We start from the raw sequence: 483,630 nt of genomic DNA, 5'->3' as shown, positions 1-483,630 counted from the left end.
GTGCAGAGAGGAGAAACAAATGGAGCCAGCTGAAGCATCAGCTGTTGAAACCTGACAATTTTATCTGATTCTCATCTCAAGCATGACCGACCCGCTTACCACTCCCCAAAACTAGTAAGAAAGGCAAAGCCTTATGTCACCCTTGCCACCACAAACCTACCCAGTGATCACACAGATCAAGAAGGAAGAAGGCCCACCACTTCCTCAGCCTCCCTGGTTTCCGAGGCCCTGACGCAAGGCACAGACACGTTTGCAATTGGCACGGTTATTTTATTAGTACGAGTATACTGAAACAATAAACTTGTACTGGTTTACAGACAATTTATTTAAAACAATTTTGTTCAAATTTTGAATCAAACATTGTTTTATTATAATAATGAAATAATTTCTACCTAGAAAACCTGCAAGCACCATCAAAGAAAGGGACCATAAAATTCAATAAACAGACTCGAGTGTATCCTACAAATAGACACACCACGATTAGAAAATAGAATAGGAATTCTTCCATTTTTTTTTTAATATTTGTTTTAAAAAAGCTAGTGCAAGTACAATATTTTACACTGGAATTACAGAGAGTATGCACGCATATGGAAAAAAGTTCTCCTGTCACAATAAAAGCTCTTAACTATGTATGCACTTAAATTTTTCTTTTCAATAAGGTGCAAATCATCATCCCTTCCCTAGTTCTCCTCTGTACTGGCCATGTCAGTCTGATAGTGCCCTCGAAGTTCGGGTGTCTCTTTTTCCCTGGCCGGTGGGAGGCATACGATTGGAAGGTTGGTAGGTCATAAGCTGATATTAGAAAAACACATCAGTGTGACTCTCAGAGATGGCCCTGGGGCCAGGACCCCACTGGCTAGAAATTAGGACTCTTGTCTTAACCAAAGGCCACCAGAAAATGCTGGCAGGGCTCTGCTGGAGCCTTTCAGCTGACACTAATTTGGGTGTACAGGGAGCAGTGAAGGCTGAGGAGGAAAAAAAAAAAACCTCCCCTAAAAGGCCAAAAGGGCAGTATTCACAGAACTGATGCACACAGGTATCAAGTTTAATGTTCACTGACAATAAAGAAATTCACCCCACTCCTGAACTGGATTAACTGAAGAGTAGGCGGTTCGTGTTAGGAACCAGAGGAAACCTACACACCCAGCTTGGTAACCGTTCAGACTTGCCATTTATTCCAGAGGACAGTTACTGTTACCTCAGCAAGGGTGACTGTAAACAGCACTTCCAAAGGGGGCCTTCAGACTGGCCATGGAAAAGGAGACTGGCTCATCGGCCATCCCAGACAGCAAACGAACAAACTAAAGGGAAAGAAAACTTGGGTGAAGTCTCCAATTATCTGCAGTGGAAGACTGGAGTCCTTTCAGCTAAGAAAAGTGACGGAAATTCTTAAGAGACGGTTACTGGAGAGCTACTACCTATTGGCCAAAAGCACTTAATTTTAATACAGCTGAACCATTTGTATGCAAGTCGTGAGGACACAAGAAACTGAAGCCGCTGTTCCCTCCCGCTGTCGTACAGGTGAATGTCAGCTACCAGAAACATCGCGTGTAATGTAAAGGAGGGGCTCAGATTCTGAATTTTAAGAATTGGAGGGGGGAATCTGCTCAACATCCCGCCCCTCCCCTGCCAGCTGTCCAGTTTCTGCTGGCTGGCTTGATTTCTGGACAGAATGACTTCTGAAAAGTTGCTCCACGTTAATTTTGGCCTCTTAATGGTAAAGAAAAATCAAAATCAAACCAAAGTGAAACAAGGCATCTCAACTGAAATTCTTGTTTAACCTCCTCAACCCCCCACCATTGAAATGAGGTGTCGGGGAGGAGAGAAGGCTGAACATTGTGTGTGTATGTGTCCTCATGATGAGTCCCGTTTTCTTGGTAGCCAGGATCCCTTGTTACAAACACTTCTTGTTCAGAATTATATTCTTTGGGTTTACTGGAACAGGAAGTGCTGAAAATGTCAAACATCATCTCTGGAGAAAAAGGAGTTGCAATGGCTTAAGAGTTTAAACTAAGAAGGGAGCTCGGAGAAGTACTTTCGGCATAGGAATGAACAGTATTCTCTAATTGCAAAATACAGAATTACTTTCCCTCGGAAGAGGGTTCTATGTAACAAAAACCTAGAGGAAGCATAGGTATAGTTGAAGAGCCTTTTAAGTAGTAATTCTTTCAGGCCATAACCATACAAATCTGATCATTTAGACATGACATATTTCTATATACAAAAAAACATGTAACTTTCAACCTTTATGCTTTTTTTTTTTACAAACAAAGTATGAAACTCATTGTTTCAACAGATCCATATCTTTCAAACACTGAATCATTTGACATTCATTTTTCTTTTGTGCAATTTTTAAAAAACATTACCTGTACTCCTCAAAGTGAGTGCTTCAAAGTTTTTTTTTTCTTCAGCTTCTCAAATTAGGTGTACATTAAAAAAAAATTCCCACAAGGTATAGTGCTACAAGAAAAGATCCTATCCGTAAGGTAACTTATTTGAAGCGAGGTCATCTATGTAAAAGAAATCTTAGCTCCGGAGTAGAGGTGTGCAAACAGTTTGGAGTTTCCCTATCAACAGAAACACAACACTGTCCGTGGAGGGAAAAAAGAGGAAACCAACCTAACACAATGGCATAGATAGGCATGTGCTTTATAGAAAAGTATGTTCTCTGTATAGTTATTACTGGATGTGTTCTTAAATTTTCTATTTCAGAAATTCTGGGTTGAAAACAAAGGTGGAAGCAAAGACTTCCGCTTCACTTGAAAACCCACAGTGTAATTCCCTTTGCTTCACATCACCCTGAAGAAGTGGGATTGGGCCACAGAGACTGCTGGCCCTCTTTTCACCTGGGATTATCATGGGTGACTAGGAGATAGGATGTGCAAAAGGTTTTAGGAGGAAACAGACCACAGTTTGTCGAGCTGTTTACAGTTCATCAAACAGTAGCCATGACAACCAACACAGCTCAAAAAGCCTGGCCTTCTGTCCCCAGAGCTCTGCTTCTTCACCCAGATCTGAAATAGCATGGCATTTAGTGTCTTCAAAAGCATTTTAGATTTTTTTTTTCTCTATGAAAGAAACAGGTTTCCTTAGTAGTCACAGATGTTAAAGGGTATTGTCAATTGTTTCCTTAAAAAAAAAAAATTCCAAAGCTATACAACAAAAATAAATTTTGGCAACGTATTTCAGTAAAGATCGAACTATGTGCAAAGAGTGGATTTTATGATTTCTAGGAGCTACTGTTCGTCTTGAACATGCAGCATATTGCGATCTACGCGGTATCTAAGGAGAAATCCACAAGATGCAGGAAATCCAAACATTCCTTGAAGTTGTACAACCCTACTCCCAGAACAGTCAAAGTGCTGCTTCTGGACACGTCAGTGTACCACACACACGCCAGCCCCGTCCCTGAGTTAGAGGTGTGAAAGGTTCTGCAGAGTTCCTTGGGGGGGAGGAGGAGGGGTGCTGCCATTTCCCGGTGGGCGAGAAAACCCAACGCGCTCACCTAACAGGACACACATAGGGCCATGATGCAGGGTGAGAAATGGGATTGAGGACACCAATGGGGGGAAAAAAAAAAAGAAATTCCTCCCAAAACAAACGGGGGTGAGTTGGAAAAGACACAAAATTGACCGACATAGAAAATCATCCTGAACGTCCAAATGAAAACGCGATTTTGGATTTCCACTTGAAAAGATTTGAGGTAAGTGGTATCCATCTCTCTAGCCGCCCCGCCCCGCCCCCAATGTGGCCCAAACTGAAATAATTCCGAAGTTGAAACATCCTAAGGAACAGTCATTTTATATATTTAGAAATCCCTAGAAAGAGAGGTCCTTGTTTGTTGGTGAATTTTTTTTCTTTTCGCCCTGACTAATTTATTGGTGATTGTGTTCCACTGTAAACGCAAAAATCCTGTTACTAGTTTAAAAATGGAAAACGGGTAAGAAGAACAAAAGACGGGTTAGGTAAATATTGCAAAGTGGACACAGTACAGAGGCACGTGGCTGCTCCTCGCAAGCTGCGCGGCACCGGAGGGTTTCTACGCCCAGCACTGTTAGGTGGGCTACGCGGGCGCAGTGACCCGGCTGCTCTGGGGGCCCGGGGCTCGCCCACGTCTGCCAACGAGAGCAGGGCGCCTGTTCTCCGGGTGGCCTTCCTATTTGGAGGCGAGAGCTGCCACAGAGGAGCGGTGGCCATTGTCCGCAGGAGGCCTGGCCCCTCCGCAGCCGCCGGAGGCTCGGAAGGCGCGCACGCGGTGGACCGAGCTTCCTGCCCACGGAGGAGGCGCGGCCCCAAGCCTCCAGGACACAGACCTGAGCAGGGGGCGCCACCTACTCGAGGAAAGGACCGTGGAACAGGGGCTGATCCTGGCTTGATCGCTCCAGAGTGTGCCTTAGAAATGAGCCTGCCTCCTTCCCGTCTGCGCGCCACCATTCCTCGCGGTGAGGAGGGGAAGAGTGAGTGCTTCCCGGCTCTTTTCTGCAACAGGGCGACGGAAACGCGGGGCTCCCCCCAAAAGCTCCCTGCCCCGGGGCCTCGGCTTTCTCGAACAGGGCGATCACCCAGCAGGAGGCTCTCCTGTTCCTGGCTCCTTCCTTCCAGCCCTTCTCTGGCCGGCACAGGAAAAGGATGGAGAGAATAAGGAAAAAGCCAAGAGGGGCCTACCTACACTTTCTCTAGAGCACACTGATCAGACTCTATTGGCACAGAAAGTATTGCACACGCTAAAGAAGCAAGAAGGTGACATAGGACAATGTTTAGAAAGAACCGATTCTTTGATAATTCCTATACCTGAAACAGAAGCACGAAAAACAACGATGATGTTCCTATTGCTCCAAACCACGCATGTTTTCCCGTTTTAGTGTTGGAGGTGTGGATCCGGTTAGTTCAGTACTCAAAAGAAGCCAAAAGGTGGTGGGTGTTTCTCTGAGTCCACCTGAATCGCAGTCCTTAGTGGTATTGATGAGGACAAAGTCTGTATGGCAGCCCCCTATTCCTCTTACCGTCAAAACAAAAAAAGAAAAACAAAACCTAATAATTGCAAGTGCCCTGAGCAGAATATATGAAAGATTAAGCAAGTTCTCTGAACAGAGACGTTTAAAAAAATACAGCACTAAATAAGCAATATGACTGCAAGAATGGACTCACCCAGCTCTCTGCTAGCATGCTGAGAGGGTAATGAAAACCAAAGAAATCTAGCAGTTCAAAATCTACTCCAATGTTTTTGGTACACCCCAGAAATGGTTTCTAAAAATCATCAGTTCTGCTGAGAGCTGACTGTGAAGGAATACTGGAAAGCCAGAATGTGGGCTGACGAGAATTTTTTTTAAATCTGTGAAATGGAAAAAGTACTCTTTTCAATGGTAAAAGAAAAATCAGGTATTTGTTCAGATTCGTTGCAGCCATTCCAAGTAAGAATATTTAAAAATTTCTCTCTCCTTAAAAAACTTTTAAGCACTTAAAACGCACACTCAAAACCCACAAACAATTTTTCAGATCTCTGGGGATAAAAGGTCTCAACTGTGAAAGACCCTTTCTGGGTTTGTACCAAACATTAAATCTTGATTTCAGATGGAAAAAGAAAGTCATTTTGAAAGTAACATTAATAACAACAATAATAATTGTTTTCCTAAAAAAAAAAAAAAAACTTGCTCACATATATAAATGTCTTCATGGAAAACTCTCTCAATGAATCTGAAGAAAATTCTCAGAGTTGTCCTGCTAAGACCTGGTTTTATGTGACAGATATGGTAAGAAGACCAAAAATGAATCTTGAAAGGAACATAACCTTATAAAAGGCCTAGAGTTTAGGCAGGTTAGAAAGTAATTTTGCTACATTTATTTATGCTCGTTCAGTCCCCCAAGCCTTTCCCACAATGTTATTGAATAAAAACTGCAGGAATATCACACAAATTTATAAACTCAAGATGTGCAAATCGCAAGGTTCTTTAAAAGTTCGTCTTAAAAAGAAAAAACACTGGACAAAAGTGAGTATTCTTTTTTTTTTTTCCCCATCCCTTCCCTCTCAGTTCCTCTGCCAGCTCTGCATATGCTTTTTAAATCCTTTCTGAGACATCAAAGTGAAGAGTGCCTCCTGTCAGGCTGCACGTGATGGTCATTCATTGTCACATACAAGTTCATAATTCACATTCATCCCTTGAAACCACTTTGAAACTTTCAGCATCTTGCTCCGTGAGAAACTCTGCAGAGCTGAAATGTAGTTACAGTGTTAAAAAAAAAAAAGAAAGCAACTTAGTTTTTTTTTTTTTTTTTCCTTTTCTGTTTTTCTTCCCAAAGAGTTTAAAGTGAGATACAGTACTTGTTGAATGAGAGACCAAGATGCTTGGTAATAAAGTGTGAACGGCATTTTAAGTACTTAGAGATAGTAATATATATGCTTATCTTCAAAATCTTAATTCCTCACGTCACACTGGAATCTGAAAAAAGTGGCACCCGAGTTGTCCATTGTCATGAACTATAAACAGTACTAGAGTTAAAAGACAAAAGATTTGCAAACCCAAAGCAAAGAGCTTCTGCAGCTCTTTTGAAGGGCAGTTTGTGTCTTATCTCTTGGGAGCGAAGTCAATGCAATTAACCTGATTGGTTTTCCTAACACTGCACAGAGACCGGAGAGGGTGTTCACTCTCCCCCACCCCTGCTGCCCAGCGCCCCCTACCCCCAACCAGTGCAGAGCGATGCCCTCAGGGGCCGCCTGCCCACCATGACGCCCTGGAGACATCACTACTGCACTAGTAAAGCAGAAACGAAATCCCATGGGTGGCAGTTGCTCTTTAAAAAAATATCAGTGCAGTCAGGCCCCATAGGGGGAAATATATATATATTTATCTCTATGATTAAAAGTTGCTTTTATTGTAAAATAAGTTGGGGGGGAGGGAAATGTTCTTTTACATGGTTAGCTTTCCATCTGCTGTCTGGTACCTTTCTCGGAGGCCCCGATGCTGACTCTGCACAGGGGAACCTCCTGAGGACATTCCCCCAGACCTCCAATCTGGTGCCGAGAGCAAGAGAGAGGGAGGCAGAGAGAAAGACACCCTCACAGAAGTGTCACCCAGGCAGGCGCACACCCCCCTGACGCAGCTCCCTTCCCGCAGACCATCCCTCTGAAGCCGGTGGAAGTCAGCACCCCTTTGGGTGCATCCACGATGCCAGAAAAGGTGAGTGCCATGGGGCCACCTTCATCTCAACCAGAATGCCCACCACCTGCTTGGAGCCTGGGCTGGACCTACCCTGGCACCCACCTGCCGAGAGGCACGCCTGGAAAAAGCATATGCACCAATCGCCTGCCCAACACCCGCTGTAACTCTAATGACAAGGTTATAACAGAACCCTAAAGTAAGAGGATAACATGTAAATACTGAGTTATTTAACCTACAGTACATCTGTAATCTGGATACAAATGATAAAGGAGGGCCAGCTTTCCCTTCCCCACGCGGCTTCTACTTGCCTACGTTAGAGCGGCCTTCGATGCAAATCTTAACCTCCTGAGAAATGAGAGAAGGCTTGGGAAGAGTCAAAGGTGGCTCGTCTTCCGACTTCTCCAGTTTGCGGGTCTCGGGCGCGGACCACCTCCTCTTCCTCGTGGCCGCGGGCTTGCTGGGTTCTATTTTGGTGAGCAAGGGCGTGGCCGGCAATCCTATTTTTTCGGGAAACTTCAGTTCGCCGTTCTCAGCGAGCATCTGGGCGCTTCCCTGACTGATCCCGTTTTCCTGCTCGGCATACCTGTGTCTACTGCCTGCGAGGCCGTCGGTCTTTGAGTGCTTCAGCAGGACGCTGGCCGGATCCACGGGCTGGCCCTTTTTAACAGAGCCGTTCTTCAGGTTCTTGAGGGTGAGCGAGATACAGACATCCCCGACGGAGAGTTTGGAACACGGCAAATCAAAGAGCTGGCTGGTCCTCTCTGGGCAACAGGATGACCAGCCCTGTCCAAACACAAAAAAAGGATACTCTACCAAAACTTCCACGCTGACCTGTGGGAACAGTGAGAGACAGGGAGAAGGGAAAGAAGGAAAAGAAGACATTTTAGCCTTGTTTTACTGCATGTACACAAACATACATTCGCACCTAAGCTGACCGGAAGAAAAGACAGACTCAGTTCCCCAATCTGCCTCTACCAATACATGTAAATAAGCCTCTTAATTTTCTGCTGTACCTGTGTTTACCATATAGAGAAGCCAGTCAAAGTCCATCCAGTATTCAAAATATAGTTTTACCGTGTAGTTGGTCTCTGTTAAAACAAGTCAATGAACCCCCCAGAGGATGATGGAACACCTGCTTAGTGTTCAGGCGCTGGGCGCTGCATGTGACTCACGCCCAAAGTATGTTCCTGTGCTTTATTAACTCACTGGACAGATGCTATCCTCACCGATGACAGCGCTGAACAGGCATCAGAGTTAAGACTGTATTTTAGCTTCATGAGGCAGGCACTTATGTGTTCCATCACTGTGTCCCTGGCCCCGAAAAGAGTACCTGGCACATAGTTGAAAATAAATATTTGTTGGACAGATGAATGCATATTCTAGGAATTTAGGAGAAGGAGAACCAATGTGAGCTGAAGAAAACAGGGAGGGCTTCCCCAGGACCTGAAAGCTGGGCAACACTTCTAGGGGTTTGAGGGTGCAATGAATACAAAACAGTTCACGTGCTTGGCCCAGCTACACGGTCAAGCCCCAGGCACTCCAGTCAGTCTCGCTTTTGTCTGAAAGAGAAGTATTGAAAGCAGGGGAAGCCCAGCATCCTTTCAGTAGCTCTTGCTTTTTCTAGGCTGCTTATGTGCCATGCAGGCTCCCCAGGTGGCGCTAAAATGCAGGAACTGCAGGAAACGCAGGCTCAGTCCCTGTGTCAGGAAGATCCCCTGGAGGAGGGCATGCAACCCACTCCAGTACTCTCGCCTGGAAAGTCCCATGGACAGAGGAGCCTAGTAGTCTACAGTCCATAGGATCTCAAAGAGTCAGACACGACTGGAGCACGCACACATGTGCCATGTATTACCATAAATTTCAATAAATTGAAATGACTGAAAGGATATTCAAGTCCATATAAAAGGGCACAGTATTTGCATATAACCTATACACATTGTCTGCATAAATTAACTCATCTGCATTACTTATAATGTAAATGCCATGTAAATTGTTGCCTGGGAACTACTCAAGTTTTGCTTTTTGGAACTTTCTAGAATTTTTTTGCCCATAAATATTTTCAATCTGTGATTGGTTGACTCCACAGGTGTGGAACCCACAGATATGGAAAGATAGCTGTAGCTGTATTGACTAAATACAATAATATTGAAAGTGCTGTTGAATTTCATGCACAGGCACACATCCAGAAACACGTAAATAATTAAAATATCTCACTTTAAAAGTAGTATATTTTCATGTAATTTACATGGATTATGGCTTTTCTACTTAACCTATTTTTTTTATAACTGTGATTGATCTTGTTTTAGATGCACTTATTGAATGATATATTTTATTTGCTCCATAGAAGACCTAAGTGTTTTTAGAAAAAACAACTAGAATGAATTTATATGAAAGCCTATTACTACAGTATGTGTGAGAGCATGGTGGTTGTTTAATCGCTAAGTTGTGACCGGCTCTTGCGACCCCATGGACTGTAGCCTGCCCGGCTCCTCTGTCCATGGGATTCTCCAGGCAAGAATACTGGAGTGGGATGCCATTTCCTTCTCCAGTGTGTGGGCATGAGCCCATATAAATGTTCATATTATCTGGGGAAAATTTCATTGTTATGGACTATCTGAATAAGAAAAGAGAATTTAAAAAATTTTGAGTTCCTACTATTTGTTAAACATTTAGGTACACACTTTACAAAAAGTATTTTGTTTGATACTCACAGTAAACTAGTGAGAAAAATGCTGTTGTTCCAATTGTAAGACTAAGGAAGTCTAAGCGTCAAAGAGACTGAATCAGTGACCTAATGTCATGACTATACCCTGATGGAGTTGGGATTTAATCCCAATCTCTGTGGCCCCCAAACCCGTTTTCTTTTTTCCTATGTTACTGATCTCTGCCCCTGTGAACAAAGATACTGTAGTATCACCAGAAGAGATGAACTTAACATTTCCACTACCCCAAAAGTGGTGACTGTTACTTGGAATAAATAGAATCCAATGACCCGAGGTTATGGATTTGTTCCACGATACAAAAAATTGTGAAACAGCATCAGTCTTACATCTGCTATGCGAATCATATCTCTCTCTATATATGAGGCTGATATTCAGTTACAGAGCTATGTTCATATCATGCAGACGTATACAAACATACCTACAAGTTATAGTATCAGATGGGGATACCCACTGAGTTCCAAGTGGGAGGACCAACCTGGAGCCAGCTCCATGAATCCTGTCCCAAACTGCTTAAAGCCATTACCATCATACACAGAGCAGAGGAAACAAACACTCCTTCAAGTGGGGACTGTTAGCTGCATTTCCTAGGTGACGCCCTGCTCCTGGGTAGGGCTGTGCTGACAGTCAGCCCAACAACTCCTACTCAAGAGGTTCTTGCTGTGTCAGCCATATTACACACGTTCCTCAGAGCAGCCGATATTCAGATTCGGAAAATAACTCCTACTGTGTACAAATGTATCTGAAGACTTTGACATGTTGCCAAGTGCCACAGACTCATTAAGAAGATGGCTTCAAAGGCTTTGTGACAAGTAACGTTACTGATGACTCCATAAGGAATGACACAGATATGCCTGCTCCCCCGTTACATGTACCATATTCGGGGGCATTTTAAAAGCCCTTCATCGTTCTACCATCTCAAAACTCCGAAGGCAGGTCTTAGAATGAAGTTCTGTGAGGTGGTTGATAGCTTGAACAGCCTACCTAAAAATGCATGAAAGAAAAGTGATGAGGAGAGAGGAGAATATTTGAGAGGTATGTTGAAAGGGCGATGATAATGGGGTATTTTAACCTAGAGAGCTTTGGGGAAATCTTCTCTGTCATTTCAAAGGCTTGCCTTTGGTCCCTTCCTCCTAAAAGCTCACTTTGTCTTCTCCCCAGAGAGCTCTGCCATCCCAGGAAAAGGTGCCACCCCTTCAGCTGGATCCATACAAATTAGGAGCAGAAGATTCAGGTCATCTGATCGCGGTAAGCAGTTCAGGCCCCATGTTATTTTTCTCCTAATTATTTATCCTCGCTAATATTTATCCTCATGAATATTCTTCCCTCCCTAATGCTGTAGCCTGAATTATCTAGATAATGCACTTTTTTTGGGGGGGGGGTCTGGATATACGTGAACTAAAGTAAGGTTTTGCCCTTCCTCGGATGAAAGTTAAACTCTTGTTTGCACATATCTCAAATAAGCACATTGAGGTAGTCATAACAAAAGTATTTTCATTTTGTAATTAGGTTTGTCAGAAGGACATAAACATTCTCAAAGGTTAACTGATCATTAACAATTAATGAAGAAATCATATTGACAGATTTTCCAGTGAGAATGTACACGGCTCGGTCTGCCCGCTTGAAATTCCCTTACAGAGGAGCATTATCTGCCTCAAAACATGCTGTCAAGGCCAACGGGTACTACTGTGAATATGAAACGGACATGGTGGGATTTTGGGACATGATGTCACTTTAAACCAGAAATGAGTCTGAATTCCTTGAACTTGAGGCCCATGTGGGGCTCCCTCTGGTGCTGAGAAATATTAAGTGCTTCACACTCCAGGTTTTGCAGTTTGAATCAAGTTCAAAACGTAACACTGAGACTGAAACTTACTATTTAAGACCTAGTTCCTGCCTTCACTGAGGAGCCAGAACATGCACGCAAATCCAGTAATCCCACCAGGGCCTGTTTGGATACTGGCAACCATGTTACCTGGCGATGTCCGCTTGGCTATATACTGGCAACTCTAACTGAACATGTCCCAAACAGACCCCTGATATGCCCCTGCCCACTGGCACCTCCTGGGTTCCTCCCCACCTCCAGGAGCTGCGTCCTCACACTTCCAGCGTTCAAGTCAACAGCCTGGGTATCACACTTTCCTGGGCTCCTCCACCCAGACTGCATGCATCCAAATCACAAGCAAGTCCAAGGGGTTCTCTCTCCCAAATACAGCTAGGATGAGCCTGTTTCTTACTGCCTCCACGGCCACAATCCTGGCCAAGCCAGCTTCTCACTGGGAGAAAAAGCCCTGTGAACGAGCCCGGTGTGGTCTGCATCCCACCCCTTCATCCCTGCACCGCAGTAACACCGGTCTTCTCGTCTTCTCGTTGGTCCTTTCACTCCAAAAACGCTTGTGCCTCTGGGTCTGTGCGTCTGCTATTCCCTCCACTTGAAAGCCTTTTCGCTGTGTCCAGTGGCCTCCTGTTCCCCTTCTCAGAGAGAGTGTCCTCAAACACCCTGTTTAACTCTTCTCAATCCTTTTCCCCACCCTCTTTAGTCTGCTTTATTTTTCCCACAGCACCTGTTATCTTTTGATGTGCCATTTTCTTTACTTCCCTATTTCTCTGTTTCTCCTCGGCCCATGAACTTCCAAGAGACTGTATGTCCTGGGGGTGGGGGGCGGCTGTGCTGCGCCTGGTTTGCTCACTGTTCTGTCCCCAGGGTGCAGGACACTTCCTGGCTTGTCATGGGTGCTCAGGACAAATCTGAAAGACTGGTTCTGTGTTTGCCCTCCACGAGTGAAAACACCTCAACGTCCCACTGGTCAACAGAGGTCAATGTTTAGATGCTGTAGAGGGACTGCCTGGGCCTGCGACCGCCAGCCGGGACTCCACCGGGCTCATGCTCCTCGCCCAGAGAGGAGCTGCACCTTCCCTGGGTCTCGCTCGGCTCTTCACAGCCATCGTTCCGGGCCGAGCCACAGCGGCCTCACTCCACGGTCCCATCAGACGCGGCGCTCACCCTGATCTCACCGAGTCATACTTTAGTTACTCTCTCCCCAAGCGCGAGCTTCCTTTCTGCGCTTTCAGCTGCGCTAATAACCATGAATTTGTTTTATGACCTTGTGGAGGTTCAAATGGGCTCCGATTAAACCCCAATGAAAATATATTCATGAGGGCAGGACCATACACGACCAAAACCTGTTATATAACTCCTGGCAGCTCGACACAGCCAGTTTCTCTTTTTTCATCACATAAATACATCCTTTTCCAAACACTTGAAGCAAACTGGAGGATGAAATGGGAGCATGAATAGCTTTTGTCCTGGTGTCAGCTTGAGGCCCCCTCTGCCTTTCATCCCTGAATGCCTTGTATCCGGCACCTCTCTTTTTTAGGGGTGGTCACCTTCCATCCTCCTGTGCCCTTTCCAGCCCTCTTCCCGTGGCTGCAGACACACCCACTGCTCCCCACGGCTCCAAAGAGGAACCTGCCCCTCCTCCAGCCCTGCTAAACCAGCTCCTCTAAAGCGATCGCCTCCAACTTCTATTCAAGATGAAGATACCAAGACAGGGAGGTAACATCCTCACTTTGGGCTGATAATTATTTAATGTCGCCTCCTGATCTGGTGAACGACCACCTTTTATGATCATTCGTAGCTCTTGTATAAGTTCAGTAAAATACCTTTAGCTACTTAAAGACCACCATAGCTAAACCGTGCATGCACATACGCACATCTATGCTGTTTGGTTGTATTTTTCAACAGTAGATGGGTGCTCTGTCTACACACACATATGTATGTATCACCGAAAGCAAGATATAAAGCAAACAAAACGTCTGTTGTTTAAATTTGTCTCCCTTTTCCTTCATGAGAATCCCTGTTTTCACAAATGTGAAGGGCATCTGTTTTACAAAGCATTTTTTTCTCGAGCCTGTCGCAAATGTACACATTCTGCCTGCATCCAGGAGTGGGGACATGACTCAGAAGTGGGCGTCAGTGAGGACCTCTCACGTTTGGTGACATGCTTACGCTGGGAATCCCTAACTTTGTCTGCAAGTGAAGTTCTGGGTCCTGTTTCACCCACAGAGAAAAAGTCTGTCTGCTCTCCTCGAAGGCTAGTTTGCATGACCACATTCTGCGTGTCAAAAAAAAAAAATTGAAAACACTGGAGCAAAGACGGACAGGCTGACGGAGGCCCCATTTACTTCAATGTTGAAAAATCATTAATAAAAACAGTCACACCTCTTCAGTTGAGTGTAAGAGCGTCTGTGAGTGTTCTATTTAAAACATTTCATCACATTCACGCTAAGCCTGACTCAGTCTTTGGTGGAAGCTGTTTCATTAAACCCACATCCCAGCACAGAGACGCCTCCAAACACAAGCCCCACATGACGGATGAGCTGAGTTCTTCTCGCAATGTCGCTTGGCTTCCAGAGACCCGATTGGCAGGTGACCAGGGCAGCTCTGGGGCACATGGGTCTGTCCCACTTGCCTTCCCTCCCTACCAGGGTCTGAAAATGCATGCCTTAAAGAACAAACGTGTACTATTCAGTGCTATAAGGAAATGAGCTTTCAAAGCCACAGAACAACATGAAGGTACTGTCAATTTATGTTCCCGACTAAAAGAAGTCAGTCTGAAAAGGTGACACACTATAGGAGTCCAGCTGCATGACATTCTAGAAAAAGGAGGATTACAGAGCTGGAAACAGATCAGCAATTGCCAGGGGTGGGGGTGGGGTGGGGGGTACCCACAGGTAAAGCATGAAGGATCTTTAGGGTGGGGAAACTATCTTCTAGAACACTGGAAGGCTGGACATGTGTTATTATTACACATTTATCCAAAGCTACAGCATGTAGAGCACAGAGTAAATCCTAATATAAAGTATGGACTTTAGTTAATAATAATGCATCAACATTAGCTCATCAATTACAAATCACACATGTACCATTAAAATGCAAGATTTTAATAACGGGAAACTCCGTGTCTCGGAACTCTGTACTTTCTGCTAAAACTACTTTCAACAATAAAGTCTACTTTAAAAAAAAAGCTATAAGCTACAATGGTCCCAGATAATCTGCTTCAATAACACATGTAAGATCCCCAAGCTGGGGGCACTTATATCACACACATGCTAAAGCAGAGCATTTTTCTTCTTTTGGGGGGACGGGGAGGGAACACAGACAAACAAAAATGTGTTTGATATTGCTTCTCTGCTGGAGCCTTTCTGGCATTAGAGCTGGGAGGATTATCACCAATCACTGGACCCCAGGGCCAGTAATGAGCTTTGCATCAAGGGCAGTCACTACCCATTTTCTGATTCATCAGGGTTCACATCCACCAAGCCCCATGTGTAAAATGTTTGGCAAGTTGGTCTGCCTTGGCGGCTTAAGGACTATACAGGCGACTGTGCTGCCTGCAGGAGGGCTCTGGTTATTTTTAGGCACCAGCTACTGTGGTGCTGGAGAAGACTCTTGAGAGTCCCTTGGACTGCAAGGAGATCCAACCAGTCCATTCTAGAGGAGATCAATCCTGGGTGTTCATTGGAAGGACTGATGCTAAAGCTGAAACTCCAATACTCTGGCCACCTCATGCGACGAGTTGACTCACTGGAAAAGACTCTGATGCTGGGAGGGGTTGGGGGTAGGAGGAGACGGGGACGACAGAGAATGAGGTGGCTGGATGGCATCACCGACTCGATGGACATGAGTTTGAGTGAACTCCGGGAGTTGGTGATGGACAGGGAGGCCTGGCGTGCTGTGATTCATGGGGTCGCAGAGAGTCGGACACGACTGAGCGACTGAACCGAACTGAACTGAACCCATTAAATGCCTAATGCAGACACTGATGGCTCACAGAATGCAGTGGTTAAATGAAAAAACAGTGGAATGGAAGAAAAGCCAACGGCAGATGTACAGTGAGCGTGTCACTGTAACATGCTATGTGGGTATGTGCATGCACGCACACACACATGAGTTGGGAGAAGAAAACGACATGGAATATTAAGCTGCCACCAAGGAGGTAAAAGGAAGCAGGCAGCTCCTGACTCTGGGAGGTGACAGAGAGCCCTAATGAGAGACAAAACCCAGCACTAAGGAGAAAACAAAGCAGCCTCACCACAGAGAAAATGCACTGCGATCGTACTGACAAAATGCTGTGTGCTCTTCAGAAAAGTCAAGCCTGGGGACCATGAGCTGGAGGGGTGCAGAGGCTGCTCAAAGATGGAAGCCCAGGGCTCCCCCAGTGGGGCCATCCCGGGTCGGGGGTCCCTCAGTGGGAATGGTGCCCAGATCCTTTCTGCAAGAGAGGTGCATGAGCCCCTGTCTCTGCACTGGTCACTGATGTGCAGGGCTCAACCATCAAATGACCCTTCCAGTCCAGCTCACACTCAGGAAAGCCAGACAGTGTTACGTGCGCACAGGCCAGTGGGAGGTCATGGTATTGCCTTCATAGAAACAGTGGTGGTGAGGGATGCTCCTTGACCTCTCCTGGGAATATGCTGCAAGCACACAGGCAGAGTGAAATGGCTTATGAGGCTCACCAGAAAAGTTCAGCCTTCCTTCCAGACTTTTCTAAGCTGTCCCTCCTTCCAAAAGCTCTTGTAAGAGCATGAAGCCTTTTACTCCTTCACTTTTCAGGACCTAACCTTTCTCTTCTCAGGGTCAAAGTCCCACCCAAGTGGAAGCAAGGAAGGGAAACTAACACTGCTGAGGATCTACTACCCACTACCTACTGAACTGGTTCTTTTGAGTGAATTTCCTTTCTTCCCTGGTGGCTCAGATGGTTAAGAATCCGCCGGCAATGCAGGAGATCCAGGTTCAATCCCTGGGTTGAGAAGATCCCCTGGAGAAGGAAATGGCAGCCCACTCTAGTACGCTTGCCTGGAGAATTCCATGGACAGAGGAGCCTGGCAGGCTATAGTCAATGGGCTTGCAAAGAGTAACACCACTGAGCGGCTAACACTCTGGCTTCACTTTCCTTTCATTCTTCCGACCACTTTCATCCTTCACACTACAGCACGAGCCGGATGGAAGGCACGTGTGTCATCAGGACCATGAAGCATGTGTGCACTGGTCTGTTTGTGATTTGCACCAAGCCCCAAAGCTCCGGTGGCGGAGGACAGATTCAGCCTCGGCTCTTTTCAGCTCCAGGTCTTGCATTTTCTGACCAGTTAACCTGCTTCCCACCCAAGCAGACGATGCTCTGCCCTCCAGTTGAATCACATTGGCGCCCATGTGGATGTTGATCATCTCAGGATCCCTTCTGGGCTCACCACAGACTCAGGAGACCATAGGTGGCTACCGAGAGGCTTCGTGTGGCGCGCACAGGCTGACAGACCATGCCTAAGATCCTTTAATTCTCCTGGAGAACCAGCCTGGGGGAACTGGGATGCAAGGATGCTTTGCCTGGGCCAAGAAATACTGCTCTCTGAATGACAAAACCACAGGCATGGGGACAAATATGTGAAAGCATTTTTCTCCTACTGCCTCACAGGGAGCTTCAGATCCACCACCCTGGAGGTCTCTTTTCACAATAATAATTAGGAATTCGCCTCCTGAAAATAATCCCTCAGTGAAAATCCCCTTGTTTCTAGAGTGTGGCTTTCCTTCTCACTGGATCCATATGCTGATTATTAGCATAAAGTCAGGTAACTTTCCGTGTATATCCCCTCCCCCCTCATTTTATTTTATTGCTTAGTGGATGCTAGTAAATTTTACAAGGGCTGTTCTGCACAACAGGAAAGCAAAGGAATACAAAAACAAAGAGGATGCTGAAGATATGATCTTGTAGAAGGAATTACTTGCCCATTTTAGTGATGAGAAAAACCCTAGCTCAGAGAGAAGTGAGACCATTTTGTCCTGCCATCGTCCAGACCCCAGGCTCGGGGCTTCTCCCACCAGCCACACCGCATTCACCAGGGACGCCTGTGGTAGGTTATGAAGTCAAGTGTGCCTGGGTCCTGCCTCCGTGCAGGATTTACGCCTGGGGTCACAAAGCCATCTGTCCTTTAGAAAACCACCCCCTTCCTCCCACAACTTCCCCACCCAAATCTGTGATTTGGCTGTTTAAGTGAAAATGCTCTGCACATCTCTCAGCCTCCCTAATGGGTGCAAGTGTTAAGAGATTTCTAATCGGTTGAGAAGACCGAGGAGGGATCTCCAGGCCTGGGGAGAAAACCCCTCAGAGAGCCCCCTGAGGAGAAAGGGAAGCCCTCAGCCCTTAGAGTGTAAATTAAAACTGGACCTTCCTTCTCCCTTGCCCGCCCCCTCCCCCTCTCACTTTCTCCGATTCTCGGCTGACTCTGCCCCCGTCACTTGTGGCAAACACAGCTGGTGGAGTATTTTAGCTGGGATGATGTCAGCCTGTTTCTGATAGGCTTCTGGGTAAAGTGACACATCACTGGCGTGCCGGGCCCTGCGCTTGTGTTTCTGCAGCTTGGAACCCCAGCCACCCTTTTGAGTCCTTCCCAGCAGGCGGCTGGGCCACACAGGGGCAGCCTCACAGGCTGTGAACAGGCCTTGACAAACCCGCTACCTTCTAATTTGCACCTTGGCCGTCAGCAAAGAGACTGGTGGCCTGGCGACGGGAAGGAAATGAGGCTGGCTTCACACTCGAAAGCCAATTTCTTGATCGTTTAAGCTCTGCGGAGGATCGGGCGGGAGGAGCCTGCAGAGATGCTACCTCCCTCAGCACTGCCGGTCAATCTGGAACCTAGAGGTCTGTGAGGCTCCAGTCTATGGGGGCTCCTGCGGCCTTGGAGATGAGCCTGCAGCTCAGAGCTGTTCTTTACTGAAAGCTGAAAAGAGATGCTGGGCAGGAGATAGTTGCATTTCAAAATAACCCTCTGCCTCTGCTTCTCTGTTCACAGTAGTGCTTTAAGGATTAAAAGGATCACGAAAAAAAAAACCCACATTTACTTTTTCTTCTTGTTTATTTCCCAGGTTTCACTTGGGTTCTGTTAAAAGACAGCTTTGCTAGAAGTCAGCTCATTCTTTTTTCAGTGAGGATCCACACAGTCCTAATCCACGTAGGACGCGAAGAGGGAGCAGAAGCTTAGACGTGGGTAGGGAGTTCTACATAATGATGCCCTTTTCCAAATATACTGATTTTTGCTTTTTTTTCTTTTTTTTGCATCAGAATCCTGAGAAATTTTTCTTGGGCCTCATCAAAGTTTACAGTGACATCTCACCATTTAAAAGAAAAGTCTTCGGGGCTAAAAGCTCCTGGCAACGCAGGCCCTCTGATATTGTGCAAGATCCCACATCCGGACATTCACAAGCAGTCCTGGAAAATGCTTTGGAAAACCAGACTCCCCCACCTCACTTGATCTTTTTAAAAATATTCTAAAAACAATTCAAACCATTAACTAGTTTGTTTATGTTTGACTGTCCCAAATACCAGCTACTCCATGACCATTTTTCAACTCATTTCAAACTGAAGGAGGTGCTGTCACATCCCATTCCCAGAGGCACTGAGGCTCTATAGCCTGGAAGTTCCCCGCCTTGGGGCCAAACCTGACTTCAAGCAAGCTGGGCAGTAAAACTGCTGTTTCCATACACATGGGCGGAATACCTGCATTCAAGTGATTTAAGAAGCTGGAAAAGAGTGGCCTGAAGGAACTCATGGAAATTAAAAGCTGATCACGGTTCTAGTCCTAACATGACTCAGCTTGTCTGCATCTGGCCCTTGGGGTTCCTATTTATCAGAAGTTCAGGAGATCACCTGGGACAGCCTTGACCTTCCAGATTATATGAACCATGCCCTTTATTCTCTGTATCTGATGCTTTGACATCCTGGGGTCTTGCAGACACTGGAGGACTGTCCCTTCCTGCGTTAGCTAATTACTAGACAGAGCTAACAGCTCCCCTGCAGGGGATAATGTTCTTCACATGCAAAGCAAACACCTACACCCCAGCTTCCTCCCCAGTGAATGGAACTTTCACTCTCTGGGCCACTATCAGACACCTAGAGACAGCTCCTATACCCAGAGCCTGCTGGAATGATTCCAACTAGCCAAGCCTACGCTTGCTACCCTGCCTCACCCACTCCTTCCTACTGAAACAACAACAAAGGCTCTCATCCATGTTTTCTCCTGGCTCCCAGTGCCTTGTAACAGACCCTGGGCTTCTTCGGCATGTCAGCCCCTGTGGCCTGGCATATCCCCTCTTCCTGGGATCTGAGTGTAACACACCACCTTTTCAATGGCAGATGCATTCTCCTCTGCTGGCCTCACCATACCTAAACCTACATGTTAAAACATGGATGCTGGGGCTTCCCTGGTGGTCCAGCGCCTAAGACTCCAAGCTCCTGATACAGGGTCCTGGGTTCAACCCCTGGTCAGGGAGCTAGATCCCACACACTGCAACTAAGAGTTCACACGCCACAACTAAAGATCAGATTCTGAGTGCTACAACCAAGACCCGGCAGAGCCAAATTAAAAGAATAAATAAATGAAAACAATAACAAAACACTGATGTTGAAATGGGATATGGCAACTCTGGGCACCCAACATTCTCCCCTGAACCAGCACTGTCTTTTCCTGACCGAAAAAAAAAAAAGGTGAGTGGGGGTGGAAAATGGCTTTTCTTAATCAGGGTTACTCATCTAAACCACAGAACAACATCAGCAAAATAACCCAAGTGGTGATTTTCTTAACTGTCCGAAGCATGGTGCCTGACCAGCCCCCATTGGAGAAGCAGAGAAATTAATTCATTACAAACAGCCGATGCTTCGGGGTGCATTAGGGCTTAATTCTGTTAGAGAACGGTTGGGGAAACGTGAGAAATCTAACCTTTAGGTACACAGTGAAAGTGAAAGAAAACCCTCATCACCCCCACAGCCGCAGACAGGTCTGCCGCTTGGAAGAAAGTCACGGTGCCAGGAGGTAAGGGAGGCAGCACGGCGCGGTGTCCCCCTACCTGCGTGACGCGGACGCAACGTTACCTGCGCTCGGTGATCCCCGACGGCAAACTGGATCACGGCGACGCCGGGGCTGTGGCTGTCCGCGATCCTCTCCACCGTGCTGGAGTCGATCTTCAGGTCGGTGCTGATCTCCGCGCTCTGGATGAAGTCCTCCGTCTTCAGGTCCTCCACTTTCTTCAGCTCCCCGTTGGCCAACTGGATGATGGAGCCTTTCATGAAGTAGGGCGGCAGCGTGGGGGGCGCGGCGGCGGCGGGGGAGGCCACAGGCTGCGCCACGGGCAAGTGGATCTGGGCCTGCACCATGGCCGGGTAGGCGGCCTGGGTGACCAGGGCCTCGGGGCCGAAGTTCTCGCTCTTGGGCAGGGCGGTGGTGACGAACGTGTGAGGCACTGCAGCGAACTGGGGCGACGACGTGACGATGGCCGAGGCGGCGCCCGACCCCTCCAGGTCAGCGCTGCCCACGGGGATGAGCAGGGGCTGCGTGCCCGGGATGACCAGGTGCGGGGGCAGGCCGCCGGCGTAGGTGATCGCTTGCTGCTGGCCGCTCAGGTAGCCGATGACCGGCGGCTGCGTGCCCGCGTAGAAGGCCGTGGCCGGCAGCCCGACCGGGAGGGCCTCCGAGGCGCTGTGTGTGGTCTGGATGACCGTGTGCGGGGACAGCGTGGCGACGGCCTTCACGCCTTCGGGGCCCAGCGCCTGCTGCGGGGACAGCGCGTAGGAGCGGTGCCCGGGCTTCCCCAGGTGCAGGCCGCTCTTGTCGTTGAGGGCGGACGGCGAGCTCTCCCGCTGGGTGACCTGCTGCCCCTCGAGGTCGGCGGCGGGGGCGCTGCTGTTGGGCAGGACCATCACGGAGGCCCGCACGCCCGGCGCGTCGCGGACGCCGTAGTCGGCGGGGCCGGGGTGGACCACCACGTGCCTGGGCTCGTATGCGTGGGGCACGGCCTTGCCGGCCGCCTTCACCAGGCCCAGCTCGGCCGCGGGGGGCGCCGCGTACCGGCGGCCCTTCTCCACCTCCCCGTTCAGCAGCTCCTTGGTCTGCATGGCCTGCTGCAGCCGGCTGCTCTCGGCCTTCTTGGTGGCCTCGCGGGTGACAAAGTGGCTGCCGGAGTCGGTGTACTGCACGACCACCTGCGGGGAGGGCCCCAGGGTGAGCGTGTGCGGGATCATGGTCGGGTGCGTGTGCAGGTGGACGGGGAGGGTCGGCGGCGAGGCCGGGCGCGCGGCGTTCTGCGGCGAGCTGGAGATGCGCACGTACTGGCTCTGCTGAGGGGGCGGCGGCGACCCCGGGGGCAGGAGCCCCGCGGTCCGGCCTAGGTGCTGCGGCGGCGGCGGCGGTGGCGGCGGCGGCGGCTCAGCCTTGTGTCCGGAGGCCCGGCTCAGCCCGCCCATGTCGGCCAGCAGGCTGCTATAGGCCTCCAGCTGCGAGCGCTGGGCGGGCGTGGCGGCGCCCACTGCCGAGGCCACCGCGCTGGTGACCGGGCTGGCCGTGGGCGAGATCAGCTGGGAAGGGATGAAGCCGGCGTAGGGCCCGCTGTACTGGGAAGACCCGATGAACTGTAACGTGTGCGGCAGGTGGGCGTACTGCACCGGGGACACGGGGGCCCCAGACGGCGGGGGCGGCGGGTAGGCCGCGGGCATCGTCGTGGTGGATGCCACCGCCGGGACGGACCGGGGCGCGCTGGGCGGGGAGTAGTCCAGCCCTGGGGCCAGCGCTTTGTGTAAACCTATTCCCTGCTGTAAACCGAGCTCCGCCGGGGGCCCCGTCGGCCCCAGCCGCCCGCCCACGTGGCCCCGGGCGCTGGGGAGCCATGCCGCGTTCTCCGCGCGGTGGTTGTCGCTGGGCACCGCCTTGTCCTCCGAGGACGGCCGGCTGGTGGCGGGGATCTCGCGCTTCTTGGGAGGCAGGCATTCGTTGCTGCGCTCTTGGTTGGATTTCATTTTTCGCCGTCCCCCCTCCACGGTGACCGTTTCACTGTCGGACTGGCTCTGGTTTTAGTCTGATAAACGGAAAGTCACATTTGATTTCTGTAGGGGATCCAGGCTCTTCATGAGGAATCATCTCCCCGTGGGTGCAATCCTCCAGCAGCTGCTCTGGAATCTGGGAAAAGGCAGAGGGTCGGGACCAAGGGGGAGAAGGGGACGGGGGGGTGGGGGGTGGAACAGGGCGTCAGAACATCAACACCAGAAAAGAACACCCTCCCGCGAGATTCCCGTGAATCCCCCCAAATCCTGCCGCCAGCCCCACTATTAGAGCAGGTAAAACGCTGGCCGTGTTGGGTAGGACATCAGAAAGATCGTTAAGGCATGGAGCAAGTCAAACCTTTTTTATGGATTTAGTAAGTCTTCTAAGGTATCTCTCTCAATACCCTCTTCTTCCCCTCCTCCCCCTGCCTTTTCTTTTTGGAGGGCAAACAATGCATTTCTTAGTTTCCCTCCCAGAAATGGCCCTCCCACTCCTCAGCTCTATCTTTACCCAGTCTCTGGAGGATCAAATGAAGCCTACAGGGAGGATGGCACCAGTAACGATCAGCCGTCCTCTGGGCCAGGCACTGGGAGGACCAGGTTAGGAACCCAAGTCCCCAGCGGATTTCATAGGTTATCTGAGTCCTCCTCTGCCATAGTGAAAGTGGAAGTGGCTCAGTCCTGTCCGACTCCATGGACTATACAGTCCATGGAATTCTCCAGACCAGAATACTGGAGTGGGTAGCCTTTCCCTTCACCAGGGGAAGGGGATCTTCCCATCCCAGGAATCAAACCTGGGTCTCCTGTATTGCAGGCGGATTCTTTACCAGCTGAGCTATCAGGGAAGCTCTGCCATAGGCGCTACTCAAAGATTCTAATGACTCTGGGTCCATACTGGATTTACAACGATTCTCTCTTGCCTAACACATACACACAGACATAAACACACACACACTACATACAGGCCAACTGAGCAGAGGCAGCCCCAAATAATTATGTTCTCTACACGTTTCCAAACAGCTCCCAGTACAGCTACTCATCTGGTAACAGCCAAAAGGAATCTGAGACAGTTAAAACAGGAACATGGTTTGGTTTTTAAAAATACAATAATCAGGCATTGAGGGCAACATGCTTGCTTCATCTCTGCCTCTTACTTCCTTTCCAAGCGCTCTTTGAATTCTCTCTCCATACTCTCCACCCTCTTCTCCTTGGAAAGGGCCAGTCCACCATGAACCCGAGAGATGAAGCCTCTGCTAGACCAGTCAGGCCTGTGTGTTTCAACCTGGACATACAAGTAGGGAGCCGAGTTTTCATGGACGCCTATCTCAGTCTTTCAGGAACCACCAAACTCTGTTACCAGGACTGTGTAGGCAGACAGATATCCACCTGGCAAGAGGCAGATCATCAGTGGAGCCAACAGGAACCAGGCTAACAGGAGGCAGATGTGAGGGCTGCCTACAGGCTGTGAGCACTCTTGTGCTGCGATCCTGGAAAGTCGCTGAATCAGGTTCTGGGAATTCCAGGACCTGGGTTTTAGCATTTCTCCTACCCAGACCCGCTTTCTATAGTCTGAGGTTAAAACAGACACAATAAGGCAGCAGTTTTCAGCATTACCCTGCCAACTTCCGGGTTTATTAAGCCCCAGGTATAGCCTTCTCTTAGGAAGCGCATGGCATGTAATTTACACCTAATATATACAGATCTATTGAGATGACAGTGCTGTTTTCAAAACGACAAAATAAAATTAAACTACCAAAATTGAAAACAGTTGACGCTTTTGACTGCTTAAAAAATGCTGATACTGATCTTTTATCTCTAGGTTTCAAGTTACTCTAAGAAAGAGAACTGCATAAACTCTGGCATTCCCAGTGGGACTAGCAAAGGAAAGTAATTTATAGGAGATGGACTCCACGTGAACTGCTCCATGCGCCCCCTGCTGGCCCCACAGTAGCACTGCTCCAATAAAACCCCACAGGATTTCATTAGGGATGTTCATGTAAGAGTAGTGTGTCAGAATCCAGAGTATTTGCATATAGTAGGCCCAGCCAGTGAGGGAATAGGTTAATTAGCCCAAGGCAGCTCTAGGGAAGGAAAAAATAGCAGCATAAAAGTCCTTTCAAAGCCAAGCAAAATGTCAAACACGTTTGCAAAGAGGTCCATTAGCAATGCAAATGTAAAATTGCTGCGCAATGGAATGCACGGTACACAAAACTAGAAAACCCCTCTGAAGGTACTTTTTAAAACAGAACTCAGCTTTAGTGAATTTGAAAAAGCAATGCCGACTTGGTTCTTAGCAGTGCCTTGGTTTATTTACACTGTTTTTTTGTTTGTTTTGAGACACACTGGGTAGCTTTGTTGGCCTTAAAGATCTCATTATAGATTCCATGGCTGGTTTTTCTGCTAATGGACCACTAAAACATATCGGCCTTAACACACAAATTCAAATGCACTCTTCTGAAAAGTGGTCCACTGATAAACATCTTTTCCAGATAATACTGACAATAAGTCAAGGATACAAAGATTAAGTGGAGCAACCCTGGGGCCAGACTGATACAAATTTCAGCTCCTACATTTAGAAGGACCATATTTCCTATTAACTAATGCAGCTACAGAGTTGGGTCTCTGTAATTCTGGGGCACGCGTCCCTGTTCTGCGCTTCATTGGCTCTCTGTGCTGTCTGTATCTCTCAGCAGGGGAAGTCATTGTGAGAGTAAGGACTGTGTCTAGCTATATTTTCAGTGAACCACGAGAGGGCACCACAGGATGCCACCGTGATCCTGGTACATTGGATGATGGTTCACCGGATGAAAAAAAAAAAAAACCAGAGAGATAAAACTATGAAGGTAGAAAGTACAGGAGGGAAAAGGGAGCGAGAAAGAAACTAGGAAGAAGAGAAGAAGAAAGGAGAGTGGATGTCTGCTTTTAGGGTTTCTTTCTAGCTGCAGACAAATGGCCTTCATGTCCCTAACTGCCTTTTCAGTGCTAAAACACCAATGGTTCGTTCACCTGAGTCCCCCAGAGGAGGCGTGTGCCTCCGGATGCACCTTCTGCAACAGAAACATGGGCCTGCGCACGACTGTGTAACTGCACAGTTACCAAAGAGCCGCACATGCAGATCACGTTTAAACATTATCATTGGCAAAGGGGAAGTGAACGGGGGTCAACAGATGCATCAAGACACGTTTATATAGGGTTTACTACATATGATTTGCTGCTAATCACTGTTCCAAATAGAGTCCTCTTAAGCATCTTCACATCTACATTTATCTCTCTCTGCCCATCAGTATCTTAAAATTTAGCTCAGTGGCGTATGGCCTTGCTATTCCAAGTGTGGTCCTCAGACCAGTTCCCCCAGCAGCTTTAGAAATGCAGAGACTCAGGTCCTACCCAAAACTCCTGATTCAGAGTCTGCATTTTAACAAAATCCCCAGATGATTCATATGTACAGCAAGGTGTGAGAAACTCAGCCTGTACACCTAAGCTCCTTAGTAAACATCTCAGCCTCTTTCTAATGGAGTGGGTGCTGGGAAACCAAGCTCGGTGCTGTGAGCGAACAGAACTGACGGCGCCTTGGAGAAAAGCAGCTAATGTTTAGGGTTCCTCCCCTGGTGGCTCAGAGGGTAAAGAATCCGGCTGCAATGCAGGAGACCTGGGTTCGATCCCTGGGTTGGAAAGATCCCCTGGAGAAGGGAATGGCAACCCCCTCCAGTATTCTTGCCTGGGAAACCCCATGGACAGAGGAGCTTGGCGGGCTGTAGTCCAGGGGGTCGCAAAAGAGTCGGAGACGACTCATCAACTAAGCACACACAGGAGTACTCAGGGAGCACTCAGCTGTTTCCTCTGGGGTCACCTAAACCTGATACAGCTCTAAATAACAGATGCTCCTTTTCTCCTGGGTCTTTCTGTCTTTGAAAACTTGAAGGAAACACACTTTAAAAAAACTATGACTGTAAATTATACATATGATCCAGTCATCTCTGGGAGGAAAAGCAAACTTTAATAAAGGAAGACACTTCTATCTTTGCTATCATTCAAAAATTCCTGTAATCCCCTACCCATTACCATGGATTCAGCTTGTTTCAGAAGTGACAGGAAAATGAGATGATCCCTACTGATTCCAAGTCCCGTAAGTAAGAACTAACTGCTCTGAAATGGCAACCCACTCCAGTGTTCTTGCCTGGAGAATCCCAGGGAAGGGGGAGCCTGGTGGGCTTCTGTCTATGGGGTCACACAGAGTCGGACACGACTGAAGTGACTTAGCAGCAGCAGCAGCAGCTCTGAATGGAAGACACGCCTAGAACCTGATACATACAGCCCTAAACGTGCATTCCAAGGTCAGAGAGATACACTGGGCTGCTCTGCCCAGCACCCTCCATCCTGTGAGCTTCTCAGTTGGAGTGAAACCCACGACTGGCCGGTAACTTCCATGCACAACAGATACATAGTTTTAAAGAGGAGGAAATAGAGCCTGGTGAGCTTGTGTCAGTTCTGGGAAAACCATGCGACCATTTAAAAGACAGAACACCTGGACCCAATGGGAGGGGTCACTAGGACTTGGCAAGGATTCTTGAAGTCCCGGCATGCATATCTCTTGTTTTACTGAATTATTGAACAGGTTGATCTGTGTAGTGCAAAGGCAGAATGCACTTTGTTTAGGTTAAATGTTAAAAGCAGGCCCAACTCTGAAATGCTTGAAATTTCCAGAATGGAGAAAGGTATGCTAGGTGATAGCATAATTAGATATCTTCATGGCTAACTGAACAAGCATACCTCAAAGGAAGTGTATCACATAGTCATTCATCAAACACTTAGTTTCCAGTTTGTACCGTGGACCTTAACTGTTTAATGTCAGTGTGGGGCAAATGGTATGCAAGAACTCTATTTTCAGTTCTATTCTGTTCAACATTTTATTAAGTGGTTTGGTTATCATATTTAGAGGCAACAGAAGTCTGGAAGGGGTGCTTACTATATTATACTGAATATTGGAGTGGATAGCCTATCCCTTCTCCAGTGGATCTTCCTGACCCAGGAATCGAACCAGGGTCTCCTGCATTGCAGGCGGATTATTTCCCAACTGAGCTAACAGGGAAGCTGGATTAATATATTACCTGCAATTAATATTCAAATATATCCTAAGAAGCTGGTAGTGGCACAAAGCCAAGAATACTAAAATGAACAAGAATAAATAAATGCCCTACCCTTGGTTTCAATAGCTCAATTAATAGCAGGGTTAGAGAGATCTGGTTGAAGAATAGTTCATTTCAAACAGCCCAGGAATTTTCTGTTTGACTATCCATTCAATATGAACCAGCAGTTGGGTTTGGCGCCTAAAAGTTGGTATAGCTTCATTTAAAAAGCACAGTATTCTCAGTATCAGAATAAATACTGCAGTAGCATACAGCATTGGTAAAATCACAAAGTCCTGAGGCAAGGGGATGCTGGCGGGCATGCCCAGGATGGAGTGATGGGGTTAGAGGGAGGTCTGGACCCAAGACAGGTAAGTAACAGCGGCAGCAGCTTAAGATGTATGGCCTAGGGAAGGACATAAAAAGCCGGAGCAGAGATGTGATGTTCAGATCTATGAAGCGCCAGCTGTGAAAGACAGCAGAACAGAACTGAGCTCCAGATTACACTGATACACCTTCTGAGCTCCAGATTACACTGATACACATTTTGCCCTTGGACAACGTGAGTTTGAGTTGCACAGGTCACTTTATATGGGGATTGTTTTTCAATAAAGACCTGCTGTGTGCTGTGCTCAGTCACTTCAGTCCTGTCCGACTCTTTGCAACCCCATGGACTGTAGCCTGCCAGGCTCCTCTGTCCCTGGGATTCTCCAGGCAAGAATCCTGGAGAGGGTTGCCATGCCTTCCTCCAAAGGATCTTCCTGACCCAGGGATCGAACCAATGTCTCCTGTTTCGCAGTACTGCATAATCTGCGGTTGGCTGAATTCCAGAATGCAGAACTGCTTCTACGGAGGGCTGACCATGGGACTTGAGCGTCGGGGGCTCCTGGAACCAAACCCCCGCAGATACTGATGGACGACTGTATACAGTAGAAATTAGAAATTAATCAGAACTGGTCAAATGGACTGGGCTGCCTCATGTGGTAGGGAATCCCCGTGTCGTCCTAAGCACTGAGGCAGAGTTTAGAGACGCTTGCTGATGGTCCAACGTGCAAAAGAGAATGCAAAGGGGTCAGAGGGGGAGGTGATGTCAAGGGCACGGCGGCATCCCTCCTAGCTCTAATATGGGCTGCAGCGGGTGTGGCATTCCAGGTTACAGGCTGAGTTGAATAAGGAAGAGAGATCCATCTTCAGACTTTCCAGGCAAGGGAGCCAGGGACCCTCAGCCTTACCCAGCACCGAGCTCAACACTCCCACCTAGTGGTGAGCCAGGGCACAGCGGTGCTGAAACTGCCCCCAGAGGGCAAGTCCTGCAGATCAGGCATGGAGAACCAGGGATACCATCACGCCGTTAACAAGCTCTCTCTCTCCCTCTAGGGTCACCAAAAGCAAGTTTGATACCAGAGTCTGTATCAGGGTGCAGGACCCTTCAGTCAGAGCAGTGATGCATGCCACACAGGACCGGGGAGGCCCTGGTCTGCCATCCACACTGGGATTTCAGGGGAATGAGGACCAGCAGGAGAAAACAGTCCCCTTCTATTAGAACCAAGAATAATAGTTTTGGGGTGGCCTGTTTATCTATAGGGGCTTCTCTGGTGGCTCAGATGGTAAAGAATCTGCCTGCAATGCAGGAGACCCAGGTTTGATCTCTGGGTCAGGAAGATCCCCCGGAGGAAAAAATGGCAACCCTCTCCAGGATTCTTGGGTGGAGAATCCCATGGACAGAGGAGTGTCGCGGGCTAGAGTCGTGGGGATTTGGGGGCAATGAATACAATCACTCAATGTCATATGTTAATGCAAAAATTTTAAGTCTACCCACAAGAACACGGCTGCATCTGAGGGCTCCCTGGGCTCAGGGAAGCTCTGAGGGCAACAAACGGACTCAGAGTCTTTGTTCTGATTAAAATCCACCTCCTTGATGGAGATGCGGAGGGGACTGCTCCAGACGCACAGCAGCTCTGCTGTCCTCCTCCCACTGAACTCCTCTGCTTGGCGTGGAGCTAACCCCATCTCCCTCCTCCCTACATCGGGCTCCACCATCTGCTTCTACTGCCTGCATCACAGAGGGACAGGCTTCATCAGACCCGGGAGAAGCTTTCTTCGGCTCCTGGCTTCTGCCATACCCGTATCGCGTCCACGTGATAACAGTGTGACACTGGGAGTGTTTCTAGCAGGTTCTGCCACCTCTGGAAAAACAGGGAGGTCTGTCCCGTGGGTGGGGCCCACGGTATGGGGATATGGTCCAAGTCTCTGTCTGCAGGAGGCCAGGCTGGGCGACGAGGGCCCAGGCCCGCAGCTGGGCTGGCCTGTCCCTGGCTCACGTGGGATGTCGCCGCAGCATCTGGGCGGCCAGTGTCCCGTGGCAGCCTGCCCGTGCTGGAATTCCTGGAAAGGCTGAAGATGGAAAAATAATCACTTGGAGGGATCACCATCTGGATTGAAAGCGGTCCCAAATGAGCTGTCAAAAGATGCTTTTAAGAAAAGCTGGAAATGCCTTTCTGTCAAGACCTTCCCTGGTTCCATACGTGAGCAAAACACCTTTCTGCTCTCAAGTGACCTGGGTGGCAGGTAAGCTACCCGGGGAACGACACCCGAATCTCCATTTACCCACCAAAGGCTGCGAACAGTTTCCTGGGTGCTTTCCACAACCTGCAGCAGTTCTTACCCTGCTCCAGAGTGAATCGCTTTTAGGACAGAGGGACTGTGGCGACAAGGTGCAAAGAACCGGCCAGAGTAACACAGTGAGAACTGGGGTTAGGAGACAAGTTAGTTTTGACTCTCAAGTTAGTTTTGTGCTTATTAGCACGGCCGTGAAAAATCACTATGGAAGTCATTCTGCACTCACTTCCACTGGCATCTTTGGAATATCAGGATAAAATATTATTACTGATAGGAAGGTAACATGCATATTCTTACTAGTACCAATGAGGTGGAGAACACAGAGAGTAGTAGGAAGAATAGCCTACTCCTGGGGTGGAGATAAAGGACAAGTTCAAAGCCTGGCTTCATCCACAAGGAACAAACATTGGCGACGGCGCAGAGAAAAGGAAACCCTTGTGCGCTGTTGGTGGGAACGTAAATTGGCGCAGCCATCATGACAAACCCCTGGAGAAGGAAATAGCAACCCGCTCCAGTATTCTTGCCAGGAAATCCCATGGACAGAGAAGTCTGGCAGGCTAGAGTCCACGGGGTCACAAAGAGTCAGACATGACGGAGTGGCTGAGCACTCACACGCATTATAGCAAACAGTATGCAGCTTCCTCAAAGAATTAAAAATAGAACCACCATATGATCCAGCAATCCCACTCCTGGGCATATATTGGGGGCAAAAAGACAAAAACACTATTTGGAAAGATATTTGCACCCTAATATTCACACCAGTATTATTTACAATTGCTAAGATGTGGAAGCAACCTAAGAATCCATTAACAGATGAATGGATAAAGAAGATGTGGTATGTACATATAATGGAATATTACTCAGCCATGAAAAAGGATGAAATCTTGCCATCTGCAGCAACATGGATGGACTTGGAGGGCATTATGCTATGTGAACTAAGTGAGAGAAAGATAAATTCAGAATGATACTTCTTATCTGTGGAATCTAAAAACTACAACCAACTAAAGCATATAACATAAAAGAAGCAGACTCACAGATGGGGAGAACAAACTGCTAGTTACCAGTGGGAAGGAAGAAAAGGCAATGTAGGGGTGGTGGAAGGGGAGGCACAGCTGGTGGGTGTAAAGACAGGCTCAAGGGTTTATTGTACAACATGGGGAATATAGCCAGTATTTTGTAATAACTAAATGGAAAGTAACCTTGAAAAGTTTTATTAAAAAAAATTTTTTTTAAAGACCCCCAGATTGAAAAAAACAATAGCAAAAACACCCTGGCTTCACTCCTACTGCCCGTTTTCCTTCTTTTAATGTCATCCTTATTTTACTCCAAGTTATGCAGGTGTCCAGTTTAGAGAGTGTCTCAATACTGTGTGATCTTGTAATGAGTATCTCTGCCTATAAAATGGGGAGGAATTAACATGCCTGGTTCCTGGCATAATGTACACACTCAATACATGGTCGCCATCCTAACTGTACTTCAGCACACGCTTCCTGCGGAATCCCTTGTTTTCACCCACACTGATTTGTCACTAATCTCTCCTGGTTCCGTGATCAAATCAACACGATACCTTCAGACTCTCAACCCTTTCCAGCATCTGGGTCTTTTTTTTTTTTTTCTCACACCTGTGACTCACACAAGAAAAAGTCATGGATGCTTGAGCATTTATTCTCTTTCTTCAGCTGACAGAAGAGATTATATTGATAATGGCTCCCAGTGCACAGGCCCCCAGTTCACACCCCAAGGCATGAAAGCCGCTCAGCCTATACAAACCGAGTCCACAGAAGGGTAAGCTGGGAAACTGGAGCCTGGAGTGTCTCTGCGAGGGTTAAGCGTGATGCTTCCTGGTTCCACGTGGCCTGCTTTTCCACAACACATAGATGAGTAATCCCCCAAAGGCCTGGTGGGGAAATAGGGAACCTTGTCTCCCTACCCCACGGGGAAGGCTGCCAGCTGTCTTCTGGCACACGTGCTCAGCAGCTCTGCTTGCACCACACAGCAAAGGGCCAGCGGGAGCTGGAGGAGGCTTGGTCAGATCCTACCAATGACCAGGGCACTGGGGGGCTCCCATGCTGACAATCGGAGAACATCAAAATCCCCATTGGGTCAGAAAAATGCCTTTCTGGAACTGAGGCATCTGCTGCCCTGGGATGTGGCTGAGTCGAAGGACAGTGGGACATTCGAGATAACCATGAACTAACAAGTCATTCCCCCTGGGAGTTCCATGGCAGCATCCCCTCTGTGGTTGTCTTCTAGTCTCTGGGATGCTATACCACTCTGCCATCTTCTTAGTGACAAAGGCCCTGAGACCCAGCATCCCCAAGCAAAGCGGGTTATGACAGAAGCCACTGAGGCTGTTGTATGTGTGTGAGGAAAATAGAGCAACACTTTTCCTGCAAGCTACACCAGTGTGTGATCATCCCATTGTAAAGACCAGGACACTGAGGCTTAGTATGTTAAATGACTCCCCTAAGGTTCCATGAAGGGCTTCCCAGGTGGTGAAGTTAGTAAAGAACCTGCCTGCCAATGCAGGAGACCTGGGTTTGATCCCTGGGTTGGGAAGGTACCCTGTAGGAGGAAATGGCACTCCACTATTCTTGCCTGGAGAACCCCCATGGACAGAGGAGCCTGATGGGCTACGGTCCACGGGGTCACAAACAGTCAGACACGACTGAGCATCCACACACGAGTCTAAGGTTACATGGCTCATAAATGACAGAAATAAGATGAAAATCTTGGTTCATCTCATACAAACATCTGGGTCCCAGTGCTCAGATTATGCAGTGAGCTGCTGGTATGTAGTGCAGAATTAACCTAACCCAAAGAGACTTCTCATCATTGTCTTTGGCTACTGGGAGGTGACCGTTAGGCCTCTGGAATGTCCTGCCTATGGCACTGTGTTTGCCTGGGGGCTCTGACCACTGGACAGTCTAAAATATCACGTATGATGGGGGCTTTGGGCCGCAGGCGCTAACAGTGCCAACCTCTGGAGGAGGTACTAAAGGTACTTGCCCAACCTCCGGGAGGAGCTGGGGGTAAAGACCAGCCATGTGCTTGGTTTGCGACTGAGCCGCAATGAGCCTCCAGACACCAGGGCTCGGGGAAGCCTCTCTGGATGGCTGTACTGCACGTGAGCTGTCACACTGAAGGGGTGGGAGAAGGTGACACCCTCCACGACCCGCCCCGCCCGAGGAGAGGACGCCCTCCAGACCCCTGTCCTATATGCCTCGTCCTTGATTTTTTTTTTTATTGTGGTAAAAGTCCCCTGATATAAAACATACTATTTCAATCACATTTAAAGTTCCTTCACATTGTTGTGTGGCTCCTGACGTCAGACATCTCCCGAATTTTCCCTTTCCTAAACTGAAATGCTGTCCCGATTAAACACTAAGTCCCCATTCTCCCTCTCTCTCCCTAAACCCCATCCCCACTCCTGCCCCTGATCTCTACCATCTACTGTGTGTGTGTTAGTCGCTCAGTCGTGTCCAACTCTTTGCCACCCTGTGGACAGTAGCCCACCAGGCTCCTCTGTCCCTGGAATTCTCCAGGCAAGAATACTGGAGTGGGTTGCCATTCCCTTTTCCAGGGGATCTTCCCGACCCAGGGATCGAACCCGGGCCTCCTGCATTGCAGGTGGATTCTTTACCATCTGAGCCACTAGGGAAGCCCACCATCTACTGGAATCGTCCCCTAAAATCATGACAAAGCCACTTAAGGCACTGCAGCGTTGCACAGCCCTTCTTCTGAGGCTCATCATCACTTATGTAACGTGCTCACTGCATTCTTTACCTACTTCCATGGATCTTTCTCACTAGGCGGTCAGCTCCCTGTGCTGGAGGCAGATTGAATTTCATAACCCTGTGGGACGCTCAGGCTGCTGTCCTTTCTTCATCGTCTGACTGTTCCCATCCTGTGTCTGTCTCTTGCTGTTCTCTCTCCCTTAGAAGCTGGCTTCTAAAAGGCAAAGTGTTTCTGGATCTTCTTCTAAATTTCTGGACGTGATCGTGCGGTGTTGGATCGAAAGTGAAACTCATGACAGAGGGACGTAAAATACTGTGCATCTGAAAAGCATCTGGCCTGAGAGATTCCATTTGTAAGCACAGATTCTCATGTGAGATTATGAACCCCGGATGCTTCCCGGAGCTAGGCTGCAGCCTCTTTAACCTCTAAAAATCCACATCCCATGGTCCAAAACTATGTCCAGATTGTCCCCCATTTATCCCAGGGGAATGCAGAGGATCCTCTTTGGATTGACTGGAAGGAATACGTGTTTACAAGGACAATGATCTTATTGAAACCAGCTTAAATCAAACGTAGAAAGAACAGGGAGAGGAACTAGTAAGGATCAGCCAAGATAAGAGTTCTCCCTGAAATAAACGTTTGTTTTAAAATTAGGGCTCTGACTCACACTCAACTCAATGGGTGGCTGAGTTCTGACCCTCAAAAGATGAATGGTTCATTTTGAAAACAGGAGCAAGTGGGAAGCCAACTCTCTACCTTGTCCCCCCTATCCCCAACTTCCCCCTCCCCGGAGTGAGGCTGCGCAGTGGAGGCCAAGATGCCCCCAGTCATTTCCAATCACCAGCGAAACGGACAATGGGATGACGCGCTACCTGCAGCTGTTTTCAATCAAAACGCTGAGTAATTACCGGCGGCCCCTCCCGGGGGCTCACAGGCGGCCCAGCACGAAGCCGGTGGAACATTAAGGACGTTGAATGAGCTGCCAGGAATTCTGCTGCCAAATCGCTCCTCCTCGCCCTGGCTCAGCACCATTAACTTAATCAGGTATTCATTCAACGAGAACAGTTTACACTCGCCCTGGAAGAATGCCGCCGCTCTCCGAACGGGGCACACGGTCAAGTCGACAGCTTTCAGCAGGAGATGTCAGCGACAGATTTTAGATTCTTTTATTCAATTTAGGGTCTGGGAAGAAGGGAATCCCCCCTCTAGGCAGGACTTCTTGGATATTCCATGAAGGGACGGCTCTGATAAAAAGCCGGTCAAAGACGGAAGAGAGGACAGGCTTTGCTTTCTGTACTTAGAGACATCCCATCCGGCTCTCTTTAGACTACAGCTCTGACTGCTGGGCAGTCAACCAATGATTGACGTTGCTGAGACCTGGGAGAGACTTCTGGCATTTGGTGACCAGTGACTTTAAGGAAGATATTCAACTTTCTAACCTTTGGTTTCCTCTTTAAGAAAATGGAGGTAATAATGAACTCTATTTCATGGGGCCATTAGGGAAATGGCATGGGATCAGGCAGTGCCCAGCAAGCAGGCTGAAGCAGGCCAAAGAAAGCCATCCCCAGCCCTGAACCACTTGGAGGCATCAAATGGCCTCCCCTTATGGATGCTGAGGGCACAGGCTTGGGATCCCAGCTGCTGGAGTGGGAATCCTGGCTCCTTCACCACCAGCTGTGCCTCAATTCCCCCATCTTTACAGTGAGAATACCAGTCCTCAGCCCACATGGGCTTCCCAGGTGACACAGTGGTAAAGAACCTACCTGCCAATGCAAGAGACCCGCATTCCATCCCTGGGTCAGGAAGATCCCCTGGAGAAGGGAATGGCTACCCACTCCCACTCCAGTATTCTTGCCTGGGAAATCCCCTGGACAGGGGAGCCTGGCGGGCTGCAGCCCATGGGGTTGCAAAGAGTTGGACACGACTTAGTGACTAAACAACAACAAATCAGCCCATATAGACTTGTTGGGAGTTCACACATTCAAAGAACTCAGACCAGGGCCTGACCCACTGCGTGACTGATAAATACTGGAGGCTGAAGTGATGATTCTCTCTTGAGAAGGACCCTCCTCCCCACTTCCTTCACTGAGGTGGTATTTTCTTCTGTATTAAAAATGCACACTTTCTTCCCTTGACTTCTTTCCTGGATTACTTCAGGCAACACAGGCGCCAGTCAACTGCAGCAAAGATGATATGTGCAACAATCTCTGATTCCTTGCCTTACCTCCACTAATGAGGAATTTCAAGTCTCAGCTGCTTAGAAAGTTTACTATTAGTAAGTCTCTAAAGCTTCTTCTAGAAAATAATCGATACGAGTGCACTGATATTTTCCCCCCTAACTGGACTAAAGCCTTGCCTGCAGAACAAATGATCAATCACATCTGCATTCAAAAATAAAATTCAAATATGCTCATGTTTAAAATTTGGAGTTGTCTGTATTATCTGCTTTCTCCCCACAGTTATCAACAGAAGCTTTCTGGCTTTTTTGAATGTGGAGCACGGTACCTATTTTACTCACAATTGCTCATTGCAGATGAAATCAATCCCTTTCCTATTTAACCTCTTTAGAATACCCAGGCCCCAACTGAAAATCTCCACGACATTATAAATGCACAAAAATTGGCCAGCTATTTTATTTAAGACCCTCGTAGCAAATGAAAGACAACAAGCTATGCTGCTGGAAGCTGCAGGCATCGAATGACTATGATCTAAAGAGGCAATAAAATGTTTACTGGACAAGCAGAAATGCAAACAAGTCAGTCAGCGCCCTGTTGACAACAAAGCTCATTTTCTTCACTAGCTCTGTGACCTCTCTGAACCTGAACTGAACTGAAATCTCTCTGAACTGAAAGACAGTTCACCTTTCTGAACCTCCATTTCCCTCATCTATAATATGGGAATGATGATGATAACGTTTCCAAAAGATTGCTATGAGATGAAATAAGATGACGGATGGGAGAAAGTGCAACGTCTATCACAAGAAATGCAAGTATGTTCTCTTTTCTGAATGTTGCTTTCAGCTCCAACTGCCTCTTGGGAACCTTCATGTAAATGCTCCAACTTTATGTCCGACTCTTTGTGACCCTATGGACTGTAGCCCACCAGGTTCCTCTGTTCATGGAATTCTCCAGGCCAGAATAACGGCGTGGATAGCCATTCCCTTCTCCAGGTGATCTTCCCAACCCAGGGATCGAACCTGGGTCTCCCGCGTTGCAGGAGGATTCTCTACTGTCTGAGCCAAAGGGAAGCCCCTGATGGGAGAAAGTGCAATCTCTATCATAAAATATCCAAATATGGTCTCTTTGCTCCAACTACCTGTAGGACAGACACCTCCATGTAAATACTCCAACTTCCCTTTATCATCCCTCTCAAGCCAGCATCCCCTCTGTGTCCGCGCTGCTGCCACAGTTCTGCACACTTTCCCTAAGTCTAGAAGCACTGATTTTGAAGCCTCCTTGCCACTTAACCCCTATATCCAGCTACTTCCCTAGAAGGGTCAATCTTTCTTCAAAACGTCTCAACCATCAGGGAAAAAAGCCCCCGATCTATCCCTTTTTTCCATCTCACTGTGGAGAAAGGAATTTAGCCTTGTTCCTCCCTAAATGGGCTAGGCTTTGCCTTAGGCTTCTGGGAGATAATCTATGTTATACCTGATAGCTATAGGGTAGGTGCCTTGAGTCACAGCAAGTTACTTAACCCAGGGCTCTGCTTCCGCATCTTAAAATATCTACTCTGCAGGATTGAGTAAAAGTGTTAAATGCTCAGTCATGGCTGACTCTTTGTGACCCCACGGACTGTAGCCCACCAGGTTCCTCTGTCCATGGGATTCTCCAGGCACGAATACTGGGGTGGGTTGGCATTTCCTCCTCCAGGGGACTTTCCCGACCTAGGAATTGAATCCTGGTCTCCTGCATTGGCAGGTGGATTCTTTACCGTCTGAGCCATCAGGGTTGATCATCAAATGAGATCATGTGTATTAAGCATTCAGTACAGTGGCGTGCTGTGATTCATGGGGTCGCGGAGAGTTGGACACGACTGAGCGACTGAACTGAACTGAACAGTGTCCAAGCACAGGGTATGATGCAGTATGTTAGCTAAGAAACGCTCCTTATATTCAATAGGAACTACAGGCTTGTTGGGGTTTCCTTTGTGGCTCAGGGGTAAAGGACCTGCCTGCCAGTGCAGGAGCTGCAGGTTTGATCCCTGGGTCAGGAAGATACCCTGGAGGAGGGAATGGCAGCCCACTCCAGTGTTCTTGCCTAGGAAGTCCCATGGACAGAGGAGCCTGGCAGGCTACAGTCCATGGGGTTCCAAAGAGCTGGACATGACTGAGCTAGTAAACACCACCACCAATGGTGTCCACATTAACTTATCCTCCTCCATGAGAAGATGATGGAAATGCTCAGAACTCTTCAAAATTCTGTCAGAATATTCAGTAGTTGCCTTATTTGCCACAAAGGATTCTCATTTTCGGTTTTGCTTGTGTTCTTTTCTAGGAAATCTATTATTTTTCCAAATTGATTTTTTTTTTTTAAAGTTCTGCCTTCACTCTGGAGAATGTAGGATCGATGTGCTTTCCTTACACTGTAATTCCAGCAGAGCGAAGGGAAACCATGCCTCATTTCCGTGTTTTCAGCTCCTATCCATCAGCGTCCCCTGACTTCAAGGTGTGGGCTATACACAGTCCCGGATATGTGCAGTGGACCACTATTTTTCCTGATCTCTTCCAGAGTGTACTTTAGACTGGGAAATGGTGGGGGGGAGGAAGGCCTTTATTTCACTAAGAGATAATTTCTTAAAATAAGTTAGGCTTTTCCTAAAATAAAAATACAAATGAAGGAGCCTCCCATTAGAAAAATGTCTCAGTGTTAAGTGGAAAAATGTGCCCTTCCATTCTGAGACACATGATCTCCTTGTCTGACACACTTTTTTTTTTTCCCTCATAAGAGCATATTTCAAAAATTGGGATCTTTCTCCCCTTTGTAGGTTTGAAAAATATACAGTTAGCTTTCATTTTGCTGGGGTTACCTCATGAGGTCATGGGTAGCCTGGTGAAGACCAAGAAGAAAGCAGTGATTGAGTCGATCCATAATGTTTCCAAATTAAATGATAAAAACGAACCCATCCTAAACAGATGTAGTAAAACATACAAAGTGTTAGCTCCTGACAACTTCACAGAGAGCTCTCAACAGGCGATCAGAAAGGGACCGGGCTGGGAGGCTGACACAAGTCCCAAACAGCCAGGTAGGAATAACACTTCAGACGGGTGGATCTTGTTTTCCATTTCACAGCTGTCTTGGAAGTCTCCTCAAGGTCAGTGTGGAAGACAATTAAATGCACGGATTTACAAGCTCCCCCACACTGACTGCCAGGACCACTTTATGGTCAATGAGTCTCAGGATGGTGGGAGATCTTTAGAGGAAACGACCATAGCCAGACACATCGCGACAACCGGCTTTATGGTTCCACAGATGTGAGACGGGAAAGTTACAGATTCAGTAACAGGGGAGGGCTGTAGATGTATCGACAGAAGAGCCTGGTGGGCTACAGTTCGTAGGATCGCAGAGAATCGGACACAACCGAAGCGACTGAGCATGTGTGCACCCAAGAAAACACCGCACTCAAAAGGGATTATTTTCACAAGGCAGAAAACAAGTTCCCTGACAGACACAGGGCAGAGAAAAGAGCTCAGAGAATGGGGAGAGCTGTTGGTGGACTGGTAGCTTTAGGATTGTGAAATTCTCATTAAGAACCGCTACAAACACTTGGCCGTTATCCAAAGGAGTATAAATGGCTTTGTCTGTGAGAATAAAGGAATCACAACTGTTACAAGCATTATGTTTCTAGATCACAACCGTGCCTGAGGACATCACGGCGGCGCGGACCCCCCAAGCTGGTTATCAGAAACACTGGTGACTCTAAAAGTACACATTCCCTGTAGTCTTCCAAGAGTCAGCAGATCTGCGCCGTGACCCAAGAATCTGCATTTTAAAAAACTCTGGTGATTCTGATCAGCAGCTCAGTTTGGGAACTTAGTACACCAGACCCACTGGCGGCAGGTTAGCAATGTGTGGGAGCTTTATAAAAATCCTGCTGGTAAGGCTACATTCCCAGCCCATCGTTTCTGAGGAATCCAGAATTTCAGCTCAGGTTGAGAGCCATCACTCAGCGCCTAAGTTCACGTTCATTTAAGTACCAGCCACTCCAGTACCTAGGACAGTGGCGGACATACAGCAGGTCCTCCACTATAAAGCCAGACAAACAACTATTCTAAAGCCTACGGACATCCCAACTTCAGAAAAACATAAATGACATGCTGAGTTCCCGAACAATCTATGGAGGTACTGAGCTCCAATTTTATTTGTCAGCCCATGTGGAATTTGCTTTTATTGAACCATGCTTTTCCCAGAAAACAAAACCTAGGTTTTTGTTTGCAGGGTTTTTTTTTTTTTTTTCAGATGTTTAGAGATCATTTCCTGTGACCTGGGAGGGGGCTGGGGCAGAACCCCAAAAGAAGCATTGAGTTGCTCAAGGGCCAGCCTCGAGGTCAAGAGGAAAGACTGGCTGGAGCCTGATGTCATTTGGGCTGTGACAGGGACAACAAATACTCCTCATTCACATCAGGCCCCCAGTTCTCTGATAATCGGGAAGCTCTGTGGTGCGGCCACGGCCAGGCTGTTCGGCTCACATCTTACTATCAGGACCTCAGCCAGCCTCTGCTACCAGCCGCACGCTCCTCTGTGCTGTAACATGTCTGACTTTAGCAATTCCCTTGGCCTGATCGAGGCTTGCTCCAGGTGTCTGAGAGCAGAATCCAGTCTGCTTTGCTGCCCACAGGCACCTCTGGCCCCAGGACAGATGTCTGTCACTCGCCTCGGAGGACAGAGAGCAGGTGAGGGGAGCAGAGATTTCAGGAAGCAGAACTATTAACATCCCAGGAGGGAAGTTGAGGCTGAGAGAGATACCCAAGAAGGATGGTTAAAAAAAGAAAAAAAAAGGTAGGGGAGCAAACACCCAATTTTGGCTCAAGAGAGGAAAAGTGGTCAAGGAGGTGGAAGAAGATTAAGACATCAACTATATTAAATGGAGCCAAGAAACTGAGTAAGACATGAATTAAGGAAGGCCACTGATTAGCCCAGTGGCTGAGTCCATGCTGAACACTAGAGGCACTGGGAGCTTCCAAAAGATATTGACTCAGAATCTGGGTTAATGACCATTGGATTAAACTGTGTGACTGCAGGTGACTGCAAAGAGAACACTTTATAGTCCTCCTTAAAAGGAGGGGAATGGATATATGTACTAAGTGACATCTTAAATGTGTTCTCTAGCCCTTAGGTTCAACGGCAACATTGGCATTATTGATTATCTTACTTTAAATTTAGGTACATCAATGGGAAATAATGTCCTTGAATAACATATTCAGCATTTGGAAACCTCATGCTGGGATTATTCTGGCTGAGCCTCCCACATCATCAAGCAAGTGCTTGAATAAACAGATGGGCTTTGTACAAGTGCCCCGAGAGCTAGGGAACGTGATTACGCTTCAATTCAAGGGAAGTAAACCTCTTGGAAAATACTGTTCTTGTGGTTTGCTCCCTCTTCAACTGAGTTTCAGCCTAGGGCTCAATCGTGGGAGACCCTTAGCCAATCTCAACTCCTCTGATGGTAAACTTGGTGAGAGGTAATGCAAAGTATGAGTAACATGATCTCGCAAGTTTACATTTCAAGAAAGACAGTGGAGACCACACACAGACACACACAAAATCCTATCTCCATTATCCCAACACATCACTAGAGTCCTTCCTTAAAGTCGAAAACTGGATTCTAGAGCAGCCCTGTCAATCTGTGATGGACCAACACGCCAAGGTAAGAAGTTTGGATCCAGCAAGTGAGAATGGCTTTACCTATTCAGCACAGGTAATAAATGACTCCCAGGGATCCGGATGCATGTGGACAGCAGCTTCTTCGCTGCTGTTGTACATTTATAAAAGGCATTTGTTTTGGGTAATTAAAATACTCGACAGTTAATATTTCTCTGGAAAGCAAATTGTGTAATACCCGAAACCATGAAGCATTCTCAAAGGCAAGAAAAGTGAGGAAGATGGCTCTATACAAGGACATTAACTTCATAGCCAAGAAGGTACCAGCGATGATTATAAAATCTGGAGTAACATGGGGGAAAAACAAGGAAAGAGAACTTAATGTTTCATTCAAGTTCTGTTTTGAAACAGGATTCAGAAAGGATATTGTACCATTTGGTATTAATTATTTTGGTTTGTGCACATGGCTAATTATTTCTACAGCATCTAAGATCTCTTTAAAACAAACATAGTTTGCACATACACACCCACCTCTTAAAATATGCCTTTTATCCCCTTTTCCAGGGCCTTGAGGAAATTTCTGATGGACTGTCTCAAGGGCAGCACTCTGGGAGTAAGTGTGGATTGTAGACTAAAACACGTGACTGGCTCCTAACACGCGTATAAACAAATTAGCTAAAAGGACATTGCAGCATTTAAGATATAAACAAAATGACTCTCAAAGTTAATTTGCAGTGTTTTTTTAATGTTCCATAATAAATTTTACTCCCTGAACATTCCACTGACCTCTCTCTTCCCAAAGTTTTCCTCCTCCATTCCTTCCGTTGGCTTAATGTCAGACTCACAATTCCACTGTCCAATTTGAATGCATTGCATGAATCCTTATATTAGATTTTCCTGTGAGGCCAATCTCGAGTGAGGATCTTCTGATCCTAAATGATTGATGTTTCTGGAGTCCTAGGAATCATTCATTTAAAGTGTTTCACCTTACTGAGGCTGTGTGCACGCAGGGGTAAGAAAGCAGTCTTAACACTGTATAATGACCTGGTGAATTTGGGCAACTCTAGAAAATCCATGGCTCCCTTTTCCTGAATTGCCTGATCTGACCTGTGGACGCCCTTAGTTCCTTCTAATAAGTTGGCCACGTGTCTGGTCATACCTGCAGACTCATGCCCTACCGAATTGCTAAAGCTTGCTTCAGACCAACGCACAAATTGGAGACAACAGAGGTCATTCTTATCTATTCACCCCTCATCCCCCCAACATTAATCAGCTCATAACTATAGAGAAACAGGGCAATTGAATCTCCTGAGCAGACAGCATTGGAGGCTGGCTCACAAAGCTATTGGGTTGGCCAAAGAGCTCAGGTTTTCTGTACAATGTTATGGAAAAACCCAAATGAAGCTTTTGGCCAACCCAATGTTTGTAATCATCTGGAGCATTATGCTTCTAAAGCAAGAAGCTCGCTCTAGTCTGGGCACTTCGGATAAAGGATGGTGCTGGCATTGGGAGACATTCCAGGAAAGTCGATCAAGCGCCTACCTGTCAGCCCTGTCTGCTGGTTCACACCCTCTCATGCTGCTCCTGGTCCGCACCCTCCTGCTTACCTCCTCGGCCTCCATCACCACCGTCATCACTTCATCCTGCCTGCTTCCTCTCCCATTAGCACCTTTCCTCTCCAGAGTGAAACAGAAGGACACTTTCCCACGCCTCTTCCTGCCAGCAGCACCTTGGAGATGCTGCTGTCATTTTTATTTTTTTTAAATGAAAGCTGATGTTGGACAGAGAAACGTGTTTGAAGCCTGTACAGTTATATGAAGATTTCCGATCATCTTTGTCAGGATAGAACGCGCAAATCTTACTCATACTATACAAGGTTCTCTACTCATGTAGATATCATACTCAGTTTATGTACAGGCTTAAATTCCAGTACTTAATTTAATCTCCTAGTCACTCATTTGACAAGTTTTACTGAGTCTCTACAATGTGTTAACAAGAAGTAGGAATAATAGCTAATATTTATAAAGCACTTAGTACATGCTAGCATTTTATATGGCATGTCTCATTTAAGTAAGCACTTGCCTAGTTGTCATTATAATATCTGATTAAGTGAGATGATTCATGGGTACAAGTACAGACCTATATCAAATAAATGTGTGTAGTTCCTTTGTAGGACTGGGTTTCCCAGGTGGCTCAGTGGTAAAGAATCTGCCTGCCAGTGCAGGAGATGCAGGTTTGATCCCTGGGTTGGCAAGATTCCCTGGAGAAGGAAATAGCAATTCACTCCAGGATTCTTGCCTGGAAAACCCCACAGACAGAGGAATCTGGTGGGCTACAGTCCACGGGGCTGCAAAGAGTCCAACACAACTTAGTGGCCGAACAACAACAGGGCTTCCCTGGTAGCTCAGTGGTAAAGAATTCACCTGCCAATGCAGGAGACACAGGTTCAATCCCTGACCCAGGAAGATCCCACACGTGGTGAAGCAACTAAGCCCATATGCTACAACTATCAAAGCCCACGCACCCTAGAGCCTGTGCTCTGCAACAAGACACGTCACTGCAGTGAGAAGCCCATGCACCACAACTAGAGAAAATCCCACAAAGCAAGGAAGACCCAGCACAGCCAAAGACAGATAAATAAATCTTTAAACAACAACAGTCTCTTTGTAACTGTATCTCTCCATTTCCAGCCCACCCCTGCCTATTTTTTCTCATCTCTCTTACTACATTATTTCATCCCTAACAGGGTTTTTCTGGGAAAATGGATGCTTACTGGACGTCAGTTGGCTGTTCAGCTTCAGAATTAGAAGTGGAAAGACACAGAAAACCTCTAGAATCTAAGATCCTCGAGGGCAAGCAAAATGTTTTTCTTTTTCCCAACCTGAAGGCCCTGGCATAGTGCCTGACACGTACTTGATAGATGTATGCTAAATATTTGTTACACAAATCAGTTCCCTGATGTGCTAAGTGTCATGTCTTGTAAATAATCCTGAGCGTTTCATAGGATTTGCTGACTGGGCTTTTCTGCTGCCCCATGTGCCACTCAAAAGATACAAAAATTTTGGATCAATTCAAGGTTCCACTAAGAGTAAATCAGGTATGAGTTGGGACTTAAGCCAAGGTTTAAAAAAGCAAAACCTGATGCTCTCTGATAGAAACTGATCTATTCAGGATGGTCAGTCTAATCGCAAAAGAAGGCAAAGTTTTTCCTCAATACAGAGAACTGAGTTCCTACTGAGACTTTTTAACATGGAACAAAACCGGAGGCAGGGACATGTTTCCACCTCCACCACCTAAAACTAGCTAGTTTTCACTGTATTCTCAAATTTCCCCCATTTTCCCCTTTCCCTTAACCACTCCTCTTTCCATTCCAGTTTATTTCTTGGATTGATGTGGGGAGTGAAGGCATGATTTGAGTTTGTAAGCTTTTCATTTCACTCCAGGTAAAGGGGACACGATATAATTTGTGGGCCTGCTGAGATAACTACCAGAACAAGAGTTAACAGATAAATATTGCAATCATGACATCTGGTGAAATCTTTCTATTAAGTGATTGTGAAATACAGTTACAACCTGATCCGGCCATGTCAGTGGGAGTTTCTTGGGGTATCTGCCATCAAGTAGGCCCTAGAAATCATTTTGATTATGAGACAATGCATTCTGGCAGCAGGGGCTAGCTTTAATTTCCAAGCTTAGAGCTGAAGAGTGTCCAGTTTACTAAATCCACCGTAGAGTCTATTAAAGGTAGATCTCTAATAATGACCTAAAACCTCCAGGTATTTTAATTCCACTCAACACTGGCACTTGGGCAGCTGATAAAACTGAAGTCAGACTATCAGAAGTACCTTCTTTACAAAAAATAACTCCCCAAGTTGAACTTATTGTATTTGATGGGGTGGGGGTAGGGTAGGGGGGGCTCACCGTTTTTAAATTGATTTCATGACAACGTTCTGGATATTTTTAGGTTATAAGACACAAGCATGGTTTCCCCCCACAATAGCCCAATCAATAGAAAGTGTGGTACTGCACGAACCACACTGTTCACAAATGTAACCTTCTACTTACACCCCACTATGAGTAGGGCTTCCCTGGTGGCTCAGTTGGTAGAGAATCCACCTGCAATACAAGAGACTGCCTGCAGTGCAGGAGATGTGGGTTCAATCCCTGGGTCAGGAAGATCCCTTGGAGAAGAAAATGGCAACCCACTCCAGTATTCTTACCTGGGAAATCCCATGGACAGAGAAGCCTGGCAGGCTACAGTCTACGGGGTTGCAAAGAGTTGGACACAACTTAGCAACTAGACTACCACCTCCGTGCATTAGAAAGTGATCCATTCACTGAGATTATTTAATAACCAGGGAAGGGACCAGGAAGAATAGGGTCATGGGAAATGAGGTGGAAGAGGGCCTGGTGCCTTCTCTCCTTCAAAGAGGTTCCCATCCAGAAGTGGGGACGGAGGGCGTGACTGCCAATTACAGTCTGCATCTTCTCAGGACGATGGTGTGAAGCCAGGGCTGTGCGCGATGTGGATCAAAGACACAGAGGTGTGTCGTAAACCAGCGCTGAGTTTTTTAAAAACAGCGGGAACACGGAGGACTAACTCTACACTGTCGGTTTTCAAGGTGCTGTGTCCTTCTGCTTGGCACTAGAGAAACAACTAAATGACGCTGCAGGGGCTTAACCTCTCTAGATCTGTTAGTGAAAGAAGATCACAACATAATCACACAGAAAATCTCTTGAAAAAGTATTTTCTTTCTCATTTTTTTCAATTCGAATCAATTCGTAGCACACTCTACAAAGAGTACATTCAAACTTGCAAACTGTTTACAAGCAGTGTTTAGGTAAAACAATGGGGATCCTACCATGTCCAAACAACCTGTAATGACCTCATATTGAACTATCCCCTTTTCTTTTCCTTCCCTCCCTCCTGCTGCTTCTCCACACTGCAGTAGAATTCCTTCTGTCGTTGTCTAGCTACGAATCATCTCCACTAATACACCTGCCTCTGGTGGGTCCATTCAGAGTAACCCATAGGTACCATCCCCATCTACACCAAAATGGAAAAAAAAAATTTCTGCTTACTTATTTGTTCCCCTGAAGAAGGCAATGGCAAGCCACTCCAGTACTCTTCCCTAGAAAATCCCATGGATGGAGGAGCCTGGTAGGCTGCAGTCCATGGGATCGTTAAGGGTCGGACACGACCGAGTGACTTCACTTTCACACATTGGAGAAGGAAATGGCAACCCACTCCAGTGTTCTTGCCTGGAGAATCCCAGGGGTGGGGGAGCCTGGTGGCTGCCGTCTATGGGGTCACACAGACTCGGACACGACTGAAGTGACTCAGCAGCAGCAGCAGCATTTGTTCCCCTGACTTTCAACTTATTCTGACCTCGTCTCAGCATCAGGGTTTAAATTTATTTTTGTTGCCAAATCTTGGTCAGACCAATAGTGACATTAAAAAAAACAAACCTCAGCTGTCTCCCTTTTATTACCTATAAAGCCTGGCTGATATATGGAAAGGGGACCTTTGTGGTGAGTTTTCATAACATGTCTGTCTGTTAAAGACAATAATAATAACAGTTCTAATACCACCTCCACTGCCTTGACCACTTGTGCCCCTGGAAGTTAGCCAGATACTGGCAGTTTCCTAGGAAACGACATTATACCACACAGCAACACCACATTAATTCAGAACCTGCCACTTAGCTAAACTCAGGCTCTAGCATCCTATGAGCTGACCTCTTTGCTACCATCAGGAACAGAAACAGACTTAACAAAAACAAAATATAACAAAAGAGACTCCAGGATGTTGTGGGTTGATCAAGAATCTGAGACACTTAAAAATATGAACGCATTCAATAAAACAGACCCAAACCTCCAAGCAACTCACATATGACATATTCACAAACGTCCCGTGGAGATTCTGTCACAGAATAAGAGAGTCCTGGTTTTAATTAGCTATGAAAATGGGGGACTGATTTTACGAAAAGTACAAATGTGTGATTTCCTTTTTTTCTCTTTGACTTGCAAGAATGATCTTACGCATAGAGCCCAAACCAGAGTTGTAACTCTTGTTGACTTTCTCCCTTGGTTATCCCAGGGGAATCTTCTCTTCCTCATCGGCCACCATGCCTGTTTTAACAGACAAGGCATGGAGCATAACACAAGAGTGCTGTAATTACTAGTAACCTAAGCAGATGCATGCAACTCTCATGGAAAGCATCCATTTCCCGGCACTATTAATCATGTGAAGTGTTGACAATGTGGGGTGAACATCATGTGTTCTAACCCTGAAGAGGGAGGTAGGGCAGCTCTAGACTGCTGAGTAATGGTGTATATACACATCACACCTTGCAGGACAGATTTTGTTTCTCCCTCCTACACTGTTGGTGGGAATGTAAACTGGTATAGCCACTATGGAGAACAGTATGGAGTTTCCTTAAAAAAACTAAAATTAGAGCTACCATATGATCCAGCAATCCCATTCCTGGGTATATATCTGGAGAAAACCACAATCTGAAAAGATACATGTACCCCAATGTTCACTGCAGCACTGTCCTACAATAGCCAAGACACGGATGCAGCCTAAATGGCCATCGACAGATGAATAGATAAAGAAGAGGTGGTGTATATATACAATGGAATATTACACAGCCATAAAATGAATGAAATAACGCCATTTGCAACAACATGGATGGACTAGAGATTGTCACATTGAAGGAAGTGAGTCAGACATAGAAAGACAAATATCCTTGATATCACTTATATGTAGAATCTAAAAAAAATGGTACAAATGAACCCATTTACAAAAAAGAATCACAGATGTAGAAAACAAAATTACAGTTACCAAGGGGAAAGAGGGAAGGGATAAATTGGGAGATTGGCATTTACATGTACACACTAACTATTATAAAATAGATATCTAATGGGAACCTACTGTATAGTGCAGGGAACTTGACTCAGCACTCTGCAATGACCTCTGTGGGAAGAGAATCTAAAACAGAATGGATTAAAAAAAGGATTTCATTTCTCTCTCTCATACACACACACACACACACACAACCAAAGAGTCAACCAAAGGATTCTGAACTAGGGCTAAAAATACAATCTCAGGTCTAAAAAAGGGGCAGAGCTAATGAAGGCCTGATTTGTGTACACTTGGTATATATTCACCTTGACTAAACAGGTCAGATTTTCCCAGAAATATGAGATCGCACCATTCTGAGCTTGAAATTTGTGGCTAATGATTTTGTCTCCCAATATCCATTCTGCCCCCTTTTCTCAGAAGTAGAAACCTTGAGGCCTGCTGTGCTGCATGCAGAACTCTGCTCAATGTTACGCGGCAACTTAGATGGGAGGGGAGTTTTAGGGAGAATGGTACGCGGCAACTTAGATGGGAGGGGAGTTTTAGGGAGAATGGTACGCGGCAACTTAGATGGGAGGGGAGTTTTAGGGAGAATGGATACATGGATATGTATGACTGAGTCTCTTTGCTGTTCACCTGAAACTATCACAAAATTGTTAACTGGCTATACTCCCAATACAAAATAAAAAGTTTTAAAAAAGGAAGTAGAAACCTTGATTTTTGAACTGCACACATTTCTGCCCACCTGAAAAGCTTATCTTCATCATCCCTTGCAGCTAAGTGTACTGAGACTAAATTCTGGCTGACATGAAGTAAACAAAAATATGATACCTCTTGCAAGCATCTTTGAAGCCTTTCTTTTCCTTTCCTTCTTCCTGGAATGCAAATGTAATAGCTGGAGCTTAAGCAGCCATTTTGTACATAAGGGACACACTAAGGATGGCAAAACAGAAAGATAGGATTGGGTTCCCACTCCTGGTGAGCTGCCATATCTGCCCTGGAAACCTACCTCCCAATCTCTTTTTTTGTGAGAGAAAAATAAATGTTAATTTTCTTAGCCTGTGTGTGTGTGTGTGTGTGTAGGGGTAATGGTGGCGTGGAACTGCACCTAATCCTGTTACAAACAGACTTAAGCGGTCATAATAGACTTCATTTTACACATAAGGAAACGCATGATTAAAGATCAACATTGATAAATGTCTCAATCAGGGAAGCAGAGTCGGCAAATTAATTACATTTCTGTTTAATCTTCTACTTCTAAAGATAGATGATGGAGGTTCTATTATATATGCCCATCAGTATCTGTTAAATGAATATCATTTTATATTACACGTCTTTGAATTTCTGAACCTCCAAGGTTTTCCAATTGGCACATCTAATCCCAAATCACACATACTCAAAGAATGAGATATTAAACAATAAAAAATGTAACAAGGCATAGGAATGAATAGACTTGAGAAATTTTTCCTTGCTGTTATATTCACTAGCTGGCACATGTCTTAATCTGCATCTTAGTACTTAAATTGATAAAAGTCTATTAATTTCCACTGATATTTTAGAGAGAGCTAAATGAAGATTTTCAAATTTGGGGGATGAGTCAGAATCTGGAATGTTAAAAAGTACATTTCAATATGTATGCAAGATAATCAATATACCATAGCTTTAAAACACACTCCTAGATGCATCAGAATAACCCTCTGAAAGTAATGGGTATGACTAAGCTGATTAAACTCTCTAAAATCAGATAGTGAGAAAAGATAAGCTAAATGCCTACCTGGGGCACCCCCATGCCTCATCCTACAACCTTCACTTCCAGAAATCACTCTATGGTCATGACAAATGGAAAGAAGCTTTTCCCCTTTACATAACAGTAACTTCAGATTGTCTGCCCAGTCTTCTAAAACTCTTTAATATTCAAAATGAAAATGGTAACAGAAGGACAGGCAATATGCAGTTGTTCCCCCTATTCTGCTCCACCTCCAGTAACATCTCTGCCCAGTCCCCAAGGACAAATAAACCCAGTATCCAGCAGAGTTCTTCTGCCCCCTAGTTACTGCCTTACAACGTGCATCCTTGCAAATAAGAAGCATGAGCCGTGGAAGAGCAGAGTCAGAATCCTGTACTGGGTGATCTATTTTACTTACTTGGTGAATGCCTGCAGGTGGGGTTAACCTGTAACACTTGCGTGCATCTACTGTTTTACTCCTGGCTTCTGAGCAATTACAGACATTTAAAGATGTACAAAAGATCATAGTCCACAATCCCCCCCCGCCCCCGCCTTCCACAAGCATGTCTGATAATCTCCAGCATCTGTTTAAATGCTTGCTGCTGCTGCTGCTAAGTCACTTCAGTCGTGTCTGACTCTGTGCGACCCCACAGACGGCAGCCCACCAGGCTCCGCCGTCCCTGGGATTCTCCAGGCAAGAACACTGGAGTGGGTTGCCATTTCCCTCTCCAATGCGTGAAAGTGAAAAGCTTAAATGCTAGCTTACCTTTAAACTGCCTTTCTTTAGTTCATTCCACCAGGACCAACTCCTTCACTGGAGACTATTTGCCTTGGAAAATGAGTTTTCCCTACCTCCATGCAGGATGACTGCCTTATATAATGGTCTCTGAAATGCTAACAGAAACCAAGAAATCACCTGTCATGAACTATGAGGCTATTTAGTTATAAAGAGCAATACTGATATTTACCTTCTGACTCGTCATGCTGGAGGGCAAAGCAGAATAAAAAACCTGGGTTTCCCTAGTTTCTATACCAAGATAAACAAAACCTCTGCATTCCACCTCTTCGACCATTTCAGATGGGGAAATAATGCCAGTGGTGATAATAACGTCATGATTGTCATTCAGAGCAGCTCCACGTGCATTAGTATCTGACTTGCTCCTCACAGGAATCCGGCGCGAGATGGGTATTACGAATACTATAATGTCCAGAAGAGAGAACGGACGCAGAAGGTTAAATGATACGCTTCAGGCAACCCAGATGGAAAACAGCAGGGCTCCTGCTTCCGCTGTCAAGTTCAAGAGGAGCAGTTCTTTCCACATTAACTATTCCCCTCTCCCCCATCTCCCCGCCAGACATACTTTTTAAATGCAACTGTTTCATTTGGGTTTCATTTGGGTCCATTCTTCTCTTCACTAATAACAATCAAAACTCTGAAAGGCACAGCTCTATGAAAGAACAGAAGCTACTCAAACCGCTTTCCCCTTGGTTTTACAAAGTTTCAAGAGCAAACATTAAAAACTGAGTACTGTCTGAAGAGAACACAAAGATGGTCTTAAGAAAAGTTGAGTCAGCCATGAGGAAAGAAATAACAATTTTTTTCAGATACCTAGATTATCACCAAAACTAATATTTGCAATGTAGGACTAACATATTTTTGCTTTTCTAATATAAAAGCAAAATGGGCTCATATTTAGAAATTCAGAAACTTTAAAAATATAAAAATTGTTCATAACCCCAATCTGATATATCCATTATTTACATTCCAATTATTTTTGGCATGTATATATATGTAAAACATCTAATGTACATATGTAATAAATATACATACTCAATGTATATTTAAAGCTCACATTTACCCATGTATATTTAAAAAATTAGAATATCTGAATATACAGTTTTAAATTCTACCTTCACTTAACACTGTATTGTAATTCAAATTATAGGATGGAATCAACTATTTTTTTAATACTAGTTAAAGACAAAATAAAATTGGAAAAACCTTACAGTACAGATTGCAACTAACTGTCAAAAGCACTTGGTAAGTGATTTTGGCATATAATTTAATGGAACTAAATCTTAATCAATCAGCAAATACTGACTGAGTCCTAAAAAGTTGGAATCCTTGTGGGAGGCAGGCTTGGGGATGTGATGAGTAAGACAGAGCTCCTGATGGTGGGAGCTTACATTCTAGAGTCTCAGAAATCAGAGAATTACAGTAAATTTGAGTGACCTGGGCTCAATTTGCCTTCACATTCCCTAGAAAAAATGGTTTTGCAAAGCAAATTAATGATGTAAATCATGCTCTAAGATTAAACACCTAATTTACTTACAAGAAGGAACCATCAGTTCAGTTCAGTTCAGTTCAGTCGCTCAGTCATGTCCGACTCTCCGCGACCCCATGAATTACAGCACGCCAGGCCTCCCTGTCCATCACCAACTCCCGGAGTACACTCAAATCCATGTCCACAGAGTTGGTGATGCCATCCAGCCATCTCATTCTCCGTCGTCCCCTTCTCCTCCCGCCCCCAACCTTTCCCAGCATCAGAGGAACCATAATCACTTTAAAAATATCCAACTGCATACAAATATTTTATTAATTAAAAATGAGTACCACTCAAGCATCTATTGGAGGAGGAAATGGCAACCCACTCCAGTACTCTTGCCTGGAGAATCCCATGGACAGAGGAACTTGGCAGGCTACAGTCCATGGGGTTGTAAGTGTCAGACATGACTTAGCGACAAAACCACCATCACCAGCATCTATATATGCTAAATATGAGCTAATACAGGAACTAAAAATGATGTAGTTATATTCTTTTTATGTTTTGACTTTTTCTAAGCACACGTGAATAAGTGGGGATTTACTGTACCAAGAAAACTTATGATTTTTGAAGATGTTAGTATTTCTAATTAACACTAGTCCCAGTTTTAGCTGGTCAAGTAAAAGAAAACATGATAGCAAAAGATATACAATATGCTGATAACACCAATATTTAAACTGAACTGACAGAAATGTTTTAATTTGGTTTAACCTCAGGTGTCTAAAGATGTCCTAGAAATTTACACATTTCTTTGACTCCCTTCCCTACTGGACCAAGTGATTTTTCAAAATCTCTTTAATAAAATGGACTGTTTGATTAAACCCAGGGCAGGCTAGAGTCAACCGCCAGTTATCTCTACTTTTATGTTGTTGATACATATTTCCTTAACATCAACCAGTCAAGACATTTTGCAAATCTGACCTAGTTCTCTTTTATAAAACCGGAAGGGATATTAGAAACACAGAAAGTTGAGCATCTCAGTGGATGCCAAGAAGAAGATTATGCTTTGGAAGAAAGGTTGGCATGGAGCCTGAATCCTCCCACGTCCCTGGCCTTCTCAGATCCAGGGCCAGACCAGTGAGAACGAAGAGAATGGCAAGTAAAAGCGCAGAGGATATGGAGAGAAAGGAGAGAAGGAAAGAAGCTGAGCAAGAACAGGAGAGAAACTCACAAGAGGGACAGATGGGTGAGCAGGAAGACCCCACAAAGAGGGAAATCCCCCCAGCACAGAAGTGCAGTAACTTCTCTTCGTCCACCATACATTTAGCTCCAAGCCTGTCCATCTGCACGGGGTGGACTCCAATTGGTGATGGAAATGGTTATTTCTGAGGTGTTGGGGGCCCATGTACGCAATTCACTGACTCCTCCATCATAGTCTTATTAACATCCAAGAACCTGAACATGTGGCTGGGGTGGAGTGGAGAAGGTAGGGATGAGGGCTTTCTATGGCAGGAAGGCGGCGTGCGATATGATGCTGGACAAGAGGCCCAAGTCAAAGTCCTGATCTTGCCACCTGAGCCGCCTCTGTTAAAGGCTCACTCAGTGGAGGACAGAGAAGCCTGGTGGGCTACAGTCCGTGGGGCCGCAAAGAGTTGGACATGACTCAGTGACTGAACAGCTAGTCCTGGAAGTCTGCAACCACTGCTTGTAATCAGTATCTCCTCTGGCTTGACAGTATGATTCTACTTACAGATGATCTGGCCAACACTTGAAAAGAACCTAACATTTCTTACTGTGCCTTAGTTTTTCCATTTATACAACTGTTGATTTATTTTCTATCTGCCTCATGGGAGAAGGCAATGGCACCCCACTCCAGTACTCTTGCCTGGAAAATCCCATGGACAGAGGAGCCTGGTAGGCTACAGCCCATGGGGTCGCTAGGAGTCAGACACGACTGAGAGACTTCACTTTCACTTTTCCCTTTCATGCATTAGAGAAGAAAATGGCAACCCACTCCAGTGTTCTTGCCTGGAGAATCCCAGGGACGGGGGAGCCTGGTGGGCTGCCGTCTATGGGGTCGCACAGAGTCAGACACGACTGAAGCGACTTAGCAGCAGCATGGGCATGTTGATGTGTACCAGAGAAAGGCAATTATTAGCTAGAGAAAGGTAAATGACAAATAGACCTTTTGATGGGTTCCACCCTTATTTCTGGTAGAGCAATCCAGCTCATTCTGGGAGCCAGTCTGGAAGCCATTTATTTATCAGGTTAATGACATCACACCCAGGTTAGATCTGTTTATCCGCTCCACGTCCCTATGAACTTTGCAGCACTTTCCCTACTGCGGATAACAACCTAGGTACACATCAACATGCACTTTCAGTGTTTTTCTACAAACACACACAACCCTCACGTGCACCACGATGACATAAACCATGGGATAACACTGTGGTGACATTCCAACGATACAGCGATCACTCAATAAACAAAGTCCCAAGCAGCTGCTCAGCACCTAGAAAGGCACCAGAACCTGTTAGGATGGGAGCAGGAAAAAAAGAAGACAGTGCCCTGCCCTGCTAAAAAACAATTTATGACCCAGTTGGAAAAAAATAATGCTCACCCATAGCAAAATTAGAGGACAAAAATCATATTCGGTTAAGTGCAAAATTGCAGAGTACAATTAGCAAGCTAGAAGGTTTATTAGAAGAAACAGTAGCTTAACAACTCTTCTTAGTATAAAGCCATAGTGCAAGTCGGCTTAAACATCAAATCTGGTTTCCCACAACTGATTAACCTGAAAATGGTTTAGCACAACACTAATCCTTTAATTTAACAATCTATAAATGCCTTCTCTAATAAGTTCCACAGAGCCCTTCCTTGGATTCATAGTGATGAGGCAACTCTAACAGGTTCTCCAAAGCTTGTTTTAATGAGCACCTCTGGACCTTAATGAAATATCACAGGTCCAACTGAGCATCAATTAAAGAGAAATCATCTCAAAAGGTATAAACGGTGACACATCAACAGTGGCACGTTGCTCCAGGTTAGCAGTGTTGAAAGGATGCTGTGAGGTTAGAGGGTAAAAGTGCCCCCGAGATCAGCCACTTCCACCTCTGCGTGACGTGGACATAGCTGGGCCATGGGATAAAAGGAGGAAACCCCAGCACATAAATATTATGGGAATACTATGGAAGGAGAAACTCTGAAAGAAGAGAAATACATCTGTTCAACACAGAACACCTTTGATGCAAACTGCGTGTTTTCTTCTATTTTTCCAAGGCAAAGAGGAGAGCGTGGCATTAGCTGGAGTCCCTAAAAAATGTCGAATTTTTGCAGAAATGCAAAAAGCCCATGTGGCAGCAGTGAGCCCTGCTTAACTCTGCTTCCAGAGAACACTTCTTAGATGGGCAGAGAGAAGGTGCCCACTCCACCACCAACCTAGTGACTTGGCAGAAGTGCCGTGGAGGACAGAGAATGAGAAAGGCTGGATCAGGTCAGGACAGTTCCCTGCTCCCTGTAAACAGAGACCAGATGTGTCCAGACCCCAAGACCACATCAAAAGAACTCCGAGGCGAAAGGCGTACTAAGGAAAGCTCTGGGATTAGCAGGAAGGCATGAGGATTTGGAAATGATACATTATTGCCGAGGCTTGATTCCTCTGATTCCCATGACTAAGCCATCTTCAACAGACTACTCTCCCCACCAACCCCAAGCACTAATAGTTAAACGTGAAGCTCTACAGCCCTGTTGCTTAGGGTCCAAAGCAAATATCTGCAGGAAAAGTGTCTCTGAGGACACAGCTGTCAACGATTCTGCAATTCCTTTATCTACTACAGACGCTACCCCCAGCCCACCAAATGTCCCTCCGTGTCTGGTTACAGAAATAGGAGAATTTAAAAATTCTTTTTCCATCCTCATTCTTTCACTCTGAAGATCACGGCAGTTTCTGGGGGAACCTGGATGGAACCCTTTATTTAATTTTGGATCCTGAGAAAAGGCTTGGCAGTACAAACTCCTTGTGATTTGTAAATAAATGCTGTGAAAATTCCCCTGATAATGTTTGTAGCTTTGTTTCTTTTCCTGTTTCTTGCCCTCCTATGATGGTTAAAAATTTAAGGGCTCCCGCTAACTCCAATTTAGCCATCTGGGCCCTGTTCTGATATGGGTCGGGCAACACCCGTATTAGGTCAACACCGATTCAAGAATCCAAACAGTTCAAGCTACTCGCTTTGGAAAACATACTTCCTTGTGAATATATTCCATGGCCTCTATGTTTCCTTCTGCTATAAGAAAAAAAAAACTGAACAGGAAAAGGAGGAAAAAAAAAAAAAAGCCTGACAAAAATGGACTCTCTGTCCAATTAGCTATAGAGTTTCCAGCAGGGTTTTGCTTCAGACACTGTGCGAGTTAAATATCTGCACAAACCCTGGGCACGGGTGTTCCTAACCCCCACAGCACGGCTGCCTGCAGGATGGTACATGGAACACTAATAGCACACTTATTATTAGATTTTCTGCATGGTTACATAAGCCTACAAAAGGGGAAAATGTAAATGATTCAGGAAGATATTCTTCATGTGGTTCTCATGAAATCTTTAATATCTTAAGACTTAGGAAGAACTCTCCTGGCAAGATACAATCAATTTTCATGCTTCATTGGGGGGGAAAAAAGTCCTTTCAGTAATGTCAAGGAAATGGCTATAAGCAAAAAAAAGGAAAAAATATTACACCCTGGACTGAACAAAACCCCAAGGCACTTTGGACTAAATCCTTCTTTCGTGCCCACAGCATAGTGGAAATGTAAAGGAATATTCACTTGGGGTCTGTGGGGATTGTCTCTGGACTAGTCTGTCTACCCACAGGATTTCACTTCATCTGGCAGAACTCATCATCGATCGGCCAGTTTTTTCATGTATCTAAATAGACTGTAGGTTGAACCGACCACAGTGCCCCCTTCCAAAAACAACACACACACACACACACTCCAATGACAAGAAGGGGGAGGCCAACGTGGGGCCTGAGGAGGTGAGGGAGGACAGGCAGGGAGACCCCCCCACACAGAGTTTCTTCAAAGGTGAACGAGTAAACTGCACCAGTGTATTACTTCCATTTTCATTTAAAAAACAACAGATTTTCAGACAGTTTCCCTTCATTTCTTAAAAACTAAGGATACAAAAACACATTTCTTAAGAATGCCACTTACATTATGTTTTCTACCACTCAAATAATAGATTGCAAACTCCAAATTCCCTCCTTTTTTAAAACCAGATGTTGACACCAAATTCTACTTTTTGATCTCAACCCGTTTTTCAGTTCAGTTCAGTTCAGTCGCTCAGTCGTGTCCGACTCTCCGCGACCCCATGAATCACAGCACGCCAGGCCTCCCTGTCCATCACCAACTCCCGGAGTGCACTCAAACTCATGTCCATCGAGTCGGTGATGCCTTCCAGCCATCTCATTCTCTGTCGAAGCATTGTCATTCTGTAGTTACACTCACTCAAAGAAGTCACTGTGCAAGAGAAATAGTTTTTCCTGAAAGGTGGGAAACATACACAGAAATACGGGACATCTAGGCGAGGGGCCTAGCCAGCTAGTTTCAAAATGGCTTTCTTCATTCATTCACTTACACAAGTGCTTTTGTCAATTTATTTCCAGCATCCTCAAGAATTAGACCATAAAAAAACCCCACATATTTAAATAAAATGGACCATATTTATAAATGCAAATAAAAACAGCAATGTGATCACTATTTCTGCCAAAAGCCCCCAGATATGTCAACTGCTTCCCTGGTGCCTCAGATAGTAAAGAATCTGCCTGCAATGCAGGAGATCCAGGTTTGAGTCCTTGGTCAGGAAGATCCCCTGGAGAAGGGAATGGCTACCCACTCCAGCATTCTTGTCTGGAGAATTCCATGGACAGAGAAGCCTGGTGGGCTGTACAGTCCATGGGGGTCGCAAAGCCACTCCCCTCCCCCTGCCCATCCAAGATGGCCTTAGTTTAGGAAGGTCAGGTCAAATTCCTCTCCCCCTTCATTACACGAAGCTCAGACCATTTACTGCCCATACCTCTCTGCTGGCTGGGGCTAACCCAGATGACGCCTTGTGTTGTAACAACAATATACCTTATATTTACACATCATTTCATCACTCACAAAGCTCACATACATCATTCCCTTTAATACCTACCCAGTAATCCTTTAAGAGTGGCATCAGGCCCATTTTCCAGACCAGTAAACTGAGGGTCAGATAGGTTACATTGCATGGCCATAGAAAACATAACTTGTGGAGCCAAGACCGGGCTCTGAATCTCTGAAGCCCATATGCAGTGCTCTTTCCATTATACCACTGGCCTGCTACCAACCTATTAAAGCATTAGGATGCTGTTTGCTTGCAGTAAGTCCATTTTTTATCTTTCACAGTGTAAACAGTTTGGAAGAATGCCCTCCCGCCAATTACACTTCTTTGAGTCCTCCACGACACAATGCGATGCAAGCACACAGCAGGGACTCATTCGTTCATTTGGTCAGTTTATCAATGTCCATGTGCGGAACACCTAGTTTGTGCTGCTACTGCTAAGTCACTTCAGCCGTGTTCGACTCTGTGAGATCCCATAGATGGCAGCCCACCAGGCTCCCCCGTCCCTGGGATTCTCCAGGCAAGAACACTGGAGTGGGTTGCCATTTCCTTCTCCAATGCATGAAAGGGAAAAGGGAAAGTGAAGTCGCTCAGTCGTGTCCGACTCTTAGCGACCCCATGGACTGCAGCCTACTAGACTCCTCCGTTCATGGGATTTTCCAGGCAAGACTACTGGAGTGGGGTGCCAGTACCTTCTCCGTAGTTTGTGCTAGCCACGCACTATTTTAGGTATTGGGAAAACAAAGACTCTCCCTCCCCCCGCCCCCCCCCAAATGCAGTTGAGACTCTGAGCCCTACTGGGAGACGGGTGTGTGGAGAGGTCACTATAGTGCAGGCTGATAAAAGTCTCCTCAGAGGCCTCCACGAGATGCTGGGAGGACAGGAGCCAGCAGCAACCGACTGCCCCCAAGTATATGGGCAGATAAAGACGGGTCAGGTCTGAAGATCCCCTCAAGATGGGGCTTGAAGGGATATGCGTAAAAACTGGCTGAGGGAGGAAGGGAAAACAAGAAAGAGAGAAGAATGAATGGTTCTGCTTTCCTCAGGCAGGCTTCAGTTGCGCTGCAGGGTTTCTGCCAAGTCGGGCTGTGGATCTCTCTGACTGCACTCAGGATGCAATCCAGGCGCCCATCACTGACTCAGGAGCACCTGGCATGCCCGGATTGTGCGCACGGGGTGATGCGAGCCGGGGAACGGGGCACCAGGCTGCCCCCTCCTTAGAAGGGAGGCCGGAGGAGGGACAAATGCAGGGACCTTCACCATCCGAGCCCAGGGGACAGAGAGCCCGGCTCTCGTCTGTTCACAAATTTCCGGTGGGTTTCTCCTGCATGCCAGGTGGACTAACAGTACGAGAAACTAAGCTTAATGGTCCTTAAATATCAGGAGGCAGCAGACACTGTGCCCTCGCTCTAGGCTTATTCAGAGGCTTGATCACGGTCTGAGAGCCCAGCAGGTCCTGGTGTCTGGATCTCTGTGTTTGGGCTCTTGCAGGGACAGAGTAAGGAGCTGGCATCCACGTGCTGTTTTTTTTAAAAGGCTTCTCTACCTGAAAATGCCAGACACATTTCAGATGTCAAATCTAAAGCGATGCTCGGGGTGGGTGACTGATCCAGGTGAGGGCTCTTACGTGGGAGCAGAAGCCTGTCTGGCTGACTGTCTTTCCCGCACATGCGCGTTCCGGTGTTCACAGACTTGTAGGCCACAAATAGCTCTTAGGGGCGTGTGAGAACGCATCACAGGCGCGAGAGGGCCTCCGCACCTGAAATCAGTGAACGCCTGACACTCGTCTCCCTAAAAGGGGACTCTGTTGAACGAAGGGCCGCTAGACTCAGCCTGAGCCCTCTAAACCGTCACTTGGGAGAATCGTTAGGGGCTGGATTGTGACCCCTTAAATGCATATGTTGAAGTCCTGACCCCCAGCATCTCAGAAGGGGGCTCTATCTAGAATTAAGGTTGGCACAGATGTAATTAGTTAAAACGGGGCCAGACCAGAGTAGGGTGGGCCCCTGATGCAGAGCAGCTGGTGTCCTTACAAACAGGGAAGTCTGGAGTTGCTGCTGCTGCTAAGTCACTTCAGTCATGTCCGACTCTGTGTGACCCCATAGATGGAAGCCCACCAGGCTCCCCTGTCCCTGGGATTCTCCAGACAAGAACACTGGAGTGGGTTGCCATTTCCTTCTCCAATGTGTGAAAGTGAAAAGTGAAAGTGAAGTCGCTCAGTCATGTCTGACCCTTAGCGACCCCACGGACTGCAGCCTACCAGGCTCCTCCATCCATGGGATTTTCTAGGCAATAGTACTGGAGTGGCTTGCCATTGCCTTCTCCGAGTCTGGAGTTAGGCTCCCACAAGTCAAGGGATCACAGAGGCCTGAGACGGATTCTTCCCCAGCACCTTCAGAGGGAGCATGGCCCTGACACCACCTTGATTTTGGATTTCTAGTCTCCAGAGCTGTGAGAGAAAACATTTCTGTTATTGAAGCCACTCAGTTTGTGGGGCTTTGTGAGAGCATCCTTGGCAAACTAATATAGGGACACGATGCTCTGTGTGTGTGAAGGAAGGACTTGAATCATCGAGCGACTGGAAATCAGTTTTCATGTGATAATATTTAATATCATCGAAGTGTTCTCAGCTTACGCTGTGCCCACACACCCAAACCACAGAGTTCCTACCGAACACTACAGACAGGTGCATTGTATAATACAGTAACCTGAACTGTCACCCTTCCAGAATGGACAACTCTATCGGCCAGGTTTATCCACCCTTGATATCACAACGCACCACACTATGTCTCTGGTAGGGACCACACCTCCCGCAGAAGTTCCCGGCGGTCAGACCGATATGCAGTATCATTATTAATGTATTCAATCTAAGAGCTACTGACATTTCTATGTTGATTACACTTCTACACTTACAGCTTTACAACACTGAGTCATACTGAATGGAAGCTTATTCAAAATAGACCACACAGCCTGAATTGAGGCTCCACTATCGGTAATTGACTATTATTAGTAATTTTACCCAATGAGGAACTAAGCATTCGCTCAGAAGTTTGTGCTTTTTATGGAAATAGGATTGACTAAGAAAGTGAATAATGCAAAGAAGCTAGGGATAGGGTAGGCTAAGCGGATAGGAATGTTTAAACTATTATTTATCTATATATTTTTTAAAATGCAAAACTCTTTTAAAGCTGTCTTCCCATTTCCCATTTATCCATGGCCATGAAAGCGCTGACTTTCAATGTCTGTGACTTAGCCCAGGTAGAGATGAAGACTGGCCTTCCACAGTGTGTGGCACATGTAGTTTTTCTTTAGCTGCTCAGTCGTGTCCGACTCTTAGCGAACCCATGGACTGCAGCCCACCAGGCTCCTCTGTCTGTGGGACTCTCCAGGCAAGAATACTGGAGAGGATTGCCACTCCCTTCTCTAGGGGATCCTCCTGACCTAGGGACTGAACTCGGGTTTCTTGCATTACAGGCAGATTCTTTACTGTCAGAGGGTTACATGTAAAGGAAACATAAATCTGACAGCAGGAAGCACTGGTTCCAGGCTGTTAGGTAGGTCTGGGCCCTGTCTTCCGAGGAGGCATAGAGAAAGCAAGAGTGGATGGAAGGGCGGGGAGTAGGGTGGAAGCACTCCAGGGCGCCGCGTACAGAGAGACTTCCCGAAAGCCCTTTTACACCTCTCCCCCAAGTTTCAGTTCACATGGGAGCTGCTCCTCATCTTGCCTCCCGCCGCCCCCGACTGTCTCTCAGTGGCCTCCGCACTAGCTGCTCTCAGGCCCCTCCCTCAGTGGTCACGGGATTTCTCTCGAGGAGCAGTCTGGACTACTCTCAGGTAAGCCATTCAAAATGTTCTGATCTCACAGCAAACAGCATGGTAGACAAGCAGGGAACTAGTCCTCAGATGATGTGGGATGGAGAGGACTGTGAATGTTTATGGTTCGTCATTTTTCTTCTTTTACACGTGGCACACCCCGTATTAATGCAAGCAGAAATGGGAGGCCGTCTACTTGGGAAGACTCTGTCATCCCAAACTTATTCCACTCGAGCTCTTTATGACACTAAATGCACTTTTAAATTATGCGTCCTTTCCTTTCTCTCAACTATAAAATTTAGTCTTTCACCTAATGAGAGAGGCAGTAAAGCTTAGTACGCACAGTAAATGCTCAATATATTTCATCCATTATTGATGATAATTAATACTGGATTTACACCCCAATAATTCACCACTTATTAAAACATAATTCTTGAAATATAAGTTGCCCCCACACACTTTCTTATTTATGGTCGTTAGATCATCCCGCTAACAGCTTTGCCTGAACAATATATTTTTTTAACATCAAAGTGCCAGGCATTCAGCTAGTAACCTGGAGGCAGAGATGGTTAAGATCCCATCATTCCTGCCCCACAAGGATGATGAGGTTGATACACAAGGAAATTAGTTTGACTTGGGTCTACTGTCTTTTGGCCAATGAATTAAAGGCCAGTGCACTAGTATATAAAAAAAAAAAAAGAGTAAGCTGCCTTTAAAAAGTTTACGAATGCAGTAACAACTACAGGATACTTCCATTTACTATCATGAACTTGAGTCTATAAAGGAGTTCTTCATTTAAAGGGAAAACCTGAATAAATTTAAATTAAAAAAAATAAAAGGCAGAGGAACCAAGATCAAATTGCCAACATCCGCTGGATCATCGAAAAAGCAAGAGTGTTCCAGAAAAACATCTATTTCTGCTTTATTGATTATGCCAAAGCCTTTGACTGTGTGGATCACAATAAGCTGTGGAAAATTCTGAAAGAGATGGGAATACCAGACCACCTGACCTGCCTCTTGAGAAACCTGTATGCAGGTCAGGAAGCAACAGTTAGAACTGGACATGGAACAACAGACTGGTTCCAAATAGGAAAAAGAGTACGTCAAGGCTGCATATTGTCACCCTGCTTATTTAACTTATATGCAGAGTACATCATGAGAAATGCTGGGCTGGAGGAAGCACAAGCTGGAATCAAGATTGCCGGGAAAAATATCAATAACCTCAAATATGCAGATGATACCACCCTTATGGCAGAAAGTGAAGAGGAACTCAAAAGCCTCTTGATGAAAGTGAAAGAGGAGAGTGAGAAAGTTGGCTGAAAGCTCAACATTCAGAAAACTAAGATCATGGCATCTGGTCCCATCACTTCATGGCAAATAGATGGGGAAACAGTGGAAGCAGTCTCAGACTTTATTTTTCTGGGCTCCAAAATCACTGCAGATGGTGACTGCATCCATGAAATTAAAAGACGCTTGCTCCTTGGAATCTCTAAACATAGTGTATGACGTTCCTTGGGATGAAGTGACTGTGAGACAGAACAAATGGTCCAGGTGCCCAGGGACACAGACATGTGACCCCTCTTCATAGTCAACGCCACTGGCATTCAGACCCAAGGCCTCACCCACTCAGAGGAGGCAGTCTGTCCCAGGCACACGAAACAGAAGATCGAAAAGACATCGTTCTTGCTCTCAAGTCCATGGTACCTACCATGCAAACACTCTCAAGAGAACAGACAGTAGAAATCCTATGTGGGCAGGAAGCACACACAGCCTGGCTAAGTAAGACCACAAGGGGGCAGTGAGGCTGGACTCCTTGGAGGAGACAGCAACCCTGAGTTTGAAGAACACATAGGATTTATCTGTCTTATATGAAACCAAGGAGAACAGCTCTAGACAGAGGAAGGAGTGTGTGCAAAGGCACAGTGTCACATGAGGGATCATGGCACACGGGGGGAGCTACAAGAACACAGTGTCAGGAGGGGCGGAAGGAAGAGAGCAGGGCCCCTCCTACACAAGGTGTCTCCTGAAGGCCACGAAAAATCTTTGAGGGGCTAAGAAGGGTTATTTTCATATTAAAAAGGTCCCGTATGAACACTGTGTGTATGTGCTTAGTTGCGGCCAACTCTTTGGGACCCTATAGACTGTAGCCCACCAGGCTCCTCAGTCCATGGGGCTTCTCCAGGCAAGAATACTGGAGTAGGTTGCCATGCCGTCCTCCCAGGGGTCTTCCCGAACCCAGGCCTCCCTGATTGCAGGTGGATTCTTCACTGCCTGGGCCACCAAGGGAGCCCACGAATACTGGAGTGGGTAGCCCATCCCTTCTCCAGGAGATCTTCCCAACCCAGGAATTGAACCGGCGTCTCCTGCATTGCAGGCGGATTCCTTACCAGCTGAGCTACCAGGGAAGCCCATACATATACTGCTATGTATAAAATAGATAACTAAGGAGAATCCACTGTTCAGCAGAGGGAAGCCTACTCAAGGCTCTGTGTGACGAAGAGGGGATATATACATACAGATGGCTGATTCACTTTGCTGTACGGCAGAAACTAACATAACGTTATAAAGTGACTGTACTATGATAAACATTAAAACAAACAAACAAAAAGTCAAAACAAACAAAAAAAGGGTCACTCTGGTACAGTGCAGAGGATGGTAGGAAGGGACCATGTTCCGCAGGCAGGGGAACGGTTGGGAGGGTCTTGCTCCAGTGTTCCTGGAATGTCATGAGGTCCAGCCTGCTGCCGGGTGGTGAAGAAGGGCCGGGGGAGAGACATTGTGCCGGTGGAGTGCACACCACAGTCACTGGATAGCCGGCTGTGCACACACACAGGAGCAGGTTTTGGCTTGGCTACTGCCACTCACACAAGGGATACAGGAGAAAGGATGCAACAGCTTCTCTCTAACCCCAGAGCTCTAATTTCCCATTTTGACTCTAGGATAAAGTTAAAAGACGTTAACTTAGCATCGAAGGCTCTCTCCAGTCCTCTACACACAGTGAGGACTCAAGACACACCAGTTGAGCCCTCACTGGAGACTTGAACAGACACACCCAAGGATCATTTTCTCCACCTGACAACACATCTGCCTTTCCTGAATTACTCTGCCTTCGTGAAAGAAGAGAGACAGCTTGCAACTTATTCAAAGAATAAATGCAAATGTTCCTCTGGTAACCCACTCATTTCCAACACATCTCCCCTCCCAATGCAGGATTCCAGTCCACTCATCTGATTATCACCAACAACCCCTCCGATCTTTTTCTTGGGTTGGGTCTCTGTCCTTTCCTTCACCCTGAAGGCTATTCATCTTCCACAAGATAAAGGGTTTCCTTTATCCAAGTGGAAACAAACTCTGGGTCTCAGAGAAAAAGCCATCATCCCCAGACACAATGACACATCCCAGGCTCTTACAGCAGTCTGTATTACTGGATTTTTTTTTTTTTTCTGGCAAAGAAGCCACAATTCAGGAATCTATGCAAAAATCATTAAGTGAAGGCTGCTCCTCAAAGGCCCCATCCATCACTCCTCTGCCCCATCCCGCCCCTCCTGGGATGACAACACATCGGCTCAGTCACTCTCGTGGATGTCTGCAGCAAGGTTTCTGCCTTGCATCTGCAGCTGCTCTGTAGACTGCTGGGGAGGGGCGACAGCGCGCTCGCCACAAAAAATGTGAGTTCGGGACTGGAGGTGGCTGAGAACATTTTAACATATTGGCAGAGGCATCAGAGAGTTAGAATAGTTATGCTGAGAATGTTAACGTTCCCTTTCAGGTCCTATCGAGCCCCCAACTTAAAAACTTTTTCATAAAAGAAGGACACATGGATAATAAAGCAACACATGGGCAGGGATGTTGTGATCGTCTAGAAAGTCCAGAGAGCAAATGGGAGAACTCCCTGACCAGATGCCTCAGGCCAACTTGATATCAGCTCCCTGGTGAAGGAGCACAGTGGGAGATGAAATAAAAGAAATACAAAGAAACGCCCAGCATGACTGAAAGAGGTATGCACAAAGCCATTAGCATAACCCGTTAGGCTGACAGACTGAACGCCTCCAAACAGGAACGAACACCCTTCCCTGTGTTTCCTATTATTTAAGGACAAGGGTCACATCTTAGTCGTTTTAAGTATGAGGTGTTTACAGCACCTGACATATAATAGATGCATCAGAAAGTGCATTTGGAACAAGGGATGAAGCAAATCCCTGAATTACAGATTGATTAGGAAGATCAATGGCTCGATGGTGGTCAAGGACTAGCGCTTAAATGAACCAAGAATTCTGCTGGAAGTGTGTGTACAGATGAAGCAGAAGGAAAGTCACCCCCCCTCCCCAACACTGCACTAAACTGCCTCTGTTCTCTGCAGGGTCATCAGAAAGCTTAGCCCCAGCCCCTCCGGAGGTACAGAACAAAAAGGACAAGTCAGAGAGAGCAGAAGGTCCTCCCTCTGGAAGGAATGGAAGACTTCTGCAATGGCCTTTGGATGGGGGTGGTGGCCATGTTACTTTGGTTCAGAGCCAAGCTCAGACTGTGCTTTGCCAGCGATTCTCAACCAAGGAGGGACATCTGAAGAGGAATGGGGGCATTCTGGATTGCTACAGTTACCTTGGGGACAGGACTAGAATGTCAAGCCTAGAACAGGGGTACTAACAGCATTATAATGAGTGAGAGGGTGTTCTTCGCTGAGGACGGCCTGCCTGCCTCCCTTATGAAACGCTGACAGTATAAACATTCTCTAGAATAGATGGCACTGTCCTAGGGCTCTTGTGTATTTAATTCTCTCTGCATGGAATATTGACTCAGGTTATCCAACATCCTCTGTCCGAGTCTTCTATCTGAGGATGTCTAGGAAGCCTGGCATGCTGCAGTCCATGAGGTTGCAAAGAGTTGGACACGACGGAGCAACTGAACTGCGTAATAGTAATGTTGATAGCCAACACTTATTGAGCATCACTGCATGCTGGTGGTGGCTATCTCACACACAACTGAATCTTCACGACAACAAATTTGGTTGACACTGTTTTTTAATTCCCAGATGAGTAAACTCATTCTGAGAGAAAAACGCAACTTACCAGTAAGCTGAGAAGCCCAAGATGTGAACCCAGGTTCCTCAGGTCCCCAAGTACACATACTTAACTGTCCGACAACCATCCTAGATCTCAGTTCAGGCAAGAACCCAAAGCCTGGTACACACAGTTCAGCTCAGTTGCTCAGTCGTGTCTGACTCTTTGAGACCCCATGGACTGCAGCACGCCAGGCCTCCCTGTCCATTGCCAACTCCCGGAGTTCACTCAAACTCATGTCCATTGAGTCAGTGATGCCATCCAGCCATCTCACCCTCTGTTGTCCCCTTCTCCTCCTGCCCCCAGTCCCTCCCAGCATCAGGGTACACATAAGGGAGCGTGAAGATGCCCAGGAGCTGGGGCTGAGCCAGAATCACTGAAGAAGTCTCCTAAGCAAAGAACCTGCAGACAAGGTGAAAGGGACTGTAGGTCCCCGGACAGTGCTGACCTCTGGAGTCCTGGGGAGAGTCCGGTCAGCAGCACTGGTGCTCTACTCATCATGTGTATTTGACTCACTTCTTGCTGAGGTCTCCGCTACCAAAACATAGAACTTGCCTGAAAGAAATTCCTGGAAACAATGGAGGATCCAGAGAGCTAGATAAGACCCTGATGCTGGGAAAGATTGAAGGCAGAAGGGCAAGAGGACAACAGAGGATGAGATGGTTGGATGGCATCACCGACTCAATGAACATGAGTTTGAGCAAGCTCTGGGAGTTGGTGATGGACAGGGAGGCCTGGCGTGCTGCAGTCCATGGGGTTGCAAGGAGCTGGACATGACTGAGCAACTGCAATGAACTGAGATAATATCTGGGCCTCGCAGGGGGCACAGTGGCAAAGAAAATGCAGGAAGTGTTTTCTTCCTGCAAAGTGCCAATGCAGGAAAAGCAGGAAACATGGGCTTGCTCCCTGGGTTGGGAAAATCTCTTGGAGGTGGAAATGGCAACCCACTTCAGTATTCTTGCCTGGGAAATCCCATGGACAGAGGAAACTGGTGGGCTACAGTCCACTGGGTCACAAAGAATCGGACATGACTGAGCGACTAAACAACAGCAACTACCTTCATTTATGTAATTCCTCTTTATCATCCTTCTCTTTTCCTGAGCCCAGTGTGCCCAGATTAAAAAGACCTTAGCATCCCTCAGTGGCAACTATATGGAAAACCTCCATGAAGACTTTCCCTGAAGCAGAGACTGCAGAAGGAACTCTGAGTGGCAGGCACTCTATAGAGCACTGGCTGTAAAGCTGCTTCCCAGGTTCACTGGACTTCCTTCTGTCTTGACAGCCCTTAATCTTCTTGTCACCTTGAGGCTGTAAAACTAGGGAATGAAGGAAGGGGAGCAGTAGTCATGGTTTCTGGGTTTATTGGAAATCCTTTCCCTAGAACTACACAGCCGATAATATGCAAGTGTGTGATGTACCTTCTGTTCACTCTCCTTCTTGTGAAAAAGAAAACGATGGCAGCAAAGAGGGTCAGCGGGGTCATGACCGTCACAGGCGCTGCATAGCTCTACTCCAGATGAGTGGGACCAGTCCAGGGGCTTACAGGCTGGCAGTGCATTCATTGGGCTGCAACTAACTGTTCAAGCTGTTCCCCACGGATGAAAGGAGGTGCCCCTTGCAGTAAGGCCAGTGTCCCAGGATCAGTGCTGAAAAGCCCTGTACAGGGGTCACCTGTCAACCCCCCTCACCCACTCACTGCCCTCAGCCACATTCTTGCTATTCATTTACCAAAGGTAGATTTCTTCCCTGTGAGGCATGTGTACAGACTATTAATTTGCCAACTCTTTATCGTGCAGCTGGGGAAAGCAAGGCTTGTTCCAGGTGATATAACAAAGTATATGCAATATCTTGGCTAACTTGAGCTTCCTGGATTTCAAAGAGGAGGTGGTACCAACCTGCAGACTCAGGACCACCCTCGTGCTAGTCCTCTAAGTTTGAGATCCTTGACCCGTAACCCCAGAACTCTGGTTTTACTTCCCAAGTGCTGGTAATGGAAATCCTTATCTCCGAACTCTGGTGTTATCAGTATCTGCTGCTCTATCACCTTCCTGACTAAGCTCCATTACCCTCCATGGCCTGGATCTTGGACCTCACTGGACCCCACACATGCATACATTTTTCTTGTACATTTCTCTGTATGGTATGCAGGCAAATAATCTCCTCTCCTGGACTGATCTGCCTTTTTGATGCTTGCTTCTCTCCTATACCCACAATAGCCCGGCTGTGCAGCAGACAAAGTCTGGCCTTGCTCCCTGGTTTAGAACCTGGGCTGTGAGACGCTTGGGCGTCCCTTAGCCTCCAGCTGTGTTCAATTTGGCTTCTCCACTTTGATCATCTCCCTGATGATCCATGTTAATGGTAGTCATCTATTCATGGAAAGCAAGATGACAGATCGAGGTATCAAAAACAAATACCCCCAAGAGTAAGCAACAAAGGGGGAGTCGTGGAAAGCGCACGAGACAGGGAGCAGCAGGGCCCCTGTCTCACTTCGGCTCCTCTCTGTAGAGGCATCTCAGACATACAATGGTGCCAGTAATACGTGTCCTGTCCTCCCCCTCCCAGGAGCACTGGAAGGAACAATAAAACAATCGTTACAAAGGCTTTTCAAAAACAAGAGAACACTATTCAAATCAAAACGATCAGAGTTATGGATTCTGGCCCTTCCTAAAGAAAGAAGCTTTTATCCTTTGAATTTCCCATAAGGCAGAGTCACCATCACTATCAAACCTGAGCACTGCTCAGAGTTCTGAACCCATGACAGCCCTTCAGAACCAGGGCCATGCCTGACAGGGAACACAGATGCTCAGACAGCCCCAAGGACCTGTGGAACTTGAATTTTCTGGCTTGGTGCAAAGGAATTTTTTGAAATTCCCCAAAGGATTCTGATCAACTAGGTTTGGGATCCCCTTTTTAAAAACAAGTTCCTCAGGACTTCTCTGGTGGTCCAGTGGTTAAGAATCCGCCTTCCAATGCAGAGGACGCAGGTTTGATCCTGGGTCAAGGAACTAAGACCCCACAGGTGGCAGGGAAACCAAGCCCACCCAACTCTGGAGCCCACACGACACAGAGAAGTCTGAAACTAAGACCCAACACAGTCAAATAAATTAATTAAAAACAAAAAAATATAAGTTTCTCTGTAACAGAAGAAATTTAAGTATAACTATGATTCATGAATTTGTGCCTTCCTGCAGAGGCTATCTGTTTAAGTATCAGTTTTCTCAGTGGAACTCTGGAGTCGAACAACTTCCCTGGCTAAAGAGTTCCCAGGAAGCATGCTGGCTCTGGAAGGCACTGGAAAAACAGTGTGTCCGGTGAACCAAACTTTGACCCACAGGTATGGTAGGAGGAGTGTGTACATGGCAGCCGATGACCCCAGGGGCTTTGGTGCAGCCTCCAAGCCTGGCATCCCTTTCAGATCTCCTTCCTTCCCTGCAGTCCAGGCCCAGTGGCCCAGACAGAAGTCAGTATCCTTCATCACCTGAAGCATCTCCTGATGCTTCTGCCCGCCCTGGGGTGTCTCCTCCACCTAGCAGTCTAGGGATCGATTTTGCAGTGAACACTCAGCAGCCAGTTACTAGGATTAGTGACATCTGAGAGATGGCTTTAGAAGAAGAAGTCAGGAGGGGGAGAAGCTGAGCTCAGGGGTAGAAAACTCTCCGATCCCCCAAAGGGAACCTGCACCTCTTTCCAGAGGTGATCAAGTACACGCCGGAAAGCTCTGAATTTCTGGCTGGCAGTAGGAATGACGCTCGCTAGCAATCATCAATAACCTTGCTGCCTTCTCCTTTTCAGATGGCTATTCTGTCTGTCCAGTTTGGGAGAAATCCCAATGCCACCAACAGAAGCATGCCATGTGGAGGGGGCAGCTAAGAGCACAGACAGAAACCTGGGCTTCCCAGCTGACACCCAAGGATGAAGAAACGGGCAGTCTTAGAAGTCCCCTAGAACTGAGCTTAGCAGCAGTTGTGAACTGGAAAACTGCCAGGTATAATAAATTAAGTGTTTTTAAAACAGCCTAATACCTTCCCTTCCTCCTTAGAATTCTGAAGGCCTGATGAGCTAGTAATGGTCATTTTACGCTGACTGATTTGCCTGACACTTCTCCAATCCATTCATTACTCTAAAATCACTAATTCGTGGTTCTCCACGTGTGGGCCTCAGGATCAGGAAGACCACCATCACCCGCCAACATCAGAACTCCCAATTCTCAGGCTTCATTCGGACAGAAGGAACGAAGGAGCGCAGGGCTGGGGTCCGGCCCTCCACGTGGTGTGCTGACCCACTAGAAATTTGACAGCCATTACCATTGAAATCCCTTAATGTAAACGCACGAAAATGAAGTAAGAATCATTTTCTTTCAAGAATCTTCAAAATTTTACTTGATCTCAGTGAATTTTTAAACAAAACAATAACAGACGGACATTTTTGCTTGATGAAGGCTATTTTTTTTTAGAATGACTAAAAGAGCGCATATTTCCCCAACACAAAAAGAGCCTATGATTTACAGATTTTCAGATAGGAGAGTCATGATGAGTTGTTTCATTCTAAAATGCATGACTTGACCACTTTATTTGCCTGCAAACAGCTTTACCAAATTCATGATAGGTGATCTATGTGTTTAAAAATCATGGGCCTATGGCATTAATATTTTAAGTCCTGTTCAGGAGAATAAAATGCAGTATTTCAGAGGGGAATGAATTTCAAAATATGGGGTTTTTTTTGCAATTAACCTACAATATATTAAAAAGCAGAGACATTACTTTGCCAACCAAGGTCCGTCTAGTCAAGGCAATGGTTTTTCCCGTGGTCATGTATGGATGTGAGAGTTGGACTGTGAAGAAAGCTGATCGCCGAAGAATCGATGCTTTTGAACTGTGGTGTTGGAGAAGACTCTTGAGAGTCCCTTATACTGCAAGGAGATCCAACCAGTCCATTCTAAAGGAGATCAATCCTGGATGTTCATTGGAGGGACTGATGCTAAAGCTGAAACTGCAATACTTTGGCCACCTCATGCGACGAGTTGACTCACTGGAAAAGACTCTGATGCTGGGAAAGGTTGGGGGTGGGAGGAGAAGGGGACGACGGAGAATGAGATGGCTGGATGGCATCACCGACTCTGTGGACATGAGTTTGAGTGTACTCCGGGAGTTGGTGATGGACAGGGAGGCCTGGCGTGCTGTGATTCATGGGGTCGCAGAGAGTCGGACACGACTGAGCGACTGAACTGAACTGAACTGAACTGAATGGATATACTTTATTGTAGGTTAATTGCAAAAAAACAAAAGTGTATTTTAAAATTCAGTCCCCTCTGAAATACTGCATTTTATTGGGCTTCTCTTGTGACTCAGCCAGTAAAGAATCCGCCTACAATGCAGGAGACCTGGGTTGGATCCCTGGGTTGGGAAGATCTGGAGAAGGGAAAGGCTACCCACTCCAGTATTCTGGCCTGGAGAATCAAACCCATGTCTCTTGCGTCTCCTGCATTAGCAGGCTGATTCTTTACCACTGTGCCACCTGGGAAGCCCGAGGCTTTTAGGTCTTTTGATGTTAACTGTAAGGCTGCCTTTTCTCTGTGTTAGCCAGGCTTCTCAAATCCTCCACAGCCACAACATGGCTGGTCAGACATGAGGCCTCCATCAAATCACCTACTGATTAAAGAAGGAGGTACAAGTCATCTGCAAGTCTCTTTTCATGATGAACACGTACATCACGGATGGGCTAAAATTTTAACCCTTTGTTCCCCAATGGCCATTTCCTCCTGAACCTTTTGAGAGAGCTTAAAAGAAGAAAAAAAAAATTACCCTTTCTCCTTGAGAATAGATTCCAGATTCTTCTTTCAATGACCAACAAAAAGATCCTGCTCTAAGTCTTCACTAATCTTTAAAATAATGAAAAAGTTGAAACTTTCAAATACTAACCCCAATAACTAGACCCATAGATCATTCTCATAAACCAATGCTCACTTTGTCAGCCGAAGGGAAACACAGTATAAAACTGTGAGACCTAGAGTAGACGGCTCATCCAAAGTCCACAGAAATTAAAATCCACTTTCCATGCCAGTTTTCCAAGACGGTCCTGAACTTGCTGACTTATGGTACAAGACTGTGCTTTAACATAACCAAAGAGAAGCGGTGGCATGTCGGAGCCAGCTTGTACCAGCCGGCTGCTAAATTTGCGAGTGTCAAACGGTCAAACATCGCCATGATTAAACATGAAATTACATATAACTTACAGCTTAACAAGTTATATTCAAAACCCATCACTCCCTCGTTATTTTACCCTGTTTGACTATTATCTATATGAGTGAGGTTAATTCCATCAACCTGCATAGTGGAAATACCACATAGCGGTGAGTCACTATGTACCTTTTCCTGAAGACTCTCACTGTCGTGTTGATGACAGGAAACTGGTCACTGTGGGAGTATTAATATTTACATCACAGAAATTACCAAAATGCTACCAATCGGAATCTCCGTCATCTCCAAGCCAGGAGCCAAGCTTAGAATTGCTGTTAAGCAACTAATGGCATTCACTCTAGCCTTTTCTTAATGGGACTAGAGTTAGAATTCTGAAGGTGAGAAGAGACGGGCCGGTGGACTTTCCATCATGACAGGCACAGGCCAGCACACCAGCTACCACCAGATCATTACTGGTCCTGAGCTTCCAATTAAGCTATGGCTGATTTACTGTTTCCATGATCTGCAACAAAAATTAAGTCTGACTCAGCATGGTAGCTGTGTATGTGTCACCAAGAACTCACTCAAGAATAATATCTGCAAGAAAAAAAAGGCCACTTGACATTTGTACAGTCTTTCTCCATGCTCACAGAATTTGATGGATCAGTTCAGTGAGTCCCCATAACCACTCTTAGGTTGGGTTTCACTATCCCTGTTTAAAGATGAGAAATAAACATGAGAAACAAATAAGGAGGTCAGGTGACCCACCCAAGGTCATGACTAGTACATTGCACAGCCAGCACTCAAACCCAGCACTCAAACCCAGAAACCCAAGTCTAGTCAGTGTTACTTAGTCTCTACCACAGATTACTGCTTTCCTGTCAGTCTGTTTTGAAAATAGGAATTTTCCTTTTCAAATGATCAACATCTGGGTTCACTTTCTTCCTGCCTTTGATTAGCAATGCAGTCAGCTGGGACAGTGCACCCATGTCTCCACGGATGGATAATCACCCCCCACAGCCCTGCTCTCTTCTTGACCACACGCAGAAACGATGTCCACCCTGCCATGGCCCACATAAATCAGATCCAGATACGCTTCAACTTGAATTCCTAAAAATGCTGTGGGCAGGTGGGCATGATAAGGAGGGGCTCTATGCTTTGGATCTGACTTATTCAAATCCAGCGGAAAGATCTGCAGTATCTACTTAAAGTAAAATCGTAACAGTGCATTAAAAAGCCAGATTCTCACAGTGGTAAAAATGGATGCATATGTATGTGTGCAAGTATAGTTTTATATAGCTTATTTTATGCACACGCACACTCCATATGCATACATATACACAAGTGTGTGTACAATGTGCATATATATATATATATGCGCTAAGTTGCTTCAGTCACGTCTGACTTTTTGCAACTCTGTGAACTGTAGCCCACCCGGTTCCTCTGTCCATGGGATTCTCCAGGCAAAAATATTGGAGCAGATTGCCATGCCGTCCCCTCCAGGGGATCTTCCCCACCCAGGGATTGAACACACATTTCTTATGTCTCCTGCTTTGGCGGGCAGGTTCTTTACCACTAGTGACACCTGGGAAGCCCCAAATATATACATATACATGCTTTTCCCTATAGTTTGTTTTTTCCCTTCCTTACGGAGCTATACAGTAGAAAAGAAAAAAAAAATCACTCCCTTTATCAGATATGTACACATTTTATCCTTGCAATATGTTTAAAATGATTTTATGACTAAATCCTGGGAAAAATGTGAAGAATGCCTGGCTAGATACATGCTTTTCCAGTAAAAACACAGCATTGCTTATTAACTGTAGCATTTGGAAAAGCCTTTTCGACATGATGTACATTTTTGTTTTAGCTTGAGACTAAATCCTGTTTGGATCTAAGTTTTCTTTGGCTCTAAGAGAAAGTTTAACTGATTGTACAAGATGGGCCCTTGGGCTCTCCAGGGCATGTTCACTACTTCTCCCCCCACCCCCAGCCACTGCCCCCCGAGGCCAGATGAAGTGCTAGCCTGTTAAAGTTCCTCTCTCCCAAGACCGAGCCAGGCTTAAAACCTTGAGATGTTTTTCTCAACACATTAAGCAGAAATAAACTCTAACAACGGGGAAAAAAGCAAATCCATCTGTCCCCTTGTCAGGATTTTTGAGACTGTCAATTGACTGATCTTGGAGTTGGAAAGCATTTTACAGGCGGTGGAAGAAAAGTTCAATGTGGTCAGAGATGGATACAGAGAAATTCTTAGAGGTTACAAGTGAATCATGAATACTGGGATCCTGAGAACAGATGATGGAGTTTCCATTTTATCTCACAATTTTGGTGGGTGTGTGGTGATGACTTAAAATGATGTTAGGTTACTGAGCCAACATATTCTTGGAAAGAAATTTCCCTACTGTTTTACTCAAACTGTAAGTAAATGGGGCCGAGGTGCGGGTCTGAGCTGAGGACACTTTAAAGTAATCAGGCTGTTAAATTAAAAGCAAACACTTTCTCAGCATTTCTGAAGACTGAAATAGTGAAAAGTGTATTGCATTCTAAGTATATCAGAGTTAAGTCATTTCTGCCTCGTGGTTCTGGAAGACAGGAGGTGTGCAAGTACGGGAAGGCCCCTAATTCTCCTTCTAACTCACTGAATCTCAACCAGGGAAAATTCTGTCCCCCAAAGGAGAGAGTCCCTTGAGAGTCCCTTGAACAGCAAGGAGATCAAACTAGTCAATCCTGAAGGAAATCAACCCTGAATATTCATTAGAAGGACTGAAGCTGAAGCTCCAATACTTTGGCCACCTGATGCTAAGAGCCTACTCATTGGAAAAGACCCTGGTGCTGGGAAAGACGGAAGGCAAAAGGAGAAGAGGGCAGCAGAGGATGAGATGGTCAGGTAGCATCACCGACTCAGTGGACATGAGCAAACTCCAAGAGACAGTGGAGCACAAAGGAATCTGGCATGCTGCAGTCCACGGGGTTGCAGAGTTGGACACAACTGAACAACAAGGGACACTTGGCAATGTCTGGAAATGTTTCTGTTGTCACAAACATGAGATGGTGCTACCAAGCATTCAGTGGGCAGAGGCTAGGGATGCTGCAAACATCTTACAAAGCACAGGCCAGCCCCTTGCCTCCAACCTCGCACTCCAACAAACAATTCTCAGGCCTCAAATGTCAAGAGTGCTACTGTTGCGATCCCCTGCTCTTAACAGGAAGCAGAAATGATCAGTTGCAATAGAATCTTCCATTGATATTCCAACTGGTCCCCCGGCTTCCCAGGCCCCCTCAACACCCTTCTCTCCCACGACCTAAAGAGATGCTACTTACAGTGTGGTCCACAGACCACCAGCGAGCTTCCTACAGATGTAGGGCTTCAGGCCCCAGCAGGCCAACAGGACTAGTATGTGCATTTCAGTAAGAACTCCAGGGTACTCTTAGACATTTTTCAGTGTGAGAAGCACTGTGGAAGTGCCCCTTCCCCCTCTCCTTCAGTCTGTCCCCACAGGACTGTCTGTCCTTCTCCTGTTCACTCAGCATTAACTCTGCACTCTGCCTTCCAAGGAAGCAGATCTAGGAAAAAGCAGCTCTCCTCTCCAACACTTTTTTTCCGAAAACTCCCCTCCAGCAGAGAGGCTCCCCCTGGCTCTCTGCAAACACCAGTTCATTCTACAGCCCTTTCAGGAGAAGGCAGCTCATCTCCCACAGCGCCTTTGACTAGTCAAGGAGCACGCCATGTGGAGAAAAACATCAGAAGGCAAAATCATTAAATTTAAAAAGAAATCAGGTAAAAGCCAAAAGAGAATTTTTGAAAAACATCTGAAAAGTCAAGGTGCTCAATATCTATATTCATCTATTTATCTAATGTTGGATACAAGGCTTCCCAGGTGGCTCAGTGGTAAAGAATCCACCTGCCAATGCAGGAGATGTGGGTTCAACTCCTGGGTAGGAAGATCCCCTGGTGAAGGAAATGGCAACCTACTCCAGTATTCTTGTCTGGGAAATCCCACGGACAGAGGAGCCTGGAGGGCTACCGTCCACAGGGTCGCAAAAGACTTGGACACGACTTAGCAACTAAACGATAACCATGTTGGATACATGAATGCATTTTCTTCTCTGGATGCATACCTTATAGAAATTTGATTTTCTAACTAGAATCTAATGTAGAAGCTCATCCTTGAGTTTCATCAGAAGCAAGGTATCAAATAGAGAAAGGAAAAAGGAAAGAAAATTCTTGGCTGAAGCACTGAGAACTATGTGAACTTCTGCGTTCTCTTCCTTGGATACCTTTGCCAGGTCATAAAAGCATAAAAATTGGTCTAAAAAGGACTGGGGAATAACTGCTAAGTTATCAAGACAATAATAAGTCTAGTTAGCTAAACAGGAAGCTTATTTCATTAATACCATACTTTTGTGAACAGGGGGTCAATTTCTCTTTTACAGGCATGTGAAACATGTTGTCATAATTTGGACAGTTATTTCTCCCAAAAGTCAAGCAGCTGGTGAGGATGTGGGACTCACCCTGACAAGAGTTTAACACTTCACATGTTTGTATAAACTACTTATCCACCAGTTGAGACTGTTTTTTTAAGATATGACACCGGTATGGTTGCAAAGCTGTGAAAGTGGAAACAGAGAGAGCTGGGGCTGAGACTTTTATCTTAGTTGGAGCAGATGAGACAGTGTCAAGAAAGGTTACATCACCAACAAAATCAACCTCTAAGGATTTTGCCTCTAGGAGGAGTGCCCAGGCTTCCCTGGTGACTCAGCTGGTAAAGAATCCGCCTGCAATGCAGGAGATCCCGGTTCGATTCCTGAGTTGGGAAGATCCCCTGGAGAAGGGATAGGCTACCCACTCCAGTATTTTTGGGCTCCCCTGGTGGCTCGGACAGTGAAGAATCCACCTGCAAGGCAGGAGACCTGGGTTCGATCCCTGGGTTGGGAAGATCCCCTGAAGGAGGACATGGCAATTCACTCCAGTGTTCTGGCCTGGAGAATCCCCATGGACAGAAGAGCCTGGGGGCTACAGTCCATGGGGTCGCAAAGAGTCAGACACAACTGAGCGACTAAGCACAGGAGAAGTGCCCACTGGTAGAAACCCTTTGAGTCTCTAGTTAAAGAGGACAATAATCAGTATTGACTTTTAACTGTTCAGCTATCAGTGGCTGGAACAGAAGTACAACTGACCCTTGAACAACATGGGTTCAAATGCGTGGTTCCACTTATATGCACATTTTTTTTTCAACAAATATGCAGCCAGCCCTCTGGGTTCTCAGATTTGACTAACCTATATGCTATCTGGATGAACCTGTGGATAATGGGGGGGGCAGAGCACAGGACTTGAGCATTCCTGGAGTTTGCTATTCACGGCCGAACCAATGGAACCGATCCTCCATGGATACGTTTAAATCTGTGTTTAAGTGCTGTGTTTAAATCTCATGAGTGTAACCGAGCACTTTTCCCCCTGTAGGGCCAACAGCTCTGCCCCAGGGCTCACTTGATTCTGAAATCTCAGGCTGCTGCCTTTTCTCAATCACCAGTTGATCCATATGGTTGAAGAAAATAAGCTCTTCCTATATCGCCTGTTATTTGTTTCTAGGTCTATCACTTGCCACTCGCGTATTTCTCTAGAATTTAGAGTATTTTGTGTGCACGCTTCTGACAGCCTCCCTTTCATTTGCCCTTTTAATGTAGTTTCATAAAACAGGGACAGAGTATATTGCTCAGGGAGTTTTTATGGGTTTTCTAACTTTTTTAGAAATTGAAGTGTAGCTGATTTATAGCGTTTCAGTTGCATAGCACAGGGATTCAGTTATATAAACTATATTCTTTCTCAGTTTCTTTTCCATTAATATCGGCTGTTACAAGATATTGACTATAGTTCCCGGTGCTATGCAGTTACTGCTGTTTAGTCACTAACCTGTGTCTGACTCTTTGCAACCCCGTGGGCTGCAGCCCACCAGACTCCTCAGTCCATGGTATTCTCCAGGTAAGGGTACTGGAATAGGTTGCCATTTCCTTCTCCAAACCTGCTGTACAGCACTCAGCAGTCAAGAATCTGCCTGCAACGAGGGAGATGTGGGTTTAATCCCTGGGTCGCAAAGATCCCCTGGAGTAGGAAATGGCAACCAGCTCTAGTATTCTTGCCTGGAAATCCTATGGACAGAGGAGCCTGGTGGGTTACAGTCCGTGGGGTCGCAAAGAGTCGGACATGACTGAGCGACTTCACCTCCCTATACAACAGGTCCTTGCTTATCTATTGCATACACAGAAGTGTATATCTGTTAATCCCCAAATGGTTTTTTAAAAATTAGAGGTAACTGGCTAACAGAAATGTTCTGGGTGACAACAGACACACAGCTTCACGAGCTAAGAACGACAGAAGAGGAGAGACAGAACACACTACTTCTGGGACCCGTGCCGCCCAGGATCAGGACTACAACGCATGCAAGGCTTAGCTGGAATAAACTTGGAGAGCTGGGTCTCCTTTCAAGTGAGAACCATTTCCACGGGCCCAGGCCTCTCCTGTTCTTATTAATCCAACTTCCAAGTCTCACAGATGTGAAGCAGGAACAGACATCATCTCTGATGTCAGAGCCAGCTCCTGTCCACCCGGGGCTAGAGTCTCCGCCTGCAGAAAGTGAAGGGGACACCTGTGCACATGGAGGTCATGGCCTCAAAGTCACTAAGCTTTGAAGGAGAACTACCTTCCCTCCACCCTACATCAAATGGTATCTAGAAAGATTTTACAATACCCAGAACCTTTCCCTGCCAGCCAAATGAAAGAGGTGGTTTGACCCTGGGCTGAATTCAGATTTACTGATAAAGAATTTTTAATAACTGTTAAAACAATGTTTTGGATTTTGAATATCTTGTTGGTTATGCATGGACATGCATACATAGGTGCATGGGGGAGTCTGTATATAAACATACATATACGCACTCACATGCAAGTACAACACTCAGAAAGACTGGGGCTCTAGTGGGAAGCAGAGCTGTGGCACATCCCAAACCTAGAAGACATCCAGCTGCGGACAGGCACTGCTGCCTTCGGAGTAGAGTTGAACACGTGAGACATTTCATGTGGCTTCATATGATGCCAGGCAAGCAGATGGAAGCCCAGGCCCTGGCTTGTCAGCTCAGAGATCGGGCTTCTGCCGTTCCCTAAGGCGGGGAGAGCTGCTGGGCCCTTTAAGCTAAGCCATTTGTACAGCACATGTCTCACATGTTCCTTCTCAACACCATCCTCTGACCACTTCTTCATCCCCCTCTGCTCTGCCCCCTCAAACTTGCCTGATCCTCAGAGAAGTATAGACAGCAAGAATAGCTGGTCTCTGGTGTTGGGGAAACACAGCAGGACCCTGTGATCCTTGCCCCCCATGCCCTCTGCCTGCCTTCTGTCTGCAGAAAAACTTCAGTTTTTCTGCTTAAAAGAATACATTTAGTCAGAGAACTGAGAACATGAAGAAACAAAGGAAAACAGTCAAAAGGAAACCAAATAATAATACTTTAGTCATTAAGCATAGTCGAGGACTTCCAGTTCCTTCTCAAGGGCGGCAGACAATATTCTGAGCCATATCCTGTGAACTGTCTGGCTGATACTGAAACCCCTACCAGGTAGAACAAGTTAACTACATGATGACCAGACTGTAGCCATGATATAAGCTGCCACAATTCTGAGAATTGGCCACAAAGAAATAGAAATAAACCAGTGCTGGAATTGAAGACTAACCGTACTTAAAACAATTAAGATGATGCTGGTCAGACCACCGATGACCAGTTTCAAGATGACTGTATGCTGTTTCTGCATGTAGACCCCTCCCCCTCCACCTATAAAAGCTCTGGCCCATTGATGGTCAGTGTGGGGGGACCTGGCCTCTGGACAGGTGGCCGCCCTCCTCCCTGGATGCAGGCCTCCAAAATAACACAGACTTTCCTTTCCACCAACCTGGCCTCTTTAATGACTTTTGAGCGGCGAGCAGTCGGACCCCGCTTTTGGTTACACTAGGGATGCATGAGACATTTCCAGGCATCATATGCAGCTCTTGCAATGAATATAAAGAAAAGAAAAAATGCTCTCCCTGATATTGTTAAAGAAATATTGATCTTAGGGAAAAAAAAAAAGCTTAAAATTAATATGACAACACAGTGACACTGGAGGGAGCTCTAAACATCTAGTGACAGGAAAATATACTGAAACTATACACTCTTAAAACTCAAAAGAGATGTCTACATTTAGGGGATTGATACTGTGCTGAATTCTGGCTTTTGCTGGTCAGTGTGTCCATCCCTGATATGGATTCAGAGCAGCCGACTGTCAGTAATATGAATAATAAATGTGAGCACGGGGTTGGGGGAGCAACTAAAACTTGCCTTGACTTCAGTCCTTGGCCAAAAAAGGAGGCCAATTATTCTTGGCTTCCACAGGACCTCTAAAAAGCATTCCCTGGAAATCTTTTCTTGGAGAGTTCTTTTAAGCAAGCGTATTTAAGAGACAGAGGAAAATAACAACAAAAAAAGGATCAGAGAAAGTGAAACTTGTTGAAACTGGGTACGTTTTGGCTTCTCCTTTTTCCAAAAGAAGATGCTTTGGGAGGAATGTGCCCTCTGGCCACACCTCTGCCCTCCCAAAGCCTCCAGTGATGAAAGGACAGGTGGCCCACATCTGCCCTAGGGGCCAGAACCTAAACAGATAAAAAAAGTTCTGAACCGGCAGGCCACGTGCAATACTGGGCACGGGGCCCTTTCAACATGCTGGGATTCTCACACTCAGTCACCTACTTGACTTTAACGTCCAAGCTCACAGGAGGAGGGCAGACGCCGCCTAGTGCAGTCTAGTCCCTGGATTGTCATCAAGCTGTCTCCCCAGCCCCCCACCCGGACGCATGCTTGTATACACACATTCCAAGTGGGCTGTTTTCTGATCCACACCCTGTGAAATGCCAGTGCACCCTCTCAAGCAGTTCATCTTTCAGCCCTACGAGTGTGACTACAAGCAAAGGGCTGCCGGTGCGGGTTGGAACGTCTGTCCAGCCAAGGAACACAGGCTGTATCTTATATGCATGATGATCACTTTTCCAGTCACCATCTCTGAGTCTAGGAAATTTTCTTCCTTCATTTAACAATATATATTGAACATCTGAGACATTCATCCACTGTGCTAGGCTTGGAAGATGTCCTGGGATTTGTCTAATTTCTCCAAAGAAAGCCTTTCACATTTGGATCTTGTGGAATACCAACTGCCACCTGGACACAGAAAGCCACACTCCAACCTACTGCCCCACCCTGCCCTGGAATAAGAGTCGGATCCACATGTGAATTGCATTTGCATCAGCATTCCCCTACACACATGTCAGAAGATAAATCTGCTCCATAATAAGTACATCACAGGCACACAAAACTTTCTAGTCAACTTTTGACTCAAGACAGTCTCTAGTCTTAAGGAGTCATCTATTTATATCATACTGATAAAAGCCAAAAGGCCTTGCTTGGGCTATAAATGACTATACAGTAAGAGTTCGGACCCATGTGATATTTTGTATTTTAATCCAGAAACACCTTTATTTGAATTTCCCAGCCTATCTCCTCTCAATTTCAGTTAATACGGGTTTGACAGCATTTCACCAATGTCCACTATGATGTCATGAACCTTGTAGATGGAAATCACCCAAGCTATAATTCAAAGCGCTCTCAGGGAGCTGAGTACAGAAATCCAACAGACTGGTCATGCAGGAAGCAATAAAACAATCTGGTTTAATAAAGCCTGGGCTTCATAAAACCAGATGAGAAGCGATCTCAGAGGTGAACCCCGCCAAGTGCTCCTCTTGGCAGCTGAAGCACCAGGCTCCTGGTCGCCATGGTGGACTGGAGGAGACCCAGTCTTCAACCACAACTCCTGCCCTCCACCCGTCCCGCAGACCACTGACAGCACATCCCATCCCTCTGTCTTGGCTAATAGTCATGCATTCCATGTGCAAAGTCTGCTGATGTCCTTTACAGAACATTCATAAAAGCGGCGCTCGAATGGCAGCGTTTAGTTTACTGGAGGTGAAAGAAGAGACAGCAAATGGGGAAAGGCACTGGTGTCAGGGGACTGAGAAGGCAGTTTGGGCTTGAGAACCTAAACCCTGCTACCCACTACTTCGTGAAACGACAGTGCATCAGCTAGCATAGGAAAGAGCGTTCACCCCATGCCGTCCATTTTGGGAAGGGAAAAGCTAAGAACGTGTTTGGGATGTTTTCTTCTACTTTAAATGCAGATGAAGCTGATGGTCCACAGCCTCATCTTCTCTTTCTTTTCATCCTCCAGAGATTTCCTTCTTTCAGTTAAAATGACAGGACACCAAAGAAGTGGAACCCCTGGAGGAATGGTGAGGTGGCTAGAATTTTGGGTCTGTTTTCTCTCCAAATTAATCATACGCCAAAGAACACAAGTGAGATAGCTTTTCAAGAATCGAAAGGAAACCTCGAGCAAGCCCTTCACTCCTAGTCCATGCCTAATGAAGCCATTTCTATGTTCAGGGTACTGGGAAGATGGAGCTTGAACTTAACACGTGTACTGCGTTCATAACCTTTGAAGGCGTGACCAGGTGTCTTGTTTCCTTCATCATCTGCCACATGGAATCAGGTTGGTGCAAGTTCACAGCATGAGGTTAGAGGTCGTTCACGGGGAGCTGTGGCTCGGAGAGAAGATGAGACGTGGCCAAGGTCACAGAAGTAGCAGTGATGACTGCTAACTTGGCTCAAGTTTAAAAGAAAACATTCCAAAGGTACTATCCTTATCCGAAAGTTTTAATTTCAGGTTAAGGACAAAAACACATTATTAAAACGCTTTTCTTTTCAATTCTAAGGTTATGTTTTAATGATGCAAAATAATATGGATGGAAAGGCTGGAATGTGATATTGCATGCAAACCAATGTCGAGGTCAGTCTGTCCTAAGAATACGTCGATACACACTCTTCAAAAGTGTCTACATCACCCTTTAGATACTGAAGATGGTTTCATTTACAACATCGTATTTACTTATATGTCACTTTCAATTAGATATTGTAAGGTGTTTAATAAAAGCCACGTTTTAGTTAAAGAAGTGGAGAAGGAAGGAGGTGACTAAAATGCCAGAGGGCACTATACTGTTAGCAAGTTGAAGAACTAGCTAGACCTACAGTCTAAATCCCAGTTCAGTAGCTTCTCACCAGTGTAGCGAGAAGCCCAGGTGGAGGGTATGAGCTGCCGCACACCCACCATGAATCTGGGTGAGTCTGGGTGGTCTGTGACGTCAGTAGAAAGACTTTGCATCTGTATAGCAGCCTGTCTGATGAGGCTTATGGCAGAAAACCAACAGTGACTGACACACACTATCTGAAGGTCAGTATTTCCTGGACGTTTTCAGGGCTGAGAGTCTAAGGAAGGAACTGACTCTGAGCAGAGGGTCGGGTCTATCTGTGAGGGATGCTGGGGGAGGGCAGAGTGACGTTGATAAAAAGGGAAGTCACGGTGGGAGCACCACCAGCCCAGCCTCTTGGAAAGGCGGCAGGAAGGGCAGTGGGGTCATAATGCCGTGTTTCAGGGTCTAAAAAGATAAATTATGACACTCAGGAGGGAGGGGACACATTTCCCTGTCTCTTCTTGGCAAGAGAACAGAAGAATGGCCAATCACCAACCCTTTTGACATCAAAGGGCAGAAACAGGAGGTGATGAAATATTCCAGAAGGGTGTCTGGGGACCACACCATAAACATATAGGGCAGGATGGAGGGAGGAGGGGCTCACTGCAAGCCTGCCAGGAGCAGGGCTGGAAGGTGCTTGGGAGAACCTTGGTGACATCCCAGGAACAGGGAGGACAGGTAGACTGGGGTGGGGGGTGGGAGTTTGAGGAAGAAGGTATTGACTTACAGGTACCTTAATGCGTCCTTCTTGAATGTATCCTTAGGATGGTGTAGCCTTGTGAAATATGAGTTACTGTCTGTTCCAGATTTTTAAATAAACTGTAGTTATTTTAAATAATGGCTTTACCAAAGCTGGCTTTCACATTTGCTCCCCCTTCCCACTTCTAAATCCAGTTCGCTGTTAAATGTGTTAATGTTAAGCTGCTGAGTTAAACATTTCTTTCACCAAATTGGTACCCTGAAGATAAAAACGAAGAGTATGATGAGAAAAAAAGAATATGATGATGATGGTAATGAAAGTTAATGATAACTTAGGCCTTGCATTCTGATAGGCAGACATGCATTTTGTCATTTAATTTTCAGAATAACCTCTGTGGTTTTAATGGAAGGAAAACGAGGACAGTATGGTTAAGTGAACTTGTTCAACTTCTCACAGCTAATTGGTAGTGGGAGTAGAATAACATGAACCCGAGGGTATCCAATTCCAAAACCTATTTCTTACCCTGGCCCTTAGCAGAATGTTTGGCACACAGTAGGTGCTTAATAAATATTGCTGACAGAACAAATGAACTGGCTAGAACAAAACACGGCTTCTAACATTTAGCCAATCAAATGGCACAGTGCACTTCATTCTTCATTGAAATTGGTTAAATATACCTCAGTCACTTAACACAATAGAAACAGTTATTAAAATCGAACAATGTCACCAGATCAATATTTCCTGCCAAGGAATAAATGACTCTGACTTGCTTTGACATTTATTTCCCAAAAAAATGAACTCTGCTTTGCCCCGACATTTACAAATCAGCAGGAGATGGGTACCCTGAGAGGCTGCCTGTTCTCCAGGATTGCCTCCGCTTTTGTTTTCTCTATGCAAAGCACAACAATAATAAAAGCAAATTTTAAAAAGAAACAAACACGGTAACTGTTGTTATTCTATACCTACTTGTTAAACCTAGTGAAGAATCTGACTTGCAGTTTGTATAATTTAAAAAGCCGGCTGATGGAGGTCTAGGGTTGTTTAAAGACCATTTTAAAAAGCTCTCAGACAAGCAGAAGCCAGGCCCTTCTTGGCCCCTTCACCTCACATAGCGTGGTTTGTGGTTTGGTTTTTTGTTTTTTAAAGAACAGTTGGTTTTGTAGACGGTCCACACAAGTGGACTCCCCCTGCTGGTCTTCTGTGGAAGTGCTACCTGGACTGACATGCTGAATGACAAAGGTAAAGCAAGGAGCAGGTTGAAACTGGCTCTATAAGGATGCTTTACAAGGAACCCTTCAAGAACTAAGCTTAGGTTCATGCTCTTTGGCTGGAGGGGGGATGTGTGTCAAATTATCAAAAATCTATGACAACCTTGACATGAAAGGGTTCTTACGTTGCTTCCGTCTCTTATCTTCGGTGACCCTGGGCAAGTCACAATCCCAAGCCACCTTCCTCTCTCCTGATCATTACTTTCTGTTTTGAAATACTACGCATCCACTGCGTGCTTAATTGAGGTCTCTTCCCTGGAAGGAATTTATAATCCGGCAGATGATTTAAGACCTACTATCATAAGCCAATTAGAGAACCAAATAAGTGATGAAAGGCCTTTCAGGGAAGAGGAGACCCTGAGATGACCTCTGAAGAATGCATCTGATTTATGAAGGTGAGGAGCAGGAAGACATGCCTTGCTGATCTTGCATTGGGATTTCCAGCTGAGACTCACTTCACAGGCTCTGCCTGGCTTTTTTTGTCACGTAGCAACATTTGGGAGATGACAGTTTAAACAGTGGTTTGTCTCAACCCAAGTAAGGGGATGCCTTCTAACATACGGCCCCTTGTTTTCAGAGAAGCTGACGTGCACAAAATTCAGAGGTTTAAAATGGTGCAATCCTTTGCTTTGCTAACTTTTTCTTTATTTTCTAAAGCCTTCATCATGAACTTCCTTTAAATTGGGAACCTCTGAAGAACGACAAGTATATCGGAATCACATATATTCAGGTCATACACAGCATCTGTGGAACAGAATGGAGTATTCTCTGAAGTGTAACAGTGGTTGTTTTGAATGAGAATGAGACCAGCGCTCAAAGATGTGACGTATTCAGAAAAGGAAGTCTAAAGGATGCGTGCTGATGTGACCCACAGTCTATGCTCCTGAAAATGACTTCTATCAGGCATAATCAATAATAGTTATATATATCACTAGTTTTCATGTCTTATTGACTCTAGGTCTGTCTGTCTCTATTCATCTTACTAGTATCACATGTTACTGATACTGAATTAAAGTCAAGGGTAGATCTGTAATAAATTAATAGGTACACAGGAAAATGGGAGGCTGAGACACCTACTCATGGGTAATGCTCAGTGAAAGCCCTTGACCACGTGGTTACTGCTGAGACCTGGAGCTAGCGCACCCAATCGTAGCAACGTGGACCTGGTATTTTCCTATGAAGACAGGCAGGAATCCAGGAGCCCTCACCCAGATTCTTCTTGAAGGTAAAATACAAAACAGCCCTTGCTGACTGCATCAGCGTTTAAGGAACGAGGGAGCCTGGAGGGATACAGTGCATTGGGTCGCAAAGGGCCGGACACGACTGAGCATCTGAGCACACACCAGGGAAGGGGTGAGGTAAGGCTAGGAGCGGATGAGAGGAGGGATGCAGATCCATGATGAGGTTCAAGGATGAGCAAACTCCTGCCCATTACTGACCTGGGGGAGAAATGAACGTCATCACAGTGTGGAGGTTGCAGGTCCCAGTGTGGAGACAGGGGTCCGGTTTCTAGTGAGTCAGAGTCCCGACTCAGAAATACCTCCTGCCTTTCTCTGATTTCCTCAGAGGGAAGTAATTTCTCCACCCACCAGAATCCAGTCTCTCTTCATTCATAATAGGATTGCACATCGTCCCTGTGTTTAAGCTGTTCATACAAGAGTCTTCCCTCCCTATGGAGGCTGTCAGCCTTCTTGAAGTCAGCTTATATGTTTTAACTCATTTCTCTCAAAGTTTAATATATGAAGATATTAAATATTAGTTGAACACATAACTAAATGCATGAAATACAGGTTTGCTAAATCAAAGCAACGATAGTAGTTTAGTTGCTAAGTCACGTCTGACTTGTCTGTGACCCCATGGACTGTAGCTCACCAGTCTCCTCTGTCCATGGAATTTTCTAAGCAAGTATACTGGAGTGGATGGCCATTTCCTTCTCCAGGGGACCTTCTTGACCTGGGGACTGAACCTGGGTCTCCGGCATTGCAGGTGATTTCCTGCATTGCAGGCGGGTTCTTTATTCTGAGATGTCATCACCTAAGTTAATGTAAATGTTGATTCCTGGAATTGTGAACTACAGAATACAAACTCTGCCAAATAGCAGAGAACTTTCTAAAAGCCTTCCCTGTTGCTGTGCTTGCTCCCCGGCATCCAGTCCAGACCCTGCCTCCAAACACTAAAAGGTAAGAAAAATGTAGCTTGAAATAAGTCAGGTCTTCATCGGGAGAGCCTATTAAGATGAAAACACCGCCATGGGCAGCCTCCCGTGTGTCCTTATCCCTTAAGGGTTTACTAACGCTGTTACCCAGTGTTCCTTATCGCAGGAGACCATCAGATCATTATACTCCATTGCCCACACTCCTCTCTGCCCTAACTTACCCCAGTTTAATTGTCCCTTTCCAGAAAACAAAACAACAAAATCAAACTCTACCAAGTACTTAACTGTATTCAAATATCCATACAATTCTATCTATGGCAACAGTCTCCGTCTTCCAGAAATTTAATAGCCAGCATCCCCCACCTCCACGGACAATAGAAGAAAATGGGCCTCAGTCTCACAAACTTCGGCACCTCTCAAGGAACTAATTAAATCTCCTAGGACGCCCTCACCCACACCCTAAGAAATTTGAAGGGTGTGCAAAATCCCAACCCAATTCAATGCTCTTATAATAAAAGCCCTTTACTTGATATAAAGCTTCAGCTTGAATTTCTTTGTCTTTCTCCCCCTACAGAGTAGTAAATTTCCAAATTCCCGAAAGGTCATGCGTTTGGCAATAGAACAACAGCGTCCTAAGGGGAGGGTGTTAGTGAGTGTACTTTTCTCCAGGCCACTCCGCGGGGCTGCTGTCTCTCTTGGGAGCTACAGGCGTCATCAAAGTGGATGAACGCTGGGCACAGCAGGAAACAGTCTCTGGGGGTGATGGTGGAAAACTCAGTACCTGCACCCAGTGGGGAACGCAGCGAACCAGATCTTCTGGCATTAGGTGCTGTCCCCTGGGGGGTGCCAAAAGTCCTACACAGCTCTCAAGTGTTGGGGTGATAAGTTGTCTATTTACAAGAGGAAAAGGGTTCTCCCAACTCCTACCCTGGGGAGCTTGAAAACAGAGAAGAGGGAAGGGAAACAGCACTTGCTGAAATGGCTTAAAAGCGCCAATGATCTTGCCACGTGTTTCAGCCTCTTCATACCGCCCTACAAAGTCGGAACCATTACTCCCTTTAAAGATGATCTGAAGCTCAAAAGAACACCCTCAAAATGACACAGCTAGTCATTTACAGATGCAGGATTCAGACCCAGGGCTGTCTAGGTCTTCAACCCCTGTTCTTACCACACGGCACGCTGCCCTTCCAAAGGAAAACCTGGCTTTTAGGTGCAAAATAGGATTTGTTCATTTGGTAGAAGGTGATACTCTGAATTCACCCTTTTTTGTTATAGACTTGGGTGATCACATCCACTTACTCTTCGTCTGACCCTCTTGCACTGTGAGCTCTTGGCCATGAAATAGGAACCCGGTCATGGAAGCCAACCTTCCGTCTTATCTTATGGGACAAATGTTTAATACATGGATGAATGAATGAGAGTCAGTGGGGAAAGAACGAATGAACCTGACAGGCCGATCTGGCCTGAATCAGCAATCTCGGTCTTCAGCGCGTCTCAATCACTGTTTCTTTAAATCCACATGACATGACATTTCCGTGTCTAAAGTGAAAGCCTGGAAGTGTGATACTGGTCTGGGCTTTTTCATTGACACAGCAGCCTGCCTGACACAATGCTGATTTCTACAAGACATTGAACTTAGCCTGAAGCCATGATGTCCTTTGGAAGGATAGAGTCTGAGGAAATAGATATTAAAGAGGTGGCTATCTGGGCAAAGGAGTTAATTCAAATTCCTCTCTACATTCTAAGAGTGAAACACATTCTCAAAAAGTCAGCGAGTCGGGAAAATCAAACACTGTTTCATTTGGAGTTTTGAAAATAAAATGCTGTTTATAGTAGAGATGCTTAATTCAGGGGATAAAAACTGAACTGCTTTCTGGGGCCTCGAGGAGCTAATTAAAATGTGACCAGGCAGTGATTATATACTCAGAGGTGTCCCACGGGCCCTTAGATTTCCATAGCTCAGATAATCTCACTCGCGACTATCATTTATTTATACCAGGTGTCAGATACTTGATACAGAAATGGATTTCTACCGTCTCATCTCACTGTTCAGGGAATCCCGGTCAATTCCTTGGTGTATTGTACATGAAATGAGGTGGCGATACACTACATCTAACTAACAGCTATCAGAGAGTAAGGTTATAATGCTTATCCAACCAACTCATTTAGGTACGATCCCCGAAGCTCCTGAAGCCCTGGCCTTCATCCTCTCTCCACTCAGAATTCACGCGAAGCTATTATAAGGAAGCCAAAGATAAAACAGCTTCTGCATAATGAAACGCTAATCCCAGGAGTGAGACGCCCACGACACGAATGAATGCTAGACAGAAGATAACCAAATGTCTAGACTGATTCAAACCTGCTTCTCAGAGTTCAAACTCCTATTCCAGGCTTTATCAGCCTATGAGGCATCAACTGGATTAAAAACACACAACTAAACAACAAGAAGCAGCTAAATCCTGTAGGACCTCTTCAGTGAAGAGGGTTTAGTCAGTGATTTTAGTATTTTAGTGATTTTATTCGGTCTGTGTTTATCTATCCAAACACAGTAACACCTTCTTAAACTGATAGCCACTTATTGAAAGTAATATACAGTTTGAGGATGATGACTTTTGTCCAGACTTTTACTAAACATATTGGTAGATAGGAATATTCCCTGATAAGTCTGTTTTTCTGGCTCCTTAAAGTTAACAAAATTGTACCATTTAAAGGTCTGTGGGTTTGTGTTAGGTACAATGGCCTGAAAGTATGGCTCTCTGGGTTCTAGAATGATAATGTTAATATATCTCAGACATTTTATCAGGAGCCTCATTTCATTCCTATTTTAACTCTCCCAGGGACCCAATTTCCTACCTAGGATACCGGTCGTGTCTTCTGGCAAATTACCTTATGCTTTGATTTCTCCAACAGAAAATGATAATTTTAAAATAGGAAGGATTATGTGGAATAAAAGGATGGCCAATTCATATTAAACAGCAAAACAGCTGGTATATAGGCACATATAATATATAATTTTAACATAAGTAAGTTTTTTTCTTTTGAGCTTCCAGCACAGGTTCCCACTAGCCATCTATTTTACACGTGGCAGTGTATACATTGGAGAAGAAAGGGCAACCCACTCCAGTACTCTTGCCTGGAGAATCCCATGGACAGAGGAGCCTGGCGGGCTACAGTCCATGGGGTCAGAAGAGTGGGACACGACTCAGCGACTAAAGAGAGAGAGTGTGTTTGTGTCAATCCTAATCTCCCAGACGTCCCACCCTTCTCATCTCCCTCTCCATCCACACGTGTTCTCTATCTCTGCAACTCCATTCCTTCTCTGCAAATAGTTTCATCTGTACCTTTCTTCCAGAATCCACATATATATGTTAATATATGATATTTGTTTTTCTCTTTCTGTCTCACTTCATTGTGTATTAACATAAGTAATTCATTTTTCTTGTATGCCTTTGTCAAGGTACCTCTTAGAACAATTTCTAATGAACGTAAAAACTGGATTCGAATTTTGGAGATCACTTTGACAGAGATTAGATATTAATGTAGAAGGCCTCACTGATTTGTACCCCAAAGGAATGTACTCATTCACGCTGGGGCTTTACCATTTACCTTTCATTATGCACAGAAATAAAATGTGCTAAGAAAAGGGACAAGTCAATTGTATTATCACTTTGGCACAAATATTTGTATTGGACAATTGTAGATTCCATAGGAGTTAGTTCAACATCTAAGTCCCAGTTTTCCCTAGGTAGGTGGGAAATAGGACTCCTTAGGAAGCGAAAAGCAGAAGCAACTGAGAAAAGCATCCATCAGTGAATTCCGCCCGGTTTGTGACTCCCTCTACTCCAGCGCCAGGGAGGACTCAGGCCAGGAACCTTAATTTACCCGTTGCCTGTCAAAGTCAAGGTACAGCTAAGTAACTTTTTTTTGTTTTTTATCCCCAGCTTACTGGTTCCTTTTTATTTTATGTATTTTTTAATTGAGGTAGAGTTGATTGACAATATTATGTAAATTTCAGGTGTACAACACAGTGATTCACAAATTTTAAGGGTTATCCTCCATTTATACTTATCACAAAATATTGGCTATATTCCCTGTGCTGTACAATATATCCCTGTGGCTTACTTGCTTCATATTACTAGTAGTTTGTACCTTTTAAATTCCCCATCTCTTTCTTGCCTCTTCCCACTTCCCTCTCCCCACTAGTAACCACTAAACATTTTTATTCCTGGGGAAAAAAAAAATCCCTTAGTTATAGCCAGAATAAATACTTAAATCTCATTTGTTCCGCTCTTATCTAGAGCCTTCCTGCCTCAAGTATGGAACAAAATGGGGTTCTGAGAGCCCCTTTTCCCATATCTCTTTTGGAAGCAAGAATTATCTCAAGGCAGGAAAAATAAAGTGAGGATATTTTTAATTGTTTTTTTTTCTCCCCTCCTCTCAAATAAGTGAGGGGAATTCTACACAGTGAGGGGAAACAGGACCTGTACCAAAGTCAATCATGTAAATAGGATTGCAGACAAATGTTTCATTTATTCATGGGGAAAACACCAGACTTTCTTTCACATCCATTTCTGCATCCAGTGTGCTGATAACAAACAGCCACTATCTGATTTCTATAAAGCAGTGTTTATGAATTGAAAAAAAAAACAACTTTAACCAATAATTTATATGTCTGGAGTGTACACGAAGTAACACAACTTATTTTTCTAGAAGGATCCCATAATTTAGATCAAATGAATGTAAAATGATTTTTCTCCCCCCAAACCTAAATTAGAGAGATTTTCCTGGCCCAATAATGAACACTGCATTACATACTATGACTTTCCTTTGTATCCTCTACCTGTGTGGCCTTTTAATAGAGACAAAGCTTTTGCTATAACCATGGAGCATACAATAGAGCAATCTGTAAAATATCAGAAAGAATAATGTCTATCTTACAGGGTTGTTGTGGGGATTTAATGAGACAATTCACGAAAAGCACTTAGTGTAATGTCTGGTACATATTAAATATTCCATAAATGTCAACTATAATTATTATTCTTCTCAGTGTATAAACTTCTATTTAATAGAGAGCTATCTTCTAAAGAAATCTCCAGGTTATCTTGCACACCCTAAATTTTAAAAGAGTTTCTCTACATACAATAGCTTGGACCCCCCGAATCCCATCCCATTTACAATGTACAGCTTTCTTAGCTCCTATTTTGTTCTCCTTGTATTATGGCATGTACATATCTGAACTCCTCTATCAGAGCTTCAGTTTCTAGAAAGCAGAAACCCTACTTACCATCGTATACTCAGTAGAATATGGCTTAGTGCCATGTACAGTATAGGTTTTTATTAAGTATTTATTAAATGAATAAATGAATGAGTGGATAAATAAATAAATATGCGATGACATAAATCCTAGGGTCCAACAGGCAACTACCCTATTGATATTTTAAGTTTTTGTCAACTTCCTCTGAAATGAACATTTAGTGTTCCTTTCACACATCCCAAATTGTTAATTCTCTAGGATATACCTTCAAGAGAAAAAAAAAAAAGGTTTGCCTGTAAAAAGGAGGAGGTCCATCCCATCTTGATTAACTTTTGTACCCAATGTACTAACCCCACCCCAGTTTGGTTCTTAGACAACACTGCTGGGATTTTGGGAAGGTTTTTTTGTCATGAAGGCAAGGCTAACACCAACAATAATTTCTCAGCCATAGTTCCTAAAGGAAATCAGAATAGGAAAGCATTTGATTATATGCCTACTTTAATCAACAGAGGGAGTTACACTTTTTTTTTAAAGGTCCACCCTGCTTTTCAGTTTATGAATAGTGTATCTAGCTATTGAACAATTGATGCCCTTTGGGCTCAAAGAACAAATCTATGCCTCTGTCCCTAAGAAGGCTAATCATAAATTATTAGCATCTCATACTTTAAGGATATTGCCATTCATGCAACAGTACTCTGTACATTGAGATCTGAGCCAAATAAGTACATGTTCAGCAGAACAATATAATCAAACTCTATACAACATAATTGAGAAGTACACCAGCAATGATGATCAATTCAGGTAGAATTATATTCAGTAATAATAACTTACATAAATGTGTACTTTTTGACAATTTACAGGCTCTTGTAGAAGGACAGGACTACATAAGTCTAGCATGGGATGATTGGCTGCCACTGGTGTGGGATTTCTAAGTTTTAGCTTTTTATCAGGAAGAGACAAATTGGAGGAACATGGGACTTCCATGTTTCGAATATGATTCTCCAGTTTAGAATATAATTCTTCCTTTAAAGACTTGGTTCAAAAGTCAACTTCTCAGAAGCCCGCCATATTAATTCCATCTTTAACCTGAGGGCTCTTGAGATTAAAACCTGTGTGAACGAATGAATGGATAATTTAAAAGAAAGAGTAATGAGCTGAAGTCATTAATGCGAATGTGTATCCGTTTACTCTGGTACAGCAAAAGACTGAGAAGTGAACCCGGTCCTAAAGCTCCCAAGAGATATTTGGCACATAACGGATGCTTAAAATGTTCATTAACTGAAAAAAAACTAATGAATAGTTCTCTGTTGAACTGCTTATGTGTAGAAGATGCAATTTCTCAAATTATTGTCATTATCAAAGTAGATACTGTTCCCTGTGCTATTATTTTCTTCCTCTAATCTTTGAACCCCTGGTTCCCTGTTAAAAGTTCTTATAGTCATACAAAAATGGAATTGTTGGGGCGGCAGTCATACTAAGTGGTACCCCTCTCAGTGACACATTAACTTCCCCCTCGACTTCCTCCAATAGAGCATTTCCAGAAATGTTTGGTCTTTGGAATAAAGTAGCAAGTGCAGAAATCCACTGCAACACAGGGCATGGTATATGTCCAATCAAAGACAAAACAGAGAAGCAGGAGTCACTCATGAGACTGGAACAGTTTGACCATGCAGTCCTCCGAACACTAGCAACTGTAGGTATTAATGGTAACAACTTAGTGGAAGTTATGTTACAAATTTCTATTTGTTTCCCAGGTATTTGATGTGGACATCAGGCATGGTCTGGAACTTGACCAGTACATTCCATTTCAAGATGTTTCAGAGTAGAGTACGTACCACACATCATCTATGTGGGAACCACACGCTGTCCCCAGCCTGGGACATGTCCACAGAAGGTGGCCTGGTTAGTCCTCCTGAATCGGCTCCTCCATTTACTACCCAGCCTAAGCCCCTAACGAGCCTCAAAGCCTCGTTTCTACTAAATGAGGCTAAGAGGACATCATGAGCTTCCGATGAGCTGATGCTCATAGATATTTTAGCACAGTGCTTGGCACATGAGAAATGCTCAGTAAATGTTATTATACTCATTATTACTTTACAAAATGATTCCCACTCTAAATTTTAAAATATTTAGAAACAATGAATGAACGAATCACCATGTCCAAATGGTTTGCAAAAAGAAGGGACATTTTCCTCCATGGAAGAGGATCTGAGTCTTGGGAGTGCCATTTTCAGAGGAGTGAGACCCAAGCTGGACCACATTCTTTGGAGAAATCAGCAAATATGATGATCAAAGGTGCAAGGGGAGCTTTGAGGGGGAAAGCACCCAAGGGAAACAGCTGGATGTGTGTGGTGAGCGGATTCCCAAGGCTGCCACTGAGGTGCTTAGGGCAAGCAAGGTGAGGCTGCGAGGGGAAGAGCCGGTAACACATCTGAAGGAATCTCAAGGCTTTCTGCCAGCATTTGGCAAAGTCCACTCTCCTACTCCAGCGGAGGGAATGTGTGGGGGGTGGTGACAAACAAGCCACCGCTCGTTTTATTATCTACTGAGCTTCTAAAGGGTGAGCCCTCAGTCTTTGGCCCACTTGGCCATAATCAGAGCACACGTGGTAGGTACCAAGATACAAGGATGGAGGATGGTTTGGGAGACCAGTTACTTTTTATATAACACACACACACACAGCCACCTTGGAGGATATAGCCGGTAAGTACTCTGTCGCAACATAAATGTACTCTTAAAATGATAGAAAGTCGCACATTAATGCAAATTATGTAAATCCTCACTAAGTAACTTGAATCAAATGGAAATTACAACCACACCAAGATCCTCTATAAACGCTGAGCTGGAGTATTCTATGCTGCATTTTGCTTCTGCGGTGTGAAGGTGGCTAGAGATATGGTGGTATGACTGTCACTGTCCCTAGGGACTTTCAAACAAATGAGCTGTCTGCCGAAACAGTCCCAGGATGCCAATGTTCTAAATAAATATTAAAATGCACTTACTGTCTGCATCACTTAAAAGGCTGAGGATGAGGAGGGCATGCATTGAAACACTCGCATGGTTTTGTTTAACAACAGCTCAGCTATTAGACAACCAAAAGAATTAAGAGGACAGTCTCAGAGTTATGCTGGTGCTCTGAGGGTATCTTCACAGCATGCATGGACAGGAAGATCATTTACGGGTATAAATGATCTTGTTGTTGTTGTTTAGTTGTGAAGTTGTATCTGATTCTTTTGTGATCCCATGGACTATAATCTGCCAGGCTCCTCTGACCATGGGATTTCCTAGGCAAGAATACTGGAGTGGGTTGCCCTTTTCTTCTCCCGGGGATCTTCCTGAGCCAGGGATCGAACCCAAGGTCTCCTGCATTATTAGGCAGGTTCTTTACCACTGAGCCACCAGGGAAGCCCCAAATGATCTTGTTATTCTGCCCCAAGTGGTTGAAACGCAGACCCAAATAATCCACAGTTGACTAATCTGTATTCACTGTGACAAGTCCTTAGTGTCAGACCTGAAGTAATTATTAGAAAGTGAGAAAACAGACTTTCCTTTTGGGAAGCTGGGAGATGGCTTTCTACCCTAAGTTGGCACTAAATAGAATGACCCATAAAAATAACTTGGAAGGCTATTACCTTACAACCAGAACTTATAATATCTAACAGTTACAGATGGTGTGTCTTTCTCCTGTGTGTTTTAATTAAAGATTTCAAAGACACAGAAACTGAAGACGTGCACATAACCCATCTAATTTTGCATAATCTCTCATTAGTTGCATAGCGGATTGTCGCCCTGCATGACCCTGATTTATTTGTGATACACACACATTTACGAGCTGCTGGCATTAAAAAATGCTCTGGATGGGTATCAGTGTCCTCTTTGATTCACACATGAAACCATCAGGTTCCCAGCTGGAATTGAGTAGAAGCACATTAGGAGAGGGGACAGTTTTGGATTACGCTTGTCCAACGCAAGTTGCCAAGGGAGCATGCGCTTTTTAACAACTGCTGTTTCTGACCTTGCTGTTTTAGGGTTTTATCTGCTACAGTGTGAGAAGACACAAGTTCAAGGCATCTAAGGGTGCGATTATTCAAACAAAATGGAACACAGCACATGGCTCCCACATATCAATCAGCAGTGTCATTTTAACAGTGGCAAGGACACAGAAAAGAAGCAAAATCATTTACTGCACTAACAGTTACATTTGCCCGCCCCTCCTTGGGGAAACAATGACTAAAATCAGTAATTTGTAAATAATGGATGAGTACAGCTCTGAGATCAAGGGGATGGAAAGTAATGTATAAATGCGCAGAATTGTGCGCACTGGAGTCTTTCCTTTTCCTCTGAACAAGCATTTTTCAAAAACATTTTGAACGTGAAAAGCTATAGAGTTAACCACTGGGCTGCCTCCTACTTTATAAAGTTAAACACAGGCTCAGGGGGAGGCCAAAGCAGACACATGCAAAGCTTCACACATGTGCTGGGGAGGGGCATGAGTTTGCACACATACACACACATACTTGCATACCAAGGTAGGAATTAGGCCAACCACACTGTGACAAATTCAAATCAAGCACAGTGATGTCCCAAACTGATAATTTTCTATGGAAATTAACAGGGAGAACAAAGTTTAGCCAAGATTGACTTATAAGCCCATTTCATGGCTATGGCACATGTATTTCTTCTAATATTCGAATCTCAGCACCTGTTGCAAAGGCAGTGCTTACCCAGGATATGCATTTTGTGAAGGACATGAGGGCTTGCTTTTCATCTCTGTGTGCAAAATGAATGGCAAAGTCATATTCCTGCTTGAACTCAGTTGGAGCAGAGCCACCTGGGTTTGCTGCCCGTGCTTCTCTTTAGAGAGGCCACAAAACTGGAGATGGGCGGGGACTAGACCCTAGTCTGATATATACATCAAGATATATCAGACAGTCAGTCCCTTGGCAATGCACTGAACAAATGTTTCTGCCAACAGGGGGGCTTCAGTGGGCTCACCACGCGGGTGAGGGGAGGGGGTTGTGCATATAATAGGGGCCAGGAGGAGAAGTCCAGATCACACTGCTCTTCTCCACTTACAATACGTTCATCTCTCGTCTTCTGACACCTTCTAAACCTTTGCCTTCAATGAATGGAAGGTCTGAGACAGCTATAACCTTGTTGGGTGAGATTCTTACTCTTTGACTTAAGAAGATCCCCCATTCTTGGAGTGAGACTTAGCAGAGAGGGGTTCCAAGTCCCTCCAGTCCTGGCTGGCAATTCTGCATCAGTGAATCATATTCCTAATTCTGCAGTGAAATCTCTCCAAGCAACTGAGGGGCAACAACAGGAAAGAATGAAACGCCACCATTTGCAGCGACACAGATTGGACCCAGAGACGGCCACACTGCGCGAAGAAGGCCAGGCAGAGAAAGACAAAAACTGTATGACATTACTTGCTCGTGGAAATCTGAAAACAATGCAAATGAATCTACATGGAAAACAGAAGCAGACTCACAGATACTGCAAACAATCTTATGATTACCAAACGGGAAAGGAAGTGGGGGGGAGATAAATTAGAGTATGGGAGTAACAGATACAAGCTATTAATACTATCCATTACATGGATAACAAACAAGGATTCACTACAGAGCACAGGATTGTCCCCAGTATCTTGTAATAACTTACAAAAGTGAAAGTTGCTCAGTCATGTCTGAGTCTTTGCAACCCCACAGACTACACAGTCCATGGAATTCTCCAGGCCAGAATACTGGAGTGGATAGCCCTTCTCTTCTCCAGGGGATCTTCCCAACCCAGGGATTAAACCCAGGTCTCCCACATTTCAGGCAGATTCTTTACCAGCTGAACCGCCAGGGAAGCCCATTTGATTATAAGTAACAGCCTGCTTATTTAACTTATATGAAGAGTGCATCACGCAAAATGCCAGGCTGGATGAAGCACAAGCTGGAATCAAGACTGCTGGGAGAAATATCAATAACCTCAGATATGCAGATGACACCACCCTTATGGCAGAAAGCAAAGAAGAACTAAAGAGCCTCTTGATGAAAGTGAAAGAGAATGAAAAAGTTGGCTTAAAGCTCAACATTCAGAAAACTAAGATCATGGCATCTGGTTCCATCACTTCATGGCAAACAGATGGGGAAACAATGGAAATAGTGACAGACTTTACTTTTTTGGGCTCCAAAATCACTGCAGACTGTGACTGCAGCCATGAAATTAAAAGACGCTTGCTCCTTGGAAGAAAAGTTATGACCAATCTAGACAGCATATTAAGAAGCAGAGACATTACTTTGCCAACACAGATCCATCTAGTCAAAGCTATAGTTTTTCCAGTAATCATGTATGGATGTGAGAGTGACTATAAAGAAAGCTGAGGGCCGAAGAATTGATGCTTTTGAACTGTGGTGTTAGAGAAGACTCTTGAGAGTGCCTTGGACAGCAAGGAGATCCAACCAGTCCATCTTAAAGGAAATCAGTCCTGAATATTCATTGGAAGGACTGATGCTGAAGCTGAAACTCCAATACTTTGGCCACCTGATGCAAAGAACTGACTCACTGGAAAAGACCCTGATGCTGGGAAAAATTGAAGGCGGGAGGAGAAGGGGTCGACAGAAGACGAGATGATTGGATGGCATCACTGATGCAATGCATATGAGTTTGAGTAGGCTCCGGGAGTTGGTGACAGACAGGGAAGCCTGGCGTGCTGCAGTCCACGGGGTTGCAAAGAGTTGGACACAACTGAGCAACTGAACAACTTATAATCGAACATAATCTATAAAAAAGCCCACAAATGAATCACAATGCTGTATAACTGAAACTAACAATACTGCAAATCAACTATACTTCAATTTTTAAAAGATACTTAATAAAACTAGGTTTTCAAATAGTAAAATAAATATTTGGATTTATGTAATTTTTTTAAAAAATGAGGGACAGTAATAGTAAGAGGTCCTGCAAGTTGCCAAATCAAATATGGAATTCACTCAACCAGGCACACCCTATCTCTCATTATAAAGACCCAGTTGTGAATTCTTTCCTTCCAAAAAAGTCTCCTTAGGTGGGGACATGCTACCCAAGCAAATGCAGGGCAATAGTAGGGGTTGGAGGGGGGTGGGGTGGGGGGGTTCCATTATTCACAGAAAGATGTTTCTTCCATCTGTATTATCTCTGTTCATTGTTGAACTTGGGCCAATGAGGTATTTTCATTTTTTCATATTTTTCCAAGGCAGAGGGAAACCAGGAATGTTAAAGTTTTACTACTGAAAAAGACTTTATTTTTAGTAAAGTGCTTCAAAAATTGCCTTAGCATTTTTGAAGTTTATAACACAGTACCGTTGACTATAATCACTATGCTGTGTATTAGATCTTCAGGATTTATTTATCTTCTAGTTATAGGTTTGTATCTTAAACAACATCTCCCCAATTCCACCCCGACCAAGACCCTGTTAACAACCACTCTACTCTCTGTATATCTTAACTGTTCTTACCATGAAGAAGAAATGATAATTACGTGATGAGACAGAAGTGTTACCTAACATTATGGTGGCAATCAGACTGCAATATATAAATGTATCAAATCAACAAAGTGAAGTGCTAGTCACTCAGTCGTATCTAACTGTTTGTAACCCCATGGACTATAGCCCACCAGGCTCCTCTGTCCATGGAATTCTCCAGGGAAGAATACTGGAGTAGGTAGCCATTCCATTTTCCTGAGGAACTTCCCTACCCAGGGACTGAACCCAGGTCTCCTGCATTGTAGGCAGATTCTTTACTGACTGAGCCACCAGGGAAGCCCATCAAATCAACATGTGTGAGTTAAACTTACTGTTACATGCCAATTATATCTCAATAAAAAGAATAACACTGTCACATGATATCTGATTTAGGTAACAAACTTTGGAGAGGGAACTAAAATTCATTTTTAAGGAAGGGGAAATTAGTGACAAAGATGGGGCAGGGTAGGATTCTTATAATCACACACCCATTTCTAATATATTTACTTTGTTAATTCACAAGTCTGAGGGTTGGAGGGATGCCTCTGATCTGTTATCTATTCAAGAATGAGCTCAACAGTCCTGAAAGTTGGTGGTGAGCTCAGCTTGGAACTGGGGGGTTCTCACCTTCAGTTCCATCTGTAATTGTTGCTAAAATATAATTGCTACTAGAAGCCAAAGCAGAGGGATGCGTTCAAACAAAGGCAGGAAACAGGTATATAAGTGTGTGTGTACAAGTGTGTGGGAGTGTGCTGAGAACTGTCCACGTGACTCGTGGAAAATCACTGTGGCAGAAAGGTGACATTTGAACCCTGTTGGGAGCCTGACTGCTGACTGTCCCTCCCTCAAAAACCTGTCGTGGTTGCATCAGCAAATCCTGGCTATTTAACACTGGCATGGAGTTGACTCGGAGAAGGCAATGGCAAGCCACTCCAGTCCTCTTGCCTAGAAAATCCCATGGATGGAGGAGCCTGGTAGGCTGCAGTCCGTGGGGTCGCTAAGGGTCGGACACGACTGAACGACTTTACTTTCACTTTTCACTTTCACACATTGGAGAAGGAAATGGCAACCCACTCCAGTGTTCTTGCCTGGAGAATCCCAGGGAAGGGGGAGCCTGGTGGGCTTCCGTCTATGGGGTCGCACAGAGTCGGACACGACTGAAGTGACTTAGCAGCAGCAGCAGCAGCAGCATGGAGTTGACTTACTTCCAGGGTCTGCCCTGTTTTCTAAGCACAAGCACACATCAGCTCATGCCCCCCAAGAAAGTGGCCATTTCATGGAGAATAAACCAGAATTCTCCTCTTTGTTCTTACCCCCTCCCCACTTCAAATGCTGGTTTGAGGGATGTTTATGGAAGCCTCTCAAAGATCTTGCTGTGTGTGGCTTTGATAGGATCGCCTGGGATCTCTGAAGGGGTTAGGAGTCAAGGGGTTGAGAAAAGTGTCCTAGGGACTAGGGAAGTGTGGGTGTTCTGTGACTAACCATCGGGAAGATTCAGAGCAGCTCAGGTCAGGCTGGAAACACCCAAGCCCTGGTGCCGTGTCTCCTCTGAGGACCTTCCAGAATCTTCTGAGGTTGCTGGATCTGGGCAGGGACTCTCCACTTCCTTGTGGGCCTGAGGTCTTCTATGAATGGCCATTTCTGGTGCCTATGCAGACAATTTCACCATGTGCCCATGAATAAAAGTGAACAACCAAAAGCAGAGCAATATTTCCCTTCCCTCTAAAATGCTTCCAAGTACTAGCTCTCCTTAATTCTTTCCTACTTTAAACACACAGATATGCCTGATTTCAGGGTCTCATGGAGCAGAATAGAACAAATATCTATGGGTGCTGTCTCAGGACCTCTCTGAACTCACAAACTTCACATTCAGGAAAAGAAGGACCCACGTCACTGTACCAAGAAGTTCACCCAAAGTGACCCATCAGGTACTTGCAGTCCTCACTCAAGTGTATTAGTTTAAAATGTCTTTTTGTATAGCAGCATTTTAAGAGTAATTATCCCTTATTATCTAGAAATGCTCTGAATATATTATACTGGAAAACAAAGTCTAGCTACAGGTCACAGAAAAGCATCATTCTCACCCCATGGATTCTTTAGATTTTTCCTACCTTCTTAATCATCGTTCAATTTTTCCCCTTTCCTTTAAAGCAGCAGTTTTCAGCTATTTTTTTTTTTTAAACAAAGCTTTTCCATTATAATTTGGGTCCATAAGGCTTGAACATTTATCTTCTAAACAAAAAAAAGTTTACCATTAGATTTACTTCTTGGTTCTTGCGATTTCCCTCCCGACTTGTGCTACTCACTTTTTCACAATTTAGGAATGAGAAATCGTTGGGAGAAGGTCTGTCCCACGTCCATCACACATTCCCTTGCTCAACCACAAACACGCCTGCGATAGTGGAGTTAGTGGTCCACGTCCCATACCTCGTTGGCCAGTGAGAGATGACCCTGCGTGTCAGAGCGAGGCGTGTGCACAGTTTGGACATGATGACACTGGAGTCAGACTTCAGAGCTAGCCTCAAGACGCTCACAGACTGATATTAACCACGGTCTGCTGCAAGCATATGGGGAAAGACAGGCTGGAGCAGATCCCAGGGAAAAGACGCAGTGGCATATTTGCCCACAATACTGCTATGGTGGCAGAGCTTGGAGAGTGAGAGGCGGGCGCCCACCCGCTGCGCCACCCTGGAAGGGGCATCACGCGTGCAGAGAACGACCTGCAGACCTCGTGAGGACCGAAGGCAACACTGCCTGGAAGTTGGGGGTCGTGAGCCGTTGGGGGCGGGGGAAGGAAGTTGATTCTGTCATTCATTCTGACAGGGCTTCTTAACAGGCACGGAGAGGGCTGAGGGTTGGGGGCGGGCGGGGGAGACACAGAGAGAGGCCAGAAGGGTGAAGCCAGCCGGGCAAACGAGAATGAGAAATCGCAATTATGGACCTTATGGAGGAGCTGCTGGTAAGCTACTCCGGCCAAAGGAAAATGTTGATTGGACCGGTTTTCTGTGGGAAACAGACAGCCCTTCTGCAAGCAGATGGATGACAAGTCTCTGGGAGGAGGCTGTGTTGTTCATGTGTGAAACGGTCTCAGCCGAGGAGTAAAAGCGCCAAGCCATGTATGTAAGCAGGAGCCACCTGGCCTGCATGTGGTGGGGTGTGTGTGAGAAGGATGGAGACGCTGGCAGCCAAAGCTCTGAGAACTCCAGGACCACTCACCCAAGCGAGTCTCCATTTGTACATTTCTCTTCCTCTCTTGCCTTCCCCCGTCTCTTCCCAGCATCCCCACCCACCCAGCACCCTCCTGCCATTTTAACCCTTCTCTAACTGCTAGATGCGTCTCGTATCTCGTGGTGCTATTCAGTATAAAACTAAGAAACTAGGAGTAACTCAAACACAAGGCAGGAACTGACATGAAGGGACCAGAAGTGATCTGCCAGCCAAGAAAAGCGTCAGAACCAGCCTGTCCTCACGGACTAGGATTTCCTGAGGAGGAAGACCAGGAAGGGGCCTGTGTGGGAGTGCTCTGTCCGGGTCCAGAGGTAAGCCCCACGTGGCCTGCGGGGAGGTCCGTGGCTCTCCTCCGGGCAGATCCAACAGACATTCCTCGCCAAGAATGCCTATGGTTCTTTTGAGGCTAAAAAGTAAACCAGGCTGCTCAAGAAATTCTTTGACGGACTCAGAGTTTTCATTGCCAGGGCCTGGGTTCAATCCTTAACTAGGAAACTAATATCCCACCTTTACAGATGCTAAACAATATCGCCAGTCTCTACTTACTAGACACGGATAGCACCTCACCAAGTCGTGACAACCAAAAATGTCTCCAGATATTGCCACCTGCCTCCTGGGGTGGGGCGAGATCAGAACCACAGAGGCAAACGTCACATAGGGTTGGCTGGTTCCAAGTGGAGATACCACCTTGCTCTGTGCATGAAGGTTAAACACACACACAAACACACTCATAAGCACACCCTCACACAATATTATATACAAAGACTCTAAGGACAGGTGGTTCTCACTGCTGATTTTTTTCATACTTTTATCCACCTGATTTGCTATATATGCTTCCACAACTGGAGAAGAACTTCCAGGGCTCCGTTTTCAAAGTGCCCTCCAGTGTTTACAGCCCTGAGCCTTAGAAACTGGGAGGGAAACATTCAGCCAGGATGAACTCCCATTCTTTCATTTGGCTTCTGCAAAATAACGCTGCACACAGACGCTTGCCTCATCACGGGGCTCTGCTGAGTGTCTGCACCCAAAAGAGAAAGCAGACGCCTAAAGACGATTGGAGATGTTCCCCACAGGGCTTGGCGCTTGTTTTGAGATACTCTGACTCTGCACAGATTCTTCAGTGACTGGAAGGATGGGGCTGTGGGAGGGGAGGCTTGTTGCACTCTGAATTACTTAGCTGACTCGATGGAACAGATTTGCGTGTGGTCAGATGTACCTGAACCAATGTGATATGTATGGATTGGGTCTTTGCTACATGTAAAGTCCAGTTACAAGGGCTAAAGGCATGTACAAGACATCAGGTCTACTATTGCTAGTATTTAAGTGCTTACACAGTGCTGTAAGAACGGTACCTGCATTTAACCCCCACAATGCCTTTGTGAAGGCGCTATGGTGGCGCTAGTGGTAAAGAACCCACCTGCTAATGCAGGAGACATAAGAGACATGGGTTTGATCCCTGGGTTGGGAAGATCCCCTGGAGGAGGGCATAGCAACCCACTCCAGTATTCTTGCCTGGAGAATCCCACGGACAGGGGAGCCTGGTAGGCTACAGTCCATGGGGTCGCAAAGAGTCAGACACGACTGAAGCAACTTAGCACGCACATTAGTAAGCCACGTCTGCAAATGAGGAGACTAGACAGAGAGGTGAAGTACTTACACCAGTTACGGCACTCGTAGGTGGCCTAGTAAAGGGGCATTTGAACTCAGGCAGGCTCACACCAGCGCCTGCACATCTAGCCAGCATTCTGCACTGCCTTTTCTGCTACAACAGCTATACAGAATTACATGATCGGGCAGGCTGTGCTAAGTATTATAAATAGCAAAGAAGTACAAATAATAAAGGGATCTGGGAGCCCAACAAAGAGGCAGGCTTTGCAGTTGGAAGTGTTCCTGGAGGAGATGGAGGGTAAGCTGGGTCTGGAAGCCTGGGGAGGATTCTGTGATGGGCTGGGGTCAGAATGAAGGGAACGTGGACGTGAATACGCAGGGAATGTTGGAATTATGACGGGAGACAGGGTTGGCCGGATCATGGGCTACCAATGGGGAAAAGAGCGAGAGGGAGGGCTGGGGAGAGGGGACAGAGGTCACCTTGGCCCTGTCCCCTCCTCGCCATATTGCTGAGAGCTTAGGGGTTTCTGAGAAGAGGAGCAGCACCTTCTGAACCGTCTCTCTTCCCAAGAAACCAGAGTCTGCCTAATACTTCTTCCCCATAAAAAGATGTCCCTCCCTCCACTTCTTCCAAACACCTTTTTCTCTATTGACCAGGGACTCCCCAAGTTTCTCACATTTTAAAGTACACGTGCCCGACAGGCTTGCCGCTCCGGCAAAATCACGAGTCTCAGAAGAAGGAAAGCAACTAAATTCGCCTGGAACGACATTATTTTTATGGTGGGTGTTGAGATTGAGAACAGCTAAATGCCGAAAAGGAAAAGAATTCCTAAAACTGAGTGGCCTGGACCCGTGTTGCTGCACTCCTGGGACCAGCACTAGATGGAAACGATCCAATCAGGGGTTACGGTGGGGATGGGGGTGGGTGAGCTAGTACATTTCAAGACATGAGTTGCCAAGTCACCCACGTTTTTGATGTGGCTTTCCAAATCACAGCAACTACTGTAATAAAGCTATATGGTTTGTTCAACAAGAGCCACAGAGAATAAAGGAAGGAGGAAAGGAAGACAGAACAAAAAAACAAGAGAAGAACAAGAAAAGGCACACCCTTCGGAGGCCACGAGGTATCAAGGAGCCCAGCCCGCGGTCCCCAAAGCTGACAGCTATTATGCGTAATTAGCACAAAGCAAGACTCTCTATATACACACTATCTCCAGACATGTTTTTAAAACAAGGGCTCTGCCTTTTACCACCAATAATTTGTCTTGTTGTATGTTGTTACTTACACAGATGTTCCATAATTTTTTACATATGGCTCAGCCAAAGAAAGCTTTTCCCTCTTCCCTTTTTGGGAAAGATGCAAAGATGCGACCGCCTGTGTGAGGGAGAGGAGGATGACTAGTTTTTACAGAACTTTCATGGTGATGATAGGGGTGAGGGTGGCTGGGGCGTACATGTGCGCGCCTGTGTGTGTATCTGTGTATATAATAACAAGATTCTCTACCCAATCCTGCCAACCGCACTTTATCTGACTCTCTTTACTGAGTCATCCAATGGGATTTGGGAGTACTCAGTACATCCAGGGTTCATGGCATTTGCTGGGATAAGACATTATCAAAAGCCTCTCTAAAAAGGGTTTGAATATTTACAGAAGAAAAAAAGAGGCGGGAGAGATGCAAATACATTTGAGGTGTTTTTTCTTTCTTTCTTGGCAGTCTTTGCAACTGAGAACAGCAGAGCCCTCTCATGGTTCTCTGACCTTGCTCTGCGCCGTCCAGTATGCACATATACGGTATCAGAGAACGTCCCTGCTCCATGCTTTCTTGGGAAGGAAGGTCTGTGCGGATGTGGTTTATTTGGGGTGGGGGGTGGGAGTGCAGATATCAGAGGGATGAGGTCAAATCCAAGCAAACTGGGTTTTTAAGATAAAGAAATACAACTAGTTGAAGAGAAGAGGAAGAAAGGCAGATTTAAAAAGATACATCTTCTTTTTTATTGCGATACCACCAATTGAGAGAACATTCTGCTCTTGGGGGGGGGGGCGGGGATGTCTGCCAAGGACTTCTAATTCAGTTTGTTCCACCATTTTATTTTTAAACTCAAGTGCAGATTTTATTCCTGGAATGTTATAGGATTGGTGTGGGCAGAAATGGGCAAATTTACTTCAGAGGTGTTTTATAACAACTTGGAAAAGACCCTCTAAATTCCTCCAAGTCCATTTCAGGGGTGAATTTCATTTCCTTTCTCTTCTTTGGAAAGTTACCTTGATGGTTAAAAAATTTTATATTACAAAGGAAAACCTGATTATATAATTCGGAAAGCATTTCAAGATTCTGATAGTATCTATTAGGCATTTACTGTGAGCCAGGCACGGTAAGAATTTGCCTCCTCTCTCACTTAATGTCACAGTTCTCACATACGGGTGAGAAACCAAGGTGGGAAGGGATGCCAGAGCGTATAGTTCAAATCCCAGTCTTGACAACAGCAAATCCTTCTTGGTCACCATGCAATTATGCTTCCATGTGTCAATGTCTGGCAAGACATACAATTAATCAAATAAATAGACAACTTGGCCAGTAGGCTACTATCTCTTATTCTAACAGGATGGTGGCAAAAGCAGATTCCTTAGCCTGCTTTACCGGTGTTGATACAGCCAACAGAGGCTTGCAAAATCTCTCCAGTCTCTGAGCAAAAGTTTTGGTGCTGGGAATGGAGCACTCTCAAAAGAACAGAGGAAGGCTTCCCAGGTAGCTCAGTGGTAAAGAATCTGCCTGCATTGCAGCAGATGAGGGTTCGATCCCTGGTTCAGGAAAATCCGCCGAAGAAGGAAATGGCAAACCACTCGAGTATTCTTGCCTGAGAAATCGCACAGACAGAGGTGCCTGGTGGGCTACAGTCCATGGGGTCACCAAAGAGTCAGATATGACTTAGCGACTAAAACAAAAGAGCAGAGGAATTGGTGGGTGTATATTTATTTCAAAATGCAATGGCACCAATACCAAAACTTGCTCATCCTACCCTGGCAACGTTAAAGACTGATAGAATGTCCCTCCCTGCCCCGTCTGCCAAAGCATTTACTTCAAAAATCGGTTTCCTCTGCCACTAATTATTGCCGCATTTTGCTCAGTGGTTCTGAGAAACCTCATGGAAAATCACAATGTTACACTTGTTAAATTGACCCTGCAGGGCTCTCTACCACTAGTACATGCCACATCCCAAGAGGTAAAAAGGCAAGTCAGCCAGGCTCACGCTGAGAATATCATCATGAAACCAACAAGGATATGCAAATCTGTCTGCTCTAGATCATTTGCATAGCCTTTCATTGGTTTTGTGGAACCTCTATACTAAATGTCAATTTCCTTTTCTTTCCTAAAGCTTATTAGCTGTTTGTGATGTTTACAGCTTGAAGACCAAACAGATTTAATAGGTAAAACATTTCAGCTATATAATTAAAAAGCAAGTGAAGAAGAAGGGGAAAAAAAGAGCTTCTGATATAGATCAAACGCGGAGATCTACTTGGGCTGTTAAAATATGCTTTCCAAGTTTGGAAGCTGTAGGGGCCTCATGCATGTCTGTGCACGCATAAGCACCGCCACAAAATTTGCTTAACCTATTTTTTTCTTTTTTTGGCAATGATTTAGGAAAAGTAGAAAGATTTGCTTATAAACGACCAAGGGCTTGAACCTAGTCACTGAGTACACATTTTACTCACGACAAAATCTGAATGGAAGTCTGCCAGCATCTGGGCTGACATTCAAATATTCTGAGTTTCTATGTATCCTGATCCCTCAAAGCTATGTTTTAGAACTTAAAGTTCTGATATTTTCTGAGGCACCATAGAACTCAGTCCTCACCTCTCAGTACAGAGTGAATATACAGCAGTAATACTGTGCTCTAAAGAAGTGCAAGGAAGTCCTTTCCCACACAGCATTTATCGACAGTGTCAATTCAACAAATACATGACGGGTTCTGTACCAAATTATTTTCCTTTTGGGGTGTCAGATTTAGGAACTGGGTGAAGGTTTAGAGAAACCTTGGCAAAGTCTATAAATATTCCTTAAAGTCTATAAATATTCTTTAAAGTAATCACCTAAATAAGAAGCAGAATCATTCAGACACACTTTGTGGAATCAAGTGTAGAATCTTTCGTACTTTGAATGCAGTGGCTGAGGTCAGTACCTACAGCTATTAGTACTTAGTTCAGTAGCCCCTCCAAGAGGTAACTGGTGATTCACACTTTCAAAGTGCTTCTTTACTGGCAACTTTAACACAATTAGCTGCCACTCCAAATTTCACATGGGCTACAGGAGAAACAACTATTCCACTTCAAATTAAATTTTATGATTGGCTTTACAAAAAGCCAAACACTCTTAGGAGGTTCTGGAGGTGGGCAGACAAGAGCGATCTATCACTACAAACAGAGACAGAGGTCTTTCCAGGTTGGGCACCTCCTTGCCATGTGGAGCCCTGGTAGAGCCATGATAAAACATCACTGGAATGTTTTAATACTGCCAGGGCTACAGGCACTTTTATGTCTTGATGGAATTCAGCACACACAATCCATCCTGCTGTAAATTCCTTTCTCCCTCTCACAGTGATGGGCAGCAGGGTGAAACAGGTTGCATACAACGGCATGAAAGAGAAGGGAGGCAAAGAAAACACTGAAAGTAAAGGCAGAAATGGTGAGGCTTCAGCCACAGTCCACAGGCCTAGGTCTCATTGGCTCTACTGATGAGTTATTTCCAAAGCTCAGGCAAGCCAGTCATCAGCTCCACGCCTCTCTCCTCATCTGCTAAACAAGGGTCACCACACATCCTTTGACCTCGAGGAATTTTTGTGAAATTGAGAAGCTTACAAAAAAGCACTGCAAGCACGGATGCCAAACTATTATCTCATAATTCAATGTGCCCACATCAGACCGAGACAAGTGAAACCCCAAATTAATTTGATACCATATGCGATGGGTTGCATTTTCCAACAGCCTTCAAAAATTGGCATTTATAATATTTGTGGGTTCATCCTTTTCCATGTACGAAAACATGCGCACACATCAAAACAGACCCAGTTAAATCTTAATTATCCGGTGGAGGATTATCCAAGAGTCCTACTGTTTCTTCTTTCCCTTGATGCCCATTTGTTAGCCTTTCTGGCAATTCTTATATGATCAAGGAAAAGAGATGGCATGGAAATCAATAAATCCCTTTCCTTATTCACTGTAATTTCAATGCCCTGTGTCCCCTTAGCCTTCACTGGCAGAAATAAGGGACAGGACACTATTTGTGCTCACAGTGGGATGAAAACATTTATCTGCATTATTGGGAAATGAAGTATTTACAAAAATTAACTGCTCTTCCCTTTCAAAAAATTCACTTACCAAATTGAAATTTTTCTAAGATCTGTTCCTTTCATAGTGCTATATTTAGGTATCTGTCTTTTACTTATTTTTTTAAAAATATTAATTTGTCTGTACCGGGTCTTAGTTATAACATGTGAGCTCTTGGTTGCAGCATATGGGATCTAGTTCCCTGACCAGGGATCGAACCTGGGCCCTCTGCATTGGGAGCTCAGAATCTTAACCACTGGACCACCAGGGAAGTCCCGGTAACTGCCTTGTAAAATAAAGAATAATACATTCTAACCTTTCTTTGATGACTCAGTATTATCAATAACCATCCACTTATTATGATGCTGTACTTTACGGCATAATTTTCTATCTGCTCTTGAACATTCTTTCTTCTCCTCTGATCTCAGTCTATCATGTGATACATCTCAGTTATTTTTTTCATTTAACAAACCAAATCTTATGCAGTGTCTCCTATATGCCGGGCATTATGCTACTAGGAGCTAAGGATTTAATGAGAAAAACAAGCATGGTCCCTACTCTTGGATAGCTTGCCTTCTCTTTGGGGAGAAAAGACATTAATGATATTATCACACAAATACATATGCCTATATGTGAAAACAGCTCTCAGAGAAAGGTATAATATGATATGAAACAGGTGAAAGTGGAATAAGAAGACCAGGAACTTGGGGCTCCGAGAGAGAGAGGGGTGCATAAAGGGTATTATATTAAGAAGATCTATCTAGTTACCTGCATAAACATTCAGACAGGAACTGTTCCAAGTGACCCCAGCACATTATGAAGTAACTGTACATCTTTTGCCCAAAGGACTAAAAAGCAAAACAAAAGTGAAAAGTTTTTAGTAAACATATTGTTGGGGCGTCGCTGGTATTTTTATTCAGAAATTATGGTGAGTGTAGTGTGGGTAAAATGAGTAAATTGTGTTGGTGTGATTGAGAACTGCTGTTTTCCGCTTGAAAATAGAAAATACTGGAGGAAGACGAATGAGATCAAGAAGAATTAGCACACCAGTATAAACTTATGATGTATTTCACCTTAAAAAATATATATATATAAATTTAAATTTATAAATATAGAAATATTTAAATATATATATTTATATATATCCATGGGTGTTCATTGGAAGGACTGATGCTGAGGCTGAAACTCCAATACTTTGGCCACTTCATGTGAAGAGCTGACTCACTGGAAAAGGCCCTGATGCTGGGAGGGATTGGGGGCAGGAGGAGAAGGGGACGACAGAGGATGAGATGGCTGGATGGCATCGCTGATTCGATGCACGTGAGTTTGGGTAGACTCAGGGAGTTGGTGATGGACAGGGAGGCCTGGCGTGCTGCGATTCATGGGGTCGCAAAGAGTCGGACACGACTGAGTGACTGAACTGAACTGATAGAAAGAGAAATTGATTCATTTCCTAACTCTGGCTGTGCCCACTGAAAAGGCTGAGAAACAATGACAAACCCAGTCATAATGAGAACACCTGAGCCCAGACTGTGGTCTCCAAATGCCATCGCTCACTAAAAGGAAGCAGGTTTCCTTGCAAGAAAAGGTGTTCCCAGGTCTAAGGCAGGAAATGTACAAGAGGAGCCTAGAACTTACTGTCATATTAGAAAGCAAGACAACTATATATATATATATATATATAAATCCAAAAAAACAGAAAACAACTAGTATTACATGGAAAGGACTAAAGAACCAAACTGAACAGTTAGCAGTCGATAGTCAAAATGAGGCCATTTGAGTATCAGTTAATGGTAAAATCTATAACTGATTGAAACACAGCAGATATATACCATTTAAGTTCAAGAGTTTACCGTAATACTTTTAAAAATGGTGACTAGGGAGAAAATCATGAACAAATTTTATGTTCAACACCGGTAAATAAGAGTCAAGTATTCATCCTGCTTTTTATACAAAACTGGAAGCACTGAGTAAACAAATCGTAGGTGAGGGGAAGTTTCTCGTCTCGAACAAGGGTTCCTGGTAATTAATGAACAAAGAATAATAGAATTAGACTAGCATCATTTCGCAATTCCCTGTAAATTTAATAATTTAAACAAAGATCTCATTGCAAAAAGATACACTACCGACCAACGACCCCCAAACACAAGACCAACTGGAAAGCTGTCGGGCAAAACAAAGCGAACCAGACAATGCCTCTAGGGCTTCCCAGCAGTTCCCTAGGGAGACAGACCACAACGGAACACGCCCAACACCACAAACACGCCTAACACCACCATCGAAATCCACCATCAAAATCCAGACGGTGGAAATTCTACTGGACAAATGATCTGGTTTCTTCTACAGAAAAAAACTATAACATTAAAAAAGAAGAAAAGGTAAGAGATGGCACCAGTAGCTTATAAGAAGTTTAAGGGACATAAATAGACTATTTATCCTCTGATTCGAGTAAACTCTGAATTCTGGCATAATAAGTAAGCGTGTGGCAGAACATGGTGGAACAAAATTGAGGTATTGGCTTTGCAGTGACCTAGGTAACCATGTACGATAGCAAAATGCCAGCATGAAATTCAAAGATTGGGCTCACCACGCCAAAAAAGGTAAACTGTACCTTCTGGAACTGAACAGACAGAAATGGGCCCCCAGGCTTGTAGGTTTCCTCTTTTTTTTTTTTCTTAAAGACATCAGTGAGCATCTTATTAATGTTATAATTTGAAAAAGTACTTTCTGCCTCTAATGGAAGATTTGGACTAGCTGAGGAAACGACCATTGGTTCCCCCAGTTGCAGCCTTTCCAACTAAAAACTGCAAATTGTTTCATATCGTTAATGATTTCAACTTTGAAAGAAGCTGTTTCTACTCTTCCTTTTAAGTGAATGAGTTCTAAGTGGATAAGTTTAAATGTAAAAATATCCTAAGATTGCAAGGAAGCTCTTTAAAAAAAAAAATACAATACCCTATCATTACTTGCAACTCATTTTTTTAGGGAACCAGGATTATTTTCTCAAGACTGTGCAACAATATTAAAAAAAAATCAACAACAACAAAAGGGAATAAATTGGAAACTGAAGTTAGAACAGCCTGCAGCTGTCATCCGTAACACTGATTTTAAATTTCTGTGTTCATCCACAAAGCCTCATTGTTCTTTTTTCTGGGTTTTATAAGTCAGCATTATACATTGAATTTTAACAAACATTATACTAACAAATTTTTCCTTTATCAGTTTTATATATTGAGGTTTCACACCAGATTGTGTTTGAAAAAAGGAGTTGAAACTAAAGATCAACAAAGTGAAGAGGGTCCTGGGTGTCGGTGGGGGCGGGGTGGGGGAAATCTTAGAATTTGGAAAGTGAAGAAGAGAACAATGTTTGCTGATCTGTTTATTATCGTATTAAATTCTATACTTGTCTTTTTAAATGATTCATCATTGCATATAATGTATTGAATACCATACATGATATGGGTAGCCTTTCCCTTCTCCAGGGGATGTTCCCAACCCAAGGAATCGAACCCAGGTCTCCGGCATTGCAGGTGGATTCTTTACCAGCTGAGCCACGAGGGAAGCCCAAGAATAATGGAGTGGGAGGCCTATCCCTCCTTCTCCAGGGGGATCTTCCTGAACCAGGAATCGAACCGGAGTCTCTTGCATTGCAGGAGGATTCTTTACCAACTAAGCTATGAGGGAAGCCTTATTGAATACTTTTACCATGGAAAATATCAAATCAATGTCATAAAATAAATATTTCGGATTAAACTGCAAAAAAGAAGAGAAAAGAAAAAAGATAATAAAAATATTTGTAAATCATCAAATAAAGGTAGAGGATGATATTTGCACCTGTGGGTGATTATTGCTGTAACTCTACAATGCCTAAAATGCAGGAAAGAAAAGGAAAAAAAATGGAGTTCTTGTATAATTTTCCTCCCACATGACAGCAAATACTTGGATGCCAGTAACGTCTCCGTGGTCTCTTTAACCTTTTTCACATGTAAAGTTACGCAGGCGAAGGGCTGGAACCATCAGGGATGCAACACATCTGCATACGTGAATGGGTTTTCAGAGACCAGAAGGAGGTGGGCAGAAAGCTTTTCATCTACCTGTGGTATCATGGCCCCTTGCCATCACCTGTCCCGCTGGTACTTTCTGATTCAAGGGAAGGAATGTGATGTGGAGAGGGCATGGGTTTTATTACTCAGACTTACTTAGGGTCAAAACCAGCATGATTATTATTAGCAGGGTAGCTTTGAGCTGACTCACTTCCGTTTTGCGTAGCCTCTCTTATCTGCAACATAGAGATAGCAATATCCACCTTGTCAAGATGTCTATCTTATCAAGATATCTTCTAAGAAAATAACATAAAATTCACCTAGACCCAGACTCGGTGTTCAGTAAATAGCTTCCACGCTCTTCTTGGGACCTTGCAGGAACGCTGACCAGCCTATTTTAGCAACAGGGATCAACGTTCTGTCTTGGAAATGGACTTTCCAGGCCACAGAGGCAGCTCATCCTGTTCCTGGGAGTCACGGAGAAGCTCTGCCAGAAATCCAGCCTTGGGTCTCATCCTAGCCTCCCTGAGCCCCACTTTAGTGTTCATCTGTGAACACACCTGATCCAGAGGAGAGGAATAAAACAATGGGAGGGAAAAAGGAGAAGACTCCTCCAAAGGCCAACACCAGAACAAAAACTCTGCTTTTTGGTAATACCAATCCCCATTACTAGGCCCTGGAGACTTTTCCTTTTGTTTAAATCAAAGTCAACATTTTCTAAGCCTTAAATGAAAAGTGAAAGTGAAAGTGGCTCAGTTGTGACTCTTTGCGACCCCATGGACTATTCTGTTCATGCAATTCTCCAGGCCAGAAAACTGGAATGGGTAGCCTTTGCCTTCTCCAGGGGATGTTCCCAACCCAGGGATTGAACCCCGGTCTCCCGCATTGCAGGTGGATTCTTTACCAGCTGATCCACAAGGGAAGCCCAAGAAAACTGGAGTGGGTAGCCTATCTCTTTTCCAGTGGATCTTTCCAACCCAGGAATTGAACTGGGGTCTTCTGCATTACAGGTGGATTCTTCACCAACTGAGTTATCAGAGAAGCCTAACATGAGGGGGCACCTTCTCTCCACATTTAAAAGCAAGCACTTGCCACTTCAGCTTTCAAATTACATAGCATTGAAAATAGTATAGCTGAAAGAAATGTGGCCTTTGTAATTAAGAGGTCTCTCTCTTTTCTTTCCCCTTCTGAAAGCCAACAGGGGAACAGACTGAACTGAAACATGGTTGTTGAAAAGGTTTTCATGCCCCTGGGTTCTATCTTTAGCCTTGCTATCTTTGTATAAGGCACAGAAGATGTTGCCCCAACGTATAGACAATGCGAGCACACACAGGGAGCTGCAGTGACAACAGCTCTTCTAGTATCACTGGGGCAGTCCTCTTTCCAGGAAACCAAACAGCAAGCTACTCACTGATCCCTTTGCCTTTTCCCCTCAAACTCTCGAGCTTATAAAGTGCCTAATGAGCAATATGGCTGCTCACTACAAGCAGGAAGAATTCTACAAACAGCATTCAGTTGTATCCACAGAGAGAGAAAGTCTGGAATTTGGTGGAAGAGAAACAAAGTGTTTGGTGAATCGAGAACCAGAGTCAAGACTGTGAGCTTCTTTAGGCCAAAGATTCTGTGGCTGGCATTCAATAAATATTTGGAGAACTACTTAAATGCAGGGATGAATATGGGATGTCCAGAACTGCTCATGAATTATATGAGAAGACCTTTCCCAATTTTGTAGATAGCGTAAAATTAAACTCAACTGACAAAAACGAGAAGATTTAGGAGTATCCATCTCATGTCCGAGTGATTATGTCAGTTTTCAGAGGAAAAATTAAATATTTCATTAAAAAACAAACAAACAAAAACAGGAGGGCAGTTTCTGAAAACTCATTTGTGAATCAAAACCGAAGTAGACCAAAGTGACTAAACATTTAAATGAAAGGGTAAAAAAAGAAGAGAGATTGCCGATTTTCTTTTCCTCTTGCCAGTGTGAAATTTTAAAGGCAATTCTTCCTGTCCAAAGGGTGGCATCAAATGTACTTAAAGGATCCGCTTAAGCTTGCCTCTTCACATCCCTATTCTCATAGTACACCATCTATTCTCATCTCATTTCACCTCACCAAGTTCTATAACAGCAGGTAGGTTTACGCTTCCATCACTTGATTCTTTGAAAATGCGACCATCAATTCACACTAAAACTCCACTAATTCAGACCTTTAAGAGTTCGTTAGACCTGGAAAACTCTCACTAGCATCTAGCTTAAGCCTACATTTTTCAAAAAAGGTTTAGAAATGTTTATCTCATTTAAGCATTCCTAAGTGGAGAAGACTCTTGAAAGTCTCTTGGACTGCAAGGAAATCCAACCAGTCCATTCTAAAGGAGATCAATCTTGGGTGTTCATTGGAAGGACTTATGCTAAAGCTGAAACTCCAATACTTTGGCCACCTCATGTGACGAGTTGACTCACTGGAAAAGAGTCTGATGCTAGGAGGGATTGGGGGTGGGAGGAGACGGGGACGACAGAGAATGAGATGGCTGGATGGCATCACCGACTCGATGGACATGGGTTTGTGTGAACTCCGGGAGTTGGTGATGGACAGGGAGGCCTGGCGTGCTGTGATTCCTGGGGTCGCAAAGAGTCGGACACGACTGAGCGACTGAACTGAACTGAACTGAAGTTTACTTTATCACCACCATTTGTATCAAATAACATGATAATTGAAGGTGATCTAGGCTTTAAAGTGAGTCTCTGTGCTTTGCTAGTCACTCAGTCGTTCCGACTCTTTGTGACCCCATGGTCTGTAGCCCGCCAGGCTCCTCTGTCCATGGGGATTCTCCAGGCAAGAATACTGGAGTGGGCTGCCATGCCCTCCTCCAGGGGATCGTCGCAACCCAGGGATAGAAGCCAGGTTTCCCTCAATGCAGGCGGATCTTTTACTGTCTGAGCCACCAGGAAAGCCCTAAAAGTGAGTCTAGATTAAACCTTATAATGTTTGGTATAGATGAAAAGTCCTTGAGATTTGAAGTAAAAAGTTAAAATGTCTGGGCTCAAGTTCCATTTATGTCATGTACCATTTGTGCAATCTTCCACAATCATTTAACTTTGCTGAGCACCAGTTTCATCATTTATGAAAATGGGAATAGAAAGAAATACTTCTCTAAGAGTTGCTCTGAGGATTACATCGATGTAAAGCAATAAATTTTATGAGCTGTATGCAAATTATATAGTTATCATCATCACAATTATCATCCCCACCATTGTCCAGACTTAAATAAGAGAGGGTAAGAAAGAATCAATGGTTCCTCAGCCTCCTTAACCAACACCATGCTGTAGACTGTGCCACTTTAGGTCACAAAAAGAGCCATATTATCAACATATAAATTTCTACGTGTTATATAGAAATAAATTGGTTCTGGCTCTAGAAATTGAGGAAAAGAGAGGGTGAAGCAGGGTGTGATGAATTTATTATTCAGGTATGTTTCATGAATTAAATTGATAAATGTTTATTGAGCATTTATTATATACCAAGCTCTGTTTTAGGTGTGAGGACAGAGCAGTGAGCTAAGCAGACACAATCTCTGCTACTGGAGAGCTGACAATGAACTGATACTTGTTGATTCTAAATTGCTATCTTCCCCATTTCATATTATGCCAGTGAGTGTTGGAGCTCTCTCCTCCACGTGTTTTCTCTCTATCCTCTTCCCTCTCTCTCTCTCGTCACAACTCACAGAGAAACTAACACCTGGCCAGCAACATACCAGCATAAGCGGTCAAGCCCCGGCCTCCTGCCCCCACCAGGGGCTCTATAACCTCAGGGTTTAAGGATGCCCAAAGGCTGACGTATCTGTAGCCCATTTGTGGTAACACATGGGCTGGGAAGCTCTGTATTATCTATAATGTAGTCAGTGATTCAGAAATTTCACTAATTAACATTGACTTCCTCCCACATTAACTATTACTGCATACATAGACCATGCAATTCCTCGTATTAGATACACAGCAGCTTATATCTCTCACTTACTGCTATCAATTTACTGCTTTTAGCAGGTCAGAAAGATGAAGTTAAAATGACTTCAGTAGTCTGCAGGGAAAACTAAATAGGCACCCGAAATAACATTTTAAAAATATGCTATTAAATCATTACAGCAAAGAGTAAAATTTAGGAATTAATGTAAAGGAGCCAAGGAATTTCTGAAATTTAACACCAGAAATCAACCTAAGCACTGTGATCTACGTTAGGCAAGCTACATTCTTGACTCCTGCTCTTGTCTTGGATATTCTAACAAAGCAGCAGCCTGGGCACCAAAGGAGGTAGATAAGCTCGCATTCAGGAGGACGCAGAGTGACCACCACTCTGAGAGATCCATGCGTTCATCAAGGAAGGACAGTGTGCCTTCCAGTAGTAAGCAGTCTAATAAGCAGTAAGAACCAGCTTGAGTTAAAAAAGAAATAACCGCAAAAATAGAGCGACAGGGAAAACAACGTTATTAGAAAACAAACGATCCAATTAAAAAAAATACATAAAAGACCTACATACACACCTTCCTACAAAAGATCTTTAGAGAGCAAACAAGTTATGAAAAGACGCTCCAAATCATATGTCTTCAGGGAATTTCAAGTTAAAAACAACAAAATACCACTAAACACACCGGCCAGAATGACCAAAATTCAGAATACCAAATGCTTGTGAGGGCGTGAAGCAATGGGAAATCTCACTCATTGCTGGAGGGAACACAAGATGGTCCCATCACTGTGGAGGAGTTTGGCAGTTTCTTACAAAATGAAGCATGGTCTGACCATATGATTCAGCAATCACACTCCATGGTATTTACCCAAAGGAGGTGAAAACTGAGGTCCATATAAAAACTTGAACATGAACGTTTATAGCAGCTTTATGCACTGCCAAAACTTGGCAGAAACCTAAACGTCGTTCAGTAGGTGAATGGATAAATTGCAGTAATCTGTGCAATGGAATATTATTCAGTGATAAAAAGAAGTAAGTTATTGAGCCATGAAAAGATATGGAGGATCCTTAAATATATGCTACTGAGTGAAAGAAGCCAGTGTAAAAAGACTATGTACTGTATTGGTCCAACCATCTGACATTATGGAAAAGGCAAGACTATGATGCGAGTGAAAAGGGCTTGGGGGTTGGGAGGGAGATATAAATAGATGGAGAACGGGGAATTTTTAGGGTGGTGAAACTATTCCTATGATATTGTACTGGTGGATACATATCATTATGCTATTTTGCTGCTTTAGTCGCTAAGTCATGTCCAACTCTTTGTGACTCCATGGACTATAGCCCACCAGGCTCCTCTGTGCATGGGATTCTCTAGGCAAGAATACTGGAGTGGGTTGCCATGCCTTCCTCCAGGGGAATCTTCCTGACCCAGGGGTTGAACCCCCATTTCCTGCATTGGCTGGTAGATTCTTTACCACTGAGCCACCAGCGAAGCCCATATCATTTTACATTTGTCAAAACCCATAGACTGTATCAGAACTATGGAAAAATCCAAATAACTTTTATGGCCAAGCCAATACAACAGAAAGAATGAACTCGACTGTAAATCTTGGACTTCAGTTACGACCAATATATCATTATTGGTTAATAACAGAGGCCACTGGCTTGGGGCAGGAGGGAGGCAGGGAATGTGGGAACACTCTGTACTTTCCCATCAACTTTCTGTAAACCTAAAACTGCTTGAAAAAATTAAAGTCTGTTAATTAAAAAAACAAAACTGGTTTGAGGTTTTTCCTTCCAGATGACTTTCCAGATTTGATTGGAGCCCTATGGAAGGTACCAGAGAAGACGCCATCAAGATGACCCCTGTCCAGGTTTTGAAATCCCAGCAGGGACTGGTTTGTGGGTCAAGAACTGGGAGGACATGGTGTTTCAGATGGAGGTGATGGCACAGGCAAGGCTTAGCGGTAGAACCCACTGGCAAGAGTGGTCAATAGAGCACTGCACTTGACCACAAGACAAAGGTCACAAGTTGACAAGTAACTGGAGATCAGGTTGGAGGTGTTGGACTTTGCCTAGAGCTTCAAAGTGGGTTCTGAAAGGTGAGTGGGATCACTCCAGACTACCGGAAAGGGACATGATGGAGTAAAAAAGAAGTGTCTCTGCTTGATTCAGGCCAAAGGAGAGACCCAAGAGAAAGGGAACCCCACTGCAGGTGAGGTAATGAGTCATCAGTATTGAGGGAAAGGCAACAGAAGATACTGGGAATCTAAGGGAAAATAAAATTCCCAAGAAAAGACATGCTGAGTGTGTCGAGGAGGCCAAGATGGAAGAGCAATACTTTCTCAGAAGTCCTGATGCAGAGGCGGGGACTCAAGAGCACAGCTCTCTATCTAATAGGGTATCTTGTCTTCACTCGGGTTTTTCATCTGACCATAGTCAAGAGCAGAGCAAGAGGCATGTGATGGATCCTAGCAGAAAAGAGAAAAAAACAGAGGAACAAAAAGGGCACATGCAATTGGTGAAGTCAGAGGACCTTCACTCTTATGTCCGTGCATCAGAAAGCTCAGAAGCCATAAACGTTTTAAAGACCTATATTTATCAACAAGGAAAGATGTTCCCAACAGACAACAGAGTGATAAAAGAAGGTTCAGAAAAGTCTATCAGTTATAATTCCGTTTTTGTAAAACCGCCTCTGTTCATTTGTACACACACCCATAGAAAAGATTCTAGAAGAAAACACTCAAATGCCAACATCTATAGGTGACAACCTGAAGGAAATCAACCATGAATATTCATTGAAAGGACTGATGCTGAAGCGGAAGTTCCAATACTTGGGCCACCTGATGCAGAGCTGACTCACTGGAAAAGACCCTGATGCTGAGAAAGATTGAGGGCAGGAGGAGAAGGGGATGACAGAGGATGAGATGGTTGGATGACATCACTGAGTCAATGGACCTGAGTTTGAAATGCTCCAGGAAATCGTGAAGGACAGGGAAGCCTGGCGTGCTGCAGTTCATGGGGTCACAGAGTTGGACATGACTGAGCGACTAAATGACAGCAACATGGCAGGTTTTTTATATTGCAGCTCTAGTTTAACTCCTCTTCAAGCTATTGCAGAGATTACTTGTAAGAGACAACTGTTTCAAAGGAAAGAGGTAACACTCCATCTCATAATTCAAGATTCCAATAACACTCTCCTTGTTAAGGGGAGAATAGCTAGTGCCTCACACAAAAGCCACGCTGGCTTCAGATCACCGTGGTGCAGCCTCTCATGACATAAATTACTTCAACAGCCACGTTCTGATGTCTAAGGAAAAAAAAAAAAGAAATGGCAATTCCAAAGAACTAAAGTTACAGAAAGTAATGGCAACAGAAGCAAGAACAGCAGCAGAGGGAAAAATGTCTGAGGAGGAAAGGAGATAGACCACCCCACCCCCCGCCCCCCACATATTCTCAGCACTTGTTTCCTTGACTCTGGAGGAGGCTTCTTGATTAGTCTATTCAAAAAACTGTTATTGTAAAATAAAAATTCCTGGCTAAAAATAGCATTAAAATGCACAAGATATGCAGAAACACCCCACGATGCAAATTATTTATGAAGATAATGTAGAAACACGACCAGGAATTAGCATGACTGAGTTGTTTTACAACTGAGCTGGGGTCCCCATCCACAAACCAGAGGGATGCACGAGCCAATCACCAACGTCAGATTCAGTGTTTGTTTTTATCCTTCAAAGCTGTTTTTACATACAGAGGAGGGAGTGGTGGTGGTAATGGTCCTTAGGGTGGGGAGGAATCCTATAAAAGGTACTCAGCAACAGTGTTTCTAAAGACTTATCATCTTTGCTAAACTAACAATTTCATCTTGAAATTTGTTACAGGAAATACCTTTAACCAAAAGCCATCTGTTTCAAATTCTTCCTTTCTATGGGCATAAATTCGCTACAGCTATTTACTGTAGTTCAGTATTTAGGCATATTGCTATTATCTTTTCTGTAACTTTCATTTCGACTGCATTAAAGTAGGAATACGAGAGAGCCAGAAGGGGAAATGTCTAAAAAACATTTGACTTTAAACTTTATTACCTGCTAACAACTCTGTCCAAATGTTTAATAGAGGAAAAAGCCAAACTATGGTCTAAAAAGAAGCCTAAAAGATTGTCTGAAGATTCCACTTATTCCTGTTTTCTTCTGTTCCTTATAAAATGAATCCTGTGAATCCTAAAATATGTTCTTCGTAAAGATGTCCAATTTGTTTCAATGTAGTGACCAACAAATCTTTAACTGTTTACCTACCAAATAGGGAACTGTACCAATAATCACAATTTCATCTTGAAATCTGTTACAGGAAATACCTTTAACCTTTACAATAACAGTGACAACAACAATATAAACCCAAATGATAATTTGTCTATTAGCTTTGATAGTAACATCGCTGAGAACTAACAGATTCTGAGGCTAGAGCCTAAAGTCATAATTTAGTTTAGGATAGATTCATTTACAAGGTAATAACCATCATCTGATGAAGGGGGACATACCTTAAGGGAGTGCATGTTATCCCTGGGCTGTGAGTTGCTAGTATACATTGAGGTATACAGTTATAAGTCAACACAGAGCATACTAACCCAAGGACTCGAACCGTGGCCCCCATTCTAAGGAGATTACTATTAACAATGTGCTAAGTGACTGAAGTGAATGTATGCATTTATAAAATGTCCATGCTTGATGTTGGTTGGAGATAGGGACACAGTCTTCTCGTCTCACTGTCTTAATTTTGAATAGAAGAATGTAAACTTACTTAGATAGATGCTGCTTCTGAACGAAGCAAAGAAACTGGGGAGATTTGTGATAGAAAACTGAGAGGCTGAGTGACTCATCTAGTTCAAGGTTCTGCACCAAAAAGTGTAGAAAGGCAGATCTGAAGGTTTCTAAAATCTTCCAAAACCGTATGGTGGACAGAGTTATCTTCGGCCACCCAAAACCAGAAAGGCAGAAGTTTAAGCTCCACTTGAAGACATAGAGGGGGTACTCAATAAATGCCTGGTGAATAAATGCATGAATTTTTACTCAGAGGTGTCTGTGGGCAACATTTACTAGGGCCTGAAAAACCAACATAAATTTTACAAGGATCTTATCCTTAAGAAGCTTGTATTCTATCAGGAGAAGCAAAATAATATCAATGAGTAACTTTAATACAGTGTGATACTTGCAGTAATAAGGCTATAAATGCAGTAATAAGGCAAGGCAATAAATATATTTATTGGGTTTCCCAAGTGGTGCCAGTGGTAAAGAACCTGCCTGCCAATGCAGGAGAAATAAGAGTCACAGGTTTGTTCTGTGGGTTGGGAAGATCCCCTGGAGACAGGCGTGGTCTCCTGCATTGCAAGCAGATTCTTTATCATATGAGGCACCAGCGTTGAACCGCTATTAATGGCATTTCAGGTATCAGGTGAGATTTAGCAGAGGAGATACTTCAGATAACACTCCTGGGCACAAAGGCTACCTAGTTCTATTCAGGAAAAAGGTTCAGCGAGGGTAGGTACATGTCTTCTTCAAGCAACTATATCTGGCAAGCACATAAAAGAAAGCTGGTGAAGTGTTCTGAACAGATATTTGCACACCCATGTTCAGAGCAGCATTATTCAAAATAGCCAAGAGGCTGGAAGCAACCCAAGGGTCCATCAATGTATGAATAAATTTAATATATATTCAGTAGACTACATATATTCTATACGTTCAGTAGAATGTTATCCATCGTTAAAAAGGAAGAAAGATTCTGACACATGCCCGCAGCATGAATGAACCTTGAGGGCATTATGCAAGATAAAGTAAATTAGTCATAAAAAGACATGCATTATAGGATTCCACTTGTGGTGAGTTACCTAGAAGACAGAAGGCAGAATGGTGCTTGCCAGGAGCTGGGAGGAGGGAGAATGAAGAGTTAGTGTTTGATGGTAAAGAGTCTCCATTTTGCAAGGTGAAAAGCATTCTGGGATGGTGGTGATGGTTTCATGACAATGCTAATGTACTTAATACCACTGCACTGTACACTTAAAAATGGTTAAGATGATATGCATGGCCGGGTCCCTTCACTGTTCACCTGCGATTATCACAACATTGTTAGTCAGGTATACTCCAACACAAAAAATTTTAAAAATTTACATAACAACAAAAAACCCAAAAATGGTGAAGATGGTAAATTGTGTTGTGTGTATTTTAATCACAATTTTAAAAAGTGGGAACAAAAAAAGTTGGTGAAGCATACCATAGCTTTGAAATTCATATACAAAGTTCTTAGGGTATTATAAAGATTGCCATCAATTATTATACATGGAAATTTATAGCATAGAAGACCAGAATGGATAGCACGTATTGACTAGATGCATAGGTGCTTGCTTCCAAATATGTTTGAAAAAATGACACCTAAAGGATCGCCTCCAGAATCAGCTGAAATTCCACCATTAAAAAATTTCAATCCTGAATCCCCGAGCTTTTGTAAAGTGTGACTATTCTGGCTGAGGTCCCTATCAGCTTAATATGTAGTTACCAGAGTGTTTCTCCCCAGCTCAGTCACGGCGCATGAACTGATGGGAGGCATCTGGGAGAGAGAAAGATGAGGTCCAAAACAGAAGAGGGAGTCCAGACAGTGAAAACCGTGGGTCCACATGAACCACTGAAATCCAGTTGTGTTATTTGGAAATTCTCCCCACGCCACCTGTGACCTTTTGACACAGGTGTTCACGGACACCTAGCTCTGCTTTCTCATCTTCTCTCTCTCCCTTCTGTCTGAAAAGGCTCCCAGCAATGCAAAAGGTCCCAAGGCAGAACCTGGATGGAGTTCTATCCAAAGATCAAACGTGGCTTCTGCTAAACAATATTCAACTCTGGCCACATATTTCATCATGGAAACTAATCTGGAGTTTTCAGTTTCGTGAACTGAAGTACGGCCAGCCAGTCTAAGATTGAAATGGAATAAGTAAATACATAGGCTTCAGAGCTCTGCATTTCTGAGTCGGCTGCAATGAAGAGGTTAGGTTCAACGAATCCAGATCTGGGAACGGTGTAAGAGATAAGAGACTGGATGAGAAGGGCTTTAACCTTATGCCCGTTATCCTAGAATCTGGGCCCAGAAAGTTAGCTGTGTGCAAGGCTGCCATGGTCTCTGTAGTCAGGCCGCCCCTCTGTAGCTGGTTTGCTTTCAGTAGAGCATACCAGGGGAAGAGGCGTCTATGTATGTTTGTGTCTGAGGGAGGGAGAGACAGAGAGACTCTACTGTGATTACAGAGAGTATACCTAAAGTGAGGAGAAGCAACCATATTCTGAAAGGGATAGCCTGTCTCCCATTGTAAGACACTCAGAATCCTCAGCAGGCATCACAGTCTCCACACCCGCTGTCAGACCTTAGCTGACAGTGACTACCTCTGGATACTCATCAAGGAGCTTCAAAGAAAGTTCCACCTGTTCAGACTTCAGCAATATTATTAAAACTTCTCAAAAAGTCTGTAACAGGAGGTGGTTTTGATCAGCATTCATTTTAATTGTGTACCTATGTCCCTGGTGGATTCCTAGCCTTGTTTTATTGCTTAAGGTACTGGGGAAAGCACAGGTGGGTAAGGAAATAAGCTGACAAAACCTGTGAAATAATACACAGGTGGCAGCAAACACACACTGCCATCTTCACCCTGCTTTAAAAATAAGATTCTATTTTCCTCCTCCATACGCTACGCATGCTCAGACAGACTGAATAGGTATCTGTAAAGAGATATATATTATTTTGATTAATATTTCACGATAAACCTCCTGGAAGGTCCTACTTGTACCGAAAGAATACAGGAGTTAGACCTTCCTTGATCCACATGGCTGGGCTCCCTCCCTCACCTGGCATCATTCTAGGCTCTGTGACGTCACCAGGCCGAGTACAGTAATCTTAGCTTCCTCTCAGGATCAGATACAGCCAGTCAGTGTGTGTCCTGTGACCCTCCGGTAAAGCAAGTAAGTAGAATCGAGAATTCCCCAGTGGGACTTTCCTGGTGGTCCAGTGGCTAAGACTCCACACTCCCAATGCAGGGGGCCTGGGTTCAGTCCCTAGTCAGGGATCCCACAGGGCGCAGCTAAGAGTTCGCATGCTACAACAAAGATACGGTGCAGCCAAATAAATAGATTTTATATATATTTATATATTACATATAAAGAATTTCCCAACACACCACATTTCCATTTCCATTTCACAAAACGGTGAAGCTCACCCCATTGGGACATTTTAAATTCTGAGGTTCCCTTCCTTTACATAATTGTTTGAGACTTTCTGCTAAAAACATCTAAAATGCTACCTGTTTCTCAGGAGCAAACAAATGCCTCTATCGCCTCTGACCCTGCATCGGGGTTTCTGAAACCCTCTCCTGTTTGAAAACGCGTCCCATTCAAGTAGCAGTGCCTGGCGATCAGGCCTGCCAAGCACAGGGGCAAAGTCTCCAGTCCCAAAGGGGCAAAGCTGTCCGCTCAACTGACTTCAGTGGTTACCCAACACTTGTATCAGTGAGCACAAAATAAAGAGCTAATACCATTAAGTATCCTCACCAGAGGCTGGTTTTGAAACTCTCTAAGTGGAGAAAATAAAGGACTCTGAGCTGCAAAAGCGGCCGGCCTGCCCGGAGGACCAGGCTCTGGGTTTTCAGGCCTCCTCATCTCATCTTCCTCTCTCGCCTTGATTTCCACTTGCTGTCAGTGTGGCGGTCAGGGAAGGTGTCCCTCAAGGCAAAGAGTAGAACTCAGAGGCCACCCCTACTGCAGCCTGCACCACCCTATCGACGCTCTTCTGTACTTCCCACTTTACTGGAAAATTAAAAAGAAAACATGGCAAATTATGATCCGCTTAATGCACATTTAGGTGTCCCCTGCCTCTTTTTCTTTTACAAAAAGAAAAAATCTATAGAAGATAGTACTTTCCACATTGGAGCTATAGCCTCCAGGCCTGAACAGGATCGTGCCAACTCCTACCCAATATCACACAGTTTCGGTGACAACAAACTGGGTCCCAAATGGCCCGGTGAAAACCACAAGTTCTCGCTCTCGGTGACTTGAATTTAGTGAAATGAAACAGTCACTTCTATTTTAGTATTTTTAAACAGTGATGCTGAATAGCATAGGTAAAAGGTCAGTTCTTGAAATTAATGAGTGAGCCCTGGTCCCATCCAAGGATAGAGAAGGATTTTTTAGGGGGTCTGAGAGCCCCTGGAACATACTGCCTATTTTGAGGTAACAGGGAAACCAGTTGGAAAGAAGAGTCTTCAGCTGGGGTGACACTGTCACATTACCTACCAGGCAAAGACATATATATATTTTTTATGAGTCTTTTAATCAACCCATCAGTAACCCATCAGAACCCGGGCAGGATCCCCCCAGAAAGAGATGCGATGAACGCTGCCTGCAAGGTCCAACCCCCTTCACAGGTTCCGAGACCTCCCGGCAGACTTCACCGAGACACTGCCATGACTGGAGCCGCTAACCTTCCTGACACCCCAGGAGGCTCTTCATCCTCTTTTCTGGTCTGTTTAGAAAGCACATGTCAACTTGGAACCACCCCTCAGCTGCAATGTTTCTGTCTTCTCCAGCAATCCCTGGGACGTCTAGGTTGGGATTAGAAAGTTTAGAAACTTTCCCAAATTGTCTAGGCTGATAAATGCTTTTAGGCATTCGCCATCACCCATGTTTTTACATATGGAATTGATTATGTCCACATCCTAGTACAAATCTTTCAAGGACTCCTCTCCTGTCTTTAAGACAGATTTCAAACTCTTCCGCAGAGCTTCCTCAAAAGAAGCTCTTGGTGATCTGGCCCGTCCCTTGACACTTCTCCCCTGCTTTGCTCTAGACTCTCTGGACTCTGTACACTTTTCCAAGATGGCACATTCTCTCTCATCTCTGAGCTTGGCACATGGTGTCCCCCATGCAATCAACTAAAGTTAATACCCATGTTTCCCCCATCCCTTGAATCTGAGCTTATTAGATGACTTGCTTTGGCCACAGGGAGATTAGCAAAGATTTTCCAAGGAGAGGTTTAAATGTACTTGCATGCTGGACTTTGTCCCCTCTCGCTGCTCCTGGGAACCCTGAGACCACAATAAGAAAGCTCAGACTAGCCGCCTGGAGGATGAGTGACCATGTGAAGCAGGGACCAGCAGTCCCAGTGGACAGTCCTGTCCCCCCAACCAGCCTTACGACAGTTGGACATAAGAGTGAGGTCATCATGGACCAACCAGTCCTAGGCAAGCTACCCAGCCTAGAATAGCCAAGCTGGCTCACAATACATGTTTGTTGTCTCAAGTCATTAAACGTTGGGGTGGCTTGTTACATATGTATGCCAAATGATATACCCACTTTGTTTCCGAGTTAACAGCTGTCAGTTCGGCAGGTCTAGGGGTGAAGGCTTCTCTGAGCCCAGAAGATGCCACATTGGTCTGCATCCACAGCATACTCCGGGTACCACTAAAAGACAGGAATTGCTTATCTTCTCCCCTCTCTTTCCAGTGACTGGAAGCTTTTTTAGCTGTTATGGAAGCTTTCCTTAGAGCACATACCAGGTAAATATTTGCTGGAAGAAGATACAGGAATGTATACCTCCATCTTCTGACTTATTCTGTCTTTAATGTCAAAGAATTAGCCCAGGTAATTTTCACCTATCTCCACGTAGACATGGTGGCTACATCAAAATACCGTAGTTTTTCTTTCTCAGAGTTCCACTCATATCAATAGCTTTTGGGAATCTCCCTACTCTTTTTAGAGACGAGAGTAGTGTCTCTTCCAAACTCACTGTGCCTTTCAGTTTGACTAATGCTAAAAAATTTACCTAAAATACCAAGGCCCCTTAGACTATGCACATGGATAATTCTGACAAATGCTGCCACCTTCACCATCATAATTACTCTACTATACATGTCAAAGAAGCAGAAGACTTTGACAAGACATAACCGACTTCACTGGCAATGCAAAGACACTGACAGTTAATGACAATTCCCGTTACAGAGGAAGCATCTCCACAACAAGGAGACTAGCAAGTTTCAACTGTTCACCTGTCCTGTTCACCTGTTTGTTTCAGCAACGCATCACGATAAATTTTGGTTTGTGCAATTTATTATCATAACAGCATTATAGCTGCCATGGTTACTAGGGAGCAACCTCTGGGCTAATATTTAGAAACATTCTCTCATTCATTTCGCTCAATAATTCTGCGGCATAGGTATGACCAGCCCTATTTTACAGATGAGGTAAGTAAGACTCAGAGAAGTTGGGCAGTTTCCTCAGGAACACACAACTAATGAGCGGCAGATCTAGGATTTGAATCCAGGTATGAGTCCCTGTAGCTCAGATGGCAATGAATCTGCCTGCAATGCAGGAGACCTGGGTTCTATCTATGGGTCAGGAAGATTCCCTGGAGAAGGGAATGGCTACCCACTTCAGTATTCAAGCCTGGACTTGAACTCCATGGACAGAGGAGCCTGGCAGGGTACACATGGGATCACAAAGAGTCAGACACAACTGAGTGACTAACATTATGAGTCCAAAAGTCCTTAGTTGGATGAATACCTTTAAATTTGATGCTGTCAGATGGAATAAAGAACGACCTTCCTTTGGAAGACATGGGAATAGGAGCACAGAGAAAGACAATGGCTTGCCCTTCGTCTCACGGGGTGGAAGGGAAAGGAGACCCAGGTGTCCATTCTTAAGCTGATGCTTCAGCACCAAGCCCCAGGCATCCCCATCTTCTCCTTGAGTTATTAATATTTAGATTCACACCTACCTCTGTGACTGACAACAAATTCAAGAGGAAGAGATAACCCAGGCTTTCTGTACTAGGTGTGCTTCCAATTACTGTTTATCTAGATAGGTTGTGAAAAAAAAAAAAAGAAACATGAAGCTCATGAGTCCTAATTGGGCTCTCATCTGCTTCTCCAGATTTCTTTTAAAAAAGCAACCAACCTAGAGAAGGATTTTAATCTTCCAACTTTAATGTGATTCACAGTCTGTATCTATTATTCATATCAATATGAGAGAGCTGATTTCATTGCCTGTGTACCATGAAGAATGATGACTATTTAGCATCAGATATTGAATTAAGAGTTACATAATGATCCTTAAAAAAAAAATCAACCTTGCTTCTCCACTGTATCAAAATGCACCTAAGAGGCATTTATTGTTCGAGAAACACACAATGTCTTCGAGAATTTAAACCATTTCAACAACTTAAAATAATGACCTGGTTGAGCACACCACACGCTTGTTAAACAAAACTGATTTATTCAAGAAACATCTTGGAAACATAGGATGCTCTGAAAGTACAATCAACTCCTGAGGAGTTTCTTTTTTCCTCCAAATAGTATTTCTGTTAATTTCAGTTCCAGATCTTCAACATTTATCCTTATTCTAGCTATGAAAGGGGGCATTTATATATGTTGAGTATAAATGTGCTGGGTTTCCCAGGTGGCTCAGTAGTAAAGAAACTGCCTGCCAATGCAGCAGACCCAGGTTCGATCCCTGGCCCAGGAAGATTCCTTGGAGAAGGAAATGGCAACCCATGCAAGTCTTCTGGCCTGGAAAATCCCATGGACAGAGGAGCCTGGAGGGCTATCCCCCATGGGGTTGCAAAGAGCGGGATGAAACCAAGCATGCAAACAGAAAACAATAAAATGTGCTAGAAATATATGGTTACACCCTAACTGGCTTCCCCATCCTGAAGACACAGGTACGTGCTATTATCTCAGCAAATACTAAAAGGTACTCTGTGAATACAAAAAATTTCTTTCAGTAATGAAAGGTACTAATAATATTTTATGTCATCTGTGGGTTTCAACTGTTCTGGGGACATCTCTTTCCCCAGATTCCCTTGCTCCCCAGCACCCAAATTTTGCAGGGAGACCCACCTTTGTGTGTGTGTGTGAAACAGATCCTGACATCTCCATGCCAACAGAAACAGCTGCATTCCCAAGGAGAAAATGTCAGCCGCAGGCACTGGCCAGGGGCTTCTCTGATGAAATGGTTACAGCATGCAACCCCCAAGACATCCATTGCCAATTGACTGCCCCATTTTCGACTCAATCAAGGCAAGGCCAACTAAAGTGAGGGACTTTAAGATAGAAAGCTTCTGTGTTCTTTTGGATCCAAATCAGGGGGGCGGGGCAAGTCATTTGGTGCCAATTCAACCGACATCAAGGGAGGAGGAGAGGAGGAGAAAAGAGGACGAGGGGTGCTCCTCGGCAAGGCTGCGAACACGGGCAACTACTGGAGCCCAGTCAGAGGGCTCCAGTTACACTCTACTGTTTTTAGGCCACACCTGTCAACAGCACAAGGAGTCAAGAGCCACTGTGGTGTCTCCCTTCAACCCTCCTCTCTTGACCTCTGACTCTGTCCAAACATCAACCCAACTCTGAACATCAGCGCTGATGAGCAACAGGAACGTTAACCCGATTCACAAGCAAAACTGATACCATCTAGCGTCCTGAGATCACCTAGCACCCTGGTCCGGCAGTCCGCACTGTGCCTGGATCAGCCACTAATCAGTTTGTTACTCTCCTCGGGATGGTGTCTGGATGAGAGAGACCATGTGGTTCACAGTCCCAAGGGACACTCCCATGATACGGACATCCTCTTCCTGGAGGCCGGCCCAGATGAAGGAAATGGAAAATCCTTTTTGAGCAAGGTGACTTGCCAACTCCCTTCCAACCCTCTGGAGGCCACCCTCGTCCACTGCCATTCCTCTGCTGGCCTTTACGGATGCGCCAGCCAGCAGGTTGCCAGGACAACTGGCGTCATCGCTGGGGCTCAGAAATAGATCACCAGCAGAGCTGGGGACCTGGACTGCAAACTCCAATGACAGCAACAAGATACCAATTGGCAGCTAATCTGCTCCACTAAAAGAGTGACAGACTAACATAACCCAGCAGAGAGCTCTCACATCGACGTACTACCCTTAATCTACACGTGTGCTTGATGCGGTGGTGACAGAGAAAGGGCAAAAACCTCACTGAAGATAGAGGCTGAATGACTTCTGAATTATGCTGGTAGATTCACAGGGACCAACTGATACTTGTATATTAATTTATTTGTCTCCTGAAAGCGGGGTGAGGGAGAAAGCTTGTTCACAGAGGAAGAAGGAGAGCCAGAAACAGGTAGAACAACTGAAATTGCCAAAGAAAGGGAAGGGAAAAGTCTGTTTGCACAGGCAATAGCTGTCCCCGTTCTGAACAACAGCATCCTAATCTCATCCCTCCCTTTTCTTGGAGAACAAAGAGGAAAAGACAAAGGACACTGGGAAAGAAGAGCTTGCCAGGTCAGAAGAAGGGGACGATCTTTGGGTTCAGTTCTCTTTGTTCTGCAAGGTAAGTCTTACGATGCTTAGAACGGGCAGCAACTCATAGGAGCCCCAGGCATTAAGACTGCCTATCAAAGTCTTGGATGTTAGCCCTGGAGAAATTACAGTTTTTCAGTTGTATGCAAGCTGCAACGGCTGCGGGGGAAAAAAAGAAAAATGAAATGAAGAGCCACCTAATACAAAATTTTTAGAAAATAATTTTAGCAAGAGCATTTTCATTTCCAAATATGCAAAACATCGTCATCCCGATGTGAGGATGGCTTATGTCCAGAATGAAAGATGTAGCACAGCCCAGTACCTACCTGTGCAGGGGTCTCAAGCAGTGAATTCTGTTGGCCCTGTGGACAAGTCCTAATGCTAGACACTTGTGGCCAGAAGGTCATAAGACATGTGTGATAAAGGTATTGAGAAAGATGTATGAGTCAGAGGTAGAATAAGATGCTGAAGAGTCCAAACAGCATGACTAGAACATAATTGAGTTTTGGAAATAAAAAGATTCTGAAGGAGGTTGCCATTTGTATCGACTCGATGGACATGAGTTTGAGTGAACTCCGGGAGTTGGTGATGGACAGGGAGACCTGGTGTACTGTGATTCATGGGGTTGCAAAGAGTCGGACACAACTGAGCGACTGAACTGAACTGAACTGAAGGTTTCTACTTTGGGGGAGTCTACTTAAGGAAGTAGTTTCAGAACAGAAGCACAAATAGAAAACTGGGGATTTCCCTGGTGGTCCATTGGCTAAGACTCTGCGCTCCCAATGCAGGGGACTCAGGTTCAATCCCTGGTCAGGGAACTAGATCCCACATGCTGCAACTAAAGTTCACGCTGGATGCAACTAAGATGTAGCAAAGCCAAATATCTTAAAAAACAGAAGAACTGACAACGAAACACTAACATCCTCCAACACAGATGTCAAACAGCTAATTTTACTATCTCACCTTAAAAGCAGCTTATACTTGTTGCAAAAGACTTTTTTTTTTTTTTGAATTATATAACATTCTTATTCAGGGGTCTGCAAAAGGTTAACAAAATCCTCAGGACACAGAGAAGATGGATTCATTCTTTAACTCTACAAGTCCACCTACTATCATTTATTACATAGCTAGCACTGGAAATTTAATATATGTTGAGAGAGGGAGGGATAAATGATTTTCTTAAAAAAATGATTGTTTCACAAAAGTTAAAAAGGTGGGAAACTAAAAGAGTGAAATTATTCACTTGTCTTTATTCATCTGTCCCCAAAATTGATATGTTTGCTGGTAAGAACCATCAGATTTTGTTTTGGCTTTATGACAAAACGATGTCATTTAGTTCCTATCTATGCCTCCCTCTTTTCTCTAAGAAAACAAAAGAGAACAGTCTTTTGGAGGTAGAATGAAAATAATACTATGATATGATATATTTGGAGAGAAAGACATACATCAGTCATATTTATACATGACCATCATATGCATATATATTTATGCATATATATTTATATAGAGCTGATCAGTCTCCAAGTTACCGAGTAGGAGAAAGATTTGATCTCTGTCTGGAAGAATTTGCAGTGGCTTAAGACTCCCAGTCCTGGGCTTCACCCCCATCCAGTCATCCTCGCCCTGCCTTCAGGTGCATACAGATTCTTCCACAGCGAGCGCTTCAAAGGCACTCCACTTGAGAAACACATTTTTAGTCCTGGGTGTGGTTTCAGTCTGAAGTTCAGTTGAAAACACTACATTTTACACAGGTTGGGGAGACACTGCTTCTTTAAGTGACTCAAATTCTTGCTTTAGCTATTGCTTCAGTTCAGTTCAATTCAGTTCAGTCACGTCCGACTCTTTGCGACAAATATATAAAATGACTCCGAAGAGGAATGGGTCCCACGTGCCCTAAGCCCCCACTCTACGTCTGGATCAGTGGTCATGGCACATCAATCCTCATGGAGAGATGCTTCTGAGGTCTCACCTGCCCAGGTGAAGCAGCAGTTAAACAAAAAGACTTGCATTATCTTCTCTCGCTCTGTTGCCTTCTCAAAACACACACATATATGGGGTTGAAATCCAACCCCCATTTCAAGGCCGAATTCAGATGCTTGACTGTCTGTGAATCCTTCCTTCTCTGAAAACCCAGGTCTCAGGAATCTTACACCCGCTTCAGAGCGCTGACTCTGTGCTGACCAGCACAGTGGGAGGGAAAATCCCAGAGGGCAGTGAATACAGATGACTCACCCCTGCCTCCCTCACAGACCTGAGCACACCTTGGCACACGCCAGTCTTTTCATAAATAGGATCCGGTCAGTGAACTCGAAACAGTAAATAGAACATAAAACCTTTTTCAGCACTAGTCTGTTAGAAAGCGGTCTGACCAGGCTGTGGACACGTTCGTTCACAGGACAGAAACACTGTAAAAGATATATGAATGCTTTTCCTGCCGCAGCTGCTGAGCACTCTGGGCGTTTCTCTTTTCCTCTCTGAGATGCTAAGGCAAGTAGGCCGAGCAGGTGGGGAAGACGATGGCAAGGACAACAGGTGTGCCTGGGGCGGGCTGCCCTCGGCCGAGCCACTCAGGAAGTAGGGCTGACATCAATTCTCAGTTCTTAGCAGCTCATGCAGAGCCCCCAACACCACCACCCGCCACAAGGCAGCAATGGCCAGGAATGAGTGAGGCCATCTATAAGAAGCAACCGGAGGAAGTTTGGGAAAGGGAAAGAAATGGGTGAAAGAGAAAACTCTAGAAGACTTGAGGCTACATAAAGAACATCCAGAGTGCTTGTGTGAAATATGAGAGCCTTTTGGCCTTTATAACACAGATGAACTGGTAGGGTCATTATAAGCAAAGATTTTTTTAAATGAGACTTTCCCCTCGTTTATCTAATAGTAAAATCTCTTCCCTTGTGATCCCTTTTACTGACTTCAGTTAGAGATCATAAAAAAAAAATTGGTATCACAGATGGCAAATCTAAAAGGTACAAATTGACAGACACATAGGGAAATTCCCAAATCACTCTGATTAGAGTGTGTATGTGTAATTCTCTCACTCTGGAGACTAGAAATTCAGTTCCCATTTTTCAAAGCTTATAAAGACAGCATAATGCTGTCTAAATAGGCACAGAGGTGTTTATTTTAGTCTTTCCATCTCTTCCCAGGAATAATGTAACTCCTGCACTCTGAAAAGGGGGTTGATAAACAAAAAATGCAAGAAACCTTGATACCTGCTATCCTCAAAAGCCACAGAAGATGATACCTCCCTGAAGAAAGTGATTGTCGGTTTCTCCCTTCCCACCAGACATTCGATGGACTCAATTTGTATCAGTTCACTATTTCTTTATTCCAAAGTACACATCTCTCAAAAGGAAAGAAAATGAAAATGATGCTGTTCAGTAAATGGTGAGTTTCTAGGTAGACCGGACACGCCAAGTCCACCTCTCACTTTGGAAATCAAGGAAAACATGAAAGGTGATAAAATAATGGGATTAAAAAACACAACACCCCACCTTTCATAGAATGCCAGGGCAGGCTGCTCACAAACAACCCACAAAGCAAACCACTCAAATGGAAGAGGCGAGGAAACACACACAGGGCAGAATTCAAGTATCAGAAAATCCCCAAACATTATTGATAGTTCCATGAAGCCTTTTTTTAAAACAAACAGCTTCCTTTCCCACACTGACTTGTATACATTGTAAACATTTGACGTCTACTTCGAAGGAAAAGACAGTGAACTAGTTTTTGCACCCTCTACCTGACCAAACTACTATCAGATTGAAGCCATCTGCGTAAGAACCATATTTTGGGTTCTTTTCTGAATGGCTTAGGCTCACACAGGAGAAACCCAGGCATAGGCTCACTCTCTCCTTAGTTGCTCAACAAATATTTACTGAATGCCCAGTATAGGACAAGCAGCATTTTAGGTGTTATGGATTCACCAGGAAAATAGTAAGAACAACATCCCTGTTTTCATGGATCTTACAGTCTAGTTGAGGAGATGGGACAATTAACAAATGTATGTATAAAACGTAAGGTGCTTAAAAGAAAAAAAAAAAAAAAGAAAATAGGCTAGAGAAGCGGTCCCCAACCTTGGTGGCATCAGGGACCAGTTCGTGGAAAAAAATTTTTCTACAGACCAGGGAGGGGGTGGGAGATGGTTTGGGGATGATTCAAGCACATTACGTTTACTGGGTACTTTATTTCTATTATTATTACATCAGCTCCACCTCAGATCATCAGGCACTAGATCCTGGAGTTTGGGGACCCCTGGGCTAGAGGACACAGAGGGTCAGGGTGCTGCTTTATATAGGTTGGGGGAAGACTGCTTAAAAGAGGCAGCTGGAGAAGATCTACTCAAGAAAGCAGAGAAGTACAGAAGAGTATTACAGATCACGGCCTCCTTGCTTATATACTAAGTAATATTTGAGAACAGAGGTGGATTGTTTTTCAAAAGTTAAATTTCAAAAGTGGTTCATATTTAATTTTCAAAAAGACCAATGAGTATGGATCCTAAATTTAAATGACTACAACTGCATTCTTAGAAAAAGTGCTCAAGTGAACACCTTTCGACTGTCACATGGTCCCTGGGAGGGTCCTCTGCCAAGGGTAGTGTTGTGGTGACACACACAATAATTCTTTTTTTGGTTTTTTAACCACAAGACTGTGCTCAATGTTTTAAATGCTCTTGTATCAATAAATTGAAGTTGTATCAGATCACTGACTCTTAGAAGCCAAACAGGGGAAAGTGAACATCCAGCCTGCCTCATGCAAGGCTGATATTCGAAGCAATGTTAGAGTCTAGAAGAATCATCAGAGCTCACTGCACTCAACCTTGTCATGTTACTCAAGATAAAATGGGTCCTCAAGGCTCTAGGGTTAATTGCAGTTCCACGGGTAAAATCCAGGTCTCCCAACTCCAAGGTCAGTTTTCTTGCCTCCCCTCTCAGTACAAGATACCACACCTTCGAGCCAGTCTGAGACACTTTGAGGAGCAAAGTCCATCTGCAAGAACCACAGTGGCATTTGACAGGTGGATAAAGGGTACACGCAGAGAACGACAAAGGTAGTAAGTCTGGGGCCACAAGCTGCTAAAGAGGGACACCACTAATTCCAGCGACTGCCATGATTATTATTAACATGTTCATCTACCCACCACCACACCCCATCTACATGCAAGCTCATGTCCTTTGAAAAATCTCTATTATAATGGCATGGCCTTGGGACACCAGGATACCAAAATAAGGAGAAAATATTAACTCAGGGCTGTAAAAATATAGCAAGACTGCAAAAGGTTACTAACTTCAAAATTGACTAAGAAAACTGTGACTTCTCCCACCTCCCCAAGCGAATGCAATTTGGAAGAAAAAGTCCATTGGAGTTCAAAAGAATTCAGCATTTCCTTCCTCTCGCTCAACCCATTCCATTTACAGAAGGATTTTTAAATGACTTTAAGTTGTGGCATCTTAAGGTTTACACTCTAGAATGTCTTTGAAAACCTCACTTAATGTTTGAGGTCTGACAGGGTATCACATGAGCAGTTCAAAGCAATGGTTTAAAACAAAAACAAACACCACCAGATTCGAAACAAAAGCTATCTGATTATAGTTACTGCACTGTTCTTTTAAATGTAACCTGAAACCTACAGCACTTTTCCGTAAGATACTTGTTTCCTAGGTTAAAAGATGCTTAAAAAAACATCGTCAGACGTGTATTATGTTGGCTACCTGATTAGGAAATACTTTCTAGAAAAACATACAGCTATAGTAGCACCCAAATCCAATAGGGCCCCCAAATTATTCCTTAATAGTGAAAGAAGCTTTTAGATTAAGAGTTTTTTCAATAAGATTCTGCTGCTTGTGGGGACCCCAAACGAAGATGGAGACTCATCAATAAACAAGCAGCATAGAGCAACACAGACTTATAAACCAACACTTTGCAGGGGTTGGTGACTTGCCCAAGGTTGTAAACGTACTTGACCTTGACCTTAGGACCAGGAATAGAATTGAGGTCAATAATTCTAGGAGCCCTGTACTTTCTACCAGAACCAATGTGATCATACGTACAAAATGAGAATCTATGAAAACACCAGCATTCCCCATCACCCACTTACCCTGAGGCACTGGGAGTTCTTGAGTTCAATAAGCTTATTTTAATATGACTATTTAACCCTCGGGAAATATGGATAAACATGCATATTTAATACAAATTTTTAGAAAACCAAGAAATAAAATTTCAGTGGAAATTTTTCTTTTCAACGATAAATGCTTTTTCTCGCAGATACATGCCCTCATATCACTGCACCTTGCTCTCTCAAAACTGTTTATGCAACTGGAAAAAAAAAAAGGTAATAAATGCCTGGAAAACTTTCCTGACCAAATTATTAAGAAACTGAAAACTTAATGCACAGTTATTTATATATATAATACACACACATACATATGTGTATATATACATATTTATATTTAATACACATACACACAAATATATAAAGATGTGTGTGCACAAATATATATGATAGATACTTCCACACACACAAAAAAACCTAGTCAAAGATGGCGCTTCATGTTCTAAAATTTGAAGGTAATATGTTCGTAGACCAGCCTGGATTTCCTGTAGTTTTATTCTTTCCTGGTCAAAACTCTTCTAAGCATTTTTTTCTTACGACACGGTCTAGCAATGAGGTAAAATCTCCAGAAAGCAGCAGAGCTGAGCAAACCCTTAAGTTTTATAGTAAACTAAAGCTTCTGGAAGCCCACAGTGTGCCTTCTCTTCAATTACTGGATCCTATACCTCCTCATGAAAGGTGACCGGCAGCTGACATGCAGAAATCACTAATCTCAAAATCCCAAGCCAGTAGCCTGACAAAAACCAATAAATCAGCCAATTTTCAGCAAGAGAAGCACCCTGAAGAGCTGACTGTACTAGCCTGCATACCTCAGATTTTTGAACGCCAGAAACATATTTCCTTCCAATCAAAAACTCCATGTAAATAAAATAATGACAGGGTGTGATTCCCTGGTTGGGAATCCTTAGCCTGAAAGGTTTTACCCCATACCCACTAACCTAAAAGAACTGCAGAGCCGGGTTTAAAGAGGCTACTATAAACTTGGCTCTACGCTGAAATAATTACTGTCTTCCACCCTTTTATTCCAGAAGGAGAGAATGAGCAGTGCCCAACAGAAGCTAAGAAAGTCAAGTTCACAGCAAATAATAACAGAACCTCTCCCCTGGGGAAAAAAAAAAAAAAAGAAGAAGAAGAAATTAATTGGAGGATCACCCAGAGCTAATGCTAACACATCTTCAGCACCCTGGCTCAAGCATCCAGTGATTCACAAGCCGTTGCAAGGCAAGCCTGTGCAGATTCAACTCTTGTTAACTTACAACATTCACTGTGCGCGGTTCACAGGTAGCCCCAGCCTGCACTTCACCATGGAGACTTCCCACAAGAAGCTGGAGTGCTCCTGGGCCCAGGTGTGTTCTTTCTTCCTTTCACAGAGAAGGGAGAAGTACCTAGCGTGGGAACAGAAGAAAAAATAAAAAGTTGAATACTCCGTCAAATCCCTTCTTATCACAACAAATGAAGATCAATTAGACTGATGGGTAATTCACCAAAGACCATTTTCCAGTGCACTTTGCTTAAAAAGGAAATGCGATATTTTTGCTCTTGCCCCAGGAGACGGCATGGTGCAGCCAAGCCTTTCCCCCACCCCCACCCCAAAGTTGAAGCCAATTCTGGGAGACTTCAGATGCAATCCCAGCTGAGATGCAAACTTGCAAACAAGCCACCCAAGCTGACGCTCTTGTAAAAAGGCGGGTGCCCAGACTATGACCTTTTGCCATTTTCATACCTCACCAAGTTGTTGGGAAGATCAATAAAAACACTTTGGCAAGGCACTCCAAGTTCCCAAGAAGAAAGGCGCCCCGTAAACACAAAGGATTACTCGCCATCAGAAGGCTGTAGCTTAGCTCTGAGCCAGAATATAAAAGTCAGCTTTGGCAAGGCACCCACAATCAACCATCACCGGTGCACCCAGGCATCTAAATGTTTCTCCTTCCACCTAGAGGTCAAGGGGTTCACAGGGCAGGAAACAGAGTTGTCTGGAATCTCAGGGAGAAAGAAAGTAAATCCTTGGAACAGGAAGAGAAGAGGAAGAGGAGACCAAAACTAATAAGAAAGGCATGTGCTGGGGACATGATTATTTGGTCCACACCACCCAGCTCCCTTGCACTGCTGGTCTGCAGTGTTTAGTGTGCTGATGTTTGCAGGGCTGTGAAATTTTCCACTTGGCCATCTGCCATTTCCACCTACCAAGGATAACATGACAGAAGTGGTATATGGAGTTCTGCTGACCACTGCCAAGGACAGACCCTCTAGTCATCTTTGCAATCCAAGGAGGCCTGTCCATGTGGCAGGCAATACTGAGTATCTGCTGAGTCAGAGATCTCCATTGTGCTCTTGTGCACTGGTTTTTGGAACTCAAGTAAAGGTCCTTTCATTTCAGGTGAAATTCCTCTTGGTAGACTGGACCTCGGCTGGTCTTTGGAGAGAGATCAAGCCCTGAACTTTGGAGTGGGAGCACTGACTCCAAGACACTAGACAACCAGAGAACTAACCCTAGGGGGTATCAAATAGTGAGAACTCACACAAAAGAAACCACTTGAATACAAGACTGGGCATCACCCAACCACCAGTAGCACCCTGTGCAGGACACCTCATCTAAACAATAAGCAAAACAAAAATACAAATCCAATCATCAGCAGACAGGATCACCACCTCACTCAGCCTTGCCCATCAGAGGAAAAACAAACAAACTAAAACTCAGCACAAATTTCACCCTATACAAAGCTTACACAAACCAATGGACCAACCTTAGGAGGGCAGAAACCAAAAGGAAGAAAAGAATTCAACCCTGAAGCCTAGGAAAAGGATACCTCAAACACAATAAGTTAAAAAAAACAATAACGAAAAGGCAGAGAACTACTACACAAATGAAGGAACAAACTAGAAACACAGAAGTCCAAATAAATGAAGAGGAAATAGGCAAACTACTTGAAAAAGAATTCAGAATAATGATAGTAGAAATGATCAAAAACCTTGAAAACAAAATGGAGAAAATGCAAGAATCGATTAACAAAGACTTAGAAGAATTAAAGAATAAACATACAGAGACAAACAACACAATTACTGAAATTAAAGATACTCTGGAAGGGATCAATAGCAGAATATCTGAAGCAGAAGAATGAATCAGTGAGCTGGAAGATAAAGTGGTGAAAATAACTTCTGAAGAGCAGAATAAAATAAAAAAGAATGAAAAGAACCGAGGATAGTCTCAGAGACCTCTGGGACAATATCAAATGTACTAACATTTGAATTATAGGGGTCCCAGAAGAAGAAGAGAAAAAGAAAGGGTTTGAGAAAATTTTTGAAGAGATTATAGTTGAAAATTTCCCCAACATGGAAAACGAAATAGTCATTCAAGTCCAAGAGGCATAAAGAGTCCCATACAGCATAAACCCAAGGAGAAACATGCCAAGACACATACTCATCAAACTAACAAAGACTAAACACAATTAAAAGCAGCAAGGAAGAAGCAACAAGTAACATACAAGGGAAACCCCATATGCTTAACAGCTGATGTTTCAGCAGAAACTCTGCAGGCCAGAAGGGAATGGCAGGATATATTTAAAGTACGGAAAGGGAAAAATCTACAACCAAGATTATAGTACCTGGTAAGAATCTCATTCAAACTTTATGGAGAAATAAAAAGCTTTTCAAACAAGCAAAAGTTAAGAGAATTCAGTAACGCCAAACCAACTTTACAACAAATGTTAAAGGGACTTACATAGTCAAGAAATACAAGAGAAGCAAAATGATCTACAAAATCAACCCCAAACAATTTAAAAAATGGCAATAGGGACATATATATCAAAAATTACTTTAAATGTAAATGGATTAAATGATCCAAACAAAAGACACAGACTGGTTGAATGTATACAAAAACAAGACCCATATATATGCTGTCTAAAAGAAACCCACTTCAGACCTAAAGACACATATAGACTGAAAGTGAAAGGATGGAAAAATATATTCCATGAAAATGGTAAGCAAAAGAAAGCTGAAGTAGCAACCTTCATATCAGACAAAATAGACCTTAAAATAAAGATTACAAGAGATAAGAAAGGACACTACATAATGACCAAAGGATCAATCCAAAAGGAAGACATAACAATTACAAATACCTATGCATCCAACATAGGAGCACCTCAATACATAAGACAAACACTAGCAGACATAAAAGGAGAAATTGACAGTAAAACAATAATAGTAGGAGACTTTAACACCCCACTCACACCAGTGGACAGATCATCAAAACAGAAAATTAGTAAGGAAACACGTCTTAAAAGGTACATTAGATGAGATGGATCTCATGATATCTTCAGGACATTCCATCCAAATGCAGAAGAAAACACCTTCTTCTCAAGTGCACATGGAACATTCTCCAGGATAGACCACGTCTTGGGGCACAAATCAAACCTCAGTAAATTTAAGAAAACTGAAATTGTATCAAGCATGTTCTCTGACCACAATGCTATGAGACTAGATATCAATTATAATAAAAAACTCTCAGAAACACAAATACATGGAGATTAAACAAGACGTTTCTAAACAACCTACAGGTTACTGAAAAAATCAAAAGGGAAATCAAAACATTTCTAGAAACAAATGACAATGAAAACATGACAACTCAAAACCCATGGGATGCAGCAAAAGCAGTCCTAACAGTTTACAGCAATATAATCCTACCTCAAGAAACAAGAAAAATCATCAAATAGACAGTCTAACTTAACACCTAAAACAACTAGAAAAAGAACCAAAAAACCCCCAAAATTAGCAGAAGGAAAGAAATCATAAAGATCTGAGTAGAAATAAATGTAAAACAAATGAAACAACAGAAAAGATTAATAAAACTAAAAAATGGTTCTTTGAAAAGACAGACAAAATTGACAAGCCTTTAGCCAGACTCAACAAAAAAAAAAGAGAAGAATCAAATCAACAAGAAATGAAAAAGGAGAGGTTACAAGAGACAATGCAGAAATACAAAGGATTATAAAGGAGAGGTTACAAGAGACAATGCAGAAATACAAAGGATTATAAGAGACTATTATGAACAACTATATGGCAATAAAATGGATAACCTGGAAGAAATGGACAGATTCGTAGAAAAGTTCATTCTTCCAAGACTGAACCAAGAAGAAATAGAAATTATGACCCCAATTACAAGCACTGAAATTGAAGCTGTGATCAAAAATCTCCCCCCCAAAAAAGCCCAGGACCAGATGGCTTCACAGGAGAATTCTATCAAACTTTTAGAGAAGAGCTAATGCCTATCCTTCTAAAACTCTTTCAAAAAATTGCAGAGAAAGGAGCACTTCCAAACTCATTCTATAGGACCACCATCACCCTGATACCAAACCAAAGACGACACAAAAAAAGAAAACTACAGGCCAATGTCACTGATGAACATAGATGCAAAAATCCTCAACAAAATTTTAGCAAACAGAATTCAGCAACACATCAAAAAGCTCATACACCATGATCAAGTTGGGTTTATACCAGGAATGCAAGAATTCTTCAACATACGCAAATCAGTCAATGTGATACATCATATTAAGAAACTGAAAGATAAAAACCATATGATCATCTCAATAGATGCAGAAAAAGCCTTTGACAAAATTCAACACCAATTTACAACAGAATCTCTTTAAAAAATGGGCATAGAAAGAACCTACCTCAACATAGTAAAGGTCATATATGACAAGCCTATAGCAAACATTACTCTCAATGGTGAAAAACTGAAAGCATTCCCCCTAAGATCAGGAACAAGACAAGGGTGTCCACTTTCACTACTATTATTCAACATAGGTCTGGAAGTCCTAGCTACAGCATTCAGAGAAGAAAAAGAAATAAAAGGAATCCAGATTGGAAAAGAAGAAGTAAAGCTCTGTTTGTAGATGACATGATACTGTACATAGAAAACTCTAAATATATAATTAGAAAATTACTAGAGCTAATCAGTGAATTTAGCAAAGTTGCAGGATACAAAACTAATACACAGGAATAACTTACATTTCTATATACTAACAATGAAAAATCAGAAAGAGAAATTAAGAAATAAATCCTATTCACCATTGCAACAAAAAGAATTAAATATCTAGGAATAAACTTACCTAAGGAGACAAAAGAACTATAGACAGAAAATTGTAAGACTCTAATGAAAGAAATCAATGACAACATAAAACAGATGGAGAGATTCTTCCATGTTCCTGGGCAGGAAGAATCAATACTGTGAAAATGATGATACTACCAAATGCTATCTACAGATTCAATGCAACCTCTATCAAATTACCAATGACATTTTTCACAGAACTACAACAAAAAATTTCACAATTCATATGGAAACACAGAAGACCCTGAATAGCCAATAGTCTTGAGAAAGAAGAATGGAGCTGGAGGAATCAACCTTTCCGACTTCAGATTATACTACAAAGCTACGGTCATCAAGACAGTATGGCACTGGCACAAAAACAGAAATATAGACCAATGGAACAAGACAGAAATCCCAGAAATAAACCCAGGCACCTATGGGTACCTTATTTTTGACAAAGGAGGAAAGAATATACAATTAATTTTGCAAATTAATCCTTTGTCAGTTGTTTCACTTGCTATTATTTTCTCCTATTCTGAGGGTTGTCTCTTCACCTTGCTTATAGTTTCCTTTGCTGTGCAAAAGCTGTACAAAAATAAGCCTCTTCAATAAATGGTGCTAGGAAAACTGGACAGCTGCATGTAAAAGAATGAAATTAGAATACTTCCTAATACCACACACAAAGATAAACTCAAAATGGATTAAAGTCCTAAATGTAAGACCAGAAACTATAAAACTCTTAGAGGAAAAAACAGGCAGAACACTCAATGACATAAATCAAAGCAAGATCCTCTATGACCCACCTCCTAGAGTAATGGAAATAAAACCAAAAGTAAACAAACGGGACCTGATTAAACTTAAAAGCTTTTGCACAGCAAAGGAAACTATAAGCAAGCTGAAAAGACAACCCTCAGAATGGGAGAAAATAATAGCAAATGAAACAACTGACAAAGGATTAATTTCCAAAATACACAAGCGGCTCATACAACTCAATGCCAGAAAAACAAACAACCAAATCAAAAAGTGGGGAAAAAGACCAAAACAGACATTTCTCCAAAGAAGACATACAGATGGCTAAGAAACACATGAAAAGATGCTCAACACTGCTCATTATTAGAGAAATGCAAATCAAAACTACAATGAGATATCACTACACACCAGTCAGAATGGCCATCATCAAAAAGTCTACAAACAATAAATGCTGGAGAGGGTGTGGAGAAAAGGGAACGCTCTTGCATTGTTGGTGGGGATGTAAACTGACACAGCCACTATGGAAGACAGTATGCAGATTCCTTAAAAAACTAGGAATAAAACCACCATATGACCCAGCAATCCCACTCCTAGGCATACACCCTGAAGAAACCATAATCGAAAAAGACAGATGTATCCCATTGTTCACTGCAGCACTATTTACAATAGCTAGAACATGGGAGCAACCTAGATGTCCATCGACAGATGAGTGGCTAAAGAAGTTGTGGTACATATACACAATGGAATATTACCCGGCCATAAAAAGGAACTCATTTGAGTCAGTTCTGATGAGGCGGATGAACCTAGAACCTATTATACAAAGTGAAGTGAGTCAGAAAGAAAGATAAATATCATATTCTAACACATATATATGGAATTGAGAAAAATGGTACTGAAGAGTTATTTTCAGGGCAGCAATGGAGAAAAAGACAGAATAGACTTTACGGACATGGGGAGAGGGGAGGAGAGGGTCAGATGTATGGCAAGAGGAACACGGAAACTTAAATTACCATATGTAAAACAGACAGACAACGGGAATTTGCTGTATGGTTCAAGAAACTCAAAAAGGGGCGCTGTATCAATCTAGAGGGGTGGGATCGGGCGGGAGATGGGAGGGAGGTTCAAAAGGGAGGAGACATATGTATACCTATGGCTGATTCATGTTGAGGTTTGACAGAAAACAACAAAATTCTGTAAAGCAATTATCCTTAAATAAAAAATAAAAAAGAAAAGAAATGAGGATCTAAAACAGAAAAAAATGAAGTGGCACATGGAGGCTTTTCTGGGAAATGACGGGGTGATTTTTGCTTGTTTGCTGCTTTTAAAGAAAAGACCTGATTGAGTTTACTTTCAGTATCTCATTAATTATTTCTTGAATCTGGATTTCTTGCTTCCCCCCGCCCCGACTTCTGTAAGACAGGGCCAGGAACAACTTCTCCTAGGCCAATATTATTCAAGGTATCTCGACATGTGTACTTTTGCAGAGTGTGACTTACAAGAGTGGCTTTGGGGATGACAAGAAATAGAAGTTAAATACTACTCTAGAATCTTGTTTGCTTCCCAAATAAATCATTCACAAGTACCAGCCATGTTTTCCTTTCAAAGTCATAAGTGCACATTGAACAAAAATTGGAATCCCAGCATTAGCATGGTTGGTAAAGAATATTTTTGAGCGAAAAATGTGATCTCTTATCTTAAAAAAAAAGGCAAGAACAAATAATACCAAATCTTAGGTTTGGAACTAGAAAACACTGACAAGCAGACTTTTAAAGAAGTAAAAAATTGGAGAGGAAAAAGTGAGGATTAAAGAGAGAAAGGAGGTGTCTTCTATGAAAATAATTAACCATGACTTTTACAGTGAATTCAGTTTACAAAGTGCTTGCTTTCTTTTAAAATAGAGGTTATAATTGACATAAAACATTGAATTAGTTTCCAAGTGTACAAAGTGCTTTCTTATTAATTAATTCATTCATGGGACACATTTTTTACTTGGTGCTTACTATATCCAACAGGTTCTTTGTTTATAACGGTGAACAAAATAGTCAAAGGACCAGGCCTTTAAGGACCTCATTGCCTCAAGCGGAACAGACGTTAAAAAATCAGAGTATATTATTTTTAACATATGCATAAAATTTAAAAATCAGATAGACATCAGGAAGGACAAATAAACACTGTGATTTGCAATCACCCTATAATGGGTTATGTAGTGCACTTAGAAAGAGGATCTTTCTTACAAAAGCAACACTTAAACAGGGAAGTAAAAGATGAGCAAGAATTACCAGGCATCAAATTTCTAGGCAGAGGAAACAGCCTCTGCATTATGTGATCTCACTAGACCTGTACTATTAGTTTCTGTTATTTCATCCTTTTTCCCCCTGGCTATTTCAAATGAGTCTCCTTGATCCAAAGATGATCAATGGAACCGTTCTCAATACCTTGAAACAGGAAACGATTCTTCTTTTCAACTTCTGGGCCATCAGAGCAACAAACGCTAGTAATTTTTTACTAGGGGAACATCATTCAGTACAGATATTATACTTAATGTGGCTTCCTAATGCATCATAAATAACCCTATTATCACAATGAAGTAAAGTGAAGCTCCCTCTTCATACCCACATGCCACAGCTGGAGTTAAGAACTACACCCCAAAAGGCTAAAATCAGATCACATTACTTGTAAACTTCTTAAAAAAAACAAAACAAAACACTTCTGGCTACCTTCTATTAGGTTCCAAATTGGCTGGCTTCCTCTTGACTATTACAACGTCTTTATTTTTTCTTTCCTGGACTGAAATGGTATTTTTGCCCACTTTCTAGAGTGTCTGTGTGCCTTCTCTTTTGGTTCTCAGTTTGGTATCTGTTTATTTACCCAGGTAAGCAGCATGGTGTATACAAATAAAAAGCCTCGGAAATACTGTGTTCGTTTGAACTGTCCTTTTGTTCCCTACCATCCCAGAACCGCATGGTGTATAGAAATAAAAAGCCTCAGAAAAAATTGTGTTCATCTAAACTGTTTTCTAGTTCCCTACCATCGCAGATCTGGTACCATTTAATTTAAAAAAAAAAAAAATTTTTTTTTTCACTAAGGGAAATCAGTAATTTGCTTTCTTCATCCTACAAAATGAAGGCATCCTCAGACAGGCTCAATCATGTTCTTCCATGAATGGAGTAAGTTTGAAAGTCTGTTTGAAACGAATAAGCCAAACTTCTGTTTGAGTCTCTTTTCACTAAAGACACCAGATAAAATGTAGTATCTCCTACACATTTGGTTTTTCCTATAAACCCAAATGTCAACAATCTCTCAAGTTCAAAATCATGAAATATAAACCCTCACTCTGACTCAGTAGTTCTGACAAGCTTTCACAAATTCGGGAAGAAAAGGATGAGCAAGAAGAAAAACTTGCCAGGTTGTCCAAAGCTCTGCCATAAGACCTGGGAAATTATGCCAGGCTGACAGTTTCATCCTCTGTCCAGAGATGAAAATGACACAAGGTCCATTTCTTCTTCTCCTGACTACCCACAGCACTTACAGCCTCTACCGCGGGTTCTCTTCAATTCAGTACTCTGTTATATCGTCTTTTTATAGTCCACTGGATTGATTTAAGTCTTGAAAGGCTCAAAAAGTTTACAAGCTCCTTGATGAAAGAAACCTTGCCATGCCCTTCTCCTGCAGCCTCCTAAGAGTGTCAAGTAGAAGAGCCTGAATTTAAATTAAACGATCCATATCCAAAACCAGTTCTACGACTTCATCCTTACGCCAAAGGAAGCACCACTCTCAGCTATAATGTCAACCCTCTCACTGTGTCCTCCAGGGAGGGACTTGGGAGGTCCTATGTGCCTGTCATCAAAATGAAAGCACTGCATGAACCTGAGAACAATTAAATTGTAACGTACCCGTCTCTCTTCTGTTCTTCAAATCTCTTCTATTTTTAGTCACTAATGGCTTTTGAACAGTTGCCATCTCCTTTCAAGATGTGCAGTCCCCTCCCCCACCACCAGGAGCCTTTATCCTTGATTTTCCAAGCTTCTCAAAAGCCATCATTAAGGAAACCCTTGTGGTATATGAAGGAGAGATGAGCATGCTCTGAGGCAGTGGTTCTCAAACTTGAAGTGCTATCAGAAGCACCTGAAGTGCTTGGGAAACTGTGTCTCTGGGTCCCACTCCCTGAATTTCTGATCCAGTAGGTCTGGGGTGAGGCCAGAGAACTTGCACGTTTACCAAGTTTCCAGATAATGCTGATGCTGCTAATCCAAGGACCAGGCTTTGAGAATCACTACTCTAAGCCTCAGTCTTTCTGTCAATTACATAGCCGGACAGAGACTAAGGAATTTTTTAGTATATTTAATCACTGTAAGATGATTATGTTGGAAGGAATGCTACTTGTTTATTCCAAAGAAGTGACAAATGACCAAACCACCCCAAAATGCCATACCACTTTAAAATCTTGGAAAACTTGTGGGGGCTCTTTGTCTCCTACTGGCTTAGGTCCTGTTGGGGTCAATTCTGCCCTCTGTCTGCCTTCAGTCTTCTCTCTACCAGAAACTTCTTCACAGCTTATAAACATACTCAATTATCCCCAGACCCTGATACATGCCCAAATGGTCGTCACCTCTCCCCTGTTCACCACAAAACATGCAGTATAAATTCCACACTGTATTTCATCAGGTACCTCTTAAACCTGTAGAGTTTGATTTCAACACTTTAAAAGTAAACTTTTCTTTTAAAGGTCAGGAGTGCTTTCCTGTCTTCCAAATGTAGTGGCCTTTTCCTTATAGTTATATTGACTTTCTTATAGTACTTGATAAAGGAGTTCCTTAAAATTTCATTTTATTTAGGACTAGAACTTTTCCTAAACAGCATTTTTCTAGAATACGACCTTTACCTCATTTTCTTTGTTATCTGGGCTGGGTCAACCTCATGCCTTGGGTCCAGAGATGGGCATATGCAAACGATCATATATAGGATGGATAAAAAACAAGGTTCTAATGTATAGTACAGGGAACTATATTCAATATCCTGTCATAAATCATAATGGGAAAGAATATACATATATGTACAACTGAGTCACTTTGCCATACAGCAGAAAATTAACACTGTGACTCAACTATGGGTATCCCTGAGAGCTCAGTTAAGAATCTACCTGCAATGCAGGATACCCCGGTTCGATTCCTGGATTGGGAAGATATGCTGGAGAAGGGCTAGGCTACCCAGTCCAGTATTGTTGGGCTCCCCCGATAGCTCAGTTCATAAAGAATCTGCCTGCAATGCAGGTAGACCCCGGTTCAATTCCTAGGTTCAGAAGATCTGCTGGAGAAGGGATAGGCTACCCACTCCAGTATTCTTGGGCTTCCCTGGTAGCTCAGGTGATAAAGAATCTGTCTGCAATGTGGGAGACCTGGGTTCAATCCCTAGGTTGGGAAGATCTCCTGGAGAAGGGAAAGGCTGCTCGCTCCAGTATTCTGGCCTGGAATATGTATACAAAAAGAATATATATATATGTACAACTGAGTCACTTGGCCATACAGCAGAAAATTAACACTGTGAATCAACTATACACCAAGAAATTTTAAATAAGTAAGTAAAGACGGGCATGTCATCTAGGCTTGGAGAATCAGAATACATATTCCTCTTGTGATGATGACTGGATCTAGGTAGGGATGGGCATGAACCAAAGGCCCCTCTCAGACTGACTGGAACTAGGGGGAATCAGGAAGCATTGTCTGCTCACAGAGCTGTTTTTACCACCAGTGAAGCCCACATGAGGGTGAAGCTCTGCAGTATGCAACAAGGTTGAAAGCCAGGACGTCTGAGTCCTGGTGATAGTGAGTTCCCTTGGATTTGGCCATGCCGAAAGTCAGATTCATCGCTGGATGTTTCAGCTGTGCTGTGACAGACAAAATTCTAAAGCAGCCCTCAAGACTGCCCGGTCACCAAGTGCACATGTACCCTCTCCTAGTTATTTAACCAAACACAGTCTGGGGGCTGCTGCTGTGAAGGATTCTGCAAATAAAATTAAGGCCCTAAATCAACTGACCTTAAAACAGAAAGCCCATCCGTGGTGGGCCTGACCTAGTCAGGAGAGACCTTCGAAGGAACAGGCTCTTCCAGCAATGAGATTCAAACACGAAAGATCACACTGAGGGAGAGGGGGGATCTTCGCGTGGCAAGAAACTCGACATGGACGCCAGGAGCCAAGAGTGACGCTCATCCCATTACCAGCAACAGAGTAAGGGTCTCAGTCTTACAACCTACAGTGAGAATCCAAGGCATACCTACCAGGACCCACTCAAGTCCTACTTCTTCCATCCCTTTTTCATTTACACCCTCCTGGGCTACAACTTTCTCCATGAGAAGTATTCTTGTTTGTTTTTGGAGGAGAACTCCTATGGTTTTGATTTCTTTTCCTGAGGATACTAACCATTTTATTCTCTACCTCAAACAGGCACCATTTCTCTAGACAGACTGTAGTGAACTCTAAGAAGGTGGGGTAAGTGTCATACTGCCTTTGCCAATGGTAAGCCTTTGACACATACTTGGTGACTTAACTGAGAAGGTGGCATTTTCCTTTTCCTCTGACATGTCCTCCTTTCTGGTGACTTGGAGAAAAGTCACGACATGAACCAATATGGAAACTGCTCTGTCAATCAACCACAGAGCCTCTTTTTCCAACTCAGGACTAAAGGCTGACTCTCTTGGTATTTTCATCCTGAGGGAGGAAGGGGAACAGCTACGAACTGCAGAGTTCAGAAATGCCTCTTCTGGGCAAGCTCAGACTAGCAGGTCCAGAGCTTCTGTCTGCACCCTGCTCCCAAAGGAGCATCTAGGGCGGTCGTGGGGGACCCGCAATGCTCCCCTTCCTCAGGGACGGCAACAGAACTTCCCCGAGCATATAGGGGTCCAGTCAGATTTCGATAGAACTAGAGGGAGTTGATTGTAGCTCAAACCTAGGGTACTCTGAAGAATATGACTCGTTCATCACATCATGCCATCCTTTTCAATCAACCAATCAATAATTTGATTTATCCATTGTAAAATCCTTTTCCAAACTGGCAGTCCGTGAATATCTAGCATGCACTTATGGACATTCTCCCTGATATTAACTGGTTTGTGCTTAGGTAATGAAAACTAAAATTAGCATCTACCGAAAGAACACATAATCAGAGACAGAAACATGCTGGGAAAAAACCCATGATGAAACTTAAAAAAAAAGGCAAAAAACTCATGCTGATCCATGCCACTATTTCCTAGGATTAGCACAGCTTATCACCAAAGGTAAGGCTCTATCCACACACATATAGACCTGGCAGGTGTCTGTATTTGTATGCTGGTTATATCTCCTTACTGGTATAAAGCAAAGTTTGCTAAGAAATACAATTATGCATCCAGAGAAACGTATGTCTGCATATCAAGAAGAAAACAAAACAAAAAAATATGAGAAATACCTAATCTGCACTGAACAGCCATAGAATGATGTCTCCAGGAAATTAGGATTTTAAAGATCCAGATGGCATGTGCTCCTTATTGACAATTCCTCCCCAACTTTATTTGTCTAATACTCTGCATTCAAAAGGGGTTGCTAATACCCAACAGAAGGCACTGCGGCCCAGGAGACAGAACAATCTAGATGAAGAAACTTAAAGACCATACTATAGCTCTGTATCCCCTGGGTTGCAGGTCCCTTTCAGGCTGCCAAGAGCCATCACACACCTTCTCCCAGGAGGAGAGTTTTATTCACACCTGCTGGAGAAGGTCAGTGAGAAGTCTGGGTGCATGCTGCAAAAGTGTCTGATAAAAATGGCAAAGGCAGGGACAGAACCTGTTTGATGCCTTGACCACTTATAAACCATTTATAAACCATGGGCTTCCCTGGCAGCTTAACTGGTAAAGAATCTGTAAGCAATGCAGAAGACCCCAGCTAGATTTCTGGGTCAGGAAGATCCACTGGAGAAGGAATAGGCTACCCACTCCAGTATTCTTGGGCTTCCCTTGTGGCTCAGCTGGTAAAGAATCTGCCTGCAATAAGGGAGACCTGGGTTTGATCCCTGGGTTGGGAAGATCCTCTGGAAAACAGAAAGGCTACCCACTCCATTATTCTGGCCTGGAGATTTCCATGGACTGTATAGTGCATGGGGTTGCAGAGAGTCAGACATGACTGAGCGACTTTCACTTTTTTCATAAACCATGAGCTGTTATGGTCCCTGAGTAGCTATTGTGAAGAGTCACCTTGGCTTTACATTTCTTTCTGTTTCTGCTCTATTTTCTCTCCTTTTAATAGCAAAATCAGTAAAAATCTCAAGAAAAAAAATTCCAATATGTTGCTCTCATTCTCTTCTCACCATAATATTAAGAATAGTAAGATAGCTCAGTTCAGTTGCTCAGTCATGTCTGACTCTTTGCGACCCCATGAATCACAGCACGCCAGGCCTCCCTGTCCATCACAACTCCTGGAGTTCACTCAAACTCATGTCCATCGAGTCGGTGATGCCATCCAGCCATCTCATCCTCTGTCGTCCCCTTCTCCTCCTGCCCCCAATCCCTCCCAGAATCAGACTCTTTTCCAATGAGTCAACTCTTCACATGAGGTGGCCAAAGTATTGGAGTTTCAGTTTTAGCATCAGTCCTTCCAGTGAACACCCAGGACTGATCTCCTTTAGGATGGACTGGATGGATCTCCTTGCAGTCCAAGTGACTCTCAAGAGTCTTCTCCAAAACCACAGTTCAAAAGCATCAGTTCTTCGGCGCTCAGCTTTCTTCACAGTCCAACTCTCAGTAAGATAGTACTGTCAAGTATTTTATCTGGCCTGATTTCTCAAAATACCAAATGGTAAGTCATAGTAAAATGACAAGACAGAATTTGCATACACTTTCCAGCCCCATCCTTTTGGACAGAAACAAAGAACAGAATTCACCACAGGTATTAAAATTTTGGAAGCACCCTATCAAAGCCATGACTTCCTTTTCATTTAATTTCATTTAATGAAATGTTTTTATGCAAAAGCAAAGGAAATAGATGGAAAAACAGTGGAAACAGTGTCAGACTTTATTTTTTGGGGCTCCAAAATCACTGCGGATGCTGACTGCAGCCATGAAATTAAAAGACACTTACTCCTTGGAAGGAAAGTTATGACCAACCTTGATAATATATTGAAAAGCAGAGACATTACTTTGCCAACAAAGGTCCGTCTAGTCAAGGCTATGGTTTTTCCAGTGGTCATGTATGGATGTGAGAGTTGGACTGTGAAGAAAGCTGATCGCCGAAGAATTGATGCTTTTGAACTGTGGTGTTGGAGAAGACTCTTGAAAGTCCCTTGTACCGCCAGGAGATCCAACCAGTCCATTCTAAGGGAGATCAATCCTGGGTGTTCATTGGAAGGACTGATGCTAAAGCTGAAACTGCAATACTTTGGCCACCTCATGCGACGAGTTGACTCACTGGAAAAGACTGATGCTGGGAAAGGTTGGGGGCGGGAGGAGAAGGGGACGACCGAGAGTGAGATGGCTGGATGGCATCACCGACTCTGTGGACATGAGTTTGAGTGAACTCTGGGAGTTGGTGATGGACAGGGAGGCCTGGCATGCTGTGATTCATGGGGTCGCAGAGAGTCGGACACGACTGAGCAACTGAACTGAACTGAACTGAAAGTTCCAACTAGGACCTCCAACCATGCTTTGGATACATGTCTACATATGGCTGAGTCCCTTCATTGTTCACCTGAAACTATCACAACATTGTTAATAGGCTATACCTAAATATAGAATAAAAAGTAAAAAATAAATCAATAAAAGTTATGGTATTGTTACACGATTAAAGTCTATTCAAAGACTTTTTTTGTGAAACAGAGTTATTTCCCCAAATTCAAAATCAGCAACAGTTTAACTATCCAACTTTGCCTAATGTTTGGATTAATCGTTATTTCGATAATTACATTAAAATCAACCTCCTTTGTCTACTTTTTTCCATTTTCTTAAATTAAAAGTCAAAAGATACAATGACTATATATTAACCTCTTTTTTCACAAGTCTCTGATGCAATCAGAACAGAGGTACTTCTCAACAAAGTTGCTATTGAAAACCTCTTCTTTTGGAGGAGGCTTAATAAAACTACGCTAGCTTAAAACTGAGATTTCAGTGGTTTCATCTGAGACACCAGGGAACAGAAATGCCACTCGCATTAAATCTGGGGATTACCTGTTGAAACACCAAAAGCAGGTAGACTTTGATGTGGGTTACTTGGTGCCGAGAAAGTACCAATAAACACAATTATCTTTTTATTAACATGGAGTTGAAGATTTGATACGGTGTTTGGAGCAAAGATTTGTTGCGTGGAGGGTGGGGGGAGGGAGGGTGGAAGCAAATATACACACAGAGACACATGCCTGCTTCAACTAGTTACAAGGAATGTTGTATAACAAAGTGCCTCCTATTCTGTAACTGGGAAGGATGTTTGTATCTTTTAAAAAAACTTTTCATTTTGTATTGGGGTATAGCTGATTAGCAATGTTGTGATAGTTTCAGGTGGACAGCAAAGGGATTCAGCCATACACACATATATGTATCCAGTCTCTTCCAAACTCCCCTCCCATCCAGGTTGTCATATAACATTGAGCAGAGTTCCCTGTGTTATACAGGAGGTGTTGGTTATCCATTTTAAATATAGCAGTGTACATAGGTCCATTGCAAACTCCCTAACTATCCCTTCCCTCCATCCTTCCCCCTTCCCTGGCAACCATAATTGAGACTGTTTCTGTTGTGTAAATAAGTTCATTTGTATCATGTCTTTATAGAGTCCAGGTATAACTGAGGTCATATGATGTTTCTGCTTCTCTGTCTGACTTACTTCCATCAGAATGACAATCCCTAGGTCCATCCAGGAAGAACGTTTGTTTTATTACAAGTAAATCACTAAAGATGTGTTGCCTATAAGCTTAAAATATACCTAACGTGCCATCCCTGAGAATCCTGCCTCCCAGGTAATGAACATAAGCTAAGATACTTTTGTTTAGCTCACATGAAACAGCCAGACCAGGTCCTCCAGTGAATGACTGCAGAAAGGACAAAATTAACACATCCCCTCCAGAGGCTGACCTAAACCAGGAAATGTTTGACTTTACTTCCTCCCTTTTCAATGTAAAAGAAGTCTGAATTCTAACTCAGTCAAGACGTTTCTTTGGGACAAGAGTCCACCATCCTCTCCATCTGCCAGTTCTCTGAATAGCAAAGTAACTATTCCTTTCCCCAACAACTCATGTCTGAATTTATTGGCCTGTTGTCGGGGGAGCACTAGGAGCTTGGACTCAGTAACAGTTCCATTTCCTACAATGTCAAATAAAGGGCAACATCAACTATTCTTTTCTAAGCAACAGGACCCCAGCAACCCCAGCAAGATACAGCCACAGTTGGCTTTCAGAGTCCTGTACCAGATGATCACATTTCATGAAAAATTACAAGGAATTTCCTTATATAATGAGCATCTTAAAAGTGTCCTACATCTCTTTAAAAACAAATACTTAAAACTCTTTAGGAGTAGCAACACCTGGGGACTTCCCTGGTGGTCCAGTGGCTAAGACTCTGGGCTCCCAATGCAGGGAAGGACCTGGGTTTGAGCCCTGGTCAGGGAACTAGATCCCACATGCCACAACTAAAGATCCCACGTGCCATAACTAAGACCTGGCCAGCCAGATAAAATAAATAACAGATATTAAAGAGTAAAGAATTAACAACACTTGGACACATGCCTCTGGAACTCACATGCTAGGGAGGGGCGCACCCCCCACTCCTACTAGAAGAAAAAGTAACAGACATTCTCCCATCACCTTCATCTGCCAGGTTTATGGGTTTATCCTAATATCACGGCTCAGGGGATTCTCATACTTAGAACTCCTCACATATCAAAAGAGGAGAAAAATCTCTCGCTCCTTAATTGTTTTGTCGAATGAGCTCTCCGAAGTTCATTTTTGTTACCTTTTTCAGGCAAAATAAGAGGCCTTTTACAAAAATTCTATTGCTAAAACAATGGAATTCTCCTGGGAATGACTTCGTTATGGAAATGAAGTGACAGCTTCTTTTATCTAGCCAGGCAGAAAGTCTGCATTTATAAAAGGCATTCAGAGCACTCAAGTGCTGTGTGTGGGAGGACAGAAAATGCTATTTTTAATTCAGATCGCAGCATTCCTCCCATACAGGTCTTTCAGTATAATCAGAATCACAATAATACTGATCTAAAAAGAAAAAAAAAAAAAAAAAAGATTCCCATTTCTGCTGACCCCAGCAGAAAAAGAATGTGGGGAGGGGAGGAAAGGGGGAGAAAGAAATTAAGAGAATGTTGAATACAGCTTCCTTCCACTTTTAGACCAATCTGTAGGCTCCAAAATCAACCTCCAAGGCTATCAGAGCTATTATCCAGAATGAAAAGGACATAAGCTCTGTGAGTAACAGCCTTAGATCTTCTCATACAAATTTACGTTTTCCTACCTGTGACTTTTACTGTACTGAGCTTGCAGGAATCACCAAGGGCCTGCCAGGAAAGGTTATGAGGCTTTCCCCATCTGTCCCTAAGAGCTTACGTTCTGTGGCGATGCTGTGGGGGATGAGTCCATTGAAACCCAATTTCCAGTTTTAGAAACTGGAAGGCCTCATGGGCAAAGCAGGAGGCACCCAAGCTGCCGGGTGGGGGTGAGCAGATGCAGAACTTCCCAGGTGGAGTGTGGAATCGGCGGCACAGGAACCTTGTACCTGGCTGCCGTATTTCCACTGGCTCTGCTGGGGACCAAAGCTTGAGGAGGAGTGATGAATGAGATCCTGGTAAGAAGTGAAGACCAGTGTTCTGGTCCCTGCAGAAGCTGACAGAGGAGGAGGAAAAGTATAGGATGAGAGTAGAATTACAAAGGACAACTGATGGAAAAAGACCCTTCAGTAATAGCTAAGCTTAGGTTTGGGCTACCAGATTTGGGCTTCCCTGGTAGTTCAGTTGGTAAAGAAACCGCCTGCAAGGCAGAAGACCTGGGTTCAATCACTGAGTCGGGAAGATCCCCTGGAGAAGGAAAAGCCAACCAACTCCAGGACTGTTGCCTGGGAAATTCCATGGACAGAGGAGCCTGGCGGGCTACAGTTCATAAGGTCGGCCATGACCTAGCGACTAAACCATCACCACCACCAAGGTGTTGATTTACAATCAAAAGTGCAAAATTGAAGAACAGATGGGGTCAGAGAGAGAGTTTTTAACTGAGATAAAATTCACATAATATTTTAATTATTTTTAAAGTGAACAGTTCAGTGTTTTTTTTTTTTTTATTACACTCATGATGTTGTGCAACCATCACCATTATCTAATTCCAAAAGATTTTCATCACCCTCCAATAGCCATAAAGCAGTCGCTCCCCATTCCCTCCTCCTCCCAGCCCCTGGCAACCACTGACTTGCTTTCTGTGTCTACGGATTTGCCTGTTCTGGTTATCGCATCTAAACAGAATCATACAATACGTGGCCTTTGGTGTCTGGCTTCTTTCACTGTGCATAACATTTTGAGGATTCATCCATGTTGTTACATGGATCAGCACTAAATTCCTTTTTTGGCTAAATATTGGCTCCATTGCATGTATATACCATATTTTGTTTATCCATTCATCAGTTGATGGACATTTGGGTTGTTTCCACTTTCTGGTCATTATGAAGAATGCTGCTATGAACATTCCTGTACATGTTTTTCTTTGAATGCCTGTTTTCAATTCTCTTGGGTATATACCTAGAATTGGAACTGCTGGGTCACCATAATTCTGTAACCTTTTGAGAAACTGCCAAACTGTTTTCCATAGTGTCTACACAATTTTAAAGCAGTGCATGAGGGCTCCAATTTCTCTATATCCTTGCCAATTTTGTAATTTCTTAACTTTTTATTATGGCCATCGTGATGGCCATAAAGTGGTATCTCATTGTGGTTTTTATTTGCATTTCTCTCACCACTAAAGATGTTGAGCATCTTTTCAACATGCTTATTGATCATTTGTATTTCTTCTCTGGAGAAATGGGGCTGCCCTCATGGCTCAGACAATAAAGAATCTGCCTGCAATGCAGAAGACCCCAGTTCAATCCCTGGGTCGGGATGATCCCTTGGAGAAGGAAATGGCAACCCACTCCAGTATTCTTGCCTGAGAATCCCATGGACAGAGACGCCTGGTGGGCTACAGTCCGTGGGGTCGCAAAGAGTCAGACACTACTAAGCAACTAACACTTTTGCTTTTGGAGAAATGTCTATTCAAATTCCTTTGTCCATTTTAAAATTGAGTTGTGTTTTGGTTGTGCAGTTCTAAAAGGTCTTGACCTATTCCAGAAACTAGACTCTTAACAAATACATGATTTGCAAGTATTTTCTCCTATTTGTGGGTTGTCTTTTGACTTTCTTCATAGTGTCCTTTGATTCACATGAGTTTGCTTTTTTTTATGAAGTCCAATTTATTTTCTTACATTACTTGTGCTATTAGTCTATCTAAGAACCCATTATCAAATCCAAAGTCACGAAGATCTATCCCTATGTTTTATTCTAAGTCATTTATTTTAAATAAATGGATTAACAACTTAAACAGGAGGACTAACTTTCTGCACATGGTGTTGAGTCCAACTTCATTCTTTTGCATGGATCCCATGTGTTTTTCCAGCTTTCCCAGCACCACGAGTTGAATAAAGGTCAGAGAGATTTGAATATGGAGTGATTTTAGTTCATTCTTTTTAAGTTTTTTTTTTTCTCTTTAAAAAAATAAGTTATTTTGTAAATTTCCTTAACTGACTTTTGGTTACAGAGAAGGTAAGTGAATAAACTTGTTTTCCCCAACCCACATTCTGAAGATACAGCAAGTTTTCAAGAACCTTGACTCCCTAGGGCCATAATCCTGAGCTTTCCAGGAAGTCAACCAGTTCTTGGGTGGTGCTTTTGCAAGGACCAATTTCCAAAAGCAACAAGTAGCTTGAAATTGCTGGGTTTTCCATTATTTTCATCCCATTTGTCGCCTGTTTCTTCGGCTCTAGTGAGCTGCTTCTGTCTTCTCTAGATTCAGAGATCTAGAGATCTCTGCTCCTGTTACCACCCCAACACCTGCCTATTAATATTGGCTCCTTGCAGAGAACTTAATTCACACTATATATATATATATATGTATATATATATATATATATAATATTCTTTCAACATGATGTTCAAGTCCTTGTTTTGTTGTGTGGTGTGTTAGTCGCTCAGTTATGTCTGACTCTTTGCAACCCCATGAACGGTAGCCTGCCAGGCTCCTCTATCCATGAAGAATACTGGAGTGAGCAGCCATTTCCTTCTCCAGGGGATCGTCCCAACCCAGGGATCGAACCCGGGTCTGCTGCCTTGCATGTGGATTCTTTACTGTCTGAGCCATCAGGGACAGATATAACATTCTTTTAGCATGATGCTCAAGCCCTTGTCTTGTTAAGCCAAAAGAGTGGAGTATAGGGTGTAGCAGTCTGGACTTTGTCTGTTCAGTCAGCAGTGGAACTGGAGACTTTCAAATCCCTCTAAAGCATCGTTTCTCAAGCTTGGCTGCACATTGAGATCACCTAGGAATCGATTCTGATGTGCAGGCCAGGGGGAAGCCAGTGCCCTGCAGTCAGGCACCTGGGGTTGCTACGTACTCCTCTGGGTCTCAAAGCCCGCTCTTCCGGCCACTTCCCACTGCTTGCAGGCAGTTAGAGATATACATTCATCTATTTTTTGTTTTAAGTTTTATAGTTGCAGATTAAAACTGACAAAAACAGTTCTCTGTATTTGCTCTCATTTAACTCCAATACTTTGGCCACCTCATGCGAAGAGTTGACTCACTGGAAAAGAGTCTGATGCTGGGAGGGATTGGGGACAGGAGGCGAAGGGGACGACAGAGAATGAGATGGCTGGATGGCATCACCGACTCGATGGACATGAGTTTGAGTGAACTCCGGGGGTTGGTGATGGACAGGGAGGCCTGGCATGCTGTGATTCATGGGGTCGCAAAGAGTCGGACACGACTGAGCGACTGAACTGAACTGAATCTTCATAAAAGCCAAAGAAAAGGAGGGCTTCCCTTATTATTATTCTCAATGATCGTTGAGGAATCACAGTCCGACAGATTAAGCAACAGGCCCAGATCACAATATCTGAAGTGGCAGAGAAGGGATTTCAGTGCAATTCCTTCAACCGAAAAGCCTGTATCCTTTATGTCCTCTCAGTAATTTCCAAGGGGGTGGAAGTGACGGATGTGGTCACATCACTCGGTACCAGGGCCCACAGGGGAAACAGCAGCTTCAGATCTTGCATTCAGTACTCCTCTTGCAGGATATGTGTACTCGCTGAAAAGAACGGTGGGCGCCACCACTGCTATTTACTGCTCTTTCTCTGTTGTATGTACATGGGTGTGCGAGGATGTGTGGGTGTGTGAGTGTGTGTGTCCATACAAGGGAAGTGGGCCTCAGGGGTATGTGACTTCAGGACGGCGTGACATGACTTCCAAACTGTAATAACTGGGTAAGGTTTTCAGAGATGGTGGGGGAACAGTAACTCTTTTCCCAGTGTAGGATAAGACTGGCAACATGCCATTAAACACCGTTAATGCAGTATAGAAAAAACAAACAGGGAGGAAACCAACACTTGTTTCACTTGTGAATTTCATCTCATGCCTACATATGATTACAAAGCTCAAGCAGCTGAAAACCGCAAGAGTCAAGAATATCAGGCAAAAACACCAATACTTAAATATTTAGATTCTTATAGCAGAGAAGACACAATAGCAACATAATACTGTCTTGCCTATCAAAGCACAGGGCACATTCACAAACCTTTCCACCACAATAGAAAAAAGTCAGAATTGATAAAATCATATTGGTTACGGTGGGAGAAGCTGAGAAGTGAGTTTCAAGTTACTTTTTCCTCCTTTTTCTAACTGGCACACTCAAACAAATGTGTGTGTCTGTGGATGAATGTGTGTGCATACATACACACACACACAGGCCTGTAGAAAAATACATTTTGGTCTGATCATTTTTCATAGATCTGATTTATTCATCCTTTAGACTAGGGGCAGTGGGCTCCAATATTATTATTCTATATCTGTTATTACTACATAAGGAAATTGGGAGAGTTTCTATACAATAAACTTGGAGCTGGAAAGGAATAAGAATTTACTGGAGGTTTTCTTAGGCCAGTGTCAGAAGTTGGCTAGATGAGAAAAAGTTTTCACAAGTGGGAGTCGTAGCTGCTAGCTGCTTGTCTCTTAATTGTAGTGAATCTGTCAAGTTTCTTTCTAGTGTATCAAGACTTTACTCTTCAAAATCATTCTCTGTGTGCTCTGAATTGCTACACTTTTAAGCTAACTACTTCTCAAAGCGCTGTTTAAAAACTGACATTTTCAACCACATCCCAGGCTTAGAATATATCTAAATTTGCAAAGTCTCATTGGCTCTTAGGAGAGTGCTACTTTAAAAAATACACTTGACAGCCAATCTCTTGAAAATGATTTGTGCAGAAATTGTGTTCAAATTACTTTATATCAAGAGATTTAAGAGAAAATGTGGTTTTCTTTGTAATCGGCTAAAAATAATGATATCCTTTATCTTCAACTGAACATGTACATATGTTGTATAAGCTGTTGCGTTTAAACAAATTGAAAAACAGTAGGGATCTGGCTATCGTCCATAAAGAAACAAAACTTGCCTGGAATATCATTGTAAGCATTAAAAAAAATATAATTAACTATTATTTTCCGCTAAATTCAGTCCCACATACAGAATCAGATTGTCAGCTGGGTCCAAGGCATCAAATTACAAAGCTAATGTCTCAAAAACAGACAGGAAACTCAGTTAAAAAAAATGACTCCAGTACAATTCTACGTAAGGAAAAAGAGAGTAAGGGGAAAGTGCATTTATATTTCTACAAATTCCTTTTGAGTTACTGGGCAGTATGTTATTTAAATTCACCCTTATACACAGCACACAAGTCACATCCCTAAAACATTCCCAGTGAACATTTTACTGAATATCAAGTGCAAAGTGCTGCCAGGTGAGGTTCAGACATGGAGAAAACATGTTCATCACTATGAATCCTGAATACTGATTTTTAAAACATAAAACTGGTTGTCACCAACTTTTATCATTGTGGGGGATTTCTCATCATCATCAGTGATTTTCAAAAGTGTTCTTTTTTTAATCAGAATCCTGCCTTCAAATTAAATTTTACATAGAGATCTAACTCAAAAAAATAAATAAAATTGAGACTATTCATAGTGACCTACTGGTTTCCCTACACATCCCCTCATCACCACCAAGGACTTCTGGAGGCAGCCCCACGGGGGTCTGAGGGGCTTTGAGAAAACATTAGGCCACTGATCTGAGGGGTCTGAGCGCCTTAACACGGCATATAGAACCCTCGACACTTTGCTCCTTTATTTCACAGACTCATGACCTCACCACCCCACCAGTCACAGGATACGTCCTCAAGTCATCAGCCGACTATTCACTGCACACAGCATGCACCACGCTGTTTGCTCCCCACGTTTAGTCTAACCTGTCAGTGGCATTAGGGACATTCACACTGCATATAACCACTACCATCATCCATCTTCAGAACTCTTCATTTTGCAAAACTGAAATTCTATACATAAATATGTTATTTTAAAAACCTCTTAATAATGTACTTTGATGATCTAGGGTGTGGAATACCCAGCTTCTTCACTTCCCCTTTGCCCCCCACCTGCTGTATCTCTCACCCCTTCTCATCCACACTTGGGACCTTCTTTAGTGAGAAATGTGGTCAATGTGGTTAAGACATATGGTCAGTGAAACTCCTAGTTACCAGCTTAGCTACCAGCTACCAGTTTAGGTTGCTAGAAATGAATATTCTGGATTTTTTTTTCTTAAGCCCTCACTGATCCCTGTTAACATGAGCTGTTAGGAGCCAGTCTGCACCCCAGGACTGTCTGGGGCTCCACGGAAAGTACACCTTTAAGGAGCAGGTGCATCCGGGTCCAAGAGCCTATGGCTAACACATAGCTTATATGTGATACCCATGCAATTTTATTTTCCATATTTTAACACCTCTGAACTTGGGACTTGTTTTATAACCTCATGAGCTCATTAAAAAGGTGATAGCATTTCTTTTATTCCCCCGGGAAACTAATCATTACATCTATCATGCATCTTATCACCAGAGGATCAGAGAAATTAAGAGAAAACTGGTACATATTTTACTTTGGAAAAGAGAGAGTTTTAGTTTAAAATGCTTGCGTGAACACGACCATATCTCCGATCTTACAGTCAGAGGACAGCAAAGCAAAGTAGAAAAGACTTAAAAAGGGTGACAAGTCATTCTAAAATGCCTCTGGCTGGCAGAGGCCAGTGGGTGACCTGGACACCAGGCTGGGACCCCATGCTAACTGCTACCCCATAAAAGCCTCCACTGCTTGGCCTCCAGTTCATCATGTGTAAATTACATAGGGCAAATTAAAATTCAAACTATGTTAAGCCAATCCTGAATTCTTTCCTGCACCAGCATTCAACAGCTTTCCGACCTCGCCAAGAGTCCTCAAGGGGAAGAGTTCAAGTACGAACCACTTTGCACAGCTGGTTGAGGTGCGAGATGAGGGCAAGAGCCCACCTCCTCCTGTGTTCAGCTCCCCTGCTTCCACTCCTGTAGCTTTTGTAGCTCTAGTTCTACTTCCCAGCTTGGATCACAGTTACTGCTTTCCACTTCATATCAGCCATGTACACCTAGCCCGCTAAACGAGGGGCCAAACCCACCAGATACCATCTATATAGTTCTCTCTCCCAACTGTGATCAGCCTGGATACCTTGAAACACACAAGGTGGGCCACCGTCCTCACAGCGAACACATCAGTGACCCAGAAGCTAACCTTGACTCATCAGTACACCCCCCACGCGTTGAGTTTAACCAGCCAGCACCAAGGCCACCAGACTTTTTGTTTTTACCAAGAAGTAAAGTAAAGAGCGTGGACAGGGTCCTTCTATCAGGTGTGCCTGGGGTGCTGGTATCAGTCCTATTGTTGAGCTTCTATCATTAGGTTAGGCTGGGCATCCCCAATCTTATAAAAGTCAGTAAGGTAAAGAACACCTGTGGGCTTCATCGGAAGGGAGAAGGGCACCTACAGCCTTCTAAAATAGGAAGCCGCAGTCAGCAATGAGGTCTGGAGAGTACCCCTTCCGAAAAAAGGGGGAGGAGGGTGGCATTTAACACGAACACGAGCCAGATTTGCTGAAAAAGCAGGCTTCACTCCTTAACAAAACTGCAGCTGACTGCTTACCAAGTACTTAAATTTCCTGAAATACTGTACTATAACCGACCCATGGGCGTTGTCACGAGGCCCTTATTCCAAAAGCACGGTCAGGGGCAAAGCAAATTAGGGTCTTGGTGATAACATCGGATGATGGAGAACAAACTGCTATGCTCCTATCTTTTAGACATTTAAGGAATTTCAGTGTTGCTTCACTTGCCAGACTAAGTGAGTTATAAAAAATCTCTGCTTTCTCATAAAAGCCTCCACAGACCCAGGCATGATGAATGCTGTCCCAGGGAGGAGTGCTATCCCATTTCCTCCTGGAAGAAATAATCCTTTTTCTGTGAGTCTCCTTTTCGCTTCATCTGTGGGACAGTGCCTACTCCCAGGCTGAGAGCATCATGGTTTTGGCAGGGAAATGACTGAAAAATCTTGGCATCGGAGTTTATTATAAACTGGTTACACAGAACTGGAAGACCATCGGAAGCCCTGGAAAAATGAGAACTATTATTTCCAGGGTAACAGAGAGGTTGGGCCTTTTAGCTGGAGATTTGTTTTCATTTGTTCACATGCTGTGATTCATCTTTTGGGTGACAGCAAGCAGGCTGTATCATTTTTAAGTTCATCATTTTATATAAAGAACCAAATCCAGTGGAGAAAGTATTTTAAGGAAAATGGTCATTTGGGGTTCTAATGATTTTTTTCTAGTATGGTCTCATTTAATATTTTTACAAGAGCAAAGCTGATGTTTGCCCACCCCTTCCCCACTTTTTAATTTCCAGGAAATAAGATTTTTGTGTGTGTGTGTGCAGGTCAGGCCACCAAGCAGTAGTTTAGAAATGGAGGATTTTAGCTTTAATTTCCCTCCTCCTTCCTGATTTAATGGTAGCAGTTAGGCCATTCCACAAAACCCATTTTTATGCTGAGTTCAAGAATCCTGATGTCTTGTTCAGAAGTGTTAGGAGGATTGATAAGTTAATGTTGGCAAATCTCTTGCAATTCCCAGGTCAAAGATGAGAAATGAGTAACACCAGTATTTGTTTAAGTGGAGTCAAGGTGATGGACTCAGTCCAGTGGGCCTCATTAGCATACAAAGCTGGAAACTCAAAGGGAAGAAGAAGGTCTTTTGCAGTGCTTACTTTTACCGAGTTCTCTTCTTTGCTCACAGCATATGCTATGCTATGAGTAAAGGGCATGCTCATGAGTGCTGATAACGCTGTATTAAGTTGATGAAGGTAAAAATAAATGAAAGGATGAGTGGATGAGTAGATCAATGACCCGCTGGCAATCAAATACATGTACTCCTTCCAGGTTACACATGAAGGCTGCTTCTTTAGAGCCTGTCTTCCTCACCCAAATTAGCACTGCAGAAACGTATCATCGGGCTGTGAGTCTTAAAACATAATGAAATTCCTTAAGTCAAATCTATGAGATTTGGTTAAAAACTTTCAATATGGATTTGTCCAATATCTGAGGTAATACAAACATTTTTTATTTAATAATTGTTACTATCATAACCCTCCGTTGCCTAAACTGATAAAAATAAATAAAGCTTTTCTATTACACTGTACTTAGAAATTCTCTACACTATAGAAGGTACTTGAAATGAAAGAATAAGTAAGTGGGTGGACAAATGGGTACGGGATAAGAGGCATTACCCAATCACAGCTTTGCAAAGTCAGAATGAACCTTGAAAGCTTTCTCACATCTCTAGGAAAGGCTGAAGATGTACTGAAGACAGCTACTATCAAAAACACAGAAAATAACAAGTGCTGGCAAGGATGTGGAGAAACTGGAATCCTTGTGCAGTGTTGGTGGGAATGTAAAGTGATGCAGCCACAGCAGAAAACAGTATGGAAGATCCTCAAAAACAAAAAAACACAAAAATAGAACTATCATACCATCCAGCTTGAATTTTTCTTAACAAACCTTTATGAGAAATGGGCTCAACCACAATTTTAGTGTTTAAGAACTTCTACTGTGTGGAAACTCTTCTCTACACTGAACACTCCAATGAACACTCCAAAGCCAAGTTTATAATTTACTATGTAGGCCCTGAATACAAGGGGAAGGCTTTTTCCAAATGCACCAAAGATCGAGTTCCCTTAATTTCTGAGTCCACAGAAAGCTTATCATAATATTGCTCTCTTAAATTTTTAAACAACAAAGTACTCTCTATGGAAAACATATTCTCTTGAAACCACCTCCGTCAAAGCTAGTTTTTGAATACTTACAAAAGTCACCTAAAAATATTGTTTTTTCCTTTAAAGGAAGAAAACAGATTTAGCTAGTAATTATTCTTGGGAGTATGACTTTACAGCTGCAAACACTGGATATGTCATTATAAGTTGTTAAAAAGCATTTTAAAGATTGCTTTCTAAAGCAACACGGTAAGAGGTTAAGTTGTATAGTTTGTGAATACACACTCACCGGAAGGACAGAAAAAACTCTCCATATTGCTTGGTACTGAAACTGTCACAGAATTGGTCCCCAGTACATCATACCTTCCTGTATCTATGTTCACATTAACTGAGCTTGGTTACGTGGTTTGTTTTGGCTGGGAAGGTATTTAAAATGTAATCAATACATACAGACCCAGGTACTTGTGACCTGTGATAAAATTCCTGGTGACAACATCATCTCACACAGATTCAAAACATATTGTATCTTCAAATGACTTAAATGGAAGTCAAGATCATCTGCCCTCAAAAAGTATTTATCAGATGACTTATAAAGCAGTTCAAAAGATGATAAAGATAATGATACTGTAGATTAAAGTTGTAAATAAATTATCCTACATAATATGAAAGTAGAAAAGAAAGAAATGTTTTTAAGTTAATCTACTCTGACTCCAAACATACTTGTGAGTTTAAGTACAAATCTAATTCTTTGAACTGAATCTCTAAGTCCTTAAAATGGTTACAAGTCAAGTTGGCAAAGGATGGAAGATAGCTTAAATCTGAACCTATATCTCAGATCCAAACCTCTCCTTGATCTGTATATCTGAAAAGACACAACCTCCTACCTGAGATATCTACTAAAAATAATTTTCTCCACCTTAAGAAAGCTACTATCAAAAACCGAAAATAACAAGTGTCGGCAAAGATGTGAAGAAATTGGAATCCTTGCGCACCACTGATGGGAATATAAGATGATGCAGACACGGCAGAAAATAGTATCGAGGTTCCTCAAAAAATTAAAAATAGAATTACCACACAATCCAGCAACTGAACTTCTGGGTATGTACCCAAAGAACTGAAAGCAGGAACTTGAACAGATATTTGTATGCCCATGTTCATAACAGCATTATTCACAAAAACCAAAAGATGGAAGCCACTCAGATGTGAATCAACAAAATGTATACATATACAGTGGAATATTACTCAGCCTTAAAAAGAAGGAAATTCTAACATATGCTACAATATGGATGAACCTTAGGAAACCTGTGGTAAGTGAAATAAGTCAGTCACAAGGACAAATACTTATATGGTATCTAGAATCCACTTACATGAGGTATTGATAGTAACCAGCTTCATAGAGACAGGCAGTAGAATGGTGTTTGCCAGGTCCCCGGGGGAAGAAGAGTGGGAAGTTATTGTTTAATGAATGTGGAGTTTCAGTTTTACAAGATGGAAAGAATTCTAGAGACTGGTTGCATGACACGCGTGTATTGATACTTAATAGTACTGAGCTGAACATCTAAAAATAATCAAGATGATAAACTGTAGGAGTATTTTACCACGATTAAGAAAAAAAAAAAGAATGTGTACCTTAAACTCAACATTTTCAAAACTCTGTTCTGTGCTTCCCTGTCCCTGTGAATAACACGTTCACTTCTTTTCTTGCTCAAGCCAGAAATCTGGGAAGTAACCTGAGACTCCCTCCCTAACCTTCATCCACATCAGAAACCTACAAGTCCTACTGAGCTGGCCTTGAGAAGACACGCATCTTGAACTCATACTTCTAACACTGCTGCGACCATTCAAGTCCAAACCACTATCACTTCCTCTCTCGTCAGCTTCAGGCTCCCCCCACCCCCTAGTCCCTGTTTTCTTGCCATCTTTCAATCCACCTGTCTACCGAGGCCCTCATGTGACTTTCCAGGTACTTACAATAAAATCAAACCTCCTGGTCAAGTCCAGCGCTCTTCGTTACCTGCAGCTTGCCAGCTCTAACTTCACCTCCGTCTCACTCACCCTGGCCTTCAGTCACTCGGGTTCAGGTTCAGGTTCTTTGAAAGTGCCAAGCAGCTCTTATCTCAAGGCCTTTGCATATGCCACTCACTCTGCCTATCCTCAGTTCAATGTAATCTCTTAAGCACATAAGCTCCTTGCGGGCAAGGCTTTCAATACTGAGCACAAATTGTAAAAATCATGTCAGATAGCAAAAAGTATCATGAGAAGAGGCAAAGCAGGGTAAGAAGAAGCCTGAGGTGTTATTACTATGTTAGATAGAAAACACAAGGACAGCCTCTTGCAAGTGGCCTTTGCATATTCATCCAGGTCATTTTCCTGTTCAAACATGTTTAAGAGCTCCTTTTGACTTTCCTATTTATGGTGATTATGCAACTATGTTTCTAATCATCCAGGATTAAAACCCTGATGTCCAACATCTGACCCTTCTCTATCCAATCTATTCTCTAGTCTCCCTGCTAATTTTAATCACATTATCTCTCATCACTTCCTGTCTGGAAAATGATGTCCCTCCCTACTCTACTCCCTCCTTTACACATATGCTAGATTAATCTCTTTAAACTATAGTCTCATCAATTTACTTTTTTGTTGCAAAATCTCTTGTTGTCTGATCTAAGTCCAGACTGTCTCTGCCTGACAGTCCATAGCACCGCTTCTACTGACCTTTCCAACTGCATCTCACATCTTCCCCATCCCAGGCAAATGGGCTGCTTCTTCCCTGCACATACTCTTTGTTTCCTAGAATCTGTGCTTCTTTGACTCATTGGCCTTCACCATCCTACCCACCCCTGCTGCAGACTAACCTAAACTTCAAGTCCACTTTCAAAAATCACCTTCGCCATGAAAAATTTCCAGATCTTCCCAATCAGAAATGATCACTTCCATCTCTAACTCCCTAGGACACTTAACCTTAATTATACATTTCATTACATTGCCTTTTATGCCATAATTACTTGTATACTTTTTCCTGTCGCTTTTCAGCTCATAAGATTTTGGAGGACACAGCCTGTATCAACTGCCACCTTGATTGCTGTAAAGTCACTACGTCTTGTCTTTTTGTGACCCCCATGGACTGCAGCATGCAAGGTTTCCCTATCCTTCACTATCTCCCCGAGTTTGCTCAAGCTCATGCCCATTGAGTCAGTGATGCTATCCAACCATCCTCTGTCGTCTCCTTCTCCTCTCAACTATTATTTTGTTTCCCTGAGTTCAGTCTTTGGACCAGAAGCATTGGTATCACCTAGGAGTTTCTTAGAAATCCAGAATCTTGGGCCCCACCCTCAGTCCTGGGTGAGGGGATCCAGAACCTGCATTTTAACAAGTGATTCCTATGCATTTGATCAAGTTCATGCTAGCCATTCATTTCATATCTGATTGTCTTAACTGACTAGGGAAAAAAAATGATCAAAAACAGAACAAAACTTACACAATCCAAAGATAATTGTGAATGAATAAGGCTTTCATTATACAAAATTGTATTAAAGTTCCATAGTCAGTGGGAGGTTAACTATCAACCTTCTGAGTGAGAAAGACAAATCTTGCCTTGGACAACAGCTGAGAAGATTTTGTGGTTTTATAAAGCTTGTCCACTTGTGAGTAGGAGGCCAGCCAAGGATTTGACCAAATGCTTCCCTGATGGCTCAGCTGGTAGAGAATCTGCCTACAATGTGGGAGACCTGGGTTCGATCCCTGGGTTGGGAAGATCCCCTGGAGAAGGGAACAGCTACCCACTCCAGAATTCAGGCCTGGAGAATTCCATGGACTGTATATAGTCCATGGGGTTGCAAAGAGTCGGACATGATTGAGTGACTTTCACTGGCCAACATTATAACTCTCCTGTGACACACTGGTTGTGAAAATATTTACATCAAATCTTTGAAGAGTTTTCCATCACCTCCAAGTAGATTATAACAGAAGTGTGCTGCAGATGTAAGATTTCTCATTTGGTGGAACAGCAGCACTAGTTTGCTCTGCTCTGTAATAAAGCTTTGGATTTTTTCCTACCTGGTAGACAAAGCATAGTAAGGAAATACAGACGTGATGTGACATGTACTCAGCTCCTGGGAAGTAGGTGTTTCCTGGGGGATGGGAGGCAGTGGCTGTGGGGACGGGCCTTCTTCAAGGGCACCGTGCTGGCCACTAGGGGGCATCCGCATGCGAATCAAATCAGCCTGACTTCAGACTTCAAACAGGAGCTGCCCTGCAGGAGAATTCACAGGGCAACCACGGCCACCCCCCAACCCCCTCATAAATGGGCAGGAAGCAACTTCCAGGACGGGCACGATCTCTAACCTCCTTTGCCTTGTGTGAATAAGCTGGCGTCTGCTGCAGGGCTAGGGGCTGACTCGTGATGCTATTGCCTGCAGGTTGCTCCATCCTGCAGGGTGTCTCCAAACGTCCTTTCTCTCCCAGAACCATCCCAGCCACACAGAGGGCCTGGGCCACGCCCTTTCTTCTCCAGACTGCCTTCTCGTGATCTCGGAAGTTCAAACTGATAGACCCGCTTGCAAAAGTGGTTTCCAGGGAGCGGGAATACGAGACGGGAGGCCGGGGAGGCCTGGAGCGAACAGGATCGCCTCTGACGGGGAGCAGCAGCGGGAAGTGTCAGGGTCAGTCTCAGCCGCCGCGCTGCCCGAGCCGGTACCCACCGACAGAGGGGTGGCCCCGGCGCCGGCCGGCCCCCTGCGCGGCTCGGAGTGCGGCCGCGGCCTCGCCCCGCCACCTTTCCCCTCGCCGGTCCCTCTCCTCTCTGGGAAGACTCCAGGGTGGGTCTAATTACAGGACGGGCCGCCCCGAGGCAGCCAGGTGTGAGCTGGCAGAACACACGGGGCCGCCCCTCCCCGGGCCTCACGGAGACAGGGATGCCCTCACCCTCCAAGCCGGCTCCTCAGCAGCTCTGCCACCCGGGCCGATAGGAAAGGTTTCACCCGAGTTTTCATACGCAGCCTCCCTCCCCCAGAAAGCCCCACTGGTTTGCGTGTCCCTAAATAACTCCTGCAAAAAAAGCCTGTGCCTCTGATACTGCGGAGCTGTGGCACCTACGATGATCACAGAACCAGGAGACAGCTGGATGTGAGGAAAGGCTGATCTCCAGTCCCGTCCCCACGCCCTCAACTCCGCGGGAAGGATCGCACTGTAAATGAGAAGGGAAGCAACCGCTTTGTTTACTGTTCTCTCTCAATTAGGAACCTGTACTCCATGGACACCCATTTTGCAAATACTAAGTTTATTTTAAAAAAAAAAAGTGCTCCCAAGTTCTAAACATTTAAAAGGCGCTCTCTTTTAAGATAGAAACAACGTTAGAATGCAAGCCCTATGTTTTCCCCAATACATCAGTAAGCAAAGAGCAACAGAATGGGCTGAGCACCGTCTATATGGCTGAGCCTGTGGTCTGCTTGCTCGAACGTCTGCCTGTAGGTTTTCAGACACCAAGAAGAGCAGTTATGGCCTCCCTCCTGCAAGTCAGAGTCAAAGCCCAAGTCAGTAGCAACAGAAGAATATGCATTACAACAGGGACCAGAAGGGTTACTCAGGTCCTCCCGCACCCCACTGCCACCACTTAAAGAACAATGAACAGCCAGCACCACTTTCTAGGAATTTGTCAGTGGCAGTGATCACATGTCCTCCTTAAACGTAGATCTCCTTTGACCAAATATTGCATAGCAACGATGTGGTTAAGAGGCCCCTGGGACTCACCGCTGAAACAGAAGGCTTTGTAAGTGACATATCTGTTCACTATCTGTTCTTTTTAGCAAAGCACATTTCCAAAGTTCGGCCAATGGCTAGGGAAATGTTTGGGCCATTGAGAATCCCCTCTCTGGCAACAGAGCTAATCTTATGCATGGATTTTTCAGTCCCTGCATTGAGAAGATGTCTTAAATACCCAGCAACATGTTTATCTTCATTCAACAGTGAACGCCCTTTCAAACAAAATCTGCTAGGACAGAGATTATTGTTCGTGCTAATGGAAAGTGATCAAAAGCCCGCAATGCTTTGGTTAGCTTACTCTGAAGCCTGTTCCTGCTTGAGTTTCTGCAAACTACATCAAAAGAACATATAGATATCACTGGAAACTTGAGACGTTTATAATCTTCTAGAAACGAGTAAGAGACTACACATGAAACTCTGCAAGACGGGGAGCAAAGCCGACCTCCACCTTCTCCCTGAAACACAATATGTCATAATCTATATGTAGTTCAGCCTTTCTGTCTAAATGTACACTCTCCCCCATCCCAGACATATTCTAGGCTTCCGACCATCTTGCTATATCACATGAATATTACTTAAGAATCAATCTAACAAACTGTGGTGATTTTATGGGTTGGCAAGAGGGGTTGAAATGAGGAGGAATGCCAGATATCTCCCATGTCAAGTGGGACCCTTGAAGTTTGAAGAAGGGGCAAAGCTTTCATAGAGAGGCAGTACAGATGTCAATGAGGACAAGCAGGAGGGTCTACCTAGCAAGGGAAGCATCAGGAAGGTCAAGGGCCTTTGAGGAAGAGAGATGGCAACCTGAAGACCTCCTCCTCTATCTCACTTTCTGCATCCCTGGCTGGAGATGCCTGCTTCCGAGACCCATGTGGAAAGCAGAGAATAAAGGTGAGCAGTTAGGAGTTTTCTTCTCCCCTGCGAGCATCTCTCCAGACTACATTCAAGGAAAAGAGACTGGGGCTGATGAACTCCTGAGTCCCAGGAATCCGGCACCCAGCCTGGTTCTTGGGAGCTGAGTTTAAACTGGGTGCAGTTCACACACTTTGCTCCTCTCATTAGACTGTCCTCTACCGTTAGAGACAGGAGCCTATGAAATGTGACAGGACGAGTCCCAGGAAGTAAAAGGGGAACGCAAAGCGTTCCTCCTCTCTCCCATCAAACAGCCTCCTTTCTCCTCTCCTTCAAATAAAAACTGGCACTCTCCTGTTAGATCAAAAAAGAGAAAATGGTGTGCAGTGACCTGGTGAAGCTCAGATGAATTGTCAGCTTACAAAAATTTGACCGACCAGCAAAATGTTACCACGCACCTCCCAGAGCCGTGGGAGCTCGTGTCTGGTAATGAGGCAAACCAGCAGGAGAGAGAGACACGGTTCTGAGCATGGACCACAAGGCCTCTCTCATCAGCGACGAGATGCCCCAACATTAAATTCTACTTTCTCGCTCATGTTTAAGCCATTTTATTTCCACCTGGGGGCCAGAATGGAGATGAAATTGTAATCTGATGACTTTGCTGATTTAAGAACTGATCCAAGACCTCGGGGAGGGCAGGGCAGCGAAGGAAGAGAGATGTGAAAAAAGTTGGGATCAAGACAACACTCAGTTACTCAAAGGGGGCTTATCTTAATCTAAGGCGATCCTCCAATTCTACCCAAGAAGCCTCAACTCGCAGAATGACACTGTCATTAAAATAAGCTCAAAAATATATATAACATAGGATACCTTCAATGGCTACTTGGGCTCAAAAAGTCCATTATCTCTGACTCCTTCCGTTGCTTCTTACATCCAAACAGTCACCCTGTCCTGGTGAACTCTTTCCTTGTAGAGTCGACCACATCTGCCTCTTCATAATGCTCCCAAGTTTTCAAAATCTTATCTCCTTTTCCTGTAATAACCTCCCAACCATGGCCCCTGTCTCTGGTTTTCTCCTCACCACCTCCTACGCTGTGAACACAGTTATAAAGTTAATCTCACTGAAACAGGAGTGGTTCCATCACCAGCTTGCTGAGAAAAATCCAGTGACTACCAACCTCCACTTTAAGACTGTGTCCACAAGCACTGCCCTGTCCATGCTGAAACAATATGTACTCAGAGCCCTCCCTCTCCCCTCCACGACCTGTCCCTGCCCCCAACCCAGAAACAAACAAGCACCATTTTCAAGAATCTGTGAGTGACCGCGATCATGGGTCCTCCAGCATTCAGGCTTCTCTGGATCAAATATTACATCTGGAGACGTGGTTGAAAGGCACATTCTTTAGTCTCACACACATGGTATGACCACCCTGCATTTCCGGTACAATCTTAGCACTCCTCTCTATGAGTGCACCACTGCCAAGAGGGATTCAAACCCAGAGCTTCCAACTCCTTGTTCACATTCGGCTGCTATGCCTTGCTCAGCTATGTTTTGCCCTCGTCCAGATGTCCCTTCTGGAGAAGGAAATGGCAACCCACTCCAGTACTCTTGCCTGGAAAATCCCATGGACGGAGGAGCCTGGTGGGCTACACAGTCCATGGGATTGCAAAGAATCGGACATGACTGAGTGACTTCACTTCAGATGTCCCTCCTCCACGGACCTGGAGCAGGATGCTGCAGTCTGCCAAAGGTACACCTTTGACAGTCTGATACCCCTGGACTGGAATCCCAGCAGCATCCCAGACAAGCTAACCTCTCCTTAATTCAATGTCTTCATTTTTAAAGGAGGATAGTGATTTCTACCTTCTTCAGGAGGAACCAGGCTAGGAGGGCAGCCAGATAACACATGAACTGAGAGGTCGGGCTGCAGACAGACAGTTACGTGGCCGAGACACGGCTGAAGCCTGGAAGGCTGGGGAGTGGAGCTCAACCCCCAGCTGACTTGGATCTAACCTGCCCAGGTTGTCATGATTTTCCACTCACCGTGATGAACTAACATTAGCTCTGTTATTTTAATATTATTATTAATGCTCTTTTGAGTCAATATCATTGAGGCAGGCTTACCTTCTTCAGGTCTGGGTTTGGGGGCTGGCACGTGCATTCCTGTTACAAACATGATCAGGGATGAGTGACACTTCATCCCTAGGTTCACCCACTCCTTCACCCTACAGATATTCATGAGGCACCTACTGTGTGCTGGAAGAAAACCAAAGATGAACGAGCAGACTCGAAAGATGGGAGCTCATGTATAAAAGACTGGATGCTGTGTTTAGGACATGGCAGGGGGCACATGCCCCTCGCAGGGCAACGCTTTCATCGCTGCTACAATTCTGCAGGTTTTCTCTCTTTCCTCTGTGATCATGAGGAAGGCCGCTAGGATGAAAAGATCCACGCAGCCCACATTGGGGAGCTATGCGTGAAGAATAGGGGCTTGCAGAGACACCAGATCCACTGCACACTCCATGACGGAGGAGGGAACTTCTGCTTTAAGTCAGTGAGAGTGCAGGATGGACTCTGCAGCACAAGCCCATCCTGTCCTGACTAACACGATGGCTTTCATTTCCTCTATTATCACCATTTGGCAATTAATCATGTGTAATAGTGCCTTGTGATCATCCTTAAACTCACTGCCCTTTATTTTTTTAAATTTCCTTAACTTTACCTGTCATCATGCCTCTTTAACAAGAGCCTCTCAAACATGGTGACCTTCGTTTCTACTCACAGGGCTCTCCTCTTCACCCTCCAATCCCCCTAAATTTAGCAGTGAGCCTTGCATACAGCAACTGTTCAACTCATAATTGATGATTTAACATTTTCCCATTAAGAAATAATCCCCCTAATATAATGACAATCATTTACTTTCAGTAACTAATGCCACTCCACTGGCATGGATAATTAGGAATTAAGCACAATAGCTACTATAAAACTTTAGGGACTCACCTGGGGCCTATGTCAGCATGGCCTCAGGATTCTTTGTCAACTAATCGAAGGTTGGCTTGATGATCATCTCTTATTTGTGTTGATCCCAGCGTCTGTGGTCCTGTTTAATGATGTGACTGGGCTTCCTATTCTTTCATCTGTACATTTAAATAGTCCTAAGGACCAGCAATGATAACAGCTACAGAAACATACTAGCTGTGAGACCGTAGGCTAGTCACCGTATCTCTCTATGCCCCAGTGTCCATGTCTGTAAGGTGAGAGTAAAAAAATGTATCTTGTAAGGTTGTTGTGAGAATTACATATGTTAATACACATAAGGTACTCAGGAAGTTAAGTACTAAGACACAGCAGTAGGGTTTCCCAGGTGGCACAGTGGTAAAGAACCCAGTTGCCAATGCAGAAGACACAAGAAATGTGGGTTTGATCCCTGGGTTGGAACAATGCCCTAGAGGAGGAAATAACAATGCCTGGAAAATTCAGTGGACAGAGGAGTCTGGCGGGGACAAAGTCCTGCAGGGTCGCAGAGTCAGACACAACTGAGCACACACACACACGAAACACTAAAATCATTTACTGAGCACCTGCTGTCTGGCAGATATTAGGGAAACAGGGATGAATAAGAGGTTGCCCAGTTTCTAAGGAGTTTACAATCCAGCAAAGGGGATTAAATATTGATACCTAAACAAGTAAGTGAATTGAAGTGTTATAGAACCGGATCCAGAAAGTACACACACACACACACACAGAGAAAAGGCAGACTTGCATGCACCCCCAGCTGCACACACACATGTACACAACTCCTGGCTACTGCTTACAAACAAAGTGCTTCTCTCCCCTGGAAGAAAGGAAGCTGGAAGGTTCCATGGAGAACTGACAGCTGACCTGAGTTTACAATATGAATAAGGTACATGCCAGGCAAGATGAGGCACAAAGATATCCAAGTAATTAAATGTAAGAAGAGGCAAAAAACACGTTTATTCACGTATTCGTCCAGCAAAGATTTACCAAATGCCTCCTCTGTGCGTGTATTGCTTTAAGTCCTGGGACACAGTAGTTAATGATACTGACAAGATTTCTGCTTTCGCTCCCTTCTAACAGAGGAGACTAACAATCAACCAGTTAAGAGATATACAAACCAAGGAGCTAGGAAGAAAACCCAGTGGGTTGAGATGGCCAGTGGGAAACAGGGGACACACCAGACTCCCTCCCTCCATATGTAGAAGTGTAGAGAATGAGAGGTAAGAGCAGAGCCAGAGGCCAACACCAGACTCCATCCCTTTGTTTTTCTAAGGGAAGAATTTCCCCTAAACCCTCCTGGCCTTCTACTCCATCCTTTTTCTTTCCCAGGGATGTGGAGTCAGGTACCTGGCTGGGGGCTTAAGCCAGGGTGGACCACACCTCTCCTTGGGAAACAATAACTTCCCTGGGTAGAATTATGCTACCTCAGGGGAGGGAGGGGGAGAATTGGGTTCTCTTTTTCCTTCCTTCTGCACGCAGACAGTGGCCCACAGGCTCAAAACTTCCCTGTAGGTAGACTGTGACCAAGCCCAGACCAGAGAAGCTCTTTGAGATTCTCATCCTAAGACACCGCTTCTCAGTTAACAGCTGCCAGTCGCAGAGGTTCACCCTGGCTCCATCTGCCTTATTACACTTGTCTTATTTCTCAGTTGGCTCAGGACTTGGGAAGGAACGAGTACTCTTTGAAAATAAAGGTTTTCATACAATAAAAACCTTCCCTCCCTCAACAGACCTCAGAACTAAATTAGGAAGCACTATCCTAATCTATCAAACCTGTCATCTTAATGAAAAAATCCTTCCAATCTCTTACTTAATAGCTCCAAAGACACGGTTGGGGTTTGACTGAGAGGTCTAGCTCAAGAGGTATAATAAGGCAAATTCAACAGAAATAGTAAATATTGGGGGAGAAGGGAGATGACTTCAGTGCCACTGTGAAACCCTAGGGTACACAGTTCATGGTCTGTAGCCACAAAGAGGAGGAAGAGGAAACGTGAAATCTTTAGATAGTCTTACCTTATGATTTCGTATCTACATGTTTTGTTAAAACCACACCAGTAAACGAAATTTTTGAATTTATCTTTTCTCTTTTAAAAATTGAAAAACGTTTAGTATTTACACACTTGCCTCATTGCTTTCTTATGAGACTGGATGAGACCAAAACATTATCATGAAGAAATATTAATGGTATAGTTACTATCTACAAGACTCAGCTCTCAGCATTAGAGAAATAATAATTTTTAAAAAGATGAAGAGTAAGAAGGATGGCTCCTAGGTTCTTTACCTAAAAAGACTGCTCAGGCCCCCAAAGTATTATGTATCAAAAAAGGAAATACAAATCAAATGTCAAATAGATGGCAAAGATTTTCTAAATGAGTCAAGAGTTTGGTGGGGGGAAGCATCGGCTAATATCCAGAGTGATCACAATGGTTTCACAAAGGATTTTTTTTTTTTGCCACAAACATGTCATGTGGGATCCTAGTTCCCCAAGCAGGGATTAAACCCACACCATCTGTATTTTAAGTACAGAGTCTTAACCACTGGACAGTCAGGGAAGTCCCCATGGAGGACTTTAGAGATGAGAAAACATCAAAGAAATGTGAAAACCCCACCTCCACACACACACGCTGGAGAGACTGCACTTAGAAACTGCACCTCTGGTGGAAGCCCCTAGAAGATATGCCATGTGCAACGGATCGCTGGGTGCAGCCCTACAGGGCCTGGCCTTGCACTGCCCTGAGAGGGGTCTCCTCAACCCCCCATGGACCACGTTAAATGTGGCCTGTTTCCCTAGATTCCACCCTGCTCTGTTTCCCACTTTCAGCCAGGAGCAGCTGAGCACCATGTACAGGAAGCATTCTGCCCACCATGCCCCTCTGCCAGGGACGCCTGGCCAGAGGGCTGATTAGAAGAACAGGCTCTCACCGACTCGGGCTGGGCGGTTCTCTGCCAACACACTCGGAGACCCACAGAATTTGACTACAGAGACCGCCTTCCTCTCGTCGAGCCCCCAGCTCGGTGGGGACAGGAGGCCAGTGTTGATAGCAGAGACGGGTAACAATGACCCAGCCCACAGTTTCTACAGGAGAGGAAAAGGCGGGCCGGAATAACATGGAAAAAAAGGCAGGGGGCATAGGGCTGTGTTCATCCTGCACCGGACACACAGGCTGCCACGGCCATGATATTTTTTCTGGCTGCACAGACATGTTGCTATGGAACCAATACATGCCACTGCTACTTGGCCTCTGGCAAATAAAATCGCAGCGCTGGCAGGCGTATTTCCCTTAAAGGGATACCATCGAGGCTGGGAGCTGTTCGAGCTTGGGAACAGCACCAGCATTGTTCTGGATCCAGTCCCACCGAAAACCATGAGCTGGAGCCCAGTGGACCCCTGTTTCCCAAGGTGGACACTTGCTCAGCACAGGAAACTGTGTGGTACCAACACAAGACGTGGGGATCAGCCTCTGAGTTGCTTTTTAAGAAATTCACAGCTTCGGTGTATTTTTGGCTCCCCGTAACCAGTAAAAGCAAACAGTGTGTAGATTTTGGGGACAATGATTTGATGCCTCCTGACTGTGGACTTCAAACTACTTACAACCCAGCAGGAAACCGCAGTTGCCATAAGTGGCTCAGCGTGGGTTCAGGTGGTCCTTAGTTTACTGCTTTAACATTCCTCAGTTCATACCCATCTCTACCAGGTTTTTACTTAAAGAACAGCACAGAATAGGCAAGGATATTTGGCACTTTCCCCCTTTTCCCAAGGCCCTTAACTGTCTCCTGTTTTAGTTGTGATCAATCTCTTGGTTCCATCAAGACCCTCCGATTTCCCCAGGGAGCAGCAGACCTCGGCGCTCCACCTTATAGTCGTGTGCTCTGGGGGATAAACCTTCTGGGCTTTTCTTAAACAAGATGAGGGAATGGAAACCCTCACACTTCTAATGATGCACAGTTCATGCACAGGGAGTACATACATGGGGACAGGAGGCATCAATTCTAGAGTAATAAGCAGGCGAGACAGGTAGTCCCTTAGTGGATCAGCAGTCCTTGTTCTAAATGCTATACAGTATGCTGGTAGAAAGCAGACTATCCCTGTACCCTGATGAGCAGAAAAAGCAAGTTCCTTTACAAGGACTCCAGGAAGGGCTGAAGAGACGCCCTCTGTCTGTCAAGATAAAGTGATTAAATTGAGAAGTGGGATTCAATGAGGGACATGGGCTCTCAATACTGGGTTTAGACCAAGCTCTAGAAGTCATGAGACATTTTGAAAATAAGTGCACTTAGATCGTGAGCCTAAATGAAGGTGATCCAGAGCCAGGTGTGGCACAGGTGACTTGAAAGAACCACAGGTAGGTCCACCTTCTGGGATCCCACATTTGTACAGTCTCCATAGTACCCCCCAACTGCACTCTCACGTAAAAAGCATACTTTTTTTTCCTAGAGAAGGAATGCTCCTCCGAGAGTCTATGACTGCACGCCAAATTTGCACAGCACAGCAAGAACCCTGTTAAGCCCCGCTCTGCAGGTGCAGGCAGTCCCGGCTGGGGGAGTGCTGCTCTGCAGATGCAGGCAGTGCCGGGTGGGGGCGTGCCGCTCTGCAGCTGGCCTGCATGCACTTACAGGTGCACCTTGGAGTCTAGCAGCAAAGCAGGTGGACACGGAGTCCCAGTATGTGATGGGGTGTTGCAAATGCGGTGGTTTGGGAAAGGTGCAAAGGAAACAAAAAACAGAACTTTTCAGATGAGGTCTCAAACAAAAATGGTTCTGGGTACCACCATGCCATCAGTTTCTTCAGGTAGTAGCCAAGTACGAGAAAGTTAAATAGGGGTGAGTGCTCCTCCTGCCACTTGTCTTGAAAGATGGACGTATGGTGTGGTGAGGGTGCCTTCAGTCGTGTCTGACTCTGCGACCACATGGATAGAGCCTGCCGTGTTCCTCTGTCTATGGGATTTCCCAGGCAAGAATACTGGAGTGGGTTGCCATTTCCTCCTCCAGGGGAACTTCCCAACCTGGGGATCAAACCTAGGTCTCTAGCCTCTCCTGCATTGGCAGTGGATTCTTTGCCATAGGGATAACATCAGGTTGAACCACCTGTTAACTGTATCCTCAGAGATCACTGGGATTCAAAAGACAGCACTGTGTGGGGTTGGGGGGCCATGACTGCACACAGCTGAGAGTCCAATGCCTCCTTCATAATCTAGGCTCAGAAGGGGGTGGCGGGGGAACGGAAGCCCTCGGGACCTCAGCTGTCCCATCTGTACACAGGGGCTTTGCCAGATGGGCTCTAACGTCCCATCTAGTGCTCACATCCGATTATTCTCTGCCGTGGTGTTAAGACAGTATGTCACATGAACAAAATGCATGGGTTCTCCTTGCCCACGGCCGTGGTTCTGTACATCAGCCACTGGAGAAAAACTAAAAAATTTCCTCTCTTATCCCTTCTGCGAGATGAATAAGGTAACAGCAACGAAGAAGACCAACTGAGAGGAGACAAAACCTGTGAACAGCCAAAACAAACAGCAGAAAAACACCAGGGGGAACCCTCCCCTCGGAAGGGAAGAGGAGACGCAATGAGTAGGAAGAGTATCTCGGTTCCAGATGGGAGAAAGCCTATGGATTATGAATGCGTACCAAGCAAGGCGAGTCAAACACACCCGTGAAGGAGTCAAAGGATCACTTACCCTGTGAAAACAGCAGTCTGGTCTCTCGTCACCCAGAAAATGGACTAATTTCTTTGGAAAACTGGAAGAGAAAAAGAGATTAAAATTAAAACATTAAACCCATCCTATAGATTGGCTTGGGGACGTGGGCCAGGGAGATGAGACCCCCTAGCGCCAGGCCCCTGGTCACTTACTAGGCACACAGCTAATGTCTGAAGACCATGGACCTCCCACCACTTGGCTGACTACACGGATTTTAAAGACGGAGCTCTGAACAATTAATATGAAGAAAATAATCACGTGCATGATTCCTTTATCTCCAGAGGAGTGAACCTTTGAAAAAGGAGCATCGTGGGGCCGCACCCTGTGGGTCTTCAAGCCTTGTAGTTGCCCAGGCTCGAGATGGGAGGAAGAGCCCAGAGACAGCGACATCTGCTTTACTGGACAAGGGAGTCCTTCTCTGAGGCCTTGGAGAGACAACTCCCTGTGCGCGACAGACGATGCGCGGAACACGGACATGGCCACATGCCTCACTAATTGGGGGAGGAGGCTATCATCTATAGGGGGAATGGAGGGCAGGTGGGCTCCCCCAGTTACCAGGGAAACCCAGAGGCTAGGGCAGAGCAAGCATGCAGGTGGCTACTGATTCAGTTCAGTTCAGTTCAGTCGCTCAGTCGTGTCCGACTCTTTGCGACCCCATGAATCACAGCATGCCAGGCCTCCCTGTCCATCACCAACTCCCGGAGTTCACTCAAACTCATGTCCATCGAGTCGGTGATGCCATCCAGCCATCTCATTCTCTGTCGTCCCCGTCTCCTCCTGCCCCCAATCCCTCCCAGCATCAGACTCTTTGCCAGTGAGTCAACTTGTCGCATAAGGTGGCCAAAGTATTGGAGTTTCAGCTTTAGCATCAGTCCTTCCAATGAACACCCAGGATTGATCTCCTTTAGAACGGACTGGTTGGATCTCCTTGCAGTCCAAGGTTACTGATTTAGCCTTGTAATTAAGGGATTGGATAGTCATGTGAGTGAAGCTGAGCCTGGTGGGGCAGGTGATGTAGAGACCAAGGGAACTGCCATCTTGATTGGCCTGACCATATGATACATAGTCCACATATGTCGTGGTGCCTGGGAAATAATTTTTAGGGAGACCTTTAAAACCCCCATATCTGCACCCCCACAATGGGGCTAACTTAAGATGTCTTCATAGTAACCACAGCATCCCATCACGTCACTTTGCCTTCTCCCAAAATGGGGTACCCACAACTCCATCCAATCCCTCCCCCCCACCACCACTGAAGTCCATGACCCCAACGGGATCCATAACTAAGCTCCTACGGGAAGGGGGACTTGGCAGAGAGGCGCCCACATATCAGGCAGACTGAGTAATCCCGTGAGGAAGCCGCGGTGTCTGAGATAAAGTGTGGGAAAGAACCGAGATGATGTGAGTGTTGGAAGAGGAAGCCTGGAAGACAAAGGCAGATAAGGCGGTGACAGCCACAGACTATTTAATCTGCATCACCCAAGGAACTCGGCGCAAGATCCAAGTTTTTAAAAATTTCCACAGGCTGTTTTCAAGACGCCTTTGCAGGTTCAGGGGCGGAGGAGGCAAGGCGAGCCTAGCTCCCCAGACTGGTAATTTTCACACGATCCCAGAGTACCGGGGATCCAGTCTCCAGCCACTGCTTTTCCTTCCTTTTCCCTAAAAGGAAAAAGAGCACTGCGACCTCTAGGGCTGGATGGAGAGTCTCCTCCCAGGGAGGTGTCCACTGGCCACAGATTCCCAGACTCGGTGCCTCAGAATCTTCTAGGCTGCCTTCACAGCCCCAGGGAGAAATCCCCCTCCCCGACTACCAGCCTGTGCGGGGAGAGGAGAGGGGTACAGAGACCACGTGATCCTGCCTCTTGGGATGTTCACACACTGGCTGGAAACACTGCAGGGAGACACTGCAATCCCTGAGAGATGGTCCTGGCCCCACTGGTGAAATCTCTGAGCACTGTCTTTCGAAAGCAACGCTTTGCAATTCACTCGCATACATTAACCTTTTCCTCTTCAAGGCAGCCAGGAGGTCCAGAGAGAGGTTCACCAGGACCCCACACACTGATTTCAGAGTCAAACCTGAATCTGAGTCTCAGATGCGTCACCCACCACCTGTGCAATGCCGGGGACACAAACTCTCGGAGCCCTTTCCTCATTTGCATTGATGGTGGTCATAATACCGACTTCACATCATGCCTTGGGTTCTCAGTGCAGTGCTTGGCACGCAGAAGAGACTTAATGAAAAGAAAATCCCCTAATGCCGTGCAGCATAACACGTTTACAGATCTGTGACGACAAGACACGGCAGAGAAAACTGTGGGTATCTGTATTGTATTCTCTTTTTCTCCAACCCCCACAAATGAGATGAGAAAAATGAAAACAAAGGAAAACCATTTACTGTGAACAATTGGGGCTTGTCAGGTGGCTCAGTGGTAAAGAAACCACCTTCCAGTGCAGGAGACTTAAGAGACTCAGGTTTGATCCCTGGGTGGGTGGGGAAGATTCCCTGGAGAGGGAAATGACAACCCACTCCAGTACTCTTGCCTGGAGAATCCCATGGACAGAGGAGCCTGGTGGGCTACAGTCCATGGGGTCATAAAAGTCGGACACAACCAAAGCGACTAGGAACACGCCCACATGAACAATTAGGTAATACAGATAAGAAGGGGAAAAAACCCAAATAATACAAAGCAGCAAAAGTTCCACTAACAGCACTTTGAACATTTTCACTTCTACAGCGGCAAGCTCTCAGCTATGCTCAAATATACAGAATATAACATACACACACTTATATAAATAAAATTACATACATACAATGTATTTATAACATTCTGTGATACCACTCATATTGTTCTTGTCTATTATCTTCCTTGTTATATTGTAAACTTCTTTTAACATCAACAAATCCATCCCCATCATAATTGTTTAAGGACTACAAGAGTATTGTGATGTAAGAACAAACCACTACATCCATATTTGTTGAATTTACAGAATTTATCCCACATTTATGAGAAATGACTACACTTGTGGTAGCATGGGATTCTTTTGCTTCTACATCTTCATCAAGATTGAGAAAGGCAGCGTGTATAAATATCAGAAGCCTTACCAACAAAAAATTGTTTTGGTTTGAGTGGTTGTAGCTGAGAAGACTACAAACTAGTACATATACTGCAGGGAATAATATCACAAATCACAATATTCAGTGAGTTTCCAGTATATTGAAAGGGGACAAAATTTTAAAGCCTAGGACTATCCGTGGATATAGATGCCTCTTTCAAGCGTGAAAATCGTTAAGTCTGAAGTTCAAGAGGTATCCCTGTTGGCAGCCCGATTGTGGTGGAGTGACTTCATGGTACAGAGAAGTAAACTGAAAATTGTAGACCCCTGTGTGAACCTAAAAATTATAATCACATTATATGAACTAGAAAACTTTAAAAATAATTAGGATTTACCATATTTAGAAGATAGCAAGAATGGGAAAGTTTGTGCAGTCTCGATATTTCTAATCTAATTTCCTTCTCAAAGAGAATGGTCGGTTTGGTAAAAACATACGTGATACAGTTTAACTGAGTTGCATGACACATGCTTGTCCGTGACTGAGAAACTTGTAACTGGGAAAGTGAAGGTATCCCCACAATCAGCAGAGTGTAGAGTGAACTCTTCCTCCAGTTATGAATGGAACCCTTTAATGCATTGCCAACCCTGCTCCTACAAGCAGGCAGGAGGTGGGGAATTGCCAGGGAGCACAGAGAAAGAAAGACAGGACACACTGTGGCAGCAGAGAAATGCCAAACCAGATACCAGCTGAAAAATTCTGGTATCTGAGACCAAAAGTGGAGAGACACAAGAGTTCGACTTGTGAAGCCGAAACCTGCAACAAATGCACAGGTGATAAACCCTTCACATGCTACGTTCTAAGAAAAGTTCATGCTCTGTCCAGCTTATGCAACTTTTAGGGGAAGCAACAATTTGTGGTGGGAGGCATGTTCTTAGAAGAGATTTCTACTGTTCTATGTTGTCCATGAGTAACAGCATCAACACCTGGAGATAAGAACTTAGATCTTAAATTTTAACTCTGGATGGAAGCAGAGAAAGCATCTCTTCCACAACTCTCTCTAGGGACTTTACTGTATGGAGGAACATGGAGTGAGCTACGTTGAACAGATCTCTTTTGATGGTACAGTTCAGGAGCTTGTGAGAAGTTCCTAGATCTAACCATGAACTTCTTGCAGGGACAGAGTTTCTGCTTTGCTTCACTGTTGTGGTCCCTGCTTTCTGCATGAGGGAAAACCAGATGGTCAGGCTGTGTTGTGCGCTATCCAGTATAATGTCTCTTTTCTGCAGTGGAACCTAAATGATACACGTTCTTAAATGTGCTTTCAAAGGGACCTTTGCATCCTTTGATGGTGTAGGTGAGCTGGCCCAGAGTGCATTCTGTAGAGCAGACCCAGCCATGGAAAATGAAGGTTTAGATTCTAAGACACCCCCATCCAATTGTGTGTCTCTGGTAAATATGATGTAGCTAGGAAAACTGGGCTGATACTCTCTATTCTACACTTGCAACATATTTTTGGACTACTGATTTAGGAAAGTTCTGTGTTGCCACTGTATAATGTCATCCTGAGTAAGCACTGGATTCCTTAATATTAACTATTCCCATTTACTGGGTGGCTAATTATGCCAACAAGGGCTTCCCTGGTGGCTCAGCAGTAAAGACTATGCCTTCAATGCAGGAGACACAGGTTCAATCCCTGGGTCAGGAAGATCCCCTGAAGAAGGAAAAGGGAACCACTCCAGTGTCCTTGCCTGGGAGATCCCATGGACAGAGACGCCTGGTGGGCTATAGCCCATGAGCTCTCCAAAGACTGGGAAACAACTTTGTGATTGAACAACAACACTTAGCCAACAAGTTTTATCTACTATCTTTAATCCTCACAAAATCTCTGTAAAACAGGTTCTCTTAGACCCGGCATGCAGATAAGGAAAGCAAGGTTCAAGACAAGTGGCCTATCCAAGGTTACATAACCAGTAGGTGACAAAGCAAGAATTCAAAGCCAGGTCCGCCTGGCTTTCCTGGCCAAAGAGAAAAAGAGAGGAGCACTGTGGCAACAAGCATGTGGCTTTCTGTGTGGAAGCCCTGGTACATAGCATTCTGTTGAACACAAAAGCCAGCACTTGCTCCCACTAAATAAGCAGACATTTCTTTTTCAGGTTATAAAATAAATGGGGGGCAGCAAGTGAGGATGCTAGAACCAAGGTCACCCACAACAGTGAAGGGTGACTCGTGCCATCCAACAGGCACTGGGCAAACGTGCTTCAGGCAGAGGAGCAGGACCAAACTGCTGACAGTTGCAATGACACAAAACATAGCCGCAGCAAGTTGCTCGAACAATTACTTTGCATCATTCTGATTATGAGCCACAAGCATGCAATCAACAGCACAGAGATGATCTCAAATGATCTCCATCAGCATTTTACTTCAGCTATCAAAGCAGATGGAACAGACTCTCATCTGACCTAAACACAATGTTAATAACCCACATACGAAGAAAGTGCAGGCAGAATAGTGGCACAAGGGCAGTGGCCTTGCTGGATGCCAGTGGTCATAATAGATGCACTTTATTTCATTCAACTTTTCCATTTACTACCTCAGAGTAAATAAATACCATTTATGTGTTTCTCATCTGATACACTTATCCACAGTCTAACTCAATTGAAACACTTAAGTAAGCTTACAAATTCCCCAGACTTAATAATGCATGTGGTACACATCTCTGCAATCATATTCCATTGTAAATTTTTGTGAGTTTGCATTTCCCCCGCTCAACTGTGGCCCAGCCCTGAGAGCAAGGAATTGACATCATTTATTTCTGTATTCCCAACATCGAGTCCAGTGTCTGGCATCAACAGTAGACAACCAAAATATGCAGAAATGAATGAAGTCTCATTGGGCCATAAATAAGAAGGCACACTTACTGAGCACATGAATGACCCCCAAGTTGTTCTAAGGGCAAGATCTGAATTCCAAAATGTGTCTACAAATTAAAAAGATTTGGGGAAATATACACCATGGCTGCAAGGAGATCCAACCAGTCCATTCTAAAGGAGATCAATCCTGGGTGTTCATTGGAAGGACTGATGCTAAAGCTGAAACTCCAATACTTTGGCCACCTCATGCGTCGAGTTGACTCACTGGAAAAGACTCTGATGCTAGGAAGAATTGGGGGTGGGAGGAGACGGGGACGACAGAGAATGAGATGGCTGGATGGCATCACCGACTCTATGGACATGAGTTTGAATGAACTCCGGGAGTTGGTAATGGACAGGGAGGCCTGGCGTGCTGTGATTCATGGGGTCGCAAAGAATCGGACACGACTGAGTGACTGAACTGAACTGAACTGAACTGATACCATGAAAATCTGTTCTTAGGGGGAAAAACACACAGATACAAAAATAAGGAAATACCGCCCTCATACCAACTGAAGAAAATCATTTGCAAGGGGATTCCCACCAGACTGTGCTCAACATTAAAGCCTGTAAACTCGTGGAGGAGAGAGTATTTTGGGAGCGGTTTCCAAGGAGAGCAATTAAAATCACTATAGGTTAGGAACCACATCTGGAAGAGAAATACTGATTATTAGATTATGGGGGGAGGGGGAAGAATTCAACTTCTCAAAAAGTAAAGGAAAAAGGCTATAAAGCTTTCAATAGATCAGCTCTAAACCAACGGGCTTTCCTGGTGACTCAGTGGTAAAGAACCTGCCTGCCAATGCAGGAGACATAAGAGACCTGGGTTCAATCTCTGGGTCAGGAAGATCCCCTGGAGAAGGAAATGGCAACCCTCTGTAGTATTCTTGCCTGGGAAATCCCATGGATAGAGAAGCCTGGTGGGCTACAGTCAGGGCAAGAGTCAGACGTTTAGCAACTAAACAACAACAGAAAATGAAAACTAACGCTTCACTATGGGTTGGGGCAGTAAGCCTCATGAAATGGGATAAAGCCTCTATTTTGCCTTTAGATAAATATTTTATCTACAGCAAAATGTGACATCTCACCAGATTCATCCATTATTGAGATCCTATTTGGATTGTACTGAATGGTTACCTGCCATTCTGTGTGATAAAGCATTTTCAGGTAGACGTTACTCCTAGCTTTATGATTTCCTGGGAGCCTGTGTTTGTGGGTGATTATGAGTATATGTTGTGTGTGTGCAGGTCCAGAATTTCCAATGATCTCAAAGGATATTATAAATAATCTTTTTTTAAACTTTTATATTGGAGTAGAGTTTATTAATAATGTTCTGTCAGTGTCAACTTCACAGCAAAGTGATTCAGTTATACATATACATGTATCTATTCTTTTTCAAATTCTTTTCCCCTTTAGGTTGTTACATAATATTGAGCAGAGTTCCCTGTGCTATACAGTAGGTCCTTGTTGGTTATCCAGCAAAGGATGGATATAGTTTGGGAGTTTGGGATTGAGATGTACACACTGCTATGCTTAAAATAAAAACCTTTTAAATTGAATATTTAATATCCCTGAGTTGCCAAAACACACTATATAAGCTCCTCAAAGTCCGTGCCCGTACACCTTAACAATTCTCCTAGTTATCAGCATAAGTTCACTGCATGAACGGCTAAAGGGCTGAACAGAGAGCAAAACAAAATCAGCAAACCAACGGTATCTCAAAATTCCAAAATTGACCATTACTACCTTAGCAAGGTTGTACCTCTGGCTTGGAGGGAGTGGTAAAAGAAGCAGGATGCTATTTTTAGAGTGAAAAGCCACGAGTTTTCTGTGCTGTACATTTCACAGCCATGTCCCTGCAGTATGACTCCTCTTACTGTAGGTAAAGATCAGAGCTACTTCACCCAAGCTCAATATAAATAGGGACTTTCACAGGGCAAAGGCAAGCATCAAACACTGTGGCTTTTTTTTTTTTTTTTTTTTTGGCTATGGCATGTGGAATCTTAGTTCCCTGACCAGGGACTGAACCTGCGCCCCTTGCACTGGAAGCGTTGGAGTCTTAAACCACTGGACCACCCGCGAAGTCCCCTAGATACTGTAACTTTAAAAAATGTTGCCTGTGTTAGAAACATTTCAGTCACACTGGGCAGGAGTCCTGGTGGTGCTAGATGCAAAAGTTATGGCCCCAGTCAAACAAAAAAGGCTTAATTAAAGAACACACCTGGACACAAAGTTGGAGTTCAGCAAATTCTCAAAAGTCATTTTCTCTTACATCTACATGAGCTTTACAGCTTTCAAACTACTCAAGTATAGAGTGAATGGTCAGCCAACACCACTATATTATATCAATTGTTTCAAAAACGGTACTTCTTAAATGTCTAGAATAGTCAAGGGCTGGCAAACTTTTTCAGTAGAAAGAGCCAAATAGCAAATGTTTTAGGTTCTGTGGGCCTGACAACCTGTCACAACCACTCAGCTCTGCCACTGTACCACAAAGGCTGCCATAGACAATACTAGACAAATGGGCATGGCTGTGTGCCAATAAAACTTTATTTGTAAAAGCAAGAGGCGGTGGGATATGGCCCACGGGCCAGAGTTTGTCAACCCCTGGTCTAGAATATCATTATACTGGGAACTTGAAAAACAGAATCTCTGTTTCCTCCTTTTCCCCAAAAGAGATTTTATTTTTACTTAGTAAAAAGTCAGATGACAATATCACACACTATCCAAAAAAAGTAACTGGCTTATTTCTGCAGCACTCACCACTGAACTTCCTTTACAATAAGTGGGAAGGGCAAATCTTTCAATGTCAGGTGGAATTTTCCAGAGGGGCAAGTCTCTGCATTTATCTCTGCATGACATACTGTAAAGGGAAGAGGCTGCCCCAGAGAACCCTGGATAAGTGCCCAATAACCTCGAGAAGCAGGGAAGAGGCTGCCCCAGAGAACCCTGGGTAAGTGCCCAATAGCCTTGAGAAGCAGTGACCGTTCTGGGCAAGCAGGGAGACACCTGTGCCAGGGCAAAAAACAAACCACCTGATTAAAAATGGGCAAAGGACTTGAACTGACATTTGAATACACAAATGGCTAATAAGCACATGAAATAATGCTTACCATCGCTAACCATTAGGAAAAGGCAAATCAAAACCATACTGAGATACCACTTTGCACTTGTTAGGATGGTGGCTATTATTAAAAACAACAAACAAACAAAAACAAAAAAATAGTATGTATTGGCCAGAATGTGGAGCAACTGCAACGCTTATGCATTACAGGTGGGAATGTAAAATGGTGCAGATACAGCTACTGTGGAAAACAGCATGATAGCTCCTTAAAAAAATTAAACACAGAATTACCATATGATCCAGCAATCCCACGTCTGAGTATATACCCAACAGAAATGAAAGGAAGGACTTGAACATACATCTGTTACATGCACGTTCATAGCAGTCTTATTCATTAAAAGCAAGAGGGGGATGCTCTCACTGAGCAAATGGCAGTCATCAAACACACAGTGGGATATTATACAGCCTTTTAAAAGGAGGAAATTCTAACACATGTTACAACATGGAGGAATCTCGAGGACATTATGCTACATGAAATAAGCCACAAAGGGACATACACTATATGATTCCACTTATATGAGGTGCCGAGAGCCATCCAATTCACAGACAGAAAGTAGAGTGGTTGTCAGGGGCTGGAAGGAGGGGTAATGGAGGGTCTGCTTCATGGGGACAGAGTTTCAGTATGGGAAGACAGAAAGCATTCTTCAGATGAATGGATGCTGAGAGCTGGACAACACTGTGAATGTCCTTTATGTTAGTGAATTGTACATTTAAAAATAATAAATTTTATTTTATGCATACTTAACCACAAGTTTTTAAAAAAAGATTAAAAAAAATCATATTTTTCAGGTGATCTGTTTGGACCACGTTATCCCAAGGAGGTCCAAGTCTGTCATGCTTGAGAGGGCTGGTTTACAGGAAGCAGCTGAGGAACTGCAGCTGGGTTTGAAAATCTGACAGCCCCTGTTCCCAGGTGGTTCAGATGGTAAAGTGTCTGCCTGCAATGCAGGAGACCCGGGTTTGATCCCTGGGTCGGGAAGATCCCCTGGAGAAGGAAACAGCAACCCACTCTAGTACTCTTGCCTGGAAAATTCCATGGACGGAGGAGCCTGGTAGGCTACAGTCCATAGGGTTGCAAAGAGTCAGACACGACTGAGCGACTTTACTTTCACTACATCTAGAATCATTTGGACTAGAAGAAAATACAAGGGTTCCCATTAACATGGAATAGGACCTTACGGTCCCTACCCACCCTATCCATGTCCTCCACCTGCTTTTTGTCTGCAGAAAATCTTTAACCCAAACAACATGTTTAATCAGAGAAATGAGAAAACAGAGAAACAAAAAACCATCAAACAAGACCAAATAATAATAGTTCTATCATTAAGCAAAGTCAAGGACCTTGAGTTCCTCTTCAAAGACTGTAGATAATATTCTGAGCTGTGAGAATATCCTGTTAGCTGTTTTGTAGATATTGAAATCCCAACCAGATTGAAGAAGCTAACTACATGAGGACCAGACTGTAGCCATGACATAAGCCACCACAATTCCAAGACCTGAACTCAAGGAAATGGGAACAAACCGACCTGGAACTGAAGATTAACTATACTTAAAACAGTCAAGATGACACAGATCAGATCACCCCATGGCCAATGGCAAGACGAATGTCGGAGCAGTTTGTACTGTATCTGCATGGAGCGCCCTCCTTAGTTGATACGTCCCTGAAACCCCCATTAAAGGCTCTTGCCCACTTACTGCGGGAGATGGGAGAGAGTCGGCCTTTGGGCACGAGTCTGTCCCCTCCTCCATCTGCACATTGCAGTCCTCCAAAATAAAGCAAACTTTCCTTTCCACCACCCTTGCCTCTTTATTGGCTTCTGAAAGGTGAGCAGCCAGACCCCACTCTTGGCAACACTATGGCCCAAGGTCTGTGATGTGGCCAGAAGATGAGCTCTCTACTCTCTGAACGCTACAGCCTCAGAGACTCAATGACAGTTAATCAGTAAGTGACAGCTAAGAAGAAAAGGGAAGTTTACCTATCTGCTTTATGGAAGGACATAAGGAAGAACAAAGAGGTAAAAGAAATCCCTGTAATGAAGGCACAGCAACTCCCTGAGGATGAAGGTGATAACTCAGAATCTCCAGCTACAGTAAGAAAAGTCTTTCCCTCCCTAACCCTGCCCTCCTTGGTCACATGCATCTGACTGCTTTTAGTTGGCGCTCTTAAAATGTAAGCTCCTCTAATTCTGAACAACGCTCAACACCACAGAACCATGCCCAAGAGGTGACCTGATGAGAACTGTCCATATCCACATAGCACTCTTCCAGGGATTACTCAGGTATGCCTCAGTTCAGTTCAGTTACTCAGTCGTGTCCGACTCTTTGTGACCCCATGAATCATAGCACGCCAGGCCTCCCTGTCCATCACCAACTCCCGGAGTTCACCCAAACTCATATCCATCGAGTCAGTGATGCCATCCAGCCATCTCATTCTCTGTCGTCCCCGTCTCCTCCTGCCCCCAATCCCTCCCAGCATCAGAGTCTTTTCCAGTGAGTCAACTCTTCGCATGAGGTGGCCAAAGTATTGGAGTTTCAGCTTTAGCATCAGTCCTTCCAATGAACACCCAGGACTGACCTCCTTCAGAATGGACTGGTTGGATCTCCTTGCAGTCCAAGGGACTCTCAAGGGTCTTCTCCAGCACCACAGTTCAAACGCATCAATTCTTCGGTGATCAGCTTTCTTCACAGTCCAACTCTCACATCCATACACGACCACGGGAAAAACCATAGCCTTGACTAGACGGACCTCGGTTGGCAAAGTAATGTCTCTGCTTTTTAATATGCTATCTAGGTTGGTCATAACTTTCCTTCCAAGGAGTAAGTGTCTTTTAATTTCATGGCTTACATTACGGGTATGCTTACATTCTTGCAAAGTCAAGCTAACAGAGGGCCGCATGACCTACTACCAGCAGGGTGATGCTGAGTCATGGTTTCTTGACTGAAGGAAAATGATACTTCTTCCCATATTCTTGATAAGAAACAGGAAGATTCTTCCAACTATAAGGAAGGAGAAAAATCCTACAGTCACACTGCTTGTATATATGACACAGACAACTACCTACTAGGGATGATGGATCTTCTCCCACCCAAAACAAGGAGGAAGGCTGGGTTATCTTACCTCAGTTACCCAGAATGGCCATCCGAGGGTCTCAAATATCCCCACTAACTACAGTATTTCCTAACTATCAGAGTTTTAGCCAACATGATGGAAAAAGGAATTTTTCTTCAAGGGTACACATCTCTGTTGTAACCTTGGTTTTTTTTTTTTTTTTTTTTGCCAGTTCTTGTCAGAGAATTCAAAGCACTGAAGGGAAATGTGTATATAGGGAGAAAAAAAATACTGCTGGAGGAAAAACAATAAACTCAGAATAGGGGTATAGACAAGATTTTTAGATAGCAAAAGCCATTGGTAAACAGGGTAATGTTGAATAACCAGCTGGAGGGGAGAGAGAAGCCCTGGTTTGTAGCGTTTGCAGATTTCTATAAACTCTCCCACCATGACTGACTTCCGGCTAGCAACATGATGGCAACTTGTTCTCAAAATTCCTAAAAATTTAACAACTAACTTGTGAAAGCCAGTGCAAGCTGGCTCCAACACACCGCTGGCTGAAGCCCATTTCCCTCATCTCACCAAAATCAATTAGCCCTGTTTCATATCTGAAATAAGCCCCCAAAGATAAAGTCCTTTTTAATTTCAGGCCTCCTCTTATCTTTGTTGTTCTTGTTCTTGAGTCACTAAGCTGTATCCGACTCTGCCACCCCATGGACCGCAGCGCACCAGGCTCCTCTGTCCTCCACTATCTCCTGGAGCTTGCTCAAACTCATGCCCATTGAGTCGGTGATGCCATCCAATCATCTCATCCTCTGTCGTCCCCTTCTCCTCTTGCCCTCAATCTTTTCCAGCATCAGGGTCTTTTCCAATGAGTTGGTTCTTGGCATCAGGTGGCCAAAGAATTGGAGCTGGAGATTCAGTATCAGTGCTTCTGATGAATATTCAGGGTTCATTCCCCTTAGGATTGATTGATCTCCTTTCAGTCCAACGGACACTTGAGTCTTTTCCAACACCACAATTCAAAAGCATTAATTTTTCATTGTTCAGCCTTCTTTATGGTCTAACTCTCACATCTATACAGGACTACTAGAAAAACCATAGCTTTGACCATATGGACCTTTGTAGGAAAAGTGATGTCTCTGCTTTTTAATATGCTATCTAGGTTTGTCATAGCTTTCCTTCCAAGGAGCAAGTGTCTTCTAAGTTTACAGCTGCGGTCACCATGCACAGTGATTTCAGAGTCCAAGAAAATAAAATCTGTCACTGCTTCCACTTTTTCCTCTATTTGCCATGAAGTGATGGGATCAGATGCCATGATCTTAGTTTTTTGTTTTAATGTTGAGTTTCAAGCCAGCTTTTTCACTCTCCTCTTTCACTTTCATCAAGAGACTCTTTAATTACTAAAAGATATCTGTTGGGATTTCCCTGCTTCAGTGGTTGGGACTCTGCCTTCCAACAGAGAGGACGTGGGTTCGATCCCTGGTTGAGGAACTAGGACCCGTACATGATACACAGCATGGGGGAAAAAAAGATTAACAAAAACAAATTTTTTTTAAGATATTTGTCCGCACTTTCATATCTTTTCTTTCACCTCCATGTCTGGAATGAAACTAGCTCAAGCCCAATAGCAGGTAAGAAGCCTTCTTCAAATGCTCTTTGATTGCACTAGCTTTTCTCTGTTCTGATTTTCTATAGCACTTTTATATTACTCCTCTTGGAGTAATATAAATTCTAGAGGGTTGGGTTCCATGAGGGCAGAGATGGTTCTCATAGCACTTCACCCCCCCCGAGACTGTGACCTGGATTGAGCTGAATGAAATCCTGCTGACTTTTCCAGCTGGGTGATGCTGTCCAGCGAGTGAGGCTCACCAGCTAGGACCCACTGGCACAAGGGCATTCACTACTGCTCATGCCAAACTTCCACGGCAGGAAGGGAGGAAACTAATATTTGTTGAGCAGGAAATTTCTGTAAGCCCTAGTGCCCAGAGCTTGGTTTCTAACACTGTTTTGTAGTAAAAGGAACCAGGGTTCTTTGGAGAAACAGCGAATTCTAGAACTGGGGCAGGGAATATTCAAGATTAATATGAAAGGAATGCTTTAAAAAAAAAAAAAGCAAAACAAAAAAAACCACAATGATGAAGGCATATCAAAGCGAAACAGGAATCGACATTCCTAATATTCCACATGGCCAAAACTGGAACAATTTAAGAAACAAGATAACTAGTACTGGATCATAACCTAAAGAATAAAATCCATAGTACTGGATTATAACCTAAAGAATAAAAAATCTCATTAGTTTATACTGACACAAGAAATGAGATGGCTGGATAGCATCACCAACTCAGTGGACATGAGTTTAAGCAAACTCTGGGAGACAGTGAAGGACAGGGAAGCCTGGTGTGCTGCAGACCGTGGGGTCGAAAAGAGTCAGACACGACTTAGTGACTGAACAACAAAGAAATGACAGAGTCAATAAATGAACGGAGGAAATCACACAAAGCTGTGCAGAAGAACTCGTGAAGCTACACGGGCCTCAAGGAGGGGAAGGCAGCTCCCCACTCCTTAGGTGTGGTTCTTTCCAAAGAGTGTGATGCGGAAGGTGGGCGGGTGGGGGTGTGCGCGCCAAGAGTAAGTGAGTCGGGAAGGGCACAAACGCCACCTCAGGCAGATGATCAAGGTCAACGTCAACAGGGATAAGTCACGTTGATAGCGCGTGTCCCTGATACATATGATGTGACGAACATGGCAGCTTACCAATTTTGAGGAGTACTGATCAGTTCTTTTGCTGAATGCCCTTCAGCTGGGGTTTTTCTAATCCTAACAGAAACAGAGGAAAAATCCCCAATGATCAGCACTCCTCAGAACTGTCAAGGTCACGTCAAGTCTGAAAAACTGTCATGTTCTAGAGGAGCCTCAGGAGAGATGACAGCTAAATGTAACAGTGCGTTCTGGATGGGGCCCTGAAACAGGAAAAGGGCACTGGGTAAAAACTAAGGAAATCTGAATCAATTACGGACTGGAGTTACTCTCTCTATATATATAATTTTACTTAATACCCCAAATGCTGCTCAATGGTTTCATTCTCATTTTACAGGACAATGAGGAGAAGAAAAAAAAAGATATGACTATTTTGCCCAAGAAAACAAAGTTAGCAATTGGTAGAATTCAAGTTGAAACTCATGTTGAGTTGTTCTAAGAGATTTAGAAGTTTTAACTCATTAATCCTCACAGCAACACAATAAAGCAAGTAGGACTAAGATAATTCCCCTTCCTGGGTAGGAAACTGAAGCTCAGAGAGGCAGGGTGAGTTGTTCAGGGTTGCACAGCTAAGGTTGCTCACAGTAAAAAAGTTTTTCAGGAATTGTTTATTTGACCTAAATGTAAATGTATCTGATTATTCTGGAACATCTCATTTTAAAAAGTTAGATTCATGATTTCTCCTTTTAACTAAACTCTTTTACAGAAAATCCACCCCCAAACCCCACCATCAGCAGTGAAAGACTACACTCTTGCCAATGTGCTGCACTTAGGCTATTAAGTAACAGACACGAGGCCAATGTTTGTTAATTAGCCAAAAGCCATATAGGATAGGAACTCTAGACTCTGCAGAGCTTTATATTCCACACAGACCCTCCAAATCATGCGTGTGGCTTGGATGGATTTCAATACTTTCCCTTATCACAGTTTAAAAACACATCATTATTGCTCTGGTCAATTAACACTTTCAATAGTGCATTCATAATACATCTACTTCTTTGATAATTTCCATTTACTTCGTTATTTACTCACTTGATCTTCAATTCTTAGTTGACCTTACCTACCTTAGGACTTTTTTGTGTGTTTGTTTCATATGAAGTTTTTCTTGAGAGATAGGAGTCAATTAAATGATTTAGGAAAAATGTGTCTCTTCTGACTCAAATACTGGATTGTTATTATATTTTATGAAAGTTAAAGTTTATTCCAGGTCATTTTAAGTGGGCACTGTCCTGAGTTTTGGAGAAGGCAATGGCACCCCACTCCAGTACTCTTGCCTGGAAAATCCCATGAACAGAGGAGCCTGGTAGGCTGCAGTTCATGGGGTCGCTAAGAGTTGGACACGACTGAGAGACTTCACTCTCACTTTTCACTTTCCTGCATTGGAGAAGGAAATGGCAACCCACTCCAGTGTTCCTGCCTGGAGAATCCCAGGGATGGCAGAGCCTGGCGGGCTGCCGTCTATGGGGTCGCACAGAGTTGGACACGACTGAAGCGACTTAGCAGCAGCAGTAGTCCTGAGTTTAGATGCTTGATAGACTCATGAGTGCCAGCAAATGTTTAAGCTGTCTAGAAGGTTTCCCTGTTCTCCTCCTCTGTGAATCGATGGCCTCGCCAACTGCCACAGGAAAAAAAGTGTTCCTCTTCTGCCACGTGATGCGACCAAGGGCGAAAGCCAGCTCTCTGCTTACCCTCAGAAAAGGGCTCAATGCATGAGCATCTGTATACTAGCAATGACTTTCTAATCAGAATAAAATACAATTCAGGCAAAAAAACAGATGCTCAAACTAGGAAGGGGAAAGTCTTACTTCCCAGAAGTGATGCTACAATCACTGCTGCTGCTGCTGTGTCACTTCAGTCGTGTCCGACTCTGTGTGACCCCATAGACGGAAGCCCACCAGGCTCCCCCGTCCCTGGGATTCTCCAGGCAAGAACACTGGAGTGGGTTGCCATTCCAATCAGATACAATGAGTTTAATGGCAACATGCCAGATTAGGACATTTGATGAAACCCTTTGAAAGAATTAAGTTCCTTCCTACCTGCACAAGAAGTCTACCCTGGGGACAGGTATTCCCTTCTTTTCTACACCCCAAAACCCTGCCAGCCAGTGAGAGACTATAAGTGGTCAGGGCACCAACTCTGGAGCCAAAGTCTGGGTTTGAATGAACTTGGACTAATTACTTAACCTCATTGTTCTCGGATGCTTAATTTGCATAATAATGGTTGTAAGGATTAAAGGATTAATATATTAAAAAGCACTCAGAACAGTTTTGGCACATAATTAAGTACTACCTTTGCAATTTGTTGTTTAGTCGCTCAGTCGTGTCCAACTCTTTGCAACCCCATGGACTGTAGCCCGCCAGGCTCCTCTATCCATGGGATTTCCCAGGCAAGAATACTGCAGTGGGTTGCCATTATGGATAAACAATAAAACAGCTGACTGCTGCCCAATGATTCCAAAATAAGTATTATAACCTACCCTCTCCCCCTACCTCCCCTCACCCACCCACTGCCCTTCACCTGCCCACCTGCTCTCAGAGTTTGTTCACTTAAGACCTGTATCTATTTCAAAGCCATTAAGGTCTGGTCTGCAACCACAGGGATGTTGGCAGATAGAAACCCCTATTTGCATAGCTAATGTATTTATCCAGATTAAACGTATGGCTAACTGTACAGTTCACTTCTCCTTTTTTTTTTAAACTAGGGTTTTTCACATGCAGATTTTATCATCATGCTTACTTCCTCTCTTTTCTTGTATTAAAAAATCTTTTCATCTTCTGCTCTGTCCCACCCCACTGTTGAATTTTTTAAAAAGGAAAGAAAAAGCACACCAGCCAACAGGCTCAGAACCCTAAGTATTTTGCTCTGAACTTCACTCTGACAGTATTAAACACTGTCATGGCAGTTTAACAGAGAATTGAAATTTAATGAGAAGAGATAAGAGAGAAGTATAGATAAAGGAACTCTTGAAAATCAGCCCTAAAGTCCCACGAAGGCCTGGGTGGCCTCAGAGCTTATTAATATAGACTGCCTCTCACCAAGGGGCATGTAATTTCGCTTTGCAGTCATTTCGTTAAAACACCATCATACCGCTTTACCTTTAAACAAGGACATTCTGTAACCAGGGATTCACCTATGGGGCTTAGTCATCCGATCGGCCTCAAGGTCGCCGACTTGAGTAACAGGATGAGAATGACCTCATTCACCCACTATAGAACCGTTATAGCACCGATCGATACAGAAGGCCTCTGCGCATTGTCAACAAAGCCTTCTCGAGGGAGCGCCCTGCATACATCAGAAACAAATTACACCCTTAAAGGCAGATGACAGACGAATGCAGGAACATCCTTTCTGCAAGGCAAAGCCTTTGTTCAGTGTGCAAGGAGCGCCAATCCAACCTCAAAAAAGGGCAGGAGGTGGGGGTGAAGGAAGAGAGAAGAGAGACTCTTTGACATGTTTCTCTTGCCTTGCCTCTCGGATGCAGGATGCATCTTCCAGGGGCAGGAGGGGTGACAAAAATGGGAGTATGAGATGCTGAAGACCAAGAACTCTCAGCACACCCAGTAGCAACGTGCTCTACAGCACCGACGTCACGAGGCATGGTGAATTAATAACAGTGTCAATAATAACCGAGGGAGATGGCTCATCACGTGTTAGTCATTATTTGAATTCATTTACAAGTATTAGCTCTAACTTTAGCTCTCTGACAACTCGGTGCCCCAGGGTCTAATATCATTCCCATTGTACAGATGGGAACACTGAGGCACAATAAAGTTAAGTAAAGGTACTGAAGTCACACTCCTAAGCGGTGGGAATTGGGATTCAAGCCCAAGCAGTTAAGACTCTGGAGTCATTATATTAAACTGGGTAGTTAACACCAACACCACCAGCATCAGGGAGTTATCTTTGTGCTCTTTCTGCAGGTGCTTCTTCCCTCTTCTGGGAAGAACGGTCCCATACATTTGCTCATGGATTTCTCTCCCAGCAGAGCCTCCCCTGGGGAGGTGTTCCGTGCATGCCTGGGGAATGAAGGGATGAATCACTGACCCTGGTCAATCCTTCTTCGTTCATCCTGTGAGACAGGCTGAGGATTTCCAACTAACCTTGTTTTCAGATAAGGAGAGTGAGGTTTGGGGAAATCAAGTGACTTGTCCAAGGCCATATTGATTTGAACATGGTTTCTTGCACAACTTAACAGCGGTTTTTAAATTTGAAAAACCATGGGATGTTTGTAAGAAATCAAGATCTTCATAATCTCAGAATATAACTATATAAATATAGTTTATATAGAATATTCTATTTATAGAATGTAAATATATCTCTTTAGAGATAAAGGAGAGAGGCCAAGTCGAGCGCACAGGTCTGATCTCTCTAGTGATTCAGAACAAAGCACAGGTGGAGAGGGCACTCTGCCCGAAGCCCCCTAAACTCAGAGAAGGCAGCCCACCTTTTCCCTCACATTTCATGGAACTTCTGACCCACAGAAGGAGGCCCAGGATGGCATTCCTTCTCCTTCCAAAGCTTCAGGGCCCGGTTCTTTTCCCCCTCAATGGGGCAAGGCTCACCTTTCTCAGGCACCTCTTTAGCTATTTCCTTCTCTGGAGTTGCTCTGTATCTGTTCCATTTTCAGTCCTGGGGGGTCTCCCCTACTGATAACTGGAAAGGAGGCAATCCCCTAGTGACCTAGGTTTTTATCACCAACCAGAGCAGAAGAGGGCAAAGCACGCTCAGAGGTTTCACAAGCTGCTCCCGAGGGCTGGACACCTTCGACCAGACCTGGAGCCCTTCGCTGGCAGACTTGGCTCCGCAGCGGTGGGAAAGCTGCTCAGGCTGAGGCGGCAGTTTTGCAAGGACGGTGCTGAAGGCTGACCCAGGTCCAGTCGCACCCTGTGGTGCTGAGTCTCAGCAGGCAGGATGTCTGTGCTGGAGGGAACCTTGGAAAGCCTTGGGCCCAGCCTCCCATTTAACAAACAGGCAAACTGCTTCTCACTCATGAAAAGTGACTAGGCCAAAGCTAGACACTGGCATGGCTCACACTAGGGGACTTCTGACCTCCTGCCCCATGCACCCAAAACTCTAAGGAGAGACAGTAGGATGTGACTTGCAGATGGAACCCAAAAGGATTTTCTCCTGGTGTCAAATGGTGAAGTGAAGTGAAAGTGACTCAGTCATGTCTGACTCTGCTACCCCATGGACTGTACAGTCCATGGAATTCTCCAGGCCACAGTACTGGAGTGAGTAGCCTTTCCCTTCGCCAGCAGATCTTCCTGACCCAGGAATCGAACCGGGGTCTCCTGCAATGCAGGCAGATTCTTTACCCACTGAGCCAAATGAGAGACAGTAAAATGCTTCGGATCGAACTGAATTCAAGTGTGTGCACGTGCTAAGTCACTTCAGCCATGTCCTACTCTCTGTGACCCTGTGGACTATAGCCTGCCAGTCTCCCCCATCCATGGGATTCTCCAGGCAAGAATACTGGAGTGGGTTGCCATGCCCTCCTCCAGGGGATCTTCTTGTCTCAGGCATCTCCTGCATTGGCAGGTGGGTTCTTTACCAATAGCACCACTTGGGAAGCCCAAATTCATGTAGGGATCTGCATAAATCATCTCTTGAGACCTGAGAACTGTTTTAAATGTTCTACCCAGAATTACTTGAAGGCTTGTCAAGTGTTTTATTGTTGTTGTCTAGTTGCTAAGTTGTATCTGACTCTTTGAGACCTCGTGGACTATAGCCCACCAGGCTCCTCTGTCCATGGGATTCTCCAGGCAAGAATACTGGAGTGAGTTGCCATTTCCTTCTCCAGGGGATCTTCCCGACCCAGGGATCGAACCTTCGTCTCCTGCACTGCAAGCAGATTCTTTACCACTGAGCCATCAGGGAAGCCCACTGTCAAGTAAAAGATAACCCTTTCCCATGACCTCAGTTGTTCTGGAACATCTAGTGGGTGAACGGGGGAGACGGGAGAAGCACCCAGGCTTCTGCTGGGCTCCCTGTTTCTGCTCCAATGTGAGAAACGGCCCCACGATCATTAGCATATCCGATTTGCATTCACTCCAGATGAGATTTCATCACTGCATCCTATTTATTCATTCCTTAATATAAATCTAAATTGCTCTCTTCAAATAGCGGAGAGAACTCTTGCCTCCATCAGGGGAAAGAAACCATCACAGCAAGGGATGTGCCGTGTCTTCATCTTCTCCTCTCCCCGACACCCGCCCCAGCTCATCCCAGGACTCAGAAAACACGCCTCTCTCTCAGGAGTGTCATACTGGGGCTCTCGGGGGACAGGAAACCTGGTGGCTGTCCAGGGTTCCAGATACCTCAGGAGCCTCTGCTAGGTCCTGTTCTAGGTGAGCCCTGACACCTTCACAGCAGCCAAATACAGTCATTCTCAAGGAGGAAAAAATCTACAATCACGTGTTAGAACCTGGAAAAGGTCGGGACTTCCTTAGGGTCCAGTGGTTAATTCATCTTCCAGTGCAGTGGGTGTGAGTTCAATTCCTGGTCAGGGAGCTAAGATAGCACATGCCTTGCAAAACACTAAAGCATAAGACAGAAACAATATTGTAACTTCTAAAATGGTCCACATGAAAAAAAAAAATCTAAAGAAAAGAACCTGGAAAAGTTTCCTGGGAAGTCAAGAGGCAAAAATTTTAACAGAAAGTGAGACACTGAACTATGGCATGCCCACCATCTTCAGGGAATGACGTTCAAACACGTGGGATGCACCAAGCACACAGGACCACAGCAGTTTCCGCTCGTTCCTCCCCGCCACAGCCACCCCTCGATCAGCCATGGAAGCAGCATACCACCTGAGCACCAGTTTTCCTGATGAAAAGTAATTTCTGATGACTTTTCCTGTGAAAGGAAGGTTGATCCCATCATCTAGAAGTTTATATGCAAACGAGCAGCTTCTAATTCTTTGCCCTTTAGGATCAGACGCTGTTTCTCCCTCCTCTGTGTATATTTATAAAATAGCAAAAATATTAAATGAAAATCTTGTATCAGCTTGAACCTATGCTAAAGAAAGTTCCTGTGAGACTCTTTGAAGGAAAACATGCTAAAATAAAAAGAAAGCTCAATTACCTATAAATTCAACTCCTCAATGCCCCTCCAACCAGGGTATATGTGACAAATTTTATCCAGTCATTCTGTTTTCCTGTGTCCTAACCACTACATTTTTAGCTATTTTCTAAAGAAAGAGTTCAAGTGTGGTCAGAACTCAGAGGAATTGAGCTGTTTTCAAGCATTACTACTTGAGTGCTTTTAGAGCTTCATGCTTGAGTTGAAGATGAGCACTTAAAAATTAACTCTCACTTCTGGGCTTGGGGCTGGAAGCCAATGACATCCCCGAGGGTCACCAAAGATGATGCTTGCTGGTGAGACTCTGTCTGGTGGTGCTTAAGCATCTTGGCCCAAAAGTAACAGAGATGGTCACTCCTGAACCGACTCAGTTACAGAATGTAAAGATACAGAAAATCTAATGCCTCTACCAATGATGTCTTCTCACCATGAGTCTGAAACAACCAAGAAGTGCAAAGAAACATTAGGGCACTTGACCTTTTTTAAAAATATATGAATCACTTTTAAAGTCTTTATTGAATTTGCTACAACACTGCTTCTGTTGTTTATAGTCTGTTTTCTTGGCTCAAAGCATGTGGGATTTTAACTTCCTGACCAGGGATCGAACCAGCACCCCCTGCATTGAAAGACAAAGTCTTAACCATGGGACTGCCAGGCAGTCCCAGGGCATTGGACCTTGAGTTAGAAAATTCCAGTCCTGGGTCTGCCATCGACTTGACAATGGGAAGTCACAGAACTTCGCTGGGTCTCTCCGTCAGTAAAACAAGGCGGGGTTAACAGATTTCTAAAGCCCTTCGCGTGCTCCCAGCCTCTGCTTCCATGCTCCTCTAGCTCTCCCTTCACCAGCAGGGACTAAGCGTGTTGGGGAGGTTGTGCCTTTGACCCGGGAGGAATGTGACAACGGCCTTCCTTGCATTGTTCCCACAGTAACCAGAGCCAGCTGTCCATGCCGGCCGGCCAAGTTAGGGTGCAGGATCGCACATAACTTGGAACTCTGTTGGCAGGACTGGGCCTCCAGAGTCGCCACCTTCCTCGGGGCCCTCATCTGCAGGTCGGTACACCCCTGGGAACACAAGAGTGGGTCTGTGATCTTTATTAAGTAACATGTGATTTTTAAAAACTGGAGTGTTGCCACCGGCACTTGGGACTTCCCCCAATCACAGCTGGACGCTTTGGGTATGTCTTTACCTTCCTGGGTCCATGAACCTCTCTCTGGGGTGCTCTGGGGTTGGCGTCACCTAGAATCAGTCGGGACTTTCCAAGCCTGTTGGCATGGTCTGACACTAAGGCAAAGATCCTGGGATTCAAATGAGAGTGAAAATCTCAGATGACATTTTTCATCTGAAAATCTCGGGGTGAGCCAAGACTTGTAAACACGCACTTCTGAGCAGGACCGACTGTGAAGGGTTTCCTTTTTGCCTGCGTCTCTGATACTAATAAGGGAGGGTCACTGGAAAGCATAGACATTATTTTTAGCTTTTGTAAGGAGGGAGGAGTTTCTGAAAGGGCAAAATGGAAAGGAATTTAGGGCAAGGGTGGAGGAAGGAGGAGGAGATTAGGAAAAATCAGGACTTTCAGGATAGATAAGGAGCTTCCTCCTCCTTTCTTAACCGGCTGGCTCCAGCATCAAGGATTTTGGGTCCAGATAGCTGGAGACAAAGAGGCTGTTGGAAGGAAATAATTTTTTTCTGAGTGTGGTGAATGCGCCCTTCACGCCCTGGGATTTTTCACTTTCCAAATGTAGCAGACGAGGCCACTCGTGGAAGTTTTCTTGGGAAAGAGTTTGGAAATTCATGTTGGATATGAACGCCGCTTTAACTTTCACAGGCCCCAAAGAAACACAGGCTTTGGGTCTGCAGAGATTGTGAAAGTTCCAGATTAAGAGGAGATGAATTCCTCTTAAATGGCCTTGTTACTTTAACAAATAGCAAGGTAGAGTCCAGCAGCTTCTGGGGAGACCATGGTACAGGCCAAGAACATACTATTTTTTTTTTTTTAATTTGTTAGTTTATTTATTTGGCTGCACCAGGTCTTCAGTTGCCCACACGGGATTTTCAGCCTTCATTGCAGCATGTGGGATCTAGTTCCTTGACCTGGAATCAAACCTGGGCTCCCTGCATTGGGAGCATAGTCTCTGAGCCACTGGACCATCAGAGAAGTCCCAAGAGCACACCATTTTGAGATTTCTTTTTTCTTCTTCTCTCTATCCCCCACCTTCCTTCCCCCACCCCAACCCCCAACAGATAGTAAGGTGGTAAAGTGGAAGTCGCTCAGTCCTGTCTGACTCTTTTTGACCCCATAGACTATAGCCTGCCAGGCTCCTGTGTCCAGACGTGAATACCGGAGTGGGTTGCCACTCCCTTCTCCAGGGGATCGAACCCAGGTCACTTGCATTGCAGGCAGATTTTTTACCATCTGAGCTACCCTGTTAGATAGTAAAATATCTCCTTAAAGAACTGCAAAAGTCAAGTCATGTATTCCTCAATTCAGATCTCCTGGTAAATTGCTAGCACCACAAGTTCAAATGCCATTGAGTTCATGAGACTCCTTAAAAGACACAAACCACTTCATCACAACCTATCTGCCTGCTGAAATTTTGAAAGCAAGACTGCAAAACATTCAAGTAATCACCCTTGTGGCACGACTGACACCAGCCCAGCGCTAACAGCACGGGAACACTAGAATTAGTTCCCCACTTCCAGAATAGGACCGAAAGAAGTCTGTGCTCCAGGAGAAGAGTTGCTGTGTTTTGTTTAATGGAACTAAATTTGTGCCCATTTAAATCACAAGCAGGTGGCACTTGGTAGCAAAGAAAGGCCTGAAAATATTCACATTTAGTGAATGCAGTTGTATGTATAATTAGCAGAGATGTATTTTAAAGGACGCTAATCCTTTGTACTCTTTTCTACAATTCAAACTGGTGAGGAGCAGAAAGCAGATTTTGAATTTATTTTGAAAGCTCAGCCATCATATTACCAGTCACAAAATAAAAAATGAGGAAAGCGTCAGAAAGTCTTTGTTAATTTATATAAATATATATATGTTTATACAATATATATTTATATAACAATATATACATTAAGGTAAGTGTAAGTGAATCAGTCCTGTCTGACTCTCTGTGATCCCATGCACTGTAGCCCACCAGGCTCCTCCGTCCATGGGCTTCTCCAGGCAAGAAAACTGGAGTGTGTAGCCATTCCCTTCTCCAGGGAATCTTCCTGACCCAGGAATCAAACCCCGGTCTCCCACATTGTGGGCAGATCCTTTACCATCTGAGCCACAGGGAAGGCCAATATATGCATTAGGATTTATTCATATATATATATATATTAGTCAAAAGAAGAAGAGGGCAGCAGAGGATGAGATGGTTAGATAGTATCACCGACTTAATGGACATAAGTTGGAGCTGATTCTGGGAGACAGTGAAGGACAGGGAAGCCTGGCCTACTGCAGCCCATGGGGTTGCAAAGAGATGGACATGACTTAGTGACTGAACAACATATTAGCACCCGACCAAAGGGAAAAGCTTGCTTGCTTTCAAAGGACTTTGTGTTCAGGAGAAATGAGTGACCTAAACAACAGCGTCTGGTAGGAAGGGAGATGGGAAGAGTCAAAGGTACACATTTATTTTGCTTTTTGGCCACGCTGAGCAGCATGTAGAATCTTAGTTCCCCAACCACGGATTGAATGTGTGTCCTCTGCAGTGGAAATGCGGAGTCTTAACCACTGGACCACCAGGGAATTCCCAAACATACACATTTGAGAAGCGTAACATTTTTTTCTGAAGTTTTTCTATAGAAAATGTCAAACATGAACAGAAGACAGTCAACAGAACGCCAGATATTCACTGCCCAGCATCAATACTCACCAACTCACAGTTCATCTTACATCTCCAAGCAAATCCCCCCAAAATCATGTAATCCCTAGATATTTCAGTATGAAGCATAGAATTTTTAAGCTCCCTGAGATCTCTGAGAAGCCAAAGGCCCCAGGGTCATGCAGTCAGACAGTGACAGAGGCAGGGCTGTAACTCCTTTTCTCACTGGAGGCTGAGGGGTTTCCATTGCAAGTCCTCTGTCCTCTTTCAAGAGACAGAGGACATCCCCCACTATCTGTGTTAACTGAACCCTGGCCTGCAATAATATTAGCATGGAAAACAAGCATTATACTGGTTGGAAATCAGGAAATCCTGAATTTTAATCTCAGCTTTGCCATTTTCTCTGAACCTTAATTGCCCCAACTACTAAGTAGGGATATGAAATTGCCACTACTCACAACATGCTAATGGGCTTCCCAGGTGGCGTTAGTGGTAAAGAACCAGCCTGCCCGGGCAGGAAGACTTAAGAGATGTGGGTTCAATCCTGGGTGGGGAAGATCTCCTGGAGGAGGAAATGGCAACCCACCTCAGTATTCTTGCCTGGGAAGTCACATGGACAGAGGAGCCTGGCGGGAGAGAGGAGTCCATGGGGTCACAAAGAGTTGGACAGGACTGAAGCTACTTAGCACGCATACACAACATACTTATAAAAATAATGAATTTTCAACTTATAACAGTTATTTTTAATGTGTTTTCATGGAACTTTGGGAAAAGTTGTTTGAATCCATGAAATCTTAGAAAACTATTAATATGGGCAGGTAAAGTCTACTATGTAAATGAGTTGGGGTGGGCATACATAATTATTATGTAACTGTACCCTCAGAGCATTTCCACGACAAGTTCATTTCTTTTTCACATATAAATTAGAGCCAACTATTTCAACATATTGAAATGGAAGCTTCTATGAAAAACAAATGTTTCACGTAATATAAATCAACATTTCCCAAAGAGGAAAGAAGCTGCTTCCTTCCCCTCCCCACCCCCAGAGGAGGGGGGGCATGTTCTAGCATCCTTTAGAGAAGGAACAGACAAGCCCAAGGAAAGTGAAAAGAAAAAAGAAACATTCCCTCTTTGTTGTGGACTTGGCAAAACTCTAACCAAAGCAGACTTACAATAGAACACAAAACACTCCCAAGAAAGCACCCGAAGCTGGAAAAATACTAACCGAATACAGGACTTTAAGTGAGTGACCGTAAAACACAAATCAGTTCAGTTCAGTTCAGTTCAGTTGCTCAGTCGTGACCGACTCTTTGCGACCCCGTGAATCACAGCACGCCAGGCCTCCCTGTCCATCACCAACTCCCGGAGTCCACTCCTTCTCAACACACATAGAGGTACTGTATTTGAGGAGATAATGAAAGTGAGGTAATGACAACCCTTAAGAAGCCCCATTCTAGGGACTTTCCTGGTGGTCCAGTGGCTAAGAACTCCGTGCTCCCAAAGCAGGGGACCTAGGTTCGATCCCTGGTCAGGGAACTAGATCCCGCTTGCATACAGCAACCAAGAAGTCCACACATCATAACTAAGACCTGGCGTGGCCAAATAAAGACACATTAAAAAAAAAAAAAGAACCCCATTCTAAGTCAACTCCAAACCTTGAGATGAGACACTAAACGTACTTGCTGCCAAAAGCCAAACCACAGGAAATCTTGTCATTTTTAATATACACTGGCAGCAAATGCACACCATGTGTAGCCTCACCATAAAACCCAGGCTGTGGACCAAGTGTCACAGAGAAGCAGTCGGGTCTGGGGAAACGGCCCACCTGCCTGTGTTAGCTTCCTGGGGCTGCCAACTCAAAGTCCTATAGATTAGGAGCCTGCCTTAAACCACCAGTATCTATGGCCTCACGTTCCAGAGGCTGGAAGTCCAAGATCAAGGTGTCAGTAGGGCTAGCTCCTTCTAAAAGCCTTGAGGGAAGGTTCTGCCCTGTGTCTCTCTCCTAGCTTCTGGTGATCTGCAAGGCACCTCGGGCTTGTGACGGCATAACTCCAATCTTAATATGGCATTCTCCCAGCACCTCTGTCTTGGTGTCCAAATGTCATCTTTTTATAAGGTCAGACTGGATCGGTGCCCATCACAGTGGCCTCATCTTAACTTGATCATCTGCACAGAGCCTAGTCTAGATAAGACACAGTCACGGACACTCTGGGGAGGACTTCAAGATCTTTGGGAGGGACATGGCTCAACATATAACGTCACCTTAGCCCCACCCAACTTAAGAGAGCTAAGTGAGGGAAGCTGAGCCACCTTCATGGAGTTTCCTGTCGTCCCACTGAATACACCACCAGTGCCCCAACACTGCTTAGAAAGAACACTCGAGAACAGGCATGCCATGCCCGTGGACACCCCTGGCAAACCATCACTTGGCTTTCACATGCTATCACACCCACTTCCCACTGCCTTCTCTCCCATACCCATCTTCAGCTTTGGCCGTGTGGCTCCCATGCAATCCACATATCAACTTGGCCCCTTTCCACTTCAGGGTAGGCGGGCCACCCATCAGAGTCTTCTGCCAACTTTGCACCCTTTTCTAGCTCACTTTTGTTCCTCCTTCTTTCATCCCTTGCACGTTTGGGACAAGTTGAGAGGTGTCTCAGGCTTCCCAGGTGACGCGAGTGGTAAAGAGCCCTCCTGCCAATGCTGGAGACATCAGAGTTGGGGGTTCAATCCCTTGGTTGGGAAGATGCCCTAGAGGAGGAAATGGTAACCCACTCCAGTATTCTTGCTTGGAAAATTCCACAGACAGAGGAACCTGGCAGGCTACAGTCCATAGGGTCACACACAGTCGGACATGACTGAATCGACTTCATATGCAGGAGAGGTATCTAATAAAAGAAAATCATAATATATTTTTGATCTCTTTCTAGCCAGCATAATTATTAGGCCACAAGAGAAGTCATGATGGTTATGTTGAGTATGTTCTTTGGCAATTTAAAAAGTATTTTTCAAGCATGATAGTGGCAGACTATAATTATCCAACAACCCTAATAGATAGCAGTAACATCATTATTCCCAATATACAGAGGAGGAAAATGAAGCTCAAAAAGGTTAAGTAATTCAGTAATGGACACACTGCTCACAACCCAGAACCAAAACATGGATTCATCTCATCTGATGTCAAGTTCTGCAAAGTTATATAATAAATAATATGACATGATCTATATGAAATCATCAAGAAGGACTAAAGGTTTCTTTTGTTGTTGACTAGAAGCAGGATGGTAGCAAAAATAAAGCCTTATGTTTACATTCCATGTTTTAAAACATTTTCCAAAATGTTTCAATGCTAGGTTTTACATATCCTTATAAAAACCAGATGCGTTATTCTTAGGCTCATTTCACAGATGATAAATGAAGGTAGAGGTTATATAACTTGCCTAAATGAACCAATAAGTCGAGAATGCAGCTAGAGTAGAGTAAGAATCTCTGCATTCTAAGTAAAAAAATGGGCATGCCTTTCCAAAGAGGAAAATTCAATACAACTTCCTTGGAAAGGAAACATCTGAAAAGAAAATAATGTAAATGAAGGATAACAAGTAGAAAATTGGATACATTTCCAGTGCACAGATACCTATTTTCTTGCAGGCAGAAGCAGCACATGTATGTGTCATGGATGTCAGGATGGATCCCTGAGCCCTGAGCTTGGCCAGCCCAGACAACCACTCATGTCCCCGAGAATGAGTACAAGGCTATTCTAAGTGGGTCACACAAGACTTGTGACTAGTGACGAAGGAGGAGAAATATTCTTTCTCATTCATCACAGGCCTCGGGAGTCCTTTTCATTTTTTACCACCTGAATGCACGAAAGAAGGCTTCCAGAAGGAAGGGAATCTGAGCTAATTCTAGAAGGATAAACAGAAGGGGTTTAAGAAGGTTTGGAGAAGGGGAAATGACTCTATCAGAGGTACTCTGTTGCTTCTACACGAAAAGCTCTGAAATCCATAAGTCCAGCCCTGCCCTCTCTTCCAAGATCCAGAGGTGTTTTCCAGAACATCTGCTGAGCATCTCTAGATGGGTCCTGCTGCATTTCCAACTGGGCACGTTAGATCTCAACAGTCCCTTCCAGACCTAACAGCCTGGGATTCTAGTTAAAACTGACATTTCCCTTGGAGAGACTGAAAATAAACAAAAAGCAGAGAAGTCATATTCAAGAGGCAGGGCAAAAAGAGCAGTGTCTTTCAATCAAAAGGAGAAAAAAAAATCTTTTAATCACCTCTCTCTGACTGCCCAGGCTCTCAGAACTAAGTAACGCATCTGAGGGTGTATGTGAACATGCCGTGTGCATCTGTGCTGGGTACCCAGAAGGCAGAACTAAAGCGTTCTCCAAGGACACACGCTCTTGATGACAAGCCAGAATGGCTTTCTGGCCACTCAAAGCTGCTTCCTTGCACCCAGAGAGGTTGGTTCTAGAAACAACAATTAAAGTACAGAATAGGAATCCTGCTTTGCAAAATATTTTAAGCATTCCACACTTTTAGACCCAAAACAACTCACGCTCATCTCTAACCAACTCAGGCCATTTCTAAGTTGCCCCTGAATTCCTATGAGGCTCTGTGGTAGGTCGTGTCCCCCAGAGACGGGTGAAAAACCTCCCAGATGCCCTTTTATAAGGAGTAAACATGTTTCCCTGTTAAACTTGCCCTCTGTCATTGCAAAAGACATAATATTGTGAAAACCCTTCCTTTAGTTGAGAGCAGTAATTCACACAGTGTGTTTTGAATAAGGTGTAATTAATAAGGTAGAGACATTTTGCTTCTCTTTTCTGGACATAAGTTCTGAAAGCAAAAATTAAGAGTGTAGGTGAGTTACCACCCCACACATGTGTCCGTGCTGTCACTTCAGTCATGTCTGACTCTGTGAGACCCCATGGGCTGCATGTAGCCCACCAGGCTCCTCTGTCCATGGGGCTTCTCCAAGCAAGAATACTGGAGTGGGTTGCCGTGCCCTCCTCCAGGGGATCTTCCGACCCAGGGATTGAACCCGGGTCTCTTACGTCTCCTGCGTTGGTAGGCAGGTTCTTTACCACTAGTGCCACGTGGGAAGCTCTACTACTCCATACTCAGAATTTAGAAAAGATACACTTTTCACAAGCCCACATCCAACAGTCTGCTTGGCTGTGACAGAAACCATCCTTATCCACTGGCCAGTCTTAACCAAAGGATTAGGTCAGCACGAGGTCTCCTTGGGCGCTGTCACCTTGATGCCTCTGTACCTGCTGGCCTCCATCAGAGCTATTCAGCTCAGCAGAGCACCTCGATCATATACTGAATTCTCACTGAGAGTCACTTGATCTGGACTCTTCTGCCTGAGGGTGAGGCTGCTCCGTGTATTCCAGAGGATGTGATTCATCATTGTTTAGTTGCAAAGTCGTGTCCAGCTCTTCTGTGACCCCAACTGTAGCCCACCAGACTCCTCTGTCCAGGGGATTTTCCAGGCAAGAAAACTAGGGTGGCTTGCCATTTCCTTCTCCAGGGGATCTTCCCAATCCAGGGACTGATGGGATCAATCCAGGGATCCGTCTCCTGCTTGGCAGGCTGATTCTTTACCACTGAGCCACCTGGGAAGCCCAGAGGATGGGATACTAAGTCACTAAAAGCACAGAGAGCAAAATGGCTTCAACTTAAGAAGGTGCTGAGGGCAGCTAAGCATGTGTACCCTGACCTAGAGTCTCTCCAGAGATATTTAGATCCCACTTTCTTTCAGGTCCCTGACATCTAGGACCTGTGCTTCTTGGCCAGCTGGCAGTGCTGAGACACACAGGAAAGAAAACTATGTGTCTGATAAGAGATCTGAGCCAATTGACCTACATGACAGTGGCCAAGCATATATTCCAAACACTGTACAGCTCAAAGGCTATTTTGATGGACTTACTAAACTTTTGTAAAACATTCACAATAAAATCCATGATATTCCAATGTTTCCTTATAGATAAAAACTATCGACCCCACACTCTCTAATATCTATTTTACTCTTCTTCCTGTTCATTCTCTGGATCATCACGGCAGTCTTCCCTGGCCTCCCACGTAGGGCTCAGGTGCCCCTTCTAGACGCTTCCTCCACATCCTGTATTTCGCTCACACCTGATTATCACTGTGGACTGTAACTGACTAGTTCCTTTTTCATCTACAGCACTAAAATAACTATAACCCAGCATGATGGGGAAGGGACCCTTTTCTTTTGTACTGCCTTAGTATTTCAGTACTTAAAACCCTACTTGGTACCTAGTGGAATCTCAAAAAATGTTAGTTGAATGACTGATGGAAAACAGAATCCAGGCTCTGAATAACTGCTATTTATTCAGGTGGCGCTAGTGGTGAAGAACCCACTTGCCAAAGAGACACGGGTTCAATCCCTGGGCCAGGAAGATCTCCTGGTGGAGGGCATGGCAGCCCACTCCAGTAGTTTTGCCTGGAGAATCCCATGGACAGAGGAGCCTGGGAGGCTGCGGTCCACAGAGTCGCACGGAGTCAGACATGACTGAAGCAACTTAGCATGCACGCACATTCATCCCGTACACGACAGGAACACTTACCTCTCACCCCAGTCAGTGCTATCTGCGGTCCTCAACGGCTGGCGGCGCGACCAGTTCCTGCTTTGGCCACCTTAATTAGAAGGGTATCATGACTCCAAAGTAAGACCATGAGCTTGCTCTGTTTGAAGTCAATCAGGAGCTAAAAGCTTTTAGAATTTTCCCCTTCAAGAGCACCAGGAGGCTTGAAAGAATCTTAAAACAGGGAAAGCTTTGAAAGAGAGTTATGGACAAAGCCTAAAGTGTTTAGGGCTGGAAGCAATTATTCTTCTGCACAGAAACCATTTCAGGGTGGTGGGGGGCGGTGGAGGGAGCATCAGCAAGACTGGTGATTTTCATGCAGTTCTAAGCCAGCGCCCTTTAAGTAAGAAGACATCTTTCATGAGACAGACGCTTGCACAATAAATTAGAAATAGATTAGGGTAAGTTTATGCCACAACACACAGTTGTTTAATAAGATAATTTAATCAAGGGTCAAAAATAATTGGGGGAAATGATCAAATCCACAGAAGAATCATCCATGAATGCTAAAACAAGCGCAGCGTGGAGAAGACGATCTTGGCGAAACAAGCGCTTCAGTCCGAGCCCATCAGGCAGCTTTTCCTGACCCCTTACTATGTGCCGGGCACGGTGCAGGGTTTGTGGGGGACGTGGCAGGAATCACTGCCATGGCCCAGAGTTCACTTCCTGCTGGTGGTCTCTAAAGGCACCCCACTGATGCTGCTGCCATCTTCCCAAAAGGCAGATGCAATGGGGTCCCTCAGGGTGACAGCCACCATCATCGTAGTCATCATCCAACAGGACAAACAGGACCCTACTCCCTCCCAGGGTTGAAGACCTCTCCTGACTTTTACTCACAACCCCCACCCCCACCCCAACCCATAACCTGAGACTCAGCCGTACTCTCTTACTACCCACGCTTCCCTGGGTTAAGGACTTCTTGACTCCTTCACGCCTATGCCCTTGAAAATGCTGTCCTTCTCCACCTAGAAGCACTGCTCTAGCACAGCCTGTCTGCCCGGGTTTCATGACTCACCTCTCTGAGATGTCTTTCCTAGAAACACCCTTATCCCTGGCCCTGCTGTGATATTCTTTAAGAGTTTCCCCAGGACTCTCCATATCTCAGGATTGTGGAACTCGATACATGGAATTCTCCCTACCTTCCCTCCACCCTTGCTTCCTCTGGTTCATCTCTGTCCATCTGGAACACCTACTGAGCAATTACTCTCTACCAGGCTCAAGCTATGCTAGGTGCTTTGGGTCCAACACCTCTTAATAAATCCACACGAATTGCAAACATGACTTGCAGGTGAGAAACGCAGCTCAGAAAGGTTTGGTAACTCGGTCAAGTACACACAGTCAGCAAGTGGCAGCGTCGGATGCCTCTGTTCCAAGCCTGAGCTCTTTTTTTCCTCAACACATCCACTCACAAGAAGGCAAGGGGACTCGCCCGAGACGCCCACCCAGACCCCAGTGGTTCTTGCAAGCTTCAAAACCACACACGTGGTTTTGACAGGTACAAGCCGAAGGTGTGCATGGCCAAGACCAACCGGATGGGCACACCCACACAATCTGTGTGCTTCCCCAAACTTTCTTTTTCCTGCATGTCATAGAGATGATATAGCACTGAACCCCCAATGCTACCCGTGAGCCCTCCACTTTATGGAGTCAGTCTAAATGCCTTTTGTTTATAACCACAACTTTACCAACTCTGCATGGGAGATGTTCCAAGGAGCCTGAAAGCCTCAATTGTTACCGTCTCATTTTGGTTTCTAGTTCTGCTCATGTAAGGGATGGCCTGTCCTCGTATCTATTACTATTAGAATAATATCAGGTTCGGGGTTAGCACAGAAAATAGATGTTTCTCTGATTTCTGTGCAAAAGATCAAAACGCTTTTTTTATGGCAACATCAAAAAGAATCAACATGTAAACATGTTTCAACAGGCGTTCTTTTTCCCTTGGGTGGTTTCTCAATATTTGGAAGGCTTTATTAGCCTGTTTTGCTTACAAATGGTAAAAGAGTTCACCGTTTCTTCTAAGCCTTTTCTGAGACTACTATATGTGCTGACAATTAGTGTTCGGGGCCCTTCTTTTGGTAATATTTTGCGGGAGAAAACTACCTGGGAAATATTTCGGCTTATTGCACAGTGTGATCTGGGAGGACAGTGAGGAGAGTGGTGTATATTTCTACCTCTTTACTTCCATTAATTCTCCCTTCCTTCCTTTCTTTTCCCCTTTGTTGTTGGTGCTCAGTTGCTAAGTCATGTCTGACTCTGCAGCCTCCTGGACTGCAGCACGCCAGACCTCCCTGTCCTCCACTATCCCCCGGAGCTGGCTCAGATTCATGTCCATTGAGTCAACGATGCTCTCTAACCACCTTATTCTCTGACGCTCCCTTCCCCTTTTGCCTTCAATCTTTCCCAGTATTGAGGTCTTTCCCCCTTTGTGTGTTCAGTCAATCGTGTCCAACTCTTTGCCACCAAAGAGAAGCGAAAAGCAAAGGAGAAAAGGAAAGATATAAGCGTCTGAATGCAGAGTTCCAAAGAATAGCAAGGAGAGATAAGAAAGCCTTCCTCAGTGATCAATGCAAAGAAATAGAGGAAAACAGAATAGGAAAAACAAGAGATCTCTTCAAGAAAATTAGAGATTCCAAGGGAACATTTCATGCAAAGATGGGCACGATAAAGGACAGAAATGGTATGGACCTAACAGAAGCAGAAGATATTAAGAAGAGGTGGCAAGAATACACAGAAGAACTGTACAAAAAAGATCTTCACGGCCAAGATAGTCACGATAACGTGACCACCGACCTAGAGCCAGACATCTTGGAATGTGAAGTCAAGTGGGCCTTAGAAAGCATCACTACGAACAAAGCTAGTGGAGGTGATGGAATTCCAGTTGAGCTATTTCAAATCTTGAAAGATGATGCTGCGAAAGTGCTGCACTCAATATGCCAGCAAATTTGGAGAACTCAGCAGTGGCCACAGGACTGGAAGAGGTCAGTTTTCATTCCAATCCCCAAGAAAGGCAATGCTAAAGAATGCTCAAACTACCGCACAATTGCACTCATCTCACACGCTAGTAAAGTCATGCTCAAAATTCTCCAAGCCAGGCTTCAGCAATATGTGAACCGTAAACTCCCAGATGTTCAAGCAGATTTTAGAAAAGGCAGAGGCACCAGAGATCAAATTGCCAACATCCGCTGGATCATGGAGAAAGCAAGAGAGTTCCAGAAAAACATCTATTTCTGCTTCATTGACTATGCCAAAGCCTTTGACTGTGTGGATCACAATAAACTGTGGAACATTCTCAAAGAGATGGGAACACCAGACCACCTGACCTGCCTCTTGAGAAACCTGTATGCAGGTCAGGAAGCAACAGTCAGAACTGTACATGGAACAACAGACTGGTTCCAAATAGGAAAAGGAGTGCGTCAAGGCTGTATATTGTCACCTTGTTTATTTAACTTATATGCAGAGTACATCATGAGGAACGCTGGGCTGGAAGAAGCACAAGCTGGAATCCAGATTGCTGGGAGAAATATCAATAACCTCAGATATGCAGATGACACTACCCTTATGGCAGAAAGTGAAGAGGAACTCAAAAGCCTCTTGATGAAAGTGAAAGAGGAGAGTGAAAAGGTTGGCTTGAAGCTCAGCATTCAGAAAACAAAGATCATGGCATCTGGACCCATCACTTCATGGGAAATAGATGGAAAAACAGTGCAAACAGTGTCAGACTTTATTTCTGGGGGCTCCAAAATCACTGCAGATGCTGATTGCAGCCATGAAATTAAAAGACGCTTGCTCCTTGGAAGGAAAGTTATGGCCAACCTTGATAGTATATTAAAAAGCAGAGACATTACTTTGCCAACCAAGGTCCGTCTAGTCAAGGCTATGGTTTTTCCCGTGGTCATGTATGGATGTGAGAGTTGGACTGTGAAGAAAGCTGATCGCCGAAGAATTGATGCTTTTGAACTGTGGTGTTGGAGAAGACTCTTGAGAGTCCCTTGGACTGCAAGGAGATCCAACCAGTCCGTTCTAAAGGAGATCAGTCCTGGGTGTTCATTGGGAGGACTGATGCTGAAGCTGAAACTGCAATACTTTGGCCACCTCATGCGACGAGTTGACTCACTGGAAAAGACTGATGCTGGGAAAGGTTGGGGGCAGGAGGAGAAGGGGATGGCAGAGAATGAGATGGCTGGATGGCATCACCGACTCTGTGGACATGAGTTTGAGTGAACTCCAGGAGTTGGTGATGGACAGGGAGGCCTGGCATGCTGTGATTCATGGGGTCGCGGAGAGTCAGACACGACTGAGCGACTGAACTGAACTGAACTGGACTGTAACCCACCAGGATCCTCTGCCCATGCGATTTCCCAGGCAAGACTACTGGAGTGGGTTGCCATTCCCTCTTCCAGGAGATCGTCCCAACTTAGGGGTCGAACCTGCATCGGCATGTGAATTCTTTACCACTAGCGCTGATTGGAAAGTCCAAAAGGAAATTATTTAACTGACTATAGCTTAAAGCCTTGGAGAAGGAAATGGCAACCCACTCCAGTGTTCTTGCCTGGAGAATCCCAGGGACGGGGGAGCCTGATGGGCTGCCGTCTATGGGGTCACACAGAGTCGGACACGACTGAAGTGACTTAGTAGTAGTAGTAGTAGCTTAAAGCCTAGTTAACCATTTGATCAGTTGTTCTTAGTTGGACACAACTGAAGCAACTTAGCACACACAGTGTTCTAAGTTCATAGCTTTGAGGCATTAATAGGCTGGTGTGTGTCCTTAGTCATGGGCTGCAGCCCACCAAGATCTTCTGTCCATAGAATTCTCTAGGCAAGAACACTGGAGTGGGTTGCCATTTCCTTCTCCCGGGGATCTTCCCGACCCAGGGAAGATTTTTTTTACCATTAGCACCACCTGGAAAGCCCCATCTCATGGGGCTACCTATAGCTTCTTAGACTTTTCACTTGATTGGCAAAATAAACGTAGCATGAGATTCAAGTATAATTGCTGCCTCCTTCCTCTAGAGCATGGACTTCCCACTCACACGCCTGTCAGTGCCAGTGAGGAAAATCAGTGCTATTTTATCACTGCAGGAGAGCTGGCAGAGCAGGCCGCTGTCTCTGCAAACCATTCAGTCAGCTCCAGCATTTCCAAAAGGCTTTCTGCTCATGATAAAGCCCCGCAAATGCCCAGTGAACATTACACATGCCAACCCCAAACGCAGCCTCACTGTGAGTGGTGACACATAAGGAGCGTTCTATTAAACTTAGAACCCACGCAAGGCTGTCTACCATTATAGCTGTTAACACCATTCTGGTGGAAGTAGCCAATTAAATTATGTAAGGGAAAGAGATAAGAAGTCTAAAAACTAGCAAAGAGCAGCAAAATGATCATTATTTGCAAAGGTTGTGGCTGAAAATCACATGAGCAAGTCAGCTGAACAACTTATAGGCAATTAGTGAATTCTGTGAGGTAATTCACAAGTGCTGGTTTACTTGCTAAGTCGTGTCCGACTGTTGTGACCCCATGGACTACAGCCTGCCAGGCTCCTCTGTCCATAGGATTTCCCAGGCAAGAATACTGGAGTGGGTTGCCATTTCCTTCTCCAGAGGATCTTCCCGACACAAGGATCAAACCCTGGTCTCCTGCACTGCAACTTACCAACAAGAATAATATGCAAAAGTCAGCAGCCTTCCTAAGGAACAACCATTAAGAAGACATCCATTCTTTAAAATTGCAATAAAAATGAAAAATGGCTAGAGATAAACTTAAATAGAAGTACGCAAGAACTAGGTAAAGAAAGAAAATTTCACATTATTGAAGGACAAAGAAGGTACATTTACCCTGCTGGTCTTTGATGAGGAAATCACTAATTCTTCCCAAAGTAACTGATAAACATGATATGATATCCAAGAATACCATGAGAAAGCTAACTCTAGTTTATCTGGAAAAATGCATAGGAAGGAATAGCCATAAAAATGAAACAACAAGAAATAAGGAAAGAGGACTTCCAGGGTGATACAGTCACCCGCCAATGCAGGGGACATGACTTCGATCCCTGGTTCGGGAAGATTCCCATGCCACAGAGCAACTAAGCCTTAGCACCACAACTACTGAGCCCACAAGCTGCAAGTACTGAGGCCCAGAGACCGAGAGCCTGTGCCCAGCAACAAGAAAAGCCACTGCAGCGAGAAGCCTGCAAAACTCAACTAGAGTAGCTTCCACTCTCCTCAACCAGAGAGAGTTCGCGCACAGCAACGGAGACCCAGTGCAACCAAAAATAAAAGAAAGAAAAAAGGAAAAAAATAAATAAGGAAAGACTAGCATACCAGATCAGAGAAGGCAATGGCAACCCACTCCAGTGTTCTTGCCTGGAGAATCCCAGGGAAGGGGGAGCCTGGTGGGCTGCTGTCTATGGGGTCGCACAGAATCGGACACGACTGCAGCAACTTAGCAGCAGCAGCATACCAGATACATAAAATACTTTAAAGCTCCAAAAATAAAATCAGTATGCACTGGCACACAAACAGAAAGTAAGATCAGTGGAAAAGGAATAGACCCACACACATACTGCGATTCAGTGTATGACAAAGTTGGCAGTGCACATTATTGGGAGAAGAAAGTCCTTCAATAACTGGATAGCCCCCTGGCAGAAATAAAGTCAGATCCCTAGTTCAGATCCTACACTAAAATAAATTCTTGAGCGACCAAAGATTTAAATGTGAAAAACGCAAATGTAAAAGCCCTCAGATAAACCTTGATAACATGACGCTAAGTGGAAGAAGCCAGTCACAAGAGACTACACATTGTATGAGTCAATTTAAATGAAACGTCCAGAACAGGCGAATCCATAGAGAAGTAAAGGAGATTAGTGGCTACCAGGGGCTTTGGGGTGGAGGGAATGGAAAGTGGCTGCTTAATGGGTATGGGGTTTCTTTTCGGGGTGATGAAAATGTTCTGAAATTAGATTGTGGTGATAGTTGTACAATTCTGTAAACAGACCAAAACCAATAAACTGTACACATGAAAAGGATGAATTTTATGGTATGTAAATTACATCTCAAAAATGCTATGATTTTAAAAGTACTAAGAAAAAATATAAGACAATTTTGAAAATATAATGTTTGAGCAGAGAAGCCCTAAGTATGTCAAAAAGTTAAAAGTAAAAAAAAAAAAAAGTCTGATGAGTAAGGCTACAAAATTTTAAAAACAAATCCTGAAAAAAAAAAAAAGCCTAAGAAGTCCAAAAATAAATGGAAAAATTAAAAAACTCAGGACAAAAGGACTAGTTTTTTTTAGTTACTTTATGCTCCTAAAAATGAATTAGCTGGAAAAGACCAAAAATCTAGAGAAAAATGGGCAATAAAAGTCAATATACATTTCTCAGAAAAGAAAATAGGACTGGCTCTTAAACATATGAAAAGATATTTGATCATTTGCTTGTGAGAACAAGCAAAACTCTATATTAAAGCTACTAAAAGATAGTAGTTTGCACCTCTTAGATTGGCAAAGATCATGCAGTTTAGTAACACTGTCTGTAGAGAAAAGGCACAAGCCCACGGTGTTAGTGGGAGCATGCATTAGTACAGATGCCAACTCTGAGGGCAATTTGGCAAGGTTTACCAAAATTAAAACTGCACATTCTTCTGATCCAACAATTCCACTGTAGCAATTTCTCCTCCAGAGAGCCTCGCTGACATAGAAAATGCTATTTATAGATAGTAATTCACTGGAGCATCGTGCCTAGTATAAAATGATTGGAAACAAGCAAAAGTCCATCAATGTGGCGCTGAGGAAATTAAGGCAAAACCCTTACAATGGAATACTATTTAGGTACTAAAACGAATGGGTTTCCCTGATGGCTCAGTGGAAAAGAATCCGCCCGCAATGCAGGAGGCGTGGGTTTGATCCCTGGGTCGGGAAGATCCCTTGGAGGAAGGCATGATAAACCACTCCAGTATTCTTGCCTGGAGAATCTCATGGACAGGGGAGCCTGCCGGGTTACAGTCCATAGAGCTGCAAAGAGTCAGACAGGACAGAATAGACTGAGCATGCATACACTAAAAAGAATAAGACTACTCCCTATGTTATGACAAGAAAGGTTTTTGAGGATACAGGCTTAAGTCGAAAAAGGTTAAAAAAAAAAAAAGAAGAAGAACAGTGTGCATGGTGCAAACATTATGTTGAAAAAAAACCTGTACCAGAACTTCCCTGGTGGCCCAATGGTTAATAAGACTCTGTGCTTCCAAGGTAGGGGGGCACAGGTTCAATCCCTGGTCAGGGAACTAAGATCCCACATGCCATACAGCCTAGCCAAAAAAAAATATATATATATATATATTTTAAAAACTCCGTATTTTTCCTCCTATAGTTTGCATAGTTATAAAATATCCCTATATTTATAGTGTGTTTATATTATGTATATTTGGATTTTCTATTTTCTTTGTATTTTATAATTATAATTTAGGTTTTATATTTTTAAAATATCCCTAAACAGACCCTCAAGAAAATGGTAATGAAGCTTGCCACTAGGAGTGAATTTGGGTGACTTGGGAACAGAAATGAGACTTACTTTTCTTCTACCTCTTATTTTATCCTATTGTACTTTTAGTGATTTAAAACAAATTAGTTAATTCTTTCAGTTAAAAGAAAATAAAGAGACGCAAATATGACAGAGATACTGAAATACAAAATGAATAAAATATTGTGGTCTAATTCTAGAAAACTCTTTTGGTTATTTTTAATATAGGTATATTCAAGAAAGAAATTAATAACTTAAAAAAAAAAATCCCTCACAAGGGCTCACCCATCTGCAAAAGAGATGCATTCAGCTAAGCTTCCTATATGCGGGCCATTGGTGAGACCCCACCCTATTAACACACTCCCCTCCAGAGTGGGAGAACTGCCTCCAAGACCGAGGAGCTAACTCAGTCTTCATAACTCACTTAAACTTGAACTCTGCTGCAGCTGGAGACACGCCAACTAGACAGGTTTCTTTGGATTTATCCTCAGGACATAAAGAAAAAGAGCAATTTTGCCTATTTCTACTCACTGAACTGTTAGGTCTCCCTTTGGCCATCAGCTGAATTAAGAACAAACTAGCTGTAAAAACGTCTTGACAAACACTACAGTGAATTCATAAGAAGTTCCCTTAAGTGCTTGATCTAAGAAGGGTGGAGGGGAGGAGGTGTGAAGATGAGAGAGTGGAGATGTAGCCCTTCAGCTCCCCTTTGAAGGGGTCCTGGGTGACCGGGCGGAACAGAGTGGTCCATGGTGTTTAGTTCAGTTGCTCAGTCGTGTCCAACTCTTGGCGACCACATGGACTGCAGCATGCCAGGTCCCTGGTGATGGGTCAGCAAAAGGACAGGATTCTGGGCTCACACAAAACTTTTCACATTAACCCTCTCACAGACGTTACAGCACATCTGTGTACTTTTAACCTCACCTGTCAAGCAGAACTTTTTGGATTCCCTTGGAGACACACATCTATCACGGCAAAAGAGATGGCAAGGCTTACTCAGCAACCCCCATCCACCCTTATAACGTTCCCAAGCCATTACAGCCGTTTTCCATTGTCCAGTGGATAGAATGGAGGGCAGTGTTGCTGACTGGCAAGCCCCAACTTTAGTCAAAAATGTCAATGTTGTCTTTCACAGATGAGAACATAGCCCCTCTCCTTCCCTTCTCCTGTGTCCACAGAGGAGAGAATGGGGGTGAGCGATTGGGGTGGGCTCTACACAGCTAGGAGAAACTGCTGAAGATATATAATCAAAAGAATTTTGAGAAACATTCTATAAAATGCAGGCTTCCCAGCTAGCTAGCCTTCAGAAAAATTTCTCTGAATTCTTGATGTCCTGGTTATCTAGCACGTGGTAACATCTGATACTGGAGACCAGATCCACTTGTGGATCTAAGACAAGCAGGGCGGGGACGATGCACAAAACTGAAGGGAAAAGGGGAGAAGTGGAGGAGTCATTGCAGGGCCCCTCATTCACGGTAAGCGGGAGACATGGTACGTTCTGAAGAGACAGGAAAAGTTAGGAACAGGTTCCATGGGGAAATGTGACAGTGCGTCTGCTGGAGAAGAAACCATGGGGACCTGTCTCAAATGAAGAGCAAGGATTGACAGCAGGCCCAATCCACTGGATGTGGGGACCTCTGGGCAGCTGTGTGAGTGGTGGGGATCACCCAGGGTTGGTATTTGGAAAGGACTGTATGACACTCAACTATCGGGAGACTAAAGTTCAGTTCAGTTGCTCAGTCATGTCCGACTCTTTGCAACCCTGTGGACCACAGCACGCCAGGCCTCCCTGTCCATCATCAACTCCCAGAGTTTACCCAAACTCATGTCTATTGAGTCGGTGATGCCATCCAACTATTTCATCCTCTGCCATCCCCTTCTCCTCCTGCCTTCAATTTTTCCCAGCATCAGGGTCTTTTCAAATGAGTCAGCTCTTTGCATCAGGTGGCCAAAGTATTGGAGTTTCAGCTTCAACATCAGTCCTTCCAATGAGCACCCAGGACTGATCTCCTTTTGGATGGACTGATTGGATCTCCTTGCAGTCCAAGAGACTCTCAAGAGTCTTCTCCAATACCATAGTTCAAAAGCATCAATTCGTCTGCTCTCAGTTTTCTTTATAGTCCAACTCTCACATCCATACATGACTACTGAAGAAACCACAGCCTTGACTAGATGGACCTTTGTTGGCAAAGTAATGTCTCTGCTCTTTAATATGCTGTCTAGGTTGGTCATAACTTTCCTTCCAAAGAGTAAACGTCTTTTAAAATCATGCCTGCAATCACCATCTGCAGTGATTTTGGAGTCCAGAAAAATAAAGTCAGCCACTGCTTCCACTGTTTCCCCATCTATTTGCCATGAAGTGATGGGACCAGATGCCATGATCTTAGTTTTCTGAATGTTGAGCTTTAAGCCAACTTTTTAGTGAACCTTTTAAACCTTGGGCCGGGGAGGGAGAAAGTGAACCTGAACGCAGCTGAAACAGTGAGTGTGGTGGCTGGATGCAGAGAAGGGGAGGGAAAGCAGGGGACCCTGTGACCAGGGAGGGGAATTGCAGAGTCTGAGATTTCAAGACATAGAAAGGCCCAAAGGCTACTGGTTCAAGGTGATACACAGGTCACAGGTGTGCCAGTGTCTGCAGGTGGCTCAAGTGAAGGAGAGATCAAATCTTAAGGTGACCAGAGGGAGCGACGGGAGGGCAAAGAGTCAGAAGAGTCAGGCTGACCTGACCCCTGCAGGCACCAGGCTTCCGTGATGCACCCTCGTCCAGACAGACAGGGGGATACTCCACAACCACTGTGTCAGGGGAACACAACGGCTTGCCCCAGGTCCAAGGGCAGGTGATGAAGAGTCTCGGAACCACGTTCCTCACTTTTCACAATCAAATCAGAGAAAGGCCGGTACCTAGAAACAGAACTCGCTGACAGACAAACAGGTGCATGACCTGGGTTAATATTATCCTGAGGGAGGCAGCAGAGAGCAGTGCAATTAAAACAGTGGCGGGTTCAAGTTCCAGCTCCCCACCACTGACCAGCTGGACGCTTCAGGCTTCATGGAGCCTCTTTAAACCTGAGCCATCACCTTGGTGGGCTTCCCTAGTAGCTCAGACAGTAAATAATCCACCTGCAATGTGGGAGACCTGGCTCGATCCCTGGTGGGAAGATCCCCTGGAGGAAGGCATGGCAACCCACTCCAGTACTCTTGCCTGGAGAATCCCGTGGACAGAGGAGCCTGGCGGGTTACAGTCCACAGGGTTACAAAAGAGTCAGACATGACTGAGCAAATAAGCATAGCACATCACACTGGCAAAGATGAAATGCTGAAACACATCCATGATGCTTAGATGAGAGGCTGATGACAGGGACTATCTTCAACATCTTGTAGTAAACTACAATGAAAAATAATCTGAAAAATTATAACGGAACTACTTTGTTATATACCAGAAAGAAAGCTATGATGAATCTAGACAGTGTATTAAAAAGCAGAGACATCAAATTTCCAACAAAGGTTCACATAGTCAAAGCTATGGTTTTTCCAGTAGTCATGTATGGATGTGAGAGTTGGACTATAAAGAAAGCTGAGCACCGAAGAACTGATGCTTTTCAACTGTGGTGTTGGAGAAGACTCTTGAGAGTCTCTCTTGGACTGCAAGGAGACCAAACCAGTCAATCCTAAAGGAAATCAGTCCTGAATATTCATGGGAAGGATGGATGCTGAAGCTGAAACTCCGACCGGAAAAGATCCCGATTCTGGGAAAGATTGAAGGCAAAAGCAGAAGGAAGCGGCAGAGGATAAGATGGCTAGTTAGCATCAGCGGGTCAACGGACATGAATTTGAGCAAACTCTGGGAGACAGCAGAGAGCCGAGGAGACTGGAGTGCTGCAGCCTGTGCAGTGGCAAAGAGTCCAGCACAGCTTAGCGAACAAACAACAACAACCAATACCAGAAGCTAACACAATACTGTAAATCAACTACACTTCAATTGCTTAAAAAAACAGCTTCAAAAAAAGAAGACATGCTAGGGGTTAGTGATTAGCAAAAGTTAACTGATGTTCGCACTCCTCTGCAACAACGTTCTCAAGGAAAATTATTTTTAGGAGAGCGAGATGGGTAAGAAAAGAGAAGAAACAGAAGTGAAGCAAACCAACGCATGAAAGGGGAAGGAATCATTTGCTCTCTCAATTCCTAACTGTTTAAAAGCAAGCTACCCAGAGAAATGAAAACATGGCCCCATGAACGCTTGTTCAGGAATGTTCACAGCAGCATTATTCATGGCGGCCAAAAAGCAGCAACAACTCAAGGGACCACCAACTCACGAATGGATAAACAAAACCTGGCCTCTCCACACAATGGCATATCATTATCACTACAAGCACCAAACACTGATGACAAGCTTTTAACGTGGACGGACCTTAAAAACAACACGCTAAGTGGAAGGAGCCGGGCACAAAAGTCCACATATGTGGACGGACCCTAAAAACAACACGCTAAGTGGAAGGATCCAGGCACGAGAGTCCACATAGTGCATGATTCCATTTATAGGAAACGCCTAGAACAGTCAAATCTATATGTAAAGAAAACAGCTTCCTGGTTGCCAGGAGCTGGGGGTGAAGGGTTGGAGGAAAATGGGAACTGACTGCTAATGGATATAGGGTTCCTTTTGGGGCTGATGCAAATGTTCTAAAATGTATTGCGGTTAGAGAGATGTACAATTCTGTGAATGCAGTAAAAAGCACCAATTGTACAGTTTTAAAAAGAAAAATGTTAGCTACATGGTTCTGAAAGCGTCCTGCTTCCCCTCTCTGAAGAAAGACTCTTGGTCTTCCCTGGGTGAGAGGCCCTGATGGGCAGAGCGTAGGAAAGGCAGCATTCCAGCAGTTCCCTTCCTTATGAATATCACAAGATATTGATCCTCCTCCTCCTCCGGAGACATTCTCAAGTGGGTGCCAGGGAGGTTATTTCTCTTCTGCTTTCTCTCTGCTTCTTTCAATCTTGACTACTGCCTTCTGTTTCCCCAGACGCACAGTGGGTAAAAATCGATCTCTGCTTGATCTTTCACAGGCAAAAGCTTTAAGGTGGACGGGCCTTTTATACACAGGAGTTTAAAGCTCCTGAAAAATACCGAGGAGGGTGCTCTGAAGCACTGGTTTTTGGTTTCCCCACACCGCGAGGACACAGTCCTTAAAAGCCACGTTTCCTCCAAATGACTCCACTGAACATCATTTTCTTTGCAGAACAAATTGCAAAGAGAAAATATTGAAAAACCACTCCCCACCGTGCATCTGAGGTTTGATTTACGTGCTAACAACTGCCTAAAAAGTGGCCTCATAATATTATTGGTTCCAGGAAACCAAGCTTTTTCATAAACGTCAACAGTGTTTTTAAGGCAACACTGATGTTAAAAAATCAGAAGGCCAATTTACTCATTTGCAACAATAATAATCACAACAATCAATGATAATAATAATAATTATTATTATTAACACTTCCACATGACTCTGAGGGTCTATGGTAATGCTGGCTTTTGTCCGCACACAGAAAAGTGCATTTATTATTTGAATGGTCCAGGAATCAAAGATGGAAGCATTGCTCAAAGAATTCTCATGTAAACTGTTTTAAAACATAGGCTTAATAAAGCCTTTTTAAAGTCTCTTCATGTTTCAGCTTTAATGTTCAAGGCTGAAGACGCAAAACAAATGATAAAGCATTGTGTTTTATAACAAGTTACCGTGGTCAATGGCATGTCAGTTGTAAAACATCAATTTCTACTGAGGCAAGCACATTAGGAAACTGTGAAGTCGCCCACTGAGCCCAATTTCCATGAAGAGGTGCCAACCCTGTTATATAATCTACAAACGCATCCAACTACTATTGGAGACTTCAGGATTCTACCTGGTAGGGGGACGGGCATAGGTGTCTAGAAAGAGACAATTTTTCTAGAAATTTTTACTTATATATGGATAGCAAGTTCTCCAAGAAGAAGCATTTCTAAAATCAGGGTTCCACGATGCAAGAATATTTCTGTGTTCATGTTACACATACTACAGATTAGAAATAAATGGGTTTGTAATTGGTAAATGAGCTCCATGGAGCAAATAACTGATTCATCAGATATTAGTGAAAGCAAATGTAAAATCCAAGAATTATGTCTCTGTGTTGACAAACTGTAAACTGCTCAGAACTTTTATGTTAACAAGGCATTTTGTAGCGATCTGTCGGATTTCTCCCTTTATGTGTGAAACACACATGCAAAAGAGAATTACAAACTTCAGAGTTCTCTAACCTTTACAAACCAACACAGTAATTACATTGCAAGATATTTGACAGCCCAGGGTAATACGAGAAGAGAATTCCTCCCCCCTCCAACTTCCTTTAAATAGCTCTCAACTTTTCTACAATTTAAAGACTGCCTGAGCAAAAGACTTTCATAGCCATGAATACCACTAAAGATAAATAGGGAGATAAAATAAAATCACTATTCCAAAACACAGAATATTTAAGGTTCCTCCAAAGAAAATATTTCTCAACACATAAAGACAGTGTTAAATTTTAAGAGGGAGTCGATCAACAAAATGAAGGCAGAGAAAAGTAAACATAAGTTAACTTGACAAGCCCATACTGATAAGGCACAGATAAATGTTATCTCTGGGTTACATGCCTCATACGGGCAGTCCTCAACTTATGAATGAGTTGTGTACAGAAAGCTCATTTCTAAGTCAGTTGTTTGCAATTCCAAACTCATTTTCTCAGAGAAATGATGTTATAAATAAGGCTTGATTTTGTAGAAAGGAAAACAAGATCTAGGAAGCCCATAACGTAGACAAACTCCAGTATGGACAGTTGTCAAGCAAGTTGACTCTATGCTGAACAGTAGGTTCTAGAATCAGAAGGAGCTGGGAGAGAAGAAAATTTCTTCTTCCTTACCTGGAACATTCAAGTTTTTTTCTGGAAACTGCCTTTTTAATATGCTCCCTATCCCCTTCCATCTAAATGCCTAAGTAATAGAGCATGAAAATAATTTTATATAATTAACCTTCAACTCCTCTCCCCAAGCTCCCCTTCTTATGTCCAGTCGTCTGACAATCAAAGGCCAATAAATAGTTCTGCTTAATCAACACTTGTTTCAGAGTTTTGATAAGAGATACAATCTTAGGAGAGAGGACTGGAAAATACAACCACACTCTGAGATTAAAACACGGACAGTGAGCCATCTGGAAGGACTAGGGTAATCTCGGGAATTCCTCTGGAATTTAGTAATGTTAACAAGAACATGACCAGCTCCTAGGAAGCCCAGGTACACAACCTAAAGTAGACACAGGTTCCTGACCAACAGGCATAGATACAAGCCTGGGACTGTGGAGGGGGTGCCATCTCCTGGGGGCAGCATGTACAAAGGTCCTTGCCTTTCCTTCTGAAGCCACACAACTGCCTGCTCTTCCTTCCACTGAAGATAGTATCAGGGAATGTACGTTCAGATCGAGATGGTTTAAAAGATGAAGAGTCCTGATACACCGACTCGTGAGACCCTGATTCTCATACAATGGATGTGTTGTGATATCCTGCAAATAACTGGATATTCACTCGGCTATGTACCCAGGGTGGGGCTAGGATGGGGGCAGAGGATGGCTTGTAAAGGTATCCAATTGAAGCAGAGGCTGGTTTATGTTCAACAAACCAGCTTCCCTGGCATATAGTTTGACATTTCCCAGTTTTAGCTGCAGTTAGGTATGTCCATGGTACTAAATTCTGACCCAGGGAATGTGAAAGAGAACCACATGTGCCATGTCCACTAACAAACCTCCAGTGAGAACAGTCACACTCTCTCTTCCTCCTGACTGTTGGCCAAATAGCTGCAGAAGATGGTTAAGGTCTCCCATTGACTCTAGAGAACAGCTGAGCCATGAGATGGAAGGACTCGGGGTCTGAGAATTACCACTATGTGTGTATCTCTACCACAGGCTGCGGAATCCTCCAAGTTAACTATGCGTGCGTGCATGCTCAGTTGCTTCAGTCGTATCCAACTCTTTGAGATCCCATGGACTATAGCCCACCGGGCTTCTCTGTCCATGGGATTCTCCAGGCAAGAATACTAGGGTGGGCTGCCATTTCCCCTCCTGCAGGGGATCTTCCCAACCCAGGGATCAAACCCACATCTCCTCCATTGCACGTGGATTCTTTACCACTGAGCCACCAGGGGAGCCCCAAGTTAACTATAACATGACTGAAAAAGAAACTCCTATTGCGTCCCTCCTTGAGGGCTGGGGTTGGATCTTACCGCAACAACCTTGCCCTTGGCACCATCACCTTTTTGTTGCATCTCAGGAAAAGTCCTTTATGTTTGCCTACCCTGAATAATCCACTAAGTTGGTTTTACCTCCAAACTAAGTGGCCCCACCCTGCTGAGATTTATATTGCTTCTAGTTTTACTTCTTCCTTCACTGTGGTCTATATATTTACACTAGAAAGTCTTCTCTTTTTAATTTACTTGGGGAACTGGATAAACAAACTTGGTAAATCATTAACCTTACATTGAGTGTCCTTCTAAGCCAACAGGGCTCTGAGTATCTCAGGGCCTCACCTACAGGGTCAAGTGCAGGATTTTTGGTCTTTCATTTTTCTCTTTGCTGAGAAGGCTTTTCCCTATTATTTCCAGGTTTTACAAGTGGATTAGGGTCGCAGAAGTGTATGCGCTGGATGGGAAAACGAGGATTATATAATTTTTAGACAAAATTCACAGAAGTGGCATCACTCGAATTTTGTTAAAAGCAGCTTGTTCACTTCATCCTCTTATTCGTTCCTTCAGTTTCCTTTTAATGGGAAAGGGGAGAAAAAAGACTAAAGAAGGAAAGATGAGGGTGAAAAGGAGAAAGAATTTTAACTATCCTCCACCTCTTGCTCTGTAAATATCCTCCATATTTCATTATTGAGTTGTTATAAGGTACAGTAAAACTCTAATATAAATTTAAACAGATTTGGTCTAATCCTAAAAATTGACTTTCTAGCTTTGCTCCTTCCAACAGCAATTTTCTGGCACATTCCTCGCTCATTTCTTTGTTGTGTCTCTGAAAGGCCCATGAGGTTAAACGGTCACGCACTTCCCACGTGGCATCTTAAGAAATAATGAATTAACCTCTATGATATGTGAATGCCACCTCCTTGACAGGGGATGTCTTGCTGGGTTGCCCCAGCCTGTGGAACTCCACTGAGGGTTACAGAGCAGGGGTCTCACTTGCCTTCGCCTTGCAACTTTTTTGAGAACAAGTTCAAAATGGTTCCCCGAGCTCAGCATGTGACTTCCACTTCAGCTGCCAAAAGAAAATGAGACACCCACTGAAGTAAAGGCACTCTGAGAAGGGAGGAAAACGGACTGGCATCTATGGGACTGTAAAAAAGACCCACCTCACGAAGTGTTTTTCTATAAAATCTTCACATAGAACCACTGACTACAATTACAATTTTCAAATAAGTTCCCTATGAAAAAATCCTGCAGTCAGTACAGGAGTTAAAAAGGACATAAAAGACTCTTCATCCTGCCAGTTTGAACATATGTGCCCCCACAGCAGGCCCATAAGGGGACCCAGTAGTCACTTGCCAGAGTGTTCTGCCATTGCCAAAAGATGTCATTTCTTTTTACATTCTTCAAAAAACATCTATTCATATTATTCAACACACTGCCATTTAAGTCATGTTTTGAATCCACCGTGGGCAAACTCACATTCCATGGAGAGTTCTCATTGTTAAAAACATATGTGAAAGTTAAGTTTACATGCTGCAGGAACTTCTCTGGTGGTCCAGTGGCTAAGAATCTGCACTCCCGAGGCACGGGACACAGGTGTGATCCCTGGTCAGGGAACTAGATCCCACATGTCACAACGAAAGACTCCAAGTGCTGCAACTAAGAGTCAGCACAGCCAAATAAGTATTAAAAAAAAAAAGTTTTCTGACACCGCCATCCTTCCCAACCCAGGCCTCAGATGTATAAGCTCTCATTATCCGTTTCGAACTCCTAACCTATGACCTCCATCGTTCCCAACTCCAGCCACTCTGGATATCCTATCTCCAACTGCATGCATATATCATGTCACTGAGTCATTTCCTTTAACAAGAACTTGCAGTTCTGTATCAACCGCCCTAATAACTTCAAACTCTTCCCCAGTCTTAACGATCCTCTGCTCTTTCCCAAAGCAGCCCAATGCTCTTTCACACTGATCTCCAGCAAAAGCACACACATCACTCAGCCGCAGAGGTCACCAGCATTCCCCTCTCATGCCTTTGTCCCCGCTGTCCCTGCAACTAGAACAACTTCCCAGCATGCACCATCCGTCACGTCTACCCCTCCTCTCAAGGTGCAAATCAAGTTTTCCTTCTCTAGTGAAGCTCGTGCTGACCACTCAAATCCCAAGTCAACTCTCATTCCCCTCAACACGGACTCAGCCCAGAGCTGACCCCTCCATCCCAAGCTGTCAGTCGGATACTGTCATGTGTGACTCTCTACTTGCTTCCTGTGGGTTGGAACTAAATTTCCATAAGGATAATTTTAGACACATAGGGCCACCTGATGGGAAGGGCCGACTCACTGGAAAAGACTCTGACACTGGGAAAGATGGAGGCAGGAGCAAAATGGGGCAACAGAGGATAAGATGATTGGATGGCATCACTGACTCAATGGACATGAGTTCGAGCACACTCTGGGAGATAGTGAAGGACAAGGAAGCCTGGGGTGCTGTAGTTCATGGGGTTGCATAGAATCAGACATGACTTAGCAACTGAAAACAATAAGAAGATATACAGAGAGCTGCCAAAACAGGAGTGTTCCCTTGCACCCATCACCCAGCTTCTCTTTAAGTCAACATCTCACATAACCAAAGAACAATGATCAAAACTAGAAAATTAACCTTGGTCTATAACCCCATGGACAGAGGAGCCTGGTGGACTACAGTCCATGGGGCTGCAGAGAGACCCAACTGGGCAGTGGAGCACACACACAGTACTTCTAACTGAACTAGAGAATGTATGAGGATGCCACCAGTTTTTCCACCAACACCTTCTCTCTGCTTCAGGATCCAGTCTCAGGTTTCACCCTACATTTAGCTGCTGGGGCTCTCTTCCAATCCGTGGCCATTCCTCAGTCCTTCCAGATCTTTAAAGACTCCTGACACTTTTGAAAAGTAGGTGTTTGATACATCAATTGAGTCATTTATTCATTCATTAAACAAATTATGTTTAGGGCCTTGGCTTAGCTGCTAGAGGGACAGCAAATAAAACAGTTCCTTTTTTCAAGATGTTTATAGCCTAGTTAACAGAAATTCATGTGAATGTCTATACATCTCTGAAAAAAGTATTTGGAGAATACAAGTATCGCCCACTTCTCAAAAGTTCACTTCATGATACTTCCTTTTTATGAAAGGCCTATATTAGCACCTATTTTTGCTAGTGGAAAGAAATCCGAAGAGGATTTTGGCTTTCACGAAAACAGGTGAAAAGTGAACACAGTTGCAACACTGGTTTTGCAGCAGCGATTAACACCCCCAGCAAAAGAGCGGCACTGCCAAGCTCCTTCCTGGGAACCACCGTCAGCACCTTAGCATCCCAACCCCAGAGATCTGAACTGCATCTGTGAGCATCTGTGCTTCCCCTCCATTTATTTTGTGCAGCCGTTAGCAAGATGTGTCCTAAGGTAATAGCTTCTTCACTTTAAAGCCATTTCAGCTTACATAAGATTTTTCACAAGCATTCTCACTTTCGGATAGTGGGGGAAACCTGTATAGTGATGGGTCAAATGGTAAGACTGTAAATTTTACCTGGAGAAGAAAACGTAGGGTGCCAGGTAGGCAGGAAAGACTTGTGTTTTGTTTTCCCTTTTACTCCACTGCTTACTCTATAAAAATAGCAGGTATGTGAAACAAATAGAGACAAATACCATCACACAGTTACCAGATACACTCTGCCTCTGCATCTCTAAACTAATTCCTAAAATCAAACCTCAAGGACACACTGTTTAGGAAGATCTAATGTAGTAAACATAGACTCTTTACAGTGACTCTGTGCTTTACTAAAATAATTGCAAACAGTTAAGGCGAAAAAAAAAAAAATTGAGAAACCATTTGTCTTAATCCAGTTTTCAAATCCAATTTCATAGTTTTTATTCCTTCACAGGGAATAATGAAGAGCAAATAAGAAGCATCATCAATCAAAGACAGTCTTCCTAAGTTTCTTTACTTAATTCAATCTTCTTGTACTGCTTCTAGTGCATTTTCCAAACAAAGCTGTTATTTTCTATATGTGATAGTTCAGTCCTGCAAACATTCTCAGGAATAATAAACAAACAACCGGGGCACATTTTCTGCCACAAATTGCACTCTGCAACATTCTTTATCCAAATCATTTTGAATTCCAAGCAAGCAGACATGTTTGTATTGCAAGACCTGCACACAATAGGGAATGCCTATTTTTAGACCCCTGCTGCTGCTAAGTCACTTCAGTCGTGTCCGACTCTGTGTGACCCCATAGACGGAAGCCCACCAGGCTCCCCCTTCCCTGGGATTCTCCAGGCAAGAACACTGGAGTGGGCCGCCATTTCCTTCTCCAATGTGTGAAAGTGAAAAGGGAAAGTGAAGTCGCTCAGTCGTGTCCGACCCTTAGCGACCCCACGGACTGCAGCCTACCAGGCTCCTTCATCCATGGGATTTTCTAGGCAAGAGTACTGGAGTGGCTTGCCATTGCCTTCTCCGTTTAGACCCCTATTGAGACTTAAATCTGTTAATATTTAACTCCTACTACTGTTCTAAAGGATGAATAAGCAAACTCTCCTGCACACACAATGTTGTATCAAGCACTTTAATTCTAATAGTAATGGCTGCTAAAAGGAATTCTACTTTCACTATTTGGTATCATCCTTTCTAATTAACGTCAATGTGTCTTTTCCACAGAAGGGTGTATAGGGCAGATGCACCTATGTGTCGTGTCTGTGGATATCCACACAAATGCACACATGTACATGAGTGCAATATACAAATACACTCATATGCATACAGGCTGGTCCCTATGGTAATATTCATTTATAAATAGAGTTTGTTCCACAACCCCAACTTGCATGGGAATATACACAAACAGCATCTAATCCAGTTGATTTTCTTTCATTAACTTTTGTAGCAGATTAAGATAAAATGCTTTAAAAGAGCCAAGTAGACACTTCATGGAGTCTGTGATTAAGAGACACAGAAGCTAATGAGACAGATGGGCTGCTGCATAAAGGGAATTTCAGGATGCCAGCCCACAATGTGGAGAAATTTACTGCACTTCACCTTTCCCATGGCAAAGTCTTCATCACTTAGCACCCTACTTATTTAACTCTTGTCCCTCTCACAGACCCCCTCCTACTTCTGCCCAAACCTCCTGAAATGAGGATTATTAAATAAAACAAGACAACATTTTTTTTTAATCTGTTATTATTCAAAGTTTACTCAGAAGCAGTATTTACTATAAAATCATGTGGTTTCTAGCTCAACAGAGAGTGGACAACTCTGTTAACAGAGCTAGCTGGAAATTTTTTAGAAAAATACTGTAAACATAGAATTTCTGGGCCAGGAAAATGAGGAGCTGAAAAAAAATTCACATATATTTTTAAATTATTCACAATAGATTTTTCTTCCAAGTGGTTGGTCCTTTAAGTTTTTCTTGCACACCCAGGGGATTTCTCTCCCTATCAGCTTCTCCATAAGAATGCCACATATTCACAAAATAACATATACAGAGGGCCTTACAACTCACCATACAGTTTTTAAGCATTCCCACACTTGATCACATCATACCTGTTAAATATAATTATCTCTGTTTCATAGATTTAAAAAAAAACCTCAGATTTTTATGTGCTTCTAAGTGAAACTGCATACTTTAAAATTTTCCCTATACATATATACATATATATATATATATATATATATATATATATAAAAAGTTCTCTCTTCTCTGGTTAAATTAAAATGCCCTGGTGTTTTTAGTATCTGCTTCCTTTATTCCCTGAAATCTCCCTCTTGAGAGATCTGATGTCCTATGAACTGATGATCTGATTATTTCAACGCTGACAAGTCTTTCCTCTGGGCTTTAAAAAAATTGTTTTGCGCACATTGTTGAACGCTTTTCAATTTTATCAATTTTACTATGACTTCCACGATCTAATTCTAACGTTTATCACGACGGTAACTTGCACTCCTAGAAAAATCTGAAGAAGCTGACATTTTCATCCAACTGCATTCTTCTAGCAGGCCCATTTCCTGAATCTTCTTCCCAGTCACTGTACTGTAAAGATCTCTGAATTACATAGAAGGGCTGTCCTTTCTTTTTTTTTGGAGGGGGAGGGGGCTGTCTTTTCTGATCTGCAAGATCATTTTGCCTGAGCCATTTAAAAGGTGCTTTAATATAACAACTGTTCAGCATGGTACATTCTGGTGTCATAAATACTGCACCATGATATTATCCTATGCAGGGGGCAAAAGGAGGAGGTGGCTGTAAAAGACAGATCTATTTAAGTGCCAACACAGCCTAATAATTAGACCACTGGGAACAGAGAGAGAAAAATCACAAGATTATAGCCCAGTGGCCTAGCAGACAAGCCCCCTCTCCGGCGGGTGTAGATTATTGAGTGTGGCCACCATTGAGGTTCTGGACCTGAAGTCTATCCTTTCTAACCCACAGAGATAATCCACCTTCGGGGCATCCCATCCTCCCTTCCTGTTGCCCAACTCCACTTTCCCCGGCTCTTTTAATTGGATTATTTTGGAATCTGCTATTTCTGTCTCCCTCCTTTCCCCAAACTGTCATATAAGTGCTGCAGCTCGACTGTTACACAGCTGCCAAATTTCACTCCAGAGATGGCTGTATTTCAGTGGCAAGCGAAGTGCTCGTCCTGTGCCATCTGAACACCCGTTTAAGAGGTTCGGCATCTGGAAGGGGTTGCCTTGATGCAGGAAAGCAGTGATTTGTTTGGCTTTATTTTGTATCATCATCGCCACACTGGAGGAGCAGGTCATTCTTTAGCTTCACGTGAACATGAAGGAGGAAAAAACCAGAAAACACTCAACACACACACAACAAACGCACGGAGAGAACAGAAACGGTGACTGGGGCTTTTCACAGGTTCTTTTCTACGGGGACTTCAAAGCCTTAAAACATCAAGGATGTCAGCTGACGATCTTTTTCAGAAGTGGAAGAAGCCTCAGAGAGTAGCCCACTCACAAAACAGATATTTCATAGAAAACTTGGAGGCACAAAGTGAGTACTTTGTTCAAAGCTCCCCTGATCCCCAGACCCAGGGCGTTCCACGTGAACTTGAGTTCAGCCATAGATGCACTCAGAGGCCACATCTCTGCCAGGTGAACCAAACACACCCCCAGCTTATAAAGCATACGATATCAGCACTCAGTTGCTTGTTTTGTTTGGTTATATTTATTTATTTTAGCTACTCAAGAAAAATCTCTACCAGGAAAAAAAAAAGCAAGAGTGTGAAATAGTAGGGAGAAACAACAGAGTAGAATTAGCAGTAGCAGATGCTTTAACCAGGCGCCAGGACAGAAAATGTTCTAAACGTTTATACGCATATAATCCTCACAGTGACCTGGTGTCCTCACTTTAAAGAAAAGAAAAATGAGCAAGAAGAAAGAGTACTCCCAAAGAGAAAACAGGAGGCAGAGTAAATTGGCAAGTCCTAGAAACAACCTTTCCAAATTTTATTCAGACAGTAAAAATCTAAAAAAAAAAAATCACTGATGTAGTTCTCATTTAATCTAAAGAGATAATCATAATCCTTCTTGATACCACTTGGCCTCTAGAGGCATGAGTCTTCCACTTCTTGCTAACTCAAGAAAGTACATTATTCCCAAGAATGTCTGTATATTGCCTATTTCTAAATCTTATAATGATAATGGTTCTTTTAACAATCAATGAACAATCAATGGCTCGGTATTTGAACCTTGGTGAAATGAAGGCACTCATGAGTTTTGAGGGGGTCCTGAGTTAGCAGGGGAAGGGGTCTAACTGATTTTCATGTTCCCTTCCATCTCTAAAGGCTTCCCTTGTGGCTCAGCTGGTAAAGAATCCGCCTGCACTGAGGGAGACCTGGGTTCGATCCCTGGGTTGGGAAGATCCCCCGGAGAAGGGAAAGGTTACCCACTCCAGTATTCTGGCCTGGAGAATTCCACAGACTGCATAGCCCAAGGGGTCGCAAAGAGTCGGACACGACTGAGAGACTCTCACTTTCATCTTTCACTTTCCACCTCTACATGCTCTAACACCAAAGGCTATAGTAGGTAATAGTCTAGAATTTAGAGAACATATTTAAATGCTTCATCTCATTTGATAAACTCTAAGAGGAAAAAAGAGAGTAATTCAAAAAGTACCACGGAATACTGACGCTTTGATATTTTTACGTTAGTCATCACTCACACTTTGGATAGTAGTTTTCCAACACTGAGAGTAGTGTTAGTGTATTAGAAGGAAAGACATTTCTGCAGCATTCTACTTTAGCATCCCAGCATGGAAAGCAAAAAAAAAAAAAAAAAAGTAGGCTTTGGTATCAAACATTTTCTCATGGGCTTCACTGTCATATGACAAAATATTCTACCTCATTTCAGGAAAAGTAAAAGAGCTATGTGAATGCTTGCACTCTGACACAGTAAATTATATTATTTATGAGACTCTTCAAAGAATAAAATGCTTTATGCAGAAGTCTGGTAAATTATTTTAGATACTCGAATACACTCCAAAATAGTTTTGAAAAGCTATGCCTACATATAAAACACTATGTACCCTGGACTCTTTGTCTCTATGATTTTCATTTTGCCATGAAAAATATCATTAAATGTCTCAAAGTAATTTTTTGTTGTTTAGTTGCTAAGTTGTGTCCAACCCTTTGTGACCGTTGTCTGGCTCCTCTGTCCATGGGATTTCCCAGGTAAGAATATTGGAGCGGGTTCCTTCTCCAGGGAATCTTCTCAACCCAGGGATCAAACTGGCATCTCCTGCACTGGCAGGGGGATTCTTTACCACTGAATCATTAGGAAAGGCTGTCTCAAAAATAACACCTTTCCCCAAACTGGCTATGAGTTATGGAGACTACTTTCAAAATGGAAGAAACTAGTATAGAGAAAGGAAGAACATATTTATCCTAAAAGATAATTTAGGAGAAGATCTCTATTTTAAAGGTTTAATAAATATCCATAGGGTTTTCTTAACCATGGAAATGGGTATTGCAAATGCCAGTGTGTGTGCTGGGGGTCTGGGTGGGTTGGGTTAGGGAATGGGATGGACAACTAAACTAAATGAACTGGGCTTGTCAAAGACAGGAAAAGTATTTGAGTCAAATATATGGTTGAAGTTTGATCACCAGAATAAGGTGACCAAGAAGGAAGAATACAGAGAAAAAGCGTCCCTCAATGATAGTAAATCCAAAGCCAAAAATGTCGCCTTTACCAAACCCATGTTGAAGGTCAAAGGAGATAAACTAAATCTGAGTGGGTTTTATTATTTAAGACACCACTAAAAGCATCCAGGAATGGAGGGAGGAAGGGAAGAAGAACCACAGTCCCACGAACAAGCTGAGGGGAAGGGTACCGAACACCCATAGAGGCCAAGAGGTGAAAACCAGAGACTTTTGATCCAGAACTTAAACCTGTGTAAAGTCAACTAAAATTAATGGCTCTTGCCCACAGAAGGGAAAATTAATTGTATCATTCATCTCACTCTCTAAGGATGGTGGATAAGGTAAGGGTAGGGAAGTAATTAGTCAAAGTTAGAGTAAGGTCAACGTGTTCTGGGGACGACGCCACCTCAGTTCTTCCTTTGAGTGACAGTTGAAAAAAGAGAATACCACCCTCCACTGTGAGCCATCCACTCTTCTGTCTACCATGTTTATATAGTCATAGAGTAAAACGTATCCATTTCACCATTTATTAAAATACAGATTATTGACAGTGTGTACTACTTCTAAAGCAATGACAAACCTAAACAGTGTGTTGAAAAGGAGAGACATTACTCTGCAGACAAAGGTCCATATAATCAAGGCTATGGTATTCCCAGTGGTCACTTACAGTTGTAAGAGCTGGACTGTAAAGAAGGCAGAAACACATCAAAGAACTTGATGCCTTAGAACTGTGGTGCTGGAGAAGACTCCTGAAAGTCCCTTGACAGCGAGGAGATCAAACCAATCAATTTTAAGGGAGATAAACCCTGACTATTCACTGGAAGGACTGATGCTGAAGTTTCAGTATTTTGATCACCTGATATGAACAGATGACTCATTGGAAAAGTCCCTGATGCTGGGAAGGATTGAGGGCAGAAGGAGAAGAGGGCATCAGAGGATGAGATGGGTGGATGGCATCACCGATGCAATGAACATGAACTTGGGCAAACTCCGGGAGATGGTGAGGGTCAGGGAGGCCTGGTGTGCTGCAGTCCATGGGATCGCAAAGAGTCGGACGTGACTAGGTGACTAAACAACAACAACTATTTCTGTTACCTAAACAGAGAGACTATTTTGCCAACAAAAGTCCATCTAGTCAAAGCTATGGTTTTTCCAGTAGTCATGTATGGATGTGAGAGTTGGACTATAAAGAAAGCTGATCACTGAAGAATTCATGTTTTTGAACTGTGGTGTTGGAGAAGACTCTTGAGAGTCCCTTGGACTGCAAGGAGATCCAACCAGTCCATCCTAAAGGAAATCAGTCCTGAATATTCATTGGAAGGACTGATGCTGAAGCTTCAATATTTGGCCATCTGATGCGAAGACTGACTCATTTGAAAAGACCCTGATGCTGGGAAAGATTGAAGGCTGGAGGAGAAGGGGACGACAGAAGATGAGATGGTTGGATGGCGTCACCGACTCAATGGACATGAGTTTGAGCAGGCTCCGGGAGTTGGTGATGGACAGGGAGGCCTGGTGCGCTGCAGTCCATGGGGTCGCAAAGGGTCAGACAAGACTGAGCGACTGAACTGAACTGAAACTGAGAGATCAATGGCTGCAAGATCGTTACAGACCCTGACAACTGCGCCTGCAAGCCAGGTTCGACACTCGTCTTCTCTCTGCATTTCCCACTCTGGTCCTGCCGTCAACAGTCACAGCCTCACTGCTGGGCCCTGTCCTCTGGCTCTTTTTGCCTCTGCCTTCCAGAGCAACAGGTCTTTCTCCACTGGTTTCTCCAGTCTCTCATTTCAGATGCACTCTAAACCTTTTATTTTTTCAATTTTTAAAATTTGTTTCAAAGTTAAACCCAAGACACAGTGACGTCATAAGAAATCCATTAAGAAACATTTTTCTAGGGTGAACACCTGTTGCCCCAACAGAGTGTGCACCTGTGAATTCCTTTCATTTTACAATCACTGCAGCCTCACCACTATACCAACATCAACTAAACTATATGCGTGGTATTCCCAATGTTTGCAGTTATCCCCTAACTTCACTAACTGCAAAAGGTTTTCTGGCATAACCTGTCACTTGAATTCTTTGGCTACTTTTGAAGATGACGTCCAAAGAACTCTTAAATGATTCTCCTTTGGAAGAAGTTATTTCACTGGTATTAGCAACTAGCAACTGGTCCCAGCCTCTTTTTTGAATGGTCCAGATCATCTACCCTCTTCACCCAACCAGGTTCAGCTGCCATCAACAGTGTCTCCCTTAGAAATGTAAGCTCCATCAGGGCAGGCGCCGTGCCCACATTCTTCCATTCCATGTCTCCAGTGCTTAGAACTCTGCTAGTACCTGTGTGTGTGTGTGCATGCGTGTGCTCAGTCACGGCCAACTCTTTGTGGCCCACCAGGTTCCTCTGCGCATGGAGATTTCCAGGCAGGAACACTGGAGTGGGGTGCCATTTCCTCCTCCAGGGGATCCTCCCAACTCAGGGGATGGAACCTGCTTCTCTTGCCTCTCCTGCATTGGCAGGAGGGGTCTTTCCCACTAGCGCCATCACCCAGTAGCCCCCAAAGAGGTATTTAAATGAATACATGAGGGATGAATGACTACATGAGAGCAGGATTGAAAGACATCATCTCAAATTTCTTTCAGTTCAAAACTTGAGCTCTCGCTCTGCACTGGCAAAGTCTGAAGGCACCACCAAAAGCTCAATGGGACTCTGTGAATTGAGTTTTCAACAATGATTTGGCCTGGCCTCGCAGGGAAGTGTCTCACATGACTGCAAGAATGGTTTGGATATGGAGGCAACCCAAGCTCCTGTGAAACGTGGTTAAATATTCCCACTCTTCTGTCTCCCTAGAGAAATTCATCCATAAGCCCCTAATAATCAACGTGTCTGCATTTCTGCACAGCAGCCAGCAAGGCACAGCAAGAGCATCCTTTCTTCCTCTCTGTCTGAGTCCCTGTTGCTTCTGTAATTGGGGAGGAATTGAATGCTATCCAAATACCAAGCCTCCCATATGGCAGCTTTACCCCGTCCTTGCTGCCGAGATGCATGGCCGTGCTACCTCCGCTCGCTGGAGTCTGGCAGAACACAATGCACTCCTTTCCCGACCTATATTTGCTGACACATTTGCTATCCTCTCTCCCTTTATGAACTTATTAATTTTGTTGGGATAACATATGTACGTGCCTAAATACAAGTTTCGTTTTCTTAGGTGTCCTCCTCATAATCATTTGGAGGAGAATAATTTATGGCCCACTAAAGAGGAGTTCTTAAGCTAAACTGTCTTAATTAGGAATTCAGATGTTCCTCTCTTTACTGAAAAATACAGAGCTGTGCAAATGAGACTGGAAACCTGGGCCAAAACAAATGTACATACACAGGACTTGCAGAGTCTCCGGTGAAAAGCATTAGCTTTCCTGAAGCCAGACCAGTCACCGTGGGTTTTTCTCCTTAATGCCAAATCTCACTCTGCCTCTTTTTCCCTTCTATGTTTCAGCTTTGGGATGTGGCTCAGGGGCTGAGGGACTCGCACCTCCCCAGTTTTCTCTTGTGCGCTTATGAAGGATAAACTATATATTTCATAAGAAGTATGCATTTCCTAAGATCTTCTTCCTTCCTAAGAAGGTCTCTGATTCTACCTTCTCTTGCAATTTTTTTTTAATTGAAAGGAAGCTTATTTAATACCACTGAGGGAATAAGATGAGCCTAGCACGGCAGCTTGCGTATGTGGAGCTGAATGTCTGGGGATTTGGTGTAGCTCCAAGAGGCCAGAAAGTCGGCCTGACCCAAGGTCCTCGCTGTGTCTCAGGAGCAAGGCAGCCCAGGGAGCGGGAGAGGGGTTTGAGGCTCTGCTCTCACACAAGGGCTGCTCCAGGGACCCACTGGCCAGGTGTCGCAGCAGTTCTGAGACTTCAGAGCTTTGTGGGAAATGGCAGTCTGACGTGGAGACTTCAGTCAGCCGGTTTCTCCAGACCTAGGATTACTCCATGAATTCTAATTAAGACCATTCGGAAATATATTATACCTTTTCTGCATCCCAGAGGAGGATGAAACAAGAGAGGAAGAAGGAAAAAAAACAATTTTACATGAATGGGATTACGCTACGGTTACTGTCATACTTTGCTTTTTTTTTTTAATTCTGATCATGACCATTTTCTCATAACATTACTCTTTTGGAATAGGACTCAAATGATATCATGCTTCTTGATTCAGTCTTCTCAAATGTCAACTATTGGTTAAGTTTCAAGCATGCTACTATCTACAGAGGAAAGGTCCTTCAAAATGGTATGATTTACAAACAATGTGCTGCCTTACCCCTCCAAAAAATAACCCAACACGTGGAAAGACACCGGTTCTCATAATCAACTGGCAAATATTCTTCCTTTTTTTCAAAATTCTGGACACTGGCAAAATTTTATGGAAGTAGGTCTCTCCTACACTGCACCTCTGGAAATATAAACTGGTATGACTTTATTGGAAAGTAATTTGGCAATAAGTGTCAAGAGTCTTAAAACTTGAAAACGCTTAAATTCAGAAATTTACTGCTATGGAACTATCCCAAGGAAGCCATCAATAATGACAACTAACATAAAGCCATAAGAACATTCTTGGTAGCATAAAGGCCAAAACAAAGAGAAATAACTTAAATGTCCAACTAGAGGGGATCAATTAAATTACTTTAGGATATGTATTCAATGGTATACAATACAATCACTAAAATCATATTGTTGATAAATAACTTGCTATGAAAAGACGTGTATCACTGCACTGGGAAGAGGAACAGAAAGATTCTATAACAGCATATATTGCATTGCTCCCTTTGACCATCTGATGGGACATGGTCTCTGTAGCTGAATTTATAAACACAATTGCCAGTTATCCCCTTTCTTATTAATGCCTTGTCATCATCCTCGTCGATGATCTCAAAATAAGTAGAAGTTAATTTCTTTCCCATAAAAAAGCAAGAGTTCCATTTTTATAAAGAGATGGAAAGAATACACGGGTGGAGAACACATGAATCTACAGATGTATGTTTGTTTTGCATGTGTGTGTGTGAGTATACATGGGAGTAGGTGTGTAAACATCCCCATGACCAGCTTCGGTCTTTTACAATCAAATGAGAGCTATTTTTGGTTAAAGATGTCAGAGATATTTACCTGTACCATGTGCTTTCATCACAATGGAGAATCTTACACAGTTAGTTCCTTCCCATCAGATCTTCTCAGACAGATTTTGCTTGAGCAGAAGGGGAGGCAGTAGACAAAGTCAATGTGAAAAGCCTAGACCTGTAATTATAAAAACAACATTCCCACTGAGTTAGGCCGTTTTCTGCGGTCTTCATTCACATGAGCTGAATTCTCAGAAAAGAGAAACATATTTGCATAATCTCTCTCTCCCTCTCTCTTTCACACACACACACACACACACCACACACAGTTCTTAATTCAGAATGCCAAAAACTCAGCAAGCAGACCCATGGCAGGTCCTCATCTCTGAGGTTGAGAGGGTTCTGCTGAGGGACTGCTTCCCACCACATCTCCTGACCTTAGGAACAACACCATCAAAACACCCTTTTCCTTCCCCTCCTTCTTTGCCTATTGATCTCAAGACTTCAGAGAAACGAGAAATAATTCTTCTGCAGAAAATGTCATAAACATTACTGAATCTGATGCTCTCTGAGATTTTTTTTCTAACCACAGAGGTAGGCAAGTTCAATACATGTATTTACATAGCAGCCTGACTTTCACTTTGGAAACTGAACAGTGCCTCTCTGTTGATGACTCAAGTGAAGCCTGGAATCAGTGATTGTCAAAGTCATCATGGACATTTATTGAACACTGACTATATTCCTGGCACCCCACTCCACCACACCCTGTGAGGTAGTGAAAAATCATTATTACCTGTTACAAGAAAACTGGGCATTTGTGTGGCTGCTGCTGCTGCTGCTAAGTCACTTCAGTCGTGTCCGACTCTGTGTGACCCCATAGACGGAAGCCCACCAGGCTCCCCCATCCCTGGGATTCTCCAGGCAAGAACACTGGAGTGGGCCGCCATTTCCTTCTCCAATGTGTGAAAGTGAAAAGTGAAAGTGAAGTCGCTCAGTCGTGTCCGACCCTTAGCGACCCCACGGACTGCAGCCTACCAGGCTCCTCCATCCATGGGATTTACTAGGCAAGAGTACTGGAGTGGCTTGCCATTGCTAACAGATGTTAAAGGCAGTATTTTAAGCCACTATCTTTCACACAAGCCATGCTCATAATTTCAGTGCTATAGATTTCTCCAAAACTGATCCATCAACACTCTTGTACTTACTATAAACATGTCAACTATTAATTCAACATCACCTTATTTTTCCCCAGAGTTGATATGTCACCTAAGTTTTAGCATTACTAACTCTTTTTGGATTGGATTGTCCTTTGATTTTAGTTTCCAAGCAAAATCAAAATCAACATGTTCCTATTTCCATCAGGAGTAAATTCATAGTTATTTCAATAAATTTAAAATGTCAATCAATCCCAAATCCAGATGCCAAAACACTAAGGAAAAACCTAAACTCTAAGTCCTACCCAAATGACTAAATTTTATTAGAAAGAAGGCAGATAATAAAATCAAGAGCTATATGTGAATTCCTCATTTAAAATATGGAAGTAAAGACAGGAATTTCTATACATTATGCCTATGGAATAAAAATAAAACATTTAAACATTTTAACCTGTGTACAAATTCTACCTACTATAGGTCTTACTATAGGTCTTGGAGAAGGCAATGGCAACCCACTCCAGTACTCTTGCCTGGAGACTCCCATGGACAGAGGAGCCTGGTAGGCTGCAGTCCATGGGGTTGCTAAGAGTCAGACTCGACTGAGCGACTTCACTCTCACTTTTCACTTTCCTGCATTGGAGAAGGAAATGGCAACCCACGCCAGTGTTCTTGCCTGGAGAATCCCAGGGACAGGGGGAGCCTGGTGGGCTGCCGTCTATGGGGTCGCACAGAGTCGGACATGACTGAAGCGACTTAGCAGCAGCATAGGTCTTACAATGACTGTGCACAAAATAGAGATGAGCGTATCAAGAAACCAACATAGTTATTTACGAGTCACATATTAATTTCCCTTTCGTACCTATGAATGTTTGCAGTTACTTGCTTGTGCTGTTCTGGTTGTGCCCCTGTGCCTTTGCGCATGCCCTGCCCTCTGATTATCATACCTTTCCCCTCTTGAAAATGCCTACTCATTCTTCAAGGCCAACTTCCAATCTCAATCCTTTTTGATGACTTATTCGTTCTTCCCTGACATTTTCTGGAGATCCAAGCAGAGCGGATTCTGCCCTCTTCTGTGTTTCCTTAGCAATGGTACCAGCGGAACCTTAACATCTTTCTTTTTCAAATTATACCCCATATCCAACCAACCAGTCATTGAATCTGCCACCCTCCCCTTCTCCCCTGACCACCACCTCTGCTCCAGGCTGCCCACCATCACGATTCATCTGGACTATTCCACTGGCCTCCCAAGTGGTCTCCTTGCTCCTACCCCGCCACCCTATAGCCCATCCTCAGAGCCTGCCTAAAGCAAGGCAATGGCTTTCTACTGAGCTTGGATTCTGACCACGGCCCCCAGTGCCCAAGGCGGTTCAGCCGTTGCATTATTTTCTAGCCTGCATGGAGCTCTCCTGGCTTACTTTTAATTCCTGGGAAGCACCTTGCTCTCCTAGACCTCAGGGTCCTTGAGACCCGAGGCACTGCAGCACACCAGGCTCCTCTGTCCTCCACTATCTCCCAGAATTTGCTCAGATTCATGTCCATTGAGTCGGCGATGCCCTCTAACCATCTCATCCTCTGCCGCCCCCTTCTCCTTTTACCTTCAGTCTTTCCCAGCATCAGGGATCAGTACCAGGAGCCCTTACTACATACTTTACAGAATCACTCTCTCCTTGGTTATACTGATCACATTTGTAATTTTACTTTTTTAATTAATTAAATTTTTAAAATTAATTAATTTAATTAAAGTTAATTTTTACTAATTTAGTAAGTTGTTAAATTCACTGATGAATGGTTGTTTCCCTCACCAATTAGTAAGTTCCAGGAAGGCACAACTGTATAAGTTCTTGCCCATGCTTTTATCCTATTTCAACACAATGGTGCGTACATTATAGGCATTTACTAAAAATTTGCTGACTCCTCTGTCCTCCACTGTCTCCCAGGGTTTGCTCCAATTCATGCCCAATAACATCTTGTACCAACTCCTGTTAAAGCAATTATCATATTTTCTTGTACTTGTCTCTGAGGCAAGTTCATCCCTCCCAGGACACTGCTGAGTCCCTTAAAGGCAAGAGGGGGTAGGTACTGCCTCGTTCCACTCTCCCCATGAGTTTAGCACAGCAGCCTGGCACATAGATATTCAATAAATAAGTATCTGTTGAATGAACAAAAGAAAATGTGTGTGTATGTGTGTGTGTTCAGTAATGTCTGACTCTTTGCAACCCTATGGACTATAGTCTGCCAGGCTCCTCTGTCCATGAGATTCTCTAAGCAAGAATACTGGAGTAGGTTGCCATGCCGTCCTCCAGGGGATCTTCCCGACCCAGCCTCTTATGTCTCCTGCATTGGCAGGCGGGTTCTTTACCACTAGGGCCACCTGGAAGCTCCATATATATATACATATATGTGCATATATATATACATATATATGAAATAGGTGTGAAGCTGCAGACTTGTGTATTTTAAATACACTATTGACATAGTATATTTAAAGTATTATTATATGTTATGATGCATAATGGTTACAAATTCATCTGTAAAATGGGCATAAAGACACTCAAATAGTAGTTGGGAAAAAATATGTGTAACTAAAAATTTTATATATATATATAAAATATGTGTAAAGCTCCAGAGTTATACATTTAAAATATTATCACACATTTTATCTATATATAGAGAGAGAAGGAAATGGCAACTCACTCCAGTAATCTTGCTTGGAAAATCCCATGGACAGAGGAACCTGGCAACCTGGCAGGCTACATTCCATACAGTCGGACATGACTGAAGTGACTAAGCAGCAGCAGCATGTATTACATACATATAAGTAAAATATTTGGCACTGAGTTCAGAATACTGGAAGCACTATATGGACATTATCATTAGGGCAACCAAGTTGAATTTACAATTCATGCTTCAAATTTAACAGTTTTACTTGCTAAAAATTTTCCCTATTAAAACATTAATTAGCATTAGCATCTCCATAAGGCCATAGAGACATTATCAGAGAGGCCCTCAGTTAACTAAGGATAAAGGAGACTTTTATTGTCTGCAGCTGAAGGGCCAGCATTGTTTCAGTAATCTGCAATGTATGTGCAGAGGTACAGACATTCCAACAGAAAAGAAATATGTCTGTCCAAAAGTTATCTATAAAATCTAAATGACAGAAACAACAAATATTATCACTCAAGTACTATAAATATTTAGCTGAAATAATTAGAAACACTTACTGTGAATTATTTCTTTTGCTAAAAAAACAAGAAAGTGATACATATTCATCTATTTCTTTTAATTACTAAACAGACTTTATAAATATTATGTATTTGTCTAATGAATACACCATAAATGTTCCTGCTATTCTGGTTTAGAATTGTTAAAATTTAACAGATTATGCAAAGAAGGGAAAAGAAGCAAGAAAATTTTGCAACTGTTTTCTTTGGGGGCGGAAATAACATAAGAATGAACTATTTACAAATGCTACCAGTATACAGCTGAGTGGAATGTACTGGTAATAGTTTATTCTACAAAGCAAACTTATAATTTAGTCTTATATTGCTCTTTCTCTTGCATACTGGCTGAATTTAAATAATAAATACTATTTTATATATACTGTGTGCTACTGCAATATAAAGTACTATCATTGTATTTTGAGATTTCTATTCTCAATTCATTTTTATCTCCGTGATAAATAATAAAACTCAAAGCAAGTCAGATTTCTAATTGGGGCTTACCCATCTTCTGAGAAGTAATAGGAGTTACAGACAGGAAATGTTATAAAAATGCGAACTTCCTTTTTTATTGAAATACAGTGGATTTACAATGTTGTGTTACTTTCAGCTGTATAACAAAGTGATTCATTTACACACGTACACATACATATCTTTTTCATCATTGGTTAGTACACAATTATGACTATAGTTCCCATTGCTATACAGTAGATCTTTATTATCTATTTTATATATAGGAGTATGTATCTGTTAACCCCAAACTCTAAGTTATGTAAATTTATCTAAACACTAAACTACCTACATTTACTTAAATGCTAAGTTCCCAATTGTTGTTACCAATAGGATTTTAAACTGAGTTATAATTCTACTCATTGGCTATAACTATCAACCAGTTTAATATGATGCAAATCTAGTGTACCTTGCAACATAATTAAGATGAAAAAGTAGGACAGACAAATTTAGCAAAAAAAAAAGTCTTAAATCTACTTAGATAATTTTTCTCTGAATTTCTGAATAATTTCATTATTGTGATGCTTGTGTTAGTGTCATAAAATCTAGTGAAATCTTAGGAATTTACAAGGCAAAATTTCTTATTACTCATGCTGGTCCTTTAACTGGGAATGCTCTTCTTATTCATTCAAATGTTACTCTTCCTTTAAGATTCAGCTCAGATGTCACCTCCTTGGTAACACGCTTCCACATATACTGTATTTGTCCTACCATGTAATGAATGATCTGTGTCCCTCTCTAGACTCTGAGATGCTTAGAGTCACACTGATCAGGTCTCGAATTTTTCATAACAACCTGCACAGTCCCCTGCACATAAAAATTCTCAGAAAAGACTGGTTCGATGCATCAGTGAACACACACATCCCGATACTCTTAAGACTATGGTGAAAATGTCCCTAAATTGTGATCTGAAGTTAGAGGTTAAAATAAAAAGAAAAAAAATTCACTTTTAGTGAAATAAAACTCTTAAGCACTTTCACTTCCAGATGCATCAGCATCACATAAAAGATGTTGGAACTATTTTAGAAAATAGACATTCTGCACAATTTCCCGTCTGAGAATCGGTCTGAAAAATACCAAGCTACACAGGGGGCCTCTGGGTGTTCTCAGGACAAACGTTCAGCTGGGTATTGATTCCACACACTCTAATGGAAATCCAGAGGAAGATTCAACATCCACCACGCCTGCACGTCACGCACTACTCTATGCAGCCGCTGGAGAGTAAGGCGGGGGTGGGGGGGGGTGTAGAGAGGTTCCCTGGAGACGTCTGTCCTCCCCTCCCAAGACCAGCCAGCACTTCGGCGATGATGCATCCAGGCAGGGGAGAACTTAGGCGCTCCGAAAAGCACCACACCCGGCCTGATGGACATTTTCCACTTTCATGGTCATTCTTACTCCCTAGTAGATCAATTTCTCACATATCCCCTTTTAATTTTTCAAGACTTTGCCTTTGCAAATATCTGCCTGGCTGCATTACCTAAGACATCATCATACACATGCCAAGTCCCACCTCACTCAAGGCTAGTTCTGCTCTGAAAAGCACAGTGGGCAGCAAAAGAACAAGTTCCTCCTAACAAGGATCCAAGCTGATCGTCCATATTCGGAACAATTCGTCACCGTTGGGACAATAACTAAGGATTTTCCAGGAGGTCACACCAAACCTCCCTTAATGGGTTCTCTTTTCTCCATGGCCCAAGATTTTCTAGGCATTACACAGGAAGAGGAGCAGAAGGCTTCTGTCAACCTCATCTTATATCCTCAGCCAGCCAAAACGACCCCAGGGATTTCCCTGTCGGACCACATCTTTTAAGCACCCCGTGTAATGTCAAAACACTGTGGATGATGAAAAGGGACTATAATATGAAATGGGTAAAATATGGGAGCAACAGAGAGATTTCTGACTTATGTTATCACCTTAAAAAATTTGTATTTTCCAAAGGTAGTAATGTGCAACAGGATGATTGAAGTTCACACTGCTGCTGCTGCTAAGTCGCTTCAGTCGTGTCCCACTCTGTGCGACCCCATAGATGGCAGCCCACCAGGCTCCCCCGTCCCTGGGATTCTCCAGGCAAGAACCCTGGAGTGGGTTGCCATTTCCTTCAATGCCTGCAACTGAAAAGTGAAAGTGAAGTCTCTCAGTCGTGTCCAACTCTTAGCGACCCCATGGACTGCAGCCTACCAGGCTCCTCTGTCCATGGGATTTTCCAGCCAAGAGTACTGGAGTGGGCTGCCATTGCCTGTATGACATAGATGAAGCTTGAGAGTAAATCCCCAGGGTTCTTATCACTAGGTAAAAAAATTTTTTTTCCTCTTTTTCATTTTTGTGTCTATATGAGATGATGATTGTTAACTAAACACTGTGGTAATCATTCCATGATACACGTACAGTCAAACCTTTATGCTATACACCCTAAACATACACACTGCTGAAAGTCAACTATATCTCAAAAAGATGGAAAATAATGTTTAATCCCCCCTATTTTTTGTATTATGCAAACTGTGGAACCCACCTGGTTAGGGAACTGGATCCCACATGCTTCAACTAAAGATCTCTCATGCCACAAAGAAGATCCTGAGTACACCAACTAAGACCAGCAAAGTGAGAAAACTAATTTTTACTTTCTTTTTTCGTGCTTTACAATGTTGTGTCAGTTTCTGCTGTATGTCAGGATGACTCAGATACAGGTATACCTATGGCCCCTCCCTCTTGAACCTCCCTCCCATCTCCCATCCCATTCCAACCCTCTAGTTTGTCACACTGCACCAATCTGAACTTCCTGAGAGATAAAGCAAATTCCTATTAGCTATCTATTTTACAGACGGTAACGTGAGTTTCCACGCCACTCTCTCCATTCACCCCACCCCATCCTTCCCCCACTGCATCCACAAGTCTGTTGCCTATGTCTGCCTCTCCACTGCTGCCCTGAAGATAGGTTCATTGGCACCATCGTTCTAGATTTCATACATATGTGCTAATATGCGATACTTGTTTTTCTCTTTCTGACTTACTTCACTGTGTATAACAAGCTCTAGGTTCATCCACCCACTAGAACTGATTCAAATACATTTCTTTGTATGACTGAGTAATATTCCACTGTGTATACAGATGCTATAGCTTCTTTATTCATTCATCTGTTAATGGATGTCTAGGTTGTTTCCATGCCCTGCTGCTGCTGCTGCTAAGTCACTTTAGTCGTGTCCGACTCTGTGTGACCCCATAGACGGAAGCCCACTAGGCTCCCCCGTCCCTGGGATTCTCCAGGCAAGAACACTGGAGTGGGTTGCCATTTCCTTCTCCAATGTGTGAAAGTGAAAGTGAAGTCGCTCAGTCGTGTCTGACTCTTAGCGACCCCACGGACTGCAGCCTACCAGGCTCCTCCGTCCATGGGATTTTCTAGGCAATAGTACTGGAGTGGCTTGCCATTGCCTTCTCCGTTCCATGCCCTAGCTATTGTAAATAGTGCTGCACTGAATATTGGGGCACATGCGTATTTTTCAATTATAGTTTCCTCACGGTACAAGCCCAGTAGTGGGATTGTTGGGTCATATGATAATCTTGGGCTTCCCTGGTGGCTCAGAATGTAAAGAATCCACCTGCAATGCAGGAGGCCTGGGTTTGATCCCTGAGTTGGGAAGATCCCCCAGAGAAGAGGATGACTACTCACTCCAGTATTCTTGCCTAGAGAATTCCAAGGACAGAAGAGCCTGTCAGGCTACAGTCCATGGGGTTGCAAAGAATCAGACACAATTGAGTGACTAACTCTTTCCCTTTCACTTCAAGGTAGCTTTATTTATAGCTTTTTAAGGAATCTCCATAGTGTTCTCCACAGTAGTCGTATCAATTTACATTCCCACCAACAATGCAAGAGGAATCCCTTTTCTCCACACTCTCTCCAGCATTTATTGCTTGTAGATTTTTTGATGATAGCCATTTCTGACCAGTGTGAGGTGATACCTCATTGTACTTTTGATTTGCAGTTCTCTAATAATGAGCGATGCTGAGCATCTTTTCATGTGTTTATTAGCCATCTGTATGTTTTCTATGGAGAAATGTCTGTTTAGGTCTTTTGCCCACTTTTTGATTGGGTTGTTTATTTTTCTGCTATTGAGCTGCATGAGCTGCTTGTATACTTTGGAGAAAAGACAACCCTCAGAATGGGAGAAAATAATAGCAAGTGAAACAACTGACAAAATAAATATTTTTTTAAATAGCCATTAAAACCTCATGAGCTTTTATGTTAGAATAGCAATTTTTTTTTAAATCCCTGTAATTAGGTTTTGCCAGACTTAGGCTTAGAGGAAAAGGCTTCTTCCCTCTCCCAAAGACCAAGGCCAAAGCTGGAGTCTACTGAACTCCAAGTCTGAGGTCCTGATCATCCAGTTCTAATCTTTCCCCCACGTGTATCTACAGACCTGCTGGGTCTGAGGGTAGACTTAGCAAATAGAGGGCAAGAGGAGGGGCAAAAAGTATAATGAACAGAACCTCTTTCTGGCACAATGGCAACAATGGCAGGACAGCACTACAGCAGACCCAGAAATTAATTGGAAGGGTAACTAGTCTACCTTCCTTGACTAACAGGAACAGAGACCAGGGCAATGGTCAGTGAAACCTAGCCAGCTTCGGCCAATATTGCTGCCAACTGTTTCAAGTTTCTTCGCCATGGCCTTTTATTATTGGCAGTAACCACTCTCTGAATTTTAAGTCATCTTGACCATTTTTTCGCATCCCTTCTCCATCCTGGTCTCTTTCTTACTGGTCAATCCCAACAAGGGCTTCCCAGGTGGAACCACTGGTAAAGAACCTGCCTGCCAGTGCAGGAGACTTAAGAGAGGCGGGTTGCATCCCTGGGTTGGGAAGATCCCCTGGAGGAGGGCATGGCAACCCACCCCAGTATTCTTGCCTGGAGAGTCCCATGGACAGAGGAGCCTGATGGGTCCATAGGGTCGCAAAGAGTCAGACACAACTGAGGTGACTTAACACACATGCACACAACCCCAGCAAGCAGGGAGATGTATGAAAGGGAGACAACGAGGGAAGAAGGAGGAACTGCGCACCTTCACCTACGCCAGTGGTCCCCCCAATTTTTTGGCAACAGGGATTGTTTTCATGGAAGACAATTTTTCCACAGACTGGGGTGGAGGGGGGATGGTTTCCGGATGACTCAAGTGCGTTACATTTATTGTGCACTTTATTTCCATTATGATTAGATCATCTCCAGCTCAGATCATCAGGCATTAGATCCCAGAGGTTGGGGACTCCTCACCTATACAATGAGTGTCTCTGAACATCTAGATGTGATTAAAAGTCAAACAAACAAGTTAATGTTAGTAGTGACCAAGCCACCCATTTGAGAATTTTTGTTGTCTGTTGGTGAGGTCTTCTGCTTCTTACTAGGTTCTTAAACTGTTTAAGCAGAGCCAAGGGGCCTTACATTAATCACACTAGTGATGCTGTCTCTTTTTAGGCCAGTGAGCTGGAACCTAGCCAGGCAGTGTTAAGAGAACAGTCTTTCCTGCTTGGTCAAGAAACCTCTCCCATTGATTTTCTACTAAGAACACGGTACTGGATGCCCACAAACAGGATGGGGGAAAAATGTGTCTGTAACCGCAGGTGAAATTCCAGATTATGAGACAGTTCTCAAGATCTGCAAAAATACTAAAATCATCACATTTTACAGGATCCCTTTGTTACACTGATATGTAAAAATCCTATTAAAACATCGTCATTTGCCACAACGACAAAAAGCTTTTATTTCAAATGACTTTGTATTCTGATGTTATGATAAAAGTGCGTCTGGCTTTCTATTCAACGACTAGATCATCTTTTCAGGAGAATTCCTGTACTTTACTCGTAAGTGCTTAATGAGGGACTAATTAGTCCTCCCCGTTCCATCCCTTTAAGCTCCTATGGGAAATGAGGTCATGCCCAAAGCACCAGGTGGAGGTGCCATCAACTACTACAGCAGCACAAAGGGCAGCCCTTTCCCAGGGCAAAACAGGTATGAGGCCAAGTCTCCCGCAAGGGCTCTGTTCTCCACTATCAGGCACAGAGTACAAAAAAAGCTAAGTGTTTATTATTAGATCTTGCCAAGGCACTGTTGCAGCGCTGGACCAAGGTTCATTGATCGTAGCTCCTCCTCTCCTTCACTTATTGCCACGTGGCCCTTTCCTGCTCCCTGGTTGGCTATCTCCTGGGCCCAGACGCACACCTCCAGGGAGCCGCGCAGAAGGCGGGACTGTGCGCTGCTGTTTCAACCTGCATCCCTCCTCCTTCCCATCTGCATACCAGCATCCTCCAGCGAGCCTCTCAGCTCTAAGACACCATCCCGAGGCGGCTCCGTGGCAGCCTGCCAGTGGTTTGAGCTCCTACTCCCTTCTACAAGAGGCATGGTGAGCAAATTAGAGGTTATAAACACCTCTGGTGGAAGGAGGAAAATTCCTCTGGGCTTTGTAAGGGAACTTCGTCAGCGGTGTCTCCAAGGTGGAAGACGGATGTGTTCACCCACGCCCCTGAGCCCTGCCGACATGGGTGGACCACCCCCTTTTGTTGGTTACAACCAAGGGAGAAAGGGAGGAAAATGTTTCCCTTGAGAAGAATGTCTTTCATGTTCAAGGTCACTGTGGACCCGGATAAGCAACATAAATCTACTTTCAATGTAAGGTACAGCATATTCCTAAATGGCGGTGTTGCCAAATTCATCCTCAAAGAGATGATGTTGGTTCAGTCGCTAAGTCGTGTCCAACTCCTTGCAACTCCCTGGCCTGCACCTCACCTGGCTCCCTGTGTTTCACCATCTCCCCCAGTTTGCTCAAACTCATATCCATTGAGTTGGTGATACCATTCAACCATCTCAGCCTCTGTGGCCCTCTTTTCCTTTTGCCTTCAGTCTTTCCAAGCATCAGAGAGAGGTGGCTGGAAGTAAAATATTCAGCTCCCACCATGGGTTAAAGTTTTATAAGAAAACCAGGAAAGCACACATCCTGGCCAAGGGACAGCCAAGTGAAGCTGGTGAGTTCTAAACTATGCTGGAAATGGCAGCAGTGGGCAGTCTAGGATTAAGCAAAAGCAGCAGTTAAGAATGCTTTGATGCGTGTTACATCGCTGGTCACACTCTGCAGAGGCTAGTTGCCACTGGGGTGTGACTTTAAGATGACAGCCTCCCCAAAACTCAAGGATAACTGAAATTCCATCAATAGAGTCTTTCCTTTGGTTTAAAGATCCCCTCCCTTTCTCTCTTCAAATTTCAGGATAATATGCTGTCTTAGAAGTAGACTATCCAGACATCCAAAAAAAGAAACACACACACAAACACACATGGAAAGAGAACAAGTTGTGAATTCAAGCTGAGGATTAAATCCTAGCTTTACCACTTTCCAGCTCTGTAACTTTGGGGAAGTTACTTACTGGCTGGAATCTCAAGTTTTTCAGCTGTGAAGAGACAAACACCTGTCTTAGAAGGTTGGTGCAAAGATGAAGTTCCATTAAAAGTACATAAAAGTCCATGGCCCAGACCACACACACAGCAGACATTCAGACATTAGTTTTCCTCTGCATTTTTTAACAGAGCAGGTCATAACAGGGGAACATCTGAGGACAACATGAGGACACTAGCTTCCCAATGTGGAAATAACGAGGAGGTCAGCAAAGATGGAGAAGGGGATAGCAAGAGAAAGAGCCATCTGGGACCCAGGACAGGACTGGTTTCACAAATATGCTGGGGTCAGCTCTGCTCAGGGCACATGGTGACTGCAGACTGACATTCATTTGCAACGTAGACTGGCTGACAAGACTGTGAGCCTAGAAATGGGCCTTCACCAAAAGCCACACCTAGCCCCTCCCAAGGCTTCTCCATCGCTTGGTGTCCTGCTGGGGAGACGAACTATCGGGGTACATATGAACAGCCGTTCTATAGGGCCACCTGCAAGGGTATAGATTAGGTGAAGCCATGAGCAGGTGGCAGGCAGGCAAGAGAGTAGAAGAAATTAAATGTAGTTTCTGACTTGCTGAAGCCCAATGATGTCAATCAGACCCCACTGACCCACAGGCCAGATCACTGAGGCTAGAGACTTTCCTGCCAACTTACTGAGGACAGGCCCCACACCAAAGTGTACATCTGGAGATGGTTCTCTTTTCCTAGACATCAGCACCTCCACACCGAGGGATCACCCCTTACTCACCCTGGAGAGCCAGCCGTCCTTGATTTCCAAGGCATGAGCCAAGTTATCTCACCAATCTCTCAGGTGAATGGACCAAACAAAGGGCTGAAAATGGCAGGAGGCGAGGGACTCTAGGGCAGACTGATGCTGAAATATATTTTTAGGCTAAGAAGACTTTAGGAATCCAAAAGGCTGCTATGGGACTTCCCTGGTGGTCCAGAGGTTAAGAATCCACCTGCCAATGCAGGGGACACAGGTTGGATCCCTGGTCCGGGAAGATACCATATCAGTTCTGTCGCTCAGTTGTGTCCGATTCTTTGCGACCCCATGGACTGCAGTACACCAGGCCTCCCTGTCCATCACCAACTCCCGGAGCTTACTCAAACTCATGTCCATCGAGTCGGGGATGCCATCCAACATCCTCTGAGATCATCCTCTGTCGTCCCCTTCTCCTCCTACCTTCAATCTTTCCCAGCATCAGGGTCCTTTCCAAAGAGTCAGTTCTTCGCATCAGGTGGCCAGAGTATTGGAGTTTCAGCTTCAGCATCAGTCCTTCCAATGAATATTCAGGACTGAGTTCCCTTAGGATGGACTGACTGGTTGGATCTCCTTGCACACATGCCGCTGGGTAACTAAGCCCATGTGCCGCAAGTACTGAGCCCATTGTCTAGAGTCTGTGCTCCACAACAAAAGAAGCCACTGCAGCGAGTAGCCTGAGCACTGCAACTAGAGAGCAGACCCTGCTCTCCACAACTAGAGAAAGCCTGCACGCAACAATGAAGACCCAGAGCAGTTAAAAAAAAAAAACACAAAAGGCCACTATGCAGAACATAAACTTTCCCCAAATTTCCTTCTATAATTGCTGCCCATAAAAATAAGCTTAACCTGTACAAGTAGGAAGGAAAGAGGGATTTTTAATAATAAACAGAAATAGCTAATACAAGTTAACAGGGACATTATTTAGAAACATTAATAGGTCAGGACACCAGCCCTTCTGTTTTCCCAAAAGGCCTCTGTGGAGCACTGCTAATGTGCAGAACACATTCTGGAGATCACTGAACTGACAGTGTTTACTGCTGTAGTGGTTACAGGAGTGTGACTTCAGCAGATTCACTTTTAGAAAATTTCACAATGCAGAACTGGGAAACAAAAATATATGAGCATGGAAATCTGGTTAGTGGCTTACTGTGCTTTTTTCCTTATGCAACTGAAGTGAATTACTGGCCATTATTTTCTATCTAATAATCAAGATGAATAACCCTGGGTTGATTCCTTCTGTGTATTATCAGTAACAAATGAAACAATTCCAGTTGACCTTTCCCTAACCCTTAGTATACTTTTGGCCCATTCCTTCCTTCCTTCCTTTGATGAGTCGTGTGCATGAAGAATTTGGCATCATTTTAATACTAATTGAGCAGAACCATTATGGAAAGTAAATAAAAATATCATACAATGGTTCCTAAAGCCAAAGGAAATGATTCTGGAATATACACATCACTGATTATATTCCATCAGTACAGATAATTAAAAGTTGACTACAGAATAATATTAAACAGCAGGTACAACTTTTTGAAAATTTCTCCCTGATTTTAGCTATGCAAAAACACCGACTGAATTGTTCAACGCTAATCAAATTCATCTCATCTTAAGAGCAGAGTATAATAAGTGGGTAGCCTAAAAGGAATGCTTTGAACAGAATGCTTCACGATTGTCTGATTAGTCTAAATTTAAAACTCCAACAAAGGCAAGATTATTCTTCTTGAGGTTCAAGATTCACGAGGATTTGGTAATGAAATTCCTTTAGGAGAGCAAATTAAAAAAAAAAACCTGCTATCTACAAGCTGCCAGTGTTTTATGTCAGTAGAGTGTTTTTAAATCAAAGTCACCATTCATTCAACGATAAATGTTTGTTTGAATAAATGAATGGAAAAAAAGTCCTCAAAATACTTTACAAGTTCCATCACCTCTAAGTTATGAATCAGGCAGGAACTTTAATCATCCCCAAGCGCACAGGCTGAAACGGGTTAAACGTCAGCACTCACCAAGCCAGCCAAAGCCAAACCTGGAAACTGAAGTCATGTCCTTTGATTCTTAGAAAATGACCCAGCTGTTAGGGCCCGTTGCTTAGCGGCCTCACTGCAAACTCTCAATACAATTTGGAACGCATGTTATCTAGGCCAGGTGAGGTAAAATGAAGGAAAACATAACAAAGCCAGCCTTGTTCTGGAAATTATTACAGGTAGTCACCAAAAAAAAAAAAAATCAAAGGGGAAAGAAAAGGCAAAAGATCCATCAAAATGCTAAAATTAAAAATGAAATTCTTAATATTGATGTCTTCACTCGAATGAGACACCTAGAGTGAATTACTCAGTGCCAGAATTGATACTATACCGAGAGTGAGAAAAAAAAAAATGAGACTGCAGGATATCGGATAAGAAGTGGAACCCACAGTCTCCCCAGGGACTTTCGAGTTTATTCTTCCAGGAACACTGCTAACACCCATCTTTTTTCCGTTCTGACCCTCTAACAGGATGCAATCCCTGAGCCAACCAGCCACTTAAAATCTATTTGTTTCAGTAACTCAGAGGAGAAATGTAACTAGAAGATTTTTTGCAAGTGGAATCTATTTGGCAAGAGGAATCTGTTTCTATGAGAAAATTCTCATGCATTTCAAGAGCAAGGGTTCTCAAATCGTAAATCTTGAAGTTTTCAAAATTCATGCCAAGGGAATGAATATTACCCCCACGCTAAACTATCCTTGGTGAGCTAAGCATAAGCAACAAAGCATGTGCCCCAATATCTATTTTTCTGATCTCAGAGGAAGGTGAAACAGAGCTATCCAGACCCAAATTGTCTGTCACAAGATCCTTCCCTAAGGTGCCTCCCCTTAGGCCCCAGGGGTTTCTGCTCTGTCTGTTCCACACCTACCCTGTGGACATTAACACCAGTGAGACATCATATTGTTTCAAAATGAATATTCATCATTGTTTTGCCTCCTAAAATTTTTTTGTTTAAACCTTTTCATTTTTAAATTGAGGAGTCAAAAGCTGTACTTGCCTTTAAATTCCAGCATCAGCTCTCAGCCAACCCTCTGATCTGGGAGACAAGATAAGGTAATTCCCCTATTTTTAAAAGCTTATTTTGTTTCATGTGCAGGCCTGCCATAAAAATCGCTGAAATCGCAGGCTGGGTTCATACTCCATTATGACTGTGGGCAAAAACTCTGTAACTGAGTCTCAGTTACTTGTGTATGAAGTAGGAATTCTTATCACAGAATATAATAATAATTACGATCATAAAGTGGTTGGCACATTGTTATCTTAAAGGCTAAACCACACCTAGAAAGGACACAGTGGTTCCCAAGTGTAGCTAAATGCGGCCCAGGGCTGATCCAGCCACATTTGCTAAGGGCCAGAATCACTGAGAACTTAAGAGCCTGATTCTTACGGGTTTCTCCAAGCTGGTGGCCTCGGGCCATGGAGCCAGGCGCCCCCTAAAGGCCGGCTTGGGATTCGTCCTTCTCTGTTATCTTTTCCTCTGGCCCTTTGCCTGCCTGAGAGCATCTCAGCCCTTCCTCACTCCTCTCCTCTCCTCCCCCCACCCCCTGGTCCAAGAAACCCAGAGATACCGTGCCATTCCTCACTGTGCCCCGCCTCCCAGTCTCCACCCTCCATCCTGGAGCAGTGTAGACACAAATTCAACATGCACTGGCTTCAGTTCAGTTCAGTTCAGTCACTCAGTCGTGTCCGACTCTCCGCGACCCCATGAATCACAGCATGCCAGGCCTCCCTGTCCATCACCAACCCCCGGAGTTCACTCAAACTCATGTCCATCGAGTCGGTGATGCCATCCAGCCATCTCATTCTCTGTAGTCCCCGTCTCCTCCCACCCCCAACCCCTCCCAGCATCAGACTCTTTTCCAGTGAGTCAACTCGTCGCATGAGGTGGCCAAAGTATTGGAGTTTCAGCTTCAGCATCAGTCCTTCCAATGAACACCCAGGATTGATCTCCTTTAGAATGGACTGATTGGATCTCCTCGCAGTCCAAGGAACTCTCAAGAGTCTTCTCCAGCACCACAGTTCAAAAGCATCAATTCTTCGGTGATCAGCTTTCTTCACAGTCCAACTCTCACATCCATACATGACCACTGGAAAAACCATAGCCTTGACTAGAGGGACCTTGGTTGGCAAAGTAATGTCTCTGCTTTTTAACATGCTATCTAGGTTGGTCATAACTTTCCTTCCAAGGAGTAAGCATCTTTTAATTTCCTGGCTGCAATCAGCATCTGCAGTGATTTTGGAGCCCCCCAAAATAAAGTCTGACACTGTTTCCACTGTTTCCCCATCTATTTCCCATGAAGTGATGGGACCAGATGCCGTGATCTTTGTTTTCTGAATGTTGAGCTTCAAGCCAAACTTTTCACTCTCCTCTTTCACCCTCATCAAGAGGCCTTTGAGTTCCTCTTCACTTTCTGCCATAAGGGTGGTGTCATCTGCATATCTGAGATTATTGATGCACTGGGTGGGAAGCCCAAAAGCCCGTGTGACTAGCTTTACTGCAATATTCGCTTACAGACCGAATCTGCAGAATCTCTGAGGTCGGCTTGTAATGGATTTTTCATGGGGAAACCTCCAACAGCCCCCACATCTGAGTTTACACAGCCTTGCACCCCTGGCAGCCAAGGGCCTAATTTAAAATATCCCACAAGGAAAGGCACATTGTGAGAAGGGCAGAGAGGACCCAGGAGAGAGCGAGAGGGCCCCACCCCACCATAAATGGGGGAGGAAGGCTTGCAAAAACACTAGGTTTGGCTCAGGCTTCTTGAGGCGGTCTGAGCTTGATTTTTTTCTTTTTTCTTTCTTGACCATGCCGCGTGGGGCAATCTTAGTTCCCCAACCAGGGATCAAACCCATGTCCCTCTGCATTGGAAACACACAGTCTTAACCACTGGACCACCAGGGAAATCCCTGAGCTGAATCATACAAATCAAATATCACCATTCTGCAAGGTCTGGAGAGGCAGGAGAGGACAAAACCACAACAGAACAGGGAGGCTTCAACCAGAAACGGGAGGCACGGATGCTGAGTAGGGCTAACAAGCAGAGACGAAGCTGCAGAGAGGGAAAGAAACAAGCGGACTGAGGCAGAGAGCGGGGGAAGGGGAGGGCACCCCAAGGTGAGATTCATGGAAGGCAGTGCAGGGGATGCTTGCACGCAGTACCCCGGGAGCTCTCAGGTGGCATCAGGGATGCAGGCTGGGACCTGAACAGTCCCGTCGTCTCTGCCAGGATTATGCAGCTCAGCATCTGGAGGCACTTCCCTGGAAGCATCAGAACCTGGTGGGAAGGGCCACAGAAGCCAAATCCACAAGCCAGGAGGCTCCTTGTCCGGTCCTGTCCTAGAAGAAGACCTTGTGGACGGGCGATCAGTCAAGGGCCTTTGACCAGGTCTGAACACAGCAAGAGGACCATGGGGAACAGCTGCAGGTACTTCCCTCAATAGAGAAAGAGTAGGATCACAGAAATGCTTCACTCTTGGATTTTTGGAAGAGGTGGATTCGGGGAAGCCCAGCTGTTCCAGGTGGGACTCAGGTCGGGCACACGTGATCCTACCTCCACACACGTGTATGTACCATACAATGTACTGCATTGGGAGAAAGAAAACCACACTAATTATAGACATTAGGAAGCAAATCAAGGAGTGAAAAATTATCCAAATTACTTTAATGGTGTAAGAGTAGTACAGATTAGAGTCATTTACAGAAGAACTGCTTCCACTAATGCCCCAAGACCATGCAGCACAATACCAATGAAATGTATCATGAACTGCGTGTGCGATCGACTCACTTGTGTAAGTTACGTTTTATGACAACACTAAATTCTGTTTTATGTGTTCAGGCTTCCGATGTTGCAATGTATACAACTGCAGAGTCTGGGAGTCTGCACAGTCATGGACCTTAGGGACAGCCCTCACTTTAACCCTTTCATTTGAGATGAAACAGAGGTGAGGTGAAGAAGCTAACAGAGGGTCTGGCTTTCTCAAGGCTGCAGGAGAGTTTGTTTAGAGCAGGGGATATACGAGCTATTCTCGATCCCCACTCTGCTGCTGTGCATGCTGCGTGCTTAGTTGGTAAATCAGGTCTTTCCAACCCCATGGACCGTAGCCTGCCAGGGCTCTTCGTGGGATTTTCCAGGCAAGAATACTGGAGTGGGTTGCCATTCCCCTCTCCAGGGGCTCTTCCCAACCCAGTGATCAAGCCCGTGTTTTCTGCATTGCAGGCGGATTCGTTACCCACTGAGCCATCTGGCAATCCTGAAAATGCTGTGTGCTTGGACAACACAGCAAAGTCACAGTCCCTTACCTTTCATTCTGCAAGACCATTTGCTCACAATTCAGAGTTAGTTCAAGGACCTTGAGAAAGAGGCATGATGTTTGGACGGAGCGGATAAGCTCAGAAAGAGATGTTGGGAGCTTTCAGTTAAGCGACTTTTGTATGACACAATCTTTGGAAGAATGTACAGTCTCTGTTAAGAAAATTAATAGGAGAGTAGAATGAGTCAGTAGGGACAATACAGGTTAGCCAGTCAAATACCACAGTATGAGGCTCAAAGCTTACTAGCTATATGGCCTCAGACAGTTATAGAAACTTTTCAAGCCTATAGTGTCTTTTTCAAGCCTATAGCCATAAAGTTTTCAAGTCTTTAGCCATAAAATGGGCAAAAACAGTCATTTATTCAAAGAGTTACAAGAGTAGACGAAATTATATATTAAGTGCTGCTAAAGCTGAAACTCTAATACTTTGGCCACCTCATGTGACGAATTGACTCACTGGAAAAGACTCTGATGCTGGGAGTGATTGGGAGGGGGAGGAGACAGGGACGACAGAGAATGAGATGGCTGGATGGCATCACCGACTCGATGGACATGAGTTTGAGTGAACTCCGGGAGTTGGTGATGGACAAGGAGGCGTGGTGTGCTGTGATTCATAGGGTCGCGCAGAGTCGGACACAACTGAGTGACTGAACTGAACTGAACTGAGGGAGTTCCCTGGTGGTCCAGCGATTAGGACTCTGTGCTTTCACTGCAGGAAGCATGGGTTCAATCCCTGGTCGGGGAACTAAGGCCTTGTATGCTGCGGCACAGTCCAAAAATAATAATAATAAAATAAGATTAAACATTAAAAAAAAGAGCACCAAACACAGCTAGGTGAAAGAGAGAGAAGACAGAGGTAGACCTGGATGTTCTGGCAAAAAAGCAAGCCAGCCAGTTCTACCTCTGTCTTCCCTCTCTGTGACAGAGTGTCTGACACACGCGCGCGCACACACACACACACACACACACACAGTCGCCGAGGTCTTCCTTTCCTGAATCACCTTTGTTGTCAATAATTGAAACTCGGCCAGTGAAAGGGAAGAAAACGCAAGCCAATAAATGAGACTCCTCCGGATCCATTGAGCCCCCGGCCACCTTCCGCCCTGCGTGCCCTTTGCCTCTATTTTGTTGCTTCTGACTACGCTGTGTTCAGGTGTGGAGAGAACTATTTCCTTTCACTCCTATTCAAGGACATGGGACATTATTGTACTTTGTTTCCTTAAAACACGTTGGCATTCTTGCTCTTTCTTCTAGGAGAGGGACTGCAAGGGTCACTGAAGCTGCTGGGGTGAAGCAATCATCTGCCGGGCTGCAAAACCAGAACCCAGCTGCCACTCGCCACCAGGAAAAGGGCACAGGGTAAAACCTCGAAGTCATCAGCATCAGGGAAGGTGAGGTGACTGGTGCTACTCGGATGCGCTGCATCTGACTGGACCGCACAGCCTGAGCCTCGTGGGGACCATACAGGACACAGGGGTCTTCCCTGGTGGTCCAGTGGCTAAGACTATGCACAGGGGCCTGGGTTCACTCTTTGGTCATGGAACTACATGCTACATGCCACAAGGCAGTCATCGGTTCAGTTCAGTTGCTCAGTCGTGTCCGACTCTTTGCAACCCCAAGGACTGAAGCATGCCAGGTTTCCCTGTCCATTCCCAACTCCCAGAGCTTGCTCAAACTCATGTCCATTGAGTTGGAGATGCCATCCAACCATCTCATCTCACAATGCAGCCATACACATAAATAAATATTTTTTAAAAAGATATTGGACACAAGTGTGGCTCTTGTTTTCTTCTCATGATGCTACCATTTCAAGGAGAGTCACAAATCACGTGGCTGCATCAGCCCCCTATGTTATGCTTTCTACAGTCTTATGAATGATGATGGCCTATGTCTGTTGCCCTTCTCTGTTTTCCAGCACTGATGCATATTTCCCCCTATATTTATAGTCTTTTGTTATCGATATTGAGATTGGTGATGGACTTCAAAGGCAGCAGATACAGAGAAGCAAGGTAAAATAATAAATAAGTCTGATCTGATGATTAGATAAACTTGATTATCTGAGCATGCATTGTTTGTACAGAGACTCACAGACTGTTCACAAAAACTAAGCACGTGTCAGGACACCAAGGAAACTTTACTACGTCCTGATATTCTGTGATCCCAATGCAGAAAAACTCCACAGTAATAAATGAAAGCAGAAACAATTCAAATAAATTTGTATACACTTAAAAAATACCCTTCTAAAGAGATTTAGAGTCTGAGAAACACTAGATTATGTAACTGCGGCTTGAGCCAATAAGGATAAAGAGAACATAATGTAACTGGAACTCGGAGGCAAAGACCTGAAATATTTTCAATGTTAAGGAAAATCCAAAACTAAAGAATCATTAACTCAAGAAATTAGAAAAGGGAAATGAACCCAGGGAAAGCAAAATGAAGGTTAAAAAACACAAAAATAATGAAAGACGTTCAAAATTTTACATAGAAAAAAATTTCAAAAGGCAGTCCTTAAAATCCCTAAAGAAAATAGATTTACTGCTAGCTAAAAGGATGCGCCAAAGAATGAGCAATTAAATCAAATTGAAAATGAGAAGTAGGATAAAACTAAAAATATTGAGGATATTCATAATTTTAAGAATGTGTAATATGTTTCTATGTTAATAAAATTTTAAATATAGAAATGGCAGATTTTCTCGACAAATTGAAATCTTTAATATTAATTTCAGAAGTAAAAATCTTGATCAGAAAACTTACTATGGAAAAAAATTGTAGGTGGTCTTGCATTAATTTTTTTTTAAAAAAGGACCTGTATCAAATAATTTGGAGGACAAATAATTTCAAAGCTTTCCAGAATGGACATGATATGTAAATTACATTATGCAATTCACAGCATTGCCAGGTTAAGAGGAAAAAAAAATTATCATATTCAAGATGTTTAAAGACATTTTATAAAAAATTTCTGTAGGAAGTGCTATTGAAAATTCAAATAGAATACTATTTATTTCCACAATATAGGATGCTTCCCACAAACAAACAACCAACATCTCATTAGAAATTAAAAAGAAGTGTCAATAAAGAGTTAATAATTAAATTCAGGAAGTCAAGTATACCTCGTCCACCATTGTAATTTACATGGCATTGGGATGTTCTGGGAGAAATGAAAGTTAAAACATTAAAATGTGGGAGACAATATCTTCATTAGTAGAAATGCTGTGCTGTGCTTAGTTGCTCAGTCATGTCTGACTCTTTGTGATCCTATGGACTGTAGCCCACCAGGCTCCTCTGTCCATGGAATTCTCCAGGCAAGAATACTAGAGTGGGTTTCCATGCCCTCCTCCAGGGGATCTTCCCAACCCAGGGATCAAACTCAGGTCTCCTGTATTGCAGGCAAATTCTTTACAGGCTGAGCTACTAGACCATCTAAAGGAGTTAGCTGAAAGATTACCAGAATTTAGCAAGGCTGATAAGATGGCCAGGTATTAGAAGATTCACAAGTGCGTGCACATGTATGCACACAGACATATGATACACACACATATATACAGTTTTTCTATAAACTAGCAATAAGGGAAATATAGAATATAGTATAAAAATATATAAAATATATAAAAATAAAATGGAAACAAAGATCAAATGCACAGTTATAACCAATACTGTAAAATCCCCAAGGAAAACTTATTAAAAACTCAAATCCTATAAAAACAGGAATGTAAACTAAGGGACAATAAAAGTCTTGAATAAGACTATATACGTGGATCAAAAGTTACAAGCATGTAAAGACTTAAACACTCTCCAGTTTAATATGTAATCTATGACAATTAAAATTATTCTGAAAAAAAGTTTTAAAATCTGAATGTAAGGGCCAGTTGGTTCAACTTGTTAGCGTATGGTGCTAGTAAAATCTGACCAAATTAATCTTAAGTTCACATGGAAGAATAAATGAATAGGCGTTAAATAGCTCTTTGGGAAAATTTGGGGAAAAAATTATATGGAAGAATCTAAGACTACTTGTGCTAAAAATATTAAAACTATAGAGCCACTAATGTGCAAAATTACAAAGATCAAGAGAACAAAATACAATGCTCAGAAATAAACTCAAGTCATAAAAGTATTTATTACATGATAAAGGTAGTGTTTCCTACCCACGGAGAAAAGAGTATGAAATAAATGACACGAGAAGAAACGATAACCTATTTGGCAAAAGTTCATTTGATTCTCACGTCTGAGATCACACATCAAAAAAATCTAAATATAAACTATGGGGTAGTAAAAAACTATAAGAAAGTTATAAGCTATTATTTGTCCGACTTCAGTGAATGGAATGCTTTTCTAGGTTAAAAAAAAACAAAACAAAATCACTAATATATTTCACTTCACAAACACTTTTAATATTTGTTACATCAAAACCACCATAAATAAAGCTCAAAGGAAAATATCAAAGTGGGAAAATACTTGTAACACCACTGAGTTAACATCCTTAATATAAAATGTGTGTCTATACACAGAGATCTTATATATGTATACTTATATATATAATGAGTAAATGAGTTCAAGATATATGTCCTAACACAAAAACAAGCAAAGAACATAGTCAATTTAAAAAGAAATATAAAAAAATATAAGAATAAATGTCCAAATTCATTCAAAACCACATCAAAAAACAAACTAAAAGCAAATTAAAACAAGATGCAATTTTTAATTTATCAAATTGGCAAGGTTTTTCCTTGTTTTTGTTGTTTAATTACAGAACTTGGCATCGTCCAAGAGTGCAGACACATGGACACTCTTTATCCTGGTTGCTAAAGAATAAAATACAGTACTTGAATGCTATATATCAAAGCTCTTATAAAGACTTACTATTTGAGCCGACAGTTCTAGTTCTAGAAATGAATCCCAAGAAAACAATCAGAAATGTCCAAAAAAGAGACATCCAAAAAAATTCAGCACAGCCATACTAACAATAGCAAAAAATCTGGAGAATTAAATGTTCAGCACATTAAATTGCTTATGTAAATTACAGTATCCATAAGAGATGTAGAACTCTACAGCAATAAAGTCATGCTATGTGGGATTGAAAAGACATGGCAACATGTTTGTCATATATGGACCACTGATACAGGCAGTTCACAAACAATCCCATCAGCAGGATCCCTTAGTTATAAGATGTGCAGGCCTAGAAACGCTAAAAATGGGCACAGTTATCTTGCGGGTGATTTGCCCTTCATTTTCTTCTCGTTTTTCACTAACTGAATATATATCACTTCTGCAATCAGAGGAACAAGAGATGGAACAGGCTTTTCAGTCAGACTGCTTCAACTCAGATCACAGCTCTGTCATGTAAGCTCTGCAACCCTGGGCAAACTACTTCCCTTCTCTGAGCCCCAACTTCCTCATCTCTCGATGGGACTAGTATCGGTATCTACCAGGCTGGGCTGCTGTGACCATCAAATTTTAGAGTGTACGCAGAGCACTGAGTACAGTATCTGAAAATAATAGTGCTCAATGAATATTAGTATTATTTTGGTTTTAAAACAACAATTACACACACACACACATCCCTCGACATTCAGAAAACCCAACGCTCAGAAAACTCAACATTCAGAAATCTAAGATCATGGCATCTGGTCCCATCACTTCATGGCAAATAGATGGGGAAACAATGGAAACAGTGACAGAATTTATTTTGGGGGGGCTCCAAAATCACTGCAGATGGTGATAGCAGCCATGAAATTAAAAGATGCTTGCTCCCTGGAAGAAAAGTATGACCAACTTCAGTTCAGTTCAGTTCAGTTCAGTCGCTCAGTCGTGTCCGACTCTCCGCGACCCCATGAATCAAAGCACGCCAGGCCTCCCTGTCCATCACCAACTCCCGGAGTTCACTCAAACTCATGTCCACAGAGTCGGTGATGCCATCCAGCCATCTCATTCTCCGTCGTCCCCTTCTCCTCCCGCCCCCAACCTTTCCCAGCATCAGAGTCTTTTCCAGTGAGTCAACTCGTCGCATGAGGTGGCCAAAGTATTGCAGTTTCAGCTTTAGCATCAGTCCCTCCAATGAACATCCAGGATTGATCTCCTCTAGAATGGACTGGTTGGATCTCCTTGCAGTATAAGGGACTCTCAAGTTAGACAGCATATTAAAAAGCAGAGACAGTACTTTGCCAACAAAGATCCGTCTAGTCAAAGCTATAGTTTTTCCACTAGTTATGTATTGATGTGAGAGCTGTACTATAAAGAAAGCTGAGCACCGAAGAATTGATGCTTTTGAACTGTGGTGTTGGAGAAGACTCTTGATAGTCTCTTGGACTGCAAGGAGATCCAACCAGTCCATCCTAAAGGAAATCAGTCTTGAATATTCATTGGAAGGACTGATGCTGAAGCTGAAACTCCAATACTTTGGCCACCTGATTCAAAGAACTGACTCACTGGAAAAGACCCTGATGCTGGGAAAAATTGAAGGCGGGAGGAGAAGGGGACGTCAGAGGATGAGATGGTTGGATGGCATCACCAACGTGATGCACATGAGTTTGAGTACGCTCTGGGAGTTGCCAATGGACAGGGAGGACTTGGGTGCTGCAGTCCATGGGGTTGCAAAGAGTTGGACACAACTGAACTGAACACACCACCCCTGCCTCCAGACTTTTATAATACAAGAAACTTTGTCTGAATTTATTTCTATGCCAGAGGAAAAGTAGAAGTCTTCAAAGGTTGTATAGTCTCCAAAATGTTATTCATATTTACTCTTTCCCCTTCTTTGTCCCTCCCTTTTTCTCTCTTTCCATCTTTCCCTCTCTCTCTCTTTTTTTTTTCTCCCTCTCACACGTGCACACACACACATACCCTCCCCCAAGATTACAGTCTCCATGCCCTGGGATCCTGAGGCGTTTGGGCCACAGCTAATAATGCAGCCCTAATGGAGACCATCTGAGCTCTGCCAATTGTCCACCATGGTCAACCAAGGTCAAAAAGAGATGGCTTTGATAAGGAAGCCAGATGACCTAGGAGAACAGAGGCTGCTGATAATCAATTGGCCAACATGTGATCCAAGAAAAGGCTTTTACTCTTCTGCAGCACATTTGGCTTTACAGCTGAACGAGCAAAGCACGGGGGAAGGAGCCCCAGACATGGAGTCGGGACACCCAGGTTCTATGACCCTCACCAGCCTGCAGGACCACACGTTCTCACTGGCCAAATGAGAACGCTCTGGGCCTCCATCAAGATCTGGGATTCTATTAAAAAGGGTGACAACCTCAGTTTAGAACATTAGTTGTTTTATAGGTAACTTCAAGTCTGGCTTCTGTATCCCAAAACATGCCAAAGAAAAGTAAGAGAATAAACAAAGCAGCCCAGGCGTCCGCAATTTTTATTCCGCTTTCCCCATCTGTGTTATTTCCCTAAATCAAGCAGGGGTGGAAAAGTGACAAATGAGTACAGATTACAAGGCAGCACGTGTTCAGGACAAGGTCATTAGATGCCATCAGAAACGGTCTAATGACACATGCATTTGAGAGATAACACAGCTCGGTGGGTTATCTATGAACCCTTCCCACTCAAAGTCTCGTCTGTTGCACTCACAAACCCACTGTGGTCTCCAAGCCTAGACAGTGGCATTAAACGGGACATGCAATGTCAGTTGGAGAAGGCAAAACAATCCAAAGAAAAATAAATGTGGTGGGGAGGCGGGAATCTTTGCCCACACAAAACAAAAATAGTCCTAAAAGGGGACATAATGATTTGTTATAAAGGTGTATTCATCTGAAAAGAAAGAAAGAAGCTCTATGCAAAAGAAGGAGAAAAAAAAAGTCCCATCAGTGACAGATGATAGAAGGCAGCAAATTGGAGCGTTTAGAACAGGTTTTGGTGTCAGACAACCTGGCTTTAAATTCCAGTCGCCACCACTCATCTCTGAACCTTCACTTTTTAAACCAACAGCATGGTTGTAGCACTGTCTATCTCAGAGTTACTGAAATGATTCACAGTCATTCACTCACTCACTGTATAATTACTAAGCTTCTATATGGGCTGGGCCCAAATGCTGGAGTGACAACAGAGAAAGAAACAGGCAGGGCCTCCACTTCCATGGACTCTACATCTTTCTTAGATTTGAGTGGAAGAAGAGAGTCAAAGAAATATATGTAAGGGCAATAAGGAAAAACTAAACCAGTTACAGGGATGGAAAGTGATGGGGGTGTTATTTCAGTTAAAGTGACATTTGAGCAGACACCTGGCTGGAGAGAGAGACAGTGAGTCATCAGAAGAGGGAAGAAATCAAGTAGCGGGACCAGTAAGGTAGAGACCCTGAGGCAGGAAGAGGTTTGCATTGAATGGGATGTTTGTAAGAAGCATGTGAGCTCAGGGCTCAAAAGAGCATGTGGTCCAGATGGTGATGCTGCTGATGGCGATGATGGTGCTGTTCACAGCAATAACCAAACAACAGAGTTCAAAGGATGTGAGAATAGACACAGCCCACGTTCACTAAAGTTATAGAGAGACAAAATTAGTATTGAACGCAGGAAGTACTGATTAGGATCTGGACTAGTTTTCATTTATTAAAAATTGCAGCTCTATTTTTAGTTATAGCCTTTAATCTGACTTCATTCAAGAAAAGCTTCTCTTTGAACATTCTATTTCAGGAATGCAAAAATTTTTTAAATAACAATATTCTTTATGCATGATTTGTTTTTTACTCAGCCATCTTTCTGTTGGCTTTTTGTCTGCTAGTGTAGTGTGTATGTGGTGTTTTAAAGAGTTATTATGCAGAGTACTTAGAAATTTCATAGGAGCATTTAAATGGCAGAAAGAGCTGGTAGCTGTCATTTCCACATATATACTCTCCCACAGAAGAGTTTTAATATACGTCCTTTGAGGCTTTTAGTCTTTTCTGAACTGTCTCAGGATGGAATTCTACTTTATGTAAGTTATGGATATTTTTGAAATTTTATAAACAGATTCATTGATAGTGTAAGAATTTTTCTGCAACCATTTTTTTTTGCTTAATATCACGTTGTCAAGATTTATTTCTATCACTCTGTCTCGTTTTAAATCATTTCATTTCACCGCTGCACCAAATTCTATTATTCAATCATATTATAATTTGCTGTTCTGCTTTGATAAACATTTGGGTGGTTTGCATTTTATTTTCAGTTCAGTTCAGTTCAGTTCAGTCGCTCAGTCGTGTCCGACTCTCCGCGACCCCATGAATCACAGCACGCCAGGCCTCCCTGTCCATCACCAACTCCCGGAGTACACTCAAACTCATGTCCACAGAGTCGGTGATGCCATCCAGCCATCTCATTCTCCGTCGTCCCCTTCTCCTCCTGCCCCCAACCTTTCCCAGCATCAGAGTCTTTTCCAGTGAGTCAACCACCATTATTAATATCAGAAGAGCTGTAGTGGACAGCATACATGTTTTCTGGTACATGTGTACCAAAAATTTCCTTGGGAAGAGACTTAAAAGGAAAACTGCCTCATCACTATATATATATATATATATATACCCATCTTCACTGGATAATGCTTAGCTGTTTTCCTAAATGTTTGCACCAATTAACACTCCCACCAGAAGTAGATAAGTATGAAATGCCATTTTTCTAACTTAGACCAAAATATCCTCTTTGCCACAGGGGATTCCAGACCTCAAATAACTCAAGTGCCTGTTCCATCTACAGCCTCAGTCAATTCAAAACTGGTCTTTGAACAAATCTAGACTTAAGGAAATTTCAGTTCTGTTGAATTTCTGGCTCACTCATTACAATCAACTTTGCAAGCAAACAATATCCCCTCAGAAACAATAATAAATAATCACATATTGCTGATGCCAGGATGCAAAGTGAAGATGTTTCAAGGAAAACAAACATGCTTACAAAAATACTTTGGTTATGTGAATTAATCTGAATCAAACTAAGCGTCATCTAGATATTTGTCCCTAACCCTTTATTAAATAGAGTTGCCTTTATTCCATGGCATTTTTATAACTGGACTGACCAAATTAAAAAAAAAAAGTGTGCAATAAGGAAAAAAATCCTGAATATACTCTCTTCAAGAATGTATCAGTTATGAATATACTAAAAACTATAGAGTTGTATACTTTAGGGATGCACTTATGGTATGTGGGTTATATCTTAAAGCTGTGGTTAAAAAGTATATCAACTAAGCAAAATAAGCCAGTCACCAAAGGACGAATACTGTGTGATTCCACATATTTTAGATACCTAGAGCAGTCAGATTCATAGAGACAGAAAGTAGAACGGCATTGCCAGGGGCGGAGGGAGGTGCGAATGTGGAGTTATGGTTTAACAGGTGCAGAATTTCAGTTTTGCAAAATGAAAAGAGTTCCAGAGATGGATGGTGGTGATGGTGGCACAACACTATGAATGTACTTAATGCCAATGAACCTTACACTCCAAAATGGTTAAGATGGCAAATTTTATCTTTTGAGTATTTTACTACCCATAAGAAGTGAAGGTGGCTGTGTTCTGCCTCAGTATCAGGTCACATTCAAGCCAAGATAGGAGTTCTTTTTGCATAAAGTCATACGGATTGTGCACTGCATTCCTTTCTTCAATTTTCATAAGCAATACCGAATTCCAGCGCGCAAATGCTACAACAGCATATACTGTGGGTGAGAAGAAGGTTTAAAAAAAATCGTGAGAGTCTAAAGTTACTGCTCACATTGCAACCTTGACGCGACAATTTTGCAAAAACAAGGGCTTAAATTTAACAGAATATGCCACGATTCAGAAAATGCTACTACCATATGCCTGAGGGGACTGAGTCACGCCTGCAGTTTAACTTTAACTCCTGAATTTTTTGACTTTCTGTATGTTTAAATTCTCATCACACCGCAGCTTCAACCTTTGTTTCTGTCACTGATCATACAATGCCTCTCTTATCATTTGACATAATCTCCACCGTGCCATGCTTGTTTTTGAACAGCCCTGAGGTTCAGAGGACACCAAGAGAAATGTTTAACAATAAAAACTGCCAGCAATGACTGGAAATGGAAAAACAGCCCAGCCTTTTTTTTATGCCATCTTTATGCCTAGAACAACCTTCCCACTCTCACCCCCACATCCATCAAGCGAGCTGCATCTCTTCCTTCTTGCAAAGTTCACCTTAATTCACTTCTCTGGGATTCTATAATGAAGGCAGCTGTGATTACAGCAGAAGCGGAGAAGAGAATCCTATCCACCCCTGAGGCGGAAAGAAATGAGTGCTAATTTCTGTCCATAAGTCTAAAAGGGGTAAACTGTGCAGATTACATTTTTTTACCTTGAGATGATTTTTTTAATTACACTTTTTATTGAAGTATAGTTGATAGACAATCTTTCAGGTGTACAGTAAAGTGATTCCGTTATATATCATATGATGTATATATTCTTTTCTTTTTCGGATCTGTTTCCAATATAGGTTGTTACAAGATATTGACTACAGTTCCCTGTGCTATACATAGCCTGTATCTGTCAACTCCAAATCCAAATTTATCGCTCCCCACAGTTTCCCCTTTGGTAACCATAAGTTTGTTTTCTATGTCTATTTCCCACAGATTACATTTTTAATGTGCATGCATGTGTGCTAAGTAGCTTCAGTCGTGTTCAACTCTGTGATGCTATGGACTGCAATCCACCAGGCTCCTCTGTCCGTGAGATTCTCCAAGCAATAATACCGGAGTGGGTTGCCACGCCCTCCTCCAGGGGATCTGCCCTAGGTGGAGATCAAACCCATGTCCCTTACGTCTCTTGCATTGGTAGGTGGGTTCTTTACCACTAGCGCCACCTGGGAAGCCCTTTTCAGTGTATGGCTGGGCAATAACTTATATCTGTTTTTTCCATCTTTGCTCTAAGAATCTTCCGTGATCCCCAACACCCGGGCATTCTTGAGGGCCCTGAGGATTTAGGATGGCCTATCTGTCATTTACAAGGCACTGAGTCAAACAAACAGTGTGTGACTCACAGTGTTCCTGCTTGGAAGCCCACAGTCTTTCTGGGGAGGCAAGGCAGGCATCACACAGAGAGTTAGTAATAGTAGGCGATTTTTCAATTTACACACACTTATTCAGCAAATATTTACTGAAGACCTACTAAATGCCAGGCATCCCGCCAGACGCTCAGGACAAAAATATGACTAAGACGTGGGCCCAGGAGAGAGACAGATGGGGTTCAGTGTAGAACCGATTTATCATGGAGCCATCAGAACACTAGTAGGTGGTAAAATTAGCAGCTTCCCTCTCTCCAAAAAAAAAAAAAAGCACTGAGCACTTAAATAATCCAGTTATTGACTGAGTGAGAATTCTGGCCATGAAAGAACATATTTGGAATGAACATAGTGATGCTGAAGCTTGAATACTCTGACCACCTGATGTGAAGAGCCGACTCATTGGAAAAGACCCAAATTTACTGGGTCTTTACTGGGAAAGATTTGAGGGCAGGAGGAGAAGGGGGCAACAGAGGATGAGATGGTTGAATGGCATCACCAACTCAATGGACATCAGTTTGAACAAACTGTGGGAGATGGTGAAGGACAGGGAAGCCTGGCATGCTGCAGTCCATGGGGTCACAAAGAGTTGAACACAGTTGAGTGACTAAAAAACAACAGGGATACCTTCTGATGCTTTCCTCTTTAGAACCAGCATTCCAGGCACACAAATGCTCCAATAATCACTGAGCGGCAAATGACCAGCCGCCCCTGATGCAAACTTGCCCCATGGAAGGACAGGAACTCGCGTCGGCACATGGACTTCCTTTTTCATAACAGTCTTCACAAATCCTGTTTTTTCTGTCTTCCCTGAAAGGCCCCAACCTCAAAGAAGGCAGAAAGCAAGTTCAGTGTGCATTTTCCCCAGCAGCTAGCAGGATGCGTGATACAGAGTGAGCAATGAAAAACATTTATGACATTAGCTGGAGAAGGAAACGGCTACCCATTTCAATAGTCTTGCCTGGAGAATCCCATGGATGGAGGAGCCTGGCAGGCTATAGTCCATGGGGTCACAAAGAGTCAGACATGACTGAAGTGACTCAGCATGCACACATGCTCAATAGTGTATATATGTCATCTGTTTCATCTGCTTCTGGAACCACTGCATCAACATCACCCAACATCCAAGTCCAAGATCCTCTCCCAACAAATCTTCTAACCACTCAGCTCCTCTGGACCACACAGCATCTGGGGAAGATCAACTCCTGGGAGTAAGTTGAAGGAAGGTGAAGAAAAAACAAGAACAGGCTGATGAATGACTCTACATATTGGGTGATTTTAGCATATTCCAACCAGAAAAGAACTGATCATTCTGAGCAAAGATGTTAATGAGCCCTGCAAATAGAAATTACCACAACAGAACCATAGGCATCTTAATTAATTCTTCTCCTCCAGCAATATTAGCACTAATGATCACAAAGTCTTCAACAGCAGTACAAGCGAAGATACAGACACACACACTTTTGGTACAACTTCAGTACAGACACACACACAGGGCTGTTCAGCATCCGTTTTTCTGAAAATTGCCTAAACACACAGGTGGGAGCAGTCCTGTTCATACTATATGATTCAAACCCCAGATACACTGTGGGTGGGTAATTTGGGGTTTTTGTTTGTTTGTTTTGTCTTCCAGCACTGAAGGCCCATCTGCCCCACCCTTTACTGAAGTCCATGAGACATCCTTGTGTTCTTATCAAAATCCTCTGTTTCTCTGAAGCTGCCTCTAATGAGGCAATAAAAAGAGAACTAATTAGAAAAACCAGATTTCAAAAACAAACAGAAAAGCAGGACAAATTTCTTGAAAATAAAAACCCAAAATTTTCAAAAGTTGATCAATGTTTCCTGCTTAGAACCTCTATAACCCTCTAGTGGAAAGAGGAATTTATTTTGTCAAGTCCTGACCATTTATTAGATATGTTTAAGGTGACAATGAGAAAGCTGCCGGGGAGGGTGTCTGCCATGTTTTTCCTGTCCAATAAGCCATGTCCCTATGGACAGAATCACGGACCTAGACTAGCAACTTCCTTCCAACTACGGGTGTTTCAGTTCAGTTCAGTTCAGTCGCTCAGTCGTGTCCGACTCTTTGCAACCTCATGGATTGTAGCATGCCAGGCCTCCCTGTCCATCACCAATTCCCGGAGCCTTCTCAAACTCATGTCCATTGAGTCAGTGATGCCATCCAGCCATCTCATCCTCTTTCGTCTCCTTCTCTTCCCACCTTCAATCCCTCCCAGCATCAGGGTCTTTTCCAACGACTCAGTTCTTTGCATCAGGTGGCCAAAGTATTGGAGTTTCAGCTTCAGCATCAGTCCTTCCAATGAACACCCAGGACTGATCTCCTTTAGGATGGACTGGTTGGATCTCCTTGAAGTCTAAGGGACTCTCAAGAGTCTTCTCCACCACAGTTCAAAAGCGTCAATTCTTCAGTGCTCAGCCTTCTTTATAGTCCAACTCTAGCATCCATACATGACCACGGGAAAAACCATAGCCTTGACTAGACGGACCTTTGTTGGCAAAGTACTGTCTCTGCTTTTTAATATGCTGTCTAGGTTGGTCAATAACTTTTCTTCCAAGGAGCAAGTGTCTTTTAATTTCCTGGCTGCAGTCACCATCTGCAGTGATTTTGGAGGCCAAAATAATAAAGTCTGTCACTGTTTCCACTATTTCCCCATCTATTTGCCATGAAGTGATGGGACCGGATGCCATGATCTTAGTTTTCTGAATGTTGAGTTTTAAGCCAACTTTTTCACTCTCCTCTTCCACTTGCATCCAGAGGCTCTGGGTGTTTTACCAGGTCTTTCTCACCCATTCATTCCTTCAATAAGCATTTGGGCCCCTCTGTATTTTGTGACGCGCCTGCCGGGGGTCAGAGCCAAACAGGAGAGAATCATATGCCCCCAAGGGGAGTTCTCCCCAGGGAAGGACACAAGTCACTCTGTTGTTGAGTTAAAGTGGTGAGGCTGACTTAAAGACTCAGTCTTATCACGTAACAATATACCTCATGTGTATGTGTGTGTGCTCAGTTGCTAAGTCATAGCTGAGCAAAGACGCAGTGTCCAAGTATTTGCGATCCTTTGGACTGTAGCCCGCCAGGCTCCTCTGTCCATGGAATTTTCCAGGCAAGAATACTGAAGTGGGTTGCCACTTCTTCCTCCAGGAGATCTTCCCAACCCAGAGATCGAACTCGCATCTCTTGCATTGCAGGCAGATTCTTTACCACTGAGACACCAAGGACGCCCATATCTCACATACAGATAAAGAAACCCAAGGGCCCAAGTGAGTACAGGACAGTGTGGGCCAAATGTCCACACAAACATGTGCTGAAGTACGGAGCAGGGTGACTCACAAGGGATTCATTAGAAAAAAGCTGATAGAAGCAATCACTTCAATACATAAAGGTAGAGAGCCTCACTCTCCAAGCACCATGCTGACCAGAGCGTTTTACGCTCATCTGTAAATCTGCACTGGAGAAAATAAGCAATGATCTTACCTCCTAAGCGCTGACATTAAAATAATGCATTATTTAAAATGAGCTGCTTAGGTAGTAAACGAACATTCAAGGAGTTCATGAAATTAGAAACACTAGAATAGGAAGTAAGAAGATAATGATACTTGTCAGAAGATATTAAGAAGACAAGTCAATAAAAGGGGTCTGTTCACAGAATTATTCTAAATACAAAATGGTCAGATTGATACTCAGAAGTATGGCTTTTAACAGAAATAACAATAGAGGTTTCATTATGTAAATAGCTTATATGTCCGCCCAAAGTGCGTGAAGAGGTAATTTGCATCTTTGCTAATCTGCATTTTTGTCGTCGCAGAAATGTCAAGGATTTCTCTTGCTGACTTATGAGGGAGCCTTTCATTGGTATACCATAGCCTTTAGTTAGTTAGCGTTAGTTCAGTCGTGTCCAACTCTTTGCAACCCCATGGACTTTGCAACCCTTAGGCTCCTCTGTCTATTGAATTCTCTAGGCAAGAATACTGGAGTGGGTAGCCACTCCCTTCTCCAGGAGAACTTCCCAACCCAGGGATTGAACCCACATCTCCTGCACTGAAGGCAGATTCCTCACTGTCTGAGCCACCAAGGAAGCCCATAGCCTTTATGATGGCAAAAAAAAAAAAAAAGACCACTGTGCTCTTAGTTGCTCTTAGATAATAATATATGCTCCTGGATGATGATAATAACTTCTGTGCTGGACACTACTCAGTACAGCAGAAGCAGTCATATAAAGCATGATTATTATCCCAAGTTCACTGCTGAGAGATGGAAGTGGCTTGCCCAGGGTCCCGTGGTCACTAACAAAGGCAGGCTGGATTTGAATTCCCATCTCGCTCGTGGACCCCCAAGCCCAGGCTTCTTTCCAGTGCCCTGCATATCCACCGGTGCAAACTCTGTAGGTGTCATGACCATAACGCTTCAGAAGGTATACAGAAAGGTGTCTACAGCTGGTAGGTCCTGTGTGCACATCTCGCTACTCGTCCCACTCGGGGGCACCCATATTTGCCACCTGAGACCCCTGGATAATTGGTGCCACACTCTGGTCAGCTCTGGAAATGATGCAAACTACTCAGCTCACATAGGGCTCACAAGTCTACATCTCACATCAGTCCAGAGCAAAATCATCTGTCCCACATCTCCTCTGGAGGACTTGCTGGACCTTCCATCAGTATCTTCACTGGATTTCCTCCGCGCCACTCCTCAGTCAGACTCTTGGTTTCATGATCCACATTTCACAGGACCCTCCTTTCCTTCAGTTCAGTTCAGTTCAGTCGCTCAGTCGTGTCCGACTCTCCGCGACCCCATGAATCACAGCACGCCAGGCCTCCCTGTCCATCACCAACTCCCGGAGTTCACTCAAACTCATATCCACAGAGTCGGTGATGCCATCCAGCCATCTCCTTCTCTGTCATCCCCTTCTCCTCCCGCCCCCAACCTTTCCCAGCATCAGAGTCTTTTCCAGTGAGTCAACTCGTCGCATGAGGTGGCCAAAGTATTGCAGCTTCAGCTTTAGCATCAGTCCCTCCTCTCCTTAGTTCTCAATTATTATGATGATGATGATTAAAATCAGTGCTCGGAAATCCCAAGGTGATTGACTGTAAACCTCTCTTCCCAGCCACAGACTTGCATTAGAAAGGTCAGTCAACAACCGTTTCGTTTCAGCTACCTTGACTTATTTTCCCTATCTATCTGCTGAACAGTTAGTTCTCCATCAAATAACTAAAAACAAATGGAAACCCACTCCAGTATTCCTTCCTGGAGAATTCCATGGACAGAGGAGCCTGATGGGCTGCAGTCCACGGGGTCACAAAGAGTCGGACACGACTGAAGCGACTGAGCATGAGCGTGATGAATGGTCTTCTATCATCTGTAAATCAAAAGCAGTAAGGCTCACCTCCTGAGGCAGAATGGGGGTGGGGTTCGTGTTAAAAAGAGGTTGTAGGTCATGCTCCTAGTGCTGTACCCAGCAAAGGATAAAGTTCCTTCCTCTTCTGTTTTCTTCGGTCGAAAAGGAATAAGTAAGTGTTGGCTGCTCAGTCGTGTCCGACTCTGTGCAACCCCATGCAACCCCATGGACTGTAGCCTGCCAGGCTCCTCCATCCATGGGATTTCCCAGGCAAGAATACTGGAGTGGGTTGCCATTTCCTTCTCCAGGGGACCTTCCCAACCCAGGGATCAGACCCAGGTCTCCTGCACTGCAGGCAGATTCTTTACCATCTGAGCCACCAGGGAAGCCTTCGACAAGGAGTAGATTTGCCTTATTCACTCAGCTCCCTGCACTGTCTCCTTCAGGAACCCCCAGCCTCTGGCCTGCATCCTGCAGGCTGGAAGCATCCTGGGACAGTGAGAGAGGGAGCAAGTGTCTCGTCACCCAGTGAGCGTGGCCGGCAAAATCTGCTCCTCTGCCAATACTGCCACAGGCACACAGACGGTTGTGACAAGGGCACATGTGGCAACATGCCTGAAAAGGTAGAAGGTAAGTGCTAGTTTACACTCTTATTTCCATGAGATTGGGGGGAGACACTGAGGTTTTGCTCTCTTGAATTTCTTCTGAGCTGAATTCCTACAGGCAAGATTTTTGTCAATGACCCAGAACCGCTTAAGCTTCCAAGAAGCCAAGCAACAAAACACAGCAAGAGCAGATAATAAAACCCGGATAGCAGGGGTGGAGGAGGCAGTAAGGGTCCCATTCACAGTGCTCCAAAAGGCAAGAGGGGCTTTCAGAAAAACAAAAATCAAGAGTTACCATGTCAGCACTAGAGTTTCACAAACACCAGCCTCTACAGAAACCAGAAAATGTGAAACTGCTAGACAATCTGAAGTTTAAAGGAAAAGCATACTTTTCAAAAATGGAAAATAGATGAGAACTGCCAATACACAGGGCACTCATTTTTAGAATATCTTCCCAAGTGGCGCTAGTGGTAAAGAATCCACCTGCCAATGCAGGACACCTGGGTTCAATCCCTGGGTCGGGAAGATCCCCTGGAGGAGGGCATGACAATCCACTCCAGTATTCCTGCCTGGAGAATCCCATGGACAGAGGAGCCTGGCAGGCTACAGTCCACGGGGTTGCAAAGAGTCAGACACGGTTGAAGCTATTTAGCAAGCACGCACATTGATATTGAATTTCTTATTAAATGTTTTTGTTATGAAGACACACTTAAAAAGAGGCAGAGATAGCTCGCTAACCTGACCACTTCATAAGATTTTCTTGTTTGATAGATTTAAGAGATTTAAGGCACAGCCATAAATCTTTTCCAAACAAGGAGGATTATAAGCAAAGTAATTAGTTCATTAATTAATTAGACAAACAAACCAGCCATTGACAAGCCTGGGGAAATTCCGCCCACTGCTTGTTTTTTTCTTTTTCCAGTTTAGGAGGCAAAAACCTGGGAAACAAACATGACCTATTACAGTTCCTCGTTTTATTTTTTTCCCCAAGCACCCACAAATCCAGGTCGCCCGTTTGCTTCCAGGTCGTGCCCAAGTTGAAATCTCTTACCCAATGCCGACCATCTGGAGCCCTCAAGGGGCTGCCACTGCGTCCTGTGTTTGCCCACAGATGCTGCTACACACCCCTCCCCCAGAGGCACCTGCCTGACCAGAGTGTGTCACAGTGGCTGCCAGGGCAAGACAGATATGTTGGAAAAGGCAAATATCTCCCTCTGTCCAGGAGGGGCTGGAGCAAGGATCCTGAACAGCTCCAAGTGATTACAGACCTAAGACTCGAAGCTAATTAATGGAAACTGAAGTGAAGATGGTGACAGCTCAAAGCTAGAGTGTGAAGCGCATGTCATCCGGTGGAGAGAACCCAAGGAGAAATCTCCTAAGGGCAAGACATTAAGACTTGCACTTGATTTGCTTTGCAGACCTAACACATTTCTGTTGAAAACATGTCTTTACACCCTGGAGAGACTTCATAAGGTGCTGACCTGCTACTAATTCCGGCACTGCCTGCACCATAGCCCACAAAGTAACTCTTTGCTCACTGAATTCGGATCACCCAGCTGTCGTTACAGGGAGGGAGGCCCTTCACTCCAACTAAACAAACCTATTTGTTGGCCAGCTTCTGGATCTCCGATCCTCACAAGCAATCGTCTCCAGCGTCAAATGCCCCTTTGTCCTCCACGTCACACCATCAGGACTCTTTCCTCCTATAAAACACAGTCTAAACCACCCTCTCCCTTAATCCCATCTAAATGAACCCTCTCTAGCTCTCACATCCACACAAGCAATAGACTTTGCTCCTACTTCCCACTGACAGAGATGTGTCTATAGCGAAAACATTAATCCAGGGACTTCCCTGGTGGTCCACTGGTTGAGAATCCACTTGCCAATGCAGGGGACATGGGTTTGGTGTCGAGTCCAGGAACTAAGACACCACATGCCGCAGGGCAGCTAAGCCCACATGCCACAACTACTGAGCCCGTGTGCTCTACAGCCCATGCTCTGCGACAAGAGAAGTCACTGCAATGAGAAGTGTGCACAGCGCAACTAGACAGTAGCCGCAACCAGAGAAAGACTGCTCAGCAATGAAGAGCCAGCACAGCCAAAACAAATCAATAAATACAATTATAAACACAAACAAAAACACACAGTCATCCAACTCATGCTTAATGTATAACTTTGGGCAATTTACTTCTTTCCCGGCCTTAGTTTTTTCACCAACGGAAGGCAGATAACAGCAATACTTATATCTGAGAGCCATTGTGAGAATTAAACATTTATTTTTAATGTGTGTGTGTATGCAGACATACACACTTAGAGCATGCAAAGTACTTAGCACAGTACTTTGGGTACATGGTAAGCACTCAGAAAGTGTCTATGCTTTCAACAGCGTGACTGCTATTACTGTTACTCTGTCACTCGTGCTCACACTTGCATTGGTCTCCACCACTTGATTACTAAACTCTTGAGAAAAGGAGCTATTCTTACACACAGCCCAGAAAATGAGGACGTGACAGAAGTTCAGTAAGTGTTAACTGAACAACTAAGCAGCAGCTTGGCAAGGATTCAGGTATTTCAGACTCAACCTACACTGCTGATTACAAAAGCTCATTCCCATGTGTGAGTCTGGGCAAAAACAAGTACAACAGTATCTGACTATTTAAGGAGGACAGTGGTAAGATAAATAAACACTCCTGAATCTTCAGAGAAATGAATTGTAAGAAGGCGTTGGAATAAGAAAAAAGATACACAAGGGCCCCCAAACATCTCCAGAAGCATCCTGAAGATAAAGACTGAAGAAACAGTGAGAAGGTGGCACGGAAGCCAGCCCAGCACTGAGCACAGGGACAAAGCTCAGCCTCTTGTGCTGGGGGAAGGGCAAGGAGCACCTCCTGTGCAAGGGAAATACGCTTCCTTGAAAGGTGTTTTCCAGGTGTGAGTAAGTTACCCCAGGTCTCAACCCTAACCCTGCTGTTGCTGCTGCTGCTGAGTCACTTCAGTCGTGTCCGACTCTGTGCGACCCCATAGACGGAAGCCCACCAGGCTCCGCCGTCCCTGGGATTCTCCAGGCAAGAACACTGGAGTGGGTTGCCATTTCCTTCTCCAATGTGTCAAAGTGAAAAGTGAAAGTGAAGTCGCTCAGTCATGTCCGACCCTTAGCGATCCCACGGACTGCAGCCCACCAGGCTCCTCCGTCCATGGGATTTTCTAGGCAAGAGTACTGGAGTGGCTTGCCACCGCCTTCTCTGACCCTAACCCTAGCAGTGCTCAGTTCTGCCCCTGGAGAGAGACATCCACCCACCCCCGGCTCCGTTCCTGCCCACCTGCCACCTGCTTCGTTTCCACCTGCTTCACAGAGACTTCCTCTGTGAAGTCTCATGTCTCTCTTAATCTTCAGATACAGACTGTCCCAGGCCAAGGCAACCTCCCAGAACTATCCAGGCTCCTACTGACCTCCCCCCTATAGAGGAGGAGACTGGTCTGGAAAGGTTAGTCATTTTCCAAAGGTCACAAAAGTAGGGGCAAGAACTGAGCAAGAACCGAGACCTGGACTGTGTGACCAGTCCCCTCCTCCCAAAGCAATCTAGTTTCCAACTCCGCAGCACCTTGCCTGCTCGCTGCTTCCATTCCCAGCCCTTCCCAGACTTAAATTGCTAAGTCATGAAGATAAACTGTGTTGTCAAGCAGGCCACTGGAACGGGCCTCCTTGCTCTGGAAGGACTAAATATATTTGGTTGTTTCTACTCCATGGTCACTCTGCTCTGCATCACACACAGGGACCTTCTGCCCACACCAACTGCCATTCACTCACAGTAGCCCATGACATCATATCTCCCTAAGATTTCTGACTAATAAGCAAGTTAAATGGCTAATCAATAATATCATGATCTAATTTAAAACCTTTTCTACAGATTTGGGTTAGCCAAAAAGTTCATTTGGGTTTCTCCATTAAAAAAATCCAAACAATTTTTTTGGCCAACACAATACTTAATTCTTTTTTTCTTTTAAATGGGTTATATTTTGTTGGGGTCTTTTTCTCTCAGGCCATCACAATGCTAGTTCAGCAGGAAATGTCATACTTTGAATGCCAGAGTATTAAAAAAATAATCTAAATTAAATTAGCTTTTTTACTCCTAACAACAGACTGGGAACAATAAAAGAACTGAAAGAAAGAAACAAATTTAGCACACTAGAAATCAACAGCTGCTTCTCAAATCAAAGTTACCTGGAACAAGAAACTGCTTAGCAGGGAGAATAATTTACCTTCAACTAACCATGTCAAGCTAGGAAAAAAAAAAAACATTTTGCAAAATAGCCATTAAATTAATTTTTCTTTAGGTGGCATGGGGATAAGAGAAGAAGGTGTATAGTGCAGTTTTACTAAACTCCTAAGAAACTCTGATACACTGTACATGCTCCAGGCAAATGGCAAGCCAGGCGGGGAGGGAGATTCCCAGGAACATGTGAATCATAACTGTTAGTCATCCCTTTGGGAAACTTAGGAAACAGTTCCTCTCAGTTAAATGCATTATTATTTGCTAAGTTCCCAAGATATAAATTTCCTTGGAAACAACTGGGGAAGACACTACAGGTATGCCCAGCCTCTTCACTGTCCTACTATGTGGCCTGGCAGATTCAGGGTAATTTCATATCCTAGTGTGAAGGAGAAATGAATATATTTAATTAATATACACATAGGCACATGTATGCACACAGAACTTTGGGCTTCCTGGGTGGATCACTGGTAAAGGATCCACCTGCCAATGCAGGAGATGTGGGTTTGACTTGCCTGGGTTGGGAAGATCCCCTGGAGGAGGAAATGGCAACCAACTCCGGTATTCTTGTCTGGAAAGTTCCATGGACAGAGGAGCCTGGCTGGCTACAGTTTATGGGGTCACAAAGAGTTGGATACAACTGATCACATGCACAGAGATAGGCACGTGAAAACATATTCCTAATCAGAGGTGGATCCAGTGTTTGGGTTCTGAAGCTGATAAAGTTAGATAAGGGATGGAGGGATGAATAGGGACAGGAGTGGGTCTTTAAACAAAGGGTTCACAAAATTATCTGCATAAAATTCGACATGAGGCCTTAGAAGGCGTCTTGTACAAGTGATAGGCTTTGAAGTTGAAGTGGCATTAGCTTGCAGACAACTGTGCCTGGTCTGTAACACACTCACGTGTATTTGAGCAACTCAGGGTGGGGACGCCTGTCAGAGGCCAAAATCTACATAGTTCGCTACAGCCCTCTTCAGCATCAAGTGTATCGTAAATACTTTAGCACACATTTTTGCTGAGTTCAGGTGGCCACGGGAAAAATGTTTACACAGTGTGTTTTAGGCAAGCTGCTTAGTGAATTCCAGTATGCAGCTTTACTACCATGGCAGGAAAACCTGCCATCCACAGTAATGTATGAGGCAGCCATGCCTACTGTCTGGAAACCCACCTAAAGGTACCTAAGAGAGTATCTTGGACCAGAGTCACCATGTAGCTAAAAACAGTGGTTACAATTAAATGTGGATGGCGTGGGTTGGAACGGCGCCCCTGAAATCAACGAGCTTCGGTTGCGGCTCAGGCGAAGCTAGGGAAAGGACCATTTACAACACATGGTGTTCTGCCACCGCCCCACACTGGGAACCCAGGGCAGGGAGAGTCCTCTATAGCATCTTATTTATGGCTGGAGAAAATGAGAAGAGAGAAAAACTCTGAAATCAGTCCACAGAGCTCTTTTTTACCATAAGAAAAACATGTTACCCTGAAAGAAGGTTAGAGAATCACAGGCTTCTGGGATTTGAGGCAAATGTCCACCTTAGGCCAGCAGAAGGTCATTCCTGTTTCATTAACTTTCAGGAAGTAGATTAGCCCCTTCCGGGCTTTCTTTGTTCAGGCTCTCGGAGCTCCAGGGTGCCCATGGAGTGTCGCTGAGATCAGCAGCGGCGGCTAGAATAGAATCTGAAAATAACACAATCGCTCCGCCACGCCAACTCACTACTTTTAATTGCGGCTCATTAAAGATGTAAATAGAAGAAGAATTATGTTCACCTCTACTACAATCTCATTGCTGCAGTAAAATGACACTGCTTCTGCCTCTATGCAAAAAGGAATACTTCTACTTTGCGTAATTATCACCACAAGCAGAAGGCAATGATTCACCAATTTTCCAACAGCAGCATGATTCACATGTTTCTGCCTGTTGTTGGACAGAGGCAGGTAGACAGAATGATTCATTTAAAAAATCGCCCAAAAGAAGAAGAAAAGGCACGTCCGTCAAAAGATGGAATCTAAAAAATTCTGAACTCTTCTTAGTAGGTACTACAGAAGTGCAAACCTGCTTGCGGAAATTCTGCAAAGAATTTAAGCCAAAAGGGGGCTAAAACCAAAGCGAGGAAGAATCAAGAGGGAATGTGAAACTAACTGCCTAACAGGAATCAGAATTTTGTCTTAGAAATGTTATTTTCTTCAGTTACTAATGAGAAAAACAATTTCCCATATCTTCTGTTACCCATATGCTCATAGGACCTAGTTTGTGAAATTAGAATGAGAACTATATCTTATGGATGATTACTGATACAATATAATAGTGAAAACAAGTACACAGAAAAGTAGGCTTGAAACATTGTGTTAAAAATTAAACTAAGGGCCAGACACAAAAGGACAAATATTATATGATTCCAGGTAGAAGTGGTACCCAAAGTCAGCCAACTCACAGAGGTAGCAAGTAGAGTAGAGGGCACTAGGAGCTGTGAGAGGAAGGAACAGGGAGTTCGTGGTTAATAGGTACAGAGTCTGTTTGAGAAGATGAAAGAGCTCTGGAAATGAACAGGGCTGATGGCTGCACCATATTGTGAACGTACTTAATACCACTGCGTTGTTACACTTAAAACTGGTTAAAGTGGCCGATTTTATGTTACACATACTTACTGCAATTAAATGTATATATGAGTGTGTGTGTGCTAAGTTGCTTCAGTCGTGTCCAACTCTGTGCAACCCTATGGACTGTAGCCAGGCTCCTCTGTCCACAGGATTCTGCAGGCATGAATACTGGAATGGGTTGCCATGCCCTCCTCCAGGGATCCTCCCAACCCAGGGATCGAACCCACCTCTCTTACCTCTCTCTTGCATGGCAGGTGGGTTCTTTACCACTACTGCCAGCTGGGAAGGCCCTAATATAATATATATATATATATATATATATATAGTATATTTAAACATAAAATTCAGGACACATGCTGGATTGATGGTTGGGTTCCCAGGAGACAGTGCAGTTGGTTCCCTGACTCTCTCAAGTGGACGAGGATAGGACAGGCAAGGGAAGGGATGAGGCCAGTGTGTATGCTCACCAGGAAATGGAGAAACGTCCACTCCTCAAAGTGAGGGGGACAGCTGCAGCTGAGCTAAGCCTCTGAACAGTGGAACCAGCACGAGAGTCGAGCATTCAGAAGTCCTGATTTAAATGCATTAAGCGAATCTGATCTTTTGCAGGCTCTTACTCAATTTCATAGAGCAGATAAGCACTCCAAAATTTGTCAAGTTAATAAATACAGATTTGGGTTGAATTTGCACAATATGTGCTTGTAGGTTCACTGGCCATGACCTTTGATGATCAGAGTTGAACTTCCCCTTTCACTAAATGTCACTCCAAGTTTCGGACGGCATTTGGAAGTGAGCGCCGCTCTGTGCCCATTACTAAGTGTTTTTAGTATCATAAATTTGGTTTCAATCAGGCAGAATAAGCAAAAGCATTTAGCATTCCTGCAGTGTACTCACTCTCAAACTCTGTTTTACTATGAAGAGCAAGTTCTGTCTACATGATCGCCCAACACAGGGCAAAAGGCCCTTATGCTGCTGCTGCTGCTAAGCCACGTCCATTGTGTCTGACTCTGTGCGACCACATAGACGGCAGTCCACCAGGCTCCACCGTCCCTGGGATTCTCCAGGCAAGAACACTGGAGTGGGTTGCCATTTCCTTCTCCAATGCATGAAAGTGAAAAGTGAAAGTGAAGTCGCTCAGTCGTGTCTGACTCCTAGCGACCCCATGGACTGCAGCCCACCAGGCTCCTCCATCCATGGGAGTTTCCAGGCAAGAGCACTGGAGTGGCTTGCCAGTGCTTTCTCCGAAAAGGCCCTTATACAAGTGGCTAATTTGGTGACCTCCCAGAAATGGCCACCTGCCAGCAGAATCATTGAAAAAGGATGCTGGTCCTGAAGACAGTTGAAAATAATCCCTTTCTCATCAACTCCAACCAAGTAGATTAGGTCCTTGGAGGGCTCTACTTTCTCTGAAAGCAGCAGAGTGCAAGCCAAGTGCCCTTAAACCAGTGGAAGAAACCACCTGAGTGGAGATTGGAAATCAGAAGTGTTTGAAAGAGGTAGTGGGTGATGGCAGGGTACAGGTAGTGGGTTGGGGGGAGACCAGGGTTGGAATCCTAGCTTTATTCCTACAAGCCCATGTGATACCCTTCAACACCAGTAACCTCATCCTTTATAATAACATATCATTTGAATGTAAAAGTCACACCCATTGTCCTTCAATTTTGTGTGTGTGTGTGAGGATGAGATGAAATAGGTATAGACATAAAGAAATTGTTATATAAAGTATTCTTAAATTAATTTTCTCCTTAAAGGGGAAAATGTACAAAATGCATCTCCCAGGTTTTGCTGAGGAAGCTTTTAAAAGAGACTCAACCAGTATTTATGGAATATCCACCATTTTAAAGGGTTAGTGCTATAGCTCACAAGCAACACAGGGGGGTGTAAGACATGTCTTTAATTTTGAGAAACTTCGAGTCTAACAGCAGATAAATAAATCTTGGCTAAGTCTGATCACAACCATCTCCCATCCCCAAACCTTCAGTGGCTCTCCACCACTTCAGAAAATATTCTGACCTTAATATGAGTAATTCAATTGTTCATCTGTAAAATGGGGATACCTACGTTGCAGGGAACTGCGATCAGAGCTAATTTATGTAAAGCACCAATCGCACAGGCTGGTATAAGGTGGCTATTCAATTAGTAATTCACGTTAATTAGTATCATCATCATTATTAAATCAACCTCTTTCCTCCCAAGGTCTCATTATTCCACCGCACACACCTCTCCCTGGACCCAAACCAAGTCCCTGGGGTTCCTCCAGCACACAATGCCCTTCTCACCTCTGCCATTTGGGATCCTAGCTTGCTTCCATGTCGGGCTCAGAACACCTCCTCCGGATACTCACCACCAGCAAGGAGACCAAGTCTCTCACTTCTCTGTTTTATCACAGCATTTTCTCACCTTCCCTAACGGAACTCACTCATAGCTTCCCCCTCCATAACTGATTGTAAATTCATAAACTCAGTTTGAAGGAAGGCAAAGGTTGGAAGAGTTTGATTACCAAATGAGGACCAGTCCAACTGAATACCGTGACAGTAACATCATAACGTTGTTTAGTCACTAAGTCATCTCCAACTCTTTGTGACCCCATGAACTACAGCCCTCCAGGCCACTCTGTCCATGGAATTCTCCAGGCAAGAATACTGCAGAGGGTTGCCATTTCCTTCTCCGGGAGATCTTCCCCACCCAGGGATCGAACCCGCATCTCTTGCATTGGCAGGCAGATTCTGCACCACTGAGCCCCCAGGGAAGCCCAACATGATAATAAACAGCTAACATTTTGTTACAGCTTTAACTGTTCATTTCATCCTCACAACTCTGATAGATGCTGCTTAATTTCTCCCAGTCCATGGATGGATGAACCAAGACCCAAGGACATTAAGTAACTTGCTGAACATGACACAGCTAGTCAGGGGCAGATTGGTATTCAGACTCAGGAAGTTTGCCTCAAGAACCTATGCTCTTACACTGCATGACACTGTTTTCCAACAGCATTATAGCAATTTATTATGTCCTATTTTAAAAGACCTCTAAGGATCATAATCAGTTCTCTCAGGGCTGGGTTTTAAAACTTTAGATCCATCAAAGTGTCCTGTTCTGCATTAAGATCCTTAAAGTCTCAGGAAAGGACTTCCTAATTGGGCTCCTCCAGCTTGCAGGCTCCTCTGCATGCACTCACCAACACTAAACAACCTTCGGGAACTACAGCCACAGGATCAGCCCACGGACCCACATACGTGGTCTGCAGAGGGTAGTTCAAGATAAGCACCTGCTACCCCGAGCAGCATCTGAAGCTGTGATGAAACTTACAGTTGTCTGATTGCAGCCATGAAATTAAAAGATGCTTACTCCTTGGAAGGAAAGTTATGACCAGCCTAGATAGCATATTAAAAAGCAGAGACATTACTTTGCCAACCAAGGTCCGTCTAGTCAAGGCTATGGTTTTTCCCGTGGTCATGTATGGATGTGACAGTTGGACTGTGAAGAAAGCTGATCACCAAAGAATTGATGCTTTTGAACTGTGGTGCTGGAGAAGACTCCTGAGAGTCCCTTGGACTGCAAGGAGATCCAACCAGTCCATTCTAAAGGAGATCAATCCTGGGTGTTCATTGGAAGGACTGATGCTAAAGCTGAAACTCCAATACTTTGGCCACCTCATGTGACGAGTTGACTCACTGGAAAACAGTCTGATGCTGGGAGGGATTGGGGGTGGGAGGAGACGGGGACGACAGAGAATGAGATGGCTGGATAGCATCACCGACTCGATGGACATGAGTTTGAGTGAACTCCGGGAGTTGGTGATGGACAGGGAGGCCTGGCGTGCTGTGATTCATGGGGTCGCAAAGAATCGGACACGACTGAGTGACTGAACTGAACTGTTGCCTGCTGGAGTTTCTGTCACTAGGTAGTTAGGGTGCTTTCGAGGACTGGCTCTCACAAAAGGGCAAATCGACAGTCAGTGCCTCCTGCTAAATGAATTGGAGCAGACACCGGGCGAGGCCGCAGCCCTGTGGACAGCGCACCAGAGAGTAACTAGCACTGTGCCTTCATCCGCCTAAGCCCTGGTCTATTTCTTAACGCATCTTCTAGAGAGCCGAAGGGTCTGGCTTTCACATGAACGGGACACTCAGGACAGGAAAAGAAGAAAATTCAGCAAAGGTTCTTCACTGTGGCAAACAAAGATCAACTCACATGCAAGGCTGAGAAGTGATGTGGTATTTAACGCCTCTCATCACCAGTCAATGTTGTTGACTGGCCAATTTCTTAAAATCTGCTCATCTAATGATGGCTCAACTTTTGGCATAATTTTATACACAAGAAAACTGAAAGCTGGGTAAGAATAGCATGCAAAAAAAAAAAAAACTGGCAAACCTCAGTCTTGCAGAAGAACTTGTTAATTCCAATAGTTTGTCTATAGATCCTCTTGGACTTTTATGTAGACAGCTATATCACTCATTCAATATTAATAAAAATATTTTGGTTCCTTTTTAAAAAAAAACCTGGCAAACCTCAAATTGAAATTCTCTATTCCCAGCTTACTGACTCTAACTAAAACATTAATAGGAAAAATTATACGTTATAAAATAATATACAGTATTAAACATTCTTACCCTGATGACAAAATATTCTTTAAAAAGAGGTGTCACATGCTTCACACATTCATCTCCAACAAATCCCATTCTGAATTCCTTGCAAACAAGTGCCAATGATGTTTTTAGTGGCATTTTTAACACGTGACATTGAAAATTTTGAGGATGCCAAATTAATTGTGAAGATGACTTTTCATTCTATTTAAGCCAAGATATTTTTTCTCCTTCCATATTTTAACCAAATAGAATTCTTAGAAATGAAACAATAGTAATAAGTATATTTCCAGAGCAGAATAGCCTTTCAGAATTGAAAATGTTACATCAATGCTTTCCTGCTATCCACTCTTGCCTTTTTAAATTCCCTTAGGAAAAAATACCACCTATTCATAGTACGTTGCCAGCACTGGATGTGTTATTTCTTTGGATTTATGATTTAGCCGATATGATTTTTCATGACATAACACAGTTTTTTTTTTTTTTTTAAAAAGCAATTTCTGGATATGGCTACTGAGAAGCTGACATGATCCTCCCTGATGTTAGAATTTTCAAATACCAAAGATCCACCCTATTTCTTTAGTGAAAATGGTCTGATGCTGAATCCAACAACTTTTGTAAAAGTTATTTAACCAAGCCATTTCCTTTATATCATTTCTAAAAGGCAATGGCAAGCCACTCCAGTACTCTTGCCTAGAAAATCCCATGGACGGAGGAGCCTGGTAGGCTGCAGCCCACGGGGTCACTACGAGTCAGACATGACTGAGCAACTTCACTTTCACTTTTCACTTTCACACATTGGAGAAGGAAATGGCAACCCACTCCAGTGTTCTTGCCTGGAGAATCCCAGGGATGGGGGAGCCTGGTAGGCTGCCGTCTATGGGGTCACATAGAGTCGGACACGACTGAAGTGACTTAGCAGCAGCAGTAGCATACTAAGGTAATTAGCGCTGAGCTTATCTGAAAAATGTTACATCTCACCTGAAGAATTACTTGTATATTCATAAATGAATTCTTTCCTTTCTTCTCACCTTCCATAAATATGTACTGAGCTAAACTATGTGGCGGAATGGGCTTAATACTTGGAATACAAGGTTTAAAATAAACCAATCTCTACCGTTATGAGCTACCCACAGAGATAACTTTGTAAACAAAGAATTGCAGTACATAAAGCAGGAAAAGGGGACATTTCTATTTGGCCTCAATGAAAGAGGAGTCCACTGGGTAGAGAAAGAGAATCTCATGCCAAAGAATCAACGTGAAGAAAGGCGTGATTATTAAAATATACAGTATGTTCAGAGTAGAAAGAAGTGTGTGGGGAGATGCGAGAGGTGGCAGATGAGATTCAAACACTAAGCTGATAATGAGTTCCTGCTGCTGTTGCTAAGGTGCTTCAGTCGTGTCCGACTCTGTGCGACCACATAGGCGGCAGCCCACCAGGCTCCCCCATCCCTGGGATTCTCCAGGCAAAAACACTGGAGTTGGTTGCCATTTCCTTCTCCAATGCATGCAAGTGAAAAGTGAAAGTGAAGACACTCAGTCGTGTCCAACTCTTAGCGACCCCATGGATCGCCGCCTACCAGGCTCCTCCGTCCATGGGATTGTCCAGGCAAGAGTATGTACTGGAGTGGGGTGCCATTGCCTTCTCCGAATGAGTTCAAATATCATGTGACGAAATTCACATTATCTCATAGGGAAGAAAACATTAATGAAAATGCTTTAAATTTTTCCTTTCATTTCATCCTATTCATTCATTACTATGAAAAATACCGAGAGCTATTTTTCAAGAAAGAAGTACCGATCACGCTCACGCTACAAATATCTTTCCTGTTTGCTTTATTCACTTCCAGTCCTTGCTGACAGGCACCCATTCCCATCATGACTTTATGACCAATACGTGTATGCAATTTTGAATTACGAATTTTACACTTAACATTGTATTAGAAACAGTCTTCTGTATTTCCACACACGGTCAAGGGTTTTCAGGAATAAATCAATCAGATCCTTTTCTTTAAGAAGGTAGTTCTCAAAATAGTAGGATGAATGGAATATAGAAAGGAAAGACTGGAGGCAATACTCTCTGGGGGCTTCCCTGGTGGTCCAGTGGTTAAGAATCCGCCTTGCCATACAAGGGACATCAAGTTTAATCCCTGGTCCGGGAAGATCCCACATGCTATAGAGCAACTAGGCACACCCACCCCAGCTACTGAGTCCACATGCTGCAACTACCGAAGCCTGAGTGCCTAGAGCCTGTGCTGCAACAGAAGAGCCACTGCAGTGAGAAGTCCATGCACAGCAACCAAGACCCAGCACAGCTAAAAAGGAAAATAAACCTTAAAAAAAAAAAAAGGGCAGAATACTCTTTGGAAGTGGCTGCCCTTGTCCCGGCAAGTGATGCTAACAGCCTGAAAGATAACTTGGGTGAGGAAGGGAGAAGAGCGGATAGTCTGTCATCTATTTAAGAGGCAAAACTACAGCATGCGGTCAAGAGATGACAGACAGGAAGAGGAGGAGGCGACCAGCCTCAGTGACCAGCTGGTTGGTGACCTTGTTTCTCTAAACAAGGAACCCATAAAGGGAGACAGGAGAGTGACAGGTACAGGTTTCAACTCAAGGTGAAGGCACCTTTGGAATATTCAAATCAGAGCCATCTGGGAGGAAGTCAGAAGTCAGTGACCTTAAACTCTGCAGAGAAAGGGGAACAATGTTAGTCATCTGAGCGGAGCTGATAATGATGCCACGAAGCGGTGACGCCTTCAGGGCGCACGCGTGCAGGAACCAACATGGGTGAGTTTCAGTTTTCACTCCAACAGTGTGCAAACGCGGCCGTTTAATTCTAACTTCTCTGGAGGCAGAGCAAACACCTCCCTTCAAAGCTCTCAAACTGTCACCAAGGAAGGGTACCTTCCACGGCAATCAACGTGGGCTTTGATGACGCCTATTACAAGACAATTCACTGCGTTTCCTGAACTGGTGTGGTTTCACTCACAGTTAGACCAAACCACACAGCTGCTCTGAAGGGCTGATGTAATTATTAGCCCGTGATGGTATCAGGAGAAGAGCGAGTTGTAACACATCTCACCGAAGGCATGCCTGGTGCTGCTTTACCGCCCAGCAGCTCAGGGACGCAGAGGGTGACTAACTCCTCTGAACTAGAACGTATTCAGAGAGCTTTCCAACCATGGTCTTCAAGGAGGCTGCTGAGCTTGCTCTTTTCTTCCATCTACCTTCCAGAAGCAGGGCCTAGGTGGCCATTCGGAAACCCTGCAATTCTCAAGGCTGCCTTGTGCTAAACAGCAGAAGGGACGTAGTTTCTGACTAGACAAATCTCTTTTAAAAGCAGTTTTTTTCTCTTTTCAAACTGTGGACAGCCACTTAAAAGGAAATATTCCAGGCATCACTAAAGACCTCCCAAACAGCAATGCTAGCACCTGGTATTTTGTGAAAATCACACACTTTAGCGTTTCTTTAATTTTCTCCCAGGTTATCGCTTAAAGCCTTTAACAAAGGCTTATATATGGAAGAAGTCACACAGAGGAAAATCGAGTCAGGTCTCCACGAAGCACATATTAAAAAGCCTCTTTTGCCCTTAACTCTGCTTTGGAAACCCATGCATTTCTTTCCTTCCCTTAGCTGAGAATCTGAGAAAAAGCCCCATCCATTCTGGTCCACTCTCTGCCTACCAAACCCCGAGCAGCTGAGGTTAGATGGAGACCCGGAAGAAGAAGCTTTCCTGTCGCCAGGCTCAAATGTGCTTTTAACACAAGCTTAATTCAGCTTTGGTGAAACTGTGCTAAGAAAAACCTAGACAAAGCAAGAGTCAAAAGAAAGGCTACATAAAGTGTTTGGTGCCTGGGCTAGTGGTTATCTCGGCAGCTAATAAATTTCCTGATTCCCCTACTTGTTCCCTCCTCAGCCAGCCAGGCTTCTGCAAGTTCTTCAGTTTAGTTTCTGACTTGAACTAGTTGTCAGATGTTCGGCCGGTTGTGGATCCTCCAGCAAAGCCCTTCAGGAGACGCACCAGAAGCAAACACCGCATCTCTTCTGGATCATCCAAGGCCAGGCTGGATGTGGAAGAGGGAAGGAGAGGGCCAAGCGTCACCATCGCCATCTGTCAACGTGAGCATCAGATCCTGAATCTGCCACCACCTCTGTGGGTGCTTTGATGTGTGTCCACTGCAGCTCAGCTGTATCCCTTCCAGCAATGAGACCACTCTCATGCCACCCAAACAGACAACCTGCGAGCCTAACAGCTGAAAGTAACAGCATTCAAAACGGGCACGGGCAGCAGAGGAGGCTCTGGGAGCCAAGGATACAGCATCCAAGTCAGCACAGCACCGCACCATCCTCCCATCCTTCTCCCATCCCATCGGCTCCATTGAGTCCTGCGCCCACAGCTAATGTTTCTGCTCTGCTAGACGTGGGGTTAGGGTTCCTGCCATTACCAGGGAACAGTCAAGAGTCAATGGTAACAGAGCAAGAGGCATAACCAGAAGGATTCTAAATAGGGGAACATTTCACACATTTAGACACAAAGGGGTTTCTCAGGGGTTCAGAGAATACGCTGACTCCACATCCTGATAAGGTCAGGAGATAGAAGAGAGACTGTAACCCTCATGGTTTGACACTGCTCAGATCAACAAGGAAGTATTTCCTGGGCACATGAAGATGTGCTCAGATCTGGACCCTCTGCTGCGGGCAAGGAGACCAAGAGGGAGATGAAGAAGTAGCCTCAGAGAGTCACTCGCACACCTCAGTGCGGAAGAGCTCTCTGCGAGGACTTTCCTGGGCTCAGCACCCTCAGAAATTGTGACTCATCAAGCCCAGTGTTGCTAAATCTGCAGCTTTAACACACACGTCCCGGCGATTCTGCTGGAGGGGGTGCTGGGGCTCGGACCACCTTTGAGAACCACTGGGCTATGACCCGATTCCTATCCTCAAGTCTACAATGCACAAAGTGGTGCACAGCCAAGGATTTTTTTTAATGTTTTTTTTTTAAGATGCAGGCTGTCATTGGCACAGGAGTTTATAAGGAGAAGCCAGTCGTTAGGTCCTGAGGATTCAGGGCAGACCCTGTGAGTGTGAGCCAGGCTTGGCGGTCAGGAAGGACTTCGATAGGAAGAGACAGCCGCACGCGATCAACTTAACCCAACCTCTCCATTCAGCAGCACAAGGCATAACAGAAGATGGAGACGGGGCTACAAGGCCACCACCGAACAGGTAGAGAGGCTTCATACGTCAACTGCAGGGAGGAGACGGTCACCAGGAAAATCATAAAACTGGCATCTCCAGATAACACTGTGTTTGCATTTTTTCATTCTGCCACATTCGTGTGGTTTCCTGCACTTCGTAATTTAACATTTGTAAGAGAAAAAAAAAATGCTGTTATGAAACCCAAATAATGCACCACTCTGAGGCTGACAGCCAGCCAGCTGCTAACAAGAGTGACATGTGAACATCATTTAACGTGTCATTCACAGCTCTGCTTCAGAATAAGGGATACCGAGTAAGAAAGAGAAATCATAAATTCCATTCAACGTGAAACAAAGTTTGGGGCTCTGCGGGGTTAAAGGACTGGCAGAAAACCCATGACAAAGTGACAGCGAGCACAGAGAAGGAAGAAGTTAGATTCCCCAAGAGGAAAACAGAGGATAAGAATTCAAAAGCAGCCTATCTCGTTTATTCTAATATTATATTCATAGAACAGTATGCCATGTTTTCTTTAATGCTGCAAGGGAATAAATTACGAGCCAGACACTGCAAAGCCTGCTTGTCCAAAGGGCTGTGTCACCAAACAGAAGGTAAGAGCAACCCCAGGTGCCTGCACCCTTTTCTTCACAGCGGCTGGTCCAGTGAGTCCCCTGCCAATGATGGCTTGCCAAGCGCACACCATAAATTCAGAGGAGCAAGAATCAAAAGGTATCATTATTTCATCAACTTCACTAGAGTGAACTGTGGAATTTCACATTTGCAAGCCACCCTGGACACCCTCAAGACGGTGGTGTTTTTACAGGTGACTCATTCCAAGAGGCTGGATAAGTTGTCCGAGGTCATCAAGATATGTAAGCAGAACTGGGCTTCCATCTGGGGCCTTTGTTTCCAAGAAATACATTGAAGTAGGCTGATAAAACTTCCTTGGAAGTCCACATTATTTTGGTGTTGAGTTTGGAATTTATTATTTATTTATAGCTTGGCACATCTGCATTCCACCCCGCACCCCACAAGACTGTCGTTCCAGGACACCATGTTTAGTTAAAAGGTTCACAGTAGGGACTTCCCTGGTGGCTCAGTGGTTAAGAATCCACCTTCCATGCAGGGGAGGCAGACTTGATCCCTGGTCAGAGGACTAAGATCCCACATGCCGCTAGAGCAACTGAGTCCTTGTATTGCAACTACTGAGCCAACGCAAGACCCCGCGTCACACCACAAGGATTCCACACACCACGACTGAGACCCAACGCAGCCAAATAAATAAATATTTTTTTAAAAAAGGTTCACAATAGATCCTGTTGAATAGGCTCTGGAAACTCTCAATGCCTTTCACCTTGCTCATCTCAATACTTCATTTAAAGGATAACAAAGGTGACCCTAGACTGAATCTACTGTCTCTCATGTGATTAATCCAATATTCTCTCCACTGAAATGCAATACACGGAAGATGAAGTGTGTTGCCTATGTGTTTAGTTCGGTTCTTTCTGGTCTTTCTTAACCACCAATGCATTCCGCTCATATCCTGCTCGTCTGCAAATTTCAGAAATGAACACGCTAAGTCACTTTCATTGTTCTTTCGGCTCTCCGGCACTCGATCAACATTTCCTCAACATCCTGTTGCTCGGGTTGTAGAGAACTTGAATAAGATGTCCTGGGACACCAAACCAACGATGATGGATGAAATTTACAGCTGACGGATGTCAAGCCCTTAGGATGACTTACCCAAGACCATTTGCGTTTCAGGATCGTTCGTACAGGCTGAGGTCTCCTCCTTCTCTCTTGTTCATGGTCTGGAGCGGCACTACTTGGGAGGCCTCGACATCAGCTCTTTCATTTTGCTCCAGACTGCTGCAGTAAAACAAAACACACCACCAAGTCAGAATGAAAAACAAATGCCACTTCAAGCAGCTCGTTGATATTCAGGGGGAAATCCCTGGCCTTTCTCAGATGTATATTTTATAACCTCAAACAAGCATGTTAATTACCAGAACGAATCTATCACACAACTTATCTCCATATGGTACTTTGAAATGCCGGTGATGGGGAGGGTGGGGGGGAGGCGGGAGAAAAAAGGACAACAAAGCCCCTACTTGATGGGTGCTGCATCTTAGGACACTTACGCTGGTAATGTGCTTGCAAGATTTCAAGTTTACTAACTGAAATAAGAAATTAAAGAAGAATTCGTGATGTTGAAACAGAGGTACTGACGTGCAGTTCTTGAGGGCAGAAAGTGGAGAAAGTTTTGTTTTGAATTAAAATTCATCTGATTCAGCCCATGAAAGACTCAAATTGAAGGAGCTAATATTAGTAGTTTTCAACAAAGGACTACTAGGATTGAACAGAAATGGCAAAGTGTGAGAGAGAGGACATTTTCCATTTTGCGCTCCAAACAGGTAATTGATGGGCTTTCGTTCTGACTTGGTCTATCTTGATAAATAACCTTCTCCACCCAAGCTGGAAAGCGGCATTTACTTCACACACTGAATATATAATGAACGGGTAAAATATGCATGCCTCTTAACCCCCACTCAGAGCAGCTGATAAAGCCCACACATTAGAACTGTGTGTGACAAGTCGCTCTGAAACGTTCTCCACTGGGCTATGAGCTTCCAAGGCTCACTGGTCACAGGGTGCTGTTTGAGCTTCTTCAGATGCTTAGTCAAACCCCCCCACTGTTTGTTCTTTGACAATGGCCATTTGAGAGCCTGGAAACGATCCTCAAAAGATGTCTGCACCCTTTCTGAGCCTTTTCTGAGCTCTTCCACATCTATTCTGAAAGCCCATTGGAAGGCTGTCACCCTATTCTCTAACTACGGTGACTGCAGCCCACTTGTAACTGGAAACCCTCTATGAATCTCCAAAGGTCCCGAATCAAGGAGCTCACCATGCACGGACCCAGTTGAAAGAAACAGCATATACTTTCTGCACCTCACTAGGCTGCTGTGTGAATAATCAATTCCTTGAAAGCCTTCTGAAGCTATTACTTTACAGAATACTCAATGTTTTTTTAAGAGGACTTGGGTGGGGGGGTGTGGACTGCTGGTTAAATTCATGTTGGCATGTCAACATTTTGAGGAGGAGGAGAAAGCCACTTTGGTTAATGTTTAAACAAGTGAGTTGAGTGTAAGGCCATTATATTTTCAGTCTAGCGGGAAGAGCAAATGCCTGAAAATGGCCAAGGCTCTTTTATTTTTCTTGATGCTATCAATACCCACTGAAAGTGAGGTTGTAACGATTTTATTAGTTTTCTGAGCAGTTTTCATGAAATGTAACTCAGCTCCCACTCAAATGTGTAACAGTAACATATTGATACGAATCAACACGAGCCAGGAAGTTCAAAGCATGACAAACTGTCTTCAGTTTACCGTTTTGGTAAAAACAGAATTTGGAAGAGAGGAGGATTTAAGCAAGCCCACTGAGAGTTACTGGCTGGTATCAATCTTCTTTTACTAAAAATAAACTGCTTCAATTCTCTGGTTGCCAGCTTTATGTACTGGTATTTTAGAACTAGAAGTGTCTTTGTCATCTAGTCCAAGATTCTTCTGCAAATAAAGCTGCTGGCCCAGAGAGGGTGACGGACCTCTTAAAGTCACACAGCAAGTTAATTTGTGCCTTGACTAGACTCTGGGTTTAATCACTCATGCCCTCTGACTCTTAATGGGCATAATAATGTCACTGAATACAATGTAATGTGTTGGTTTGATAAGTTTACCAGAAGCACAATACTTTCTCATAGTATTCTTTCTCTTTTTCTGTTTTATTTTTCGTTAAAGAAATTCATTTCTGGATTATATTCTTGTCACCAAGCAGAGCCAAGTGATCTGGGAGAGGCGATACGTCTCCATTATTAGCTCAGGGCCCTATCTCTGGCTTCGAAAACCAGGTGTTCAGAGGAGTAAGGTTTAGACTATTTGCAGAGGAGAGAAAAGAAAAAAGGACTCATCTGAGTGACAAGATTTTCCATTCTTATCTCTGTAGATGTGAAGAACTTGGAAGTGATTCATTTTGTGTTTTATAGCTGACCCTCAATTACACATAGTGCAACAAGCATGAAACCATTTATATCAAAAGAAAACCACTGAAAATTCTACACACCTCCTTTTAAGCAAGAATTGTAATATACTTTCCTCCTTCAGCAAAACTTTTCAGCAGTGCTGCTAATCACCCACAAAACAAACTGGCTTGAGTTTAATCTCCTTTGCCTGCCCATTCTTGCTTGCCAGTTGAAGTTATAAATAGAGATAAGACCAAACGTCCAGAAAGACAAAAGGAACACCAGAGGCCTAGAGCATTCATTGATATGCCTGAGCACTGAAAGTTAGCTACAGAAACAGGGATTTCACTCTAGATGATATCCTTACAGGGTTTTAAAATTTGATAAGTGTTTTGTGATAATTTTCTGAACCGTTATAAGCAGCAGCAACAAAGTATAGCATATCAACACAACTCAAAAGCAGTGGTCTAAAAGCCATGAGGTTTTTCTTTTGTCTGAGTTTTGCAGCTTGGTCTATTTTTTAATTTAAGTCATAATCTCCTATGCAGAATTAGTTCCTTATCTATCAAATAAAGAGACCTAAGTAAAGGCTCTCCATAATGAATTCCTGGTGATAATTCAAGTTGTTTTTATATGCCATTGAGTATACCATATCAAATTAAATTTCCACAAACACAATTTTATCTTATATGACCCATTAAGATTCATTTTAATATTAAATTCCAACAATCAGACACAGATTGTATAGAAGGTGAGTAATGGGTTCATGGTGGAATAACCCCTTAGTGGGGGATGAGTGTTCTTGTCTATCAATAGCGCTGGACAGATTAGCTTTCCATTTGAGAAGAGTCAGATCACTCCCTTAGACCATTCACAAAATAGAAAGACAGTAATGACAATCCTACATGCAGGGCAGCAAAGGAGACACAGATGTAAAGAACAGGCGTTTGGACTCAGTGGCAGAAGGCGAGGGTGGGACGATTTGAGAGAATAGCATTGAAACATGCATATTACCATATGTAAAATAGATGGCCAGTGCAAGTTCAATGTATGAGGCAGGATACTCAAAGCCAGTGTTCTGAGACAAGCTGAGAGGTGGGGTGGGAAGGGAGATGGGAAGGGGGCTCAGGATTGGGGGACACGTGTGTATCTGTGGCAGATTCATGTTGATCTATGGCAAAAATCATCACAGTGTTGTAAAGCAATTATCCTCCAATTAAAATAAATAATTTAAAAAAATAGAAGAGAAAAAGAGGGTAAAAAATAAATTCTAGGTAACTTAAACATATTAAGATGTGTTTACCCAGACATAGATTAATATAGTATTTATTATGCATACTGACAACATGTTATGCAGTAACACACAAAGGAATAATGTTACAATTACAAAAGGCCTAGGAGGCCACTGTAAAGACTTTGGCTTTTTACCTTAAAAATAGAAAGACACGAGAGAATTTTGAAATGAGCAGGATAATGATCTGCCTTATGTTTTAAGGGATCTTTCTATCTGTCGTCGGAAGAACAGATTCTAAGGAGGCAAGGCTGAAAACAGAGTCCACTTAGGTGACTGCAAAAATTCAGGTGAGACGCTCAATACGTGGACCGAGGTGATGACACTGGAAGAGGAGGCTGTGAGAACTGGTGAGACTCTGGACACATGGTGACGGTCAAGTCGACCAGTGGCAGAAGAGAAAGAAAAGAGTAAAGCATCTTTCCAAATTTTGACCCAATCATCTCTAAGAAAAGAGCTGCCATTCACCAAGATGGAAAAAACTGAAAAAAGCAGGTATCAGGAAGGTCTATTTTTCCGCGTTAAGCTTAAGATGCCTGTTAGACTTCCTAGTGAGCTATCAGGTAGACACCTGGATGTGGGTGTTTGGAATTCACCGACACGCAGATAGTACAGAAGATGCCCCTTGGCATTCATGTCCTTATTATAATCCTCTCCCCTGAGTGGGGACTGTATTGAGTGACTCCAGCAAACAGTGGGGCAGAGGCAATGGAATGTCACTTCCAAGGTGAGGCTACAAGACTGTGGCTTCTACCCTGGGTACCCTCTTGCCTTCTCTCCTGGATTACTTAAATCTGGGGGAAGCCAACTGCCAGACTGTTGAAGCCATCCTGTGCAGGGGCCCACGTGGCCTGCTGGCATCTGTGTGGGTGAACTTGGAAGCAGATCCCAAGCACACACAGCCTGCCTCCACCCTTCAGATGAGACTGTAGCTGATCCTTCACATTAGCCTGGGCTAATGGCCTGACCGTAACCTTAGGAGAGGCCTTGAGCCAGAGACACCCATCTAAGGTGTACCCTGATTCTTTCTCATGGAATTGTGAGATAGTAAGTCTAAAGGAGGTCAATCCTGGGTGTTCATTGGAAGGACTGATGCTAAAGCGGAAACTCCAATACTTTGGCCACCTCATGCGACGAGTTGACTCACTGGAAAAGAGTCTGATGCTGGGAGGGGTTGGGGGCGGGAGGAGAAGGGGATGACAGAGAATGAGATGGCTGGATGGCATCACCAACTCGATAGACATGAGTTTGAGTGAACTCCGGGAGTTGGTGATGGACAGGGAGGCCTGGCGTGCTGCGATTCATGAGGTCGCAAAGAGTCGGACACGACTGAGCGACTGAACTGAAGTTTTTGCTACTTTAAGCCACCAAGTTTTACGGTAATTTGTTACACAGAAATAGATAACTAATACAGTTATGATGCCCAAGGCATGGTCTAGAAATTTTACATGACTTATTACAGTTGGAGACACTGAGTCACAGAGAAGCTATATCACTTGCCCAACATCACACATATGTAACTGGGCAAGAATCAAGCTCAGATCATCTGACTCCAGAGCTTCAGCTCTTAAGGACCATGTCAAGACTCCTCTAGAATAACCTATTCTCCTGCAATGAATGTACAAACCTGAAATTTGACTTTATACTGCAGAAAGTGCTAATATCACGTAGTTCATAGAAGCAACGGTCCATATGCATTTTCATCAGATTTCTTAGGCTGCCACATAGCTTTACAGTTCTTCAGTCTTTGCTATCCCAACTATGTTGCGCTTAGTCGCTCAATCATGTCCGACTCTTTGCAACCCCATGGACTGTAGCCCACAGGCTCCTCTGTCCGTGGGGACTCTCAGGCAAGAATACTGGAGTGGGTTGCCATGCCCTCCCCCAGGGGATCTTCCCAACCAGGGGATCGAATCCAGGTCTCTCACTTTGCAGACTCTTTACCATCTGAGTCACCAGGGAAACCCAACTGTACTACAACCTATACTTACCTGTCAAAGAAGAGATAAAAGCAGCCTCTTGCTGTCTGAACAGTAACCTTAGTCTGGTTAATTTCAATCTAGTTAACTAACTGATTTAACTATCAAAGAATTTCCAGTACAGTTTCCTAACACTCTAAAATATTCCTATAGACTGAATGTGGTCCCTTTGAACATGTAAAGAGTTCTCTCTCAAACTACTAAAGCAGTAAGGAAAAGAACAAGATACTGAATAAGATAGTCACAGTAAATTCTGCTTGAATTTCTTAAATAATAAGGGAAAATCAATTTTGAGTTGGCAACATAAAGTCACTAAGGATGCCAACAATATTAAGTTTTTAAGTAGGAATTGGCAAGACCAGAATATTAAAAACGATAGCTCTTGAACTGTATAAAATCCAAAGGCTGTTGTCCCTTTAATTATTGTAACACATTAAGACGTTCCCATTCTTTCCCTGACACAGACATGTGAAATAAAAAAAGAGAAAGAAGTGACCTCTGGACGTTTGCCTCAACACAAATTTAGAATGTCACTGTCGTCGAAAAGGTCTGCTGCTGGCTAATCCATCACTCTTATTTTCCAGGAGGAAAACACCCACGTAGTTGCAGCCAGCAGCATGTTCCCCCATCCACACCGTGGAATGCTTTTCTTTTGTTAAAACTTTTAGGATTGTGCCCACCACCAATGGGAGCCACAGAGCTGGAAAGAAAGTGTCATAAAAAAGAAATACAACAAAACCCACTGCCATTTACAAATCTGTCACAAAAAGCACCTGTGTTTTATAAAGGGGCATGAGACACATCACCAAAGGTATCTTCTGCCATTTAAAAATACCAAACAGTAGTAACAGCTCCACTGCTAGGCTGCTGAGACTTGATCTGCAGTTTGGACAATTTGTGTGGGGAGATTACTTTGTCTTAGGACACAGGGAACAGATGCTACCAATTAACACAAAGAAGTGTTTAAAATAGTTTGAAAACATACGAGTTTGGAAACAGAAGTTCAAAACAGCTTCAAAGATGATAAGCAAAATAGTTTAATACAAGGAAATATGAGTAGTTTTCCTTTTAAAAAGAGAGGCAAGGAGATAAGGTGGTGAATTTCCTTGGGCCTTCCTCTAAATAAAGCATGAATTTTAAGGAAAGTACCTGAGAAAAACTGCTTTTTAGTTTTGAAAAATGGGGAGAGGGTAACCTATATGATGACATTCCGTTATTCTAAAAATAAAAAAGAGAAAAAAAAGGTTGCAAAGAATTTGGGAAACACACTTGAGGGACTTTGGTGTATTAATATGTATGATAAAGCTCTAATAGGGGACAAAGCAAGCATCTTGGTCCAAAATATATTGGCCACAGAATACTTTTTTCGAATAGGCAACCAGTATACATACATGACAAGAATACACCCGTGCTAAACAATACACGAGGCCAGGAGATCTCAAAGATTTTGGCCTCAAGTCCTCTTTACACTCACAAAATACATGGAGGACCCCAAAGCACTGTTATTGACATAGATTACCTTTAATGATATATATATTAAAAATGAAAACTGAATTTTAAAATCTGTATTAATTCATTTAGTTTAAGTAACAAGGTACCCACTGCATCTTACATAAAACAGCAAAATAACCGTATTTTTTCGAAACAAAAAAGTTAGTGACAAGAGTGAGACTGATTTTCAGTTCCACAAATCTCATTAATGCCTGGGTTCACAGAAAACAGTTAAATTCTCAAAAGTGCCTGTGAATTCGAGTTGCTGCGATACGCTGTTTGGCTGAAACAGAGGGAGAAAATCTAACCTTCATTTCCAGCTGCTGGTGGAAGTTCTCCGTTAGTGCTACACCACAATCCAACACAGGCTAGTTTCTTAAAGAGTGGCAGCAAAGTGGAATCTGAAACTTACCAATGAACTCCTTGTACTCGCTTCTATTAAAATCCATTGGTTTGTCTTGCACTTTGAATGGATCCTTTTCTATGTGTGGTTTCATAACATCATGCACTGGTTGTGCACGCATGCCTGCTTGGTCGCTCAGTCATGTCCGACTCTTTGCGACCCCCTGGACTGTAGCCCACCAGGCTCCTCTGTCCATGGAATTTCCCAGGCAAGAACACTGGAGTGGGTTACCATTTCCTACTCCAGGAGGTCTTCCCAACTCTGGGATCGAACCTGTGTCTCCTGCATCTCCTGCATTGGCAGGCAGATTCTTTACCACTAGCACCACCTGGGAAACCCCATGTACTGGTCACTGGAAAATAAAATTAGTTCACTGGCTTACACAGACTTTAGAGCAGTGTTCACTATACAACATCATCACACATCATGCAGCTCTGAAAAACTCTTCTATACACCTGTGAGAGAGCAGGAATAGATACCCAGAACTATTATAAAAATAGTTTTGACCCTGCAGACCTTTCTCACTCACCCAAAATGGTCTTGGAGGTTCTCAAAGCAAGAACTGCTGACTAAGGAAACTAAGTTCTGAAGATCCCTCCCAGAGAAAAAGCACAGAACATTGTTTCCTCCCTATCCTAGATTCTGTGACCCTAAACAAGGTCTGTTGATCCACAGCCATGGCATAAACCGTGAGGGGCCAGTTGGACAGGATTGACTATGAAGAAAACATTTGGTTATTTGGATTCTCCCAGGTAGGAATCTGTGAAAAGTGTACACTTCAGCATCTTTCGGCAAACACTTTCTTCCAACCTAGGCCTTAATAATCTAGGAAGGATTTGTTTTAACCAACAGCAATCAACTTTTTAAGTACCCTGAAAGAGATTCAGAAAGGTCTATTTCATGAAATCAGTTCATGAAGTAACTATGTAGTTATAAACCACTCCAGTATTCTTGCCTGGAGAATTCCAAGGATAGAGAAGCCTGGTGGGCTACAGTCCATGGGGTCGCAAAGAGTTGGACAAGACTGAGCAACTAACACTTAGCTTAGCACTATGCAGTTATAAACCATCATCTCTTTAAGAACTAAAAAGAACTACTAAACAACACTGGTTATCTTTGGGTGTCAATGTACACATGCAATAATAATAATAGCTAATATTTCAGTATTAAACTTTCAAATTATCTCTTTAAGCCTGACAACCATCCTAGGTGGCTGACCCTTTCCTATTATTTTGTTGTTTTTTTTAATTGGAGTATAATTGCTTTACAATGCTGTGTTAGTTTCTGCTGTACAGCACTGAGAATCAGCTATACATATATTCCCTTTTCCTATTTTTAATAAATGAAGTTGAATGGGGCTAAATAACGTATTCAAAGGGCTAAATGACTAGGAGACAGATTCAGGACTTTACCCACTATCTGTATCTATCTGACACCAAAGGGTCTCTCTCCAGTTCTCACTATGCTGCCTCATTTCCAATTAATCATTTGCTGAACTTCCCAGGTGGCTCAGCAGTAAAGAATCCACCTGCAATACAGGGGACTTAGGTTCGTTCCCTGTGTCGGGAAGATCCCCTAAAGGAGGGAATAGCAACCCACTCCAGTTTACTTGCCTGGAAAATGCCCAAAACAGAAGAGTCTAGTGGCTCCATGGGGTCGCAAAAAGTCAGACCCGACTGAGCACACACGCACAAACTTCAGTAATCCAGATTCTTTTGCTGGCAGTTATCCCCCAAATCATGAAACACTTTCTTTACTTTCCTGTTGCAAAGTGAAGAGGTGCTCGATGAATTGGCTCAGAGGCCACCCCAATAAAGGGACAAAGCAGGAAGATTCTTTTGCCTCCCAAAGCGGAAGGGTCATCCCATGGAAAATGAAGTCTCACTCAAAAGCCACATGAGTAGGATGCTGTGAAGTCCAGTCTTTTGATGCCTGAAAGGTCATGAGGCTGGAGCACAGAGCAAACATAATGATGTTCTGGGAGCAAGACCCAAGGTGCCCTCGGCTCTATTCCCTCTCCATTCCTCTGGAATGGAAATGTATTAAACAGGGCAGTGAAATGCCCGTCATCTCTAAGGCACCCCAGTAAGGCAAGGGAGATAGGATTATTCTCTTCAAATGCTTTCTAAACCCTTAGTTCCCTCAGGTCACTATAACCTCTGCCCATTATTTATTGCACATCAATGCCCTTCTGCTAATTCAGAACCAATCAAAACATACTGAATACCAACTTTCTAGATTACTCCTAATAATTTTCCAACGCCCAGCTCAACACATCTCCACTTCCAGAACTAGTCCAGCTCTTCCTTTCTTCAAAGTGCCTCTGGCAGGGACCCCTATCAGTATGGATCTCCTGTGTACTGCCTGATGGTGGATGACATGGTTCCATTTGTGTGAGTCTCTTTCTTTGACATTTAGAAGCTCTGACTGTGTGGATCACAACAAACTGTGGAAAACTCCTAAAGAGACGGGTATACCAGACCACCTTACTTGCCTCCTGAGAAATCTGTATGCAAGTCAAGACGCAACAGTTAGAACTGAACATGGAACAATGGACTTGTTTAAAATTGGGAAAGGAGTACGACAAGGCTATACATTGTCACTCTGCTTATTTAACTTATATGCAGAGTACATCATGTGAAATGCCAGGCTGGATGAATCAAAAGCTGGAATGAAGATTGTGAGGAGAAATAGCAATAACCTCAGATATGCAGATACCACTCTAATGGCAGAAAGTTAAGAGGAACTAAGGAGGCTCTTCATGAAAGTGAAAGAGGAGACTGAAAAAGTTGACTTAAAACTCAAGTTTAAGTTGGCTTAAACTTCAAAAAACGAAGATCATGGCATCTGGTCCCATCACTTTATGGGAAATAGAAGGAGAAAGAGAGGAAACTGACAGATTTTATTTTCTTGGGTTCCAAAATCACTGTGGACAATGACCGAAACCATGAACTTAGAAGACAGCTGCTCCTTGGAAGAAAAGCTATGATAAACCTAGACAGTGTATTAAAAAGCAGAGATAACACTTTGCTGACAAAGGTCCATATAGTCAAAGCTGTAGTTCTTCCGGTAGTCATGTACGGACATACGAGTTGGACCATAAAGAACGCTGAGTGCCGAAGAATTGATGGTTTCAAACTGTGGTGCTAGAGGAGACTCTTGAGAGTCCCTTGAACTGCAGGGAAATCAAACTAGTCAATCTTAAAAGAAATCCACCTTAAATATTCATTGCTGAAGCTCCAATACTTTGACCACTTGATATGAAGAGCCGAATAACTGGGAAAGACCCTGATGCTGGGAAAGACTGAAGGCAGAAGAAGAAGAGGACAGCAGAGAATGAGATGGTTAGAGAGAGTCAGCCAACTCAATGGACATGAATTTGAGCAAACTCCATGAGACGGTGGAGGAGAGAAGAGCCTGGCACGCTGCAGTCCACAGGATGGCACAGTCAGACACGACTGAGCAACGGAAAAACAGCAACGTCTTTGACAACTATTAGTGGATGGTGAGCATTCCTGAGACTTTCTGGAGAATTTCTCACAACACTTCCCACAGTGCAGAACACAAAATATCAAGTTTGCTCCTATTTCTCCTCACTTGGATGAACAGTGAAGAACATAGGAATGTATTTTTACAATTTTATTTTTAAACATCTTTCCCTTCAGTCCCAAGATTAAACAAAATTAGCAGTACACTCAACCGGAAGTTTTAGGTATTTTGAAAGAGAGTAATTAGTCTATAGTACAATCTATGGTATTCACTGAGGAGCTCCATGACAGCTTATCTGTGAGATTCCATGCTAATGCAAAGTGATTTTAGAACAAAGAAAGATAATATATACTAACTCATGGCAAAAAAAAAAAGAAAGAAAGATGGATTTGGAGTACAATTTAGAATCCATGGATCAGTTGTGTCTTGACCTTTCTAAATGCTCAGCCATTCTTAATGACACCCATATCTGGTAGTCCCCATGCCCCACTGAAACGTTCATACATCTCTGTTTCCAATATGAATGCCACAATCTGCCATGGAGCTTTTCAATGAATGCTAAAATATCCAACTCACTGAGCACCTCTTCGCTTTGCAGCAGGAAAGTGATGAGAGTGTTTCATGATTTGGGGAATAACTGCCAGACAAAGGATACGGATTACTAAAGTTCGTGCGTGCTCAGTCGTGTCCGACTCTGCGACCCCATGGACTGTAGCCGCCAGGCTCCACTGTTCATGGGATTCTCCATGCAAGAATACTGGAGTGCATTGCGATTCCTTTCTCTAGGGAATCTTCCCCACCCAGGGATTGAACCCAAGTCTTCTGTGACTTCTGCATTGGCAAGCAGATTCTGTACCACTGTGCCACTTGGGAAGTTCAGTAATATTTAGAGGTCTGTGGGTCAAGGACGACAAGATACAGAAGAATCCAGTTCATTCTCTTAGCATTGTGCTACACACTTTGTATAAAATGACACAATCATATCAAGTGATAGTAACAAAAGTCCTTCAATACTGTGTCCAAACTCATGAGATTTTTTTCCTTGTCCTCCCAAATGCCACTTTCTCTCAAACCAAATAAATTCAAGGTTTGTGTATTTGCAAGCAACACAGTTAGGAGTAGACCTGTGTCTTGTTCTGTTCTGTTGCCATACCAAACCTCTGTACAGAAGTTAAGAAAGGAAAGCCACTGTAACGGCTCGTATCTAATTACGATGACAGCTTACCTCACTTAAATACTGGACTCCCACTTGTAAGGTACATCATTGGATTTTAATTTTGTAAAATTAAAGGCCATGAAAATGCTGGCTTTGCTATGAAACTTCACAGCCTGACCTTAACCTTCTTTGCATATATCATTCTTGGTGGAAATTTTCAACAACCACAAAGGTGGGGGCAAGAGGGTGTGTCACATCTTGACTTCTTAGTCATATTTCCTGATGTTGCCATTTTCGTATATTTAAAATATTTACTTATGGCAACGTTGAAGTAATTATAGTTTAGGAAGCACTGTTCTCTTTTTCTATCTTGGTAGAAGCCCCTCAGTGTGATGTACCACAAAAGAAAGTTCTCTGAATCAGGCATTACTAAGTGAGGGGCTGATGTTCCTAGCCGGTAAATACTAAACTTCTTGAAATCCGAAGTGAGTCATTTTAGTTTAGCAAACATTTTTATCCTGCCTTTCATATGAGGCATTAGGACAGCTCTAGACTAACACTTCTCTTTCGTGTCTACATTTATATCAGTGGAGCCCACACACCCCTGATGTCACTTCTAAGCACCTGACACCCGAGGCCACCCAACGGAAGCTGAAGGTGCCATTAGCCATGGTTCCCAATCAAGAAGGGGTAAGCTAAAGGGTCATGAAGGAGAGAAGGCAAGCAATGCTGGGTGACAGCTGACAGTCTGGGGGCCCATCATGTCTACAGATCCACTAAGCTACTTCTAGTCCCTGACATCACTGAGTTGCCCAAACTGGGAACAACCAGCATCCACACCTCCACCTTCCCTCATATTACTCTCGGGAGCTGTACCAAATTCTAACTGTTCTTCTACTTCCTGGTTACACTACTTGAATTCTTCTCTTTCCATCCCTCCAGCCTTGCTGCCTCTGCTTTCACCCAGCTCTCCCACTCTCCCATCGAGATTTCTAGCCGTTCTCATGTTCTGCCATTCACCTTCCCAGATCACCATCAAAGCTGCCTCTAGAAAACTCAGGTCTGACGGCTGTACCTCCTCAACCAAAAACCACGGACAACTATAGTACATTCTTCAAACCATCAGGGAAGAGATAGGAGAATGCAAAACATACACCAAAGGGACAGACTCGGAGGGACCTCAGACCAAAAACAGAAAGAAAAAAACCAATAAAACATACTCTGAGATCCCCATCACCTTTCCCCTTCTGTGGTGCATGAGCAAGAAAGAAGAAGTCTGGAGAAAACAGACTTGGAGAATACACAAAGGGCCAGGAACCCACATTTCATTCATAGATTTCTTTCTGGGTTTACTTGGCTCATCTGTATTTTAGGTCTTTTTTTTTTTTAAGTTCAATTTGACTTTTAATCATTAAAAACAATCCTAGAAGCATGCTCTGTTATGCATTGCCAAGCTGCATTGATGCATTTCATTACTTCTTGAAAGGTCACATATTAAAAACACTACTAGCAGTCAAACTAAAGAAAATAAAAAGATTTGAGATATTTTTTTAAAAGCAGTTACTAAAACAGAAACAACTGTTATTTTCAATCTCTGGCTCACTATAAACTGACAAGATATGAATATGAATTTTACCAAGTAATGTATAATGACTGCTTCTGCTCACCACAACCACCTGCCAACAACTCAGTGTTATAGTTCATTTGGATGTTACATGTGGAACATGTCATCTAGACAACAAACCATCCTCATTAAAGTAGACTTACTCTAGCTAATTTTTGATATCGTGACATCATTAACATAAAGAGCTAAGTAAATAACTATTCTCAAATTGTTTTTACAAAAGTCATTGCAACATTTTCAATTTCCAAACAAGTGAGAGACAATATCTGAGAAGCTGTAAGATGGTGCCATAATTGTCTAAATTGTAGTCATTCCACCAACAAATGTACTGAATAAGTGCTTTGGAAAGAGAGTCTGCCAGGGGCTTATCTGGAGTATAAAGTATTTGATACGATGGGTCATGGCCTTGGGAAAATTAGTTTCCATCTGGGAAAAGAGTGTGAATAAATGGTACAACCGCTTTGTAATAAAATAAGAGCATAAGAGAAGAACCATGGGACTTCAGAAAGGAAACCGTTTCATGCAGGAGAGGTATCAGGGGCGACACCATAGCAAAGGTAGGCCTTGTGGACTCAACGGATAGGAATTCTCAACTCTTAAGTTTCTACTCTTAAAATGAAAGTCCCAGAAGAATTCTCCAGCAATTTATTTGTAAAGTTAGCATTTATTGAGCAATTGCAAGGAGATCGAACCAGTCCATTCTAAAGGAGATCAGTCCTGGGTGTTCACTGGAAGGACTGATGCTGAAGCTGAAACTCCAATACTTTGGCCACCTCATGCAAAGAGTTGACTCACTGGAAAAGACTCTGATGTTGGGAGGGATTGGGGGCGGGAGGAGACGGGGACGACAGAGAATGAGATGGCTGGATGGCATTACCGACTCAATGGACATGAGTTTGAGTGAACTCCGGGAATTGGTGATGGACAGGGAGGCCTGGTGTGCTGCGATTCATGGGGTCGCAAACAGTCGGACACGACTGAGCGACTGAACTGAACTGACTGAACTAATTGAGCAACTACTCTATGTTAAGAAATTCACAAATGTTACATGCACTCCTATATTTACAGCAGCACTATTCATAACAGCCGAGACATGGAAATAATCTAAATGTCCATCAACAGATGAATGGATAAAGGTGTCCTATAAATACACACACATACCAGAATACTCAGTCAGTTCAGTTCAGTTCAGTCGCTCAGTCGTGACCGACTCTCCGCGACCCCATGAATCACAGCACGCCAGGCCTCCCTGTCCATCACCAACTCCCGGAGTTCACTCAAACTCATGTCCATCGAGTCGGTGATGCCATCCAGCCATCTCATTCTCCGTCGTCCCCTTCTCCTCCCGCCCCCAACCTTTCCCAGCATCAGAGTCTTTTCCAGTGAGTCAACTCGTCGCATGAGGTGGCCAAAGTATTGCAGTTTCAGCTTTAGCATCAGTCCCTCCAATGAACATCCAGGATTGATCTCCTCTAGAATGGACTGGTTGGATCTCCTTGCAGTATAAGGGACTCTCAAGAGTCTTCTCCAACACCACAGTTCAAAAGCATCGATTCTTCGGCGATCAGCCTTCTTCACAGTCCAACTCTCACATCCAGACATGACCACGGGAAAAACCATTGCCTTGACTAGACGGACCTTGGTTGGCAAAGTAATGTCTCTGCTTTTAATACTACTCAGCCACAAAAAAAGAATGAAATAATGTCATTTGCATTGACATGGATGGACCTAGAGATCATCATATTAAATGAAGTAAATCAGAAAGAGAAAGACACCTACCATACGACATGACTTAAATGTGGACTCTAAAATATGATATAAATAAATATACCAAAGAAACAGAAACAGACTAGTAGACATTAAGAACAGATTTGCAGTTGCCAAGGGGGAGGCAGGGGTACGGGAGAGGATTGGAAGTTTGGGATCAGCAGATAAGAACTAAGGGCTTCCCCGGTGGCTCAGCAGGCAAAGAATCCACCTGCAATGCAGGAGACCCAGGTTCAATCCCTGGGTCGGGAAGATGCCCTGGAGAAAGAAATGGCAATCCACTCCAGTATTCTTTCCTGGGAAATCCCATGGACAGAGGAGACTGGAAGGCTACAGTCCATGGGGTCACAAGAGTCAGACATGACTTGGCAACTAAAACTACCACCGCCAGAAGCAAACTGTGGATGAACAATGAGGTCCCAGCACAGCACAGGGAACTACACTCAATCCTTTGATAAACCACAATGGAAAAGAACATGAATTGAAAAGATTTTGAAAAAGAATATATATATGAGTCACTTTGCTGTACAGCAGAAATTAACACAACATTCTAAATAACCTATACTGCAACAAAAATCGTTCTTAAGAAAGAAATTCATAAATGTTATCTCTTGGCTTCCAAACAAGCCTGTCATAATAGCTTGGTTACATCTGATTTACAAAGGACTCAGAGAGTCACTGACATTCCCAAGAGTCATTAGTTCTTACTGAACATTAGTAAACCAAAATCATATTTATATCAACACAACAATTAATCACACAGGGGAGATGACAGTCTTAACAAGAACAATCAAGGGTCAAAATCATTATATACTTTGAATAGAAATATGGCTTGATATAATAAGGATTCAAATATGCCAAAAGCAAATCACATCCCCCAAAACGTAACTGAAATGTCAAGAACTTACTATGCTTAATATACTTCCTTATTCTGTCCTCTAACGTTAGTATTATGCAATAGTTTCATTTTACACTCAATTATTAAAATATGTACATATTTTAAAATAGTTATTTACATTTTGTTTCTTAGAGTGTGATCCAAGAACCTTTTGTGCTAAATGTATCACAGGAGTGTATTGTGTTAGTCGCTCAATTGCGTCTGACTCTTTGCAGACTATAGCCCACCAGGCTCCTCTGTCCATGGAATTTTCCAGGCAAGAATACTGGAGTGGGTTGCCTTTCTCTTCTCCAGGGGATCCTCCCTGGAGAATTCGACCGAGGGATCGAACCCAGGTCTCCTGCATTGCAGGCAGATTCTTTACCATCTGCGCCACCAGAGAAGCAAAAGTACGCATTAAAAATACAACCCCCAGAGCCCCACCCTAACCCACTTACCCAGGCTGCAGGGGCCCAGGAATCCGAATCTCCCCTTATCCCCAGGTGAGTACTAGCTGCACATTCAAGTTTTCAAACCCTTCATCTGGAGTTTCCTTGGCTGCTCGTTTTCCTCTTGGTTTCTCTTCTACTGGAATGTGTCATTGCCACTTTAAACAATTCCTTTCAACATTCTCCAAATGTCTTCTAGTGAAGTCACAACACACTAACTAAAAGAAAAACGGCTTCTAAAACACTGAAGTTATACCACTGAAAAGAGGATCATTTCAAACCCTTTTTACGAACCTTCTTTTCCTGTCTCTAGCTCAGCGAAAGTTGCACTGAAAAGTGCTGTGGGTTCTGTGTAGGCAGAAAAATGCCCCACCGCTACCCCGAAGGAGAGGGAAGCCTGGCGTGCTGTGGTCCACAGGGTCACAAAAGAGTCGGACACAACTGAGCAACTGAACAACAGCAGCAGCAGCATCCGGACCTCTACGTACTAGACGCCAGCAGAACGACCCATCCCCTCCCAGTTATGACAATCAAAACAGTCTCCAGACCCGGCCAACTTCCCCTGGGGACCTGAAATGGTCCCAGGCTGATACCCACTGGCCTAAGGCATACATCAGTCCACCTGCTGTTCTGTGCTCTCGCCTTTCCTCCATCGTTTCTCCCACTGAGGCAGAAGCCTTCAACGTGCGTGTATATTTCACTTACATTACAGCCGGTCTCATGCACTCTCCCATGAGTTCAGTCTGTCTGGCATTTTTAAAACAGCTCTAAGTCAAAACTCAACCACAGGCCTTTTCTAATGGCCCCACTACACTTACTCCCAGCCACAGGCCATGGAAACATGGCTGCTCCACAGTGACCTGACGATGAGCTCACAATCCATTCCACTGCAAGAAAGGCTAAAGCCTGCTACTTGACTGTTACAAAGAACTGTCAAAAGCCCTCTGCAATTTATTATCTTGACATCACTAATAAAAATTCTTTCAATCACAAGGTTTAACACACTGTAAATCAAATACCCATGTGATTGACTTAGCCTGACTCTGATGACAAAACAGATGTCTGGGAATCAGATTGCAGGACATAGCCACCGTCTCAGAAAAAGAAATCAGTCTACCAAAGAAATAAGAGAATTTCCTCAACAAATTCTCTCTAAGAAAATGACTTAAACCAAGATGTTAAAAGATCCTGTTTTATGGAGTTCTTAATTCCGCTCAGACTTTCCACTTCGATTTCAAAATAGCAAAACCGTAAATGGAAAACACAGCTCCTGTTCTTACTGAAATCTTAAACAAAAAGTACAGCTTCTAAGATTGGATATTAAATTCATAAAATCACCATCAGTCTGTTTGAGATGGAGGTGGTCGTCTGAATTGCACAGACTGGTGACTTGACACAATGTTCTTCCAGAGAATATAAGCGTACAGATCCTTGGTAACAACAAGTAACCAATAGCATTTTAACGGATCAACCTCAGTGCATTAATCCTTTGTAACTGTGGCCATATTAATTAACTCTAAGACATCAGAATTCGACATTTTTCTCTCACTGGCCTTTCTTCAATGCACAATAATCTTATAAATTCTGCAAATAATGTCACCTTACTCTGAAGTACTAAGGGCCCAGGTCCTGAACCAAACACCAAGCTCCTTCTGGATTCTCCTCCATTTCTGTAAAGATACTGGCCTTTTGGCAGTCAATACCGCTCCCTACAGACTCACAGTTTCTCTTTTACCTTTTGGGAAGGAGGTACTGTTTAGTCACTAAGTCATGTCCCAACTCTTTTTTGACACTATGGACTATAGCCCACCAGGCTTCTCTATCCATGGGATTCTCCAGGCAAGAATACTGGAGTGGGTAGCCATTCTCTTCTCCAGGGATCTTCCTGACCCAGGGATGGAATCCATGTCTCCTGCATCTCCTGCACTGCGGGAGGAATTTTCTTTTTCTTTTTTTAACTGCTGAGCCACCGGGGAAGCCCTCTGGGAAGGTGTTACACATTCTCAATTTGTTTTGAGGATTTAAAATTCAAGCCTTCATGACACCTGAAGGGCTAATGGATAGGCAGGAAAAGAGTTTTCAGGGAGAGGTGAAGATGAATCCCCTATGCTATTTATTTTTAGTATTAATTCACTTATTGATTTGGCTGTGTCGGGTCTTCGTGGCAGCATGTGGGGTCTGCACTGAATCGTGGGGGGGATTTGTGCATCACGGCACACTCTCTAGCTGTGGTACTCAGGCTTAGTTGCTCCACGGGATGCCAGGTCTTAGCTCCCAACCAGGGATCAAGCCCATGTCCCTTGCATTGCAAGGTGGATTCTTAACCCCTGGATCACCAACAAGTCTCTTCTTCGCTATTTAAAATTGGGCGCAGGAACTGCCAGGAAAGAAGATGACAGGATGGGGTGGGGAGAAAAGAAACTCAGACATCATACACACTGTCTTCAATATGCAAAATACCAAACTCTAAAGTGTTACATGATGAATGAAAACATCAAGGCAGATAACAGCACAGAGACTGTCTCCAACCTGGCCACCCCCATCCAGCCGACGATGACAGCACCTTTGATACTGAAGTACGAAGGGTGGGTGAGTTTACAATCAGGTGGAAATACACACAAGCTAAGACTTCCAAAGACTGTCTACTAACAAACAGCTTTTATCTGGCTCATCGAGAAAAGCAGGGTGATGCTCTTAAAAGGATGGAGCGATAGAGCTTCGGTCCCTGCCAGATTTAATACTCCGTAACTATAGTTTTTACTTTGAAAGTTACTCAGGTATACAACACACTTTTCAAAAAATAATGTACATAGTAGCTCCTTATTTCTCAACCCACAATTACTAGCATATGAAACCAATTCTTGTTAGTCTTAGCACCAGTTTTATATCTCTTGCTTGCTGCTAGGGAAATTGAAACATCTTATTTCCTCATTCAGCATTTGCTGAGTACCTAGGCCCCAAGGATATACATATGAATAAAATATGGTCCTTGCACTCTTCATGTAATGGTGGGAGAATAAACAGTCAATAATAACAAATAATAATAAATAATGGCAGAGCCATAAAAGAAAGCAGTACAAGTGGCAGAATGGATCTTTTTTTCCATAAAAAAAGGATATAAACTTGGGTTTCCCACCCTAACTCCCAACTCACAAATTACATTTTCTGTTGTGGATGGCTCATGGTGACCAAAGAATTTCAGTGTGATTCTTTTGGGTTCAAATCTTTTGGTTTGTTCCATCTTCAGAACAGATTTAACTACAACACTGGCCTCTGCTCTGGAACGTTCAGCTGACCAAGACAAGTTTTACGTGAGCATCAATCACTGATCTTCTTCTAGTCCACCACAGGATCTAGAATAGCAAGTTCATTTTATCCCACGTTCGTGGCACCCCTACATGATTTTGTTAGCATTTCAGATCTGAGCTTTTACCTCATTTGGCTCTTTGAGTTTCACTTACTAGCTAGCAATTTTAAAAAAAAATCAATGAATAGCGTCTGAGTGGCCACAGGACATAAAACATCACGGGAAATGTACAAGAGTTTGTCCTTGTCCTAAAAAAGCTCTCCACCCTTAGTCCGGGAGACAAACCTGTAAACAAACAATAAGGCGTGAATCAGGGGACCGCAGAGGAGTCCTGGGAGATGACAAGCAATGAACTTGGCAAGTGATGGGCTCTAAGTTGGAACACAGGTATTAATTATGTGCAGACTGGGGGAAGGCGTCTTCTATTTTTAAATCCCCCTTCCCAGAATGAACAAAGTTTGAAAACCCCCCTTGGATAAGAAGACAGGGAGTCACATAATGCTTAGCCCACAACACTTATTTTTAAAAGTCATATAATACTTGAGATGTCTGATGATAACACTTGACATGAAATTATAATTTTGAATCTTGGCTTATTTTCCCTCTGTACCCTCATCATTGGGTCTAGAGTGGTTTTGCAGAGCTTTCTCACAGATGGCTAGCTATGGGAGAAAACAATATTGGGGAGGGGAGAATTTTATATACTACCTGGGTATTACTTTGCAACAGGTAAGATCAAAAGCCAGCTTCCAGGCAAATCTATTCTAAGACTAATATCAAACATGTGCAAAAAGATTTTACTATAAAGAATGCTTTATCACGAACTTATTTTTGATGTATTTTGTTATAAAATTAGAAGGGTCAAATTAATTAATTTTTTTAAAAAATTTAACTCTGTATACTATCTGGTCCCATCACTTCATGGGAAATAGATGGAAAAACAGTGGAAACAGTGTCAGACTTTGTTTTTTTGGGCTCCAAAATCACTGCAGATGCTGATTGCAGCCATGAAATTAAAAGACGCTTGCTCCTTGGAAGGAAAGTTATGACCAACCTTGATAGTATATTAAAAAGCAGAGACATTACTTTGCCAACCAAGGTCCGTCTAGTCAAGGCAATGGTTTTTCCCGTGGTCATGTATGGATGTGAGAGTTGGACTGTGAAGAAGGCTGATCGCCGAAGAATCGATGGTTTTGAACTGTGGTGTTGGAGAAGACTCCTGAGAGTCCCTTATACTGCAAGGAGATCCAACCAGTCCATTCTAAAGGAGATCAATCCTGGATGTTCATTGGAGGGACTGATGCTAAAGCTGAAACTGCAATACTTTGGCCACCTCATGCGACGAGTTGACTCACTGGAAAAGACTCTGATGCTGGGAAAGGTTGGGGGCGGGAGGAGAAGGGGACGACGGAGAATGAGATGGCTGGATGGCATCACCGACTCTGTGGACATGAGTTTGAGTGAACTCCGGGAGTTGGTGATGGACAGGGAGGCCTGGCGTGCTGTGATTCATGGGGTCGCGGAGGGTCAGACACGACTGAGCGACTGAACTGAACTGAACTAGGATTTTTCTCCAAATCCTGTTTACCCCTTTACTTGTATCCTGCTTCATTCAACCTAGTGAAGGTTGATGTCTTTTCAAAATAGTGTTTTGAGGGTTACTCTTCAGGTAAATTCAACAAGAACATTTGTCTTTTCAAGCAGCTAATTCCTTTTTAAGCAGCTAAACGTTCACCCGCATTTGTTTTTCAATAGATCAGTAATTGTGAGGGTAAGCAAAAAGCCATTGATGAAATTCAGATAAAATTGTTTACAATTTCCTGTTACTGCTTTTAATTCACTATTCTCCTCAACCATCATGCCCTGTTTTCTGCATCTATCACGCACTTCAAACTGTGAAATTTTTAGACACTAAATGGTTGTCTGAAAATGTTTGGTGCATTCTGAACTTACGAGTTTTTTAATTTTTTTCTTGCAACTTTCATCCATGACTGTTTGCCCGAAAGACCTTCTGTTTGAGCCAAAATGTTGTTTGTTTGGTTTTTTTCCCCTAAATTTTGGCAATAACTTTAGATGTAGCTTTCATTTGTACCACTGAATTTTAACAATGGCAAAAAAGGCTTCTTTATAGCACTGAATTATTTTAATTTTTCCAACCAGAAATGACAGAAATAAATTAATGGGGTGGATGTCACATGGCAAAAGTGCAGGGTAAAATTAATCTTCTGTGACAGATATAAGTGAAATATGTACAATGCCAATGTTTAAATTACTTTCGGGATCTTCACCGACATTCTTACTTCATAACCCAACTTCTTGGGTACTAGTTTAATTTCTCTTGATTTTTGAGAAAATGCACATAGGAAAATCTTATTTTCAAATTCTTAATAACAATACCATATACTTTATCAATTGTTATAATTCTCATTCTGTCTTACATCAGAAGGTGGCTTTTAAGCCAAAATGTTACTTTTTTTATCTACAGATGGTTTGATATGCTTTTGCTTCACAAAGAACCTGGGTGTCTTTTGGCTGTACACTTTTTCAGCTAAAATTGAGAAACTGAAGACAGAAAGCTGAGTAGGAACACCGGATGGGGAATTCAGATAGACTTTTACAGCATATTTTCATTATTTTCTCTAAGAGATCTGAATATTCAGCAAGCTAGTAAGGTTGTGGTTTGAATATAAATTGACACCACTATTTTAATTTCACCAAAAAAAAAAAAAAAGAGATCTGTAGAATTGAAACTACCAAACAGGGAGGGAAAGAGGAAGGGAAGAAAAAAGTTAATCGTTTTTGAAAAAAGAGGGGATGCATGTATGTGTGTGTCTGATTAACTTTGCTATACAGTAGAAACTAACACAACATTGTGAAGCAACTATACACCAATGAAAATTAATTTTAAAAAACTGAAAATAAATCAATAAATATTCCAAAATAAAAGGTAAGGAGGTAAGGAAAGGACGCAGGGAGAGAGAGAGTGAAAAACAGTAGAGTCAGTTTTTATGTGGGAGGTTAAGTTTAAACATTAAACAAATGTCATATATAATTCAAATTCACTTTGAAAACCCCTGATCTTTCCCATAAGGAAAACATGATTTTGTGTAGACAACATGATTTTGTGTAGACAACTCTTGACAGCAACTTTCACATACACAGAAGTCTGGGAACCACTGAGTTAGACTCACTGGAGGGACACACAACAATGTCCACACATTCAAACCATTCCTCTCATTATTACATCCCTCGAGTGAAAGGCAAGAATTAGCTGAAGAATGCTCAAGTGGCCATGCTTTCCAGCAGGTTTTAATTCATTCTGTTGTAACAGGAAACCCCTTTAACTCTAATGCCTATTAATAAATTTACTGCTATTGTAGTTTAAAAAATTGCGGCTTCATATCTTGTGTTTTTATGCTATGGCATGAAGAGTAACTTTTAAAGTCTTTAAAAAATACTGAACCTGGTTGCCAGTTTTAAAAATGAAACACGTAACCAAATAGGTACCAAAGATTTTCCAAGGTCCGTCATGACTTTTTTGTTTTCCCTTGTTTCTTCACTGTTTTGGAGTTATTTTACCCCTGGTCTCTCCCATGAAGTACAGATAATAAAACTCTAACAGAATGTCAAGGACTTAAGTTAGATGAGGATGCTGTCCTGGCTCCTGGCTCTGTACCCCAGATTTCTGGCAAGAGCAGACCAGAACTTAACCTGTGCGGGCAGCCCTGGGACAAGGCTACTGTTTACAGCAGCCCCCAGAAGTCTGCTCAGCCCCCAGACACCTCTTTTTACTCCTTCCCTTTCTTCCTTTTCGTTTTCTAGTCCACAGTGTCCTGAGCTCCAAAATAAATTCTCATCCATTATACCTCCACTCTAGTAGCTTTAAAACTTTAAAGTGAAACAAATCATGCTGATGAGTGTTATTCACTATTACCCACAAAGAAGCCCACTGGCCATTTAATTCTTAAACAACCAGGAAGAAGGGTAAGCATTACCACGAATGTGGGACACAAGAAAGCGTGAAAGGACTCTTTTCATTTTTTTTTCTTTATGAATGAATCGGCATGGGCCTAAGGAAACAGTCGATCATTTTAGAAAACACCAAATTCTAATGTTTTAATTAGGAATGATTTGAATTATTACATCAAGGAGAGACGAGCTTCCAGTGATTGAAGGATGTCATCAAAAAATTGAAACGTTCAGTTGGTGGTGGAGCTAAGAAAAAATTTTGTATGGGAAAGGGATGGATGGGGGAAGAGGTATAGAATTTAGGGGCTTTCTAATAAATCCCTAAGGAAAGGCGATGAGATACTGATGACTGATACTCCTGCTGAACTTTTCTGGGGATCCTTTTATTTCGGGGGCGGGGCTCCTCAGTTCCTTTGCAAGTCTCTACCTCAGCTGCACATTTTGGAAGGAAAGGGGCCACCGAGGATGACAGAATGTGTCAATTAACCGTGTGCCCAGGTAAGTCTTGCAGCCAGGCTGGCATGGTCTCTGCTGTATTTCTATCCTCAGAACCCCAGGGTGATGCCACAGAGGACACGTGAGAGCAGCAGCCTCGCCAGAGCACCATTTAGAGGAAAGGTACAAAGTTGCCACATGTGTAACATGCACATTAAGGAACACCCGTAAGAGCCACTCAGGATGACCCTGGGGCACTCCAGACTCAACGCGGGAGAACAGTGAACAATGATGCACCTCCAACAAGCAAGGCTGCAGCGGTCTGCGGGATCTGCGGGCAGGCTCAGCTGCACACCTCTGTCTTTCCCGTTCCCATTAGCTCACCCTTGTCTGGCTGAAAAGAGCTCAGTGAATCAATGGCTTCTGTTGAACTGTTTATATATTTTTCAAGTCCTGATTAGGCCATTAGTCACTGAACATATTGCACAGTCAACTCGAGTAGCTGCAATTATGCAACTTCCCAAGAACATACCGGGAGCATTTACAGTGAGACCACGGTGCCAGCGAAATGTGAAATGGAGATTATTTGTCAGCAATTTTAAGAACCCTGCGCTTCAATGCCAATGGAAACATACACGTGGCAGATAACAGAAGCTGGGAGGGAAAAAAGATGCGTGATGAAAGTACCCAAGCTGACTCTGCTGAACACAGCTGGGACCTGAAAATGAGCGCTGCCTGTACAACAAACAATTGCCAGAAAACCCTGCTTGATGTCACCTATCCCCTTAAAGGTAATGCCCTCAAAAGCCTTGAGGGACTGCAGCCACCAAAGGCACAGAACTCCTGAGTCCTGACCTCATTCTAAGGGAGCAGCTGGTTCCCCTTCAGAGTGCCCCCCCATACCTGCCCACATCTGCATCCAAACACAGTGAACATCAGCTCCCACACGAAGCATCTCCCTCCTCCTTTCTACTCTCTGTTCTCACTTTTCATTTTCAAAATCAGCAATAATCATGTAATTTGATACTCGAGGATTTCTCATTCGAAGCAACAAAGGACATTCATGAAAGAAAGGAAGGAACACGGAAAGGGGAGCGGGGTCACACAATCTCTTTTTATCAGAGAACCACTGATAAAGTGGTTCAGCGCTGAAGCACTTCCACATGCACTGCCTGGGATAAACCAACGGCATACATGACATCAAGGGAATCTGCAAGGGATTGGCAGTTCGCAACCTCCCGGCAGAGAAATCTGAAATGATCGGTCATGAGAAGTGGGTCAGCGCCTCTACATTTGCTGCACAAGTAATAATACAAGCGAGAACCTTCCTAAGAGTGTTTTATAGTATTTTTCATGGCACAACTGGTGCTTTTTGGTCTATTAATCCACACTTTCCTACTTCTATTCATATACTTTATATGTATTTATTTGTTGAGTTATATATTTAAGCTGAACTTGGAACGACAGTTATTTTTAAGAGGCTGCCAACATGAGTCAGGAGGAACCTCAGAAACCTGGCTTGCACTGGCTCTGGCATAAGGAGCATTGACAGCCAAAACCAACCAGAAGGTTGATGAGATCCAGGTTTCCAAAACATGAGAGAAAAGAAAAGGCATCCTTTGCCTTCTTCCATCAGGCCTTTAAAAATATGTATCAGGCCATTTACCAAAAAGGACTCCTTCTGTAAGGTCACCAACCACTTGCTGGTGTGTTCAGAGTGCAAAACTAGATGTCCATTCATCAGTCTAGCTTCAAGCAAGATACAGTTTTCTTCACCTTGGATGGAGACTCGGTACGGGAGAGATATGGTACCCAACGGGCCAACACACCGGAGCCATCCAACACAGCTGCTTTCTAAATGAACGGCCCCGAGTCTCTGCACAGACAGCCTTCCAAAACTAATTGTGGCTGCGGGGATGAAGAGGACAGTTTCTCAGCTTCTGTGCCTTTAAGGTTATTTCAACTTTCCACCTCTGTTAACCCGCCCACAGGAACTTTTGACAGAGAGTTCTCCTTAATTCTCACAGGCAGCGACATCTAGAAGAAAAACATCTCGTTCCTCACTAGAGAGCTGAAAACTCGAGTCCTCTGTCTCCCCTCTTTTGGAGATCAGATTCAAGGGGGCTTGAAGATGACCTGAGAGTGTTTATGACAGACAGATTCTTCCTGGATTTCAGCTTGGGACAAACAAACCTTTCACATGAGTCCTTGCAAACAGACAGTGCTCTGTTTGAATGTCTGAACCCCATTCTAGTACAAACATGCTTGGCAACCTAGTGCCAGCATTTTCTTCTTGGCAAACTGCTCTGCCGCCACTATGGATATTACCACTTTGGGATCCCTGCGACTTTCCTTTCCTCCCCCACACCCCGTCCCCATTCCCCTGAGATACTATCTGTGCCCAGGCGGTAGGGGCGGAGGCTGTGCCTCTAGGTGCCAAGGAGCTGTCAGCGCCCCTGGCAGGGGCCTGGTCCGTGCCACACTTCTTCTCCTGGCGCCCCTGTGATCTGACACCAGGACAGAATACGGCCACTTTTTCATCATCTGACTGTTAACTCAGATGCAGACCACAGGGCCGACGAATCAGCTCGCGGGTGATAGCTCGGAGGCACGGGGACATCTAGCAGTATCTTGACTCCAGGGATTTTCTTCTCTCATCTCCTAAGTTTCTCTTCACAGGGAACATGGTAGAGAGAAATCACCTTTCTCAGCTCTCATCTCTGTTCCTTTGGGAAGATCTTAGACTCTTCTGACAGCAGGAAAGCTGCAGCCCTCGGAGATGATGAATCCATCCCCCCCTTCTCATTTAAAACTTTCTCTTATGAGAGGCTCAATTCCTTATTGGATGATCAAGAGCTACTTTTTTGTAGGGACTAAAACAGAAGAGTTGGAAGTGGTCTTAAAGATCATTTGATTTTGTGGCTTCAAAAACTGAAACTCTAATTTAGAGACCTTTGGGCCTCAACCTCTGCTCACTGCCCACCCCCCACCCCCACCCCACCCCCAAGTCTTTGGCTCATTCAACAGAGGTTGGTGGGAGGCCTAGAATTCTCCAGGGGTTTCTGAAGCCACATTTGAAAACCACTGATGTAATCCAACTTCCTCATTTTCCTGAGGCCCAGAGAAGTTAGGTTATTTGTCAAAGGCCACACAACAGTTAATGACAGGCCAGAGACTTCATCCTAGCCCCTGCTGTGCCAGGCCAGTGACATTCTTTCCCGCTCCTTCCTAAGTATTTAGCATTCTGAAAACCATAATCATGGAGTCTCTGCTAATAAGGATAATGCCTTCTTAATGAATACATAATTCACTTTCTTTGAATTCATTATACAACCTCTACATTTCTGGAGTCTTATATGCAATGAAATGTCACCTTCCTAGGAGTGTTTTCTAACAGAATAAAGGATTCCTCATTAATTCACCTTCATATTCTAAAGGTGCATGAGACTTTACAGTGAACAAACCAGAAGTATACTGAATGAAACTTTCTTTCAGAAAACTGAGGAAATGATCAACGGACTAACGTATTTGCTAACTTTTGCAAACAAAATACACATATACACACCCCCTTCAGCTTACAGCTCCGGGAATTATTATGTGAGAAAAAAAAGTTAAAAGCTTTCACTGTCACACCAGGTGAACTTGTAAGTACACGGGAAATTCTGTTCACTACTATACTCCATTTTCATCACTCGTGCCACTTATATATTAGCTTAGAATACACACTGGAGAAGGAAATGGCAACCCACTCCAGTATTCTTGCCTGGAGAATCCCATGGACAGAGGAGCCTGGCAGGCCATGGTCCATAAGATCGCAGAGAGTCGGACACGACTGAAGCGACTAAGCACCCACACACTGGAAGTCAAATAATAAAAAGGCATTTTGGTAAACTATTCTAAAATGAAGCCTTTGGCCAAATGATCGTGGCATCTCCAGCCCTTCTCCTCCACCCCCCATTACTGAGAACGAGTTGGGTACAGAGCTCCGGGTTTTCCCTTTACTGGTGAGGAACGATTGAACAAGGTAACAAGCGAGGCACAGAGGTGGTTCCCCCACCCACAGACCCGGACGCATCTCTGCACATTTTGAAAGGCAGGCTCAGGATTACGGCTGCACCCACACCACATGCCAAAAAACCACCACTTTTAGAGTCAACTTATGTAAAACCCAGCAGTCTTCCCTGTTAGAAGCTGGAGAAGGCTGCTCTCTGCTCATGGTAAGATGCATCAAGGAGTCAGACTTTGTTAAGTCTGCATCTAACTTAACAGCTGACATTAAATGTTTACAGGTATTCATTGTGTACAGGTGATTAAAAAAAGAAGTTAGCCTTTACTGCATGGCAACAAATCAGGAAACAGAGAAACCGGTCATTGCTCAACCTTTAAACTGTTAAAAGCTGAAACATGCTTCAAGTGGTACCAAGCCCTTCAACAAAAATATAATTTCACAAAATAAGATATTTTCTTTTTCAGTAAGTTCTTTGCAGAGCAGAAAGTATTGACTTTAGCTCCACCTGTATATGTATTTACTACCTCTAGTCTATATACAAACTTTTAAAAATGGAAGAGCTCCAGGAACAAAAAATTTAAGTAATACATGGTTAAGATGGTTAATATAATTGTATACAAATTTTAACTATTTTGGATAATTAAAAGAATATCATAATGCCAAATTTCCTTAATTGAAATTTTTGTATTTTTTTAAATTTCTGTATTTTTGAAGAATCTTTCATACACACCTACAAATTCACAAGAATGCAAATTCAAAAAATTACTCAAAACATATTGACTTTTAGCGTCTTGACACCATATCTTGCAGGGCATGATGGCACAGGCAATAGTGGTTCCAGTAATACCTTGTTACAAAGATTATATATAATCATCCTACAGTAAATAACACAGACTCTAAAATTTAAAACCCATATCAGATTCTGAAATATATAATGTCTCCTTCTGAACTTCCAGCCTTATAGTCTTATGAAGTACTATGTCCAGAAGCATGAAAAACAGAGGCCATTTCCAATCTGGTAACACACCATGAATTAGTGAATTACTCTCATAGTTCTTGCTCTAATTAAGGTTAAATAGAAAAGCACCCATTTGCTATTCCAACAGACAACCAGAGTTTCTGGTTGTGTGGTTACTGCCCTCATAGGGGTCCACCTCAAAGGTATGCGACACACAGGTATTCGAGAATTATGCTGGAAACAGATGTTTACATAAGACATGAAATACACAGGATAGTCAAACTTGCTGAAAATAAAGATTCTTGGACACTAGACCCACTCAATATTATACTTCAAGCTGGAAACAAAGAAGATTAACTAACATATTCATATGGGGGGCCAATTTTTTTCCATCAATAACATGCAGAAAACCTTAAGAGCCTTTTCTGACAAGATTTCTTTTAAGCCCTACAAATACTTTTAAGTACAATCTCCCCAGACTTTAAAAAAAAAAAAAAAAAAGTTTATTTAAAGGTGTAAATGAAGTCAATCAAATAAACAAATATTTACTGAGAAGTTTCTATGTGGCCAGGATTACGTTTCTAAATGCCATTACAAAATTATTTAACTTTATAAAGCATGTCAATAAATAGTCTTCCAAAATGTGCCTGGGGCTGTAATTCCATCTAGTTTCTATGATGACACCATAAACCCTGGATGGAATTACAATCTTTATGTGGACAATCAGGGTGCGCTACTCTTCGTGCTTGGGGAATCCATGATGAACTCAACTTCTAAAATAATAACCACCAAGCCTTTGGCATGTAATTACAACCAGGAAGCCAAGCCATCCACTGGCTAGTACATGAGAAATGTTCTATTGAAAAGTACCTTTCACCTCACTGTAACAAAATCTAGTTCATACATCTGAAAAACCTCTTCATCTCCAAAATTAAACTTTCTACTTTTGCCATGAGAAAATATACAAAAAGGTTTACTTTACAGATATGTTAATATATTTGGTAGTGACCAGACCATCTGATATGACCAGTAAATTCTTAGAATCTTCCAATCTTCAGACACCTAAGATGAAAGTCCATAAAGGGCAATATATTAAGAGACAAGGGGAAAAAATCATACTTAAGAGCCCTAAGAAATTACTGGCATTTCTTCTAATTCTTTGGGGTGAACCTGACTTCTATTAACATAAACAAAGCGAAATACCTTGTGTCTGCAAGAGGGGGAACAAAAAAAGATTTATCTGGAGAGATTAAACTCAGGATTATAGAAAAATGAATTTAGAAACAAACCCAGAATTTTCCTGGGAAAACAAAAGACAATGATACTATGAATCAGTGTCTTTTTTTTTTTTTCTCAAGAAGGCTGGATAAAAGAAGAAACTCACATACACACCACACACACACACACACACACACACACGATAATAAGCACCATGGGGAGTGAAGGCAAACATGCATATAAATTCAATCTATATATCTGTATTTAGGGCACATATAGTTTCCTTTATCATACCTAACTTTATTTGGTACTTGCAGAGGTCACCAAACCTCTGTAAAAATCAGTATTGCCATAGCAACTAAGAGGCTAAAAAAAAAAACCTCTGTCAGAAGTCCTCATCAAATCCAATATAAAGGCATACAGAAACTGTCCTTTATGTAGCCACCTTTAACACCATCAAGCTTCTAACAGCAAAGGTATGTGACATTCCCATGAAAACTCAGCTCCTCCAGGGACCACTTGTGGATTATGCTCACTGAGTTCCTACAGCACTAACAGCTGAGAACTTACTAATAGCATTAGCTCTTCAGCTTATTTTCAAACTCCAGGCAATTCGGTTACCTAAAGTAAAAAGCAGTCAGATAGTAGGCCAAAACAACTCTGATGAATTTCCATGAATATGAAACATATCATTTAGTGGCTTTTCTTAAAAAACCTTGTTTAAAAAAAAAAATCCAAATGAACTGATGAAATGTCTGCCTCTTGGGAGTCCATCCCTGTCCTATAACCTGAGAAAACACACACGGTACAAGTGAATAATTTTTCTTGGAAGAAATAATTCCTCTTCCTTATTTTTTTGGCTGTGCTGGTCTTAGCTGGGCATGTGGGATCTAGTTCTCTGACTGGGGATCGAACCCAGGCTCAAGTGGTAGAGTCTTAGCCAATGGACCAACAGGGAAGCCCCAAGAAATAATTCTTAAAATAATTCTGAAGTTACAGAAAGAATAAGAAGAAAGAGGGCTCTAAGCTTCACTCCAGAGGTGAGGTGGTGCTAGTCTACCAAGTCTTAACTCCGTTAAGAGTTCAAGGCTTTCCTGGTTGAGGCCTCTATCTCAGTGACAGGCAAAACGCCTGACTCTGGCCTTTGCCACGGTTCTCCGAGGAAACTCAGAAATGGTTAAGTAAGTAGCTGTTCAACACTGGAGCACGCTAACATTGAAGGGTGAGTAATTTTCAACAAGTTGTAACATGCTGTTGATGGAATATAGCCATCCTCACTCAACATAATACAGCAAACCAAAAAATAAAATAAGGGGAATGGGGAAAAGAAGGAATTATATGCCCACTTTATACAGAATATTCCTGGTGACCCTTGATGTCCTACTCAAATGAAAAGGAAAATGCTAGCCGCTCAGTTATGTCCGATTCTTTGCGATGCCATGAACTGTATAGCCTGCCAGGCTCCTCTGTCCATGGAATTCTCCAGGCAAGAATACTGGAGTGGGTTGCCATCCCCTTCTTTAGGGGATCTTCTCGACCCAGGGATTGAACCCAAGTCTCCTGCATTATAGGAAGATTCTTTACCATCTTAGCTACCACGGAAGTAATGGGGCTACCTAAAAAGCACTGCCATTCTAGAACGACCAATAAACTACTTCAAAAATTAAACTTAACATCATGAGATTCCCACTAATGACATTCCTAACAACTACCAAAAGCTGGTTAGATAGCTCTTCTTCCTTCCTCTCAATGCTTTACTGAAAGGAAGCATGAAAATAGATATGCTCAGAGGTGTGTGTGTGTGTAAACATATACCTTTCCTATATGCAGTAGGAATTTCCTGTCTGGTATATTTTAAAGCAAATCAAGACAATACTCTTCAGGACAGAGCCTGTGAGTCAGGCAGTATTATGGGGCTAAAATGCTTGGGACTGCTTAAGTCATAGGAAAGCAAGTTTAAAGGCCTGGGGCTATTCCACTCCAGACAGAAAAGAATGGGAGAGATGAACTGTGTTGGCAATTAGAATGTTTTTTGACAAATGTTATCATGGGCTGCCTCATTTGGAGTTTTTAGCAACTACAGGAGAAAAGAGGAGACAATCAAAAATGGTACTATTTAAGACCTACTGTATAGCACAAGAAACCATAGTCAACATCTTGTAATTATTTATAATGAAAAAGAATCAAAAAATGAATATATATACATAACTAAATACTTATATATAACTGAATCATTCTGCTGTATACCTGAAACACCACAAATTATATTTCAATTTAAAAACTTAATAAAAGATTTAAATGGTAAACCATAGAGGAATAAGTTGTTTTTTTTAAAGTATTATTTGTTCTCTGGTTGGAGAAGCTCTCGGAGAATACGAACAGTCCTGATGGATCATGATAGTCAGTCCTCAACGCCATCGGCAACTTGACCTTCTCCAGGCTACAGAGCCCAGTACTGTCATGCCTCCACTTGGAAACTAGATACATGGAGGACATTTGTTTATTCACATTACCGAATAGGTAAACTCCAAAGCTCTCCTGGACGTGTGACAGGTCTCCAGCAGCTCCTTATTCTTTACAAGTAATTAACCTCTTGATGGGCTTAGAGCAGTCACAGCGTTAGAAGCCACAACACACAGCTGATAAGTTGTAAACCCTGGGGAGAGAATAATTGCAAAATAGATTTCCAGGCTCATTGGAAAATAGATTTCCACTTACTAAAAAAAAAAAAGTACACTCAACTTTTCAGGAATATCTGAATCACAGAACTGCAGCATTGACAGGGAATTTAGAAAATGATGCTACTGCAACTTCTGACACCAATAACAAGAAAACGGAGGTACAAAGAGTGTCTTGCCCAGATATAGTCTACTGGACACAAATTGGGTTAGCACTGCCTCAAGTCAGACCTGACTATCCAGCGTGGCAAACTTTCACATCCAAGCCCCTTCATAAATCATGCTGGTGCCATTCAGACAACCTTCCTGCCCTTAGGTCACCCGATTACATTTTAGGAAAGGACTAGGAGATAATGACTAAGCTATGAAAACTGAGAATGCGACAAAGGAAAGGCACAAGATAAGACAGACAATAAGAAAAGGGCCGAAAGACAACTTATGCTTTCAGTGAGTGCAAACACCACTTGCGCTTTTCCCTACATTTAAATGCATGCTGAGACCTGTGATACAAGCCTCATGTACTCTGCAGTGATGAGGACAATTTCTGGCCAGAATCTTGTGGAATGGAACGTGTCACAGAAACATTCCTTTGGAAGCAGGTCCCAAATCTTGACATGTTCCTTTCACCATGGTCATCACTAAGTCTCATGGCAAAGCTCCTGAGGGTAGGGACCTGGTCTGTCTAGTGCACTATGAAACTCCCTGGACCTGGGAAATATCCAGCCCAGAGCACATACTCTGTAAAATTTACTGAAAGAATGAATAAAAACTCCTAAGAGGAAAGAAGAAGAAATATGCATAGTTTGGAAATGTATATGCAGTATTATCATTTCCTCTAAGGAAAAATGAAAAAGATACCTATTTGAAATGAAAACAAATGTGAAAAGATAGGGTCTTTTTTTAATATTTGTAAAAAGTTAAAAATGTAAAGCACCTATTAAACAGTTACCATCACTTCCATTTATTAAGTAGGGACCATTAGTTAAGCCAACACAGTTCTCATGTTATAAAGAGCTTACAGCCCCAAGCACAACATCAAGAAAACACATTAATTAAAGGGTGGTAAATAAATAGTTGCTGGGAAGATACCCTGAACAAATAATAAAAGAAAAAGCAAATGTAGTTGGAATATAATAGAAATGGAAGCTCTAGGCACTGGGTGTTCAGACAGAATAAAGGTGATCATTGTGTATTTTCTAATGACCACTGTATAGTTCATATAATTGACCTGTATGCAACCACTAAAATCAACATTTCTCTCTGTGCTTTTAAATCTGAACCTATACTTTAGCAGCTCTATCTCAGCCCCAAATAAGCTATCTGACAAATAATTTGGACAATTACTTTGGGTCTTCATATAACTTACTGGCTCTCTAATGAAATAAACTTATAAATTAAGTATAGGTAGGTATAATATGAACAAATGTAATTATAAGATTTGCTAATTTTAAGGACTCAGGAAAGACAATTAGATCCAATTAATATACTCACATTCGCATGCTGCTGCTGCTGCTGCTGCTAAGTCACTTCAGTCGTGTCCGACTCTGTGTGACCCCGTAGACGGAAGCCCACCAGGCTCCCCCATCCCTGGGATTCTCCAGGCAAGAACACTGGAGTGGGTTGCCATTTCCTTCTCCAATGTGTCAAAGTGAAGTCGCTCAGTCGTGTCCTACCCTTAGCGACCCCACGGACTGCAGCCTACCAGGCTCCTCCATCCATGGGATTTTCTAGACAGTAGTACTGGAATGGCTTGCCATTGCCTTCTCCCACATTTGCATAATGGGAAGTAAATACAAATAATTTGCTTTTTAAAAAATTAATATGATTTTAGCCATTATAAATGCCTAATAATAAAGGTAACAAAATCAGCAACCACTTTGAAAAATAAAGGCTATGGAATCAGCATCACCAATTCAACAGACATGAATCTGAGCAAACTCTGGGAGACAGTGAAGGACAGGGAAGCCTGGGGTGCTGCAGTCCATGGGGTCGGCTGAGCAACTGAACGACAACATGGAATAAGCCCCATGGCAGGTGCTTTACACGTATCTCAAGTGGCTATTCTACCTTTTTGCTTTATAGATGAAGAAACAGGCTCACAAGCTAAATGAGGTGGCAGATCTGGGTTCAAAATCTCAGTCAGAATGACCTCAGACCTAGCATAGGTCTTTAAAGATAGGAAGATACTTTTAGACGCATAGCTCTTGATCTATTCAATGGCTGTGGATCTATACACTGAGCAGTCGGGCAGCCTAATGGTGAGACTTAGGCATTGGAGCCCAAGCTCCTGGGTTTACATTTCAGCTCTACCATGTGCCAGCTATATGCCCTGATCCCCCTGTGCCTCTGTGTCCTCATCTGTTAACATGGAATCATAACAATATCAAAAGACCTGCTACCTACCAGCTCATCGGGTGGTTGTAAGGACTAAGTGAGGTAATATACATACAGCCCAGAGAACACAGTCAGGACTCAAGACTGTCACCTTGTGCCAAGGTTTAGTATCCTTGGGGATGCTAAAAAGAACACTGAATTTGGAGTCAACTGGCCTCAGCCACACACACACACACACAGTATCTAAATACTGTGTGACCTTCCCCAAGTCACTTAAACTTGCTCAGCTTCATCTGTAAAAATAAGATGCCAGCTGCCTTGTATTTCTCCCCAGGATTATTATAAGTAACAATTAATAGACAATGTATGTGACAGTGCATTAAAGGATTCAAAAAAGTGCTCTGAACTACCAGGGCCATGTGAATTATTAGCAACTTTCAGCCTCTCAAAACCAAAGAGCTCGTCTTTATTACATTCTCTCCAGCCTGAGAATTTAACATTGAGCATTGGTTCCAGTCTTCACACTGGACTACTTATAATAATAGAACAAATGTCTGGTCATTCAGGACTCGATCAAACGGAACTCTATTAACTATCTCCTTCTGCACACCCACCGTGAGAAGGTAATTGATATTCACCATGACCCCAGAGCACTCCAAGACTCTGAAGTACCTTTGGGGAAAGATTAAATTATGCTCAGCCTAGTTTATTAAGAAATGTATTTAATTATATTCAAGATCTTTGGAAATTCATGACCTAGAGAGTAATCACAGGTTCTCTGGTCACTGGAAGCTTCTGCTCACCGTCCCACCTCCAAAATGCAATGTTTACTCTAAGATACAGCCCACCCTGGGATAAGAAATACTGGGAATCCAGTGTGGTAATTACACAAGTCAAAAGAACTTTGTCCTGAGCGAATCCTCAAGGACCACAGAAATAGTAAAGTCAAAATCTTGAAACAACGAAAAATTTAAACTAAGTAAGATTCCAACATGTTTCAAATATATTATAATCTTGGCTTTGCTAATAAGGAATTTAAACATTTGAACAAGGAATGACATAAAAATACACCATTAAATATCTTATTATTCTCAGTACTTAGAAGTGTAAAAACAGATGAGTCATACTGAATATAACACTCCTCAAGAGTAGGAAAATAACATTTTGTTCATTTTTGTCCACTGTTTCACAGAAATTATGTGTACGCTAACGAGGAACATAATATACAAAGCAAAAAGTTAGACCATATTAGGGGTGTGGTTATTTGCCTTTGTCAAAATTACTACAATGCTGTTACGTTATCTTTTCCAATTAAAAACTGGGACACAAATGTGCCTTAAGTCCTGTTTCTCAGTGCTAGGAGAAAAAGGAATAGTCATCCATTATAACCCTCTGTTCAACAGACAGCTTACCTCTAGAGAATTTTGGAGAATTAAGGAGGTCCTCCCACCTCTGCTTGAACATCTCCAGTGACAGAGGTCTCATTACCTCTTCAATCAGCTTGTTCTGTTTTTAGGCAGTCCTGATGTTAGAACACTCTTCCCCAAGTGGAGTCCAACTCTCCTTACCTTTAACTTCCTTCCTGTTCTTAGTTCTTAGTTGGGCCCTCTGGACCCACTTCAGTAAAAGTGAGTTCACTTCCCATCAGGCACTCTGCCAGTTTCACTCATTTTATCAGTTAAATAATGACCTGCTTCTACTCATATTTTTCACTGTTCTCCTACAAACCATGAGGACCATTCTTCAGAGTCATATACCACCAGCTAGGGGGCTTCCCTGGTGGCTCAGTGGTAAAGAATCCACCTGCCAATGCAGAAGACATGGGTTTGATCCCTGGGTCAGGAAGATTCCCCTGGAGAAGGAAATGGCAACCCACTCCAGTATTCTTGCCTGGGAAATCCCATGGACAGAGGAACCTGGCGGGCTACAGTTCATGGAGTTGCAAAGAGTCAGACACAACTTAGCAACTAAACAGCAAGGGGCTCCTGGGCTCCAATCTCCATGAAGACTGTGATGGCCATGGTCCTATGGGCATCAGGGTACTCTGTGGACTTTCCTGGGACCCCACTATCACATACACTGTTTCTGTGGGAAATGTATTCTGAGTTCCCAAGGTATGACTTATTATCTTTCTGAAAAGGATCCATTTATAAACTACTATTTCTACTTACAGGGAAAATACACTTAAGAAAAACTCCACAAGGTATAAATTATCACTCTGTCTTCTTTACCTGTCTTAGGAGCCAAGTAAGTGTTTTGGTGTGTGCATAAAAATCCTCAGCTACTCTTCCCTCAGCTAAAAGGAGCTGACTAGAAGCAGCGTTAGCAAATCCATACTATTCAAATCTCCTCTGTTGGCTGGGATCACAGAGGCTGAAGACAAACACCCTGCGTTTCTGTAAGTCACCAGTCTTCCAGGTGTTTACCTACGTACCCCATGCCCAGCCAGGCATGTGGGACAAATCCAGCACTCTGGGACCTGCTGGCATTGACATCCCTTCTGAAGCTCCTAGTCTATACCTTAACAGGCCTTTATGTATACCGTGCAGTAAAAGCAATTAAGTCCTATAAGATGTCTTACTAGCAGCTTTGTCTTGAATTGTAAATGGCTTAAGCAGAGAAGTGATCGTATTTATTTTTATTATTTTATCCAATGCCCGTTTCAAGCTGTTACTAAAATTTTTAAATGTCATGCACACAGACAGCCCTTACTTTATATATGAATGGCCCAATTTAGCTGGGAACCGTCCTTCCTGAATCTCTCAGCCTCCACCCCCGAGAACGTGGCCAGCACTGCCTTGGGCCAAACTGAATAGCTGGAGAGAGTCAGGGGTTAGAATCAGGGTATACAATCCAGCCCAGTAATTTTATAAGCTTGCTTATCTGGTTTCCCTTAAGTTTACAACAGATCAGAGAGATACAGGCAAATGAAAGGAGCTTTAAGACATGACAACCAAGAAAAGTGGATAAGGCAGAGGCCATGGCATCAAAAAGAATTATGAGCTTCTGGGGCCTCATGCATGACTCTACTATATCAGTGTAATCACTTCAGAGAAATGACAATAAATCCCCAAGAAGAAAGTCAAATTATGTTCACTCTACTGTACTCTATTTAGGAAACTTTATACCGCATTTTGCATTGATTTCTGCCTGAAAACGTTGAGGTTTGTTTTTTTTCCCCTTCTAACAAAGTCAGCACTTGATGTATTTAAATATTCTGAGTCAATATACTATATCTGAAAGCAGTTAATTCCAGGAGTACACAAAATTAAATATTTAAATCTTTACTAGGGAAATCTGAAATAAGAACAAAAGTGAATAATCATTAAGAAAGTCTAAAGAAGTAATGGGTTTGCCTTCTCTTGTGGAGAGGAACATTTGAAGGAAAGAAATTTACTTGCAAATCCATACTGCTCAGAAGTCCAGCTGTCATAAAAACCCTTAGGTTCAGGTGAACCCAGAGAATTCTGACGTCTCTCACAAGAATAATGTGAAAAGAGTTCTCTCCCCTTCTCATTTTCAAGAAAAAGATGGTTTTGATTCTAAAAGCTAAGAGAGGAAAATAAACTAGGGATGCTTTTAGTGTAATACTTTGCCAGCTCATCTCTTAAACATCCTTGCTATGTGGATACGATACTTCCATCAATAAGAGTTTTAGGGAAATTCTGGCATGGCTTATTTACTCTTGGAGGACACTGCCCTGGGCTTATATAGTGCCAACATCACCATTTTAAAGTGGAAATGCCTCAGCGAGGTAAGGAATGGGGGTTCATGAAACTAGCATACCCATTGATGCATTTTAAGTGGATTTCCATTGCAGCATATACATCAGATAATTCTGTTTTAGATTACAAACCAGGAAAATTCCTTAACATATTATTAGCGACCGTATAGTCGGGTCTCCCTATCCATGGGTTCTGCATCCTTGGGTTCAACCAACAGCAGTTTGATAGGACTTGTGCATCCTCAGATTTTGGTACCTTTGAGGGACCCTGGAACCAATCCCCTATGGATACCAAAGGAAGACTGTATTATTAAGTGTTAAGGACAAAATAATTATGAGAAGAAGTAAATCCATCACTACCATCCATCAAATTGTTAGAAACTCCACTTCTTTACATATCTACTAACTTTTTCACCCTTGGACTCCTTGAAGACCCTTCTCAAGCCTTCAGTTCCCTTCAAATCCATCTCAAAAAAGTTCATGAGATGCTATTTAGAATACAGCTGTTTATTCACCTCTCTAACAACACTTTTCCCATTCTTTTTCTGTACTAAAAGTATTTTAGAGCTTTTATTAGCTGCTTCTTTGCACTTAAATTTTTTGGGAGGGGAGATGGTGGTGGTAATCTGTGGAAAGCTACCCTAATTTATTTTCCTTTAAAAAAAAAATTTTTTTTTATTTTTATTGGGGTATAGTTGATTATAATGTCATGTTAGTTTCAGGTATACAGCAAAGTGAATCTGTTATACACATACATATCCCTACCCTTTTTTAGATTCTTTTCCCATATGGGCCATTACAGAGTATTGCAGAGAGTTCCCTGTGCTATACAGTAGGTCCTTATTAGCTTAAAATTCTTATTCTTTGTTTTCTATAATTATTTTTCCCTACAGTTGCCCCTCACTCCCCAAATCTCTCATAAAAGAGACAAAACTCCCACTGGGCTTAATCTTTAATTTTTTTTTTTGGTTGTTATCCAGAGGATAATTTATTGTTTTTTTTTTAAAAGAGCCAAAATAGTGCTTAATGATCATCTAGCGAAGCATATTCTTTTCACAGTGGATGAACCAAGGCAGCGAGCTATAAAGAGTGGGAAAAAACCCTATATTTACAGAGGTCACCAATAAAGTACAGGTACTGTGAAGGGGTTCACAAATGTCAGCAGATTTCATCCTCGGAAGGCACCAACGAGGCAGGAATTATTATCCCCATTTTACGGGTGAAGAAGCCTGAGGCTCCAAAATATTCCATAATTTGCTCTAGGTTTTTCAGTTAGGAAAGGAAAGAGCACAGGACAGATCTGTTTTCATCTGCACCTCACTTTCTGTTAGGACCTTGGCCTCAAGGCCTAGGCCAGTGTTCCCCTGACTGCATCAGCGTGTTTGCATGCCCCGTCGTTCAGTCATGTCCAATTCTCCTGTGAAACCCACAGACTGCAGCCCACCAGGCTCCTCTGTCCATGGGATTCTTCAGGCAATAATACCAGAGTGGGTTGCCATGTCCTTCTCCAGGGGGTTTTCCCGAGCCAGAGATTGAACCCGCATCTCCTGCATTGGCCAGCGGATTCTTCACCACGGAGCCACAGTGGAAGCCCATCAGAGTTTCATTAGCTCCAAATGTTTTTAATTTACTCACCGGGTGCTGCTCTCTGTAGAGAAATGACCAACCTATGGCTTCCCAAAGGGACCAAAGACTTCTTCCTTCCAAATGTTTAACCCACTTCTAACAAAGCCACACATGGAGTAAACAGCATGTCTCTTCACAACACCCAAGTACAAATAGTACAAATAAATAATCAAGTCCTGAGAGTCAGTGTGTACTGTTCTCATCAATAAATAGCTTCAACCACTAGGAAGAGACCCCCCCAGGCTCTGGGAAGCTTTGCCCAAGGTACAGAACGAGGTCCCTTCCTGAGTCTGCAGGGCCGTGCTGCACACATATCTCACGCAATGCTTCCTGACTGCACCAGGAGCGCGTACTTGCCCACCCCAACCATCTGTCCAAGGTCACAGCAGAGATAAGGCCACAGGGGTAACAAGCAGGGGGAGAAAAACTACAACCTCTTGGAGTATAACTTTTAAAACTCATGAATCACTGTGTTGTACGTCTGAAAATTATATAATATTGTATATCAACTATTCCCCAATTAAAAAAAAATTTAAACAATGATGAAAGAGAAAAAAACCCACCCAACCAACAAACAAAAGTGGCAACCAGTTGCACTTCTCCGTGATTAACTTTTCACTTGCACTGCATGCAGACTGTGTTCATTATTTCTTTGAGCAGTGCCTAGAACCTTCAAGTCTCAACACATCACTCCATCATTAGTGAGTCCCGCTGAAGAAGGACTTCTCTGATAAATTATTGTGTTAACATGTGAGAGGCTAGAACAAAAATGTATTTGAGCTGCCCACAGGACCGGCCACTCCCTACCCCTCCCACTCTCATTCCCAATACCTAGGAGGTGATGTTTTATTGTTCCAAGTCTATACTTAACACAACACTGGGCTTTTCTTAAACAAATCAACATTTTTTCCAGAGAGGATTAAAACACCTAATGGCTATGGCACTGTTAAAATCTGTGCAGCATTTGTGTATATATTTTCCATGTTATATGATAACATAGATATATTTCAAGTAAGCAAAAATAATAAATTTTCAAGGCCAATCTATTTTAAAAAATAATCTCAATAACGAAAAAAAAACCCTAACTGAAGCTAAAATGCTATGTCCGATGAAGAAAAAAAACACTCATCCAGGTGTCTCTGGAGAGATGGTTTTTTTCAGTCCCAGTCTGAATACACACAAGCTGTGTGTTGTGGAGTTGGTCATTTAACTTCTCCTTGCCTCAGATTTCTCATCTGTGAAATTAGAACATGAGGCTAGATTAACACTCTTTCAGCTCTAAGATTCTGATTCTATGACTGTCCTTCCAATTCAGTAAAGCACAATATAGTGTTTAACACAGCCTGCCTTTTCAATGAAGCTAAATTTTTTAAAAGGCAGCAAAGCTCAAATAGGTCAAGAAAACACATCCAGAAAAGAATTTTTCAAAATGTAACCCATGCAACACCATGTCTGTCCAGAAATTATTAATATCTGATCTTCCAGAAAAAGCCCCATTTTTGTTTCATGCAATGTTCGGTTCACCACTGGACAAGAAATGACGAGCCTGTTGAAGTTCTCCTGTGCTTGCTGATCTGCTGTGTATAGCACCTCCCCAACAGAAAGGAACACCTCTATTACTCACTATTAAACGGCATCGCAAAGACTGTGGAAAACAGCTCAGAAATAAGCAAGCAAAATCTTGCTGTCAACCGTCTGAAACTGCTACAAATTACAGGGTAATCTCAGAATCTGTGACCTCACCACCCAGCCTTTGACAAATTGAGTAACTATTTCCCTGTGAGTGACTATGAAAAGAATAAAAATAAAAGGGGAGTGGAACACACTAGGTGAGGATAGGAAAGCAGAAGGAAAAACGAACACATCTCTCTGAATTCAGAGGCAGATTCCAAGTGGTTTTCAAGGAGGGCTGAAGTCAGAAAGGCAGAGATGTTGTTGCCCTGTTTATTCGTGGTTTTTACCTTTGGCTTCTTGGATTGAAGTCTGAAAACTGTTTGTGGGTCATAGTAAGAGAGCTCTAAAAGGACAATGTGACTTCCAGGGAGAACTAAAGCCAGACCACACTGTGTGAGCCAGCCAAGCAGATACTGAGAAGCGATAAGCAGAAAAAGAGGCACTTGTTTTTATTAACAGAAGCCCTCACCAACTTCCTTAGACTTCCCCAAATGAAATGTCAGACTTGCCCGATTTTGAATAAGAATCACCAGTGCCCCTTAGCAGAAACAACACTCAAACTTCAGGACTTGACCACCTAGATGTTGCTCATAGGCAATAAAAAGACATGTATACGTTACATTTCCCAGGAGGAAGCAACACGGTACAGGGTCGAAAAAAAATAAAATAAAAATTCTTCACCTGATTTGGATGAAACACACAGCTTAAAATACACTGAATGACACCAAAAATGATCTGCTGAATGAAAAGAAAAGCCATTCTGACTCAAGGAAAAACTAGCTATTATTCAGCGAGGGGGCTTACTCTGGATTCCCATTCTCCTTTGCAATCACATTTTCGTGAGCCGCAGGTGGCAGGTAGGTCCCGCCCTTCAGCTTCCCTGACTGTACACAGGCTGGGGTCTTCCCTCACTTCCCTCCTGGCTGCGCCCTCCCTGCTGGTCTAGCTGGTTACTTGCACACAGGCTCTTTGAAGGCGCTCAACCAAGGGTCTGGGAAGGGACTTCTCTCTGTATCTGGGGTACGGATGAGAAAACACTCCCTGTTCTGCCTCTGTGGTCACTATGTTTCTGCTGGGTACACGTCTCACCGTGTTCTGGACTCCCTCCCCACGTCCATTCCTGCCTGAGGATGTGATCAAAGACAGGCAGGCGAAGAGAGCCAAGTTTGAGCTTACCAGGAGATCAGGTTGTCTGGTGCCGAGCAGAAAGTCCAGAGATAAGTGCTGAATCCTGGCCATCTACAGAGCAGCACAAAACTAGTCCTGTTCCTTTTTACTGCTGCGGTTGCCATGGCCGACCCAAACAATATACCCCGGCTTCTCTCTCTCTCCTCCGGCTTCCTAACCACCTCCCACAGACCTCCAGCGTGGGCAGGACCAGGCCCTAACTCCTTGCTGATAGGAATTTAGAAGCTGGAAAGGATTTTGAAAGGGATCATACAGGCAGATCGGCCCTGGGGGGGTAAAGTGGTCAGCAGATGGTCGGTTTTTAGCTGCAGGGCTCCGCTTCCCTGAGTTTCCACCTAATTCAAAGTGGAAAACAGATCTTAACAAGGAAAAGAAACTGGCTTAAAAAGAAAAAGAAAAACCTCATCTTGGGAAAATGACCATCACCTTTAAACTGTGATTTCACCATACTCAGCAAAACAAATGGGAGTTAAAAAAAAAAAAAAGTAACATCCTGGATTTAGAATATCTGGACGGAGACAAGAAGGGAGAGAATTCACAGTCTCAGTCATGGGTGATAAGCCCTGGGAATGGCATGAATGTTGTGATTTTCTTGTTTAAAACAAATTCCTGCTTGAAGACGCCACTTAAAAAAAAAAAAATCCAGACATAGAAACCACACAGAGAGAGAGAGAAGGAAGATGACCCTAAAAATAAACCACAGATGAATTTTTTATAATAATTTTGAAACTAAAGACAGAGCAGCCCAGGACAGAGGGAGACCCAGCTCGGCTACTGTCCAGCTATGCAAGCCACTGTCACTTTCGGTCACTCATTTCTTAATCTAAATAATGGGGGAAATGGAATGAAGCATCTTTAAATTCCCTAACAATTCTAAAATTCTCTTTATGAAGAGTATGAACAATATTGCAACTAGGCTTGAACAAAACCGTATGAATGAGGAAAAAAAGATATGGGAGACTGACTCTGAACAGTGGTTACGCTGCGCCCTGGGGTTAAGGGTGACACCACTCTGTCAATTTGCTTCATTTAGGAAACCTGGGCCTAAAATAATAATTACAACAACAGGATAGGGTGAGGTACATCACGGTGATGCTCCCGATGTCACAGAATTGCACATGAAGAACGTGCAATTGCACGTGGCAAGTTTTATGCTCTATACGTTTTGCCACAATAAGAAAATAGAAATCTGCATCAAAGAGGGGGGAAAAAATGTCATGAAGCCCACACTGAGTGAATGTTTTGAAGGTGGGCACCGAGTTGAAAATAAAAAACACAGAGTTGAGTTTCCATTTCCTATCTCCTTTAATTTGGTCTCCAGGGCCTACTAAGCCCAGTTTCCACTTCTACCCGCATTTGAGAGAAATGGCTTATTTGCTGTTTCACAGAGTGGTTCCTTAGCCGTCTCTGCCTCTCTCTCCCCTTCCCCACAAAGATGGGCTGTCATTCTACAGAACTAGACAAATGCTGCAAATCACTACTAAAAGCTCCTGTGAGGCGCTCCATCGAAGAATCTGTACAGATCAAAATCTCAAGTGCTTACTTGCCTAGGGACTGCCATAATTTGAGGTGTTGCTTCTTTTTAAAGAATAAAAAACAGATGCTCTGAGCTGATGAAAGTAAATGTCCTTTCAACACATCCCTTCTCTAGCACTTGAAACACTTACAACAAGAAGGGCTTCCCACACTCAGTTCAGTAGTTTCTGCACTTTTTTCTCTTTGAAGTGGCAGTGCAACGTGATTCTCTACCTGGGGTCAAACAATGCCTTCCAGGGAGGCTTTGGAGGGCGCCCTGAAGCAGGGCCGCACTCAGGGAGCTGCCTGCATCTAACTGTGACACCCAAGGACACGTCTCCCTGCATCAGAGCTAGAATAATCCAATGCTTCTTGACAGGCTTTACACAGAGTCTCAAAGTTACATACACAGGCTTAGTCATTTCCAAACTTCTGCACAAATATATACCTAAGACCATTTCTGGATCTGTAAGCACTCCAGTGTGAACTAAATAAGTGGGAGAAGTGGTGAAGGCAGCGGCAAAGAGACCAGTGAACTGGGAGATCTAACTTCAGCCCTGCTCATACTCTGAAAGTCCCAAAACCTCCCCAGGCCTCATCTCTTATCTGTAAAACACATAAATAGGGCCAGATCATCCTAAAACCCCTACAAGCTGGAGCACTCATGAATATGACCACTGCCCACAGCAACCTACATAACAAGCCAAAATCAAGTAGTGAGCTCACTCCCGGGCTGGAAAGGCGAAGGGACGAAGGGTGAGTAATGAAATTAATGGTACTGGACCCCCGATGTACCTAAAACAACTAAACCTGCTGCTTTGCTCAGCTGCACGCTAAGGTATGGGAGATATGCAAAGAAGTCTGCTTCTCAGGGAAGCAACTGTAACAGAGACTGAAAGTGAATCATGGAACTGAACAAAACCAAATAAGTTAAGCACCTAGCTCACTTCTTTCATTAGTAAGCTTCCGAGGTGGCTAGGGGGTAAATAATCCGCCTGCCAGTGCAAGAGACACAAGAGACACAGGTTCAGTCTCTGGCGGGGGGAAGATGCCCTGGAGGAGGGAATGGCAACCCACTCCAGTATTTCTGCCCGAAGAATCCCACAGACAGAGGAGTCTGGTGGGCTACGGTCGATGGGGCTGCAAAAGAGTCGGACACAACTTCGCAACTGAGGATGCACACGAGTTGCAGGGGTCCCTCCAGAGGTCTGGACCTATTTACGTGCTGGACACGTTTGCCTGGAGGCGCCGCGGGGCTCTGCTGGGTCTCCCACCGTAGTGAATGGGATCATCATCCAGCGAGTAATCCAAACCACAAACTCCTCTCTCTCACTCACCTCCAACGTCTGATGAGTCAGATGTTGGGTGCTCTGGCTGCTGTCTCATCTCCACCTTTCCAATCTACCCACTCCTTCCACCGTCACTCCAAGCTCTCTGAGAACAAGGGACCTGTCTCCATGGGGCCAGGTGGGATCCCCAGCACACAGGCCAGGGATGAGCATGGAGCAGGCGCTTCATGGCTGTTGAGTAAGCATTTCTCTGTCACCTGAATTTCTAGAACTGTTTCTCCTCTGGGCTCCCAGGTCACCACTTGGTCCCCTTATCACAGCAAATGCCTAGTACAAGAATAATGGGATTTCTAAAACATGCACCTGACTTTTCACATCCCTGTTTCAAGTTTTTCGGTGGGTCTGCATTCCATCCTAGATAAAACCCAAACTTCTGGGTTTGGCCTACCAGGCCCCTCCTGCCCTAGACTTTGAACCTGTCCAAGGCAGTCACGCCAGCCTGACTTCAGCTGCTTCTTCAGTCCCTCTGTATACCGTTCTGCACTGTTTGGCTCCTTTTTACACATGCGGCCTTAATTACTTTGCATACGCTTGTCTAAACTACCTCTCATTCTGAGAAGCTTAGTTTGAAGGACACGTGTCCTAAAAGCCTTCTCACACTCCCCTTTTCCTTCCTTCGATCTGATTTATTCTTCTTAATAAACTTACAGAGAACTATTGTGTTTTATTTACTTAGTTACTTTTAAATATTTATTTTTATTATTTATTTGGCTATACCAGGTCTTAAGTTGCAGCATGCAGCATGTGGGATCCAGTTCCCTTACCACATATCAAACCCAGGCCCCCTGCATTGGGAGCATGGAGTCTTAGCCACTGGGCCACCAGCGAAGTCCCTTCAATTTAATTTAGATGCCCCTTCTCTGTGGTCTTGTAACACACAGGTACCACAGTGCTTAACAGAGAGTAATGGTTCAATCTGTTGCCTGCTCTCAGCACAGAGGCCAAAGCCCACGTCTTATCTGATGCTTTAAGCTCAGGACCTACAGCAAGATTTGACATATAATGAGGATTCAAGAAAAATATTTGAATTAATGAAGAATGGAGGGGAGGGAAGGGGAAGGAAAGAAAACAAAAGGGCTCAAAAGAAAGAGAAGCCCCTGAAGGGATTCGGTGCTTTTCAAAAGGTTAAGTAAACCAGTCAGTGTCAGAACCAGGTTAAGAATCCAGTCCTCTATTTTCTCTGATGCATCTTCCATCCTCCAAATCCATCCTATCCATGTTTTTTTCAAGGATCTCTACTCTTGAATTTCTCTTGTGGTCCAGTGGCTAATATTCTGTGCTTCTGATGCAGGGGGCATGGGTTCAATCCCTGGTCTGGGAAGTAAGACCTCACATGCCACATGGTGCGGCAAAAATAATAATAATAGGAAGAAAATTTTTTAAGTAATATAATTTAATAAAAGGGATCTCTATTCTTTTGGACCCTATCACCTTCTCCTGGAAGACCCCTATAGGGTCTTTACAAACTACCCTCAAATCCTTCTCTCCTATCAGCTCTCTATATAGAATTATACATTCAATTATCTACTATCTAGACATCCTACTGATGACCCAAATTTAAAACAACAAGAAATAAATACAAATAAATACATTTCCCCCTGCCTTCTGCAAGAAAGAAAAAAAAAAGCAACAACTCAAACTAAAAAGCAAAACACTTGTTCCTTCTAAGTCACCTGAGCTTCCCTATGCCCATTCATACAGTCATCTGAGACAGAAATGTGGAAGTGAGCACTTTTTTAATTACTTTTCTTTTCTAAATTATTATTTCCATATCAGGATATATGCTGATATATGTAAATATCTTTTACATTTTGCCTCATTTAACCCTGATAAGAAACCATGTAACTGGAATTCAAGAAGGGGATAGGGCTAAAAAGAATAAACCAGAAATTTAATATATTGGCCATTCATGCTTAGCACCATCACCTTCTCTTTCTCTCACATAGGAGAAGACCTACTGATCGTTACACAACACACCCATTCTGACAGCCATTGTCTTCGCCAGAAACCTCTGAAACTCTCCATGACTATTACAGGAGGACCCCTAGGTAGTGTTTCTGTCTCCAGAATCATCCCCATCAATTCAACAGTCCACTCTGCAGAAGAATAAACTTTCTCAAAGTAACAGTCACTTCTGGTTCCCAACAAGATGGGGAAGTTGCATGGACTAGAGACTGAATCATCTTAGAGTGATGCCTGTTAACTAACCTAAGTATTCTGGGAACTCCTGGAGGAAAGAAGGTAGTAAAGTCTCAGGAAGGGGAAAACCTCAGACTGAGGCAGGAAAGGTCTAATGGTTATGAAGTGTGGAGTGATTTAGGGAACAGAGAAGTTATTGATAAGCCTTAGAGAAAACTGTTTATAGAAACGTAAGGCTAAACATGATAAGAATAAAGTAAAATATATTCCTTCAAAACCAGCAAAAGAAAATTCAGTCTGTCCAAAGAAAGGAAGGAAAGCAGTTTAAAAAAAAAAAAAAAGAAGAAGCAAAAGGAAATGGCAAGTAGAAAACATTAGTAGCAAGGCTAAAATGTCTTAATAAAAATCATTTAAATAAGTGAAATTGGGTGTAAAGTCAGTAACTAATGGAGACAACATTACATTTAAACTACATACAATAAGTGGGGGGGGGGAAATGAACCACTTTAAAGTGAAAGTATAAACCAACGTTGAAAATAAGGAATTATAAAAAAGAAAATATGAACAAAAATAAAAACAAAATCTAGGATAATACTTTTAATATCAGACGAATGGAATGTAAGTTATAAAGCATTAAAAATGACCATGAGGGATATTATATACCGGCAAAAGGAATGCTCAATAAAGAGAATTTTATGATCATGAACATACATGCATCTAATAAAATGACCTCAAAATTTTAAGGCAAAATCATGGCAAAAATCAGGTAAATCAAAAATATATTTAGCAATCAAGAAAAAAAGGAAAAAATTCTGTATAGCAATCATCCTTCAATTAAAAAATAAATAAATTTAAAAAGAAAAAGAGAAAAGGAAAGCTAAAAATATTTCTGGGAATTAAAATACTTAACTATTAACCTGGGGAGGAAATAAAATAGAAATAACCAAATACTGACTTCAGCAACAATTAAAGTATTATATATCAAAATCTGTGCAGTGTAGCTGAAACATGAGAATTCACCCTAAGCCCTTGGCTGAAGCCTGAACAGCTATTAAGGCCATACCCATATCGCAGGCTTGTGGACAGGAGAATTACCAGAGGTCTAGAACAATGTCATAAAAACTAAAGAGAATTCATTAGAAAGAAATAATTCTAGAAATGTATGTACCTGTACACCTAGGAAAAGAAAAGAATAAAAATTTCAAATCAAATGATCCACAAAAACGAGAGAAAATTATGCCAAAAATAAGGAGTAAGAAAGAAATAGTAAACCTAAGAGCAGAAGTCAGTGAAACAGATAATCGGCAACAGTTCATTCAATTCCAAGCAAGTCTAATTACAAAAATGAGAAAACAAAATAATAATATTAATAATGGAAAACTAGATATTGCTACAAATCCTACAAATAATAAATGTTACAAACAACTTTATGCCAATAATTTTGGCAACTTACAGGAAATGAACAACTTTTTGAAAAATAGATACAAAATGTATCTAAACATAACCAAAAATATACAAAAACTCTGCTAAAAGAATAGGATACTATCAGTTAAGAAAAACTGAATTCCTTATCAAAATCCTCAGCACACAGTGATATAACTGCTTTGAAACCTGAGTACAGTGACAGTTGTACAACACTGCACATGTGTTAAAACTCAGAAGTGTAACCAAAAAAGGATATTTTGCTGTATAATATTTTTTAATTAAATTAAATACTTTTAGAAGTTAAATACCTTTAGAACTTTGCACAAAGAAAACTCCAGGCCCAAGTGTTTTCAGCTATCAAATTTCACCAATTATTTTTAAAAGAAATAAAATCTTACAGAAGTGCTTTCAGAAAATAGTGAAAACAGGAACACTCTAGCACACATTTTATGAGAGCAGCATAATGCCAATACTAAAAGCTAGCAAATATTACACAGGGGGAAAAAAATTAAAGACAATTCTTAATGGGCATATTTGTAAAAACAATAAAATATCAGCAAAAAATTCAGTAATAGGTAAAAAGAACTGTGCATAATGATAACTTGTTCTTATCCCAGGAACTCAAGGTTGATTCAAAGTCTAAGATCAATCAATGTAATTTGCCAGATAGAGGAGAAAAACTATATGATATCTTATTAGAGGCAGAAAGAGAACTGTACAAAATTCAAAATCCATTGCTGATAAAAACAAACATCCCTGATAAAGCTAGAAATAGAAGGTGCTTCCTCAATCTGATAAAGGACAACTATGAAAAAGTTACAGTTAACATCATACTTCATAGTAAAACAGCAAATTATTTCCCTGTAAGGTGAGAGACAAGGTGTGGTTATATATCCTCACTCATAAATGAAGTTAGCAGTCCACAAATATAAGGTCAATAAAGTAAAAATCAACTGTATTTCCTTATAATTCCATCCAATAATTTGAAAATGAAATTCTAAAAAATTAAATGTATCACAGTATCAAAAAAAAAAGCAAAATACAGTTACGTTTTACAAAAGACAGGCAATGCCTTTGCACCAAAAATAGGGAGCCATCGTTGAAACAAATTAATAAACAAAAAGACAGAGATATACTATGTTTTTGAATTGGAAGTCTCAATATTGTTAATATACTTATTTTCCTTAAATTGATCCCTTATAATTCAATGCAATCCAAACAAACTTCTCAAAGGCTTTTTAAAAAATTAAAGTCAATTATAAAATGTGTATGGAGCTCTAAAAGAGCTGGACCACCAAAAACCATCTTGAAAAAGAAGAATAAAATCAGAGAATACACAACACTTGACTTACCATGAAGCTATTTTAGCCTAGTATTGACCTAAGTTTAGCATGCACGTCAATCTAATAAAGTAGAGTCTTGAAACAACAAATATTCTCAACTGATATTTGACAAAGACACTAAGGTAATTTGATGAGGAAAGAAAATCTCCTCAATCATTTGATACATTTCAATAAATGTTTGAAAAAATGGAAACCTGACCCCTACCTCACACCATACATTAAAACTAATTTGAGATGGGTTAGAACTTTAAATACTAAGACTAACCCAAAAAGCTTCTGGGAGAAAATTTAGGAGAACATTTCAGTAACCAGAAGGTAAGCAAAAGCTCCGTGAAGACATGAGAAAAAACACTTATTTTAAAAAAATGGTAAGTTGAGACTTCATTAGAATTAAAAACTGCTTACCCAAAGACACAGTTTAAAAAAGAAAGATAAGCCAAAACACTGGGGGGAAATGTTGTAATACATACACTTGACAAAAAAAAAAAAATTTTCAGAATATATAAAGAACTAAATACATCAAAAAAAGGCAACCAACCCAATTTTAAAAACTGTCAATGAATTTTAAACAGACACTACAAAAAAAGAAGATACACAAATGGCCGAAAAGCACATAAAAAGATGCTCAATATCATGAGTCATCAGGGAATGCAATTAAAACCATGTGATACTACTTCATTTAACCACTAGAATAGCTAAAATTAAAAAGAATGGTGGGGGGTGGGGACCAGATGCTGGTGAGGATGTGGACTGACTGGAACTTTCATACACTTGGGAAGGGAACATAAAATGCTGCAATCACTTTAGAGAACAGTCAGGTTCTTATAAACTTACACACCTAACCTGTGTCCCAGTAATTCCAGTCCAAAGAGAAATGAAAATATATGGCCACAAAAAGACTTGCAAAAGAGTATTTATAGCTGCTGTATTCGTAACAGTCCAAACACAGAAACAACCCAAAGGTCCACAAACAAGTGAATGAATAAACTGTAGTATACACACACACAGTGGACTATCAGTCAAAAAAAATTTTTTTTTGAATAGTGAACTGATCCATGCAACAGCGTGGGTGAATCTCTAAAATGATATGTTAAACAAAAGGAGGCAGATACAAAAAAAGTACCTACTGAATGATTTTGCTTGTATGAAGTTCAAGAATAGATCAAATTCATCTACAGTGAAAGAAATCAGAACAGTGGTTGATTATGGGCGGGGGGATTAACAGACAGGAGAAATAAAGACTCTCTTTGAGGTGATGGATATGCCCTGGATCTTGAATAAGGTGCTGGCTACACAGACATAATCAGCTATCAAAACTCACTGAACTATGCATTTAAGCCGTGTGCATCTCACTGTATGTTAACTCTTCCTGAATACAAATGAATTTATTAAGTTAAGATAAAGATGCACTTTCCATCTGGAGCACCTGCCTGGGGATAACCCAGGCTCTTCGTAAGGAAAAAGTGAACAGAGATGCGCTTCAGTGAAAAAAAAAAAAAGCCGTGCAAGGGAGGCCAAGTAAGAAAAAGCCAAAGGCAGAGGAAGAACAGTGGTCTGGTCGAGTGAGAAGAGATTTCGAGAAGACTGAGTCAGAAGGGGAAGGTACAAGCCAAACAGGAAGACGCGAATGAGCTGAACGTAAGGAGCAGAAAATAACAGACATACAATTGTGTTTTAAAATAATACAGCTACTGCGTTACACTCGGAAAAGAACTGAAGGCAGTTTTATTTGGAAACTGTCCTCTTCTTCCCTCCACACCTCAGTTAATCAAGTGAGAAACAGGGGAATTCGGGGAATGCATGAACCTAAATACATCCCTCTCTTTTCTTTTTTGAAAACCAACCACCTTCAATATAATCCAGAGTTAACAGCATTGGATCAATGATAAACATCACAAGGTCACATGTGGCCGTAAATATATTTACGTATAGACATGCTAGGATAATAAGATTCACAATCTATTCATTCCTTTAATAAGTGAATGAAACCATGACCACAAATCCCTCTGAGGGAGTATCCTAGTTAACTGAAGCTGGCCTTGGAACCAGAGATAACATGTCTACTCCTACCAGTTGAATTAATAAGACGAGCAGGAGATGACTAACACGAGCAGTTGATGAAGCAATTAATGCCAACTCTCTCTCTTACTCATCCCCTCCAGCAAAAGAATTAACCCTGGCTGAAAAAGTAGACACCATGTGAGCGAAATGAACTTTACCACACCACGGAGCTACAAGCGATGAGTAGGAGGGTTCCGGTCCAAACTCTCTGAATCTAGGGCGACCTCTACGAGATCAAATTTCAATAAGATTGCGTTCATCAGCGCTGCTTCCTCTATTTCAATTTACCAATGCTGGTTTTACAGGAATAGCTTTGAGACATTCCTTAACAAAACTGGCTGACTCGCTGAATTTTTAAAAAAGGAGAAGAGAGCAAAAAAGACATCACTGGCCTCTGGTACACATACATGTGTGAAAAAGCATCTCTGTGTTGGAGTGGATGCCGAAGAGTAACAATCTGTCAGTGTTATTTAGGTTACTTGTGGGAGAACTGCTTAATCCCAAAGTCCCTTCTTGTTTCTACTGGCTGAGGTATCTAGAGAGAACCAAATATTCAGGAGAAGCCAAGAGTCTCAGAAAACGTCTGGTTCAGGCGATTTTGGTGTCTGGGGATGGGGGAAGGAGGGGACATTGAATATTACTAAATAAATTATATATCACTGCAGATGCTGACTGCAGCCCTGAAATTAAAAGACGCTTACTCCTTGGAAGGAAAGTTATGACCAACCTAGATAGCATATTAAAGAGCAGAGACATTACTTTGCCAACCAAGGTCCATCTAGTCAAGGCTATGGTTTTTCCTGTGGTCATGTATGGATGTGAGAGTTGGACTGTGAAGAAAGCTGATCGCCGAAGGATTGATGCTTTTGAACTGTGGTGCTGGAGAAGACCCTTGAGAGTCCCTTGGACTGCAAGGAGATCCAACCAGTCCATTCTAAAGGAGATCAGTCCTGGGTGTTCATTGGAAGGACTGATGCTAAAGCTGAAACTCCAATACTTTGGCCACCTCATGCGACGAGTTGACTCACTGGAAAAGAGTCTGATGCTAGGAGGGATTGAGGGTGGGAGGAGACGGGGACGACAGAGAATGAGATGGCTGGATGGCATCACCAACTCGATGGACATGAGTTTGAGTAAACTCCGGGAGTTGGTGATGGACAGGGAGGCCTGGCATGCTGTGATTCATGGGGTCGCAAAGAGGCGGACACGACTGAGCGACTGAACTGAACTGATATATATATTATATGGGTGTAGAATATTATTTATCATATTATATACTAATATATCACAGTAATATTAATAAATTCAACTAGACATGTTCATGTATATTAATAAACTGAATTTATTGATATATTGCATATAATATATTGATATTAATAAATTCAATTGGATGCTTTTTTTTTCCAATTTTATTTATTTTTTTCAAGTTGAACAGACTAAATTTCTTTAAACAAACTTACTTATACTCCAGAGTCCTTTAAAAACTTAATAGCATTTATACATTGAAGGTATTTGATTTTCTTGTAACTAGCACTTCAAATGCAACAAGCATTTGAAGCAACAAGCATTTGACCCAACAAGTAAAACTTTTTACAGTTCATAACTTTTATAAATAAAATAAATTAAATGTACAGTGAATAAGTTCTCTGAAATATTTCAATATTTCTGCAGGTTTAGTAACATCGTAAAATACATTTCAACTAAAATACACAAATCTAAAAACCTGTTAGGCATTTTTAGGCGTTTTAAGATGGAAATGAAGACCAATGTTACATCGTAATATGCCAATTACAAATAGTACTTCAAATAGCAAATACTACAGTTTGTCCCAAACTTTAAAAACTATTCATGAACTCAATACTGAACTATTGATGGCTATGAGAATTGTTTATATTAATTGTATATATTAATAAACTGAATTTATTGATATATTGCATATAATATATTGATATTAATAAATTCAATTGGATGCTTTTTCATAACACGTTCCATTCTCCCACCACCTGCATACCCACCCTCGCCCTTAGAGTATGGTTCCTAGAACCCCAGCATTGATATCATGAGGGAATTTTGTTACAAATGCATATTCTCAGGTCCCAGCAGAGGAAATCAGAAATCCCAGGGCCCAGGAATCTGCAGTTTCACAAGCCTTTCCAGTTAATTCTGATGCTGCCTCAGTTTGAGACCTACTGCCCTAGGCGATGCTCCTCTGACCTGCTGTTTCTGAGCCTCCATGTCTCCACTGTCTCAAGACAAAAAGTGAAGACTCTCGGTAGCCTTCGTTTTGCAGTACCAGGTCCACAGAGCTTGAGTCACTTGCCCATGACCACAGTGCTGAAGAGGGGCCAAGCCAGCACTGAAAACAACTCTCACGTGTATGGAGTTTTATAATCTGTTCAAAATGGATTTCCAAAAGAACCCTGTGAGGTAGTCAGAACTGTTATGGGATATCCTTCATTTCCAGATGAAAAGGCTGGGCTCAGGGAGGTTAATGACTATTAAGTCTATTACAAAACTAAGTAACAGAGTTGAGACCAGATCACCCCCTCCGCATTTCCTGATTCCTGGATTGGGATTGTCGCTGCTCCTGGCAACTGCCCAGCACCCCTTCACTGTGTATCCACACGTGTGTGCCAACACCCAAGTGTGAGAATTTGCACGTTGAGAAGGGATGGTAAACAGGAATCATTTGTCTTAGCCTGGATTCTAACATTAAAAATAATTCAATACAATGTAACAGTCAAACTCTGACTGGCCCCATTAGTATGTACTACTGCTACTCTAATTTCTCACGTCCACCCACCTTGATGAGCTGGTCCCCATTTCCCCAGATTTAGAAGAACACCATCTGACTGAAATGAAACACTTGGGAGGGCACCCACTACCACTAGGATTTGTAAACAGCTTCTAAAAGGATGGGGAGGGCGAATTCCCTTCAGCCTTTCCAATCCAGTCCTTTTTAAAGTTTCCCTTTTTAGCACTTTAGAAATACATGCTGACACGTACACACTGCTACACATAAATGAGAAACCAACAAGGACCTACTATATAGCACAGAGAAATCTGTTTAATATTCTGTAATAACCTAAACAGGAAAAGAATTTCAAAAATAATAGAAAAATGTATATGCATTAAAATAACTGAATCACTCTGCTGTACACCTGAAGCTAATGCAACATTGTTAATCCAACTGTTCTCCAATATAAAATAAAAACATTTTTCCAAAATGCATATTTTCACTTTGGAAAATGCAAAAATGACCAAAAAACACAAATCTCTCAGACAACACTTAACATTTATCCTGTTTGATTTTTTCTAAGTACAGACATCAATAATTAATAATATGCACATAGAACAATTGTTTACAATTTGGACTATGCTGCTCATTGTCTTCTATACATTTCTTTGAAAGCTTTGTGATGGACACAGGCTGAACTGCAGAGTCACACTACATCATCATGCAGCAAGATACTGATATTGTAATTCTAGTTTTCACGCGTTCCAAAGAGGGCTTATTAATTCATTAAACTAAAAAATAAAATTTATTCTAGGTGAATTCTTACCTAGATCAATTCTAGGAACTAAGAGCTATGGAACCTGCCAGATAATTCACACTATACACGGCCAGGAAATCACAGGAACAGGGTCCACTGAAGTCTAATCTCTACCTTGTCCATTGCTCTGGGCACGAACGGAAGCTGGGTTCTTCCGTTTTCCACGTCATCACCTGAGGTGGACGTTCGCTCTCCCATACTCTCCATACCACTGCCCTCTGACCATGCCAACCCCACTGTTACTCACTTGAGTAACAAAACGTCTTACAACCCTCTGCTTGGAATTCGTCCTCCACACTGGGCCAGATCTAATACACATCTGCGCAGACTACCAGAAATAATGAAAACAGCTGACATTACTGGGCACATCGCATGAAATTGGCACTATGCTAATACTCTTCATACATCTTTATGACAAAGAGGCAAATGTTATCATGTTACTACTAGAGATAAAGACTCTAAGGTTTGGAGAGGTTAAATAACTCGGTCCAAGTCACACAGCTAAATAGATCTGGAGCAGCACGACTCCAGAACCAATACCATTTGTTAACCCAAAAAACTGCATGCCTATCTGTCATCACCAGCAGTGGCTTCCAATATTATTTTTTAATCCAAAATTTTGCCGACTGTGAGCAATAGATATTTTGCTCTAAATATCTGTTAATCAAAAAAATACACAGTGACCAAAAAGATACTATTAATTTAGTAACACTTTAAATGAATTTGGGGTTAATGAATTATCACATCAACCAGCTACATGTATTTGGGAGAAAGCACTGATTTTTGTTAGTGATATTAATTATTAAACCCACACACGAGGCTTACACTGCATATGGATTTGTGTGTGCATGCTAAGTCACTTGAGCCGTGTCCCACTCTGTGTGACCCCATGGACTGTAGCCCACCAGACTCCTCTGTTCCTGGGATTCTCCAGGCAAGAATACTGGAGTGGGTTGCCATGCCCTTCTCCAGGGGATCTTCCCAATTCAAGGATTGAACCCGCATCTCTTATGTCTCCTGTACTGGCAGGCAGGGTCTTTACCTGCTAGCGCCATTTGGGAAACCCATATGGATGGGTAGGTCCTCCTTCATAAAAACTGTGGTCTCCCATGTCCTAAAATCTACAGGTTAGAGACCCCCAGAAAGTAAAGTCTTTATCATGAAATACCATGAACTCCACTATTTAGGCCCAATCTACATTTCCAACTGTGTTTCTTGTCCCCTCTTCACCACATACCCTCCGCCCTACCTCCAGATGTGGTAGACAAGTATTCCTACACTATTGGATTTTGTGCCTAGAGGCCCCCAAGCCACATCCATCACAAGTCTCTTTTGAGAGAATTCTTCAGCTCAAATATCTTCAACTCTGTGGAGCCACCTCAGATCATCCCCCATGATCAAACGAACACACTTTTCCTTTTATTTGATCATGGCCCTATGATGACATTTAAACATACTGCAAATAAAAATATGTGCAAATATCTGATTCTTCTTATCCAAATTTCCAGAGGGTAAGGATAGCATTTATTCATCGGGGTCCTTAGCCCTTCCCTCCACTCTCAGCCTCTGGTAGGTGCTGTCAAATGAATATCAGTACCAGCCTGGTTGGTAATTTTATCCGGGGGAAGTCAGTTTGGCAAATAGCTCTTGCCACTAAAGAAGCTCTATTCTGTGTGTCGTAATGGCTGATCATCTGTAAACTGTAGAACTCCCAACGTCCCACCTCCAAAAGCAAAAGACAAGTACTGACACTAGGAACTGGAAAATCTGAGTCCAGTTTCTGGCTCTCTCACGAAGCAGCTCTGTGACCTTTACGCAAGTCTCATTCTTCTCTAATCCTCCATTTGTTCACTGAATTTCAGTGGGAGGAGGGGGACTAAGCTTCCAGTTCTTACTTGTTGCAATTCTATGACTTGCAAATTCTACAGACCAAGGTTGGCAAACATTTTCTGAAATGCACCCAAGAGTAAATATCTCAGACTTTGTGTTGGTTTACAATCCCTTTCTCAACTACTCATCTCAGTTCTGTAGTTATACTGTGAAAGCCTCCATAGACATTAGATAAATGAATGGACATGGCTTGTTCCAATAAAACTTTATTTATAAAAAAGTGGCAGCAGGCCAGATATGGGCTGCAGGCCATAATCTGCCTACCCTTGCTCTGGGCAAATGCCTCCATGTTGCCGTGCAATTCCCAGTGCTTGATCTGAAGTTATAATTCACGGGGTGTTTATTACAAAGTCTCCAAGGGTCTTATAAAGAGTATAATGAGGAGTATAATAAGATATACACCACCACTCCCCACCAGGAACTTGAAAATGGGAAAAAGAGATTGCCAAGTCAGAGGTTTACAGTAAGAACTAGACTTAATGGATGAGAATATACACATACAAAGTCAATCAAGACAGCAAAGTGCCACCCCCACCACAGCCCCCTGCTCCAGCCAGTACCTGTCAATTACATTCATACATTTAAGAAAAGATTGTCTTCCAAAGGGGCCATGGGTTGGCTCATTCAGGGATGAGTATAGTTACTAAAGCAAATGTGAGCAGTGCCAAGGCTGTTGTGGGGAAAAGGGGGCTTCACTATCTAGACGACCCTGGTGAGATGACAGTGGGTCCCACTAGAAAAACGTCCTTCTCCTGAGATGAAGAGAGCAATAGCTCTTCTCTGTTCTGATTCCAGGTTCACCCAGCAATTACCTAACTCCCTGTGAAACATTTCTTAAGGAGACGGAAGTGCTGTAACCCTTACTGCTACCTGCATCGAGAAAGCAAGCAATTTCTCAAAGTGAATCAACAGAGTAGCTTCCACTTGTGATTTACATTCCAGAGTAGATTGACACAGAGCATACGCTGATCTCGGCGCCCGAGGATACGCGAGTGACGCGTCTCACTGTGTATTACCACGCCGGCATCAAAGTGTGTACTCCAGCCCAGACGTTACTTAGCTCTCTGAGTCAGTGTGGCAAGTCCTGGACACAGACCTGAAGCCATCTCTGGGCTGCAGGGCGGAGGGCGGCGAGCGGGTGGAGACCCAGCCAGCCCTCTCCAACGGCCTGGGTGACACACCACTTCCAGCTCTGCTCACTTTCAACTGATTTCCAAAGTCCTTAGGGGACAATGAAGCCAGAGCACTGGTGGGTGCAGAACAGGGTTTATGTTTGCCTCCCTATGCGTGTGTACAATGAAAGTCAGCGGCAGTTCTGAGTAAACACTCTAAAAACCAGACTTAAGTCGAAAAGAGCAACAGCCAAGTATTCAGAGTTCTAATGAGTGGCTGGCTTGGCTGCCACCATAAGGTGCAAGGAAGTTTATATAAGGGCTTTGGGGGTTTTTTTTGCCCTAATATATTGTCTTCATTGGAGTACAGTTACCTTACAATGCTGTGTTAGTTTCTGCTGCACGGCAGAGTGAATCATAAACCTCAATTATGGTGAAGGGTCAGCGAGGTCCAGAAAATGCTAGATCTCTGGCCCTACTCAGCTGAAAAACAAAAGCTCAGTCCTGAAGTCGGAAGAGTTTTAGCCACAAAAGTACGACACTGAATTTTGCCTAGTAATAAGCCTGGAGCCAAAATGAAAGAGAGGGCTCCAGGAGGTCAGGGCCTGCTTCCCTAAATCATGCCAGGATATGAGGCCAAGCGGCCCCAGACCCAGGAGGAAAGGCAGAGCAAAGCAGCTCACTGCAAAGGAGCAGGAGCATGGAGCACCCCCTTTCCTGTTCGCTGCGACACGATCGAACTTTCACCTTCTGTTCCAGAACTTCTAACCCACAGGTCATGCTCCTATTCACAGAAGAGCCGACCGAGTGAGCATGTCCCCTCGGAGGACTCTTAACTTTCGCATTTGCAGTGTGTTCTGTTGACAATACTGTGTTTGGTGGCACAATCCAACCAGAAATTAAATATTATATGCTCACTAGTAAATTATCAAAATGTAAACTAAAAGCCATAGCCAACACCATCTGAAACTGCCAAGAACATTCACCCTGTGATTCTAGTGGGAAGGAACATCCCCCCGACCCCCCACCCTGCTCTGTTTATTGGCTAGGTTTGCCCTTGATGACAACATGCTCACGGATGTGCGTGGATAATGTAGACAAGAAGATGACCATGCACTTTGGTTCCTGGCTTTTCACTTGGAATTTCCAAGCAGGATTATCCTGGGTGCAGATAATATTCAGCAAGATAAAACTGTAATTTTTCTAAGCATTTCTACTCATCATAATTTTGAAAATCACTTTCTTTCCCTGATCACTATACTTCTTGGAGTGTGTGTGTGTGTGTGTGTGTGTGTGTGTGTGTGTGCTCACTCAGTCATGTCCAACTCATGTATTAATTTCTCATCACATTTAACATAGTGCCTTGCACACAATGAGTATTCAATAAATATTTGGCGAAGGGCTGACCTCACAATATCAATTCCAATTAACAGAAATCCGGCCTTTCAAGTGAATTAATGACAGGAACAAAATGCTGCTTAACAGAAAATGTGACTGTTCTATAGTCCTCTATCTTCCTGCATGGAAAACCATGAAGTTCTTCTATATTAGAAACTCCCTAGGAAAGAGAAAAACATGCCTATTTTCCTATGCCCCCCCAAAGTAGAGGATGAAAGAGCAAGTTTACTTCCCTTTTACAGACTGAGAAATCACCTTTTAAATTCACGCTAAACAGCTAAATGGAGCAGCAGACTGTCAAAAACTGTCAAGCGAAATAATTATTGATTGGAGCATTAAAATTAAAAATGAATGTAGGTTAATAGATGAAGATGGCGAGAAGAAAAAGCATATCATTTAAAACTAGAAAAAAATCAGACAGTGAATCTGCCAATCAGGCTTGTCGAGCTTAGAATGAAACAATTCAAAAAAAAAGATAGCAATGAAATAAAAATTAACCACACAACGGTGTTTGTGACAGCCAAGGATAACTGAGCCAGGTTCTTCTGATGTCTTGCTCCCCTCCTGCTTCCCTCCCTCAGCGTTAGCCACTCAGTAGTGTCCTACTCTTTGTGGCCCCATGGACTGTAGCCCACCAGGCTCCTCTGCCCATGGAATTCTCCAGGCAAGAATACTGGAGTGGGTAGCCATTCCCTTCTCCAGGGGATCTTCCCAAACCAGGGATTGAACCCCAGTCTCCCAAATTACAGGCAGATTCTTTACCATCTAAGAGACCAGGGAAGACATTGACATAAACGCCAGGGTTGAGAGATTGAAACTGGTGGTCATCAGTTTGGTGATCTTCATGCGAATGGACTGAATCATGGTCTCCAGTCCATGACAACCCTCTTCCTGGAGAGGAATGTCCTTCAGTACTACCACGTCTCTAGTCTGACAAAGCTCACCTTTATAATCTGCTGAGCTGCAGATCCACACGTCTAAGTTAATGAACGCCCAGCATCTCCCCCTCTCAACAGTTCACAGAACTCTGGATGGCACCACTCCTGCCTTGGCTTCCTCCTGAACCCGACTCCCCCCTTCTCCATAATAGGCACTGCCATCTCAGATTGCCTCTTTTCTTTCCTCACCGCTTCTAATCCATCAAACAAGCCCCCTCTGCCCCACCGTGATGCAGAACCGAATCCGCCCATCTCTCTCCATCTCCCCCGCTCCCCTAGCTCATCTGGACTACTGCAACAGCTTCTCCTGGTCTATTCTTCATTCACCTACAACCGCTCTCCCATAGGATCCAAACCATCTTTATGAAACACCACCACTTCCCCTGCTTAAATGCCCTCCATAGTTCCCGTGATGAGTTGAACGGCGGGTCCCAAAATGATATGTTCACATCCAGAACCTGTGACTATGAGCTTCTATGGAAAAAGGGTTTCTGCAAGTGTACTTAAGTTAAAAAGATCTCAAGATGAGATCACCCTGGATTACCTGGGTGGGCCCTAAATCCAATAACCAGTGTCCTTAAAAGAGACAGAGGAGGACAAGACACAGACACAAAGGAGAAGGCCATGTGAACACAGTGGCAGAGACTGGAGTGATACTGCCACAAGCCAAGGAATGCCTGGAGCTGCCAGAAGCTTCAAGAGGCAAGGAAAGATTCTCCCCTGGTAACTTCAGAGGGAGGGACTGAGGGTGACAGCTTGACTACAGACTTCTGCCCTCTAGAATTGTGAGAGAACAAACTTCTGTTGTTTCAAGCCACCAAGTTTGTGGCCCTTTGTTAGGACAGCCCTGGGAAACAAATTCAGTCTCCTAGCACAGGTAGCGGAGAAGGCAATGGCAAGCCACTCCAGTACTCTTGCCTAGAAAATCCCATGGATGGAGGAGCCTGGTAGGCTGCAGTCCGTGGGGTCGCTAAGGGTCGGATACGACTGAGCGACTTCACTTTCGCTTTTCACTTTCCACTTTCACACATTGGAGAAGGAAATGGCAACCCACTCCAGTGTTCTTGCCTGGAGAATCCCAGGGATGGGGGAGCCTGGTGGGTTTCCGTCTATGGGGTCACACAGAGTCGGACACGACTGAAGTGACTTAGCAGCAGCAGCAGCAGCAGCAGCACAGGTAGAATAAAATGCAAGTCCTCTTGCCTCTCACTCCAGAGTGAAAGCCTCTTCCTGACCTCAGGGCCTTTGCATGACCATTCTCTCCATCTGCAAAGCTCTTCTGATGATGTCACCCCGCAGCATTCCTATACATCACTGAGGTCTCTGCATGAGTGTCACATGCTATGAAAGGATTTCCCTGACTTCCCCAAATAAAATCACCCTCTGTCTGCCACCATCACTCTTTCTCCCCTAATGCACCCTGCTCTGATTTTTATCTGAAATACACAGCACACTTACGGATTTATAAGCAGTCTGCCTCCCCTATGAAAAGGTAAGCACTCTGAGAGCAGGGACTCACACTGCAATCGTTCAGTTATATTCCCAGTGCACACACTCTGTCTGGCACCTGAATATCCAGTTGTATAAGAAGGAATAGTTTTCTTTTCTTCTGCTAAATTATAAAAACCTGACTTGATAGCACCATCAAGAGATACTCTGTTACAGGTCCAACAGGAGGAGACTATGATTTTTGAAGTCTCTGAGAGTTACAACCTCTCATCCATTATATCAAAACGCAGTAAGTTGATCAAAGTGTGGCTTTTTCACTTCTATTACTGGAGTTAAGATAAAGCACAGTGTAAAGAAGAGATCTAGATCCTTTAGCTACTGGCCATGTGACCCTAGGTAAATAATTGCCCTCTTTGAACCTAGAGAATGGAATGCTGGAACTTGTTGTATCTGAATCCACAGGACACCCCTGAAAACCAATTGAGGTCATTTAATCAACAAAGTATTTCTCTGGATATTGTGCAGGCCAGATGTTGTGCCAGCATGGTGACACAGCCAGAACCTAGACAAAGGATGTCTGCCCTTATCAAACACAGATCCAAGCATACAGCTTTGCAAGTGGCAAAATGTGCATATTAAAAGCGGGGGGGGGGGCTTGTAATGAGTGCTTGACACTCCAATGTAACCAGCTCCCCATTTCCAAACTGTTCAAGGCTTTCTGCTCTGCATACTTCTTAACACAAATGTGAACAAGAAGATGGATCTCCAAAGACACTGATTACCCTCTTCACTCAATCACCCGCACAGTTCGCATGGGAACCTCATTTGTCTCCTGCTGAGCAATTTCTAACATAGGGGAAAAAAAAAATCAGAGCTACCATGAACAAGGTTATAGCATTTACTCATCTAAAAATGGGGATGGGACAAACCACGAGACGTTATTTGTTTACTTATTTTACTTATTTCAAAATAAACACGCTGTTTGAAATACGTACCAGGGGTGTGAGCAATACCAACTTAAGGTAGCTCACATGTGGCCATGTCATGATAGGTTTTTGTGTTTTATTGACGCACAGTTCATTTACAATGTTACGTTAGTTTCAGATGTACAGCAAAGTGATTCAGCTGTCCATGCATACGTGTGTGTTCAGTCAGTTTAGTCCTGTCCGACTCTTTATGACTCCATGGACTGTAGCCCCCCAGGCTCCTCTGTCCAAGGGATTCTCCAGGCAAGAATACTGGGTTGCCACGCCCTTCTCCAGGGAAACTTCCTGACCCAGGGACTGAACCCACGTCTCTTACATCTCCTGCATTGCTGGTGGATTCTTTACCTACTGAGCCACCTGGGAAGCTCCCAGTTATACACACATATGTGTATTCTCTTTTTCAGATTATTTTCCATTATAGCTTATTCTGAATATAGTTCCCTGTGTTATAGAGTAGGTCCTTGTTGTTCATCTATTTTATATATAGGAGTGTATATCTGTTAATCCCAAACTCCTAATTTATCCCTCCCCATTCCCACCCCTTTGGTAACCATAATTTTTTTAGATATGCTATCAATTATATGTGGAATCCAAATAAAAAGATACAAATGAACTTACTTAAAAAACAGAAATCAACTCACAGACACAAAAGAAACTTATGGCTGCCATGGCCGTTTTTAATCATGTAGAAAAAGGTAGCCCACAGATTGCTTTCTGTAATTCAGACTTAGCATCTGATCCTCAAAGCTGTCCAGACTTTTCAATTCTACATTAGTGGTTCTTATAAAACTCTGGAGACACAGAGAATTCTTTGAGAATCTGGTGAAAGCTGTAACCCTTGCACCAGAAAAACACATATTCATATAATGTCATGTAAATACAGTTACTGGGGAGTCATGGGGCATTCTGAGAAGGTCCAGTGACCCGAAATGCAAACTCTCCAGCCACTCTACTTCACCGTCAGCCCACAGCCCAGCCTCTTCACCTGATCACTCACCTGTGTTTCTCTCCCCTGCTCTCCCCTTGGTGTGCGCAAGTGCTGAAACCACAGTATATATAAGAATTTTTAAAACCCAAAACAACAGGAAAAAAATTAGATTATACAGAGAAAATATGTCAAATTATAAAGTCCTGAATATTCACTGGAAGGACTGATGCTGAAGCTGAAACGCCAATCCTTTGGCCACCTGATGCGAAGAGCTGACTCATTGGAAAAGACCCTGATGCTGGGAAAGATTGAAGGCGGGAAGAAAAGGGGACGACAGAGGATGAGATGGTTGGATGGCATCACCGACTCAATGGACGTGAGTTTGAGTGAACTCCAGGAGTTGGTGATGGACAGGGAGGTCTGGCGTGCTGCGGTCCACGGGGTCGCAAAGAGTTGGACACAACTGAGCAACTGAAGTGAACTGAACTGAACTGAGTCATCATAGTAAGCAAATCTGATCCCATACAAGCTTTGCTAATTAAGCTCTGCTATTAATGTTTTCTATAATAAAAATTAAGGTTTTGTCATTCAAGTTCTTTAGATGAGTAAGTTAATGCATCTAACTTGCTAAAGTTGAACATACAGTGTTGCTTCACCCACTCTGTTCGTGACAATACAAGTAGTAAATGTGGGTAACAATACTAGTGGTAAGTGTGGGTAACAATACTGGTATAAGCGTGAATAGCAGTATTATAAGCATGAGTAATGACACTTGTGGTAAGTGTGAGTAACAATACTGGTTTCCCACTCTGTTCAAAAGTTCTGTTACAGTAGGAATTAAAAGGGAAAAAAAAAAAACCACGAAGATTTTTCTTCCAAAAAAGGTACAAAGCATTTTTATCCAAGAACTTTGAATGTGCACTGTCATGCATAAAGTTGTCTTTAAGGAAGGTTGGTATGCTACATTTTAAATACTTAAGGTTATGTTCATATAAACATTTATGCAGACTTCTTAGAAATAAAGAAGAATTCTGCTAAGGATTAAAAGCCAGTTCCATGATTTATAAATTATTTCAACTAAAAATTCTAAACTATGAATTCTTTAAGGTTATTTTCCAATAGAAGAGGTCATTCCTTCAAGAGACAGAGTAACATACTATATTATCTTTCTTTCATACTTTAAGGTCTCAGGCAGGCCATCTCTGGGGACATTTTCACTTAAAAAAAAATGCCTTTTTGTGATCCTTTAAAAGGTAGTCTATCCTTATGCACTTAAAATGAGTTCAATTACTCATGGTCAGATTGCACAAAACCATTACTATAAATCAACTACCAAAAAGCAAGCTACAATTATTACTTAATCCTAAAAAAGGGTTAAGAGACAAAACTCAAAAGCAATCTTTTATAGATAAGATAAAATTCTGTTATGTATCATCCCTTGAGTTAAACCTTTTATTTATAAATCTAGCAAATTTCCCTGTGTAGGCTAAATTTCCTTAAGCTTTTCTGGACAAATTCCCTGCATTCAACAGCAAAAAGTCCAATGTTTAGTCAGAAAAGAGGCTCTGGAGCATTAAGATAATTACACAACTTGAACTTCTAAGTATACATTTTTTTTAAATTAATAATATACTGTACTTCATTGCTTAGAAGGAAATTTAAATTACAAAGAATCTGACTTTCAAAATTCTTGAACCCAAAAACCATTAAAGAAAAAAAAAACAGACCATGAGCCAAGGAGCTTCACGAAATATTTATCAGAGTATAACATTTCTATAATATGAAAGATTCTGGCTTTCAAACTCATGTCCATTTTTACTCCGTGGCGTTTTTTAGCATAAAACAAATGCGTGTTGATTCTAGTACAAATCATAAAAGAAACTGTGAGGAATGTTCAAAGTAACCTCAACCATGATGACTTCACGTTCAAAAGATTCTTCTCATGTTAATAACATTTAAATCTTTGCTTCTGTCTGACTCACATGCTTCAGACTGGAAAGTGAACCAAATGGGCTCTCCCAGGCAGGTGTGGGAAGAACTTCATTGTCCTAAGCACAAAGTGGATGGCATTCCCTTTTTCAACTGGACAGGCTAAATATAGGCACATTTCATGAGGCAAAAAAAAAAAAAACAACCCTTAGCCCTAATTCCTCAATAGGAATCTAGAGAAAATTCATGAAATCTCAGCAGCTTATTTAAGGTGTCTTTTTGATTAATGGGAAATCTAAAAAGTCCCCCAGCGTTCAGATTCTGTGGGCACCAAAGTTCTCCTCCAGGCATGTATGGTCTTGAAGGAGCTGTAATATCTTCCATGATAATGGCCTCTAACCGAGTCAAGAGTTCATCCTGAGACAGGCTGGGACCTGGGACCTGGGACCCTTTGTTGCAGCGCTTGTACCTGGACAAACATCTCCTTGAGCAACAAAATACAAAAAAATAAATGGGACTAAAAACAGCTGGGTGCATGTGCAATTAAGGCAACAAACATACGGACAGCAAGATACTAAAAGACCAAAAACCCAACTGCCACTTCTGAGGAGCTGGGAGCAAAAACACGGTACTGGGAATGACAGCCAGGTACGATGCATGCCCTATGCACAGAGCACCTCCGAGGGGCTGGGCAGACCACCTAAGCCACCCTTCGGGCCCGACTCCTAAACTCACCCCTACCCTCACCCCATATATGGAACCAGCTCGCCCTTCCCCTGAGTGAGCAAGCAAGGGAACCTGTTACTTGTTTTTGGCTCCTTCCTGCTGCAGCAGGAGCCCCAATAAAGCCTCACCTGACTTCTCATCTGGCCTCTTACCAGTTGGTAATGATCCCTAAGAGATTATACATCTGCTCCACCTACCACCACCAGAGTAAGCAACCCTATGAATAGAGTGGATGGACATACCCCCAGGAACTATTTGTAATCTCGTTGTGATTGAAAATTCCCATGGGACACTCAGTGGGCAGACCAAGGTGGCACACGGACAAGCAGGATCTGGGCAGCACACCGTCTCAGGGCTGGGCTGATTCACGTCTTTCCCACCAAGGTCAAGGCCTCAGGCTCTTCCCAGTTTCTCCAGAGAAAGACAGGAAGTGAAGAAGCCCCAGGCCACCGCGGGGCTCCCAAACAAATACAACGCATTTTAACAAGTCAAACCTGCTGATCCTTTATGGTCCGTTTGAGGGAAGGAAGGTGAGAAGACCGGAAAATAATTTACTTAGTAAGTTCTTAAAGAATGAAAGTGGCTCTACAGTTTTCAACCCACAATCCCTTGGACAATTAAAACGAAAGTACATTCATGCCTTTTTGCTTTACTCGGTGTATCTTGCTGTATCTCTTGGACGTTAGATTCCTTCTCTAGAGCCTTCTTAAGCAGGAGAGTGGAGTCTTCTGTTTACTCAGGTTTCCAGAACTGCTATTTATTACTCCGCTACCGAGTGTTTTCATTCCAGCGGAGTGTGATTGTTAATTTGTTATTGCGAGTTTCTCAAGGAGTCAAAACAGCCAGAGAAAAGCATGAGCTACACACAGCAATAAAGGCTGGAAAATGTCTCAACAACATGGAAATGATTCGCTGCCTAAAGATCTCAGGCTTAAGAAACACCCTATCCTTCGATTCACTATAAATTTGTTCGGATGAAACACAAAAATAGCCCGGTCGGGTTTTCAAATCAGAAGCCAAATTCAGAAAAACATCTTGCTTGAAATATCCGGTGAAAAGGACTTGCAAACTATTTTCCCTCCTCCTTCTAGCCAGTGAGGTCAATTACCACTTGCACCCAGGATTCCGATTTTACTACCTACTCCCACCTTTTCTCCTCCAACAAAACTTTGCCCAGGTAAGAGAGACAGCTATCTCCATACAAATGGACTGCACACATGCCAGCATTTTTCTGCACTGCTTCTTAAAAAAGAGGTAAAAGCAGCCAAGTGAAGCCTAAGCATTTCTATGAGGAAAGACTCCATACATGCGGACCTTTTTGATCAATTCAGATCCCGGGACACAAGGAGCACAGGGGTAGAAATGATTGTTAAATATTAATATTTGCTAAATAAAAGCAGCTGACGTTTCTCTACCCTCGTGACCCCGTGTCCACAAGCTCTCCTTCCCCACAACACCCAGAGACACTTTCCTTTTGGTTATAACATGGAAGCCAATCACTGGATTCAGATGAAAATACTAGGAAGGAGCTTCTTACACTCAGCGAACTATAAAAGGTTTGAAATGTGGGGGGGGCGGGGGGGGCGGGGGGTGTTCCCAGTAATATGAAAGAGATTTTAAAATAAATCTTAGTGTCACTGTTAAACTGAATCAGAAAACATCTAAGGTCACAGATCTCATCTGTGAGGGTGATGCCAATTATCATTTTTCAATGCAAATTACAAAGACCTCTTGAACACGATTATGTACAACACAGAATAATTTCTTACCAGGGTCCTATTTCAGGTGACTCTCTGAAGAGTTCAAGCCATATGGAGCCTAATTAGACAGTCAACTTACACCTTCCTTGGTCTGAACTTGTATGACAAATAATATTTCAAAAGCTATTTTTTTTCCAGAGAGTAATATGTTTGAAAAAGTCATGGTTTATTACTATAAAGTCTCCTCAATCATGAAGTCATTTCTCTCATATACAAAGATGGCTACAGCCATAAACAAATGGCTAAATTCTATTCCATCTCTATCTTTCCCCTCCTCTCTCTTTTCCGAGTAAATTAAAATCAGTAAGTTTAAAACCTTTCATAATTGTTTAAAATTTACAAATATTAGTAAAAGCATAAAGTAAATAGATGCCTTAAAAATGATCAAGGAGCAATCAATTTTGGATCCAGATGTAGATATTAGGAAAGAGGAATAAATGAAATGCATAAATAATTCCAAATTATTGAGACCTGATGGTGAAAATTTCAGCCACTATAAATATATCAATTTTCCTAACATACCAAAAACAATAAAACATGCTCAGGAAATTGGGTTCAGATAAGATACCTAAATGGAGAAGGAAATGGCAACCCACTTCAGTATTCTTTGCCTGGAGAATCCCATGGACAGAGGAGCCTGGCGGGCTACAGTCCATAGGGTCGCAGAGTCGGACACAATGTAACTGACTTTGCATGCATACGAGATGCCTAATATGAATTTAAAAAAAAAGCGCAAATCACATCTATTTACAAATTTTTCAAAAGAGATATAGTTTCAAAGAAGCAAACTCACAGAGGAAACAAACTAGGGGTTATCAGTGGGGAGAAGAAAGCAGGAAGGGGCAACATAGGAGTAAAGAATTAAGAGGTTCAAACTATTATGTATAAAATAAGCTACAGGGATATACTGTACAACACAAGAAATACAGCCAATACTTTAAAATAATTATAAATGAGCACAACACTTATAAATTATCAAATCAGTCTATTATACAGCTATAATTCATATACCATACATCAACTACACTTCAATTAAAAAGAAGATATAGTTTTAAATTTTTTAAGTACTTATAGAAAAACCTCAAAATGAGCAATAAATTACTAAGTGAATAGGCTAAGAGCTTGTATAGATAAACTAAAATAGATAATATACATAATACATAAAACAGATGCATGAAAATAGGGACTTCTAGAGTGCTTTCTTGTATACGCTTTTCCTTTCTGATGCACCCACTATTTTGACTGTGATATAATTTGTACTACTTTTTCACAGAAAATCTTTTATCACTGGCAAATTACTAATATAAAGTCAGATGTGGACACGAATTCAGACCACGAAAGGATCAAAATGAACAAAATTTCTATCCAATGAAAGTGAAACCATCATCTAGCCTGTTTCCTCCAGGAAACAGGCTACTGGGCACAAAATAACTAAAATAACTAAAGCTGTCCAGAGCAAATGGAAGCGTGGCCACCTGTTCCCTCTTTCCTCACATCTGTATGCACGCGTATGCTACCCTCAAACGATGGAGCTGCAGGGGGAAATTTAGCGAGCACTTAGTCCAGACCCTCCTTTTACCTGTGATGCTCTGAGGGTTAGGGAGATCAAATGCCTTGAGCATGCTGAGTTGATTAGCGACAGCAAAGCAGGTTTCTTTCCTTCCTGATCCTTGCTCTTTCTGCCTCACTGCCTGGGACGCTGAGAGGCGGCCAGAGCCTCCAGTCACATGGAGGCTGACTCGGAAGCAAGACGTGTAAGTGACAGAATTAAGCAGTAATGACATGACAAAACGAGCTGTGCAGACAAGAACACGGGAACTGAGGGAACTGGGGAAGGACACTGGTTTCAGCAGAAAGAGCTGGGGAAGGCATTCCATCCTGGAGAATGGGAGGCTCATGCCGGACATTCAGGGTGGGGCAGAAGGCGGGGGTGAAGGCAGAGAGTGAGGGAAGAATCTGAGCAAAGCCTGGTGGTGAGAAATAAACACGATATGTACAGGCGAAGGCTGACGCCCGGGGTGGACACTGGATTATGTCCACACTCTCCCACTCTCAGTCTCCCTTTCAGCAACCCCACCACCACCACCTCCTCCCACATGCCCAGGAGTCTGCCCTAAGCACGATAGAAATAAATTAGAAAACCCCAAAGGAGAACAGTGGGGATTTCCAGGTGGCTCAGTGGTAAAGAATCCTCCTGTCAATGCAGGTTCCAGCCCTGGTTCAGGAAGATCCTCTAGAGAAGGAAATGGCAACCCACTTCTGTATTCTTGCCTGGAGAATCCCATTGACAGAGGAGCCTGGCAGCTTACAGTCCATGAGGTCACAAAAGAGTTGGAGACGACTGAGCAACTGAACAACCACCACCCTTGGTCTCCCTGTCAGCAGCCACATCGCCACTGCCTCCCACAGACCTAGTGTGCAAGCATGCGTGATCGGTCACTCAGTCACATCTGAGTCTTTGCAACCCCATGGGCTGTGTTCTGCCCTAAATACACACAAATACTACACAAATAACTTAGAAAATCCTAAAGGAGAACATTATCGTGACAAAAAGTAACTAAGTCATAAACAGCATTTACTAGGTACCAAAGTCTCTTCTAGGTGTCATGAAAAAAAAACGTAAAGTGAAAGTGTTAGCCCCTCAGTCCTGTCTGACTCCTTGGCCGACTATAGCCTGCCAGGTTCTTCCGTCCATGGGATTTTCCAGGCAAGAATATTGGAGGGGGTTGCCATTTCTCTCTCCAGGGGACCTTTCTGACCCAGGGATCGAACCCGGATCTCCTGCATTGCAGGCAGATTCTTTACCATCTGAGCCACCAGAGAAGCCCTTCTAAGGTGTTATACGTATCCTGATTCATTTAATTCTCACGCTGATTATCATCACTTTTCACTTTTCAGATGAAGAAACTGAGGCCTTAAGTGACTTGGTCAGGTAGTATATGTCAGGGCTGGTGTTTAAATCACAGGAGATTTCAAAAGTCTGGGATATCCAATGATAACAAAACACATGGGCATAACTGACCAAGTTTAAGCTGCAGTTGCAGGACAGCTTGGCACCCCGTGCCCCACCACACAGGCTTCATTCCTGCCTGTTCTCTGATAATTCATTCCTCTTTGCTAAGGAACCTCCAGGCTGCAGTCATACCTGCGGGGCTACTTCCAAAAGCCCAGGAGAGCTGATCCAAAAGGGACCTCAGCAATCCAGACACGGTAGACATCTGAGACAAGCCCTTCTACAGAGAGATGGCTGCCTGGCCACCAAGAACAAATTTTATAACATCCTCTCTTGCTGTACAGAGTATTTGGTCATAGAGTTTGTTATCGGCAGAACCAGGATTAAAAAAACTGTGACCCATGTCTGTTCTCTCTCTCACCCTTTTTCTCCCAAGGTGTATATTTATATTTTTGGCAAAGCAGTCAAAGGGAAAACATCACAAGAAGCCTTCCTGTGGGGTTCGCAGTAAAACGAGTAACAGCTGGAAGGAGAGAGCAAAGCGAAAGTGAGTCATGGATACGGAGTTTAATCTGTAAGATTGTTCCTCTGCTTTCTTTTAAATGTTCTCTTTAAACTGGGGGCTGGAGGCTTCTATTTACACACTCCAGAATTCCACCTGAGACTGTAGCATCTCAGCCCTCTGTCCTTTTCACAACAATGCAACTTAAATGAGGCTGTAACTGCAAGAGATTGGCCAGGGAGATGTGGGTTAGGGAGACTTGTCCACATTTGGTTTACTAAGACCTCACAAACTCCTTTTCCAAAGAGTCAGGATCTTTTCCAATGAGTTGGCTCTTCACATCAGGTGGCCAAAGTATTTGAGCTTCAGCTTCAGCTTGACCTTCCAATGAATAGTCAAGGTTGATTTCCTTTAGGATTGACTGGTCTGATCTCCTTCAAAAAGACCCTGAGTCTGGGAAAAATTGAGGGCAGGAGAAGGGGGTGACAGAGGATGAGTTGGTTGGATGGCGTCACTGACTCAGTGATGAGTTTGAGCAAACTCCAGGAGACAGTGAAGGACAGGGAAGTCTGGCGTGCTGCAGTTCATGGGGTCACAAAAAGTCAGAAGTGACTGAGTGACTAAACCAACAACACAACATCCTGCATCAGTGCAGCTCTGGGTATCACAAACTAAAAAGCCCTCCTTTGATTATCAACCCCCACAGTCCTACTTTACTTTCTTCTATGAATTCTGGTCCTTCCAACTAATTCTTGACACAGTAGAAAGGGGAAACAGACCCACTGACCATAAATCACATGGGCACTTAAGTGTTTTTGTGCTTACTAGGGCTTCTGGCATATTAAATGCTGAATATTCTTCTTCCTGACTCACCAAAGGAATGAAAAACCATTGAGATCATCAATGCAGGGGCAGCAACAGACTAAAAAAAGAAACTTTTCAAAATAAATAATAACTTCAAGTATCTCATTAAAAATAAAATTAAATGTCTTTGTATAGTAAGTGAAATCTCTTACTGCACAATTACAATTTAAATTGTTAACTATCTTAAAGGAAAAAAAAAACAACCTTTATATAAGGTGGAACTTTTAGGGGAAAAAAATATATGAACGCAAAGCTTTCTGGAGTTAAAAAACAGAACAAAAAATATAGACATATACACACTACTGACACTCTGTAGACTAGATAACTAATGAGAATTTACTGTACAGCACAGGGAGCCATGCTCAACGCGCTGTGGAGACCCAAATTGGGGGGAAATCCAAAAGCAGGGATATTTGTATACGTATAGCTATTGGGGCTTCTCAAGTGGCTCAGAGGTAAAGAACCCACCTGCCAATGCAGGAAATGTGGGTTCCATCCCTGGGTCAGGAAGATCCCCTGGAGAAAGAAATGGCAACCCACTCCAGTATTCTTGCTTGGGAAATCCCGTGGACAGAGGAGCCTGGTGGGCTACAGTCCATGGGGTTGCAAAAGCGTCAGACATGACTTAGCGACTAAACAACACCAACATAGCTGATTCACCTTGCTATACAATAAAAACTAACAAAACATTGTAGAGCAACTATATGTCAATTAAAAACTTTTTTAATGCTCATAGTAATAAAAATGATAATAGCTCTTTAAAAAACAATAAATATATGTTTTTTAATTCTACAAAATACAAGAAGAATATTAGAAGAAAACCCTCTATCATTCTTAGCAGCCATGTGTACCAAGACTTATTAATCGTACCCTACATAAGGCTTGCATTCGGGTCCACTGCTCTTTTCTAATAAAATTTTCCTTCAAGTTCTCCTTTTGTCGTGAACTTGGGTTATGGCCTTCCCACTGGCTATATACAACCACACATATCTTTCAAAAGCTAATTGAAGCATAGAAAAGTTAAACATGATTTATTCAAGGTCAACTCTCCAGTCGGTGGAAAAGCCATAAATACAGCCTCTCCATAAATACAGAAAGCGAAGAGGAACTAAAGAGCCTCTTGATGAAAGGGAAAGAGGAGAGTGAAAAAGCTGGCTTAAAACCCAGCATTCAAAAATCGAAAATTATGGCATCCGGTCCCATCACTTCATGGCAAACAGATGGGGAAACAATGGGAACAGTGACAGACTTTATTTTCCTGGGCTCCAAAATCACTGCAGATGGTGACTGCAGCCATGAAATTAAAAGACGCTTGCTCCTTGGAAGACAAGCTATGACCAAACTAGACAGCACATTAAAAAGCAGAGACTACTTTGCCGACAAAGGTCCATCAGTCAAAACTATGGTTGTTCCAGTGGTCATGTATGGATGTGAGAGCTGGACCATAAAGAAAGCTGAGCACCGAAGAATTGATGCTTTTGAACTGTGGTGTTGGAGAAGACTCTTGAAAGTCCCGTGGACAGTAAGGAGATCCAAGCAGTCCATCTTAAAGGAAATCAGTCCTGAATATTCATTGGAAGGACTCATGCTGAAGCTGAAGCTCCAATACTTTGGCCATCTGATGGGAAGAACTGACTCATTGGGAAAGACCCTGATGCTGGGAAAGATTGAAGGCAGGAAGAGAAGGGGATGACAGAGGCTGAGATGGTTGGATGGCAACCCCGACTCGATGGACATGAGTTGAGCAGGCTCTGGGAGTTGGTGATGGACAGGGAAGCCTGCCTGGCATGCTGCAGTCCATGGGGTTGCAAAGAGTCGGACATGACTGAGCGACTGAACCGAACAGCCTCTCCACCGTGAAGTTTCTGGGTGCTGGACCATACTGCATGGTGAAGTTTTGACTCTCGATTGTTGTTTTCAAAATTCCCTTCAGTATTTTAAAGAAGCTCATGTTAACAAGCTAGCAAATTTCATTAACATTGCACAGTTTCACATTCCGGGACCTATCACACATGCCATTTCGTTTTTAACATGTGCATTTAAAACTTCCTTTAAGACACTGTGTAACTGACTCAAAGATACAGGAATGGGAATGGGTTTAGTAGCCTAAAGTATATTTTCTTCCTACTAAATGAAGCTGAACTACAGTTCAGGGTAAGCAGGTGCTGCAAAAAGAAACCCTCTGCATTTAAGGCATCACTCAATCACAGGAGACCATGTCCTAGGACAAGACTGCATGAGCAGTGTCTGGCAAGGGTGGAAAAGTAGGCTTTGGGGGCGCAAGACGCATTTCAGGGGGTAAACATCACGAGAACTAAGCTGTATCAAGAAATGAGGGCGCCAGAGCTGTCATTAAAAAAAAAAAATTCAAGAGTGTGTACAGATTAAACAGATAACAAGAAGGATTTTTTTTCTGTTTTATGAAAAGGGAGGTCATTCCTCTTGCTTTCAGGATCTTAAAAATTAAACCAGAGTAGCCAAGGCTGGAAAGTTTTGAAGAGAGCCTTCAGCAGAACTCAGGACCTTAAAACAAGGAGAAATCTAACCCCAGGGAGTTTGTTTTACTTTGCTTTCTGCTACCACACTCAAAGACAACTTGACTGTACAAATGGGCTTTTTTTTTTTTTTTCTGGTATCGCTCTATCATGAAAAAGTTCATTTGCCATTTAATTTTTATCTAATCATGCTGGCTGTTTTCTGTCTGTCTTTCTCTTGTCTGCCCCCACCCCACCTACACTGGCATTCTCTGTGGTCAAAGAATCTGTTTCAGAATTAGTGTTCAATATGACAAATGTCAAGTAAACACTCTACACATTTCCTGTGCTATTTAAAGCATCCTAAGCAATTATTTGCTCTAAAGTATTAAACTGTAAATTTTCTTAGCTGCGCCAATTCCTATAGTAATAGCTGTCACAGAACAGTACTTAGAATACTCAAATGCAGCTTTTAAATCAGCTACACTCTAAGTCTACATTTGCCAAGATTTTTCTAGTTTCCATATTTTTACAGCATGTTTTTGAGACAATGTACAAAACTGCAACAAAGTGTTATATGTAGCCCTTTTTTTCATATTTGAAGCTTATTAGTAGGCACATTGGTATCTTTGAACATAGATTTTCTCTAAGCAAAAAGATGAGAGCAAGAAGATACAGAGACCCTCTTACCCTAACCTCAACACTATACTGTTTTTTAATCCAGGCCAAAATCATGACCTTTGAAAAATCACATCTGATAAAGCTCCATCATATAGTTGGTTCATTAAAAGGTCTCCTAACATTAGTTCTGTGAACAATACATACTGTATCTATACATACAAACACATGCAACCCCAGAAAAATATTAATACAAGACATACATATATTAATGTGTTTGTGGCAATGACTATCTACAGATACATATATCCCTTTATAAGCACTTTTATGTTTAGCTAGATAAGATTTTTTAATCTTTTAAATTAATTACATATTTCTGTAATGCCATGACAGTAATGTAAAAGTAACCTAGGTCTATGCTCTTAATAACTAAGAGTGCATTAAACTGCCACCTTCTACAGAACTGTATGACCTTGGAAAAAGATTTCATGCAACAGAGTATGATTTACAAACAAAAAACCAAATCTCCCTTGCTTATTTTTTACAAGTAGTTAATTATTAGAATGTATTTTCCAAGTGATGAAAGAATCATATTATTCCCACCACACCCGAGCCCATTTTGATTTTCACACGCTGCACCAGGTATTATTACTACTTGCTGAAAGATAGCATGAACGCATTAAGGGACAACAAGGTTATATTATCTTAACATGTTCCACTCAATGGCTCTCAACTGTGTTATGAAGTGCCCTCACATTCGTTACCAAAAATGTATTGCTATTTTAAGAGTCACGCTATTAAGGAACCACATGTCTGTAGGGCTAATATTTGTGACGTATAACCTGACAAGATTTTGAGAGAGGTGTCTGCCCAGTTACATGAAATCAGCCTCTCGGATGGCCTGTCTGTTACCGTCCCTCCAGAGCATGCCTTGCCTGGGAGAGGATGCATCCTTCGAGAGCACCAAAGAAACCATCACCCCACCTCAGAATCCCCTACACTAGTCCTGGCCCTCCCGCCTGCACAACACAGCAGAGGACACGCTCCCTAACCTCTGTGTACAGATCTGACTCAGTTCCTCTTCAAGCCCACAGTGGCGAGAACAAGGAGGAAGACGTAAGAGATGACTGAGCCACGAGGAAAAGGAGGGAAAACAAAATAGATATCTGACTGGGGATGCATCTCTGTGCACTTTAGTTAAAAATACTTGCAAACATCACTCTTCTTTAGTGGCTACTACTTTTTTTTTTTTTGCCTGCATCATGCGGCATGGGGGATCCTAGCTCCCTCACCAGGGACTGAACCCCTACCGCCTGCCTTAGAAGCAATGGATCACCAGGGAAGGCCCAGCAGCTACTGCTAAGGTGGGAAGAAAGGTAACATGATGGAGAAGGGCCCCCACGGAGAGGACGTCAAATTCGTGATAATTATGAAATCTGGGTGGACAGTTACCAGAGTGCTCACTGAATTCTTACGCTTTATAGTTTATCTTAATTTTGCAACTATGCTTTTGTATAGAGCTCACATTGATGAAAGCAATTTTGCAAGTCTCACAATGACATGGGTGGTAAGCGGTAAAGTATAATTAGTTAAGGGCATAGGGCCTGAAGTTAAAATGGTATGAATTGAGTCACAGTCCTACCACTTACTGGTTGTATGACCTTGGGCAAGCTACTAACCCAGTTATCTTATCTGCAGACTGGAGATAATAACTCCCAAATAAGTTGACTGTGAAGATTAAGTGATCAGCACAGTGACAGACACGTCCTAAATCCTCAATGTGCCAGCTAGCCGTTACTATTATTAAAAGGGTAGGTTCTTTGCACAATGGCCTTTCTTGACTGTGTCCAGTAGATCATGAATCTGGTAGATAAATACTGGTCAAACAATTTACAGTACTGAATAAAGATATCCACAATCAAATGCAGACTTTTAAAAATGAAATTCCATATGCTGCTATCTAGAAGATGCCTAAATGAATGAGGGAAACAAATGTAACAGTCCCACAAGTAAAGTGTGAGGAACCTAAGGGTCAAGGCATCCTTTCCAGGGAGTCTAATTAATATTAGCAATGTTAGCTGCCTCATGTAAGAGAAGATCAATCCAGCATTAACTTTCAAGCTTAAAAACATTTACCATTCACCCTTAGCAGTATTCACAGTGCACAAAATACGTTAAGTCTGATATCTTACATGAGCAAAGAATATCAACTAGCAAAATCCATGTATATATCTTTTAAAAGTTCAGTTCAGTTCAGTTCAGTCGCTCAGTTGTGTCCAGACTCTTTGTGACCCCATGAAACACAGCACGCCAGGCCTCCCTGTCCATCACCAACTCCCAGAGTTCACTCAAACTCATGTCCATCGAGTCGGTGATGCCATCCAGCCATCTCATTCTCTGTCGTCCCCGTCTCCTCCCACTCCCAATCCTTAGTCCCCTGATAATAATGAAAAGGCAATCAAACATGAATTTGTTTGAAGCCACAGGCCACAATTTATTCAACTTTATTGTTCCCTCTGAGCACAGTGCTTTGCACATACATAGTAGGTTTACAAGAAATGAACAAAATTAGGTTGACTGTAAAATGAGGAGGCTGGACAGAAAAATGTGCACAGTCCCTTCAATATCATGAATGACAAACTGCCCAAATGATCAAACTATTAAATTCTGAATTTCATGGATGACCAAATGTCTCAATAATCAAACTATTAAATGTTCAACTTCCCAAATGCAAACTGCCTGTATGATCAAACTATCATCAACCTTAGTTGATCCTCAGAGCTAAATTCAACAATGAGCTCCAACATTAAAAATGACAGTTATTGAAGATATTCTTCCTTCCTTAATTTCAATTTATGTGAGCATGGTCAATCCACAGCTCCTGGTTTCAGTATTTAATTCTATTATCACAGTATTAAGAGTATGTCAAGGCTCTAAGTCCCTAGAAGCAAAAAGAAACTGGCGACTCTGAGAAATACATATGTTTTGGAGCCACAGGAAGAAAATTAGGACATTTCCTTTTTTTCCTCAATAATTCCTAATCTCCTTTTAGTGTATTTTTTGAGCATTAGTTATTATTTAATACAATGGCCCTCCAGGGAGAAAGAAAATCGACCTAAAAATAAGACTTTTCCAGAGATAAAGAGAGATAGTTGCAATAGAAATTCACCAGGAAGGAATAATCTTTATTTTATATAGCAGTTAGAACCTTATAAATAGAAAATATACTTTTAAAGTCATAGCATAGGTTTAGAACTGGCCAAAACTGAGCTTGGTCAGTATTTGATGAGTTACTGATTACTGATGAAAGCAAAGGAAAATTCTAATTGAAGGATTAAATTTATCTCAAAATCAGTCAGTCACATGTCTGTACCTCTGTCATAAAGTGTTTATGAGTTTGATGTACAATATAGTCCAGACATAAGTCCTTCCAGAGAGCAGAAACTCCTAATTATCCACATTCCAAACTGAGGCAGATCCATTAGCATTTCGCCTACATAAGAACAACTCCTAAAAGTTATTAGCAAAGGTTATTTGTAGATAAAGAATCGAAAGACATAAAGATTTCCAAATCAAAATGTAATGTTCTTTAATTTTGTGAAGCACATGTTTAAATAAAACTAAAGAGAAAAGCAAGAGCAAAACCATGTTCCCTCTACAGAAACTAGCAAATAAAGAATATATGCACAGAACACCTGGATTTGCTTTCCTGTTTCCTTGCCAGTGACTTTCATATATACATATACATGTATACACACACACAGATAAAACATTAACTAACAGTCAAACATTCGGAGCACTGAATGACATGCAGTCACACAGATACACTCTCACACAAAAGAGAGCAAGGCTGATGCTATTTCAATATCATGAAATATTTTCCTAACTGTGCACAGATGGAAGTACAGACTTTTCTGCCAACTGCCTGGTTCAGAAACTTTGCTCTATTTTTAATTATTTGGTTCAGAGGACCCGTTTGTGATTAACTTCTGTGTTGGACGGAAAAGCAAGTAAAGTTCCTGACCCCACAGCAAAGAACACTGAGAGAGGTTTAATTATTTTTCAGCAGTGAGTGTAATATTGTAAACCATGTGTAGGGACAGCTAATTTGTCAAAGACCTGTTGACGCTTCTTGTACTTAAAAGCTATGAAGTGTTATCAGTAACACAAAAATTCAGGAAGTCTTAAGGAAGTGACATCAAAATGAAGTTCTGTTTTTGTCTCCTCTTTTTTTCTGTTTTTATTTTTAAATTGAGATATCACTGACATATAATATTGTATTAGTTTCAGGTGTACAACATCATGGTTCAATATTTGTATACACTGCAAAACAGTCATACTAAGTCTAGTTATCATCGTCTAATGACGTCCTTAATGACAAATAAATGTTCATCTTTGAGAAATACCAATGGACTGAGAAATGGAGGAAGGAATTAATAGTATTACAAGGCCTAATGTTATTAGCATGAGAAGTTTCAGTTTTGACTGGGATCAGAGAATGGAATGCCAAAGTTTTACGCACAGGAAATGGACTCAGATGCAAGGAGAAGTTGGTCAGGAAACTCAAACCATAGATTTCAGAATCACACACCAGAATCGCTGAGCAAGATAAACTCCCAGAAGTACAAAGAGAAGCAGAGGTTTAGCAATAAGACAGAAAAGATAGTCAAGGTAAGAATGAAGTAGGTTGGAACTGATTCATATTTTTAAGAGCTGTGTTACTTTTTAAAAGTTGTTTCAAAAAGAAAACAGTAAATCCAAGGAGCAAATTAATATAAATATAGAAAGAAATAAAATAGAAGGGATCCAGTTAAGAACCTTGAAGACAGAATAGAGCTGAAACCTAAAAAACCTTTACTCCTAGAGAATTTTTCTTTTAATCAACTTCTCTAAAAGTTTAACACATCCTGTATTTTAGTCTTTCATGTACCTGTAAAATCTGAGATTCTACAAAACCATACGCCACAGAGAGCCAAAATGTTTTAGGCGAATAGTCATTGCTGAAAACCATGCTTGCAAATGAGTCCAGGATCAATTCCAGAGTCAACGGGGTATAGAAAAAGCAACAAGCACCTAATTTCTCCTTGAGAAGTGTAGACATGGAGACAACTTTTGCAGGGTGGTCTTAATTCTGGGCTTTCCAGGTGGCGCTAGTGGTAAAGAACCCATCTGCCAGTGCAGGAAATGTAAGAAACACAGGCTCAATCCCTGGGTTGGGAAGATCCCCTGGAGAAGGGCATGGCAACCCACTCCAGTATTCTTGCCTGGAGAATCCCAGGGACAGATAAGCCTGGAATGTTACGAGTCCATAGAGTCACAAAGAGTTGGACACAACTGAAGCAACTTGGCACGCACACACTTAATTCTGAAGTTCAGCTTCTTAAACCACTAGCACTGGCCACTAGCCTGTGACTGGGTTGGTTGATATGGCAAGACCCTTAAATGGACACATACACAGCTGTGGGCGATTATGAAACTTCAGTAACTGGAAGCAGTTCAAGCAGCCATCATATGGAAGGAAGAAAGGTGATCTGTTCCAGAACGTCCAATGTAAAGCTGACTCCTGTCTTGCATATTCATGTTCTTCCTTCTCTACATGCAAATCCGAGAAGTAGATGCATGGGTATGTGTGTTGGCAAAAGACTAGAAAATTTTTTAAAAAACAGAATTAGAAAAAAGCACATCTAGGACTGAATTATTGATAGCTGCAAATGGCTTCATAATTCCAATGGAGTATGATTACTATGGGCCACAGGCCATGGCTTAGAAATGGTTTTTATTTCGTTTAGAAATGTTTCTATTTGCTCTAACAATAGCCACTATGCTAGGATGGGATTTGACCTGTGTCTTTGTCCATAAAACAATCCTATGAAATATGTAAACACGAATTCAATTTTCTTTAAGTCAAGAAAAGCAAAAATACGGTTGTCAGAACAAGAACGGCTTTCTGTGGGATATTCTAGTTAAATGAAAGCTATTCAACTTGAATCAATTGCTGTATCCATTCTCCAATACACAGCAGATTTATATTTCACAAGGTTTTTGACACAGAACAAAATGTTACTGAAATATCTCTTCCATTCCTTTTGTCCTACATAACATTCCAGGGGCTGAACTCCCAACATGGGGCATATATTTGTCAGCTTCTGTTTGCACTGTTCTATTCTAGTTTGTCTTTGTTGCAGATTTTCCGTGTTGACCCTTTCCTGGCCAAACATTAATATAGACCTTTGGCTGTGTTGCAACTCATTATTTAAAAATCGTATATTTTTATTCTGCACCATCTTTAAGCATCCATAACTTTAAAAAAATAAGCCCTGCTGTTTACATCAATGATAGAACTTTTTTTAACATGCATCTGCTTATACAAACACTAGACATCCAGGGAGAAAATTATTGTGATCGAACAATCCACACATTCCTACACAAAACCAATCACTTGAGGATTTAAAAGCTAGATCTGTGGCGACAGACAGGCTAGAACTAGCAGGAACAAGTCTGTACAAGATGAATTTATCCTCCACTGCCTCTGTGCCAGGTCATCCCAGGACTAGGCTTGTGGGCAAATGCCAAGATGGAAAGAATGGGTTGGTGCCTGTTTTCTAGCATATCTGTGTAAAGACTCAATAAGAGCTCAGAAGGAGTTGCTGCTCTGAAAGCAACGCAAGGTGTGTAGCTGCCACACGGTCCTGGCCATTGAATGCCTAAAGCTGGGGCAGCTCAAACTTGGTCAGAAATAGATTTCAGATAGTGGGGAGCTAAAACACTGGATCTTAGAGATGATGTCCAAGAGGAGGTCTCTGAAGCTGGGTGTCATCCTTTAGGGTGGCCCAGAATTAAATGGTGACGCATTATGCCTCCTGGTGAGTTCATATATACTTTGAATGGCCCAGACACCAAGTCCCGTGGACTTCCACCGAAGATCTTGGGGCAGGGAGAGATGTCCACCAGCACTCTCTGTGACCTGTTAGAGAGAAACATTCTTAGCTACTCCATCACCAAGCAAAATTCCCCAGCCAGGCTCTAGTGCCTTGACGCCTAGGAAAAATCTGTAAAGAGTCTGCGGTGAGGACACCTACAGGAGACATGGCCTTTGTCTGGTCTGTAGAATCACCGAGGAAGATTCCACATCTAAAATCTAGCTTCAGTAAGTCTCAGGGTGAATCAGATTCCAAGTATTTTGAAACCCATAGTACAGTCGACCATCAGCGATCAATTACTTCTGCAAGGACAGAAAAGGCTCCGTGATAGTTGTTATACGTGCTTCTGACATCAAGAGATGGATGGTGATTTCTACTCAAAGATGAACCGCTAGATGTCATGGGACCGTAGAGGATCGTCATCAAAGTGAACATGACCCAGTGTCCCAGTGTCTCTCCAGGCCAGAATGCGTACACTGGACTCACAAGGGGCTGCATGGGATTCCTTAACTAGCTTCTGTATCATCCAGCAGAAAGACATGCAGGACCTATTTATCTGGAAGTAATCCGTCTTCCCTTCCACACAGGAAAGGACTTCCCAGAGAAGATGGCATCAATTTTCAAGATTCCATAGATGAAATCAATAAAATTTCCTGATTTTTTTTTTTTTTTTTTTGCTGACACTGTTGCATTAAAGGAAATAAAGCCTGAGAAGCTCAACTTTAAAGGTGCAGTGACTACAGAAGAAAAAAACAAACACTCTCTACCTATCTGTCAAATTCAGGCTAGGCACAGGAACCAACATCAAAACTTGAAATGTTTCAGCAGGCAAGAAGGGCTGGCTTACATTCAAAGGGCTATCCTCTTTGGCCATCTTTCCAGCTCTATCTCAAAACTTCTGTTGGGTCACTGCAATTAAGCAAAGCTGTCTTTTCAGTCTACAAATTCAGAGACACAAATGAGTAAGACTTGAGAGATCTTGGCTCCACAAGGTGATGAAGTCCTGAACTTCACACAAGTTGAAAGGACTGGGTAGACAGCCTAGGCACATGCATTTTAGTCCCTGGAACCTAGGAAACCTGTCAACCTCTTTGGTTTTGTTCCCTCCTCTAGAAAATGCAGAGGATACCCTCTGCTCAAGGAGTTATGATGACCATCCAAGGAAACCCTTCATTCAAGGCACTCCAACTCCTGTGAGATGCTATTATCATCTGAGCTGGACCCATGACACGCTAGTCACTGCACACAGTCCAGATGACTGTGGTCCTTAGGGCTGTATTCACTAAATCAGAGGCTCAGACTGCCAAACACTGCTAAGAGAAAAGGGTAGTTGTGACTAGTTCTACTGGAGAAACAGGAAAACACAGAACTTTCATCCCAGCAAAGTCTTTGAAGACGCTACACATTTAAAATGGAAGTTTTTTTTTTTTTAATTTTTTAAGGAAATCATTTCTGGAGACTTCAGGGCAAAGAGTAAAAAGGGTAGCATTTAGAGAAAGAAACTCTGAGATTAGTCCAGTCACTGAATGTTCTCTGCATGGCAGAATAGCAAACAGTGAATGTTTGTTCATTTCCATAGATTAATAACCCTCTCTCCAGGGCTTAAAGATGATATGAACTGTGACTTCCAGAGTTTTGTTTGGAGAAGGCTCATCTACTCCTGGTAAGACTCGTGTTTCAAGGACACACTCAAAAATATTTTTCTTCATTTCAGATGGTTTCTTACTCACATTGGCTCATTCTAATCTCTAGGATGACCAAAATGGATCAAAAGCTTGCTGGGGTGACGGGGGTTGGGAGGGCGGGGAAACAGTTTTTCCTTTTTTTTGGATCTGTTTACAAGGATCGTTAAAATAGTCGTGTTCATTCGGATTACTCTGGGATGGAAAAAAAAATAACCTGTTCCTTCTAAAGAGGAGATAGAGGTCTAAAGGGTTACAGAGGCTTCAACAGAACAGGAAAGCCAAAATAAAACACAAAATTTGATCTTAGATGCTATCACTATATTTCCTTCAAATGCAATAAAAAGCCAAGTTTTATGGATGGAGATTTTTAAATAAATAACTAGATCATCTTTTTTCCTGTCAACAAACAATAGATAACTGGTCTTAGGGGCCTAGGGCCACTTATAAAAAAAAAACCTGCTAATCTTATGAAAAATGTCAGATCAAGCAGCAGAGGCAGCCGCCGAAAGGAAACATTCTTTTCCCAGCTCCCTATAGAAAGACTGTCTCTCCACAAAAGCCACAACTCAGGGTCACACTTCTCAATGGTGTGGGTGAAGGCCACGGAGGCAGCTCCAGAGGTGAACCGGAAATGGAGCCCTGAAAAGGGGAAGAATATTCCAAATGTACCCAGCGGTCTTTCTGCCCCCCTCTAAGAACCTGCCAGAACAGAGCAAGTTAGAAAGGGCTTTGGGGCGCTGCAGTGGACAAAGGGCCCCGGGCCACGGCTTTTAACAACAGACTCCCTACAGAACCTCTGTCGGAAGCACACACACCTCCACATGGATGATCGCCAACGGACACCCTCTACCTGGAAGAGGTATTTTCACCCACCAGCAGCAGGGCAACTTCTAGACAAACTCACAAGACAAGACAGAGGAGATGCGCGCTCAAAGGGGCAGGGAACACCACCTCGGTCAGCGGCTGGCCCACCCCACAAGCTCCCTTCCTCCTAGGCGGGTCAAAGCAGGAGGGTTTTAGGGCTCCCCGGTCCATGGGGTGCTTTACTTCCACTTGACCCATCTTGCTTAAGCCTCCAGAACTACTACTCTCTTCCAGATAAAATGATCTCATTGGGGAAATTATTCTATCAAGAGCTTTCACCTGAATTGGAGAGCAGGGTCACAAGAGCACGCGTGTAGGGAGACCGATCGAAGAGAAGAACAGATGTTAAGGAGGGGAACCTCGAATCTGCTCATTCATCCCACAGGATGGCAGTGTCCTAAGAATCCTCTCATATGATCAAAATCCAACAGGAAAATATTTTCATTACAGAGAAAGACAGTTTTAGACATTCAAAAACAAAAGTAATTTTTCCCCTGCACTGATGTTCAATAATAATAGTGTTTGGCATGGCTACAAGCATAGTATTACAAAACTGAAATATCCCTGAGCAAATCCAGCATTCTAGTCCATTACTTTTATTCCAGAAAATTCATCACTGGACTTTTCTTTCTCCTGAGCATAGCTTTCTTACAAATTTTGCTAACCTTTATCACCTACTGTTTGATGCACAAACAACGGTATTCAAACCAAAACGGTATTCGGACCCAAAGACACCACAGCTTTTTCCACCACTGAGGTCCATGACGCCCCAGGCTTGTTCCAGACCACAATCCTTTAAGTCATGGTCTGTATAAATAGATGAAATCACATCCAATTTGTATCCTGAAAACCCACATCGTAGGGGAAATGCTTAACATTTATTGCAGCCCTACTGGGTGACAACTGCCAAGAACGGGGGGAAAGATAAAGGTCCCTGGTGTCTCCACGCTGGGAAAAGAGATGTGGAACGTTTCAAAAGGAGAGGAGCAGGGGGCCTGACAGGCAACACAAAACCAGTCCTGGGAGGAAAGGACTCCAAACCCAGACTCTAAGAACGGGCCAGAGTGAGCCCCAGATAGAGGCAGGTAGGGAAGGGGAAGAGCATGGCTAAATGCTGTAACATAATAAGAAAGGACAAGGCACATGGAAAGAGAAAACTAAATGACTGAAGCAAATAAGGGGCAATAGACAAGGAACAGGGCTAAACTTGCAGGACGAAGTTAAGTATTCAGAAGTTCAATGAAAAACCAAGGAGAGGCGGACGGAAAACAGAGATGCAAACAGATGTCTAAGAAGAGGAAATGTCCACTTCGGCCGCAGACAGAAATACCACTGAGCGGGGATTTAGCACATCACAGCCCATGGGGTCGCAAAGAGTCAGACAGAACTGGGCGACTTCACTTTCACTTTTCACTTTCATGCATTGGAGAAGGAAACGGCAACCCACTCCGGTGTTCGTGCTGGAGAATCCCAGGGATGGGGGAGCCTGGTGGGCTGCCATCTATGGGATCACACAGAGTCGGACACGACTGAAGCGACTTAGCAGCAGCAGCAGACCACTGCAGGTCAGCAGGGCCGCTGGGCCCAGTGCAGGCCTGGAGGCCAGACGCCCCCAGAGCTCCAGACCCAGGAAACTGCTCCCAACCTCCTGCCCGAAGAGCTTTCTCCAGGGAAGAGCTGCAATGGCAGGGAGGCCGGGCAGGGTGAGGAACGTCAAACCCATAGGTGGCCTTTAGGACCAAGGGAGCAGAAGGTGTGAGGATCCCTGGAGAAGGGGTCAACCTCGGCCAGACCTGAAAATCCAGACTGATGGCTCCAGGCCCACATGAGGGCAGCTGCCAGGCCTCCTGCACGGCCCCCAAGTTCCCCGAGAGAAACAGGGTCAGCCACAGAGGGCGGAGAGCTCCAACGGCGGGCAGAGGAGACGAGACACCTAGAAGAGTCGTGTCCCCAATCTTTTTGGCGCCAGGAACCGGTTTTGTGGAAGACAATGTTTCCAGACGGGAGGAGAGGGGGCATGGTTTAGGCATGACTCAAGAGCACCACATTTATTGAGTTCACTGAGCAGGAGGGAGAGCTCAGGAGGTAATGCGAGCGATGGGAGACGCTGTAAACACAGATGAAGCTTCCATAGCCTGCCCGCCCGCCCCCCGCCACTCACCTCAAGCTGGGCGGCCCGGTTCCTACCCAGCAAAAACTGGGACTGAGTCTGAGCCTGGAGGTTGGGGATCCCAACCTAGAAAACTGGCCCAGAATGAATGAAGGTCAAGGAGTGAGAAGCAGGTGGGAAAGTAGAAAGGGCCCTACGCAATGGAAAAGCACTAGGTGGCGCTAGTGGAAAAGAACCCGCCTGCCAGTGCAGCAGACTTGAGACACCAGTTCGATCCCTGGGTCGGGAAGATCCCCTGCAGGAGGGCCTGGCAACCCACTCCAGTACTACTGCCTGATAATCTCATGGACAGAGAAGCCTGGTGGGCTGCAGTCCATGGGGTCACACAGAGTCAGACACGGCAGAAGCCACTTAGCACACATGCAGGGTTTCAACGTGGAGCAGTTCCCAAGGGGTGAAGGCAGATGAGAAGGAGAACTATTCCAGCCAAGCCAAGTTGCTGACCAGCCTGGTGCAGATTGTGACCTGGGGTCACCCCTCTGTGTCCTTACAGGTTGGCCCTGGGTACAATCACAAAAGAAAAGAGAGACATCCTACAAAAAACTTGAACGTTCATACAACACAAAGTCAGAGAATCCAAATAAAAGAAAATCAGACTGGAGAAACAGCTGCAGTACATATGACTTTAAGAAAGATCAATATCTAGAACACACAAAGAGCTCAGAGACACAGATGAGAAAATATCAAGACTCATTGCTAATTGTATAAAAGAAAATCGGTAAATAAACACATATGGAAATGTTCTATGACTGAGAGAGATCAAAGGAATGCATATTTTAAAGCCAAGGAGGCTACTAAATTAGCTAAAAAAGAGTAAGTCTCACCATGAATCAGGTCAAAGCAAGACAATCATATATCATCAGTAACAATGCAAATACTGTCTTTTAGAAAGTAATTCAGAGCAAGGGCCCCTCTATCAAGGAATTAAGTCTTCTGATGTGACTGTAATCCTAAGAAAATACTTAAGTGTAACCCACTCCAGTGTTCCTGCCTGGAGAATCCCAGGGATGGGGGAGCCTGGTGGGCTGCTGTCTATGGGGTCGCACAGAATCGGACACAACTGAAGTGACTTAGCAGTAGCAGCACAGAGGTATTCACTGCAGTTTTCTAACAATAAACAATCAGAACCAACTCCAACGTCCACAAATAACACAAAACTGAAATGAAAACAACTTGATAGCATTCTTGCAAAGGATAACTGTACAGTTGAAGTTGTAAATTAGAATGCTCATGCTAAACAGAAAAGGCAAAAGTGAAAAAAGATATATGTTAAACTGTCAAGAACTAAATGGCAGAAAGTGAAGAGGAACTCAAAAGCCTCTTGATGAAAGTGAAAGAGGAGAGTGAAAAGGTTGGTTTGAAGCTCAACATTCAGAAAACTAAGATCATGGCATCTGGTCCCATCACTTCATGGGAAATAGATGGAAAAACAGTGGAAACAGTGTCAGACTTTGTTTTTTTGGGCTCCAAAATCACTGCAGATGCTGATTGCAGCCATGAAATTAAAAGACGCTTGCTCCTTGGAAGGAAAGTTATGACCAACCTTGATAGTATATTAAAAAGCAGAGACATTACTTTGCCAACAAAGGTCCGTCTAGTCAAGGCAATGGTTTTTCCCGTGGTCATGTATGGATGTGAGAGTTGGACTGTGAAGAAGGCTGATCGCCGAAGAATCGATGCTTTTGAACTGTGGTGTTGGAGAAGACTCTTGAGAGTCCCTTATACTGCAAGGAGATCCAACCAGTCCATTCTAAAGGAGATCAATCCTGGATGTTCATTGGAGGGACTGATGCTAAAGCTGAAACTGCAATACTTTGGCCACCTCATGCGACGAGTTGACTCACTGGAAAAGACTCTGATGCTGGGAAAGGTTGGGGGCGGGAGGAGAAGGGGACGACGGAGAATGAGATGGCTGGATGGCATCACCGACTCTGTGGACATGAGTTTGAGTGTACTCCGGGAGTTGGTGATGGACAGGGAGGCCTGGCGTGCTGTGATTCATGGGGTCGCGGAGAGTCGGACACGACTGAGCGACTGAACTGAACTGAACTGAACTGAAAAGACAACAGCTAACAGCAATTATGATTTATGGACTGGGAGGGCAGAATCAAAGGGAACTTTTGTTTGCATTGGTTTTCTCTTACTGTTGCAAAGTATAGGCAACAGACGTTTAAAATGTAGTATTTCTATCCATTCTATAGCAGTGAACGCCCTCATCTATGGAGCAAATCGACCTTCTAGAGAGCATCACACGCAGATCAGGGAAGGCTGTCTATGGCCTCTCAAGTCTCAATGGTCCATGTAGGATTTAAACCTGACCACAAAGGGCTCTGAAGAGACCCTCCTACCCTTAGTACCCACCCCGCAAAGACACAACTCTTTCCTTTGCTTTTTTTTTAATGGCCCTTAAATTCCATACTTCCCCTTCTTTTTATAAAATTACATATTGATATTCTTTGTTGTTGTTCAGTGGCTAAGTTGTATCTGACTCTGCGACCCCATGGACTAGCACGCCAGGCTCCTCTGTCCACAGGATTTCGCAGGCAAGAATACTGGAGTGGGTTGCCATTTCCTTCTCCAGGGGGTCTTCTCGAATCAGGGTTCAAACCCGTGTCTCCTGCAGGTGGATTCTTTACCACCGAGCCACCGTGCAATATAAAGCGAACATGCATTTGATTCTTCCAACAATCCTGTGAGATAGATGTTGTCATCATCCCCACTTTACAGGTGAGAAGACTGAGGATCACAGACTTAAGAAATGTGGCCTGAGACACACATCTAAGGAGCCGGAGCCAGAGTTCAGACCTCAATCTCCCTGTCTTCAAAGCCTTCACTTCTTACCGTTCTACATCCTGCCTCTTCCCTTCCTTTCTCCCTTCCTGTGAAAACAAGAAAACAAAACAAAAAGACTCTTAAATGTCCCTTTTTCTACTTGCACTGGCTGCCTAGAAACACCATTCCATGAATCAGGAGACATCAGTACCAACTGCTTACAAATTAACCAATAAGACAAGGTAATGGTCTGTGCACACCGACTGGGAAAGTTGATGCAGAAGAAAAAAGAAATTACCTCCAGCCTCAACTCTGCACCTGCAGGAAAAAGCCAAACGGCATCCAAAAATGATTTCTACTTGCAAATTAAAAGCCAAATGTGACCCTTGACGCTACTGCAGAGAAGAGATTCTTCCCTCTCCTTGCAAAGAAATTATCCATAATTAGCAGAAAGATTCCTTCCAGCGATAACACAGCCACTCCAGAAAAGGATGTTGTTTGGGGTACGGTAGCAAGAAGAGGGAAAAGAAGTTGAGGAAGCAGTAAGGTATAAAACTAATAGAGATGGGGTGATAGATGATTTTAGGCACCCCTTCTGACTTACTTTATAAACAGTGACACAATAATAGCTGAAAATGTAAATTCTAATTAAATACAAAACGGAACAAAGTCAAACAACAGCAAATGATGTTTGACAGAGCAAAGGTCTGGTGGGGGAAGGAGGTATGGAACCAAGAGGAAGAATGACAATAAAATCTATTCATGGAACTGTGCCTTGTGAGAGACAGAAGGGGCCTGAGTGCTTATTTCTTTCACCCACTTGCTTTACTGTAAATGGAGAAACTGAGGCCCAGCAAGGTGGGTGGCTGGTCCAACTCACCTTGCAGCAGGGCAGTTAAAAAGAAACTCTCGGTCTCCCCAAAACCGGTCTAACAGCTTTCCACCACACCCCATTCATGCCACAGAGTCCTGGAAAGCCACTCCATGTGAAATCTTTTGGGGAAAAAAAAAAAGCATTAAACATTCTATAACTATTAAATTCCTTTTTTAATAATTTTCAAATGCACAGGGGCACGCTGAAAAAGAAAAAAAAAAAAAAGAAGCCTGGTTTTGATTTCTTTTGGAAAATTGCACAGCGCTCAACACTTAACCTCGTATTGAGTGAAATATTAACAGGCCATAGAATGGTTTCAGTGTTCCTTCAGTAAAACCAAACAGAATTTGAAAAACATATCCCCCAGGCCTACAGTGGAGTTTCTGGAGCACACATTAAACTCAACGCTCTGCTCAACAAGCCCGTCACTGTTAAGTAACTCATCAGAAAATAAAGAGGGAATTACCAAAGGGGAATTGCCAAGCAATTAGTTCTCTGAAGCAGATGACATACAACTGTTGTAAGGGAGGAGCTTCCCCGATAGTCATATGTCAGAGTCAGAGCTTCCTAATCTGTAAATAAAATGCATCACATATGATTACAGCTGGGCTGTAGGCTGGGGTTGCCAGCCTCATGCACAAAGAGTAAATCCCAAATCCTTCTGTTCGGTGCGTCTACAAAGCAAGACTGAGCTCTGAAGACACTTTAAAAAAAAAAGAAAACCCATGGTAATTTTCTTTCCTTTATGGCAGTATAATCGACCTACAACACTCCGTTAGATCCAAGGGCATGAGAGAGTGATTCGATATTTCTACACGTTACAAGATGATCACCACATTGGTAATTTTCCTTCAACGTAAGAAAGACAAGCTCTCTGTTTTCCCTGCACAGGCTAAGAGAAAAATGATGTTGCTCCTTTATCCTGTTGACATGAGTCAGTGAGGATTCAACTCTGGTCCAGTGGAGGTGAGACTGGGAGGGGCAGGGACAGGAGAGGACCCAGCACTCGCTTCCCAATGGATCCCTGACGTAGGCGTCACCTCCCTTCACCGCATGCTTTGTTCTTAAGAGCTGGATTCGGTGCCACCCCCCACCTATCAAACTGGAGACAGAAATAGTTCCAATCGGCCAAATCTGGAAAGCGGAGCGTGGACCCAGTGAAGCTCTTTTTTGAGAGTCAAAAGTTCACCACCTCGCTGGGACTCTGGACGCCAAACATTTGGAGCCCAACTTAAGCCAATCCTCTGAAACACAGATAAGCATATGCCATGGTCATCATTTTCTTCCATTAATAATTATTCAAAGTGCGTAGGAATCTCAGGCAGGCAGGATGAAGACTGAAAGAAAGGGGAGCAACACCGCAAAACAACCCGTAGGTGACCGTGGCCAGACAGGCAAGCCTGGAAAAGGAGGGCTCATGGCCCGTGAACCTCCCCTGATCCCGACCTCCGAGAGCCCACCACACCTCTGCTTTGGGCTTCAAATGCTACTTTAAATGCCTTCTTACAGACAGGGCTAGCGGCTTGAGAGACAGTGCCTGGCAGCAACAAAGAATACAGGCTGGGGTCCCAGCACGACTCCACCATTTGACAGCTGGGCAGTCTTGGGCAGGTGACTTAACCACACTGTGCTTCTGTTTCCTCACCCGTGAAATGCAGATAAGAGCAGTGCCTACCCTGGAAGGACCGCAGTGAAGATTAGAAGAGTTAAAACACAGAAAGCGTGAACTGTGGATCATCTCTTTATTTCCTTTAGGGTCTAGCTGGCATAACACCCTTCACACCTTAGATGTTCATCAAATCTTTACAGACAGCACCGTCTGCACCCCTCTGGAGTTGCTGAGCTGTTTTCTCCAGTTATATCACTCCTGTCTTAACCTTCTGGTCTTTTATAAAAGTTAGGTAAGTCACAGCCTTATTCTGGGCCATTTAGGGGAATACAGAAGGCCCAATGAAATAACACAGGTTAAAAAATAAATAAACAGTCCTCAAATATTCCTTAATTATATTAAGACTGAGTCCCCCGTAATAGCAATACAATCGGATAATTTCCAGCCTTCTCCTTCACTTTAAGCCAGATAGTCTTAGGATCTTTCTTCCCAGAGCCAAGGCTCACTGATTCTATATTTTCTATAAAGTATAAATGAGAAGCCAAATTGTTCACAAAGCTGTGGCTAGCAGCTGAAAATATATATGCTGTTCTTTTGTCATAAGTCATGTATGACTCTTTGCAACCCCATGGACTGTAGCCCGCCAGGCTCCTCAGTCCATGGGATTTCCCTGGCAAGAATACTGGAGTGGGTTGCCATTTCCTCCTCCGGGGGATCTTCCTGACCCAAAGATCGAACCCGTGTCTCCTGCACTGGCAGGAGGATTCTTTACCACTGACCCACCAGGGAAGCCCAGAAATACGTAATTTGGAACCAGAGATCAAATTGCCAACATCCAACGGACCATCGAAAAAGCAAGAGAGTTCCAGAAAAACATCTACTTCTGCTTTAGTGATGATGCCAAAGCCTTTGACTGTGTGGATCACAACAAACTGTGGAAAATTCTTCAAGAGATGGGAATACCAGACCACCTTACCTGCCTCCTGAGAAATCTGTATACAGGTCAAGAAGTAACAGAACTGGACATGGAACAGACTGGTTCCAAATTGGGAAAGGAGTACGTCAAAGCTCTATATTGTCACCCTGCTTATTTAACTTATATGCAGAGAGTACATCATGAGAAATGTTGGACTGGATGAAGCACACGCTGGAATCAAGATTGCTGGGAGAAATATCAATAACCTCAGATATGCAGATAACACCACCCTTATGCTGATGCTGGGAGGGGTTGGGGAGGAGGAGAAGGGGACAACAGAGGATGAGATGGCTGGATCACCGACTTGATGGATGTGAGTTTGAGTGAACTCCAGGAGTTGGTGATGGACAGGGAGGCCTGGCATGCTGTGATTCATGGGGTCGCAAAGAGTCGAACACGACTGAGTGACTGAACTGAACTGAACTATGGCAGAAAGCAAAGAAGAATTGAAGAGTCTCTTGATGAAAGTGAAAGAGGAAAGTGAATAAGTTGACTTAAAATTCAACATTCAGAAAACTAAGATCATGGCATCCAGTCCAACACTTCATGGCAAATAGATGGGAAAACAATGGAAACAGTGACAGATTTTATTTTGGGGAGCTCCAAAATCACTGCAGATGGTGACTACAGCCATGAAACTAAAAGACGCTTTATCCATGGAAGAAAAGTTATGACCAACCTAGACAGCATATTCAAAAGCAGAGACATTACTTTGCCAAGAAAGGTCCGTCTAGTCAAAGTTATGGTTTTTCCAGTAGTCATGTATGGATGTGAGATTTGGACTCTAAAGAAAGCTGAGCACCGAAGAATTGATGCTTTTGAACTGTGGTGTTGGAGAAGACTCTTGAGAGTCCCTTGGATTGCAAGATCAAACCAGTCAATCCTAAAGGAAATCAGTCCTGAATATTCATTGGAAAGACTCATGCTGAAGCTGAAGCTCCAATATTTTGGCCACCTGATGTGAAGAACTGACCCACTGGAGAACACCCTGATGCTGGGAAAGACTGAAGGCAGGAGAAGGGGACGACAGAGGATGGGATGGTTGGATGGCATCAGCAACTCGATGGACATGAGTTTGAGCAGGCTCTGTGAGTTGGTGATAGACAGGGAGGCCTGGCGTGTTGCAGTCCATAGGGTCCCAAAGAGTCAGAAACAACTGAGCGACTGAACTGAACTGACTGATATATATATAAATGTGTATACATATGAATATTCACACACACTGGAGAAGGAAATGGCAACCCACTCCAGGATTCTTGCCTGGGGAATCCCATGGACAGAGGAGCCTGGTGGGCGGCTGTTCATGGGGCCACAAAAAGTCAGACATGACTGAGTTACTAAGCACATACACACACATACACATACTAACACACACACATTACATTCAAGAGTCCACGTGGAAGTTATGAAACACACCCATATTACTGTGAGTTATCAAAGTATAGTAAATGAATTACCACAAATGAACAATTGCCCCTGAATCAAGTAGGTGGCACAATGTGATTTACGCATATCATGTGAGATGAATAAATCCACGGTGGAAAAGATCAAAGGCAAAGCTGGAATTGTTGTTAACATGTACAGGGCTTCACTGAAAATCTTCTTAATAAAACTGTTTAGAGGAAAATAGAGGGATCATTTGTTTAAATGAAAAGAGATACTGGATGTGCTAAATTTCAAAAGCAGCATTCATTTTCATACACACACATTAGATCTGGCTAAAATTAGCTCCAGTTTCTACTTTATTTTTTAAGGTCTTAAAGAATAATGGTTTCAACAAAATTTCATTGAGCTGAAGCTCAGCCCTGAGTTTCCAAGGTACCTAAGCATCTAGGGAAGACCCCCGCCCCTCACTGCACTCCATTATCCACTTGGGCATCATCCCAATTTTTCCACCCACTCTCCCTTCGCCTCAGGTCTTAAACAGGAAACATACAAAGGCTGTGTCATAGCAGTGTTCCATTTCTGCTGCCTCCACTGCCTCTTACCTTCCCTCACATATTCGACTCTGGCTGACTTTACTGCTGAAAGAATACTCATTCCCACCTGCCTGGTAAACTTCCTACCAGGCACAAGAACCCAAAGCCCAGGCTCAAAGATCACTTTTAGGCCAGTGGCTCCTCCAAATTTATTTCCAGAGTGGACCTCCCAGCAATCTTCTTCCCACACTCTCTAGTGTCTGCTGGACTCCAGCAACTCAGGGTCCACCAGCACCTGGGTTTCCGCCAAAACGGCCTGATCGATTACGTGCCATGCTCCTTGCCTGTTAGGGCCCAGCCACCAAAACAGTCATCCTCCCGCCCTCTCCATCTCTTCCCAAAGAATTGTTAACCAGCCTCCAGAGTTCAACCCAAATGGTGCTTCCTCCACCAAGTTTTTCCGCAGCATCCCACTCAGCTCCATTCTTCTGAATTCCCTCTGTGTTAGAACCTACCCCAGTAAGCACAACCCACCCCCTCTGCTCTGTATTAGTAACTTCAGAGCATGTCTTCTTTCCCCTACTTGACCACGAAGAATATAACCTCCTTCTGGGAGCTTTTACTCACTCTGTGCAGTAGTAAAAAAAAAAAAAGTGCACAGTGAATAAATGAATGAATCATTTCTTTATATAGACAGTGCCTGTGAACGAGAGAAGTCATAACTTGCTCGAGCTATATCACATTGATATGGCTTCCCTGGTGGCTCAGTGGTAAAGAATCTGCCTGCCAATGCAGGAGATGCAGGTTCAATCCCCGGGTTGGGAAGATCCCCTGGAGAAGGAAATGGCAACCCACTGGAGTATTCTTGCCTGGGAAATCCCATGGACTGAGGAGCCTGGTGGGCTACAGTCTGTGGGGGTCACGAGGATTCGGACACAACTTAGCAGGTAAACAACAGCAACATCGTATTGATAAAATAGCTAGAACCTAAAATATCTGTAATCTAAGTTTTATTTTTTTAAAACACCTAACGACTATAACAAAGTATACCATTTCCCTGCTCACGTTTAGCCATCAATTGTGAGGACTGTAATGAGGCCATTATTTATGCAACACGTTTAGCTAATACTTATAAGCTTCCTTTAAATGTGATCCTAGGACATGTCAGCTGCTTAAAACTCAAGGTGACTCTGTACTACTTTGTCAGTAATACAATACGAACATTCCTACAACCCTTAATGCGCTGTACTATGTACTACAAAAACCTGGATCTCTTCTCAATAAGCTTCACGTACTGACTGAGAGACAGGCCTGTTTGCTGCCTGATTTTTTCATAATAAAATTCTTGAGACATTCTTGTTTTAACACATGACTCTCTTTAAACACTGCAGGTTAAAAAAAAATTGCATATGTATTAACCACATGTGCAATTAAGCTACTTCCCCAAAAATGTCAATGTGAGAACTTTCTGCCTAAAATGGATAATACCCCTAAGAGAGAAACTAGTAATAAGACATTGCACCCCTTTCAATGGAGCTGATACTTATAGACCTCATGAGGCTTCCCTCTGTACATAATTCCAGAGTTATTCTATTTCCTTTTAAAAAGACACCTCCCTAACCCACAGCCCATAAAATATAAAGTACCCAGTTCCATGTTTCACAAGGACAGAACGTGTGTGATAACTTCCCCCCTCCTGCCTTGCACCCCAGTAGGACTTTACTGATCCCCCTTCCTGAGTCATCGCACTTCAATCATTCAGGTGTATGTGTGTGCATTTTCACTCAGACCATAAATAACTTCACTTAACGCCTGCAACTCAGCAGTTCATCCTACAGTAGAAAAACAACACACAGGGATCCTGTGTCAAGAATCGAGGCAGACTAACACAAAATCCAGAAAAATAAATAAAAGGCCCTTTGGCTTTGCAGGGCTGCAAATGTCCACAGTGTTGGTCCAAAGACCAAGGTACAGGGATATTTACTTACTCCTCGTTACTTATGGTTAAGGAGCAACCATCACCAAACAAGAACGTTACAATCACCCTGTCAAGACAAGTCACATGCTCACAGTGATAGCTTATGTTCATGGATCATAAGCCATACACCAGGTTACTATTCTGCCCAGTGTACAAATATTACATCATTCCAACCTCACAGCAGCCGTAGAGAAAGTTCTCATACAATCTCCATCTTTCACATGAAGAGACTGAGGCTCAGGAAGGTTACAGGACTGCCCCAGGTCACAGCAGCAGTTCTAGATCTTAAATTCAGACAGGCTGGTTCCAGAGCCCCGCGTCCTTATTTTAAATACCATGGAATTTATATAGAACTTAAAAAACTGGACCTTGGAAGCAGGGTGTCGGGGCAAGGGGCAAGCTCTTTATTTAAAGAAATCTAATGAATCAGTTTCAAAATGAACATTCTGATAAAGCAAGGATTCGCCTCTTAAACATAAGCTGAAAATCCAAATTTCTGTATGTAAGGTTGGATAAAAGTGGGCAGTGCATCTTATCAGGGAAAGAAACAGAACATGATTTGGGAAGAGCTGCCCAGAGACCACCAGATCCAACCCACGCCACAGCAGTGGAACATCCGTGTGGCTCCAAGAGACCATTCCGGTTCATTTGGATTCAGTGGGTCTAGGGTGGAGTCCCGGTTCTATTTTTTTCTTTCTTTTTTTTTTTTTAAACTCTCCTGGTGACTCTGGTGTCCCGCCAGGCTCGAGAACCTCTGAACTAGTCTATTTCCACAGCTTGGAGCAGGACTACTCCCAAGGCAAACAGAAAGAGGGGATCGATTTCACAATCTCCTCTGGTTGCGAATACCAGTGTTCCCAAGTCCTTTTTGCCCCAACTTCAAACTAACTTCCTCTGCTCTCCTGATACTAGGCAGGCAGTCTTCCCTTCAACAGAGAACCATGAGTCATCGACCCTGCATCCACCCTGTGTCTGCATGACTCTCCAGGTCAGAAAAATTTACTGTACATGAAGAAAGCAGGAAGTTGTCAAATCCAAAACAGACACAGAGAAATTCAAGATCCAACCAACACGGGTTGCTACGGAACCAACAAGCTGTCTCCTTGCACCATGGTCACACAACGACCAAAACCTAAAACACAGTGACTTAAGATAACCGTTTGGTAGCAAAACCTGCTCATCGGCTCCAAGTACAGGTGACAATTAAAACGATCAGGCTTTTAAGCCCAGCACACAATAATTAATCATCGGCAAGGCAGAGGCAGACTACGTCATCAACCAAATAAATCAAAAAGGAGGATACCTTAATCCAAGTTAAAAAAAAAAAAAACACCTCTCTGCGATTTCTCAATTTCCCACTCAGTACAGTTTGCAAAGACAATTATCTTCAACAGTCTGCAAAGTGCTAAAATACGACTAGTAGGCGATTTTCCCAGGCCAGACTTTATCCTCAGATAGAAACCAGAGAGCATTGCAAAACTCTCACCTGATGGGTGTCGGACTCCCCCGAAGCAGCAGGGGAGGAGGAGACAGCTGTCCAAAGACGACAGACAAATCTGCAGCTTGAATGGAACACCTCGGTGATTTGCAGCCAGATCCTCCTGCAATGGTCCAGGGGGTGCAGAAGAGGAAATCCAAAATGAGAAATAGCACAAATGGCTTTAAAAAATAATAATTCCACCTGAAGACGCCATGCAGGGAAATCTAAATTTTAAGAACGTCAAATTTTGCATCGCTTTATGAGAACTACACAGGCACCAGCCAGCTCAAAAGGCAGGTCTGGTTTGATTCAACAGGGCTCGGAGGGAGGCCAACACACAAAAAGGTCATCCCTTCAATCAAATTAAAAGCTTGGTCTCTCCATCTGAGCCAGCTACTGTCAATCTTTTCTCTAAGATTCTAACGAATCACCTCATAAACACATGCTGGTCATCACAGGACTATCAGGTGGAAATGGGCATGGACTGAACAGCAATTGAGCCAAAGTCTAATTTTCATGAGGCATATCTTACTATCAACATGCAACTTTAGGCACAGCCATGACATAGAGCACAGCTATTAGCATACCAGCTAACGGGATAGGAAAAAAGAATCAAATGCAGAAAAAAAAAAATTTAAGTATGCATATACTCACTAGAGTTTCCACTGAACTTTAAATGATTTAATTACTGAACGTACATCTACTTGATTTTCATTCTGCCATAACGTCTTGAGCATGTTTAAGTAAAGATTACCCACTGTGGGATGAATGAGTGAATATGGGAATGGATGAAAGGGAATGAATGAATCTTCCATATACCTTTCCATCAGGGAGCTTGGCGCTCGCAGTAGGTTTTGTGAGGTAAACACCTATGCATAGAAACGGAAGAAGTTGAGGACTTGATCTGCTAACATACTTTCCTATCTATTCAAAGCATATTTTTAAATACTGGTAGTTCCCAACTGTCCACATTAAATAGAATCAGGAGCACAGTTATTATAAACTAATCCCCAAACTCGTCACTGCTGGACTGATTTTTTTTTCAGCCTTTCATTACTGGAGCTGATCTGCATATTTGCTTAGGCTGGTTTTAAATTTAGTTTGGGTTTCCTAAGCCCACGCCAGGTAACAGTAGGAAGGAGAAGGCCCAGGATTATATTGGGTGTCAGAAAGAAACTATTCTGGAGCTATGAATATGATCTCCAATGTGAATAATCTGTAAACAGGTAACTGAGCCAATTAGCCTTGGGTACATGGCAACACATCTCATGATTATTTTCATCCATACACACTATTTTTAAGAGCACAGCCCAGCTGGAAAGGAAAATAATGTCGACTGCTTTCCAACACTTTGCAAAGTAATGAATAGTAGCCAAAGTATTCTTACTTCTAGCTAATCCATTCACCAAGTATTTATTTAGGCATCTTTTGTATGCCAGAGACTGATATGCAGAAGGAAGTTTTCTAGGCCTTGGTTTCCCCATATGTAAACAGTTAAGTCTGTGTGCTAAGCTGTTTCAGTCATGTCCAACTCTTTATGACCCTATGGACTGTAGCCCACCAGGTTCCTCTGTCCACTGGATTCTCCAGGCAAGAATACTGGAGTGGGTTGCCACACCCTCCTCCAGAGGATCTTCCAAACAGATCGAACCCAAGTCTCTTGTCTCTTAGGTTTCCTGCCTTCGCAGGCAGGTTCTTTACCACTAGCGCCACCTGGGAAACCCCAAACAGTGAAGTATAGAGAAAGAAGGAAGCCTTTCTAGACTATCACATCACTGAAGTCCTTGGAAGACAAACCCTCCAGTAAGAAGCTTGTTGAGTTACAAACATTAATAGTGGCCAAGTTAAATAAAAGCTCACAATATTCTATTTATTCTTACACACAGTACTTGGTTTAAGGGCCAGAGGGTGATCTTGATTTTATCTAGTAACATCTCAAATGAAGCCTCAAAATCCTTGATCATTTTCAAACAATGTGCAGGTACCGTGGATCTGCAGAGTGCTTGTTTTATGAGCTACCAATTAAGAGTGTTGGCTTGTGTATCGACGTGTGCACACACTATCCTATTTACCTATCACCTGGCAGATAAGATTTTATAGAGTCCAAATTACAGTCTCCTCCTATTCTGCTGAAGTGCAGAGAACAGTCAAACATGATGCAAATGCTGTAAAATATTAATTTACTCTCGCGTCGGTATGCCTACTTATTTCAAAAGCATCTGTGTTGCCACACCGATTACAGTAACTAAAGAGTTAACATAACTTGCTGGGTTCTATCAGAGGGAAGAAACCAAAAATAAAAGCAAGGCAGAATGGATTCACTGCAAAAACATACAGACAACATACAATAACATAGCCTATAGACTGTTTAAGACAATATATCTACTAAAAACGGGATTTTTAATATTTAAAAAGCAAAGCAGAGCAACATAACACAATACTATAAATAGTGGGAGATAGAAAGGTGGTCTAAGTAATACTGATGTGACAGTTAGTAAAGAGGAGATAATATATAAATAATGTAGATACAGAAGAAAACATAAATACTTCAGGGAGAGTAGGCCAAAGTTAAGGGTGCAATAAAAGAAAATGTGCCACACACGGTGATAGAAAAAATACATTTTCTTTGAATGCTAGAAGCATAAGCATTTACAGGTTAGCAGCTGTAACAGTGATGACTAAAAACTTCTGATAAATAACTCAAAAGGTATCCGTTAAAGAGCACCTAAGTAAGAAAACGAGAACTGCCTCTTAGCCTGAACCCGAATGCCATCACCAGGGGAGCCTCTGCCCCCTGAAGCCTCAAACTGTGATTACACTACAATGAGTTTTCTGAAAAGTAATTTTCAGGTTTAGTATACCAATTTTTGCTTGCATTATTGCCATTACCAGTGCTTTTTCATTACTTCACAAATGGAATGCATTAAAAGTTATATTTTTAAAAAAATCAATGAAACAGTTCTGCTCCCATCAAATTATGTCAAAGAGAATATAATGCTTGTTGCTTTTTTGTCTTTAATACTTCTAAACATGTTTTAGTTGAGGTGGTAATAGGTAGTACACGTATTTATAGTGCATTAGCCTGAAAAGTTCAGATTTATAATGATTATAAAATATACTACTACACCGATAAAGACAAAGATACATAAATTATGCAATAAGAAAGAAATTTCTGAAAACTGTTTCTACCATTAAAGATTATTTACCTAAGCCTTTTTATTACTCCTGGAATTTTAAGCATTTACATATTTTTAAAACCTTGATCCAATTACAACTCTTTCAGTCAACATTTGAAAATATTCTCTCAAAACCAGCACAGAGTATACACTTATCACCTCTTAAAGAAATTTTGAATGTGTATTTTATTAAACTGAATTAAATGAAATTAAAATTTGAACAGCATAATTGAGGACTACAAAATTCTTTCTTTAAAAAAGGGCAGTCCTGTGTGGAACGCCTTAGAACAGAAATTATTATTTCTTTTGGGATTTCTATGATTTCTTATTTTCGATGCTTTTCACAAAATAAGGAGAGCCTGCTTCTGATAAGCTGGGAAGTATAAGCAGAACTAAATCTGCTCTTTGAAGCAGTTAAGCTGCACATATCAAAAGATATAAAGCAATGGAAATCAAATCATCTGTCTCCCCATAAAAATAATATTCTGTCTTGCTGCACTATGTCATCTTACATGCACGTATTTAAGCTTTTCAGAATCGAAACTATGTGTTACTTGCAGACAACTATAGTTTAAAGAATTAACATTCACTCCTACCTTCGCTAAATTTCAGGCTTTTAGTAAAAACATGTTTATTGACTAACTTCTCATAGGAAACAAAATGAGCCGGTGTTACCATGCGTTAGTCATCAAAAACTGTCATTCAAGGTAAGTGCAAACAGAAAATCCACTTGACATTTCAGAATGGAAAAAAAATAAAGGCACATTATACAAAAAGAATATGAATCAAACTCTGTAATGACAACAAAACAAGAAGTCACAGAAGCATGTTTATTAATATTTTAATAAGCTCTTAAGGCTGGCCTTTCCTGGGACTCCCAGACAACTGAGTTAGGTTTACTGATTCAGCAAGGCCAGCTACATGTACAGTCTGATGGCTGAAGAGCTGTTCTTGAATCTATTTGCAAGAGTAAGAGACAATTTAGAGGCCAGGAAGCCTAGTTATAATATTTCTGATTAAATATCACTTGTTTATCAAACCCTCTTAAAACAAAATCCGGAAGGGAAGGGGAAGATACCGATTTTAACAGTTCCCAATCAAGTACATTTTTCATACTTATTTTAACACAAATTTATTTGTGCACTCAAAAATACACGTTCACATTTGGCTGCCAGTAAAGTGTTTTTCTGTACATAGTAAAATGTAATTCAGAACCTCCAAGGTGTTGTGTAAAACAAACTTCTGTGCTTCATTTTATATCCTTGCCTCTCCCATCTATTTACCTCCTAGAAACAATGGCTTGCTTTAAACACAGCAACACTTGATCTGAGCAGGTCGCAATCATGTTACCAACTGCATAGACTCACTAAAGGGTAGAAATTCATAAGCCCTCTGTGAGAAACACTGAGTAGCTCTCTCAATCCAGGCCCCAGAGGTTAAAAAAAAAAAAAAGGATTTACCAGTTTAGCTATGGGGTTGTAAAACTGTAAACTGACTAGCAGGGTCACACAGACATCCAGACATTATTATTCTCAATTATTTTTTCTTTCAAATATCAGAGTTATTAAAATACTCCCTCTTATTTGGACTGCCTGAACAACACAGAGCTTCAGCAACCAAAGCTACTTTCCTTTTTTTCCCCAACAGTATTATTTTTCTTTGCATAGCAGGCTTATTAAGGTGGTCGCCTAATGCAAAGAGCAGAATGTTGTTCATTAAGTTATTAAATGCTCATTAAATTTTATCCCCAAATAGAGTACAAATTACTGTGCAAAAGCACCAAACATCATCAGTCTACCAGCTAAAGGCCTGTATCATCTCTTACCTGAGACAAAAACCTTTTAACTTACTACCTCCAAGGTAAGGATCCTGGCCAAGAAATCCAAGTTAAGAATGAATACATTCAGAATGACTGCCTACTGCAAGCAGCATTTTTTTTGTCATTAAGATGGCCATAAAGTTTTTAAATATGACAACGGGGATACCCTTCTCAAGTAAATTACTTCCGCTGAATAAATCCTTTAGAAAACCCCGCTATTGGCAGCTTGGGTTCTAAAGGATGAGTTCTTTTGCACTTGAAAGGGTTAAGTGCCTGCAAGGCCAAAGGCACCAGACAGACTGCAAGAGAAAGGTTGCTTTCCTCAGCTCTGAAAGGTTTCTAGCAAGTACCAAATACTTGTTGATGTGTTCACAAACAGGATTGTCAGGCTCCTTTCACCGTCTGGGGAGATGCATTTACATACTGCGCCCAGTAAGCACAGCGTGTTGGTCTCCTTTGTAAAAGTTGAGTAGCTAGCAGCCTCACTCAGCGTCTCCCATCCGAAGTGACAAAAAGAAGATGCGGCTGAAATAGTAAACAGTCTCTCATCTGGTTGGGGCAGCACAAATGCTGTACATCAAACACTTGGGAGTAGTCCAGGCACAGACAAACCCACCTGAATGGACGGGAGAACACTGTCTGTTGCCATGGCAGCCTGATCTAATTACATGAGTGATCAGGGATGGAGTAAGTGCACCGAAAACCTACACCCGCTGACAGGTATCTACGAGATGAGAAAGGCAGGCAGGCGGAAGGTTCAGGGGAGCCCTTCGACCTCTGCTTTCTGTAGAAGGTGGCACTCAAGCCCATTTATCTGTGGAGCTGCTAAAATATTGACTGATGCAGGCACAGTTAGAGGGCAATCAGAGGAGATTAAATGCCATAGCATTAGCCCTGACAGTGCAATCCCTTTCCAAGAGTTCATGTGCAGGGTTTTCTCATCCTTCTCTCTGGTGGTTTCGTCAGGCAGACGCTCCATTCCAAAAAAAGCTCAAGTGTCAAACTACCTTCACCCACCAAATAAACCACAAGGTGGGCTTAAGACGGGGACTTTCAGGAACTGCAGGGTTCCTCAGAAACCTAAATGAGATGGCTTAGCTAACAGGATCGAAAAAGTAACTAGCTGTGCCTAAAAATAACCCATCAAGTACCCGCTGCTGCGAGCGATATGTAACGATGTTTAAATATTAAGAACAGCCTGCATTATAAAACACAAATGTCATTGAGATGTGACTACGAGATTGCCAAAGGAGAACTTATTTGCATACACACATTCCCGTGCAAGCGCCAGGATGTGCAAGGAGCATGCCACTCTAAGCCATTAGTTTTTATTCTGTGGGTGTAATAGGGTCTTCTAATTTTGCTAATTGTATCCTGTGGCTCTCACAGGGACGCTAAGAATCTCTTCGGGGACAGAACCAGTTTGGAGGAGTCCCTACTGCACAGCATACGGTAAACAAAATAAAAATAGCTTGCCATTCTCCTTAGCCACATCGCGCATTATATAACCAGCTTCCGACTGGCTTTCTCTCTGTGTGTGTGTGTGTGCCCTTACTACTCTTCAGCAATTTCCCAATCTCTCGAAGTATTTATATTACCCTCTTATCTGTAGGATTATATACCAAGAAAGCAAAACAAAACAGAGCAGCCACGGGATTGAACTGAACCCCACTAGTCCTTAGAAACTGATTTTTTGTTGTTGTTTGCTTTCTGGCAGGATCTCCACCACCACCCTACTTCCACCCCCCACTAAGGTTCTTGCTCAATCTCCCTAGAAAACCTGAATTGTTCCACCGCTTCCAGTCAGCCCCCTACGTGGTCTGAAATAAAATGAAAGCACCAGCCGCGGAGTTTAGGAAGGCGGCCTGAGGGCGGGGGTGGCCGAGGCGGGGTCAGGGCGCTGCGGAGTCAGCCGAGCGGCCGCGGCGGGGCCCCCTCCCCACCGCCTTGGCCCGGCAGCCCCCTCCCCCGCGGGCGCGCACACACACACACACGCACACACACGCACTCACACACTCACGCCGCGCTCCGCCGCCGCCTCACCTCTCGCTCCGCCCGGCCGGCCCCCTGCCCTGCCCCCTGCGGGACCGGCCTGCGCGCAGCGCTGGAACCACGTAGGAGGCGGCGGCGGCCGCGGGAGTGGCGGAGTCTCCGGCCCGGCCCGAGTGAGCGAGCAGCGGGGCTCCGGGCGCATCCCAGCGCCCGCAGCGCCTCCTCCGCCGCCGCCGCCTCCCCGCTCCCCTCCTCCCGGCTTCATTCACCCTCCCAGCAGCCGCGCAGCCGCTCACTCCCGGCGCGGGCAGGGCAGCGCCTGCCGCGGCTTCCCGGCTCCGGCCGCGGGCGCTGGCGGGGGCGCCGGCCCGGGCTGGGGCGCTCGCGGGCTCCCGGTTCCGGGCGGCGGCGGCGGCTGCACATGATCAGGAAGCGGCCGTACCAACAGGGCGGTGGCGGCGGCGGCAGCAGCCGCCCGGGCCGCCACCGCCACTCCGGCCGCGCTCCCGGCACCGCGCGCCCGTTCCCCCCGCGCCCACCTCCCTCGGTGCCCCCCGCGATCCCACTGCCCGGCGGCGCGCGCAAAGTCCCGGCCCGGTCGCGGGCGCAGACCCTCCTGGTCCGCAGTCGCGCGCCGGCCCAGGCCGGCCTCGTCGGGGAGACCCCCGCCCCGGGGGCTCCGGGGCCAGGCGGCCCCCGCGGTAAAGCCAGCCCTTTTCCAGATCCGCTCGCTCTCGCCGCCCTCTGCGAAGAGAGGAGTGAGGAGGGGGCAGCGCGACCCCCGGCCGCCGCTTCCCCCCTACGCCACCTCCTGGGAAGAGGACACGGCTCTCCCCACTGGTGATCGGACCGGCAGCCGCCGTAGTGGGGAGCCGCCGCGGATCTCCCGGCCCGCCCGCGCCCCCCGCCCGGGCGCGCCCCCTCGCCCGGCGGGCGCCCACCCGGTCCCTGCACACCACCCCCCTGCCGGTGGCCTCAGCGCCCACAGCTGAGGATGTCGGCCCGGGAGGCTGGAGCCGGGGAAGGGTGTATGTACACACACACACACACACACACACACACACACACACAACACAACACGACGCGTCGATTTCCTTCGCTCCTCTTCCAGCTGTTTTCCGTGCCGCCGAATGGGGTTTGGGGTTTGTTTGCTGGTTGTTGCTTTTGCCCCTCTCGGGAGAGCGGGGTCGGGGGGGGGGGGTCTTGATCTAAATCAGGGGAGAAGGAGATGGGGGGAGGGGGGAGAGAAAGAATCAGAGGAGAAAAAAAAATAGCCACTTACTGTAAAGTGTAAATGGATCTGGGGTTGCGTGGGGAAGGGGGGGCAGAGGGAGAGAAACAGTGTCTTGCGGCTGCTGTAGCTCTGGCTGCTGCTCCACGGGGCTTGTTTTGGATCCCCCTGCAGTGAAACAGGTCCTGTACGGCTCCGCCACTGTAGTAGAAATGATGTCTGCGGTATACTCTGCTCTCTCCTCCTCCTCCCCCCTCCTCCCCTCCCTCCTCCCTCCTCCCTCCGCCCGCCCTCCCTCGCGCTCTCTCGCGCTCGCTCGCTTGCTCGCTCCAGTATGTAAATGTGTAATAGAAGCCAAATATGGAGCAGTTGGCTGCCGCCGCCGCAGCTCAAGGATCCGACTTCGGGGGGGGGTTGGGGGGCCACCCTCCAGCGGGGCGGCGGGGCGAGCCGCTCTGAGCACCGCGAGCGCACGGCGCGGCCGCCGGCCGGCGCCCTTAACCCTTGGGTGCGCGCATCTCGGGGCCCGGCAGTCCCCCCGGGGAGGCGGGCGCGTTTCCCCGAGACCCGCTCGGGATCGCGGTGGGGTTGGGGGGGACGCGGGGCGGGAGCGGTGACCAGGACCGGAGGGGACAGTTCTTCCAGGTTTGGGAAAGGGGCGGGGAGCTGAAGCGATGAGGTAATTGGAGCGGTGACCGGTCGGTCCTCGCGCGCCTCCCCGGGTCCCTGCATCGAGTTGTGAAGGCACAGGCTGGGCGCGACTCAGGCACCCTGGAGGGACTCTCCGAGGGGTGCCGGGCTGCAAACCGGAGCCCGTGAAATCACCTCCGGTGAAGGAGAGGTGGGCCGGTTCCGATCCCGACGTTCCCTTCGTCCCGGGCGTGCGGAGAAGCGCCTTAAGAGGGCTGACTTCGACCTTCAGGAGCGTTAACCCTCAAACCGGTTTAGCCTCGGCGTTTTGGAACCCAGCCCACCGAGCCGCGGGGATCAGCTTGGCGTGCAACTCAGGAAAGTTTTAAGGGTCCTCCCCCCCAACCCCCCGTCTTCACGTGCATCCTCACCTTTCCTGCCTGTGAAAGCTGGTGACCAACCTGCTCTCCTTTCTCTTTCTGCAGGTCCGGAAATCTGCTCGGAGCACGGAACTACCCAGCTCGAGCCTGGGTAGACGACCCGCGCACTCCTCTCGCCGCTAATTCGGGATCATTAATTTCATCGGAAATGAGGTAACCAGTGTAGGAGATAGAGAAAGCAAACCGAGCATTAGATGGCAGTTCTCGTGAATCCGCGCGCTAAGAACTTCCTCTGGACTCAATTTTTAAAGTGCGGTTCTCAGCTCCTCGCCACCCGTCCCTCCGTGGGTACCACCGCCAGGCATTAGCTGCAAGGGAAGGACTCTTCTTTGGACAGGTGGTACCTGGCCAACAGGTGTGCCGCCTGGAGGAGGAGAAGGCACAGCCATGCTACAGGGAGCTCAGTGCGGCGGCGTTCTCCTGGCTGCAGATAATTCTGGAAGGCCGGTAGGTGTCGGGGCAACATTTGACCTTTTTCAGGTGCTTCGAACCAAATGGCTAGAAATAGGATCCCTCCACGTAAGTTTCTCTCTGGAAGTCTCCACTTGACTGCAAGTTGTATTTGAGAAATCTTCTGGCTTAATTTACTTATGATCTGTTAGTCACCAACTGAAGCAGGATACAGAATCACCAAGAGAAATGTGTCAACTTTTAAACAACTGTATTGTACAGCCAAGGTGCTGCAGAAATAAAAGGAAGCATCCTAACTAGGAAGGTGTAGTGCCCCGGAAATACTTCTCACATTTTGAAATACCATGCACATATACATGGCTATTTTAAAAGAACTACTACTGTTTACTCTTTTCTACAACTTTTTTTTTCCACTTAAAAATCAATGATGGTTACAGTTTAAAGCCCGGGTTGGTCTAAAGTGACATTGTTGGTCTCATTACAGCCTCTAGTGGACAATTAAAATCAGTTTCCTGAAAAGGCTCTGCCTGGCTTGTGTTCCTTGACAAGCATTATCAAGGTGAAGGTTAATAACCATAACCAGGTAATAATATCTTTTCTCCTGAATTGGCCAAGCTGGTTTCTGAATGGAGCAGAAGCTGTTGGCTCTGCACGGAAAAGACCTATGCTTTGTCAGGCAGGTAGCAGTATTACTGGCCTGTGAATAAAAAGAGAACTTCTGCTCTTCATTTCAGATTCAGACAGCTTTCATAAAAAAAATATATAAATTCATCTAAAATATTTTTATAACAGAAAATATTGGTTGCCATGTTTTTGGCTTAACTGAGATGCTTTCATTCCAACTCCTAATCTGCAGACTGTCCAATCCACCTCCACTCTATTTTTAGACACCTTACATTTAGACAATTTGAGGTAAAAAAAAAAAAGGAAAACAGCTAATACTTTCATTATTACACTGATGCAAGCAGTTATTATAACAACCTTAGACAAATTAAAACACATAATTCAGGCTACAGCTAGTCAATTAATTTAAATGTTCCCTCAAGGAAGCTAAATATGTTTATTACCCAAACAGTAAGAACAATTAATAAGAACTGTGTCATTTACTTACTTAGCCATTAAGGTTAAAACTATAATCTGCCATTAAAATCTGTAACTATTTCTTCCTGCAAGGTCCAAGGTAAACATAATACTCACAATATAGTTTCATTACCTTAAGTACTGAAATGCTGTATTTTCAGATGGCAAAATATGAAAGGTACAATCACAGCTGGCCCTGATTTCTTTCAAAACAATACCTTCTCAAGCAAATAAAAACTCAGTGAAAGAAGGGTTTTCAAGAAGCCAGTAAGCCACTCTGTAGTACTATGCTTCTATTCATAAACCTGGTACTACATTCATGCCAGCATGAGTTGAACTTTGCAATTAAAAGAGATTGAAAAATAAGGCGTGCTGAGTCTTCTTCCTCCTGATCTGTGTTCTGCATTGCTTGAACACTCCTATCTACTTGACTGTTAGGGTAATGTCTACTTTTAAAGGTTTAAAATGGTCTATCAAGTATATTTTATATCATATAATTACAGATCACATCGTGCTTCTGAAAGGATAGTCTTCAGAGCAGCATCTGGAAGCTTTTTAGACATTCAGAGAGCTCCATCCCAGACCTACTGAATCGCAGTGTAACTAACATCCCCGCCCCACCCCAACCCCCACCCCACAGTGATTCCTGAGTGCATTACCCTGTCTACACTCCAGGGCTCTGTCTAGATGAATTTGTTCACAAACATGGAACTTGATTCTTCAGTGTATTCCTATTTATTACCTTCCCTTTTATTACTTTGCACTTTTCAAATGAAAAATCATTAACATTCTATGCTTTGGTCAAACAGTACTGCATTTCAGAAGGGCCCTGAGTTATGCACAAATCTGCATCATCATTGCCAAGGGAACACTCTGTAAGGAATATACCAGGGTCTTGGACATGGAGGTTTTCTTCACGGCAGCAGAGGGAGCACAAGAGTGCTTAATAAAGCAAGTGTACAGGCCCTCTAAATCGCAAGGGCTTTTTAATTGTAGAATATGTCTTCATTGGAAGTAGCCTCTTACACAGTTCAAAGACAAGCAAACACAAAGGGCTCAGCAGCTTGTAACAACTAAATAATAGAACGGACTGGAAGCTAAATAGTCTGTAGCATATAGATATAATTATCTACAGTTTCAGGCTTGAATTCTTGAAGTGGGCCTCAATAGTCATACTTGAAAAAGATGCCTTATCTTTTTTGCTGTGAAAAATAAAGATATACAACACGGAGTAAGGCAAGTAAGAGTCACTCCTGTTTCTCTAAAAACCTTGGGATCAATTAACTCAATATGATATCAGGTAAGTTCACTTCATTTGGAATCTGATATGTTGCTGAAAGGAGAGGTACTTCTCAGTGTGTTTACTTTCACAGTCATCTTAAGGGGTTACCCTATATGTTTGCAGTGGGATACATTTATGTTTCAATTATATCAATGTAGCTTTTCATACTTTTTACAGCCCTTCCACATTGCATCTTCCAGTGTTTCTGGGAGACGGATGAGACAGGCTATAAAGCTCAGCCTCTAAAATGTTTTGGAACTGGCTCATGCCTGAACAGTATTGAGTTGTTTAATGATGAACAAGTCATTAATTTGTTACTAATGAACAAGTCAGTAACCCACTGACTTGTTCAGAAATGAGGGAAATCATAGAGGTTGAAGACCCAGCAACATGTTCTTAACAGTTTTTAAGATTTTTCAAAGTTATTAGACAGTAAATATTTAATAAGTGAATATTTAAATGAGAAACTTATGAACAGAGACAGTCTTCATTCTCAAGCTATGTTTTTATGTGTTTATTACTTATTTACCAGCAGCCGTTCATTTTGCATTTACAATAACTAGGCCCTGAGACTATAAAGATGAGTAAGACATTTCCGTCTGCAAGGAGCTCATAGCAAAACAAATCTTATCTTTTGAAAAATGTCTATTTTTACCATGATGAAACTTAAAAGATTCATAGTTGACAGTTCCAGTACCTCTCAGAATCAGTATATTGATCAGACTTCCAAATACAAAGCTCAAATACTAGGATCATTGAAAATTTGGTTGGGGGTCGGGCAATTGTGTGAATCATTAGCCAAAGTTATTTATAAAGCTAGTATTAATATTTCAAATTTGTAAAACAACCAAAATGTAACGATCAACATATATTTTATCTGATATCCTTGCCTATCCAAAAAAAAAAAAACACAGTAAATTTAAATAGTATTTAATTTATCTTTTTCTTAAAAAATTGTTAAAAAGAATTTCCTCCAGGCTAAAGAAAGATCTGCCAAATTTCAACCTGCAGCAATTTGTTATGGTTGTATAATAAACCCCCCAAAGTTAGTGGGAACACTGACAGTTCTTTAACTATGGTATTATATGCAGAGTGGTAGCCTATATATATCATTTAAAAATCTGAGCAAACCATAGCGTGCTTACAAAACCAATTGCTTTCCTTAGACTGCACTTCCAAATAAAGCTGAGAGACCAGAAAAGTAAAATAAACTAAAAACAAAAGTGAAAACCACTCACACAATAGACTCTGAGGTCAACTCACCACACCCAAAGTGAAGTCACTGGGCTCTCTTCTTGGCATGGAGACTCTTAAAGGACATGCTTCTGAATCAGCTTTCTTGACCCTCCACCAAACTGTAGCAGCACAGGCTTCTGGGTAATGAAAGTGACATCAGCAATGGTCAAGAGTGAAATTAAAATCATTGTGTTTAAACATCTTCTGACAGTTTATGAATTAATAGTACACATATTAGGCAATTTTAAATAAGATTCTGTCTACAATGAAAACAAAAACAAGTGCTTTAGCATAGGTCTGTACCGTCCAATATGATTATTAAGCACTTAAGATGGGCTGTAATTGTAAATATACCTTGGATTTTAAAGACTTAGAACATGTACACACACACACGCACATATATACACATAAATCCTATAGTATCTCAATTTTTATATTGATTAAATGTTAAAATGAAAATATTCTACATATATTAGGTTAAATTAAAATAGTGTTAAAATTAACTTACCTGTTTCTTTTTACATTTCAATGTGATTACTATAAGGTTTACAGTGATGTGTATCCATTATGTTTCTAATGGACAGCACTGGTAAAGAGAGTGGGGCTGGGGAGGTGTAGGAATTAGTTCTAAGAACCATAATTGGAGACCTTATTGCAGTAATGTAGTAGGCAATTTGGTTACTTTTCTACCTTCCTGAGATTCCCCCCTTGCAGTGTATAACACTGACCTTGAAAAGTGAGTGTTAGTCACTCAGTCATGTCTGACTCTTTGGGACCCCGTGAACTGTAGCCTGCCAGGCTCCCCTTTCCGTGGAATTCTCCAGGCAAGAATACTGGAGTGGATTGCCATTCCTTTCTCCAGAGGATCTTCCTGACCCAGGGATTGAACCCAGGTCTCCTGCACTGCAGGCAGATTCTTTACCAACTGAGTTACCTGGGATGCCCAATATGGACTCTACCCCTTATTAAAATGATCTCTAAGAGTAAGCTGTTGGTAAAGGCATAATGCTGGTAGATATGCTATGGGCCAGCAAAACAAAAATTTGTTAGGCTTTATGTTGGACTAAAAATTTGTTAAGAGTCAATCTCTCGGGGTGGGGTAGGGACAGGCCTCAGATACTTTGCCACCCTGGGAAGCTGATGGAAAACTTGTTCTCTGTTTTAGAAAGCACACACTTTCTGGAGTGACAGCTGAATGGTTGAGGGTGACATCTTTTAATAAGAAATCGCTTTAGGCGTGGATAATGAAAAGTATATAGTTACTGCTTCACTAGAAAACAAATCAAAGCCAAAAGGAAATCTGTGGTGTTTTTTTTTTTTAACAATTTCTAATATATTTAGTACAAGAGGACATGTCAAAAGGAAATGAGATGAATTTTAACCATTACCATTTATTTTGCAAGCAAGACCTAGATACATTTTCATCAATATAACTTATCAACATTGAATGTACTGCAGTGACTTATGAAATAACAGAATTTGTGGTTTTATGCATCTATAGACCATAGCTCTTCTTACATGAAATTAAAATGAACATTTTAAGGCTCAGAATGAGTGAGTTGAACTTTGCTCAGTATTGGCCAGGAGCATTTGGAAATCTATTAAAAGCACGTCATTAACAACTTGGCATTTTGTTTCCTCAAAAGAAATACATTTTCCAAATTAAAACCAAAGCCCAAAGCCACCATTGTTTACATTTAAGACAAAGGCAGTTGATGGGTTGTGAGGGTAAAGCTTGGGGTGCCTTCAAACTAAGATCAGGAACAACAGTAGCAATCAAATTGTTATTCTAACTTCAAGACACTAAAATACATAGCTATAAGCTCTCACCGAGAGCTTGTTTTTCTTGAGTCAGTTTCGGCTAGGAAAAGCTGATCCAAATGCAGGTCAGAGTTTAAGACAATTATTTTATGAGGAATTTACCAAGTTTACCCCAAAGAGGAAGAGTCAGAGAAAAATGTATTGGCAAACTTTTGCCTTTTGACATAAACAACTAGAAAAGCAGGGTTTGTCAGGCAGTTTGTTATTTGCAGAAGCCCTGAGCCTCAGGGCCGCTCCACAGTGTAACTGCTGGGTAACTTTGGGGAGCTCTCAAGACTGATGACTGAAGATCCAAATTTGCTTTGTGCCCTGGCACTGCCATGGAGCGATTGCTCCTGCTATCCATGCTCTCTGACCGAGCAGACTAATAGCACTCAGGCTTCAACTGTAAATTACAAACAATCCCTTTTTAAGTACAAAGTGAATGCACAGAGTGGAAGACCCTGTCAGCTAGAATGCGAGTAAATCAAGTAGAAAAAGACAAACGGTGCACTTACAGCCAGATTTTTATTCTGCTAGCCATACTGTCATGGGAGAACGTTTCCTTTTTTGTCAGATAAAAAGAGAAATTAATACCACCATTGTAATTCTAATCAACATGCCAGCCATCAACGGAAGCATCTCCTCTGAAAGCCGATCAAGCTTCAAGGTGATGCTTCGCAACCCCTCCCCCACCTCTGGTTTAAAACTTGTAGCTGAAGTACCAATAGTAAGACCATGTGACCCCAGCACTCCCAGCGCCAGCTTTTCTGCAGTCAATTTCATAATGACTTCGCCCCGCCTCTCAGCTCAGCACTTCCTTCCCCCTCACTCCTCTCGCCCCCACCCCCAGCAATGAATCATCGCGCATTTAAAGAGACTTCGATGACCCAGCGTGAACTTTACTGGCATCCTGTACATTCTTATGCCAAAAAAGGGAGTTGCTCTGTGGCAGAAATTTCGCCAGATCCCGGTGCTGATCTGAGAGGCAGCGAGCTTGGGAGCTTCATCTAGGAAGATCAGTGAGGAGTTAATTTTCCTAGATCCTGGTGGTGATTCAGAATTGCCTATCTCAGTTCACGATCAGGTTTTTAAGAACCCAGTTCAGCTCTCTGTGCAGAAAGGAATATATCAGAGAAAAAAATGTTGGCACATCTCCTTTATGCAATCAGGGCAGAGGAATTTATACCACATCAGCCTTTTGATTTCTTCAGATCTGGCTGAGGGCGGGGTTTCCATATTTGTGCTTTGGCAAGTGTGTCCAAGAACCAACTCCGCCTTAGAGATGATCCTAGTATTCTTACAGGTTACTGTGTGCTGATTTGTGCATTTATCAAAACCAGAAACATCTCTGCCCCTTGCTTTCTTTAATACCATTTCTTAGTAACAGAGATTAATAGCAGACTTGCTTTTAGAGACTCTTCACCCTACTTAGGGCATAAAGGGTGGATTGCCAAAATAACATTGTGCTTTTCCATATACTTTCTCCCTACCTGGGAAGCCCTTCTTTGCAGAGCAATTTTATTCCCATCCTCCAGGATCCAGCTCAAGCACCAACATTTCTGCGAAGTCTTTCCTGATTATCACAAGAGTTTGTGGCTCTGCCCAATGTGTGAGTCAGCGAAGTGCTATTTTCTTATTCCTTTTATTTATACAATTTTTTTTTAACTCTGACAGAAAAGAAAAAAATCAGGGCCGTAAGCACAGATGGAAAGAGTCTCCTAAATGAGAGCGTCTCTTATCTAATATTTCCTGTTACTCCCAAACCCGTCTGACCTCCACTTACAATTTCACATGTCACTGTTTTCCTTTTAATGCTCCGTTTATGTGGCACCCCCACTAGTCGTTCTCCGTGAGAGTTCCCATTGTTGTGGGTTGAATTGTGTTCCCTGAGAGTTACATCTAGGCCCCAGTGCAGTGAGTATAGCTTTATTTGGAAATAGAGTCTCTGCACATAGGTGGCGCTAGTGGTAAAAAACCCACCTACAATGCAGAAGAGACCAGAGACGCTGGTTCCATCCCTGGGTTGGGAAGATCTGCTGGAGGAAGGCATGGCAACCCACTCCAGTATTCTTGCCTGGAGAATCCCATGGACAGAGGAGCCTGGTGGGCTACAGTCCATAGAGTCCCAAAGAATCACACATGAGTGAAGTGATTTAGCATGCACAGATGTAATTAGTTGAGATAAAGTCTTACTGGATTAGGGTGGACCCTATGTCCAATATTGCTGTTGCTGCTAAGTCACTTCAGTCATGTCCGACTCTGTGCAACCCCAGAGACAGCAGCCCACCAGGCTCCCCGTCCCTGGGATTCTCCAGGCAAGAACACTGGAGTGGGTTGCCATTTCCTTCTCCAATGCATGAAAGTGAAAAGTGAAAGTGAAGTCGCTCAGTAGTGTCCAACTCTTAGTGACCCCATGGACTGCAGCCCACCAGGCTCCTCCATCCATGGGATTTTCCAGGCAAGATTACTGGAGTGGGGTGCCATTGCCTTCTCCAGTCCAATATGGCTACTCTCCTCCTAAGAACAGGAGTCACAGGAGAGACACAGGGCAGGGGGAGCCGGCCACATGAAGACAGAGGCAGAGACTGATGCTATGCTGCCCCCAGCCAAGGAAAGCCAAGAATGGCCAGCAACCATGGAGAGCTAGAAAAAGCAAGGAAAGGTTCTTCTTAATTAAAGCCTCAGAGGGAGCAGGGCCCTGCTGACACCTTGACGTTAGGCTTCTGGTCTCCAGAACTGTGGGAGAAAAAATTTGTTTGAAGCCACCCAGTCAATTTTTTTTTTTTTAACCAAACCCCCTGAAAATTCAGACGCCGTTTCTACAAGAGCTATGGCAACAGATGCGTTGCATTCTTCTCTCTTGTCTGTATTTACATAGATGGCCCCTGTCTTTCCTGTATAGATACACATCGGTAATCGGTTCTGGATGTGCGTTTGGTCTTTTAGCCATGACCACAACAATAAACAAAAGTTGCAGCGGAATAGGAAAGCTGGCAAGAGAGTTCTAGAACTACCTCCCCATCCTCCCAGAAACACCTGGCTTCTGGCCCAGGAACAGAGGTTGCAGAGGTCTGAGACAGACCTGTCTCCTCCCACACTGGGCCACAGCTCAAAGGTCTTCCCAGGGCTCCTCGGCTCCCTCTCCTGGTGACAGGATGCCACAGCAGCTCTCCTCTTGAGAAGTGGCATTTCAGGGACTTCCCTGGTGGTCCAGTGACTAAGCCTCCGCACTCCCAATGCAGGAGACCTGGGTTCCATTCCTGGTCAAGGAACTAGATCCTGCATGCTGCAACTAGGAGTTCACATGTTGCAACTAAAGATCCTGCCTGCCACAACGAAGATGGGAGATCCTGTGTGCAGCCCTGAGACGGATGGCAGCCAAATAAACAAATATTTTAAGAATAAATAGATAAAACTTTAAAAGAAAAAGAAGCGGTATTTCTGTGTGGAGTAGGGGGTGAGGAAAAACTGGATTAATTGTTTGGCATGGAGGAGGAAATACGACCCCCAAAACTGCTGCCCTTTTTGTAAACTGTTCATTTGAGTCTTATAAAAGTGCTTAGGAAAAACTCAGTCTTTCTGAGTCCCATCTTTCAAAAGCACACCCGGGGAACTCATTGGCTTCAAGCGGCTTCCCCCAGCAGGTGGAGGGAGGCCTTCCACCAGAGACTAGAATCCCTAGGTGTCTGTTCTCAGAGTCTCCATGAGATGGATAATACAGTCTTTGCACACTCATCTCAGGAAATGGCAGCTCCGTCCTTCCAAGGGCTCAGGCCAAGAAGCACCTTGACTCCTCTCTTTCACACCCCCACATCCAATCTGCCCCCAAATGAAATTTTTACCCTCTAAAAATGTATCCGGACCATTTCTCACCACCTGGGCTGCTGCCGCTGGAGCGGAACCACCACCACCCTTCATCCCGACGTTCGGACTGAACTCCTAAATCCTCTCTCTGCTTCCACCGTGTCGGCCTCAGGCCTGACTGGGACGTCTGCATGAGGTGATGCCACAGCTCTGCTCGGAAGCACGTGAAATGTCACTCTTCCGCCCGGAGTCAAGGTCAAAGTCCTCCCATGACCTCCGAGGTCGCACACCGTCGGGATGCCCTCTGTCTTTCAGATCCCCTGCCTCTGTCTCTCCTCCTCAGCCCCACAGCTCCGGCCCCAAACAAGCCAGATGCTCCCTTGCCTCTGGGCCTTTCCTACTTGCTGGTCCTTTGGCTTGGAATGCTTTTCCCTGAATATCCACATGGCTCACTCCATCACTTTTTTCAGCCTTTTTGCTTAGGAAATTAAAAACCTCCCAGCAAAGCCTATTCTGACCACCCTACTTAAAACTGTACCCCTGACTTTCCTGATCCACTTTGCTCTGTTATTCCATCGATGTGTTGCTTAGAACATTCGGAGTCATTTCCTTTATTTATTTTTTGTCGAGAGCAGAGGTTTTATCTGTTGTATTCACAGACAAACCCCAAATTTCTAGAACAGTCCTTGGCACACGACAGACACCTGCTAAAGATTTATCAACCATTTAAATGAATTAATGAGTCAGTAATATTTTTCAGGACCTACTATGTACAGAGTTTTAAGTTCTAACACAATGATTCCCTCATTAAAAGCTAATCCAAAACCAACTCATTGTGTCCACATGTTCTATTTACTTGATCTTTGACTTAATTGTATCTGGTACACCTATTAAGACTGAGTCAAAAAGAGCTGAATTCATATTCAGGCTCAGATTTGTGAAGGACTTTTTAAAAACAAAATTTGAAACCAGAATTGAAGACAATGTACAAACCTGACAGCAAGTTTTGAGGAAAAACAGAAAAAGCATAACGACAGCTTTCAATAATAACTGCTAAAAGCTACCATTTATCAACCTGTTATTCTGTGCCAGGCAACGTGGTGAGAACTTGGCAGATGTCATTTCATCTAAATCCCTACCGCAGTCCAGTGAAGTTGAGATCATGCTTCCCATTTCTTAGATGATTAAACTGAGGCTGGCAGTTTAAAGGACCTACCCAAGGTCCTTGCTCCTTGGAAGGAAAGGTATGACCAACCTAGATAGTATATTAAAAAGCAGAGACATTACTTTGCCAGCAAAGGTCCATCTAGTCAAGGCTATGGTTTTTCCAATGGTCATGTATGGATGTGAGAGTTGGACTGTGAAGAAAGCTGATCGCCGAAGAATTGATGCTTTTGAACTGTGGTGCTGGAGAAGACTCTTGAGAGTCCCTTGGACTGCAAGGAGATCCAACCAGTCCATTCTAAAGATCAATCCTGGGTGTTCATTGGAAGCACTAATGCTAAAGCTGAAACTCCAATACTTTGGCCACCTCATGCGACGAGTTGACTCACTGGAGAAGACTCTGATGCTGGGAGGGATTGGGGGCAGGAGGAGACGGGGACGACAGAGAATGAGATGGCTGGATGGCATCACTGACTCGATGGACATGAGTTTGAGTGAACTCCGGGAGTTGGTGATGGACAGGGAGGCCTGGCGTGCTGTGATTCATGGGGTCACGGAGAGTCGGACACGACTGAGCGACTGAACTGAACTGAACCCAAGGTCCAAGCTCACCTAGCACTGATTTCAAGGTGGGAAGCTATCCACTTACACAGCCTGAGAGTTTTTATCAAGTCATTACCTGAATGATATAGGCCAAGTGGAGTCGTAACACTGCATTGTAATTATTTTGGCTAAAACAACATTTTTAGTACTACTCTCTATAGATTTTATTTTTGAGTGAATAATATATGTCCCAGAAATTAAAACTAGTGATGCTCATTGAGGACTGAGTGGCTTCAAGCCAAGTGGCTTCAAAGCAACCTAACTGGTTTCCCAACTTACCAAACTATACTCCAGCTTATGATTTTTATCCACACTGCTTCATGGCTGCCATGACTCTCACTTGAAGTCCACGGTCACATTCTGAGGACCCTTTCCTCTCAGAAGTTTTGTCTGGAATCTGACATATCCCATCATAGTCAGGTCTAAATAGATTGTAAAGGGCCCACATGAGTTTCCAAGCCTAACTGAAGGATTTAATTTCCTTTCAGGAGAACTGTGTTTGACTTCTCTTGTTCTACTCTTGAACTTCCCAAAGGCCACTGTCACCAGAACTCAAGGCCAGGATCTGAAAGTAACCTGGGCACACAAAGGCATATAAAACACTACCACCTGTTCACAGACTCACTCCACTTTATATTTGCAGGAAACGATCCTAGGAGCTGAAATACTTCCAGAGTTCAACAGTCTGGGAAATTTAAAAGAGGGAAGAAAAAAGCCCTTCATCCAAAGATCTGAGGACAGAACTCTGTTCTTTGAGGATGGGAGGAGGTAAGAAGACCCTATTCATGGCTGCAGGAGAGGAAAAGAGCCCCACAAGGAAACTACCAACAGATGGTAAATACATTTTTAATTCTTCTGTCATACTGTGTGGACTTGTACACATTTGTCCTGCTGTGTTAGGCTCCAGAAATAGCTAGCCATGGAATTGCAGAACAGTTCGGCTGCAATTTGAGATTTAGGAAACCATGCTGGCTGACAAAACAGGAAGGGCTCATAGTAGGATGGAGTGGATTTGCTCCCAGTTTGCAGCTCTTCCATGTGGCATCCGCTGTAGTTCTTGGTGCAGGAAGAGTCTCTCACATGTCAGGCCTCGCTGATGACGTTTTAAAACACACTATTTCAAAGTGTCCTCCAAGCTCTAGTTACAATTATTAAACACTGACATGATCTACTTGGTAACTCCCAAAGGTTAAAAGGAGTGCAGTGCATTTATTTAAGGATTCTGAGTCTTCCAGGGAACATCACAAACACATATGGCAGCCTGCAGCCCTAAACCTGGCCTTTCTCATACTTTTTGTTTTGACCTAGTGTTCCCATAGAACATCACAGGGATTCTAATGCCAGAAAAAGGACCAAATATGATAACGGATTTCTCTGAAAGGAACCTAGGGAGATAGGATGTTAAAGCATATTCAATTGACTTTGCATCTAAGAAGTGACCTGAGATGGGTACTGGGAAATGAGTTAGGTTCCCAATCCCAACACCATCTCTCAGTGCATCAGCAAGAAAGAAAATGTGGATGTGGAATAATGGGGAGAGGGTGAGCTATCACTTAATCATGGTCTAGAAATATAACTTACACAAGTACTAGACCTGGAAGGATCCTTACAGAATCTAGTTCAGTTTTTTTTCTTTCATTTTATAGACAGGAATCTCCGCCAAAGAGTTGCAAGAAATTGGCAGAGATTATACTGGTTGGTGGCAAATTCAGTTCTGGAACCCAAGACATCTATTTCTCAGTTCAATGTGTGTTCTGTTTTAGCACCCACGGACATTTCCGTGATAAGCAAAGTCCAATTCTAGAAGACCTTTCTCATAGTAATCTTCCCTCTTGAGTTCTTGTAAGGTAAGAGGATAGACTCTCTGACTGGTCTGTGAATGTTTGTAGATATTCTTTATAGCTAAGGTTTAAAGTTTAAATATTTTGGGTTAATTTTTGTTCTAAGCTCCTGGGGTCTGTATCTCGATTATATAGCTGTCACACAATTTGGCCCAGCTGGGATCCTCTGTTCATGAAATAGCAAGGAAGACTGGTACACAAGCATTAAGAAGCATTGGCAAAAGAGAATAGTCTTAATACAATAACTTCCCACCCTGAGCCTTTCTGGCCTAAGAATTTCTCCTGGCCTTAACTGAAGAGAGAGGTGTGCGTGTGGGCTAAGTCACTTCAGTCGTGTATGGTTCTTTGTGACCCCATGGACTGTACCCCGCCCGGCTCCTCTGTCCATGGAATTCTCCAGGCCAGATCACTAGAGTGGGTTGCTATGCCCTCCTCCAGGGGAATCTTCTTGACCCAGGGATCAAACCCATCTCTCTCACATCTCACTGGCAGGCGGGTTCTTTACTGATCACACTGGAAGAGAGGGGTAGGTAGGAGCAAAAAGGGATTTTTATCTTCTTACTGAAAGGAAGTATACCAAAACAGTTCAGAACTTCTCAATGTGTTGAAATCTTGATTTTGCTTAGTTTAAGTTTATATAATACTAATTATATCCTTGTTTGAATGACCTATACATTCATAGGTCATTTTTTCCAGTGGGTTCATATGTTTGCTAACAAAAACTATTCTCAATCAACTATCATAAAAAATGTTATTTTTTGCTGTTTTTTTTTTTTAAAGAAAGTTAATCGGTAATTCATGGCTACTTTAGCAATAAAGTCTCCTAAATTTTGCATTTTTATTCAGCCTTTTAATTTATTGTTCCTGCATGTGATTTTGGCAATGTTTTATTCTATTTTTATGGTGGAGAAATATTGGCATTCCATGCTTTGCGAATCAACTTGACCCTTTTGACTACTCTGGCTAATTTTACTGGCTTTCTTCATTGTCTGGTTACAGATTTGTGGGTGGGGGAAGGGTAGAATCATCTTAAGTGAATTATTTCTAGGAAAGCAGTAATGAAGGCACACTTCAGGTTATTTCATTCCTGTGATCCAAATTTGATTATCTAGCTGATATCACTGGGGACATTTGCAGCTTTAATAATTACATCTCAAGGCCTAAAGAAAAAAAGAAGAAAAATTACATTTACTACATATTCACATGCAGCCTTTTAGAGACTTACCATCTGAAAGCCTGCTTTAAAAAAAAAAAAGATTGATATCAAGATTCTGCTTTAAGAGTTCAAGCTCAGTTGACACTTTGTTCTTTCAAAAAACAAAACAAAAGCTAGATTTAAACAACTGTTTTGGTAGAAGGGCTTAGTATTGCTTATCTAAAAGAGTGAAAAACCCAAGCTATTGATTTTACCTTTCCTTTTGGAGGACAGTTTTAGGATGTTTTTTTTTTTTTTTGCCCCAAGAAAGTTTTGAGGCTCTGATTCATGTTAAAAGTGCCTTGTTCCATTATAAACCAACACAGCTTTGAAGCTGTCTCCACTTCTAGGTCAAGGGCTCTCCCTCTGGCCAGATGCCAGTTTTATCCTTGGACTCTCATGATCCTCGGAAATAAATCAACTTTCCAGTAAAATCCTATGACTGCTCTGTTTTACATAAAAGTGTGCAGCCCAGGGCTGTGATATTATTTTGCATTTTAGGTAGAGAAGAAGGGAAAGAAAACATTCATTATTGCTGAGAGACAACTCCAAGTGGAGCCATAATTATGGATATCAGAGGGCAGCTGGGTACCATATTCATTCTCCCAGTAGCATCTTGAACCCCAAAGCTTATTACTGATGTGGAAACAAACATACAGATGACTGTGAAGTGTTCTAATCCACATGTGGCAAGGGTCAATACAGTCCATGAGTTAAAAAAGCACTGAGTAGATTGCCTCTTAGGTCAAAATTTCTTCCTTGTGGCAGGAAAAAAAAAGAATGAATTACTCCTATACATAGCAATACAGATGAATCTCACAATGTTGAAAAATAAGAGGCTACACATGAAAAAAGGTCTCCTGTATTGTTCAACTTGTATAAAGTTCAAAATCATACAAGACTAATCTATCATGTTAGAACTAAATATATAGTTTACTTTTGATGAGGGAAAGGATCATGCCAGATGATGCTTCCAGGAGGCCAGAAAATTCTATTTCTTGACCCGGGTGATGGACCCAGAGGTGGGTTCACTTTGTGATAATCCATTAAGTCATATACCTGTGATCTGGGTGGTTTTTATTATAAGAATGATTTACTTCAATTTGAAAGTTTAAAAATAATATTCTCATTGGGAAAGACAAATTTAAGAAGTATTAGAAAAGCATTCTGCTAATTCAACAGTGGATATTTATATTTATAGAGGAAAAATAGACAATTCAAATGAACTAAAGGGGAAAATAAATGCGCAAAACTTCAGTGTAGAGCGATGGGAACACTCCCACCCTGCTGCAGGAAGTATGCATTGCTACTGCTGCAACATTTGGCATCATCTATTAAAGATATACATATCTGGTGACCCAGATTCCCACCCCTGGGTGTATATCCAATAGAAATACATGCATGTGAGCACCGAAAGAATAGCAACTCCATTCATAATGGCCCCAAACTGAAAACAAGTTGTCTACCAACAGTAGAGCAGATAAAATGTGGTATTAATATATCCAACCTTGGAATACCATACAGCCTTTTAAAAGGAATGAATCATAGTACCCTTAGCATAATTGAAGCTGAGAAACCTAATGTTAAAAGATAGAAGTTAAAAAAAAAAGGCATATGTTCCCATTTACTTAAAGTCCAAAAAATAAGGAAAGATAAATACGTGAAAATATCAATACACACTTAAGTGGAAAAACTAAAGAAAAGGAAAAAAGAAGTCATCATAAAAGTAAGGGCACTGGGGAGAGGGTGGGTTGTGAGTGGGAAGGGGTGGATGGACAGCCCCTGGGCCATATTCTATTTCTTGATATGAGTAATGGTTATGTGAGGGCTCACATAATAAAAATTTATGAAATTATACTTTTATATATCATATACTTTCTCTAATGTATATTTCACAATAAAAAGGGTATAAAGATCACATGAAACCCAATTACTCAGAGATAGTTATCAATTTAACACTTTGACATGTATATTTTCCAGACCTTCTTTAATGCAATATGTACATCTTGCCCACATGGCTTTGTAGCCTTTAATTTTTGTTTTCTTTAATGATAGGATCTCCCAGAAGAAACTCTTGGGTTTTTTTGTTTTCAATTTCCATTTAATTTTAACTAAGAGTAAATATCATACAAGCTTTATGCCCCTCTGGAAGGCTAAAGCCATGGAGTGGCTTTCAGGAAATTAGGTTGCTTTAACCTAAGCTACAGTGATTCATAAACCAATCTGCAGGATTTTGCCGTAGCTCATGGGAGACTTTTACTTCTCTGTTAATAATACTGCAGCTTCAAAAGAGAAAAGCCTCTTTCCATCCCTTCAGTGCGCTGCCTCTTCAAAAGGAAAGGCTAGGCAGTGAGGGGAAAGGCCAGTATGGGAGTGGTCGGGAGGCTTGGGGGGAGGAGGAGGTCACCCTAAAATGTATTCTAATACTCATCATGCTGATCCTGACCTAGGAAACATTATAAAGTACTAAAATCGAACAAAAAATGATCCAGGTACGTTAAAAAAAAAAAAGTTGTTCCATTGCTCTCCTTGCCCAGAGGGCAGTCCAAGTTCCCTGCCCTCTGCCTGGAACATGCTGCTCCTCCCCATTGCCTGATCAGCAAGCATCCTCCACTCTTCTCCTTTACCCTTTTCATCATCTGCTTATTTCATCCTCTTCAACACTACATGGTTGAAGAAACCTTCTATGACCACCCAAGCAACAGCTTCATGGCACCCTGAAGCTACCACATCACAGCACTGGTCACCTTATTTTGAAATCGCCTATTTTCTTGTCCACAAATACGCTGCTAATCCATAAGCTTCACACATGCAAGGACGTGCATGTCCTTCATGCACGCATGTCTGTTTCACCATCGTAACTGCCAGCTCTAGCGCATACTGGCACCCAATAAATATAGTTATTGAATGGGTGGAAAACAGTTGTGAAATGAGATGGGGTGTGAGGAGTGGAGCTGAGATTTAAATTATGCTCTCCCGACTCACTTCACCCATTAAACACAAATGGCTTCAAAGAGTCCAATCAAACCAACACAGGATGGTGTGAAGCTTTAAATGCTACAATGGCTTCATTTCAAATACTTACTAGTGAGAGAATCTACTGGCCAATGAATGAGACCCAAGAGGTGTGGGTTTGATCCCTGGGTTGGGAAGATCCCCTGGAGAAGGAAATGGCAACCCACTCCAGTATTCTTGCCTGGAAATTTTCATGAAGGAGCCTGCAGGCTATACTCTGTGGGGTCGCACAGAGCCGGACACAACTGAGTACACATACACACACACCAGTAATAGCAGTTTGTATCTTGTTTTATATTTTGTGAAGCAGTTTCACAAATCTTACACAATAACAATAAAACCTCCAACATGAACTGGGAGGCTATTAATGTCATCATTTTATAGACGGGAAAACTGTCTGAGAGAGCTTAAGCAACTGGCTTCATATTATAAGATTATTTTTCAGTCTAAACCAGGAACAGTAGGCAAGAATACACAAAAGAACTATACAAAAAAAGATCTTAATGACCCAGATAACCATGATGGTGTGATCATTCACCTAGAGCCAGACGTCCTGGAGTCCGAAGTCAAGGGGGCCTTAGGAAGCATCACTGCAAACAAAGCTAGTGTAGGTGATGGAATTCCAGTTGAGATATTTCAAATCCTAAAAGTTGATGCTGTTAAAAGTGCTGCACTCAATATGCCAGCAAATTTGGAAAACTCAGCAGTGGCCACAGGACTGGAAAAGGTCAGTTTTCATTCCAATCCCAAAGAAAAGCAATGCCAATGAATGTTCAAACTACCACACAACTGCACTCATCTCACACTCTAGCAAAGTAACGCTCAAAATTCTCCAAGCGAGGGTTCAGCAGTACGTGAACCGAGAACTTCCTGATGTTCAAGCTGGAGTTGGAAAAGGCAGCGGAACCAGAGATCAAATTGCCAACATCTGTTGGATCATAGAAAAAGCAAGAGAGCTCCAGAAAAACATCTACTTCTGTTTTATTGACTACGCCAAAGCCTTTGACTGTGCGGATCACAACAAATTGTGGAAAATTCTTCAAGAGATGAGAATACCAGACCACCTTACTGTCTCCTGAGAAATCTGTATGCAGGTCAAGAAGCAGCAGTTAGAACTGGACATGAAACAACAGACTGGTTCCAAATTGGGAGAGGAGTACGTCAAGGCTGTGTATTGTCACCCTGCTTATTTAACTTATATGCAGAGTACATCATGCAAAATGACAGACTGGATGAAGCACAGACGGGAATCAAGATTGTCTGGAAAAGTATCAGTAACCTCAGATATGCAGATGACACCACCCTATGGCAGAAAGTGAAGAGGAACCAAAGAGCCTCTTGATGAAAGTGAAAGAGGAGAGTGAAAAAACTGGCTTAAAACTCAGCATTCAGAAAACCAAGATCATGGCGTCCAGTCCCATCACTTCATGGCATATAGATGGGAAAACAATGGAAACAGTGAGAGATTATTTTTTTGGGCTCCAAAATCACTGCAGATGATAACTGCAGCCATGAAATTAAAAGATGCTTGCTCCTTGGAAGAAAAGCTATGACCAACCTAGACAGCATATTAAAAAGCAGAAGCATTACTTTACCAACAAAGGTCCATCTAGTCAAGGCTATGGTTTTTCCAGTGGTCATGTATGGATGTGAGAGTTGGACTATAAAGAAAGCTGAACACCGAAAAATTGATGTTTTTGAACTGTGGTGTTGGAGAAGACTCTTGAGAGTCCCTTGGACTGCAAGGAGATCCAACCAGTCCATCCTAAAGGAAATCAGTCCTGAATATTCATTGGAAGGACTGATACCAAGCTGAAACTCCAATACTTTGGCCACCTGATGCAAAGAACTGACTTACTGAAAAAGACCTTTATGCTGGGAAAGACTGAAGGCAGGAGGAGAAGGGGACAAGAGAGGATGAGTTGGTTGGATGGCATCACCGACTCAATGGACATGAGTTTGAGGGGAGTTGGTGATGGACAGGGAAGCCTGGTTTGCTGCAGTCCATGGGGTTGCAAAAAGTCGGACACGACTGAGTGACTGAACTGAACTGAAGCCAGGAACTGATAACCCCTTAGAGCTGGAAGTGTATACCACATACAGACATGTTTTTAGGCAGTAGGGACATAAAATAAATATGTGACACCATTCTAATTTTTTAATCTTATAGTAGATATTTCCTTTTTTAAAGCATTAATTTTTTAGCTTTATTTTTATCACAAAACTAGCACATTTGATGTAGAAAAAAGAGCACAAATAAGAAAATCAAAATCACTTATGATCACATTAGATAGAATATCTATCATTACACTGTTTTAATAACTGACTACATATTCAGTCTGGAGCTTAGCTAGAGTGAGAACTCCCCTCCCACACTCTCCTCTTTCCCCCCTCCCCCCCGACTCTGTTCTTTATCTTCAAATTTTTCTGAGCTATTCTTGCCCATTTGCTCTTTTATTTGAATTTGAGAATTAGGTTTTACTAAAGCTCTGTTGGGATTTTTATTGGATTTGCATTCCTTTTATAGATTAATTGGAGTAGAACTGAAAATTTTACTATCTTGGTTCTTGTCTTTCGTAAACACAGTATATTTCTCCATTAATTTATGTCTATTTTAATGTTTTTTTAAAAATATGGAAAGCTTCAGAAATTTGCATGTCATTTTTGCACAGGAACTGTGTTCATCTTCTCTGTAGTGTTCCAACTTTAGTATATGTGTTGTCAAAGGGAGCGTTCAGACAAATTTTTCTTTTAATGGTTGGATTATATTAGGAGAGAAAGGTAACATATTCTTCACTTTCTTTATGAGACCGAAAAGGAGATTAATCTGGACTAGTTATTTCTATCAAACATAAAAGCATTTAGTTGTGTGCTAAAAATGGAGGAAATGTTTCTGACTATGTTATCTTGCACCTTCTATCATTTAAAAAAAATTATGGTTTTTTTGGGCTAAAAGGAAGGAAACCTTTTATTTACTTTTGTGTGTCAAATTTTTTTAAATTTTATTTATTTTTTAATTGGTGGAATATTGCTTTACAATTTTGTGTTGGTTTCTGCCCTAAAATAACACGAATCAGTCACAAATTGTGTGTATATATATATATATCCCTTCCCTCCTGAGCCGCCTTCTCCTCCCCCAGTATTTCTGTATATCTTTTATTTTGGCTGTTCTGGGTCTTTGCTGTGGCCTGTGGGCTGCAGAGCCCTTAGGCTTCAGTAGTTGCAAGCGAGGGTCGCCCTGAGGCATGCGAGATCTTAGTTCCCTGACTAGGGATCGAACCTGAGTCCCTGCATTGGAAGACAGATTCCCACCAGGGAAATCCCAAAGTGGAAATTCTTCGGTGGTCTTGATAGAGAAATTCCGCCAGACAAAGGGGTTGGCACGACAGGGGAAATGGAAAGGCAAGGAAAAGAAGATGGTCAGACGTGATTTGGAGGAGGGCTGGGGAAACGGGTGGAGAACAGTGGGGCAGGCAGAAGAAAGTGGGGAGGAGAGAATGACAGCAAGTGTGGATTTTCTGAGTTCTGCTATTCTAGAAAACCAGCAGCATCCCTTGGGATCTTGTTAGAAATTCAGAATACTGGCCCCAATTCAGATTTGCCCAATCAGAATCTTCATTTTAACAAGATCCCCAGGTAATTCTTATGCACAGTCAAGTTCCAGAAGCTCTCAGTTGCCCCCAGCCAATCTGAGCCAGTCCCGATCAATGTCATCAGCCTTAGCCCTATTAATAGACAAAACTGGTTTGGTTGCCTAGAGACCTGGAAATCTGGTTCCTCCTGTAGACTCTGCATCTCAGAGTGCTCCTACCACTTTGGCCAAAGCTGTGTGACTCCAGTTGGCCTCAGTTTCTCTGCTAGCGTGTCAGTTCTCTGCAGGGATTGGATCCTGGCCGGGACCCCAGTTTCCTCAGCGTGGTCCTCACGTTCTGCCAGAGGCTTGCACTGCCCCTTCCTCTGGGACGTAGGATGTGATTTCCTACTCTCCTCTCAGCTTTTGCTGGGGACCTGCTGTGACTGGCCCAATCACCTGGAACTGTGCCTGATTTTGAATATTGTCACCTGGACTTCTCCCAGAACTGTGTTCTGCTGGCTGAGAGTTCACAGTCAGATATCCAAGTAGCCTGGCTCAATCTGAGTTAGTCACAGCCTTTGACCACTGCACACCAGTCTGCCTTGCTGCTTCCTGGGGACGTGCTAGCTTCTGAAAACATGCTCTGTCCCCTCTGTCCCCCCGAATCTTGGCTTCTTCCCCCTTCCCAGGGCCTGAGCTGATGTGGTCTCAGCCTGCCTTACACACAAATGTCTCCTACTAAAGAGAAGGAAGCCAGCATACAGTAAGGGCAGCAGGACTCAGTCCCTTCTCTCTCTTAACATCTATGATGTTGGGACTTCATGGCCCTGCTTGTGTGTGTAGACCTTGAGACTCCAAGCACTGCCCTTGGAGCCCTTTAGGTAAAAGATATCCTAAAAGTCTTGGAAGACTACTGACTACAAATGGTCCCAGTTATTTTGCACAACTTGTAGTTTTGGCTCTTTTTTCCAAGGTGGAGAAAAATCTTTGTGGTCTAACATACTTTATGAAAGTGAAAGTCGCTCAATCATGTCCGACTCTTTGCCACCCCATGGAATATACAGACCATGGAATTCTCCAGGCCAGAATACTGGAGTGGGTAACCTTTCCCTTCTCCAGGGGATCTTCCCAACCCAGGGATTGAACCCAGGTCTCCTGCATTACAGGCAGATTCTTTACTAGCTGAGCCACAAGGGAAGCCCAAGAATATAGGAGTGGGTAGCCTATCCCTTCTCCAGTGGATCTTCTCAACCCAGGAATCAAACTGGGGTCTCCTGCACTGCAGGTGGATTCTTTGCCAACTGAGCTATGAGGGAAGCCAACTTACTTTATAAATACAGGCTAATGCATACAGAAGCTCAATCATTTCTCTGGTTCCCATACAACCATTTCACTTTGACCTATGGTGTTATACCTCCTGCCCTGCTCAATCTGTGGTGGAACATTATACAAAGTGTATCTCACCTGCTACTGTGTTTTAAGCCACCACAAAATAACATGAAGTTCACGACAGTCAGGTTGGCCATCATCTAGAGAAGCCAATTTTTATTGCTAAGTCACTTCAGTTGTGTCCGACTCTGCGTGACCCCATAGACGGAAGCCCACCAGGCTCCCCCATCCCTGGGATTCTCCAGGCAAGAACACTGGAGTGGGTTGCCATTTCCTTCTCCAATTTTTATTACTCTCCACTAATTCATAATAAAGCACTGACTTTATCTTTAAGATTGTTGCATCATTTCTATTCCTAAGAACTATTCTTATGGTGATTAAAAAAAAAAAAAGATGATGAGAAAGAAGAAAGAAAACAAGAAGAAAGTGTGGCGGCACCCACAGCAGCTAAGGAATGGTGTGGGTGTTGTTTCCATTATTTACATACATAACACTTTCACAAGAATCCAAATGTCTTACAAAAGAAAATACAAATTGCAGGAAAGATGCGATAACACAGCAAGACACAAAGAAAACAATTATCCAGAGGAAGATTTAAATTTGGCATCAATCGTTTGCAGCGACAGAGTGGATAAGTATCCACTAGCTGCTTGCACATAGCAAGGTAGGCATGTAGTGGCATTTGCCATGGTCCAAAAAGAAGTTCCATGTAAAATAGAAGGAAATACATGCTATGTAATGCAGATGCTGATTGCAGCCATGAAATTAAAAGACGCTTACTCCTTGGAAGGAAAGTTATGACCAACCTTGATAATATATTAAAAAGCAGAGACATTACTTTGCCAACAAAGGTCCATCTAGTCAAGGCTGTGGTTTTTCCCGTGGTCATGTATGGATGTGAGAGTTGGACTGTGCAGAAAGCTGATCGCCGAAGAATTGATGCTTTTGAACTGTGCTGTTGGAGAAGACTCTTGAGAGTCCCTTGTACCGCAAGGAGATCCAACCAGTCCATTCTAAGGGAGATCGATCCTGGGTGTTCATTGGAAGGACTGATGCTAAAGCTGAAACTGCAATACTTTGGCCACCTCATGCGACGAGTTGACTCACTGGAAAAGACTCTGATGCTGGGAAAGGTTGGGGGCGGGAGGAGAAGGGGATGACCGAGAATGAGATGGCTGGATGGCATCACCGACTCTGTGGACATGAGTTTGAGTGACCTCCAGGAGTTGGTGATGGACAGGGAGGCCTGGCATGCTGTGATTCATGGGGTCGCGGAGAGTCGGACACGACTGAGCGACTGAACTGAACTGAACTGAATGTAGTCATTCCAAGTTTCTAAAGTTGCATGGCAGTCTCATTAAATCAGCTGCTGCTGCTGCTGCTAAGTTGCTTCAGTCGTGTCCGACTCTGTGCGGCCCCATAGATGGCAGCCACCAGGCTCCGCCATCCCTGGGATTCTCCAGGCAAGAACACTGGAGTGGGTTGCCATTTCCTTCTTCAATGCTTGAAAGTGAAAAATGAAAGTGAAGTCACTCAGTTGTATCTGACTCTTAGCAACTCCATGGACTGCAGCCTACCAGGCTCCTCCATCCATGGGATTTTCCAGGCAAGAGTACTGGAGTGGGGTACCATTGCCTTCTCCAGGGGTACATAAATATATGGTTTTCCAAAGACACTCTTGGCCAAGCGAAATCAAAGGTCCAGGAAGAAGTTACTCAAGATTAGCAAGTGTGTTTGGATAGGAAATAGAACATACATAAGCATGAACCATTCACTGGATCATTCTAAAGGTCCAGATTTTCTCAGGACAGATTTTACTGATAAGTCATGAAGAAGCTGTATTTGAAGTTAGTCTAAAAAAACCCAATTTTGACGGATAGCGTGAAAACTCTCCTTTAGTGGTTTTCAGTTCTATGCCTGATGTTATGTCATTATTTGAACAGGGTTCCAACCAACCATTTAAACTTTTGGCAAGGGGGAAACCTGGTATGGGGGTAGTGGGGATGGTGGAAATACTCTCAGGAAAAATGTCTAAAATGTTGCGGAGGCTTAAAAAGGGATAAGTAGACAAAACAACACATTACTACTGGTGTAGTATGTGCTGCTGCTGCTGCTAAGTCACTTCAGTCGTGTCCGACTCTGTGTGACCCCATAGACGGCAGCCCATCAGGCTCCCCTGTCCCTGGGATTCTCCAGGCAAGAACACTGGAGTGGGTTGCCATTTCCTTCTCCAATGTGTGAAAGTGAAAAGGGAAAGTGAAGTCACTCAGTCATGTCTGACTCGTAGCGACCGCATGGACTGCAGCCTACCAGGCTCCTCCGTCCATGGGATTTTCTAGGCAAGAGTACTGGAGTGGCTTGCCGTTGCCTTCTCCATAGTATGTGCAGTTACAGTCAAACCACTCAAAATTACAATGTCATTTGTTTTCTTTGTATCTCTTTTGTTTTCACAAGTCACATGGCAAAATCAACAAATACTACATCATCCCTCTGAGGATTCAGCTGGGGAAGAAGCATCGGTTAGCTCATCTCTAGAGTAGCTATTATTAGCTTGCTTCGATTCTCTCATAAGATATGTACCCATGCTTATTAAGCTGCTTGTTTGCGTCCTTTGTCATATTCCTCTATAATTATGACTACAGCTATGCAGTACACTCTAGTGCAGCCCAGAGGCACCCATTTCCACAGGTTTTTCCAAAACCGATGTAAGCTCCATAGTTTTCAGAAGGTTATTTGTTGGAAAAAACATGCAAAGTCCTATTTGCAACTGATGTTGAACTTTCCATAGATAATATTAGGGACATCCCTGGCAGTCCAGTGGGTAAGACTCCATGCTTCCATTGCAGGGGACGTGGGTTTGATCCCTGGTGGGGCAACTAAGATCTCGTTGTGCAACACGCTGCACAACATGGCCAAAAAATAAACAAATAAAAATAAATGTGTAGAAAATATTACTGTACCTGTACTGGATTGTATATTCAGTGTTACCCTTCCTCCCCACAATCCATGATCACTCAGAACCTGTGAATATGACCTTATTTGGAAATAAGAGTCTTTGTCAATGTAACCACATTAAGATGATGTCATACTGGATTAGTGTGGGCCCTAAACCCAGTGACTGGTGTCCTTATAAGAAGACCCTTCAGAGATGAAGACATGCAAGAAGAGCATCATGTGAAGATAGAGGCAGAGACTGGAGTGATGTAGCTGCAAGTCAAAGACCGCCAGTAACCCTCAAGAGCTAGGAGAGAAGCTCAGTACAGGTTCTAGTCTGAGTCTTTGGTGGGGGGATGTGGCCTTGGTGACACTTTGATTTTGGACTCCTAACCTCCAGAACAGTGAGATATAAATTTCTATTGTTTATACCAGGGGTCCCCAACCTGCCGGATCTGAATGTCTGATGATCTGAGGTGGAGCTGCTGTAATAATAATTGAAATAAAGTGCACAGTAAATGCAATGTGCTTGAATCATCCCCAAACTATCTCCCCCTACCCCTGATCCATTGAATCATCCCCAAACCATCTTCCCCACCCCTGATCCATACAAAAACTGTCTTCCATGAAACTGGTTCCTGGTACCAAAAAGTTGGGGACTGCCCAACATTTAGAACACCCAGTTTGTGGTGTTTTGTCGTGGTAGCCCTAGGAATCTCCAGATTATGAAAGTGAGTACTTCAAATTACATGAAGACTTGATATTAACTTTCCCTTAGATGATGAAACTAGGGGAAGAAAAGGCTACTTGTCATGGTGAAATGGCAAGTGTAAACCAAAGATAGGATTAGAAACTGATCATTCTGGGATCACAAGCCAGGTAGAACTGTAGACAAATGAAAGTTTCAGCTAACACACTATGACACTGATGTCACACTTAAAAGTGAGCTATGAGACCTCCATGTGCAAAATTTGCAGGGGAGGTTATCAAAATCTGATCACATGGCTTTCAACTGCTTACATAAATACAAAGTACATAAAAAATGAAAACCAGAGATTAAAGATGAGAGTTGTTTTGTATAGAGTAATGTGTGTGCTGGGTGTCCTCCAACCACCAACTTTTCTAAATCTTCAGGGGCAAAGAAAATGTGAGTAGTTCCTCTGGATCAAATGTGGGTCACCCACAAGAGAATGCAAGTGTTTGGTTATCTTGCATCCTTTCTAAGAGGATCATTTGGATGTGTAGCCAGATGAACAATAAAGCTGGAGTTGGTAACAGATTCCTGGGGTCCCAGAAAAGAGTAAGTGATCAGGCATATTAAGATGGATCCATTTGTTCGCAGGGAAATCTTGGTGAGATAACTCTACCCTGGAGCAACTCCAAAAAATTCATACAAACCAACAGGAGAGGCAACTTTATATACCTGTGAAGATCAAAGAACTGTAACACCAGATCTTCACAGGAGGACCAGACAAGTAAGAGCTTTTCTGCTCCACCTTCCCCTCCTCCTCGCAGTATTCTAACCAGAGAAAAGTGTGCAGTTGCCTTGTACAAACTGCAAGGGGCAGGGATGGGGAAAAGAAAGGGAACTCAGGTTTCTCTCCTAACCCAACTGTAGCTCTTTGTAGGAGGCTGAGCTAAGGATGGGAGAAACTTGTCAATGTTTTTTTTCTTCACTGTGATATGAATCCAGACACGTTAATTACTGACCAATGGATATATTACCTGGAAGTAACTGGAAGAATAAAAATTTGCTCTAAATTTCAAACCCAAGAGCTGAGGAAGTGCTAACTCTGTGGAATAAATTTGAAGTGTTGCTTTATGATTGATTACATCCTATGAGTCATGCTAGTTCAGTGCAATAGTTACATAACCATTTCTAAATGCAATTGAATAGAGCAGTTCTTATAGAGCCTTCTATAGAGTTTTCCTCTATGAAGTCACTGTTTTTCTGTCTGAATTTAGAAAATTGTATGTCAAATTGTCCTCATAGAGAATTTATCCTTTTGTCAGCACTTGTCAATGCTCGGTCAGTCACTCAGTCATGTCCAACTCTTTGGACTGTAGTCCACTAGGCTCCTCTGTCCATGGGATTATTCTTCCAAGAATGCTGGAGTGGGTTGCCATTTCCTTCTCCAGGGGAATCTTCCTGACCCAGGGATTGAACCCACACCTCCTGTGGCTTCTGCACTGGCAGGCAGATTCTTTATCACTGAGTTACCTGGGAATGAAATGTTTAAACTGAGAAGCATTATATGCTTGGTACATATTAGATTCTCAACAAATGTTGCATTAATAAAGAAATGAAGAGAAACCCTGCTTGCCTGGGTTCTTTATAAACCCAGACTATCCCCAGATTCCTTTATGGTAGAGTAAGAAATATTTCAAGTTGATGATTTCTGAGAAACTCCAGCCAGAAATTTATGGTCTCATAGAGTATATGTTCCAGAGAAGGCAATGGCACCCCACTCTAGTACTCTTGCCTGGAAAATCCCATGGACAGAAGAGCCTGGTGGGCCGTAGTCCATGGGGTCGCGAAGAGTCGGACACGACTGAGCAACTTCACTTTCACTTTTCACTTTCATGCATTGGAGAAGGAAATGGCAACCCGCTCCAGTGTTCTTGCCTGGAGAATCCCAGGGACGGGGAAGCCTGGTGGGCTGCCGTCTATGGGGTCGCACAGAGTTGGACACGACTGAAGCGACTTAGCAGCAGCAGCAGAGTAAATGTTCTTCATTCACAGTGGGATTAAACTAGAAACTGATAATTAAGAGATAATAGAAAAATCTCCCAACATTTGCAAACTAAATACCATGGTTCTAAATAATTCAAGGGCCAATGAGAAAAATTTCAAGAGAAATCAATACATCAAACTGAATAAAAATTAAAATACAACATAGCAAAATTGTAGGATGCCATTAAAAGTAGTGCTGAGAGGGACATTTATAGCTCCAAAGGCATACATTAGAAAAGGGACAAAGTCCTAAATCAATAATCTAAGATCTCACCACAAGAATGTAAAAAAAGAGAAGCAAAATAAACACAAAGCAAGCAAGAGAAAGGAAACAATGAGATTAAGAGCAGAAATCAAGGAAACTGAAAACAGGAAAAACAATACAGAAAATCAATGATACAAACCTTGGCTCTTCAAAAAGATCAAAACTGACAAATTTCTATCAAGACTGACAAAGGAAAATGGAAAGAAGACTCAAATGACCAATATCTGGAATGAATAAAAGGTATCACTACAGACATCAAAAAGAAAAGGGGATACTATTAAAAAAAATAACATATAGATTTGACAACAAAGATGAAATTAACCAATTGTTCAAAAACACAAGCCACAACAACTTCCCAAAAATGAAATAGAAAATTTCAATAATCCTAACATTATTAAGGAAATTGAATTTGCAATTTTTAAAAATTCCCCCGCAAAGAGATCTCCTACCCCAGAGGGTTTTACAGGAGAAATTCTACCAAACATTTGAGGAAGACTTAATGCCAATTCTACACAATCTCTTATAGAAAAAGAAAAATCACTTCCAGTTCATTTTATAGAGCTAATATTATCCTCACACACAGACAAAGATGGTACAAAATAAGAAAACTGCAGACCAATATTTCTTGTGAATAATGATGCAAAAAATTTTAACAATATATTAACCAATAGAATTCAGCAATATTGCCAAAGAATTATACATCATAGCTAAGTAGGGTTTAGTCCAGGAATGCAAGTCTGGTTCAGTATTTGGGAGTTAATCAACATAACCCACAACATTAGTAGGCCAGGACACCTGGATATTTGCCTAATTGATATCCTACAATGGTACAAAAGTGATTCAGTGGAGGAAAGGTGAAGAAGGAGGAGAAATAAATGGAAGAAGAGAGGAGGAGGAGGAAGGAAAAGAGAAAACTGAGACTCTAGGGTTAACAAACTGGAATGTTTCTAAGTGCCAAGAGCAGAAGAGTTCACAATTTCTGCAAGACTTTGGAAACGATGATTAACCACGTGAAGAGATACTTTTCTCATTCCAACAACTGGATTGGATTCACTGGTACTTTGGTGAAGCTGTCCTAAGAAGCCATTATCTTTTCCCTTTTTTCTTGCTGTTCCCACATCTAAAGAACACAATGTGGTTTCATTGTTTTATTTACTTGTTTTACTAATTTGTTTGTTTGCTTTCCCAATTGACTTTATTTCTTAAGTCAACTGGGAAAATCAAGGGTGGAAAGTCAATCTGGGGCATCCAAATGTGGAATGGATATTCTGGGTCAGTATCCACCATGGAAGCCGCCTCTTCTATCATTTTCCTGCCCCTTGATAATGGGTCCTTGATTTCTCAGGGTAGCCTCACCTGCTGCTCCTGAGCCCTTTTCGGAGGGAAGATGGATCCTGGGGAGTCGGGGGTGTTACAAAGGTTGGGGCCAATCAGTTTGTGTAAACCTGAGTTCTGATCACATACATGATTCCCTTCTGTATCTTGGGTCCTGAGTATTAATGGTGGCATCACCCACCTAACCATCCTCAAATACAGAGAAGAACCATGTGCAGACATTATCAGACCCAGGGCATGTCCAGATGTTCCATGCTTCTGGAGATCCTTAGATGTAATCACTTCACATAGCGCTATACAGTTTAGATTTCAACTCTGCTGGAACCTCCAGGGTTTTTACAATAAATAGTGCTAGAACAGGCAGACATTTATAGACAAAAATTGAACTTTGACCTTATACAATAATTAATTCAAATGAAAGTACAATATAAACAAAATAAAACAGAAATCTATGTACTTTCAGGAAAGAAAGAAAAAAAAAAAAAACCTGGAGAATATCTTTGGAATCTAGGGCTAGACAAAAAAGTCTTAGACTTCATGCCAAAGTATGATTCATAAAAGGAAAAACTGATAAATTAGACTCCACCAAAATTTAAAAATCTGCTTTTTAAAATTTATTTTAATTGGAGGATAATTGCTTTTCAACGTTGTGTTGATCTCTGCTGTACAGTGAATCATCCGTAGTATACATACATTCCCTCCCTCTTGAACCTCCCTCCCACCCCCCAGCCCCCATCCCTCTATGTTGTCCGAGAGCACTGGCTTTAGCTCCCTGTGTTATATAGCAACTTCCCACTAGCTATCCATTTTACATATGGTAATGTATATGTTTCAATGCTACTCTGTGAAAGACCCTGTTAGGAGGATGAAAAGATACGATACAGACTGTGAGAAAATATTTGCAAACCACATATCCAGCGAAGGACTAGTAGCTAGAATATATAAAGAACTTGGAAAATTCAACAGTAAAAATACCAAACAATCCAGGGAGAAAATGAACAAAAGAGAAATTTCACCAAAGAAGTCATACAGATGACAAATAAGCACGTGAAAAATATGTTCAACATCACTGCATGCATGCTCAGTAGCTAAGTCGTGTCCAACTCTTTGTGACCCCGTGGACTGTAGCCTACCAGGATTATCTGTCCACGGGATTTTTCAGGCAAGAATAGTGGTGTGGGTTGCCATTTCCTTGAGGGGATCTTCCTGACCCGGGGATCGAACCTGCGTCTCCTGCATTGGCACGTGGGTTCTTTGCCACTGAGCCACCATGGAAGCCCTCAACATCATTACTCATCAGGGAAATGCAAATTCAAACCATGAGATATCACGACATATCTATGAGAATGACAAATAAAAAATAGTGACACCACCAAATGTTGGTAAAGATGAAGGGAAATTGGATCATTCCTATATTTGGTAACCCCAAATAGAACAGAGACACTCTGGAAAAGTTTACAGTTGCTTTAAAAAAAAAACATGCTGGGGGTTTTCCTGGCGGTCTAGTGGTTAAAACTCCATGCTACTCGTTTGATCCTTGGTCAAGGAACTTGGATTCCCACATGCTTTGGGGTGTGGACAGAAAAGTGGGCAATTATCATACAACCCACATACTGCACACTACAGTATTCATCCCAGAGAAATGAAAACTCTTGCTCACACAAAAACCTGTCCATGAATGTTCATAACAACTTTATTTGCAATAGCCAGAAACTGGAAACAACTTGACTGTCCCTGAATCGGCAAATGGTTAAACAAACCACAGTACCTCCATACCGTGGAATACTACTCAGTGATAATCAGAAAAAACTATTGATACAAGCAATGAACTGGATGCATGTCAGGATATTTTATTTAACTCCTGAGAAGTATGTTGAAATGTCCTTCTATTTAGAGGTCATGCTTTTTACTCTTGACATTTGAATGCACTATTTTAATATGTTCATTTATAATAATTATAGTGTGTTCTTCACATAAGAAAAGTACTAAAAAGAAAAATTGAAGTAATAAGTAGCTTATATTTATGTAGCATGAATTATGCCCAAAGCACTATTCTAAGCACTTTTGGGGCTTCCCAGGGAGATCAGTGGTAAAGAACCCCTCTGTCAATACAGGAGACATGGGTTCAATCCCTGGGTTGGAGAGATTCCCTGAAGAAGGAAATGGCAACCCACTCTAGTATTCTTGTCTGGGAAATGTCATGGACAGAGGAGTCTGGAGGGCAGGCTACAGTGCATAAAACAGCAAAAAGAGTTGAACACAACTTAGTGACTAAACAATAACCACCAAACACTTTTTAGATATTGGCCTCTACATACCGTAGGAAGCAGCTCTGTTATTATCCCCCATTTCACAGATACCATAACTGAGGCATAAAGAAACTTGCCAAGGTTATATAGAAAGTATACACCAGAAGTGAGATTTCTAACCTAGCAATCTGGCTCAATATTCTGGGCTCTAAACCAGTCAAAAACACTGCTATGACATTAACGGAGATGTTGCTATTTGAAAAATCTAGGTTGTTCCTATTGGCCAGTGCGGTGAGGTGAGTGGCTTATGAGGTCACTTATAAGGAAATAAAAAAGCTACTTTTACTATTCACATCTTTTCCCACCCGACAACCTACCTAACAACACCTCCTATAAATAAATGCCTGGTTTTCCAACTTTATACCTTCACCCGTAAGTCTTCACCATCATGTGGAAAAGCATGGAACTGGCATTGTTCTGCACCAGTAAGTCCATGCACTTGAGCGGGACTGAGCTTCAGTTTTCTTCCTGGCAAAATGACAGAAGGTTGTTTGAAAAATCTTTAAGAATTTTTCTAGGTCTTCTAACCTATGACCCTATGAAATATCCTCATCTTGAATGCTGCCTTGAAAAGTTATCACTGTTGCATGCGAAAAATAAAATTATACCAACCAGAGTTTATCTTAGAGGGAGGAAAACAGTCTTTAAGAAAATAAAACACCAATGGGTCATTTGTTAGGAAAAGTAGGCCATAGTTCCTAGTGTAAAGGAAGAGTGTAACCTATGATTTAGTTTGAGATTCTGTGTTTAAGAAAATGAATGGAGGGGCTTCCCTGCTGGTCCAGTGGTTAAGAATCTACCTTCCAATGCAGGGGACATGGGTTCAATACCTGCTCAGGGACCTAAGATCCCACATGCTGAGGGGCAACTAAGCCTGTATGCCGAAACTAGAGAAAGCCTGCGCATACCATCAAAGACCCAGTGCCGCTAAAGTAAAAATAAATTAATTACTTTTTTATAAAAGAAAATGAATGGAATTTGGGGTTTTTTGAGCAAAAGAGAAGCAGGAAAAGGGGAAATGAATGAGCAACAGGGTGGGGCCCCCAAAGGAATTTTAAACACAGAGATGATGAACATTCAGTGTTAAGATCACTGTGTGTGTGCTTGCTAAGTCACGTCAGTCGTGTCCGACTCGTTGCAACCCCATGGACTGTAGCCCGCCAGGCTCCTCTCTCCATGGGATTCTCCAGGCAAGAATACTGGAGTGGGCTGCCATGCCCCATTGAGATCATTATTGGGCTATAACCCATCTCTCCAACCCCTTCAATAATAATGGCATCTCAGAAAGTTTTGTGTAAGTGGTTTTTCTGTGGAAATCAAGTAAAGAGATGGGGTTTCAGCAGAGGGGATGAATGAATAGTGACAGCCCGCCAGCAGAGGAGACAATGGGCACATGGGGGGAGGGGGCTGTGGGGGGGGTGGGGGGGCGTGGCTGGATTTTCCAGGAGGCCTGGAGTGGGCATTCAGGCCTGTCCAACCTAGAGCATAATGGCAGGGAGGGCCCAGCTGGCACCTGGCTTCCACAGCTTTTTTCCCCCTTACCAGTCTCCCTCCAAAACCGCTGCTGAGCCTTTTCAAATGGGGATCCACCCACCCCTCCAGATTTTTAGCACCTTTGGTAAGACTCTTCCCTTGCTTTGTCCTGATTTATAGTTATCAGTATATCTGCCCTACATAGTCTGCCAGATAACATGCTCTTTAAGGATGCTGGCCTCATCACGCCAAACATAGTAAGTACTCAATAGTAATTCATTGAATGGAATTTGCTTCTTAGCCTTCCTCCGCTATTCTCCTGGGGACTCTTAGTTGGAATGAGTCACACTGTTCAGACACAGCAAATAATAATAATGACAATGAATGTGAACATAAAAGGTGTTTCTTATTTAAAAAAAAAAAAATTCTGGAGTGCCTGCAAGGAGGAAAGCAAGTACCTCTGGTGGGGGTGGGGAGTAAGCTTTACATATTGAACCACTAGTTCTTCAATCGTATTTTCAATGGACAAAGATCCACATGGAATATAAACTCATCCCCCGTGTAAAATCACAGATGTTTCAGAGAAAAACCACAGGAACAAACTTGAACTTCATGACTTCTATTATTTTGTGATAAAAGGTTTAAAACACAATGTGAGTTTTTTTTAAATGCTAAGTTCCCTGTGAGGAGTGTGGTGTTAATTTCATCTTGATTCAGGGTGCCAGCAGAACTCAGCACAGAATTCAAAAGAGAAAAATTACTTTCCTGCAGCTCTGGTACCTAGTGACCAAGCTTTTGCTGATTTTTTTTCCACTTTCTCCCAGATGAAATGAGGGCTTCCCAGGTGGCTCAGTCGTGAAGAATCTGCCTGCCAAGCAGGAGATGCGGGTTCAATCCCTGGTGGGGAGGAAGATCCCCTGGAGAAGGAAATGGCAACCCACTCCAGTGTTCTTGCCTGGAGAATCCCATGGACAGAGGAGCCTGGTGGGCTACAGTCCATGGGGTCACTAAGAGTCGGACACGACTGAGTAACTTCACTTTCACTTTTTCTTTCATGCATTGGAGAAGGAAATGGCAACCCACTCCAGTGTTCTTGCCTGGAGAATCCCAGGGACGGGGGAGCCTGGTGGGCTGCTGTCTATGGGGTCGCACAGAGTCGGACACGACTGAAGCGACGCAGCAGCAGCAGCAAATTGATTCAATAAAGAGAAAACATTGTGGTTTTCCAGCGGGAAAAGTTGATAAACCAGCTCCCATTCTCTTCATATGTCTATAAACAAAAACTTCATCTTAAGAGTCTTATCAGATGGTAAACATTTCAGTTCAGATCAGTTCAGTTGCTCAGTCATGTCCGACGCCTTGAGACCCCATGGATTGCAGCACGCCAGGCCTCCCTGTCCATCACCAACTCCTACAGTTCACTCAAACTCATGTCCATCGAGTCGGTGATGCCATCCAACCACTCACCCACCCTCTGTTGTCCCCTTCTCCTGCCTTCAATCTTTCCCAGCATCAGGGTCTTTTCAAATGAGTCAGTTCTTCACATCAGGTGGCCAAAATATTGGAGTTTCAGCTTCAGCATCAGTCCTTCCAAAGAATATTCAGGACTGCTCTCCTTTAGGATGGACTGGTTGGATCTCCTTGCAGTCCAAGGGACTCTCAAGAGTCTTCTCCAACACCACAGTTCAAAAACATCAATTCTTTGGTGCTCAGCTTTCTTTATGGTCCAACTCTCACATCCATACATGACTACTGGAAAAACCATAGCTTTGACTAGACAGACCTTTGTTGGCAAAGTAACGTCTCTGCTTTTTAATATGCTATCTAGGTTGGTCATAGGAGCAAGCATCTTTTAATTTCATGGCTGCAGTCACCATCTGCAGTGATTTTGGAGCCCCCAAAATAAAGTATGTCACTGTTTCCATTGTTTCCCACCTATTTGAAAGCTACTTATTCTGAATTCAGGGCACTACTTTGAATTTTTTTTTAATTCATTTTTAAAGTGATTTACAAGTGCAGATAATTTCCCTAGATCCAAAGCTGGCCTACCTTTTCAAGCAGGCAGTTCTGAAAGTAAAGAAAAAAGGAATTATCTAGAGTCATCACTTAAAGTACAGGAATCTTGTGACTGCCAACATTTCTGCCCCCTGGTTTTTCCCTTTCCCACACCCCACAGACATCCATATTGGCTTTAAAAGTCAGATACTCAGAGACAAATGAACCTGGGTGGAAGGGAAGCTTTGCCAGTGCTCCACGTAGGTGCCAAGATAGAGGCCTCAGGAGGTCCCTCTCTGATTCAGCTGAGTCCTCGTGTTCCTCCCGGCTTTGCCCTGGAAAGAGCAGTGCCTGGCTGAATTTGGAGTTCCTGTTTGTTACAACTTCAGCAGTCTGCACCAGGGAGACAGGCAGAGTCCTGCTCTGATTGGCTGCCTTTCTCTGATGTAACAGTTGGCCCAGCCAATCAGTAGCCGGTACTCCGAGAGCAGAAAGATGAATTGTAACAGGCAAGGCCCTGGGAATTAAAAAAAAAAAAAAAAAAGGCAACTACCCCCCACCCGCCAAACAAAACCATACACACGGCTTCTGGAGGGTCCCCCCGAGAGGGAGCCTGCTCTCTTCTGCTGCAAGCCCTCTGGGCAGGCCTGTTTGCCCGTCAATCCCTTGGCACTCGGCCGAGTTCACACCATTTTCAAAGTAGGTCATTCAGGTAGTCTCAGCAGAGGAGGGCTACGCTGTCAGCCTCAGTCCACGGAGCCTGCGTGGAGGCCCAGGCCTTGCAGCGAAGGGCTGGAACCGAATGCCCGGCTGCCCCGCGGGACGCGGTTGCTGCGAGGTGCACCCTCGCCCGCCAGCCTGGCTTGCTTTTAGTCAAATCCACTTTTTTGGCCGTTTACAGTTGGTCCGGGACTAACCATTCTTCTGGACAAAGCTCCAGCCGGACTTAAACGTTTTCACCTGAATGAAAATTCACTACAAGGAGGATGATGTCATCTTGTTTCAGTTCTTTGTTCTTCGTGCTGAGAAAATTCATCGTTATTTCTGAGGCTAGTGAGTTATTTCTAATAAGGCAGACTGATACCCCCAAGGAGAATGCAAGGAAAGATAGAGAGGCATGAAGCATTTTCCTGAATAACATACTCAGGAATATGCATATAAAATGCATTTCTAATTAAAAATGTAAAACTCATACATGTTCATAAACACATAGAACATATACATTATTATTCAGGCACAAGCTGATAACAAGGTAAACTTCCACTTTCTTGATCAATGAAATGCATAGATACATGTCAAATAATGTTTGAAAGGTAAATATTGTCTTTAAACATGACCTACCTTCAGGTATTATTTTGAAGTTATCTTGCTCTGCTGTTTCTTCAGTCTGCAGTACCCTCCTCTGCTCTTAAACCCTCCTCTTAAATTCTTCCTCTTTAGGAAACCTCTGACTTCTGATTCTTAGTGGTTACTTCTCCCCATTCAGAAACCCTGCAGCAATAAAAGCGGCTGGGAGCACACACCTAGGTATGACATGGCTGTTCTTTATTACACAACTCCTGGAAAGCCAGGGCCAGTGTCTGGTATTTCAATTGTTTTTGTTTAGTTGCTAAGTCCTGTCTAACTCTTTTTGCAACCTGGTGGACTATAGCCCACCAGGCTTCTCTGTCCATGGGATTCCCCAGGCAAGAATACTGGAGTGGGCTGCCATTTCCTTCTCCAAGGGATCTTTCTGACCCAGGGATCAAACCCCCATCTCCTGAATTAGCAGGCAGATTCTTCACCACTGAGCCACCAGGGAAGCCCACATTTCAATTGTACATCACACTTACTTAGCACATATATTGCTTTCAGGACAATGGGAAAAATGAAAGGAAGGAGGAAAAAGGAAAATTAACCCTGGCATGCTGCAGTCCATGGGGTCCCAAAGAGTCGGACATGACTGAGCAGTGGAACTGAACTGAACATTTATTGGGTGCCTGATAGGTACCAGCCACTACACCAAGATTTTGATCAACTTTTTTTTTTTCATTTAAAACTCGTAACTGCCCTAGAGTGGAAGATTTGCTTTTCATCATTTTAAAGATAAGGAAGCAGAGGCTTAGAAGAGTTACATAATTTATAGGATCAAACAGCCAATAAGCAAAGGATTGAACCGAGATTCAAACGCAGTTGTTGGACTCCTTGCCCTTTCTGCTACTCCCCAGTTCTTAATCTTGGCTGATCAGCTTTTAGAAATTTCAAATGCATAGGCCCCACTCCTGAAGATTTGGACTCAGATTTCTAAGCCCAAGAGATCAGGGAGTGTTTATTTTCTTAAGGGCTATGTTGCCAGCAAGGCCTGGCACATAGGAGTAGCCAGTCCTTATTCGTGAAATGAATAAGTGAATTCAATCCATCTTGAGGGGTGGTTCTCAGGCCTGGCTATATATTCAACTCACCTGGAGCACTGATTAGGCTCTACTCCCAGAGGCTCTGATGCAATTGGTCTGGGGTGGGGCAGCTTGGCAGGCATCCTAGCTTTTCAAAAGCTCCCCAGGCGATTCACATGTGCAGCCCAAGCTGAGAACCATCAGTCTGGAGTGAGGTCCTGGCTTCTGCAGAGTTTTAAAAGCTCCACAGGTGATTTTGATTGGAAGCCAGGGCTGAGAACTACCACCTACACATCCCACTGCCTCTCTCTGGGTTTTTTTTTTTTTTTCCAGAGTTCTAGGACTTTTAATCTGTCCCAAAATTGCTGAAGCAAAAATTATGATAAAACATTCTGCTTTCCTTAAACCCCTCAACGCAAAAAAAAAAAAAAAAATCCGTAGGATAAAAATGGTTTTGTACATGGGAAGAAACAATATAAATTCAAAACTTACAGATAAGGGTTAGCTCTATCACTCATCTCTTTAAAAAGTTTATACGAATATCCAGTCAACACCAACAGGGTTATCTCCCTTGAAATGTTATCTATACAGATTTCCAAGTAGACCACAGGGCTGTATACTGTCTTGGAATGTCCTCAGAAGGCTCTGTCATTGATCAGGTAACAGAGTAAAAACCCCAGAGTCCTTTCTTCAAATGGAAGAGGGAGAGACAGGGATCGAAGAAACTATTCAAACTTCGTCTTCTTTCCTTGTGGCTTGTGGCCTCCTCCTCCTCCTCTGCCTCCTCGGGAGCCTCCTCGCCCTCCAAATCCTCCCTGGCCTCTGCCACCAAATCCACCTCGGCCACCTCTGCCACCACCTCGGCCTCCAAAGCCACCTCTGCCTCCTCCTCGGCCACCAAAGCCACCTTCACCCTTAGGTTTGGCCCAGTCAAAAATGACTTTGTTTCCATCGATTTCACCATCTTCCATGGCCTCCTTGGCAGCTTTGGCATCTTCCTTACTGTTGAAGTCTACAAAACCAAACCCTTTGGAGGATCCAGTTTCCTGGTCAGTGACTATCCTTGCTCGAAGAGAGCCATCAAACGACTTCTTTAACGTCTCTTCTGTAGTATCCTCAGAGAGACCTTTGACAAAGAGAGGATGGCTGGCTTCTTGCATTAGGTGATCCCCTGGGTCCTTGCAACTCCAGTCTGATGGCTCTGCCCTCAATTTCCCTTTTATTACATGAATTTAAAGCTTCTTTAGCATCTTCAAATGAAGCAAATTCTATAAATGCATACCCTTTAGATTTGCCATTTTGGTTCTGGGGCACCTTGATATGAGTTGCCTTCTCAAATACTTCCTGAAGTGTTTCTTCCGTTGCACTATAGGAGAGGTTGCTTAAAACCAGGGTTTTTGATTCACCACTCCAAGTGCTATGCTTTCCACCTCTATGGTCTTGACTTGGACCTTTCTCTCCGGTGTAGTACAGAGAAATGGATCGCCCATCTATCTCTGTTCCCTGCTTTTCTTCCAAGGTTTTTTCTGCATCAGCTTCTGTCTTAAATTCAATATAAGCAATCCCTTTACTCTTTCCATCCTTGCTGACTAATCTGATCTCCACAGCATCTTCAAACACTTCTTTTAATTCATCCTGAGTAACTTTGTAAGGCAGATTTTTAGCCAAAAGTGTTCTTGCATCTCGATCTTTCTTACTGTCTTTTCCCTTTGGTTTTTCTAGTTTAATTTCATTGCCAAAGACTTTTAAACCAGTGAGTTCCAAGGCTTTTTCCAGGTCTTCGGCAGATTCAAAATCCACATAGCCAAACTTCCTAGACACACCAATTCTACATCGACAACAGCAAGATCATTTTTAGCAAAAAGATCACTGATACCCGTTTTCAATTCAGGAGCAGATTTACTGAAGTTCAGGTTTCCAGCAAAGAGATTGAAAGATGTGGTTGGTTCAGTGCCTTCCACTTTTTGTTTCTTGGCTTCAGGAGCTGCTTTTTGTTTGGCCATTTCCTTCTTTCCTTTTCCAGGTGCTTCTTTGACAGGCTCTTCTTCCTCTTCCTCCTCTTCTTCCTCCTCATCGTCGTCCTCCTCTTCATCATCATCGTCGCCCTCTTCACTGTTGTCTTCATCATCACTGTCTTTCTTCTTGGCATTCTTGCCGTTCTTTGCTCCCTTGCCTGGGGCGGATGCTCCCTTCTTACCAGAGGTTGCTACCAATGCTTTGCCTGGGGCTCCCTTTGTGCCAGGTGTTACCACTGCTTTGGCAGGGGTAACTATCTTCTTGGCTGGCATAGCTGCTGCCTTTTTGCCAGGGGTGACCACTGCTTTCTTTGCCGGTGTGGCAACTGCAACCTTTTTTTGTTGGGGAAGCCATCATCTTCTTTGCTGGAGTTGTGGTAGCCTTCTTGCCCTTTTTCTGAGGGACAGCCGCCTCTTCTCCACTGCTCTCATTGTCTCCATCTTCTGACATTTTCTCATCTTCACTATCTTCTTCTACCTCCTTTGGGGGAGGAGCCATTTTCTTGGAGTCACCTTGATTTTTTTACCGGCCTTTGCGAGCTTTACCATGATGGCCGCTTATGACGGTGGAGTGTGTGGCGAACGAGTGGTGCAGACGAGCTCAGAAGAACCTAAGCACCGTCGATGGCGGCCGCTAATCCCTGAGTGGGTACGCTTGGCTGCCAGCTAGCGCTCGAGACTGAGGCGAAAGCTCTCTCTGGGTTTTAAAAATGGGAAGGCATTACCTTCTAAAAATAATTCTGTCAACAAGTAGGGGAGTGCTTACCCATGCACTGCAGTGTATCCCTTTGGGGGACATTCTACAAGAAACAGCGGGCCTGCTGTCACCTGATTTCTAATCTGTAACTGGTTTGGTGCTAACATGTTCTTTGATTTTTGTCTGTCATGGACTAGTTGGGGAATGATTTATGAAACTGACAGATCAAGAGTCCTGTTTTGCAGCTAGAAGGGAGAAAATGAACATCCTGTCTACTGAGCTAACTTTCATAAGCTTCAATAATCAATTTGTGTGATGTTCATGCCCTAATGTGCATTTTTCACTCAGGAGTATATGTTGGGGAGGGGGGAGAGTGGGGAACAGTATTAAAAGGTACAGCTCTCTGAAAACTGAGAGATGGGCAAGAGAAGAAAAAAAAAGACCATGCCTTCATGGAAACCCCAGACATCTTTCAAAATGCCGCTAATGATCTGGAAATCAAGGAAAATTACATGCCATGAGTTTATACATTGTTAGCTTTAAACATTTCATAAAGTGCATTATCTGGAATGTATCAGAAAACAATTTAATACTGGGGAGAGATCTTATTCCTCTGTGTAACAAGCCCAGCAAAACCTGATGCATTAAACATTTCTGTATAAGTCATCTTGCCATTGTATAATATTATTATGAATACATAACCAACAGCCCCTGTTAAGAGTCAAGGATTGGGAACATTTTAAAGAGCAAGTTATTTTACAGTTGGGGGAAGCAGCTTTTTATATATTAATTTGTATGCAATTAATGATAGGTGACATTATTGAGCCCTTAACTCTGTGCCTGGCAGTCTTTGACATGCTTCTCAGGTATTCTCACTTAAACCTCCCAACAGAGAGATGAAATAGGTAGTATTATAATCTCGTTTTGCAGATAAGAAAACTGAGGCCCAGAGGGTCTAAGTAACTTATCCAAGGACCCACAGCTAGTAAGTAGTAGTAATTAAACCGGGATTCAAATTCAGGCAGTCTGATTTCCTAGCGGATGGTTTAACCAGTAATACATGAGAAATAATGTTTTCCTTATGCTGATTTTATGTTCTTTTAAGCTAGAGCATCTTTTCCATTTTATGTGACCCTGACACGTGGTAATCAAGAATCAAATCAAGAATCAAAAAAGAGAAAACAGATTTCTGGAAGGAAAGCAACCATTGCTTCATCCCCAATTTCATTCCACACCCCCTCTGTTACTTTCCACTGCTAAACACAATTTCTAAAACACCTTTCTTGGAGAACTGAAGCACAGTTCAACAAATGTTAAGCACTGATTATATGTAAGGATACTGGGCAGGATTAGAAAATGAGCAAAAGGCAGCCCTTGGCTGTAAGAATCTTTTAGAAATAAAGACAGATCCCAGGATCGTCCTGTCTCTTTGCTCTGTTCCTCTGAGCTCCAAATCCCAATCCAGCCTTAAAGACCTGGCACGATTTTGTCCCTCCCTCCCCTTGGTGGGAGTGAGCTTCAACGCTACTGGGCTTCTCTTGGCGATGTTAATACACCACAATCTTTCCAAGGTCAAGGTCACTGTGGGGCACGGTTCCCATCCTGTCAGGTGTCCCTCCCTGCCCACTCTTGCAACTGAAATCTCCTCTGTAACCCGCAGATTTCAGCTGTAACATCACTTGCTCAGGAAAGCCTTCCCTGACCAGTGGGAATCAGGTCCCAGCCCCCTACTGAAATCTTCCTTTTCATTCAATCTTCTTTTCATTCACAGAACTTAACCACTGTCTGTGATATTTATTTGTGGAGTCATCCATTGAGTGTTTCTGTCTCCCGCCTGCTTGTAAAGTCCCAAGAGGAGGGAAGGGAGTGTGTATTACTCAGTTTCCTGCATCTAGCACCCTATATTCTGCCACATGGTGGAAACCAATTTTTGTTTTAGGGATTTCCCTGGCAGTCCAGGGGTTAAGACTTCTCCTCCCACTGCAGGGGGTGTGCCTCCAATATCTGGTTGGGAGCTGAGATCCCACAGGCCTCTAGGCCAAAAACCAAAACATAAAACCGAGGCAATATTGTAACAAATTCAATTAAGGCTTTAAAAAAATGGTCCACATTTTGGAAAAAAAAAAAACCCAAATATTTGTTTAAAGACATGTTCTTCCATTTAAAGGTCTTCCCTGGTAGCTCAACTGGTAAAGAATCCACCTGCAGTGCAGGAGACTTCGGTTCAATCCTTGGGTTGGGAAGGTCCCCTGGAGAAGGGAATGGCTACCCACTCCAGTATTGTGGCCTGGAGAATTCCACAGGGTCACAAAGAATCGGACACGACTGAGCACCTTTCTTTCATTTAAATGTCATCTGTCCCTTTGGTCCTAGGGGTAGTGATGGCTCGGAGGTTGCTGGTCCCAGGGTTAGTCAGTCGCTTGTTCTTCCCACATGCTTTGCTCACATGTCCTTGGATTCCCCTGATGTTAGGGTATCACTTGTTTCCGACCAGCACTCTGATACAGGTGAGAATTAGACAGGCAAAAAATATGATAAAATGAGTGGTTCAGATAAAAATAAATTAGTGGTTTTAGAAGCATAGACATAATTGAATGCTCTTAACCATTTTAATCTTTTCATTTAAACTACTAAACATTACAGTGGCTAAGAATTTACTGGAAAATTAAATATGTATTTGAAGAGTGAACTAATACCAAACTAGATTACAGCATATTAGAGGGTGAAAAGCACAATTCAGTCCTTGTCAAACAGGCTCCAACTTCGATAAGTCAGATAAGGGGATCCAGATGTCCAAGCACACCCTGGCTCCTACTACAAAACCCCAGGAGGGGGGCTTTTTAAAAATTATAAAGCAAATTCCACTTTTTTTCCTCAAGACAGAAACAATCTCTCCCCAGTTTTTGAAGGCTAGAAATCTGAAATCAAAGTGTTGGCAGAGCCATGCTCTCTGTGAAGGCTCGTTGCTCGTCCAGCTTCTGCTGGTTGCTGGCCATCCTCAGCTTTCCTTGGCTTGTAGCTGCATCACTCCAGTCTCTGCCCTTGTTGTCACAGGGCCTCCTTCACTTTGGGTGTGTCTCCAAATCTCTCTCTCCTTATAAGAGCCACAGTCACTGGAGTTAGGGGCCACCTAATCCACAGCCGAATATGGTCCACTGGAGAAAGGAATGGCAAACCACTTCAGTATACTTGCCTTGAGAACCCCATGAACAGTATCAAAGGGCAAAATGATAGGATACTGAGTGAGGAGTTCCCCAGGTCGGTAGGTGCCCAGTATGCTACTGGAGCTCAGTGGAGAAATAACTCTAGAAGGAATAAAGGGATGGAGCAAAAGCAAAACCAATACCCAGTTGTGGATGTGACCGGTGATGGAAGCAAGGTCTGCTGGGAAAGGTTGGGGGCGGGAGGAGAAGGGGACGACAGAGAATGAGATGGCTGGATGGCATCACTGACTCTGTGGACATGAATTTGAGTGAACTCCAGGAGTTGGTAATGGACAGGGAGGCCTGGCGTGCTGTGATTCATGGGGTCGCGGCGAGTCGGACACGACTGAGCGACTGAACTGAACTGAACTGAATTCAGTATGAGCTCCTTTGAAAGTGAAAGTCGCTCAGTCGTGTCCAACTCTTTGTGACCCCGTGGACTATACAGTCCGTGGAATTCTCCAGGCCAGAATACTGGAGTGGGTAGCTTTTCCCTTCTCCAAGGGATCTTCCCAACCCAGGGATCGAACCCAGGTCTCCTGCATTGCATGTGGATTCTTTACCCCTGAGCCATAAGGGAAGCCCAAGAATACTGGAATGGGTTGCCATACCCTCCTCCAGGGGATCTTATCCCTTCTCCAGGGGATCTTCCTGACCCAGGAATTGAATCAGGGTCTCCTGCATTGCAGGCGGATTCTTTACCAACTGAGCTATGACGGAAGCCCTCTAAACATCTGCAAAGTTCATATTTCCAAATAAGATCATATTTACAGGTACTGGGAGATTAGGACTTAAATACATTTTTTTTTTTTTTCATGTGTGTTTTGTCGCTTCAGTCGTATCTGGCTCTTTGTGACCCTATGGACTGTAGCCCGCCAGGCTCCTCTGTCCATAGGATTCTCCAGGCAAGAATACTGGAGTGGGTTGCCATGCCCTCCTCCAGGGGATCTTTCTGACCCAGGGATTGAACCCGAGTTTCATGTATCGTTATGTCTCTTGCATTAGCCGGCAGGTTCTTTACCACTACCACCACCTGGGAAGCCCAAATACATCTTTTAGGGGGGACAGTTCAACTCACAACACTTGTTAGCATATAAAACCAATTCTTTTCCTCCTTTCTCCTTCTTCTATTTTATACAAGAAATGCTGGTGGTTGTTTGGGTCTTTTCCCTCTCTGTCTTTTTATTGGCCAGTCTAGTTACACATCTGTCAGTTTTGTTGGCAGTTGTCAACTTTGCAATTTAATCTTTAGATTATAAAATATCCAGGAGGGATTGCGGCTGAACTAGAAGTAGAATGAATATCTCCAAGACATGGATGTGGTAATGGATAGGATTTTGCACCTTCTCTTTTGGGGACGAGGGTGGGGATATCATCATCTTAATTGTAAGTAATTGTTGCACACTAGAGGGGGATGCATGATGTTGCCACTGTTCTTATTATTTGGAAGTTTAATCATGGTGAGAAGGCTGCTAAGTAGCCAAAGGGTAGACTGTTTTGGTTACTTATGTGAAACTGATAGGAAATCAACTAAAGAGAGAAGTCTTTTTTTTTTTCTTCTGCTTCTGATGGAGCTTCTGAGGCAGGGCACTTCCAGTAAACCCTGTGGCAGAGTGTGCCTGCATTCATGGAGCTCTGATTGGCAGGTGACTTTGGGCTCATGGTTTTCTGAATCTTCTGTGTGAGTATCGTTCTTGGCTGACTTCATTTATTCCTCCTTTAATGCTCTTCCTTTCTTTATATAGACCCGAGTTTCTGATCTGTTTAATTTTCCTTTTTTCTGAAGAATTCCTTTTAATGTTTCTTGCAAAGTAGGTCTACTTGTGACATATTGCCTAACTTTTTGTTTGTCTGAGAAAGACTTCAATTTTATTGGACACAGAATTCTAAGTTGTATTTTTCTATCAACACTTTACATATCTCTTTCCATTCTTTTCTTGATAGCATGACTTTTGAAGACAAGTGTAATTCTTGCTGTGTTTCTCTGTAGGTAGGGTGATTCTTGGTTTGGTTTTGTTTTCATCTCAAGCTTCTTTCAAGAGTTTCTCTTTGTGTTTGGTTTTCTGAAATTTGAATATCATATGAAAGAGTGTAGGTAGATTTTGGGGTATTTATCTTACTCAGTGTTTTCCAAGCTTCCTGGATCTGTGGTTTCATATCTCTTGTTGATGTTGGAAAATTCTCTGCCATTACTACTTCAAATATTTCTTCAGTTATTTTCTCTCCTTATTCTCCTTCTGGTATTCCCCTTATATGTATGGTATAGCTTTTGTAGTTGTTCCACAGTTCTTGGATAGTCTGTTTTCTTTTTTTCTCTTTTCGATTCAACTTTGAAAGCATTTATTGAAATATCTTCAAGCTCACTGACTATTTTTGTGGCCATGTCTAATTTACTGATGAGCCCGTCGAAGACATGGGCATTCTTCATTTTTGTTAGGGCATTTTTTTTTTTTTTGGTCTCCCATGCAGCTTGTGTGATCTTAGTCCCCTGACCAGGGATTGAACCCTTCCCCCCTGCATTGGAAATGCAGATTCTTAACCACCAGACCACAAAGGAAGTCCTCTTATTAGGGTATTTTTTATTTCTAGCATTTCTTTTTGATTCTTTCTTAGCTGCTTACATTACCCATTTGTTCTTGCATGCTGTCTACCTTTTCCATTGGAGCCCTTAACATGTTGGTCAAAGTTATTTTTAAATCTCTAGTCTGACTGTTCTCAAATCTCTGTCATATCTGAGTCTGGTTGTGTTGTTTGCTTTGTCTCTTCAGGCCTTGTTTTTTGGCTTTTATCGTACCTTGTAATTTTTTGTTGAAAGCCAGACATGACGTGTGGGATAAAAGGAATGGAGGTAGATATGACTGTAACATGAGGTTTTGTGTTTATTTGGCTAGGAGTTAGGCTTTGTTTACTCCTTGTTATAGCTCTGCTGTCAGAGGCTGCAGTTTCCTCTGATGTCCTTATTTTTGTCTCCTCTGCTGTTTGGGGGTTTTCCTAGAGACTACTTAAATAGCCTCTGAGGCTTGCAGTTCTTCTTGCTGCAATCCCCTATTACTGTGCAGGAGCCCTGACTGTGGCGGTGAGATGCGGGGGGATGGAACATCTTCTCTGGTCCTGTTATTACAGGTCTCAGTCTTCCAGTGAGCCTGAGTGGGTATTTCCCTTCCCCCGTGTCAGAGGCTAGACAGGACTGGAGTTGGGTATTTCCCTCCCCCTGGCTGTGTTATGATCTGATAAAACCCCGGTCAGTTACACTTGGTTAAATAGGGTTCCTTGAGACTAGGCTTTAATGAAGGAACTGGATGCTCTGGGCAGATTTCAAAATGTTTACTTATCCCTCTAACCCTGCTGGAAGCATGTAGGGATTTTTTTTTTTTTCTTCCATTTTCACATTGGGAATCTGGTAGGGCTCCTGGAGATAAAACTCAGGAAAGTGTGGGGGACCCTATCCTAGCTTGAGAATTTTTAGCTCTCAAGCTAGGACAGACTGTTGTTTGTTGTTTACTTGCTAATTCACGTCTGACTCTTTTGCAACCCCGTGGACTACAGCCTGCCAGGCTCCTCTGTCCATGGGATTCTCCAGGCAAGAATACTGGAGTGGGTTGCCATGGGCTTCCTCCAGGGGATCTTCCCAACCCAGGGATCGAACACACATCTCCAGCATTAACAGGCAGATTCTTTACCACTGAGCCACCTGGGAAGCTCAACAACACGTAGGATAGACTGAGCCTCCAGCAATTTATCAATCACAGTTTTTAAGTGTTCATACAGATGCTGGCTGCAGTCATGGGCTTCTGCTCTACATAAGCTGTGAGTCTCTGTATCTGCCTGTTTGTCTCTCCCGTTTGAAGGCGGCAGTTCTGCTCTGCCGAGTTCTCTGATGGGTAATTGAATTTTAGTTTGTGCAGCTTTTTTTCTTACTGCAAGGACAGAAGTGACAATTTCCAAGTTCTTCACAGGTTGGACTGGCAACTGAAAGTTCAAATGCAGCTTTTTAAGTTTTTAAGTTCAAAGGTTTTAGAAAATCTGAAAAATACAGAAAAATTCTCAAGTAGACTATAAAAATCACCAATAATTCCACTACCCACTGATAATCAGTTAAGTTGTAAATGTATATATTCTATGCCTATAATGTATATGTGTTAAATACATGTAAGATACTTTTTAGTAGGATTATGCTATGCTATCCATAGTTTCTTTATTTATCCACAAAACAATCTATTTCCCCATGTCAGTAACTCTTCTTACTTTTAATTGTTTATTAGTTGCAAATATTGCAAAATATTTGGTCATATGAATATTTTGCTTATTTAATTGGGGATAACATAATATAAAAGTTAAAAACCATAAATTCTGGGATTAGATTGCCTGGCTTAAACCCTAGTTCTTCCACTTACTACTCCATGATCTTGGGCAAATTATTTATCTTCTCTGTGCCTCAGTTTTCTCACCATAGGGACAATAATTCTTAAGGGTTTGATAAGATAATAAATAGTATTAGAACAATCCCCTATTCAAGCATTTCAAAATCAAGTTTAAAATAATCTATTTTGCATCTTGTTTGGGTTCAAAAATGTAAAGTATTTTAATGCAGGCTACAATGTACTTAGGGGCTTCCCAGGTAGCTCAGTGGTAAAGAATCCACTTGCCAAAGCAGGAGACTCAGGTTCTGTCTCTGGGTTGGGAAGATCCCATGGAGAAGGAAATGGCAACCCACTCCAGTATTCTTCCCTGAGAAATCCCATGGACAGAGGAACCTGGTGGGCTACAGTCCATGGGGTCGCAAAAAAGCCAGACATGACTTAGCAGCTAAACAACAATGTACTTGACCTTTGGTAATTTCACTTGGGGACATGAGGGCAGCATTCATGTTTTAACTGGCTTGCCAGTTTTTATTGCCTCTCCATCTCAATTTATGATCAAGGATATGCTCTGTCTTCTACTTACAGGAAAACTCAGTCTTGAAGATTTGTTAAATGAAAAATGTCAGAGACCGAAGAAAAGTACATACCATCCACCTGAAACCATGAACAGTGTGGTGGAGAAATCCTGATTCTGTTGGGGTTGGAATGCTCAAACTCTGCTGTGATTATTGCATCATTTCCATTCAAAGGTTAATAGCAATATTTTATGCAATATTTTAATGCAAAAATATGCCACAAACATTAAGCCAAAAAAGTTTTTGTTTATTCTCGAAGGTTAACACAGAGCTAGTTTTGGAATTTAATGCTAACTGTTGTTGTCGTCATCAGTGGAGTTTCAGGGATTGAAAATTGTGTTTCACTGGGGCAGGACCATCTAACTGCCGTGAGCTACTCTTCCTTGCCTGCAAACAGCAATTCTTTTGCTTGAGGGCTACAGAGACACACATTAAAGAAAGTAAATACTGAACTGGTGGGGTCCCTAGAGGCAAGTTAGCTCAATACTTTCATTTTACAGATGAGGAAACGGAGACCTGAAGAGGTTAATGATCTTGGCCAATGTGAATGGAGGAGGGAAATAGAATAGAGATGTCATTCCAATTCAGAGTACTTTTCATTAAATCAGGCCTTTAAAAAACAAAAGCTGTGATTAAACACTTTGGTTAATTCAAAGCTAGTCTTTTCCCTAGTTGAACTGAATTAAGGATCTACAACTACAGCTGATTTTTTTTAACTGCTTCAAGTTTTATTACCACTGACCCACATATGTTAAGACAAACACGGATCTTATTATTTTTTCTCATCATTTATCATCAGAGGAAGCTCAAAAAGTAAAGTGAAGTGCCCCCTGAGCTTGAAAACACAAGCTTGACAACACTAAGAGTTCGTATAAAACTGGTGAGACCAACTATAAGAGTCACTTAGGAAAGAATATCTGAAAAAATACCAACACTATTTGAAGTACACTGGTACCTCAAGTACATGAGTACATTGAAGCACATAATTTCAGGGCCATATGGGTAGAATGTGATTTTACTAAGTTGATCAGTAGTATTATACCATACAGGCTGGCCTGCTTAGGGTTTCTAAAAGGGAAAGTTAGAGTGTAAGCATTGTGTTATCTAGTATTATCCAAGGACCGAACCGCTGGATCTGGGATTCATAAGCATCATGATCACTCAAGAGGGTACTCCAAGGTAAAGCAAGGATGGTTCGTTCACCAGGCTTTCCCGCAACCTAAATAAAGTTCTCTAAAGGATATCCAGCCACCCTCTTTTGTTCTGACTCCGTGCTCCCCAAACAGCTTTTTTGTTCCAAGTGGACTTTTCTGATAATGAAAAGAAGGTGATCTCGATGATAAACGTTAAATTTTTAGCCATAAGAAAGGAATAGCTTCTATTGTTGTTTAGTCACTAAGTCTTGTCCAACTCTTTTGCAATCCCATGGACTGTAGCCCGCCAGGCTCCTCTATTCATGGGATTTCCCAGGCAAGAATACTGGAGTAGGTTGCCATTTCCTTCTCCAGGGGATCTTTTTGACCCAGGGATTGAATAGCTTCTATTATAACCTTTTACATTGATATTATTGTTTATGCATCAGTCTCTTCTGAGGTTGGTTAATGAGAACCAGACCTCCTAAATCTGGGCACACTGAAAAAACTCAAATGTCCAGCTATATAAAGTTGAAAACTAGAACTTAGAATGTCATTACTACATTAGGTAGTAATTTCCTTATTACTGTAGAAATAAAGTGGAAATAAAGCATTTCCACTGATTGGGTACTCAGTGGTAATTTTGTGACTCCCTTCTTGAAGGTCAAGCCTAAATTTGCACTATATTTTAAGTTGAAAGGGATAATTAAAAAATGACAACAAAGGGTATTAATTGATAGTATTCCCAATATCTACTTGCATTTTAGGTAGAAGTGTATATATTCTTCTATTCTCCCTTCCTTCCTTCTCGGGACCCAAATTTGAAGACTATTTCACTGCACCATGAATGGGTTCAGTTCCGTTCAGTTCAGTCGCTCAGTCGTGTCCGACTCTTTGCAACCCCATGAATCACAGCACGCCAGGCCTCCCTGTCCATCACCAACTCCCGGAGGTCACTCAAACTCATGTCCATCGAGTCGGTGATGCCATCCAGCCATCTCATTCTCTGTTGTCCCCTTCTCCTCCTGCCCGCAATCCTTCCCAGCATCAGAGTCTTTTCCAGTGAGTCAGCTTGTTGCATGAGGTGGCCAAAAGTATTGGAGTTTCAGCTTTAGCATCAGTCCTTCCAATGAACACCCAGGACTGATCTCCTTTAGAATGGACTGGTTGGATCTCCTTGTAGTCCAAGGGACTCTCAAGGGTCTTCTCCAGAACCACAGTTCAAAAGCATCAATTCTTCGGCGATCAGCTTTCTTCACAGTCCAACTCTCACCTCCAATGACCACTGGAAAAACCATAGCCTTGACTAGACGGACCTTTGTTGGCAAAGTAATGTCTCTGCTTTTTAATATGCTATCTAGGTTGGTCATAACTTTCCTTCCAAGGAGTAAGCATCTTTTAATTTCCTGGCTGCAATCAGTATCCGCAGTGATTTTGGAGCCCCCAAAAATAAAGTCTGACACTGTTTCCAAGAGGCAAGTTGATCTCCTTGGCCAATGTAAACGGGGAGGGAGGATCCTGAGGTCTTTGAACCAACCCCTGTGGTCTAAGGACTGCATTGAGGCTCCCTGCTGTCTTTATCCAAATATTTGTTTGCAATGTTTTGTGATGCAACAAAAGGCGATGTAACAATTGGTTACACTGGTAACCAATCTTAACATCTGAGAGAAGCAGAAGCACCCACACCCCACAGTTAGTCACCTGGCTGTAGCAATTCCAGAAGAAGATGGGCAGATGGCACCATTTTTCTCTGAGTTCCTACTGGCCCAACGCCCACAACTCGAGCTTGGGTCTTTATGCTGTTGCTGCCTCCCACTGCAATAGTGTCTGTGTTTAGCCTAGTTTTCCAACATCATTAATTAAACCACTACTCCCGGGGAAGGAAAAGCTATGGGAGCCAAATCATATTTTTCTCACCAGGAACCACAGATTTCTAAGTCTCTCAACTTTGAAAAGAGCTCATGGTGCCCCAGATGCCAAGAAGGACTGGGCACATTCGTTTCTCGGCACATGTACCAAAGACCACTAGACAAAATGATTCCAACCTAGGCCTCCCTGGTGCTATCTTCTGGTTTTTATTACATTCTTTTTTCTCCTCCTAAAATAGGATTAAATAAATAAATAAATAAGTGGAAATAAGTGAAAACCTCCTGGGTATTGAAATATGTTATGCAAATTCCACAATGTTTTTATTAGACAAAATAAATGTCTGTGACTGAGGCCTCCAGGTTTGTTCCAACAGCTAAACAGGCCTGGAAAAAAGCCATCTTTGGGGCAAAAATTAGACCATGACCAAGCACACAGAAAATTCTCCCTTGAAAAGGTTTCACTTTTTAATTTGTTTTTAGCTCTCCATAAAAATAGAGCCTTATGAGGAGACTTTTCAGAAGCCTTTAGTGAAAGTACAGGAACAAATTAGGACCATATACCCTAACACTAGAGAATCAGAACGTGAAAAAGATACCTTTTTTTCCCTTTTGGAAATGTTTTTTTTTTTTTTATCATTTTCTGTTTTAGGTTATGTAACACTATTATCTATCTGTACTAAATGCTAGAAGTATTTTATCTTATATGCAATTTACCAAATGTAAAATAGTAGAATATCATTTGTGTATAGCATAGAATTAGAACAAGGATTCTCTTTTTAAATAATATCAGGATTACATGTCTCTTGTTACTGTCACTATTTTCTCCCAAAGTAGAAACATATCCACTCACACACAGGTCACCTTAGTTCCAAATTATCAGAGCTATTTACTTAATATGATTCATAACTACTGGGATCAACCAGAAGTGAAGCACACCTGAAAAAAGACTAAAGCATTGAAGTTATACAAAAGATGGTGCAGTGGGAACAGTGGAAAGACCTCTTGAAGCTAGAATCTAATCGTGTTACTTTCAAGTCCAAGATTTCCATTTAGCCGTTGTTTGACTTTGGACAATTCTTTAAAACTCTCTGGGCACCATTTTCCTCATGAGCAATACGGTATTAAGAGTTCCCTCCTGTCATACAAAGTTATTGTGAGACTCAAATGTATGAATGTTCTAAAGGTCCTTTGTAAACTATGACTAGAAGGCATTATTTAACTTAAACACAAAAACCAACCCTACAGTTTATTGAACACCTACTAAGTGCCAGGCATTGTAATAGGTGATTTACCTACATTTGTTCAGCACAATTCCAGGAGGCAAGAACTGTAATGCACGTGTAGGGACAGAGCTGTCACTCACATGGCCCAAGCCTTTCTTCGCCTCCTAATCCTAGTAATTCCATTTCAGTCCTCCAATCTCAGCTCTAGGGCCATGGGGTTTCTGGAAAGAAACGTCAGGCACCTGCACTTGGCTTTATCTCCTCTGCTCTGTAGCGCTGTGTACGTGGCGGCTTGGCACAGCCCTAGGGTGAAAAGAGGGTGAAAAGGTTGGGCCAATCTTTAACTTTTTTCTTCCATCCCTCTCACATGTGCCAGACAATGGAAAAATAGACTGTGACCCTTTTGTTAAAACAAAGTAAAACCTGAAATGATGATACTGTCCTTCCAGGCGGTGACCTATGATATGGCACGTCCTTTGGGTACCCTCAAATTCTGTCCTATCCCCCCTGCCCCCTCTGCAGGTGTTTCTCTTCCCCTCAGCTTGCACTTTCTTCTTGCAGAGCCTGCTCCTAACCCATCAGTACAGGGCTTGCTTTTAGCTCCTGTTCTGAAATATTTATGATCTAGCAGCCAAGTCGGAATATGGGATAGAGTTTGTTCCGGTGTTCTCCTGTCCATATCGATTGGATCAAAGGGAGATCCATCTGGAACCCACTTAGAGTCCTTCCAGATGGTAAACTTGCTTCCAGATGGTATATTTAGTAGGAGAGAGAGAAATCACTGAACATAAACACCATAGCACCAGCGAAAGTCCTGTGACCTTATTTCTTTCGGGGTTTTTCAGGACTTGGAATGATTTTGCTTGTCTTAAATTTTCACAGGAATTATTTCCTCTGCCTGAACCTCAAGCTGAAATTAGGGGCCTTTGGAGAATTATGGTGTTACTGATAGCCAAATACTGACCATCTGCAGCCACAATTATGGACTGTGGCTTGATTCTTCTTATTTTAAAAGTTGAGATGAATTTAAAAAGCTGTTGTCAAATTTCTCAGGGAGTTCAGGGACCTTCGTTGTCAAAGTGCCATCTACTGGATGCAAGCTCCTATTTGGCTAATCCTGAAAAGCAGAATACTTACAGCAAAACTGAACTGCCCCCAGTGCATCATCATCTTAAAAAATGATAACTTCCACTCGCAAGATGAGTGACCCTAATAAAGATAGCAGGGTTTTGTCTCAGAGGAGGCAAAGTGGTGAGCTTTCCTGTGAACAAGGAGTGAACCCTGGACTTGAGGAACCTGGGCTCCTAAGCAAGCAATTTTATTTATTTATTTTCATTTTCCTTATTAAAATATTTTTTTTATTTATTTCATTTATTTTTAATTGGAGGAAAAGCCAGCAACTTTGGAAAGGACACACACTGACTCATTCCCTCAGTTGTCACCTTTCTAAATGCGCTTTGCCCCAGACTTGCCAATGAATGGCCTTGTGTGGTCTCGATACTTTGATTCACTCAACAGAGAAACAAATATTCAGTCATTCATTTGTTCACTCACTTTGCTGAGGACCTACTATGTGACAGGCCCTGGGCTTGGATGGTGATGGGAAGGAAACTGCTGGCAGAGCCTGGATCATCCCCGCTGTTGCTGGCCGGGTACCTTCCCTATTTTGACTCTAGGATGAACTTCCTGGCAGTGTGCATGGGCAGACCCCTCTGCACCCTTTCCTCAGCACACATCCCTGGGACAGTGGGAGTTGCAGGGTGGAATCAGCACTTCTACCCTAAACCTATCCTTGTTCTCTACAAACCCCTGCAGGAGTCACGGAGGGCAACCCCACCTGATTTGGTAAACTATGTGCGCGTGCTCACAGGCCCCTGGCTTTCAACCCTACAACAAAAGGTCTGGACCTCGACAAAAGTTCTTATGGAGCTGAACCCACACACCAGACAGGATAGTAAGCCAGTCTCACTGGTTTTCTCCTAGCTGGTCGGCAGGAGACTGCAGGCATTTTTCCACAGCCCAGCTGCCAACTGCCATGTGGTCAGAGAGAAGGAGTGACAAGTGAGGGGTTCCTATGGACTGACCCACACTCCCTCCTGAAAGGCCACAAACTGAGTCCTTGGCATTCCTGTGGATTTTAGTTGCAGTGTGGGGGTCTGCAGTCCTTAGGAATGCAGATTCCATAAATTAGAAATTGTGGTGACTGAGCTAGGCCTGAAGTTTACATTTGCAATATCAGTGAAGATAAGGTTTGCATAGCAAACCAAAGGAATTCCTTTATAGAATTTTTCTTTGTTTTTGACCGGGCCGTGCTGCATGCAGGATCTTGGTTCCTTCCGTGACCAGGGACTGAACCTGCACTCCCTGCATTGGAAAGGTGGAGTCTTAACCACTAGACCACCAGGGAATTCTTTTGATACCTCGCAGAAAATGGAATAACCGTACCTGGCCCCCGTAAGATTGGGGGCCAGAGACTGCAGACTAAAGTTTACATTAATTAAGAGAATAAATGGTTGCCAATACCCTGGAACTCTCTATAAACACCTACTCAGGTATGAGCAACTGCATATAATTTATATCTATTTCTAAGAAAACATCTCATAGGAACACTGGGTTAAAGGCCCACTTTTTAATTTTCTAAAAGGGCTAGATTTGACGGACTGATTGCAATAAAGTTCTGCTCTTCACTAATTCAGATGGGCTTCCGCCTTGTTCTCCTGAAATTGAAGAAATTGTACGGCAGTCACAGAGAATCATTTAGAAGGTGCTTGGAGGTCATTTAGCCTCTAGGCAGAGCTGTTCCTAAAATTATTTTTGACCTATGGTGGCTTCTATCATTATCCTGCTATCCGTAAATCATGACTATTAAATGATGCCACCCATCTGTAGATCATATTTTATTTTCGCCAAGCGCTTTAACCCTCATTTTTATTATACCCAAACCAGTCCTAAAATGGTTACTTCCTGCTCTCTAATAGGGAAACTGAGGCACAGTGAGGCCCTCTCACTGGCTTCATGCCTCAGAATCTGCTTGCTTTAAGATAGGAAGAGAATTCTTGCTTCTTCCCTTCCAGCTCTTTGTGTAAGTGATCCCCCAGTTGCCTCAATTTTAACTGATGTTGAAGGAAGCTTCAGTGTGTGTCTCTTTCAGGTTTGAACCCTTGGGGCTATGTTTTCTAGCCTCCAGAGAATGCCTTGGTTCCCAAAATATTCAGAACACCGTCATCTCCTGCAGATATGGAAACCACCAAGGAGGAGTGGGGAAGAGCAGGAAGGGGCTAAACAAAGGAGGGAAGCAGGGAGCACTGCCTCTCAGGTATCCTTCCCAGGCATCAGCTGGCCATTCAGAACCAGGGCGAGGCTGCCCTTAGCCATCACGTCAACAGATGCCAGGTGCTGGTCCAGAAACCATAAAGCTAGTTTTGTTGAGTGCTGGTTCAATGGACAGTAGGCTGAGCATCATCCTGTTTCATCTTCACATCAACCATGGGAGCTGGGAATATTACTATTATATTTCCGTTGTGTAGACAAGGAACCCAAAGCATAAGTGGGGAAAGTCATGTGCCTAAGCTCATGGGATGTGTGAGCCTGTCTGACTCCGGAGCCAACTCTTAACTGAATCACCTCTTCTGAGATCCTAAATAGGGGCGCAGGAACAACACGGCAGAAGTTTCAGGTCTCATGCTCCTTGTGCCCAGAGATAGGAAATGCCCGTCCATTGTTGACACCTCCGAGTCAACAATGGACAATAGACAAAGCTTTATAAAGGCAGTGCTGTAGTTTGCTGGAGTCTCTGTCACTGACTTTTTTTTTTTTAATAACACCTATTTTCTAGAGGGTTTCCCTGGTGGCTCAGATGGTAAAGAATCTGCCTGCAATGGCAGAAGACCCAGGTTTAATCCCTGGGTTGGGACGATCCCCTAGAGAAGGGCATGGCAACCCACTACAGTATTCTTGCTTGGAGAATCCCATGGACAGAGGAGCCTGGTGGGCTACAGTTCATGGGTCACAAAAGAGTCAGACACGACTGAGCAGCTAACACACACACATTTGCCAGAGAGCCTGAAACCCTTGGATGGAAATGGTCTGTCATTCCCAGGAACTCTTTTGTCATGTCTATTGGCAGAATTTCAAACTGCGCATTTCAGAGTCTGAATAGGCATGCCAAAGTCCACTGTTTAAAGGAATGAAAAATGCTTTCCTCTGGAGTTATTCATTCACTTAGAAATTCATCACAATGTGCGCAGCAAGTGTGTGCCAGACATGATGCTGAGCAGTAGGATGTCAAAGTGAACATGATGGGGTTTGGTCCCTCTCTTGTGGAGTGTATAACCTGGACTGGGGTTGGGGAACTCTAACTGTGGACCAAATCTGGCCCACTGCTTGGTTTTGTAAATAAAGTTTTATTGGAACACAGTCATGCTCATCGATTTACATATTGCTTGTGGCTGCTTCGACCATGACAGTAGAGTACTTGTGACAGAGACCACAGGGCCTGCAGAGTCTAGAACATTGACCATGTGGCCCTTTACAGAAAAAGTGTGCCAACTCTTGTCCTAAGATAACATTTACTTGTCAAGTCTGCGTGTTTTTATTTCTTTTGGATTGGACATGTATTAAACCCCTAACTGGTCATCCATGATCATTCCCGACTAGCAAAGTTACTTCCTATGAAGAAAAGTGGTCATCACTAAGGAACTCAGAAATGCCGAGAAAAATGTAAAATTATGATAATAGAGTAACCCTCAACATTTCCGCAGCGTTTGTCACTCGCCAGTCAGAGTTCTCATTCTTGGCACTGCGCATGTTTTCGCTCAGTTTGTTCTTGCGATAATTCTAGGCAGAAGCACGGTGATCATCCCCATTGTACAGATGAGGGGTGGTTAAGCAATCTGACTGACGTTCAGGGCTGAGCTGGGTTTAAGCAGAGGCAAGCGGGCACACACTCTAAATGAGAGCATGCCGAGGGGTGGAGGTGGTGCCCAAGTGGGTTGGGGAAGAGAAGGGAACCCCCTCCCCACACAACCCCGGAAGTGGCAGGACAGTGCTGGCCTGGTGATTGCGAGGCCTATTTTTAGCCCTAAGAAAACCCTCTCTCTCTGTCGCTTTCTCTAGTCAGACACTCTCTGATTAGAGGAGGATGAGCTCTGAGTTTCTCTGCAATTGAAGCGCTTCTCAGATTCGGATGTGTCTAATGCCTCTGCTAATGCTGATCCGTGGAGGATGGCTTGAAACTCAGTGAAAAAAAAAATACAGAAGCATTGATTGTCAGAAAGAGGAAACAGTGCGAAGCCCCCTGGTAGTTTATTTCTGTATCGCTTTCTTGGGGATTCCCAAGACCCTAACTGGGGTGCTCTTCCTTTTCTTCTGATACCCTGTGTTTCTTCTCCCCTCCCCCCCGGGATATTCTTGCCCCTCCCCAACAAGGTTCTTTCTAAAATCTGGAGACCTCTCCTGGGGTTCTTGCTCCACAATGGGAGTGCAAAAGACATCCCCCCATGGCTGGGTAGGGGACAGTAGTTTACTGAGCTCAGGAAGCATTCATAACAGAGTCAAAAATTCTATGTTCCCTATATATCTTCAAAATTATTATGAAAGTATAACCCCTGGGGTTATTCAGACTTTCTCTCTGAACATGACATTAGTTGATGACAGTCTGGGAAGCTTCATTCATGCTGTGGTTGTCCATAAGGAATCACTGGTGCCATTCATAGGACCTTGTAGAAATGTAAGTTGCCATAAGAACGTGTAGATTGGGGTCGGAATCCGGTGGTTAAGACTCCACATGCCCAATACAGGGAGCCTGGATTCAATTCCTGGTCAGGGAACTAGATCCTGCATGCTGCAACTAATATCTGTTGCAGTCAAAAATTAAAAAAAAAAAGAAACATGTAGATGATCTTTTCTGGATCTCCCATGCACTGGAGCAATTGGAAAGTGGATGGATACTTGAATAGTCTGGCAAATCAGAGACATGCCCACATAGGGCTTCCTCTCTCCTGGGAGTTTACGCAGCCACAGTTCTACTGGTCCATATAAAGGGATACTCATCCAATAAGCCTTCTAAGTTATACCTTATTTCAGACATGAGCCTGAGTTCACTCTCAACCCTGATACAGACATAAGTATAACAAGCAAATGTATATAGTCTCTGAAATATGCATAAAATTACAAAAAAATTAAAGGTACCTACTTTTAGGTCTGACAAGCTATTCCCTCCATAGAATTATGCACTGCAGTTCCCGCTGCTCTGTAAAATCTTTGGGAGGCCATGCATATCATATGCAAACCCTACCAGCAGGCATTCCTAGAACATTTAAATAGCCTGTCTCTATAGAATTAGCTCGACAGCCAGCATTGGACAAGCTAGGAGATAATTATGTCTTCCATAAAATGAAGTTCTGTTCTGAGGAGGGAAGATGGCCAAGATGCCAGGTATATTTTTCTTTTTCTTTGTATCTTGGCCATCTCATGCCAAGACACATTCCAAGCCACCCTTTGGCTCGTGTTTCTCTTTCCTGAAATGACTTTATTCTCTCGGCATTCACTAGTAACTATCATGATGAAAATATAGGTTTCATTTATCTCCAGGATTTTATTTGGGACACTCTTTGGGGCTCTTGCATAACCTTTTTGAAAAGAAATTTGTGAAACATAATGATCTAGTCATCTGCTTTTCTTTTTTAGCTCAAATAATCAAATTAGCAGGTAGAGAAGACTGGAGCTCTCTATTTTAAATTTGTGCCAAATTGATTCAAAATTAACATATTTTTGAAAGGGTTATCTAAATAATCTCTAATGGCTCTTCGGGTGTATGTGTTAGTTGCTCAGTCGTGTCTGACTCTTTGGGAACCCATAGACCAGCCTGCTAGCTTCCTCAGGATTCTCCAGGCAAGAATACTGGAGTGGGTAGCCATTCCGTTTTCCAGATGATCATTCCAACTCAGGGATTGAACCTGGGTCTCCTGCACTGCAGGCAGATTCTTTACTGTCTGAGTCAGGAGGGAAGCCCAAATGGCCCTTGCTTAGGGCCATTTCTTGCTTAGCCCTATTTCTGATCCCTATTTACGTAGTCAGTCTTTGAGAAACTAAGGAACTAGTGAATAAGAAGGTAAGGAAAAATAGCGGGAGGGAAAAGGGAATCAGTAAATTAAATTCATATCTTTTGTGTGGTGCCTTTAATGTAGCAGTCATTTTATATCAATCTCAGAAAAAAAAAAAAAGACATTATTTGGAAGAAATAGGAGGCCAGCCCCAGTTATACCTTCTGGTAGCATAGCTCTCATGAAGCTGCCATGCACGGTTGTTCCAGCACCACGTTACTGAAGAAAGCACCACTCCTATTTCGATCTGTATGTGTGGACCTGATGACCGACATTTCTTCTCTGGCACTGAACCCTGGCTTCCTGCCTTCCCTCCCTAGCTGTAGTCTGTCCCCGGTCTGCAAAGTGAGCCCTTTTTCAGCCACTGTAGTTACCAGCCCAGGCTGGCACCGTCTGCTTCCTGAAGATTCATCCATACAATCAACTCTTCTCCTAGGTTTGCCCCATTCTGAAGACAGAAACTTGGAAACTAGCTCTATTCTTGGCAATGCCTAGTGACTTCCTGGTGCAGCCCTGGCTCCCAGCCAGAACTCTGGGTCATCAAGGAATTTACTGTTTATATTTTTACTTCCAGTCATACCCTTAAACCCCTGCCCCAGGCTTCGTGTCTACCTAGTTCAACTTTGTCCCTGGTATGTCTGGAAACAGAAAAACGTTGCCCAGGCTTTTCCCCTATTTACAAGGCAGAGGAAGGGAAAAGAGAAAAGAAGAAAACACTGGAGTTATCCCCCAGAGATCCAAGTCTGTTCCATTCTAGTCCACCCTGTCAAGTGCTGAGCTGGCCCTTAACATAATTTTCATCATGGAACCTGCAGACAGCTACAGAGTCTTATATATATGTATAATTCTATTTATTTGTTTATTTTTGCTGGGCTGAGTCTTTTTTCCCGAGAGGGCTTTTTCTCTAGTGTGGTAAGTAGGGGCTACTCTCCAATTGCGGTGCATGGGCTTCTCAGTGTGGTGGCCTCTGTTGTTGCCAAGTATAGGCTCTAAGGCACACAGGCTTTAGTAGTTGTGGCTCACAGGCTCAGTAGTTGTGGTTCCCTGGCTTTGGAGCACAGGCTCAACAGCTGTGGCACACGGGCTTAGTTGCTCTGCAGCATAGGGGATCGAACCTGTGTCTCCTACATTAGCAGGCAGATTCTTTACCACTGAGCCACCAAGGAATCCCCTACAGAGTCTTTTATTTTGATACCAAAATGTTTTGAAATGGTCCTTTCATCAAAATCCATTTACATCTTCCTCCGAGATCTTAAGAAGGCTTGTTTCAGTCACCAATGGAGAAATACCAAGTGCCGCTTGTCCTACATATTTGATTCAGCTAAAAATATTCCACGGCCACCTCTAGAAGCCTTACTTTGTCTTCTGGAGCATTAGCTAGCTGGGTCTTCATCACACCAGCCTCTTCTGATTCTTTTCTTTTCTCTTACTCTCCTTTTTTTGTTTGTTTCAAGGACTCATTTTCTCTAGAGATGAAAGGTACCTCAAGAAATCCTCTAATTCAGCACCTTGCATTGAGATAAAAAAAAGATAGGGTTATCCCCATTTTGCAGAAAAGGAACCAGAGGAAGAAACTGGCTTTAAGGCACAGAAACATAGATGCCATGAGCCATGGCTATGAATTAGCATCATCTGAGGACCAAGCTTTCAGAGCAATTAGATTAGGATCTCCAAAGATGGTGTTTAAGTCTAACCTGCATCAGAATCCCCTGGAGTGTTTGTTGAAGAACAGATTGCTGGGCCGCCTTAGAGTTTCTGATCCAAAACCAAAAAACTTGTACATATCACCGGATGAGGGGACGCTGATGCTGAACGTTCTTGCCCCACTGTGAGAACCCCTGGTGCTGGGAAGCCCCATAATGGGTAAGTTAGCAAAGGAAACCCTGGCTTGGAGGTGAGTCCGTGATTTCCTGGCCACTTCAAAATGCTCCACCCAGTTCCTGGTCAGTGGGACCCAGGAACTCTGGCCCACGTGAAGACCTAACCTCGTGTCTCCCAGAAGTTGACAGAAAGTACTGGATTAGAGGATTCTGTGTCTCCATCAGCACCTTCTTCCTTGTCTTTAGTCTCAGCATCATCCGTCTTATCCCCATGACCTCAGGGCCCTGCCATACTTCTGGCATCTGGGTCATTGTGTGACTAAGGCCCTCCCTCTGACCCCAAAGAGTCTTTCCTTGGGCTGCGCACCATCCTCCTTCACATCCCTGGGACTTGGCGTCCCTGGTGCAGGGGGCACGTCAGTCTCTCAGCCTTGTGCCTTTGCTCCTTCACTCAATGTGTGTTGAAAACATTCACTGGCAGTTGCTAGGTCTTTTTTGCTCAGTATGCTTTCTTATGCAGCAGCCTAAGAAACTGATCATTTCTGCTTCAAATGTCCACATTCCTAATGACTCATTAACTAGATCTTTTTTAGTCCATTTGCAGCACAGAGCTGATTAACATACTTAATGCATTCACCTGTTTGTCAAACATTTATTGATTAAGTAATATGTGGTTAGCACTATCCTAGACTTAACGACAAGGAAAGAAGTGGGACACATTTCCTTCCAGTGAGGAGTCAGAGGGGAGATAGGCTTATAATAGGAATCTTAGTTCAGGGTAATGGGTACAAAAATAGAACCACGTGCTGGACTGAGTGGTTTATAAGGGCAGACGATGCACTGAACCCCAGGCTCCAGCTGGGGTTGGCAGGCCCTCCATTTTCCTGGGACATGGGCTTGCAGGTTTCTAATCATGACTGTTTGGCAATACAAGGTTGATTTATCTATGCAGGAACAACAGCACGTATGCACAAGAGACAAATGTGAAGACCCAACCTTGTGTCTCCCACAAGTTGTAAATCAACTACTCCTAAGTGAAGTCGCTCAGTCGTGTCCAACTCTTTGCGACCCCATGGACTGTAGCCTTCCAGGGCTCCTCTGTCCATGGGATTTCCCAGGCAATAGTACTGGAGTGGATTGCCATTTCCTTCTCCAATTTCAACTTAAAAAAAGAAAAGAAAAAACAGAGCCCTGCCAAGTGCCCAGGGCTGAGGGAAGAAGTGGCTTAGGGAGTGGATGTTGAGAGCACTGAGGGTGTGGTGCTCATCAAGTGGTGAAAACAGAGTGCGGTCCTGAGACGCATGCAGTCTAGCGCAAAGAGATAAGAATGACTCACAGAGCAATCCTGTCATTATTCTTCCATAATTTACTGACCCTTTCTGGGATCCAAGGTGCTTCCTTCTATGCTGTGGATGTGATTAAGTAGAAATTTTTGTAAATAGAATCTTTTGAAAAATATGTCTGGGCGGTTGCTATTTAAAGGCAAAAGATTGCAAATCTTTATCTAAAAGGAGGACTTCTCTGGCAAGATGAATAATCACCTCCTATTCTACCTGTTTCTAAAGACTGAATTAAAACAGTTTTTTTTTTGAAGAGCGGTACAGTGCTTCAGCAACATTGCTCAGTGGACAAAATATCTCTTGAGTACTTTTCCACTTGCTCTAACTTGCTGAAGGCAACGCTTGATCTTCATCTTCCTGACTGTTTATGAGCACTCTAGTTTTATTCTTACCGTCAGACAGGCCCCTTCTGAACTGTACACTCTTGTGAAAAAAGCTGCCTGTTCTGTATCTCTATCAGTCTGCTTACTCTTTGCAAATATGATGAATGTTAGTGGATTAAAATTCTTGGGAGAACATTTGATAAAGATTTGGGGGGAACTGGTACCTTAATCCAAATGAATATTTGTAATGATCTAATGGAAATGGAGGAGGTACTTTGGGCTTATATGGTTTTCCAATAGCTCCTCACACTGGACATGAGTTGAGCAAATTCTAAATGCAAATCTTTATATGTACTCTAAGTTCCACCATGAAAGAGATTCAGAGAAGAGCAAAAAGGAAAAAAAAAAAAGCCCTTTGTACTGGAAAAATGATTTAAGGAAAAAAGTGAAAAGAATTGGTACTCTTCAAGGTGGGGAAGAGGTTAGAGAATAATGATTAACCATATCTTAAAATATGTCCAATAGAAATATACATGAGCTGCATAAGTAACTTTAAATTTCCTAGTAGCCCCATTAAATAATGTAAAAGGAAATAGGTAAAAGCAATTGGAATAATATATTTTATTTAACCCAATATATCTAAATGTAATTATTTCAGTATACAATCAATACAAAATTATTTTAATGAAATATTTTATGTTCTTTACAGTAAGTCTCAGAAACCCAGTATGTATTTTACAATGTGAAGCCTTTCAGTATGGGCAAACCACATTTCCTGGGTTCAGTGGTCACATGTGGCTAAAGCAGCAGCATAATGGACAGTGCCAGTCCAGACCCTAAACGAGGCTGCTGAGAAGGCCTGGGTGGCTGTCCAGAGGCAGCCGTGAGGAAGAGATAAGAAGGGATTAAGCTGGGCAGGTGAAGGCTGTTATACAAATATGGAGGCCTGGGTACCACCATTTTTAAGATTCTGACCTCATTGGTCTGGGGTTGGGCCTCGGCCTTAGGAACAAATGGGATTTTTGAAAAGCTCCCCAGGTGATTCTAATGTGTAGCCAAGGCTCAGACCCACTGGGTTAAAGGAGGCATGTTCCCAAAGTGAGAGAACTCCCACATTAACATGAAAGCTTTAGGGGCAGGGGGTTCATCATCTCTTATGTCCAGATTTAAGAACTGGAAGGGAACTTCAATATCTCAGAGTCTTCCATCTTGTTTTACAAGTGATAGAAGGCCAGTATTGGGTATTACTGTTTGATGTTTATGGATGATTTTGTTTGCTTGCTTTCTTTTTTTTTTACATCCTCAACTCCTCCTTCCCCCTTTTCCTTTTTAAACCTAGAAGAGATTTTTCAAACTAATTTCTGTCTGAGTTGAACTTGGGAGTATGTGCTGATGTTTCCCAAAGCCCCATCCCGTCCTGAGAGGTCATGGTTATCTTCTCCTAGGCCGCCTCCAGGAAGCTTTACACACGACAGTGCCACCGAGTCCAAGTTTCAAGGAGCTAAGTCCCCAGTTTCAAGCTGCTTGTGGGATAAGGAGCTAAGTCCCCAGTTTCAAGCTGCCTGTGGGAGGATCTCTGTCCATTCCCTGACCGCCATCTTCCTTCCCATTTGCCTGAGACAGAGAAGGGTTTGGATCTGTGGGTGTGATTTATAACCCACATATGCAGAACTAGGGCCTTTTCTCAAGTTCTTGCTAACATAATGGGCAATTTCTGCCAGCAACCTCAATATTTAGAAATAAGAAGTCATATTCTACTGCCCAATAAGAGCAGCTTTTAATGAAGGTCATATGTGGGGTCTAATATGTTGGACAGAATCCTGTGTATAGTTGCCCTGTAAATGTCATCATGTCAGGAGAATTGAGTACATAGGGTGCTGTCGCCCCAGAGAGGATGGCAGGATCGGTGCTGAAAACAGACTTTGTCAGGAGCTCAGATAACCACCTTCAATACCCCTCTCATACAACAGTAAATCACTCTCTCGCAGGTTCTTATTTCTAAAAGTGGGTCATCTTCACTGCTTGCTTTTCAGTTTCTGGAAAACGTCTATTGTCTTCTATCCTCTTGTTTAGCAGCTCTGGCCAAAAAGAATGAAATAGGCAGAGACTAGCCACTTAGGTCATCGAAAGAGTAAGCTGGAATTTTGCCCTTTGTTCCTTAAGGCTTTGCAACTGATTTGTATGGGATCAGGTTTATACCAGGAGGGCATAAGAATAGATTGCTATTTAGCTTATTATTCTCTGGTTCTAATATATCTATAAACGAAGATTCTTAAGAATCTTCTTCAAATTCCTTTAAAAAACACACACACACACACAGTAATGTCTATTTGGGGCCCCTTTCTGAGGCTCTCAGGGGAAGTTTGCTGGTGATAAATGCTGGAACCCTGGAACAGAACAAATTGGTCTCACAGGCAGTCGGTGACAGCCTTTCTGAATACAGCTGCTTTCTTCATTAGAAAACTAAAAATAGCCCCGATCATTGCAGGCTGATTTCACTTTAAGCCTTCTGCCGCATCCATTTGTCTGTTTCATTCAGGGTTTCTGCATGTCTGTGACACGGTGATACTATTTCAGATGAGAAGTGCATTGAAGAAATGTTTGCTTTCCCTCCCCCATGCTAACTCCAGATGTCCCCAACTGTCCAACGCGGTTTCCTATTAGGAGAACTCACGGGAAGCTTCCGGCATCCTTGCCATCCCCATCTGCTTCACTCATTTTTGGAAAAATAAACACCATCCACGTTGCAAACAAGAGTCTACAATTATTAGGAATTTTTTTTCAAGGAAATCTTCATTACATGTGTGATTTTCTACGGATAGCTCATGAAATATTGAGTACAACTACCCTTTCCAGCTGATGTAGGATTTTACTAGATTCTCTACTCAGGCTTAGTTTGAGGAGACATTTTTCCCCCTCCGGGAGCTGGTGGACTCTGTGGCCACTGGTAAAGCCAGCTTCTTTTCTAGCTTTCAGAGTGATTAGGAAGCCCTCTACGGGAGGCAGCCTATGTGAGTAAGTCAGTCTATGGCTACCAGGGAGAATGTAGGCTTAGTCCCTGCCCTTCCCCATCCTGACTCCCAAAGGAAGTTGGTTCTGCAATATGCATGGAGGTGGTACCATGATGATAGCTAGGTGGGTCCCTTGTGAGGTCTATCGCAGTCTGATTCTGTTATCTTCCCTTCTTTCAGCATCCAGGGTATTGAGGGAATGGAACATAAAAGAAGAAGAAATTGGGGGAAGAACAAAAGAAATCAACCAGCTGCTTAATACTCTCCATTTACAAAAGGTCCATTCAGGAAACAGGCATTCAAAGCTGTACCAAGAATCATTTATAATTAAAATATGGAAAATAAACCTCAACCCCTTAAATCCGATCACATTGTACATACCCTTGTATATATCAAAGTATGATTTTAATGGCTTTAATAGAACTGAAAATCCTAAAGATGAGAGCTAATGTTGCTATGGAAACTTTTACATGTCTTGACTGCAGAACTCTTAGTTTAAATTTGCAAACTTAGTATCACATTAGCTTTTTTTCACATTGGATTTCTGGTTGGTCTTTTAAGAAGATAAAAGGAGAAAAACTACATGTCATACTAGTACTTCTTGTTATACTCACAGCCAAAGAAGAGAGTGGTTTATCATCATTTGACACTTCTTTTTTTTTTTTTCTGTCTGCACAGGGAAACCTCCATCAAGGAGCTTACATAAGGGCCATGCAGGGTGAGGATTCTGGAGTCAAGCATGATTAATTCAATGCCTACAGCTTCAAAATTTGAATGATTTCCTTTTCTCATAGAATTAGATATCCAAAGTCTGAATCAATAGCTGGGTGGGGGGGGGGGTGAATTTAAAATTCCAAATTTTACAGAGCTCAGATCCCTAGGAAGAGTAGAAAAAGCTCTGAATTCAGCCCTCAGAGGTATGGTGATGCCCAAAGCCTAAGCTCATCTGCTGTCAGCACACACAGCACGGGACAGTTGGGCCCCTCGTGAGGAAAAGCGATATGAGAAGAATGCCGATTGGAGGACTGTGCAGTGACCGTTTGGAAGGCTTGAAGCCCCTGTCCTCCTCTTTCTCCATCATCTCCTCTCTTGCTGTCAGCCCCCCCTCAGCCAGGGGCCGGGGGTGGTATCAGCAGAAGGTATGGCAAACTGGAAGCTTTGTAAGCTTTAGGGTCAGGTGGGCCTGGATATAAAGTGAGCTCCACTGTAGGTTGGGTTATCTAACTTCTAGGATCCTCAGTGTTCTCGCTAAATGGAGATATTGATGCCTGTGCCACATGGATGTTAAAAAATGATTGAGATAACATGCCAGATACCGAGTACTTCACCTGGTGCACAGCAGGCTCTCTGTGAATGTGTCTGCCTCCATTTGAAATGCACCATCTTTGGGGCCAGGAAGAGACAAACTGTTGGGTTAGCCAAAAAAGTTTTGTGTGGGGTTTTCTATAAGACAGTACGGCAATCCTGAATGAACTTTCTGGCCAACCCAGTAGATCCAGGCTGCATCTACTGAGTCCTTGTAAAGTGGTCACAAACTCTTCTTCCATCTCTACTATCACATATTACTAGTACATAGTTTTATTGTTTTCACATAAATCAATCTGTTCGCCCTGAAACTCATGCCCCTGGGCTCTGACGGCCTGGTTTTAGTTCCTATTCTGTTCTCAGCCCTTGCCTAAGAAATACCTGCTGGATGCAGCAGTGAGATGTAGGGGTATGAAGCATGTGTAATTTGGGAGGGGGAGATCTAATGAAAAAATTTTTTTTAAATACACAAACACAGAATCTGGTTCAGGGCTGAGGAAGGAGTCCATGCAAGTGCTCTGAAATCAAAGCTTCTTGAGCATGACAGTAAATCTACCTTTGTCTGAGGAAGTGAACACACTATCCTGAGAACTACTAATAAATGATCACCTGCTTTTTTGTGAGTTTGTATGGTGCTGGCACCTTGTTTTGGTCCTATGACAATTCAATTTGGGTCTGTCACTTGATATGCTGACTCATGATGAGAAATCATTATATCCACAAAGTATGTCCAAGTGGAGTGGGATGGATATCTATGGGACCATATAGTGTCATGGGAAAAATTCAGAATGTGGCTTTCATCAATAACCTATATATCCATCTGCTGGGGCTGCCATAACAAAATCCTACACACTGGGTGGCTCAAAAAGTAGAAATTTGTTTCTCACAGTTGTGGAAGCTGGGACATCCAAGATCAAGGGATGAGACAATTTAATTTCTGGTGAGAGCTGCCTTCCCCACTTGTAGATGGGCCCTCCGCTCACTGTGTCCTCACATGTCCTTTCTTCTGTGAATTCCCAGAAAGAAAGAGAGGAAAATCC

At 43.3% G+C, this 483,630-nt stretch overlaps 1 protein-coding gene, 2 non-coding genes and 1 pseudogene across 11 annotated transcripts; all 4 read right to left on the bottom strand.

Moving 5' to 3' along the window:
• Positions 1-2,267: 2,267 nt before the first annotated feature.
• On the bottom strand, positions 2,268-414,925 carry ATXN1 (ataxin 1). Of its 9 annotated transcripts, none has more exons than XM_088831365.1 (11): positions 414,791-414,925; positions 413,781-413,930; positions 406,331-406,380; positions 405,518-405,632; positions 304,434-304,559; positions 248,765-248,893; positions 185,272-185,332; positions 141,979-142,107; positions 20,800-22,876; positions 7,466-7,988; positions 2,268-6,210 (listed from the first exon to the last, which is right to left on the bottom strand). In XM_088831365.1, the coding sequence occupies exons 9-11, from the start codon at positions 22,714-22,716 to the stop codon at positions 6,116-6,118; spliced, it is 2,535 nt and encodes an 844-aa protein (XP_088687491.1). In that variant the 5' UTR covers positions 22,717-22,876; positions 141,979-142,107; positions 185,272-185,332; positions 248,765-248,893; positions 304,434-304,559; positions 405,518-405,632; positions 406,331-406,380; positions 413,781-413,930; positions 414,791-414,925; the 3' UTR covers positions 2,268-6,115. The 9 variants fall into 9 exon arrangements, with proteins under 9 accessions (XP_088687491.1, XP_088687489.1, XP_088687490.1 ...); XM_088831363.1 differs by lacking the exon at positions 406,331-406,380 and adding an exon at positions 397,556-397,668; XM_088831364.1 differs by lacking the exon at positions 406,331-406,380 and adding an exon at positions 337,641-337,783.
• TRNAG-CCC (transfer RNA glycine (anticodon CCC)) lies at positions 112,461-112,533 on the bottom strand. Its single transcript has one exon. It is a non-coding gene; the product is annotated as a tRNA-Gly (tRNA).
• Positions 414,926-434,860: 19,935 nt separating the features above from the next.
• Positions 434,861-434,967, bottom strand: LOC129543934 (U6 spliceosomal RNA). Its single transcript, XR_008683388.2, has one exon. It is a non-coding gene; the product is annotated as a U6 spliceosomal RNA (small nuclear RNA).
• An 18,057-nt stretch (positions 434,968-453,024) lies between these two features.
• On the bottom strand, positions 453,025-455,177 carry LOC129543669 (nucleolin pseudogene; annotated as a pseudogene).
• Between the last annotated feature and the right edge of the window lie 28,453 nt (positions 455,178-483,630).

The sequence above is a fragment of the Moschus berezovskii genome, chromosome 23 (genome assembly GCF_049115385.1).
Source record: "Moschus berezovskii isolate FMDL1 chromosome 23, NW_MosBer_1.0, whole genome shotgun sequence".
Taxonomy (NCBI): Eukaryota; Metazoa; Chordata; class Mammalia; order Artiodactyla; family Moschidae; genus Moschus; species Moschus berezovskii.
The sequence above is the reverse complement of the archived record's forward strand: the minus strand, read 5'-3'. Positions and strand labels throughout refer to the sequence as shown.

Bases quoted from the DNA above. Each gene is read 5' to 3' on its own strand.
- ATXN1 (XM_088831365.1), bottom strand. From the start codon at position 22,716: ATGAAATCCAACCAAGAGCGCAGCAACGAATGCCTGCCTCCCAAGAAG. The intron at 7,989-20,799 runs GTAACGTTGCGT...CTGTTCCCACAG, and splicing joins TCGGGGATCACCGAGCGCAG to GTCAGCGTGGAAGTTTTGGT. The intron at 6,211-7,465 runs GCAAGTAGAAGC...ACTACATTTCAG, and splicing joins CGAAGGCCGCTCTAACGTAG to CTCTGCAGAGTTTCTCACGG.